General features: G+C 37.3%; 3 protein-coding genes across 10 annotated transcripts; 2 read left to right on the top strand and 1 right to left on the bottom strand.

The window, feature by feature from the left end:
• Positions 1 to 55,697: 55,697 nt before the first annotated feature.
• Positions 55,698 to 316,211, top strand: RGS7 (regulator of G protein signaling 7; the record flags this gene model as incomplete). Of its 8 annotated transcripts, none has more annotated exons than XM_082758432.1 (17): positions 55,716 to 55,793; positions 161,671 to 161,767; positions 202,436 to 202,486; positions 224,218 to 224,324; positions 233,381 to 233,432; positions 247,803 to 247,867; positions 249,717 to 249,793; positions 249,937 to 250,018; positions 269,431 to 269,505; positions 270,418 to 270,516; positions 271,299 to 271,360; positions 274,289 to 274,399; positions 274,885 to 275,010; positions 284,444 to 284,630; positions 288,011 to 288,100; positions 289,358 to 289,411; positions 299,313 to 299,646. In XM_082758432.1, 17 exons carry the CDS (start codon positions 55,716 to 55,718, stop codon positions 299,361 to 299,363), a joined length of 1,464 nt encoding a protein of 487 aa, XP_082614558.1. The 8 variants fall into 8 exon arrangements, with proteins under 8 accessions (XP_082614564.1, XP_082614558.1, XP_082614557.1 ...); XM_082758431.1 differs by lacking the exon at positions 299,313 to 299,646 and adding an exon at positions 290,268 to 290,342; XM_082758438.1 differs by lacking the exons at positions 289,358 to 289,411; positions 299,313 to 299,646 and adding an exon at positions 316,050 to 316,211 and having other exon boundaries at positions 55,698 to 55,793.
• Positions 316,212 to 338,795: 22,584 nt separating this feature from the next.
• GREM2 (gremlin 2, DAN family BMP antagonist) lies at positions 338,796 to 379,859 on the top strand. The gene is made up of 2 exons (XM_082756574.1): positions 338,796 to 339,057; positions 377,004 to 379,859. The coding sequence occupies exon 2, from the start codon at positions 377,005 to 377,007 to the stop codon at positions 377,509 to 377,511; it is 507 nt and encodes a 168-aa protein (XP_082612700.1). The 5' UTR covers positions 338,796 to 339,057; position 377,004; the 3' UTR covers positions 377,512 to 379,859.
• A 5,134-nt stretch (positions 379,860 to 384,993) lies between these two features.
• On the bottom strand, positions 384,994 to 537,957 carry FMN2 (formin 2; the record flags this gene model as incomplete). Its single annotated transcript, XM_082756573.1, has 19 exons — positions 384,994 to 385,116; positions 386,558 to 386,639; positions 402,663 to 402,812; positions 416,648 to 416,699; positions 430,322 to 430,414; positions 440,557 to 440,677; positions 440,847 to 440,906; positions 442,607 to 442,753; positions 443,699 to 443,828; positions 444,008 to 444,099; positions 453,670 to 453,731; positions 472,872 to 472,959; positions 484,057 to 484,201; positions 485,324 to 487,131; positions 490,391 to 490,423; positions 500,749 to 500,810; positions 505,905 to 506,052; positions 518,303 to 518,469; positions 536,025 to 537,957. The coding sequence occupies 19 exons, from the start codon at positions 537,955 to 537,957 to the stop codon at positions 385,090 to 385,092; spliced, it is 5,400 nt and encodes a 1,799-aa protein (XP_082612699.1). The 3' UTR covers positions 384,994 to 385,089.
• Positions 537,958 to 540,749: the final 2,792 nt, after the last annotated feature.

Here is a 540,749-nt window from a genome sequence, read left to right as displayed (position 1 = left end):
TTTGTTCAGCAGTTAGTTAAGTGCCCTCTTTTTGCTGAATGGTTTCAGCTGCGAACACGTCCAGAGCTGCAGAACTGCTGGCTCACACCCCTCACAGAAACTAATCTTGTTTCTCTATTTTAGGGACAGTTATTGGAGAACCAGCAACAGTTTTTTCATATTTGGCACAGAAAGCTTGTGGAGGGTGTCCTAACTCAGTCTATTCAGGTGACAAGATATTTCTGTTTGCATTCACAAGCTTTTTTTTATTTATCTATTTTTTCTCTCTGTAAGACTGTTTGGCCTTGCACAATGTTGCAAAAGCATATAGGCTGAGATGTCTGGTGGGAGAAAAATACTGACTGACTTGGAGAATCAGTATTTCTTTCTCTGTATGTTATCAGAAAAGACTTCATTGCAGTTTATTTGCTGATGTGTCTAAGTTAAATCAAACTGTTTAAATAATACTAGCCTAATAAATAAAGATCCATTTGCAGGTCTCTCAGATGCAAATCTGAGAGATTTTTTTTGTCTCCTTCTGACAGTCTGTTTTCAGAAAAATATTTTATTCTTTGAAATTAGTAGAAGTTATGAGGCTGTCCCTAGTGACTGTTTATCTGGATTTTTAAGAAGAAAATGTAGGCAATGTGTTCTAAAGTAAATAAAATAGTAAAACTACCTTAGTTATTGTTGTATATAATATAACTGTATGATATTGCCCAAGCTGGAAAAAGAATTTATATTCGTTATCAATAATTTAACACCTTTAAAATAAGCTTGAAGCTCTTCAGAGAATTAAGGTCTGACTCAAAAAAGTGTTTGGCTTCAGATTTGATACTAGCTTGCTTAACCTGATTTGTCGTGTACTGTAGACTATAATGCAGGAAGGAGGGCTGTCTTATTAAAGTTGTAAATCTGTTGTTCCTGTAAAATTCTGCTTTTATTTATATAAGCCACGAGGAGACACTTTTAGAAAATGTAGGAGATAAAAACTAATAGAACCTCTGGGACTGAAGCTGATTGATTCTAGTGCACAGGAAGATAGAAACAGTATGAAGAAAAATGTGGAGTTGAGCATAGTCATGCATAACATATGAACTAAATAGAAATACATACATGCATATATACTTACCTATTTAGTTCATATATATATATGCTTATACATGTGTATGCACATAGAGAAACATTTTATTTTTTTCCATCACCCCTTGTTCATTTTGTTTACACGTTCTCAAAAGTGGTACCGTCAGATATTTCATAAACTGGAGTTATATCTATACATGCATCTGTTGCACGTACATGAGAGGAGATGATAAACTTGATCTCAAATGTTACTTTTCACACTCATCTTTTGTGGTAGAGACTACTTCAGTAGCACTGGGATCAGTTCTCTAGAAACTACCTCAAAGACCCTGTTGTCATTTAAAATTTACATTTCAGTGAGACTGAAACTTGGGCCTTGTTTTTGCAAGGTGCATTATTGCTCAATAGAAGTTTTTATCACCTGAAAAACAAGGTACAGCTGTGGGTGGTGGAGAGAGTGAGAATCTGGTTCCTGGTCAGTAAAGAGTAGTCATCACACCTGGTTGTGTACTTGCCTGTCAGTGGTTTACTATTCACACTATGGTAGATGATTAGTTTTGGGGAAGGATATGCTGATTTTGTTGACTAAACAAAGATGTTAAAAACTAGATCTGATGGATATGGTAGGACTAAATATTGGCGGGACTAAAAGGTTAATCTTGAGAAGTTGGAGGAGAACAAAGAGGCTACTGAACTGATGTGAAGAAATCAACAAAGAATTCAAGGGTGACTCTGGCAGCTTTGAAGTAACATAAGGGAGTCATACTGGTTGGTGGCAGTGCAAGCAAGCAGAGAACCAGTGTTGGGTTGCACTTTGCTGAGAGCCTTGCTAAGTTTGAGGTGGCCTGGAAGGCTGCCCAAAGTTAAATAATCGAAAAGTTCTGGAGGAAAGAACAGTAAGGGGCTTCACCTGAAGAAAGCAGTCAGAGGATCCTTTCACATGCTGTATTTCAGCTTATTCTACTGAGATCTCAGTGTGAGACACTTGTCATGTAGGTCTCTTCTGCAATTATCTAATGTTAATGGTTAACTATACTTTAAGATTTTATTGTTGAGTTAGTAGTTCAAATTTGATCGTAAAGACTAATAATATTTAGGGATTGTCTAATTGTATGTGTGTTGCAACCTAAGTGTGTATGTGTATAAGGTCATAGGGAAGCTGGGTATTTAAGGTATGTAGGGAGGAAGATCTAGTAGCTGATGTGTCATCTTCAGAATTCTGAAAAGGAGACTGCTGTGCTGTGATTTATTAGGTTCTTTTTCAGTTTTCTTGTTTTTTGAACTTAGAATGTTTCCTTAGTTGAGGAGTACTCCAGTATAATATATTTATCAACTCACAATACATTATTGTTAAGGTGATTAGTTTTTTGCAGCACATAACATTTGATAGAAAAAGCAAGTAACATGTTAGATATTTTGGGCTTGACAAAATAAATTGGTTTTGCAAACATAATTGATGCCTTTCAAATATTTCTGTTGTGCCTCAACTCTGCGCCTCAACTCTGGTACGTGAACATCCTAGCCTTAAGATTTTCAGTACTCAGTCGCGGTCCCCAGACTCTCGTGTTTTGAGAGGGATCGTACTCCCCTTACCTAATGTGGGAATCCCGTTTTTGTGCGTCAAGGGTCAGTGGTGTAAGGCACTTAGAAATCATTGCGGATTGTGGTTGTTGTCAATTGCCATGGAAATTAAGGCCATGCAAGTACCTTCTACCCCTTCTTCTTCCCTTTCATTTGTTGTCCGGTTACTACTCAATATTACCCGTTTGGTGAGATGTCCTAAAAAAAGCATTACGTCCTAATGTTAACAACTCTTGTTTTTTCTTTCTCTAGGTCTGCCAGTAGCTGACAAGGTAGAAAGATGACCTCTTCTCTTTCATTCTTGTGAAGTTAGAGGCAGTGCCCATTTAAACTGTGGCTGAGGCTCTGCGATGGTGCAAGTCTATCTTACTCCTTCAAATTCAGTGATGCTGCCAGAGTTTTCAGTAATGAACTTTGAAGGATTCAACCACTCTAAAGCTTTTGGACAGTGGCAATTATCTGAAAACATTCCTACAGGTTTATCTTCTTCGTCTACGTTTGTTTGCTCTCTCCATCTCATTCAAAGCAGTCAGGACTGGTTTGCTTCCCCCTTCTCTGGAAATTTGCACTAGGAACCATTGTTAGAATCAGAATCCTGATCTGAGAGCACGATGAAAAATGTTGCACTCCAACTTGGACATTGGAGAGGAAAATGTTCATGTATACGTTGGTATGGTACTCAGACAGCTGCTTACACCTTTTAACTTTTAAACCTGAGAAGCAACAGGTAGTTTCTACGTTACCCTCAGGGATAGTGTACTCTTCTGTACTTTGCTTCTATACAAACAGCTCAAAATTTTAAAGTCATGTTGTTGCTCATACCACCAAACAACCTTGCACGGCGTTACACGTTCCCCCCCAGATCTTGCCCTGAATGCGAGACCAGACAAGGAAATAATGCCGGCACGTGAAACGAACTCATAAATACATCTCTTTTTGGCTTTTTTTTTGTTTTGTTTTGATGCTTTGTGGGGCTTAGCTGTACTTCAGTGAGAAGAATGTCTTCTGGTGTGAACTGAAATTATATCTCTATGCCACAATGTCCCTCTATTTATTTTTTATTTTTTGGTGGGGGGGGGGGGTTGGGGAGGGGAGAGGAGGGTGTTGATAATTCCTTGTGGCCACCTGATGGAGTTGCAAAATAATAAAATTTAGGTGAAGGAAAAGTTCCTTCTCTTAATTTTTGTCGTTGTTGTTTTTCTTTTCCATCTGGTCATAAAATGAAGGTCCCATTTTCTGGCTTTTGGCAGAGTGCAAGCGTGCTGAAACCGTTGACGTTAAGTAGACTGTATTTGTCTGAAATGATAATATCATACCTATAGTCTGCTGCAGGCTCAAAAGCAGCCTATGCTTCCTGGACAGTTTTATGCCTTTGCTTTTGTTACTACGTCCTTGTAAGTCTTCAACAGGGAAATGAAATTACCCTATACAGAAGAAACACCATCCAGAAGAAACTTCAGGTGCTAGGACCTGAATTTTCACTGAAACCAAAGGCAGGTATCTTACTGACGTGAAGAAAGGGGCTTCAATCTATCCTGGTTTGTTTACTAATGAAGGAGCATGAAAGAGATGCATGTCCTTGTCTCTGAAGAGGAGGTGAAGGAACAGCTAGTGCAAGGAACACAAAATTCAGTTATGCCGAACTAACAGGTGGTTGTATCCCAGCTTGGAGACCGCAACACAGAATCACCTAGGTTGGAAGAGACCTCCAAGATCACGTAGTCCAACCTCTGACGTAACACTAACCAATCCTCCACTAAGCCATATCCCTAAGCTCCACACCTAAACATCTTTTAAAGACCTCCAGGGATGGTGACTCGACCACTCCATTGGGCAGCCCGTTCCAATGCCTAACAACCCTTTTGGTGAAGAAGTTCTTCCTAACATCCAGCCTACGCCTCCCCTGGTGCAACTTTAGCCCATTCCCCCTCGTCCTATCACCAGGCACATGTGAGAACAGACCAACCGCCTCCTTGCTACAGCCTCCTTTAAGGTATCTGTAGAGTGCGATAAGGTCGCCCCTGAGCCTCCTCTTCTCCAGACCGAACAATCCCAGCTCCCTCAGCCACTCCTCATAAGACTTGTTCTCCAGATCCCTCACCAGCTTTGTTGCCCTCCCCTGGACTCACTGGAGCCCCTCAATATCCTTTTTGTAGCGAGAGGCCCAAAACTGAACATAGTACTTGGGATGCGGCCTCACCAGAGCCAAGTACAGGGGCACAATGGCTTCCTTAGTCCTGCTGGCCACGCTGTTTCTTGTACGAGCCAGGATGCTGTTGGCCTTCTTGGCCACCTGAGCACACTGCTGGCTCATATTCAGTCGACTAGCCACCGGTACTCCCAGGTCCTTCTCTGCCAGGCAGCTTTCTAACCACTCAGATGGCTTTTCCAACCATCTTCAAACTTCCAGATCTAGAGGAACACTTTGGCTGCAGCCTAAAAGCCACGTGCACGTAAGCTGCCGCAAGCCAGCCGACCTTCTTCCCATGACCTGCCAGGAAACAGCAATGTAGGCACGTAACCAAATTAAAGCCAAAACTTGCAGCCCAGTCCTTGACCTGAATAGTGAGTGAAGATCCGGAGCCTGGCATTTATGCGTGATAGCTTCTACACAGCCGAAGTAAATACACCCCGGGTGCCCTGAGCTGGAGGACCACGATGGTGGGAATGATCAACTCCCAACCGACCCTAAACATGTGCGGGATTTGCTGCTCCACCTGGACCTATACAAGTCCGTGGGACCGGGTGGGATTCATCCCAGGGTGCTTAAGGAGCTGGCTGACGCCATCGCGGAACCTCTCTCAATTATTTTTCAATGATCTTGTGAATCTGGAGAGGTCCCAGTGGACTGGATGCTGGCAAATGTTGTACCAATTTTCAAGAAGGGCAAGAAAATAGACTGTGACAACTGCAGGCCTGTCAGTCTCACATCAGCGCCTGGTAAAATTATGGAGAAGATGATCCTTGAAGTTCATGAAGCGCACCTGGGGGACAACGCAGTCATTGGTCCCAGCCAACATGGGTTCATGAGGGGTAGGTCAAAGATTTCAAGTGCTCCTGCAAATTTTGGGAGAAAGCTGACTGATTCTATTCTGTTAGTACTCCTGCAAGACAAAGGGCTGCAGCAGGAATTCAAAACACCAGGGAAGGGACGTTACCCTGAACATCACTCCTAAGTGTCCTGGTCAGACATTACCCCTTCTTCTAGAAGGTGCCAGTGTCCAGCCATGTTACACAGAGCTGTTGAATACCAGAATTTGCTGTTCTATGGCTATGTACATATTTGTAGTTGCTCATTGAGGTAGGAACAAATAATTCTACTTACTGATGTAGTTTCAAACTAAAGCGCACAGTGTTGGCTGAGATAAACTGTAGGGATAATCCTCACCCCAAATATTTCTCATACTTCTGTGCATCAAATGGAATTCCAAGGATATGTTGGCATTTTTTTCCGCAGTAGATAAAGAGGTGAGTTTTAAGTCTTTGCCATAGGTAAAGTACTTATCTTAAGTGTCACTAAAAGGTTTCTAAAATTACTTAATAAAAATCTATGATGTGGTTTTCTGCTCTTGTCTTTGTGGTCAAAACTAATGGATGTATCAGATAAGCTAATATCTTAATTTCCTTTATGTTGTATGACCAAAAAAAAAACTTATGAAGAGCTGCCTTTCCTTCTCAACAGTAAACATCTTAATGTTTCTTCTGGCAATAATCCTGACAGCATTGTTGCACCTAATTTCAACATTGGGTACAAACACCGAGGGGAAAAAGAAGTCTCTTAGCATTTTCTCTTCTTTTGTGTTTCCTGATATCTTTTTGCTCTGATCACAGTGAAAACAAAGGGAAGATGGGGCATAGTTCAGAAAGGGCATGGGATCAGCAGAGGGATGTACTTCCCTGTGAATGATTTTACCTTTCTTGGGGAAATCTCACAGTGCTTGGGTGAGGGGTTCTTGTCCTACTACCTAGGGTTTTTTACGCTGACCTGTCTAGGAGAGCTGTTTGCAGAAATAAAAAAATGGTGACTGAAGCTGTATGTTATGAGAAAGTTTTAAAGAAATTCAGGCCTGTAAACACTGTATTAGACAATATATCTATATATATCTCTATATATATAGATATATAGATATATATAAGCAAAACTAGATAGCTTTTGGGTTATTAGGGGGCTTCTTATTACCCCATGGTGCAGCCTAAGTATTTTCCCAGCTGTGGCTGTTCTGATGATTAGATGCAGCTGTTACAGTGCCTACCTGCTAGGGCTAACTGTGCAGGAAGGGCTCCAGGGCTCCTGTTTATCAGGGAGCTGCAAAAGGTAAGAGCGTGCATGTGCATGGAGAACATGGAAGTGACAGAAGAGAAGAGGGAGTAATTCTGTGGTGTTTCTGTTCTTGAGTGGGGATGTCTAGAAGAAAGTTGGTTTGGGTCGGATGAAGTTTCCTAGCTCCTGCTTGCATGGAAGGAAGTAACAGCCTGAGGGTGAGAGGAGCAGGTGTTAAGGAGCTTTACTCTTATAGAAACATAGGTAATATTCAGACTTTCCCAAAGTTTGTTTTGAACTTTTCTTCCAAGCTATATCTACCTGACTAGAAAAGGTCTGGGTGGGGAAAAAATAATAATCTTATCTTGGCTTTGCTTATAAAAGTCTGCTCCGGATAATGGTTGGTAGTGCTAGCTGGGTATACAGCACGTGAGGAAAATATGTAAATTAACATTACTTGGGTTTCCATGTCCAAAAAATTTACAAAGAACAAGTGTTCTCTGATGCATGAAACTTCAGATACTCCCTCTGGTAAGGGATTAGCTACCTGTCTTATCACATGAATGTTTTGCAGGTTATTAAATACCTTGTTAAATATCTTCTGAAATTAAGCAGCGTATTGCTGCTACTGTTACTAAATGTTTTTTTTTTTTTTTTTTTTTTTTTTTTTTTTTTTTCCCATCTCTTTTCTAGGGATGGCATAACCTTCTAAATACTTTTGGGGAAATAATTCTCAATTTTCCAAAAAGGTCTTAAATACTTTTTATAGGAAAATGTGCACATACATTTTTAATTATTTTTTAAAGTTTTTTATTTATTTTTTTTTAAGTTAGTCATGTAGGTTTCCCCGAGTACTAACTTATTTTGTGGTATCCTGTTCCATTGTGCGTAGTGGCTAAGGTGCTGTTGTACTTGGTGCTGTGCAACTATAAGCTAGAGACTCGTCATAGAGACTTAGATGTAGAGAGTGTATCCTTCCATAGTTGTATGTGAAAATTCACTTTTTTTTTGGTGACTAAATAGTATTTTCCATCTCCCATATATGTAGCTGTGCTTGACTCAAATGCTCTCTGACAGTTATTTGGATGAATTAGTTGCTTGTGAACGCTTTCTGTCTGAGCCCTACCTCTTACCACATCACAGTCTCAGAAGGTAATACTTCTACAGAGTATAATTACATGGTAGCAGACTTTATATGGTTAAATATCTTCTTTGGTGCTGTCTTTGCCAGTTACAGTTCTGTCTCTACCTCTTTCACCTCCTTAAGGATGACATTATTTGTAACCTTATGTACGTGTGTCTCTTAACTCAGTCTTCCGAGTTTGTTGATCCTAAGTGACGTCTGTGGCATCAATCTGTCAGTTTTCCCCCATTTGTTGTGCTAGAGTGTGTTCTCCATCACATGCATGCTTGAGGATGCTGTCTGGCTAATATGCAGGTGGCACCTGGATCAAAAGGTAAAGGCAGACTCCACTGTTATGAACACTTGGTGTTTTGGTGGTAAAAATCCTAATGTAGGAACTGCTATGTCAGGTTTTAATTCCTGCTAAAATGTTTATCAGTATCTTTAAAAGATGCAACAGTTTTTTATATGAAATAGCTAGAAAAATCCAGAACATTGTTTCTGGATTTATTTTGATTTTGTTGAGTTGCTGGCTGCTTTACAATTGATGTATAAAGACAATTTTCCTTTCTGAGAACCAGGTTCTCCATAGAATTGTTCAGAAAAAAAAACTGAGTAGCACTTGTCCAGAGAATATTGCAGCAATTTTCCCTTAACATGATCAACAATAGAAAGATTCATTTATTCAGTATCCCATTTGATGTTCCTCTGAATTTGAAAGATCAGTCTTCTATGAAGTAAGAGTACCTCAAGTGAAAAGAGATATCATGTTGAGATTTAAGTTCCACATATATCCTTTGATATCCTATGAAGGTAAAAAGATCAAGTTCTCGTGTGCGTTTTTTTCTAATGGAAATAAATCAGCCTCTCTATGTGACCCCTTGGAGAACTCTTAAGAGCTTCACAAATGCATGACAGGAAGTAATCTTTAAGCATAAGTCCAAAACATTTCATCTGTTTCTCTTTATACTTCACAGAATTGCCATAGTTATGGCTTTGCATGTGGTAATCACAACAGCATCATGTGTTTCCTTGAGAATGCTTTTATAATAGAAATCTAAACCAGATTTCATATAAGCTAGTGAAATTTCTAATAGGTAATTCTAATCAAAGTTTCTGGATTTAATTTATAAGGCAAATGTTAACACATTCTCTTTCTCCTACTTAGGTCCTTACAAACATGACCTGATGAAACAAAAGCTAAAAGCAATTTCTATCATTAGAGTGATCAAAATTGGCAGGTTTTTGTTGAAAAAGCTGAGGGGAGTATAGCAAGTTTTCTTAGATATTCTCAGAACAAACCTTTTATTAATGTTGGAATCATGGCAGCCCTCCCTGTGGGTTGAGCCATACTCTGTCACTGAGGTTTTGACTTCTGTGGAGATATTTGAAAAATAACAGATACTGCCATCAGAATGGGAGGCATAGTACAGGTGGATAAGCATGAAGCTTGAACATTTTAAGCACTATTATTCTACCCTGCTAAGAACAGGTTCACTCTCTTACTGTTTTTTGTGGGCCTGAGATATCTGTCCTCCTCATAGATCTCACTGCTCTGGAGAGAGAGGTGGGTAGGAAAGAGAGCTGCTGAAAAGAGATACCTGCAGGTGGTGATGAAGCTTAGTATTTTGCAGGGTTATGTTTCATGCTTGTAATAGTGCTTTGTATCAAGAGGATCAGACACCATGTGGATTGGTCAGGTGACTTGAGAAAAAACATTGCACAGTATATGCAAGTAGGAACATGCTTACAGTAGCATCTGTAATAGTCCTAGGAGCAGGTCTATACGTGTGTTCTCACTTGGTCTTCAGGGTGCTGCCTTGGGATTAACAAAAAGCAAGGAAAAAGATGACAGAATAAGCCATTTCATATAAAATGTTTTTATATCCGAGTTTTGAACTGAAATGTGTTCTGTTTCTTCAAATTTATTTCTATTTTTTAATATTACTGTATTTTGGCTTAATTTATTTAAAGTGGGTTGTGCATGTGATAGATTTCCTCACTAGATTGTTCTCGTCCACTTCTGATTTTTCTAAATATCATAGAATCCTAGAATGGTTTGGGTTGGAAGGAACCTTAAAGACCATCAAATGCCATTCCCCCTTGCCATGGGCAAGAACACCTCCCACCAGACCAGGTTGCCCAAAGCCCCATCCAGCCTGGCCTTGAACACCTCTATGGATGGGGATGAAAAAATCCAGGGATTGTAGGGATAGGACAAGGAACAATGGCTTTAAACAAAGTAGATTTGATTAGATATAAGGAGGAAATTCTTTACTCTGAGGGTGGTGAGGCACTGGAATAGGTTGCCCAGATGTGGATGCCCCATTCCTGTAAGCATTCAAGGCCAGGTTGGATGGGGCTTTGGGCAATCTGGTCTGGTGGGAGGCCTCTCAGCCCCTGTCAGGGAGGTGATCCAGGTGATCTTTAAGGTACTTTCCAACACAAACCATTCCATGATTCTGTAAACTACAAACAGTACATTTGTGTGAGATGTTTACTTTGCGGTATTTACTTATACGGGGGAGCACAATCTTCTGTTGTACAGTGAAAGCACACCCAGTAAGCTGGCTCTGAAGAGTTCTTTATTTTCTAAAGGTAAATGTTCTAAAAGTAACTCTAGGTTGGTGAAAGGAAAGAAGGATGAATTTACACAAGTCAAATGTGAGCAATTTTGTGAAGCAAAGTGTTGATCATCAGGCTACCCAACAGTTTCTGATTGCATTGATTTTATTTATTTTTTTTTTTTAAACTGCTCTATGTATGTCATAACCTATCTTTGATTACATATCAGCATATGTGGTGATGATGTTACTGTAAATCTGTAGAAGTCCAATGAACGATTATGACATGAATTACTCAGTTTTTCCATAGAGCTTTTTGCTTAAATGCAGAGGCATACTAAATGGAAGGAAATCCAATTAAACTTGGCAAGCAGTTGCTGTTTTAAATTTGTTCAAAGGAAAGGAATGAAAAGAAAATTCAAAAACCAGTCTTCAGTAAAGTTAGAAGTCTTTCTCTAGTTAGCATAAAAAGACTTTGGGACAGCATTAACAGTTCCATGTGAGAATCAGTTTGATCTGAATGTTTTTGAAGATTGTTTCCAAAAGGCCTGGATGAGTCTGTTTGAAGGTGATACTGAGTTAAAGATTCATAGCAATAAAGAGGGAAATACAGGGTGGTGGTAGGGGAAAATGTTAACTCTAATGTCTTTTGGGCTAGAATTTCTAGATTTAAGAAGTTAATCTGTAACAAATTTATGAAATGTTGATTTTCATGGACTACTAAACTCTGTTTGCAAATTTTGAGCCTTCATTCTTTCCACCTTTGCAGAATACCTTTAAAAGTTTAAATCTATGTAGGTGAAGAAATGCTTAAAAAACAAAACAAAACAACTTTTTTTTTTTTTTTTTTTGGTTCATCAGCACAGTATGGTTCAGCACAGTAATATTTCTGTTTCATTTTTAGAACAAGATAACAAAGTGTATCAAGGTTTTGGGTGTGTGGATAGTCTCTAACGATGCTTAAGTCAATAGTGCAGAACTGTACCAGATGACGTTATGAAGATCTGAGAAGTGACTTGCTTTCAGCATACTCTTGCTGTAGGAATGGCCTAGAAATATTTCTGAAGTATAGAACTGAAATAAAGTGGCCTGTGTTCATCTTATGTAATCCTAGCTTTCTAAAAGTTTGATGCCTAGCCTAAGCTGTTAAGCTCCATCTCTCTAAGTTCCCTCTTTAATTAATGGAAAGAGGTTGGAACCTCAAGGTAGCTGGAACAGATATGTCAAACAAAATGTGACAGAGGGAAAAAGGTAGGTGACAGAAATGCTTTGTTTCTTTGCGTCTTTCCTGTGCTCTTACAGTGAATCATTAGATGTGAAAAATCCCTTCCTTGAATCTTGCAGGATATGGTATTGATAATTCTGTTCTGCTAACATGTAAGATCACAGTGCCTATCACCTCTCTTTCTTACTGCATTTAATATGTAGTTATAGGTAGTGTGGATATTTTTAGTAACAAATCTCACTGAAATCAGGAATGCCACTTTATAAATTAGATCTCAGCTGTGATCTGTGATCTTAACTGAAAGACAATAATGAAATAAAAATAATAAAAAAGGCAACTCTAACTTCTGTGACAAATCTCATGTAGAATGGTAGAGGCATGTAAAGAATTATATGCAGGAGTAGTAAGAGGAAGGATGTAGCAATTGCATATTGTCTTTTACAGAACCATTCCTGAACTGACAGTGTTCAGCTTATGAAGTAATAGTATGAACTAAATTTACTCCTTTATAAAAACTGAGTCTAAAGAGAAAAAGATCTTAACACAAGCTTAGTGTACTCTTAGGTTCTGTTCCAAAGTTTTACGTCCTGAAAGCCTTGTGTTTTCGGTGTTTTACTTAGGAAGAAAAAAATGTTGGTATGCAGTTCTAGCTTAGTCTGGTAACCCTCATAGAATACCAAATGTTTTTTCTTCCATCCCCCAACCCATTTTTTTTCTTTTTTAAAATTAATTTAATTTTGTGGCTAGTTATAAATATAAGTAGACAAGGTACAAGGAATCCTTAACCAGTACATCATTTCACAGCATCACAGAATTTCTAGGTTGGAAGAGACCTCAAGATCATCAAGTCCAACCTCTGACCTAACACTAACAGTCCTCCACTAAACCAAATTGCTAAGCTCTACATCTAAATGTCTTTTAAAGACCTCCAGGGATGGTGACTCCACCACTTCCCTGGGCAGCCTGTTCCAATGCCTCACAACCCTTTTGGTAAAGAAGTTCCTCCTAACATCCAACCTAAAACTCCCCTGGTGCAACTTTAGCCCATTCCCTCTCGCCCTGTCACCAGGCACATGGGAGAACAGACCAACCCCCACCTCACTACAGCCTCCTTTAAGGTACCTGTAGAGAGCAATAAGGTCGCCCCTGAGCCTCTTTTTCTCCAGGCTGAACAATCCCAGCTCCCTCAGCCTCTCCTTGTAGGACTTGTTCTCCAGACCCCTCTGCACACTGCTGGGTCATATTCAGCCGCCTATCAACCAATACTCCCAGGTCCTTCTCCGCCAGGCAGCTTTCCAACCATTCTTCTCCCAGCCTGTAGCTCTGCTTGGGGTTATTGAGCCCCAGGTGCAGGACCCGGCACTTGGCCTTGTTGAACTTCATGCAGTTGGCCTCAGCCCATCGGTCCAGCCTATCCAGATCCTCCTGCAGAGCCTTCCTACCCTCGAGCAGGTAATTTGATGTTAGGTCCCAGCCAAAATTTTTGAATAGCAAAAATCTGACATGTTCTGACTGTGTGTGGGAACCTCTAAGACTTTTTTGAGACTTTGTTTTAACTTTTACTTCAAGGTTATATTGTGGTATATAATAGAATAGCTTTTCCTGTTCAGAGAGGGAAGGTAGCTTTTGCCTGTATTTTACTATTAGCTTTCTTTCCTGCCTCATGATGGAAAGTTTCTTAGAAGGCAGCTTCCCTCTCTTCACTCAGTTGACCAAAATTAGCTGTGATTAAATTGGAATTTTTAGTTTTGTTGTGGATCTTGGATGCTAATGTGTATGAGATGTAGAAATGCTGACCTGTAATTATGAATATTATTAATATTGCAGACACTTATAATGCTAAGTGACTGTCTCAGCAGCTGAAATCAAATATTTTTTTTTCAATATCTGTCCTTGCTTGAAGCAATAACCTTCTTCTCCCTCTCTCCCCCCACCCCCAAAAAAAAAAAGGGGGGGGGGGGGGGGCAAAGTTCCCCCACAACCAAACCAAACAACAAATCCAAAAATACTGAGGATGATGTACTTGTAAATATTTAAGTGTTTCAAAATTCAGGGAGGGTTTACATGGACTTTTTAAAGATGTCTACACTCAGTTTCTTCAGACTGGAGTAGAAGCTAAGTATCCAGGCTCCAATTCTTTTTTTTTTTTAATTTGTTTTTGGAAATTTACATAGAAACTTAGCTGTACCTTTGGAACAGCTTTCACTGATTTTTTTTTTTTTTTTTTTTTTTGTGGCAGTTGGAGGTGGAGACATTTTTGGGGACATGCACCAAATATCTCTTCATTTGAACACTGTATAATAGCGAAATTTTACATGATCTGAATATCTAAATTGGAGAAGAGATTTAAAAAAAAAATAGTTTTCCAAATCTATGTCATTGACTTCATATGCAAAACTAATTCTGCCGGTACCTTCAATTAATCTTACCTGACTTTACGGTTTCTGTCCGTCTGTGGAAGTATTTTGCTCCCATTTAGTTCAAACATGTTTCTTGTTTTCTCTATTCTCCATGTCATCTGCACCCATTTACGCTACATTTCAACAACTTTAAATGGAAATGTTGAAATTCAAAACTAGAAAGATGCTGGCTTTCTTAATTAACGTATTTTGGGGAGGGGTAAGTGTGGTGGAGGGGCGTGGGGGTTTGTGGTACAATTTTTGTCAATTCCATGAAGAAGTTATTTATTCTTCCTCAGCTACTTTGTTTTGTTTTATTCCCTTATTCATTTTTTTCCTGTCTCTAATCCTTTCCAGCTTGTGAGATTGGAAATGTGAGATACCATCCTCCACCAAAGTACTCTGGAAGGGCTTGTAGGAGTCTGTAACTGGCTGAAGACATTGCTTTTTATCTCAGACAATTCAGAGATGTTGAAAGTCACCCTTCTGTCTTGTTCTTAGTCTTGTCATATTTTTTCCATCTGCTTAAACTGTACAGCTGAGAAAGGTACTTTTGTGGACAAGTGACTCCAGAATTACTCAGCAGCCTAAATAGGTATATGTCCTCCTTCAGATCCATGTGCAATCTGTCTCTCTGCCAACACATCCACTCTCACTCTCCTTCTAGCTTCTTTCCATGTTCCAGTGTCTAGTGCCTTTTATTTTCAGTTCTTTTGTTAAGACCAGAGGGTTTAATTATTGCTTTCCACTTAAAGCTCCACCATGTTTGAGTTGGCCTTTCCAGGAGGAAAGTCTTTCTTTGCTCTTCATACAAATCTGTTCCTCTTCATCTTTTGTAGCATCTTCATATGAAGTGCAGTTTCCTTCTCCCAAAGAGACAGTGGTTCAAAATGTAGAATATCTGACCTCCAGCTTTGCTTATAACTGTCCAAAACAATGAAAGTAGGGAAGGGCTCGATTGTGACACTCTTCACCATCTTGGTGATTCAGCCTAGAAACAGCACCTTCAATGGAAATAAATTTAGCCCAAGAGTTTTAAGCTACTTCAACAGTTTTTAAGAGCAATGTTAGCCAACTTTAATTGGTGATGTCACCTTTATAGCCTTGTTGTATGCTTTCTCACTCAAGCATGCACATAATTATACTTATTATTTCATGTTTTACTTTGGCAAATGAATTTTGTCCTTAGCATACCGTAAAAGGCAGGAGGTTTGCTAGCACATTAGATTTTAATCAAAACAGAACTGTGAACTAATTTTACAAGACATCGAGCATACATGCTTTGAGAGCCAAGGCCTTCTCACCGTGACAGCGCTTGCCATACAATCACTAGGAGGGATACCTGCCTAAATTTGGCAATGATATCTTAGTATCTGTGCTAAACACATTATTTTAAGTTTATAGCCCTTGCTCTTGTGATTTTTCAGTACTGGATGTGTTATTTTCACAAACTGTTCAAGTTTAGCTTTTTTTCTTCCCCCATCTCTCTTTTAAAGCAGTGGGAAGGATTCACACATCTTTAATGCATCTTTGGTATGATATTCTTCTTTACTCAGAATTATTTTCAGACTATTCACAGTAACTACAACAAATAAAGTAGCTGTTATCTTAAACCTTCTTACTTTTTTACTGTTACTTTGCAAGATATGGTATAACTGTCTCTCAGGGAGAATTCTTTAGAAAAAGTTGTGCATGCAGTCTTGTTCAAAAGACCTTCCTTACAAGGACCAGAGGCCACTTTTTCAGGCAACCCCGTGTGAAGTGATTCTGTCTCTCCTTTTGCACTAGCTGAAATAGGGATGGGAGATGAAAAGATAATCAATTTAGGCCTTAAGACTATATCTTTGTTAGGAAACTAGGCAGGGCTGGGAGATGTTTCAGCACTGTCCAGTGATTTCACACTCAGTGAATTTCCTAGAATGTTTCTCACGTGTGGTAATTATCACTCTGACAACGCCTTAACATGGATAGCATGGGCTTGTGACCACTTCCTGTAAGTAGCAGGGAAGAAGTATGTGCCTTGTTTTGAGGGAAGGCAGGTGTTGTGGTTTAACCCGGCCGGCAGCTAAACACCACGCAGCCTTTCACTCACCCTCCCCCCTCCCTCTCTGGGACGGGGGAGAGAAAAGGAAAGTGAAGCCCGTGAGTTGAGATAAAGACAGTTTAATAAGACAGGAAAATAATAATAACAATAATAATAATACAATGATGATAATAGTACTACTACTAATAATATGTACAAACAAGTGATGCACAATGCTCACCACCCGCTGACCGATGCCCAGCCTAACCCCGAGCAATCCCGCCCCTCCCCCCGGCTAACCACCCCTATATATTGTTTAGCATGACGTCAGATGGTATGGAATACCCCTTTGGCTAGTTTGGGTCACCTGTCCTGGGTCTGTCCCCTCCCAGCTCTTACTGCACCCTCAGCCTGCCTGTTGGCAGGACAGAGCAAAAGGCTGAGATGTCCTTGGCTTGGTATAAACACTGCTCTGCAACAATTAAAACATCGGGGTGTTATCAGCACTCTTCTCATCCTAAGCCAAAACAGCATTCCACCAGCTACTAGGAAGAAAATTAATTCTGTTCTAACTGAAACCAGGACAGCAGGCTAGCCATAGGGATGCAAATTGTTGTGCCATGCTTTCTCGCAGTAAGAAAGACCCATAGACCCATGTGTTTCCCATAGAAACACAATTCCACAGCACAGTAAGACAAGAACTTGGTTATAGCAGTGAGCTGTAAAAGGATGCAATTATGACAAATTTAGATCATTTTCAACAACTGAAGCCTCAGTAATAGCATGTCAGAGGAGATGGCTGGTACTTGGAAACTGTAACAGTATCTAAATGCTGTAGGAAATAAATACGGTCAGAGTCTGGGTTCTCCCATAATAATAAAATAGGCTTTTATATAAATTTAAAAAAAACTAAGTGGTATGCAAATAGAGAACAGAGTGTTGTCTGCAGCGTTTGAATAGATAAGGCACAACAAAGTCAATGGCAATTGTGCCTGAAGTTGCTGAATCAGAGAATCATTGAGGTTGGAAGAGATCTCCAGGATCACCTAGTCCAACCTCTGACCAAACACTAACAAGTCCTCCACTAAACCATATCACTAAGCTCTGTATCTGAACATCTTAAAGTCTGCAGATCTTGTCCCCAGGAAAACATCTGGATAAAGACAGTGTGACTTAACACAACACGGGGAATATTTTGGAGTAACTTTAAAAGTCAGTTCACAAATAATAACCTAATTCGTAAGCAAAGCATCTTATGGGGACCAAGTTCTATGGTGCACAGCATATCCTAAGCCACAGTCAGGATCTCAAGCTGTCATCTCAGCTTGTCTGTCTCCTAAAGTTGGAAGTATGCAGAAAAATGTTAAACAATGTGCTCCACCCTTTTTCACCCTAATGTCTAATCTGTGGTGGTTTGCAAAGGGGGTTTTGCTGTGGCAGGAATACCTTAAAGTAGTTTTGTGGCAATGCAATGTATTTTTGGAAGTTTTCTTACCCTTTTATACATCTGCAACCTCCTCCCTTCATTGAGAGGAGGCATTATGAAGTTTGAAGCTACAAATCTCTTATGCAGAATATAAGCCCCACAAAGTAAAGGTAGCTGTTCATTTTGGAGGGAGTACGTTTGAATCCAAAACTCATCTTTAAGACCGAAGCAAGACATTAAGCTCATTATGTAACAACAAACATGAGTTTTTCCACCTGTAACATGATTCAACAGAGCAGTCAACCATTTCTTTAGGTCCCCAGATCTGGTCCCCAGAATTTTTTCACCAGGAACACCTTTCAACAGAGCAGTCAACTGGTTCTTTAGCTTGGAAGCTGCTGAAATGGTCCCTGGCTTGAAACGAACCACTTCCCAGCCTGTCTCTAAAAAGAGTTGCTTAGGGCTAAAATCTGAGTTTCCTTTCATGAACATCCAGAGAGACTCAGCCTCCCTTCTCAGTTGACTTCGGTGCTGCCTAGTCTCAAGATTTTCAGTACTCAGTCGTGTACCCTAGACTCTCGTATTTTGAGAGGGATTACATTCCCCTTATGTTACATGGGAGTCCTGTTTTTCTGACTCAAGGGGGAATGGTGTAAGGCACTTATAAATCATTGCAGATTGTGGTTGTTGTCAATTGCCATGAAAATCAAGGCCATGCAAGTACCTTCTACTCTTTCATCTTCCCTTTCTTTTGTTGTCTGCTTAATACTTAATATTACACTTTTGGTGAAATGTCCTAAAAAATATCACTTTTTGTTTTTTCTTTCTCTAGGTCTGCCAGTAGCTGACAAGCTGGAAAGATGTGCTTTTCTCTTTTGTTCTTGTGAAGTTAGGCAGCGCCGATTTAAGCTGTGACTGAGCCTCTGCACTGGTACAAGTCAATCTTATTACTTCAAATTCAGTGATGCAATCAGAGTTTACATTAATTAACTTTCAAGGATTCAACCAATTTAAAGCTTTTGGACAATGGCAATTATTTGAAGACATTCCTACGGGTTTGTTTTCTTCATCTACATTTGTTTGCTATCTCTGTCTCATTCAAAGCAGTCAGCACTGGTTTGCTTTTCTCTTCTCTGGAAATTTGCACTAGAAACCATTGTTAGAATCAGAATCATAAAATTTTCCTCATTTTGTGATGAAAAATGTTGCACTCCAAGTGGGAAATGAAAGAGGACAATATTCATGTATACGTAAGCATTGTACTCAAACAGTTGATTACGCTTTTTCTTACACCTTAATAGATGCTTACACCTTTTAACTTTAAACCTGAGAAGCAATGGGTAATTTCTACGTTTCCCTTGGAGATAGTGTACTCTTCTGTATTTTGCTTCTGTACAGTTCAACAGTTCAAAATTTTAACGTCATGTTGTCAGTCATACAACCAAACAACCTTGCACGGTGTTACATGTTCCACCCCTAGATGGATCCAGCCCTGAATGCAAGACCAGACAAGTAAATAATGCCAACACATAAAACAAACTTGTGAATACATTACTTTTTGGCACTTTTGTGGGGCTTAACAGTACTGCAGTGAGAAGAATGTCTTCAGGTGTGAACTGAAATTATACCTCTATGCCACAATGTCTTTTTTTTTTTTTTTTTTTTTTTTGTGGTGCTGATGGGAGGAGGTGCAAAATTCTTTGTGGATACCTGAAGGAGTTGCAGCATAATAAAATTAGGTGAAGGAAAATTCCTTCTCTGTTGTTGTTGTCTTTGTTTTCTTTTCCATACAGTCTTAAAATGAAGGTCCCATTTTCTGGCCTTTGGCGGATTGTAAGCATTCCGGAACACTTCACGTTATGTAGATTATAGTTGTCTGAAATGATATCATACCTACAGTCTGCTGCAGGCTGAAAAGTAGCCTGTGCCTCAGGTACCGTTTTATGCCTTTGCTTTTGCTACTACATCCCTGTAAGTCTTCCAAAGGGAAATGAAATTATCCTACCCAGAAGAAACACCGTCCAGAAGACACTTAAGTTGTTAGGGCCTGAATTCTCACTGAAACCACAGGCAGGTATGCTTACTGACCTGAAGAAAGAGGCTTTAATCTCTCCTGGCTTGTTTACTCCTGAAGGAGCGTGAAAGAGACGTGTGTCCTTGTACGTGAAGAGGAGGTGAAGGAACAGCTAGTGCAAGGAACACACAAATCCGTTGCGCCAGACTAATAGGTGGTTGTCTCTGAGCTGGGAGACTGCAACAGAAACACAGAATTATCTAGGTTGGAAGAGACCTCCAAGATCACCGAGTCCAACCTCTGGCCTAACACTAACAGTCCTCCACTAAACCATATCCCTAAGCTCTACATCTAAACGTCTTTTAAAGACCTCCAGGGATGGTGACTCCACCACTTCCCTGGGCAGCCCATTCCAATGCCCAACAACCCTTTCAGTAAAGAAGTTCTTCATATTATCCAACCTAAACCTCCCCTGGCACAACTTTAGGCCATTTCTCCTCATCCTGTCACCTGGCACGTGGAGAAATAGACCAACCCCCACCTCGCTACAGCCTCCTTTAAGGTACCTGTAGAGAGCGATAAGGTTGCCCCTGAGCCTTCTCTTTTCCAGGCTGAACAAGCCCAGCTCCCTCAGCCTCTCCTTGTAGGACTTGTTCTCCAGACCCCTCACCAGCTTCATTGCCCTTCTCTGGACTCAATCAAGCACCTCGATGTCCTTCATGTAGCGAGGGGCCCAAAACTGAACATAGTACTCGAGGTGCGGCCTCACCAGAGCTGAGTACAGGGGGACAATCACCTCCCTAGCCCTGCTGGCCACACTGCTTCTTATACAAGCCAGGATGCTGTTGGCCTTCTTGGCCACCTGAGCACACTGCTGGCTCATATTCAGCCGACTAGCCACCATCACTCCCAGGTCCTTTTCCACCTGGCAGCTTTCCAACCATTCCTCTCTCAGTCTGTAGCTCTGCTTGGGGTTATTGTGCCAAGGGTGCAGGACCCGGCACTTGGCCTTGTTGAACTTCATGCAGTTGACCTCAGCCCATTGGTCCAGCCTATCCAGATCCTCCTGCAGAGCTGTCCTACCCTCGAGCAGATCGACACGCACACCTAACTTGGTGTCATCTGCAAACTTACTGAGGGTGCACTCAATGCCCTCATCCAGATCATCGATGAAGATATTAAAGAGGACCAGCCCCAGCACCAAGCCCTGGGGAACACCACTAGTGATCGGCCTCCAGCTGGATTTGACTCCGTTTACCACGACTCTTTGGGCCTGGCTATCCAGCCAGTTTTTAACCCAACAAAGCATACGCCAGTCCAAGGCAAGAGCAGCCAATTTCTTGAGGAGAATGCTGTGGGAAACGGTGTCAAAAACCTTGCTGAAGTCAAGGTAGACCACATCCACAGCCTTTCCCTCAATATTAGATGTAGGACTAGAAGGTGTTTTGAGCAAATTTGCTGATGGCACCAAACTTGGAGGAGTTGTAGACTCAGATGAGGGTGGAAAGGCCTCGCAGAGAGATCTGGGCAGATTGGAGAGCTGGGTGATCACCAACCGCATGAAGATTAACAAGAGCATGTGCCGGGTCCTGCACCTGGGACAGGGCAACCCTGGCTATACGTACCGACTGGGTGACAAGATGCTGGAGAGCAGCCCCGCAGAGAGGGATCCGGGGGCGGTGGTTGACAGCAAGTTGAACATGAGCCAGCAGTGTGCCCTGGCAGCCAGGGGGGCCAACCATATCCTGGGGTGCATCAAGCACGGCATTGCTGGTCGATCGAGGGAAGTGATTGTCCCGCTCTACTCTGCGCTGGTGCGGCCTCACCTCGAGTACTGCATGAAGTTCTGGGCACCACAGTACAAGAAGGACATTAAACTGCTGGAGAGTGTCGAGAGGAGGGCGACGAAGATGGTGAAGGGCCTAGAGGGAAAGCCGGATGAGGAGCGGCTGAGGTCACTGGGCCTCTTCAGCCTAGGGAAGGGGAGGCTGAGGGGGGACCTCATTGCAGCGTACAACTTCCTCGCGTGGGGGAGTGCAGAGGCAGGTGCTGACCTATTCTCCGTAATCACCAGTGATAGGACCCACGGGAATGGTGTTAAGCTGAGGCAGGGAAGGTTTAGGCTGGACGTCAGCAAGAGGTTCTTCACCGAGAGGAGGGTGGTCGCACACCGGAACAGGCTCCCCAGGGAACTAGTCACTGCACCAAGCCTGTCTGAATTTAAGAAGCAATTGGACCGTGCACTTAGTCACGTGGTCTAAACTTTTGGGTAGACCTGTGCGGTGCCAGGAGTTGGACTTGATGATCCTTATGGGTCCCTTCCAGCTCAGGATATTCTATGATTCTATAAATAGTGTAGTCAGAGGTCACGGGGCTAGATTTAGAAAAGTCCTGCATAAAGAAGGGATCTCAGAGAAGAAAATGTAAATAACATTAATATCAAGAAAAGGAATTCTGATTGCTAAATTCTTTATCTGTCATGACGAGACAGATGAAAATCTATGATGGCAAGTTTGCCTTTAAGGTCATTTTCTTTTTTATTCATTTCTTTTATTTATTTGTATTGATTTTTTTAACAGGCTCTGTACTAATTTTGCTCACTGTGGTGGTTTTACCACGCTGGGCAGCTAAACCCCACAACCGCTCTCTTACTCCCCCTCCTTTAGATAAGGAGGGGGAGAAGTAAAGCAAAGAACAACTCACGGGTTGAGATAAGGATAATTTAATTAAAGGGAAATAATTATAATAATTAAATAAAGACTACCATGAACTAAACAATTTAACTAAGGGGAAATAAAAGGGAAAGGGGAAAAAGGGAGGAAAACAAACAAACAAAATAAATGAAAGCTATATGGAAGTGCAGAGGAAAGAAATTACTCTCTACTTCCCACAAATGAGCGATGATTGACCACGTCCTTGAAGCAAGGCCTCAACGCACGCAGCCGGTGTTCAAGAGGAGGACCAACGTCTTCTCAACGAGAGCCCACCCCTCCCCTCTTCTTCCTGTTTCCACCTTTTATTGCTGAGTGTGACACCACATGGTATGGAATATCCCTTTGATTGGTTTATGTCAGCTGCTCTAGTGATGTTTCTCTCCTCACTTTTTTGCCCACCCCCTAGGAGGGTTAGAGAAAGGCCCAATGCTGTGCCACTGCTGCTCAGCAGTAGACACAACACTGGTGTGATAACACTGCTGTTCCAGCTACAAGTACAGAGTACGGCACTGAATGGGCTGCTGCCGGGAAAGTTAACATTCCAGCCAGACCCAGTACACTCACAGAATGACTAACAGAAATATGACCCTTGTGCACCTTTTGTAGTTAATTCATTAGGTCAGCTGTAACCACTAAGCCCCTTGTCAGGTTATTTCTACTAGCAATAAGGAGCAATAGACCTTAAAACTTTGAAGCCAGGTAGACGAGCTTATTCCACAAGGTCTCTTGGCTCCACCCTTGTTAAGTGAAACCTGCCAGGTGTGGGTCATTTGACCTTTGCTATATAGGAAGCCTGAGGACTTGTGGGGGAATTGCCTCCCCAGGGGAGACTGAGGCTTTGGTCGCCTAGGGTGTTTTTCTCTCGTGGTGAATTGGTCTCCGTGTTCCCTACTAGGCTGCTTTTCATTCATGTTTTCTGCCCTCTCTGTGAAATAGTTTTAGAGACTCTATGAGCTAGTTACGTTGGTGGTGCCTTCTTCAGAAAAACCCTGGTGGCACTATTTCACTACGAAGCACTTTGGAAGTGACTGGAGTTCAGAAGACAGCAGGTAAGTGTTCCTGGGTTCTGTGGTTGTTACTGCTGAGGAGTTTGAGTACTTCCTTCACCTTGTCTGTTTTCTGTGAAATTACTTAGGTGGATTCTAAGCTCCCTTCCAAGCACTGGAAGAAAAAAAAAAAAACAAAACAAAACAAAAAATAAAAGGCCTCACAAGCCCAAGTGCACACAGGTCAGCCTGACGTTGAAGAAGGTTCTTAAGTATTTGGAAGATTGGCAAACAGGCTGTGTGAAAAAGGTGCCTTAATGTGAATGCAGATTTGGCCTTGTGGTAAGTAGAAAGAGGTTGGGATGGATACTGGTGGAAAGATTGCTACTTTGACTAAGTGGAAATCGTGAGAATGTGCTGTTGTTCATAAAAGAAATACTGTTTTCACAAGATGCAGGCCAAAAGCAGTATGAGGAAAGTCTGTCATCTTCCATTCAGGCCTGGGTCTCAGCTGGGGACTGCTTCCTGAACAGGTCCAGCACCTTAAAGAGAATTGCACTTCGTCCCAAGCTCTATGAACCACAGTCTCAAATATCACGGGTAAGCGTCTTTCTGGGCGAGGCGCAGAGTGCGAGGCGCAGAGTGCGAGGCGCAGAGTGCGAGGCGCAGAGTGCGAGGCGCAGAGTGCGAGGCGCAGAGTGCGAGGCGCAGAGTGCGAGGCGCAGAGTGCGAGGCGCAGAGTGCGAGGCGCAGAGTGCGAGGCGCAGAGTGCGAGGCGCAGAGTGCGAGGCGCAGAGTGCGAGGCGCAGAGTGCGAGGCGCAGAGTGCGAGGCGCAGAGTGCGAGGCGCAGAGTGCGAGGCGCAGAGTGCGAGGCGCAGAGTGCGAGGCGCAGAGTGCGAGGCGCAGAGTGCGAGGCGCAGAGTGCGAGGCGCAGAGTGCGAGGCGCAGAGTGCGAGGCGCAGAGTGCGAGGCGCAGAGTGCGAGGCGCAGAGTGCGAGGCGCAGAGTGCGAGGCGCAGAGTGCGAGGCGCAGAGTGCGAGGCGCAGAGTGCGAGGCGCAGAGTGCGAGGCGCAGAGTGCGAGGCGCAGAGTGCGAGGCGCAGAGTGCGAGGCGCAGAGTGCGAGGCGCAGAGTGCGAGGCGCAGAGTGCGAGGCGCAGAGTGCGAGGCGCAGAGTGCGAGGCGCAGAGTGCGAGGCGCAGAGTGCGAGGCGCAGAGTGCGAGGCGCAGAGTGCGAGGCGCAGAGTGCGAGGCGCAGAGTGCGAGGCGCAGAGTGCGAGGCGCAGAGTGCGAGGCGCAGAGTGCGAGGCGCAGAGTGCGAGGCGCAGAGTGCGAGGCGCAGAGTGCGAGGCGCAGAGTGCGAGGCGCAGAGTGCGAGGCGCAGAGTGCGAGGCGCAGAGTGCGAGGCGCAGAGTGCGAGGCGCAGAGTGCGAGGCGCAGAGTGCGAGGCGCAGAGTGCGAGGCGCAGAGTGCGAGGCGCAGAGTGCGAGGCGCAGAGTGCGAGGCGCAGAGTGCGAGGCGCAGAGTGCGAGGCGCAGAGTGCGAGGCGCAGAGTGCGAGGCGCAGAGTGCGAGGCGCAGAGTGCGAGGCGCAGAGTGCGAGGCGCAGAGTGCGAGGCGCAGAGTGCGAGGCGCAGAGTGCGAGGCGCAGAGTGCGAGGCGCAGAGTGCGAGGCGCAGAGTGCGAGGCGCAGAGTGCGAGGCGCAGAGTGCGAGGCGCAGAGTGCGAGGCGCAGAGTGCGAGGCGCAGAGTGCGAGGCGCAGAGTGCGAGGCGCAGAGTGCGAGGCGCAGAGTGCGAGGCGCAGAGTGCGAGGCGCAGAGTGCGAGGCGCAGAGTGCGAGGCGCAGAGTGCGAGGCGCAGAGTGCGAGGCGCAGAGTGCGAGGCGCAGAGTGCGAGGCGCAGAGTGCGAGGCGCAGAGTGCGAGGCGCAGAGTGCGAGGCGCAGAGTGCGAGGCGCAGAGTGCGAGGCGCAGAGTGCGAGGCGCAGAGTGCGAGGCGCAGAGTGCGAGGCGCAGAGTGCGAGGCGCAGAGTGCGAGGCGCAGAGTGCGAGGCGCAGAGTGCGAGGCGCAGAGTGCGAGGCGCAGAGTGCGAGGCGCAGAGTGCGAGGCGCAGAGTGCGAGGCGCAGAGTGCGAGGCGCAGAGTGCGAGGCGCAGAGTGCGAGGCGCAGAGTGCGAGGCGCAGAGTGCGAGGCGCAGAGTGCGAGGCGCAGAGTGCGAGGCGCAGAGTGCGAGGCGCAGAGTGCGAGGCGCAGAGTGCGAGGCGCAGAGTGCGAGGCGCAGAGTGCGAGGCGCAGAGTGCGAGGCGCAGAGTGCGAGGCGCAGAGTGCGAGGCGCAGAGTGCGAGGCGCAGAGTGCGAGGCGCAGAGTGCGAGGCGCAGAGTGCGAGGCGCAGAGTGCGAGGCGCAGAGTGCGAGGCGCAGAGTGCGAGGCGCAGAGTGCGAGGCGCAGAGTGCGAGGCGCAGAGTGCGAGGCGCAGAGTGCGAGGCGCAGAGTGCGAGGCGCAGAGTGCGAGGCGCAGAGTGCGAGGCGCAGAGTGCGAGGCGCAGAGTGCGAGGCGCAGAGTGCGAGGCGCAGAGTGCGAGGCGCAGAGTGCGAGGCGCAGAGTGCGAGGCGCAGAGTGCGAGGCGCAGAGTGCGAGGCGCAGAGTGCGAGGCGCAGAGTGCGAGGCGCAGAGTGCGAGGCGCAGAGTGCGAGGCGCAGAGTGCGAGGCGCAGAGTGCGAGGCGCAGAGTGCGAGGCGCAGAGTGCGAGGCGCAGAGTGCGAGGCGCAGAGTGCGAGGCGCAGAGTGCGAGGCGCAGAGTGCGAGGCGCAGAGTGCGAGGCGCAGAGTGCGAGGCGCAGAGTGCGAGGCGCAGAGTGCGAGGCGCAGAGTGCGAGGCGCAGAGTGCGAGGCGCAGAGTGCGAGGCGCAGAGTGCGAGGCGCAGAGTGCGAGGCGCAGAGTGCGAGGCGCAGAGTGCGAGGCGCAGAGTGCGAGGCGCAGAGTGCGAGGCGCAGAGTGCGAGGCGCAGAGTGCGAGGCGCAGAGTGCGAGGCGCAGAGTGCGAGGCGCAGAGTGCGAGGCGCAGAGTGCGAGGCGCAGAGTGCGAGGCGCAGAGTGCGAGGCGCAGAGTGCGAGGCGCAGAGTGCGAGGCGCAGAGTGCGAGGCGCAGAGTGCGAGGCGCAGAGTGCGAGGCGCAGAGTGCGAGGCGCAGAGTGCGAGGCGCAGAGTGCGAGGCGCAGAGTGCGAGGCGCAGAGTGCGAGGCGCAGAGTGCGAGGCGCAGAGTGCGAGGCGCAGAGTGCGAGGCGCAGAGTGCGAGGCGCAGAGTGCGAGGCGCAGAGTGCGAGGCGCAGAGTGCGAGGCGCAGAGTGCGAGGCGCAGAGTGCGAGGCGCAGAGTGCGAGGCGCAGAGTGCGAGGCGCAGAGTGCGAGGCGCAGAGTGCGAGGCGCAGAGTGCGAGGCGCAGAGTGCGAGGCGCAGAGTGCGAGGCGCAGAGTGCGAGGCGCAGAGTGCGAGGCGCAGAGTGCGAGGCGCAGAGTGCGAGGCGCAGAGTGCGAGGCGCAGAGTGCGAGGCGCAGAGTGCGAGGCGCAGAGTGCGAGGCGCAGAGTGCGAGGCGCAGAGTGCGAGGCGCAGAGTGCGAGGCGCAGAGTGCGAGGCGCAGAGTGCGAGGCGCAGAGTGCGAGGCGCAGAGTGCGAGGCGCAGAGTGCGAGGCGCAGAGTGCGAGGCGCAGAGTGCGAGGCGCAGAGTGCGAGGCGCAGAGTGCGAGGCGCAGAGTGCGAGGCGCAGAGTGCGAGGCGCAGAGTGCGAGGCGCAGAGTGCGAGGCGCAGAGTGCGAGGCGCAGAGTGCGAGGCGCAGAGTGCGAGGCGCAGAGTGCGAGGCGCAGAGTGCGAGGCGCAGAGTGCGAGGCGCAGAGTGCGAGGCGCAGAGTGCGAGGCGCAGAGTGCGAGGCGCAGAGTGCGAGGCGCAGAGTGCGAGGCGCAGAGTGCGAGGCGCAGAGTGCGAGGCGCAGAGTGCGAGGCGCAGAGTGCGAGGCGCAGAGTGCGAGGCGCAGAGTGCGAGGCGCAGAGTGCGAGGCGCAGAGTGCGAGGCGCAGAGTGCGAGGCGCAGAGTGCGAGGCGCAGAGTGCGAGGCGCAGAGTGCGAGGCGCAGAGTGCGAGGCGCAGAGTGCGAGGCGCAGAGTGCGAGGCGCAGAGTGCGAGGCGCAGAGTGCGAGGCGCAGAGTGCGAGGCGCAGAGTGCGAGGCGCAGAGTGCGAGGCGCAGAGTGCGAGGCGCAGAGTGCGAGGCGCAGAGTGCGAGGCGCAGAGTGCGAGGCGCAGAGTGCGAGGCGCAGAGTGCGAGGCGCAGAGTGCGAGGCGCAGAGTGCGAGGCGCAGAGTGCGAGGCGCAGAGTGCGAGGCGCAGAGTGCGAGGCGCAGAGTGCGAGGCGCAGAGTGCGAGGCGCAGAGTGCGAGGCGCAGAGTGCGAGGCGCAGAGTGCGAGGCGCAGAGTGCGAGGCGCAGAGTGCGAGGCGCAGAGTGCGAGGCGCAGAGTGCGAGGCGCAGAGTGCGAGGCGCAGAGTGCGAGGCGCAGAGTGCGAGGCGCAGAGTGCGAGGCGCAGAGTGCGAGGCGCAGAGTGCGAGGCGCAGAGTGCGAGGCGCAGAGTGCGAGGCGCAGAGTGCGAGGCGCAGAGTGCGAGGCGCAGAGTGCGAGGCGCAGAGTGCGAGGCGCAGAGTGCGAGGCGCAGAGTGCGAGGCGCAGAGTGCGAGGCGCAGAGTGCGAGGCGCAGAGTGCGAGGCGCAGAGTGCGAGGCGCAGAGTGCGAGGCGCAGAGTGCGAGGCGCAGAGTGCGAGGCGCAGAGTGCGAGGCGCAGAGTGCGAGGCGCAGAGTGCGAGGCGCAGAGTGCGAGGCGCAGAGTGCGAGGCGCAGAGTGCGAGGCGCAGAGTGCGAGGCGCAGAGTGCGAGGCGCAGAGTGCGAGGCGCAGAGTGCGAGGCGCAGAGTGCGAGGCGCAGAGTGCGAGGCGCAGAGTGCGAGGCGCAGAGTGCGAGGCGCAGAGTGCGAGGCGCAGAGTGCGAGGCGCAGAGTGCGAGGCGCAGAGTGCGAGGCGCAGAGTGCGAGGCGCAGAGTGCGAGGCGCAGAGTGCGAGGCGCAGAGTGCGAGGCGCAGAGTGCGAGGCGCAGAGTGCGAGGCGCAGAGTGCGAGGCGCAGAGTGCGAGGCGCAGAGTGCGAGGCGCAGAGTGCGAGGCGCAGAGTGCGAGGCGCAGAGTGCGAGGCGCAGAGTGCGAGGCGCAGAGTGCGAGGCGCAGAGTGCGAGGCGCAGAGTGCGAGGCGCAGAGTGCGAGGCGCAGAGTGCGAGGCGCAGAGTGCGAGGCGCAGAGTGCGAGGCGCAGAGTGCGAGGCGCAGAGTGCGAGGCGCAGAGTGCGAGGCGCAGAGTGCGAGGCGCAGAGTGCGAGGCGCAGAGTGCGAGGCGCAGAGTGCGAGGCGCAGAGTGCGAGGCGCAGAGTGCGAGGCGCAGAGTGCGAGGCGCAGAGTGCGAGGCGCAGAGTGCGAGGCGCAGAGTGCGAGGCGCAGAGTGCGAGGCGCAGAGTGCGAGGCGCAGAGTGCGAGGCGCAGAGTGCGAGGCGCAGAGTGCGAGGCGCAGAGTGCGAGGCGCAGAGTGCGAGGCGCAGAGTGCGAGGCGCAGAGTGCGAGGCGCAGAGTGCGAGGCGCAGAGTGCGAGGCGCAGAGTGCGAGGCGCAGAGTGCGAGGCGCAGAGTGCGAGGCGCAGAGTGCGAGGCGCAGAGTGCGAGGCGCAGAGTGCGAGGCGCAGAGTGCGAGGCGCAGAGTGCGAGGCGCAGAGTGCGAGGCGCAGAGTGCGAGGCGCAGAGTGCGAGGCGCAGAGTGCGAGGCGCAGAGTGCGAGGCGCAGAGTGCGAGGCGCAGAGTGCGAGGCGCAGAGTGCGAGGCGCAGAGTGCGAGGCGCAGAGTGCGAGGCGCAGAGTGCGAGGCGCAGAGTGCGAGGCGCAGAGTGCGAGGCGCAGAGTGCGAGGCGCAGAGTGCGAGGCGCAGAGTGCGAGGCGCAGAGTGCGAGGCGCAGAGTGCGAGGCGCAGAGTGCGAGGCGCAGAGTGCGAGGCGCAGAGTGCGAGGCGCAGAGTGCGAGGCGCAGAGTGCGAGGCGCAGAGTGCGAGGCGCAGAGTGCGAGGCGCAGAGTGCGAGGCGCAGAGTGCGAGGCGCAGAGTGCGAGGCGCAGAGTGCGAGGCGCAGAGTGCGAGGCGCAGAGTGCGAGGCGCAGAGTGCGAGGCGCAGAGTGCGAGGCGCAGAGTGCGAGGCGCAGAGTGCGAGGCGCAGAGTGCGAGGCGCAGAGTGCGAGGCGCAGAGTGCGAGGCGCAGAGTGCGAGGCGCAGAGTGCGAGGCGCAGAGTGCGAGGCGCAGAGTGCGAGGCGCAGAGTGCGAGGCGCAGAGTGCGAGGCGCAGAGTGCGAGGCGCAGAGTGCGAGGCGCAGAGTGCGAGGCGCAGAGTGCGAGGCGCAGAGTGCGAGGCGCAGAGTGCGAGGCGCAGAGTGCGAGGCGCAGAGTGCGAGGCGCAGAGTGCGAGGCGCAGAGTGCGAGGCGCAGAGTGCGAGGCGCAGAGTGCGAGGCGCAGAGTGCGAGGCGCAGAGTGCGAGGCGCAGAGTGCGAGGCGCAGAGTGCGAGGCGCAGAGTGCGAGGCGCAGAGTGCGAGGCGCAGAGTGCGAGGCGCAGAGTGCGAGGCGCAGAGTGCGAGGCGCAGAGTGCGAGGCGCAGAGTGCGAGGCGCAGAGTGCGAGGCGCAGAGTGCGAGGCGCAGAGTGCGAGGCGCAGAGTGCGAGGCGCAGAGTGCGAGGCGCAGAGTGCGAGGCGCAGAGTGCGAGGCGCAGAGTGCGAGGCGCAGAGTGCGAGGCGCAGAGTGCGAGGCGCAGAGTGCGAGGCGCAGAGTGCGAGGCGCAGAGTGCGAGGCGCAGAGTGCGAGGCGCAGAGTGCGAGGCGCAGAGTGCGAGGCGCAGAGTGCGAGGCGCAGAGTGCGAGGCGCAGAGTGCGAGGCGCAGAGTGCGAGGCGCAGAGTGCGAGGCGCAGAGTGCGAGGCGCAGAGTGCGAGGCGCAGAGTGCGAGGCGCAGAGTGCGAGGCGCAGAGTGCGAGGCGCAGAGTGCGAGGCGCAGAGTGCGAGGCGCAGAGTGCGAGGCGCAGAGTGCGAGGCGCAGAGTGCGAGGCGCAGAGTGCGAGGCGCAGAGTGCGAGGCGCAGAGTGCGAGGCGCAGAGTGCGAGGCGCAGAGTGCGAGGCGCAGAGTGCGAGGCGCAGAGTGCGAGGCGCAGAGTGCGAGGCGCAGAGTGCGAGGCGCAGAGTGCGAGGCGCAGAGTGCGAGGCGCAGAGTGCGAGGCGCAGAGTGCGAGGCGCAGAGTGCGAGGCGCAGAGTGCGAGGCGCAGAGTGCGAGGCGCAGAGTGCGAGGCGCAGAGTGCGAGGCGCAGAGTGCGAGGCGCAGAGTGCGAGGCGCAGAGTGCGAGGCGCAGAGTGCGAGGCGCAGAGTGCGAGGCGCAGAGTGCGAGGCGCAGAGTGCGAGGCGCAGAGTGCGAGGCGCAGAGTGCGAGGCGCAGAGTGCGAGGCGCAGAGTGCGAGGCGCAGAGTGCGAGGCGCAGAGTGCGAGGCGCAGAGTGCGAGGCGCAGAGTGCGAGGCGCAGAGTGCGAGGCGCAGAGTGCGAGGCGCAGAGTGCGAGGCGCAGAGTGCGAGGCGCAGAGTGCGAGGCGCAGAGTGCGAGGCGCAGAGTGCGAGGCGCAGAGTGCGAGGCGCAGAGTGCGAGGCGCAGAGTGCGAGGCGCAGAGTGCGAGGCGCAGAGTGCGAGGCGCAGAGTGCGAGGCGCAGAGTGCGAGGCGCAGAGTGCGAGGCGCAGAGTGCGAGGCGCAGAGTGCGAGGCGCAGAGTGCGAGGCGCAGAGTGCGAGGCGCAGAGTGCGAGGCGCAGAGTGCGAGGCGCAGAGTGCGAGGCGCAGAGTGCGAGGCGCAGAGTGCGAGGCGCAGAGTGCGAGGCGCAGAGTGCGAGGCGCAGAGTGCGAGGCGCAGAGTGCGAGGCGCAGAGTGCGAGGCGCAGAGTGCGAGGCGCAGAGTGCGAGGCGCAGAGTGCGAGGCGCAGAGTGCGAGGCGCAGAGTGCGAGGCGCAGAGTGCGAGGCGCAGAGTGCGAGGCGCAGAGTGCGAGGCGCAGAGTGCGAGGCGCAGAGTGCGAGGCGCAGAGTGCGAGGCGCAGAGTGCGAGGCGCAGAGTGCGAGGCGCAGAGTGCGAGGCGCAGAGTGCGAGGCGCAGAGTGCGAGGCGCAGAGTGCGAGGCGCAGAGTGCGAGGCGCAGAGTGCGAGGCGCAGAGTGCGAGGCGCAGAGTGCGAGGCGCAGAGTGCGAGGCGCAGAGTGCGAGGCGCAGAGTGCGAGGCGCAGAGTGCGAGGCGCAGAGTGCGAGGCGCAGAGTGCGAGGCGCAGAGTGCGAGGCGCAGAGTGCGAGGCGCAGAGTGCGAGGCGCAGAGTGCGAGGCGCAGAGTGCGAGGCGCAGAGTGCGAGGCGCAGAGTGCGAGGCGCAGAGTGCGAGGCGCAGAGTGCGAGGCGCAGAGTGCGAGGCGCAGAGTGCGAGGCGCAGAGTGCGAGGCGCAGAGTGCGAGGCGCAGAGTGCGAGGCGCAGAGTGCGAGGCGCAGAGTGCGAGGCGCAGAGTGCGAGGCGCAGAGTGCGAGGCGCAGAGTGCGAGGCGCAGAGTGCGAGGCGCAGAGTGCGAGGCGCAGAGTGCGAGGCGCAGAGTGCGAGGCGCAGAGTGCGAGGCGCAGAGTGCGAGGCGCAGAGTGCGAGGCGCAGAGTGCGAGGCGCAGAGTGCGAGGCGCAGAGTGCGAGGCGCAGAGTGCGAGGCGCAGAGTGCGAGGCGCAGAGTGCGAGGCGCAGAGTGCGAGGCGCAGAGTGCGAGGCGCAGAGTGCGAGGCGCAGAGTGCGAGGCGCAGAGTGCGAGGCGCAGAGTGCGAGGCGCAGAGTGCGAGGCGCAGAGTGCGAGGCGCAGAGTGCGAGGCGCAGAGTGCGAGGCGCAGAGTGCGAGGCGCAGAGTGCGAGGCGCAGAGTGCGAGGCGCAGAGTGCGAGGCGCAGAGTGCGAGGCGCAGAGTGCGAGGCGCAGAGTGCGAGGCGCAGAGTGCGAGGCGCAGAGTGCGAGGCGCAGAGTGCGAGGCGCAGAGTGCGAGGCGCAGAGTGCGAGGCGCAGAGTGCGAGGCGCAGAGTGCGAGGCGCAGAGTGCGAGGCGCAGAGTGCGAGGCGCAGAGTGCGAGGCGCAGAGTGCGAGGCGCAGAGTGCGAGGCGCAGAGTGCGAGGCGCAGAGTGCGAGGCGCAGAGTGCGAGGCGCAGAGTGCGAGGCGCAGAGTGCGAGGCGCAGAGTGCGAGGCGCAGAGTGCGAGGCGCAGAGTGCGAGGCGCAGAGTGCGAGGCGCAGAGTGCGAGGCGCAGAGTGCGAGGCGCAGAGTGCGAGGCGCAGAGTGCGAGGCGCAGAGTGCGAGGCGCAGAGTGCGAGGCGCAGAGTGCGAGGCGCAGAGTGCGAGGCGCAGAGTGCGAGGCGCAGAGTGCGAGGCGCAGAGTGCGAGGCGCAGAGTGCGAGGCGCAGAGTGCGAGGCGCAGAGTGCGAGGCGCAGAGTGCGAGGCGCAGAGTGCGAGGCGCAGAGTGCGAGGCGCAGAGTGCGAGGCGCAGAGTGCGAGGCGCAGAGTGCGAGGCGCAGAGTGCGAGGCGCAGAGTGCGAGGCGCAGAGTGCGAGGCGCAGAGTGCGAGGCGCAGAGTGCGAGGCGCAGAGTGCGAGGCGCAGAGTGCGAGGCGCAGAGTGCGAGGCGCAGAGTGCGAGGCGCAGAGTGCGAGGCGCAGAGTGCGAGGCGCAGAGTGCGAGGCGCAGAGTGCGAGGCGCAGAGTGCGAGGCGCAGAGTGCGAGGCGCAGAGTGCGAGGCGCAGAGTGCGAGGCGCAGAGTGCGAGGCGCAGAGTGCGAGGCGCAGAGTGCGAGGCGCAGAGTGCGAGGCGCAGAGTGCGAGGCGCAGAGTGCGAGGCGCAGAGTGCGAGGCGCAGAGTGCGAGGCGCAGAGTGCGAGGCGCAGAGTGCGAGGCGCAGAGTGCGAGGCGCAGAGTGCGAGGCGCAGAGTGCGAGGCGCAGAGTGCGAGGCGCAGAGTGCGAGGCGCAGAGTGCGAGGCGCAGAGTGCGAGGCGCTTCCCAGCAAAATGTCTTCTGTGGAGGAAGTGCTATGGTGCACCCCATATCCAAGCCACGCTTGGGATCTCAAGCTCTCATCTCCGTTTGACTGGCTCCTAAAATTGCCAGTATGCATACCGTTGTGAAACAGTCCTTTCCGCACTCTTTCGCCCTAATGTCTAATCTGTGGTGGTTTGCAAAGGAGTTTCTGTGCTTGTAGGGGTACGTTACTTTAGTTTTGTGGCAATGCAATTGCGTTTTGGAAGTTGTCTTGCCCTTTTCTACATCTGTAGCCTCCTTCCTGCATCCAGAGGAGAAGCTGTGAAGCTTAATGTCACAAATCTCTTATGCAGATCATAAACTCCACAAAATTAAGGTAGTTTTTCATCTTGGACAGGGTACATTTGAATCCAAAACTCATCTTTAGGATAGAAGCAAGCTCTTTATTAAGCTCTTTCTGTTAATAGGAACGTGAGTCTTTCTGCCTGGAGAACAATTCAACAGAGCAGTCAACCAGTTCTTTAGCTTTGAAGGTGCTGAAATGGACCCTAGGTTAAAAAGAACTGGTTCCCAGCCTGCCTCGAAAGGCTTAGGTTTAGTGCTAAAATGTGAGTTTCCTTTCTGGTACGTGAACATCCTAGCCTTAAGATTTTCAGTACTCAGTCGCGGTCCCCAGACTCTCGTGTTTTGAGAGGGATCGTACTCCCCTTACCTAATGTGGGAATCCCGTTTTTGTGCGTCAAGGGTCAGTGGTGTAAGGCACTTAGAAATCATTGCGGATTGTGGTTGTTGTCAATTGCCATGGAAATTAAGGCCATGCAAGTACCTTCTACCCCTTCTTCTTCCCTTTCATTTGTTGTCCGGTTACTACTCAATATTACCCGTTTGGTGAGATGTCCTAAAAAAAGCATTACGTCCTAATGTTAACAACTCTTGTTTTTTCTTTCTCTAGGTCTGCCAGTAGCTGACAAGGTAGAAAGATGACCTCTTCTCTTTCATTCTTGTGAAGTTAGAGGCAGTGCCCATTTAAACTGTGGCTGAGGCTCTGCGATGGTGCAAGTCTATCTTACTCCTTCAAATTCAGTGATGCTGCCAGAGTTTTCAGTAATGAACTTTGAAGGATTCAACCACTCTAAAGCTTTTGGACAGTGGCAATTATCTGAAAACATTCCTACAGGTTTATCTTCTTCGTCTACGTTTGTTTGCTCTCTCCATCTCATTCAAAGCAGTCAGGACTGGTTTGCTTCCCCCTTCTCTGGAAATTTGCACTAGGAACCATTGTTAGAATCAGAATCCTGATCTGAGAGCACGATGAAAAATGTTGCACTCCAACTTGGACATTGGAGAGGAAAATGTTCATGTATACGTCGGTATGGTACTCAGACAGCTGCTTACACCTTTTAGCTTTTAAACCTGAGAAGCAACAGGTAGTTTCTACGTTGCCCTCGGGGATAGTGTACTCTTCTGTACTTTGCTTCTATACAAACAGCTCAAAATTTTAAAGTCATGTTGTTGCTCATACCACCAAACAACCTTGCATGGCGTTACACGTTCCCCCCCAGATAGATCTTGCCCTGAATGCGTGACCAGACAAGGAAATAATGCCGGCACGTGAAACGAACTCGTAAATACATCTCTTTTTGGCTTTTTTTTTGTTTTCTTTTGATGCTTTGTGGGGCTTAGCTGTACTTCAGTGAGAAGAATGTCTTCTGGTGTGAACTGAAATTATACCTCTATGCCACAATGTCCCTCTCTTTTTTTTATTTTTTTTTTGGTGGTGGAGGGGGGGGGTTGGGGAGGGGAGAGGAGGGTGTTGATAATTCCTTGTGGCCACCTGATGGAGTTGCAAAATAATAAAATTTAGGTGAAGGAAAAGTTCCTTCTCTTAATTTTTGTCATTGTTGTTTTTCTTTTCCATCTGGTCATAAAATGAAGGTCCCATTTTCTGGCTTTTGGCAGAGTGCAAGCGTGCTGAAACCGTTGACGTTAAGTAGACTGTATTTGTCTGAAATGATAATATCATACCTATAGTCTGCTGCAGGCTCAAAAGCAGCCTATGCCTCCTGGACAGTTTTATACCTTTGCTTTTGTTACTACGCCCTTGTAAGTCTTCAACAGGGAAATGAAATTACCCTATACAGAAGAAACACCATCCAGAAGAAACTTCAGGTGCTAGGACCTGAATTTTCACTGAAACCAAAGGCAGGTATCTTACTGACGTGAAGAAAGGGGCTTCAATCTATCCTGGTTTGTTTACTAATGAAGGAGCATGAAAGAGATGCATGTCCTTGTCTCTGAAGAGGAGGTGAAGGAACAGCTAGTGCAAGGAACACAAAATTCAGTTATGCCGAACTAACAGGTGGTTGTATCCCAGCTTGGAGACCGCAACACAGAATCACCTAGGTTGGAAGAGACCTCCAAGATCATGTAGTCCAAGCTCTGACATAACTCTAACCAGTCCTCCACTAAGCCATATCCCTAAGCTCCACACCTAAACATCTTTTAAAGACCTCCAGGGATGGTGACTCGACCACTCCCCTGGGCAGCCCGTTCCAATGCCTAACAACCCTTTTGGTGAAGAAGTTCTTCCTAACATCCAGCCTACACCTCCCCTGGTGCAACTTTAGCCCATTCCCCCTCATCCTATCACCAGGCACATGTGAGAACAGACCAACCCCCACCTTGCTACAGCCTCCTTTAAGGTATCTGTAGAGTGCGATAAGGTCGCCCCTGAGCCTCCTCTTCTCCAGACCGAACAATCCCAGCTCCCTCAGCCGCTCCTCATAAGACTTGTTCTCCAGATCCCTCACCAGCTTTGTTGCCCTTCCCTGGACTCACTGGAGCCCCTCAATATCCTTCTTGTAGCGAGGGGCCCAAAACTGAACATAGTACTTGGGGTGCGGCCTCACCAGAGCCAAGTACAGGGGCACAATGGCTTCCTTAGTCCTGCTGGCCACGCCGTTTCTTGTACGAGCCAGGATGCTGTTGGCCTTCTTGGCCACCTGAGCACACTGCTGGCTCACATTCAGTCGACTAGCCACCGGTACTCCCAGGTCCTTCTCTGCCAGGCAGCTTTCTAACCACTCAGATGGTTTTTCCAACCATCTTCAAACTTCCAGATCTAGAGGAGCGCTTTGGCTGCAGCCTAAAAGCCACGTGCACGTAAGCTGCCGCAAGCCAGCCGACCTTCTTCCCATGACCTGCCAGGAAACAGCAATGTAGGCACGTAACCAAATTAAAGCCAAAACTTGCAGCCCAGTCCTTGACCTGAATAGTGAGTGAGGATCCGGAGCCTGGCATTTATGCGTGATAGCTTCTACGCAGCCGAAGTAAATACACCCCGGGTGCCCTGAGCTGGAGGACCACGATGGTGGGAATGATCAACTCCCAACCGACCCTGAACGTGTGCGGGATTTGCTGCTCCACCTGGACCTATACAAGTCCGTGGGACCGGGTGGGATTCATCCCAGGGTGCTTAAGGAGCTGGCTGACGCCATCGCGGAACCTCTCTCAATTATTTTTCAATGATCTTGTGAATCTGGAGAGGTCCCAGTGGACTGGATGCTGGCAAATGTTGTACCAATTTTCAAGAAGGGCAAGAAAATAGACTGTGACAACTACAGGCCTGTCAGTCTCACATCAGCGCCTGGTAAAATTATGGAGAAGATGATCCTTGAAGTTCTTGAAGCGCACCTGGGGGACAACACAGTCATTGGTCCCAGCCAACATGGGTTCATGAGGGGTAGGTCCTGCCTAACAAATCTGAATTCCTTTTATGATAAGATCACCCATCTAGTTGATCAAGGGAAACCAATTGACGTGATCTTTTTGGACTTGAGCAAAGCTTTTGACACGGTTTCCCGTGGGATCCTACTGGACAAAATGTCCAGCATACAACTTAACAAACACATCATACAGTGGGTGAACAATTGGCTGTCAGGCAGGGCTCAAGGGCTTGTGGTAAATGGGGCCACTTCAGGCTGGCGCATGGTCACTAGTGGGGTCCCTCAAGGCTCCATTTTAGGGCCGGTCCTCTTCAATGTTTTTATAAACAATTTAGATGTAGGACTAGAAGGTGTTTTGAGCAAATTTGCTGATGGCACCAAACTTGGAGGAGTTGTAGACTCAGATGAGGGTGGAAAGGCCTCGCAGAGAGATCTGGGCAGATTGGAGAGCTGGGTGATCACCAACCGCATGAAGATTAACAAGAGCAAGTGCCGGGTCCTGCACCTGGGACAGGGCAACCCTGGCTATACGTACCGACTGGGTGACAAGATGCTGGAGAGCAGCCCCGCAGAGAGGGATCCGGGGGCGGTGGTTGACAGCAAGTTGAACATGAGCCAGCAGTGTGCCCTGGCAGCCAGGGGGGCCAACCGTATCCTGGGGTGCATCAAGCACGGCATTGCTGGTCGATCGAGGGAAGTGATTGTCCCGCTCTACTCTGCGCTGGTGCGGCCTCACCTCGAGTACTGCATGAAGTTCTGGGCACCACAGTACAAGAAGGACATTAAACTGCTGGAGAGTGTCGAGAGGAGGGCGACGAAGATGGTGAAGGGCCTAGAGGGGAAGCCGGATGAGGAGCGGCTGAGGTCACTGGGCCTCTTCAGCCTAGGGAAGGGGAGGCTGAGGGGGGACCTCATTGCAGCGTACAACTTCCTCGCGTGGGGGAGTGCAGAGGCAGGTGCTGACCTATTCTCCGTAATCACCAGTGATAGGACCCACGGGAATGGTGTTAAGCTGAGGCAGGGAAGGTTTAGGCTGGACGTCAGCAAGAGGTTCTTCACCGAGAGGAGGGTGGTCGCACACCGGAACAGGCTCCCCAGGGAACTAGTCACTGCACCAAGCCTGTCTGAATTTAAGAAGCAATTGGACCGTGCACTTAGTCACGTGGTCTAAACTTTTGGGTAGACCTGTGCGGTGCCAGGAGTTGGACTTGATGATCCTTATGGGTCCCTTCCAGCTCAGGATATTCTATGATTCTATAAATAGTGTAGTCAGAGGTCACGGGGCTAGATTTAGAAAAGTCCTGCATAAAGAAGGGATCTCAGAGAAGAAAATGTAAATAACATTAATATCAAGAAAAGGAATTCTGATTGCTAAATTCTTTATCTGTCATGACGAGACAGATGAAAATCTATGATGGCAAGTTTGCCTTTAAGGTCATTTTCTTTTTTATTCATTTCTTTTATTTATTTGTATTGATTTTTTTAACAGGCTCTGTACTAATTTTGCTCACAGAATGACTAACAGAAATATGACCCTTGTGCACCTTTTGTAGTTAATTCATTAGGTCAGCTGTAACCACTAAGCCCCTTGTCAGGTTATTTCTACTAGCAATAAGGAGCAATAGACCTTAAAACTTTGAAGCCAGGTAGACGAGCTTATTCCACAAGGTCTCTTGGCTCCACCCTTGTTAAGTGAAACCTGCCAGGTGTGGGTCATTTGACCTTTGCTATATAGGAAGCCTGAGGACTTGTGGGGGAATTGCCTCCCCAGGGGAGACTGAGGCTTTGGTCGCCTAGGGTGTTTTTCTCTCGTGGTGAATTGGTCTCCGTGTTCCCTACTAGGCTGCTTTTCATTCATGTTTTCTGCCCTCTCTGTGAAATAGTTTTAGAGACTCTATGAGCTAGTTACGTTGGTGGTGCCTTCTTCAGAAAAACCCTGGTGGCACTATTTCACTACGAAGCACTTTGGAAGTGACTGGAGTTCAGAAGACAGCAGGTAAGTGTTCCTGGGTTCTGTGGTTGTTACTGCTGAGGAGTTTGAGTACTTCCTTCACCTTGTCTGTTTTCTGTGAAATTACTTAGGTGGATTCTAAGCTCCCTTCCAAGCACTGGAAGAAAAAAAAAAAAAAAAAAAAAAAAAACAAAAAATAAAAGGCCTCACAAGCCCAAGTGCACACAGGTCAGCCTGACGTTGAAGAAGGTTCTTAAGTATTTGGAAGATTGGCAAACAGGCTGTGTGAAAAAGGTGCCTTCATGTGAATGCAGATTTGGCTTTGTGGTAAGTAGAAAGAGGTTGGGATGGATACTGGTGGAAAGATTGCTACTTTGACTAAGTGGAAATCGTGAGAATGTGCTGTTGTTCATAAAAGAAATACTGTTTTCACAAGATGCAGGCCAAAAGCAGTATGAGGAAAGTCTGTCATCTTCCATTCAGGCCTGGGTCTCAGCTGGGGACTGCTTCCTGAACAGGTCCAGCACCTTAAAGAGAATTGCACTTCGTCCCAAGCTCTATGAACCACAGTCTCAGCTATCGCGGGTAAGCGTCTTTCTGGTCCCCAGCCCTTTTGCTTCGAGATAGCATCCTGAAGAAGCTGCTCCAATACTTTTCCAGGGACCGAGGTGAGACACTACCTGTTGTTTCCCAGATCTTTCTTCCTATTCTTTTTGATGACGGGGGTCATATTGGCTATCATCCAGTCTGATCGTCTTTCTCCTCCTGGTCTGGAGACCTGTAGTAGACCCACACAGCTGTGTCTCCCATACCAGCCCACCCCTTGATTCATATTGACAAGTTCTCCACTTGTCCATCACCCTTTCTCAGCTGGAGCTGGGTACACTAATTGCTCCCTCACATAAAGGGCAACTTTATGTGAGGGAGCAATGGTTATCTAACGATGGTTAGATTCAGAATCCTGATCTAAGAGTATGAAGAAAAGTGTTGCAGTCCAAGTTGGAATCTGGAGAGGAAAATGTTCATGTATACATAAGAATTGTACTCAAACAGCTTATTACACCTTTTCTTACACCTTAACAGATGCTTACACCTTTTAAGGGAAAACTTTAAACCTGAGAAGCAACAGGCAGTTTTCTATGTTTCCCTTGGAGATAGTGTACTCTTCTGTATTTTGCTTCCATACAAACACTTCAAAAACTTAATGTCGTGTTGTCAGTCATGCATCCAAACAACCTTGCATGGCATTACATGTTCCCCCCCTCACCCCAGATAGATCCAGCCCTGAATGCAAGACCAGACAAGTAAATAATGCCTACGTATACAACTAACTTCTAAACCAAACTGATGTAACTGAAACCAAAGGCAGGTATCTTACTGACCTGAAGAAAGGGGCTTCAATCTCTCCTGGTTCCTTTACTAACAAAGGAGCGTGAAAGAGATGCATGCCCTTGCCTCTGAAAAGGAGGTGTAGGGACAGGTAGTGCAAGGAACACAAAAATTAGTTGTGCCAGGCAACTGTGTTGTGCAGATACAACTGTGGTTGTATCTGAGCTTGGAGACTGCAACATAGAATTATCTAGGTTGGAGGAGACCTCCAAGATCACCTTGTCCAACCTCTGATCTAACACTAATAAGTCCTCCGCTAAGCCATATCCCTAAGCTCTACATCTAGACATCTTTTAAAGACCTCCAGGGATGGTGACTCAACCACTTTCCTGGGCAGCCCATTCCAATGCCTAACAACCGTTTCAGTAAATAAGCTCTTCCTAATATCCAGCCTATACCTCCCCTGGCACAACTTCAGCCCGTTCCCCCTCAATCTGTTACCGGGCATGTTGGAGAATAGGCCAATCCCTACCTTGCTATATCCTCCTTTAAGGTACTAGTAGAGAGCAAGAAGGTTGCCCCTGAGCCTCCTCTTCTCCAGGCTAAACAACTGCAACTCCCTCAGCTGCTCCTTGTAAGACTGAAACAAATTGAAAAGTAGCTGTATATATAAGAACTCTTTTACCAGGCACTGATATTCAGGTGCTGATTAGTATTCAGAAGTACCAAAAAATAACTTATTCCTTAGATTCCTGGCTTTTACCACAACGTATACTGATTTTCTATACTTGAATTTAGTCAGAACACCAGGATTTACTTTTCAATCTTATTTAAAATCTAGAATTAAATGATGAAGAAAAATGTTAGATTAAAATATCAAGCATCCTTTTCCTAAGCATTCTCTTCTTATTTGAACAGTGTTCACTAATCCTATAGTGGGGTTTGTATCAAACACTATTTCTTGAAAAGCAAGGACTATTTCCTCTAGAAGTAACATTTTCCTGGTGGCCTACAGAAAATTCAGGTCTACATAGTTTGTAGAATGTGTAAAACCTTGACATTTGGCATGTCTCATAATATAAAGCAAATACATTTCCTGGTTTCAAAAATAATATGTTTTCCATTTGAAATAGGTCAGGTTTTCCTACATATGTTTGTGTCTTAAAAATAAATAAATAAATAAATTCTACTTTCTCTTTCTTATGCCAAACATACTTCTGTGATTCTAGGAATACCCCACCAGGCATTTTTGAAAGATGGGATGCCCTTAGACATAAAAGCCTTTCTGCATGCTAAGGTTGTTTTCTTTCTCTGTGTCCTTTAGTGTACGCCAAGTAGCTGCAGTTTCTGAGGTCTTTGCCATGAAAACAGGAGTTTGGAAACTTTGGAATTACCAGGCCTATCCAAGCTTCCCAGGCATCCTGCTGTAAAAGTCTAGTAGTTGTCGTTGTCCTGAGAAAGGCTCCTGAATTTTAACATGTTCTGGGAAGGTATGTCTTGCTTAGGGCCCTGTGTGGATACTTTGAGTGCACCTGTGCTACAGCCTAGCTGGGCAGCCTAGGGAAATTGGCTAATTCAGAAAAAGGCTCTAGCTTAAACAACATTTGTAGATAACTTGAAGTAGTATCTATGGTATACACTATGAATATTTGAATGCATTTTTTCGAATGTTCAATTTAAATGAAGGCAAAATAAAAGACATCTTAATTTAGACTGGGGCAAAGCAATTTTGAAAGTTTTGTTTTGTGTGTGTGTGCATGCATACTGAGTGAGTTGCAGATGCAGATATGATGGTAGACTTGGTTACTTCCCTGCCCTAATCCTAGCTCAATAGTTTAGGCCATTTTCTTTATATGCGTTTGTAGAGAAACAAAACAGAAAAGCCAAACACATTGCATTGATTGACCAGCACTTTGGGTTTTAATTTTTCAAAGGCAGTATCTATAGATACATAAAGCATTTTGCTTGGTTTTTAGTTACATATCTTTTAAAGATTTATTTATTTTTCTTTAAACGCAATTACATCTTTGGCAAGGAAGGAGACTACTTGTCTAGCTTCCTTTTTCAGTGCCTATGAAGGTTGTTGAAAAAGCAGTGGTTTGACATGCTCTGCATTCCTTGTGGCATGTGATCCAGGGCAAGTTCAGAAAAAAAGAACACAGATTGTTTTGGAAGTCAATGTCCTTATTATATCCATTTAGCTTCTGTCTCAGTCTTCCTCCCTGTATGAGCTGTAGCAATAAAATTGAACAGAAAAATGCCTACTGGAGAGATGTGCTGTTTTATTGCATGCATTTCATTGTTGTTTCTGTTTCAGTTAGCTTACTATGCTTGTATGTAAAGGAGAAAAAAATGCAGGACTGAGAGAAAGAAAACTGAGCGGAGAAAGAAAAAGATTGTCACTGTCTCAGTACTGGAACACTCTGTAGCTGAAAGGTGAAATTCAGGCCCCACTAAGCAGGTTGGACTTTGAATTCACCAAACAAGAAATGAGTTTTTCCAGGTCAGTTACCATCTTGCTTTTTGAAGCTAATGTGTTCCTAATGAGGGAAAACAACACAGGAAAGGAAGAGGATAGTTTCTCAGCAACCCAGAACTGATTCATGCTACCAGAATCATAACTTGGAGTTAGAGCCCTTCAGGCTCTGTAATGGAGGTGTTTCTCTGATAAGCATGACTGCTTTCAATCTTTTCCCCACCTATTTGAGAAATAAAACAGGCAAATATTATAGTTTATCTGCTTGTCCTGCATATAACTTAGTTGCAGTACACCAAGGCGAATGAAAAATAATTCCTTCCTGTTTTGCTTTCCTTGAAGTTTTTTTTTTTTTTTTCTCCTCCTTAGTCTGGTAATTCCAGAAAGTGAAACCCTTTGTTTGAAACAGAACCAGAAGAGATGAACAAGCCAAAACCCTCATGTGGCATAAATGCAGATAATAAGAACCATATAAGGTTTATGCCTAGAAGTGAATGCAATAAATTTTTTGCTTATCAAATGAATGGGGGACATAGTTGATTTTTTTCAAAAATCATTTAATTTACATAAGTGAAATGCTAATGCAGCATGATTAAAACTGGTAGTTATTACAAAATACAAAGCAACTTGGTTGCATATGACTAATGTAGATACATTTATTTAGACACAACTTAAAAAAGTTAGATATACAAAAAAGAAAAAAAGAATCATGTCAGATTTTTGATGCCTGAGAAAGCTCCTTTTCCCCACACCCTTTTTGCTGCTTTGCATGTTTGGTTGTAATTTTATAGATCCTATTCTAAGGAAATCACCAAAAATCTTTACCACCATTAAGTGAAAGTAGCTGGACTTTACCACTCACTCAGGTTCCTTTATTTGTAGGGGTCATCAGGTTTGGATATCAGCGTTGGATTTAAGTGTTTAATTTTAAAAAGATATATATTTTTAGAGGGAAGAGAGATCACCTTTAAAGTGGCCTAACTGAAGTTTTAAAGATACCTGGTGTTTTTTCTCTTATTAATCATGCTATTTTTTTTCTGAAGATAGTTTCTATGAGACCAGTTTAGAGAGGTTTTAGCACTACTTTTAGCACTACTTTCATGCAGGAAGCATGAAAATAAGTTAATATCATTGTGGTGAGACAAGTGGGCAAAGAGGTATTTTAGAATATTGCAGAAAAGACAGTATGTTGAAATGGTAGAACTCCTCACTTCCTCATGCTGACAGAAGATGCCACTAATGTTTGATATCACTAAATACTGTTCTAGCATTCTTGCATTTGGGTTGTGAGACAGTGATGGTTTGAGAAGGAAGGAAGAGTATATGAGGTGGGCCCATGTGTTACTTTATTTAGCTTTTCCTGCAGCTTTATCTCAGGAATAACTTCCCTGAAGCTGTAGGACTTCTGAAGGATTTTTATCCCAGAATGAAGACTTCAGTAAGTTTGTAACTGTAAGTTTGGATGCTTTGATGCATGGAATCCTTGCTTCTGAGCAACCTGCTCCTCAGCACCCACAGACTGCGCTACTGAGTGGCAATTCATTACTCTTCTGCAAACTGCTGGAAGCAGAAAATTATTGTTGTGTACAAGAATTCTGTAGTGTCCTGTTTATTTCCCTCTGAACTGGTGGCACAGAGATGTTATGCAGGTAACATTGCCCAAGTGTTGGGGAGTGAAATGAAGAGAGGCCAGAGGGAAGAGGACTATTGTGGGTGCTTCACTAGTAGCCTGTGATGACAGTGTTACAAGCTGATAACATTTAGAATTGAAACATTGTCATGTTACCATTGAATTGCTCATCAATAATCCAAGCTCATGACTTTATTTTCTTCCTGTTTATATTAATTGTTATTAATTGTTATTGTTAAATAAAAATTAATGTTATTGTTAAATATAAAATTAATTTATATTAAGTGGCTTTCCATTGCTACAAGTGTGGGTGTACAAATTACAGAGACATTGTGTGTACCCTCAGAGATAAGGTGGGGAAGGACAAGTAGTTGGAAGTTGTGTTGTGAATGGCAAAGTGATGTAGGCATTTATAATGTTAGCAGTGATCTACTGGAACATGTTTCACAAAATTCAAGTGATGTTTAGTTGACTTAAAAAGTGGTTAGGCAGGGGCATATACCTACAATTCCATATGTGCAATTTACTTCCCAGATGTAAGTCTCATGCCTGATGAATCCAGCTTTGAAACTGATGTTTGCTTTGCAAGATGCTACCAGTTTAGATTGCAGGGTTGGTTCCATATTTCACAGTTTTTCATTAAAATGTGTTTGCAAAGTTTGGTGAGGTTTTAGGCGAATGAGAAATACTTAAGAGGTCTGGAATTGTAATATGGCCATGGAAGTCATCTCCAAACAATTCAGAAATGGAGCATGAAGTCAGCTTATAAAAACTGTGGCTGAATCTGTGGACCTTACCAGCAGTCACTTCTGAACTTCTGTTGCATGCCAAAGGCGATTTCTGCAACGCAGCTTTTTCACTAGGTGAGCTTTTGGTCTAAGGTGAACTACATGAGCTAAAGCCAGATTTCACTTCTTTTTATTCTTCCTTTATTAAATTATTTGATACCATCTTAGCCAATATGAAGCCAGTTTCTATGACAAATGTGTACTAGATATAACTGCATTATAGTGACAAAAATTATCTATTGCATTTATTACGTAACCACAGTCAAGAATGTAGAACAAGTAGTACTGTTAGGTCAAATATGCAAGCTGGGTAACCTCCACTTTGGCATGATGTAGCATTATCAGACAAGTAAATTTTGTGTAGAAGAGAGAGAGTTTGGAAGAAATATGCACATTACTATGAGTTCATGACCTTAAATTTCATCTCCCTCTGTCACATAAAGGTTATAAAAGTTAACCAACTGTCATCCTTAAACATTTTGCATTACCTATTGTGGCTTTTTGTACCAAGTGTCTTTAAAGAAATCTCTGAGAAGTATTGTGGCTCAGACAAATTATTTTTATTATTCATTTTGCAACCAGCCTGGCTCCTTATTAGCTAAACTTTCTTAGGTACAAACCCATGTTCTCCCTGTCTGAAACTTGTTCAGACCTTGATTCCTCTTAATTGTAGTCAGGAAGTAGATGGCACCAATTAATTTTAAGGACAGTCTGTCCTTGCCCAGTAAGAACTTTTTTTTAAAAAAAAAGAAACAAAACAGAACACACTAGAACAACCAAACCAAGACACCCTGCTCTGTAACCTGCAGTGCCCTTTGCTCTTTTGTCCAGTCCCAAAGTATTTTGGTTTCCTATGAATCCTTGAACCTTACCCTTTTCTCTCCATCATTCATTCTCTTGTCATTGTTGAGGTGAAGAACCAAGTGCATTCTTCTTTCTATAGTGCTTAGCTTTTTTTTTTTTTTTCCCCCCTGTATATCCTTGGATTTACTTTCATTTCCTGATAATTTTATCCTGATAATCTAACCAATTTGCAGGGAAAGTGAGATTGATCCTTGCGTTCTGAATTATCCTCCTTGTTCCCTTTCTCTCATCCTAGCCCATCTTCTTCCTTCACCATTGACAGCTGCACAATTTTCATTTGGCATACAGAGTCATTGCGATTGTGGAGTCTGATTTCAGTCTGCTTCCTTATTAAATAAGTAGTACTGTCCTCCCCCACTGGGAAACATTTTTCTGTCTGCATGTATTCATGCTGCCTTCCTGCCTTGACTATCATGACCTCTTTATTCACTCGTCTCCATCTCTCTTTCTCTTCTGTTACCAAAGGCCTGTGACTAAATATCTTTCTCTCACCCAATGCAAAACAAAACTATATCCTGAAAATCTCCTGCTGGTTGCCTGATTCCCTTGCATAAAATTTTAATTCCCTATCTAGGCGCACCAAAATGCTGCTTTTGTTACCCCCAGTTGACTTCACTGCTGCTTTCTGTCTCTATTTTCTTGCAAAACATAAGGCTTGCAACATTGCTATATTAGGGAGAAAAATATATATATACATTTTTTTTAATGCTAAATGTTTTATCTGTGGGGCACCTTATCAGGCTTCACTGTTTGCTTCTAGTACTGAAATAGCAGAAGCCAACTGTATATATCTTGTGTTTAGCTGTTCTTTACAATGAATGGTACTGTGCAGTGTCACAAAGATAGACATGCTGGCATTTGGGAAAGAGTACACAAAATTAGATTTGTTTTCCTATGTCTTGCATCTTTTAATTTCCTTCTCCCTTGTTTTACCTCACTGCCTGGCTAATTCAGGCTGTAAGCTCTAGTCAGGGTGACTTGAATTTCCTCTCTTGCAAAGTGCCTTGATGCTACAGTGAAGCTTAAGTAAAGAAGTGTATTTTACTCATTGACTCCCAGATATTGGAAGCTGAGACAAGTCTTACTAAGACTTTTCTTGGCTATCCAAACTGTTGTGGCTGACTACTTTGAACTTGTAGGTTTATTGTTTTTTGAATTATTTTCCTAAACTTTCTTACAATTTTAGAGAGAATACAACCAAGGTGTTTTCACAAACATAACTTTCTTTGTCAGCCAATTGTTTTGAGCTACAGAATGTTCTCATAGCTGCAGTTTGGGGTTTTAAGGAAGTTTCCTTTAATATTTGAGGAGTTGCATAAAAGTTGAATGTCTGCTAATAATTGTGTAATCTGAAGGGATAATCTTTGTAATATGGGGTGAGTTCTGTGAGGGACTTGTATTTATGCTATGGTTTGAAAAACAAAACCAAACCACCCTAGTTTACGGTTGTATTATGTTGTTTTATAAATAGGAGTCTTCAGCTGACATAGAAACCTGCTTATATGCTTTACATAATTTTTTTCATTACTACTACTACTACTATTATTATTATTATTATTTTTTTTTTTAGAAACCTCGAGTTTCTGCAGAACTTAATTAAAAAAAAAAGCTGTCATTTCAGCCTGAATGCTATGTGGAGTTTTACAAGAATGAAAACCCCAATTATTTCTGTGAGGGATTTACTATATATTTATTGTGTGTACTTGGATATAAATGGATAAAGCTTGTGCATCACAAACTAAACCAATCAGTAAATTGGCTGATTTAAACCTTTAGAAAAACAAAATGACCTTGGGGGCTTGGTGGGGAGGGGGGGGGGGAAGACTGTTTGATCAGATTATCTGTGGATGTAAGGCAGGGAATTTGTGAATGTTAGAGGGAACTTCAAAATTAAATGTAGGGGAAGGAAGGAAAATGATGAACGAAGCCTGTTAAACTGCTGAGCTCTGTTTTTTTTCTCCAGTGCATTCAGCTCGGTGAATTAATTAGATTAAGTCACATCAGCCCTTATTGCTGGAAGGGTTCGGCAGGGAAGGGAATTTCAGTAGTAGCATGCATAGCTGAGCTTGGCACTTGTGGACTGCCTATGATGGTGTGGTGCTACCAGCTAAAGCCATTTCCTCACTAGGTAGCTGCCACAATTTTTGTTTTTACTTTTCTGTGATATGTGGAAACTTAGCTTATAGTTGGAAAGATATGTTGGAGAAAAGCTTATTTATTTATTTAAAGAGAAACTACCTGGGGCAACTGGGAGAAAAACAAAACAAAACAACATTTTACCATTTCTCTACTTGATGAAAGTTTCTAGAAGTTCTCTTTGTATTAACAGGGTAGGAGATCTGGTGTGCTAAGGAAAAATTTATACTCTTCAAAATTTCTGTTTTCCCTAATCTCATCTCATGAACTTCTTAAATACATCTTCCATTTCCCCAAAGCTATTTCAACAGCTTGCAAGAACCACCCACTGCTAACCATGACCAATTCCTTTGTTTCATTCTCTGCTTTCTACAATCTCTTCTGAGCTTTCTTTTTGTTTTGTTTTGTTTTTATCCCTTCCTTCTGCTGGACTATTTTTATTTAGCAGCTCTTTTTTTGCCACACAGATTATTCCTTCAGCCAGTTCTCAGTGATTCCTGTTAATTGTCTTATGATGCCTTTCAAAAATTAAGCTGTTCTGGTCTGTAATCATGGCATTCTCATACACAGTACACTTTTCCCCTCCCTATATAGTGTTTGAGTCCTCCTTTCTCTATCCTTTCATGCTAAAGGATTCTAAATCTGTGACTTATTCCTAATTAATTCTTAATAAGGGGCTTATTCTATTCTGATCTGAGCAAATGCAGCCCTGTAAATCAGGCTTGAGAGATTTTCTTGAGGAGTAAAGGGAGAGAGCTAGTTACTTGGTTTGATGCAGTTTTGTTATTGTGATTGTTTTAGCCACAAGAACAAACAAAACCCCAAACCAGATCCAAAATAGCATTTTTTTCAACCTGAAACTAATGTCAGGTTGAATTAAGCTAATGGCTCACACTAAAAGAATTGTAGCTAAACTTACAAGATCACATTCACTGTTTTCTTACGTCATATAAAGTAGCTCAGTAGTTAGGGTGCTGCTGCATGAGGTATGCAACATTTCTGAAGATTTCTATATTAACCTGTAAATCTTCCATTTTTTTTCCTCCTTGGAGAATGTCATAAGCAGCAAGTAATGAGATGCTGAGAGCAATAGACCCTTATTTAAAATATTTTCACTGAAGCATAGATCAGATGTCTTATTTCCTACACTCCAGGTTCATCCTGTCAATAATCTCGTGATTGAAAAATGAAAAAGCCTCTCCAAGAGCTGTTTTGGGACTTAGGAGACTGGGATTTTGAACCTTGCTTGAATGAGAGAGGATGCTGGTAATGCAAGACCCAAACTGGACTGAATATATATATATATATATATATATATATATATTTTTTTTTTTTTTTTCAGGAAGATTAGCTGTATTACTACATGTTTAACTGATTTCTCAAGTTAGTGATTTAGACTTGAGAGTAAAAAGAGTAATTAATCTTGAGAGTTCCAGGAATTTTTTAAGGAATATACTGTAATATTTTACATTTCAGTAAACTCTCACTTTTTGAGGAAATGAGGGTGTATAGATGATTGTAATAGTTATTTGTCTGGAAAGAAAACTAATGTTGATGCATATTTCTTGTATATCAGATAGCTAATGTAACCTGTTTCTCCTTGAGAAAGACTGCCCTCTTTTGGATGTATCTAAAACTGGTTTAATTGTGAAGACTGTACAACTACTTGACGTTGATCTGTTTTGACTGTTGAATTTCCATGGTTATCTGTGGTAGACACCATATTGATATAAAATTCTGTGTAGCTGTGGTTATCTATGACAGTAGTAGTCGACATCTTTGGTAGGATATGAAGTTAGTTGCATTTAAGTTTCATATATATGTAGATCTTACTATGTGTGATATACATGGTATAAATATATATATCACTTTAAAAAAAAAAAAAAAAGGGTAATGGAAATGTGGTCTTTTGTTATTTCTAATAGTTTCCTAGTCATGTGAAATTATGCCTGTCCATAACTCTAGCATTTTTCGTTGTTGGTTTATCAGTCCTATTTTTTTCTCATTAAATCTAGAGTGCTGTTTAGTTACTTTCTTCTTTTCTGTTTTAAAAAGTCCTCTTTTTCTTGTCTTGGTCTCTTGCCCTATAAAACAGATGACATACAATTTTATCTTTAGCATCATAAATTGATAAAGGTAGTCTTTCAATAGAGTTGGCAGGTGGGTGACAAAATAGATGCATAGGCATCAAAAAAAAAGACATGAAAGAAATAATAAAGTTTGAAAATCAATCAACGCAAGGTACATATCTAGCAAATATATATATTGTAACTTGTAATCATCTGAAGGGCATTTGATGACCTACATTAAATGGATTGATTGCAATTCATTCATGAAGGAGCAGCTGTTCAAATCAGGCTGAGGATTCAGTCTGGGATCTCTAGCTATCAGTTCAGAGCATGGCACTGAAACACTTGCAGTTTTGTAGAATCACAAATATATCCATTCAATTTAAGTAGAACGGCCGTTTTCATGCTTAGCTAGGCTAGCAGAAAAAGAAAATCTGGGTTTTATACTTGAAGGTAGCACAGTAACAACTCATGTCAATATTTAGTGTTAGAGCCTAGCTGTCTAGAAGTTTTGCATTATTTTTCTAAGTTTGAATATGATTATTTATAATGCAGTAATGTTTCAAAATCTTGGTCATAGAACAAGATCATGCTGTTCTAAGAGGTTGCACAGCAAGTCTTTACTCCAAGGAACATTCAGTGTAGGTATAAGATGAGATAAATAATGGATATGGGCAGTGTGCTGCCATAATGTTACAGATCAGTAGAACAGACAAAAAATCCAGATCTTCATATCCAGATAGATGTTGTCTGTACGTAATATTCTGACTTAAAAATAGCTGTTATGTGTACCATCTGTATATGACATTACTAGAGACATTACTAGAATACTTGAGCTTTATTGACACTGCCAACTAAACACAGAAAATGTAGTCACCACCTTACTAAATCATGTACCTTTATTGCCTTGTTAGATAAAGCTGCCCCTTGGCAGCCTTTTTCTATCATCTTTGTTTTATTAATGAGTAGTTTTTGCTTTGCATTTTGAAAGAGAACATTCCTCTTCTGTCAGACCATGCTTTCTGGAGATGCTAATGCTAGCTGTGGATGAGATAAGTGATGACTTTCAACGTGAGAAGATGTGTAAATAATTTATGAATTAAAGCACATCCAACTGTATCAGAATGAGATTATCCGGTTAGGTATTTTGAAAATAAATAAATTTCTTTTGACTTGTATTTATGAAGCTATCAATTCTAGCATCTGTTTCACCACAAAATGGTGACCAAAATAAATAAATAAATAAATAAAATATGTTGGATTATTTCTGTTTTTCTCTTTTGCTTTGCCATTTCAAAGGTTAGAGCTTCTTTTTCATTTTGTCAGTGGACATGCTGATGAAATGGTGTGCTTCAGTGTAGCTAGTTTGTAGTTATGAGATACATAACAGTGATGACTGTGTTACTCCTTTGGTTCCAAGGACAAGATTAAATACTGTATGTGAAATATATTTCCTTTTGATATCAATGGACAAACATGTATTGACTTCAGCAGATCCAGATTGTTGCTCTGTCTACATATTGAATGAATTTTCTTTAGAATATAACTTACGGTAATGAAATTTGTTTGTTTCAAAGAAAATATATAAGCCCCACCCAAGTAGTATAACATCTTGTATTTTTCTTTATTTGTGAAATTAATCAGTATGTTTAAAGCAAAATCAAGATTGGAGGCAGAATTGCCAAAACTCTAACTCAGTTGGGGATACCTCTGCCTTCATTTTTGAAGAGGTTCTCAGAGAGTAAAAGCTTGGAAACGTTGTTGCATAGATTTAGTCAGCTTTGTTAGGGAGTTTTACAAAGACTTATAACTCCTGCCAAAATCTACTTGCTGAATGGCTTATAGGAATTAGGTGGATTAAAGACACATTGTAAACAAATTTGTGTATGTTGGCCAAGAATTGCAATACAAAAGAGTTTTGTTGTCTGTATTTTTTCACTTGGATTGGTAGTAAGATGAGGCAGAGTAAGAAAACAAGAATGTGACTTTATTGGAAACTTGCTAATGTTTGAATTTTTTAATCCCCTTTAACACAAATTCTTTACTAAATGTTGGCTGGCAGAGCAAATGGAAAGAGTATGTGTAAATCAATATTTTTAGTGATTTTTCTCCTCTTTTATGGTAAAATTGCATTTGAAGCATATTTTATGCAGTTCCCATTTTTACTCAGAAATTTGGACAACAGTCTGATAAATAAGAATGTGAATTTACTGCTATTCAACTTTTTAAACAGATTTTGGAAGACTTCTCTCTTGACATCAAGTACACCTTACACAGGTCTTACACAGTCAAATCTGTGGTATGTGAACTACTCCAACACTGGTCACTTGGGACATGTATGTGATGGCTAGGAAAACTAGATTGAGATCTTTACTGCTGGTATTCATTTCTCAACAGTGGACTGGACTTAATCACAGGGTCTGTTGGAAGATTAGAATTTTGAGGTTTCATTGTTTAGGTTCCTCAAGATGCTACTTCACATCAAGAAGTTTTTAATGGGAAATGAGCCTTTTTCCAGTTCTGTTTATTTTTCTCTGCCACTCTTTTCATCCATTGTAATTCTTTTTCCTTTACTTTCCTCTTTTGCTATCAAATTCTTTCACTTGTATTGATCTCTTCCATCTCAAAACTCCAAATTTTGCTCTAATCCAAATTTCTTTTTTTTCCACGGTGCCTTTTTCTTGTGACATATTAAATTATTCTTCTGTGGAAAAGTCTAGACATATGCTGTCTGTCTGCTACAGAGCTCCTTTCCTACCCAGTATATCCCCCTGAGCTGTGTTATTTATTCTTATTCTCTGTTGGGTCATTTCACCTTTTACTTCTACTCTCCCTAAAGACCATTCAATGTTTGAGGTCAGCTGTCTTTACTTCAGTGCTCGTTATAAGACCAGTATTAAACCTATCTTCCTTTCTTCCACTTCCTAAGAGGTCCAAATTTTCTTTGTTTTGTATGTGGCCCACTATCAATGCCTTAGTTAATTTGTCACTTGCTCTTTTAAAGGACTTGAAGGCATATGCAAAACTCGAAAGAGTAGTTAAGATTAGTTATCAGTAGTTGCTAATAGCTAACTTCTAACAGGATATTGTTGATTTGAGTCTCTTTGGGATGTGAGGAAGGTAGAAAGAGTGAGGATGACAGTATGTATGGAAACCTCTGTGTGTCTATTGTGGGATTCCAACAGTGCACACTCCACGAGGTGCAGTGCACTGTAGAAGATTTATTTCCAAGATCATCCTTGAAATTTGAATAAGTTACTGTTTCCAGACAAGATGCTTTCAAATGGGAATATCCCAAAGCTAACCACTTAAGTATCTTCTGTTCTTGTGGATGTTGCATGCAGGGTTTTTCAGCATTGGAAAATGAAAGCATTCTTATCCATGTGATGTTGAAAAATATGATCTACAGACCTTATTTTTAGTTTTATCGTGGTCAACTCTACATGCCTTTGCAAACGAGGGACAAACTGGACATAGTAAAATAGCCCTGAGGATGTCCTGAGGTGCCCTCAGGGCTCCTTCCCGTCAGGTTGGTACAGACTTGCTGTCTCCTGCTGCTCGGTGGTCTGCAGTGCCAACGGGGCACGAGCTCCCCACGGATATTTTTTTTTTTTTTTTTTTTTTTTTTTTTTTTTTTTTTTTTTTTTTTTTTTTTTCAGCAAGAACGAGGGGGTGCCCAGAACAGGGCCGAGGATCAGGCAGAGCCGATCACCCTGCTGCTGCCGGTGAAGGTGCAGGAAGGAGATAGCGGGGAGCAGGTGTCGCCTGCGCCTCTCGCACCACCTTCCCTCCTTCCTTCCCCATCCCATTAGCCCACATTTCTCTTCCTGCCCAGCCCTCCGGCACTGCCTAATCTCATTTCCAGGGGCCGCTGCCAGCTCTGCAGCAGCTGCAGTTCCTTGGCCGCCGCTTTCGGCGAGGAGAGGCGGAGGCGGCGGCGGAGGCAGCAGCAGCAGCAGCACCTTTGACGTCCCCGTCCCCCACGTGACGGCCGCTCCACTGCGGGGCGGGCGCTGCGCTGCCGCCGCTCCGGCAGAGCAGAGAGAGAGAGAGGAGAGCCGCAGCCCCGGCTGTGTGTGTGTGCGTGTGAGCGTGTGTGTGTGTGCCCGCGTGTGATGAGCGAGCGCCGCCGCGTACCCCCGCCCGCTGCCGGCTGACGCCGCCCGCGCGGGGCGCGCCCGGAGCCGCAGGAGTGACCTTGGCCCGCCAGGTGAGGCGAGCGCGGCCGCTGTCCGCGGTGCTGAGCGCGGGGCCGCCGCTGTCCGCGGTGCCGAGCGAGCTGCTGCTGCTGCTCTCCGCGGGGCTGCCGCTGCCCGCGGTGCTGAGCCAGCACACGCCTCTCCCCGCTGTGCTGAACGCGCCGCCGCCGGGCTGCCGGCCATTTGCTGCGCCCGGGCGGCGGGGAGGGCTCCGGAGGGGGGTGCTTGGGGTAGGGCTCAGTCCGCCGGGCTCCCCGCGGCCGCCGGCGCGGTCTGTAGATGGAGCACGTTCTCACACCTGCGTGCAAAGCCAGAGCGCTGGCTCGGTGCAGCTCCCGTGTGGCCGGGGGGGGAGGGAGGGAGAGAGGGCAGGAGACGGGGCTGGCGGCCGAGCCGGTGGTTTGTGGTGAAGTGCGAGGAAAGTAGGTGAAAGCAACCGGGAAGCTTGTTTGCCTTCTTTCGTATCCCACCCCCACCCCCAATACTCCCTGCAACCTGCTCCCCTCCCCCGGCACATTACATGGTGAATTGTGGAGAAGTTGAGAGTGGGTGGGTGGCTTTTTACATGTTTGTGTGCTGTGAAAGTTGCTTTGGCCCAAACGGTGAAGAGAGGGCAGCGCTGCACATGCAGTCATGGCCCCAGTCAGTGCCCCCTAAACTGTGGTCTTAGGTGCAGAACATCCCTCACTGAAGCTGTGTAGAGGAGGGAAGAGGGCTTTTAGAGGAGGCACCCACTTGATATGGTGGCTGCTGGTGTGTCAGGGAGCTATTTGGAGTGACAATTCATTACAGGCTAAATTAGATTAACATATTACATTCATTACTTACAGGCAAAAGAGAGTAGTGACAGTAAAAGGTGAATTAACTGCTTTGCTTTGGTGTAAATATCTGTTGGAGTTAAGGACATCCACTGGTTCTGATAATGTGTTGGTAAAAATTCAGGTCCGTTAATCATCAAGAAAGGAAGGAAACCTGAGGCAGTGGCTTAACGAGACCACTTTTACCTTTTACAGCACAACAAAAGCAGATCAAATCTGTGGGACATGGCACAAGGAAATAATTACGGACAAAGCAGCAATGGGGTGGCCGATGAATCCCCAAACATGCTGGTGTACAGAAAGGTAAGCTTTGCTTTTCAAAAGCTGAGGACGGTACTTCAGGAAATGGTGACGTCCTGAACTCTTTTGCCTAGCAAGTGAGGCCATCATTTTTACTGTTTCTCTACGCTGTACTGAATAGAAGCTACTGCTTTGCTTTGGTGTGAATGAAGCAGAATGATTTCTGAACACAATCACCTGACATGGACTTGGACTCTTTTTTTATCTGTTGATGTTTATGCTGCCTAATGCAGATCAAATGGCATGTGAAAAGTAGATCTATATTCCAGGTACTGCTAGTGACTCCTATGTTACAAAGTGACTGGATTTGTTGTTTTGAATGGTAAAATATAAATGCACGTGTCAGCTGTGCATCGTGTTCAGGATCAGTTGGTTTTGATTCGAAATACTTGATATATTTAATTCACTTTATGCATAGAAACATATGATATGTGCCAGAGACTGGAAGATGTTTTGATTTCAAGCATTCACTTGTAATACCTATTAGTAAAATGAATTCATATATTTTAAAGCAAAATATTAACTACATAATGTATTATTTTGTATTGCTCTCTCTGGGCAAAGATTCTTAAAGTGTAGGAAAGTCAGAACCATTAACTTATATGAGGAGAAAACTGATTAAAGATATTATTTATCTGCAATCATTAGAACTTAAAAACAAAAGAAATTTAAACAAACAAACAAACAAAAAAACCGCAACAAAACAAACATACACTTCAGGGATTCTCTCTGGGAAGGATTTCTAATGTAATTATTCTAATAGCATCAATATACAAATTTCCAGACACTGAACTTCAGGAGTGGGGGTTATGTAGCCATTATGCTTTCATTTATGTGGCAGTAGATGCTTGGGGATTTTGAAATGGTTGATACACTATTATTTTTTACTGTAAACTTGGTGATTGTGTTTATTTTGATAAATCTTTAATTGCATTTTTCAAGAGAGAATAGCAATTTCTAATAATAGAGAAAAAAAGATGCTCTTGCACACTGAAATACATAATTACATAACTACTTGTTTATTCCTAGAATGCAGTACTTTCTAGCTTGTTTGTTTTTATCAGGTGGAAAAATCAATATATTTTAAAAGGCACTGACTTTTATTTTTGCAAGTTAACTGTAACAAAATATCCAATATAAACACAGTTTAGTCTTTGAGGAGAAATGAGGCATCAACAGTAAGTTATCTTTTCCCAGAAATTATAAAATAGTCTCAAAATTAAGATGGATACATGGCTTATTTTTCTTTCCTATTTTAAAATATATTTCTGATTTCAGTGGGTTCTGATGGTATTTGCTCTGTTGAAAAATTATATTTTTTTCAAAAGTGAATGAATTTATGAATTTAACCTTCATTATATGTCTATGTAAAATTGCACATCTAGAAAAATACAGGGTTACCTTAAAATTGACATCACAAGTGTGTTTCAAAATGAAATCGTGTGCATTAATTTATATGTAAAGATGTTCTGCATATATTAAAAGCAATGTACCAAAACTTATATTATATTACAAGCCTTCATAGGGTTTTGATCTTTCTGGACAGAATTTTTCCATATTTGTACTCTGTGCTGAGAAACAAATCTTTTCTCTGCTTACTTAGTACACAGAGGAGAAAAACAGAGAAACTGTCTTTTCCTGTGGTGTCTTTGTCTCAGCAGCTGTCCAAGCTTGTGATCTATTATATTTAGTATTACCTCATGCCAGAATTTAACGTTGCCCCAGAGCAGCCTCCAGATTCAAAGGAAACTTCTGAAGCAGGTGACAAGAATCCTGGTGATGCAGGGAAAATTTGAAAATGGGGAGTGGGAATAGGACATAAAACCTTGGTTATATGTTCAGCATCAAATACATTTTCAGTTCTCTGTAATCAGATGTATGGGGATGGTATCAATTTGTCTTCTAGTATAGCAATGGTCCTTCTCTTGTTATCATTAAAATGCAAGTGGTGCACCAAGTATTAAACTTCCCAAACCTTCCCAAATCTTCTACAGTATTACGTGCCATATCTATTTTTATAGATCTCAACTTATTTTTGTAGCATACTGAATCAAAAGGGTCATTTAAAGTTGTTAGAGTAGAGAGAAAACTTAGAATAGTCTTCCCTATGGCAATATGCAAGGAATAGGTGACAAAATAATAGATAACTTAAAAAAAAATCCCCTACCTTTTTCTACAGTAAGTTATTGGTTGTAGTCAAATGTGTTATAATTTCTGTGCCTAGAACATAAGAGAAGGATAGTTAAGTAGAAATCATTTCATTTCAGAATATATTGTCTCTGAATATCATTCTTTAATAGCAACAACTAAATCACAGGATTCCTTGTAATACATTTGAAAACACAATACTTCTGTCTGTCATTGTGTTGGAAATGAAAGCGTTGTGCAGAGTGAACAAAGAACTTGATCTGCCAACTTTGTGAAGGACTGTTTTTTGGCCAACTGAAAAAAATATTAATAGTTGTTAGGGGAAAAAAAAATATTAAAAGTGCAGTTGACTGGCTTCAGAAGGAAAATGAATTTGAAGTCTTGTAATTTGAATAACACTGCAATTTTTCTTTTAATTTTTATTTTTTTCAGTAGTTTATACAATGCCAACACATGGAGTAGCATTCATTTTCTGATATATGTGCCTGCAAGGAATAGGTGGGACACTTTTCTTGTGATAATAAGAACTAAAATTTGGCCATGCTATGTGAAGACAATGGCTATAAAAATATAATTATGTAAACTGATGATTCTTGCTAGTCTGTCTAACTTCCAGACAATCTGAACTAAGTATATTCTAAACTATGAGGACTTTCAGCCCTGGGTTTCCTAAATCCTGATTATGTCAGGAGCATTTTGCAGGAAATAGAAAGAGCGTTCTTTAGAGAATGAAGTTCTGGTGTTTACAAATTGAGTATTATTGCACTTTAAAGTAAGTTGTGAACTCTTGACATGGAAGTTTTTCCTTTTTTTTTTTTTTTTTAATCTTGTGTTTTTTTTTTTAAATCTGGTTTGTGATTAGTTACTCATCTGAGGGATTGAAGAAAGATTATCAAAATGCAGTATAAAGCATATTTTTCTTATAGTAGCTTGTATTCACAAAAAAGTTTTATTGCATTTTACTTTCAGATATGAAATACTCGGGAAACAAACGAACAAACTGTAGGATATTTTACTTCAATATTCCATCCATGCATAATTCTAAAATGACTTATTTGAATCTATGATGGAAAAGGCAGTAACATGAATGAATAGTTCCTTACATCATTTTAATTCTGCCTCTTAAGATGCTTATGTGTCAGTGGTTTTATGCCTTGGGGAATACTTTCTATTTTAATAGAACGTCAGTTGCATTATTCTTTTTGGCTATCAGCCTAATTATAAAGTAATGACATGTGACACATCATTGGTACTGACATACCTTGGAAAAAGTCCTGAATTTTTCTGCCAGTAGCCTTAGGCAAACATGGAAAATGTAAAATAAATAAATAAATAAATAATAAAAAATAAAAAAAATCCTGCTTTTACTTCCTCTCCAACAGAGTTCATTTCAGTCAGCAATTAAAAGACATAAGACATTATGAGCTAAAGGTAAGGTTTCTAAAGAAATCTTGGATTTCTTTAACGCTAGTTTATTGCTAGAAGTTAGGTCTTAAAGAAGATGCTTGAGATGTAATATATGGTCTATGTATTGTGCAGTTTCAGAGCCCAACTTAGCCTGTTTTGTCCGGTGTGTGGCACAAATGATTCAAAAAGAGTAGTCTTTGAAGAACTTCCATTTTAGACTTCCTGCTGGTCCTACCAAACCTTTGTTTATCTTTCTGGTCTGTTCTTTGTTTACTTTTTTAGTTAAACATATGCTGCAAGGATTAGAAGTTTAATGGTTATTGTATTGCTGTCTGAACTAGCTTCATTTGAGAGATGATGATCTTATTTTGTAACAGTAAGATTAACCTTGTCTGAATAGTAATATTCTTGTGACTGAGGCTTTGATTCTCCGTATTCCTCACTGCCCCAAATGTTAAAATAGCTTTTTCCAAAGCTGATTAGAATTGCTAACAGTTGAGGCTTTCAGTGCTGTAATAATGTGAGTGATGTGTTTGTTCTGTTCTTGTGTCAATTGTTGAAGGTCATATACACCAGTACCCATGTATAGAAAAAGCTGAATTTATAATCTCAAGCTAGTTTTTAGTTTACCATCGTAGAAGCTATGACTCCCAGATGTGATACTTTAAAAAATGTTGTAAAAGAGCATTAGAAAATAGTGAGCACCATCTTCCAATAACCATTCTTCTATCCTCTGCTTGTACAAGAGGTGACTTTCAGGGTTGAGTGCATATAATACTGTGTTCTCATGTGGCTTTTATGTAGTGTTCACTTAAAAAAGATTGTTGGGAAAAAATGATATCAGTTAACTCTATTCCATGAAGCCTGTGAAGGTAAGGGAGGGTGTAGTAGGTGGCATTTTTCTAAGTGCTGTCACTCACTCATATAAGAATTAATTTGATACTATGCATTTCTGAGTACACTGTCATAACTTATGTGTGCATCTTGATCCCAGTGAAAACTGCAGAGTTTGTTACTCCATTGTACATGCAAATGCCAGGGTGGTACCTGAATTTATGTTTTTGGGAATTAAATTACAGTAAACCTGTACAATATGAAGTTTGTTCTTAAGAGCAGAATGGTGATGCTGTTGCAGGTTGTGCAAAGTGTGAATGCTGTTCTTGGTCTTATTCTGACACGCTTATGTATAGAATTGACTGAGATCAATCCACAATTATGGGCCTTGGGAATTCTGACTGTAAGATGTGAACAGAACTTTCCTCCCTCTTCAGCACGAACATCATGAGGATGTTCATAGTTCTGGAGTAGCTGGTTGCTGTTAAAGTAAGCTAGGTGATAGTTAGGGGGCAGGAACTCAATACTGAGGGACAGAATAGTTGCTAGATTCTGTGGAGTGCCCATGTTTTGCTGTATGCTCTCACCCCTTCTTCTTAGTTTATGTTGTATCTACCAGCTGTGCAGTTGTTCTTTTTTATGCTGTATCCACTTCTGGAATAGTTATTGTCAACACTAGGTAGAGAATACATGTATATGCTTTGGCATCATTTGTGATAAGAGCAGTATAAAGGATTTGACTGTCTTGCAACTATACAGAACCACTGAAAATGCAACCCAAAGAAACATGATTAAAACACTGTCTACTGGAGTTAGCAGGTGGCTAGATCTGCAGATGTGAGAGGTGCACCTGCCCTGCGTGTTTGCTTTGGTGATTCCTGCTGATATTTTTATTTCTTTCTATTCTCTTCTTCCTTCCACTAGGAGTAGAAATGTATCAAGTGATTTCACAGTGAGAGGTTTGCTGCTTCTTACTGTTGGTCTAAGCTTGATGTGCTCAGATCACTAGCATTACTGTCAAATACAAAACCACCACAGAATTCTGTGCCACCATGTTACTTCCTTTCTCCATCCCACGTGCCACCTGAAAACTGTATGTGTCTGTTTTGATTGTGCGTTGTCATTTTTAGTTTCTCTCCATTTTTCCTTTGAAGCAGTCTACATTTGTAACTATGGAAACAATGATGCTATTGATAGTGACGTGCAATATGGAGTCAGAATTTGTTTGTTTGGGAGTTTTTGTATTTTGTTTTCTTTCACTTCAGACTTCCAACATGGTTTCTGGAGTGCAGGAGTTTCTTGTAGTAACCTGTATCAGATGATAACATTTGAAAGATTCCCACCAAAGCTGATATGAACAAGACTACATTAAAAATGTACATGCAAATAAAACTTGTTAAAATATGGCTATTTTTCCATTTCAGCAATAACAAACAATTGAAGTTTATTTGTAGTTTTAAGTATAGGAAACACCACAACAACTTCTTCAGATCAATCTGTAAAAGCTGCTGAAACAGAAGAAACTTGGTTTATGAAGTTCATCTACAGTCTTAATCCCTGGTGGAACCTAGAAGAAACAGAATGTCATCAGCAGAATATGTCTGGTGCTTTCATGCTATAAAACTTTTCATGCAAATTGGTGGGAAGGGTTAAGACTGCAGATCTATTAAAATACAGGGTGTGAATGTAGTTAGCTTTCAACTATATCTTAAAAAAAAAATACAAAAGAGTTGCATATAATTATTGTCTGTGTTACCAGTGGGTAGGCTGAGGCATGTTAGAGCAGTGGAAAAGCTAGAATTCTCTTTTTGATGAAGTAGAACATGGTATTTTCTACAGAGAAGGGCTGAGCTTGCAAAATACTGCCTGGACTGACTTCAATATGTTCCATTATTATTACTATTTAATGAATTGCAGCGGTAGGGGGAAGGAGCTGGTAATGCGGGAGGATAACTTCTGTGGATTTTGATCAAGGAAAGAAAAGTGTGGATTTTAATGGTGGTAATGTAAACCTTAGGCAAATGTATGAGGGGAGAAAATTTTGTGAGTGGGGATAGTCAGAGAAGACTGAACCACTTCAGTAAAAATCTTCAAATGAAACTTTCAGATGATGATGCAGTGAAGAAAAAGTAGGAAATAACACCTACAATTTTCCACAACAAAGGGATCAGCTGGGAATTTTGATTTTGGCTTTGATTCCAATGAGCTACAAAAAAAAAGTTGGAGATAAAGAGGTTGAGCTGGTTATAAGAGTACATGTAGCTTATAATAACTGGAATGTATATGGCAAGAATGATGTTGCCTGGTAAGCCAAACATTAGTCCTTGGAGCTGAACTGTCTGAGAACTGGAGTTTGAAGCCTTAGCTTTATCTGGAGTGGGAGAGCTGATTGGGGTTTGTGCAGGAAAGCAAGCTGGCCAAGAAACTGAGCTGTAGGAACAGGAATAGAAGCACCACATAAAGCCATCATAACTGTCAGTGAAGCTTTTACTAGATAACATACAAACTTCTTCACTGACAGGGACAGAAGCTTGATATTAATGAAACAAAAAACTCAAACTGTAGAATTTAAACATCTGTATATTGCAGTCTGTTAAATTGTTCAAAAATTGGTTTATATAATAGGGAAAAAATTTTCAAATCAAATATGCATTTCAATTAAAACCCCAAATGGTTTTCAAATGGTGGGAGTCCAGAACTAACTATACTTTTTATTTCTTATGAGAACAGACTTCAGATTATTGTCCTTTTGGATTTTCACTGAACTCCCCAAAATAAGGAGTTGGTCTGTATCATGAGCATTCAGTTATTCTTTGAGTAGTTTCATCATACCTTTTCTTTTCTTCTTTTTTGTTGGGGGTCTTGGTCATCTTCCCTAAGCCTATGCTTAGTTTATGTGATACCCTGCTGTGGTAGCCAGTTTATAATCTTTGTATTAATTATCCTCATACAACTGGGGCCTGTTTTTTATGCATGTGTCTTTTTGAAAGCTTCCTTTGTCAGATGCTGCTATGAGTTTCCTTCAATTTATTTGTAATGCTCTGTCCATTTCCGAGAAGATAGCTTTGTCGGCTGAGCTTCAGTGAAACTGCTTTGTCTGTGGAAGTAAACAGGGCGTTGCTCTTACTTCTGTTACCTGCTTTTCCCTCAAAGATACTTCAGGTTAAAAGTTCACTGTTGATGAATTAGGAACTGGAGAAATGACACCATAATGTATATTTTATACATCTTTTTCATTGCAGATGTGTAACTCCGTTGCCTATTTTTTCAAGTATTTTACAATTATTTTGCTATTTCTACTCAGAAACATCTTTGATAGCCACTGAATGAAATCTGAAGTGTATTAGATCCATGGTGTCATTCATATAAAAAATCCTTTTTGGGGAGATGTCTAAGGATTTATCGTGTTGCAAAAAATTTGGTGATTTCATTCTTAAAAAACCTTAAGCAGGTGCTGAAGAGATCCTAAGGACCAGCCAGATAGAAATCTATCCATGGAAGTTAGTGGAAAATAAAAATAAAAAAAAAAAAAGTCATTTTCCTGTAATTCTTTTTACAGATTTATGAAAAGATACTTCTGAGAAGTGCATTTCAGGTAAAATGGGAAATTTGAAAAATACATGTATTAATTCTTCTGCAACACTGCTGCTGCAGTTTGTGATTGTTTTCAGTAGTATTCCAGTAGTCTAATCTGACAAAGAGATTGGTGATTATAAATATCCTCAGAGCAATGCAGAGTCCTGCTGCTGTGGGACAAACTGTGACAGTGGGGTGGGCCAGTTCTTATGATGTACTCTTGTGGGGTCAGGAATCTTACTGGCATATTGCTGTTGTGACAGTTATGTTTTTGTGCATGTTTTTTATTGATTAAATAACAAGTCACATTTAAACAAAAAAAAGGCTTTCAACATACGTGGAAATTGTTTTGGAGGGAATATTACAGCAGCCAAACCATCTTGTATTGAGTCATAATTGTATATGCATGAACAGAAAGCTTGTATTCATGTACCTTTAAAACATAATGGTCTTTGAGAGTATGTCATATATATGATATAGCAGTATTGTACCTTTCCTACCATGCTGTAAAAATGAATTGCATGTATTTGTCAATATGATTCATTCATCTTGTATATGCAGTGCAGCTAAAATAAATCTGAATTCCTGTCTTTGAGATTCTGTTTGCAGTACAGAAGTATTTTGAATAGATGTTATTTAAAGATGCCCTAAATTCTGATGGAAATACAGTTTTTCTGATCTACTTTTATATCAGGATGTATAAGCAGTTTACTGAACGCACTTTAAAAGAAAGACATATTAGGGCCTCTTAACAGCTACACTTCTCTGAACTACAGACTGTAAGAGGTTTAAATCTGAATTAGATTCTGCCCTCAGGTGTAGATTCACAGCACCTCTGGATATCAGTGGGAGCTAAACAATTACATTTGATACAAAATCTGTATCAAAAAGAAAAATGGCAAAGCTTAAAATAAAACAAAAAACACACAACCTTGAGTTAGATATTTTTACAAGAACTTTCATTGTGTTGTGTGCTTCAGTCTTTATGGAGTGCATATAGGACATTTTGCATCTGTACCACAAAGTCCTTGCTGTTGGCATGTTTAGTGATATAGGCATGTAAGTGTGATCTGAAGAATAAACTAATGATGTAAACTAATAATGTAAAATAGATGATATGCAGAATAACTAAACTCAATCAAATTATATAAATAGTAACCATTTACTTTGATAAATTTAAGGTACTCTGTACAAAGTACTACCTGGAATGTGATAATATACGGTGATTGTAGGAATTCTCCTTTAGCCAGATAGAACACACTAAAGAACAAAAGTTCTACCCAGCTGCTTACAGTATTACTAGATTTCAGATGTCTCAGCTTTTTTTCAGAGTTACTAAGCAACCACAAATCTCATTCAAGTCACTAGGAGCTAAAGATTTTTAGTACCTTTTCACAAATCATGCCTATAACCCTAGGGTATCATCACAGTACCTGAATGAAAGGAGGGGGAGGGAGAGGGGAACAGAAAATGAGATTCTGGCCCTTGTAGTCTGGAGTCCATCAGAGGAGAAGAACTATACAAATACTCATAATGCTAATGCATTAATTTCTTTCTCTAAAGAGAAGATAAATGCTTTTGGCTTGTATGAAGCAGGAATAAATATTATAGTGCTTTATCTATATTAATTTCTTCAAGTGAAATTCATTTCTTAAAACAAAAAAAAACCACCAAAAATGTAGTAAGAGAATGGTACCTTTGCTATAGGAAAATCATATAATGGAATCATAGAATGGATTGGGTTGGAAGGGATCTTAAATAGCACCTGGTTCCAACCCCTTGCCATGGGCAGGGACACTTCCCTGCAGACAAGGTTGTCCAAAGCCCCATCCAACATGGCCTTGAACACTTCCAGGGATGGAGCACCCACAGCTTCTCTGGGAAACCTGTTCCAGTGCCTCACCACCCTCATAGTAAAGAATTTCCTCCTAAATCTAAATCTACTCTCTTTTTGTTTAAAACTTACCCTTTGTCTTGTCACTACACTCCCAGATGAAGAGTCTCTCCCCATGTTTCCTGTAGGCCCCCTTTAAATACCGGAATCTTTCAAAGTTTAGGCAACTGTTCTGTTCTACAGACACTTGTGACCTGAACTACTTAGTTTCATTTATTATGGAAGAAAATATTGCTGATCTTGCTTTCTCTTTGCCATCAACTCCACTTGTGTTAGAACTACTTTTGGTTGTCTAAGAGCATATTCAGTTGTTCATTAAACATATGTTGCTCTCATATTGAGGTAGCATTTTTGTCTCATTTTGATATATATATTGACAAAAACTGTGGAGATGTTCTATCTGTTTATTTAGTTTCATTTGTGTTTATCTGCAGTGACACATCTGTAACTGTCACCACGTTAACTTATTAACAGAAACTTAAGTACGCAGTTGATCAGGCAGGCCATAGCCAATGCTATTGTCTCTGGGATTCTTTTATGCTTCTTTTCACTCTGGAAATTGAGGCATACCTTTGACTGCAAGACCACCAGACTTGTCCTTTCTAATCCCCTATTCCATTGTTCAGAATCTCTTATTTTAAGCTATGAAAATAATGTCATGAAGGTATAAAAGTGTACGTATGCTTCTGAACTTTCTACCTTTCTTTCCAAGTCACTGGTGTTTATTATGTAAAATAAAGATAACCACAGATGCTGAGATTTCATTTTATGTTATCTGGAAGGGTATTAGCACACAAGTGTATTAATTTTAAGTTCCTTCGACTTGCCATCCATCCTATTTAAAAAAAAAAAAAAAAAAAAAAGTTTTGAGGAACTACACTTATTGATGTCTCTTCAAATAGGAATTCTACCATTTTTTTTTTTTTTCTCATGTGAAATGGTTTATTTAACTAGATTATTTTATGCGGCTTATTCTTGGTCATTCTTGGCAATATTGAAAGACATGGAATAAGTTCAAGGAGAAAATGCAAGTGAGGCACTGAAGGATTTATTTAGCATTATCATTTATCATTTTATCACTTAATTTTATCACTTGCAATGTGTTTATCTTCATGTGAGCCATACCATCAACTGGTCTGGTGAAGATAAACAGGGTCAAACGAGGGCAGCACGAATCTGCAGGTGTGTTTGGAGATAATGCTGGAGATTCACTAGGTGGTGCTCTTCTCCCTGGGTAGTGAGCAAATATCCCGCAGTGATACTGAGAGGGTTTATGTTGAGGAAGAAAGGAATACTGGTCTCATAAATAGCGTGTTCCATGCTGGGTGTTGATGTTGGCGACCTATTCAAATAATTGATTGAGTCTTTTATAGTGGTTTTAATTCGTTGATATCCATTCTGCAGTTTTCAGGGTGGGAAGCCTCTACTGTCATCATGTGTTTGTCAGTGAGCCTAAACACTGCAGTTTGTTGCCTGCACTTGTTGCCTGTAGGAGACTGTTGGGTTTAGTATTCTACTGATAAACTGAAAAGATAATTTCTGTGCACAGAATAATATACTCGAAGTATAAATAAAGAAGTGGGTAAGTGATTTGGGGAGACCACTCAAAAGAGGCTGAGATCAGGTAATTTCCATATATATATATATATATATATTTTTTTTTTTTTTTTTTCAGTGCATGGAATGGTCACTTCCAGAATAGTAGTTGAGGATCACCAAAATGGAAGTGGAGCTTGCTACAAATTCATTATTCACATTAATTGATCCAAATGTCAGTGGTTTTGTTTTCTGTTATCTTGGCAGACTTTAGCAAGAACAAAAAGGTTTCTGTATGTTCTCACCTTTCTCCATTATTTCACCTTTTTGACTTTTTCATATAATCCATATAGACATAGTAAATGAATTTTAGATGAGTATTCCAAATCTGACATGAATATCTTAGCATCTATTTAAGTTTTAGCCATACTGTTGGCTACATCTGAATATTTTTGTCCTATTCTTTTTGAAAGCTATGTTGGACAGAGGAAATTAACTGGTTAGACTTAACAGTGTTAAACAGAAACACTCGTTGTTCTGGGTGTTTGTTTTGTTAGCTATCCTTGGGACAGAAATTTCTTTAAACATAAAGCATCTTAAAACATCTGATAGATGCAGTTAAGGTGGGAAATTTTCCCTCCTAAGTTTTTTTTTTTTTTTTTTTTTCCTATTTACTTTATAGTTGTAGAGGTGGAATTTCACTTTGTGTGTCTCCAAATATGGAATAAATGTTGTCCTCACTCAGATTATTAAGGTTAATTCCTTGAAAATTACTGTATGGTCTCTGAGGAAGTGAAATGCTACAGAAGGTGTTATGCAGTGGCATTCTGGTGGTAGCATGCTAGGATTGTGAGGAGCAGGCTTTTCCCACTGAAGTAGGCTATAATGTACAATGAGTTAGATGAAATCTTATGTTTTGTTTATATTTTCAATATTCCCTTCAAAGTAAATGTCACGATCACTTTTGAAAGAATTTCCTTTCTACAAGCCAAGTAAGTTTTCGTAATTGACATATCAATTTTAACGTTAACTATTAAGACAGTGAATGATTTCTGACAAGCAAGAATAAATTAGATAATAGTCATTAGCCAGTGTAACTTCTTTTTCATGAATGAGGAGATGAATGATGTCTTGAGAATATAGTCTGTATTAGAACATAGTGGAAAGACTGGCAGATAGGATGTTGCACTGAAATGCAATAGTAGTCACAATTTTTTTTTTTTTTTTTTTGCTAGAATGATTTGTGATGAATGGTCTGTTGTATCACTCTTCTAATATGTCAGATCTTAGCCTATTTCCTCCCTTTAGAGATTCAATGTGATCATGGAGTAGGAGACTCCAAGCATGGGAGAACTGGGTTAAGTCTAGGTTGTGCTGCTTAATTGTTTTTGAACAAATCACTCTATATCAAGGAAGGTGAAAAGCTTACAGGCTCTTTGTGCTTAGCTGTTTAGGATGCAGGTAAGTAAGAGTTAGGTATTGTTTTAAATGGTAGCTGAAACAGGATTGATCTTAAAAGTAAAGATCATTTGAACACTAATCCATTTTTTTTTTTTGAGAAAGAAGATTGGAACCACAGAAATTCTTTGTTTGTGCAGTGCTGCAAAAATGGCTGGTGAATTCTTGTGATATCACAAGAATGCAATTTGCAGAAGAGCAAGAAGTGTGTCTAAAGTCAAGTATTGCATTTAGAATACAGGGCAGTGGGAATATGGATGTAATTCATTGTTCTGCTTTCCTGTTTGATAAAATGGTAGCAATTTTGTTTCCCATTTGAAATTTGGAGATAATGCAGCTGGACTTTAAAGAGACACTGAGGATAAAATTAATTATATTTTTGGATAGTGGATAGCATGGCGATGGCAGTATCACAGTAATGAATATTGCCTTTTTTTTTTCACTGATAGAAATTTTTTTTCCAGTTGATTTTTCAGAATTCCACTGTGATGATGTGACTCATTACAGATCTAACCTTTGACTTTCTGACTAATAGATTCTGTATCATTTTTGAGTGAAGTTTCACTAGCCTGGAGAAGTTTGACTCCCAGTGGAGTGTTAAGCAGAGATACAGTGGTCGAATCACTGCATGGTGTGCTGATAGTATATTTCCTAGAGCCATTGTTTCTGTTTCTATACCTGCTTCAAATTCTTCTGTGAGTGATGACAGAGGGAAAAAATGTACATGACCTACAGTACTGGCCCATCTGTGAAGACCCGATGGCATCTGTAATATTTTTTCCCTTCCATTCCTTGTAAATTGTCTAGGGGAAACTCTTGCTGAAACAAGAATAGTGGAAGTACTGACTTTTATTGACAGAGTGGCATTTTGTGTTTTGTAACCACTGCAGCCCAACTATGTAACGCGTATGAATACCATGTTTGAAATAATATGAAATTCTATGAAACCCAAATTTAGGGCTTTTTCATGCCACTAAAAGAACAGAGAGGATATCTGTAACTAAAGCAATGTGTAGGAGCCATGTTTATGAGATTTTGCTTCCCAGCAGTTTGAAACTAATCAGAATACTGAATTAATTCACACTGTATTTTCCCCAAGCTTTATTTTTTGTAATCTATATTGTAATTGTACCTCTCAGCAATATATCCTAACTTTGTAATATTTGCTACACTGAAGCATAAAGTCCAGTCTGTCAGTCTTCATCCAAATGGATAGCTTGCGTTTAATATGAATAGCAGACTTGAATGAGCCTATGCAGTTTTATACACAGTATTCCTGTGAAATATGAGTAGACTTGCAAGACAACAGGCTTACCTGTTTCTCTTACTTTATAATTGTACACTCAGGTTGACATTATTGACATCTGTGTTACTGCCAGCAGAATTTATTTCCCCAAACTGTGTGTGCATATGTGTACGTATGTTTGCAGCTGGTGTTTTAGCTGTGACTAAATGTTTTTCCACCCAGCTTAAAGAGTTATATGCTTTTATCAGTGTGGTCCTTTCTTTTATGTTTACATATTACATCTGTACATGGAAGGGTTTTGCCTTTGAGCAAAGGGAGAAAATCATCTAGAGGAAAGGCTATGCTATTAAAAGTGCATGCTTTCTACAGACCTACAGATCAGCAAGTTTGGACATTTTATAACTATTATTATTCAGTCAGGTCATTTTGTAATATCCATGAAATATTTTATTAAAGACATTCAAACATATTCAAGCGTTTAGCAAGTACTGCTTCTGAAGTAGCAAGTCATGTGTCCCTTCTTAACTTGTACAGCAGATACTGTAATTTCTCTAAGAAAGTCTCTCTTCATTTGCCTCTTCTAGTCATAAAACCATTGCTCTGGAATGATTAGTTTTGCTAATGATAAATATTTTTCCCACTTTGGATTAGTGTCCAGTTTCTTTTTCACTTTTCATAAAATTTTATCAAGTAAAATTAGGAGTGCCTTGGTATGTCACTTCTAAAGTAATTTATTTGCCAAAAGCATCTTTACTTCTCAGACGTGATTTTTTTTTTTTTTTTTTCCCAATTATAAATAATAACTATGTAGTCCAAACACCAGCATCAATATTATTTTAAATTGTTAGAATCTTGTTGGCTGTTAATGAGGCTGAGTCATGATCTCAGACAGTGCATGATTTTGAGTCTGATGATATGTTGGGTTTTGTGCTATTTCTGGTTGTGTCCAAGGTTGGGTGATTTTAAGCCTGATGATATGTTGGGTTTTGTAATGTTTGTGGTTGTGTCTGTAACAGGCATATGAGAAATTACAATTTCAGACCAATTAAAATGTTCCTTCTGCAATCACAAAAAATTTTTTTTTTGTGAGCTATCATACGTTCATTTCTGCATTTTTATCTCACTTTTCACTGATTCAGTTCAGTACGGAAATCCTAATAAGAAAGCTTTAATAATTTGATTGCATTGAAATTTTAGACAAGCCTCCAAACCAAGGAACCAATGCAGTATATATGGACTAAAGAAATGCATGTTACATGGAGAGCAAAGAATTTTTTCTCAGTTTCATTTTTGTTGAAGTATTAGCAATCTAATCATAGTTGCTCTTAGCCCAGTTATAATACTCAACACTCACACACATAACCCTAATTATCCAATTATTATCTATGCCAAATAATAGTATGGGTAAAGCTAACACAAATTATTTAGTATCTACTTCTTTTTCTGGTGTTACACTGAATTTTTCTCTGTTCCTTAGGGTCACTGATGCTAAGTTTTCTTCTAGAAGGATGGTGAAACATTATAGTAACTCATCTGCATCCTGATGGACAAAGCAAGGTGTTGATAATGAGTACTTCTTCCTCCTTGCTCTTGAGTCTGCTTGGATTTATTTTTAAGCATTTTCCAACACCATTATCTTGCTTGTTCTTTCTTTATTGCTCCTCAAATTCAATTTTACATGGAATTACATTTTACATTTTACACGAGTTTTATTATATATGGTCAGTTTTACTCAGTGCTAAAGGCTGCATTCCTTTACCAGGAAGCTGATGGTTTGTATTTGTAGAACTGTAACCATGGTATGATCCTGTGCCAGTGCTGCCATCTACCGCTTGACCTTTTGGGGGCTTCTGTAACAGATACCTATCTTTTTTCAGCAGGCTTCAAACTTCTTTATAACATAAGTAATGTTTTTTTAGCCCAGTCTCATTGCATCATTTTCTTACGGTCATTGTTCAAAAGCAATGGTCCATTAGCAAATCTGTGTATTGATAGATACAAAGTTTTGGTATTATTTGTTGTTAATAACTATTAGTTACAAGAACGTCAATGGTATGTTAACAAAATTACTTTTTAACATAATAAAGGACAAATTAATCTAGTTGTAGATATGAAGACATTGTAGATATGTAGACATTGTTTATTTAAGCTTCTGATTCTTGCCTTTTTTAAAACAACAGGAAAGCCATGAGATTTATCTTGTAAATATTCCATAGTTTAAGATCTGTGCACCACAAGACACTAGTAAAATAGAGTAATAGTAAATGTAATGGGTGAGACCTGTTGCGGAAGAAATCCTGTCCATGGCTACTATCCAAAAATAGTCACTGTATGAGACTGCTGGTGAGTGTAATCCAATAGGCCCGTTAAAAACCATGACCTTACTCAAACAAGTGATTATTACACTTGCCTTCCACTCAAATCTTTATAACTGATGTCTGACTTTGTCCAGTTTGAATTTGGCAGTCAACTTAAATGAATGCAGGTGAAAGACCTTATTAAACAAAAAGCAGAAACGGAATGATTTTGAACATAATTTGAATATCCTCTTGGATTTCCTCTTGCATTTGCAGTATTTACCCGAGACCCTAAATTCATAACTGTTGATGCACAGAATAATTGAAGCATCTCAGCTGACAGCATTGATGTTCTTGAATTGTGATACATATGAAAGGCATTTTACTTGTACATAACTTTTCTTCTGTTTCCAATTCCATTGTGAGAGTGCAGAACTATATATATTTTGATATTAGCAAAGCTTTGTTATTGAGAATGTTGCAATTCAGTAAATCAGCTAACAATTAGAAGTGGTATTTGTAGAAGTTCTGTTGGAACCAAACATCCTCTTAAACACTGAAAACAATTATTTCTTTGCTGCTTTTAGGTAATAGAAATTCTAAACAAGAAAACTCCTCCTAGCTTATTGTAATAATAATCCTTCTTTGGTCTTGACTATCTGTATTTTTTTTCAACCTAGTACCACTGTTCACTAGACTTTGCAGTTAGATGAACACAACCTTTGATTGTCTGTGCTTCACTAAGAAGACAACAGAAAAATCGTTTCATCTCATGGAGTGACAAATTGATTTTTATTTTTATTATTTTTCTGCAGAGTATTGCTGAATCTTAAAGCTTGAAAGTTTGTTAAATCACAGATCTATTTTCATTGAGTGTTCATCAAACAGAATTTGCAGTTTCTGAATTTTTTCTCTTTTGGAATCCTTGACAAAAGACAGGAGACTGTTTTTTTTTTTTTTTTTTTTTTTTTTTTTAATTCACAAAGTTAAGGGCAATATTGGATATATTGTTTCATAACTAACTTCTACTATACTTCCCCAGAAGGAAGGTGTATTTATTTATTTATATATTTTTTTTTTCAGTTTGTGAATTACTGTGAATTTCAGTTTTAGAATGGAGTTGCAGTATTACATTGAGTTTTGAAATGGTTGCCATTGATATAGTACATTATTTTTTGGATTTTTTTTATTATTTGTTTTAGAGAAAATATGCAAGTATGTAGATGATTGAAAACTAAGCTTTACATTCTTGCTTTTGTTTTGAAATACATGCTCAAATGCGCTCGTCAGTACAAATGTCTTCAAAAAATTATGTGAATTTTGTAAACGCTAATCTGATGGATGAATTTATGCATTTACATGGGTAGGTTAGATCATTTCAAACAGCAAAAAAGACTTTATTTTTGCAAATTAAGACAACTATCTTGTTATCATATTATTTTATTAAGTCAAATTATCTTGTTGGGAAAAAAAGAAAGAAAAAAAGAAAAAAAATGTTTGGGAAATTACCAAAACACTTTGGCTTTTTTATTGCAGATTTGAGGGATCAAATATTTGAACTGGTTATTATTCTTATCTGTAGTTGATAAAAATAGATTTCTGTTCTACTTCAGAGACTCTTAAGTTTCAAAATGATATTGTCTCTCTTGTGATTCTATATAACAATTTTCAATCACTATATCAATTTTTGGTCATAATAAACCTTGAAATATTGTAAACGCTGCCCTCAGGTACTTGTCCAAACAAACATTTTTATAGTTCTGCAAGTGACTAACAGGTCACTGTAAATACACAGTGCAATCCATAGTTAAAAGAAATCTACTATTTAAGAGCCATCACAGTTTCAGAATAAAATTGAAAACAACTTTATATTTAAATAATGTTAGTACAAAAGCACAAGATACAGTGGTCAAGTCTCAAAACTGCTAGAAAACTCTTGGCACTTTACATATAGAGAGTATTCTAAACCACAGTAGTTTTTTTGCCTGCATAGCCATGACTATTGGAAGTTTGGTAAATATGAGTACCATTGTATTGGTAGGAGTAAGTCACCTGAAGGTTTTATTTATTTTTAACAAAGATGGTTCTCTGAGCTATTGCTGGATACAGACTTCAGTGTTGTAGAGCATTTATGATGCCAAAACACTGTGACATACCTATTCCTTAGTAAGACTACATAGCTACATATTTTCAGAACCTCTCAGTAGTTTAGTAAAGGAAAACTATGTAATTTGACTTTAATGCAACTGCTAGTGGATGCAATTTACAGTACTGTTGATGTGACTTATGGCACGATATGGTATTATACCTCTTCTAGTATTTGAGAACATTATTAGTAGCAAAACATATGTAGAAAGGTTTTCTAGTTGAGGAATGCAGGCATTAAACTAGTGGGTAAAACAGCTGAGGGTATGTATTTGAATATGATCAGAATCATGGAATCATTGAGGTTGGAAAAGACCTTCAAGGTCCATCTGGTCCAACCAACACCCTACTACTAATGTCACCTGCTAAACCATATCCCTAAGCACCAGGTCCAACTATTCCTTAAACACCCTCTTCTGGAAGTTTTAGCATTCATAGAATCATAGAATCATAGAATATCCTGAGTTGGAAGGGACCCTTAAGGATCATCAAGTCCAACTCTCGACACCGCACAGGTCTACCCAAAAGTTCAGACCATGTGCCTAAGTTCACAGTCCAATCTCTTCTTAAATTCAGACAGGCTCGGTGCAGTGACCACTTCCCTGGGGAGCCTGTTCCAGTGTGCAACCACCCTCTCTGTGAAGAACCCCCTCCTGACGTCCAGCCTAAATTTCCCCTGCCTCAGCTTAACCCCGTTCCCGCGGGTCCTGTCACTAGTGTTAATGGAGAAAAGGTCTCCTGCCTCTTGACAACCCCTTACGAGGAAGTTGTAGACTGCGATGAGGTCTCCCCTCAGCCTCCTCTTCTCCAGGCTGAACAGGCCCAGTGACCTCAGCCGTTCCTCGTACGTCTTCCCCTCAAGGCCTTTCACCATCTTCGTAGCCCTCCTCTGGACACTTTCCAACAGTTTCATGTCCTTTTTATACTGTGGTGCCCAGAACTGCACACAGTACTCGAGGTGAGGCCGCACCAGCGCAGAGTAGAGCGGGACAATCACCTCCCTTGACCTACTAGCGATGCCGTTCTTGATGCACCCCAGGATACGATTGGCCCTCCTGGCTGCCAGGGCACACTGCTGGCTCATATTCAACTTGCTGTCTATCACGACCCCCAGATCCCTCTCTTCTAGGCATTCAAATAGGTGCTGAAATTATTGAGTGCCTCAGCAGCAGATATTTTCTATTGATTTAAGAAAGTACAATGAATTACTCATGAAATTCACTGGAAAGCTTTTAAGAAATAATTCCCTTTATTTTTATTTTTTATTTTACAAAGGTAAGTTCATCATGCACCTGCCTAAATCTGTAATCAAAGCTCTTCCTGTTTTTTTCCAGCTATGAATTGTCTGTGTGTTGTAGGCTAAAGAATACAAATGGAACTCTGATTTTTTTTTTTCAATTTGACTTTTAAAATTAATTTTAATATAATTGCACGTAGCTTATTTGATACAAAACCCATTTTGTTGATAGTGATTTTCATTAATGCTATTTTGCATATGGTAGCATTTGCCATTGATGACTTTCTTGCAGGTATTCTCATTGACATAAAATTAGAGGTAGACAACATTCTAATTTGTCAGTATACTGATCTTAGGCTGTCTTGTGTTTATATACAACTACATGCTTTGCCACTGATAAGTATCTATTGGCTTGACTGCTTACCTGTACATTACTCTATTGATCTCTCTGCTTATCTTGCATCCTGTACTCTTGTGTCAGAGTCAATTTACTCCAAGGACACAGAGTATTTTTCAAGTCATTTAAACACACAGCAGGACGATTATCCAGATGATAGGTTTATCATTGATTTTTACAAAAGTTCGTGAGGTACATAATTAAAATCTAGCTGCATATGAAGACATGCATTTGAAAAGATGAAGTTTATATTTGAAGTGATGAAAAACAGCATTTATCCCCTGTTTCTGAAAACATCTCTGGGTTATTATTTTTTTTTAAAGCAGCAAATGATTATGAGAACAGTTCTTTTTGGGTATTGCTTTTGGATCTTGGAGAATGACTAAGTTTTCTAGGCTTGTAGGCTCTCAATATATAGTCTGTTTCATGACATGTCAAGTAGAGCTGAAAACCTGTGCCCTTCCAAAATCGAAGTTGCTCTCTATGGTGCCTTACCTATACATACAATATTTAGAGGGCTTATGTGGGAGCTACCCTCATCTTTTGGTTTACTGTATAGTAGTTATCCTATACTTGCAATGTTGTGCAACCTCATCTGTGTCATTCTCTCACTTATCATTTCTTCAAAAATTTGATTTTCTGTTTCATAGTAACTTGTGGTGTCCGTGTTAGGTAGGGGGTACATTGCTGGAGAGCTGATGGTACCATTTTGAAAACTTGGAATTAATTCTTCAGCAAACCTGTCTGCACTGATGCAAGAGGACTAAATGACTTATTTTGCGGACCCCTAGATAACATACAACTTCAAATTTTGTTATGCTACTGGAATAGTTCTGGTAGTAAAAGCTACCGCTAAATTTCTGGGAAGTGACACATTTTCAGTCTTCTAATCACTTTCTGTGAAGCCTAAGGTCTGTAAGACCTCTGGTATCTTGGACCTTCTTAGCATGCAAAGTGTTCTGTATGAATTTCTCAGTAGGTGAGTACTGTTCTTCTAAATCAGCTGGTAAATAGTAATGTACTCCAAGCCTCTCAAGAATAGCTTTTCATCACGAGTTTATGCTTTCCTTGTGTGCATGTGCAGAACTGGAGAATGGATAACCTTCCTAAAATGTGAAAGTGGCTGCAGCCACAAAGTGACTTGATAGGAATGCTGTGAGAGAATAGTTGATTGCAACTGTATCAATTAAAATGTGCCATTTAACATCAACACACTAATACAGGGGTAGAAGATGCTAAAAATTTCCATAGTCCTCTCCATCTGTTTCCATTTGCCATTGAAATTGCTTTCAAAACATATTTTGAAGAGGAGAAATGAAATGCACTAGATGCACTGGAAATAGAGAGAATATTGAACTGGGAAGGCCCTTATCTTGAAACTGTAGTCCAGATTTATATTTAAAATGATGAGATTACTGTTTGTGTAGAAAAAGCCAATGTGACTTTTTTCAGTACAGCCTTTTGAAGTAGGTGACCTAACCTTCCAAGATAAAGGAAGGCTTGCAGTGATGTTAATGCTGGTGCTCCACTATATCATTTTTCTGATGGGTCAAGCATTATTCTTACTGATGTTCACCAGGATGTTCAATGATCTGGTTCTGAAAAGCAATAAAACAACTAGATAGATAACCAAAGCTTCAGTGAATATCTTAGTTGTGCTTAATGGGTCTTGAGATTTCCAAAGCATTTCATCACAAGACTGATGTTTGCTATTTGCTGCAAATGACAGACTTTACATTTCAGCACTTCTGCTTGTAATTGTAGGATCATGGAAATGTTGTTTGGAAAAAACAAAAACCAACCAACCAAACCAAAAACAAACCACCAAACTCTCAAGATCATGTAGTTTAGTCTCCAGCTCAAAATGATTGTTGCCTAAATCAAGTCAGCTGTATTTGCCACTAGTTCTTCCCTGTCTGTGAGCTGAAAGAGAGAATCAGAGAGGAGTTAAGAACTGTAGAAATATAAAAGCAAGAGTAGTGTTATGAACAGATTTTTGTGAGGTTACTTTGAAATATTTGGGTAACATTGACTCTTGTTTAAAATCTGACAACTTTTAATATAAGGAGATATACATGTAGAATGGCTTTTTTTTTTTTTTTTTTTTTTTTTCCCTCCACAATGTTTGAACATTTGGATGCTTTAGCAGAAGATATTTATTCAATCAGCGTGTTGAAATTCTATTTGGAGGCACATGCAGTAGTGCTAACTTGCAATGACTGTAAGTAAATCCATCAGATAGGTAATTCAGATAGAAAAATGTGTGTGTTAATACTGATTATATAAGACACCTTTTATTTCTGGCAAGGACCTTTAAGAAAAGCCCTTGTAATGCAGAGTAGAAAGGTATGCTTGTAGCTTGAACTATGAGAGATTCAGGGATATTTATTTGTTCTGAAAGGTCTTTCTGTTTAGGCTTGGAAAATCTATCAGTTTGTCTTAAATTCTCCACCAGTAAAATGGAAGTAATATGATGTATTTACCATTCTCCTGTCTTATTACACTGTAAAAAGTTTAGAAACTACTGTTAGAATAACTATATACATGAAAATGATAACATTTCCATTTCAAATAGCTATCACATAAACCTGAAGGAAAGCAGCCACCAGTTTTGCAATATCAGGATGATTAATTTGAAAGATTGGCTTGGATCCCCTTGTGTAACATACACATTGATACTACATTCCTCTTAAAATCAACCTGTAAATTCACATAGAAGTCTAACTTGTAAAGCCTAATTTTAGTTATTACTGAAGAGTCTGTGCATGTGTCTTCACATCATTGTGAATTATGTTAGTTGCAAATATGGATTAGTATTAGTACAAGTTGAATTACTTTTTGTTTCCCTTCTTAACATTGCTTAAAGTAGTCTGAAATAAGTTATGTTTAACAGCTTCCTTTTTCCAGTTATTCATGAGAGTGGATGAAATGGTTGGATAAGCATCTGTGCCTTGCAAATCTGCTGTTTATTAAATTGTAAATTATATAAAAAATTTGGATATAAATTATATCCAAAACTTGCAGAGATAATAGGAAAAACTGCGGCCAGTAACTTCCTTATAAAATGAAACTACACTGTAGACAACCTCTGAAACTTGTAATCTATCTCCTTTTAAGGGATACAAACATAAATTTATTGTTGATTTGATTAATATTCAATTGCAAAACCTCTTGTTATTTTCTTTGCTTTGTAGAGACAATTTATGTATGTTTCAGCTGGTGGAACTGTTGCTGATATGCATCCTGTGGAATACACTTTAAAGGGTGCTGCTGCACTACATGTAGATTATCCATGCAGTTTATTTTTTTGGCACATTCTCTACTTTGCAATAAAAATTTGACAGATCTTGTCTGGCTTATTCCCTGGGTGTTTTATATCGGTGAACGGAAATTAATGTAATGCCAAATGTTTCATAGGCTCAGCAACTTCCTGCAATATTTCTCGTCTTGTACAAATAAGCATGAGGCTCCTGTACTCTCAGGGTGTTTCTGATGTGTTTTCTTCTAGTGCTACTATTGGGACCCATCTGTGGAAGACAGGTGTAAAGTGTGCTAGTCACTTCGTAGTCAGTGCTCTAGTAAGGGAAGCTGTGTGGATGTGGTGGTAAAGCACTTCCTTTGGTGACACCAACTGTGCTTTCTTCTTATTCACTACTGGAAAGGGGTTATCACTTTCAGAACACCCTGCAACAGAGACTTTTTAGGTCTGAGCTCGGTATGTGGTGGAACTTTTGCTGAGGAGTTCTCCCATCACCATAGTACCTTCACTTTGAAGGTATTGGCAGTGTTCTAAGTTGATGATGAACTCTCTTAACTCTTATTAGTTTCTATCTTACCAGCTAATGTTTTGAATTAATTTAGGTGTAGACGGAGCACTGAATATAAAACAAATGAACAAACAAAAAACACAACCAGGTTCTATAAACAACTCTGAAATATAATCTCTTAGCCAAGTCATACACAGTATACTAAACACTTATTAAGGATAAGCTGTTTCTACTTTTAGAACAAACATTAAATGGCAGATGCCCACAATTCTAGTACCAGATGCCAGTGATGGAAAGGATTTATGACCTAAATACTCCTGAACAATTTCTTCCATAAATGCACATTCACAGTGGCACAAGGATTAACTAATGTAGGTAACTGGAGTTGTCTCTGTTGTTTCTGCTCATGCTTGGACAGATACGTTGACAAGGTGCAGTTGATACTGTTCTGTTTAACTAGAAAATGCTTTTTATTTCCAGAGGGAAAAAAAGTGTAATAGTTATGGGGTTACTCTGTTTAGTGAAATCAGTGAAAACTCAAACTTCAGTGTGGATGCCTTGAAACAAATGCTTTAATGAAGATCTGAAAGTAGTGTAGAAAAGTATGTTGCCCATCTTCTCCAAAGATGGATCTCTTCTCAGGTATATTAGGTTCCTTCGTATTTTATACTGAAAGGGATCCTACTCATGCTGATTCATGTAGAAAGATTAGATTATTTGGGAGAGGGGGAGGTTTTGAAGACAAGGAAAGGTGCAGGAGGCTTTTTATTTTAATTTTTTTCCCTTTCCAACACAACTAGAAGTCCTAAGATTGCTGCAAAATTAGTTAGAGGAGGTTCTTTAGTACTATGTTCAGTACTATGTTCAGATTTGACTGCCATAATGGTCTCTAGGAACTTTCTGTTAAAACTGTCAAAGAAAAAACACTCTCTCTTGTGATGCTCGAAGACCTAGGTTATTCAAGGTGAAGAAGATTCCTTTTGTTTCTGAATGACTTGTTTTTGCCAGTACAACATTTTTTCCTCTCTTCTTTCTTTTTTTTTAATTTAAAGAGAAACAAATATTTTCTAACAGTCCTTATTTTTCCCTGCCTGAGGCTTTATGTGCCCCCACTAGAAATGGCACTTGACACAGTGACCAAGAGGTACATATCTATGGTGGACCATTGTTTTAAAGACTAGTGAGAGTTGACTTTAGTTGGTAACATGACTGTGCACTTGGCTGTGGTCATTGTGACCCTCATCTTTATAAGCCGCCTTTTTTCTTTTCCAGAAATATCATGTTTATATATTTTAAGATTAGTTAAACAAAATGTAAGTGATGACCTTGTTCAACAGTTAATGTCTGTCTGTACATTCTACAGTTAAAATTGGTCCTTCAACCTAAACACCTACTGTTGTCTTTTTTTTTTTTTTTTTGTTATGAGTTGATTTTTGTTTTGATGTTTCTTATGTTTCCTTTCAAGTATTTTCATCTTTTCCATGTTTGCTTTCTTCTTTCCCATCAATTGTGTTTGTCCCATCCATATTGGACAGACTGTTCTCTAAATGTGTGGTTTTATTGGAAATATTCTGATTTTGCAGATGGATTAAGCTAGAAATAAGAGACTGTGATGAGTTGGTTCATTTTTGTTTATGGTTAGATTTGTTAGACAGATAAAGTAGAAGTTCCATCTGTAACAACAAACTGTATTCCTTAATTCTAGTTCAGTGCAAGAATTTCATATGGAGAATTAGCACTGATAGAAGGCATGTTACTGAGCATTGAAACAGAATTCTAATGGAAGTTTTAACCAGAAGTACAATTTTTTTTAAAGGATAGACAATAAATAGTAAACAATTTCCTTCTAAACAATAGTAGGAAATCTTACTGAAATTTTCTTATTAGAATTGGTGCTATCATTAAAACATGTTTTGTACTCTTTAATTATGTGATACTTGAATTTTTCTCACATCTAGAGGCATTCCTGTATAACACAGGAATGTAATGTGTATGAAACTTGGTGGTGGAACTTGAAAATTCTGCATCTATTTCTGACAGCAAAGCTAAATTATTTTTTAAAGACATCTGGATACAGAAAAGATACACAAACATGGCTGAAAAAAAAATCATTTGAAATGTGTGTTCATTTGTATAAGGTGTTTCCTTCTTTTTGACTTTCTCTGCTTGTGTATTCCAAACAAAACAATGCTGGCATGTCAAAGTCAGGTAACCTGCTGTAGTGCAACAATAATAATATATATATATAAATATATATATACTTGAAAATGTCAAGGTAAAATAACAAAAAAAAAAACCATGTTATTTTGGTCAAGGAAGCATTTAAATGCACTTCATTCTCCTTGTAGCTTCTAATGGTACAAACAAGAAAAAAAAATACTTTAAAGTTGTAGTAAGCAGCAAAATATAGCTTGGTATATTTTATATAAAAATGTAGCTTGCACAAAGTCCATGGTCAATAAAAACATGTTGCTACTGAAACTGTGAACTAAGTTCTATAGATTTTGGATTAAACACCTCAGAAGGCAATGGCACCTTATGATGTGAAGAAAAAAAAATTCCCTTCATCTTTGATGCTGGTATATAACTTAAAATTTTGACAACACACATGTAGCTTGAAGAACATTCTTTTGAATGGGAGTGCAAATAATTAGATGGGGAAATAGTTTTTTTTTTTTTTTTTAAGTGAGGACAGGAATTTATAAGAAAGTTTTTTAGACCAGCAGAAGAAATTAAAGTTAATTTATTCCAAATGCATGTTTTAGGAATGTTAGTATCTTTTTGCATTGATTCTTGTGGAGATAGAGAATCTCTGGAAAGTTTGACTCAAGATGAAAAACAAAGGCTGGAGGTGTCTGGTTTCTCTTTGAAATGCTCGCCAGTGCCAGTATGTTTACTTTGACTTTTAGTGAAGTAATGTTTGATAATATATCCTCTAAAGAATTGCATTGTAGCTTTTAGTAAAACTACCATTTTGAAGATAGTCTGTATGATGGCTGTAACAGGCACAAATAAGGACAGTACAACAGAAACTAACCTGCATGATAGTATGTGTGAATAAAACATCTGTGAGGTAGAGTCCTTTTTTTCATACTATGATGTTTATTTGTGCATCAGCTGTCTGCCATAGTCCAGAAAACTTTGGATTCCAGTATACAGTAATACCTCTTTATTATAAGCTATTTTTCACAAGATGAGGGCATAACATATCCAGAAAGATGGGTAAGCAATCAGAAAAAAAGGTTTATAATGCACGCATCCTTTCAGAGTGTGATATACTATTTTTTTTTTTTTGTGCTCTCCTTTAGTGTATGATAGAACTGATAAAAATAGCTGTTGCTATCTGTTTAAGGGGTACTCAACAGTATTTAAAATCATATAATTTTTGTCTTGAAAGGTACTTTTGGCTTATGCAGAATTTTTAACATTGAACTTATACACTTCAGTATTTATACCAGCTTTTGAATGGGTTATAGGTGGAAAGATGAGAAATATGGGTAGCTCCTTCATTGCATTTCTAGCTAACTCAGGTGAATATTTTAAAGACTTTCCTAGCACAATAGGTTTTTTTTTTCAATAGTATTGGTTTACACTAGCATTACAGCAGATGAACAAACACTGGTATGGCTGTTTTTGTATTTGTGTGTACACACACAAATATTACTTTTTAGAATAAATATAAAAGACTGAGTGATGTAATAATTGAATTGAGGAGAACAGTTATGTTGTTATTACTGCAAACATTCACACCTTGAAGGGAATGGAGAATATCTTTAACATAATATATTTGGTGATAAGCAGGCAAGTGAGTCTATACTGATTTGCATGGATGTAGTTAACGTAACTGTGTCTAGGAACCAGACCTGTCACTGGTCATTTATGTAAAGTACAAATGATGGAATAAGAGCAATGAAGGCATACATATGGAAATTCAGCTCTTATCAGCATACCAAATAAGGAAGAATTCTAACATATGGTATATTGTAACTGACATTTTGAGAAACTGTTACAATTTCTTGACATTTACATTTGAAAGATCAGATAACATGCTTCTCTGATCCTTTCTATAACTATTTTCCAATAAGAATATGGCTATTTTTTTGTGTTTGAAGGAAAATAAAACTCCAAAAACAAACAAACAAACAAACATAGCAAAACACCTCTCCATGCTAGAAGCTTACTGTGAAGCTTAGAGAGATTTTAGCCAAATCCTTCTGACAGGATTTGGTTCTGACCTGTAAAGCCGGCTTGAGCTCAGTGGGGTTTGCAACTAGTGAAAAAGTGCTCCCTTCACACAAAGCTTTCTCTTCAAAAAAGAAAAAAAATAAAATAAAATAAAATCTTCCCTTCTCCAATGATGACCACAATACTTGGCTTGGTCTCCACTTTCCATTTTCAAGTATAAGTGTTTTGTCTTCAAGGATAGTGATGGTAGAAATCTTTGTGTGTCTGTTCTGTGTTCAGTGATGGGTCATGTGTATGTGTGCATTCTACAGATATAATTTTTTCATGTACGTATGAAGTAATGCGGCTTTTTTGTTTTCTATTATGTTCTTGATTAGACCCAGATATCCATATTTTCTTAAGAGATGTATTTCATATTGTTGTCCTGCTATTAGTTAACAAACTAGAAGGCTTGTACAGCATGGCAGAATTAATTAAATAATTATTCCCTCTTACCCCTCTTTAGAAACTAGTACCTGCAAAATCACATAAACTTCTTCAAAGGAATGTATGAATGAGTCCTAACAGCTAGCAAAATCCTGATCCAAATGATAGAGGAGTAAATGAGGATGGGTGCTCTGCTGGACCTCATACTCACAAACAAGGAGGGGCTCACTGCAGATGTGAAGGTCAAAGGCAACTTTGGCTTCAGTGACTGTGAGATGATGGTGTTTAGGATCCTGATAGGAGAGAGTGGGGCAAAAAGCAAAATCACAGTGCTGGTCTTCAGGAGTGCATGCTTTGGTCTTCAAAGATCTGCTTGGTTGGACCAAGTGACCTCCAGAGGCCCCTTCCCACGTCAACCATTCTGTGATTCTTTCATCTGAATTCTAAAGACTATGTCTGTATTGTGTATATTGGAATATATATATATGGAACAATATATAGAAAAATATATTTTAAAAGGGGTATAGAATTCAAAAGTTGTCTATTATTAAGATAATCTGTTAAATAAATATCTTACCCTTAACTAACTTTGAGTTTTCAATTAGGTGATGAAAGCAGAAAATTTCAAAAACAATTACTTCACTGATGTAGGTATCTGCAGTCACTGAAATGCGTCTTTTGGAAAGGCTGATCCAACATAGATCCAACATATCCAACATTGCTTTTTATTGCTTTTTTTTTTTTTTTTCTGTAAATGAGAGCTGTATTTCTCTAAGGGAGGCTAATATTTCAAGCTCGATGTCTCAAAGCATGGTGTCATCTTGTTCTTTCATTAAACTAAGTAAACTTAATTTGTAGGCTGGTTTTCAGTCTATAATATTGTACATGGTATTCAGTGGATAAAGTGTTGTAGCTGTGAAGTTGTCCATGAGTGTTAGCTAATTTTATCATAAAAGTACAATAAAAACTCCAAAACTATTCAAGGTAAGTACTTATTTATGGAGATTCCTGTGTATTGACAAACTGACGGGAAACATACAAACTAATTTGTCAATTGAAAAAAAGTCATGAACCTTATTTCTTCCACTTCCCATCCTCCTGCCAACTCAGCCTCTTTCACGAGCAACTGAATATGCTGTGGTACTCAGTTTAAATTATTTCCTAAATAACTCTGTTGCTATGGTAGCAACTGCTGCTGCTGGCATTTACATGCACTCCAGTGAAGAGATTTCAGTCATTGAAAATGGTCAAGTTTTTCAGTGTTTTCATAGCCCACCCACAAAGCAGTTCCTTATCCATCTCTTTGCTAGAAACCAGAAGATCTGTTATAACTGGCACAGCTAGAAAAGCAACAGAGGAGAAAGAATGGTCCAATTTGTCTAGTATAGTGTCTTGGTACTTTTTTTTTTTTTTAACTAACAAAAAAACCCACAACCTTGCAGGTCCTCAATTGCGCCTGTACAGGAAGAAGGCCTCCATTTGTTATTTTTCACCATCAAATGATTAGGTACAATGCCATTTTGTGATTTTCACATACAAACTGAAACTGAGCTCTTTGGGAAAACAACTTTTTCTTTTAAAATATTAAGTCTATCCTAGCATTCTATTTTTTCATATCATATGACATTGCTTTTAAAAGCATTACAAGGTTACTAACATTGTACCCTGAGACCTGCTAGCTAGAGGGAAACTTAAGCATCATATTTACTTCATATCTCCCAGTGTTTTTGTATATAAACTGAAGGTCATATGACTAGCTGAAAGGTCTAGAATCCAAGCTCAGTTTGAAGTGGGAGCCATCCAAGAAGTTGTTTTACCCTATTATCAAAGAAGCTTCTAGGATGAATTATCAGTTTGTTTTGCTGTGACAAAGAATATTTTCTCTCTTAATGCACTGCTGACTAAAGTTTTTAAAAAACTATTGCGTTTCTGATCCTTTTGGCTGTTCTATCTATGCTCTTTCAGAGCTTGGTAAGGGCCTCAAAACAAAGTGCAGTAATATTTAGGGTTACTCTTCACTATTCTTGCCCTCAAAGTACCTCTGTTAAAGATATTATCTACCTCATTTTTTTCCTTTCTGTTCAGCTGAAAGAGTCTCACATACAGTAATAATAACCTTATAAATAAAGAAGACATAGCTTTTTTTTGTTTTGCTTTCAGTACATATTGTATGTACATTTAATAAAGATTTCAAGGCCTATTCCATTTGCAGTGCAGATTAAAAAACTTTTTGCTAAGCTGAAATGGTCCCTGAAGTAGAAATTCTGCTACAGCAATAGGTGTGCTATTGTTGGAATAGTTTCCTATTTCCAGGCGTTTATTATGTGCGGCAGGTTTTTGGAAGTTTAAAGGGAATAGTAATAGGTAGGGCAAATATCACACTGGCAAATTAAAGTACTGAGGACTCTGTGCAAATACTGACTAATGTTTCTAGCCCTTTCCAGAAGAAATTTATTATTCTTAAAGTAGAACTGAGATCTTGAAAAAAAATCTTGCTTCAGTATTCAGAAAGGCTACTTGGGTATCTTGCCTTCTCTGTATGTTACTGACACACAGCAGGGTAATTGTCTTCTGGGTTATCAGAAATGGCTGTGGGTGTCTAAGTAGTATCACCAGGTCTGAAGGAATGATGCAGGATGTTTTGGGAATGAAATGTTCTTCACTGGAGGAGTTTGATGGCATTCTGTGTAGTTTGTGTCCAGGGGAAACAATCTCATTTGGAGATGTTGACTTAGACTTTTACGTAAACTACAGTGCGATGATGAACAGAGGACAGTTCTCTAGATAGGAAGCAATGGTGATACTTCCTGGTCTTTCATTTATTTATTTATTTATTTTCAGTCCTCACAGTAGCAATTGCAGTGTTGTCAAGAACATATGCTTTTATTTTGTTAGACAAAACAGTAGTGGCACATGTAGATGAAAACAAGTGACCAAATCCTCTTCTCTCACAGATTTGTCTCCTTCACTGATTATGCATTTCAATGCCATTTTATGACAACTTGATAATGGCATAGTGATATATATATATATATATTATATTACTAATATATGGTAATATATTAGTAATATATATATATATTACTCTTTATATATATATATATATATATATATATATATATATATATATATATATATATATTACTCTTTTCCAGATATATGACAGACATTACTTGCAAGGAACTAAAGAGATGCAGGTTTGTCTTTGGCACCTTGAATGTGGGAACCTCTATGGAGCTAAGAGGTGGCAACTGTCTCATAAAAATGTATTGTTTTTACATGTCCACCTTGGAAATGCAGAGGATATGGTTCTGAAGCTAGGCTGTCAATCCAGATTGATTTCAGAGAAAACTATGCTTTTATTCAGTGTTGATGGAAAGAAGGATTAGAAGAGAGAAATATTATCATTCTTAGTAAATTTGGAAAACCTGATTACAAACAGACTTCTGTAGTGTTTTGAACCGAAAATTTTGGCCACATGCAAAAATTTGTCATTTTAAATACCTTTACGTAAGGAGGCATATCTTATTAAGAAGTATCTTACCATATACCTTCTCTGATTTTTTTTTTTTTAACTTCCTGGTGTTAAACAAACCACCCCTAGAGTCATGCATAGTTCATAGTAATTCTGTAGTTAGGTGAGACCTTTGCAGAATTTTAAATTGTAAAAAATGTAGAAATATCGCTGGTTGTAGTTACAAGAATAAATGTATTTCTGGAAAGGATAGTTTCCTTTTTGCTGGGCACAGTTAGCTTTCTTTTTGTTTCATAAAATCATCCTGAAAATTCCAAAGACTCTGAAGTTCTCTGCTATTCCTTACTCAAATCAAGATGATGATAGCAATGTTGGAGAAATTTGATGGTGGTAGGTTACTAAGTAGACTTTCTTTCATTTGTAGTTTATAGCATTGAAACCACATATGTTGAAGTCACTGAAAAGCGAATGAAATATATTCCTTATAGAAATAAACTTGCCTTTCTTATGTTAAAAATTAGAAGGTTTCATACATTCAAATGGCAACTTGCCTTGCCATTATCATAAAACCTTTTTAGCTGAATTTCACTGACTTCAAAGGCAGGTGTTCTTGTCGATCTTTGAGAATTACTTATCCTTGAATGCTGTAAGGCAGATCAGCTTTCTGAGACAGAAGACCGGAATGGAGACGCAGCACACCAGAGCAAATAGGACAGATACTAAATATTTTACTGAATATTCTTAGTGCTTCAGCCTTCTTGTCCTGAAACAAGTATTTCTTCTTCCTGCTATCCATTAATTTCATGGATATAAATGGCTTCATGTCGTTACCATCACTAATCTGTTTAGAGTAAGCTTGCAGTGTACGAACCTGTCAGTTCTCAAAATTCTGTGCAACCCTTCTGCAGTCATTGTAAGTCTGAATAACAACATAAGGTAAATTTGGCCTGAGGTTACATATAACAGTCTGCATAGGAAGTAACTGATTTAAAAGATTTCATCTTGTCCAGAGTATGTAACATTATGAAATCCCATATCAAAACAGACTTTTTTTTTTTTTTTTTTTTTTTTTAGCAACTCTACATGTCTGTGAAGTCTTTTTATATGCTAAGGACAGACACTAGAAAAACAAGAAGACTTGCAACTTCTTCAATAACATTAAACAAAATGACAAAAAACATTTTCTTTGATGAAATGGAAGAAGAGAAATGAGGGGATGTCTTAAACAATAAAGTGGACTTAGAAATTATATATATATTTCTTTTCTGTATATATGAATTTCCATGCTGTGGTGATTTTACCCAGCTGGGCAGATGATCACCACCACAACTGCTCTCTCGCTCCCCCTCATCAAAGGGAAAGGGCTCAAATGAAAACGGCTCAAGGGTTGAGATAAGGACAGGGAGATCACTTACCAATTACCATCATGGGCAGAACATAAGGAAATTAATATAATTTATTTCTTATCACTAACAGACTAGAACAATGAGAAACTAAAAGCAAACTAAAAACACCTTCCCCCCATCCACCCTCTTCTACTTCCTCTTCCTGCCCCTCAGTGGCACAGGGGAATGGAGGCTGTGGTCAGTCCCCAGTGTTTAATCTCCACTGCTCTTTCACAGTCATACTCTGCCCCGGCTCCACGTGGGGTCCCTCCCATGGGATGCCGTCCTTCCCAAACTGATCCTGTGTGGGCTTACCACATGGGCAGCAGCTCTTCAACAACTGCTCCAACGTGTGCCTGTACCCATGGGGTCCATCCATCAGGATCACACTGCTCCAGCATGGGTCCCCCATGGGCAGAAGCTCTCCCCAGATTCCCTGCTCCTACAACTCTGGTCCAGGGCCTTCTTCTGTGGGGGCTCTCCATGGGCTACAGCCACCTTCAGGCCACATCTACCTGCTCCACTGGGGGCTTCTCCACAGGCTGCAGGGGAACTTCTGCTCTGTGCCTGGAGCATTTCCTGCCCTCCTTCTACACATATCTTGGTGTCTGCAAGGCTGTTTCTTACTTCTCTCTCTATGCTGTTGTGCAGCAGTGTTTTTCCCCTTTCTTAAATCTGCTCTCAATGAGGTTCAAACAACATTTCTCATTGACTCAGCTGTGGACAGTGGTGGGTCCCTTTGGAGCTGGCTCTGATCTGACATGGGGCAATTTCTGAGCTCTTCTCACAGAGGCCCCCCCCGTAGTCCCCTGATACCAAAATCTTGCCATGTAAACCTAATACACGTACTTACCATGTGTAATGATGTTGAGGGCAAGACAAATGGCAAAAGGCTCAGAATGTGATGATGATAGCATACAAAGCTAAAGATAAGAAGTGATTCATTCCAGAAAATCCTACTTTTTATTCTAAAAGCAGAGAAAAGCTGTGATTAAACTCTTGCCTAAGCTATAGATGACCCAGTTAAAGCTTTGTTCATAACAGAAGATGTAACTTTAATCAAGCCTGACTATAAAATCTAATGTCAATGTGTACGTAAGATTGGGAATCTATTTGTGCTTAGCTAGGGACAGCAAGTTGCAAGTTCCTTTATACAATTGTATTTGTACTTTTTAAGGGACATAAGAATGCATTTTTATTTGCTTTGTATTATAATTGATTAAAAATACTTAATGTAACTGTTCATGTATTTCACTTTGTCATAAACACTTTTTAGCATCTTTCTTTGTGCAAACAACTAATTTTTTATTTATATATGTATGTATTTATTTTTATTTATTAAGAAAGGCAGCCTGGTGCTTGCTGTAGCTTGTTTTGGTTTTCAAAACAAGGATTTCTTATTACTGAAAAGTAAATAGGTGCAGAAGAAGCTTTACATCTAAATAACTTTTAAATATCTGTAAATAGTTTTATCATCTGTATTGTGTCAATGGAGAAAGGAACAGAGAAGTATTAATAGTTATTTGAAAATAAAATATCTAAAGACTTTAAAAGAATTGATCTATAATTGGTCTATAAAACAATATTAAAAACAAACAAACAAACAAACATTTAGAGTAAAATGTTTAAACATTTCCTTGCAGTAAAGTAAAATTAGTAATTAGGTATGGAAATAACTATCCTGAAATAAAAAATATCACTTAGGTTATTAGACTCCTTGGTCATGATCTTGGTCCTATCCTACTAACTATGTGGTGCAGTTCCTCATGTTTGCCTTCCAAGGAACAAAACTGATGTTATATGTCAGATTTAATGCAATTGTTACAACAACCATCTACTTACTGGCAGTAAATATACAAAATAGTGGAACTTCTGAATCAACCAGAAGGCTGAATCAAGTGGAGACTCAAAACAAAACAGAAAATAGCACCCTTCTTTCCTTTTCTCCACCCCTCCTACCCAAGGCATACTTTGATTACTGAAAATTTTGTTTCTATGAAAGTATCAAAGATTAGAGGAGATGAAAAAGTAAAGGGCTGGAAACAGTTGTTAAAGCAGAGAAATATTAGTGTTTGCAAGCAAGCAAAGAAACTATATTTTTCTTTCTTTTTTTCATCCTCAATTCAGAATTTATTTATTTATTTATTTATTTTAAGCAGGACTCTAACCAGTTTCTGCATGTAAGTCCTAATTTTGATGTAAACAGTTTCCTTTGCATAACAGCTAAGTTTTTTGGGGGGTGTTTGTTTGTTTGTTGAGGGAGAACCCTGCTTTGCTTCATGAGGCTATGCTTCTTGCATGTTCTCCAGGTGAAGGACCTGACTGAAAAAGGGATGGGTGATGACAGTTCTCAGTGTGTGCTGTGGGTGTCTCAGTTGTGGCCTATGCATTGTGATTGGCAAAATGAAGATCTTTAAATCTGCTCTTAATCATAGAATTTAAATTTAAATGCTTTAAATTGTCCTTCAGTGCAGTTCCTGATTTGAGGAGAATAATAGGTGGCTGATATCCATTGTCATGCATGTTTTTCTCATCTGTGGAGATCTACGTCAAGAATCTAGCTGAAATTATGGCACTATTATTGCATGTTTCTGACTTGCACCCTTGCAGAGTAGAGAAAAGAGATGTACTAATCATGGTGACATTCTTTAAATTAGTTATTACATTTATAAAAGTGATTCCTTTCATCTATGATGGTGGTTTGCAGTTTGTTTTTCTCCAAAGATGCCTAAAAGTCAAGTATTAAGGCATTAAGATTTGCTGCGGTTATTACGCCATTTAACATCGTATTTTACATTTCAAAATGTTTTTTAATATTTACATTTTTTTTTTTCCAAAACGAATGAGCAAGAATGTGATAAACAAAAAATGCTTGGTGAATAAGCATTCATTATTTATTATTTATATGAATATAGAAATACAGACGGGAAGGAGATTTAAGAATCCTTGTCCTTATTCAAACACAGAGTTTTCTAGCGTTTCTGGAGTTTCAAGATTTTGAAGGTCCCGAAACAGATCTGGTTTTTTTTGGTCCAAAAAACAGAGACTGGTCCAAACTATGAATGTTTCACATTTGTATGTGAACAGAACTGTTGCCCAGCTTGTGGGTAGATATTCTGGTTCAAATTCATACACGTTCTTAATGTAATTCTCCAGCTGTGGTTATGAACAGGTGTGCCCAATACAGCCAACTGAATTTAGGGGTAAAATGCCCTATTGTTATTGGCCACATTTCAGACCTCTACTTTAAGATATCATAGGAATTATTTTAATATGGAGAGAATATTTTTACTTTTTATTCTTGGAAACAAAACAGCTACATTGGTTTGTCTGAAATCTGTTTAAAAATCCTGGTCTTTAGCACATGTTAGGCACTTGGTCCTTCTATCTCATTGGTTTATTTTTTAATGTTTTATGAACAACTGGAAAAAGTTTCCTATTATGGGAAATATTCACCTGCAAAAATAAGCAGTGCTCTTACCCCATCCTCTGTTGGTCAGGTTATATTGTTGGACACTGTCCACTCATGGACACAGTAGAAATACCTTTCCATTTGCCTAAGTAAAGTTCTATTTCTTGTGGGCTGTCAAAGCTATGGAAGTTGCATTTGTCCCCAGTGTGATACCACTGCCAATTCATTTTATTGTAGTAAGCTGGGCAGACCTAATTAAGTCCCCCTCTTGCGCTATTAGGCAAGTTTTACTATAGGATACAGGGAAATATCTTAGAAGAATAGAACTTGTGCCCTGAGGTGATATTTTTGGTATCTTAACATATTTTTTTCTAATGTGGTCATAAGTGGCTGTTGCCACATGTAAAGTTTTTCTGTGTATCTTCAGAGCTGTGCTGAAGCATAGACAACACAGCTCTGGAGACAAACACTCTAGGCATACGATGACGATAAACTCTTTTGATTGCTTTCTCCAGTTTTTCTGTCTTCCGCATCTCCTCTTTGTAGTCAGTCAGCATTATTTCCCCTTATGTGTCAGAATGCTTCCCATTTTCAATACAAATGGGATAATACCTTGCTAAAAGGGATGAAAGTCATGGCAAAGTCACTCTGGCTCTCAATTTTATTGTTAATTAGGCGAAACTTTTCAGAATGTTGTGACCTGCTTTTAGCTTCTTGTACTCTTTCTGGACTTTCATCATAATGACATCTGAAGTCAGATTGTTGTTTTCAGTTTTCAATACATTCAACTAATAGTTAAGGTACGTTATTTTGTTACCTTGTGGCAATTAATCTTTGAAAATGCTGCTAACTTGAATCTCATTGTCACCCCACCCCAAAGTTGTGTACTTATCTGTGCCGCACCTTCTACAATCAAACCTGCTCATCTCTTTGAACCAGTGTGTGAATGGTGTAGCCCTGAAGCTGCTCTCTGTTTCTGAAGGGAAATATTTTTCTTGACTCAGTAAAGTTCCATCTCTTGTGGACTGTCAAAGATACGAAATCTCTGTTTGTCCTTGATTTGATACTACAGCAAATTCATTTTGTCATAATAGCATGTGAACTCAGGTTTCTGTTCAAGAAGTAAAAACCTAGAGCCCCTTAGGGATTCCCCTTAGCTCATTAAATGCTGTAGAATCTTACTCTGTGGAGTGCAAAATCATATAACTCTGACTGGACTTCCAGAAAAATCAGCAAAGCTAGTTCAGGGATTAATCTGTCTCTAAGCTCCTATTATCCATGATATAAAGTTCATATTGTATGTAACCCACTTCAGCCTGTAGGTTATCTGGTATCTACAAGTTGTCTACTTACAGCAAGTGTTAAAAATATATATATATATATATATATATATATATATATATATATATACCCTTTGTAAAAGAAGGGATCATGACTATAGTTGAAGAGACCTTTAATCTTTAGACTTGCTTTACCTTTTTTTTTTTTTTTTTTAGTGGAACTCTCCTTCAGTTTTGGGAGAGTTTGCATGCATAAGGTATGTAAAATTTGGTCCTTAGTTCCTAGCATGCTTAGGAGAACACAAACTGGCATCTCTTCCTTCCCACAGATCTTGTTGTTGGCATGAGATCCAGAAACTGAGATTTTTTACTTTAGATTTATCTTCTATACTAACAGCTAAGTAAATAGAGAAGGATGAATGTTCTTATTCATACAGAATTGAATTTAAAGCATATGTTCTGCTTTCTGGATTTTCTTTTAAAATTCTTTTTAGGAATTTGATTTCTGGCATCAATGAGGTGTTTGAGCAAACATGGTGTACATCTACCTTGAGAGCCTTGTAGAATAATGGTGAGTGAGATAACTTTAAACTTAAAGACCAAGCTTATGTTTGTTTGAAGATTAAATTCAAAGTGATTTGCAATGAGTGCAAATGTAGAGTTTCTGCCAAATTCAACTCAGTTCTCCAATCATTTTTAACACCAAATCCAATACGATTTAGAGTCAAAATTATATTTGTTCTGCATCCATACTGACTACCATTGCAATAGGTACGTAAGGCTCTTCTGAATTTGGCCAAGCCTGCTAAGTGGCTGCTGGCACCAGTTTGTCAGGGATTGCGGCATGTTTTTTAAAGTTGTTGTGAAAATTTTGAATTACAGTTGGGAAACAAGAAGCTTTTTTAAAATGATACATATCTGAAAAAATATACATTGTGAGAGCATGTTGTCTTGAGTACTGAGAATGAAGACTTATATATTCAGTGGAAAATGGTAAGTTCTGCAGCTGGAGATTTCTTCATAGATTTAATCTCAAAAGATGAAATTGAGATCTGTACTAAATTTTCAGCTATGAAAGTAAATAGTGTGATATCATTTCTTTGATGATAGAATTTTGTCAAGGCAAATCTTTGTAATGGCTTAGAGTTTGAAATAACTGAGGCTTATTCTATGGAAAAAAGATGTAGGAGACATTTTGGTTTGTCTGAAAAGTGTGTTTGATTACCCACAAAATGAAAAACGGTGATGTTGAAAAGAAAATTCAGAAAAAAATAATTCAGAGATCTGGTGTCAGGCTTTCGGCAAATTCAGGCAAACATGACTTCAACAGCTTAATTGCTGATTTTGTTTTCAGGGCTTTATTTCCTACCAAAGAACTACACTGGAATCACTTTTCTTATGCTACAGAGTCTTGATTTTCCACAGAAATTGAGTGACAAAATCTGCAGCTGCAGAATTAAAAAACATACAGATTATAGCAGCGTTATTCAATTTTAATTAGACCTGTACTCTCTTGTAAAAGGTTTGCAATACATTCTTCAGGAAAGTATGTGTTATTTCTTTTACCATGTTTTGGTAGATAATAAACTGTCTTTTTTTTTTTCTTTGTAATTTTAAATAAAAATTTTCAGCTGTTTTATCCTTGACTACAGATGTAATCATGTGAGTCTAGTTGCACAGAATGAATTCTACCCCTCTTATGCCCAGCTTCTCATAATGTCATAAATATTTAAGTATTTCATTAAGTCTGGTACGTGAAGGCTGCATACATCCTGATAGATAATTGGGAGTCTTAACACAATTTCAGTATAATTTTACGTATGTCAAACCCTTCTTACCCCCTTTGAATGTGTGATATAGCTTATCTTCAATAACAGATGAGTGCCTGTAAGCAGGGAGAAATGTTTGAAATTGGTGAATCTGTTCAGAATTGTTTCTTGTATGATTTGTCTCTAACTGCCCTAACCAGAAAATACCATATTCTTTCTACACTGACTTGAAGTGAATATCATGTATATAGGCACTGGTGAGTCAAAGTAAAGAGAAACATGAATTCAAGTTTGATAATGGAACAGGTCTTTAAGACCTGTAAAGTATGCTGAGTTTTAACTGAGACATAATAGGGGCTGCCAGCTTCTGCTCCCAAGTATTACTGTCACGTGTGGCTTTCTGCAAAGAGACAGGTAGAACTGAGTTGTAGAAACATGGATTTTTATGTATTATCTTTAGTATAACTGTGAACTTAAAAGTAGAAGAATTATTGAGTGAAATTGTCTCTGAAATAGAGATAAACTTAGGCATTTCACTTTAGGCTCAAGTGCAGTCCAGCAAATCAGCAACACCATGTTGATCAACAGGTAATGTGTTCCCTAGGAAATGTTAGTTGGTCTAGATGCTAGTGTTATGCATTGTACAGAGGTAGGAGGATTTGCTATGTCACTTTATGGGGTTTAGCTGAGCAGAGGGTTTGCATCACCATGAGAATTTGGTTTTGGTTTGAACCCATTTTTAATTTTTACTGATGATGGGATTAGAAATAATCATCTGAGTCATCACTGGGCCATCTCCCAGTTCTCAGAAGGTAACTTCATGGTAGGTATCTAGCTCAGATGAGCTCATGAAACAGTTCTCCCCACAGCACAAAACACATCCCAGCACTTCAGAATAAGCTGCATATGCTGCCAGATGGTAAAAATGCAAAGTTTCTTCAAATGCGTATTTTAAAATGTATGCTGTCTCTTTTCTCCCTTAGTTTTCTCCTCCCCTCAGGTTCTTGCTCTCTTTTTTCCCACACCTTCCCCCATACTTTCATGACTTTACTCTCCAGCATCAATTCTTTTCCCACCCCTTCACCCAGCTGCTTCCATCGCTCCTCCAGCTCTTTAATTGCATTCTCTGCTTATTTCTTTGGCTTTGTGTCACTCTCCTAATTGTGAAGCTTTAAAGTATTTCCTAGATTTTTAATCTGACATTTGAACCCTTTTTCCAGTTTGTCTCTATAATCTTCTTTGTGAACCATTGGCTTGGAGAGAAACATGAGGTGTGCAGTTAACATCTGATACCTCTCAATTTTGTGTGTCTACAGTGGCATTTAAATCACAACAGAAATTCATCAGTTTTGCTTTCTGCTTATGTTTACTTATATATACTTAGTACTTATATAAGTAAATATATTTACTGCTAAAATCAAAGCTGTTCTGAACCTTAATATGGATAGTGGAAGCAGTTTTCAGGAACACCTCTATTGTCTGATTCTCCATGGTTCAGTGATCTTTTACTTGTTTAGGGAATGACTTTCTTCCTCTACCTCTAAACTGTCATTTTTTCAGCTCCACATTTGAAGAACTCAGTGTAGTTTAACCAACAAAGGTTCTCTCTCATCAATGATAAGGAGTGAGAGCAGGAATCTCTCTGTATCCTTTCAGCTCAAGATGATAGTGACTTCAGGCCTCCGCCATACAAACCAATAGATACTGTAAATGAAATCTAAAGTAGCTTCAAATGCATCACTGGCCTTTGGAGTTGGATGGACATGTTTTGAGATTCATTTTTCTGTGAAAGTTTATAACCATTTATAAATTATAACTGAAGATATTATTTCATTTCAGCTCATTCAAGTAGTTCAAAATTGTTGAATATCCCAGCACAGCACCTGAAAGTGTAGGTTGAAGTTTTTTTTTCTTTGGTTTTAAATTTTAAAGATGACCCAAGTAAAACAAAATTTATTTTTGTTGTAAATACATATTTATTTATTATAGTGCGGATGAAAAGGACTACGCATCTGATTCTCCTTGTTTCTATATTCATGTCTAGTGTCCCATATCCCTTTTCTGAATGAAGTCAATATGAAAAAGCCCTTCTTCAAACCAGATATTGTTTGGAGTATATTGTAAGTTGCGGAAGGACTACTGTACTTTTGCCTGAGGAAACCTAGGAAGTTTGGCAGATGGTTCTGTTGTTGAGTGAAGCTTATGTAAAAGCAGTTTACTGGGGATCCACTCACTATATAGACTTGGTGAATCCTTCATCTGCACTCAGAATTATTCTGGCTTTGCTGGAATGTTATAGACCAGGGCTGGGACTCACTGTTGATCTAGTCCCCTCAGATTCTTTTTGTTGTCAGTGAGAATAAATAGATCCTTTGTGGGATTTTATTTTTTTCTGACCAAATATAGATGCTCTGTTTAGAATAGGGAAATCGCACTCTAGAGAAGATTGTTTGTCTAAAAAGAGAGCTTTGAAGTATTAGCTTGGAAGCAGAAGTCTGCAATGCCTGATGAATTCTATTCAGAAATCCTAGCTAAATGTACTTCTTCAAACAGCTCTCCTGAGAAGGGGCCAAAAACTTCACAGTCCTTTCATCCCCCTACTGCATTTCCCAGGTCCAGACCTAAACCCTGTTTTGTCCTGTCACTGTAACTGTATGTGTTGAAGGCAGGAAATCATGTGCTAAGAGCCAGAGGAGGAGCTAGAGCCAGAAAAATACATTAGTTCTCAGACTCCGTTGTTTTTCATCTGTGAGAGAGATATTTCATGGTGTTGTGGGTTAACGTCACAAGGTTTTGGTAGCAGGGGGACATGGGGTTGGCTTCTTTGAGAAGGATCTAGAAGCTGCCCCATGTTTGGCAAGGGCCCCACTGCTGACCAGAGCTAAGCCAGTAAGTGGTGTTGTTTTGCACCTCTGTGAGAGCATATTTAAGACAGGGAAAAACAAAACAAAACAAAAACAAAACAAAAACAAAACAAACTAATAAACAAAAAAAAAAAAAAAAAAAAAAAAAAAAAAAAAAAAAAAAAAAAAAAAAAAACCACTGCGCCACAGCAGCTGGGAGAGTGAGAGGAGTGAGGAGCAGCCTTGCAAGCGCTAAGGCCAGTGAAGAAGGAGGGGGAGAGGTGCTCCAGGTGCCGGTGCAGAAGTCCCCTGTGGTCTATGGTGAGGACCATGGTGAAGCAGGCTGTCCCCCTGCAGCCCATGGAGTACCACAGTGGAACAGGGTTCCACGCTGCAGCCCATGGAGGAGACCATGGTGGAGCAGGTGGACCTGCACCAATGGAGGCTGCAGCCTGTGCCCCCTGCCAGAGCAGATTCCAGGCTGGCCCTGTAGCCCGTGGAGAGGAGACTGTGCAGGAGCAGGTGCCCTGGCAGGAGCTCCTGCCAGCGGGGGACCCAGGTTGGAGCAGTTTGCTCCTGAGGGATGAACCCCATGGTACAGAGCCATATCTGGAGTAGTTCTTGAAGAGCTGCTGCCTGTGGGAAGCCCACGCTGGATCAGTTCAGCAGGATCAGTTCAGCGAGGACAACATCCCGTGGGAGGGACCCCACTGCACAGGGGACGAGAGTGATCTAGAAGGAGCGGTGAAGAAGCTCTATAGACTGACCATAACCCCCATTCCCCTGCACCACTCGGGGGAGAGGAGGTGGAAGAGGGTGGATGGGGTGGGGGCGGGGAAAGTGATTTTTGTTTCTTTCATTTGTTTCTCACATCTCTAGCTTGTTAGTAATAAGCAATAAATCTTACTGGCTCCCTATGCTGCATCTGTTTTGCCCATCATGATACTTACTGTGTGATCTCCTTGTCTTTATGGGCCCTTGAGCCCTTTTCATCATATTTTCTCCCCGTTTCTCTTTGAGGAGGGGGAGTGAGAGTACAGTTGTGGTGGAGCTCGGCTGCCCACCCAAGTAAAACCACCACACACGGCTGTTCACAGAGTTGAATAAACCACATTTACTGGTTAATAACCAGTCCTTTAATCACATGGTATAAGAAACACAGAAAACAATGGAAAAAATGATTTGAACAAAGCCGCATGAGCACCACAGTCTAGAGTGGTACCTTTGCAAAGAGCTACAGGAGCTGCTGTCTCAGTTGAAGAATAGTTTACCATAAGAGTGCTTAGTTTACCGTACTGTTGCTACCGAGGAAAAAGTTTAAATGATTTGTAGTTTTTAGATCCTATCTGGAGTTTTGTTACAAGGAGCTTCTGGGTAGGAATATCTGTATAGCGTGATTCCTTCAGTCAGTGACTGGTTGCATAGAGATGTATGAGGTTTTTGAAGGTTGCCTTGGCTTGTAACTGAGACATGATGCTAACTATGTAGCAGTGGTCTACCATGTCCTTATAAGGAATTGTGTCTCATCAAGTAAATTGTATTTGGATTTATCCATTAGTTTTCCTTCTTCAGAGAAGCTACTTTAAGAAAAAAGGCAGTCTTTCTACCAAAAGGGTCATTATCAATTTATCTGTTAAAAACCTATATTAAAGATATATTTTTTTCTGGAAATAGATAAACGACTGGTATATTCATTATGCATTGCAGCATCAAAGCATTTTCCTAACTAACGAGCATCAGAGTAACCTGCAGAGCCATAGAATTACTTGCTGACTTCTATAAGGTGAGCTGATGGTGATTATTCCATCCCTTTATCTCTTTTTAGCTGTGCTGTCTCCCACTGGTGTGGTATTAAATACAAACAAACAAACAAAAACACACCTAAGTGCCATCATGGACTTTATGTGGGCTGTGTCTTATAATTGGAATTCTTACATGTGTAGAAAAGTGCATTTTTCATCTGTTCTATCCATTATATTTGGCTATCTGGAACACTTTTACTGAGGGAACACAATAGCGTCTGGTTATTCCATGTAAGTGACATTTCTGTTGGCCCTTGTTAACTTATGATTGTTAGCATAAGTTGTACAGCTAAGCATTGAGATTTTTTAAAAGCTAGTGGAATTTCATACATGAAAAATAGATTTCTTTTGCCCTTATTTCTAAGAAATACTGAATAACCTTGGGGCTTTTTCCGTAATATGGAATAAAGAGGAAACAAAATCCCAAACAGAGTTTCTTTTATAGATGATACTCCTCGGGGAATCAAAGCTGTTTCTGAGCAGTTTGTTTCATGAGATTTTAAAGCAAGGTATAACAAGATTTTTTATTTTATTTTATATCTATTTTTAAGAGTTTCAAAGTACACAAAACTTGTTTGATTTTGGAGAAATTGAATAAAAAATGCTACTGGTTATACTCTGAACACTATAGATAATGGGCAGCTAGCCTACTCATGCTCTAGTTTATTTCTGTCTTGTCGGTGTGGTACCAGATGACATAGTGTCATTTGAAAATTTAGAATGTGGGCTTTGGGGAACTTCATGGTGACAGGAAAAAGTAAAATAATCAAATTCTTGTTGTTGTAGTTTTGTTTTGTAATTCAAATTATGCTTCTTGCTATGAAGGATCAGAAACAAACAAAATACTCTTTCTGAGATTCTGAACACCTCTAGTCATTTCTTTTTCAATCATGTCAAATTCTGTCTTCTGATAACTTGTTTGCAATGAAATTTGCTGGGTTGTATTCATCCCTCTCATACTTCTGGGGAGAACATTGGTGTTTGAGTTTAATTACACTCAAAAATTCAACCAATTTGTTTATACTTTTTATGTTGGTTTTATAAAGCTGAAGAATAACATTAACATGGGAGGAGGGCTGTGACATTATTGTAAGGCAGTTTTATTTAACTAACATTACAGGTAATAATTATACCACTTTTTACAACTAATAGGTTTAGTCTAAACACTATTATTACTATTCCAACAGTAGGAATTTCCAAGATTCTTAAACTGCCTCTATAATCTGAACATGTCTTCTGCTATTTGCTTGAAAAAGCTAGGCCATATTGCAGTGCTGTCATTTGACAGTCATTTATTCTCCTAACAATATTAACAATATAAAAATATTATTTATATTAACTTTTATTTTCCTTCTGTGGCATTAAACAGTAACTGTCAAATCACAGAATATTCTTTATGTATGAGTAAATCCTTTCAGTACTTTTATGTATCAATTTTGTCCTAGTTGCTTTTAGGTTGATTGCTACATGAGCACTAACTGTAGAAGGAGTTGGACTGTCTGGACAGCCTTGTTTTCTAGGGTAAACAGTGCTGGTCCCGTGGGAGCAGTCCCCAAGGTCCCTGTGGAGTGCACGGAGTGCAGCTTGAGACTTGGCCAAGGATAAGAAAAGCTCTGAATGACTCAAGATCTCCACACAGGGTAGTAGAAATCAGTGGGAACAGATCTGTGGAATGAAAATGCTGGTGTGGGCCACACCTTTTAGAGGGATTATTTCAGCATATCTTGTCTGGTCCCATGGTACCATTAGTGGTTAGGAGCATATTTTATGGTTTACCTTAGTGTGAATGGAATCCAGTTGGTGTCCTCTGGGTCTTTTCTATAACGTGAACCAAAGCATAGCTAAGTGAAAACTTGCCTTAGAAGTGGATTCATCATCTTAATTGAAGTGCTAATGTAGATGAGCCCACAGGGAGCCTAGTTGTCCTGTTTGGAAATGCCACCAAGAAGTGCTTCACTCCAGATATCTGAGTCAAGTCCTGAAGTTCAGATGTTTGGCATCCTAATGTACTGTTCCAGTTTTGCTACTACAAATTTCCAGCTAACAACTAATACTAAGTAGTATTTTGTGATTGTCGCATTAAGGGGTGTAGCTGATTAACCGTTACGGGCCCGGTCAGATTCAGGGTACTGAACCAGTCGGACGTTCACCAAAAACACATTAACCGTCTGGGGGTCCGTTCAGACATTCAGCAAAAACGCATTAACCATCTGGGGGTCCGTTCGGACATTCACCAAAAATGCATTAACCGCCTGGGGGTCTGGTTAGATTCAGAACACTGAACTATCACGGATAACCACCCTCACCCTCGTTGCACTCAATGAGAGTTATCACAATGCAATCAAGTATGGTTTATTACAGCAACAGATAATCAGGTTCTTTTGGATTGCCGGCGATAGTGACTGTCTGCAAAAGCAAGTTAGTATGCATAAAATACACAGGTGTTATAGGTGTTGTAGGTGTTACAGATGTTACAGGTGTTATAGATGTTTATAGATGTTACAGATGTTACAGAGGTTATAGGTGTTGCAGGTGTTACAGATGTTACAGGTGTTTACAGATGTTACAGGTGCGCAGCCTAGAAATAAACGCGTTAAAAGGATCAAAGACTCTATAGAGGTTTATAAGCAAGTATTCAGATCTCACCCAAAGGCGTCCCAATGGGGGGGGAAGAGAGGCTCAGCCCGTCGACTGATCCCAAGAGTCAGGAGGTCCTAAGGATGTTGTCCTCGGGATGGTATCTCCCCTGACGGTGGTATCTTCCCTAACATCCCCTTTCTCTTGGGCTAATTTATATTATTTTCTATCCTTTAGGTGGAGCTTGAGTGGCTCTAGTCAAGCATATCTTAGTTATGATTGGTGTAAAGTTTTCCCGTCTCCGTTTAAAGTAATAGGCTCCGAGGAATTCAGAGCGCATGCTCAGTGAGGGGTGGTCTCACCTTGGAGGCGGGTAGCTTTTGGGATGGAGGTGTGTTTTGGTAGCAAAAAGTACACTAGGGTACAGCATTTGTCAAAACATGACAGGTCTTTGGCTTAGGGTGGCAAAAAGTGCAGCTTTGTGCACAAGAACAATCGAGGTCCCATCTGATTACAGAGCCTAGCCGTGGTGTCTGCACTCCACTCTATGCTCCGTGCTGTTCCTTAGAGCTAGCACACCAAGTTTCCCCAGCGCGATAGCATCTAAGGCTGGGAGCCTAGGGAACGCTCAGATAAAGCAGTTATGCCCTACCCTGAAAGCCTCTTCAATGCTGTACCTTTTCCTTAAAAATGTGAATGTTAGTTTTATTTTCCTAGTTACTTCAGGCATTTACACCACAGTGATTTAATGTAATTTTTTTTTTTGAATTTATAGAACATTATTATATTTTTGCTAGTAATGGTATTTTATTCTTCTAAAGGTGCGGTGTCAAGAGTTGGACTTGATGATCCTTAAGGGTCCCTTCCAACTCAGGATATTCTATGATTCTATGATTCTAAGTCATTCTCATGTCTGTAGTCTACCTGAGGATGGTACTTGGAATTCAGTATGAATAACCTCCAGATGTGAAATTAGACATGTTAAAACCATACTTCATAGGATGCTTTCTGGGGGGGGAAAAAAAAAAAAAAAAAAAAAAAGCTTTCCTTTTGGGGGGATTCTGAAATCTGAAGCTTTCTCTGGCATCACATTGAAAAAGAATTAAAAAAAAACAAACAAACAAACAACTATGAATAACTCTAAATGGATTTAGTAAATTATTACATTAAAATCATGAAAGATTCAATCAGAGTATTTAAAAACAAAAACAACAAAAAAAAAACAACATTTTATTTATTTATTTATTTATTTTATCATGAGCACTTGAGTACTGTTGCTGGCCAGGAAGATCCAGTGTTTGATCCTGTTGTCTTTTTGTTTTCTGGTATTTCCTTTTCATTACTCTACCATAAGCTGTCTTTGGGCATTTGCAACTGTGAATTTTCTTGGTAAACTTTGCTGTTAAGTTTTTCTTGTACTTGATTTGAATTGAAGATTAGACTCTGTGTGAGTTTGTTGTATGCTTGAGTAATGGTTTACTCAAGTTCTGAGTTTTCCATCAAGTTTTAATACTAGGAACTAATGTGTATAAACTTAAGAAGGTTAAGACAGTTTTGTACTTGAAGAATGCTCTTTCATTGAGAAATGGCAATATTTTTCTCAACTGTAAAGTTTTATCTTCTGTCTGCTTCTGCTGGGTAATAGCTGTGTTCTCCCCTCGCTCTCCATGCAGCTTCCCCAGTCAGGATGGCTCTCTGAGCTCTGTCTGTCTGCAAGGTGAAACTTTCAACGAGCTGTAGATGGTTAGTAACAGGGTGGAAAATGCTGCTTTGGGAAGCCATGATCAGTGGTGGTTTAATTGCTATGTTTTGGAATTGTTTATTTTCCACAATAGATTTATCTTTCTTTTTGAATATATCGTATTTGAAATAGATGAGAAAGACAAAAACCCTGCTGTTATGAGTCGTCTTTGGTGGAGAATAAAAGTCATTTGTATTAACTTCTACCCATTAAGTTCTACCAGGTATTAATCTACCTTCATGGGAAGTCTCTCTCAGATGTCTAAAAATGCTTCCACTACTTAGAAGCAGTTTGTGTTGTTTTAAGTCATGCTGAGGTAATTGGGATGTAGAAGATTATTCCGCTGTCAAATAGACTAGTCAGTAAGAAAACGGTATTTACTTTCCATTTATTCTCTCAGGATAATGTGTTTTCTAGAAAGAAGCAGAAATTGAGAATGAAGAAGGGCTCATACAAGGCTACCAAAAGCATTTCAGTCAGAGCACTCACTGATGTCACTAGAAATAAGGAAAGTCTGGAAGCAACTTACAGAATGTGTTTAAGATGTATATTTAATATGTGGTCTTTTCTGAATGGTCATCTTAATGCACAGCTGATTCATTCTATTTGGATATTGTGGCTGCATTTTAGGTGAAAATGGAAATCAGGCGGCTCGTTTTGCTTCTTTTTTTTCCAGTATGCAATTGAATATCTGATCTAATAAAATGTAAGAAAACAAGGGACAAGATCTTTTACTGCAAGTATAAGGTAAACTTTGTTGGTAGATTTCTGTGTTTCTACCTAGAATTGAATGGAGGCTGTTAGAAAGGACTGTCAAACCAGCAGTGAATGCATAGCGTGGGCATCTAAAAGAATAGTGTTGCAAATCTTTGAAGTGTATAGTACAGACTTCATGTGTCCAATCTGCCTCTAACTAGGTCAATGGTTTCTGATAACTGAATGATTTATTTTGATGCCGGTGTGAAAATGCAAGTGTCTTATTCCTGGATACAAGTGGTGAGTATAGATGCCAAAACTATAGTCTTTTTCATCCATGAGAAATTGTGTTTTTAATTATTTTGGGCTGGGTTTGGTCATAAATAGCCAATGCTATTTTTTAATTACTTTATAGCCAAGGATTTTTCTTTTCTCTTTCCTAGAAACTCTGAAATGCAATGTTTCTAAATTTTATCATCTTCCTTGTGTGCTGCAGTTGTTCAGTGAAATTGTCAAGATAGCAGCCAAGGGTTCCTGAGGTTTTGAGTTACAGCTCTGCTATAGGGTGCCAAAATCCTTACTAGACTTCCTAGCATGCCTGATTGCAAGCTGAGGTTCCCAGGACTTCTAGACTGCCAGGTATTTGACAAAAGTTCTGGCATAACTTTCTTTCCAGTATCTGACAAACACTGTGTCCTCCATTAGACACACCTGACACAACCCCACATTTCAGTTTTCAATACCCCTTCCATGAGCAGTCTTCCTGACATATATATACCCTATCTCTACAGGCTTTTTCATTTCCCTTGTGATCTTCTCTATTTGATGAGAATTTTGCAGAGTCCAGAGTATATTGGAGGAGGTCTTCTGGCAGGGCGAGGCTCTCTTCTATGTACAAGAACTTTTCCACAAATATATTCTATCAAATTGGAACTAAGATGAGGATTTTCAGAAACAACATCAGAATAAAGTGCTTGTGAATATCAATTTCATGCCTGACTACCTTTTGTCCTTTGAAAAATTCCTCCTAAAAACCATGGTAACTGATTAATGCATGTATTGCTAAAATATCAAATACTAGGAAGTAAATACGATCAGAGTCTGGAAATTTGGATTCCTAGGTGTTTGCTGTAAGCAGCATATTTAGAGTCTGCATTTAGAGTCTTCTTTCTAATGAAATACACAAATGCATAACATATGTAAGTGTGAGTTTGTGCATTTCTACAGTTCAGTGGACCTTATAACTGTTATTTTTGCTTGATTAAAAATACACTGAGTTCTCCATAGATCTCTGCTTTTTGCCCAATATCTCAGTGGGGTTTCTAGTATCACAAGGCAGTTAGGTAATTTATGTTGGAGATGTCAAAAGACAGACAATAAAATACAGCAGATGAATTTGTTTATTGTGTTTATTGTGAATAATGTGGTTTATTGAATTGCTAATTTAAAATGTTTAATTGTATCTGATTGCTATACTGCATAGAAATATGGAACAGGAGGCTTCTTTCCGTATGGTTGGAGAGCACCTACTGCCTTGATAACAAACTACTTGGAACAGATGGTGTTCACCCAGGAGTGCTACAGGAACTCAGGAAGGAAATAGCTGTATTACTCTTGGTGATGTGTAATTTTTCACTTAAAATTGTCTTGGCAACTAGGATTAGAGGATGGCAAATATGATGCCAATTTTTAAGAAGAACTCGATGTGAAATCTAAAGAACTACATGCTTGTAAGTCTGTCTGCTGCATAAAGTAATAAAAAATTAGATTAGACTTTGTGGGCAAGTGAATAAATATAATACAGATACAGTAGATATATTTGAGAATAGTTAGCATGGCTCTTGTGAAAGGAATTATTGCATAACAGTCCTTTCAGAGTTCTCTGAAGGAATTGGCACACTTTGGTGATTAGGTAACCCAAATGATGTGTTGTACTTGGACATCCCAACATCTAAAGACAATGTCTCTCACCAGAGGCTTTTATGAAAACAAAGCATCCAAGACCTGAGAGGGAACATCTTTCCTTTGATAACTGTGGGTAGTAGTAAATTATTTGGTTTTGCAATGGAGAGAGGAAAGACGGGGTTGGTCCGAGATCTAAACTATTCAGTATATTCCCAGATGATACAGAAGTTTTTCTGATAACTGTAAGTTATGGCAGGGAACAGGACTATGGATGACTGTGAAGAATGGCACTGTCTGAAGGGACGACAAATTGGCAGATGAAATTCCCAACTTAATGTTAAATATCAGCCAAAAAAAGGAAATAAAATGTTAAGATGCATAAGGAAAGGAATGGAGAACAAAGCAGAACACCATCACACTGTTGCAGAAATCTGTGGTTTGTGAGGATTTTGAATATTGTGCGTGTTTCTGGTGCCTTCCCTTAGGAAGATCCAAAAAGAGTAGTAATTACAGCAGCAGAATCATTTTCTTATAAGGAGGGTCTTGGTTCAAGAAGATCAAACTGCAAAATTTCACCTAGTTTTTAGTCTCTTACAGATAGGAATTTAAACTACAGGTCCCTAAGCATGCCAAATTTGATTGAAATTCCAGTATGAATCCATTTAATGACTTACTTTCTAAGCAGTTTTTCAACATTCAGAGCTTAATGAAATCAGCTGGACAGGTTCCCATGAACTGCAGTAGACCTGGAATCAGGCATCTCAGAGCAAATGAAGAAACTGCTGTTGGAATTTGATGAATAGAACTGCACTAGAACCTGACTGGAGCTGTATTTTTTTTCTAGTTCTTTTTGGAAGAAAACACAAAGCATCTGCAAATACAGAAAAGAGATGTTATTAAATGTCATTTGATTGCATTAAACCAATGCTTGCTTGCTGCTATAAATATTTAAATATTTTTGCAAATCTCACCTACTCTGCAGGTAGTAATTTGCAGATATGGTAGTTTCTCCATTTTTTTCTAAGGTTTGTAATTTAAACTTGTACTTAAGTCACTGGAAGGAGAGGTTATTTTTAGTAAGTGCAAGTGGATGTCTTCTCTTGCTTTTGGCAACTTTAATATGAAAAAAAAAGAAAAAAAGATTTGCTAATTAATTTTTGCCTGTTGAGGCTCCTTACCTTTAGTAAGCTCAGATTGTCACAGTTGCATTGCAAGATTTTTGTCCTGAGGACTAATTGGCAGGTTGGACGGTGTGTGACATTCAAAAAACATGGAACAGTATTCAAGAAAGGAGAATGTAGCCAGAATTTCAGACACTTTTGTGCATTTAAAATGAGATATTCTCAATGCTTTTTCCCACTGTTTACAGCTTCTTCTGAATATTTTATATTTCAATGATTTGAGCAGCCTTTATTTTTCTTTTTTTTCTTTCCGTTCAGAGAATAGACATCTGGATTAAAACCCAAACATATATTCTGGAAATTACTCCTGTTTTTTAGTTGATGGTGTAATGATGGAGAATCAGTTGTGGCATCAGCACACTCCACCTTGAAGACTGTAGTTCATTTTCGATGGGTTTCTATGCCTCTTTCTTTAGACTGCTGAGATGTTTTATCATCAACTGTTATAGGAACGTAACACTGTAACAAGTCTCTGTTATTTTAAATGATTTTCAGAGTAAGTTCTTGAGGAACCTCTATTGGCGTAGTTAGTTTTCAAAAATCATCAATTCCTATCTAGTTTTGAGGCTATGATTTGAAGTTGCCTTTACTCTCAGTCCACCTAGCTGAAAGTCAGATGTAACTAATATTACAAAAAGTTAATACTGCTGAATCCATCGTGACTGCTGACATCATGCAAAAGATTTGAAACATTTAATACTTACATGTAGAACTGTGCATTGCTTTTGTCTTAGAGTGTCATGCTTCTCCTGACACTCTTTCCATCTTCTCTATCATAGGCACTCAGTACAGGAAATACCAAATGCATTTTAACAATGCAGCAGTATGTCTTTCATGACCTCAGTGCTTGGAAAGAATTCCTTCTATGTATTCTTGTGAATTTGTCCAATTGATTCTGAAATGAATGTCCAGAGATTCAAGCGTATGAAAATTCGGATGAAAATACAGAGAAACGTGCATAAAGGCTGGGACTCAGTCCAGATAACTGGAGTGAGGTAAGAATTGTGATACATGTTGGCAGAGGAGGGTCTGACAGGAACCTGGTCTCTTCCGTTGACGGAATCTCCTATGACATCAGTCTTCTCCATAGCTTCTTCCTTTCCACATGTAGCAATTTAGCTGGGTGAGGATTATACACCACTCATAGTTTTGTCCCACTGTGAAAAAGTTAATGATATCCGAGGAAACTTCAGCAAGAAATATTTGAAACTAAATATTTGTTTAATTTTGTGAGAATATTTTCACATACTATGATTTTAAATTAAAATCGCTTTTTTGCTTACTGTTTTTTAATGGAAGAAAGTTGGAATAATTGTAATTTATTATCTAAGAATTATCTAATTGATTTCATTAACAATTAGAAGTCAGTTAAGAAAAGTAAGAGTACTTTGCAAATGAATCAAAAGTGTTTGTAATTATTCAGTCAAAGTAAATTGCTATGGATCCATCTCTAAGCATGCAAATTAACTCTTCCTCCAACCTTACAAAAATAACTTTACACTGTTCTTGACAATTTTATATTAGTAGTACGAGCCACCTTATGTTCACTTTGTTTTCCCTTCTGAAGTTCTTTGTGAGAAACTCTGTATAATGTACTAAAACAGTAGTATAAATACATTATAATATATTAAAACAGAAAATATAGTTCTCCTCTATTAAATGTTGTTATTAGGAAACACATTTTGTCTGACAGACTTAATTGTAATTGATTTTGGATAGTGTAGCTCATGGATATTTCATTCTAAACTAATCTTCAGTAGAGGAACTAAAGTTTTGTGTCTGTTAAATGTGTGTCTACATGTATTTTTTTGTAATACTGCCAAGTAGTCATTGAGGTAAGCCCAGTTGTTAGAAAAACAACTGCAGTGAGAAAGCAGGTACCTGAAGCAAGGATTTGTAAAAGAAGAGTTGTGAAGAATGTAAATGTTATCTTTTTGGAGAGAATAAATAAATACGTGCTTTTATGGTCCTGTCATATCTTCCCCAAGACTTGGCAATAGATAAGGCCATATTCAGCTATAGGAAAAAACAAACAAATGAACAACAACAAAACACATTGTCAAGCAACTATAAGGCGACATTTTGTTTACCTACATTACATCTTACATTGCAGAAAATCATGATCTGAAAGTAAGTTGGTAAATGTTTCTCCTTTTCTGAGAAACTTTTGGCAAGCTGTGAATGGAGAAATGATAATCTGCTCATTTGGGGCATGGACAAACAACGCTTTTGCTGTTTTCTATTTCTTTCAGAACACTAGTGAATGCAGTGAAACAAATCTTCATTTGCAGTATGATTGCTAGTTGATGATCAGTGTAAAACTAGCTAATAAAAGCATAGCCATACTTCCTGTTTGCTTTTTCATAGTCTGTTGGCATGTTTTGTTAAAGTATAATCACTCCTTTATATACACAGATGCTAGTGCATTCAGTATTTATAGTAATTAGAGTACAAGTCTTTAAATTTACCTCATCAGTGTCAAATAAAATTGAGTACCTACTGAGCTTTTATTATATCTGTGAAACCTGCAATTGACTTTTTAAAGCAAATATACAGGTTTTACTCTGTTTCTAAAAATTGTGATTTGATCCTTGCTTAGAGTTACACGTGAATACTGAATACACTGAATGAAAAATTAAAATAATTTAAATCATGAATAGACTTCCCTCAGTTGAAACTTTTTTTTTTTTTTAATTGTGTAAAATATTTGTTTAACATTTGAAGCATAGGTGAGATATTTACTAAAAGAGCACAATTTGATGTTTATTAAAGTGACAGATTTTTCAGTTGTTTTTAATACATGAAATTCTAGTTGTATAATTTATGTGCAAAATTTTAGTTGTAGAACTGTTGTTTAATCAGCTACTATTTTTTTGTTGCTTTGAAAGCTAAGTGCAACATTAACACAAATTTTACCAGTATACTTACTATAAGTATACTTACTATAACTGCCCTATTTAGCATGAATAGCTAATATCTTATTCTGCATCTACGATTTCTTGAATAAAAACAGACAGGTACTCAAAAGGAATTCACTCACATTAGACAGAAGTGGATTAGAAGTGGACCAAATTTGAGAAGCTTCCTTAAGTCTCTATCTTCTCAAAATAGTATTTCTAAATATTATATATTGTAAGGGACCCTATCATACCTCAAATGCCCATGTGCATCAGCATCTGAATTACACGTGATTAAACAAAGCTTTTGATCCCTGTTTTTGTCTTCGTGCCCTGAGATATACTTGCATGTGTCTACAAATTGCACATGTAGCTTTGTTTCTTTTGGATTTTGTGCTACTGTATTGTCTGTAACAGGGATTGCAATTGGACTCTTTATAGATTTGTGAACGCAATTTAAATTTTCTTGACTGTGTAAGGTTAGCTCTTTTCCAGCTCTTTATCATGCTTTAATTTTCACATTCCTTCTTCAATCAATTTTCAATCTGTTCTTACAGCACCACAATGAAAAAAATTTGAGATGTATTTTGTGAAATAATGTCAGTGACTTTCAGGTTGACCTGGATGAAAGATATGTGTGCATTATTGGCAAATGAATATTTAAGCCCATGTACTGTTTAAATCCCCCAAATGTCCCTCGCCCCTCCTTTTTTTTTTTTTTTTTTAATTATTAATTGTGAAATATTAAAGGATTTTTTTTTTTTTCAAGGTCTTAAGTTATTCGAAGAGGATATTAAATTCAATGAGTATAATAAAGTGTATATTAAAGTATAAAAAATAATCATTTTTTCCCCTCATCTATGGATTTTGAATTGTACACATTTGAAAATATAATGGAACTTAGCAAAATTCACTGCAGTCAATGGAAACAGCCATTGACAGGTTCAGTGGCTTTTTCATCAGGCCTCTTGAATACTGTTTGTAAAGCATGTCAGTTTGAGTAAGATGAACAGAAGTTGTACATGCAACTTATGATTGTGATGCATTTTGCTTTATTATTTTGGATGTCAAGTAGAAAGCATGGAGTCCAAAAAAGTAGATAGATGTGATATTTGATGGATGTAAGACCATTTTTAAACAGTACTCTAGCCTATTTGAAGACAAGGGGGCTAATGGTTTGATTAATAATAATAATGTAAGTGTGGAAATTCATTAAAAAAAACAAACAAACAAACAAAAAAAAACAACCATAAATGTTTAGGAATATACACTTACTGGACTCCTGGGAGGAGTGGCTGGCATGCCAGAAGGCAGTGCTGCCATTCAGTGAGACCTGGACCGGCTGGAGAGATGGGCAGGAAGAAACCAAATAAGATTTCGTAAGAGCAGGTGTAGAGTCCTGCACCAGAGAAGGAACAACCCAAAGTATCAGTACAGGCTGGGGAATGACCTGCTGGAGAGGAGCTCTGAGGAGAAGGACCTGGGGGTCCTGGTGGACGACAGGTTGACCATGAGCCAGCACTGTGCCCTTGTGGCCAAGAGGGCTAATGGGATCCTGGCGTGCATTAAAAGGAGCGTGGCCAGCAGGTCAAGGGAGGTGATCCTCCCCCTCTACTCTGCCCTGGTCAGGCCTCACCTGGAGTACCGTGTCCAGTTCTGGGCTCCCTGGTACAAGAAAGACAGGGATCTCCTGGAAAGAGTCCAGCGGAGGGCCAAAAAGATGATACGGGGCCTGGAGCATCTTCGCTATGAAGAAAGGCTGAGAGACCTGGGTCAGCCTGGAGAAGAGAAGACTGAGAGAGGATCTCCTCAATGTATATAAATATCCGAGGGGTGGGGGACAGAAGGATGTAGCCAACCTCTTCTCAGTGGTTTGTGGGGATAGGACAAGGGGCAATGGCTGCAAGTTAGAGCACAGGAAGTTCCGCACTGACATGCGAAAGAACTTCTTCATGGTGAGGGTGACAGAGCATTGGAACAGGCTGCCTAGGGAGGTTGTGGAGTCTCCTTCTCTGGAGATATTCAAGGCCTGTCTGGACGCCTACCTGGGCAGCCTGCTCTGAGGAACCTGCTTTGGCAGGGGGGTTGGACCCGATGATCTTTTGAGGTCCCTTCCAACCCCTACAGTTCTGTGATCCTGTGATCCTCTGATCCTGTGATTCTGTGATTATGGTTGACTATAATTCTTACAGTTACACTTGGTTCTCTTTCTGGATGCTCATTCTGTGACTGTATGGGCTAGAAATATCTGCTCATGTTTTTGACAACATAGATTCTCTAGTAATAATGAAGTGTAATGCTGAAACAGATCCTAAAACTGAGACTAACAGGGGGTGTAGACTTCCGTGTTTTGCCTGTTCAAAAGTAATCTACTATATGGTCTAGATTGTTATATCTTCAGTTAAATACGTGGTTTATCTAAAACATGAACATTGTTTGCAGTTTTATTGCCTTATTTCAGAAAGGGAGCTGGAAAAGATTCGGAGAAAGATGGCAAGTCTGCTTAAAGGTATGGAATGAATTTCTTATTATCAGCCTACTGTTAAATTCTGTCAAGGCTGTTTACCACTTCCTCTTTGTCATGATGAAAATTTGTGCTCATGAATTACAAATTAGCAGAGCTTCTTGGTTATAGCAGCTATGGATCAAATGCTAGCATTTTGTTTCCATTGCTCAGACTGTGCTGTCAAAGTGTATGATATTAGTAGCAGTAATCTTTCCCTGGGGTGAGTCTTGACTTTCTCTGGGCCCCAGATGAGAAATACAAGCTTCTTCATTTCTTGGACTTTTTTTTTTTTTTTTTTTTTTTTTTTTTTTAGCAAATTTAATTATAAAAATAGTGTTTAGAGTATAATTTCTAGAGTGCTGGTGTTGTGTACAATCCACTGTACCCATCTTCCTAGACTGCATCTCTTGCTTTCTTTAGAATAAGAAAGAAATTCAGAGTAAGCTCTCATCTACTATTTTCTCTCGGAAATTTGCTTTTACTGATTGGAATAACATCATCTAAGGGCTTTATTATTTTATTTTATTTTTTTAATAAAAAACATAGATTTATAAAATCTATCAATTTTATAGATTTGATTCAAGATATTTTTATTCATTTCTTTGCTCAAAGAACTTCCTAAGTCAACAGAAATTAAGAATAGAGAAGTACTTGCACCTTTCCGTTATTAAAATTAAACTGTAGCGTATCATAGACGCATATTTTATTTTAAAACTCCATGAGTGGCAGCTGAATGAAAATACAATTTTATGGGAAAGAAATAGCAGCATAAATAACAATTTTGTAGATGGAATTTGAAATAATATTTGTTTTCACATGGGAAATACAAAGATTCAGTGGCAATGACATTTCATGTAGCAGGAAAATATATTCTCAGAACTAAGAAGCATGTGAAAATGCTTTGGGCTATGTTTATACTAGGGTAAATGTCTCATGTTAAAATTGCAGTAAGTAAGCATGTTTGATAGTGTTTTAAAATTGTTCTCTACTTTGTGTGTTACCTCAAAAATACAATTGATTTATGTAGGCTACAACTGTACTGAACTATTATTTAATACTAACCTGTACTCAGGTATGGTGAGCATTGGGGGTTGTGAAGCAAGGCCTTAACATAAACCAAAGTTTGCCCACAAGCAAGATGGGCAGGGTGAGCATATCAGGTGCACCTTGTCCCTGCCACATCTGGCCTTATGCCAGCTGTAGCCATTTCCCTGACTTGTCCCCTAAAGGCACAGTATAGATGTGTCTGCCCAGATCCTCAGTCTGCTTTATTACTCCAGGGAAACCTTCAGTGTATCTTGATTCCCTAGGCAAGTGCTTCCAGCTTGAATAAAACAGGCATTTGGAGCTTGTCACTGCTACAGTGGCCCAGTCCTCTCTTATCTGTATCTTGCCATTCTTCATTATACTGTATGATATAACAAGTAATTAATATTTGATCCTACAGGAGAATTAAACCTTAAATGTGCCTGCAGAAAAGTCCTGAAACTTAAGTTATGTAAACAAGCACGCTGATTCTTCAAAAAATTTTTAAAGTATCAAAACTATTAACTTTGCTTTGGTAGACATTGCCAGACTTTACATTTGCCAATCTTAAATGTCTACCTATTTTTTTTTTATTTAAATTAACTAAAATCTCAAAATGAAAATTTCTGTGTTGGATTCCAAATCATGTGGTAGGGTGATGAATGCTTAAAATATCTAGCAAATAGTAGATTGAAATTCATTTTCAAACTGTTAATTGTAAAATGAGCAAGAAAATGCACTTTGGTTATTCATCAACAGAAGAGAGAATTAAATTAGATACTGTAGTAGACTTTAAGGATTAGATCTGTCTTCCTGACTGCAATGAAGAAAAATAAACTGTTCAGGATGGATTTAGAATGTTTGTGAACTACTCCAGTAATTTGTGTAATAGAGGAACATACACTGTCTGATATGTAAAACTGCTTTTGAAACGAGTGCTGTAGAGTGGCTGGCCATTGATAAATTGAAATCACTTTTTCTATATGCAATTTAATACCTCCCATGTTGGATATAAGAAATTTATCCAATAACAGCATCTGAAAAGATTATGTTCAAAAGGAAATATAATTTGCACACGAATACTCAACTTTCCTAACAGATGTTTAGTGGATGAAAAAAGATGCTAGCTATGTGACAGAATAATTTGCACAATACTAATTGAAGGCTTGATTTTGCCAAGCAGACAAAAAGATGATCAGAAAATGTGTAGTAAGTTAGATCTGAGGGACAGCTGTGCTCACATGTTGGAAGAATCTTCACAGATGTGGATTTATGAAACTGAGTTTTATGGCAGCAAACCAAAGATGCTATGACTCACTCAAATTGAAAGCTTCTTTACTTATTCATTACTTTTTTTTTTTTTTTTTTTTTTTTTGACATGTGCATTAGTTAACAAAGACGTAGGATGTTATCTAGTTACAGTGCGTTACTGCAGCTTTTCATGAAAAAAATGTTGCTTATTTTGACGTAGAAATATAATACGTAAATACAAATGTGGGTTATGTAAATAAATTAAAAAAAATAATCTGTAGAATATCAGGAAAGGTCTTTATGAGTAATTACTTTTCATAATGCAGTGTAAAGAATTTTTCAATATCAAGCACCAGTTTGGAAAATACTGTATTAATATATTCTCACATTTTCTATCTGCATATTCTGATGATTCATTATTATATAAATGGTGCGTGCTACCCTTAGATTGCCCAAAAAATTCTCAGAAATTTCATTAAGGCTTTAAATATGTTTATTTATACTCACAGTTACATTGGAAAGTGTTTGAAAATGCTATGTGAAAGGAAGAGTTCCATTTATGAGTTCCATTTACATAAGATATTTTAGACTTGCTAAGTTTCCACCTAAATTTTAAGGTGTTTTACTCTTAGATAATAGTATTCCTGTTGAGAGTCTGCAATAATATTTCAAGTCTTTTCTTACCAAAATTTTATCAGAGAAATAGCACATCCCCCAGATTTGTATGATATGCAATATTAAATTACTTATAGACATCTACAGAAAATTTGTGATATTAAATTGTTTTCTTTTACTAATCTAGAAACCAGGTTATCTCAGTAAAAATTGTTTGTTTTTACTGGGCACTGGTTGAATTCCAGTAAGCTTTTCTAGTTTTCATTTAAACTTGAGAATATTTGTGCATATTCTGTGCATGTATGTGTATAATGCACTGCCACATCTCAGTCCTGTCATATTCAGGGCTCTCAGTTCTTGTAAAGATTACGTTTAAGTTTTACCTCTCAGAGTAAACCTGTAATTCACATGAGTATTCTCAGTCAAGTCAGTGGTTTAGACATCCAGAAACAGAAGTAAACCAAATATGTGACCTGTTTTATAATAATTTATTCTTTGGTTTCCTCAAGTAATAATTTAGTAGAATGTAAAAAATACAGTCTGTATTTTAATTATGAAGAGAAAGAAGTAAGTTATGGTTTTGTTATGGCAAATGACAGATCAAGGTTAGGATGAGCTTTTAGGCAATGCTTCTTAAGAGCTCTATATTTAGTTGAGCTCATGTTCTTACGATAAAAGTATGCACATAAAATACAAGATGATAATAACATCAGAGCCAAAAACAATCAGTGGTTTCCAAACAGTTTTCAATAGACTGATTTTTTTTTCCCAGCTTTGAAATTATTTTTGTTTGCTTCCTTTAAAAACAATTTTGAAACAGTCCTAGCCATGATCTATGCAGATAATGGAATTCTCTGAAAAACTGAATTTTAGGTTCTTTATCTATCTACACTAGATACCTTCTATTTCATCTTGTGGCAGGTGCACAGGGGCAGAGATATTTTTCGAATGCACAAGAGAAGTCTTCCACTAGTACTAGAAAAAATGAATGGCATTTCATCCATCAAGGAATGGCTTAAAAGCTTAGAGATATGAATGGAATAGGTGAAATTCCCTGGAGCAATTTAGTGCGAGAATACAGATACATTCACTTTAATGCCAGGGATACTTGAGTTATAACCTCTTCCGGAGCTGACCACATACAGTCATCAGTAGTCCCAGTGAGAATTTACCTTTTTGTACCCATTTGCTTGATTTCTACTTAGGTCCCTTCTGCGTAGCCATCTGCTAGATTTGTTGCTTCACCTATTGTCAGCAGCAAGCTGCTTGCCAGCCCTTTCTCCTCTCCAACCAGCTGTCATTCTGCTGTCTTTACTGCCTGCTTTCTCCTTAAAAAGTGTTCTGACTTCATGCTAATCAATTATTTTTCATGGATAGAGGTGGACCTGAGCTGACTTGTGGCAGAGAATTGCAGCACTTCACATTATGCCTCATGAAAAAAATAATAATACAATTTTAGATTTATTCCTACACATGCAGTTATTAGAGGTATGCACCAGACAAGGAATGTATCTCATTAAAGTTCTCAATTCAAATATCTTCAAAGTTTGATATAGTTATGATTTGGTTTGATTGTAGTTCTAGTAAACTCTGAAGAAACAGCTCCTATCTCATTTATATGTACTTATATTCCACATAAAACCTAAACAATATGAATTGCTTCTATTTATAAAATTATTACAAGGTGCAAGGTTAAATAAGTTACCATCCTGGCATTCTGAATGCCAAACAAACATACTTTAAGAATAGTATTTATTATATGGGCTTCTCTTTATTGATTTTTTTTTTTCTCCTAATTTTGAACTCAGACTTTTCTGATCTTTCCCTTGCCCATGGTGAAGGATCAGTTCTGTTTAGTTTGTTCTTATCAGTGGTCAAGGAACTGAACTTGCATGATTACTGAGCAGTACATACATGTATGTTAGCATATTCTGTTCAAATGGTTTCCAGAGGAAAACAATGCAGGTACTACCACCCCATGTGCTTATGCAACACTGAGATGGATCTCCATGTATTAATCTTATTGCTGAGAACATTTTGTCTAATATCTGGAGCTTCAGGAGTACTTAGCACCCAGCCTAGTGCAGCCAGGGATTGAATCATTAAGCCTTTTTCTCAAATGAGACTCTGCAAGAATTTAATGTTATGAAATTGAACACTATGTAGAATGGGCTGAAATTGGCCCTGCAGTCTAGAAACTATTAAGACTGGATTAAATGACATAAACCTGTTGAATACATGATATTGGCTTTATAAACTTTGTCTTTTGGAAACCAGCAACAACCTTTCTTCCTTGCTGTCAAAGCTAATTGATAGCAGCAGTCTAAAGCAGTTCTTCCCATTCTTTCCTTTTGACTCTGAGATGGAACTTCTCTTCTATGCTACCAGTAAAGTATCTAACCATTACCCCTGGGCTAAATCTCAAAACTGGGACATACCTTGTACTCTAAAGCTACCCTTCACTTCAAAATTTAAGCTGTGTTCTTTGTAATGGTTGCTGTTACTTAGGTCCCATGGCTCATCCTTCTTCCTTTATAGGATCTTCCTTCAAGGCTGACTGTGGAGCTGTAGGTCTCCATTTTTGGTCTTTGCCTTTTTCATCAATAAAGTCACAGAATAATTTTATGTTTGATATGACTTCAGCTACTATTACTATGCCAAATTAATAATGCTTTTCTATTTCAAACTAAATCTTTTTCTGTCCAGGCTAAATCTGCTTGCCTAACCTACATGTTCAGCTGCAAGCTTAACTAGCAAACAAATTTGTCTCCTAAACATCTTTTTTAATTTTCTTGGCTGCTGAAGACCTCAGGCTATAAATACATACATCTTGAATTCAGAATATGAGTTAATATGACCTGTCTTCTTGAACAATATTTCTTTTGTAACTTTTCCTTTCCAGACATGCAGCATTAATTCAGACTTTCAAATTATTGAAGTTATTGAACATTAATTAATTTTGATTAATTTAATTAATTAAATTAATCAATTTAATATTGAACATATTAAACAACAGTTTCTCTTCTGTTGTAGGAAAATGCAAGCTAGTTGCACTGGTATCACTCAAATAGTTCCATAGGGATCATTTCTTTAATCTACCTGTTGCCATAAATTTGTCTGTTTTATTTATTTTTTAATCTTCCTTTCACACCATAAGTTCCTCAAATGCTTCACATGAAAACCATTTTGTCTCCAAGTTTCAAAACAGTTTATATTACAGTCCTTCAATCACAGCTAGGTATTGCAACATCGCTCTGGCTGGTTAGTTGTGATACATCTTATTCCATGTTTGATCATTTTCAAAATGAGCATTTGCTTGGAATAACTTGTTTTGTGCTCAGTTAGCATTGGGAAAGTCAGCTTCCCAGTATCCTCTTTTGCTTTTTACGTTCTATTTTGCCTGTATTCATATAGTCTTCATATAACACCAGTATCTTCCTTCAATGCAGTTTCATTGTGTCTTTTTTTCTTGGATAATATCTCAAAACTGCCATGGTTCTGTAATTCTATCTCACCTAGAGACTGCACTTTGAAGTACATGCTGATATATTCGTCATTTCATACTCTTTATTCCAAGTACGTTTTGAACACTAGATTATCTAATCATTAATAGTATTACAAGAACAAATGCTAATTGAGGAAGAATGTCATATCACATGCTTTCTTGAGTAGTAGATCTAATCATTTAACTAGAAGCAGAAAGTATCACTCAAAATATTTGAAAAAGTATTCATCTCCATGTCACACAAGTTGTCTTATATCTGATTATTTATTTATTTATTTATTTTGAGGTGATTTTTTTTTCTGCCTAACCACCGATACCTGGATGAGAACAGGAATAATGTGTATTCCAAATGGTGGATCTTGTGTTCACAAAAACGCTAAACATAGAGATTCTTGGCAAGTGTTTTCCAGATCAATAGCTGTATTTAGAGATAGTTAACAAAAATATTCACGTGAGTGTAAATATAAATGTGATTGAGCACAACAGTTACACATTGCCACAATCTTATTCCTGACCGTGGCCCTTTGTAGACATGCTCCTCTCCTCCAACTTTACTTAATTAAGGTAAGGTAAAAAGATAGCATTCCAGACACAACAGCATTGTAGATGAGAAAGAGAAAGAAATAAAAGAAAATCTACTTCTTGACAAGGAACTGAAAATGGAAGACCTAGCAGTTGTCAGTCTTCTTGCTGACAGAAGAAAAAGTGAACAGTTTGTATTTAAAGCACAAGGCTACAGTACTGTTGCACAGAATTCTATTTTTTTCAGTCACACCTTTTCAAAGCCACCAGCCAGAACCTTGGCAAAGCTTCTTGTTAAAATCAGGACTACATAGTTGATGAAGATGCGTGATCTTGAGTTTAGTTAAACCTAAAACAATTGACTGGCTTATTGTCTCCTCTTTCTCATGAATGATCTAGATGCGAACAAGCAACATTGTGTTTATATTAAAAAAAGGCTTTTGTTCTTCTACCATACTTTCATATTCACAGTAGTACACCTCCTGGAATCCTATTTCCTTTAGCAACTGGTGGAAGTAGTTAATAATTTTGTCATTACAGCACTGATGAAAGCAGAATTAAGAAGTTAGTGTAGGAGTTTCTCCATAGGTGATAGTGGCTGAATTTGTAGAGACCTATTCTTTTGGAAAAGATAATTTGTAATTGAAAACAACTAGTAGCACAAAGGAAAACTGTGTAGAGATACAGGTGATACAGTGTGCAATCCCAGACTAAGAACTTCTGATTTGTTGCCCCAGTGTGTAGATCAACATCCATAGACCCTAATGCTTTTCATGCATGTTGTCAGACTTCTAGAGTTGATGGAGCTTAAATATGCTGAAATGCTGTACTAAGATCTGCAATATAGCAGTGTATGCTAGTTACTGCTGGCTTTGCTTGTGGAATGTATTCTACAAATTTATATAAGCTCTATGTCTCATAGGAAGTGAAATTCGAGTTCTTAAAAAATATCTGTGAGGAGACAGCATCAGTGTGCTTTTCATAGCCAATCAATGCTTTTTTCCCTTAGGCTTCAAGAGATTGAAAAGAAAATTTCTGTAATTACCAAAGCAACAAAGAGTTGCAAAGTCTCAAGCAAACTACAAGAAAGAGATCAGGAGTCTTTATTAAATATGTAGGAAAAGGAAACAACAAATAAATTATCAGCATTTTGTATGCATTAAATTTTCTCAATCAACTGGATTTCTTTTATGTGAAGTACTTGCAGAACTGGAACTCGAATGAATGCATTGATTTTTTTTCTTCCTAGGCTTTCTTGAAGTAAATTCCAGCTTTGCCTGCTTGAAGGAGTACTTCCTAACTGACATATTACAAACTTTCCGCTTGATGTCATTTTACTCTAGTCAAGTTCTGGTGGTAACTTTCCCAGAGTTGTCAAATGGAAAAGCAGCAAGATTGAGCTAAAATCAAAGAAACAAAAGTATACAAAAATGTTAGCAGTAAGATTTGCATTACCTTTATTATATAGAACCAGCTCATTAGTTCTGGACAGGTTCTGGGAACTGGCTGTGGACAGAAATGAAAACAAATATCAGCAACACTTAATATAATTTTGAAGCTCAAAGTGATTTTTTAGGGGAAAAAGAAAAAGGATTCTTTTAATGATAAACTTCTGTTCAACAGGTATTAATTATTTTTCTAAGGCAAAGTGTGATTTTTTTTCAGAGCTGCAGCTCTTACAGGCATGAAACTGAAGCTATCTCCTGTTCTTTAACATCTGTGTTGTTTTGTTACTTAGTGTTCATTGGTATATGTATTTTTCACTTGATTTCACATTTTTAGAGTGTTTACCTTTGTTTAATTCTTTTCTTTTATCAGTGATACAGGTAAAAACTGAAATTATGTGTTGTACTTATGCCATAGCATGTCCCTTTAATAAAAAGTAACTGTAATATAAACCAAACAAAACTATATGCTAGTTATAAAATGTCTTTTTTTTTTTTTTTTTTTTTTTTTTCCTGAAGAAATGTAACAGTTTTAATTGTAAATTCATTATGCTCCAGTAGGTAATAATGCAAATCTAATGGTAATTGGAGGTACAACATAAGGATTTTGGTCATTAGTTTTCAACAGATCACAAAATTTGTATAGCTACTACTTTGAAATGCCCTAAAATTACTGAATAGACCACCAGTCAGCAACCTACCTCTGAACTGTTTGCATTTAATTGTAATTTAGTTGACCCAATTGAGCAGATGGTTGGACATAGATGATCTTCAGAGGTCCCTTCCAATCTCAGTGATTCTGATTCTATCACATCATATAGTAAGTGACAACCATGTGAAAGTGCTTGAAGGATGATGTGGATATTTACTGGAAGTCAAGCACGGGAATTAGCATGGGAGGAATCTGTTAGGATAACAGCAGTTATTTTATTTTATTTTGGACCTATTTCCTCTCCCTTGAGCCTAACCTTGTGCTTTATAGCATATTATATCTAACCTGATTAAGGCTGTCTGTAGAGCAGAAGTCTTTGCCTCTGTTCTGAAAAGTGCTCCTTGTGTAAGTAACACTCCTACTAAAGTTAACAGACACTTTTTTTTGTGAATTCGGTTCTGAGTAATGTGTTAATCACAAAAGTTTCTGAAGGCTGTATCTTTAAATTGTTAGTTTGCTTTAGCACCTACTTATTATTTCACAAAATTCTTGGTTAATCTAACACCCTTGGGCAACTAGTATTATACAAGTGTTGCAGGTTCCTTCAGAAATACTTTCTAGTGAAAACTTATAAGAATGGAAGTCTTCACACTTTAAGGGAAAGTCTAATGAATATATAACAGGCAAGAAATAGCACGTAGTTACTTTCTCCAATGGAAACAGAAACAAGATATGTCTGCCATCAAGATGATGGACTGCTCAGTTATCTGCTCCCATTTGTTCAGAATGTCACACCTGAGTTTATTTAGAACATTTAGAGCATTTCAGTTTGCTGACATGGGTTTAATGTATGTATCTTTTTTTTTTTTTTTAATACCTAACTTCAGTTCTTAGAGCTACCCAGCATGGGCTTTTGACCCTTTGACCAAGATAATTAACTTGCAAAAAAGAAATATATTGCCTTTGCTTTTAGAACTGTTCATCTGACTGTAATCCCTGCTACTTACACTATTCTATTGTTTTTCTTAAAATGGCCATGGATATTAGCATTTCTTCTGAAATCATCTTTACATTCTTTCATGGTGTAAAAAACAAACAAATAAACATGCGGAGTTGGTGACAAAATAGCATTTCCTTTCATTCTAAGTAAAATGATTGTATGTTATTAGAGGTCTGTGTTTTTTTGTTTGTTTGTTTTTTGGATTTCAAACATATTGTTTGTTTAATTTACAGAACTGCTACTGAACAGAAAAAGGTGGCAGGTAGTTCAGAGAATCTCTTTTCAACCCATTAAGTTTCTACTGCATTAGTATTTTATAAGAAGCCAAAAAAAAAAATAAAAATCCACACTTTCCTTGGTTATTTTTTTTTTTGTGTACTTGCTTAGAAAAGCTCATAAATATAGGTAGCAAAGAGGATGTTTTAATGAGACTAAAAGATGGATGTGTTACCTGAATCTTCTGTCATTTCCTTCCTATTGTAACTATTTTTCTAATTTGCATCACTTCCATTACGAAACTGCAACTGTTAAAATTCACAAGGCATTTAGATCTGCATAGCAAGTTTATGAGGTGGTCCAATTTGTGCATTTGAAAAACCTTTTTCAATATTCTTGTTCATCATCCCATGCTGTTTATTCCTGTGGATCATCGCCCTTCCAAGACACACCAGATATTTTTCCCATTTGTTCTTGTTGAAAGTAAAGCTTTCCTGATTTTTTTTTTTTTTTTAATCACATATATATATATATATTTATTAAGTTTTGGGTTTGTTTCTTTAAGATGGGGGAGGATTTTGCAATTATTTCTAATTGGACAGCTCAGACTTTCTATCTGTGCTGTGCTGGGGCAGGTGTTTATAGACAGTTTTAGCAATTCATAATTTTTATCCCATGAGGAAGAATTGTAAAGAGGAGGGTTTTTTTTTTTTTTGTTGTTGTTTGTTTTTTTTTGTTTTAAGGATAACAAAATGCTACTTGGGTTATTGCTAGTCCTGCAGCAGAAAGCAGTGAACTCCTAAGGTCATTAAGAAAGGTGATATGATTCATGAGGATAGTGATTAATTTGAGCTGGGTGACAGACCATATATGAGTTATATGCTCAAGCTACCTCCAGATTCAGGTTTGTTTTGCTGTGTTTGCACTGCACATATTGCTGTCATAAGTCAACTTTCTGAAAACTTTAGTAGAATTAGGGGAGTTGCACTTTTTTGATGCAGGAAATCCTCATATTTGGGTTGAAAATCATGGGAAAAAATGTAAGTAGGGGGTGACACCTTATGATTCCCAGTGAATATTACAGGTTCTTTGGGTGCTTTTGCTAGTTGGCCAGCAGTGGTTGTTCTCATCACTCGTAAGGAAGAGTATAATGAAAGAAATAGCTTGTGAATGCTATTTCACAATGGCAGCTTGGACTGCTTAGATAAATGGTGTTGTAGCAGTTTTATCACCAAAACTTCTTCATAGGGGTATTGTTTGTGCTTGGTGAAACAGAGGAACTTGAGTCCCAAGATTTCCTTTTAAAGTAATTGTAAAACTTGTCTCTAATTTATATCTGAGACTAACATAGATCCAAGTGGCAAATTGTGTCTACAATGCTTGATTTGTTGGTAAGGGTTAAGGATAGCTGCTTTTAACCATAATAATAATAATTAAAAACAAAACAAAACAAAACAAAAAAACCAACAAACACAAACACAAAGAAAACATTAGTAACAGTTGAAAGCAAAGGGGAACATGGAAATACTACAAGAGAATGTCGGGAGATTATGCATCTTGTGAGAACATTTCTAAACTTTGCTGTTCCTCATGCATCTTTGTGTAAACAATGAATTCATATTGAATTCTCCTTGCAGGAGCAAAAGGAAGACAAAAAGCAAAAGGTTAGAAGAAACAAATCATATTTTCAGAGCAATGGGAAGTAAAAACAAACAAACAGACAAAACCCTAAAATTATCCATTTTATGATAATCGCAGTGAATTCTAAAATACATTTTCATGTTTTTCAATAACTCCAGAAGAACACTGTCTGAGAACTTAAAGTACTTTTGTCTGCATGTTTATTTTTTTCTGTAGCTATTGGCAGTTCTACATAGTTATCTGAAGAAAACCTCAGCTTTTGTATCCCAATTTCCTGATACTTGTGTAATAATGAAAATGGTAATTCTGGTAGGTAGAATACATTAGCATTTTGTTTATTGTTTCATGTAACACTCCTTGCTGTGGTAGCTGTTGTAGATTTCAACTGAAAAACAATGCCCCAGATTTGGTCTCAAATTAGCTTATATCACGAACCATTCTGTTAAGTACAAATAGTAAGCTTGACAGTTATATGAGACAATTTATATCCAGGTAATTTCATTGTAGTGATTAAGCATTACATTTGCATTGCTGCTATAGAATCACAGTACCCTCCAAGCCTGACCTTACAAATATCATAAAGGATTTTGTGAAGAAACAAAACCTGGGACTGTCTTTGTATGGCACTATGATAATATATTGTAATTACCCTGCTGTACACATTTTACAATTTTTATGGCTTTATAGCCCCCACAGACCAAACATCCTTTTATATATCAAAGTTACATCATTACATGTGCCATCATACTTTTACTGCTTTAATACCAATTAGCAAACTCTTAATTAGGTAGGCCTCCAAGGACCCTGCTTTGTTTCTGTTTTTATGTTTACAACAGCAAACAGACAACTGCCCTCAATCATTAATGAAGGCAGTGCTCATTAGCAGCTGCGTGTGCATCTTCTGTCTCATGACATTTCCACTTTTGGCAAGATCATGCAGGTAAATGTTAGGTTAAGTACTTTGGATGCATTTCTAAACTGTGGCAACAGAAGTTACCTGTTTTTCCATGGGAAGAATATCTGAAAGCTCTTACTGGGTAGAAGAGCATGTTTCTGTACTGTAAACAGATCTGCATTAAGCAGGTCCACTATAAAGTTTCTCATAACTGCTTTCTTTTCTATGCAGTTGGAGAAGAGCCTACCTGCTATTCCACCAAACCAGTATCTAATACGAAGTGACTGTTACACTAAATGATGATCAACAGCCAGTAGAAACTGGCAGCATGGCTTTTCTCTGTAAGAGAGCAAGCTTATTGACAAAAGTTCTTGAGTGATGGGAGATGCCAAATCCATGTGGTGTTCTTTAGATTTAGTATCATTTTTTCTGAGCTTTCATTTTGGTTTTCTTTGAACAAGTGATCACAAATAAAATGGTCTAGTAAATGACTAAGAATGAGATAAACTAATATGTGTAAGCGTTTGATTTGAAATGATAAATGTAATGAAATAAAGCAGATTTTTTTTTTTTTTCACTAATGCATTTTGTATTTGGAAATTTATGATAGTCGTGGAAAATTGCTCTTTTAACTTCATATTCAAGAATTTCAAGAAACGTTTGTCAGGTGTTAAGACCTGCTTGATTTGTGTTCAAGTTTGGACAGACTTAATTACTTTATCTGTAGTCAGACTTCTGCCTTCTCTAGGACTTATTGAAGACTGTATGACTACATCTAAGAGTACTGCAGATTTTATTGAATAGCAACAACAGCAAAAGCAGATATATATTAATTCTTAGGTTTCTATATATGAACAATAATCTGTAAAAGTATAGTTGAATGTAAAAAAAACTGTTTTTTCTCATCAAAAAATCTATTCCATTCTTATAATACAGTCATGTTATTACATTTTGATTTGTGAAATCTTGCCATGTATGACTGTGTCATTCCAAACTTGTGAATAATTGAAGGCACATTCTGATTATAGAAGTTTACTCTGACTCCACTTTGAAAAGCTCTTGAATTCTTGTTAAAAAATGGTGTTTAGCTGGATTCTTAAACATTGGTGTTGGTCAAAAACTCAGTAGAGTACTGCCAAAAACTGTAGACTACAAAAAAAGTATGGAGTTATCAGCTATGCCTCAGTGTTTTCAGTTCGTCTCTCTTCAAAAGATGAAAAACTAAGATAGTACACTTGTGTTTGTGTGAGAAATGGTGGCTCAGTAGAGCTATGCATACAACCCTAATTACGTTTTTTTCACTGATTTTTGCAATGCTTGAATAACAATCTAAGTAATTGTTTTTTAACATTTTAATAATTTAACATTAATATTTAATGTTTGTATAATAATCACAATTGGATGAAAACTAAAAAATAATAAATGCCTTACCTGGGAAAGAAATCACAGCCCTGTTATAATCTGCACTACTGAATAACTTTATACTTTGCATAGCCTAAGAAATTTTTAGATTTTCAGTATTTGTATTGTAAATGATCCTTTATCTTTTCAAGAAGTGAACATTGTGTTTCTGAATCTTTCTGAATCCTCAACATTAGAATTCCAAAGAAACTGAAAAGCAGATTGGACAATTTATAATCTTGTATGTAAATACTGGTGTCTTCCAGATGGCAATATAATCTGGAAGAAGTTAGATGTATATTATTTATTTGAAATTTGTTTTGGTAAGTGATATTTAATAGTCCTTCACAAAGAGACTATTTTGTGAAGAAAGCTTTTTTTTTTTTTTTTTTTTTTTTTTTTTGAATAATAAGAATGAACACCTTTAGAATATTAAGATGAGAAAATCAAGTTCTCAATAGAATTTAAATACTAACTTCCAACATGGCATTTTCTGTTTCTATCACTTAAAATTAAGTCTGCAGTATTTCATGTGTAGCTTCTGTGTTAATAGACGACATACTGGAGTACATGTATTAAGCTTAACACTACTAAATACTAATAATACTAAAACCATAGTACTTTGTAGTACTGAAGAACAGTAATTACCCCCTCAACCCTTGAATTGCTGATAGAAATGCAAAGTTACTGTGTCGTTCTAATATTTTGCTTTATATTTGCTAAGACAATTCCATATGAAAACATGATGGTGTTCTAAATCAGCTAAATCAGAGTGGGTTTAAAATAGTGAAGAAACTGTAGAGATGAAATAGTAGAGAACAGTATAAGTATCTAAAGATTTGTCACAATACTCGGAATACTCCAAATTACATCATCTTTGCTTTGTCGCTGAGATGATGGGATTAGTAGGCAAATCACATTAAATCAAAATGCCTTCAAGGCTTTTTTTCAAAAGTCAAACTAAAATTTCTGATTCAAATAGATAACAGCACCATTTATATTTGTAGATCAGGTTCTGCGCTACTCTGACCTCTGACTAAACACTGTTTCAGTCTTAACTTATAGAATGTCACCCCTGGGGAAACACTGGACCTGAAAAATAGAAGACAGGAAGAAGGATTTTTAAATGGGTACTCTGCTGCTGAGTCCTGTCTTTGGAGAGAAATGGTATTTCTGTGAATGGTTTTCTAGACTGTTTAGTCATGCAAGGGAAAGGAAGGAGCAAAGAGAAGGGGAAAAGGCTAGATATGTGGTTTTGTCTGTTCTGAATGCCTCTGAGTTTTATTATGAGCAGTAGTTTTTACCCTTGGAGCCAGCTGGAACAGGCCTTGTTCAGCACAGGGCAGCCCAGACCCCGCCTCACAGAGGCCCTGCAGCCCCTTTGCTGGCACCAGTGCACCTGGAGCCAATTCACTGGTGATCTTATAGCAGCTAAAAACATCTGTTCATATAATATTCTGTGATTCTTCTTCTAAAAAAAAAAAAAAAAAAAAAAAAAAAAAAAAAAAAAAAAGGAAAACCCACAGTGCTGAAAAAGGAATGGGACATTTCAGTCATGGCAACAAACTGTGGGTTGGAAATCACAGTGGTGGCAGCTGAAGGTGTGAGGTACACTCACTCTCCAGTTTGGCTGCATTTGCTGCACCTGACAAGGCTTCTGTCAGGTTTTGTATCACACATTTGCAGCTGAGTGATACTGAAAGAAACATTTCAGAGTTGAAACAGAGGTCAGAAGAGCGTAGGTCCTCTTGCTGAGAGCTCAGAGAGAATGGAGCTGTGAGTGCTCTGGTGCCTGAGGAGAAGATGGCTCCCGGCTGCTGCAGGCTCTTAGTGACACGGGCACCCCACTCTGCACTCTGAAATGCTGTTCAGAAACTGGGCCGACTTTGGCCTGAGCATCTACAGCAGCCTGCGTTTCTTAATGCACAAGTGCCTACAGTACCAGGTAATTGTTTCTTGACATTGAGATGGATTTATAAAAGGTGACGTAACTTTTCTAACAGAACACCAGAGAGAAAAACACTCTCTTCAGCATTTGTAGAATTCATATCTCACTGATTAAATGACCTTGGAAAGCCTTGAAAAGCAAGACTTCTATACCTAGTGTTTTTACTGTCTTATTTGACAGACTGATGACTCAGTTATCTGTCAGTCAAACTACAGCATCTTAAACTTTGAAGAAAAAGAGAAGTCCCTATGAATTACCATGTTTTTTTATGTCTGTTACTAAGAAGGTAGAGATGTTTCCCAGTTGCAATGTTAAAGCAAAGTCTGCTTTCAGTTATAACTTACTGAAGCTTCATTCTTTGTAATTTTGTAGAACTTGTGTCTAGGCTTGGGTAAAAAGCTGTGACACAGTTGACCCAGTTTGAGATCAGGGCTGAGGTCTTGGACTGAAGGTCTTCTGGTGGTGAGATAGGGACCAAGAAGGTTAGAATTTCAGTTTGGAAAAATGAGCTGTATAGTAAGAGTGTAAAAGTAGATTGAGTATGCATGTAGGGTACTTGCTTGAGAAATTAACGCATGAAATTTTTTACCTTTTCACATCACTTGTTCTTATACACACAACATTGGTTCAAAATCAAGAATTAAGTCTGGATCCAGAAAAGCAGAATAAATGGTGAGGAGGGAAAAAAACAAAACAACATTGTTAAACCTAAGTATCAGCAGGTAACTATTTTGAACCCTGTTCTACTGTGAAAAATTTAAACAAAACAAACCAACCAAACAACCAAATAACATGCAGGCATAGGCTCTACCACTTAACAGTAAGTAGAAAGGTATTATGAATTATTCCCCTTGAGTGTGGGTTAACCAACTTGGAATGGCTGAAACACACGTGCCTGTCTCATATCTTTATGCTGTCAGTATTGGCATCTATAAAGTTTCACACTCCTCCCCTCCTCCAGGATTATTAATGGCACATCATTAATTTTTCAAATACTTTTATTTTGGATCTTAAATTTAGCACACTTGCTTTCAAATTAGATGTGGCTACTGTTTACATGTGGTAGGGCAATTCATTCCTTTTTTGAAAGTTAGGATTTTATTTTATTTTTTTTTTAATTAAAATAACTTTATTTGGAGCAACTATTATTGGTAATTTATGACAAAAGCCTGGATTTTTTCAGAGGGGCTGTTTATGAATATTCTTTTAGAGACCTAGTGGAAAGAAATCATTGTTTATTAAAAATATTCTGAAAGCTTTCCTAACTTTTTATGCTTAGACTTTTGGAAACAACTTTGCAATCTTTTAGTATTCTGCCTTCTCATATTTGTATATACCTTGGGAAGTTTGAAAGGGAGTGCCTCCTCTTTATACTAATTCATCAGAGGAAAGACTTCAGATGGTATTTTAATGCAGCAAGAATTCCTACCACATTGATAGCTTAACAAAGATCTTAACACACTGACATTTCTTCACTTGCCTCTCAGTGTTTAAAAATGTAGGATATCTATGTATATTGATAAACTACAGTAATGGTAAGTATATAAGAGGAAAATCTCAAAAGTCATTGCTAAATTACCTACACAATATGGATATGTGCATCATTATAGGGCCTGCTACTATGAGCTCATCTACTCTTTTTCTCATGGGAACCTGGCTCATTCAGAGCATACTAAGTGAAGACTGTGTGGAATAATTGATAGTCATACATGAGTTTAGAAATCAGGATGTATAATATGGGTCCAAAAAGAAATAAATTTGTATGCCATATTTAGAGCAGGTATCTGTTTTTGCTTTAACTAATACTGAAGCAGAACAGTTATCTTTTCTCAGATTGGAAATTTCATATTCTTTAACAGAAGCAAAGCAGTCTCTTCCTGTTTCACTTATGTGTAAGCTGGATTTGAAAGGACTGCCATGTTTCCCTTATACTATTACAGTTAGTATTGCAATGGACATTATAAAATACCTCTGTTATTATTTCATGGTGTACATAAACATATAACAAAACCTATGGTGAGTAAACCGTATTGATATAAATTTGAATGTGTATGTAGGTGCCAACAGTTAATTTTCAAATATGTAGTAATAAGACCTTTGAGTATAGATAAGATGACATAGTATTGCCATTGGCTCACAGAGAAAGTCCTTTTGTCACCCTTTGATTATAACATAATTCCTATTTCTTTCTTTTTTTCTTTCTTTTTTTTTTTTTTTTTCATAGAAAATGCAAGTGTGCTAATAAAAGACTTGCAACAGTATAAGGGGAGCAGTTGTAGGAATTCCAAGAAGCAGTCGCCTTCATAAGTTTCTGTTTTTGTAGCTGTAACAAGGTGTTTGGCAGTACCATCTGTTCTTCTGAGAGCTTGACATTGAAAGATTTATCAGACATCAGATTACAAATGACACTATGCTTTGGATTTTCTTTAGCAGATTATGAAAGGACTGATATCTAGATATAGCCCACTCTCACTGAATCTGCTCTTACTTTCGAGATTTTTCCTGTAGGTAGGAAATTGAAGATAAAAGCTGATAGCTTTACAACAGAAGAAAAACATGTTCTGGGTCTTTTAGGTGAGTTAGAGGCATAGGAAAAAAAAATAAAATAAAATAAAATAAAAAAAAAACAAAACCAGAATTACAAACAGAAGCAAAATAATATTTCTGGTCTTGTTTCTGCTGCTGGATTCTCTTGCTATCATCAAATAACTAGCTTGGATAGAATCAATAGTTTAAATGCATTAGATGCTAGCACTATGTACAGTGTCTATCTGTTGAGGACACGGTATTGAATAGAAACACAAGGTTTTCCCCCTTTTCCCCAAAATTGTTAAAGAGAGTTTGCAACAGTCAGGTTTTCAGTATGAAAATTTCTTCACAGAACTTCTTGTCTTACTTGTAAAATGTGTACAGCATTTTACTCTTGATGTGGAGACACTGTATTGCTGTATAAAAGTTGCAAATGACCATTGTCATATTAACTGATTGAGGCTGGTTGAAGTTCAGAATTCCATGATGCAATTTTACCATTCCAAACCAAAACTAAACTTGAAAGAAAATACTGTTCTCTCCCATCTCTGTAACTCTGAATTAAATTAAGGGAAACATATATTGCCATTTTTTTAAGGTATATAAATTATTTAATATTTTATATTGGAGAGTGGTTATTTACTTTAGATACAATATAATTCAAAATTAAAAATATTATAATAGAGGTTTAAAAAACAAACAAGAACGAACCCATTTTCAGTGGAAGGAACAGAAAAGGGGAAATGAGTAGTAGCAGTAGGTTCTTAGATCTACATGTATACAGGCATTAGTTTTCATTCAGATCCATGTTTATGAAAAATCATTGCCTAGTAACTGGAGTGTGATTTTAAAGGTGGGCTTCTTTGATAGTATGCATGATGCATATCTATCTGATGCTAGAAAAATCTCTAATTATACCTTTTGTTAAATTGTTTTGTGAGCTCATCGTTAAAATACTGCATGCTTCTACTATTTTAACCTTTTGATAAGGTCACCACTCTTAATATTACTCTTCTGTAATTGAGCACAAACTATCTGAAGGTGTTTTGATTATATTATTTACAGTTTTGGTGAAATGTACTAAATGCATGATTTTTCATCCAACAGTACCAACAGTCTCCTTGTCCTTTCTGCTCCTTTTTCTTTTAAAGTTAGTCTGGATAATTATCTGGATAGAAGAAGCTGGTGGCATGGTTCAGTTGTGGAAGAAGTGAGTGGCAGAAAGCTACTCAAGCATTTATAAAGCAGTCTGATTAATGGGTTGCTGAAGGAAGTGGTGGAGTCACCATCCCTCCTTATGTACAACATCCACGCTGTCCTTCATGAAGGGGCATCACTGTATGTAGCAGTTTGGGTCTCATTGTAGTTGTCCTGTTTGGTACTATTTGGTTTTATGGTATTTTCTGAGTGTGTCTCTCAAGTATGTCTTAATTTTTATTTCAGTCCCCTGAAAACTTTTAGTGTTAGGAAGAACTAAACTTATGCTTTCTTTCTGGAATCCAAATGGCTACTAGCAGATATTTAGAGAAAGCGTGCAAGAGACAGGACAAAATGAAGTAATCCTTCCTCAGTGGATCTTGTTCAGGTTGTCTGTGCTATTTTATTTTATTAATTTTTGTTTAGTTTTATCAGGGGAATAAAAAGAGCCCTACGTTAATCAAATAAAACTCTAAAACTTGTAATGTTATTTTAATCAGGCAGGTTTTTCCTCTCATTCTGAAGTAGTACATTGCAAGAACTCCACAGTGTTCATTATCTGTCTTATCTGTCAAAAATAGCCTTCTTTTTCCAGACACCTAAAAGAAACTGCAGAAATCAATCTACATAACTTGACTACAAAATCATAAATAATTGAGCTGGAATAGTGCTCAACCATCTTTCTACTGAATTAGATTACTAGATTCCAAGATGGTGCTTTGAAGTTACTTATGTATAGTTTACAAACGATTCATTGCAGTGGATCAGAGGATGTCAGTTGCAGGGTATCCGTGAGCATGGGGGGAGACTTGCTATGTCTGAGAGCCTGGCAGGATTATGATCTGAATTCTGAATGGCAGAGCTGAGTTGTGTTTTCTGTTACTTTGGCTTTAAAACACTGGGATCTTGGCTAGGTTCAGGGTTGTATACCAGCAGCTAGAAGGCAAATAGTTCAATGAGAGTATAATAAAAAACAATAAAAAGGAGAATAACTTATGTCTGAGAAGGAAAAGCAAAGACGAAGAAAAAATTTACCAAAATTGATGCTCAGGACAGATTATGGCACGCTTTTGGTTAGACATTATTATAAATGGTATTAGGGTTTGATGGTATTAGGCAAGACAGGATCTAGCATGCAGCTAATAAATGAAAGATGTGAAATGAAATAAAAAACAAAACAAAACAAAACAAAAAAAACCCTGCAAGGACTGCTATATAGTATGTCAAGAAATGAACCTCGTTTGACTTTCTAACAGAGCAATCATTTCTGTACTGCTATGATTCTTATGTATTGCTTGGTTAATTTGCCCTTAATAGATTATAACAGTTGTCTATAAACCCAAATGAAATTAAAAAATAAATAAATAAATAAATAAGTGCATGCTATTAAGGGAGGGGCTCTGAAGCCCCTTTTCTATGTAGGAAAGAACTTATGAATTATTTAAGCCTTTAAATGCCATGGGAATAATTCCTTATTAAGACTGAATTAAAAGCAAATTCTGTGATAACGTGTTACAGTATAAGCAAACAATTTCTGAGTGGGTTTTATTTAATTCTTTACCATGTTATTTAACAATGTCAGCTTTTCATATAGCTTACCTAATGTGCTGAAGAATAAGCCTCAAAATAAGAGGTATAAGCTTTTCAGCTGTTAGTCTACAAGCACAATATATGGAGAGAAAGCCATTATCCAGCTAAAATCAAATTTGGAGATTCAAGACCGAGGCAAATGGCAGAAAACTTTAATAGCAGTTACTTAAGGATTTTACAGGGGAGTTTCACTATCTTAACAACTTTAAACAAATAACAGCAAAGGAATTCTTAGAGAGTGGACTCAAGGTAATCAAGTTCAAATGTTGGTGGAGTTCATATAAAGCATCATTGTGTATTTTATGGATGAACTATTTCTTATAGGGCATAATTTTGTCCCTCAAATACTGTTTTGCAAATAGACTTTCAACATGGAATATCACTGAGGAGTTGATATCTTAAAAAAAAAATTAAAAAAAATGAGAGAGGGAGAGAGACAAATGGAAAATAAGTACAGGAGAATAACTGCAAGTTGAATATGAGCCAGCAGTGTGCCCTGGCAGCCAGGAGGGCCAATCGTGTCCTGGGGTGCATCAAGCATGGCATCGCTAGTAGGTCAAGGGAGGTGATTGTCCCGCTCTACTCTGTGCTGGTGCGGCCTCACCTCGAGTACTGTGTGCAGTTCTGGGCACCACAGTATAAAAAGGACATGAAACTGTTGGAAAGTGTCCAGAGGAGGGCTACGAAGATGGTGAAAGGCCTTGAGGGGAAGACGTACGAAGAACGGCTGAGGTCACTGGGCCTGTTCAGCCTGGAGAAGAGGAGGCTGAGGGGAGACCTCATCACAGTCTACAACTTCCTCGTAAGGGGATGTCGGGAGGCAGGAGACCTTTTCTCCATTAACACCAGTGACAGGACCCGCGGGAACGGGGTTAAGCTGAGGCAGGGGAAATTTAGGCTGGACGTCAGGAGGGGGTTCTTCACAGAGAGGGTGGTTGCACACTGGAACAGGCTCCCCAGGGAAGTGGTCACTGCACCGAGCCTGTCTGAATTTAAGAAGAGATTGGACTGTGCACTTAGGCACATGGTCTGAACTTTTGGGTAGACCTGTGCGGTGTCAAGAGTTGGACTTGATGATCCTTAAGGGTCCCTTCCAACTCAGGATATTCTATGATTCTATGATAAGTTCTGGGATCTGCTTCAAGAGGAGCAATAAGGCAGACCAAATATTTCAAACAATGCCTTTGACATATATGTAATAATGCTTGATTGTCAACTAGAAAATAATTTCCCTTTAATGAGAATATTGTTTACGTGCAATTTATTTCTCTTGTTCTGTTGTAATGATCTGGTCTCCAGATACTATAGGATATATGGCTTCAACAGGAACTGAGTGATAGCCATAGGCAGCTGAAACATCACACTTATCAGTCTCTTATTTTCATTACAGCTGAAATTATCTTCATTAATCTTGATAAGTGGTTTAAAGGATTTAATCATAGCAACACTGTAAAGAAAAATCACAAAATATTGTACTGTAATTTTGTACCTTTGCCCACAAATCCACGATCCTATTCATGATTAAACTACTGAACATTTGGTGGCCCGGGGCTCTTTATTCCTGAATTTGGGGTAGCAGTTAGAATCAATTCCAAATGGAGTCCTTATGGAGTCCTTTCTTTCTTTTTTTTTTTTTTTTTTTTTTTTTTTTTTCTCTCTTTTAATGTTACATTTGTGTTAATGTCTTGGGAGAAGACCTTTTAAGAAGACCTTTTGACACTTCAGCTATTGAGATTGATGTTGAATATACCTCTTGTCCAGTTAGGAATGAAAGAATGATGAGAAATATAAATGGCGGACACAGTGTCTACTTTTTTTTTTTTTTTTTTTAATTATTATCCTTGCCTTTTGATTTCTGGCAGAACATTTTAGAATTTTAGTTCATTGTCCCCATCTTTGAAGTGAATGTGCCCTGGACTAACAGTTACAAATTGCTTCAATATACAGCGTAAGATAATGGAAACAAGTATTGGCGCCACAAAAAGGAAAGGTAGTTGATTTATTTGTAGTCTGTCCTTCTGAGCTGTAGGTTAAATTTATTGCTCTTCTGTGTTTATTTCATGATATTTGGCAAGTCATTAATAGCACAGCTGCATTGTCCTCTGTGAATCTGAGTTGTGTCTGTGCAGCCTGGAGGCTCTGCACTGAGCAGACCTAATCATGTGATGGAAAAGCTGAGAGTCTAGCTGTATCATGCTCATGTGGCTAACTGGCTTCTAGTTAGTGTAGAGCACAGGCATGGCCTGCCTGGATTTGCAGGTATGCATAGAAACATGCTCTCTTTTCAGTGGCCTATATGTGAAATGATTATATCATTTTTCCATAAAAGGATACCGTGAGGAATGAGAAAGTCCATGTTATGAGATAATCAGGTATTTCTTACATTTGTCCTGAAAACACAAGAAACAGTATCAAGATTAAATAATATGGCTGAAGCATATCTTTTTTTAAACCCAAGGAATGGAGAGGGAGTATCTTTGCTGTCAGGCTGACAGTGCTTCTCAAAATGCTGTCCCATTCATATGTTCTCTCACTTTTTCAGCCTTAAACTTGAAATGAAATATACATGAACTTTGAATCAAAGAGGCTGACGGGAAGGGAAATTTTTATTTTCTTGGGGAAACTTTTTCCCTCAGGAACAAATCCAAACTGATCAGTGATAGAATGAGCACAAAGTCAGCAGTAAAAAAATAAATGCATCAGTGCACTGATGAAACCCATTGTGTAGCTAAGACATCAATGCATGAAATAAAATAGTCTGAACAGATCTTTTCAGGTATTATCTGACTGGCTTTTATCTTTCAATCAGATTCCCCTTTATACTACTGCTAATTATTATTATTATTTTTAAGTTTCATCACTGTACTTGAGTTATGGGACTACATACATTATGGAACCACGGTATAATACAATGGTTTGGATCACAAGGGACCTTAGAGATCATCTAATCCTACCCCCACCCCCCACTCCTCCTGCCATGGGCAGGGACACCTCCTACCGGACCATGTTGCCTAAAGCCCAGTCCAGCCTGGTCTTGAACATTTCCAGGGATGGGGGCATCCACAGTTTCTCTGTGCAACCTGTTCCAGTGTCTCACCACCCTCTGACCACCCTCTGACCTACTGTCTTTTAGTTTAAAGCCATTACTCCTCATCCTATAACTACACTCCCTGATAAAGAGTCTGGGTTCATTATTGGCTTTTTATTGGCTTTTTTTTTTTTTTTTTCTGCGTATTTGGGCTGAGAAAATAATATTGCTACTAGAAAGACCTTTTCTTTCTGTCAAAACATTTTAAAATTCTCATTAAATAAGAATTTTAAAAAAGCCTGTGCACAGTGTCCAAACAAGTTGCATACCTTTTATTTGTGCATGAAATATTTTCTTGCTGATTACACTAACAGAACAATCTGAATAAATTTTCCGTTCTGTGCATTAAAATATAATCAAAGTCATTCATTAATTGCTGAAAAGCTTTCATCTCTTAGTTGCTTGAAAGCCTTCATTTTTGTCAACAGGGAAACCAAGCAGCTAAATGCTGAGCACCTTTATCATATCAGAGAGACTGAAAGATGAAGGCACTTACCATTTTGCGGAATTTGGAGCCACCTTTCATGAAAGCTTTTATCCAGAGAGGAGTAAGCTTCTCTTCAGGCATTGTTGATCCCTTAGCTCTCATTTTCTTGCCATTCCTTGGTATCTGCAGATATTTCATTCAGAAGTACCTGCTAGCAAAAAAGGGAATTTTTAGAGTGTCATTCAGGTTCTTGAACTATCAAAAAAGGTTCAATGACAAAGCTGGTTTCTATACAATATCTTTCTACTGCCATATATAATGAATATAATAAATGAGGGAGTTGAAATTTCTCAATTGTCTGTTATACTTTTTTTGTGAACAAAATAAAAATGAATGAGATAAAAACAGCAGTAAAACAGATTTTTTACATGTATCATTGTATCCTAGACTGCTTATGTATCTTCATGCTTTAGATGACAATAGATTATTATTCAGTAGTAGCCTAACCAAATGCCTGCTGAAATCACAGAACACTTGAGGCTGGAAGGAACCTCTGGAGATCTAGTTTAACCCCACTGCTCAAAGCAATGTTGAAGTTGAGTTAACTTGAGCTGGCTACTCAAGGTCATGCAAGGATGGGTTTTGAATGTATCCAAGGATGGAGAATCTACAAGCTCCATGTTCCAGTGCTCAGTGACAATAAAGGGGGGGAAAAAAAAGTCTTCTAAAAAAAAGTGTTTTTTTTTTTTTTCTTTTTTTTTTCCTGGGACTCCTTCCTGGTACAGATTGAGGCAAATAAAGCATTGAGAATCTTGGGTACTTGGGTCTTTTGCCACTAGGTCCCTTCCTCTTTCATCAGCAGGCTCATTTTTTTTCCTACTCTTCTTTATGTGCTGAAATACCTGTAGAAGCCCTTGTTGCCCTTCACATTCCTTACCAGATTCAATTCCATATAAACTTACTAACACAATCCATACCTGCATGCTTGGACGTATGCTCTATATTCCTCCCGTGTGATCCGACTCTTCTTCTACCTCTTGTATGCAGCCAAGGCTGCCCTCAACCTTAACAACCCAGACCAGTTTCCCACTGAGGAGATGTAGGGTCCAGCAAAGCATTTTTCCTCTTCAGACATCTTTGTCAGGAAGTTACCAGTGTGCTCCAGAACCTCCTGGACTGCTTCCAGCCTCCCCTTCCTAAAGAGCCTATATCCATCCATAGCAGCACTTCTGCTGCATGAGCTATCACACCTGGTCTCGTTCATTGTAATGAGATCATAGCCCTGCAAGTGCAAGCAGATCTCTGATTCCTCCTGCTTGTTTCCCTTGCTGCATGGTGCCTTGGCATACAGGCACTTCAGAAAGGCATCCAGTTGTGCTGATTTCCCAGGTTACATGAGTCCTTCCCCACAATGCTGTCCTGCGGACATGTCTTTATTTATGTGCATACACTTGGGATAGGCTCCTTTTATTCCTGTTTGGTTGATTATGAGATCTCTTGTGGCTACAGCACCCCATATCTTCTGTCAGTCTGGTGTACCACCTCCTCATTTGGTTTTAGATCATTTGCTCTCTCAACTGTTGGTCCCAGTTTAAAGCAAAGATGATTTTTTCCCATGTTGTCAGAAAAAATATAAAAGAATGGTATCATCTGTGTCTGTAAAAAGTATGAACAGATCTTCTGCTAAAATGTGTTTTTTTGTTTGTTTGTTTGTTTTTTTTTTTTAGAAATATTTTCAGTTTTAGTAATTTAAAATTGAATTACTTGATAAAGATTAAAATAAGGTACATTTTGATAACAAGTAGTGTTATTTAAAATTGTTTTGTATATCAGCTAATCTGATTAGTAGAGATTTTGCTGGGAAGGTTGGCAGAAAGATAAGGATATGGAAAAATTACAGGAAACAAATATTAAAAAATATTTTGTCCATGTGAATGTCTACGTGCTAGCATACACAACTCTGTAGGTTGCTTTGAATGAAAAAAAAAAAAAGGAAACTTTTTTTTGGTTCACTTTGTTATGATTTAAATTCAGCATAAAGCCACAACTTCATTTTCCTCATTTTCTTCCTTTCTTCCTGTTGAAATGTTTTCAGTTGTGTACACAAATATATATTTATATATATAAACACTCTTCATACATCATCCTAATTGAGGCATTAAATGGTTATCAAGGGTCTGAGAAGAAAACTGTCAGTCTCACCCTGCTATCCTATTTGCAGTGACGTTTTGAAGATACCAAGGCAGAGGAAGCAAGGCTTGAATTTGAGTAATGCATTTAAAGGAAGTATAATGTTGATTACATGTCTTTTTAAACTGTTGCTGAGGTTCTTTCAACAGCAGTGCTGTGCTCTTCACCCAATACAACTGGCATATACTTCAATTAAATTTTAAAGCCTCTGATGTGTTGCAAAAGCTCAAATATCCATCAATTTTTATTTAGCTAAATTGAAGTTGTGAGTCTCACAACCTATTTATGTATACATTTATTTTTTGTCTTAAACTTTTTGCCTAACTAATACAGTTTAATTTGTTCTCCATAGGTCACGTGTCATGAGAAATATTAATTCTCCTGTGTGCTCTTTTTCTGCCTTTCATATCTTTCACATCACCATTTGTTCATCACTGTTCTGAATTTTTGAGTCCAGATATTTAATCACTTCCTGTGTAAAGCCTATTCCATTCCTTTTTCTCATTCTTGCCCACCCTTCACTTTTTCTTCAGGACACTCCTAGCCATAAATATTGATTCTTACTGTCTTCAGGGTATTCAGAAGAAAAAAAAGTTACTGTTCATTATAATTTGCCTTGTAACAGTTAAATTTAAGAAACCAGAGAAGCTGAATGTTTTATGTGCTGTCCGGTTTTTAGTCCATGTAACAAAACTGGTGTGAATCTTTTGAATCTCTAAGACTTGCTATCTGTTTGAAGCTCTAAAGTAAATTTCAAGTTGAGCACCTATTAATTATGTTAATTTGAATTTTAGTTGTGGAGTCAGGTATTTGACAACTCCTTAAATGTTGCCTATATGAGTGGTGCAGGGGGACCAAGGGAGGACCATCCCTGTGCTGGACCTTTCACAGAGGGGTCTCAGCCCTGCATTACAGTTTTTAAAAATGTGCCCAGGAGGAGCATTATGGTTTAGATATCGTGCACTTATTTAGACTTGACATATTATTCAAAGAATCTCACGTTCTCCTGTGGTGAATTCAGGGAAACAATATGTATTTTTGAAAATTTTACCCTTTTTACCATTTTATCATTTAGCTCACTCAAACCTCTCTGTGCTTCATCTAAAGCTTATTTAAACAGCTGTAGAAATACTAGCCATGCAAATAATAAATAGGATTGCTTAGTTGGTAAATACCTTGAAATACTATGTTATTATTTATCCTTATTTATTTGCTTTTTTTAAAGCAGCATAGTGAGATGATGGTAAGAACAAGATATTTTGATTTATGGTTTTCTGACATAGTTTCTGTAGTGGATAATTAATAGGAAGTGACAAAGCCATGGTAACAACCTAATTGGGCTGTTAGGTAGTTGTTAGTTTAGAATAAAAACAAGATGGAGAATGAGTTTGAAGGTAGGAAGTTTGCATCTCAAAACTTTACGTTTTTCATATTTGTATGTTGTAGCCTAAGTGCAATGGTTCACAGTTCACAGTCAAACTATTGACTAGTTTTCTGTTGAATTGGTGCTCATATTCACTTCACTGAATGGTCATCTGGGGACGTGTAAACGTATAGCTTGAGAAAACAGGAATTACACAAAAAACAGAAATTTGAAATTTGGTTATGGCAGCTTTACTGCTCCAATAAATAAATAAATAAATAAAACACTCAGAAACCGTTGTTTGTATCCCAATGTCATATGCACAAATATTGCTTTCACCTTCAGAATCTGTTGGTTGATTCAAAATAACTCTCTGTGCTGTGAGAAGGTTGCATTTTGTCCGCAGGAAAAGAAAAAAAAAAAAAAAGAGAGAGAGCTGGAAAAACAAGCAGAACCTCCATAGTAACACAGTGGAACACAGTGGTAGTTCTTTTATTTGCCCACTTATATTTGATCATATTTCATATTTTACTGATGCATTTATCACAATGTTCTAGTAATTTATTGATCCACTGGATGAAACCATTGTGATTCAAATTAACAATGCCCAGAAATTTGCTTTTCTTCATCCCAGTAATTTCTTCTGGTTTGATCCAAACTTACAATTTTGTTTCCACGAAAAGAAATAAAAATAAAAAAGGCTACATTCACAGAACGGGTACCTTTTTTAGCCAACTTTGGGGTAAAGGAAAAACAAAATGATAGTGAAAAATCTCTACTGAAAAGCTGCCCTACCACACAAAACCTATGCTAGTTGGTGCTAGTGTGCTTTTGAATTGTTTTCTTGATGTTCCTCTACTAGCTGTATATGCTTCTAAATACCCCAATGTGAGGGTCTGAGAAGACTTTGGTGCCAGTCTTCCTTTCTGATTAATAAAGTGTTTCATATGTGGCACAAACATGAGTAAACAACGCCTCAGGGCAGACCTGGTGAATGGAACACTCACCTGATAGCTCATGGTATTGGAAAAGTTGTGTAAATTGGACAGGTTTCTGCATTTTAGGATTAATTAATAATAATCACTCGCTCTCCAAGGGCATTACTTTCTCTCTAGTTTCATAAACGTAGCTCTTCATTTCCACTGTCTATTTTCTTTATGTTTTGATTTTACTTCAGTGATTTGTTTAGTAGCCAAAACAAAACAAACAAACAAAAAAAAAGTAATTTAGCTGCAAGTTCTGACTGTATATCAGCAGTTTGACTGCTTTCAGCTTCTATTACTCCACCTCTGCTTTTTCTCCCCTTCACTGTTCCTATTTCATTTTATTTTATTTTATTGGTGACCTCTTGTAGCAATTTCCTATTATATTTGGGGAAGAAGAATCATTTGGGAGATTATATATATAAAAATATATTGTAGTGGATAACTGAGGGAAAACCAACAAGCTAGGTCTTATTAAGACTTTATTGCATACCAAAAAGTTTGCGAGTATTTTAGCCCAGTGAATAGAAAAAGTGAAAAGAAAAAAAGTGATGAAGAACCATACTGTTGTCAGCTGTCCTCAACTCTCTGAAGTATTTATTAAGCATGTGGGACTACTTACAGCATTTACTTGTTAGAAAAAATACTAAAAGGCAGTCATTTGAAATTTTAATATTGATTAGAAATCACACTGTTGATCCAAGTCTTTAAAACTCGTAATTCTCAGCTGTAGTTGGAAGAAATGTTTTCCATCCTGGAGATGGGAAAAAACATTACTATTTGTGGGAGAGGGATGAGATGAGGGGAGGAAAGTGGAGGTTTATTGCCAATGCTTGGTAACCTGAAGATAAATAACAGAACCCAGAATGTAATTAAGCTTGAACACTCCACGCATGCTAAGTACTCACGTTATTTTAAAATTATTGAGAAATAAGATATTCATATAAATGCATGACTGCTCAGCTATGAAAGGCAATAAAATAGAGCTTGAACAAAAAATTTGTTGAAATTTATAAATGAAACAATTTCTGTTTCCATTTCTCTTCACTGCTACATGACAATATATGGCATAAATATGGAGATACATGAGATACCCCAGAAAAACAGGAAACTCCTACTTCGAACTGAATTTGAAACCTAAGGAGAATGCAGTCTAGATGGTTTACCTACATGTCTGTGCTATCAACACTGTGTAGCCCTGAATGCTGTGCATGCCCAGTGTGCTTCTTGGCTGCTGCTGATCCTGCAGCAGGTACTGGCATTCTGCTGGTAACACATTTAACGTGTTTTATTTTTGAGACCTACTGTCACCCTACTATTACACAGTCTGGAATTGTCAGAACATTAGATTTGGATTTATTAGAAATTAATCATAGTTCTCTGAACAAAATGTAGCCTTAGAGGGAAAAAAAACCTGACCAAACAACAACAAAAAAACCTGAAGAAAAATAATATGAAAAAAAAAAAAAGATATTTTAACTGCAGAGATTCCATTTTTCAATATAATTGCATTTCAGAATGTTGTTTGAATAGCATCACCTCAAAATTACAAGAAATTGTAGTTTTAATGTAAGAAGAAATGACATTTTAAATGCACTTAATCTTTATTTTTAAGTCAATAATGAACATGAAATCTTTTAAAAGATTTTTTTAAAGCAATACAGATCTGCAGGAAAATGCAAGAATTTTTCAGAAATGTCAGTGTTTTCCAAAATTTCTTGTATGATCTTATAAGCTTTTTGGGAAAAATGAGCCCAAAGACAGTCTTTAGCTTTTTTCAAATGTTAATTTTACCTTAATTTCATTTGAGTATCTGTCCTCTTCTATTTGCAATTTTTCATCTGCAATAGTTAACCATTCTTCTGTCCCATTTAATAATCTGTGTCCTTTTAAGTTTTCTTGCATCCCTATTTAGATGTATGTTTCTTCTATGCCTTTACTGATTACTCTTAGCCTATTTCATTACTGCTTCTTGTTTCAGTGCTGCTACTTGAAAGTGCCTCCCCATATCTATCGCAGCTGTTCAGTAAAACATTAAATCTCACTGCTGTTAAATATTGAATGTTAATTTCTCTAATCAGTTAAGTATCTACCTGATTGTACCTACAAAAAAAAAAAAAAAAAAAAAAAACCAACGTGGTTTTTCTTTATGCATTTCTTTATACTTTATGTCACTGATGATGTGCACTTCAGTATTGGAATGTAACTTGATGATGGTGTATTGGCTAGTGTTTAACAGCATTGCTGTACTTTACCAGCACAATGAATAATTTGCTTTGGAAAATTTGGGGATGGAAGGTGGAGGGGTGTCTCCAGAATTACTGGTTTGGGGAAAATGGTATTTGTTAGTAACAAATGCTGGGAATTATCACACATTCTTCTTCCTGCTGGCATCTGGTTTAACTTTTTAGTTTCTGCTTCTCCAAGGGCTGTCAAAGGACGTGCAGTATGCTACCCTTGGTTGTTTGGAAATTAATTTTATGATCGTAGAATCACAGAATGGTTTGGGTTGGAAAGAACCTTGAGATCACCTGGTTCCAACCTCCCTGCAATGAGCAGGGACACCTCCCACCAGACCAGGTTGCCCAAAGATCTATCCAGCCTGGCCTTGAACACCTCGAGGAATGGGACATCCACAGCTTCTCCAGGCAACCTGAGAACTGCCTCACCACCCTCAGAGTGAAGAATTTCTTAATTATATCTAATCTAAACCTACCTTCTTTTAGTTTAAATTCATCACCCCTTGTCCTATCCCTACACTCCCTGACAAAGAGTCTACGAGGAGTGGCTGAGGGAGCTGGGATTGTTCAGCCTGGAGAAAAGGAGGCTCAGGGGCGACCTTATCACTCTCTATAGGTACCTTAAAGAAGGCTGTAGTGAGGTGGGGGTTGGTCTGTTCTCCCACGTGCCTGGTGTCAGGACGAGGGGGCTTAAGTTGTGCCAGGGGAGTTTTAGGTTGGATTTTAGGAAGAACTTCTTTACTGAGAGGGTTGTTAGACATTGGAACAGGCTGCCCAGGGAAGTGGTGGAGTCACCATCCCTGGAAGTCTTTAAAAGACGTTTAGATGTAGAGCTTAGGGATATGGTTTAGTGGGGACTGTTAGTGTTAGGTCAGAGGTTGGACACGATGATCTTGAGGTCTCTTCCAACCTAGAAATTCTGTGATTCTGTGATTCCTGTGCTGGGGCCTGAGAGCTGCATGCAGTACTTCAGGTGGGGTTTCATGACAGCAGAGCAGAGGGGCAGAATCCCCTCCCTCACCCTGCTGGCCATGCTGCTTTTGACGCAGCATGCATGTGAAAAATGGTGCTGTTGTTTTTTTTTAAATAAATGAAGCCAAGGCTATTGATATAACATATTTAACCAGCTTCAAAATTATTAAAACATGCAGAGTGTAATGCCGACTTGTAGTCCCAAACTCATCCATCCTCCATTCATGTGACTTAGTGCTGAGCAATGCTGACAAACAGTACCTGAGCACATTCTTTTAGGCAGAGACTGGGCAGTTGTACAGGAGGGTGTGAGAGAAAACTTTACATGAAAAGGAAATTATTTACAATTCATTGCAATTGTCCTTACATGTAGTTTGTCAAATAGTACTTGTTAAAATTTGATTTGAAAAAGGGACCTTTAGTTACACTGTAACAAAATCAGTGCTACGTCTCAGATTAACGTGGCTAACATTACTAATTACTTCAGAACAATCACCCAGGGATACCATAAAGATTTATGAGTGCAGGAAGATGAGTAAACATCTTGTCTTCTCTTTTAAGTTTATGTCTTTTATTTCACTTTCACTTTTATGTTTTAGAACTAATTTCTTTTACCCTGTGAAGGTTTAAGATTAGTTTCTGGGAGTTTACATACATTTCTATTTCATACATATTCTGAAATCAACTCAGAATGAAACCTGATTCTATCCTGGAGCAAAAGTCTCTTTGGTTCAATTTACATTAGGCTGGACTCAAGAGGTGTATGTTAGGTAGTAAAGAGTGCTCCTGAACAGAGTGAATCTTGGATGTCCTCATATCTTGACTGCCTATGATAGATAATAGCATTCAGCAGTTATTGCATTTAATGATATTGTTATGACTTTCACCCATTTATACTAAGTTAAAAATCACTGCTGTGCTCTGTACAATCTTAGCAGATTTACTCTAAATTTCCAGAGTCTGCAGTCTATTTTTATGTCTACAGATTTTATGTTGTCTGAACTTGAAAAAAAAGTTCTTATGAGAAAAAAATATATAAAAAATCTAGGTAATAGTAAAAGCATGATGGTCAGTATATGGTGGAAACTGCTTCAGAACAAGAAATGCTTGAAATGTAATGGCTGTGTTTTCTGGAATTTGTCATTTTTTTGTAATAAAAATCAGATGTGGAATCTTGACAAAGTGGTACTCCATTTTAGAAGGCTTCTCTAGATACCACGTTTAGAGCTCATCCCCAAAGGGTGTGTGTGTGTATATATATATATATAAATCTTTAAATAAATATTTACTTTTCAAGAAGCAGCATTTTAACTAGGTTTAAATATACAGTACTGTTACCTGACCTGTCTGGTAAGGATTTTGGGGAGGTGTTGCTGAAAGATACATGAAAGTGAGTGTTTTTATAGCTGCCATTTTCAGTACTAGATCTTGAAGATTTTAGCTTAATTATTTAAGTAGAAAGTACCAAGAAATAAATTCTACTAAGAGCGTAAATGATGACCATAAGATAAAATGCAAATCTACACTGAATGGGATTGCATTTTTAAGTGCTGAAAGAAATTAAAAGATATGGAAGACGGATCTTTCCCTTTTCCTCCTCACTGCATCCCCTTTTTGTTTTCTTGAATGCATAAAATAATGTTTCAAAGCCATTTAAAGCTGTTTCACTGTATGAGTTCATCACGTTTTCTTAACACACAATATCATACAGCTAGATGTGGTAAAAAAAAAGAAGAAACCAAGAGACATACATAAATAAGCATGTCTCTAAACATGCTTTTTCAGAACAATGAAATTCTCAGTCATGGTTAGTAAAACATTCAAAACATCTAACATGCAAGGTGTTAGTTGTCAGTTGGAACCATACAGAAATGACTCGATGTCATGGACTTGTAGATGGGATTCAGCTTCTTCAGTTTCTGTTATGGGACTTAATAAATAGTTCATCTTTTGGTAGGAAAAGAGGAGGTGTCAGTACCTCTGACAGTCAGGAGGTACTTAACATTTAGAAACCTCTTTCCGCGAGATGTGAGGATTTGTTCCCCAAATATCAGTCAATGCCTCTGCTGTTGGCTTTGATTCATGCCTATGGTGATAAGAGAGATAATGTGAAAGAGCATGACTCTGAAGCTCTCTGGAACTGAAATAAATTCTAGTCTGTTAAAAATCTGAATACTTTAATTTTATATAGCTTCACAATGCCCCAACACATCAAAATTATTTAGAAAGTCATTTAGTTAATGATGGTTTCTGTAGCTGTCTGAGGAACCTGAGAGACAAGAGGTGACTCACGAGAGGCCTCTTAGTTAAAGTGAAGAAGAAAATCAAGGATTCCCAAATCCTGGTCAAGTGCTTCATCTGCTAAATGAAATTGTTTGCTATATTTCCAAATTCTGGTGGAATCTTGTCACTGTTGATGTCTTTAGGTTTTTGACCTTTTTTCTTTCATGTTTGAAACAGAATCATATTGTACTATTTTTATACGTATCATCTGCAGCCCCTTAATTTTGCCTGAGTAAAACTAGGTGTGCAATGTATTTACTCTGTTCATCCAGAAGTAGGAATCTGCATTGTTTTTTTGTTTGCAGACTACTACTAATTATTATGTTTTAATTTATTAGTATAGCTTTCTCTGGTAGGGTAGTTATTCTGTGTAGGGACATATAGTTTCTCCAGTAAATATCCCATTTCTTCTAGCAGTTATTCATCTCTAATTTATTTGGAGTGTGAGATAGGTCCTGATGAATGCTCCCATGCACTAGTTCAGAACGATCTGAAGTAGAGTAGGGATTATGTTGTTAACCCTATTACATTTCATACTTTAAACTGGTAAAACAGTTAAATTGGTGATGGAGAAAATGTACTGTAAAAACATTTGGGATTTGTTGAGTAAGACAGGATGTTACTAAGCTTCTTTGTTTTGAGGGTAATCTTATCTGAAACTTGGGTCCCAAAGTTTCTAAGACCCACATTCAAGCTACTGGTTTGATCCAACTGGATTTAGTAGAGACTCCCACTCAGTCCAGTTTCATTTTTATTACGATGACATGCCCACTCCGGTGGAGGCAAACCACAGAAATGTTTTTATAGGCAGATTATTTATCCTGAGGTCAAAGTTGTCTTAGTTATATACTCTATGAAGTTGTTTTACTGTTACGGGTTTAATTAGGCTTTCTGAACCCAGAGAAAAGACAAGTAAGGCTTGCCTGCAAGTTGTCCAAACTTATAGTTAGGTTGGTAAATACAGCAATTACTACAAGTATCTTATTTTATTTTGTCAGAACAGAAGAAACATGTTGTTACTTATCTGCGTACTTTCTTACTTGTATGAAGGATGGGTAGTGCTTGCCAGAAACATATTGCTAATGAGACTGAAGGAGGCTTACATGGATTATTGAGTCTACTGCAGTGTTGGCAACTGATTAACTCACTTTGGTATATAGAATGTGTAGCTGGCAAACTAGGAAAATAGTGTTATATAGGACACGCTCTCAGTATGCTGAAGGGAAAAATGCATGAGAAGAAGGATCTTAAAAGAAAAAAAATAAAATCTAAGAAATAAGAAATTCAGAAACAGCAACAAAGTGATTTGGACTTCAGTAAGTGTAAAGAAGCTGCAAGCTAGGTAGAAGCATATTCTATTCTGCTTACATGGGTGGATTTGTAATGAGATATTTGTTTTTCACAGGTTTAATTGCTGTACTAGATTACAAAGTTATCCTGGTATTTGCTGTACTTTAAATATTTTCAGAACATGCAAATACCATATGAGGCCTTCTGAGGTCATGCCAATGAATTGAAGGACTAGAGGTTCTTACTCCGTCAGTTAGGTCACTCAAAGTTGTAAATCCCATTCCTTCAGCTAACACCCCTCTTGGCACAATCACAGTCAACCAATGCATCCTGGCTCTCACTTGTCTTTAGCGGGATGAACAGTGTTAGATATTGTGCAAGAATTACTAAATGTTAGATTATACTGATTATGTTAAAGAAAGCAACAATTTTAAATGTGTTAGATCCATTTGAAATGCTGAAGAAACTCTTCAGGGTAACTAAGTACACATCAGTTGAGTGGTATTATGCCTTGTCCAACCCTGTCGCTGATTTAGTGATAGAAAGGTGTGTGTGATGTACTTACTTGCATTATGTACTCACCTTGCCCAGAGTAGCCTTAACATTATAGGTTTATGTCAAAGCCCCATTTATTATTTACCTCTCTGAGCCTTAATCTGAGCCTTAATCCACAGGCTTCCTCTTGACCCATTTGACACAGTAAAGCAGTTGTCTGATGTTACTGGCTTGTTTGCACAGAAAAATCTAAGGTGCAGGTTAGCTGAAAGAGGACAAGCAGTGTCTCTCCTATCTTCAGGCGATAGAGTCCTTCCTTTTGTCATATGTTCTGCTCATCATAGTTAATACCTAGAATGAGTCTGTACTTCTGTCAAAACAAAATCTGGTTCAAAAATAGCATTCCTCACTTAATTCTTTAAGACAACATTTTGCCTAAAATCCTAATCTTTCCATAGCAAAAATAAATGCACAAATGATTAGATGTGCTTTAATCCTGAAATTATGTGGTTTGAAATCTGTTTTTGGTTGTAAATTACAGCGCCTGATTTTAATATTATTCTCATCTCATATACACAGAGAGAGTATAATAGTATGTGAGTACTGGAATTGGTTTCTAACAAAAGAATATATCCTTTCCTAGTTCTGTATCCCGTAGATTATACAAATGGTTATATAGCCATCATTCACAATTCTCAGAGTTCACGTATTTCAAATCTGTTAATGAGTGCTGCTCTACTTTGTTTTGTGGTGTAAACGAAATTTGACAGTAAAGACAGAATATTTCTAATCAAAAGGAATATGACTGCAAAGAAAAATAAAATGTAGATACAGTAAATGTCAAACTGACTAAATTGGACAAGTACAGAATGTTCAAACCTGATTTGCTTTTAAGTGTCAAAATTATGAGAATTCAAAAGCTAGTGTTTTGATGGTAAAATAGCCTTTAAAAATAAAAAATAAAAAAAAAAATATATATATTAATTCCATTAATTCCTTTTTTTTTTTTCTTTTTTTTTTTTTTTTCTTTTCTGAGGCAATTGAAGTATGGTTGGATTTTCTGTAACATCATATCATGAACTTGTAAGAGGAGTTAATTTTTCTCAGTTTTCACACAAAAAAAAAAAAAAAAAAAAAAAAAAAGTATGACAGTAGGGGATAGCTAATTTTTATCTCTTTAATTCATTTAGAACAACTAATAGAGTCCTGGAGCTGATGTGATCATCATAAACATTGAAAGGAAGTTATCACAAAATGCACAAAATATGTTCACCTTTTAATTATACTGCAACCAGAAAAACTGATATAGAAAATGTCACATTGGAATGGGTTTCTGTTTCACAAAGCACTGGAATGTACTCTTAGCTGTGTCACCCACTGTCTTTTGATATGTCAGTCCACTGTCTTTTAAGGTGAATTAGGTGTAGATACTTTCATTTCCTTTGGAAGTTCCAGACTTAAAGTTTACCAAGTATTTAAGTGCTTTGATGAATAAAGGTTTATTGAAATAGCTCCTGAACCACCACACAGTAGAGGATCCTGGAGAAAATAGGGCAATGTAGAATGGGAGTGAGAGAAAAAGTCTGAGTATTTGTATGAGTTAAATGGCAGGAATTTGTATATATCATGAAACATATACTCAATCATAGGATAATTGGATTTTGAATTCACCTTAGATATAGAGTACTATTCTGGAAAAATTCTGGAAATGTTGAGGAATTTAAGTTAAATGGTGGCAAGTTTGGCATTCTTTGCAAAATACTTTTGATAGTTTTAGTTACTCTTTTATTTAATTACACTCTTGTTTAATAAATAGCAGAAATATTTTTGTCAAAAGAAAAAAGATTTGACCAGACTTGACGAGGCAAGATTTGACTTGTTTGCCTATTTTTTTTTCTTAGCAAATACATTTTTTTTTCCCATTCAGATGGAAATAAATTTCAAAACTTTAAAACCCTTTGCAAAGCAAGAGCTTGTAGCCTCCACATAGGTCCCCTCAGTATTCTTTATGAAAAATGCATGCAAAACTTCTCCTTGCCGAATAAGAACACCTATGAACCATGTTACTCTTAAATTTTTTCATGTTCTGATAAGAAGCTTTACTAATTTGTATAATTAATGAAAGATGAAAAAATGCTGCTTGACACGGAGAAATGCCTCATTTTGTCTCTGAAGAGTAGGATAATTCTTGTATGTTTTGCTTATATAAACCTGTAGTTTGCACTACAGTTCTCAAATGGCTACTTCATGAGTGGTATCAGGTAGCTTTGACATGACAAATTACTTCTGTGTGTGATCTTCTCAAGAGCAGTGAAAAGACAAATAGGCTTGAAACTTCTACTGGCTCAAAGGAGGTGATAAGATTTTTAATGAAGAGGGAAAACATCCTGGGGTTACTGGAATGTTGGTTGCTAAATTTTTACAGAAAATGGTTTAACTCGATTTAACTCTATTTAAGTTGAATTAACTCTATTTCATTTGTTCAGTACACTCCTTAAAATATATTTTTTTCATATAGAATGTACAATGATTTTATTGTCTGTTTACTTTATCCTTTCTCTTTTTTGTAACCTTTACTTAATTGATCAATAATTCAGCAATTTGTTTTCCTTTCATTTACATTGTTCTTAGATATGCTTCAAAAACAGACACAGCCAGAATATCCATGTCTCTTTAGTTTCTGTCTATTCAGACTGAGCAAAATAAAATACTGTTTTCAAATAAATTGTGTAACATAAGGTGAACAAAACTATTGTGAAACCAATCCATCTGTTGAGTAATGCTACACTACTGTATTACATCAGCAGCCCTTCATTTAAAAAAAAAAAAAAAAAAAAAGCCAAATGTTATTGATTACTGAAAGCTTACCATATTGTAATATAGTTAATCAGAACAACTCTGTTATGAAAATATAGATCTAAAAGTTACTGCTAAATTTCTGTTTTGGTGGTAGCAATTGTATTTCTGCAATTGCAGAAAATGGAGTTTAATGTCTCAGAATAATTTAAAGTCCAGGAGAGATAAACATTTAGTTTTCAAGCAGTATCTCAATTTCCTAGATGATGAAATGTTAGAAGTCCAGCTTGTCTTCTTCAGTTTTCCACCACCCCAGGGTAGATAGCAGTGCAGAAATCACCAAACAAGCTAGGCTTCATCTTCATATTCCTTGCAGTTTCATTGTGAATGGAGGTGTAATCATGTGCTTTGATCAGCATCATCATCAGCTCTTCTCCAGAGCAGGCCTCAAAATCCTCAAAATATACACAGACTCATTTTTTAAATTGGTATTCCATTTTCTTGTCATTTTTTTTTTTTTGCTATGAAATGTTATTACTCACAAAATGTTAAACCTTCTTTTATTTATTTATTTATTTATTTGTAATTATCTATTACTTCTCCAGCATTTGAAGAATAATGATATATATATATTTTAAAATAAAATTTTCCTTCTTGCTTGGCAACAGCTAATTCTAAAGTGATATGCTGGTGTGATGAGGATTTGTTGTACTTTGGATCATCTGACAAGCCATGAAAAAGGTTTCCAACCACACAAATTTGGACTTAAAACCATTAATAATAAGAAAGCTATACCAACTTAGAAAACATCTGTTTTTTGTGCTTCAAGATTGAGTGACAATATTTTGGAATAAAATAATTATTTTCATGGGAAATGCCTCCTTGTTTAGGTAGCTTAATATATTGTGACCACTATATCCTACACCTAATAGTTCTGTGAATATTTTTTATGAAGGCACAATTGTTCATTAGCTACCTGTCACATTGCAACCCCTATAAAAAGCTCTGTTTGTGTTTTCTTCTTTAAAATGGTGACCTGTACACTGATCAGGGTACCAGAGTCTCTTCCAAATATTGACATTTTTCTTTTGTTCCTCCTTGGAAACAAACAAACAAACAAACAAACAAACCTTTTTTACATTTTTGCAGTATTGTTCTGAAGTGTCCTTTTAGGATCACAGAGGTCAGCTTTTCCATTGAGCTTGCCTAAATCACTGCCTGCAGAATGCAGAACTGTGTGGTATCTTCAAGGTATTCCATTCAATATTGCATGAATTTATATTATGGGGATTAACCTTTATCCATTCTTTAGTTAGAGGTCACTGACAATTGTGGCCTTTAAACATTCCACATGATTACAGGTTAATCACAGGAGTTCAAAATATGCTTTTAGTTTTTCCTTCATTCAGAAAGTAGAAAAGAAAGCTCAACTAAGCTCTGTTTCAGCAGATCATTTATTATTATCTTTCCAGCCTTTTTGATGCAGACATTGTATTTCATACTCAGACATACTTCCTCTCTCCCAGAGAGGAGCACATATTGTAACATAACATTGTAGAAAATTCTTTGCAATACTGTGGTTGTTGACATCTGAGCTGCCAGTAACTTACCTGTTTTTGAATACTCTATGTGGTTTCAGTAAACTTTATATGGAGAGTATGCTTTTTTCCTCTTTAAGAGAACATATCTAAGAAGGGAATTATTTTCATCAGCTTTAGTTTTATATAGTTCAGCACTGTTGACAGGTGGATGTTGTTTCTTTTATAGCAGCCTGGCTGTGTCTCAGTAAGTGCATGTTCATTAATGGTCCCTTGGACTATAAACTTGTCTGCGTAATGCAAGAAACAAGTCCAGGGGGACCATTTGTCTGAATAGGATAAACTCAAATCTCAATAATACTTGCAAAGAACTGGCATCGATTTTCAAGCAAATTCAAAATAATCTTATTCTTAACAAATGGTGAAGGCTTACCCTGCACTCATTTGATGTAATTCCTCTAGTGTATACAATACCACTCTGTATATGTATATGCTGTATCTGACACAGTACAAATAAATAGGATGAATAAATTTGCATCTTAATTAGAAATTCACCACATTTCTACAACTGTGGATGAAAGAGTGAAGATGGGTAACACCTCAACAGAGAATATTATACCACATATGAAGCCAGAACTTCTTTGGCCCTCCATGAGTGCCCTGTTTGAGGAGAGAGCATGAACAATTTGCTCACAACAATGACTTCATTCTGCAGTTAGAAATGACCACAAGGCAGAGTTTTCAGTGTCATAGTTATATGTAGTAAATTAAGCTCTTTAACTATCTCTATTACTTCCCTTTAATATGTCTGGAAACTCATGTTGATTTGTCATTTGATTTTATGGTGTCAAATATGTACTGCAGGAACAGAGGTTTTGAAGAGGATGGGACCAGTCTAAAAATTTGTATTCTTTTCATTGAATAAGTTATTTTCTAATTTGATGTTTATCAGAGAGTACTTAGGACAGCTCCCTGCTTCTATACATGTTAGTCATTACCAGTTTGGTTAATCTTATATATTTTAAGACATCTTTCAGTGTTGGACTTTAGACAAAAATTGAAATGTACTTTTTTGGGTTTGTGGATGTTTTAAACTTTGTTTTCATCCCAAATGGAAAGGAAGAATTGAAATAACCCAATTCTGCATGAAAGGAAGAATGCTAAAATCTTGGATATAGAGCTGACACACTACCTCATTTCTACATGATTTACAAAAAGAGTTATCATCACTCCTGAACTGAGATAATTTGGTTTAGTTTGGTGAGCACCACTGGCAATCAGCTTGCCTGTATCTGTGCTCATCGGTGTGGCCTCCTGGGAGTTGTAGTTCCTGTATTTTGTGCTCTTTTCTTGTCTGTGGTGCAGCTTGACTAGCTGAACAAAGTCCCCTGGTTCACTGAGTTGGGCAGCTCTCAGGTGGCACTGTGATGATTCAATTAAAGGAGGATATGGCAGTGATTGTTGGCATGCATAGTGCAGGCAAAGAGTGGCTCACAGGGAAGAAGGAGACTGTGAGGCTCCTAAAGTGTGGCTCTGATGACGTAGTTTAGCCTTTCATGTAAACATACAGAGTTTTGCCTCACTGAAGCACAGCAAAAGACAGTATTCTAAATTCTCTGTACCCGGCAATTCCAAGCTTTTTACCTGATGGGAGTCTCAACGCAAATTCTTTAGTGGAATTGGCACCGTGTGAGGGAGCATATACAGTACAATGGACTTTCAATGGAGGATTACTGTTGAAAGCAAGAGTAGATACACGTAATTTATTATCAGTATAATACCAGCAAGGTGATAGTATATAGTTAGTGTGTGTTGGAAAATGGAAGAGCAGCCACTACATTGTAAGGACCCTTGCAGCTTTTTCCCACCCTACTGGCTTTGTTCAGCCCCTGTTGCTTTGTGTGTGTGACTCTGCATGTGGGGCCAGCCAGCTGCTGGCCAGCTGCACTGAAAAGCTCTGACTGTCATTTATTTAAACAAGGAGGGAAAAAAATGTCTAGGGAAATGTGTAAAAATTTTGTCAGAGGTGTTTTTTCCATTGGGTTGTGTCCTATAAAGATAGCTTTGCTGAAAATAAAATGTAAGAATTTATTACATATTATACTTTGTGCTTTGTTAAAAAGTTTGGATGAGGTCTGTAGTTAGTTCCACTGGGTTACCCTACTCCTGCATTTAGACAAAACAAAGTTGAAAGATTTTAGCAAAGTCAACAACAAAGTTCCAGTGTGGGTGGACACCAGTTCTAAGGTATGGCAACTGAGAACAAAGGTATGCTTAGTGTTTTTCTTATGTTGCTTGGTATACTTTTAATTCCCTGGCACTGAAATTCATTTTAAGATATGATCACAGGAAAGAATTGAGAGTTCTTTAAATGTGTAAGTAGGTCAAGGCTTTGAGCTTTTGAATCTTCTGAACTTTAGTTAGTTACATTGTCTTCTTTTTCTAGTCTTTAAATACTTGTATCTGGTGACCATCTATATGTGAGGTTGATTTAGGCTTGCTTTTAAAGGAAGAAAACAATTTTGTACTGCACTGACAGACTTTTTAATTTTTTTTCTCTGAATTCATATCAAAAAATGCTTCCTATCAAGCAATGATGCTGGAGCCTGGTGCAAGAGGGTAATTTTTGCAAGATGTGGATGCTTAGCAATGAAATTCATATTTAGATTTAGAAATTTAGAGGTCTGGGTTATCCCAAATCACGTCTTTGAAATCTAGAGCTACAGAAATTTTGCTCTTAGGAGCTGGATTTCACCTAGCTGTAAACAGCTAACAGGTACTAGTGCTGGTTTGTTAAGACTTCCACTGTCAGCAATGGAGAAAGACAAAATACCTTTGGATAGTGACAGATTAAAGACAAAGGAGGCAAATTATACCCCATATATCAGAAACCTCTTGCAATCCTATCAATTAGGAAAATAAGGCAAATAAGTGTAGTCCTTCCAGGGACATTTAACAGATCACACAACTGATAACCATCAGCTTTGCTTCCCACTTGGCACTTTTCAACCTATTTCTCCTGCAGGCAGATACTACTGGTGGTCAGCCCCTGGGGTAAGTCAAGCACATCTCCATGCCTAGCTCTCAGTGAGTTTGGATCAGAGTCAGCATTTGTATTAGGCAGTGGCTCTTGCAACCTTTCTTTTACAAGATCTCACTATCACCCTTCTTTTTCTTTTGCTTCATATAAGACGCATTGTCACTGTTGTTGTAGAGTTAGTCTTTGAAATAAAGTTGACAGAGCCCTTGTATGTCAAGATCAAGATTGCAAATTATCTTCATAAAGAGGCAAGTGAAGTTTTAAATATTAATATTAATATTAATATTAATATTGTGTTTTAAATTTGATCTGAGTTGCCTGTGCAACAGAAAGTGAGTTTTGCCAGGTTTAGAAGGCTTTTTACTAGGTTTAGAAGGTTTTTACTAGGCTCACTAGTAAAAAAAAAAACAAACAAAAAAGCACATTTTTTGATGTATACAGTTATTTAATACAGTTATTTAGAAAAGCTCCTGTAGAATGTAGAATCTTTTCTGCATTGTGAACTACTTTCTAGGTATGCTTTCTCTATTAATTCTGTAATGATGACCGAGAAGTAGTAAGAAGCTTCCTTTTCTTGTGCATTTAGCTTTGTTTGCAGAGAGATCAGGAGGCAACTGTTTGTGCACTTGTTATCTTTGAGTTCTCCGAGAAGGCTTAGGGCTAGAAAAAGAACCACAACATTGCGTGGTCAAAGGCAGTCAAGTTTAGCCAGATAAGCATATGACTGGGAAAGCCTTATAAGGTGTAATGAGGCTGCTTAAGTTTCACTTTTGAGTAACTTGGATGCAAGCAATGATCCATCAAGACTGAAAATTACTGTATTAGGAAGAAGCTTGTGTTTCCCAGATTAGGCTTCTTAAGCAAAATTAGATGAAGATTTTCTTTTATCATCCTAATTGGACTATTCTGCCCTTTTCATTGTCTTAGGTCACTGTTGATGAATGGCAGCCTTGAGTGCTGCTTCCCAAATATAATTACAGGAGGACATGTTTTTCTGTGCAAGTGATCATACATTTGCTGCATTTAAATCAGCCAAAACTACATGTTTTTTCTTATGGACTGCATGTAATTGAATTTAAATGGTGGATGTGCACATGCTGGATTAGATGTTTTTGAATCTTTAATTGAAGCTTTTTTTTTTTTTTTTTTTAAATTATATTTTCGTATTTTTTAAGATTTAAGAAGATCATAAACCTCAAATGACCTTTTAATGTTTCTGGTGGAAAAGGGACAAGACATATAAGAACTTTGTAATTTGACTCACAGACAAGAAAAAATTCCAGGTCAATAATAACTAATTAGGATTCGTGTGTTGTGTTGTGTTATATCTTGTTTCAGATCATTTCCACTCATTATGCAGTAATCTTTGTACACTGAATTAACCAGGCAGTTGACAACAATGATGTGTGGAGTGTGAGCTGCCTTTTGCACTAAGGGTATTCCCTGTTGACATGGAATGATATTCTGAGCTGGAAATGCAGGGGATTGTGTAATTTTACAGTACACCCATCCTAGATCACCCTTGGTTAATCAAGTGTTACAAAGTTTAAATCCTGTCCATGAAGCAAGTTCAGGAAAGTATATGTGAATGTCAGTTAGGAATTTATTCTATATACCCTCAGAAGATCGACTACTGATAGCATGAGGAATGCTAAGCATTGAATGTTTTGCACTCTTGCACCATTCCTGAGAAAGTAGTTACTGCATATCAGTTCCTGGAATGTTATGTTCCAGGACTGAGTCCTACAATTGTAGGAGTACTTCTTATAATGCAAATGTATCTTTATCATGTTGCCTTATATTGCCCACTGTAGCATATATTATTATTTAGCCTGCAGTTCTAGCAATATTCCTCTAAGTTTACACTGCATATGAAGAATTTATCATTGAATTTACTTCTGTTCATTTCCATAGAACACCCATACACCTATGGGTATAGTTTTACGTTATTGCTTAAAGCAAAGATACTAACCTGAATTTGAGTGACTTCTTTTTCATTTAGGAGCTCATTAAAACAGTTTACCAACTGGATATAGAAAGAGTTGAAACAAGCTTTCACTTATTGTATGGATAATAAATGTAGGGACAGATTCCATTTTGCAGACAACAGTTTGTCTACTTGACAGTTTCTTCAGAACATTATTGCTAGCCTTTTTTATTTAAATAATTAAATTCCACATCAGATGAAAGTCATGAAGTGATTTAGTATTTGATTAATGATTACAAAGAACATTGCTGCCTTTCTTTGGAGTTACATTTGTATATTCTTTAATTGAGAGGAATAGACTCAGTCTTCAACATCTTGCTCTATGCTACACTAACGTCTGCTTCTTTTGGGTACTTTTTATTTCAGACTAGTCCAATGGATTTGTGTTCTTTGGGTTGTTAATGTGTGATCTGCTAGTTGATGGCGTATATGAACCTCCAGACACTTTCTTTATAAACAGGTTTTCCATGAGCAGTGGAATTTATTGATTTTGTTTTCATTCTTGGTATAGATTTTTGTTCTTTTTTCCTAAGTTGCTTGTGACCCCAGTTCACTCTCTCTTCCCTGAATCTGTACAACACCCCCATTGGGCAAATTAATTCACAGCTGCTAATAATGCTGATTTGCTGCTTACTGATTTGAGTCATTTGGTATGTTTTTGTCTCAACATCACCCATCCACAAACATTTAAATTTTTTTTTTTTTTTTTTTTTTTTTAGGAACTTACTGTGAAACAGAGTTAAGAGACCATGTTTTTTTAAAGATTTGACTAATAATATGAAATGCTCAGTCATGCAGAAACCTATTTTTCATATGGAGTATGTTGGTAATTTAAGGAAGGAAGAAGGATAATTGTAATTGATTTTACCGGAATATTATTTTATCTTTTTAGAGGTTAGGTATTCAAAGAAAGAAGGGGAAGAAAGGTGGAAGGTATTTCATACGTAAACTTAAATTATGAAATATGCAAGAATAAAACTAGCATTGTTGGCCAATGACTCTAATATTCTTTGTGTTTTCCAACAAAGGGGTTTGTTCATAGTTCACATCAAAGCAGATTTTTGTGTTGAGTTGAAAATACAAAATACATGGGCCAAATTATCCTATAAAATTGAGTTAGAAAAAAATCAGTTATTGCGTGTGGAAAATATGGAAAAAAAAATACAGCAAAGTGATTAAAACTGAATTTGTATCCACTCCATTACCTATAAAAACAAACAAAAAGTTTCTGGCCTTGCTGTCTTCAGGGATGCAAAATTGTATCAGGATGTAAATTTTTCCTCTTCTCAAAAGAAAATAGGGAATTTTTACTTTGAACTTAAAAGCTCTATTTTTGTTTTATAAGTCTTTTTGACAGCTGTGTCAGTACCATGGAAGGCTGAATGAGTTTATTCTATTAGGTACAGTACCAGTTATGCAATCGAACATGAAGTTCTGTATCCAGCAATGGTATTTGACTACTTTTAAATATTTTAACTATATGTCTTCTTCCTTGGTATCTCCGCTTCAAAAGAGTTTGAGGGCATACATTAATTTATTATCGTCTATACTAAAGTACTTCCAATATTTTATCTTGTTCAATAAAAATATAAGCTATAAATTGTAAACTAAAAAAAGTATTAATAGACCATTTTGAAAGATTGATCTAGGATTTCTTAGAGGAGTACTTTCAGGTAATAATTCTGGATTTCTTTGTTCTTTCTTCTTTTTTTTTTTTTTATTTCTGTTTTCAGATGGAAGACGTCATAGCCCGCATGCAAGATGAGAAAAATGGGATTCCTATTCGTACAGTCAAAAGTTTTCTTTCCAAGATCCCCAGTGTCTTTTCTGGTAAGAGTCAAAGTGAATGTGATATTATTTGAAGTTCCCGCTCTACGTTATATAAGAGGATACTCAAACGACCAGTATTTAACTGAGTGCTATGTGAAATACTGTGATACTCTGAGTGCTATTCATAGTCACCTGGTGTGGGGGAGACATTGACTGTCTTTTCAGTACTTTAATAATAGAAAATGTGTATATGTTTCATGTTGGAATGTGCCCTTATAGAGATGATTTTACCAGTAGACTTGTGAAGTCATTTGAGTTCTACTTAATTTATAGCAGAAAGTCAATTATCTGAAGCTGGCTTTATTTTTACTGCAGTTTTTCTGCATTGACGATCTGATTTTTAACATGTTTTTATGGCAAGTATAGAGAGTTTAGAGTATAGGCCAGTGTATCAAGGTAAGAACTGACCCAGCAACAGCACAAAAAGAAAATCATCACAGCACTGTGCAACTGATACTGACTTCAGGCTGTATATATTTCATACAAAGCTTATGATCTGCTTTTGTGGGCTTGGGCTGCCTGTATGCAGGAGGATAAGAATTAGTTGTCTATGATGACTCGCAAAACATCTGTAAACTTTGTAGTTAATCCAAATCAGTATTGTCATATGCACAAAAATCTGTCAATTTATTTTTTAATTAACTAGTAACTATCTTTTCTTTGTTTGTTTACAAACATCTGTATACATTTCTTCATTTATGTATGTGCGAATGCACCTCCTTTTATGCTACCAATGACTATGGAATTCCTTTGAGATAGATGCCATTGTTGAACATACTTTTTCCCTACTGTGGTGAGCTCTGTAACCAGTTGCAGTTATTGAAATGGAAAAGGTAATCCTTGCATAGAAAATATTTACAAAAGCTTTTGCAAAAGCTCTACAGAGTAAGAAGTGTAGTTCTATAATTTTAAACCTTTGGAATATTTTTGCTAGTGATTTAGTCTAGTACAAAGAAGGAAAGGTCTTAAGAGTGAACAAAACTTCTTCATGGTTTTAAAAACTGCTTGTACAAAAACTAGGTTCTGAAGAATGGACCTTTATTTCCCATAAGTTAGTACTGCATGATATCCCATTAAATGATCCATGTTATTTTTCTGTGCCTTATCTTCTGTGCTATTGAATTCAAGTTAGAGTACCATAATTTGTCTATCAGGAGATATAATTTTATTTTTTTTTCTAATTTATTATTTTATTTTTTACTAAAACAGACATCATACTTTTTAATGTTGTTCAAGAATTCACTGATACATTCATAGCATCCACTGATACAACGATTTCTGTAAATAATCGGAAGTATTCATTTTATCAGCTGCAGGGAAGAAAAAGCATAGTAACTCATTTTTTCCCTTTTGAGGTTTTCTACTTCACCACCAGAAAAGCACAGCTGTCATTTGAGTTCCATTAATATTTACTTTTCTTCAGTTAAAACAAAACAAAAAAAGATATACGTATGTCTATATGGTCATATATATATATACAGGTATATATGTGTATATACATGCAGACAGCAGCACAGAAAACTGTCCCATAAAAACTGGAACTTCGCAACTGTTTGTTTGCGGAAAGAAAAAAAAATGGGTAGGTGTGCTACAGTTAAGTCACGTTCCCTGCAAAACATGCTTTTGTTTATGCATTGGATAATACCTGTTAGAGCCCTTTAAACAACTTAGAATTAAGGACATCCATAAGTCTGTAGGCTTAAATTCTTATGGGCTAGCATTGTGATTATGCCATACTAAAAGTAGGAGAGGTATTTTTATTTTTGTTTACTTGTATATCATAGCATTGCTTCTGAAAACAACAGGTGGAAGACTAGTTGAGACAGCAGACACTCTTTAACGCAGAATTAGTGACCGTCTATTTAAGGATGAATGTATTAGCAAAATCAGTCCGGGGTATCTGAATTTGACCTTTTAATATAATGTTGTGATTATAATAAATAGGATGATGTAATTATATTATCTAATTTATTGAGTCATTCCTTAAGTGGTTTTAAAAGTAAAATATCTACACAGAGAAATATTTCAAATACAGATAATCCTCTATAGGTAATACACATTATTGTGCTTCAGAAGAACATACACATATACAAAAAAAAAAAAAAAAGATAATTTCAACTCATGAAATTTTGAAAAGGATGAATTATATTGCTTTATATTTCATGTATTTATAGAGAGCAAATACATTGCTTAACGTTGATGTTTGGTGCATTTGTTCACAAGTGTGTGCAAGCTGCTTAAATTCAAATAAACCATTTTTATTCAATTTATTTATTGAAATCTTTCAAAAAGAAATAATTCAGTTGAGGTTGCCTGAAAAAAATATGCTTGGTATGAGTTTGCAAGCTATTTGATGAAGAAGAATGCAAACCCGTAGATATGTGGGAATTATTATTCACATTTTTATCTACATTCAGTAGTGTATCAGATTGACTAAGCAGCAAATTTATCTGAGGTGTAAATTTAAAGGACTGGTATATTGCAGACTAATTTGGATAACAGCATTCCAGTGAACTGCATCTAGGAGGTGAAATGGATAATGACAAAAAAAAGCAATCCTGGACAGGTCTCCAATATGTCATGTATGCCAAAATATAAATCTCTGAAAACAAGGGTGTAAATATGAAATGCCTCAGAATTATTCTGCACTGTAGCTTCTTGGGTTGATGAAGTAATGGTTTCATCTATGCCATATGGGTGACAAATTGCCCAGAGAGGTTATGGAATCTCCTTCTCTAGAGATATTTTCAACCTACCTGGGCATGGTCCTGTGCAATGTACTCTGCTCTATATGGGCCTGCTTGAGCTGGATTAGATGATCTCCAGAGGTACCTTCCAACCTCAACCATTCTGTGATTCTGTGATTGCATTCAAAGCTTGTTTTACACCAAAATATGTATAATTCACAGAACAGATATTCTACAGTCTACATGGCCAGCTATTAATATATTTATTTTTTAAAATTAGTCCAAGCAAATAATATATGTTGTGTTTTCCTTATAGGTCTGTATTAATTAAATCTGACATTAACTGCCTTCTGGGGCCATTGTAACAGTATGCTGTATGCCTGGTATGATTTTGGCCAAAAGTGTTTTTATAATAGATTCTAGCCCTTATAGAGTCTTGTTGAACTACCTCATCCAGCTACTGCTTGTGAGGATAAGTTCAGTTAGGTCTTTGAACAGAGAAATCTGACAACATGCTATAGCAGATGGTCTTTGTAATGATGGTTCACCTCAGGCTGAGTCATCCACAATGTTATTTGCAACTAGGCTCAACCTAGATGCGGCAAGTAAATGAATATGCTTGAGGAGCATTGTAGAAAACAGACTAATATACCATGCACCCTAGTACACAACTGTCTGAAAACAGATTTGCTAGGTTGTACTTTAAGTCCTACACTGATCACTTTTAATGGGAATTCTGCTGGAAATTGCTTTATGCAGACAAATAACGTTGCAGACAATGTTAACTGTCTGCTTAAACATATACAATGCTATGGTGTAAGCTATCGTTCAAGTAACAGCTTCTTTGAGAGTGGAATAATCTATTTTTATGATGAAAAATATAATATGCTTATGACCATTCACATTATTGAGTGTGAAAATCCATAGCCACTGACTTTGTCTTTGAGCATTTTCATGTTCATTTTCTCATTGCATTCTGTATAGCGAATGTTTCTGAGAAAACAGAAGCAGGCTTTCAATTGTAGACCAATATTCCTCTATGAAACGTGCTCCCAAACTTCTATATGCATTATTTGTTGTGTCTGGGTCATTTTACTGATTTTTTTTTTTACTAGCTACTGGGTCTCTTGATCATCTTGATCATCAAAAGTGTAGAACATAGACCATGATGAGAATTGAAGAAGAGACTGTGAAAAAAGAAGATTCAACAATAACTGATAGCAAAATCAGAATTCAGTGAAGCACCTGTGTACATCTTCTTAGAGACAGGTTGCATTCAGCAGTGCTAATGAATAAATTAGAGGGAGTGTTTCATATATGAGGTGATGGAAAGACCAGTCAGTATAATTTTAAAGAAGCCGTTTTATTTTTATTTTGCAACACAGTGCAGATAATAGGTTTTCTCAAATGCTTGGTCCAATTCTTTGGAATGTCTAGCAGAGAATGGATTATCTCTATGCTTTGATGTAGTCTTTCACTAGCCAGTATGTAAGTTCATAACATTAACGAGGAGTTTAGTGACAATGGGGTTATTAAAATAATCAATTTTAAGATAAGATTTGTTAGCTACTAAGGCTACTATAGAATCCTACTTTAATATTGGCTTGAAGAAACTAGAAGAACTTCACTGATTTCCAAGTGCACAGTTAGGATGCTGTAGGCTGAGTACTGCTCTTCTGCATAAGTTCAGAATGAGTCCAGTATAAAATGATGGTGCATGATAGAAGTTGGCAATGTAAACTAAAAGTTTGTATGGAGGTTGTTTACTCCATAAAGTATTTTGTATAGTGTTATTTAAACTTAAAACTGGTGAGCTGTACAGTGTTTTTTTGTTTGTTTGTTTTTGTTTTTTGTTTTTTGTTTTTTTTTGTTATACAAGTGTATGAAAGAGTCAGAACTATCTCTGAACTGAACTGAATTGGTTGTACAATAGTCTCTTGAGGGAGGGGCTGAGTCAGTTTTCTTGGTAGCCTTGAGCACATTGCTACATGTCTGGCATACCTATCTACACCCGGGCTTGAAGTTGACACCAAAGTTGTTTCCATGTGGTTCTTGGGGTAAAATTCTATTTATCAATGTCTGTGGATCTAGGTAATTTTCTGCTGTTAACACTGATGACCACAGTCATGGGAACTCAATGTTCAGAAGGCACATATTTGAAACAGTACTTGATAGCTAGCTACACTACAATAATGTGGGATGCCCTGTAATTCTACAGTTTGTAGTCTCTTGTAGGTAGAGTCATAGTTATTTATCAGATATATATTGTGGCTTTGATTTGAAACTTTAAAGGCTCCAAGGAGAAAAAATAAGCAGGAGAATTTGCTCTTTCTGTGTGATTATGCATTTTGATGAATAAACGAAGGGCTTGCTGTTGTTGTCTCCATGGTTTTAAAATGTTTTGGAGGAGTGAAGAAAATAGTTTATATAGACATCTTGCCATTCAACAATAATAATTGCATGAAGATTGCCGTGTGCATTCTTTACTAATACTGATTAGAGCATTAGGAATAAAAATAAGGCAATTTTCCAGGGACATGGTTCTCCATTAGGCCTGGAAATGGATAAAAAAACTTGCTTGAAATGATGAATGTAGGGAGTCTGACATATGAATCATATGGATTAGAAGGAGCTCTAAAATATCATCTTTATTTTTACAAAGAAGAGATAGCAAGTAAATGCCAAAGTTCTGTTGTTTACTTTTGAGTAGAAAGAAGCATTCAGAGATTATGGATAAAGCAGTGCAGTAGTTGAGCATTTGTTTTGGGGGTCTTTTCAGGGTGGGTGGATTAATCAGTATTAGTACCAAAAGCTTCATAAACTAATTAGAATGTGGATATTTTGTTGAGATAAATATAGTGACAGATTAGTATCATATGGTTGTTATAGATAACCAGTGTGATGCTTTATAGGATTTTAAAATGGACGTTACTTGGATGTGCTTGCTGATGAATGTGATGGGGGAAAAAACTGAATAAAGTCTGTGGAGAATGTGCCCATTGAGTGGGGTGTAAATGTACACAAGGGAAATAGTTTAATGCTTTTGTTGAAGGAGGAGAAAGATATAAGAGAAATGTAAGTTCAATTACAGAATACACCCAGAGATGATAAAAAGTAGCTAAGGAAAGTATGTTGTTCCTGGCTGCTTCTGTTCTGTGGCTCAATACTTTTAGAAAGTAGTCACAGCTTCAACCAACAATGATAAGAGAAGGAGATCAGTAGAATGAAGGTTTATAGCATCTTAATCAAAGGGGAGGTGAAAAGGTTCATTTACTTTTCCCAGGAAAATATACTCCATGTGAAGTCTTTATTTTTTTTTCTGATTTCTAGATTTCTCATTCCTATTCCCTATAGATACCACGTTTTCCGATTTTTAGAAAGTTTCTTGCCATCGTTTTTATTCACCATTTTTCCTTATCTTAGGAAATGCTTTTTTCTTTTCTATCTGGGAAATTGTTAAGATAATGAGAGGTTGCATTGAGATTAGCAAATCTATTCACATAATCATTCATTTCCAGTCTTTATTTTAGCATTATATTATGGTTGGTTAAAACAAAGGATTAATGTTTTTAAACCCTGCTCGACCCAAAAGCAAGCTGGCAGTCTCAATAGTCTGGTCAAAAGTAGTGAGAGAGATCCCAGAATACCAGAGAGATACCAGTGTCATGGTAGCTCATCTCACCCACAAATCATAGGTGGGTGAGCCCCTGGTATGAATCACTGGAGCTGCCTGCAGCAACAGTATTGCTTGTTATATAGAGGCAGGTGGCAAAAAATAAAGTGCAGTACAGGGGGAACTGAATGACTCAGGGGACTAATAACAAGAAAGTGAGTGTTTCATCTGTCATTAGTTTTGATCTTACCCAGCTGAGTAATGAGTTGTTAGCATCTGATGACTGTTCAGTGCTGCATGTGAAATGAGTTGATAGGTTTATCCAATTTAGTACCAAAGATTACCTAACTGAAAAGATGAAACAGAAAGCTCTACTACTTGGATTGACGGGGAAAAAAACAAACAAACAAACAAAAAATTAAAACAAACAAACAAAACAAAAACCTCAATCACCTGGTATCTTTGAAGCAAAGTAATGTTGAATTATAGGTAAATACAAGGATTTGGGAATTTCCATATTTTATATCTTATCCAGAATAAATTAACTATGTGAGAGAAACTAGGATTCCCTTATCCTAAGCCCTTGATTTTATGGACGTTTTTCCCCCTTCATTGAGTCTCCAGTGCTGGGTTGGTGAGAGGTTCCCACTTTCTTTTTCTCTTTGTTCCTTCATCACACTAATCCTTTTCCTGCACTCTCCTACTTGTATAATTTAACAGTAGAGTCATTGCTGGGTACTCTATGCTACATCAGCTCATTTTTATTTGCAAACAGAATACTGCAAGCAGTATTAAGGCAGCAAGCTGGCTGTCTTGATCAAGTTCAGTCTTAGTAAAAGGTTTGTTGAAAAAAAGATCTCTTGTCAGTACAGGAATGGCAGAAGATGGCTCATTCCCTCTTGTGCAGGTTCAGAAGGGCAGACATGAGTGGGGACTTGCCATCTTTACAATTTCACCTTTCAAATCAGAACTTTTGAGAATAAAAGTGAATAATCCTCTATCCCCAAACAAGTAGTTGATTTGAAGTTAAAACACCAGTCATTCTTGTACGTTGTTTTCATCCATCATTTTGTCAAAAAGTTACAGATTTGCATTCAAATGTTCATAGTCTTTATGGGGTTGATATGTTTCAGGATTGTTCTCGTTCATTGATAGGTTTGTTCTCTTGTTCATTGAATCTTGTTCATGATTTTTAGCAGAAGGAGTAATAGAAGAACTTGACTCAGTGGTGTCATAAGATTGGACATAGAGTCATTTCAGAGTATTGAGATAATAACTGATGAATGAGTGGTGTTTCTTATGCTTTACCATTTCAGAAAACCAGAACACATATTTGAGTGCTGTCTACATAGATTCATCTCACAGCTCCTCCAGTTTCTGTTTGTTTGCCTGTCTGTCTTGGTCACATACATCACTGGGACTGTAAATATGGCCAGTAAAAGGGGCTCTTAAGCTGCTTAAAACTTGGCAAAAGTTTTTGTTTGTTTGTTTGTTTGTTTTTTAATAAAAGTCAGTACTTTAGTTGTGAAGCTCAGAATGGCCATGTGGCACACCGGGGTAGGCTCTGATCAAATAAAAGAGATGAATGTTCATATTTGCTTTCAATGAGAAGTGAATGAAAGAAGTGGAGAACTGTTTAATAACCTTAATGATCAATTTTGCTCCCTGTTTTCATTTTAAATAAAGCATCTGCTAATATCAATGATAAATCACTACCAGATATCAAACTTTTTCAACATGAGAGACTATGTTCATTGGTTATTTTAAACAGAACAACAGATTATTGTTGGTTAATGTTCCCCCGTAACCAAGAAAAAAAGTACTCACGTTTACATTTCAATTTGGTGGTGATTGCCATTGTAAGCATTAGTGAAAAGTTGAAAATATAGTAATGGAAGTCTGAAATAATTTTGCAAAAGCGTTCTAGGAATCTGAAATATACTGAAAACCCATTGAAAAGTCTTTTAAAGTAATCTGTACAAAACAGTCATCATAAATGTCAGTTCTCTTGAAGTCAGTAAATATGAAAAGTTTATTTTCATAAATATTTTCAAAATAAATAAGTCTAAAACTCATGCATTTATGGGCAAAAAATCTTAATAATTGTTCTTTTATTGTGAGATGTGAACATTAATCTTTTATTTGTTGTTTGTCCACATGAAGTGCACAGTTTGAATTCGATGATTCCCTGCTTCCCAAATGCTGTATAAAGCCTTACATACAGCTTTAGAAGCATACAGCTCAGCATGTTTCTAGAGAAATAGCTCTGGGGCTTGTTGATCATAGATAAAAATTTGTTCCTAACTTTTCCTACTACGTTGTTTGGTCATGAAAATTATTCCCTCCCTTTCTTGCACCTTTTTCTTCCTAGCCTCTTTGCATGTGAAATCTTGTCCTCTTTTGTGTGTGTGTGTGGAATGGGATTGCATCTTTGAAGTCAGAGTACTTCTGAGAGGAGTTTGGGGAAACTTCATTATGGCCAAAAATTTACCTACCTTTCTATCTCTTGACATCCTGTTTCTGTATACTGGGCATGTAACATTCACGGAAATTGTGCCCAGAAAATGTCTCCTTGTCCCCCACCCCTCGCATATACACATGAGCATATATGGCATGCATATGTATACCATATGTATTTGCCAATGGAAGTGGTGCATTATATATGAGCTTAAAAACAAACAGACTTTTAAGCTAATAGAAGCATCTGTAGAAGTGATTAATAATACAGGCTCACTGAAGTCTATGTCCATAATCAAAGCCCTGTAGGAAAACAAGATTAGAATATGTCTAAGGAAGAGTGACTTCAGAAATATATTGAAGGGCTCTATGAAAATATTTTTTCTTCATGGATAACTCTTTGAAATCTCTTAGAAAGAAGTACTATATATGTTACATGGCAATGATTATAATTAGGGAAATAAAGATCAGGGAGAGTTTTCAGGCACCTGTATTTGAAGTAATTGTTTTAAATAGTAAGCAAAGCAAAGTGTACTAGTTGTCAGTGTATGAGGTACTTCTATGACAACAAAACTGTTTGCTTAAATCACACTGGATTTTTTTTTTCACAAAGCAATTTTGGTGTACACAGGAAAGAATTATTTTCTATAAGGAAGTGCTGATGCTGTGTTTGCTGTCATTGATTTCTCAGACAGGAGGGAAAGTTGTTGCTTATGTTAAGAATGAGGAGAGGAATAGTATAGCTGCAGACAAACGAAGTCCCAGCATGAAATTGAACGTTACTAGTGGTTTTACCAGAATGTGAATTTGGTTACAGAATGCACTTGATAAATATTCTCTGGAAACTATCCCAGAAATGCACATCCACTTAGAGACAAATAGAATAAAAATGCAGTCTGATTCTTTTAAGGTCAGAAGTCTCAAGTTTGAGAACTATCCATTGTCCTGCCAAAACAAACAAACAAACAAACAAATAAAAAACAAAACAAAACAACAACAACAAAAAAACTTTGCAGTAGCACTTAGGGTTTGTAACTGTTATTTCATATGGTTTTAATGTTACCCTAAAGCTAGAAGTACATTAATAGTTTTGGGTCTTGAATACGTGGCCAATTAGAGTTGAGCAGAAAAGTTACAAAGAACATCTATGTAAAAGCATGTAGTTACTTAAGTACTGTAATTGGTTTATAAATAGATTCAATACATATTAATACAATTATATGAGGGAGTACACTGAAAAACATCAAAATTTGTAATTAATGTAGATAAGTTATGCAATTTATGTGCTTTGTTGTCTGGTAGCATGTTTTTGGTAGACTGGTGTATATTTATTATGTATCTCTAGGAAGCAACATAGGCATTTGATATGTATGGCTTCTACAGATACAAATAAATTCTTTAAATTCTTTAAAGGTATCCTGCTAGTTGTAATACAGTGTTAACATATGCTTTTGTTAAGTACTCATCCTCTTTTTAAGATGATACAAATGTGTCTGGGGTCGTTGTTTTCTATTGCTCTTAAATGACATCTATGACAACATTGACTTACTTTATGACTTCACAAGATACATAATTTATTTCTGCCTCAGTCTTTCAATTTCAATATAGGAAATTGTATCTTACTATCTTTACGTCTACTATTTTCAAGTGATTTGAAATACTTAAATGAACTGCATGCAAAGAGAAAGTGGTGATACATTGGCGGATTTCAAGCTGCCATTTCTATAGCCAGATAAATATATATTTGGCAAGTAATTATAAAATCAAACTACTTAGAATTATTCCCTGTAGAATATGTCCCTTAAGCAAGAAATCACGTTACCAGAGTTTACAATGTGACCTGTGATTTAGCTCCTACTACTGTTTTCAGCCATGAGGAAGAGCACTATCATTGTGGTTGCATCAGAAGAGTGCAAACTTGTCTTTTCCAAAGGGCAGCAAGGAATAAATTTTAATAGTTGTAATTTTTTGTATCTCTATATCACTGCTGAAACAAAAAGATGTCCACAAACTAGTTTTGCATGGTGCTGTTATTATGTGCACTATGTAATAACAGATGTCACCATAACGTTAGCATTTTTTTGTTAGCAGCATGTCAATTGATGACCCCCATATCATTGCAAGAAAGCTGCTCCAAGTCTGACTTTGTTTTACTGGTAGCTCTTGTGTATCTGGATTGCTTGGACTGAAACTAAAATCAAATCTGGACTGTAAATTGATATATTTTTAGCTTTTAATTTATTATTACTATTATCTAATATCACTAATATTTCAAAACTGAGATAAAAATAAAACCTCTCTTTTTGGAAAACACTGAAAGTTGAACATTTAAAGAATTTTATCTTCAAGAAAAGCTAAAATGTTCTCACCCCTTTGGCACTGAAAAACTCTTGCAAATTCCAGTATTATTTCCTACCAGCTATGTTCGTGACAAAAAGTAAGACACATGAAATTAGAATCACCCACACAGGAAATAAAGGTAGTTCCATGCAACTTAGTATGATTGGCAATCTGTCACTATGAAAATAAATGGACCATAGGTATTAATTTGTATTCACAAATTATTAAAAACAAAAATAAAAATAGAATAATAAGATCACGAACAATTTGTTAGTAGGAGATAAGAGCTTCCAAATGTGTGATGAGTGTTTCTTACAGCACTGCAAGCAAAGCTCATTATAAGATATTCCCCAGCTTCGCCATAAAGGTCAGAATTTGAATTTATTGTTTAAAAATCTGGTTTCTAGTTGTTGCAGTTGGAGAGTGAACCTTGACGTTGAAAAAGAGTGTGTAAACAGGCAGGAATTGCTCTGTTTTCCATGATCACATCCCCAGAGATAGAGCAGTCCTGAGACCTGAGGATGCTGGCAGCTTTGAAGGCACAAAGCCCAATGTTTCTGCTGTGTGGCTTGCCATTTTGTTTCCCACACAGCATTTGACTGTTTTTGCCATTTCTCAGAGCAGGAAGATCTCAGTGAGAATGATCTTGGTGTTCTCATTTCCCTGTTAGGGAAGATCACCGCAGTACATGCAGCTTCCCTGCTATGCTCCATGAACTGAGACAGTAGACCACATTATAAAATGGGCAGAGTTGTTGTAGTGGGTACCTGGGAAGTCAGAAGGTGCAGGCTGGTGAGTTTGGCATTTAAGGAATGGAGCAGCAGCTCAGGATTCTTCCAGGAAGAAAGTCCTTCCTTACAGTCCTCCCTTACTGGCAGGAAGGACATTGCCGACATTGGGAGTCGAACTCCAGTGGAAAAAAAAAGTGTGTGAGTGAGAGAGAGAATCAAGGGGAAGAGAAAATAAGCATTAATCCTCACCCACCACCACCCCATTTCATAGCATAATGTAGTTTATGAGGCCAGGTAGTGTTTGAGTGTAGGAGCAGGCAGGTGAGACTGATGGGTATTTGATGAGTATCTCACTGTTAGAATAATATAATATCAGAAGAATTTGAGTTGCTGAGAATTTGTTATCATACAGAAAACACCAGTTATGGGGTGTCTGCAACAGACAATTCAAACACCTCAGACCTTCCAGAAATATTATGAAGGATGTTTAAAACAAAACAAAACAAAAACAAAACAAACAAAAAAACCCACCTGCTCTTATGTAGTAAGAGTAGTATGTATCACACTTAAAGTGTGATACATATTTTTGCTTGTCACAGGAAAGGTCTGTAATCTTTTGTACTACAACAGCTATACGTGTAGTTTTTATGCACAAACCACCAGAATTTCAGGTATTTTAATATATTTGTTTGGATTTCAATTTAGTCATCAATGCATGCAATATACTCCTTTTATGCATTAAATTGTGGTATACTACGTGGTAATTAGCCGTTTAAAGCTGCTACACAGTTTAGGGTCAGAATATACAGCAAGCTTGTGGAAAATACTGAGAAGAGTTGTGCAGTATTTAGAAGTGTTAGATCATTTTTTTGTATTTTTTCTTTCTCTGAAGACCCAAATAACAAATTAACATGTTCATATGGGGTTCTTATGGATGTCAGCACCCCAGGTGCTTTTCTGATGCCAGAATTTTTGCCATTTAACCTTTTTATATCAAATATGGGACAACTAAAATGTAAAAATACTTTACAGACCTGTAGACTTCTATAGTGTTTACCTTTTTAAGACTATCTTAATGTATGTTAAAGGCTTACTTATTATGGGAGGAAAGATTTACAGATCTTAAACAAAATAAGTACTCAATAAAATACCCAGTTGTTGCCCAAACTCCTTCACTTATTTGTAGAGCAGGAAATATTGTATGAATAAAGAGAAGACACTGGGCCAAACCTCCCTATTAATGGTTTGTTTACATAAATTCCACCTTTGTTTTTTCTTCCCACCCATTTATCCTCTTATCCTTTTTCTAACTGCTTTCATAAATAACAATTTCAAACTGAGTTCTCCTTCTTTCTGTACTGAGCGAAAAAAACTTCTCCCTTTGTTCTCTATTCACTTGTTTCCTGGGTTAGTAGTATTCTTGTGTTCCTACTATCTGAATTGTAGAAGTGGGTGTCTTAAAACAATTTTATCAATTCGTTCATACTTATAAAGGTATCTATTCAATAGAACAGATCAAAATTATGTTTTAATGAAAGGTGGAGGAGGAGTGACTCATCTCTTTTGTTTTTTTGTGCCTGGGGTCAAATGCTGTTTTGCAGAAATACACTTGCATGTTACCTACCTTTTTTTCACTGTTGATAGATCATGTAAAAAATTACCGTCAATTCTCGATTGGCAAGCCACAAAGACTTGTTGCAATGATCAATATTTACAGATGGACACTAGCTGCTCTACTTGTTCTCTGGGCTGGTTGCTCTGAGCTGGAAGTAGGTAGAAAATATGATTGTGCTACAAATAACATCACATTAATTGAGCTGGATTTGGGAACCTAATCATGATTTTGTCATGCTTACATGGAAGCTGCTGGCAGATGTGATGTCCCCAAACCCTGGACTACTTAAAGGCCAGTGATTGAGGTTAATGTTCCAGGAAATGCCTTAAAATTTGGTCATAGCAACAAATTGCTCTTCTAGCACATTTGTTGAAAGTAAGTAGGAGAATGCAGCTTGTCTTATCTCTTAAAAACATACTTTGTGTAAAAACAAAACAAAAATACAACAAACAAAACCCCACCAAGTTGGTCATAACTCTTTAAACTGAGCTGTTGTGCAAATGACAATGAGCACAGCTTCAGCAAGCAGAAGTGATATGCTGTTGAAATACTGAGCAGGGACCCTTCAGCAGCTGCTGTCGTGAGCTCTGTCAGATCAGCGTGAAGGCAACAAATGCATGAGTTTGATGGTACACATTGCTAAATTTCATATGACATAGCTGAGATTTAACATACTGCTCAGAAAATTCTTCTGCAATGGGATAAGTGAGTTCTATAAACTAATCCTTATTATTAAAACTCTCCTTTTATTTTGAGAGATGATGTGTTGTGTTTAATTCAACCAGTCGCATAATTGATTTTGGATTTAGTCTGATATAACTATCCCTTTTTGATGATGCTTAAGACTGTTACTTCTAATTGTCAATGATGGTGTGTAAAATAGAAATAAAAAAATAAAAAGCATCTGAAGAACTTTACACAGAGACATTAAGTTGACATTGTATATTAGGTGGAAAAAAAACTATACAACAGTTGATGAGCAATGAAATACATGCTATTATAGCAGGCTAAAAGCTAGACGTATCCTATTTTAGAGAAATAGAAAAGCTGACAATAAAGTGAACATTGAATAGATTTTGTAAGTGTATTTTAGTAGTGAGAGGATAGATTGATAAGAGTAATGAATTTAAACTAGCATGGCAACTGGAAAGCACCAACCAAGAAACAGAAGACCACCTGTATTTTAGGAAAGGGAAGGGCCTCATGAGCTCTTAGTTACAAGGAAAGACTGTAATAGATTCCTGAACAAGAAGTGAATTGGGAAGATGGAAGTCAGAATTAAATTTTTTTATGAGGGAAGGAAAAGCATTGCTAGGCATTACCAGTGTAAAGGCTCCAAACTGCTTAAAGATACTCATTTTTTTGATCAGTTATTATATGTGTTTAAAAACAAAATCTGTTTGGGAACAGTATTTATTAATTGATCAATCAAAACCTTCCTCAGAGAACATAAATTATTTAATATAGAATGAGAAATGGCTTCTTATGGGAGCAGCAAAATTTTGTAGGGAAGGTGCACCTTAATTCTTCAGTGATGTGAGTTTTGAAGGGCTTTGATATTATAGATTAGACCATTTGAATTACGGTCATCCAGGACAAGGTATGCATTTAAACACTATTTGTGTTCATCCTCTGCACTGATCTCATTAATCTTAACTAGACTGTAGGAATGATCCATATCCTTAAGTGGCTTTGGAAAACAATCCAATGCATACATACTGTTATCCATTTACACACATGCTCATGTTTTAAAACAAAATATTCTAAAAAAAAAAATCAGCCAAAAAGTCACTGGTTGTCAACTGAAAAGCTTGAAAGGGGAAATTTCCCTACTATTTTTTTTAAAGCAGGACAAAAATCAAAATCAATATTTAAGTGAGAGAGTGAAATAGCAACTTAGTCCTATATATGTTAGATCTATTTTAAGTAAAATAATTGTTATTCTGAGAAGTGGCCCCCCAGTTTAAGGGTTTTCTGCCAAATACTCTTGGATCCTTTGTTCTAAAAGGTGAGATAAAATCTGTAATTCAGTGGCTGTGGTATGTTTTAGCACACCTGTAGAGCCTGGCTATTTAGCCCACACTGTCAAACTCAGATGTCAACGTCTGGTGTTCAGTTTGTTACTAGTCAAGCCAAGATAGGAACTATAACAAAAAACGTTTCTATAAATACATCAACACGAAAAGGAGGACTAAGGAGAATCTCCATCCTTTACTGGATGCGGGGGGAAACTTAGTTACAAGAGATGAGGAAAAGGCGGAGGTGCTCAATGCCTTCTTTGCCTCAGTCTTTAGCGGCAATACTGGTTGTTCTCTGGATACCCAGTACCCTGAGCCGGTGGAAGCGGATGGGGAGCAGGATGTGGCCCTCACTATCCATGAACTGGTTGGTGACCTGCTACGGCACTTGGATGTGCACAAGTCGATGGGGCCGGATGGGATCCACCCAGGGTACTGAGAGAACTGGCGGAGGAGCTGGCCAAGCCACTGTCCATCACTTATCAGCAGTCCTGGCGATCGGGGGAGGTCCCAGTTGACTGGCGGCTAGCAAATGTGACGCCCATCTACAAGAAGGGCCGGAGGGCAGACCCGGGAAACTACAGGCCTGTCAGTTTGACCTCAGTGCCAGGGAAGCTCATGGAGCAGATCCTCCTGAGAGTCATCACGCAGCACTTGCAGGGCAAGCAGGCGATCAGGCCCAGTCAGCATGGGTTTATGAAAGGCAGATCTTGCTTGACGAACCTGATCTCCTTCTATGACAAAGTGACGCGCTGGGTGGACGAGGGAAAGGCTGTGGATGTGGTCTACTTTGACTTCAGCAAGGCTTTTGACACTGTCTCCCACAGCATTCTCCTCAAGAAACTGGCTGCTCTTGGCTTGGACTGGCGCACGCTTCGTTGGGTTAGAAACTGGCTGGATAGCCGGGCCCAAAGAGTCGTGGTAAATGGAGTCAAGTCCAGTTGGAGGCCAGTCACTAGTGGTGTTCCCCAGGGCTCGGTGCTGGGGCCGGTCCTCTTTAATATCTTCATCGATGATCTGGACGAGGGCATTGAGTGCACCCTCAGTAAGTTTGCAGATGACACCAAGTTAGGTGCGTGTGTCGATCTGCTTGAGGGTAGGAAAGCTCTGCAGGAGGATCTGGATAGGCTGCACCGATGGGCTGAGGTCAACTGTATGAAGTTCAACAAGGCCAAGTGCCGGGTCCTGCACCCTTGGCACAATAACCCCAAGCAGAGCTACAGGCTGGGAGAGGAATGGTTGGAAAGCTGCCAGGCAGAGAAGGACCTGGGAGTGATGGTGGATAGTCGGCTGAATATGAGCCAGCAGTGTGCTCAGGTGGCCAAGAAGGCCAACGGCATCCTGGCTTGGATCAGAAACAGTGTGACCAGCAGGGCTAGGGAGGTGATCGTCCCCCTGTACTCAGCTCTGGTGAGGCCGCACCTCGAGTACTGTGTTCAATTTTGGGCCCCTTGCTACAAGAAGGACATGGAGGTGCTTGAGCGGGTGCAGAGAAGGGCGACGAAGCTGGTGAGGGGCCTGGAGAACAAGTCCTGTGAGGAGCGACTGAGGGAGCTGGGCTTGTTCAGCCTGGAGAAGAGGAGGCTCAGGGCCGACCTTATCGCTCTTTATAAGTACATTAAAGGAGGCTGTAGTGAGGTGGGGGTTGGTCTATTTTCCCATGTGACTGGTGACAGGGCGAGGGGGAATGGGCTAAAGTTGTTCCAGGGGTGTTTGAGGTTGGATGTTAGGAAGAACTTCTTTACCAAGAGGGTTGTGAGGCATTGGAATGGGCTGCCCAGGGAAGTGGTTGAGTCACCATCCCTGGGTGTCTTTAAAAGACGTTTAGATGTAGAGCTTAGCAATTTGGTTTAGTGGGGACTGTTAGTGTTAGGTCAGAGGTTGGACTCGATGATCTTGAGGTCTCTTCCAACCTAGAAATTCTGTGATTCTGTGATCTTTACTATTTGTACTCAAGAATGGACTCTTGAGGAGGAGATAGATGTAGTGAAAGATGTGGAAGGGCTAGGAGGAAGACAAGTGTGAGGCTGACTTTCCTGTTAATCATGACTCTTGAATTAACCTGAAACTATGCTCCTGTTTTTGCTAATGCCTCTTCTCTACAATGGTGCTTGATTTACAGCAAGATTGAATAACAAGCTGATGAGCAAAAGTGCAGAGAAAAAGTTAAGTTCTGCATGGCTGAACAGGCCTCCTCATCTTCCTTTTCTTCATGGTGTACTCTGTGCCCACAAATATTAAGGTACTTTGTCACAAAAATCAGCAACAAAACTGTTCACACGCCTTGCTAGAATTTTGCCCAGGCTACATTTTCATTGGCATTTTATTGACATCCTGTCTATTGAAGCCCAAATTTTAAAGTCATCTATCCAATGTCTGGAAAGGGAGAATTAGAAAGAGGGAGTCAAGAGAGATAACCCATTCGTGAATGATAATTTACAATCTTAATAGGATATTGGTTTGTTTTAAAAACTGAAGTGGGCTTCAGTTTTTGGGCTTATTAAGGGAACCACTGAACTTAAATGTTTGTTTGTTTGTTTGTTTGTTTTTGTAGTAATCATAATATGTCCATCATAAAAAATAATAAAAAAGAAAAAGGAAAAGGGAAAATGCACAGATCACAAACAAGAAAATAGGCAGGATATGTAGCAAAAAGAAAAATTGAATATATTCGTTGTCATATTTGCAGATGTCCTCAGTTGGCTGAAACTGCTCAAATCAACATATATGCCAAACAAAACAGAGATTATAGCCTTGTATGTCAGATGTAATAAAGATTTGAATCAATATTAGAAACATGATAGAACTATCTTTTCTATTATTTTGGGAAGTCAAAACATTTTTTTGTGCTGAGAATATTTAAAGATAAAAAAATGCTTTTGATGTCTAGTAAGTATTGACTTGGAAAGAAAACTAGAAACAGATAAATCCTAAATATATTTTTTCCCTCTACTGGGCATGGGTTGTTTTAGTCTGAAATTAAGAATTTTTACTGAACATTATTGTTTCCACTTTTGCTCTGACTAGATGCAACACTAGTATTCCTCCCATGAAATGAACACTACAATTATGGTGCAAACAGAAGGAATAGATTCATTTAAAAAATAAGTATACACATGAATTTTAAATACCTTTCACATGAAGAAAAGCTGTGATGAAACCAGTACAGATTTAACTGGGTATTTTTTTATCTAGAATCTAATGAAAGCACTGCACTGCCTCCGTACTGATGTATGAAGTATGTGTGTCAGCATTGTTGGGAGTCTGCTTTTATGATTGCCAGTGAATTGTTTGAAAACATTAATTGATTAAAAAGTGAGACAGAACCCAGCAAGGTGAGAGAAAGCCCAGAAGAAAGTCTCCCAACCCTGTCAACAGGTCAGGCTGTGCAGAAGGAGGCAGTCACTCTGCATATTCTCCTGCTGTGGCTGGGGGCTAGGGGCTGGCAAATGGGTACTTTGTGGAGTGGCCACCTGCTGAAGTGCAGAGCTCCACAAACTACTTTCATCCGACACTGGACCGTCTATCAAAGACAGACCCCACAATGTGGCTGTGTAAGAGACTTCATTAATTGTGTCTAGAATCTGACAAAATGTGGATGCACCCATTAGGATCTGGGGTTTCGCTTTGGATTTCCAAAGGCCTTTTCCCTTTATCTGCAAGGCTCTTTGCGGTTTCCAGCTGAGGAGTTTATTAAATGTTGAGTTTAGCATCAAAGGGCACAAACTGTCCTTTAATAACCATACATAACTGCAAAATAAAGAAGCCAAGGAGCCTTTTTTTTTTTTTTTTTTTTTTTTTCCAAAAGAGTTTGTGTAATACATCAGACCGAGTGTATAGAGCTTTTTGAAAAATGCGGGAATTAAAGTACACAGAAGGAGTAGGCAATCCTTCTGTTATATTTGTTATAATGTTGTATTTTTTTCATGATCTTTATATCTGGCAGATGCTTAGGGTAATATATGTTTATGGCACAACACAGAGAAGTTATCTCTTTTCATTACTCAAGCATTCAGTTTATATTCCTCTTCACTAGCTTAAGAAATGCTACAAAAGCATGGCAAAACAGTGCAATGCCACTAACTGTTGTGCAAAGTAGAATCCAAATTTTAGAGATTAGTACTGTATCTGAAAACAGATTTAAAAATGAGCCTGGAAAGTGAGGACTGGTTGATGTGAACTCTGGTTCCATTTCTTCCTAGCAAAGGCTCTGTTTTGAATCAAAATGAGTAAAACATTAAGACTCAAAATGTTGCCTTAAAAAAAAAATAAAAAAAATCCAGGAACACACATTTTAAAAAGAGTGATACAATTAAGCAGTAAGACACAAGAAAATGTGTCAGTGTGAGATAATATATAGCTCAAGGGCATTGTTACCTAGGAAGCATGTTATCTTGCAATACCAAAACCTTTGGAGAGTCTTATTGCAGTTAATAAAATGGCAACCTGCATACAGAAAAGGAGGAAGAATTAGCTATATGATTTTTGTGGTTTTACCATGCTAGGCAGCTAAACATCGCAACCACTCTCTCACTCTCAACCCTTAGATGAGCAGGGACAGAAGTAAAGTAAAGAATAACTCACGGGTTGAGATAAGGATAATTTAATTAAAGGGAAAATAATAATAATAATTATTATTAAGGAAAGATTATTATTAACCAAACAATTTAACTAAAGGGAGGAAAAAAAAAAGGGGGGGGGGGAGAAAAGGGGGAGAGAAGGGAAAAACAAACAAACAAACAAACAATTAAAGGGTATATGGAAGTGCAGAGGAAATAAATTACTATCTACTTCCCACAAATGAGCGATGCTTGACCATGTCTTTGAAGCAGGGCCTCAACGCATGTAGCCGGTGTTCAGGAGGAGGACTGACGTTTTCACGAGAGCCCACCCCTCCCCTCTTCTTCTGTTTCCACCTTTTATTGCTGAGTGTGACATCATATGGTATGGAATATCCCTTTGGTTGGTTTAGGTCAGCTGCCCTGGTGATGTTTCTCTTCTCACTTTTTTGCCCACCTCCTAAGAGGGTAGAGAGAGTCCTGATGCTGTGCTAGCACGGCTCAGCAGCAGACACAACACTGGTGTGATACCACTGCTGTTCTAGCTGTAAGTGCAGAGCACAGCACTGTATGGGCTGTTGCAGGGAAAGTTAACATCCCAGCCAGACCCCGTACAATGATGCAGCTGCAAGCAGTCCCTAGCTGAAGCATTTAAGGCAGTACCTCTTAATGGAAAGGACTAAATTTCTAAGAAGAAGTTATAGAAGGGCGGAACTTAAAATGAATGCTGTATAATATCAATATTTATTAACTTGCAACATGTTAATCCTGAAAGGGTAGGTAAAAAGTTTTTAAGGAAAATGCCTTTTATGTTGCCTTAGCAGGCAATGGTATTCAGTGATATATATAAATGTATATAGGCTGCAATGACAAATATAATAGCCTCATGCCTTGTAGTGCAAATGCAGTGCAAAATTTGCTTGCAAATGCTTTCAAGCTACTATTTAAAAGGAAGAAAGCCTAACAACCCCCTTAAAATCACTTTCCTTTAAGGAAGGCATAGGCTAAGACATGATGGATTAAAACCAAACAGAATGCTAAGATTAAAAAGTGTACCCAAACCAAAACATTTATCTTATGCCCAGACACCAATGCAAAAGATATGAAAGGATTTATATGAAAGAAAATCAAAAACACGTCTGATATGCTTAGAAGACCTGCATGAATTCAGCATGCTATCCACTGACCTTTATCTGTATATTTCCCGTGTCTTTCATGGCTTTTATAAATGAGTAGACTGAGACTAATACATTATTAAAGGAATATTTGTGATAGTAAGTTCAGACATCTACGGATTTGTGAATTATTTAGACCAAATCTTGCCTATTTGAAATAAAATTAAAATTTGTCTGTCATTCTTAAATTTATTTAATATTTTAAATATAGTACTACTCTTCTAACTGTACCAAAAAAAAAAAAAAAAAAAAAGAGAGAGAGAAAAAGAAAACCTTTTTTTTTTTCAGTTGTGTCTAAGGAATCAGAATATCTTAGGGCTTGTAACTGGGGTTACAATTAAGTCTCTTGGATTTTCTTTATTTACTTGGCCATTCCCTGTGGAAACAGGCCTCTCATGTCACCACTCCCATGTCTATAAAGAGAAGCATGTCTGCATCAGGATGATAATTAAAGTTTTTTCACATACCGTTGTGCAAATTGTAAATCAAATATATTACTTTCTGTGTCCAAATAATTCTTTACTGGGCACTTCATAATACGTTTTATTTTTCTATGAGATATACTCACTTTAAACACTGTGTTTTCTGGGACAAGCTGAATATCATAGTCTGCTTCCCTCATTGAAAGGTTTTTTTTAATCAGTGGTCACATTCCTTGTGCCAAATCCCAGGATCCAGGCTTGGAACAGGTAGCCTTATCAGTCAACAACCAAGACAAGAAGACAGCAGCAGGTCCTTGAAAAAGCAAGGCCATTGTCTTGCTTCTTTGTACCTACCCACTTCTCTTTCTTTTTGCTCTGTTTTCAGCACAGTTGCCTACCAGTCATCTGAGACACTCCTTGCCTGATGGACTGGCGACCCGTCCCCATTCAGCTTCCCTGCACAGGAACAGAGCACAGCCACTTGCACCCAGATAAGCTAGAGTGTTCTGGTTTTATCTGTGTTAGTGACCTGAGGCCCTTTGCCCCTTGACACTTGGCAGGCTTCATCTGTAGAGGATGATATTAGTTATTTTGCACTAACTATTCAAGACTGTTCATGCCACCTTCTCCAGTTCATTTCTGGACCTAGTTATCCTAGAAATCCTATTTGTCTGGATTTCCTTGTGAAGGCATCAACTGTATTTCAAACAAAGGAGCTCTTTTGGATGAGGGGTGAGAATACCGTTGCATTTCTAATGCTTTCTGTAAAGCAAAAGTTTTCCACGCCAAAGTAGCCTGAATGCTTCCTTATTTTTATAAATAGCAAGAGTTGTGGTGGTGTCCATTTTGGAGCATGGCTGCTTCAGCTCTTATAGCACATGAAGGTGCAGGAGAGGCATTCTGAACACCTTCCTGAATGATACTAAGAATTAAGCATTGTTCTTTGTGTATTTGTTTCAGTTGGATCTGAAAAAAATGAGGTCCATTTTTGGAAAAATTAGTGGCTATAAGGACAATTACAGCTTTTACAAACATAGCAAAGGTGCAATTTAGGATAAAACTGTATGGTACTGTATAGTCAAGTTCTTTTTATGTTTGAACTAAAATGCTTCTGGATAGTTATTGCTTCAGTACAATTTTGCATGCATGCAGATCTCAGAAAGGATGAAAAATAAGCTTTAATTTTCTTAAACAACTTAGAATCATAATTTGTTTGCTGTGAATCTCAGCATATGTCATTGCTGAGAAGAATTTGAGATATATTTTATTAATTCTGTTAAACACTTCCTGAAACTGTATTGATTTGAAACACTTGAAGCGGTTATATTGACCATAGCAGAGTTACATTGCAACTAAGACAGAGAATAGTTTTATGATATCCCTTTGGATTTCACAGTCAATAAGTAGAAATTGTTTAAGTATAGCACCAGAATGAAAAATATACATGAAATTAACATTAAAAGGACAAGAGTTGAAACTATTGAAATACTAAGTTGACTATTATTCCTCTTTTCAAGTGAGCGTCTTTAAGAAACTAAATTCTAGAGAGTTTCCAAATGTTTTCATCCTCAATATACGTAACTCACTCTCTGGAAACAGATAGAGTAATTACAAGAGCTGTAATTGTATAAATACATTTTACAAACAGTAATTTCTATATGAAATTGCGAAAAGTGGTAGCTTTTCAAGGCTCATCCATTTTCTTTTCTACTCAGTGGGAGGAAAGATGACTAATCACTAAACAGCAAGGCATGATATTAGCTAACCAGAGCTATCACTGCAATAGTTTGTGTTTATGTTGCATGATAAGGATGTCTTTGAGTTCATTTGAGGTTACAATGGAAGCAACATATTAAAATTATGCAGTAGAAGAAAAAAAATTGACTCATTCTGGGTAGTTAACCATTGATAAGGTAACATCTTAAGAGAAAAAGGCAGATGAGGTTGACCTTTATTCTCTTCTCATCTTGTCTCTTGTGTCTAAAACTATCAATTTACTCCCCCTGAGTGCTCAGTTTGGCAGATCCTAAGGCATTCTCCTCTGGCCTTGTCAAAGAGACAAGACTTTCACAGAATAATGAAGCACATCCATCTTAGTTCCATTCAGAACTTCTACATCTGTTTAATTTAGAAGAATTATCCTTTAAAGCTTTCTGAAGCTTTACGTGGCAAATCAGTTTTCTGCTGGGAAATGTTTCCACAGTCAGACTGTTTCATGAAAATTTTTTTGACGTTGTCATTATCTGGAAGTACTGAAATACTGCATTTTGATTTTATTGTTTTATTATTATACTTCTGTTAAAAGCTGTCTTATGAGTCAGAAAGATGAAGATGAAACATTGTTTGTTTTACACTAAAAAAAGGTTTTGCCCTTGTTGAATTAAACATTTTGATAACATCAAAGGAATATATTTTGGAATTTTTCAATTTGTACAAAGTTTTATGTTTGGTGTTGGGCCTCCAGTTCAGAACAAAACAAAGTTTCAGAACCTCTGAAGTCACTGCAGGGTAGAAACTCTGCTGTTTAATGAGTTCTACTGTGATTTCTGAAGCATCCTTTTGATGCTAGCTAATCAGCTAGTGCTGTTGGCTGAAGAAGCTCAGAGAATAACAGGGGGCTATACTGAGCAACTGTGGGATATGATTGACACAGAGAATCTTCATTATCCAGTTAAATCATCACATCAGAAATGCTGATTGTAGGGTCCTTAGAAGAGGAACTCACTGTTCCAGTGTATTTAAATAGCAATTACCGTAGGATGCTTCCATACTAAAATTCTTGAATGAACTTTACAACACCAAACTGCAGAGTAGCTTTTCCTCTGCCAGATCTTCTGCCTTCTGTGATATGCCTGGCTTAGTGGTCATCATCTTTACTAAGATTAGAGTATAGCAAATTTAGGAAGCACTATAGTATTATTTTCAAGTGTATATTTGCTTTGTCTGTAGCAAGAGTTACTAGTGGGTGCTTCATCTTAAGAACCTGTGCTTAAGAGTTGTAATTTCCCTCTATTTTCTCAATGCACACTTGTTCTTTTTTGAAGAAGAGGTTCTCTGTCTGTTAGCTCAATTGGTAAAAGAAAGAAAATGTTAACTAACAAGTACATCTCTTTTAAGACGAGTTGAATGGTGATTTTAAACACACAATATGGAAAAATTACTGAAATTTAAAGGTGTGTTGACAAGGTTGAAATCTTTTACTTTCTTTTCTTGGGTGACAGTGTTTTCTAGATGCACAACTTCAGAGTGGAGCCTCATTACTATTATTACAAATATGAAAACTGAAGTTTTAAAGTTTCATCTATAAATATTTTTTTGACTAAATTAATAATCAATCAGTGGCATATAAATAGATTGCAGCAGCTATTACTTAAAACCATAGAATGTATATACATGTATTCCAGAAACAAGGATGGTCAAAGGCATGCTCTTTGTATAGTCAGTAAGAGATGAAAGTTACTGAATCTGAGCTGAACAGACTTCTGACTCTTCCTGATTGATTTGAGTTGCTTTGTTTGTGCATTATTTGACAAACTGACTGTTCATTTCTTGTTTCGGTGGCACGTTTTACTATCTGTTAATGCTTGGGAACTTGAAAACCTGGATAAATGGCTTGAAAGGAACCTCATGAAGTTCAGCAAGGTAAGGGGGAATCACATGGGATTACATGCTGAACTTACATCACAGGGGAATCACAGAATCACAGAATTCTCTAGGTTGGAAGAGACCTCAAGATCATCGAGTCCAACCTCTGACCTAACACTAACAAGTCCTCCACTAAACCATATCACTAAGTTCAACATCTAAACGTCTTTTAAAGGCCTCCAGGGATGGTGATTCTACCACTTCCCTGGGCAGCCCATTCCAATGCCTAACCACCCTTTCAGTAAAGAAGTTCTTCCTAATATCCAACCTAAAACACCCCTGGCACAACTTTAACCCATTCCCTCTTGCCCTGTCACCAGGCACATGGGAAAATAGACCAACCCCCACCTCACTACAGCCTCCTTTAAGGTACCTGTAGAGAGCGATAAGGTCGCCCCTGAGCCTCCTTTTCTCCAGGCTGAACAAACCCAGCTCCCTCAGCCACTCCTCGTAAGACTTGTTCTCCAGACCCCTCACCAGCTTCATTGCTGTTCTCTGGACTTGCTCGAGCACCTCGATGTCCTTCTTGTAGCGAGGGGCCCAAAACTGAACACAGTACCCGAGGTGTGGCCTCACCAGAGCCGAGTACAGGGGGACAATCACTTCCCTAGACCTGCTGGCCACACTGCTTCTTATACAGGCCAGGATGCCGTTGGCCTTCTTGGCCACCTGAGCACACTGCTGGCTCATATTCAGCCGACTATCAACCAATACTCCCAGGTCCTTCTCCACCAGGCAGCTCTCCCACCACTCAAAGGAAGGAGCAGCTCAAGGCACCAATACAAGCTGGGGGCCACCAGCTTGAAAGCAGCCTGTCAGAAAAGAATCTGGAGATCTTGGTAGACACCAAGCTGAACATGAGCCAGAAATGTGCCCTTTCTGCAAAGAAGGTCAGTGGTATCCTGGGCTGCATTAGAAGCAGTTTTGCCAGCAGCTCAAGGGAGGTGATCCTTCCTCTCACACCGGTGAGGCCACATCTGAAGGACTGTGTCCAGTTCTGGACTCCCCAGTACAATAGAGATGTGAACATGCTAGAGCCTGTCTGATAAAATCCACAAAAAATGATGAAGGGACTGGAGCATCTCTCCCCTGAGAGCTGGGACTTTTTAACCTAGAGAAGAGAAGGCTTGGGGCAAATCTCATCAATGTGCAAAGAGATCAGAGCCAGGCCCTTTTCAGTGGTGCCCAGTGACAGGACAAGAGGCATTGGGCATAAACTGGAACACAGAAAGTTCTGTCTAAACATCAGGAAGCACTTTTTTAATGTGCAGGTGACTGAGCGCTGACACAGGTTGTGGATTCTCCTTCCTTTGAGATTTGTAAAACCTGACTGTACATTGTCCTGGGCAGCCTGCTGTGGGTGGCCTTGCTTGAGCAAGGCTGGGACCAGATGACCTCTGTAGGTCCCTTCCAACCTCAACCATTCTGTGATTCTGTAGTGCACTTGACAAAAAAGAAACTGCTCACCTGAGATACAACTCTCCTGTGAGTGTATCAAACTAATTCTGTACCTTAAACTGCTGTATTTCCTGATGCTATCAGCTGAGGGAAACTGCACCATGCAAGTGTGGCTGGACGGGCTCAGGGCTGACCTCCTGTTAGAGGCTGGTGAGCATTAAGGAGATGCAGAGCAGATGAGTGACACCATTTGCCAGTCCAAGAATTTTATAGAGGAAGACTTGTGGCACAGAAAATTATTGCTGTGAATGCCGTCACAGCTACAGATGTGTGCTCAGTTGAGCCAGTGAAAAGGACCAAAAATGCCAGTTTGGCAGCTGTAAAAAAGAGCAACATAGCAGGTGCAACAAAACAAAAAAAGTCACAGGTAAGCAACAGCCTTTATTCTCGTCCATTGGAGATTATTTATTGAAAATAGTGCTGTGGCAGATATTTATTTATTGGTATTTGACAGAAGCTCATTTCTATGTAAGGTCAAGTAGAATTAGCATAACAGAAAGGAGGACTAAATACAGCCTGGTTTATACTTGGTTTCTAAGTATAAACCTGCCTAATGCAAAGTAAAGCAGAAATTGGAAGGGGTAATCTACTTAAATCTTTTCTTACTTAGTGACCTGTATTCATCCTCTTTTATACCAATAATACATCTTATTAGTCATCTTACTATTACTCCTTTTCCCCTGTATCTTGGAGAGAAGAATGGCTCCGTTCCCAGAATACCAAGCCTTGGGAAATGATCTGCTTACTGCCATCATCACGCTATTTGCTAGTCTGGGCAGAAGTACCCTTTGTTGTTCTCCATCAATTTATTTTTTGTCAGTAGGGTACCAGGAGAATTACGTTTGTCACAGTTGCCAGATTGAACAGGATATGATTTGTGAATAAATACTTTACATTTTAATTTTTTTTTGTCATCTTCTATTTCTTCTTAAAGTAGAGGGCTGCTAGCGCTTTATTTATTTATTTATTTATTTATTTATTTATTTATTTATTTATTTATTACTTCTAATGCTGAGCTCATTTTAGCTCTGTTCAGCATGTCAGAATATTGAACAAGAACATTTTTTTTTTTTCCCACACCTCTGCTTGCCCACTTCCTCCCAGGCTTGGGACCATATTGCATTTAGACAGCAGAGCTCCTTAGTTGACTGACTTGTGTCAGGAGTTGTGTCTGCTTTGACCTTCCTGATAAACAGCAGTCCTGGTACTGGATACCTGTTTGCTTTATATTTCTTTACTGATTCTGCTTTTATTTTCCCATCCATTCCTGAGTCTGTAATTGATGTTTAGGTCACCATTTAGAAATGGTGATCATCAACAATTTTAGATAGAATATGTATCTTAAAATATTACATGGAGAGGTAAGCCAAAATATAAATAAAATATGGAGGATGGGAAGAAGAGGGACAGAACTGCTGGTTTGGATAGACCTGTAAATAGTTTAGTATACGTTTCAATAGAAAGTTTTTTGTTTTTTTTTTTTTACCTCTTCCTACTATTTATTCTTACTCTTACAGTGTAAACAGCAAAGACGCAACAGGTGCTAAAAGTAGTATTCACGTCACTGCATACTCCTAGGCAACAGTATGAACTTAATTTTTCTCTGCATTTTGTGAAAAAAGGGGAAAGAAAAAGAGCTACAGCCTCATCCTCACAAAGAGCTTCAGCACTCACAAGATTAAGTTATAAAAGACCCATTTTGTGTTAACAGCAGGATACCATCCATTTTCAGCTCTTCCATCCAAATGAAATTAAACATGGACATGTACAATAAAATAATATGACAAATAAGGACACATAGTATTATTTATTATACCAATACTTAAAGGCCAATCTTTTCAACACACTTCCCTTCCTTCAGCCCCCCAAATCCACAGTGAAGTATGGGGAACTATTATCTTTAGTACAAAGATAAATAAAAACCCTCTCACCTGCAAACAGTCACACCACAGGTTAGTGATCCAGCATTGTTCAGAATAATGTCTTTTTTGTTGTTCATCTACCTGATAACAGATGGCTGACTCTCTCCTACCTTCTCACATAAACTTCCAATTATTCCCTGCAAGCCAATGGATTAATATATCAAATGGTAGCTCTGCACATAATGAATGTGAAGATAAGGATGAAAGGAGGCAGGAGGTTTTTGCAGCAGTCATTACTTTATCCAAGCACCAGGAAAAGGCAACTAAAATGGAGCGTTTAGTGAGGGCTCCATGGTCACTGTCAGAAGCTGATACTGATGGAAAACAAAATGTTTTGATTCTAAGAGACATTTGGTTAATATGGTACCAAGTTACTTGTAAAAGCAGAAAGCCTTTTAATTCATACAAAAATATCATAGACAAAGAGCCAATACTAGATACAGGGCTGCAATTAATATCTCACAAATGCTCATGTGGATGTCCCCGTGCATACAGAGCAGCAAAGGCATCAACTTGTTAAACTAAAATGTAGAGGGTTTTATTTTCTGTAAGTTTTACTTCTTAGTTTGCTAAGCTTATTTTTGATTGGAAGGAACATAGTTTATAGAAAAAAAAAAAAGTTCGGTATAAGTATTCATATATATAAGCACATACCATGCTTCAATTTTCAATTTTAGGCAGAAATATCATACTTACTATGGATGGTATGATTAAGTATATTTTAAACCCAAGAGCATTTGATTGTATATTAAAATGGTAGTTCATGCTTATTTAAATTTTTGATAAATCTCCACTGATGGATAGATAATGTCTGAAAATTTCAGCTGTCAGCACACATTACATTTTAGTGAATCTTTGGGAATTATGCTCAAGAGCTAATATATTTTGCCTTCATTGTGACAAAATAGCTGAGATGCATGTGTAAAGAACTACCTTGAGAAGAACCATGAGATTTTTATTGCTCTGAGAAAAGTCACATCTACTTCAGACAGTAGAACATCATAATTATTGACAGAATAAAATAATTCATAGTCTGAATAGAGATGAAAGACTGCAAATGGAAAATACACTGAATTTGATGGAAATATCAAGCTAGAGCAAAGATCAATTTTATTTCTAACATAGTTCATTCTATGCTGTATGATGTAAATGCTTTTTTATTATGCCAAGCACTTGAGCATAATAAAGTTCTGAAACAATGCCATATTTTGGTAAAAGCTGAATGAGGTTGGATTTTCAATCAGACAAATGGTTCAAACTATAGGTACTTACAATTTGAATAACTTCATTTCTTTTCCTTTTGGAAAATGTAGCCCCGCAGCAGATCTTTGAAGTGCAAACTCTGAGACATAGCAGTATTAAAATAGTAATGGATTTGGAGGAAATAGCACAAAAACATCCAGCATGGCTTAATCAAAAATAGAAATTCATTTGAACTTTCTATAGTCTATTGAATATTAAAATATTTCATATTTCAAATAGGAAAAAAAATAAATAAATAAAATAAGCCTTGAGCAATGTTCTGATCATAGTTAGTGACATTTCTGTTGTAACAGTTGAATCCTAGGATTAAGGATGAAAGCTTCTACTCAGTTTCATCTTTCTCATATCTTATGTTTTGTATTTATTGCTATTATCTGAAAAATACCTGGTCCATGCTGGAGACCATGGAACATTGTGACATAAGTTTTCAAATTAAAAGCACCGAGAAAAGAAAAACTTATGATTACTTTGGCCAAAGTATTTTTATTCTGCAATTCATCATGAAATATGTGTTTTGGGGCTTTCTCTTATAGCTGGCACCCCACATTGAGTGCTATCTTTGTGCAACTATCGTGTTGTAGCATCTCTTATTAAGAATGAATTTACCCATTGGACATATTTCTGTAGCTGTGAGAATGGCTGGCTAACGAGCAAGTTCTTGGGGAACTACTGGGTTCTTCGTATTTAATTCTCCAGCTTGCATGAGGAGTTTCTGCATAACATCACGTTATGCTGTTGTATTTAGCATCATTAAATCTTTTTGAAGGGCGTATTATAGTCAAAATAACCAAGTGAAATGGCTTGGGTTATTCAATAAATCTGTGATGATCAAAAAGGTTTTTTTGGACATCACTTTTCAGAACCTTAAATGTAGAGAACAGTAAGAGCATGAGTCATTGAAAGACTGTTTTGAAATAGCAGTGATGGAAAAAAAAACATTTCCAAACCAGCTGTATAAATTAACTATTATTGTGTAGGAATTCTATGATGAAGGAAGCACATTGACATTGCTGCTGGGCAAATGTCAAAACTGTCTCCACTGGCTTTCTTCTGAGAGTCAAAATCACAAGTCAAATGGTATATCATTTATATATGTACTCCTATTACTCCTGAATTAGGTCTTTATGATTTTCCTTTGTGGATGTGAAGTGCCTAGTAAAAATTACATTGCTGCCTCACTTCCTTCCATTGACATATGTGTGTGGGTGTCTTTGGGGGGCAGTACGGCAAGAGTTAGAAGAACGATTTCATATTTCTTAAACATATTGAAGTGAAATTAAAAAAAAAAAAAAAAAAAAAAAAAGAATTGTTTGAAGCAATAGTGTGAAGACTCACAAAGCCTTTTTTATTGGAGGCTGTTTTTACATTTTATTTTCAAACGGTTGATATAAAGATAAGTATGTAAAGCTGTTTATTGCAAGGGTATTAATATTGTAGAGACTATCAACATGCACTTGCAGACAGTTACTTATATGTATATGAGAGAAAGAACTCATTTGACTAATAGTGATATTTAATTTGGGAAAAATTGAGAGGCCAGAAGCTGCAGTGTGTGATGACAACACTACAGAAAGTTAGTAAGTTTGCTTTCGATAGTGCTGCTGATGCTTTGATGATTTTTTTTTTTTTACAGTTAGCTTTCTTTTCAAGGCATTATAATTGTGGAATCTGTAAAAGCAGTATAAATAAAATCTCCAATTGGATACAGTGAGTTTTTGCATTCATTCTCAAAAAAAATCCCAAATTAATTAATATGTTTTTACTTTAAGCAGGTATAAACTAAAGTAATTGAGAGTTAAAAGCTGTAAATCATAAAATAAGATTTCTTTAGTTTTTATGCATGGACACCATTGTTAAGAAGGGCTATAAATTTTGAAGAAATTTTGTTTACAGTGCTTGTTCCTGTCTTCATGCACTGAACAAAAACAAGCCTAAATATATTATTTTTACTTCTCCACAGGCATTACCTGTATTTAGAAATTTCAGCTACTGATGACTTATTGGAAAGCTTAATTTCAATATTTTCAGTTGCATAGAAATATACCAGATAAAGAAAGACAGAATAAAATAAAATAAAATAAAATAAAATAAAATAAAATAAAATAAAATAAAATAAAATAAAATAAAATAAAATAAAATAAAATAAAATAAGTTTGGTGATGCTTTCCTCTGAGAAGCTTCCACCATAATACTATCAATAAATCATTATTTATTTACTCTGAAACTTGCTTGCTAGTTAAGAAAAAACTCTTAGGAGGTGATCAATGCAATTTTGTGGTATCTTCATAGCAGTGAACTCCAAAAATTTGTGCTTATTGATTTACCTATTTTCTATACCAAGTTGCCAGCAAAACACAGTGAAACATCTAATAAATTAAAAAATAAAGACAGATAAACTATTAACAGTAAGCAGATTTTTTTTTTCTCCAAAAATGTGTTGTTAATTTTCCTGAAGTAATTAACAGATCTTGGTTGAATTTTAGAGTGAGAGTTCAAGGTAGTCATGCCACAGTGATGTTATTGCTGCCCTTTTACATGTTATTTCATAACTAGAGGTTAAATTCATCCACTTCCTCCTTTACATCTGAATGCTTTTCTTGAGGGAGTCTGCTCTCATGCTCTCATACTCTCACCACAGCAGGTTCCACAGAAGCACTTAGATGCTGTTCTACTTTCCGTAAACCAGCACTGACTGCAGTAGGGAGGGGACTCCAGGTACTCAGCTCCCCCCATAGGTATCCTTCCCAACAGGGTGATAAATTTTCTCCTGTTATCTTCTAAACTATTTAACACTTAAGGCTCCAGTAAAATGAATTAAAAGGAGCCCTAACAATATTCATTAAAAAACAAGATGGAGACATTCACATTCAAATGTCTGGAGCTGACTGTGCCTGAGCAGATTTGGATGAAGGTTACCTCATGCTTTAGGGAACACCACAAACAGTAGGTGGTGGAGACTATTTTTTTTCACTGAGTTTTTTATTCCTTCTGTAAAGAAGTTACGTTGTCACTGAGAGAGACGAGAAACCAAAAATTTTTGGTGGCTGGGCCCTCACTTGCAAGATTTGGCAGAGAGGTTGCAGTACAGTCTGTTGGTTTATGCAGTACATAAACCTTTTGGGAAGTACATTCCTTTTGGAAGAGCACTGGATTGTTACATTCTGTGCTGGGAGGGTTCCTGCCCTAACATGGGGACTGCTCCAAACCGTAGGATGGAATTTAGCTTGAGAGCTCCTAAAGGTATTGGGAAAAGGAGAATATGATGGACTGCTGAATTCTTGACTGTTTCTCTCTTAGTCGTATGTAAATGGGTTTGTGTTTGGAAGGTTGAGAGGAGAAGAGGGATGGGTCCTAATAATAAAGAAAACACAAAGTCATTTAGCTTGTAATCTTTTACCATTACGTGATATTTTTAATGGACTAGAAATCAAGGTCTCATTGATAAACCTCCTGGGCTCCTTGCTTATCTCAGACTTTAGAAGATTTACTTGGAGTATACAGTATTTAAAAATAAGTTTCTTTGTTTGTTTCATTTGTTTCTTTGTTTTGTCTATTTGGAGATGAAATTCCTTCTAAAAGATTTCTTCTGGGCAACCTTATGGTGTTCAGATTTTTACTTATATTTCCTGTGTCCTGATTCTTTTTTTTTTTTTTCTTCCCACAGAGAGTTTTCACATAGAAAAAATTATGAAGTTCTGTTACCAAGGGAATGTACAAAAGTGTCTTTATCTGTGTCACCTGAACACTGATATTTCATGATAGCCAAACAAGATCACATGGCTTTATAACATTTTGAAGAAAAGCATAGAAATTCCTTTACAAGAGAAAGGCTGTGCTGGGTTTTCAGAGCACATAGTTTTTCCAAACAGCATCACTCTTGTCTTGCAAGGGTTTAACACGAAGCAGGGTTCTTCAGCAAGATGCTAATCTTTAGTGCTTTTTATATCAGCCTTGAAATTATAGAGGTCCCATCTGTGGTTACTGGTACATTGCCAATTATGAACAGCTAGTGTCATCTGTAAAACAGTCACTTGTGGCTGTTGAGATCTGAGTGGAGGATGTCATTTGAGAAGCTTTAGAGGCAAACGATGCACAAGTTCCTTTTGCTGGAGAAAACATTGGCCTGTGTGGATGGGTGCTGTTAGGAGAAAGGGTGGGCACAGATGCAGCCATGTTTAGCTACCATTTTCATGTGTTTTTTTTTTTGAATGTGATTTCTGTTTCTGAAGATTGGTTATGAGACAAGGTGTGACTGCAGAATTTACGTTAATGGATTTTGTCGGTCTGCACTACTGGATGTTTTTATACAGGTGTGGGAAGTAGGAGAGGTTTTTCATATCCTGTATTAGCTCTTTCACAATATGAAAATAAAAGAAACTTTGAGAAAGAAAAAGAAACTGGAGCAGAGATTCAGTAACTTAACAATATCAAGAAACAAGTTGTTCTTCACAGGGTTATGCTAGCCAGAAGAACGTGTTCTTTCTGTCATTCTAGGCTTGAGTATTTTTGAGGATTGCTTAGAGATTAGAATGAAAGTGTCCCATTCAAAAGCAATAGGATGACTCATTTGAGGTTTTATTTGTGCAAATTTCTGTGTGCATCTTCGCTGGAAAAAAAACAAACAACAACAACAACAACAACAAACAAAAACAAACAAACAAACAACAACAAAAAACACTTGCAGCTTATTATGTTGCTTTAAAGCTGGAAAACTGTTTATTTTTTGTACTTGATTAAATTCATAAAGATATTTCAGATATTTCATATCCTCTGTACAGCTAGGAGTATTTTTAAAATTAGATTTTTAAATCTGTAACTGGCTACAGACTTCCTTGAGGTGTAAGTGGACTACAACAAATGTGTCGGGCACTTTCAGTTGTAATAAGTCAAAAGAGTAAGTTTATGCATTTGTTTTCATCAGTAACTTAAAAAAGAAAGTGGCAGAAATAAATGTGTGAAAGTTGAGATGCAAATGTTATTAATCAAACAGCACTTTGATCAATGATCTCTTTCTTCTAAAAGCCAGCACATTTAATCAATAAAAGTCAGTGTGTTAAATATGTAAATGTAATCAGAAACATATTCAAATCACAGATTCAGCTCATTTGCTACTCATGGTAAATGATGATGCTGGTTTAAATCTATGAATTTGTTTTCCATTAATCCAAAGGAATAGAGAAAATAATAATAATAAAAAAAAGTTAAATAAAAATTCAAAGTGGAAAGCATTTAAATTAATACAAAGAATTCCAGAGTCAGACATTTCCTTTATTTCCTTTTTTCACCATCTGAACATTTTTGATAACCTTACTTATGAAACTGAAAAATGGGCAAATGAAACACCCCTGAAATCACTTTCTATGAAATCCATTGCAATCCATTAGAATGAAATCCATTGCAGTTCAGCACTGACTAGAACCATAGTTTAAGATGAAATAACTCCTTGTTCATTCAAGCACACCAGCATATCCAGCCCCAGATCATCGCTTTTGCCTTGATCCTCATAAGCAAAAGGGAATCTGAAAATAAGCCATATGTATACAAATATGGAAAAATATATTTAGATCTTGAAGTATATCAAAAGTGTTGGTGGTGATAGTACAGCCATTGCTTTTTTTTTTTTTTTTTCCTCAGCCTTTCTGCCCCAAAATTTGTGTGGTACTTGATTTCTTTCATGCATATCCATGTAGAATTCATACAGAAGCTATGCTTCTCAGAAAAAGGAAGAACATTGTAAAACATCTGTGCTTAAATAACTGAGTGACAACCTATCCTCTGAGATCTGTGACTGTGAAAACTTCAGGGAGAATGTGGATCATCTTACCCCATTCATCAGTGAAAGCCCTTCCTCACAGAGTCCAAATCCACTGGAAAGCAATTTTTCTGAGTGGATGAACCTCAGAGAAAGTGCTGAGAAAGTGATCTACCTGTTAATATGATCTGTTTTCTGTTTCCAATTTCTGAATCAGTGATGAGGAATGAAATTGCACTTTATTTTTCAGTCAGGAACACAGATTTTGAAGTGTGTATCAGTAAATACATTTAAATTCCTGATGTATTTCACCATGGAGTAGTGTGACAAAGCAAATAGTATTGAAGAAAGAAGTCAAAATAACATAAGTTCTTCAAAAAAAAAAAAAAATGGAAATGCAGTGGTGTCACTGTATTAATTTAATAACAGTCATATTGTCTTATATGTAGAAACTGGTTCTTTGTGCACAATATTAAGCTTTCCCTACAGGGAGTTGTTCTGCACAGAATTCTCCAGCTTCCTGTAACTGGGTACTGAAACCTTTCAGCACACATGCACTCATCAAACCAACCCAGTCTCCTGGCTCTCACAGCACAGGAAAAGCACTGCAATGGTTCAGATGGCCTTCTGAGGTCAGATGGCAAAAGTCTTGATGAAGATAAAATTTCTCTTGCTATCAGGAGTGCAGGGGAACTTCCATGTGCTTCATCATCTGTAAATACTATGAAATCTACAAGTAACAAAATGAATAGATGTTACTTACAATATCCAGGTATTAGCAGAAAAAAATATTTTTTTTTTGCATGATTGAACCTGTCTCCTTAAGAAGTGATAGATCATTGTAGCTCAGTTAAATTTCTCTGTCATCTCATGGTTTGTGATTTTCATTAATAAAATGCACTTTCTTACAAATTCAATCTTCTTCAGCTAAAAATGTTTTGATTTTTTTTTAAATGATAGATCATTTTGATTTTGATTTTATTTTGCAGATCTCATTATGCCTTTCTGTCATCAGATCACGGTATACATGGCTCATTGCATCTCTGCATAGCAAAAAATACATCTCTAATTCCCACTAATTTTTTCATAGTTTAGAATCAACACATTTTTTAAATGTACTGTAAGCTAACCTTAGCTTTGCCCTGGACTTTATGACTATGACTTGGAAATTAACATTGCAGACTTCAGAGCTCCCACTTTCCTCCAAAAACTATTTCTTAAGATATTGTGACAGCTTCAGTAACTGCTATTTTCAAACAATTTCTTTTAAAATTAATCACCAGTTGGCTTTTCAGCAAATGTATTTCATGGAGAACACAGTTGAGAGATTTGTGTTGAATTATGAATGTAAACACTTTTTTTTCTGCTTTCTTGAAAAAAAATGAAAGTCTTTCATATTTGTGGACTTGGTGAATTTTATTTCCTTTTTCTGGATAGCTACTGACATTGAAATAATCTCACTATTGTCTGAAAGGCTCTGAATCTAAAAACCTGTTTCTAATGTTTTCTGAGAATGATCACTTTGTTTTGTCCAGTTTTATTTGATACAGGAATTTGCATGACAAGTGAGGGTTCGGGGTTTCAAAATTCAGTTGGTGTCTGTAAGATCTTCTACACCGTACAGATCTGACAGCCAGCTTCCCTTTTACCTACCTCACAGAACCGAGGCAGGGAGACTTTGGGAATTTCACTTGAAAATCTCCTTTGAAAATGTTATTATTAGTGTTTTTGTTATCAAGCAGTACCTGTGACTGGCACATTAAATACTATATAAAATCTGACTACATTTTAACATGGCAAATTTTTTCTATCTTTTGGGTTATGGCTTCCCTCCGAGCCTGGAAACCAAATAATCTTATTTTTTTTCCCCCTTTTTTGAAATGTTCAATACCAAGACAGTAGCTTTCATGCTATTTATATCATCCTTCTAGCTAGTCATTTTGATAGATTCAGGGTTGAAGGTTAAAGGTGTTTTATCATGTGTTAGCACAGTTACAAATAATGAATTCTTTTTCATCCTAATTCTTGGATCATGATTCTCCTGTAGATGTGAAGTGTGGTGTATGAAAAATGGCCTGTATTTACTGGTCACCAGATTTTCAAAGCTAGGACTCAAAGGAAATATTGCCTTTCCTGTAAAGCATTCACCTGTTTAACTGCCTTGTTCTTTTCCTGAAATAAAAAATTATAGCAGTGGTCTTGCTTTTAGAAACACATTTGCATAAACATTAGAGCTTAGAAAAAAGCACAGATATGATTGAATGGAATTGCATTGTTGATTAGACATATAAAGCAACCACTAAAAAAAAAAAAAAAAAAAAAAAAAAAAAACACCACACACACAGCAAGCTATTAAAGATTTATTATTACTTTATTATTACTTTAGGACTAGATTTTCCCACAAGATCTCCCAAAGGAAAATGGACTGCTAGATTTCTCACTTGTGATATGACATACTTGCACCTTTGCTTTACTTGAATACACTTCACACTAGAAGTAGAGCATATATGTTAATATTTATTGACCTAAGCTTTTGTCACTGAAGTAATGCAGCTCAAATCATTGGAGTGTTCAAGAGTGATAGCTGGCTTAAACTGCAGTTCAGGCTTTTGGGTATCAGGGGAATAGCTTCATTATAAAATATGAATAGAGTGGTAATGATCTTTCAGAATCAGATGATACAGTTGTCAAGAAATCCCATTTCCCTCTGTTATTTAGAAGACAGTGTAACATATGGAAGTGAATTTCTGATCATGTAGGCAAATATGGTGCCTGGAGCTGAGGACTGAGAAATATGCTGTGTCACTGTGGGAAAGTGTTTGGAACAGGTAAAGAGGAAAGAAGCATTTGAAGGTGAGATAAAAAAAATAGAAAAATTCTTCTCATGGGGAAGCCTACAGGATTTGAAGGAAGACAAAGTTAAGAACCAGTTTTAAAAAATCTCATGTTGTTTCTCTAATTACATTTTTACTCTGACCTTCAAGGGTTTAGGAAAATATTTAGGGCTGACTAATTTCTCTAGTTAGCTAATGAAAAAAATGTACCAAAGTTTGGAATGTCATCATTGAAGTCTGTGAAGTTTTATCTTACACTAAGCTAAAATTCATCCTTCAGTGTCAGCCTCATTAACTTCTTAAAGGCAGAAATTGTATTTGTAAAAATTCACAAATACAGAATATTTTGAGGTAGGAATATCTGCCTGTAACATTTTGTATTCATCCTACAGTAGGAGCATGCAATTTTGCCTCAATTAACAAATAATTCAATGTAAATACTATGAGAAATGTTGCTGCTGAAGTTTAATATCTGTCAAAACTTATACATGTAAAAAAGTATTGAAAATCTCTTCTCTGGAGATGGTTGTAAAATCTCCACAGTTTTCATTGTTATGTAATCAATTTAGTAATGTGTACACACATGAAAAGCTACAATAAAATAAGCTAGGCTTTGTGAAATACATGATAAGGCTATTCATTAAGTTTAATAAAAAATTGAAGTAGCAAAATTACATTATTTACAGCTAAGAGAGTAAAAATAGATTTTCTTTCTTCTCTGGAATGCTTTATTAATACAACATATTAATTGTTTTAATAAAATCAAAGGAAAATATGCATAATTAGGAGTACAGGAAGAAATTTGAGTTGGGAGTGATGGGGAAATCTGCAGGTTCTAATATTTTATATTATTGCCTATTCATGAGATTTTATTATTTTGATTAGTTTTATATTTGTGTAGACTTTTATTGTCTTTTTGCTTTTTAGATGTAAGATTTTTAAAAGAATGGTATTATTATGTCTGCCTAGAAATAGATAAGCAACTTAAATACCGTTTTTATAAGGAAGTATTATGTGATGTCTTTCCATTACATTGCTGGTCTGAAAAGTAGACATTCTGCAACCATCATGAAACACGGAACATGTGCATTACCCCGAGCTTCTGAATGCATTTTCCCTTTCGGCCAGTTTTTGTTATTTAAAGTTGTTTAAATCATAAATGTGATTGTCTTTTTGTCTGCAGAACTGCTTCATAATCTGTTTTGTAATTCAATATGTTCACAGTCGTGAAGTCCAACTACAATTTGGAGTCTAATAATTGAGACTTCCTTTAGCTTGTCTTGGCACAGAGAGTTTGAAGTGTGATAGGAAGTGCACAGCCAAGAGCAGCAGTGTTAAGAATCAGGAGGTAGGGTTGGAAGGATATGTGTTGCAAAGGGCAGCACAGAGTCTGGTATTGGAGATGTTAAGATGGGAGGAAAAACATGCCCATAAGAAAAAATTAAATTAAGGAAATTAAATACAAAGAAGAGTATAGGGAGTAAATGTAGGGATACAGAAGTAGAGGATCTGGAGTGGTAAGGAAAGGGCTTCAACCCCAAGGATGAATGAATTCTATTAAAAGCTTACACATGAGGCAGAACTGTTGTAGTAGTACATGCTTAGGTAATTGATATGGTTTCACTGGTAGGCAGCAGAAAGGGTTGAAAGTCACTACAGCAGAAGATAAAAAATCAGAAGGCAGAGCTGGACATAAACTGGAGCTTCTTTTAGGAGCTCATAATTGTATGTATTAGTCCCAAGGAGATTTTTTGTCAGAAATGACCTGTCATATATTGCAAAATCACAACATATGTTGCATTTACCTTTTCTAAGTTTGATTTGCAGACTAATTTGAAAGGTGGGGAAAATCTGGTATTAACTTTAAAAAGTTTCTTTAATGTACATTTTCCAATAATGTAATTTTAAAATTATGTGTATCATACACTTTTCTATTGTGTTTTATAAATCTTGGCCTAAAGAAAAGAGTGGTAGCATGTTTCTTTTGCCAAAGCTGTGGAGAAACATATATATGTATATATATGTATGTATAAAAAATATTCTAGTTGATTCTTGAAAAACAGAGCAAAAAAATATAGAGGTCTCTTGCATGTAGAACAATGTCAATAGGTCTAGGGAACTGAAGAATAGGAAGAGAAAACTTTCTAATCTAAAAATACCTATTGCTTTGTTCCTAGGTTCAGACATTGTTCAGTGGTTGACAAAGAACTTATCTATAGAAGATCCAGGTAACTTTTAATCTTTGTATGTTTGAAAAAACATGTTGTGATGTGGGTGGCCAGGTAGCATGTGACCAGTGTGATATCAACAGCAAAACAGACAGCATCAAACCTCAGAAACTTGTGCTAAGGATCTCATGATTTTGGTTATCCATTTTATTGGAGCATGTACCAGGAAAACAAGAGGATGTCCAACAATGAAAATGATAAGTGCTTTAATTAATGGAAAATTAGTTTATGTTTTACTCCAAGAGGAATTAAGTCATTGTCATAGTAAATTGTTTGCGAAGCACAAGCTGTTGTCTTAACAGAATTTTCCAGTAGATTAATAAATAAATAAAATTAATAAAATATGCTCTTGTACAGATTTAAAGCTCTTATACCAAGAGCGGTATTTGTATCTTTAAGTTTGGACACTTATAGCATCTTAAATGGAGAGTAAACTGTAAATAAAATCAGTGTGGTGAGGAAGAACCGCTCACTGCTCAGTGAGCTGGGTTGGGATGTGGAAATAAAGATTTGGTTCCAAATTCTGCCATGGGTTTCTTATGTGGCAAGCTGCTAATTCAGTTTCTATGGCTTGGTGCATGTCTGATATTTATTTCCCTGATTTACGGGAAACTTTTTATATGATGTGAATTTTTCTGGAAAAGAATGGTTTCTAGTAGAAAATGATGAATATCAGAAATACAATTTTGTGGAAGTTCCTATTCTATTTTGGTTAGGGGAAAGATAATCTTCCCACTTAAGAGCATTTAAAAAAATAATTTCCTTTCTTTGTTTCAGAGTTTTTGGAATGGAATTTCTATTTTTTGTTTGTTTCTTTTTAAATTTTATTTTATTTTTCTGTCATATTAGATATGAAAGTGGAATCATTGTGGAATTCCAGCAAAAAAGTAGTATCACTGAGTTTAAGATTATGATTTGGATAGTTTTATAGTTTATAGTTGGATAATTTTATATAATAAAATTCAATATTTGAAAATATGCAGTTCACAAATTATCTGAATTGTTACATCAGAAAGATTACTAATTGCTGCCATTTTAGTATAACTTTAAACTGCCGTATGTTTGCTTCCTGAAGCTAATGTTTAGATCACTTGAGACATAAGTGTGATACTGTGTTTCTCAGCTGTCAACTAAAAAACACTCAACTATCTACTTTTATTAGAGTTTGAAAGATTGCCATTCTATGTTTATTTGTTATGGAAGCTTAACCTTTATTTTTAAAACAAGAACTGCAATACTAGAATAGGCTGTTCTTCAGATTATCTTGTTGCAAAATTTGGAATAGCTGAAACCTTAAACTAAATGGTTCCCTATGGTGATGCCCAAATAAAATTAAACAAACACACAAACTACTAACATATGTAACAAGAACACCGCAGAAATTTAATACGAGCTTCATTAAACCCGCTCAGATTGCATGGGTGGAAAAATTATCCAAAATGGCAAAAATGTCTTATGCATGTCAGTCCTGGTCCAAGGACTGGACAGTCCAAAGTCATCTATCTGGAGCTGGATGGATGCAAATCTTCAGAAGGCAAGCCACCCCAAACATTGCCTTTGGTTGACATTCAGAATTGCCAGAACCTGACAGACGATGAGCAAGAGCTGTTTACAGGACAAAACTTCTGACAGTATTCTGGTTTATAAAATCTTTGAAGACTTTGACTTTATTCTGGTTCTAGACAAGACAATGCAGAATTTCCCATGGAAAAGCCCTAAATTTCTGGGAGCTTTTGTCACCATCATTTGAATTTCCATTACCTTCTGTCCGCTTTTCAACAGCTTGCCAGTCTGCCTTTGAAAAAAACTATGGCTGTCTTATTAAACTCCCCCTTAGGGTCCTGTTACCAAGCTGCAGTGCAATTTTATGATGCATAAGTAAATAATCCCTATGTTTGCACTGGAAGTTGTCATCTCTATCCAGTATTGATATCAGTAATATAATGTAGACCTTCGTTTACATATTTTGAGAGTATATTCCAATATATCCAGAAAAATTTAAAGATTACTGTAGCCCTCATCTGTCAGTGTTGTGAACAATTCATGCAAGCCAGGCATGTAAATTCTTATCTAAGGGACAAATAGATAGATTTAACTTACTTAGTATGCAGTACATAAAAACAAAACAACCCCTCCAACCCCCCCAAAAAAAAAATAAAAATGTAGTGCTTTTTTTCCTTTGTTTTGCATAGAGCGTACAACTCCAATAACATTTAAATGGCAGTGAAGAAGGCTGCTTTATGGATAGTGGGAGAACAAAAGGCAGGAGATGGTCTGGCAGCAGCATTTGTTTTCACCGTGTTAATAAGTGTAAAGCTAGTGTTGAAACAGTAATTTCAAGCAAAAAATAGTTACAAATGTAAATTTCAACTAAAAAAAAAAAAAAAAAAAAAACGCACATTTTTCATAAGTGGTAAAACATTTTCTGTGGAAGATTTGAAAGATTTTGGCTTGCTGAGTAAATCTCCATCAGCAAAATAAACTAGAGATGATGGGTGGATTCTGCTAAATTATACCAGATTTGAAGTTGTTTCAGTGGAGCAAAGCAGAGTTTGTGCCCAGAATAGCTGTGTGCAATGTACAGTTGCTGTTATGTTGTTTGCTTTTCAGTATGTGCTTTAAAAAAAAGTAAAAAAAAAAAAAAAATATTTGTGTTTCAGCCTATAACTCATCTGTAAAATTTTAAAGAACAGGAATTATCTGAGTTATTTTTAATGTGGAAGTTTGGTTCGGTCATAAAAATAAGCCTGACCTCAACCCCAAAAGAAGCAATTAACTGAGTTTTTACAGAATTGTAAGAGCTTGTGGTTTTGCATTTAGACGTGTTTGTTGAATTGACCATTACAGGGTAAGTGCTGACTCTTCACTGATGGTGCCAATTACTCTTAATGCGGAAAATCTACTCTGTTTTTCTACATTGTGTTTTTCTTTTTTAAAAAGATAATTAGTGCTGTGAAATGTGTCAGGTTGACCACACTATAGAATGAAATCCTTTTAGTCCATAGGAAAAAAACAGAACAAAAAAGGATGATGAGCTGATTTAAAAGTGTCAGCTGAAATCTCCAAGATACTGGTTCTGTACTTGGTTCTTGCACTGATTTCTTTGATGCTCTTTGGCAAGACACTTGATTTGTCTGTTCCCTATCATTACAACATGCTATCAGTAAATCATGCTGTTGTCTTTTAATGAGAGGAATCAGTATCAATTCTCGGTTTAGTGAAGAATAATCAGTATTTTCACAGTTAAATGTGTGCTATATACAAATATGTATTTCATACTTAACCCATGAAAAATTTCTACTTATGTGTCTCAGAAAGAGCCTTTAATTTACTGACATCTGCAAAACCAATGTAAATTACTTGGCTGAATTCACTTCATTACTGGTTGGTTGCCGTAGAAGAGCTGTAGTACTGCACCCAGCTTCAGGATATGCAGCCTTGAGTTCTGAGTGCCTTAGACCAGCTCCTTTGGGCTGTCAGTTGGAGTTCGCTATGCGCTTGGATGACAAGAATTATACTCAGAAGTGTTACTAGTCCTTGATGAATATCTCTTCAACAATTCAGAAAATGCAATGATGATGGTAGTAAAAAGCTAAGCTGGTATGAGAAATTTTAAAGAAAGCTGCTATATATACTAAAATGAGCCTGTAACAATTCATTTGAAAACACTGTAGTATTTCCTTTATTCTCTCTTCTTACATATGTTTACAGACATATATATTACTAAATCAAGCTTTTAAAGTTATAAAACAAGTGTTCCACTCACATCTGCAATTCTTTCCAATAACATTCTTTTCATTTAATTTATGTAGCTAATTTGTAACTAGATGCCCACCAGCAGCCCTCTAAATTAGTCACTAACCCAGTACAAGAAAAAGGGAGAATTCAGCAGCACAACATCTACTTTTCCCTCCTTTTATATACATTTTTTTTTTCAGTTAAATTTTTCTCCAGCAGCAGCTGAATTAATAATGATTTTGAAAATGCACTGTGTTTGCTTTAAGAATTAGAGGAAAAATATTAGCCTTTTAATCTGAGTACATTAAAGTGTACTTGAAAACCTATTTCTGCCCCTTCTTCATGTGTATGCAGGAAGGCAGCGGCAAACAGCAAACCATTGCAACCTGGGAGACAGCACCAGACAGCTGCAGGCGAAGGGGAGGTTCCCCTTCCAGAGTTTGCTAAAGGAGAAAATAGCCTTTTATGAAATGGAGGAAGAAGGAAATGAAAAGGTCATGCTTCTGTTTGCAATCTTTGCATTAATCAAAACTAGTGAAAATAAAGCAAGAATAGAAAGCATTCTTTTTTTTTTTTTTTTTTAATTTTTTTTTTTAGCTTAACTGGAAAAACAAAACAAAAAAACTCACCCGATCACCCGATAAATTTTATACTTCCTGCACACGTACCATAACCTTCATATTAGGAAATTGGGATCTACAAGACACTCAGCTTTTTTTTTTGGGATGTCTAACAGAACACCAACCTATTTACCAACCTATTTAAACTTATCTATAGAATACTAATTCAAAGTATAGAATACTAATACATAGTAGAATAGAATAGAGTAATATACAAAGTATAGAATACCAATTCAAAGTAGATTTATTGTGGTTATAATAAGGAAAATCCTCAAACTCTTCAAATTACTTAGAATATATTTAAATAATTTGACCATAACTTAAGTTGTGTCATGTACATTTCCTAAGTAAAACAGAACTCTCTTGATATTTTTTCTTACTTCTGGTTGAAAACAAACCTTCATCTGAAGGAAGTGGTGTCTTCAAAGGTATTTGGTTTTAATAAGAAATAATAAAGGATTATTTTCAGTGACAAGTATCTTCATATGACATCCACTCCTTTATTCTTTATTTTAATCATTGAAGGTGAAATTCCAGTTCCACAGAAGGTTGGAGGCTTTCCATTAACTGCAAAAAAGCCAAGATATAACAGAATTCCTTTTAAAATAAGATTAGGTGTAACATGGCCTTTAAGCTATATCTCAGGGTAAAATACAAAAACTAGTTTCTAAGAAGAGTCTTATACCCAGTTAGAATTTTAAAATTGAAACATACTACCAATGAACAGCATTTTCTTTGGAACTCAGTAGGCAATATGGGCATTATTTCACAGAGGCCTTTTAGAGCCTTGGTGAGTAAAGAGTAAGAAAGTACTAACTAGAATACAAAGTACTGATTAGAAATATTTGTGTAAAGAAGCTTATTCAGACAAAAAGTTCATGCTAAAACCATTGCCAGATCCATATAATAGAAACTGAAAAATCAGTAAGCATGAATTTCAAGTAATTTCATTGGAAGGAGCTTCAGATGCTCTGTTGTACCAATTTAAGGAATATATTTCATCCTTTCTGTCACAGAACAAATTAGGGTGTAAGAAATCTAAATTACACAGTTGAAAATCTTTACCCATCAAATTAACTCTGAAGTACACAAAAAGCTTTATGATGAAGTTATTATTTTATTATATAAAGCTATATGATGATGAGTGATTCAAAACTGGTACTGCGTTTTTTCCCCAAAGCTCTACAAAACCTAGAAAGCTTTTTTTTTCCATAGTTTTCAATGAAAATATTCCACAGAGTTCTGAGGAACTGGTTCATAAACTGTATATCTTTCCAGGTATTGTACCCTTCTCTTCATGTCATCACTCAGAATATGGAACCAATATCTATGAATAAGAAAATAGCCAATATTAACTTCCTATGAATGCATCAGATTTTCAGAATGACTGGCTGGCTTCTGATACTAAATTCTGCTGATTTAAATGTTATGTGTTCCCTGTCTTGTCTGCTTGCTCCTTAACTCTGCACACTTGTAGCTGCCACTTTTTTCTTTTTTTTTCAGCATGGTAAAAGCCTATTATATTACTGTCATTGTTAAAAATGATAAAACATATTTATTGACTTAAGTCAATAGTACAATAAAAGTATGACTGAAGCATCAAAAGAAAGGTATGTCCTTGTAGGGAGAACTCTGTTATCTTTTAGAAATAAGACTTATTAATGAATTAGTTAAATAATAATGACAATAATCCCCCTCTATTTTGCTTTTCTTCCCTCTGCTCTGCTCTCATGAGACCCCACCTGGAGCACTGCATCCAGCTCTGGGGCTCCCAGCACAAGAAGGACAGGGAACTATTAGAGCAGGTACAGAGGAGGGTCACAAGAATAATCTGAAGGCTCAAGCACTTCTCCTATAAAGACAGGCTGAGGGAGTTGTGATTGTTCAGTCTGGAGAAGAGAAGGCTCCAGAGAGACCTTAGAGCAGTCTTACAGTACTTAAAGGAAAGCTGGAGAGGGACTCTTTTTCAGAGAGTGTAGCAATAGGACAAGGGTAGTGATTTTATACTAAAAGAAGGTAGATTAACGTTAGATATTAGGAAAAATTCTTCACTCTGAGGGTAGTGAGGTACTGGCACAGACTGCCCAGAGAAGCTGTGGATGCCCCATCCCTGGAAGTGTTCAAGGCCAGGTTGGATGGGGCTTTGGGCAACCTGGTCTAGTGGAAGGTGTCCCTGCCCATGGGTGGCGGGGTTGGAACCAGGTGATCTTTAAAGACTCTTCCAATTGAACCATTCTATAATTCTATGACATCCTTAATAAATATTTGTTCCTGTTTTTACTAAAGTTACTTAGAATTTTTGTGATTTCTTCCTGTTTGTCCTTTTCCTTCGGAACCTTAGGGATCGTACCAAGTTTTGGAGGTTTAAGAGGAAGAACATTTAGTAAATCCCAATTCAAGGTGGCGTATTTAATTAAAAGCAGCTAAATGATTGTCTAGAGGCTTCATTAGCTTTCTGCTTCCTTGTTTCTGAGAGAACTATGTTATGTAGTAACGGAAAGTGCAAATAGTTGGAAGTGACATTTTTAATTCTCCTTCTAAGACAAACTGGCGCGCTTGGTGGATGAGGGAAAGGCTGTGGATGTGGTCTACCTTGACTTCAGCAAGGCTTCTTACACTGTTTCCCACAACATTCTTCTCAAGAAACTGGCTACTCTTGGCTTGGACTGGTGTACGCTTCGTTGGGTTAGAAACAGGCTGGATAGCCAGGCCCAAAGAGTTGTGGTGAATGGAGTCAAATCCGGTTGGAGGCCGGTCACTAGTGACATCCCCCAGGGCTCGGTACTGGGGCCGGTCCTCTTTAATATCTTTATCGATGATCTGGATGAAGGCATCGAGTGCACCCTCAGTAAGTTTGCAGATGACACCAAGGTAGGTGCGTGTGTCGATCTGCTTGAGGGTAGGAAAGCTCTGCAGGAGGATCTGGATAGGCTGCACCGATGGGCTGAGGTCAACTGTATGAAGTTCAACAAGGCCAAGTGCCGGGTCCTGCACCTGGGGCACAACAACCCCAAGCAGAGCTACAGACTGGGAGAGGAATGGTTGGAAAGCTGTCTGGCGGAGAAGGACCTGGGAGTGATGGTGGATAGTCGGCTGAATATAAGCCAGCAGTGTGCTCAGGTGGCCAAGAAGGCCAACGGCATCCTGGCCTGTATAAGAAGCAGTGTGGCCAGCAGGTCTAGGGAAGTGATTGTCCCCCTGTACTTGGCTCTGGTAAGGCCACACCTCGAGTACTGTGTTCAGTTTTGGGCCCCTCACTAAAAGAAGGACATCAAGGTGCTCGAGCAAGTCCAGAGAACAGCAATGAAGCTGGTGAGGGGTCTGGAGAACAAGTCCTACGAGGAGTGGCTGAGGGAGCTGGGTTTGTTCAGCCTGGAGAAGAGGAGGCTCAGGGGCGACCTTATCACTCTCTACAGGTATCTTAAAGGAGGCTGTAGTGAGGTGGGGGTTGGTCTGTTCTCCCATGTGCCTGGTAACAGGACAAGGGGGAATGGGCTAAAGTTGTGCCAGGGGAGTTTTAGGTTGGTTGTTAGGAAGAACTTCTTTACCAAGAGGGTTGTGAGGCATTGGAACGGGCTGCCCAGGGAAGTGGTAGAATCACCATCCCTGGAGGTCTTTAAAAGACGTTTAGATGTTGAACTTAGTGATATGGTTTAGTGGAGGACTTGTTTGTTAGGTCAGAGGTTGGACTCGATGATCTTGAGGTCTCTTCCAACCTAGAAATTCTGTGTGATTCTGTGTAAATCTGGACAACTTAATCGAATAAAAGTAGTTGAAATCCTATTTCATCTTGCAAGCAGCTTCTATAGCTTTTTATAGTCAATTAAACAAAAATGTTTTGATATTTCTGTATTGTATGTCGCACTTGATGACTGAATGGTTAATGTAAGGCCCTTTCTTGATTTTGTTACTAATTGTCCTTAAGTGGGTTTTTAGTTTTCCCATGGCACATGTAGAGAAATACAGCTGTTCACCCAGGAGGATAATGGGGGTTCGAGGTTAAGTGAACTTCTGGGAACTCTAGTTTACTAGGCAAAAGACATTGCTTTCTATGTCACCATGGACAGATAAATATTTCCTTAGGTCTCTCTTGTTCTTCAATATTCATTTCCCTCATTTTCTTCCTTTTCTCTCTTATCTTCTAAATTTTTATCTCTGTGGTTAATTCCCTAGTTTTATTGCAGAGTCCTCTAGTTCTTGTTGGGTTATGGCTGCTGGTTCAAACTTATTCACATGTTCTTCTCCATTCACATTCTCCCTCTTATTTTTCTCCTTTCCTCTAATTTCACTGGTTGCATTCAGTCAACTTCTCAAATTTCACAGACAGGAAAACAGGCAAATTGAAGCTGAAAAATGAGAAGTTTCACTGTCCCGTGTCCATTCTGTATTTGTAGCTGCAAGACCTCATTTGATTTTGGAATACTTAGATCTACAAAATAAAAATTGCATTTCTCACTGAAGTTGAAGCTCAGAATAATTTAAAAGAATCCAACCCATGGAAAATCTTATTTATTTCAGTTATTCATACACAAACTATAGCAAGGAATTTGTACTTGCTTTTGAAAGTGTGCTTCTTAATTAATGTCTATTTTAAGGAAAAAAATGTATTAGATAAGTTGGAAAACTTAAACTTTTAAACAGCTTTTAAACTTATTGGGAAACTTATGAAGAACTACAGACGTGGCACATTTGCATCTTAGAATTGCCTAATTATTTACATCTTCAAATGTAATCACTAGCATAAAAAAAGCAAAATACAATAAAAAACTGCTGAATTGTTCTAAATGTGGGATAAATAAAGCTGAAATGTTTTGGTTAAGGTCTTTTGAGGAAATAACAAATGGTTGATTTTTTCTTTATAACATATGTGAAGATTTATTTCATGAGGTAGCTTCACATATTTGTCACTTAACTTGCAGATACTTTAAATAGGCTGGTTTGAAGAAATTAGGGATGGGGATTTACAGTTCCACAGTTAAACCTGACATGATTTTTTAATAATAGTGACTGTCACTATAACTGCATAGTAAAATTTGGTGTGCAGACAACTATCTAGAATTTTGACTGTAAAATTCCAGGGGTTAAAGTTCATGTAAATGAACTTTTTTAAAATATGTGCTCTAGGCTCTTTGAAGCAGATGAAAACCTATGCCTACAAGAAATAGATCAAAGGAAATTTAGCTATCCACAATAACTTTTACCATAGCAATGATGACTGAGAATAAAGTAGAAATTAAAATGTATTTAAGTTCCTGCCTCGTTCATTTAGAAGATATTCTGACATGCAAGAATTACGTCCAGGAAGAGCAATTAACTGATAAATATATTGCAATTTCAATTTTAATATGAAAAGATACAGTGCACTGTGAGGGCATTTAAGCATAATAACAGTTGTAAATAATAGCTTTTTAAAAGAAATTAATAAGCCAAGAATCTTCTGTACAGCAAGAAAATACATTAACTAATAGTGCCAATATTAGTTGGCACAATATTATAACCAGTGCACACTCCAGAATGCTAGAAATTAAATGCATTTCATACAACAAAGTCAATATGAATAGACAGGCATTGCTGCAATCAGATGATCTGAAATGAGCTGTTTCTAGCAGTGGTCAGCTTGAATGCTTGGGAAGAAGCTCTCACGGTATAAGAAAGGTAGTGTAGCGAGTGGTCCCTTGCTTTGCCTGCCCTGATCCCTTAGGGAATTTCCTGACCTGCATTTTTTTTTCCATCTTTTTGTTTAGTAGTTTTCAAGTGACATTTTTGCTTTTACAACACCCCATGAAAATTTGTTCCATAAGTTGCTCACGTATTAGATATATTTTTTTTATTGGAATGGTCTGCCTGATAATCACATTGGTTGACTCTGAGTTCTTGGATTATGAGAAGCAGCAAAATATTATTCCTTATTTGTTCACCTCCTCTTGACTAGTCACAATTTTACAGCCTGCTCTAATGGCTGTCATCTGCCATCCACTTTCTAATTTGCAGTTTCTCTATTACATGGAAGTTATATTTTTACAATCCTTATCCTCCTTCTTCCTGAGATGTTTAACTTCTCTCTTTCTATATATATATAGTTTGATATGAAATAACCAGAACTCAACTTGGAATTTATAGTGTGGGTGTGCTGTTCTCTATACTACTGATGTCTTCTGGTTTCTTTTCTATTTCTTTCCTAATAATTCTGTTCTGAGATTTGAGCAAACATTTTCACAGAATCATGTACAGTGATTCTATTTTTTCCTGAGCAGCAGCAGGTAATTTGTAGCCACTTACTGGGTATGTGAACTTGGAAAGGGAGGTTTCATATCTGAAGTAATTAGCATTTACCAGGATTCAATTCTGTCTGCTGTTGTATTGTCTAGTGAATCACTGCTTATGAAGTCCTTCTAGACCTCTTCACAACTGACATTTTACTTACCTCAGTAATGATGTACTGTCAGCAAATTTTGTTATATCATCAGTCACACCCTTCTGCAGATAATTTCTAATGATACTGAACAGTTCAGGATCCACTAAACACAGCTACAGTGGCTACCTCCCTGCACTGTTATAACTGATCTTCTGTGACTAACCTTTGTTCCTATCTTTCCACCTATTCCTTTTTCCATTACTTTCTATCTCAGATCCTCTTAGTTCCTTTAAAAAGACATTTGGGGGAATTACACCAAGAGCCCTCAGGAAATCCAAGTTAGTGTGTTTATCAGATCTTGTTGACCTTACATGTTTACTAATTCCACGTAAAAACACTCACAGAATTGTGAGACATTGCATCCACCAGTAACGGTGTTCTGTCATCCTTCTGTCTCATTTATATTTTTATTTTTTCTACCCTTTATTATGGTTCCTATCATGTTGTCTCTATGGGATTTTGTTGTATTCACCTTTTTTTCTTCCCCTCAGATAGCCACTGTAGGTCTTTTCTAAAACCTGAGGACACATTTTCCAGCTATTTTTTCTTTACTGCTGAGGGTAATTTAAGTGATAAATCGCACGCTATTGCTAACAGTTCAGCAACTTAATATTTAACTTGCATTAAAACACAGAGTGACCATTATGTTGACCCAGCTAGATGCTTTTGTTCATTTTATCAATTTATTTTAAACCCTTTTATATTTTTCATCGCTGTTGTCCTCAGTGCTATCTTTTCCCTCTACATTTTGATTCTGCCAATAGAATAAAAATAGGTCATTCACTGAGAACTCTCTCTTCCTGATGGAAGGGTTTTCACTGAACTATTTTTGTTAGCTAGTTTCTTTCAGTAGTTCTATATTTTTAATAGCAGAGTTTATCTGGCTGAACTGTCAGTTCTCTACAATTATTTGTGTAAATCTGCTACAACAGAGAGAAGTGAACCCTGGGAAGGGGGTTGTTATGACAATAGGAAAATGTGATTCAGATGGTAAAAATGGAATAAAATGTAGTCTTCCAACATCTTGAAAGCTTACTCTCTCATCCTTCGTTTTGATGTAGACAGTGATATATATATTATTTACCAGTCAAAGGAATTAATTATAAATAATAGATGAAGGGAACTCTCTAGAACTGATTGTGTTTATGGTAACTGCCTTGTTTTTATATATATTCATTCCAGATATTTGAATCTAATCACATTGTGAATCACATTCCTATGTTATTCTCTGGAAAGTTATCTCCACACTCTTTGTAGTTCCTTTGCCTGAGCTTTGATGGTTATTTTTCCCTGATGTGTGTCTGAATGACACCATTTTACTTATAAAGCTCTTAACTCCTGCTGGACTTTAAATGCACAGCAATCTTCCCATTGAAAGAAATACACTATTTTCAGCTTTTTATGCTCTCAGTTAGCTGGAGGTATGAAAGTTGTTATGAAGAAGATTGTATTCTTTACTGTGTAGAGTGTAGTGAATGAGGCAGCTGTTATTTCAGCTGCTGCTGCTGCATGTTTTTTGTATTATCTGAACTGCCTGGTCATAAGTGGGTGTGCTGTGATTGTGATAGCAATGATACAAAATTAATGGTTGATATAGTAGCAATTGATATCAAAACAGACTCAGAGACTAAGTGTCATGATTCATCTTAAACAGCAGTAATCATAGCAAGACTTTAGTACTACCTATTGCTTAACCTCACCCATCTTAAAAATAAATAAATAAATCAATAATCACACATTAGCTGACATCCCTTTGATTCAACAATATTATCTTCTGCAATTCCTTCTGAAATAAATATTTTGTGAACTGAAAAAGTCTGCACCCACTCTTGTGCAGTACTGCTGGCGTCATCCACAGCAGTTACTCAGATGCCTCGAATCTGCCAAGCTTTAAGCATGGGTCTGGGTCTCCTCCCTTGAAACCCCATCCCAGACTGCTCCTGGGCGTGTGATTTCCAAAAACACAGCTGACTGAGAAGGAAGCTGGCATGTGGCTAGCTGTGCCTTGCCTTGGGTGTCACAAAGAAAGGGAGAAGTGGTGACATTGTGTTGCAGTCAGGGAACTGTGCCACAACACAGGGCACCATGTCTGAAGGAACCATGATGTAAAATGTGTTTCCTGGCTGATGCCTGCTTGCACAATCTCTTGGGTACCATATGCCATGGAGAATCACATGCTTCTTCAGATGTTTGCAGCCAAATGACTTGATCACACACCTGCAATCCCAGCCACTGGAGGAAAAGATAGTTGGAAGATTTGGTATACTAACAGCAAGGAGTGCACAAGAAAATCTGAAATAATAGCATAATGATTCTACTACTGACAGCTTATGTCTAATATTTTGGATCTTCTATCGATGCTTTAAATTGTGGAACAAGATTTCCTCTGAGAGAATTCTCAGAAATATGATATTGTCAGTAATGATTTCTTTTAAAGATATTTTTGATTTTGTTGTTAGCTCATTTATTCAAAAGTGTATACATACGACTGTATATACTAGTGTAAAGCTTCATACTGGAGGGGGGAATGAGGGAAGTGTCAGGAAATCTCTCATGAAAACACGTTCAGACTGTCATTAAGGGAAACAAGACAGGCAGTTTTTGATTTTCTGTATTTTGCTCTGAAGTAGCATGGGAATCAAAGCTCAAACTAAAAAGTTTTCATTTCAGAGGAAGTGCCAGTGGGAAAAATAGGAAGGCAATGCTTCAAAGGATTCTGGATTTTTTCCTTCTATCATTTCAATTTGAAAAAACAAGATATATGAATAATAAAAGAAGCAAAAGCACTGTGATTTTGCACAATTGATGATATAAAAGTTCAAGAGTGGTACTAGTGAAATTAGAAGAATTTTAAAAAAATTCAGGTCACTTTCCATCACTGTGTGCTGAGTTAACTGGTTATCTACTGACCAACTTACTCTGTATTCTGTTTTCACTTGTATTAGGTCTACATAATGCTTGCAGCTTAGATGAATTTCTTCCACCTTGTGTAGCTGTTCATTTCCAGTATGCCAAACATACACACCAAACAAATCTTTCAGAGGTGAAGTTAGAGCCCTGCTCAATTCCAATGCCTCACTACGCATTTGTATGCATCAAGAAACTTCAAATTGCAACTGCCTTTTTTTTTTTTTTTTTGACTATATATTAAGAGAATAAATGCAAGCCTTAGTAGCTGCTTGCAACAGTTAATACATGAATCAGCTAAAATTCAGTAGGAAGTAATGACATGAGAACATGAGATATGTAACAATGCTTAGAAAGACAATGCTTAGAAAGTTTTCAAGAGAGGGGTCTATGTATTGCTAACGTTGATAAGTTCCTTCTACTTCAAGGACTATATATGTTTTTTCTAACTCTTTCCTTTTATTTTTTTCTTTTTTTCCCCTGTAGTTTAAGAAAGGTATTTTATTTTGTATTGTTTTATTATTTCTATTTTCTTCAAGAAACTGTAGGTCATCTTTCCCATTGTTTTAGTCTTTCATGGAGGAAAGACTTTTTTTTGACCTAATCTGGATAAAATCCTTCCAGGGTTATGTCAAGCAGTTAGGTCAGTCCCAATTCACCCACATCCTGTTAGCATGTAAGGCAAGGCTGGTAGCATGTCCCTGACTTGTTTTACTTTGCTAGATATTTATGTAAATAAAGTAGTCATTGTTTCAGGTATGTAGATCCTTGTCTCTAGACCTGGGATATGTGTGAGACTTATGATGTAGATCAGATCGGACTGTAAGGGTGTATGTTACCATTCCTTAGGCAGGTAAGGGTTCGTGGTATGGGTAAGAGTCTCATATGTTTTCCTCCTTACCTACTGAGTGTTGTTCACCTCCTGGAGAAGTGAAGACTGATAGTGGATCTTATCAGTATATACAAATACCTTAAGAGAGGGTGTCAAGAGGATGGAGTCAGGCTCCTTCCAGTGGTGCCCAGAGAGAGGACAAGAGGCAACAGGTACATAATGAAACACAGGAAATTCCATCTGAATAGAAGGAAAAACTTCTTTACAGTGAGAATGACAGAGCTGGTTTCCCAGAGGGGTTGTGGCATCTCCATCTCTGAAGATACCAAAAATTGCCTGGATGGGATCCTGCACAATGTGCTGTAGGTGACTCTGCTTGATCAGAGGAGTTGGACTAGATGATCTACAGAGGTCCCTTCCAACTTCAACCACTCTGTGACTCTGTAACTCTTTTCCTACTGATGCCTCTGGGCTGCTGATGGCATCAACAGCCATTGTCTAGCACACAGCACAAGAAAACTCCTCCCTGTTTGAGTTAGCTGCTGTGGTGATAGCTAACATGGTTTGTGATGAGCTCCTTGCAATCAAGCATGAATCTCATTTTAGCTGTGTTTGGGTAAATAGTGCCTCTTCTTCCACCACCTCTTTTGCTCTGCCTGAAATGATTCCCAGTGACTGTTGCTCTCATTGCAAATTCCATCCTTCAGATGGGACATAAGAGAGCAGTTTGTAGTGATGTAGGTGTTCAAGAACTTTCCTAGCTGTTTTATTTTCCCCTCTTTAAATGCCACAGTCAGGCCCAGATAGTGAGGCTTTCCTACGCTTTCTGTGAGTGTGAGAAGCAGGTTGTATTTTATTGCTTTAAGTTAAAGTTAATCCTTTGCAGTGTGTGTTCACACTGGCAATGAAATGACAGCAGAAGTGAGGTGAGAGTAAGTGATAATGTCTTGGCATTTGGCACTTCAAATGAATGTGTGCTTGTGAAGTTCTGAGTCATTAATTCTTTTTCCAGGCAGCCGTGTGGCATAGCAATGCACTTGAGTCAAATATCCCAGAATAACAAACATTTTATTGTTTAATGGAAAGGGAGGCTTTCATTTATTTGACATTGTCATATCAAAAAGTGTATGAAAAAAAAATGCAGTTTGGGGTTTTTCACTGTTACTTGTATCATATAGCAATCTTAAGGACAGACAATGTCCCAAACTATGTTCCTTCTAGGACATTTCTCTCCTGCATTGAGCTGCAGAGAAGAACATAAAGACTCTGAAAAATACCATTTTAAAGTAGAACAAAATCAGGAAACACCCGTTTTTCTTTCCTCTGTCCCTCAGAGATTACTGCAAGCCACTTCAGATGTGATAAGACTATAACTGTAACAGTGTGATACTATAAAGTGTTTTTTAGAAATTAGAGAAAACACAAATATAGCGACCACATCACCTGAAGCACTAAGATGGATAAGAAGCAGAATCCACACTTATCACTGAAATAATACCCTTTAAGGAGTTTCAAAGCAGAAAAATGTGTTTATTCCAAAGAAAAACAGGGAAGAATCCACCCTCTTTAGCCCTCCCTTGTGGATGATATCATAAAAAAAACAACTTCTTCCACTGATATTACTATAGCCTGCAATTTGAGATGAACAAACAGTCATCCAGGCTGTACAATAGCTAGTACAGCAAACAGAAAACTGAGCTATGTTTGAAAATAAAATAAATCAAAAACTCAACAACCAGGGTATATTTTTCATTCTTCAGATTTCATCAGGTTTACATTGCCCCAGAACATTCAAAATGTCTGTCTCTCTCTTATAGCAAAGTATATTAAAAGTGACTAGCATTTAATCCATCAAGATCGCTCTCCTTGTAATGGCATAGCAGATGGCAGGGCAGTATTACTTCTCACAAATATGATTGCTAATCAATCTATGTACATGTGTTGTTCACTTCACCCACTCAGCTAAATAAAGTTCAACGGCAGAGGGAACCATGAAATTTTAAACTTCTTCTCAGCTTTTAGCCCAGCAATAGCATAAACATTAAAAGTCAAAATGACACCCACATATTTTGATTTTTTTTTTTTTTCAAAATATTTCATATCCTGTTGAAATGAATTGGGTTCATAAAGAGGTATTTCTGTCTTTCAGCTAAGGCTTTTCTTTTCTGTTAGCTATTATAACTTGCAGCACCTGCAGTATGCTGTCCTTTTTTACCTACTAATAATTAAAACTGTAGTTCTGGTAATTTTGTTTCTTGAATATGCCCTTCTACTTATCAGCACTATCACTGCTGGGAAAGTATTCCTGGAACCTTGGTTCAGAGACAATTGATTATCTCCAAAACAAGCAGTCAATAACAGAGAAAGCTGAAGTCTACTCTGTTCTACCAGTTACACATATGTAGGCTTTTTCTCCCTCAAATTTTTGTTTGGCTGCAAATTTTGTTCATTGTGTAGCAGCTTATTGTGGCTTGAATTATGCCTTCTCAGTGAGGCTATCGGGGTGTGAGAATGTAGTTTTATTTGCAGTGCATATTCTTAGACACAGTGACTAAATATTTGGTAATAATATTGGTGTATATATCACATTTATGTCTGTGTACACTTGCTGTCTAAAAAGCAGCATCTTCTTTCATTTAGCAAATGTTCCTCCAATTTTTGGAATTTTAATTCTGAATATATATGAATGAACATTACTCATACCTCAGAACTTTTATTTTTAAAAGTATTTTTCAGGCTATTTTTTTAAATTATTATTAATAATGCACTTCTTAGGAGTTTTTAATGTTCCTAATCTTCCTCTGCCATTCTTCTAGATGAAAGGTGCTTCTTTAAGTCAAAATTCCCTAACTCCATATGCAGGAAGAGCCAGGGAAAACTGAAGCTATCTGAACTGAACTTCTAGGCATATGGGACTGGCTACATTTTCTTTTCAAGCTTATGGTTTTGTTTCCTAAATCCTTCTACTTCATTTGTGTTTTTTTTTGTTTTTTTTTGTTTTTTTTTTTTCAGTCTGATTTTAACAAACTGAGATGTATATTTACGTGTTGCCTTTGTTGTGTCTGTAATACCCTGGAAGGCTTTTTGCTTGGAGATTAGAAATCTGCAAAGATCTGAGTTTTCCATATGGAAATTGTACCGCTGCCCATGCAGAGAACAACAAGTCCTCTGCCAGTCTGATGGGAGACAGGGCTGCAGTTTTGTAGACGTTATTTACCAGTTACGTTTTTGTGGACATTTTTCACCTGTTTGAGCCATATTTGATTTATAGGTTATTCAATCTCTGTGCAAAACTTTATTGAAGATGCTTTGGCTTTGCAGTTGCCCCATTGTCAGATGGTACCAATTGAAAGGATTTTTTACTATCAAGTTAATGGTTCTGTTAACATTTTTATTCTTATATCATGTACTTTTTTTTTTTCCTTTATTCTTTTTTTTTTTTTCCTTTAATAAAGCAAATGCTGCTCACATTCTCAAATGTGAGCTACGGTGGATCTTAGGATGCTGTTGAAAAGGTATATTTATTCATTTCTATTTATGCAGTGCTAGAATAAGTTGCTGGATTGATAGTCGTAAAAAATGAAAATTGTCCATTATCTGAAAGAAAAAAGAAGAAACATAACAAGTTTATTCATCCCTGTTAGCTCTGTAGAGGGACAAAGAACTACCTTAACACTGCGTTTGTGTAGATTCATCCTCACTGAATGAGATCCTTGAGGTGAGAGTAAAACACCTTTAGTCTCTATACATAGCAGAAGAAGAGACATGAGCTGCTGTGAGGAATAATTCAGATCATAGGTGACCTTAATTGGTTTAATTGCCTGGGGAAGGCCACCTTGCTCTTTCTGTCTTCTGCCATTTCTGTTTCTCCGTAGATAACCAGTAGTGGCTGTGCACTTGGTTGCAGGATAAGGTACTCAGCAGTAAGTGAGAGAAATATAAACTCTTACTACTACTGTAACCAACCTTCCCAAAATTATAGGCTGCTCTATCAGGAGCTTTCACATTTTTTCTGCAACTGTCTCCACCCTATTTTCTGCTCTTTATTCCATTTCTGCTTGACCCACCTAGAGTCACAGAGCTGTAATGTGATTCAGGTTGAGAAATATCTCAGGAAGACAAGCAGGTTGCTCAGGACTTTAGCTGCTTGGGTCTAGAAACTCTCTAAGGATGCAGACTGTGCAGCCTCTCTGGACAGCCTCTTCTGCTGCTTCTCTGTTCTCAGGGTGAAAATGTTCTCCATATGTCAAGTCAGAACCACCCCTGATTGAGTTTATCACCACTGTCTCTTTCATTATTTTTTTTCAGTTTCCATGCACCTCTATAAAGATCATGGCTCTGTGATTGGATAATCTCTTCTTAGTTATTGGAAGGCTGTTGGTAGGTACCCCCAGAAAAGTTCTATTTTTCAGTCTGAGAAAGCCCAGCTCCCCCAGTCTCTCTTCACAGGGCAGTGCGCCATACCCAGCGATCTCGGTGATCCTCCATTGGATTCAGTCAAGTTTCTTGATGTCTTTCTTGGGGTGGATGTGGTATTCCCACCTGGGTATGGCAATCCAGATGTTGTCTAAAGGTTTGTGGATAAAGGGGAATAATGTGAACTTCTTGTGCTCTTGAAAAATATTACAATTCAGAAACCAGGAAAAGCATGAAGCAGATCTGGAGCCAAAGATTTAGATTTAGTTTCTTCTAATTCTGAAGAGAATGTGCTCTCATCTGCATCACAGCTCCCTGGTGAGCCCTGTCACACTTAATCCAAGAAGTCTTTTCTCTAAAAAAAAAGTCAACACATATTTTCTTTTGGTTTTGCTCTCATTCCACAAAAATGCATAATGCTTGCAAAAAAACAAAGCTTTTAAGTTGACAATAAGTTGCAGTGTGAAGAACAAAGAAAAGCTTAATAAAATTAAAAACTAGACAGAGTAAACCAAAATGAAGAGAACCTCAGTGACTCACTACAGAATGTGTTGACTTAAATGTCTTATCCGAGGGATTATAGATTTTAGTGGCTTGCAGTAGATGACTAACAATATATGGCTTAGGCTAATTAGGATGAAGTTCAGATATGAATTTACACACATCCCAGGTGCTGGGAGAGAGTCAACTGACTTCCTTCAGTTAGGGAGTTTTCTTGTAGACTTGCAGTTTGGAAAAGGCTTGTTAACAGCATTGTGGCATTTTATAGCAGGTCAGAGAGTTCACTTCCAGAGAGAGGGTATTGTGTTTTCTTAGATAATGGCTCCGACAGAGGGATGGGAATAAGAGACCACAGACTTTGCCAAACACAGATATCACAGGGAATATTGGATATTGAACAAACCCTGCTCCCAATGAACTACTGTCCAGACACCCTTTCTTGCTCCTTTCACATTCTTGCTGACCTTGGGGTAGCTTGAAAATGTCCCACTCTGCCTCCTGGGTTTCTTATACCAGTGAACATCCCTAGGTGAGAAAATGTGTGAAAGAAGGAATTTTCTGGAATACTGATGAAATTCATATTTAAAAACAAAAAAAACAAAAAAACAAAAAAACACATCTGTGTTTCGTCCTCATTTCCAAAGTGATAATGGGTGAAGTATATATGAATCCCTGGTTCTGCCATTCTCAAAAGGTATGAGGACTCACATTTCTTTCTGCATGACAGTGCTGTGACTGAAATTTCTTTAGATACCACTGTGATGTTTTAAAGAGCTGTATTAGTAGGTTAGGCTAGGAAATATTTAATGTAATAGCAGAAATTGGTGTGAACAGCTATTTTATGGATATGTAGTGAAGTTGTACCAATGTTGGTAAATAAACATGGTGAAGAATTGGTAGGACTGCAGCAAGAGCACGGCTAACTAATATCATTCTTTTCCTATAAATTGCTGATGTTGTAAGCCAAATAATCACAATATTGAGTAACAGACTTCAGGGACTGAAAATGCAAGAGTGTGTATAATCCTGGCTGTTACATATTTTGGTTTTGTTCACTAAAGTGAATTGAATTAATGTCATGAAGCTGCAACACAGGAGGCTGGGGTTGGATATCAGTAAAAGGTTCTTTCATTGAGAAGGTGGTTGGGCACTGGAACAGGCTAACCAGGGCAGTGGTCACAGTACCAAGCCTGCCAGAGTTCAAGAAACATTTGGACAACTCTCTCAGGCATCTGGTCTGATTTTTTGGTGGTCTGTGTGGACCCAGAAGCTGGACTCAATGGGCCTTTTGGTTTCCTTACAAATCACTAAATTCAATGTATTCAACTATAGTGTCCAGTTCTTGGCTCCGTAGTACAAGATAGGAAAAGGCACATTGGGGAAAGTCCAAAGAGCGGCTACAAAGATCATAAAGGGACTGAAACATCTCTCCTGTGAGGTGAAGCTGAGAGAGATGTGACTGTTCAGCTTGAAGAAGATAAGGCTGCGGGGCTTATCTCATCAATGGGTATAAATACCTGAAGGGAGGGTGTAAAGTAAATGGAGCCAGGCTTTTTCCAGTGTTGCTCAGTGCCTGCCAGGACAAGAGGCAATGGGCAAAAACTGGAACCCAGGAGTTTCCATCTAAACATCTAAGCACTTTGTTACTGTATGGGTGATTGAGCACTAATACAGCTTGCCTGAGAGGTTATGGAGTCTACCTCTTTGGAGGTGTGCAAAACCTGACTGTACATGGTCCTGGGCAGCTTGCTCTAAGTGGCTCTGCTTGAGCAAGGCTGGGACCAGATGACTTCTGGAGGTTCCTTCCAACCTCAACCATTCTGTCATCCTTTATTTTCCCAGTAATGAGAAACTTTTAAGGAAATCTGTCCTTAACTATAGTTCTGATAAAGCTAGTGAACTTATTATACATTTAGAATCAACTATCTTAATGTGATGTAATCTGAAACTGTTCTGAAGAGGAAAAGCAGGTTATACCATGAGGATAAAATTTTTATCTCTTTTCACTTTCAAAACAAATGTGTGAACATCACAGAAGCCACCTGCTAATGCTGATGTAAGTAGTGGAAATGCAGCTACAAATGGGACATCTAATAGCTGTTCATTAAGGACAGTAAACATTTTAATTGTATCATTATATTACACAAAAGAAGACAGTGCTTTCATGATGCAAGGTTCTAGAATGAGAGTCAAATGGCTATCTGCAGGAGGTAGGGTGAATCTGAACAAGAAAACTCAATTGCTTAAAATAAATTGTTTAAGTTTTTAAATTTCTCTTTCTTTTCTTTTATTCTTCAAACAGTGGAAGCTCTGCATTTGGGAACACTGATGGCAGCACATGGCTATTTTTTTCCAATCTCAGACCATGTTCTGACATTAAAGGATGATGGCACCTTTTATCGATTCCAGGTAACTGTTTTCAATATGTTCTTGACTTGTACAAATGGAGGCTCATTTTATACAAAGGTTTATAGCAAATTGTAACCATACTTCTATAACCTAGTAAATGGTGCTAATTCCTCTTAAAGTGAAAGGCTTTATTTAGTAAATGAAGACAATAAATTCTGTTAAGATGATTTTGATCCCTGGAAAAATGTCCTTGGTAAGCATGATAAGGCTTATCGTGAAAGTATCTCTCATGAAATAAATTCATCTAATATTTTGCAAGTATAGTAAATGAAATCAAATGATCTTATTGACTCTGATTCCTAACATAGCCTTAATTTGTAAAGGGGGAGGTATTTTTCTTATTAAGCATATGTTAAAATAATAAAAAAAAAAAAAGTTAAAAATAAAGCGTAATACATACATTCTTTCTTATGTGAGGATTTCCTTTTAATAACAAAGTAGTGTGTGTTCTTTGAACAAGTGCAAACACATTTCTACATTGATGTGTCTGTTCCATTGCATATCACAAGCATATGCAGAGCCTTCAGAAGAAGCTGGAAGGAACATTCATTGTATATGTATGTACATCTACCTATATGTATATTGTTCACATATCTTTGTAGTTGTATTTTATTGTTAGATTTCAAACTAAGGTCTTGGGGAACTGAAGTGTTGATTTTCTAATAGTGAATAGCAAGCTGGAAATTCACAGACCAACACCACTTATGACTCAAAACAAATATTACTGCACACTATCTGGTTATATATCCTAGAGTAGAAATCAATTGGTTTTGTGTGCCATGTGCCACCTTCAACAGGGGTGGTTGTACTCTGTATTGCTCTTAAGCGGTGGTCACAGCAGATCTCACCAACAGCTGCTCCAAGATATTTGCTGCTTTGAAATGATCTGATGGTCTTCACTATGAAATTAATTATATGAATACCATAGTTTGGGAAGCCTGCTCTGATATGATCAGACAAAATCTTTTGTTTTATATATATTTAAGTCTTTGATTTGTTTTAAAATAAAATAGTTAAATAAAGAGTCATTAAAGAATAAAATAAAACTAAGATTATGATCTTTAAAAAGCAGAACAAAACTGAGATACATTGAAGACCAAACATAGTCTAAAATGTTGTAGATGAATTGCTGTACAATACTTCCATCAGTATTTTTGCTTGAGCTCTATTCTATAGATCCACAGAAAGGAAGAGAAAGCATCATAGATCAAAACAAAACAAAACAAAACAAAACAAAACTTAGTGATTATAACTAATATCTACAGAACACTCTGGTAAGAAAAAGAATGTTTATTGGATACATGCCTACAGTATCACTATATATTTGTGTGTAGATCTTGTGTTTCATACAGTGCTAAAAACCCTGCTCTTCAGCAGGACATTTATATCTGTGTATGGGTAATACAAAAAGAAGTCACTCCAGACCTTCTTCCCCAGCCACCTTTGATCCTGGAGAGTGGATCTGAAGGAAAAATTTTCCCTCCCATGGTGTTTCATCCTCCTTAGTGTTCAGTATAAATGAGAAAGGATGGCACACGGGTGAAGGGGCTTACTGCTGAGAACTTCCTTTTGTAGAGAATAGGACATACTTTTAGGGGTGCTGGTCATTGACTTCTGCACTGCTACTGGCCTGCTGCTATCTCAAACATGGGAAACCAGCACCCCTGCTAGCATGATTATTCTTCTGAAGCAAAGTATAGATGAGAATTAACTGCACAGTAAACAGCTGAGCAACCCACCCTGTCACAGGCTTTCCTCAGAGAGGTCTATAGCCTACGTTTGGACATGAAGGTTTACTTAGGGTTTGAGTTTGAAATGGTGTCATTTGATTTATGTAAGTTAAGGATTTAGCACCTATTTAACATATGCATACGAAATAAAATATTTTCATCAAGTGTTGCTTGTTATATACCTGCAGTACTTTGACAGTTTGCTGCTCTATGGAATTGCATAGCTGTTGCCTTGCTATTACTATGCTAACAATGTTAAAACAATGTAATTTTAGCTGTTGATGTATGCCATAAGAAAACAATTTATAGTGATGTCATACTGTTAACTGGTGCTGTACCAGCCAGATTTATCATTAAAATACCATATTCTGTACCAAAATAAGACTAATATAAAATCTGTTACTGACACTGTTAAGTTGGAAGGTGAAGATAACATACCCAATAGGGAAGAAAGGTTTAACTGTAAATGTGTGAATATTGCTCTAGAATAGTTGTTCAGAGGCTTCAGAAACAAGACCCCCTGAGTAATGGACAAGATTCACAAACATCTAGATATTTTAATAGAAAGAGAAAACAGTGCAGCTGCCAGAACTGAAAAGTTCAGAGGCCATCCCTGCAGAGAAATCTTTACCTACAATACAAAGACCTGACCTACAAAAAACAGGCTAGCTACAATAATGTTCTCCATTTTTTCATGTTCCAAAGGATGACGCATTCCCTCCTGACAGTAAAATTGCTTCAAGTTTGTTTTAAACAAGCTGCTGTTGTATAGAAATAGCTAAAAGCAGTGGAGATTGTGCTTCCTTTGCACAAATGCCTTTTTACAGGCAAAATTATGCTTTTTCAGTTATTACTGTTGCCATCAGGAGGGATGTAAAATTGTAGTTGTAACTGCTTTTTTAAATAAGGTGGCTTTAAAAATAAATAAACAAATAAATAAACCCTTGATCATTATTTGACTTATTTGGGTGTAAGGAGGTCCATTTCTGCAATAACAATTTAATTCAAAAGGGGGTGGATCTAAATATTACATACCTTACTCAGAAAGGTGATTTCTTGCTAGTCTTAACAAAGCAAAGCAGAAACGTAGGGTTAGTGATTAATGATATTTTCTGATCCATCCTAAACAGCCACATTGCCTTTGCCTGGTAATTTAAGCCCTGGGCTTAAGAAGGAGATGAACACCTACTACCCACCCTCCTCTACCCATAGGCACAGACATATGAGGGGCCCAAATAAGAAAAGCAAGATGAACCTTGGAAAGATCTTCCTGGAGCCAGGCATTACTCACAGAAGTGCCTTTCATTCATATCCACATAGGTAATAGTATGGCTGACCTGGTGAGGAATGCCTGATTTACCCTTTCATCTGCTAAACTTCTGTAGTAGCCTCCCAGGAAAAGAATAGTGATTTCTTCTACAAATTACACATTCATCCTAGGCTTCTCAACATTCTTTGTGGAAAATAGTGTTTTCTAACAACTTCTGTCTTTAGACAAACTCCTAGGATACTTGAAACTAGGATACTAGGAGACTTGTGATAATCACATTCTATTTTATTTAATTTTTTTTTTTTTTTAGTGAGATCAACTTGCCATTTAAAGTAAGCTAATTTTCAAAGGTGAAGTTTAAGTTCTGTTGTTTTATGACTTTTAAGTTGGAAGGCACACGTAGCTAAGAAAAATTACAGAAATGGGAACAAAATTTCTTGTTGTGAAAACATAAGTCTGGTGAAGTTAGCAGCAAAACTCATGGGTTTAGCAAGGTGATTTCATCTGTGGTATCTTCTGTTCTTCCACTGGGAATGCTTTCTGGATGAATGCATTTAACCAGGATGACATTCTGGTCTTGTTTTTCCTATACCTGAAGTGGAAAAAAAATATGTAGCAATCACTATAGGGATCTTTTAAAATCTTTGCTGAAAACTAATAGAGCAAGAATTCTAGTGGATCCTTCTGTGTTAGGGGGAATTACATTACTTCCAACATCACTGTGAGTCTCCCTGGTCAACTGACCATTCCTTGGATCGGTCTTGAGTCTCTGTGAAGTCTCCATTTTGAACCCTTAGGGAGTGTTTGAATATCACAGCTCTCCAGCTATCATCCACAGCTTAGCTGGATCATCTACCATGTCTTGAGGGAAGGATTTTATTGGAATATAGGTTTTTGCATAAAAAAGAAGTAGGTTATCTTACCCAGCATTTGGCTGATTTTATTTGGAAATTGCAGAAACAAGGACTAATAATTATCTCTTCAGCTCACGCACAGTATATGCAGATGCAGTTTAGGTTCCAATGAGGGAAAACATTTCAAACCATGTGTTTTCCTGACTGTTTTAACAGTGCCCTTTTTTAAATTCTCTGCTCATACACACTTTGACCTCACTGCCTTCCACACTCATCCCCTTTCCAATATGGAAGTAAACAGTCACAGAGCCCAAATCTTCATTGTTTCCAACTTCCTCAACTTCTTTTTTAATTATTTCAGGGTAACAGTGGAGCACTACTTGCGGGTGTCCTTTCTGTATGGGCTTGATATTACTAGACCAGTGTTCTTAACCTTCTCCTTTACCAGAAGATTTTTGCATCAACTGCAGTGAATGTAAAGCTGAATGTCTGTGAATTCTGCCATCCATCATACAAGGCATTTAAGGTCGTGTATAACTTATTTTTAGGAAATGCTTGATTTCTGCAGTTTGTAAAGACTCCCTAGTGCCTGTGAGAACTGCAGTAATATGCAAAGAAAGGTTTAAGTGTGATTCCTCCCCCATCCCAGTAATTGGATTTTAAAAGATTTCACGGAGTGGAGCAGCTTCAGAAACAATTCTTTTCTTATTAATATCAACCAAGGGTAGCTGAAAGATGCTTAATGATTTCCCTCTTCAGTAATGCAATTTAATGCATAGAAGTTAATCATGTTTTATAAAAGCTGATAGGCTGATTTTTACATGTGGCTATTTCATAAGCTCAGATATTATTATTGATTAATTTAATGGTAGAGCCAAAACAGATCTATTTTTTTTACCACAGGATCTCTCACCATACACAGCAGCCACTGCTCACAATTTGTTTAGTGTGGAGTAGGGGCTATTTTGCAGCATTTTGATTCATGTGACTTTATTAAAAGAAGGTTTATGGATTTCTGTGGTTAGCATCGGTTAACGATACGTCTATAATTCAAGAGAAACAGTGTGCATTTGTGAGTTCAAAACCAGTGCTGTCAATGGTCATAATGAACTTTGTGACAGCCTGTTCTGTTCCAAGTACTTAAGTGGTTCCACGATAGCACATGCCATGCTAGGTAAGCCTTATTTCTCTAGCTGCTGACTTGTACTGGCTGCTTATTCAAATTGCAGATGCAGTTAGACAAAGTGCCTTATCAGTGCATACTGATAAAATCTGGCAACGTTATTTCTGCCTCGGCTGATAAACACTACTTGACTTTCCTCAAACCTTTCTACCACCCACCTTCCTTCCGGCTATAAGTGGAATGTCATGGGAAAATGACAGATGTTCCCTCTTTAATACTTGTTCTTGATGAACTGCTTCACATTCTTCTGAGGAAAAGTAAAATTCATTCAGGTTTTCTACATTTCACAAAACTTCATATTTTCTAATCTTGTCTTGTAAAATGTTTGTGTTGAGTTACAACATTTTATACCATGCCTGAAACTCTCCTAGGGACAATCATTACCTACACAGGGTTTCTAGATCATGAAATAAGTCAGAAATAAGAAAGCAATATGGTACTTTGCTTTGGTTAAAGTACATTTCATCTACGGTTTATTTCTCATGTAATAAGGGCTTTACACCATCAGAGACCTAATATGTTCTTAAGAAATAAAGGTACGTTCTACATTTAGCTTTTGGGGATTCACAAATGCATATTGTAAGACAATTGTTCGATCTAGGAATTAGATCTAGAAAGAATCCAGAAAGAATCCAGAAAATTTCAGCATTTGTCCCCATTCTGCAAGAGGTAGATCTTTCCTTTTTTCTAGTTTTGTGAGACTCATCTGCCTTCTGTGTGTTCTTTTCTTTTCTTTTCTTTTCTTTTCTTTTCTTTTCTTTTCTTTTCTTTTCTTTTCTTTTCTTTTCTTTTCTTTTCTTTTCTTTTCTTTTCTTTTCTTTTCTTTTCTTTTCAGAATAACTGCTCGTGTTTCAGAGGTAATTTAAATGATTTTTTTTTTCCCAGGCATAACTTACCCTTCAGATAACTTGCACCCCTTTCAAATATCATGCAGATAATTCAGTATTTTTGATAACTCTTACTGGTTCTCCATAGCTATTAGAGAATTAGAGATAGAAGGGAAAGAAGTATTAGAACAAATTTCCCCTTATAACACACACATACATGCATCTCAGCGCTGCAGAATCAGGAGTTGTTTTGTTTATTTGGCTTGGTTTTTGTTTTCTACAAATGAACCCACAGTTTACCCGCATGAAAATGCACAGCTTTCCTTAAGCATTCTGTGGTGTATTTCATCAGGCCTCTAACTTAAATGTTCTGACCTCATATAAATATTTCTCTCTCTCTCTCTCTTTTTTTTTTTTTTTTTTTTTCTCTCCTGTACTTTGCTCTGTAGTCTTATCTTCATGTCAAAATTAATTTTGGGCATGTTCACGGAGCTGATTGCAAGCAGACTTGAACTTGTTCCCACTGGGAGCTGGCTGGCTGGATGCCAGCCCCAGCCACATTGCAGTGTCTGAGCTGTTGAGTTACACTTCTCAGCAGGCCCCATTAAATGCATCCGAGCACCATGCAGGTAGGGCCATAGCTTGCAGCTGGGAGGCAGCTTGTGCCTGCCCAGGTCAGAGCCTCAGTAAGGAGAGCTCATGCCTGCCTGCTATTCCATGACAGAAAGACCCTTATCTTTCACAGTCTCTCCTTTCAGAGACTCAAATAAGGAAGACATTTAATAATAATCTGTACTTATCTATAATGTTACTTGAAACCCTTTCCCATGTTATAAGGTTTTCTTTCTGATGGATTTTCTCTTTTGGTTTATCTTATAACATGTTATGAAACCTTTTATTACCGCTTATGTACTTTGCTAATTAAAACTCATGTTCTGTTTTTACTCCCCTGCTTTTATCTCCAGAGGGATGGTGGTACGGGGATGCTTAGACTTAGTAGCATACTTATTCATTTGTGCTTTTTGCCTGATCTCTTTCTGAGCTTAGTTGATTGGAAATTGCCAGTGAGGTTTTACCAGTCTGACATTATGCTTTTTCTCTAAAGGTAATTTAACATTTAATACAGCTTTTTCAATAACTTTGATCTCCCTTCCATCTCTTCATCCCTTAGTTTACTTTCTTCCCAAGAGACTTTATCTGCCTGAGAAGACCTTCTCTGCCAAGAGATCTTCTTTTGGCATTGGCTCAAAATCACAAGACAGAATTAATTTTTCAAATTTCATCAGGGTAGGAGTATATCTTATTTCTCAAGAGAAATTTGAAGTGTTTATGAGGAATTTTGCAAGTATTCCCACAACCATAAGAACTCTGCCTTTCTACTTCTGAAAAGGCTCTCCCCCTGTACCTTTCTCCAGACATCCTCTACCATAGCTGCTACTCCCCCACAAGCAACATCTGAGCCCCAGCCAGTTTCAGTTTAGGACCTGCTTGAGTGCATATAGTATATTTGGTATCCTCCCTCATTGGATTCTTCTTCAATAAGCTCAGCTTGAACCTGTGTAAACAGAGGTTAAGATTACTGTTAGCAGGACAGTGATATGGTTATGTTTTCCTTCTTGGGCCTCTTTAAAGATGCACTTTAAGCCCCTAAGGAAGGACAGCTCTTCCCCCCCAGCTCTGAAAACTTAAATGATAGTAACTTTGTGCTTTATATGACTGGCATGGTTACTTTTATTTTATTTTACTTTATTTTATTTTATTTTATTTAGTTTCTTGCTTCTTTGGGATTTGTTGAGTACTACTATTTATTGCTTAGGAGTTTGCTTTCTGTTTACATCTGTGCTTATACGGGTCACTGATTTTGGTGGCATGGTGAAAGAACAGTTGGTAGGAAGAATGACTTATTAGCCTTCCATTACAAAGCAAGAAACAACTGACAAGAAACTTATCTCAGCCTTTGAAGTTTGCTTGTGATTTTATTTTACTATTTTATTTTCCTTCCCCTTCCCTTTCCATTTCTCTATTTCTATTTCTAATATATATCTTTAACCTCTTAGCTCATTGTTACTTAGTATGTAGCAAGTCCTAAATTGCAGCTGTTTGTGTTGATGGGTCATTGTTACAATAGAGATAGATTTTTCACAATACATGTTTAACCTAACAGTAGGTGTGAATGTGTCACCATTCAGTCCTCTTGACTTCTATATCAACATTAAAACAATTCTAAGGGAAGTGAGCAGCAAGAGAAGTTTCCATTTGTGCACCTGGAAGATGTTTTGAGAAAAAACAATAGGAAAGAGAGAGTAAAGCAGGTTTACCTGAAGAGGTATCTGTGGTTTGAAATACTGCACAGACCGGTCCACATGTTTAATTAGATTAATTGAACTTCTCAAATAGTATATAATTTTTGTGTGTGTTTGTATCTATATGAATGCACTATGCATAAAATAACCCTTAGATTTTTGCAAGAAAGTTAGTATGTTAAAAAGGAAGTTATTGGTGTGAAAAATGGCTAGACTGTCTTATATTCTTTATTTGGTACATGGGAAATATTTTAACAATGCATTTCACACTCTTTTAATAAATATAGCATTGAAATACTTGTTGATGTTTTTCTTGGCTTTCAATTCAGATACCATACTTAAAATGACACTTGATAAATAATTAGGAAAAATATAGGTTTCCACAAATGAAAACAACTTTGATAACTTTGTGAAAATAGGATGTGTTTATTGGCATTTTTAAACAAATAACTCATAGAAAAGTGTATTGAATAGTAATATACCCTGATGAAAACTCTTCAAAATCAAGAACTAAATGTATCCCAAAATATGTTCCGTTTTTTCACCTTCTAAAACTGATTCTTCAGGTCATGTGAGAGGTGTGTTGCTAGGGAAGATGAAAAAGAACCTCAGTACCTAACCTTTTTTTTTTTTGTTCCCTTACTTTTAAAAATAAGAAGAATGCTTTGTTCTTCTTCTTCAATGCCATTCTGACACTAGTGCAATAAAGGAGTGTATAATTTTCTGTTTTGATGCCTATTTCAAGTTAACAATATAATAGATCTACCAAAAATGTTAACTGATTTTGAAAAACAGTATCAACCCAAGAACTGTATAATGCTTGCATTGTCTAACTTGAGTTCCCTACTTTTTTTTTTTTTTTTTTTTTTTTTTTTTTTTTTGTCTATAGACACCCTATTTTTGGCCATCAAATTGTTGGGAGCCGGAAAACACAGACTATGGTCAGTGTGGAAATCTTTCCTATTTCTCTCGGGATTATGTATTATATGAATGAACACATCATTGTAATCTGTCTTGTTTAATCATCCCACTATTAAAAACATAATTAATGTCATGTAATTCCTATGCAAAAATTGCTGATATTGAAACAAGTGTGTTGTTACCTTTTTCAAAGTTTATTAAAGTGAGAGTCAGATTTGGTATTATTCTGAGAAAAAAAAAAAAAAAAAAAAAAAAAGCCTCAAAGGGCACCAAACCTTAACTTGCCATTTATATTTGATGTTTCCTTCAGAAAGTGTAATCATTTACAGTGACAAAATCTCAGGGAAGCAGAGGACATTTTATTGATAGCTGTGCAATAATTATTCTCAGATTCAGACCCAAAGATGTAACTAGTTTAGATCTCTTATTTCTGACAAACAGGAAAAAGAAATAAAATAAAAATTGTTATGAAAACTAATATGGTTCTAATATGAACTGTATTGGAAAATACCTTATTTATTTCCCTGTTTTGTGGATTTCTATTCACAATTTATACATTATAATTAATTATGTATACTTTGGAAATTCTAAATATAATAGGTATTAAAGTATTGCAAAAAGCCTTAGGCTAAGCTTTTCAAAAATGGTAACAAAAATGGTAACTGCAGGGATCAGTGTAAGGGTGGATGGTTCCAATGGACATGTCTTGCTTTTTTGGAGCTGACTTAGTTTGATTTCAAATACGTTGCTAAAAACAAAACCACAATTTCATGCTGAGACTCTCAGCAGAGATGAGTGCCTTCAATGTAAAGTTTGCAGAGTGCCTCATTCTGTAGAATGAGAAAAATGTTCATTCTTCTTATAACATGATGATAAGCGAAGATGTCCAGCAAGTAGTTATCAAAAGCTACAAAGGAGAAAAGATTCACTCAAACTGCATCTGAGTGATTAGGCACTCCATCCAAGGGAAATAATCTCTGAATGAGACATGTTTGATTTACCACTTATTGCATTTTTTTTTCTTTCCTTGAAAGTGTTATTTGCTTTCCTCAAAGGGACACTTCAGTATAGTCTTCTAATACGTTAAAGATCAGAAAATAATTTGCTGTGGTTTTAAGAGACATTGAGTTGTTCAGCTCTAGTGTGTATGACATTACTGGGAGAATTTTAATAAATAAGCATGCACTTAACAGGTCTGAACTTGAGATCAGGCTGAGAAAGTTTCTATTCATATCCGTTAATCTAAATTAAGAGAAACTGTAGTTTTCTAGTAACAGCTAGTCACTGGCTTGGGCAATGAATTATATACATATGTCAGTATATTATATTATATACATAATGTCAGTCAGTGAACAGAATTCTTAAATAATCTATGCAGTTTTTTCATACCAGAAACAAAATTTAATTTGCTATCAGATTCTTCCCTTTGTTGAGCAGTACTTGCTTGAGAGCTTTTGAGATCTAATATAAGACCTGTAAAATATGTTCCAGTTGGTGAATTTAAGTTCTTCTGTTGCAGTTGGGTGAAGGAAGGGAAAATCTCAACCCTGCCATGTCATTTCTCCTTTGGAATCAAGAGCCAATAAGTAACCTACCTACAGCCTACACTAGATCTACTTAAGGCAGCTGTGAGTTGCCAGAATTGGCTAAGGCTAGAGCATTCACAGGAAAGTAATTTTTTATGATAACTTTTCAATAGTTTTTTTATTGGGTTAGCCTCTTCCCAGTCCCAGAAGTTAGCCTTTGCCTCGTGGCCTGAGGATTTTTATTTTTTTTTTTCTGATAGCTTTCTCTGTATACAAACAGAAGGAAGACAAGGGAACTAAATAAGCTTCTTGCAAAAAGGATCACGTATCTGTTGTAAACAAATGGTCATCACAACAGTAAAGAAAACTCAAATATATAATACTCAAAAATCCTAAGTAAATCTAAAGTAGGATTGAATTTGATGATATTAAATTCCATCCCAAACACACTCCAAAAACGTTCTGCAGATTTTCTCAGTAATTGTTACTTATTAGAAAGTATAATAAATAGAATTTATGCTATTACAGGTACATAATTGCCTTTAGTGCTTGTCATGTGTTATTGTACTATGCTGTGCTTCTGTTTAAATGGACACATTCAGAACAAGCTTGAATCTCTACCTCCTAAAACAAATGACTGGCAGGCTTTAGGAGTGTCACAAGCAAGCAAGAAATAGGCTTTCTCTGTAATATTTCTTTATCAAAGCTAATAACAAAGCAAACCACTTTCTTTGCCATTGACCTAACTTTACAAGTCTTTGAAAACGCACTAAAATTTTATTTTAATTTAAAAATTGCACTCAACCATTTATCATTACTCAAGCATGGCTGTGCTACTGTCCAGAATGCAGAATACAGCCAGAAAAATAATCAAACTAGAAATTAAATGATCTTGAGGTACTGCAATTACCAGAGCTAACTCAAAAGGAAATATCCATATATCTTTGTAAAATAAGTTAGTATCTTCTCTAAAATATCATTTGTTGACCCATATTAGACTTTAATATTACATATTTTCATTAAAAAAAAAATCTTAGAAAAATGTAAAGAAAACAAAAAACACAAAACAAAACAAAACAAACAAACAAAAAATCTTCCATAATTTCAAGAAACTTCAGGCTACTTCTCATAACTAAGCCATAGTGCAGCACTGTGTCTTGGTGACAAAAATAGAGCTTGGACTAACTTACTGTACATCAACATGAAATTGTATAGTATTTGGCTATGATTTTAGCTATGTAAACAGTGATCAGATAGTCATTCTGAGGCTACTAAGAAATGTTAATATTCACAAACTGTGGAAAATTTCCTTTTCCTTCCCTTGAAAATCATGCCATAAAATATATCAGGATAGATGTCTCAAATTACAAATATTTTTTAAAAAGTTGGGTTCTTTGATTCTGTCTATTGAAGAACCATTTTAATGCCTTATACCTTGAAGTCCACTCATACAAGACACTTTGTTCTGTGCAGAACCCCATTGGATTCAGTGAGATTTTATTAATAAAAATATGCACGTTTCTCTTTTTTATTATTATTTTTTGTTGACTTTTTAAGTCTGGTGTAGTTCAAGTCACTTTGCATTTCCTGTTAAGCCATGTTCCTGAATTAAAATTTGGTTTTGTAACATATAGAATTCGATTTCAGTTCAAAAAACAGGCTCTGGAAATGAATGAAGCTGTGCATGCTATCTACCTATAAACATTTTTCTTTTCGTGTAGATATAATTTTTTTACTAACATATTTTTGCTCTAGCAGATTAAAAACAGTTAATTTTATTAAGATATAATTAAAGATGGGCACTTTTTAAATCCATTTAATTTAAGAATGGGTAAATATAATATCACATATGAAATTATTATCCCATATACATATGGCCTCAGCTCTCATGGGATTAGTCCAAATCTCTTGGATGTGTAGTGAAACACAACTGCTGCAAATTTGATGAGTTTGCATTCTTACTGTTCTCTTGTTTGAATGAGATAACTAAGAAATATGAGGGGTTAGGGGAAAACTTCATTCACAACAAAATGCAAATTGTTTTTGAGTTTGAAAATCTCAAGCTTAAGCCTAAGCATGACCATTTAAAATGTAAAAGAGTTTTGGACCACTACAACACAACAGTCAATTATATAGTTATATAGTTGCAACTATATAGTTGCAAGAAGGTGCTGTTTCAGCCTTGTGATTTTTGTGTGTGCCTTTCTCCCAGAGAAGTTAGAAATGGGTGAGTTTTGCAGAGTTTCAGTAGGTTATGGAGAACACAGTAAATAACTGATACTGCAATGTGAGTTTAAAAGCACCTCTTTGTGTTCAATAAACGACAATAAGTAATATATTTTTCTATATATACAAAGTAAATTCTTAAATTCTGCTGTTCTGAAGAATGACAAATTTTAAATTATGTTTAGTAAATTAGTAATTTTTTTTTTGATAAATTTAAGTTGATGTTTAGTAGCCCTCTAGTTAAAGACATGGTGTGAATGTAGTGTTCTAGGAAGTTAGAACACTTGCAAGAGATAATGCCTTTATTAATTACTCCCTTTGAGTATATGCTTCGTTTCTGAATAAGAACAAGCGCTGCCTCTAAACTTCTATGACAGTTCTATAAACATTCCTATCCAGTCTGATTTACAGTAAAATATAGAAATAATCTACCTTTGGTATATGAAAGTTGTTGTCTCAATGCAATTGCTCTCCAGCCTTTTTGTGAAAGCAAAAGTCCATCTGTTTTTTCTTGATAATTCAACTAACAATTAAGTCCATACATAGCTTGCTTCTTAGAGATACTTTCTTATTATATAAATTAAACTGACATAGGCCTCTCTATGTTCAGCCTCTGTTGCTCCCTTCCGAACATGAGCCATAGCACCTGGCTCATTTACTTCTCTGCAAAGCTTGCAGTCATACTAAAAAGTGCATAGTACATAGTGCCTGTAAAGTAATTGAAATAATCAATTTTTTTCATATATTGATTTTTTTTTCCATAATTTTCTCTCTAGTGTTTGTTGCCTACTTCTTTTACATACCTACTTTCAAATTCCTCTCTGAAATATTGGTTATGTTAGGAATTTTCTTTCTTGCACAATTTTCTGAACTCTTTTGCTTGGAATAACTGGCAAGAAGGAGGACTTCTATATAGAGGAGGATACAGAGGAGTCATTATATCCTTTCTTTCCCCAAATGCTCAGGCAGGACTCCCTTGGCAACAGCTTAGCAGTAAGCAGTCTGGATTTGAGAAATATTAAGCCCCATTGCTTGCCTGAGCTCTGCTGGAAAACTGCATGTGCTCAGCATCTCTGGATATTAATCCATAAATATGAATCAGTAGCTTGGGGCAAAACTGGTAGCAGAGTAGCATTTTGTTCTATATAAATTTTCAGATATGAATAAAAATATATTTATTAAAATGTATGCCTTGAGAATGACGAGAAATTTACCAATACAGTGTAAATAGTTTGTGGATAGCTCTGTAATTCTATAATCTTGATTCTTGATGCCAAATATTTATTTTTTCAACAGTTAGTGTCAGCACGAGTATGTCAGCAATGACTCACACAAGTAATTCTCTTAGGTTCTAAATAGATCCCTCTTTTAACGACCCACCTCAAAGAATCTCAAAATTTACTCTATTTCCAGTTGTAGTAAGAAACAGACACTTTCCACCAGACTCAACTAATTTATTATTTTTTTTTTTATAAGACTGGCTTGTGGCTCTTTAAGTGGATTTTCTTTGAGAAACTACATATACAGAATGTGTTGGCTAAGCTCTTGGTGACAGGTCTAAGTGAGGGCTACAATCTGTCAAACAGAATTGTCCCTCAATAAATGTGGCTGGGTCCAGTGCTTGCTATGCACAAAATTTAATCTGCGCAGAACACAATGAAAAGTACTTTGGGAAAGAGACCTGTGTTAACAGAAAGATGTACTAGGTGATCTACAAGGGTTTTTTTGTTTTGTTTTGTTTTTTCCACTCTGGATTTATTCCATTATATTATTCTATAGGGCTATATCATTTACTCTTTAGGAGCTATCTCTGTCATATAAATGATGAAAAGAAAGTCTCACTTCAACAAACATGTCCTGAATGTTTTTTCTGAACCTTGCTAATTCTGACATTGACAAACTACCACAGAGAGGGCTCTGTAAGCAGGAGGCATTTCCTGAAAATGCTCTCCAACCAGATCACAACTTCAGAGTTTTTTACTTACCTTAATTTTTCTTTCCGTGTATGTGTAAATTTCCGTATGTGTAACATGTAAAATGTGTTTGGCCAAGACGTTTGTATGCACATGAAAGTATTACTTTACATTTACATTACTGCACATTACTTTAATAGCTTTATTTAAAAGCATTGATAATCTGCATCTAGGCCCCATATAAATAGAGATATAATCTATCACTATAAGTTCTGAGATTTATAAACATAACTCAGAATCACAGAATCACAGAATCACAGAATTTCTAGGTTGGAAGAGACCTCAAGGTCATCTAGTCCAACCTCTGACCTAACGCTAACAGTCCCCACTAAACCATTTCCCTAAGCTCTACATCTAAACGTCTTTTAAAGACCTCCAGGGATGGTGACTCCACCACTTCCCTGGGCAGCCTGTTCCAGTGCCTCACAACCCTTTCAGTGAAGAAGTTCTTCCTAACATCTAACCTAAAACTCCCCTAGCTCAACTTAAGCCCATTCCCCCTCGTCCTGTCACCAGGCACGTGGGAGAACAGGCCAACCCCCACCTCGCTACAGCCTCCCTTGAGGTACCTATAAAGAGCGATAAGGTCGCCCCTGAGCCTCCTCTTCTCCAGGCTGAACAAGCCCAGCTCCCTCAGCCGCTCCTCGTAGGACTTGTTCTCCAGGCCCCTCACCAGCTTTGTCGCCCTTCTCTGCACCCGCTCAAGCACCTCCATGTCCTTCTTGTAGTGAGGGGCCCAAAACTGAACACAGTACTCGAGGTGCGGCCTCACCAGAGCTGAGTACAGGGGGACGATCACCTCCCTAGCCCTGCTGGTCACACCGTTCCTGATACAAGCCAGGATGCCGTTGGCCTTCTTGGCCACCTGAGCACACTGCTGGCTCATATTCAGCCGACTATCCACCATCACTCCCAGGTCCTTCTCTGCCTGGCAGCTCTCCAACCATTCCTCTCCCAGCCTGTAGCTCTGCTTGGGGTTATTGCACCCCAGGTGCAGGACCCGGCACTTGGCCTTGTTAAACTTCATGCAGTTGACCTCAGCCCATCGGTGCAGCCTATCCAGATCCTCCTGCAGAGCTTTCCTACCCTCAAGCAGATCGGATCTGGATAGGCTCATAACTATCCTATAACTATAACTCATAACTATATAACTATAACTATAACTATAACTATATAACTATAACTCATAACGTTCAGAATTACTTTCAAATCACCGTTTGTGGTTTTTGTTTGTTTTTGTTTTTCTGTTTCATTATTAATATGAAAATTAGAGCTTTCAGGCCATGACGAAACATGTATTTTTCTGTAGCCTTGCTACTGCCAGCCCTTTGCTGGGTGGGCACTGAGTAGCTGACACCTTTGTCAAGTAATGACCATCTTCTGATGCTGTCCCTGTAGCTGGGTTTTGCAGTTTAGAAGAGAACTCTCTCCATCTTTTGTTTTCTCTGCTTTGTCTTGGATTGCACATGCCCTAAGTGGTTTCTATGCAAAGTCAATGTATTTGGATTTGTTAGAAGTTTTATATCAAATTCATATGAGCCACTATTAAATGAGAACCAGTGAGGAGATAGATTATTAATTAATTAATTAATTTATTTATTGTGCCAATACAGTTGATTAAATTCTTGAATGCAAATTTGCAAATTGAAAGAATTATGAAAGAATTATAAGGAAGCATGAAATAATTCAATGTATACTATTTTAAATTAGATTTGACAGCAGGATATTCCTTAACTGATCCCATAATTTAGGTGGGTTGGGTGTTCTTTATTCTGAAACCTTTTTTTTTTTTTTTTTTTTTTTTTTTTGTCAACCTGCAGAATTTTATCAGGCAACATAATCTGAGGAATTTTCTGTGTAAAAGATGGATTTGCCTTTTCTAGGTCTTGAGCTCTCTGTTAATTTGGAATTGGTTTTCTTTCTTGCCCTTTGTTAATATACAAAATTGTAATTAATTTGGATCTACTCTTCTAAATTTATAATCAAATCACATTCCTTAAATGATACAGAACTATTGTGATCACAGATTAAAAGGTAGGACTATTGGTAGATATTATTGGTATTAAATGGTAGGACTATTCCAGAAATTATGTTTTTGACCATTTGGCAGTTTAGTGCACATAAACTATCACAGTCTTACTTGTATTTAATGTTCTTAGTGTTTACTGAAGTGTAGTTCTTAATACATGAGGCTGACCCATTTGTACACCTAAAAGAAAGTTATCCTCTTTTTTTTCTTTTCTTTTTTTTTTTTTTTTTTAAAGACTAGGTGAAACTCACTAGCTGTCACACTGTCGCAAAGAAAAAAAAAATATATATACTTTTTTAGAGCTGACCTAAAGATGGCATAAATAGTCCTGGAAATCCTGATGCTTAAATAAGATAGTTGTTTTATTGTTTCTATTCTGTAGTCGTGCTCTGTGCTGATTGTCCTGTAATTCTCCATCTGACACAGATGATCGTATATGGAGAACTTCTGTCAGCCCACAGGGCACTTTGAAACCCTTGGAGCTTACAGTATTTCCTTTTTCCTTGCTCTTTAAATGCTGACTAGGCAGGTACACACAGACTCTGAAACCAGAATTTTTTACTCAAAGAAACTATAAATTTTATCTGGCCTAAGTGAAGAACATGAGTGTTTGCTGAGAGTTACACCCACCATCTGGGGCTGAATCAAGCTGTAACACTATTGGCACTAGGACAGTTATATAAGGAGTTTAAGTTTGTGTATATGGTGGTGGATGTGTAGGTGGCATTATCTGTGGTCTTCAGAGGCCCAGTTGTATTTCCATTGAATTTAGCTGAGGCTTTTTCTTTGCTCTGTGGAGCAGAGATTTAGGCCCCTTTTAGAAACAAGTTTAAATTCCCAACTTTAACTATTGGTTGGAAGCTTCTTTTTTTTTTTTTTTTTTTTTTTTTTCTCCTTTCAGTAAGCGTATGTAACACAGTGCATTATCAGTCCAGTTCCTTGATTCTAGAATAAAACCTGTATTTATCAGAAAGAAATAAAAAAAGAAAAAAAGTTCTCAGTGAGCTTTCAAGTACAATCAAGCAGTCAAGAGCAAGAAACAAAGGTAGTTAACCATTACAATGGATTATTTTGGATATATCAGTTTAAAAACTTGCAAGAGAGAAAGCCCAGACACCCTCTTCATGCAGCTATTTGTAGAATACTTCTGATTCTAATTTTAAACTCTGAAATTTTCCAGGTTTTGTGAACACCTGAGCAGAGTTTTCCAACGTGTTTTAGTACTGTTTTGTGGTTCAGATGCCCATTTATATACGTCACTGGCCATCTTTCATTATGAATTGTTGCATATTAATACTGTTCTTAAACGGCTGGAAAATTTTCTCATGCTAATCAGTAACTTGTAAAGCATATAGCATCTAATACACAGTTCACTTTAGTGGAGGCAATTATGTTGATTGCAAAATCCATCAGAATACACTGGCACTAAAAATAAGATGGTATGTGGCTGTCCATATATAGTAAATTGAGGTTATTAATCAGACCCTGTTCCCTGCTTATCATTCATCCATATGTTAAGCATTTTTCAGCACCCTTGTCAGAGAATAGCAAAGGCATGCAGCTCTGCAACAGAAGGTAAGCAAGATCTGTGGGTGTCAACAATGCAAGCAGGGGCAAAGTCCTCACCGTCAGGGTTGGAAGTGAACAGGAAAGTCCTGGCTTCAACCAGGAAGTCAGAGCAGCACTGGTAAGGTTCAGGGCTGGTTACAGGCATACCTAGTGTAGCTCAAGCAGGGGCCATGGGAAGTATCTGTGCTTAAATGCAGCTCCTGGGCCAGTGGGTGCCACAGTAGCTCTGGATGGGCTGGCTGGGGCACTTATAGTTCCTTGGAGCACTGAGGGTCCTGAGCAGGATCCTTAGGGGTCACTTTCAGTAAAGGTGGCCCTTTTATTTGTTGCATGTACTGCAGTTGAATGGGCCTCCACCTGTGCTGCTTTAGAGAAGTGTAGGCTCAAAACTAGAACCTGCTTCAGGACTGACCCAAAGAATAGCTGCAGCCTGGTCTTCTTGTTCCTGACATAGACAATTAATAGTACTCTCCTTCATAAAATGGTGATTGTTGACTAAATTTAGATCCTTTTCCCTTTCTTTGAAGACTTTCAAACTTTCTTTGTTCTTTCAGCATCCTTGCTTTAAAGCATAAACATTTCTGGCTTGGAAATGCCTTGTGTTCTAATGTGGAGCAGTATGACCACAAGAAGATATGTAAGAACAAAAATAGAATATTTTGACAACTTACTTCCTTCAGGCACAAGAGCAAACTGCAGAATTTTACAGATTCTGTCAAACTGCCAATACACTACAATTACCAAAGACCATCCGATAATGATGGAGTCTGATAATTTGATGGAATATGCAGTTCCAAACATCTCTCATTAACAGATCATAAATGAACACTGATGAGCTGAAAATGTCTTCTCCATTATTGTAATTTCCATTCTACAAATGCAGATGTTCATGATTTTGGGGAAAAAAATGGGAAACACAACACTGGGTGTGATGTCATTAACTGCATCATGTTTTTGTGCTAGAAAACCATATGTGAAGATAGAGAAGTGATAAGCTTTTAATATCAGAACCTTCCAGCAGATTTTAGTTCCATATCAAGCTGTAAAAACACTGAAAACTCATACAAACCATGAGATTAGAAAAGCAGACACTGTCATTTTCTGAAATGTCAGAGGATCATGACTCTGCTTTGAGATAAGAACAGGAGACTCACTGACATCACTCCCCCTGCCCCGACGCTCAAGGTCAAGTTACATGTTTCAGTGCAGAAAAGGAATGGTACCAGCAAAAGGCAGCAGAATCCATATTTCAGATCTCGTTGCTCTAAAAGCTGAAAGAACAAAAGCATATTTTCCTGTGTCTTCAAAGGTTCTGGCTGAAAATGAAAGATTTTCACATTCTTCTTGCATTCCAGCTTGTTTGTGAATTTTGCAATGGACAAGCTGAGGATTTATGCCAACAAGAGTGTGAACTAGTGAACTCAAATTCCTGAGCTACTGCCACCTTCTCTTGTGACTATAGGAGTTCTTATATAGATCCTCAAACATGCACTTTTATAATAAGGATGTAATTGTTAGAACATTCTTCAGAACTATTTTCTTCTTCTTTACTAGTAAACACGTCATATTTCCCAGATAACTAAATCTTTCTTGGGCATATTCTGGCACCTAGAAATATTTTTGACTTAAAGAATCTAGGCCACTGGGATTATAACCCTTAGATTCCTGAAAGGGAGGGCATCTGGATATTCCAGAGAAAATGTCTGAAGCCAGAACATCATTTTTTGAGTCTATGGACATAATGAAAAACAAACATTCTTGTATGGACTATATGCCATGGAACTGGAGCAAACAGGTCATTAAAAGGACGCTGGGGGAAGACACTGCAGTGCACTCACACAGTGAAGACGGGGTTTTCTCAGACACAATATCAGGTTAATAGTATGGCAAGCTAATTCCATTCTCACCTACTCCTGGTGACCTGCTGGTTGTTTTGCCAGTGCTGAGAACTCAGTGATCTGAAGTTTCTTCATTTGTTAAAGCCTTCCCTGACAGAAAGGTGGACAGTCAGCCACCTCTACAACAGTGACTTTTGTTGGATGTAGCAAGGGATGCTAATCCCAGAATATATCCACTGTGGGACTCAAAGAACTGCTAAACTAATTAGGGGTGTCTCTAACAGGGACTATGAATATAGGGTTTACAAGAGATTAAGCGTGCACAGAGAGCAGGGAGATTGTTTTGTTTCTGTTGAGATGAAATTAGGTTGCTTGAAATAGACAAATTTTAACACTTAGAATTATTAGAACTTTCTACACATTTCTATTAAATATACACTTTATTGCTAATATTTTCAAGGAATTTATGAATGTTTTTCATGTTCAGTAAATAACTGATTTAGAAGGAAAAGAGAGGAAAATGCTTTACTGTCACAGGAGCTAAATAACGAATAGCATTTTTGTCCTCAGTATTTTCCTACCACTGTACTTATTGTGGATGAAGCCTAAGTACAAAAGAATTCATCCCCTCATATTTTTGTGGCATTCCAGCATGCATGCCAATGCACTAGTGTAACTGTATCATATTATTAAAATTGATGGAAAGTGAGGCTATAGAAACTCTTTGACTGATGTACTTGTTGTGTGATTAGTGGATTTGTTTCTCTATTTGTAAATTTTGCGGACACAGAGATTGCACTGGGGGGATATGGGAGTATAACAAACAGAGGAAGTGGCAATGGCTTCTTAAGGGAATGGAAAGCCAAAAAAAAAAAGTGAAAGAAAATAGATAACATGTACAAAATGAGGAAAAAAAAGGCAAAAACTGTGTCAAATTATAACTACATTTTGCATCAAGTAACACTTGTAACTGCAGCCGGAGTTACAAGAAGTGCTTGTCATCAGTTCCACTGAAATAACCTCTACCAGTGTGGGTTTCCACCCTCAGCAAGTTTGCGGATGATGCAAAGCTTGGCAGAGTGGCTGACACACCAAAGGCCTGTGCAGCTATTCAGAGGGACCTGGACAGGCTAGAGTTGGGTGGAGAGGAACCTCATGAGGTTTAGCAAGGGCAGGTGCAGGGTCCTGCAGCCCATGGGGAACAACCCCAGGCACTCATACAGGCTGGGGGCTGACCTGCTGGAGAGCAGCTCTGCAGAGAGGGACCTGGGGGTCGTGGTGGACAAACAAGTTAACCATGAGCCAGCAGTGTGCCCTTGTGGCCAAGAAGGCTAATGGGATCCTAGCCTGCATCAGGAGGAGTGTGGACAGCAGGTTGAGAGAGGTGATCTTCCCCCTCTACTCAGTTCTGGTGAGGCCACATCTAGAATAATATTGTGTGCAGTTCTGGGCTCCTCAGTGCAACAGGGATGTAGAACTTCTAGAGAGGATCAAGAACTTCAAGAAGGTGATTAAGGGATTAGAGCATCTGTCCTATGAGGAAAGATTAAGTGAGCTGGGCCTGTTTAGCCTAGAGAAGAGGAGACAGAGAGGGGATCTTATCAACCTGTATAAATAAATACCTGAGGGAATAATGTAAAGAGGGTGGGGCCAAACTTTTCTCAGTGGTGGCCAGTGATAGGACAAGGGGTAATGGAACCACAGGAGGTTTCATCGCCATATGAGAAAGAACTTTATGGTTCAGGTGATAGAGCACTGGAACAGGCTGCCCAGAGAGGTTGTGGAGTCTCCTTCTTTGGAGATATTCAAAACCCGCCTGGATGCGATCCTGTGTAACATACTCTAGGTGACCCTGCTTCAGCAGTTTGGGGTGGACTAGATGATCTCTGGAGGTCTCTTTCAACTTCAGCCATTCTGTGAGTCTGTGATTCATTAGACATAAAAATATATCCTTATGTGTAAAATATAACTGGTCTGACTACATTAAAAAGCAAATCCCAATACAAGATAAGCAATTCCTTCTTCCTAGTAATTGCAAGAATTATTTTCCTATATGAAGTTATTTCTCTTTGTTTCCATGGTGGACCAGTTAGCAGTCGGGAGAAAAAAGGCATGGCCCATTCCTAGGCAGAAATAGTAAATATCAGCTTGATTTGCTGATCATAGAGACCAGAGATAAATTACAGTATTCTTACCTACACTGATCAAAAGATTCCTCCACCTCACATATGAGAAGGTGCTCTCAAGTAGTGATACAGGTAAACACTGCTCCCACACCTTAGCAGAAGGAATTGTGCTTCCCTGCTCATCTTACAGTTGGAAGAAATTGTGCAATATCTGGGGTTGATGTGAAGAATCTGTTGGAAACGTGCTTCATTAAAGAATATGAAGAATACATCTATAAAGAATAAAGACTTCAGGATCAAGCTTTTAATCTAATGCAAAACAACGTGCTGTATATGTAGCCTTAACTTTCATTTTCATCCCTGCATCCTTTCAGTATTTAGTTCCATTTTATTAGTTACAGTTCTGTTCAGTCAGGATGAGGTGGAAGCAGAACAGATCTGCTGAAGGATTTTGGATTTTAAATAAATAAAATATTTCTCTTTGTATCTAATACAAGGTACTACTTTTTATTTTATTTTATTTTATTTTGGTCTCATTATTTTATATTTTAAGTATTACTTATAGCAGACCATACTGTATGAGACTTAAATCTTCTTAGGAACTAATCTTTAATTAACAGTTTTTCAGACTGAAATTTAGGGATTTCTAAGTATAAAATATATAAAAAAAATAAAAAAAATCCTGTATATACATTCTTAAAAACCTGTTTGGCTTCTATAGAATATATATATGTATGTGTATATATATTGGCATATATCATAATAAAACTCTTACATGTTATAAGCAACACACACCATTTTAAAACGTTTTTGACATTTTCTCTTTAACATGTTAGTTCCCTGGCCATGCAAGTATCTCATGCATTTTGTATATGCTGTCTGTTGTGTAAAGCAGATTTTATAATTATTTAATGAATCTCTGTATCTGACCCATCATTTCAGTTACAGTACTTGTAGCATTGATCCTGTATTTAAAGCTTTTTAGAATAGAGGGAGAAATCAAAATAAAAGATAGCAGCCAAATATAGATGAAGCCTCTAGATCTCTCTTCTCCTACATTTGTGAGATAGTAGCAAATTCTGTACCACTTTATTCTGTTTCAGCGGTTTATCTCTGCAAGCGGACAATGCAAAACAAAGCAAGGCTAGAGCTAGCAGACTATGAAGCTGTAAGTACCTGGGGAAAAGTAAATTTCTTTGCTGGGCCTAATTAGCATGTAAAATAATGTTAAGCATAAGAACTACAGGCAGTCTGTAGTTATCCAGCTTTTGCCAGCATGTGGGTCTGATATTGCTCAGAAGTCAGAAATTCTATTTGAGAGACAGTAGAGAAGGCTGGCTAGGCAAGAGTTGAGATTTTGGTCCATCTCTAATTTTACTCTGCTCAGATCATCATGCCAGGATCAGAAACAACTGTTCGCAAATCCCACATACCCTTCAAGTGTTTGAAAGCAAATGTACTCTACACCATGTAAGGTTTGAATGAACGATTTCTAGCAACGTGTTCAAAAGCATTTAGTAGCTGTGGAAATATAAATCTCATTCTTAAAGGTGATGCTGGCACTTGAGTCTTGGTCCCATCAGTTAGACTAGAGGCAAAGACAGTCAGAGCAGAGGCACTTCCCACTCTTTGAAAGTCATCCTCTGCCCCAGGCAAGAAAGCAAGATAATTGGGGCCAGGAAGAGCAGGAGAAGGAGTGATTTCGATTAGGTGATGAGGATGGCACTCACCAAGGAGATGTCCTGAATTCCGTCACTGTCTGCCCTTCCCCCCCTCCCCACCCTCATGTTCCTGAATTTTTCATGAAAACATCAACAGAAAATTCATGCACAGTCCTGGCTCTGCACTGAAAGCTGTCCAGCTGTGTTACTATGACATGATAGCAGGATAGTCAGCCAGGCCTCTCTACATGCCAAATACTCCAGCCACAGCATCATGCTGACACACTTTATTGCTTCTTCTGGCACAAACTTGCTTTTCAGTGTACTGCACTGTGGGGTATGCATAATGTTATACTTACATGCCTTAGAAAATTCACCTTCAGTATACTATCCGTGAGAGCCTTTAATGGTATTGACAAGATCTCTAGAAAGTTCCTCTCTCCTCTCTGCAATCTTTATTTTCAGTAAGTATTTCATAGAGATACCTCTGCAATACATAGAAATACAGTTAAAACAACACATTTTTTTAGGAAGTTTACAGCCAGTTCTTCATGTAATCTCAGTAAAAGCAGTGTACAGAGGTAACTGAGGTCTTTATGGATGAAGTTAAGAATCTCAACCTACTGCATGTTATCATACTGTATATTGCTGCTTTTTAATCTGGCAAGAACTTAGAAAAAATCCATTGCAGACCATAAAGCTGTTCTAGAAGAAAGATTTTTGATAAGGTTTTGCAAATATTCTTACTGTTATTATTAGTAGGCTATAACATATATATATTTCCTGTGTAGTAGTGAATAACTATAGTCTGCATTTATTTTAAAGTGGGGATAGCTGTGAATAACTTGGACGATTCCCATATTACCATAATATCCATAGTTTTTCATTATTATATTTTAGTTAAATTTATATGTTGCCAACATAAGCCATTTGTATAAACAACTGATGAAAGTTGTCATGGGGATCATCCAATATGGAAAGTACTGCTGTTACCTTTCACAATTAAGTACTTCTAAAATAAGAATGTGGTTTTGTATTATTACAGAATTACCCATCCAGAACCCAGTACATAAAAATGCTTCAGAAATCCCATGTTCTGCTAGGGGGTTGCATCCACCTTTATCAGATTTTCAAAGCTAAAATAGCAGGACATCCAAAAGAAGATAGATGTAGTATTCCGTCCTGATTGGTGTCAAACAAATATTTTATATGACAAGTAAGGTACATTTACATTGGTACACATAATATGGCTTATATTACACCTTTTTTGGAGGGTGGGGTGGCGGATTAGAGAGAGCAGTGGAGGATGGAAAGGTAACAACAACCTAACCTAATAAAACTGTGATGTATTTACAGGAGAGTTTGGCCAGGCTACAGCGAGCATTTGCTCGAAAGTGGGAGTTTATTTTTATGCAAGCTGAAGCACAAGCAAAGTAAGTTCCTTTGAAGAGGAGGACTTGGGGTTTGTGCATGTTTTTTGAAGGGAGAAGGGGATGAAAAAGTGATTGGACACCTCTTATGTTTCAAATTGCTGTCATTAACACTGTTTCTTTTAAATATCCTATAACATTGACAGAGTAGACAAGAAGAGAGACAAAATAGAGAGGAAGATTCTTGACAGCCAGGAGCGAGCATTCTGGGACGTGCACCGGCCGGTGGTGAGTGCTGGTGGGGCTGCTCTGCCTATGAGTGGGACTGCTGATGATGAAAGCCTCTGTGGAGTGTTGGGGAAGTTTGGGAATAATTAAAAGAGCTGTAGGCCATGGATTGCAGAGGATCTGTAATTTATATCATTGTACTACTGAAGACTGCATACATGTTTACACTCAGTTTGGGGTTTTCAGTGAATAGATTTGTTGTGTCTGATTTCTTGAATAAAAAGATATTTTTCTTTGACTTTTACAGTCTCAACGGTTTTGCAAGGTATGAGTCACACTACCAAAATTATCAACATAACTAAAAATACTTCTAAATAAATCTGAATATATTATTTTATTTATTTATTTATTTATTGCTAAGCCTTCCAACTTCACTGTAGTTATATTTTCAAGCTATTTTTAATGTACATAAAGGTTAGATATTGTTGGCTTTGAGCTGTGAAAGTCGTACACTGACTTAACAAGATTTGTCAGAGCTCCTTGTCACAGTCCATCTGAAATTATAAAAAAATAAAAGTCCTTACAAAATCAACCACCTTTGAGAGCTAAAACTTTGAGAGAGAATGCCAAATGTCACAACAATTCCAATAAACCTTTGAGAAGTGAATATTCACATCAGTTTGTTTTACTACACAACTTTACTGCAGTTTCTCTTATGTAGCATTAAGCTTTCAATTTCCATATGCAATTTTATATCATTACCAATGAAACCGAATATGGACTATATGGACTGACATTTGAATAGATACATGTACATAACTAAAACTTACTCATTTTTATTCCTTGTTCTTAGATGACTGAAGTTATTACAACAGCTAGTTCTGATTTATTTCCAGTAATTGTTTTGAGGGTGTAAGGTTGCATTGATGATACCTGTAGAAGAGGTAGGTAGAGTTAGAAAGTTTCAAATTCAGGGTCAGCTTACACTTGTGACTGTGAAATTGGAAGAGTGGTAGAAGAAACGGATTTTTAGGTAGGATTTAAGAACATCAAGTAGAGAAAATCATGTGAAGTGAAAGATTCAAACCACAGACATTAGATACAAGAAAACTGGAACATTATTATCTAGTCACTGGCATAAAACAAGGAAGGAAGACAGGAAAAATAATCTGCCATGTGATGTTCATGGGAGCTGCCAATAGAATAGACACAGAATGTTTCTACAGACCTGTAAAGTTTGAAGGCAAACAGTGTTTATATTAGCCGCAGAAATGCATTTAAGGGTTTTGAATTTGGGAAGGAAATGCTATTTACAGGTTTGGAAAAGAAGATGAATTGATGAAGTTTTGAGTTAAGATACAGTAGAGAATAAGAAGTAGAGAATTAAAGGCACCAAGACAAAAGAGGAAAATTAATCTGATTAAGAGCTTTGACTGAGCTTTGCCTAGTCCAGCTGATTTTTTTAACCTGGTTGTAGATAGACCTAGGAAATATCAGAGACAAAAGATTGGCTTATCGTCAGCAATCTAGGCTCCTGACTTAGAAAGATGTAAATAGGAGAATGGAGAGGGAAACACCGATACTTTGGCTGAACAACTCCTCTCACTAGTTACTGACTAACTAGTTTTGAAAATGTTGTTATGAATTTATTCTCACAGAACCTTCAATTAAAAATAATAAACATTAAAAGAGGAACAGACAAAAGATTCTTAATTTATAATTTTTCATCTTTTGATTAAAATGTAGAGTCTGGGACATTTTTTTTTTTTAACTGAAAGTGAATTTGGAGAACCAGATATTTCATTCTTAGCTTTTTAATTTGGGTATGTAAATAAACATTTTTCAGGATTTTTCACAGGTTTTCTGGTCCCTAGCTGCTTTATTTCTTACCTAACTGGCCACTGTGCTGGTACAGTAATTATACATGTAAAACATAGTCCTTGAGTAATCAGAAAATAGATACTTTAAAGTGTTGAAAGGGATAGAATGGGGAGGTAATCCATCAGTCCAAATGACAGTGCAGCAGTGCACTAAAGGAATGGGAGACGTGAAAAAAGAATGGCTATATGACAGTGTAAACAGGCGAATATAACACCACAAAAGCAGCATGGTCTGAGTATCAGAAGTGTCACTGACATGATTGATAAGTTTAAAATGATGAAAATGAGATGAACTTTGATATGTAAACAGAATTTTCCTAAATAATATTATTAATAATAATAATAAAATATTTCATAAGTCCCAAGTCAAAATTGTGGTGAATGGAGTCAAATCCAGTTGGAGGCCGGTCACTAGTGGTGTTCCCCAGGGCTTGGTACTGGGGCCAGTCCTCTTTAATATCTTTAATGATTATCTGGATGAGGGGATCGAGTGCACCCTCAGTAAGTTTGCAGATGACACCAAGGTAGGTGTTGATCTGCTAGTGTGTCGATCTGCTTGAGGGCAGGAAGGCTCTGCAGGAGGATCTGGATAGGCTGCACCGATGGGCTGAGGTCAACTGTATGAAGTTCAACAAGGCCAAGTGCCGGGTCCTGCACCTGGGGCACAATAACCCCAAGCAGAGCTACAGGCTGGGAGATAAGTGGCTGGAAAGCTGCCTGGCAGAGAAGGACCTGGGAGTATTGGTCAATAGTCGGCTGAATATGAGCCAGCAGTGTGCTCAGGTGGCCAAGAAGGCCAACAGCATCCTGGCTTGCATAAGAAACAGTGTGGCCAGTAGGTCTAGGGAAGTGATTGTCCCCCTGTACTCGGCTCTGGTGAGGCCGCACCTCGAGTACTGTGTTCAGTTTTGGGCCCCTCACTACAAGAAGGACATCAAGGTGCTCGAGCGAGTCCAGAGAACGGCAATGAAGCTGGTGAGGGGTCTGGAGAACAAGTCCTACGAGGAGTGGCTGAGGGAGCTGGGTTTGTTCAGCCTGGAGAAGAGGAGGCTCAGGGCCGACCTTATCGCTCTTTATAAGTACATTAAAGGAGGCTGTAGTGAAGTGGGGGTTGGTCTATTTTCCCATGTGCCTGGTGACAGGGTGAGGGGGAATGGGCTAAAGTTGTTCCAGGGGTGTTTTAGGTTGGATGTTAGGAAGAACTTCTTTTCCAAGAGGGTTGTGAGGCATTGGAATGGGCTGCCCAGGGAAGTGGTTGAGTCACCGTCCTTGGAGGTCTTTAAAAGACGTTTAGATACTGAACTTAGTGATATGGTTTAGTGGAGGACTTGTTAGTGTTAAGTTAGAGGTTGGACTTGATCTTGAGGTCTCTTCCAACCTAGACGATTCTGTGATTTTGTGATCAGTCCTGCAGGTGGCTACAGAAGGCCCTAGAAGATTTATGCCATACTCAGACAAATATTGTGGGCAGTGTAGCCTGAAGAGGCTTCCTTTACAAACTTTAATCGTTAAAGTTCAGATGCCAATCAAAGTAAAACTGTGGAAATACAGTTCAGGGAAAGCTGTGTAGACTCTCTGGAGATCCTGAGTAGCTTAGCTACAATAAAATCTGTGTCATCATTTCTACACTACAGTTGGTACCTAACATAGGGCTGAGACTAATGACAAGCACACATAGCAGCACATTTCTCTTTTGGAATGGCAGAGTAAACATATCTTAAAAGCCTTCCTTGTCTTTCCATCTGCCTAGAGAGAGCATTTCCTTAATTTTGAGACTTCTATAAATTACAGACTATGGAACTGAGTGAAAAATTGACTAGAAGGATTAGGGCTTCAGTCAAAAAGCAGTGACAAATCAAACTAAAGCAGGGAAGACTGTTCCTTCCAGGCAAAAAGGGATTAAGAAGTTGTTCTTGTTTGAAAAGAAATGTCAAACTCCTGGTTAAAGTCTCTGTAAAAAAACTCTTAGCTTTCCTGAATTATTTTCTCAGTTTTAAACCCATAATCTTACATTGTCTATAAAAGGGGCAAATGAGTACTGAAACAGTAAATCCCCTGAAACATTCTCAAATCCAGATCAAATACATTAGCCGGAGAGTATCCATGGCTTGTTGTAAAATTATTTCTTTTAGGTAGCAAGCAAGGAAAGCTGCTGTGTTGCTGCTACAAACTATTGAATGGACTCTTATTCTTGAGTTACACATTAATGTAATTTAAATGAAATGCAAAATAAATGTCTGTGGGGTACTTGCTGAGATTCAAATTATTTCAGAAGATAATGGAGAAATTATCTTTTTCTCCTGAAAGTCATCTGTATACTTTTTCACTATAGTAAGTTGAAAAAAATTATTTTCTCCAAAAGGAAAAATAGTATTTGTGTAATTTAATGCAGTAGGAAAAATGATCAATGCTAGTTACATTTGGTATAGGACAGGAGCAATGGTAAGGGCAAATGTGGCTTTAAGAACAATTTACTGTTTCAGAAACACCTCTCATTTATAGATTTGGGGGTTTCATGTCATTGTTTCCTAGTAGCAAAGTAGGAAAAAAGTAACATTTTCATTTTTTAAAACCTTGTCACCCATCCCACACCTTCATCTTTTCTATTATAACTTTTTATTAGATTCTATCTCCGTTAATCTCATGTTACCTGTTTATATTTTAAAATTGTATTTTATGTGGTCTGAACATGACCCTCAGCATCTGAGCCAGTAGGTAATAGTACCGGGTGTCTAGGGTCATGCAGCAGATACTTGTGGTTATTTGTTCTGGGTTTTCTTTTCTTTTCCTGCATTTATTTTGTTTCTTAATGACTTTTCCATCCCATTCCTCAAGATTGGCCTCAAAGACTTGGCAAAAGACTGAATTTAACTTGGCCAAGGTGGAGCAATCCTTCATTTCACACTTCATGTGCTACAAATCTTGGGCTTTTTTGGGCCAGTTACTTGTTTAGCCTCAGAACACTTCTGTCTGCTTTATCACATTTTTTCAGAGTTTTTAAACATCTCTAGGAAACAAACATAAATAATGCCATACAACTTCTCTAGCGATGTACCTGCAAACAGGTTTCATGTCTTCTTTTGTACTCATTTCACCATGTATCTTTACAAGGGAGTTACCTCTCCAGCAGACAGGGTGTGCAGCTGTTGCAGCCATTGGCAGTCTCACTTTCGCACTTCTGGTCATGAAATAAAGCTTTGTGCAATGCGTTATTTTCACAAAATAGTTATAGTGCTTATGACCCATACTTGCATCTGTTTGAGGCAGATATTTCTAAATCTTATAGTTACCCTGCAAACTAGGGGCAGTATGGAACAATTTGTACTTTCATTATTTAGAGTCGTTACTTAGTATGATTCTGGAGTAAGGGTGGGACAGACGGGGAAAAAGGAAGCTGGCTTCTTTTTCCCCAATAGTGCAACAAAATGAAAATGCTGAAATTAAAACTGAGGTTATGAAGAGGTCAGAAATTGTGAAATAGAACTGATGAGATAATGGAAGGACACAGAAAAATGAGATGATTTGGTTTTTAGTAAGACCCAATTCTGATAGCAACTAGGAAAATAAGCTGAAATATTAAGAATAAGGAGTGTTCAGAATAAATGCAATGTTTCTGTGTGAATTCAGTTTGCTGCTTTAATCCAATTAATTCTGTCAAGTATATTACACAGGCAGTTAATCAGTTTCTAAATTTCTCTTGAATTCCCTATCATCACTTTCAGACGTGGTTAGACTTTTCTGTTGTCATTTCTTTTCAATTGAATAACCTAGGTTATTCTGTATGGAATTAGTAAAACTGCAGGTTCCTTTCTTTGGGGGTGAAAAAAATTGAGAAAGCAATAATAATTCTAAGTATCTAGCACAGGGACAACAGACCAGATGACTTTAACAGGTTTCCTTATGCAGCATTGTTGCAAATGCTAGAATCTTTGCAAGCACAAATATGAGGTTATACAGACAATTGAAATTAATGCTCCTTAAACATAGCTTAAATAAATACAATGAACACTGTTTCATAGAATCACAGAACGGTTGAGGTTGGAAGGGACCTCTAGAGTTCACCTAGTCCAACCTCCCTGGGTCACCGAGAGCACATTGTGTAGGATCCCATCCAAGCAGGTTTTGGTATCTCCAGAGATGGAGACTCCACAGCCTCTCTGGGCAACCTATTCCAATACTCTGTCACCCTCACTGTAAAGAAGTGTTTTTTTTCATATTCAGATGGATAGTACAGATTTCCGTACAATAATTTCCAGTTCTGAAAACCTGTCACTACAAACCTAAAATAGTCTATTGTAAATTAAGAATAATCAGAAATTAGATTAGCTTTCAAAAAGAATTAAGCATATCACTTCTGTCAGTAGCATATTCTTTAGTACTGCTTATAGTTTACTTTTACATGACTTAAGCCTCAAAAAATAAATTTCAACATCCTTTTCATATGAATTTTGTATGCTATGTGTTTCTTTGAAACACAAACCACTAAAGTAAATATTTTTAAAGCAATACAATGAAACCTTGTTCTCTTAAGGTGAAAGACCAGCTTTTTACTTGATCCATTTTTAAACAAGTAGGGATGTGAGAACATGAGAATCCTTGCCAAGATTCTAGGTGCTTTATCTCATATGGATTAATTTTATGGCTTAATTTATTATATTAAATTTCTTGAAAATCTCTGTGAATCTGTTTTTTCTCCTGTTCCAAACAGATCCTTGCACAGACATTGTAATTCCTTGTGTGTCTGATTCTCCTCAGTAGTATTGTAGGTTGAGAAGGTATATTTATTTATTTATTTGTTTGTTTTATTTGTTTTTTGAAATCTTGCTGAAAATCTTTGAAACTTTAAGTGATCCTAAGTTCCATGCTGGGTGTGACTTCCCATATCTTACTTTTTAAAACAACAGAGTTTTACCATACTGCAAACATAATTAAAGTTTTATCAAACTATTTGATAAAACATCTTTTTTTTTTTTTTTTTTTTTTTTTCTGATGGTCTAGGAACCACATTTTTCTTGTCCAAACAAGAAAAATACTTTGACAACTTGTAGTTAAATTTGTATCCATTGATTGCACTCCTTGCCACATTTTGATTAAGTCAAATCAAAACAGAGCAGAGCAGAGCAACAGGGCACCTTCTGCCATTTTTTAATAGTAGCCAATGATCTTCAAATAAGTCCTTTAATAAAGCAAGTATTGATTTTACTAATTGGTTCAAATGGCAAGTTGCCTCTCCTCTACAAGAGATTGTCTATAGTGGGTTTAACTTACACTTGAATGGTTATGCCTGTATTTGCAGTTTATCAATAATCATTATTTCTGCATCAGTATATTTCCACTGGATGACACAATCAGGTTTATTGGTCATTCATTACAATTTAATAAATAAGTCTGTAACTTTATAACTCTGTACTTTAATAAGTCAAAATAAAATTAGCTAATGAGGACATGTATCCAGCATTTAATTTCATTCTATGCTGCCTGTATGGCTCTCTGTTAAAACCTCCAACAGGAGAGAACACTAAATCCTAACAAAGCTTTTATTAATTCTTACCAAGACAGTCCTTCCTTTGTAGGAATCGGTTCACTAAAGTTTGACATTGAATATTCTGGGACCTGAAACATCAGTTCAATAAATTAATAAGAAAAATAGAGAAGATATATTTATGTAATGAAAAGCCAACAGGTTGTGAATCTTTATTAGCTGATATAGGCAAGTTTTAGCAGTTAAGCTGTCTAAGGCTAATTTGTTTCCATAGTATTATTTTACTGTAGATTTTCTACAACAAATGGTCTGTAGACTGTTTTCAGTGATGGGTACAGCATCTTTTAAGATGTGTCACATTTTAAAAATAGATTCAAATTCAGGAATATAACTAAATTTGAGCCTGTTCCATGCAAGCTGTGTTCCAAATTGTATTCAATTATTTCACTGTCACACTGAATCCATAACACTGTAATTATTTATTTATGCTATTTTGTATTCCATAAAGATTGTATTTACAGAATCACAGAATCGTCTAGGTTGGAAGAGACCTCAAGATCATCAAGTCCAACCTCTGACTTAACACTAACAAGTCCTCCACTAAACCATATCACTAAGTTCAGTATCTAAAAGTCTTTTAAAGACCTCCAAGGACGGTGACTCAACCACTTCCCTGGGCAGCCCATTCCAATGCCTCACAACCCTCTTGGTAAAGAAGTTCTTCCTAACATCCAACCTAAAACACCCCTGGAACAACTTTAGCCCATTCCCCCTCACCCTGTCACCAGGCACATGGGAAAATAGACCAACCCCCACTTCACTACAGCCTCCTTTAATGTACTTATAAAGAGCGATAAGGTCGGCCCTGAGCCTCCTCTTCTCCAGGCTGAACAAACCCAGCTCCCTCAGCCACTCCTCGTAGGACTTGTTCTCCAGACCCCTCACCAGCTTCATTGCCGTTCTCTGGACTCACTCGAGCACCTTGATGTCCTTCTTGTAGTGAGGGGCCCAAAACTGAACACAGTACTCGAGGTGCGGCCTCACCAGAGCTGAGTACAGGGGGACAATCACTTCCCTAGACCTACTGGCCACACTGTTTCTTATGCAAGCCAGGATGCTGTTGGCCTTCTTGGCCACCTGAGCACACTGCTGGCTCATATTCAGCCGACTATTGACCAATACTCCCAGGTCCTTCTCTGCCAGGCAGCTTTCCAGCCACTTATCTCCCAGCCTGTAGCTCTGCTTGGGGTTATTGTGCCCCAGGTGCAGGACCCGGCACTTGGCCTTGTTGAACTTCATACAGTTGACCTCAGCCCATCGGTGCAGCCTATCCAGATCCTCCTGCAGAGCCTTCCTGCCCTCAAGCAGATCGACACACTAGCAGATCGACACCTACCTTGGTGTCATCTGCAAACTTACTGAGGGTGCACTCGATCCCCTCATCCAGATAATCATTAAAGATATTAAAGAGGACTGGCCCCAGTACCAAGCCCTGGGGAACACCACTAGTGACTGGCCTCCAACTGGATTTGACTCCATTCACCACAACTCTTTGGGCCTGTTTTTAACCCAACAAAGCGTACGCCAGTCCAATCCAAGAGCAGCCAGTTTCTTGAGGAAACTGCTTTTTGAAACGGTGTCAAAAACCTTGCTGAAGTCAAAGTAGACCACATCCACAACCTTTTCCTCATCCACCAAGTGCGTTACTTTGTCATAGAAGTCAATTTGTCATTTGTCACTTTGTCATATGACTTTGTCATATGTATTATTTAATAGCATAATACATATCATACACATAATACACTCCCAGCCAACATGGGTTCATGAGGGGTAGGTCCTGCTTAACAAATTTTCTTTCCTTTTATGATAAGATCACCCATCTAGTCAATCAAGGGAAACCAGCTGATGTGATCTTTTTGGACTTCAGCAAAGGTTTTGACATGTTTTTCCATAGGATCCTACTGGACAAAATGTCCACCATACAGCTAAATAAAAACACCATACAATGGGTGGGCAGGGCTCAAAGGATTGTGGTAAATGGGGCTATATCTGGCTGGCTGGTGGTCACTATTGGGATCCCTCAAGGCTCCATTTTAGGGCCAGTCCTCTTCAATGTTTTTATAAATGATTTGAATGTACAACTAGAAGGTGTTCTGAGCAAATTTGCTGACGACACCAAACTTGGAACAGTTGTGGACTCGGATGAGGGTGGAAAGGCCTTGCAGAGAGACCTAGACAGATTGGAAAGCTGGGCGATCACCAACTGCATGAAGTTTAACAAAAGCAAGTGCCAGGTCCTGCACCTGGGATGGGGCAACCCTGGCTTTATGTACAGACTGGGTGATGAGACACTGGAGAGCAGCCCCGCAGAGAGGGATCTGGGGGTTGTGGTTGACAGCAAATTGAACGTGAGCCAGCAGTGTGCCCTGGCAGCCAGGAGGGCCAACCGTGTCCTGGGGTGCATCAAGCACAGCATTGCTAGTCAGTTGAGGGAGGTGATTGTCCCGCTCTATTCTGCGCTGGTGCAGCCTCACCTCGAGTACTGTGTGCAGTTCTGTGCACCACATTACAAAGAGGACATTAAACTGTTGGAGAGTGTCCAGAGGAGGGCGACAAAGATGGTGAAGGGCCTAGAGGGGAAGATGTATGAGGAGCAGCTGAGGGCACTGGGCCTGTTCAGCCTGGAGAAGAGGAGGCTGAGGGGGGACTTCATCACAGTCTACAACTTCCTCGCAAGGAGGAGCAGAAAGGCAGGTGACCTATTCTCTGTAAACACCATAGGAACCACGGGAATGGCATCAAGCTGAGACAGGGGAAGTTTAGGCTTGACATCAGGAAGAGGTTCTTCACTGAGAGGGTGGTCACACACTGGAACAGGCTCCCCAGTGAAGTAGTCACTGCACCAAGCCTGTCTGAATTTAAAAAGCTATTGGACTGTGCACTTAGTCACATGATCTAAACTTTTGGGTAGACCTGTGCAGTGCCAGGATTTGGACTTGATGATCCTTACGAGTCCCTTCCAACTCGGGATATTCTATGATTCTATGATTCTATGACATCCTTTAAAATCAATGATGAAAAGGTTGAAGAAATGAGGGAAAATGCCAATATTTTGTATAGGGTTTTTATAATTTTCCCCTGATTAGGTGCCAAATTTGCAAGACATCTCAGAATGAAATTTGAAACATGCTTCTACAGAATTTGTACTTGTAAACAATATTGTGATTTGCTTCCTGATCATTACATATAATTTATAGATGTTAATTGGAAAGTATCACTGTACTTCCCAGATGAGCTAATATGAAACAGAAAAGAGAGTCCATAGGACAAACTAGAAAAATTATGACCTGATCCTAGGTGTATTTGGTCTGGAGTTCTAGGGACATGAAAGAGCTTGATAGTATCCACATATAAAGTCATCATCAAATGTATATACTTTTTACAATTTCTGTAACTTTCCCATGGTGGCCATAATGGACTTTAACCTATGTCTACTGGATTTATTTTTTTGACAATTATTTGAGGCTGATTGATGTAATTGTTATGAAGGGAGCTACACGTAAAACAACTTTCAGGTCCCATCAGATAACTGCCAGAAAAACAGTTTTCTGAAAATGTTTTAAAATGTTGGAAATGTGCAACCCCCCTTTAACTGAACCTTAAGATAACACCTGCTTTTCTAAATCCTGTTAAAAGATCTGACCAGCTATACTCAGCACATTTGAAATACTTCTCTGAGACTTTCTATTGCACCATCAAAGTCATTAACAGTCCAGCTCTTCTGCAGCAAAGCCTCTTTACTCTTGGACCTTGAAGTGCGTAAAATACAGTAAAATGAGGTAAAAAAGAAAATATCCAAATAATCTTACTTAAACATCAACCTTTCCTTATAAGACTTAGCAGATTTTGCACACTCCAATAACTTGCATCTCTGGGAAATGAAAAATTACTACACTGCAGGAGAATATAGCCTGTGTTTTTTGCTGTGAGATACTCACTTCTAGGCATTACTGACAACTTGCTCAATAAAGGATTTTAATGTCTCCTCTGATGCTAGACTTTGACTGAGAAAAATAAACTTTCCCACGTAGCCAGAGTCAAACTGGGGCTTCCTCCAGGTAATAACCCTTTTTTTTTTTTTTTCAGCTGAGCACCAGCTTTTTTTTTTTTCTCCTCACTTCTTTTTCATAACCTCTCATTCTCATTCCTCCTTTTTCTCACAGATGTTTAACTGGGCAAAGTTTAGCTATCTACACTAGTAAACTGGAATATAAAAATGACAGATAAAAATGAACTCTGGTATTCTGCTTATTATTCATTATCTAATTAGCTTCCTTTCCCTCATTTAGAAGTGAGTGATATCAATAGTGACACCTGAGGGTTATAAGACTCCTTTCCTAGAAAAATGCCAAAAATAAGAACAATGACAAATAGCAGAATAGATTTTCCCATAGGAAACACTAATGTTTGAGATTTGGAAATTTAAAATTTTAAGCTTACTGTATTTGTGATAGTCTGCTGTTAAAAATAATATAAAAGATAGTATTAAATCTCTGCCTTGTCTTTACATTTGTGTGTCTGACTTGCTCTGTTCACTATGTCATATTGTCGAAGTGGATGCCAAGATCTGACATGTTCATATATATGTGATTATTTAAATCTGTAGCGTTTAAATTTGGAAAAACTGTAGATCTTGAAATTCGTTATTGTTTATTCCTCTTAATCAATTAGCCCCTAATTGCAAAACAAAGATCTATTTCAAAGTGAATTGACATCGAAATGTAATGAAATCGTGCAAAAGATATGAATCAATCTGCTTAGTATTTACTGCTTTAATGCACCCTGAATTTATGGGTGTACATGTTGAAATGAGGTAATTATTTTAAATATCACCTATGCTGTTTTAGCTGAAGAGGCTATGAAATTTACTTTTCCTTAAATCATCACTATGTTTGTTGTTTCGGGTTGAGAACAGGACACGGACAGCAGGATGCCAGAAAGCAGAGGAAGCAAATACCAGTCTTTTCTTTTTGTTCTGTTCTTGGGAGAAGAATAGAGTGTGATGAATTCCACACTGCTGTGAGTACCTGGTTGGGGTGTTCCATAGTGTGGATTAGTTGAATTTCAGTCCCTGCAGTTTGGAAAGATCATAGGCTATATCACAAAAAATATGTGCTGAGAGGTTCTCAGCACATATGTGCTCTGTAGGTTCTCTAGTCCAACAACCTACTCAAAGCAGTGCTGACTTCTAAATTGAATAACATTGCCCAGGCCCTTGTTTTCAAAATAACCAAAGACAGAGATTCTGCAGCCTAAGCTTCTTCCTTTTATTAAGAAGAATATTTCCCTTAGAGCCAACTGGAGTTTTCCTTACTTCAATTTCTGATAGTTGCCTCTTGGCCTTTCATAGTGCACCTGTGGAACAAGTCTAGCTCTGCAAGTCCCCTTTAGGCAGCAGAACACAACAGTTAGCTTTCTTCTTTTGAAAGTCAGAAGTCCAATTCCCCCAGCCTTTGTTGGTATGTCAAACATTTCAGTATTCTGATCATCTAACAGTTTCTCCACTGGATTTTTCCATTTGAAATATATTTCTGGTATTGCTTCTGGGACCCAGCAATGGTCATGGGATTACATATGTGTCCTCAAGATGCTGAGCAAAAGAATTAACCATTTCCTTTGCCTGCAGGTTGTGCTGTTGCTAATGCAGCTGGGTCTGTGGTTAACCTGCATTGCTGCAAAGACATACTGCTGACTCATGCTCAACTTCTCCCTCAGATCAGTTTCTGCAGAGAAGCAACATAGACAGGCAAATCCTAGCTTATTGCAATGCATGAGGTTAATCCCTCCCACATACATGAGTTTATTTGTGTTACAGACAAGGAAATTTCATGTTGTTCTGGGTTAAGTAGATTCACAGTTAAATTGACATATTCTTTAAGAAAGAAGATGACATTGGAACTTAAACTGATAATCATTATAAACATCAATTTGCTTTCCACTGAGGATTTTATACTTGCTAGAATTACAAGTAGATCATAGCAAAAGGTTTTGTTACATAAAAAGGTGTTGGTAGCAATTGATTTTGGCTATGTGACTATCTCCAAAAAGTTGCTTTCAAAGGTGTCAAAAAATAGCACTGTTAGTGCTATTACAAAGGCTTAATTAATTGATTCACTGTTGCCACTGTTATCAAGGAAAGATAATGAATATCAATTGATTTTTTTTTTAACTAAACATATCCTCTTTTATTTATTTATTTATTTACTTACTTTTTATTTCAAAATGTGAGCTCTAGTCAGATCCAAGCAGATAAAATCTTCCAATGTACCGAGTGATGTAAAGTAAGGGAGGTTTCATCATTCCACTGTGTTTCTTGGTGGAATCCTATGTAGCCTCCTAGACAGCATCAATAGAAAATAGTGCTGCTAGGGATTCATACAAATGTGATTCTACAATAACTGAAGTAGGGATTAAAAAAATTCTCGCTATATATATTAAATATTATTTGCATGCGTTTAATTCAATACTGAATTGGGCTGGCAGGTCCTCGCTGCAAATGAACACAATGACATTTTTACTTCAAGACAAGGAAGTGTTAACTGATGGATGAAAAGAAAATAATTTTCCTTTGAATATGTGATAGTATTTTAGACATCATATTTAATAACAGATGAGGGCCTAATACTACCCCGGTTACGATCTTGCTATATAACAATTTCAACAAGGTCATGAAATATTCCTGTTTGTGTGTGGCTTGAGGTGGAGGGGCACTGCTGTTTTTATACTGAATATTAGTCCTGAAAGAAATAAGCCCTCTATTTACTCATATAAAAGAGGCTTCAAGTCTTCCAGGAAATCTGTTTGAAAACTATTAACAGTATTAGTATGCAAATTATATACTAAACACTAAATGGGAATCTTGCAGCCGAGCACTTTGACAGGCATCACACTATTTGAACTATGGTAGTCCAGTTAAAAAAGCAATACAAAAAGAAAACACAGCTGGATGTAATTGTATCCAAACACATAGTTATTATGTTAATAAGGGCATGCAAATAAAATGAAATGTTGTCCAGCAAAGGTTTTCCCACAAAAACTTTGAATTATTTTAGCAAGATGTTCAAATGATGCAAGCTTTTGTTTTTATTTTAATTGAAAAGATGTTTGGTATTTATTCCTAAATATTAACAGATGAAGTGTGGCAGCACCACAGAAAGAAGAAATACCATCTCGTATCAAGTATCACTTCAATAAATATACTTTAATTGAGAATAAAACACAAATTGTAACCTCAATTCTTTTAGGTACTTCCAGTGCTATAATTTGAATCAGATTCTGAGAACACTATTATAATGGTAGTGATACATATATCACTATTTATATATAGTGATACCTATATATCATATACATATAGTCTTAAGCCCCTACTGTTAACTGAGGTTGTTATATGTACTTATGTGCTTATATGCCCTTTCACTGCCTTCCCCATTGTACTGAAGCTTCCTGAATTCCCGTGCCTGTATCTTCCTGCTGCTGCTCCTGCTGTGCCACAGCAGATTTACAGCAGCCTGAGAGGTTGTAAACAACCACGTTTCTGTAAGATTCTATGAGACACTGTAGAAGTTCAGTACTGGGTTGGGTCTCCTTCCAAAGAGCATAAGCTTTGACCTTCTTTAATTCCTACAAATCTCCCAGAATTTCCCGTTATGTCCTTTGCATGAACCTGCAGAACAGAAGTCTGGCCATGCAAGTTACCTGGGCAAGGTGCTAGATCTGTTCATACCTGTTCAGTGCTTGTGGACTTGAAATCTTTCACACTAAGAGGCTTCAGATGAGTTTTATGCCTTTTTTTCTTGTTATTTAGGGCATATTTCTAAAACAAAACAAAACAAAAATAATTAAAAAACAACAGCGAAATAAAAACAAACAGAACAAATTGGAAAACACAACAGTTTGTATCTTATGTAAGTGTGCCAGCTATTCAAATTGCTGCATTCAAGGGCTGTAAATATTGTTAAAAGCCCATGTCTTCTTCACTGCCAGATGCTGATGTAATCCTAAAGTAGATGTGTTGCTGTCTTTTTAACTTTGTATCTCGGTATACTGCCCTGTGAAATTGCCTTCTACCTTTGAATTGGCTATCATGCAGGGTTCTGTATTTTTCAACCTATCATTGTCTTTGAGAGTTACAAGTTATTTTGAGTTGTAATGCTCAGTAAGAATGAAAATTAACTTTTGTTGCTGAATGGAAGAAAAGCTTTTGTGGTGCAAAAAGTATTATGTTTGGTTCAGTTATTACAAAATTAAAAGACAAAAGACCCAATTATCTCTGGGTAGAACTGCACTAATCTTTTTTTCCTCCTGAAATAATACCATCCCAACTACAACAGTGTAAATTCAACAGTGGGACATGATCCCCGACAGTTTAATCATCTAACAGTACTCACAGGGAGACAAAATATTGTTAAATCACTGTCCTTTCTCATTCTAAAAAGCCACCAGGTGAGCTGTTTCAGAGATAACAACAATGGAAAACAGTGCAAAAGGATTTATTGTCAATAGATCTGCAGAGAAAAGCAACACTGCAGACAGAATATTGATTGCTGAAGGAAAAAAGTATTTCAGATGCATTAGACTTATATAAACCCTCTTATGTAACATGGTATAATGTTACATTTTATGGACAGTCCATTTTTATGAAAAAATGATCTCTGAATGTATGGGATATTAACAGTCTGTACTGACCTAAAAAATTTGAATGCATGTGATATGTTCACTATAGTAACTGTTACACAACAAAAAGTGCTTTTAGACACTAATCTCTGTACAGGATTCTCCTTTTTCACAAGTAAGCACAAGAAGTACGTAAATATTCTGGAAAAAAAAAAAAAAAAGAAAAAAGAAAAAAAAAAGCTTTCCTGGTGCATCACACAAATTTATAGTAGAAGAGAAAAGAAAAAGTCAAAGGAGAAAAAAAAAAGTAACATAATCTGACCTTTTTGTTCTCTGTCCTGGAAAATAAACATGAAGAAGGAAATTACACGCCTGTATTTGTTCATAAATTACTTCTACTTGATAATGAAATTTCCCGTTCAAACCTCTCTATAATTGTGACTTTGGTGGAGATGTGTTTTCCTTAATTTGCATTCAGAGTTACAGTTTACCAGAAATGGCAGATAAAAACTTTTCAACTCTTTTTTTTTCAACATCAACTTTTCAGTGACTGTCACTGGAGACTTCTGTTTCTAACAAAATTATTGCTTGAAAAAAAATGAAAGTGCCTGTGCATTTTAAAAATATCAACACAATTATAAAGACAAGGCCATAAATGAAACAAAAAGTATCAAAAGCATTGCATTTAATATATATATTTTAAGAATAGTGTATTTAACGGACAATCATTGCAAAACCCTTTAGAATTCACAAACAACAACTTCTAACTCTTCCCTAAGGCTCGCAGGGAATATTGTGTAAAAGTAGGTGTCCTCCACTTACCACCATCCTGAGCAAGGACAGACAGATTCTTTCCATTTACTAGCCATTTTTTTCCAAATGTTATTCAGACTTTTAATCTGAAGCTAAGAGACTTTAATAACAACCCTATGATGTACTAATTTCTCTGTCTTCCATGACTAGGCTGTAGTGTCTTTCAATCAGAAGCATTTAAACTAAATTTTTATGTTTGGAGCAAATGGAGCAAATTGAGGACATCACTAATGATCAGTTGCTGTAATTTAATAGAAACACTAGTGAGCAAACAGTATCATAGTTCTGTGTTGCTATGACCAACCAAAGTAGTCCCACTTACTAAGCTACCTCAAGCTATGTTGCAAGTCAGCTGAAAGAAATGTTTGTTTAAAACTAAGAAAAAAGCAATAAAAGCAATGAACTTAGAAAACAAAGAGGTGAAGAGGTGTAAGTCATATTCTTAGTTACTACCACTGTGTACTCTTCTTAGTGAGGTAAGTGATATGAACTAAGACAAGGACTTTCTTCATTTTACTATTTTTCATTTGCATGTTTGCTTCTAATTTTTATACACAATCACACAAAGAGTGCATCACACACAGGAGAAAGAGCAGGTTGGACATTGGGAAAAAGTTTTCTGGGAGTGTGGTCAGGCACTGGAACAGGTTCCCCAGGTCAGTGGTTACAACAGTGGTCCTGTTTGGAGCCAGTTCAACTTGATAATCCTTGTGGGTCCCTTATGTATGGCTTGTTCTATGATTCTGTGACTCTAAAAGCCACCATTTTTATTCACAAGCACAAAGCATACCTTCCCAAATCTAGTTCAAGAGGGATGCCAAATGAAGTCTTGAGGATATAATATCAGTGCCTGTTTTTATTCTTAGTAATGAGGAACTATTAATTCCACAAATGTAACATGCATCAGCTTAGTACTTCAAAGTAAATAAATAAATAAAAATATAATACATCCAATAAAAGATTAGGCTGTTATTCAATATATTTTTCCAGAGGCAAAGTACCATTGTCCCATTTAATGAAATGTATTTGTTTCTTGGCTCTGACTATGTAAGAAGGTTTCATTTTATTTTATTTTTTGTTGCTGTGAACAGCCACAGTTTTCAAGCATTTTACTTTACAATGAGACAACATAGTTCATGTCATTAGCTTGATAAAAGTCCTTATTTATTGTCTGGCAAACCTAAAATCCAAGTCTAGCTACTCCCACTAAAAATAAAACAAACAAACCTACTTTCACTAAGAATCTACTCTCACTAGATAGCAGACTTAGTACTTCCCACTCTCAGTGGGATATGTAATCCCTCTAAAATAAATAGGTAAAACTCACCATGGAGGATAACACTTTCTAGTTGTTTTCAGCAATGGATACAAAAACAGATTTCTGCAGGGAGTTTTTACTTAAAGGAAGGTGTCAAAGAAAGATGAATTAGAATAAACTAGAGGACTTGTGTCTTTTGGGAAGCTAAAAGATTTTGAGAATGACTCTTCGAACGCTACATCAGATGTGTTGAAAGTTGATCTGTTTAGACCAATAGCCTTCTGATGGGACTAATGAAGCCCATTTTTGTTGTTGTTGTTCTTTCTTTCTTTCTTTCTTTCTTTCTTTCTTTCTTTCTTTCTTTCTTTCTCTCTCTCTCTCTCTCTCTCTCTCTCTCTCTCTCTTTCTCTCTCTCTTTCTCTCTTTCTCTCTTTCTCTCTTTCTCTCTTTCTTTCTCTCTTTCTTTCTCTGTCTCTCTGTCTCTCTTTCTTTCTCTCTTTCTCTCTTTCTCTCTTTCTCTCTCTCTTTCTCTCTTTTTTACTTTCTTTTGGAAGAGAGAAATCCCATTTAGACACTCATTTGTAATTTATTTTATTTTATTTTATTTTTAAATCAGGGGAGCAAGAGGTTCACAGCTTGGGTGGGTGTTGCACAACTCTACTTATTTTGACAACCATGCATCTTAGAGGAAGATCTAGAATGCACATTACATGGATTCCTTGACAAAATCAAAACACAAACTTCTTGAGAGGTGGTTGGTTTTTTTTGGTTGGTTGGTTGGTTGTTTTTGTTTGTTTGTTTGTTTGTTTTTGTTTTGTTTTGTTTTGTTTTGTTTGTTTTTCAGATTCATGATGTCAGGAGTATGTCTTTGGTGTCTCACTCCCCAGTTATTAAGTATGACCAACAGCAATTTAATTTGAACTCGTACCTGTCTGTTCTTCAAATGCAGAGAAGCAGAAATATAAGAATACAATATGCATTTGTATATTTTCTGCTTCTCTGTACATTGCTTTCAATGCATTCAGCATAAAGATACACAGTTCTAACTTTGTCCTAACTACTGTCATAGAGTCTAGCAAACCAGCTCGAATAGCAAAATAATATCTCTTACTATAAGCCAGAAAAAATGCTACTTGAGATGCTTCTTTAGGCTCTAGGTCACTCGGGTTTTACTGTCTTCTGTAGGGAATATTGCAGAAGAACATGAAGTCACAATATGCCTCTAGTTTATATTTGGTTGTTGTTTTATTTTTATGTTGTTTGTTTGTTTAGCCTTGCAAGCTGAAGAGGAGTATCTCAGTGGAAATTGTATGGAGTTATTTCCCAGATTTTATCCTTGTGCTTTCTTTTATTTTTCTTTTAATAGCCTGGATGCGTAAACACTACTGAAGTGGATATTAAAAAGTCTTCAAGAATGAGAAATCCACATAAAACAAGAAAGGTAAGTATTGCTATAACATAAAAAGCTGGAGGTAATTTATAACATGAAGTTCCATAGTTTCTTAAAACATTTTTTCTTGCTGATGAAAGAAATAAATACATAAATGTATGTTGTTAATTAATAATCTCTTAAATAAGTTTGGTTAACAAAGGTTCTAATACTAAGTAAATGCTATCACATAAGAAAGTGTTCGGAGAAATACAGACTAAGAAAATAAAAATATTTTTTTTGTCATTTAGTAGATTGAATAAAGTATGTTAAAAAGTTTCTGTCGGTAGTTAAGGAAAAATTAATTAAAAAATGCTGTTTAAGCTATAATAGTAGTGCTTCTTGTGCAGATCTTAATGAAAAGGCTGGCTGTAGTTTACAAACATGTCCCAAATAGATGCACAGAAACTATGGAAGAAATAACCTTCTTCATCTATATTAAGATATGAACTGTCTAAGATCTCTGGGGACATACAGATTGACTAGAACAACATTTTCATTCAAATTCTTTGTATCATAATGATGTAGATTGAGTCCAACTTTAAAGTGTGCTCTTTGAGGTACATTTCAGTGTTTTTCAAAAAGAAAACTGGATTTAGATTTGTTTGCTGCTGGCCATCCCTATTTACGGTAATAGCTGCCTTTCAGTGTCACCCCGCATGTTTGATGTGCTGTTAATATAGAGACAAAATAAAAGTCGATCTTGTGTTCTGTGGCCTTATGAAATTGTGCTTTTTTGGTAGAATTTATTGTTTAAAAACAAAGTTTTATGTGAGTGCATGGCTTATTCAGTTTCTTTAGAAACTAGTGATCTGGAATAACTTATTGAGCACAACATACTAAAAGGTACTTTTTTACATATACTATTAGTATATGTAAAAGCCATTTTCTGAAAGCAACTATTGTTCCGTATTTTTTGTGTAGTCTGTCTATGGTTTACAAAATGACATCCGAAGTCACAGCCCTACTCACACACCAGTACCAGAGACTAAGCCTCCCACAGAAGATGAACTACACCAAGAGGTTTGCAAAATAACAATGAGCATATACTTTTAGATAAACTTTTTTTTTTTTTTTGGAAGTTGGTATTAAACCAAAAATTATTTTAACTGGAAAGTATGTTCAGAACAGATTGTTTGACAGAATTGTTTAGTAAACTTTTCACTTGCTTCAGGACATATGGATTTTGGTATGTAACCTTTATTAAAATTAATGAGACAAAACCTGACATATTTTGTATCTTGCACAAAGTAGTTGAAGGCAGTTAGGAACAGTGTAGTTGGTGGGTTCTTTCCATAGCTAAGCCTATTAGCTCCTTTAGCAGTAGACTGCTCACTCACTTTTACCATTCCACTTCCTTTTACCATTTTGATTAGAGATTTGCAGGCATGCTTACTGCTCAGTGCATGCATGTATGGGTTCATACATTTATCTACTGGTAATGTTTTATTAATCTTTCCTTAGGAATGGGAGAAGATAAAAGTCTGAGGAATTAGTAACTTTCTTCAAAAATCTAAAAATGGCTAAATGGATTTCATCTAATAAGCCATTAGGGAAAGTTTTATATTGGTTCTTTTTTATTTTATTTTGTTTTGTTTTGTTTGTCTGTGTATAATCTTTTCTATTCAGTGGAAAATTCCATTTATTTTAGAGCTACACTGGTAAGTGTAGTTTTAAGGTAGATATACTTCTATTCTGTGCCCTAGGGTAAATCAAGGTTGAATTACAACCCTAACAAAAAAAGTTATGGAAATACAGTCAAGCAATGAATTACTCATAACACTATTTGCTTTCCTTTCTTGCAGATTAAGCACTGGCAAATGCAATTAGACAGACATCGATTAAAAATGTCCAAAGTTGCAGAGAGGTAAGTAAATTGTTATATCTTGTTTTTTTCAATTATACTGATAACTATTGGGAAAACATCAGTGTAAAATAACTTCAGAGAAAGAGAGACAAGGGAGCACAGATGTTGTAAAGTTTACTTAAAAAAAGAGTGAGGTATGAAGTTCTTTTATAGTTATAAAGATGTCCCAGATATTCCATGATATGTTAGCTAGATAAACCAAGGTCACTGTAGGAGCCTCTGACCAAGTGGTCACAAGTTTCCCCTTACATTGACAGGGAGGCTAAATGGAAATAGGTTGGGGTTCACTGTTTTGATATTTCAAAAGGGAAATCACTGCCAAAACAAGGGATCTGGTTGGATTAGGTGATCTGAGCCTGAGCAAAATGGGTCTGAGCTTACATCAGGTCAGAACATAAGAATCTATCTCTAAATTGGACCAAAATATGTAAGGAAGGAGCTAGAAACCAAATAAAAATAATAATAATAATAATAATTAAAAAAAAATAAAGGGCCTTCAGAAAGACTATTTTCAGCTTAGGCAGAGAAAAGAACTGCGGTATCTTACAGATCCAGAAGTAGAGAGTGAAAACGGCAAAAAACAGAGCTGTGTAAGACAAAGCGAAAGAAAAAAACAAACACAAATGTATCTTCATCTTTTCATATACATGTGCACGTATGTTTGCTTTTACATGTGTACTTATGTATATACATGCAAGAACATATATATTTATAAAGACAACAGGTTAGAAATTTCTGTTTGCTGAACAAAAAAAAAAAAAAAGAATACAGACTAAATATAAGCAGGAACAAAAAGAAACAATATTGTCTTCACTTTTCAATTATTTTCAATAATTATTAGGCAAAAAAGAAGGTGAGAATAATTACATGGTAAACATAAATTACTAGAAAATAAGCAAAGTTTATAGTGTGTTTAAGTGAGTCAGAGTAATTCATAAACACTGAACACTTTGGAAAAAAGTTATTTGTGTTTTTTTGGAAAGCAATAAACTTGTGAGTAGTGCCATTTGATTAGGAAATAATAAAAATATTAACTGTATTTAGAAGAGGAAAAAAGGAGTCCCAGCAGCTGCAGGGCCAATAAATGTGACCTAAATAGCATGCAGTATTTTAGAACAGATTTTAAAGGAACTGATAATTAAAACCATAGGGGTATAAAATATGTTCCTTTATGAAAGCAAATGAGCATGGAAAAGGTTGCTTGATTTAATTTTTTAGTGCCTAAAGGAGCCCTAACAGGATCTTTGTGGAAATATTAGGAAAGTTTGTAGTTTATTTTATTTCAGCTCTTGACAAGAAAGAAGGGCCGGAGGACTGACCCGGGAAACTACAGGCCTGTCAGTTTGACCCCAGTGCCAGGGAAGCTCATGGAGCAGATCCTCCTGAGAGTCATCACGCAGCACTTGCAGGGCAAGCAGGCGATCAGGCCCAGTCAGCATGGGTTTATGAAAGGCAGGTCCTGCTTGACGAACCTGATCTCCTTCTATGACAAAGTGACGCGCTGGGTGGATGAGGGAAAGGCTGTGGATGTGGTCTACCTTGACTTCAGCAAGGCTTTTGACACCGTCTCCCACAGCATTCTCCTCAAGAAACTGGCTGCCCTAGGCTTGGACTGGCGCACGCTTCGTTGGGTTAGAAACTGGCTGGATAGCCGGGCCCAAAGAGTCGTGGTGAATGGAGCCAAGTCCAGTTGGAGGCCAGTCACTAGTGGCGTCCCCCAGGGCTCGGTGCTGGGGCCGGTCCTCTTTAATATCTTCATCGATGATCTGGACGAGGGCATTGAGTGCACCCTCAGTAAGTTTGCAGATGACACCAAGCTATGCGCGTGTGTCGATCTGCTTGAGGGTAGGAAAGCTCTGCAGGAGGATCTGGATAGGCTGCACCGATGGGCTGAGGTCAACTGCATGAAGTTTAACAAGGCCAAGTGCCGGGTCCTGCACCTGGGGTGCAATAACCCCAAGCAGAGCTATAGGCTGGGAGAGGAATGGTTGGAGAGCTGCCAGACAGAGAAGGACCTGGGAGTGATGGTGGATAGTCAGCTGAATATAAGCCAGCAGTGTGCTCAGGTGGCCAAGAAGGCCAACGGCGTCCTGGCTTGTATCAGGAACAGTGTGACCAGCAGGGCTAGGGAGGTGATCGTCCCCCTGTACTCAGCTCTGGTGAGGCCACACCTCGAGTACTGTGTTCAGTTTTGGGCCCCTCGCTACAAGAAGGACATGGAGGTGCTTGAGCGGGTGCAGAGAAGGGCGACGAAGCTGGTGAGGGGCCTGGAGAACAAGTCCTACGAGGAGCGGCTGAGGGAGCTGGGCTTGTTCAGCCTGGAGAAGAGGAGGCTCAGGGGCGACCTTATCGCTCTCTATAGGTACCTCAAGGGAGGCTGTAGCGAGGTGGGGGTTGGTTTGTTCTCCCACGTGCCTGGTGACAGGACGAGGGGGAATGGGCTTAAGTTGAGCCAGGGGAGTTTTAGGTTAGATGTTAGGAAGAACTTCTTCACTGAAAGGGTTGTGAGGCATTGGAACAGGCTGCCCAGGGAAGTGGTGGAGTCACCATCCCTGGAAGTCTTCAAAAGACGTTTAGAGGTAGAGCTTAGAGATATGGTTTAGTGGGGACTGCTAGCGTTAGGTCAGAGGTTGGACTCGATGATCTTGAGGTCTCTTCCAACCTAGAAATTCTGTGATTCTGTGATTCTGTGATTCTATGTGAAGCTCCCTTCCTTCTTCAGAGGTCCACAGATTCAGGGGTGGTTGAAGCATGGGCACTTTTAAAACCAAGCAAACCTATTTTAGCTTGAGCTTGTAGGTGACTTCTGAGTGTGTACACACCTGGTTACCATGGTTTGGCTGATGCATGGTAACTTGTTAACTGGAAAACCTGATCAGGTTTCCTCACCTCCTGACATGACAACGTTTGATGCTTTTGTTTTCCTAGTCTATTAGCTTATACAGAGCAGTATTTGGAGTATGACCCTTTTCTTGTGCCCCCTGATCCCTCAAACCCTTGGATATCAGATGACACCACTTTCTGGGAACTGGAGGCAAGGTATATAATTTTATTTCTTCTTTTGGGGAAGGATACTTAACAGGCATTTCTTCAAATGTGAGGATGTCAGAAAGAGGTATTGCAGTAAAGTACTGAAATAAAAGGAAATGCAGTATCCTTTTGGTCTTTCCAGCTTTAATATCATAATATGGGAAGAGCTATGGATTAGTAAATCTGTGTAAAAGGTTACAGTGTTCCATTGTGGGGGGAAAAAAAAAAAACAAACAGCTTTTTAAAATCTGATAACGTTTCCTAGCTGGAAGTCCTTATTCTTCTGTGAAAGTGTATGCATATCATCTTTATCCTGTGTGAGTGTGGACTGCCTGGTTACTCATTGCTGAACATTTCACAGATATGACTGATCTGAAATGTGAGAAATCTCTGGTTGAATTTTAGGACTCTATCTAAATTATATGCACAAAGTATTAGAATACTGAACTATGTCTGATCTTGTTTTGGTCTGTTTTGTTGTGTTCCCCTATCAGCAAAGAGCCTGGACAGCAGAGGGTGAAGCGGTGGGGTTTTGGCATGGATGAAGCTTTGAAAGACCCTGTTGGAAGAGAGCAGTTTCTCAAGTTCCTGGAGTCAGAATTCAGCTCAGAAAATTTAAGGTAAATGAGAGGGACTTTATATTTTAATAACTTCTAAGACACTATTTACTTATTTATTTATTTATAAACCATTCTTTCTGTGTTGTTTTGTTTGTTTGCTATGTTTTGTTTTCTTGACTCCTTTAAAATTTTTCCTGTATCTTATCTTTTGGAGTTCAATCAGATTGCTACCTGATCCAATATTCACACTGAGGGAAAAAATTATATAGTTAGCAGAGACTCACGTGAAATATTTTACTGTTCGTGTCTAACTTTTGGTCAAAATACCCATGTAAAAGGCTTTCTCTCAGCTCATTTTATTTATCGAAGAGTCACAGAATGGTTGAGGTTGGAAGAGACCTCTGGAGATCATCTAGTCCAACTCCCCTGCTCAAACAGGATCAAGCACAGTGCACAGGACTGGATTCAGATGGGTTGTGAATATCTCCAGAGAAGGAGACTCCGCAGCCTCTCTGGACAGATTATACAGGTTATTATACAGGTTTAAGATACTGACCCATGCAAAGCTTTTTCAGTAGCTTTTATTAAGTCTGGTACTATGAGAAAAGTAAAATTTCAAAGAAAAATTGTTTGTTTGTTTGTTTGTTTTTAAAAAAAAAGGGATTTAGGAATAAAAGTCATAAACTTTCATTGTTGGTCAGATTTCTGTGGATTGTTGGTCTTTTGAAAATCTCCACCAAGATAATGAAGAAATGTTGCTACTTGCTGATCAGACAACAAAACCAGTGTGACAGCTACCTCTCAAATTCCTTACTAATTGCAAAATGCAAAGGTGTTGGTGTATGAATTGTGAATTAAATATATATATTTGAGCTGTATTTTTTTTAAGTGAGGGAGAAACATGATTTGACAGTAGTCCATATTTGATGGTAGCCCATCCATTATCTAATAGCGTATTTTGTTATTGCTTTTCTAAGAAAGTATTATTATGATACGGTTATTCCAAAGGGATAAATAGAAGCATTGCAATAGACAAGTCAGACTGTATATAGTACAAAAATGTGTACACTATATTTTTCTCTTTATTCTGCCTTCTTGTTGGATGTCATCTTCTTCACTTCCTATTCACCAATAGCATAAGAAATATAAAATCCTATTTGCACACATTCCAAAACTTAGAAAAATCATGAACCCCTTTTTCTGTGCTAGCTCTTACTCCTAAGTGGTGCAGCATAGCTATTTATAGTAGTTACCTTTATGTATCTTATAAGTAGCATTTTGTGGTGTTGATTCCTGAATGCTTAGTAATTGCACAGAGCTCCTTGTTTTTAATTTAAGACTGTCCACAGAATAACCGGAGATGGAGTTCTCTAAGTTGCTGGCCACATTCATGGTCAAACACTGAACTAGCATCACAAATAGATACTCTAGACTTTATGATATTTCCCAAACATTTTTTTTTGCCTTTGCCTCGATGGAAATATAGTCTAAGCCATCTGTGTATATTGATAAATTCATTGGTTAAAGATACAGTTTTTTCTTTAAGTAGCAGGTGAAGTGATAATTTATAAAATTAGAATGATACCACAAATAAGGATTTTTATTTTTATTTTTATTTGCTAAACATCCTGACAATTCCTTATGCAGAGCAGCTGTTCAAACATAAATCTATCCAGCCTAGTATATGGTGCAGTTTCTATGCTTTTCTGTGATTAATTTGTCTCTCTGCCAACTAGTGTTACCCACATAATCCCTAGCTCTTTTTTCTAATCCTATTTACACCACCAACCACAGGCAAACTGCAAGTGACTGATCCAGAAAAATACCCTAGAGAAATTTGTTCGAGCTGATTTCTTGATATGCCATCTACTCTTCTGCCTATCTCTCTAGATTCTTATATTGGCATTATAAAACATATGATCTAAGCAACAGTGAATATGAGCTTAAAGGATGTCCCTGGGAATGATCAGGCAGGGTATCAAACTCTTACTGAAAAGGTGCTTTCTGTGTTAATTTACTGAAGGAAAACTGTCTTACAATTGCATTTATGAATTTTCAAACTGAAGAAATCATTGCACAGTTAGGCTCAAATAGTAAAGTCAGGTTAGAAAGCATGAATATGTAAAGCTTGTTTTGCATAGGAGTCAAAATGATCTCAGGAACAGAAATTAAAAGCTTTTTGGACATGGTGGTTTCAAGCATTATTGTTAAATAAACCTTACATTTAAAAGACTGATTCTTTGCTCACCTTAACCTCACTATGTGAGTGAATTCAAGTTGGTAGCTCTTGTCCTTTTGGAGTCCTGATCATGATAAAATTTACAATAAGTATCATCAAACCTACAATGGGGAAGACAGCTGTGGGGACTGTGGATTCAAGCTACCTAATGCAGTACACAGGATATGCAGAGACTGTGGAGAGATCCAATATTAGTTGGTTAGAAGTATTATACCTCACTTCAGTGAAAAACAATCCCTGAAATGTGAATCAATAATTAAGTCTATGAGATACACTGTTTGTATTCAAGTGTGATTATCTAGGTAGTTAAGTGTTCTGGTATTACTGTTTCATTAACTTGAACTGAGTGTCTAAGATGGCTGAGAATCTGAGTCTTAGTGGATATAGATTGTGTTTTAAGAAACAGAACAGGGATAAAGAAACTTGAGTCATGAGTTAAAACTGAGAACTGTTCAATCATTAGGTATGCAACCCGGGTTCACTTTCTTACTCTGTATCTCTGTGCTTTTTCTTTGCCTGTAAATTGGGATTAAAAGCATTTTACTTTCTAAAGGGGTGTTGTTTTAAAGGGTAAAACTTACCCTTCTGCTGGGAGAGGGAACTGAGAAAGCTCTAAGCTATCCCCAGTAAATCTACCGCTGCTTGATCATTTAACAATGACATCTTGAAAAAGTCTGATGAGGTCTATCAGTGTGGTAGTTTCATGACAGTGTGATTGCAGTTTGCTAAAAAACAGGTTGTATTCTGCATTCAACTAACACAGTCTGTATGGCTTGTAATCTTTCTTTACCACGCAGCTTTTTTTTGGAAGGATTGCTTTGCATACAGGAGAACAAATAGTTAAAGTACCACACAATTTCAATAATAATTCCCACGGCTCATTACAGATATGGTGACCATACTTAAAATTTACAATACTTATGTTTTAGCATGATCCACTGCTACTGAGACCAGTTGCAAGCCTGTCCAAGAATGGAAAAAGGAATTTTCAAAGACAATGAGCTAGTGAAATGAATCTTACTCCAATGTGGAACCTGGTGACCTAATTTCTTCATCTCTGTAAAAAATCCACATTCCTCTCCATATCCTTTGTCTCAATACAGCAGAATTCTTTGGAAAGTTAGTATTCATATGCTGACTGTACATTTGCTCCCAGGTGGTTGTTTTGTAGGAACTAGCAAAATTTGCAGCTAGTAAATGTGACGCCCATCTACAAGAAGGGCCGGAGGACTGACCCGGGAAACTACAGGCCTGTCAGTTTGACCTCAGTGCCAGGGAAGCTCATGGAGCAGATCCTCCTGAGAGTCATCACGCAGCACTTGCAGGGCAAGCAGGCGATCAGGCCCAGTCAGCATGGGTTTATGAAAGGCAGGTCCTGCTTGACGAACCTGATCTCCTTCTATGACAAAGTGACGCGCTGGGTGGATGAGGGAAAGGCTGTGGATGTGGTCTACCTTGACTTCAGCAAGGCTTTTGACACCGTCTCCCACAGCATTCTCCTCAAGAAACTGGCTGCCCTAGGCTTGGACTGGCGCACGCTTCGTTGGGTTAGAAACTGGCTGGATAGCCGGGCCCAAAGAGTCGTGGTGAATGGAGCCAAGTCCAGTTGGAGGCCAGTCACTAGTGGCGTCCCCCAGGGCTCGGTGCTGGGGCCGGTCCTCTTTAATATCTTCATCGATGATCTGGACGAGGGCATTGAGTGCACCCTCAGTAAGTTTGCAGATGACACCAAGCTATGCGCGTGTGTCGATCTGCTTGAGGGTAGGAAAGCTCTGCAGGAGGATCTGGATAGGCTGCACCGATGGGCTGAGGTCAACTGCATGAAGTTTAACAAGGCCAAGTGCCGGGTCCTGCACCTGGGGTGCAATAACCCCAAGCAGAGCTATAGGCTGGGAGAGGAATGGTTGGAGAGCTGCCAGGCAGAGAAGGACCTGGGAGTGATGGTGGATAGTCAGCTGAATATAAGCCAGCAGTGTGCTCAGGTGGCCAAGAAGGCCAACGGCGTCCTGGCTTGTATCAGGAACAGTGTGACCAGCAGGGCTAGGGATGTGATCGTCCCCCTGTACTCAGCTCTGGTGAGGCCACACCTCGAGTACTGTGTTCAGTTTTGGGCCCCTCGCTACAAGAAGGACATGGAGGTGCTTGAGCGGGTGCAGAGAAGGGCGACGAAGCTGGTGAGGGGCCTGGAGAACAAGTCCTACGAGGAGCGGCTGAGGGAGCTGGGCTTGTTCAGCCTGGAGAAGAGGAGGCTCAGGGGCGACCTTATCGCTCTCTATAGGTACCTCAAGGGAGGCTGTAGCGAGGTGGGGGTTGGTTTGTTCTCCCACGTGCCTGGTGACAGGACGAGGGGGAATGGGCTTAAGTTGAGCCAGGGGAGTTTTAGGTTAGATGTTAGGAAGAACTTCTTCACTGAAAGGGTTGTGAGGCATTGGAACAGGCTGCCCAGGGAAGTGGTGGAGTCACCATCCCTGGAAGTCTTCAAAAGACGTTTAGAGGTAGAGCTTAGAGATATGGTTTAGTGGGGACTGCTAGCGTTAGGTCAGAGGTTGGACTCGATGATCTTGAGGTCTCTTCCAACCTAGAAATTCTGTGATTCTGTAACTGCAGCCTGATCTGAAGATTGAAATCGTTTCAGTCCTGCCAATATGAAAGCCTGTCCAAGTGCATTATGCAGTTTTGCTGTAGATGGAATCTCCAAGGCTTCAAAAGCATCACATGTTAATCAGTGGAGGGCAGTGACAGCACATCTTCCATCAGTCACAGAAGCAAAAGCCGTTGGCCTTCTTGCCCGTTCCTTATTTATTAGTTTCCATATCGTATGAGAAAATTAAGGAAAAGGAGCTTTGGGTTGTAGTTGTCCAGAAAAAGAAGAGATGGACTGAGAAATTAGCTAGATTTAGGTGTTTTCTCTTTATGAAGCTTCTGTGAACAGACTGCGGCAGACTGAGATTTTGTGAGGTGTTTGTTGTGGATTCATACATGTAAGTTGCTGTAAGAATCTTCTATACTGGAGATAGATGCTTTAATTACGTTCTGTAAAATGAATAAATTAAAAAGCCACATGCACTACCAAAAGTGTACACTGTTGCCTACAGACTGTTTCAGTCATAGTGTTTAATTGTATGTTTAATTTACTTCAGTTGTTCTGGTTATTCTTTTAATTGCACCAATTAAAGTGGTTTTACCAAACCACTGATAGAGAGAATGTTTCAAGAGGTATTTTTTTTTTTTAAATCAAATCCAGCCTGTTTCACTTTCTTCTTTTATTGTGCTTTGTTACTGATGACCAGTCTTGATGACTTTAAATGCAAAACATTTCTGTCTACAATAACAGTGGAAGACAGAGTTACAAAGTATGAAGAACAATAAACCATCCTTGATGGTTGCAAATCTGAACAGAAACATTGGCAATGATACTTTCTCACACAATATGGGCACTGATAACCTTTATCCAGTTGATAATGTTGATTATGAGCCCCAGTTCTGAGTGCTAATAGCTTGGCCAAAACCTAATCCTCGAGGCTGAAATTGCCTATGCTTTACTTCCATTTCAGACTTAAGTGTAACCTTCAAGTCTAAAAATTGCTGCCATTTTTGCAGATCAGATCAGAAGAAACTAGTTATAGGATTTAATTTTCTCTGCCTTTTTGCCTTTTTTTTTTTTTTTTTTTTTTTGAGACTTTTCATCACCACTGTCTTGAAGCTTGAAGTTGTACTTGTCAAGAAGGTGGATTCCAGGAGTCAAAATGCAGTACTTCCTGCCCCTAGAACATATTAGATGATTTTTGCCATGAAATTTGTTAAGGTTTTGCTGAAAATGCTGAAGGGTCTGTCCTCTGACCTGTTGTGTTACGTACTGAGTGCAAAGCCCATGTAATAGCCACTTCACTTTTTCCACATTGCCTAAACATAACACATCTGTGGAGAATCACTGCAGCTTTTCTCTCTCTGTGTTCCCATGCTGTTCTAAATTTAACTGATTAGCTTGATCTGGGATCTGTTGTTGGCTGCTTGAGACATTTAGGTCAGTTAATGGGACAGAAGCTGTAGTGCAGCTGTGCTATTTATCTGGCAAGGCCACCCTCACTTTGAAAGTAATCCAGCTGGAGGACATAATTCCCAGATGTCTTGCAACATGTGTCCTACCATGTCATGTGGCTGGAGGTACAATTATCATATGCCATCTAGTCTTGTTCAGCTATACATCTGGAATGTGACCCAGCATGGGGCAGCCCAAATGCTGGGACAGAAGACAGTGGCAGGTTTTATACCCAGCCTCTTGTGTGTCTAATCAAATGGTGCAGAGCATCCTCTAGAGAAGGTCTCCATGGTTGAAGCAAACCTACACCAACAGGACTTCCAATTTTCTTCCACGGACAGAGATTGGGCTCTAGATCCTTCCATAAAGTAGCACTGTGTGTATATAATTGTACAAAATATGCAGCTGGGTTTCCCTGTCCCCTCTTCTGGCTTTGCATGTATTTACTGTTGCAGACTATGCCTCCTTTGCTACAGGAGTCTTCCCTTGCTCTAGCCACAGCCCATGAGGCAGAGAGCTGTAAAAGGGGACAGGGAGCTTTTTTGGTCTGGGACCAAGTCTTACAGGCTCCATTTCATCTGCTTTCAACACTCTGTGCTTTTGCTTGCCATGTGATATTCAGAAATGTTATTTCTGAAAATGCAAGAGGTAGCAGCCTTATTTTTGGCATTTCATAACTTTGCACATTTGACTTTAACTCTTCTGTGGGTGGAAGGCAGGCGTTTTTGCTTGAAAGCTCAGTAAGTAGATTAAGATTTTGAACTGGATGTTGGCTGTGAAATAAGCTTCCTAGACATAACATACTGCAAAAATCAGCATTTTCTTCCTACTTTTAAAGAGGTTTCTATATTTAAAGACTCACGTTTTCAATAGGGTGTTTTGTATTTTTTTGTTTGTTTGTTTGTTTTGTTTTGAATGCTGACGTTAGAAGAGTAAAATAAAATTAATTTATTAAAGATCTGGTGTTCAGCTGCTAAGCATGTATCTATACAACCTTTTTATTCCATACTGGAAGCTGCATATTTTCTCAAAGTTCAGTTTTTCTCCCATCTATTTTTCTATAATTGAGCCTACTATATGGAAACACTTTACTTGCAAAACAAAATAGCATCCTGAGGCATGTTTGTGGTGACTTCCAGAAATATTGGCAATGATATAAAGCAACAAACAAGAATGTGACAGTTTTGAGCTAGATACTTGAGATGTCTACAGGGTGATAGAAAATGTGTGTTTACAAATAACTTCTTTCCCTTTCATTTTTCTATTCCTTACCTGACTTCTATACACATGAGTAATCATTCAGTCCCAGAAGATGCATTTGAAGGGGTAGGCACTGCAGGATATACACTTTTAAATGCAAATATTGAAAGCAGCTTAAGGAAACCAAAGTAGGTTGCCCTAACTTGACAGAGTGAACTGAGTTAGAGTTTGTGAGCTGTGCAGTTTTAAAACTTGAGTTATGAGACTTCTATTCTTCCTGCAATGCCATCAGATTCTGAGGATATGTCCCCAGGCTCTGTACAGATCCGTGGCCAACTCACACTGTAGTTCACAGAGGTATGTGGTGGCACCCAGAATTTTGGAAAAAAAAAAAAAAAAAGTTTCTGTGTTGGCACTGACTCTCTTTGTGACCTTGTTGAGAACACTGTACATTATTAATGTATTTGCAAAACTGGAGCAATATTACTTCACTATCTCTTGGAGAATCTTAAGGGATTGTTAGACTGAAAAATTGTGCTACAGAAAGATACTACAGAAACTGGAGGGTGTAGAAAAACATAAAAGTCAGCTCAGCAGAGTGAAGCTAACTGTAGTGGCTTGCAAGTGATGAGCATGGGCTCCATCCATCTGTGCTACAAAGGAGTTTCAAAACAGGACTGTGAAGGATTAATTGCTTCCCAGAAGGTAAATCATCTCAATTGAAGAATGTCTTATAGGAGAAGTACTATAAGGTTTTCTTTGTTGTGTTTTACTGTCCTCTCTTAAGAGTTGGTGCAGTAGCTGTATTAGGATTTGGACTGAGGGTAGTATCATTTTGCTTTCTTGGAGGCCTGAATACCATTCCATGGTTCCTCTTTCCTAACCATTCCCTATATAACTAAGCTAGGAGAGCTCAGTTTGATCTCATAGCATAAGCAGGGTTGAGACACATTTTAAAGGTACACCTAAATTAATTGTCAGCCTTCTAAAATCTGAGTTGTTTCACAGTTAACTCACTTCAAGGTTCAGCTGACCTGTTTTGCAGGGTCAGCCATGTCAAAACAACACGGAAAAGCTGCAGTGGTATATATTGGATATATAACGTGAGAAAAGTCATACTTTAGTTGAGCTCTCTAAGGCAAAAAAATAAATAAAATCTATGTAAGTGGTCTGCACCATGTCTAAGCATGGGATCCTGACTGAATTTAGAATTGTTTTGCACAGTGAGTTTGAACACCTATAGAAGAGATAACAATAAAGAGCTCATGATAGCAATTGACAACTGAGTAACAAAGCTCATAGCTAGAGAGCTGTGACCAGTGTGATCAAGCCTTTCTTTTGTGAACCTCCTCCAGACTGATGGAAGGATACCATGAAATGGCTGGCACTGTACACAGCTGCTTGATGCTGGCTTGCACTGCACCAGAAGAGAAAAAAGAATTGCCACTTCCGTTCAGCATTGTAGTAAAAGATATGTATAGAAATGCATTACTGGAGAAATAATTGAAATTATAGCAGGCAAAAGAAATGCTTTTCTGGTTTATACATCATTTGTGGTGTATAAGTAACAAAATTACAGATACAGTTATACAGTTTATAGTTTAGCAAGACTGATTTATGTAGATAGCAAGAACATAAGTTCTTATTAGCTTCTGAAGTAATGTCAAAAAGCAATAGGTTTATTAGTGATATAAGCCCTTGTGGCTCAAGTGAAATGAAACCTCAGTTTAATTCCAGTCTGATGGAAACCTTCCTGTAAGCAAGTTATCCATACATAAGTAATGAAGGATTTCTCACGTGTCTCATGAAGGCTTTTTAAGGCAGCGGGATTGCCTGATGCAATATACCAGTTATATGATCCCAGCATAAATGTATAGATTTTGCCTATTTTAGGGCATTTTAGATGAAACCTTCAGTTACTTTTCTTGTTACTTTTTTTAAGAGCAAAGAAGAGTGTTGTTGTTTCATTAGTGATCATACTGAACTTGAAGTCAAGATGCTATATTGTACCATAGGTTCTGGTTAGCAGTAGAAGACCTGAAGAAGAGACCTATCCGTGAAGTTCCTGCTCGTGTTCAAGAAATCTGGCAAGAATTTCTTGCTCCAGGTGCACCCAGTGCCATCAATCTAGATTCAAAAAGTTATGACAAAACCACGCAGAATGTAAAGGACCCTGGAAGATACACATTTGAAGATGCTCAGGTTAGTTTGCAATCCTGTTTAGGGACATATAAAACACAGTATTTGCTATTGAAATGTATATAGATAAAATAAGATATATTTGGGAATTAAATAGTAATGCTCTGTTTTCTAATATGACATTTTGGAAATTCAAATGAGTAACATTTCTTTGTTTCTTGAGGCCTATAAATTCTTAATGCTTTTCATGAAACTTTTTTTCCTGGAGTAGAATCTTCAAGCAGTCTTCAAATTGAGCAGAGCATATATTGCTATGAAAATGATATTTTCATGTTCCTGTTTTTTTAATCTTTTTATTCAGTTACATAAAGAGAAAAGCTTTTGCCCTGTGCACAACAATTTCTAGTTCTCAAGATCTGTCTCTGAAGGACTTCCCTTGATACAGGCTCAATGTCTATTCTCTCAATGCATGTCTAAAAATGTTGTTGTCATTTATACTAGTCAGAGGTTTCCATCATGAAAAAATATGACCTATGTGAAATAACACTTTGTAATGGCTCGTGCAGAAATATCACATTCCATGGATGTTGTATTTTCTGTTTCTTATTAAACTGTCATTTTACGAACATCAGGCAAAGGTCATAAAGATGTATTCTTCAATAAGCAGCATTATTGGAGTAAAAAACAGTCTGTAAACACCTGATTTGCCTTTTGGAATTTTGATTTATTCAATTTTTGAATATCAGAATATCATAATCAAAAAATATTTTTGGTCAGAGCTAGGTTTGTGAAAGTACTCCTTTTTTTTTTTTTTTTGAGATGGAAGATAAAGTTAAGAACAAAACAAAACAGTAAAATACAAATCTCAGATTTTGTCAAGAAAAAACAAAAACAACAAACAGAAAGAAAAAAAACCACAAGCACTTAAATATTAAATGAGACACTTCATGTGACTCATAACTTAATATTTCATATCTGCAAGCTTCTGAGAAAAGCAATAGCAAATAACTGGATTCACTGTAAAAATCATAGAACTAGTATCAGCAGCAGCCCGGTGATGAAAATTGAATTATTAATGCAAAGTGAAATGATGTCAAAAGGAGATTGAGATCATATCCCTGCAGAATTTTCTACAACTTGATTATTAGGACATCATCTTGGGAGTCGGGAGATGCAAGTTCCACAAAGCAGAGGAGGGAATTGAATCTGGCCTTTCTACTTTTTGGGAAAGTGTCTCTGTCTTAAATAGGAGGGGGAATAATTCTACTAATTTAAACAGAAAAAAAGTAAATCTGTGTGCTCTCATTTTGCTATTATTAGAATAGCAACCTATGATGCAACAATAATATTGTCATTAGACACTATATCATACACACTGTGCATTAAGCCAAACATGCAGGTTTTGCTTGCATCTACTGAGCCACTGGAGATTTAGGAAAGTAGTGAACAGTAAGGACATGTTGCACAAATAAACACTCCAGCAAGGTTAAAGGTTGGAAAGAAAATTTGTCTTTGCAGTTGACTCAGTAAAGGAAAATTAAATTCTTTGCCAACATCCAATTTTTGTTTCATAAAAATAGGTGTAAAAATAGGTGTAAAATTTCAACACCATTTTACTTTCAGATCTCTTTGTTTTCCCCCCATTAATTTATGGAAGTTGAGCATGCGATATTTATGCAAGCTTTTTCCTTCTGTCAGGCTTCTGCATATTTGATCCAGTTCAGTGTACAACTTCAACCAGGGAGCCTCCATCCCACAGAGAAAAGGGAACAGACCATACTCACCACACTCCAACTCAAAGCTTTAGGAGTTTTGCACTGTGCCCCACTTGATGTGCCAGAGTTTTTTCAGGAGCAGGGCTCTGCCTCTTGAGAAAGGGACCACTTACAAGTCATTTGGCAGTCAGTGAGTCATTTAACTGTGCTTTAAATGTTTTAAAAAGCATTTCTGGACTGAAAGATGACCCCATGGAACTCCACATCAAATGAGGGCGATACCTAAGTAAAAACAGACTGATTGTGCTAAATAATAAACTGCCACAATTCCTGACTTATTGTACATTAACAATACTAATACAACCTAATTTCTACTTGCTTTTAAAGGGTTGATTTTTGAACAGGTATAACATTTTAATGCTCAGCATCACTGATATGTACAACAGTACCAGAGTTCTTTTTGCTCTCAGTTGGCTGAATTGTCAATTCTCATAGAAACTGAACAGAATTAAAATTCCCCCAAATGAACAAGCCTAAATTCTGAATATATACCAGATTTTCTAAGCTTAGTGTAGAAAATACAATGAAAGGCACTTAGAATTATTCTCCGGAATTTCTAACAAAACAAAGATTAAAAATCAGCTTTAGTTTTGCCCTGCCATAATTTGCAATGTGCTTTTATTATTATTATTATTTTATTAATTATATCCAGCAGCAAGCTAAGCAGTATTTACTTTACACAGTTTATTTGTTCTTTCCTGATTGCTGTGCTACAAGTTTCTTGTAGTAAAAGGTAGGGCTTAAGTGAAAGGAAAAACAAACAAACAAACAAACAAACAACTAACACAATCCAGTAGATTTTTAAAAATATTTTTGTGAAAGTATTTCATGTTTAGATTTCTTTTTCTAAAAATCCTTCTTCTAAGATTATATCCAGAACAAGATTATAAAGTGTCCTACATTAAAGATTTTAGTGTTTTTATTATAGTTTAGTTTTAATTTTACAGAGATGAACATACTCCAAGAAGAAAAGCTCTATAATCTGCTTGTGTCATTTTTTCCTGGATTAGTGTTTCCAGATTTTAATATGCATCTGAAGAATAAATATATTGGAAATTAGATTAGCCTGGAACTACTTTTCAATTTGCATATGCATTTTCCTTTTTATATTATCAGCTGGATAGCAGAATAAACATCTCAAATAATGCTTTCAAGAGAAGCCAAGGGCCATCCCCCCATAGGTTAAACACTTATCTATTGTGCTAAATTAGAAACCTGGCTCCTTTTCCAACCTATCAAGTCAGAAAAGCATCTCCAGAAATGAGTTCAGAAAATCTGTTGGGAAAGAAGGCTCAAGGCTCCTGATTTTGTCACTTAACTGAACTGACTAATGTAAGGGAGGTTTGAAACTGGGCCTGAAGCAAGGACTCAGTTGTAAATGCTCAGAGAATATAATTCTATAGTGAAAATAGGGACAAGAAGTTAAAGAAAGGTGTGCTGTATTCATATATCAATATCAATATATTGATATCAATATTACAAATAGTTGTGATTTCTGCTTTAGCAACAGTCAGCAACTCAGCCTTAGCTGCAGAATTGCAACCTCCCATCACATAGGACTTCCCATTCAAAGTAGCGCTAGCTGATATACATTTTGCAGACGTGATTGCTTCCCATTTTACTCATATCTGCCTTTATGGGAGTAACACCACCTTCTTTCCCTTTCAGGAGCACATTTACAAACTGATGAAAAGTGATTCTTATCCTCGTTTTATACGATCCAGTGCCTACCAGGAGCTGCTACAGGCCAAGAAAAAGGTATTGGTCCATCTTGCCTTTGTCTTGCCACTGTGCAAAGCAGTGGTTATGTTTGCAACAATACTCAGTCTTCTCTCCCCTGTGCCAGTGCAACTGGATATCTGGTAGGTGACCAACTTGGCGTGTTTGGAGGGTCACATACACACAGGAGTTCAATATACATATATGTGTATATATCCTGCATGTGGGCATGTTTAAATGAGTTTATCTAGCAAAACTTATTTTTATTTTTACATCCCATATTGTACTGCTTTCTCTGTTATGAAGCACCTTAAATTGCAAAGTGCTTTACAAATACATTAAAAAATTAAATAAAATCCCAGAAGAATAGTCTTTCATGTTTGCAAGTTTGCTTATGTAATACTTGTTGTTCTCTTTATTCCACATGTAAAAGCTACAAAATGTGTTTAGAACCAGTCTCATTCATATGAATAACTTCTAATTTCAACTATAAAAATAGGGGCTTCCTAATTCTGTTTCTTTCCCTATTATTATGTGAATAGTTCTGAATAGGCTAGGAGTCTGACTTGAAAGACTGATCATGTCACACTTCTGCAAACAGAGGCTCATGTCTTGGTATGTAATATTTGCTTAGAAAATTCCAGATTATGGAATGAGTTCCAAATAGACATAGCCCAGAGTATGTGAAGCAGCTTGTGCAATGCAGATTTCTATAAGGATAAATAATTTATTAGTGGGCTCTAAATAGTGATATCCTACAATCATCTGGGAGCCTGCAAAATCAGGGCCATGTCATTACTGGAATAAGGTAGTTATTAGCACTGTAGCATTCTATTGTTTCTAATGACGACCTAAAATTATATGAAAGCACTGTGTGATTTTGTTTTTTGTTCAAACATTGATTTCTGAAGATCCAATATAGAGAGAGATGTTGAAAATTCCAGAATGCTACAACTGTCCGTGTGAAGTCCTTAAGTTTGTGATTGTCAGTTCATTAACACAAGATGTGCACTTCATTATTTCTTTTTATTTTCGGTTTTTCTTTTAAAGCAAACCATTTTGATCCCCATGAAAAATGATTTTTTTGTCGAAAACTATATCTGCTTTGCCCATCCGCTGTTTTGCAGAGTCACATTACAGCTTCATACCTGTGTTTGCTTCCTGATTTATACAAACTTTGTTTTGCAGTCCATTGTTTCATCGATCCTTTTCTACTCCATTTTTCTTGCTTTTCTTTTTCCCCTTCTTTTTTCTTTTTGTTTCCTTTTTTTTTTTTTATTTTATTTTAAATTTAAGTTGGAAAACACACTGGATCGTCGAACATCTTTTGAGAAATTCACACGCAATGTGGTAAGTTTGTTGCCTTGGAAGACTAGTAAACCTGATGGGACATCCTTCTCCCTTCCCCCTCACTGATCCTTCCTTTCCCTTTTTGCTTCTCTAACCTGACAGTTAAAAGTGTATTTATCACAGTTTGTACAGTTTATGAATTTTCCTAGGAATGACAGCTTTATAACGTGCTTTCATTAGAACCCCTCCTCCCTAGCCCCTTTACCACTGACCTCTATAGTCACACATGGAGGAATGGACCTCTGGGAGCCATGCTTTTTACATTAAGAAGCATGAAATAATTCATCTTTTTTTTTTTCCTTTTTTTTTTTTTAATTGTAGTAAAGAATTCGTGAAAACCTGCTTGATGTTGTTCCTTTTTCTAGTGCTTCCCCCCCAAAAAAAACACTAATAATCCTGATACAGGTGGAATACATTGGATTTCATTCCTCACTCCTTTTTGTTTTACTAAAAAAGAGTTTGTCCCATTTTTGTAATTTGGCACAGGGGAAATAAACTCTAATAATTCTATCTTCTTTAATGTTTAGCACAGCTTCTTCAGGACCAAAGAAATGATGCTGATGAGGAACAAGGGTTTGATTTTAATTATGGGGATTTTATTTTAATTATGGACTACAGGAACTGACTTTTTTTTTTTTTTTTGTAATAGTAAGTTTGAAGATATTTCACCAAGGTAAAAAAAAAAAAAAAAAAAAAAAAGGCCGGTGAATTTGCTGTGGGCATCCTGTTGCCACCAGACAAAAGATCCACTGATTTCCTGAAATGTGGGATTCTTTTTACTTATCCAGTTTCTTTGGATTTTTTTTTAACATTGTGAAAGTTCCAACTAAAGCATTCAACGCATTTATTTTTGTAGGGCAGAAACATCCCTATTTTCCCATGCCATAAAAACTGTACACCAACACTGAGGGCGAGCACTAACCTGTTATGAAAAGAGGTAGAAAGATCTTGGATTATACTCAAGTTTGTCTGCATTGTCTGTTGAATTGTGCAGTTGATGCTGCTGTGTGTGCGTGTGCGTCTGTGGCTTTTTCTGTGACCTGGTTAGTGGAGCTGTGTGCATTGAAATGAAAAATATGAGAGCTTTCAGCAAAGATCATGGTTTTTGTTTTTTAGTTTCTAGGGAAGGAGAAGCAGTTCTCAGGAACTGCATCCCATATAATGGGGCTTAAGAGTATTTCCTCAAGTATTTAAATTATATATACTTTCCAGTAATCAGAAAAAGAAATGAATGCAGCGAAAGAACAAAGTTTTGTGAGGCTGTTGGAATATCTCACATGTTAAAACAAAACTGTAATCCTTAACTACTTTCTTATAGGTAAAGGCTTCCTGTAATATGCTTTGAATCCACTGTAATCTGGAACAAATTTTAATTCAATGTGACAAAGCCAGTAAAGACTAAAAAGTGAATAAACAGCCACAAAGGAAACTATCCCAACATTTGAAACAAAAACCCCAATTTTTTGCATGGTGGTGTTGCCATAGCATGTTGCAGTGTGATTTGTGTGTTGTCTAAATAGGTCGATCTATAAAACAACATTATACATGACAACATTATACATGATAATTCTACTTTTTTCCATGGAGGTGTTTAACAGGAAGTTCTTTAGTAATAAATGAGCCTATGTCAATGAAAAAGAGCACAGAAAGTAAAGCAGTACATCTGGGACCTCTGAGAGCCAGGGTTTTCCCAGCCATCATGCCTCACAAGCTACAATAAGTAGGTTGGGAGTTTAAGCAGACAACAGCCCAGGAATTGGTTATGGTAAAAAGTATGTAAGCAGATAGCTGGTAGGAGAGAAATAGCAAGCTTCAGGCAGATGTAAGGAAAATAAAAATTTTAAAAAATAATAAAATAAAAAAGTGAGGACAGAGCAGGAAACACTGAGATCTCTCTTACTAAGTTTGCTCCCTCTTGGAGCAGTGCTGCTGATAAACCATCAGTTCTGTGCACAAGCACTGGACACCAGTGTTGTGCTCTGCAGGCATGCCTGACTTTCAGCAGCTAATCCCAGAGCTGAAGCACCAAAACAGCAGGATGCCAGAGATATAAGTCAGGCACAACAAAGAAGCTGTGAGATAGAGGTGGGAATGAAGTTTTCTGTACATGAAGCATTGGTACTTCTTCAGGAGAAGAGGGTGATTCATTTTTCATGGTGCAAGCTATAAAATAAAAACTGTGGGTTTGCTTTTCCTGAAACTACTAGCCTATGAATGTGGGGGGAGTCTGTCAAGTCAGATCATCTACAAAAGTAAAACATGTCACTGTTAAACATATATTCTTGGTTATATCAGTAGCTCGGAGGCTTGCAAATTACTCCAGAATGTCAGGATCCTCAAGTGCAAATCTTTTCCATGAGAGGACTGAGTTTGCATGCCCCCCCAGCCCAGGACCCCTTGCCACCAGGAATCCTTGTTCTTCCATTCTTGTTCTCAGTTATGATGAGTTTGTATGTAATTATGTACCTCAGTACAGTGGTTGCAACATGCAAGAACGAGGGAAATGTTTCTCAGAATATCCTACAATGTACTGATTAACGTGTTCAACTGCAAATGGAGAGACTGCGGTATAGATTTGTTGTTCTGATCAATACAGAAAATAGATCTGAAACGGGTCTTCTACACCCAAGGCCAATGCTCTGGTCTCTGAATAATTTAGAAAGAAGAAAATGTTATTTTCCCTTCTCCTCTGATGTTTTAGAAAATTAAGATTAATTTTCATTGTTATTTTTTCTTAATTACATCCAAGTGACTTTCTATTGATTAAATTAGACCTTTTTTTTAATTTTTTTTTCAATTTTAAGTATTAAAACAAACAAACAAACAAACAAAAAACAACAACAACACAGTAACTTCAGTTGTGTATAGGGACTGAACCTGAGTGGATGACCTTGTAATTCATAACCTGAGTTGTTAAGCTGGAGACTCTAGGAGATTCCTGAGTCTTTTGTTCGACAGATCCGTGATGACTGAAAGTGGATTGTACTTGCTACAGAAAACATTTGCCAAACTAGCGAGATTAGAAACTTTGTAAGGGCAATCCCTCTGTATTATACCTTAAATTAAATGGAAATCACCTAGGATAATCAGTCATTATTTTAGTTTGGTGAGGAAAAAATTAAAGTTGAGCTATGTCCACATAAAAAACTAGGCTCTACAGTTCTTTGACATTTTGGAGTTTTCTTTCCAGAAAACTTCTAATAATTCAGTACACTTTAATGAAAGCCCTAAATTCACAACTAAGAGCATCAGATATTTATCTTGCACTGTACATTTTATAGTGCAAAATTGTTAATGCTTTTGGTAGTCTGCAACAGACTATATGAATAGTGTTAGAAACACACCTGCACAATATAGGTAAAATAGTAGCAAACTGGCATTTGCCATATGTAACATTTATTACTGAACACTCAGTCTGCCTCTGAGTAGGAAACACAGCTGTTCTTGGTGTGTCTCCTTTATTCATAGTCCCAGGTACAGTGTGATAATAAAGTGCACACAAACTTTGTGCTGCTGGCATGATGCCACTGGATAGGTGCATAGTCTGGAATACCTTCTGCACCCAGAATTGTCCTAGCAAAGTGAGTGACGGTGTGCCCCAGGCTCCTCACTGGCCTGCTCAGTCCCTTGGCTTTCCATTTGGGAATAACTAAGGTCTAGTCACCTGCAGATCCCCGAGGAGGTGAGTAGGAAAGTTAAAGGCATAAGCCAGGGAGCAGGAAAATCTCACTGCTTGCCACAGTACAAGAGAGGGAGAAATCAGCTGCTTCTGTGGCATTTAAAAAATGAATTTTTTAGAGGAATTTAAATTAGGAAAAAATCTGTATTAAAGAAAAAAAAGTCAGAAAACTCCTCCTACCTCAAGTAACAGCATCTACACTGCAAAGAAAAACAAGTGAAGGAAGCACTGATAACATTGATGGGAAGACTTTTGGCTTTAATTTCTCATATGCATTGGGATTTGTGACAGTGGCAGACTGAGCAAGCCTGCCTAATGCTTAGCTGTGATCACTGGTCTGGAAACCCAAAACAAAGGCATCACATTTACAGAGAAGCCTCACTTAATTGCCACTGCATGCACATTTTCTTGTCTCAGCAGGAACCAAGCTAGCAGGGCAAGGTGCAGTCTGCTCCTCAGAGCCTCCTTGGGGGAGATACTCCACCACCACGTGTGGGTGTCGCAGCTTTAGATGCCACCATCAGTGTTAGAGTTTCATCTGTTGCAGCCTAATTGTAGAGAAGGTGAAGAAATGGGCTTGTTACAAGTTTGTGGTGTTTTATGAAAAATACAGCCAGTGCAAGACTGACCAAACTCAGTTCATATATTAAGTTAGAGAGCCATCAGATGATGATTATCTTCACTCATAACCTCAAAAACAAGACCAGGTTTAATAACACTGAGTTTAAAAACATTATATGTTACATTACCCATGCACTTTCCAGCTGTCCCGCTTAGCTGTAAGAACTTACTTGCCAGTGTCCTTTGATGTTTTCTCCCTCCAAACCTGTAACATTAGTCCATTTCATGCATGAGATGAGAAATGTGAAATCTCTTGAACACAGCATATTTTCACAGTGCCTCAGTCCAGTGTCACTTAACATGCCATAGCAAATTATGGTCTAGTGATGGAAATTAAAACTCTCTAAAATAGCTTCCTTGTTTTTTGTCAGTGGGGGATAGACTTTATAGATGCTTAAACTGGTTTAACCTCTTGACATGTTAAAATGTGTCCCTTTACTGAGAAACAATGAAGATATCGATTTCACATTAATCAAGAAATGTTTCTTTATGAACAATTAAAACTTGTTGCATACCTGAGAGCTCTACCGTGACAGACCAGAAGTCCATGTAGCCCTGAAATCCAAACAAAGACTATATTTTCTGGAGCATAACATTATGAACAAACTTTTATGCAATACAATCTGTGAGATCTTATGTTCAATGTGCAATCATGGAAGATTTCCTAATTAGACTATTGAAATTTGCTTACTGGTTATTCCTAAAAGATAAAAAAAAATAAAATCACAAAGATTCTTGTTCAAAAAATACAAAACAGTAGTAAAAATAATAAGCATTCATAGGAATGAAGCCCTTTCCCTTTTCAGTTAAGAGATGGCTTATCTAATGTTTGACTAAAAAGAACTGACATAATAATTGAAATTTTTAGTTTGGAGCAATAATTAGTCCAAAAATTAGTGCTAGGCTGTCCTTGAGTAATGATACTCAGTTTAATGAGGAAAATCAACAGGAGCATCTGTATGAGATGCCAGTAAATGCTGGCCTCCTTGTCCTGCTCTGCAACGACAAGTGGTGCTGCTCTGCTTTGTCCTGGAAAGCTTTGGGCAGCCATGTGGTACTTGCATGGCCAGCTCTGTCTCTGGTAGGAGCCAGCTCTTGGGCCAGTGACTGCCATTTCCCAGCTAACAAACATTTACCTGTGTCCCAAGCTGCTACAAGAATGAGAACTGCAGAGTAGTACTGAAATCTGGGGGGTCATGCCTAAGACAAACACATACTAAATATTTGTCCAGTGCATTAGCACCTTGGAAAATGTTAGGTTTTACCCCATCCTTCTAATGTTTTTTCAAGATAAAACTGTCCCATCTGGCAAGAGCTTGTAGGTTAATCACACATGAGAGCAGCTCATCAGTAAATGCAAATATTAGTGGGGAAGGAAAAAGAAATGAAGAGAGAGCATCATCCAGCTTAGAATGAGTAAAATCTGGATTATGCATTTGCTCAGCCAATGTCTCTTGTCTACGGTCTCCTCCAAGACAGGGAAAAGCCCCATTGTGAAGTTAGGAGAGGACTGCAACTCCCCACAGTAAGCAGAAGGATTTTGCACATGCAACCACTTGGCATTGCAGCTGTTGTGAGAAGTCATCCCCTAAATTCAGTAAATGCTACCTTCCTCCTCTTCAGCACCTTTCTGAAAGAGAACTATACCTGTGGGGCTGTGTGAGAGCAGCCTCCCATGCTGCTGTGGTAATTGAAGCAAAATCCTGCCCCAATGGGCAATGCTAAAGCCTGTTAGAAAAGTGAGGGCTGGCTAAATCCTGACCTGACTTACAGTTTCTGTTCCTGTACCTCTCCAGGTGTGCTTCTGCCAGAAGCAGTTTATACCAGCTCTGTGCATAGCACTGGGAATGTCACCTGGGATTTTTGTCTGCTGATGCTGGCCAAGCTGCTGGCATGCTGCAGCTGTGCCACATGTGAGTGGATGGGGAATGGTGAGACCAAGGAGGGTTGATCCAAGCTCAGTGTCTCATTTTGCTCATGGAAGGGTTCATGCTGTTTTCCCTTTCCTAGTTGAATGAATGGAGTTTCCCTTTCTCGTTCTACCAACATCTGTTCTAGGGACCATAAAGAAACATGAAAAAAGAGCCACTGAGGCTGCTTAGCTGAAAAGATGAGAATTAGAAAATTAATATTTTAATCTTCATACATTTCAGCTCTGTCCCCTGTATAAATTTCATATTGATTTCTTATAAGCCACATATGTATTGAGGTTGTTGCTGACTTGTTTGTCTGATTACTTGAGGTATTAGTGTATAAACAGGTCAGTCAGCACATTTGTACATAGCAGCTCATAAATCATCACATTTTTGGAGTTCCCTCACACCTCCCCCCCCCAAGATCTCTAAAAGTACAGTTGGAAGGACAAGTCTGCATTAAAAAAGTTAATACGTTATGGTAGCAACACAAACACTGAGACCAATTGATTTCGTATTCATCAATGTAGTTGTTTACTCCAGCTGCTCTGCTGCCTCCTTGTACTCTGACTCCCTTGTCAGGGTATGCGTGCAGGTTTTCATTTATGCTGGTGTATTATAATAATATTGTTAAGTAGTTTCAATTCATTTGGCCAAACCTTACCTATACACACAAAAATTCTACTCTTTAAAATTTGGGCATATACTTCTACATGTCAATGGCAAGAATATATTAAAATGTTAAATTAATATTAAATTAATATTAAATATATATATATATACTAATTATTTAGATGAGCATCTACTACTTCTTCTGAACTTGTTTTCAATTTTTCTTTAGCCGTATTAGTACAGGAAACATTTTCCTGTGTGTGATCAGTCATATGCTATACCTCTCAAAACTGACCTGTTTGATGTAGTTGACCAAATACAAAATTTGGCTTATGAAAATATTATTAACATTGTATCTGAAAAAAATAGTTAGCCTCAACCCTGAAATTATGACTCACAAGAGATGATCCTTACATCAGACTGTAAACTGCATATCTCTTAGAACTGATGATTATGAAACCCAGCCATAGAGAGCTAAAGAATCAGGTTTTATTTTAAACGTATACTGGAACAGAGTTTGAAGGAGATTGCCTGTAAACTGGAAATAACAAATGCCTATAGAACTGAATATGAAACCTTCATATTCACTTCTCTATTTAGGGCTGCTATGGATTCTATGCCTTTAAAGCTTATTTTTCCAGTCAGAGGACTAAATGGGATTCAGAATAAGAATGGAAGGATATCTCTTGAGAAAGGCATGTTGTCTAGGTTGTCACTTTTCCACCTATAAGATAATTTTGAATTATTAATACCTGGAGAAATGTTCAGGTGGACACCTCTCTTTTAAGGAGTGTAATATCCTCTGGGCAGAGAAGGGAGATGGAGGAAAGGACCAACCAAATCAGAAATCCTGATCACTGTGGGGCTTAGGGGATAAAGTATCCAAAAACCATCAGCTTATTGTGGAGAGCAATATCCATGGTGGAAGCCATGGTGGAAGTGATGCAGAATACCTAAAAAAAAAAAAAAAAAAGTTACGATATCATAATCTGTCTATAGGAAAATTTCAATACATTGAATCAGATTATCAAGTCAGGTCAACTAATTAACCAATATTTTACCTGTTTTTAGATTAAAAACTCCTACTTTATGTAATATCACAGTTCATTCCTGACATGCTGGAATGTGGTTATGGTTCATCGTAAAAGTTCCATTGAATTACAACTCCCGAATAATCTGTTGTTGCAGATAAAAATGCAAAATTAATTCATAGACTTTATCCCATGATAAAAGCTTGTGCAGCTTTCCAGTGCATCATTGAGTGAATTGCTTTAATAACTAATAGAAACCTCCAGGAAGGGAATTATTAGACAGTTCAGTACTCAATGGAACTCATACATATTTGCAGAAAGTAGCCAAGCTTGTAGGCCTGTAAAATTAAGCACAAAAAACTTCATCAAAGGGAAAATTCAAAGTATGCTTAGTATTTTCTTAGATTATGTCCAAAGCTGATAATCATCAACTGCCTAAAAACACTTAATAATTTTGGACATGCTGTCTTAAATTGTATTCCAGTGTCACACATCTGTTGAGACTTTCTTTACACTTGAACAACTTACCTATAATATTAGATGAAAGCATAATTTAAGATTAAAGAAATGCCAAGAAACTGAATTTAATGTAGGTAAAAATTAATAGAGGTAGAACCAGACACAGGGAGCAGACCATGCCAGGAAGGAGACATCTTTCAAAGAAGTACGTAGTATTATTGTCAGGTGATATGGTGAACTTGATAGATGAACAGTCTAATCCAACATTTCAGACCATGATTTCCCTTCAAAATTATATTGTAGGGGAAAAATTCATCCTCATTTCATAGCACAAATAATAATATTGCTATTCTGCTTTTTGTCAAAACCCATTCTGATATAATGCATCTAAGCAAATGTTCAAAACCAACTTGCATATCCCTTTGAACATAAAATTAATTGATTAGGAAAATAGATATTAAATTGTGTAATTCCACTGAGTTACAATACAACAGATGACTTAACAACTCATTGATAGGGCAGAATAAGTTCATTTACTTACAGAATAAGTACCATTTACTGTAGATGTAGCATACCTTCACAGTTATGTTTCTTATGGTAGTCTCCTTGAAGTCAGTTTGATTTTACTGAGTTGTTCACTTAAGATAAACAATACAATAAATGTAAATATTAAATATCCTTTGACTATAATGTTAGTCAGAGCCATGTGCTGTTTAATAATTTATTATCTATTTATGGTGCACTATCAGGGTATGCCTGTGGTATTTTGAGGAGTGGTGTAAGCTTGCTGAACCAGCTCTGCTTCTGTTGAATTGCAGCCACAGTAGGGTGGCTGTAAGAGACACTTACGTGGTTTAATGGCTTTTGTCTGGCTCAGCTAAAGCTCAAATCTGCCTGAAATACACCATGACAACATAACCTATGCTATCCTTTCCACACTGCAGAGCTAACTCTTGTGGGACAGTCATTATAACTTATTAAAAGAACTTGCTAAAGAACTGAAACTGCATGCTTGCAACAGGAGGGTGAGGAAAAAGACAGTAGAAATCCAAACACCTTCTAAGCAGTGATATGTAGTCCCATGTAATATACCTGACCAATGGTCCTTATTAACAGTAAATGCAGTCTCAGCAAATGTATAGCTGAGTTCATGGAAAAGCTGCTATCTTGCCTGTATGCAATCTGCCTCTTCCTTACTTGAGCTCTTTGCCATCTGTGACAGAGCTACTGCAGTGTGCACATTCATCTTTGTAGCATAAGGTGCCCTCACTTGTGGTGGCTGTCTTGAAGTTCTGGGAGTGACCAACAGCAAAGCCCTCAGCAGTCATCTCTTAGCAGCCAAACCCAATCTCACTCAAAAATGGCCTTTGAATTTGTGGATTATTCTGTGAAACAACCTGGCTGGCTGGCAGTGCAGGTGTGCAAGCGTAAGGGCTTCCTGTGGTTTAAGATTTGACAGACTCCAGTTGCTGCCCCTAGTTATTTGACAGTGATGTGGCAACACTAAGTGGTTGCTGATGAACAGGTTTGCAGTGATCATGCCTCTGTTTTCTGTTTTTGTTTTTTTGTTTTTATCTTTTCCTCAGGGGAAATCGCTCACATCAAAGAGGTTAACCAGTCTAGTGCAGTCCTACTAAAAGGATCACCTTGTAGCATGGAAGCAGACTCAAATCATTATACATACTTTGTAGCTCACTGATTGCCTGAATCAGAGGACAGTAGAACAAGATGTTGCATGAGCAAGGACCTGACTTGTTTTCTTTTGTGTATACTAAGGCATTACAGACTCCGAGGGACTCTCTAGCCTTTCGATGCCTCCATTTCGAAAACTGTCTGCTCACTTCCTCCTTCATATCAAGCTGGATCTGTGTCTTTTTATTTTCTGCAAGCTCAAGTACAGTGAAAAAAAAGCTTCTGCTAGGCACAGTTTATTTAAAAAAAAAAAAAAAAAGTCAATCAAAAACTGGAAGAAATGTAAAAAAAATGCATATATTAATAAATATACATATGGCATCACATTTATTGCACAATAAATTAGCACAGAAGGTTTCATTTCACTGATGTATTCACATTGAGAAAGAAAGCCTGTGTCTTTGTCTGTTGTCTGTATATTCTCTGTTAATGTTTCTTGCATTTATTTTTATACCATATTTAAAAAAGAACACCTTTTACTCCAGATGTATTAAAGTTGATCCTTTCTCTGTAAATTTGTGTATGTTTATATTGTTGTTTTATCTTTCATTAAAAGATGCAGAATCTCTTTCCTTTGGGAAGTTTGAGATTTTAATATTGAATCTGAAGATCAGTCAAGAGCAAAATCATTCCTAATAGTTACTTACCTTTTGCTTTCCAAAAAGTGACATGAAATGGCATTTTCTTTCTCTCAGTGACACCTAACCAAACACACTTTATTGATAATCATTTACTCTTTATTTTCTTTTTATCAAGCTAGCAGCAGTGAGACCTTTCCAGCTTGCTCATCATCACATAAGCAAACCATTCTTTAAGCTAGACCAGGTCTGTAAGAGCACACCCTCTACAGTGTGCTCAGTAATTCAGTTGCTGCTCAAGAGCAGATCAAGTGAAGTGCATTTTCTTAGGAATGGCCTTGAACAAATCTAGCTGGAACCATTAGTGTGTATTTTCTAAATAAGACGCTATTTCTTTCTCCTTGCTGTCATGTGTCAATGCAACATTTTAAGCTGAAAAGGCAGCGGTTTGGGAGTGCTGAGAATAGAGCGCAAACCTTGGGTAGTAAATGTAGGAACTTGCAATTTTAATTCAGCGGCTCAGTTCAAGTATGCTGTTGCATGTCTAATACTGAGGCTACTCACAAAGACCTACTCAGATTTACAAGAGTGTGTAGCTGTTGTCGTTGGGACAACAGATGTGGGACCTTCTGAAACTAAATTGAGCTGGAACCAGAAAACCTGTGCTTGGAAGAAGAAAAGCAGCACTTCTGACTGATACAGATGACGTAAAGGTAGTGGCAGAATCTCCGAGCACAGAAGTAGTGGTGTGAGCTAAGTCAAATAGCAAGTACCTCCAGGGCATTATAGGATGCATAGGACAAACATGCTCAAAGAGCCTTCTTAGCAGTGCACAGGAGAGACTCAGGACAGACAGAGCTGGTACCATCTGTGGTCTTGACTTTTTTGTGACATTGGCAAACAGGAACCTTGTTTCAAAGGGACTACCAAGCCTAAAAATGCCCCCCACCCCCATTCCTGACACAAAGTGGGAGGATGGTCATAGACACAATCAGGCAATAAATTTGAATACATTGGTGCTGGAGTCATCACAGTTAACACCAGCTGCCTACCTGTGTTGCTGCTGCTGGGAACAGGGCTGCTGAACTGCTATAACCCTGACTGCAACATCTCTAGAGTAATGGTCTGAACAAACCCAGGACCAAACACATTGTACATCACCATGAATGGCTGCTCCCTTGGTTTTTGTTCAGCTGAATTTTCCGGGGAGGTGGGATTTTTTTTTTGTTCTTTGTTTGCACATGCTGCTATGTTTCTGGTTTCTAACCAGAATAATAATCGCTGCATTAAGGTGTCACAGTTTCTGTCATCATGATTCTTTTGAGCTGAATTTTATCACAGAACACTGGAAATGCCCATGAGAGCTTGATTTTATCAAGAGCTCCATCTAGGTCAAGTCAAAATATTCACAGTCTAAAGAGGCCATATAAATTCTAATGAATAGCCACACTGAACCCCAGATCTTAAACTCTGAGATTTAATTTTCCTTTACCACAGCAATGTGAGCTCTGAGGCATGAACTTGGGTCCAGAAAATCCACAGAAATTTGAGCTCTGTTTCACTTCTCAGTGCCAAATTGAGATATTTATTTCCAAACTCCTGCTGCCACCAATTGCATCAGCTGGTATATTGCTGCTTTTCCTTAGGATTTAACTAATTAGATACCAGCAGCTGCTTTGAAGAATTACTCCCTTCAAATGACTAATGTTTCAAATTCATGTGTTAGATAATCATTGAACTTTACCCTAAGGAAATTAATTATTTTTTTTTCCCCTTTTTAAATCACTTTGCAACACTGACCAGCCAAGAAAAATATCTGAAGTATTTGTATTTCTGAACCCATTTTGTACTCATTCTGGTTCTTCTTTTGTTTCAATACATACAAAGCCTGCATTGAATGGCTGTCTTCTATGTTTGTGCAGGATCTAACACAATGCCTATAAAGTAAAAATGCATATTACAGTAAGAATTTCAAAGTAGGCAGGGAGCAGTATTAAGGTTTCATTTGAACCTTGTTTCAAGTGATGCAATGCCACCGTTACCCAGGAGTGAATTTGGCCCAAACAGACCAATAAAACCTGCTCTACAGCCAGTTGATTTTTAAAGGGTTTGTCTGTGACCTCTTCATCCCTCCCATGATCTGTCAGTGTTGCCACACTGGGAATGGAAGCTCCAAGTAGGCACGAATATCTCCACAGAGAAAAAACATAGATATTTATAGATGTTTGTTTCCGAACGTATATGAAAAGACACTTCCACCAATTAAGATTAACTCAGATTATGGCATATTTATTCTTACCATGGCAAACAGTTGAAGTACACACTAGGCAGTGATGCATCTATTAGGAATTTCAGAGAGGTCATGTATCTGCTGAGGAAAAAAAAAAAAGGACCAAGCAAGATTTCTTTCCTCCTGGGGAAGAGCCATCAGTTAGCACCTCCTGGTGCCTCCCAGGAAGCTGGAAACACCCTTCATTGGGAAATATTTATTTTAATATGCTTTAAAGGAACCACTCCACCTGAGAACAGCTGAATATTCACCAGATTTTCTGTAAGGTGCGATTAAAAACTGCCCACTGACCCTACAACACCAAAAAAATGGAAGGGAAAAGGCCTTAAATACCGAAGAGAGAAAGATCAAAATGCTGAGCTGAAAGAGCAGTGGAGAGTGGCCAGAAATTAATGAGCTAAAGGTGAAGACAGAAGAAAGAAATGAGAATTAATTGCATTGACCAGAACGGAACCAGCAAGGGAGGAGAACTCAGGCACTGAGCACTTTGGCGCAGGAGAGGCGGCGTGCTGCTGGTGGGATGCCAGTGCTGGGCAGAGCTGGAATCAAAGCGCAGAGAAGCAGTCTGACCAGACCATCTGCGTCTGCCCTTTTAAAGCCCAACAAGGACATTTTTTTTTTCCTGAAAGAAAGCTCTTAATACCACATATATGGAATTTCTCTTTTTTCAAATTGCACCCCTAATGTCATTTGAAATACTAAATGCCCAGTAGTCCTCCAAGAAATAACAAATGGGAGCAAAAAAAATAGTTCCTGAAAATGAGACCTACAGGAATGTGTTTAGGATGTTTATTAAAAATATGGAAGAAAGCCACTGCAGACAACTAAAGTGAGAGAAGACTGTTTTCTTTAAGTAACAGTTGGGAATCACCAGTGATTTTTTTTGTGTGTCTTCCATTTGTTTATCTTTATGCCAAATGATTAGCAGCAGCTGCTTGAATTTAGATTTTAAAATTACCATATTTTAATTTCTTTTCTAGCTAGAGATGTCATGCACAGAACCAGCACCACTGAATTTATTGACTTAAGTGCATAAAACAGAAATTTTTCTAAAAGAAAATTAATAACTATAGATACCTGTATAAAATAAGATACAAATCCCAAGATATTCCAACAAATTACCAACAATTTATTTGTACATATTCTGTGTCCATGATTCATTTAAGCATGTTGCTAAGTAGTTCTGAATAATACAGATTTGCCTTTTGATCTCACTAGGCTAAATAGGTTAATGAAGTTATGCTGAAGGAGCCCCAGTATCAAAGACATGGAAGCAGAGGACAATCTGAGGCCAGGCTCCCTGTGGTTGTGCTATTCTGGACTGTGGAGTCCTCAAGTGAGGTTTGTACAAATAAATGGGTTTTGTGTGTACAGACATTGGCTTGAGGACGGCAGAGTCTCCCCAGACACTCATTATCTCTGCTACTGCATTTTTTTTTCCCCCTAATATCTAAACTAAATCTTTTTTGCTTCAATTTATCCCTTTAGCCCTTATCAGGCTGCTACATTCACTGTAATAAAATGTCCCCTCCATTTTTGCTCAAATATGTAAATAGCCATTGCAATGTTACAGTGCCCTTTGATTTCCTTCCTGGTGTTTTCTGAAGTGTGGTTTGACTCTGCTGCTCTCCTCCAGCTTTCACAGAGGATGGAGCCTGGAGCAGGCTGCAGTGCTCCTGCCCAAGCTTGACTGCTACAATTGCAGTGCAGGCTGTACTTCTGTCTGTAGGCACAATAGCAAGGCTTGCCCTTTTTGTAGTAGAGAGTCACCGCTGAATCATTTCCTGTGTATGAGGCACTGTGATGCCCAGCTCCTTTGCAATAAAACATAGGTGGTTGTTCCCCCTTGGTGTGTATTGCTGGATCAGTGAGATGTCTGGCTGTCCATTGGCTAGCATCCAGTTTTTCAGGCTGTTCTTCTCTTTCACTAAGGTCATTTCTCTTTTTTTAAAAATCCTAACCTCTGACGTACTTGCAGACCATTTTCCTTCTGGTACCTCTATGTATGGGTAGGCGTGAGGAATCTGCTGTCCTGATTCTGTAACACTGATGCATGAATGATAGTGATTATCCTCATCACTATTTGCCATAAGGGATCTGTATGTGCAAATTGTTAAAAGAAATTGCCATGATAATAAACTCTGAAAACCTGCACAAATTCTAGATGATAACCCTTATTTACAAGGGTGGACATGGATAGTAAATATCAAACAATATTAAGATACGATTGTAAATGTTACCTTGTTAGTGGCATTTGCACAATTTTTATTGTACTTTTTCTTCGCTCCCAAAATATATTCTGACACATTTGCCTTATCCTTTTTTTTTTTTTTTTTTTTTTTGATTTAGCTAGATTTTGAAACTTCTCATTAGATTCATTACAGATGTCACCTTTCAAAACAAATGCTATTTACTACCCTTGCTATTAACCTTGTGGCTGCTGCTTCTTCTGTGTCACAGAAATGAAGCTTTTCATTATTCATATAACTCTCCTATCCACGTCTTTATTTCTTTCCGCCTTTCCTTTTTGAAAGATACATGGCAAGGGCATTTTTAATGTAACTTTTCCACCTTTTTGCTGAATGCATAACCTGAAATCTATGACCTTTTTTTTTTTTGAGTTCATCCCTTTTTGTGCACTGTTCTTTATACGGCTCATCTGTTCTTTTAGATTCTCTTTCTTCTCTTCCCCTCCCTGGCAGTAACAACTTTTTAGGATTCACAGCCTTTTATGGTTCTTTTCCTTTGTTCCTCTGATCCTCATTCCCTTCATCCCTTCTGCATGTTCCTACAGTGACCACAAATACTCTGCATTTCCCTCCTCTGTTCTGTCTTTCTTGGACTTTAAAGAAATCACAGGGAAAAAAAAAAAAAAAAAAGGCTGGTCAGCAATTAGGGCCAGGGCTGATGCAGAACATGCCTTTGACCATGACCTGACCTGATCTCCTGGGACCTTCCCTGGTGCCTTCCTTTCCTTTTCCTGTCCTGCTCCTACCAGCTCTCTACACTTCCTCCAGCCACTGCTGCCCCAAACTCCTCGCTTTAGGGGATAAAATGCCCTCCAGGTCTCTCCATAAAGGCAGGTTCCTGCCCCCTGCTGGGACCCCCATGACTTGTCTGGCTGCTTGCACCTGCCAAAATAGGAATGGAGATCTGGACCATCTGGCTTTTTCTTCCTTCCTTCCCATGTAAACTTATCTAACATTGGTAAACAGCCCATAAATGACATGTATGATTGAGGCAGGGGAGGCGTAGAGGCTGGCAGGCTGCTGGCGTTGAGGGAGAAGAGCCTGGGGTGATGTCCTGGAGAGGAGGTGTCTATGTCTGGTGGGGAGGCCTTGCTGCTGACTTTACAGGAGGTAGGAGAGAGATGGGTAATCCTTAGCATAGGTGCACTGGTTAGGTCTGGACAAAAGGAAGCTTGGTTGGTTACTCATGTGTTCTGCAGGACGGGGAGCAGGTGATGAGGTCACTTGCTGTGGGCATTGTGATCTAGAATAAACTAGGAGCTCAAATGTCCCTCAGGGCAACAGAGGGGTGGGGGGCCCAGAGGGTGGCACAGAGCATCCCAGCCTCTTGTCAAAGTAAGTGTCTGCGGGAGGTAGGAATGAGGGTTGAAGCCCAAGACTATAAAATGTTTCTAAGTCCTGATCCATACTGGTCTAGGAGGTAGCCCCAGTGAAACTAATGAACAGGGGTATGGAAGCTCACATTGTAGCTGAAATCACAGGTAGTTTTCTGAGGGGGTGGGCATAAGTGTCAAATTTCATCAATGGATAGCCTTTCTAAAAATGTTCTGGTGTTTTAAAAGGATACACTAGCAGCAAGTTAGACATATAATGCTTACTTAATGATGGAATCATTTTCCAGAAACTCAGTTTTAGTGAACAGCTAAATTTGTAATTGCGAAGTCAGTTTGGGTTGCTTCTTTACTTCTTTTTCCATCCCACCTGAATTACTTCATGAACCTTGCTGGGACTTTGGCTAAATCTCTTCTCTTGCTTTCCTTCTCAGTTGTTTTCCTTGTCCTTTTTTTGTCTCTGTTCCAAATCCTAGATGTGGGACAGTAACTGCAGCTACTGGTGCAGAAGGATTTTAATTTGTATGTTTATTTTCTTCCTCTAATGGGAACACAATAAAACACAATATCAGACTTTCATTTTGTTCCAAAGGGCTTCTTCCCAATGCAATTCCTGTCATAGAAACCCATGTGATCTATTTTTTCTGTATTCTTGTGTATTTTTGACATTCAGACATTTTACTTGGGTGAAGAAAAAAAAAAAAAAAGAAGAAAAAAAAAAAAAAAGAAAGAAAGAAACAGAACCTGAAGGTTATCTCAAAGTTATGATTTTTAGATATTTTTTCTGGCTACTGCAACTCCATTGCTGTGTTAAAACTGCACTTTGGGATTCCCATCTGCAAGGAGAGCTGAGCATCTGCTGATCTTCCAGTGCCTCTGTTGGCATCTCCCACTGCTTTTTCCTGCCCCAAACTTCCAACAAACTTCCAACAAACTTCCACTGTAATAGAGATGTGACACCTGGGAGACTGACTTCAAGGAGTAATTATCCTTTGCTCAGTAGGTACATTGCTGCTTGCTAGCTAGATGTCAGTTGTGTCACCTCTTTGGTACAATCCAGTGGTGTTTTTCTGTTTGTTTTTGTTTTCTTTCAAAAGCTATTTTGGACAACAACTCCTCCCACTCCTCTCACCCCAGACCACACCACATGCTGGGAGTGCGTGTATATCTCTAGGAAGGTTTTGAAGGCAGTGTCTTTCCACCAATGGCACAGACAGGGCAGAGTGCCTTTGATCACTTTGTCTTTTTTATGAACAGTAGAAAACAAAAACAAAAACAAAACAAACAAACAAACAAACAAACAAAAGTTTTGGAGACCAGAAGACCTGGAGGAAAAAAAAAAAAAAAAAAAAAGAAAAAGAGGGAGAGTGAGGAGGGAGGGATAGAGCATAAAAATAACCTCTGGGAAAGTGAGGCCAAGGTCAATCACCAGCCCCGCACGGTGGCCACCAGTTTCTGTATGCTGAGAGCACCTGTGGGTGGCTGCAGACCTCCTGCTCCACATGTCATCAGCAAAGCATAAAGCATCAAGCATAAGCAGAAGAGGAGAGGGAGGCCGCAGGACACGTATGTGCATGGTGGCACTGCCTGGCACAGAGCTCAGCACTGGAAAGCAGAAGGCTGAGGCCAGGCCTTGGGAGGATGGGAGGAGCCTGGTCTACATACCCTTCAAACCACACTTAGCCTGCAGCTTTCATTTTTCATCTAAAGAAAGTTTGCATTGTGTAGAAGAAAATAAAAAAGGAGAAAAGCCTTTACATACTCAACGTGGCGAAGACTTTTAATGTTGCCCTTAGATGTTGCATCCTTTTCCAGGCCCTGAAAGCTCCTGTGCCTGGGTGGAGCTCACTGCTCCTCATTACTGAGGCCTCACGGTCTGGTGGCTGCTGGCGCGTTCTTGCTTGGCCAGAAAAAAGCTGTCTGAAGCAGTCAGCCTCCAACCTTAATGTAATGCAGAAAGAGTTCCTTTTAACAGCTCTCATTTCTGGATACTGTACCACTGTGTTTATTGGTACTGACATGGTAGCACTGCCACGGCCAGTGTATCAGAACCGATCTGCTACAATACGGCAAAAATTTTAATTTTGCTAAGGAAAAAAACTATAATCTGAATGGCACTGCTTACTTTGCCTTGTGTAATGTTTTAAAATACAAATTATGTAAGTTTATTGGATGAGACATTTTTGGTATTCAGTATAATCTGTCATTTAAGAAATCTAAATAGAGCATAAAATCAAAAACAAAGGAAGCAAGATAAGTCAAAACAATTTTCTTTACCAAAGTGAAGCAAATAGTTTGCTGCTGTAAAAGGTGGTGGTATTTATTTTGTGTTTGGGGGTGGGAGGTGGAGGGGGCTTGGTTTCCTTTTTGCCTGGTTGACCGATTTTAGTTGTTTGTTTTATCCCTGGTTGTTCTGCAGTGACCATCTCCCCCTTTTTTCTGTTTGAACTTATTTTCTGCTCAGAGAACTGGCGGAGAAGCCAAGTTTATTTTCCTAAGCCCTCGGCTGCAGTGCCGCGAGCTTTGCTTCCAGCGACGGCACCCGGCGCACCCGCCGAACCAGGCGTCACAGGGTGCCCTCAGCACAGGGTGCCCCCAGCCCTGGGTACCCTCACGCTTAGGCCACGTGGGGCCGTCGCCGCCTGCCGTGGGCAGCTCGTGGGACGCGAGTGACACCTCGTGGGGGCGCGCAGCAGCTGCCGTCGGCAGCCCCACCGCAGGGGGCTCCGCGCCTACACGGGCGGCGGCGGGGGAAGGTGCCCACGCGTCCCGAGTGAGGCCACGGAGGGGCGTGGGGCAGGAGCAGGGGGAAGGACGAGGGCCAGATCCTGTCCCTTCCCCGTGGGAAAGGCATATCAGCGTTGTCCGACTCCTCCTCAGCTTTCTTCCTGCCGGAAAAGCAGAGCATAGGGGAGAAGGAGAAATGTTCATCTGTGGGGCTCACCACACTCCGCCCTCCGTGCCTCGCTGAGAAGGAGGAGACACCCCGCATCTAACAGCTGTGCTGGAACCTCCCTGCCTTCCCCCTGCACGGCCGAATGACACATGTGTGTGCCAATATGATGCAGACAAATACATGGGTTTCATGTGCACTGATTTCAGGCTCTTTTGCCCTCTCTCCAGACCCTAGTCCATGTGTGGGATTGCTGAGAGACCAGCTCTGTGTATTTCAGCAATTTCCATTTAATGTTTTCTTGCATGTCCAATTCCAGCTTTACCTCACTGAGTGAGGCCAACCTGCAGGCCAGGGCTGTAAACCCCAAAGTCTTCAGACACTGAACCACTTTTGGGAAGCTTTTCTGTGGAAAATCATGTAAGTGGGTAGATACATTTCAGTTTTAAACCTTGAGGGATGAAAGGAATGTTTTTGTTCCATCACAGACATTGGTAATAGACAGCCAATCTTCATTACATAATGTTTAATGAAGAATATATTAGGTACTTATATGTAATATATTTTATGTCCAGACTGAATGCTCTGTAAAGCAATTGTCCTGGCTTTAAGGGATGGAGAGAAGGTTTGTCTTTGGTTGGATATATAGCACTCCCCTTTGGGATGGTGTCATTTGGTAATCTCTGCCACATGTTCTTATGAGTAGGATGTTTTTGTTTCCTTACTGTGTCTCCCCTCAAGTCCTGCCGGGTAATATTTCAGATGGTCACGGTCAGAAAAAGCGTGTGACAACTTCCAGATGTTCAAGTAATCAAAGCAGCCTGCAGATCTAAGAGAACACACCAACAGACAAATGAAGGATAACTTGAAGGGCCACGGTCTAAGTGGGGGGTCACGTTCCAAGGCGGTGCAGCAGGCTGAAGGATAGCCTTTGAATGTCTGGAGGCTTCCCCAAAGTCTGCATCACTTGCTGAAAACAAGATGGCCTGATGATGTGGCTGAGCAGGAGTGCAAGCTGACTACACAGGCTCCAGTCGCGGTTTCCCAGATCTTGCAGCGGCGCTGGCTTCCCGGAGAGTGGAGAGGGCCGTGGTTGTGCCAGCTGCTGGCTCCTGCCTGTGGGGTGTGGTAGGCCCTGGGGAGCAGGACCATGCCCAGCTGCTGGCCACCCCAGCACTGTACCTGGGCTGCCTCCACCAGGGGTTGGCAGGCCCTGGGGGCAGGCTGCACTCACTTCTTGAGCAGACGGCCTGCCTGCCACTGGCATGGCCCTAGCTGGGCAGTGCCGGCACTTGTGTAGGTGCCAGTAGTGAGCACACAGCTGGCCTTTGGGAGCTGCCCAGCAGATGTATTCCCAGCTGGTTGTTACTGGTTCATCTTCCCGGCTATATAGAAATGGACATGGCAATTGAAAATGCATGGTGGGGCATGATATTCCTTAGTGGTAACGTAGACACATTCTTCAGAAAGAAATAATGTATATATAGAAAATAAAATAATAATAATAATAATAAATCTGCTTATACATGGTGCAGCACACATGGAGCAACACTCATAGGCAGGACAGTCTTGTCCCTGGTCTCAGCAGAGATAACGCTCCCACCCCACGGCATCCTACAGCAAGACTGCTGGTGACTTTGCGTACACAAGCATTTTGTGTGGCAGTGCCTCCACTGTGGACAGCACATCCTTGGAAACAGATGTGCTGTACATCTGCCTGCTGTGTGTAAAACTGGCAGAGCTCCACTGGAAAACTGGTTTTCAAAGTGATGTGGAGCACCGGTAGGGGGCAAGCATTATTGTTATTCTTATTACTATTAATTACTGCTACGACTACTGATATTGCTACTATTAGTGGATATGGTTTAGAGATGGGAGTTCAGCTGATGGTTGTATTTGATGATCTTCAAGGTCTTTTCCAAAGTAGATGATTTGATGATTCTACTGCTACTACTGCTACTACCAGTAATTTGTGTGGAAATATTGCTGGCTGAAAACCTGTCAGTTGCTGATGGAGAAAGGGAAGATCTGATCCCTTCCAAGGAATAGCTGGATTTTTGAAAGTTGCTGTGACTTCTGCAGGCCATTTAATGACAGAGCTGATGTTTTTGAAGCATTACTGTTTGGGAGATTGCTACCAAATGTTCTTTCCCCTTGACATCAAGGCTTTATATAACTTTTTATGCAATCCTACATAGTTCTTTTACTACTTGGAAACTGATGATGTAGGATGCTAGAAAACTGAGATCCATGCTAGGAAAAGAAACAATTTTGTGACAGTTTGTTTAACAGCAAAGGTGTCTTTCATCAGACAGGCTCTCCTTATTGCATTCTCCAAGCATTTGGAGAATTTCTGGCAAGATTATTATTTGGTTTCATTCTAAGAATCACTGTGTACCTACATAGAGGGCAAAAGAACAATATCTTGCTCACCTGGCGCATTGGATAATGTTGTCTGTGTGCATGGATTGGGAAGCCTGAACCTGAGAACTACGTTGGTAGTGGTGTAGTGGCTTTAGAGGAGGCTCACCATGGCAGAGGTGAACAGCCTGGAAAGCATCTGTGGACCCAAAAGTGAGGAGGTGTTGCAGTTCACAAGGATATCAGTACCTGGATAAGCTGCAAGAAGGTGTTGGCTGTGAAAAATTGGATCTGGGCAAGTACAGTGGAAATCTATTGAGATGAGTGATCTCCATCCTAACTCATGTCTGTAAGACAAGGATAAAAAGGTCTTTTTATTCTGTACACTCTGAAAATTTTTGGAGGCTTAAGTTCTTCTTACGTTGGAGCATCAACAGCATGTGTCTCCACAATTTATAATGCAGTTGTCAAGACTACCAGCTCTTTTCACACATCCAGAGAAAAAGTTGCAATTACCTAAGTATGGCAAAATAGAAATGGAAACCATTCCCTGCACTGGAAGCTGACTCGGGAAGGACAGATCATCTATGGGGAGACAGGATAAAGAAAATGTACTGACTCAGAAACCAGAAAACCATAGGAGAAAAAAAAAAAACAGTCAGCATTTGTCAGACATCTACCCACCTCTCTGTTATCTGCCTATTTGAGTGTTTTTATTTAAGGAAAGGAGCTCTTCTGATTCATTTATTTATTTATTTTTAGGAATTAAAAATCAAAGAAGATCAAGGTTTCTCTGCCATTGTGACAAACACCAAAATTCATTAAGCACAAATGCATAGGCATGCCCATTGTAAGCTGGTTGTTCCACTTGCATGCTTGGTGTGTTTCAGACCACATGCCTGGTCTCCAGTCAAGGCTCCATAGTTTAGAAAGAATCATTCTTCATTCTTCAGAAGATGTGTCAGTCTCTGTTATGGATTAAGAAGACAAAATATGCTTTCCACATTTACTCTTCTAGCAAGGGATGATTTTTGGAGGATTTTCTAGTCACATAATTCCAGTCACATTTCTTAACATGTCTGGATTTCTTTGTGGTTAAACTTAGACTTTGTCCTTCTTGGATTTTGCAAGGCTTGCTGCGGGTGCTTTTACCTGTGCAGTGTTTACCATGTATTTGTCATAATTAATACTTACCATTGCAATCAGTGTATTCTACTAAAATCATTTTGTCAGGTTAAAAATTGCAAATTAAAATATTCTTACAGTGGGAGGACCCTATATGCAATTTTTGCAATAAAAATTCTCCAATTGTTTCCAATTTGATTGGCACTTACAATGAAAGATAAACCTTTCCTGTTAGTAATACCTAGATGTGATCTTTCTGAAGCTTCAGATATGAAAAATCTCTCTCTGAGTTTTGCAGGTACTTTAATTTCCCGGCCTTCCCTGTGGCTCAAGTAACCATTTAAAAAAAATAAAAAAATAATTAAAAAAAAAAAAAAAGAAAAAGAAAAAGAAAACGAAAACATAAGCACACAAACAAACAAAACAAAACAAACAAATAAAACCCGACACCTCTATGCAGTATTGTCACATCTTCTAATCTGCTTTTCCAATTTTCTTTCAATTCCATTATTTATTTGCAGCTTTAGTTCCATTTTTCCCCTTTTCCTTAGTGTTGTGGTTTAACCTGGTCAGCAGCTAAACACCACACAGCCATTCACTCACCCTTCCCCCTCACTCTCTGGGATGGGGGACAGAAACAAGAAAGTGAAGCCTGTGAGTGAATAAAGACAGTTTATTAAGACAGGAAAATACTAATACTACTAATAATAGTACTACTACTAATAATGTGTACGAAATAAGTGATGCACAATGCAATTGCTCACCACCTGCTGACCCATGCCCAGCCTATCCCCAAGCAGCTGCCCCCCCCTCCCCCCCCCGGCTAGCCACCCCTATATATTGTTTAGCATGATGTCTGGAACACCCTTTTGGCCAGTTTGTGTCAGCTATCCTGGGGTCAGCTGTCCTGGGTCTGTGTCCTCCCAGCTCTTGCTGCACCCCTAGCCGGCCCACTGGCAGGACAGAGCAAGAAGCTGAAAAGTCCTTGCCTTAGTATAAGCACTGCTCTACAACAATTAAAACATCAGCATGTTATCAGCACTCTTCTCATCCTAATCCAAAACATAGCACCCTACCAGCTACTAGGAGAAAAATTAACTCTGTCCTAACTGAAACCAAGACACTTGGGAACTTGGAAAGTTCTCTCTTCTTCCCTTTCTCTGCCTCCTCTTCTTATTCAAAGTCTCTAGTCTCTTTCCCATATTTTAATAACAATCATTCTGATCTGCTTACTTCAGATCTCAGCCAAATCCTAGTAAAGTCAATGGAAAGGTTTTCCCTGGAATTTTAGATGTGTTTCTTCTGACTCCTTCTGTTGCATTTTTTCTTTCCTCTTTATCCTTATTGCTGCCTGGCTGGCTGATTTAAAAAAATATTTTCAGTACAACTTGTCCTCAGTTGACTAAACTGGTAAATAATGGATAAATATAGTCTTGACTGAGAACAGCTTTCTGGCAGAGATGGAGTACAGAACTAAAGAAGAATTTTTCTCACCTTGAGTCATGAGATCGGGTTGGTTAAATTAAAACCATTTACTTAACTTGCCTGTACAGCACACAAAAATCATAGACGCCCTTGTACTGATATTTTGTGCTGCCCACACTACACTCGCTACAGCACCTGGGTAGTAATTTTATTCTGTGAAACAGAAATAGACTGGGTATATTTCTTTCTTTGTATCAAAAGTAGCACAAATCACATTTATGTATTTAACCAAAAGCGGCTCAGGTTTATTTTTCCCAGTGGTTCTTTTTTATTTTTTTTTTATTTTTTTTTTGTATTCTCCCTCTGGAAAGGAAGTTTTGTTCTGTTGTAACCTTCAATCTTCAACACATAACAGTCATATTATGAATTCCTCAGTGTCCTAAGGCTGGCTACCTACCTTTGTAACTCAGTCCTGCTGTGACAGTACTGTCTTCGTATTAAAATGTACTTACTCAGCCCACAAAAGGGATGTTTCTATGTTTGTTGAGGTGAAACTTTGCATATTGCCTAAAAAGCATTCAGAAGACTTTTATAAATATATTCTATGCATCTATTCACACAGAGGGACTAGTAGTAAAAGTATTATAGTGTTCTCAAAACACATAGTAAAAGTAAAAGCCTAACGTGCAACAGCACTATGAATATGTCATTGTATTTTGAATTTTTACTGTAATAAATTATAGCCATAGTTCATACAACCCAGCTATTATCTCAGATTGTCTCTCTGCAGAATCACAAAAACAATCTGAGTCATCCTGACTTGATTCATGTTCAGTTCCTGTTTTGGAAGGCTTCTCTCACCATCATACAGGCTGGTAACATTATTTTTGTGTGAAAGCTTAGATTCTGTACAACTGCTCCACAGTCTATGGCAGATTCTGCAGCATGAATCATGGAAAATATGCATCCCTGGTTATTTGTAGATGGTTATTTTTGCAGAAATTAATCTAGAAGAGTCATGGGGATTTTTTTTTTAATTTTTTTTCCATTGTGATACATGTGGCTTTTTGGCAGACTGATGGGAATTGTTTGATGGACACTTATCAAACATATCAAAAAATGTTCGGCATCTGAAAAAGGGGAAAGAGAGAGTTGACACATGGAGTCAAGACTGAGTATGAACCAGTTTTAGAAAGAAAGAAAATGAATTTGCCTTCATGAGTAAAGCCAAGCACCAGAGGGTTGTTTCCCTTGTTCTCTCGGGGTCCTCTGCACACTCTGTCATTAAATTCTCATGAAACTTTTATTTATCTTTGTTGTGGCTTTAACTTTACCTATGTATAATCTATTATTTCAATTAGTACATTAAGGATATATTTTAATAAATGGAGCTGATTAATTAATAAATGACTTTGGCACCCTCTGCTGAAAAACATGATAGAAATAGAGAAAGTGATTTCTGCTTGCCAAGATTCCTTTCATCACTAGAAAGAGACATCTCTGAGGTGAAAATTCAGCACAGTAACTCTGGATAATACCTTAGACGTGAAGTGAATAATAATGTGTGGCTTCAGGGAAATGAAGCTACACAGAATAATGATGTTACAAGCTAATGTTTCTGCAGTGGAACAGTTCAACAGGGAGTAGCTCTGTTTCTGGTAGTATTCTGCAAAAATATGGTACTAGTTTTATTAGTAGTAACAGTAGTATTATTAAGTCTGGCAGGAGAATAAAACCATCACTAAAAACATTGTCATATATTACAAAGATTAGGGTTATCATATGTAATGAGGATTAAAAGATCTCTAGAAGAGAAAATCTGAAGTGCTTGATCATTTGATGGCAGACAAATGAAAACCAGTCATTTTTACTGCAGGAAAAGATGAGATCAGGAGGATTCACAGGAGGAAATGGCTACACATTTCATCAGTGAAATACGCAGTTATTGGCATGGATTACAATAGGCTATTGGCTATTGTGGCTTTTCTTACATTAGTAATTTTTAAATTGAGAATAGATTTTGGTTTCTTGCTTGTTTTGTTTCGTTTTGTTTTTTAATCTAAAAGATGTACTCAAATTTAAACTGGATCTAATTCAAGGATGTTCTGTGTCTGAAATGGTGTGGTTACGTGACCACGTGGCGACTTCTGGTTTTATAATCTGAAAATCTGTACTCTGACAAATAAGGCTTGAGGAGCTTTTACTGTGGTTGGGACTTTGCATTCACTGATGCTCATGTTTACAGGGGTCAGTGCTCACCTTTGTTCCTTCTTCTGATCCAGCTTAGTACTGACTGGTAATTGCTGCAGAGCTGCACTAGGCAGAACTCTCCTGCCTAGGTCAAGGATGCTCCTTTTTCACTTATTTCTCTCCTCCCAGGCTGGAATCCCACATTCATTTTTCCGAGGAGCCAGGAGCCACCTTGAACCGGGGAACTTCTGTAGCGCTTTGAGAGTAACCATTCATAAAGACTTTACAGCTCTGAACTACAGCACGCACAAAGAACATTTTTTTTCTAGTGACTACAAAATGCTTCAATAAGCTCTGCTCAAGTGAAACCTCTATTAGCACTGAGCAGTAGTGAAGCTTTTTATGTTAGCCACTAAGGATTTGACTAGTAGATAATCGTGATTATGCATTCTCCTCAGAACAACCTGCACTATATCAGAAGAAAATCAAGCTTCAATCAAGCTGCTCAGAGATTATGAAATACCCAGATGTAGAATGCCCAGCTTCCCTGTTTTAGCCATAGGGGTACAATGCAAATTACTTCTAAGCAGGCAATAGTCTCAGGATTTATTGCAGTGACTGAACATAGAAATACTGAAAGTTCACAGAAAAGCCTGCTCTTGTGAACTTTCAGCCAGCATTTACAGACTAAGAAGCCATAGATTATTCATATAATAAATGGATGCATATCTGTCCAAATATTTAATAAAGATTCTATATAAGAAGCATGAAACAAGTCATTTTCCTATGCAGTAAAAATATGTTTCTTCTATTGGATACAGGACAGTGGAAATAGCAGTTTAAACTTTTGAAGCTTTGACATTTGGAAAATGGTACTGTGACAAGAATTATACCAAAAATACAGGTCTTAGAATGGGAATTGTTAGTTCAAATGAGACCAAATTTGATGAATTAAGGACTTAATTGTCCTTAACTAATATGTAAACCATTTAAATAAGAAATTTGTACCAAAAGGTAAACTGAACCATGCAATAAGATCCAGCAAAATCTGTTTTTTAATAAATAGTCTTTGTCCCCAAGAAGACCTGGGGAGATTGTCTTGATGTTAACAACTATGGTGAACGGTGGTTTGGGAATGTTTGGAACTGACATAATGTATGAGTTAGGGATAAGAACAAAAGCTACAGCTCCATTTCCACAAGTGCACGTTTACGTGTAAAGCCATCAGCTCCTATCGGTGGGTGCCCTGTTAAGTGACTGCCCTGTAACAGTTATTTGAGATGAGGAGCCCTGTTCACTGGGGGGTCTGACTGGTCTGTGAAAGGGAAGAGAATGCAAACTGGGAGTACTGTGGTGAGCAAATGAACTACTTCTTTTCCAAATCAGTCATTAGAATGTTGTCTTTGCAAACTTTTCTTGCAGTCCTCACAAAACAAGGAAATATTTCTGAGGATACGTAGGGGCAGCTCACATCTTGAAGTCTGTGCAAATGACAGTATTGATTTTAAAAGGTCAGATCAGCTGTTTCTGGTTACTTTCACTATTGGAGTATGCCTGCTCTGAAAAGGTGAATGGTTATTTGGCCCACAGTTGCCATATAACCTGGAATGGCTTGCTTCCTTTGTGTGCTCTCTCTCTCTCCCCTAAAGTACCAAGAAAGGAAACATGAATGTTCCCAAGTAAATAACATGAAATACATGGTTTTATTTCCTGGATAGTCCCAATAGACTTGAACATGACCTCCAGCTCCAGGCCTACATTTACAGGCACGCTGTGAGCACAAATGTCTGTCTCCAATCTGGTGAGATAAATTGAAAATATTACTTCCTTCCCATCAAGTCATGCCAGTTGCAACTGAAATACACTGAAGAGATTTTCTATCTTTAGATAGAATATCTTCACACATTTGCATATCCGATCTTTTTAATTATTGCCAATTCACTTCCATTTTACATCACACTAAATGCTTACACTGACTGTTGATATTTGAACTCAACAACAACAGATGGAAGGGAAGTAAGGAAAAGGAAGAGATTTTAAAATAGGTTCTGGGTGTATTAGTAGCAATTATAAGGTTGGCTCCCAGAATCTGGGTCTACTGAATCTTTGGCAGCATGCTCTCAGTCTTAAAGCTGAAGTGGTGGTCACACATCAACCCTGGAGTTACCGATGCAGTTCCAAGGACTGGAGTCCATCCTCTCCCACTGATAATAACTGCATCTGCAGCAAGAAGTCTGCCATTCTGTAAGCACGAATCTGCTCATTTAACTTGCTTAATTCTTTCCACACAAACACAGACATGCACACCCAAAACAATACTTTTTAACTCTAGCTCTTTCATCCTGAAGTTATGCAAAGGTGCTTCTTGCTGTCAAAAGACTCCTGAAGGCTTGCATTTTGGGAAGAGGTAAGTGATGAAGGAGATGGACCTGCAAAGGTGAAAAGAAGCATTCCTCTAAGCTAGAAGTTACAGTACATCTCTGGTCAAAATTCAAAGTACCAGCTTCATTTATTGCAAAAAAATAGGATCCCTTGTGACAATAATTGCTGCTTTACTACTGCTGTTAATATCAGGCTGGGAGATGCCACAAGCAGCTGAAAGCTGCAGGTTTTATTCTGTAGGGCTGTTAGAATAGCAGAAGGCTAAGCAGCTGATGGAAAACAAGTCTATCAACAGTTTGGTGTGACAGATATGCTGTCATGTGCTACAGATATCTTCTTTACATTCCTACACAGGTTTTCAAACAATGAAAGGAAGTGGTCAATCCCTTCAAATTTGATAGAACGATGCTGGCATTGAGTTTTGCGGCTGCAGTCATGTATCAAGAGATTATTTGTCCTGGCATAGTGAGTTCAACACAAGTGTACATACTTGATACTTGAATGTCAAAAACTTCACTAAAAGAGAGGCCAGTAAACTGTTATTTTCTCTAAGCACCAGTTCTCTTTAGATGTAATCATAATAACAGTGTTCACATTTGTGCTAACACTGGCCAGCAAGGACTGAAATCTTGGCCCTGTTGAAAACTTTCATAAAGTTTTGGCTGAAAAGAGAAAATAGGTTTTCACATGAAAGTAAAAAGACAGAAAAATAGAGTTTTGTGTAATGGTAAACTTTTGTGCTTTTCAACTTCCTGTTGTTAATGTCCTTAAGTTTATAGAAGTTCAAGTTTGTTTGTGCTAAAATGAAACAGAACAAAAAAGAGTTCACTCCCCTAGCCTTATTTCTATCTGTTTCTTCAAAACAGTAAACCTGGCAGGAATATGTTTCAATGCAAATGTTGTCAAATTCACTGCCAGCTAGGTATCAGGATGATGATACACCAATTGAATTCCTACGGGTAGATTCAGGGATTTTGTTCACATTCTGAAAAGCGTGATGCTAAAGTTCCAGTCTGCAGCCCCAGACAATCTTTAGAGAAAATGTGGCCTTCAGACAGAAAGCTAGGTCTGTCTGATTTGCTAAATCAGCAGGTCTGACCTAGCAAATGCTTGCTGTAATCAAAGGAAGCCATTCCATTGATGTTAATCAACTTTGGAAGCCAGCTCTGTAAAACAAATACCTGTAACACCAGCTATTTAAGCCATGAAAAACACAGAAAATGCATCAAGTCCTTGATCTGTGAGCCACATGAGATTTCTGAGTAAATATTTCTAAAACTTCACTCAATCATAAAGAAATAAAATTAGCTGAACTCAGAAGCATGCTTCATCATTTTGGTGAACATAAGAATCACTGTTAGCTCACTGTAAAAATATTCAAAAATGCTGCCAGATAGTATATGTTAAATGGGATTTTGATACAGGGTATTTGCATTTAGAAATAGCTTTTATTTATTCATGATGATTTCTTTGTAGCTGCTTATAGATGCATTGAAAAAGAGAAAAGTCACAAGCAGCAGAAACAGCAGATGGCAGCATCAGGCTGCCTTATCTGAACTATTAAAGCAAACGGAAAAAAAATATGAACCTAGCTGAACAAAAGTTTCTTAGAGTTTGTTTGATTTCAGATCTCCTTCATTTCTCCTCTTATTTTGGATTGATTTTTTTTTCCTTTCTCTATTTTTTTTTCTTTCTATTCAGTATTGTAAAAATCACAGCAGAGGAAGAAAATTGCTGTCAGGTCATCCTGTATTGATTTAGTAGAAGATAGTAAGACCTGATGTGACCTGCTGAAAAGATGACATGAGGTTATGGCCTAGCCTACCGGTGCTTCACGTCGTATTAAACACTCCTCAGGGGCAACATCTGGAGAGTTAAACAACTGCTGGGTAATGCAATTTTAAATACCACTTCATCAAAGTAATAGACTCCACAGGACCCTCTTGGGATCTGTAAACTGATGTGTTCCAGGCTTTGTATGCTGCAGCCCTTTTGTGTAACACATTAAGGAGAGTCCGATAGCTCTGACTATTGCATAGGGATATAACTGAGGTTTGCAAATTCATCTACAGCACACCACCTTGCTATGAGATCAAATTCAAAGCCTTAAAGTTTTTTGTTTGTTCTTTGTTTTTGTTTTGTTTTGTTTTGTTTTTACTCAAAGCTTGATAGTTTTACAGCCAAAATTCCTGTTAGTCAAGGAGAACAAGTTTTTAGAACAGGAGATTTGCTCTTGAGTGTTTTAACAGCAGTGTACAAGCTTCAGAAAGGGATCAGATCCCATGCTCTCTGTATTCCAGAGTAGTTACAAAAGAGAGAATAAATTCTTGGTGCTTTCTTCCTAACTAGCCAAGCTTTCTGCCTGAATATCAACCTGATTCATTGGGTCCTTACCAGACCTGGCTACTTTTCTGCATTCCTCAAATACAACCTAACCAAAGCTCCAACAATAAAATCATGAAGAAAATGTCTCTGGTATGGTGGACCATGGAGGCTGGTACAGCCATCTCACTGCAAATCAATGTACCTGACAGTTAAAAGAATGGTGTGTCATTTTCTGAATTAACTGTTTCTACTATTTTGGCACTGCAAAGCAACAATTAAGAGAAGTCCCATCAAATAATTAATTTCTTTTAAAAAGGACAACCCAAGAACTTTTCCTATTGTCTGCTAACACAACTTTCACTTTCTGAATGCTAAACCAGCAAAAGAGTTAGTCCACACAGATCCCTGCATCTGGGCAGGGATAATTACTTGGTAATTATCACCAACTGATCTTCATCACTACCAGAAATATGTGGAAGAACACTTGGCAGCTCCTTTTCAGTGAGAAATATTAAATATTTTTAAGGGTAAGTTTTGCAGCTGAAATGAGCTAGCAGTGTTCGGCTGAGGTCAATGGAAAGACTTCCAGTTGTTCCAAGTGAGTATCTGGCCCCAATTGCTTTCCTTGCTCGAAGATTGTTCTCTCTGCTTTACTGTACTCATTTCAGATCAAAAGGCAGTGGAAAATTTCTTGATTACCTAACACAATTTTTGTTCAGAAATGTCTCTGGATAAGTTTTTGTGTGATGCCTTTCAAAGATGGATGATGACAGAAGTCACAGGCAGAAGGAGGAGATCTGAAGGTGGCTTTAAACCACCATTCCATTTATTTCTGTTACTGGGTACTTGTAAATTCTGAGAGCTTATGGAGAGCATTGTTATACCTCTGCTTCCTATCCATATAAAACAACAGTCAGTCTTCATCTACCTTTGTGACAGAAAGCAGACACAAATCATTCCTAAAGTGCATGTTGCAGCCTCACATGGCATCACCATGGCAATCCTGCTCAAAATGTTTATATTGGGCAGTAGTATTCACAGCTGATCATATTAGGTAAGCTAGTCTTTCTACATAAAATTTTATTAAAAAATTAATGAATTATAACATTTATGAATGCTTATATATGAAAGATGCCTCCCCCCTACCCCAAACTGGTTTCTGTTCTACATTTTAGAAATAAACATATTAAGACTGCAGGCATATTAGCTACCGTAATTGATTTACTGGAATTATTTTCCATTCCTTGTTACTGCTGGGGAGACCATGGCTGCCCTCCATCTGTGTAGAGGTCTTCATAAGAAAATGGGGAGCAGTAGAGAAACAGCATGGATTCTCTAAAGAATGCATTAGTTTATTTATTTATTTCAAATGTCTTTCATGTCTTAGCTTTGTGCATCTTTTCCAAGAAGCAAATGCTTCACAGATGGAAAGAAGCAATTTTCAGTTGTAAAAATTCTAAACAGTTCAGGTGAAATGAAAAACAGAATGTCCTGGATACAAGCCAACTTTTTTTTCTAGCCTCACTTTGACTGTGAAAATATTCAACCACCTCCAGAATTTATGGCATGAGAAATGCCCTGCCTGGGTTCTAATGCATGTCTGAGGTATCACTGCCAGGTAGATGAGAAAGGAAGGCTCCTATTTCCACAGACACTACACATCTGCTCTGATTTTCTGCAGGGTAGATCTACAGTGACGCTACAGAAAAAAATTGAGTCTCACATAAACCAAGCTTGTATTGGTATAGCTCCTTTTCTGGAGGGATGTCTGCTATGTTGTTATCAGGCAAAGACACTAATTTGTCCACTGCTACTCTGTTTTCTATCAATTTGTATGGCTAGGTAGTGAAATTAGGAAAAAAAATCACAGGTGATTTGTAAGAAAGAGCAATGAGCTTATTTTTATATGCCTCCTGCTGATAAAATCTTTTAGGATTTACTGCAGATGAAATTAGCAGTAGCATTCATAATTACCCTGAGAACTTTAGTGTACCACAAGCTGTCTATGAGGCACTTAAATCTCCCTCCCACACACCCACCCCTGCAGGGAGCTTAACTCATCATTCAAGACATCCACATTGGAGCCAGACACCCATAGGCAGACACCTACACATCTATGACCTGCTGCATGTGGAGTGAAGCCCAGCAGCAGCCAAAACATTTCCTTGCACTGTAGGTAGAGGGAAAAAAAAAATAGGGGACCTGAGATATTTCTGGATAATAGGGAGTTTAGGCTCACTGGGCTCTAAATAGACACTCAGGATCATAGACTGAGTGTAGTATGGAAGAAGGCCCATAATTATTAGCTGCCGTGGTGTTGCCAGGAATGCAGCTCTGGAACACATGAATGAATATACAATACTCAGTCCTTTGCTCACTTTGGATGTTGCAATGGTATTACAATGTGTATTTGACAGGCATGTCATGCAGGACTCTAAAGGAAGAGAGAAAAGCATTCATAGAGGGTGCCGAGTCAGGATCATAATCCAAAGTTATTTCCTATAAAGTCTAGCACATTCTCTGAAAAATGTTGAGTCGTGCCGGAAATGTCTGGTTACTTGTGTAAGAGTTTGCAAGATATACAAACTCATCAGGCTCTGACTCCTAAGTCTTATGACAATAATGCATTTTCTTCCAGACTTATTCAATTGCATATCTGATACACATAATGCTCAGCCAAAATGACTTGTTAGTGATTTATTTTGAATATCCAGCCTTTACCATATGACATCACCTCCTTAACTTGATGAAAAAAAGGTTTAGACTGAATTCTTCCCATTAAAAATAATGGGGCAGTGGTTTCTTGATGCCAATATTTACTGATATCAAAGCAAAATATTGTCTTGGTTATTTGTCTTAATTTAGCCCAAACAGTACACAAAGCACAGTGTACAAAAACAATGTGTTCTTTCTTCTAAACCAGATCATCACTTACTAATTACTATATGATTTAAGTGAAAACAGAGACATGATTCAGTAATGCTTTATAGAAATTATCTCAATATATTCAGAGTTTTTTGTTATCCTGATTGATAGAGAGGTCATATAAGATACATTCCTACAGTGGCTTTCATCCAAAATCTCAGAAAGATTACTTTTTAATTATCTGTTATAAAAAAATACAGCATAATGAGACCCAGATTCTTTGCTAAGATATCTAGCAAACAGCTACATTATTATGTAAATGTATATGTATAATAATATACATTGTGTGTGTGTGTGTGTGTGCACGCACAAATACACACACATAAACAATTTTCGAAGTTTAATTAAAGCTTACAGATCCCACTGGTGTTTGCACAGACCATGTAATACATCTAAATCCAACACAAAGCCCAAACCTTTATCACAGAAAATTAATGTCAGAACTGATATGCCCAAAATGGATCCTTTGCTTCTGAATGACAATTTGGACACAGAGAGGGATGTGGCTGTGGTTTCTATCTCATTTGAAAACTCACATGGAAACTCCAGGGTCACATGCTCAGGTAAATTATCAGAGAAAAAGTAATTGAGAGTACTGCATGAATACCTAGAAGAACTAGTCTGTTTTCAGCATACAAAACAAGATTTGATCCAAAATTTTTGACTAGGACTCTAGGACGCAAGTGACTATGGATGAATCTGTCTCTACACCATTCACTTTCTATTCCCCAAGAAATCTTCAGCAGAAGCTAAGAATGCCTCTCCCTCAAGCCCTGCTGACATAACACCCCTTGTTTACATGCATCCCGTGGACCTTTGCTTCCATCCACATAAGGCGCTGTCTCCTCCTGCCTTCTTTCTGACACTTCCTGTATGGGGCTTCATTACCAAGGGCGCTGTGGTCTAATGGGAAACACATTGGCAGCAGCGAACACATCAAAACCGATTCATTGACTTCTTTTGCGCTTCCCTAACTGCAAACATGCCCAAACAATGCCAAGCACATCAAACATGGGCTTTTAGCTATACTGCATGCTTTGCAACTTCTGAGCGGAAGCAGCAAAGAAAATTTTGGTCTGATTACCACTAGATGGAGCAAAGCCAAAATAGGAGATTTTAATAGACTTGTGATGGAAACATCTCCTATATTTTTTGACCAAATGACTTTGGTTGAATGATGAAACCAGTTTTCAGGTGGTTAAGCTGAAAACCACACCAGTCTGGCTCTAGATGGAGTGAAAGAGCCTTGTTTGGTATGCCACACTGATTTGCAACTAGGGTTCACGCAACAGATTTATGGCACACAATCTTCATCATTTTGTATGATGAAGAACATCAGATTTTTAAAAGACTGGTTTCCTTGTTTTTCTTCCAGTGCCCAATTCAGATGAGTAAATAAGGAGTCTAAACCATGAAGAGAGCCCCTATGCTGTGACTGCATAGATGTTTAGGCTCTTTTATTAGGCTTCTAGTGTAGGTCACTAATATTTGATGGTGCTGACATCCTCGAAAGAGTTTATTGGTAGTCCATCTTCCAACTTTCTCTTGTGCACTGTTAACTGCCCAACTAATTACATACTAATAATATGTGGGGAAATCACTAAATATCTCAGCTTGGAGAGGTGCAAATTATCACTTCTACTGTTTTCACAGCACAAGCGATATTTCCAGATGTGTTCAGCATTGCCCTAGTTCAATTTCCAACCAGGGAATTTTCACTATTATCTTAAATGGCTGCTGACAATAAGATAACAGTTAAGACTTCTGAAAATCCACTACATACAGATGTGTTTTTTGAAAAATACCATGTAGTTTGAATGGTAAACATGTATAAATACAGGTAATGTGTATTACACTGTTGGTTTTGTAATTGTTACAACTCTGCATATATATCTGTAACTATTGAAATCCCTAAAAGTCCAAAATTACTTTACGAATTGAATTGATTTATTCACTAGACTGTTTCTTTTTCAAATCTGAAAACCCTTATCTCCTATTGCTTATTAATTGGCAGGAAAGTACACAATTCATTCATATTATTCTTTCAGTCTGAATTATAAGCTGAATTTTACTATTATTCCTTTTGAAGTGGGAACCATTTCTACTTCACAAGCTTTGAAGATCTTCTACTAACCAGATTAATGCCTTGTAGTTCTCTGCTACCACTAATACTCTTCCAGATGAGGTTGCATGGATGTTATTTCTTTTCCACCAAGTGAGGCTCCTTTTTACTGTGCTCAGTGATGAAAAGATATAAGGCAATAGCTGGTCAGAAGTCCAAATACATCTCATCAAGAACTTTTTAAAAGAAAATGTTGTTGAGGAATGTTTCTGCTTGAAAAAGAATCTTGTATTTTCTCCAGGAACTTTTAAACAGACTCAGGAGAAAATAAAAACTTTGAAGCAGAATGGTGATGTATCTATTTAAAATGTTCTGTTACCTTTTATTTATTTATTGATAAAAGCAATGAAATTGTCATTTACAACAAAACAAGAAATTATACATTTATTTTATAATAATTGACCATTTGACTCAAAACAATGTTTTATTTGGGATTTTAAAAACTGATTAGTGCAAATTACAGGTCTTCTGGACTGCAAAAGGAGTTGCCATTTCAGTGTAGACTACATCAATTTGAAATAAAACCAATGTTTTTACATGCAAGAATATTTCAAGCTCTTCTACACAGCTCCTCATGCCAAATGCTTAGCTGTCTGTGTCTATACACTTCATAGTTATCATAATTTAATGATCAGAGATGGCTTGTGAGGTCTTGGTTGTGCAAGCAAACCTGAATTTTGCCACCCCAAGGAGAGTATGAGAGCCAGGCTATTCCTCTCATGGGCCGGAGAGGCAGAGATGAAAAGGAATATAAGTGGGATGAAGAGTATCAGATGATCATGCTTGCTGCTCCTCATGCTTCTAGGGGGACAGGGAAACCGTAATGATGTTTCTAACCCAGAATGATGGAGCTTCCCACATGCCAGCTCTTTCTTCAGCAAAACAGTGGAAACATACAGGTTACCTCTGGCAAAGACAGTCTGTGTGTTGCTGTCATTCTCCCCCACTGCCCTAATGCAATGGTAGTATCCTGCCAAACCAACTTGCCCAGATTTTGAATAATAATTCATTTACTTCATTCACTTCAAGGGTACCATTCCAGAATTTGCAGGGTATTTAGGTTACTTGCAAGTCTTCAGCTACCAAAACCCTCAGCAAACAAATTATCTTCCTTACCACAGATGTATAGAGTTGCCTTATCATAACTTTCCAAACATGAGTTTGACTAGGCTACCCTATATGCTTTTTTTTTTTTTTTTTTTAAACACAAAATATGAAGAGTTAATTTACCCTTTTCCACTAACACATTTATCATTGTATTAATCTCTTACTTCATATCCTTTCTGGAGTACTAGTTTACCATCTTATGAATATCAGGTACTCATATCAGTAGCTCTGACAATTAAGACAGATACATACTCTTACACAAGTCTTCTAACAATTCCTCATCCTGTTTACTTCACAAGATTGGACACCATTGTAGTAAAGATGTACTGGAAAGGAGCTGATAATTATTCGGGTCTTTAGTTAAACAGTTTGCATGTAGCCATTAATATCCATATACATTTCCAACTGGAATGGGTGGGGGGATCCATCACTACTAAACAGAAGTTTTCTAAAAATTCAACATAAGATAGAAATGACTTCTCTAGCTTTTTGTTTGTTTGTTTGTTTGTTTTGTTTTTGATACTTAATCAAGTATCAGGAAGCGATAGAACTTTTGTAGGGCAAATCATTTATTCTGAAGACGTGTAAGAGTATGACATAAATAACTCGCTACAGATATTTTCTCTCTCTCTACCAATCATAAACGGGTGAGAGATGACTAGCTTAAAGTAGATAACTAAATTTTGTAAAGCTAGATTTAAGTCAGATAAATCCAAACAGCTATGTCTCAGCTTTAATATCTAGTGGGAAAAAAAAAAAAAGTCAAATCGAAAGCTCTATATCAGGAAAATAGTTATGCATGTGCTTATGTGTGTATATGTAAATATTAATGAATCTATCTAAAGCCCCATATAGATACAAATATTTTATACTAATTTTTGTGAACTATATCTATAGCAAGGCTGGTTTTCTTTGTGTCTCTTTCCTTCCTGACCTACCTTTCTGTCTCTTCATTATCTGGAAGACATCACTGCCTACCTACTTGGTATGTGGTCAGAGTTTTTTTAACTTATTGAAGAAAAACATTTGGAAACATCTTGCTCTCTTCATCACATATTGCTTGGCAATATTCTATAGTGCAAAAGTGGTTTTAAAATTGGGTTGTCTCCTGTTGCTCAGCTTGTGAGCCTCAAGTCTTTATATAATTTTGCAGCTGTGAAATATCATTTCATTCTAAGGGCTGTAAAGAAAATTGTTTCCTTGTCCGTTGTTCAGGCAGGACCACCAAGCAAAGGGGAGAAAGTATCCTCTGTGCTGGCTGTGCCTGAGGTCACAGCAGAGGAAAGTGAGCCGCTGTGATTCATGTAAACACAGCGTTTGTTCAGAACATGTTTGTGTCTGGGAGCACAGGAGCTGATAGTGTGTGCCAGAGGCAGACACAGCTCTGTCAGTTTACTTCATACTTGTGTCCTTGCAGCTCGAATCTGTTATTCAGCCACCCAAGTGCTGGGCCTGTCCTCAGTCAAGAAAGAAAATTATGCCAATGCAAGTGATTTTTTTTTTTGATATGGAAAAACGTCAGAAGGGGCTAGGATAAGATTAGCAAAACAATTTCCATTGCTGACCAAACACAAATTTAAACCCGGGTCACTAAAGGTGAAATGTCACTACACCAAGTTTTGTAGTTTTGACTTCCCAGTTAATCCTTATTTCAAGGTAATGTAATTCAACTGTCAGCTGGAATACTGTGTCCAGCCCCAGTATCCACATCTTTAAAAGGACTTTGCAAAATTGGAAAGCATTCAGGAAACTGCTTCAGGAATGTTTTGAGAACCCTTTAATGCAGCAAACAAAGCCATAACAAGATCCAGTATCAGAAAGATGTGTTTTGAAATATTCATGTTAGAAATAAGGGATATTAAAATCACACAGACAAGGGGGGACATGTTAGCTTCTTCATCACTTCCATCTTTAGAATCTAGACTGGTTTATTTTATAAAAAAGATCATCTTCTGCATAACCAGAACTATGAATTTGAGGCCAGAATTAGTAAGTTTCATCACATTCCCAATGGGCTTTGTCAAGCTCTGAATCAGTGATAAGTGAGGTAATTTCAGGTATCATGCCTCATGTCTTCTCTTTTTGAGTGGGTACATGAAAATTGGTTCAATAATCTTATACCCAAATGAAAAGCCGAGACAAGCTGAGCCAAATCTGACAACTGATTATTTTAAACTACATTGTTAGATTCTTATAGTTGGAAGATTCTTTTAGTTGCTTCTTCTGATGGTTACATGCTACTGTCCATGCTACCTGAGAGGATGAGTGGCTTAACACATCCAACACAAATATGGGCATATTCGTATTCAGATTGAAGTTTGGCATCCACAGAAGATGGCTTGAATAAAACTTAATTGCTTAATAGAAAATGAATATGAGAAAGTGCATTAACAACACCAAAATTATTCATAATCCTAGAATTATTCTCCAAGTATTTTGCTTTAGTACAATGAAAATTCAGAGGGAAGTGGCATGATACACTAGCCATTCCCAATGTCCCCTTCCCTTTTACACGTTATTTTTCCTGGTGGTATATTGCCCTTTTTATCCATTGCTCTTCCATCTCCTCTTTCAGTGTAACTTTTTAAATGTAAAATTCTTGTATTGTCAGAGCTTCTTCAGATTTTTCCTCATGCCTGTTTCCCTCCCATACTGACCACTCCAGTTCCAGGCTACCCCATTCCAACAGTGCCTAGGTTTATAGAAGTGTATTATGTGGGAAAACGAGGAGATGTGTGTGCAGGTCACCTTGCTGTAGTTGCACTATGAGTTCTGCTCATCTGCAATGCATTTTTCCACTGCAGAAAGCCAGGGTACCTGAATAAAATATGTAGTACTTTATGTACAAAGTGCTTCATTACATGAAACAATAAGGCCATTATGAATTACCCACAGCACCTCAGGAACTGCAGAAGTTGTAACCCTTATCTCCAAACACTAAGCCCTAAGTTTGTTTCTGAATTTCCTAATGGTTAGAGAGAAAGACACTAAGCCCGTCTTCTTATATAATGTTTAAAAAGATAGTGATAGTATTGAAAGCAGACCTGAAGACATACTCAAGTATTCAGAAATGTGGTTGTTGTTGTTTCAGTTCTGTAAATTGGCTTAATATGAGTCAATAGTATGAACAGTACCAGTCCATTACACACAGCCACTCTCAACAAGAAGAAGACTCATAAGGTGGATCTAGAAAAGCATAGACTGACGACTAGAAGAAAGATAAAACAGACTGAGGACTAGAAGAAAAATAGGGGGATCTTGCCTTCCTGTTTCTAGTATGATTTTAGAGGTCTTGTTTCTTTATCATGCAATTTTCTTCCTGTTCCAGTCCAGGCCAATTGTCTTATATAGATAGGTGGATTGTTCACGTTCTGTATAGCATAGCATGAAAAGAAGAGAAACGTATGCACAGCAATACTGTCATTTTAAACTTGCTGAAGATTCTCAAGTGCTTTGGAGTTGGAGGTGTTATAAATATCTGATAGTAATAAATAAATAAATAAATAAATTGATCAGTCCCTTGGAGAAACGATGATGCCTTTCCAGTTGTACTGTCACACACTCATAAAATCTACAAACCCTGTAAAAATAATAAATGTTCCTACGCTGTACTCACTCTGTTCTGTATGGATGATTCCCTTCTTGTCCCTGAATAATTTAATGTGAATTAAAATATATAATGTATTTTATTTATTATTGATATGAAAATGGATTTATTTATGCACTCAGGATTGTACATGTATTATTTTTTTATGTGAATCTGTAAGACATCTCATTATCTATAAACCGACTATTTACTAGCTGTTAGGTATAGCTACCTGAAACACCCAACCCTTTGATGTTCAACACTGACAATAATCCCACTCCATCACTGAGAAATACTCTAAACAGTTTGCTCAAATATTCACAGAATCACAGAATGGTTGTTTTGGAAAAGTTGGAAGGGACCTCTGGAGGTCATCCGGTCCAATCCCCTGCTCACACAGGAATACCTAGACCATGTCCAGATGGCTTTTGAATATCTCCAAGGAGGGAAAATCCACAACCCCTCAGAAATCTATTCTAGTGCTCAAATGAATATATATTCATATACACATTAATAAAGGCTAATTTCTTTTTGAAAGTGGACACACATACATATTAATTCAGGTTCCAGCTCAGACTGAGGCAGCAAGCTAGTTAGGTGAGCAGTCTGCAGTTCATGTGGAGGACTGGGCAGAAGAACCACACCCTCTGTTCCTGCACTCCATCCAGATGTCTTACACTGAGTGGGAAGATGGCATGCTTTTCTCTTAGCATTTGTGGCTTTACTTCAAAGCATGTGGGGATTTCTCTAGAAGGATGGGAAAGTGACAGAGCTGTTCATATGGAAGATTTGCTCTTGAGACATCTGTTCCTCTCACTTATCATTTGGAACCTTATATTTTTACTTTTGGGAAAAAAAAAAAAGATAGCTCAAATTCAAGAAATTCCAAAAAGAGAAAAAGAAATATATATATTTCTTTTTTTTTCCTCTACAAGCCACTGTGTGTAAATAATCTCAACATACAGAAAATAAATTGTTTTTATTGCATAGCACACAGTATTCAGTATATTATTTATTTTTTAGAGAATCAATCCACAGCTGACAAAGATCTGTCATTAACTGGAAGATAGTAGCAAAAAAGGAAAAAACTGAAGGACTGAAGAAAAAAAATGCTATATTACTTAATGGATACATATAGCTCAAAGTTGAGCTGTATAATTTAGTCAGAGCTGGGTAGACAATATTATGTGACAGGAGCAGAAAGAAGGAAAAAATACCATCATTTACATAGAGTTGATGAATGATGTATAAACTATGCATAAATTGTATGAAACAGGCCAGGCAGATTGACAAAACTTGGCAAAAACAATTCAATCCGTAGAGTCAAATTATGCAATAAAAACAAGCTGGCGCTATTCAAACTGGTACATTTCACAAAAATAAATAAATAAAATAAAATAATTTAAAATAAAATAAAATAAAATAAAATAAAATAAAAATTCCTAGGTTCCCAGCAAATCATAGATTACATTTGTTTTGGCCAAATCTCAGTCCCTTTCTAGTTCATGCAGTAGATGTGAATGTTTTCACAGTGATACATATTTTGTTGTCATTTGGTTTTCCTGGGCCTTGATCACATCTATTTATTTCCTAGGATTATGATAAATGTGTATTTAAAAATTAATAGCATAAGGGGATGTAGACTGGACAAGAGGTTTCCTGAAGACTGGAATTTCAGGGACAATAATATGTGGCAACTCTTATAAGATATTTTGTGCTCTGTCACCTCATTACCTCATCCAGTAGCAGCTTAATATTTCTCCATCACATTTAGCTGCTGTGTTCATATCTTTGAAATCTTGAAAGAGGATACTATCCTGTTGTTTAAACCAACTATTTCAGTGAAATGCTTGTGTATTTCCCAAAACATTCCCTATCAGTATCAAGTGAGATAAAATTAAGTTTAATTAAAATACCTAATGCAATTGCACCATAAGATATTAATATATTTTTCCCCTGTGTGCTGTACATATTAAATTGCTATCATATGTATTCCATACTGAACATATCCCTCACAGGATTCTTGTCACTTAAAATCTGCCCTGCTGTCAGAACGAGCAATCCATCATTTTATTTGTTTGTTTGGAGTATCCTCTGCTGCTTTTGGTGCAGAGAGGGAGGCCTCAGTTTGCTTTGTGCAACTGAAACATCTCCCACAGTCTGCTCACTCTGTAGTAGCAAGAAAGAAAATGCTCAGATTTGAAGGAGACATGCTCTCAGTCATGGACAGCTACGGGCTTCCACAAGAGCCGTAATGGCCTAAAGTACACAGAGCAAAAGAACTCAAGCTTTCTTAATCAAGAGCAACAGTGATGTAGCAGGTTGAGAATAGTCTTTTCCTCTTTTTCACTGCTGTGATGGGAGATCCACAAAGAAGGGCAAGATGGTTCTTTGGAATGAATTTTTCATCCTATGGAACATGCTGCAACTAATTGTGTTTCTTCCATTTTAAGGAAGTTTTGCAAGATTTTTCCTCTGAAACACCAGAGAATTGAAACACCTCAGACTAAAGCAAGAAGCCACAGCACTTTATGCAAGGATGCAACATATATATGGCTGGGTTACAGAACACATTTTGAGAGGAAAACTAGTAGGAGATTAGCAACTAAGGAGTAGCAAAGAAATGTAAGCTATACATCTGTAGAAAATAATACTCCCAAGATTTTTAAACTTCATATTTTATTTTTTCTTCTCTTCCAATTGAATGAACTTGTTCTGTTTAGGAGTAGATGGAGACGTCACACAAAAAGCAACACTTGTAAGAATCTCACTCAACACATTTTCATGAAAGAAATTAACCAGGGACCTAGTTAATTACTCACAGTTCTTGGAAGAAGCTATATTGGCAGCCTTCCTAGTTCCACACATATTGCCTTTATTAGTCGTTATACAGAAAGTGAATCATACATGACAGAGCTGGTCTGGCTCTAATATTTTGAGGTTATCTGGTCCTATTTAGTGATGTTCCCTAGAGATCCAGATGTCCCCATGGCCCCATATGACAGCAAAGAAGGAAGAGAACTCATCCCAAATGGATTTCTCCTCTCTGCTGCTTGTCTCAATACCATCTTCCTTGGCTAGGTACTCTCCCCATGCAACTGGAGAAAAGAGATGAAGTGGAGTGAGCTGGTCTCATTCATTCATTTCCTCTTGGACTGAGGCAGAATCATCTGCTCTTAAACTATGACAGCATCACAAAAACAGGTTAAAAAGGAAGTGTCTAAGGTCAGTCTAATCTATAGACTATAGGAATGACAGACCTCGGATAGCCTGACTTTTTTTTATCCTTGTAATTGTCATTGAAGGTAGATCTGAGCAAAAATCCAGATCTATGTCACATACTGCACGAGACAGAAAATATAGGCCTGAGCATTTGTAATGCTCGGTCATATGAGATCACTGCTTTCACTCTAGATGAGCACTTTTCAAAGGGTTGTAGGTGGGTCAGGGTTCTCAAACTATTTCCAAGAGTTCATGGCTTTTGTAAAGTGTTCACCTAAGAAATCACAGCTTTAAAATTACCATTGAAAAGAACGTTTTGGTCTAATGTGTACATATTAAAGGAAAGGAACAGTGAATGTTTACGGACCTATTCTGTCTAAAAAGGGAATTGCAACACTAACATTTCACATGCCAATTTCCCTTATTTTTTTTCTGTTCTTCACTAGTTACCTGTCTTCTTACTATAAACTCCTTAAAAACGATATGGAAACACATATCATTAAGCCTCCACTGGGGCAAGCAGAAATCTTTCCTAGACTGGAAAAGAATTCTAGTTAAGGAGTATTTTATTTCAGGCTCTGTTGGGACTATTTTTATTTGTATTTTTATTTTTTTAATTTGGTAAACTTAGTTTGTGAGCCTTTTGGAGAGTAGATAGATGAGTCAGGAGCAATCATTTCCTCCAAGAAAAAACACAGAGGAGAGGAGGAGAGGACAGACCACTTCCAAATACCTAAAGCATAATTTCCTGTGGTGTAGAGGTGGATTCTGGGCATCTGGGTAGAGCTTGGCTCTGATTAAATTTTACTGGGAATGAAGTGAAAGAAGATAAGGGTAGAGAGAGGTTTCAGCTCTTTCTTTTCTGTCTAAGGAGTACACAGAATAATTTATATTTGAAGTCAGAGTCAGGCAAGACTAAGAAAGTTTCATTGATGTCTGCTGTGAAATACAAATATGGCATTTTTGACAGGAATAATTTTATTTCTGTTAATGAAATTCATTATCAGTGGCTGGGTAAAGTACTTACTCATGTCCAGGGATGGGATGTTGCCCTGAGTCAGCTAGAGACATATTTTAGAATTGTTTTCCATAGCGCACTGAAAAAAAACAGAATCCAAATTACCACTGTTTAGAGTGCTTTTCTGGCTTGAATCCACAATGTTAGAAAGAACTCCAAGTTAAAAAACAAAACAAAACAAAACAAAACAGGTGCACTACGTCCAAAGGCATTTAGGTGCCTAATTGTCTATGAAAACAGTATGAGCTGTTGAAGATCTTGACAAGTGTGATTTATCTTAAGGGGACATGACATTCTCATGCACTCTGATAGATTATCCTAAAGCTTCACCCAATATTGCTGCTACAACCTCTTACAGAGATGCTAAATTATCATGCAGATAAAATATGAGCCAAGTTCTCTGCAACAGCAGTGTGATATCACACATTATAACTCCCATTTAGCAAGGTGGCTTTAAGTGGGTGCTATTAAGGAGCCAGAAGTGGGAATACTTATACATGGTGACTACAGCTGGGGTGGGACCAGCCACTGAGACTGAGGAAACTCAAGATCAGGAGTCAGTCTCCAAGGACAGACCAGCCCAAGGCTCCAGACAGAAAGTATGCTCAGGAAAATGGAGAAATCAAGGCTACCCCAAACCAAAGGGCAAATCAAGAGCAAGGTCAGGAAATGAAAGAGCTTGCACTAAAGGACAAAGCTTTAGATAAAGATGAGCTAAGTCTACAAAGGGTCAAGAGGCAGGAACAGTGTAGAACCAAAGGGTCTGCAAGGCAGTGAAAGCAGCTGTTGGGGTTGCCTCCTGGACCTGAAACCAAACCATACACCAGCCCTAGGGCAGCCAGGCTTCTCAGGAGCCTGATCTCCCAGGAGAGTGATCGAGCGCAGTTCCTGGCTATGGTGCTTGGCTGCAGGGCCTGAGAAAGGATGACATGCAGAACCCAAAGCATGTGCTCAGGTTGCCCATTCAGTGCAGGTATGCCTATTTACAAATAGGAAAAATCTGTGTAATGGAATCAACAGACCTCTCAGGTTTCTTCTCTTCCATCTTATGAAACTCTATGAATCATATCTTGGGACAGGACTGAGGCTGGGCTGTGTGATGGACTGCCCCATCTCTCAAGTCTCTTTTGGCCCCGGGGCTGTGGTCTCCATGCACTCCTGCCAGACGTGTTCACAGATCAGGACAATCTCTGCGTTCAGGACTGCAAAGCAGAACAGAGCTGCTGTAATGGCAGTGACAGAGATATAGTCCTCACTGTGAAGGAGACGGGCACCAGTTGTCTGGGCTTTGTCTCAGTGGGAGACACAAGATATGAATAGTCATTCCTGAAGAATGGCCAGATCAGAAGGAGAATGCAGTCATGAAATCTGTAGATTAAAAATGGGTATATGCTTCATCAGTTTGCTGAGTAGCTGCCTCTGTAATTGCCAAGGGATGTTAAAAGGTTAGTTTGTTCATTTAAGTAGGGCATACAATAGAAGTCAGGCTGTCACACTGTAGGAAAGATGCAGTAATATCAACACAAATGTGCTTTATACTGGTGTCGCTAGGTAACTGGTATCTATAACATATAGCTGTTGTACTTTTAAAAATCAAAATAAAGCCCGCACACCAATTATTTTTTTTTTATTTTTTTTTTATAGCATAAAATTATGGTGTACACCAGAGCAAAGAATGAACATGTTATGTATTTTCCATGTCAGATCAACACCCACTGCAGTTCTCATTAACAAAGTTGTAAAAAAATTAAAGTTTTGGAAATAAAATGTCTCAGTTAGCCCTACTAGTAAATATGTGGAAGGAATATTCACAAAACCCAAACATTTAATTTAGAAATTAGCCATATAATGAGAAAATAAAAAAATATTTATGAAGTCAAACGACTGTTAAATCTTTAAATTCCCCACATACCTTCTAGGATTATAGTAACCTGTGGAAGGTCATTATAGTTATAAAGGAAAAGATTAAATAGGCACTTAAGCAGACATAAATAAAACGGACAGGTTAAAAGCTATTAAATTGAACAAGACTAGATGGAAACCTCTAGTGCTGTAAAGGAATCCAAACTAAACGGGAAGGAAACAAACATGGTGTTGAGAATGGATAACATGAAGTAGCAACTCTGGAAGTACAAAACCTTATGAAGTCCCAAGACCATTTCACCACAGAAAGATCTAAGGTCATAAGGAGAACCACAAAGAATTTCTTCCTGTAGCAGGTTCAGAGCTTTCCTGCCCCCTCCCCCCCTCCAAAAAAAAAAAAAAAAAAAAAAAGCAGGAGATAAAATGTGCATAGAGATGATGTGATAATACATCTGAAAACCCATAACTGGAAGGAAGCCTACAGGAACAGCCTGCCACAGTGTTTGCTTCAGCACGTGCTCAGCTGGAGGCCATGTGCCTTACCCTGCCACAGCCAACCGTCCATGAAGGGAGAAAAAGGGGAGGCTGAAAAAAAAAAAAAGGTCTGAAAATGGTGTAAGGACTCTTCCTGGGAGAAAGCCAGCCTGAAGGCAGGCATCACTTTTTGACTTAGGAAATACTGAAGTAAGATAAGCCAGTCTTTTGGATCAGGAATGCGCAGGAAGAAACATGCCTGCTGCAGAGGTTCCAGTGGAGTCATGGGGATGCAGTGGCTGTTGTGGCTGAGCCTGGAGGGCCACGGCTAGCCCTCCAGGCTAGCCATGAGATCACAACTTAGCTTGATCTCTAAGCTAGTGATTTCATTTCTCTCAGGGAAAAATAAATGGGAAATATGTGACGGAAAAATACATAATAATAATGAAACAGGAGGATTTTTTTAGTTAGTTTTGTGTTCCAGGCATATAGATCCACTGAATTAACTGGGGGATGTTTTCGCTAATAAAGCTGGTAAAATGAGGGATGATTAGACCTCAAGTATGGATATTTCTAAACATCTCTGTTTTCATATATTTCTCAATATTGCCTTTTTTTTTTTTTTACTTTTGCCTGAATAAAAAATAAACAAAAACATTTTGTTAGCTAGCTCTGCATACCCTGAAGAGACAAAAGCATGCACTCCTTCTAGAGAGGGCGAAATAGCATCTTATTTTACAAAGAAAAAAATCACCAAACAACCAAACAACCAAAAAACCGGAATCAATTTGAAATGTTCTGAAGGTTACCATTTAAAAATGTAGAGATGCTGCCGGGATGCAAAGGTATCTCAGCAACTCCATTCACTGTGTTTCAAATGCTACAGTCTGCCAAATTTGGATAAATGTTGACTTTTAATGGCACCTGATGTACCATCAGGCACAGACATTTCTTAATTCAACAGCATCAGTCAAATGCAAGTCACTGCATTAATTAAGAGTGCATCTGTTATAACTGATCATTTTGTTCTCCGTAATTTTTAATAAGCAATTTTGCCAACATGTTTACTGGAAATATTACAACATCTTCCTGCGCTGAGAAAACCCAAAGGGCCTATTTATCTCATTCTACTGTATTCTTGTTTAAACAGAGGGCCATGCTGAAACCAAAGGATTGCCATTTCCCCCAGAAGACAGGTCTAAGATTTGACATTATACAATAGCACGTCTGAGGGAGAGAAACGTCTTTTCTACAGGCCACTGAAGTCATCCTGAGCAAAAGGGGAATACCAACATCAAAGATGTACCGGGAAATGACAGTCACAGTCGCTGTGATTTAATAACCCTGGGTACAGGAACAGGAGGCTTAGCATCCTGATTCTATTTTCTGTGCATGCCACGGTTTGACATGGATTTGACCAAGTCAGGGCTAGGAACCCAAACAGCGTTAAGAAAAGCAAACTGAACTTAGGCAAAGACTGCTTTGTCCTACCTCAGACTGAGCCCTCAGGTGATCGGGCTCTGCATGCTTTTAATTTTACTCGATAGGGATATTTAAAAACACGTTCCTAGCACCAGCGAGGCTGGATCTCGAGCATGACACCGAATGTCACAGGCTCTTAGAGCGCAGGTCCTCCGGCCCAAGGCGGGGGACGGCGTACGGGGGACCTGCGGGTGCTCTCCCGGGAGAGCCGGGGCGGGCATTCCCCCCGCGGAGGCACGGCCGGGGGGTTCGGGGGCGGCCGGGGGGGGGGGCTCGTCGTGCCGGCGGGGCCGCGCACAGCCCAGGGGCTGCCAGGGCCCAGCGGAGCGTGTGCGGCCGGCGGCGAGGGGAGGCGGGCGGGGAGCCGGGCGGGCGGGCGGGCGGGCAGGGAGGCTGGTGTGAGCTGTTTGGCCACCGGAGCCAATCGAAAGCTGGGGCTTGATCCTCTCCTCGGGCAGTGGCTGAGAGGAGCCAGTGCCGAGCTCCCCCCCTCCGCAGCCGGGACCCGGCGAAGCCGCCTCGCTCGCTCCGGGCACTGCGCTCCCGCAGCGGGCGCCTATGGGCATCCGCACCGCGCCGGGGCTGCACACCACCGCCGGCGGGCGACGACGGCGACCCCGCTGCACGCCGCATCTGGATCTATAGCCGGCAGGACGGAGCGCGCCGCAGACCCATCCCCGCCTCGCTGCAGGTACGGGGGGGCGCCGAGCCGGCACCAGCCCGCGGCCGCCCGCTTGCTCTCCCCCATCTTCCTCCTCTTCCTCCTCGACCCCTGCCCCCCGACACCCGTCGCGGCGTTGACAGCGCGGGGCCGCCCCGCAGCCCCGCCGCAGTCTTCGGCAACCCCGCGGCGCCGCCCCCGGGCACGCTCCCTGAGCGGGCCCCGCCGGGGGCAACGCGGGGCCCCGCGGGCGTCTCCGCGCCCAAGGGCGCTGAGGTCGGGTCCCGGCAGCGCCGAGGCTCGGCGGCGTCGCTCCGAGTCACCTGCGGGGCCCAAGCCCCGTGGCGTCCCGTCCCCACGCTCCCCGAGGGAAAGCTGCATCAATATATATATATATATATATATATATATATATATATATATATATATTAAAAAAAGGAAAAGAAAAAAGAAGAAAAAATAAAGAGAAAAGCCGCCCACCCCCTCGCGCTTGAAACCTGTGCCCCTTTGTACCCTTCTTTCCTTGCTTTGGGTTAATGATGGGTTGCGATTATGAAAGCCCAGGAGTGATCATCTCCAAGAGTGAACAGCACTACTTTAAGTTGGGAGCTGTAAATCTGTACAAGTGCATACATACGCCGCTCATTCCTCCTGTGAATGACAGTAATGATCCAAATCCACGTCTTGTCTCACAAGGAGCGCCTGCCTGACTTTGTGCTGAAGCTAAGGAAATATTTGCACTCTCACAGGTCTTGCAGAATTGGAGTCACAGGTCCTGTAAAAAATTGCACTGGCATTTGGCTGAACAACTCTTTTAGCTCGCTATTGTGAAAGCTGTTATATAACTTTCAGTGGATTTTTGAGGATGAAATTAACAGCTCATAACAAGTTAAACCTTTTTTTGAGAAGGGGGGGGGAAATCAACTGAATGAAAGCCCAATGACCACTTTCAGGTGAGCTTCCATCTTACCACGGCAGTGGCAGACATCCCCCGAGGAAAACCCCCAGGCCAGGAATCCCACAGCCCTCCTGGGAATCACCAGGCAACAGGTGCAAGAAGCGGCAGGGCAGTGCCCGCGCACGGCCCTAATTAGCAGGCTGCTTATCAGGCCGCTTCAAGGCTGTTTCTCACTAAAGCAGGGAGAAATCAGCATGACTTCAGAGTCCTTACTTCCCGCCAGCGCAGATACAATACAGATACTGTGCTTCGTGAGGGAATTAATTTGTTGCTTGAACTCCAAGAAGTATGTGCTGCCTGGTATATTTTGACACAGATGCTTCACTTGCTAACCTTCGCGCATAATTTCCAGGCTGGCTTTTGCAAATACTGAGGAGAAACAATACTGTTCTAAGATTTGATAGCAGAGCCCTTAACAAAATAACTGAACAGAAGCAAGAAGTCTGGTTATTACTGGGAATCAGGGTTCAGTCTCAGTACCCAGGCTCAGAGCAAGGGACCTCTCTTTTCTTGCACAGTCCCCATGAACTGCCGTTGTCCAAGAAGGGCAGCAAAGTCTTAAATTCTGAAAGACTGTGTGATTACTGTGAAACTGAAGAGGGCAGACCTATTTGCTAAATGTGTTGTGGAATGAGGGACAGATTTAGCTGGTAGCATTTTGCTTTCTTGCATCTCCTGCTGCCCACTGTGCATGCAGAGCTCTGGTGCTTGGGGGGAAGTGCATCTGGTAACAGCAAGGTTTGCTCAACCTCCTGTGTGGGATGATAAGTGGCGTGAAGGAAGTGAAAAGCATCAGAAGGGGCTCTGAAAGGGTGGCACAAAAATAAATGCCATTAACTTCAGATTTTGAGCTGATTGGTTTAGCTGATCTATTTGCTTTTTGTTTGTCTTTCAAATAGACTGTCATGAAACATGACTTTCAGAGTGGAATAGAACAAATGCATAGGAAGTTGAAGAATTGAACTGAGGGGATTTTTGTTTCTTTCCATAGTACCAGGTGAGGGTAAAAAATAATCTGAATTTCCAGCTGAGGTATATAGATATGTGCAGTCCTGTGGAAACTGATGGGTTTCAGTCATCATTTGTCAATGTTTATGGAAGTGTAAATCAAGTAGATCTGGGCCATACCCTTTTGTAATAAATAGTTCAGTCCTGCTGTGATTTTTCTTGATAAACTTGGTAACTGGAAAATTCCAGTTTACCAGAATCTGATGCTTGAGCTAGAACTATTTCAATGTAAGTTTAGTAGCACTGCATGTAGAAGTATGAACCCAAACAGTCGAAGTCACCGTGCAGATTTACTGACACTTGAAGAGTCTCTTCAAGAGCTGCACAATAAGCTCTTTCACTTCGCTCTCACAGATGCTCATGGGTGTGGTTGTGCATTTATATTAGGGTTGTGGTTCATATCAGGAGTGCTCTTTTGACGCCAATCTTACAGTTGTTCCCACTTACTGTCCATCTCCATATACCTCATGGTGGGCCAGCTGAATTCCTTTAGGCTGAATCTAAACTGGAAGATGTGCTTGAGTCATTGCTGGAAATTCAGTCTGTGGGACCAGACCAGAGCCAGCCTGAAGTAAAACCCTAGGAAATGCATTTAGCATTGACACAAAGTCTCCTCCACATAATTGTTTTGCTCAATATTTCTGTTCCTGTTGGGCTGTGCTGCTTGCTAACATAGATGTAGTCAATTTGCAGTGCTGATACACAGCACAGTTTGGAGCAGACACTAGCCATCTTTCCCTGGGGTGTTGGCTGTTCCCTGCTCCTGGCACCATTGCCTGCAGATGTGTTACCGAGAAGCTCATTCTGGCTCTGTGGAAGAGCACGACCCTGAAACCAACTGTGGCTGCCTTACTTGTATGAACACACACCGAGAACATTTCAGTTCTAAAAGAAGATGGATAGGTGGTAGTTGTGACTTTTTGTTTATATGTTTATTTTTTTTATTTTATTTTTTTTGTGTGTGTGTTTAATAGTCTGTTATGTGATTGCAGACTTTTTTGAGTGAGAACTTCAGGTAACACAACCTTGTGCTTGCCTGATGAATGTGAACACAACAGTTGTTCACAGAAAAAGACTACGGATGCTTCTTTATGCCTGCTTCCCTGCCATTGGCCATACTCTGGTGCATGTGAAGGTTTACAAGGCTGTGTTTATGTTCCTCATTTCATTTGGAAGCAGTGAAAAATGTTGGCTTGAAATGTAAAAACTGTCATTTAGAAATGCAGCGCTGTGTTTTGTGAGTGCAGCATCTTGCCTGACTACATTTCCCATAACACACCAGAAACATCCCTTTGAAGAAGGTGCAGCCTGTTCTGGCCATTCCTGTGCCCCAGCACATCAAGAGAAAGAGAGTGTGGCCGTACAGTCCAGTTGTCCCAGGCAAGTGGGAATATGTGATCCCCAGATAGATGTTCAGAAACATCCACTTACAGCTTCTGATTAAAACACTCTAAAGCGTCTTTGTGTGCAGTTTTCACTTTAAAGACGAAAACACTTCTCTGTTTCTTTGGTGACTTGGCTGACTTTTTTGCACTTTCTTGTTTTTCTTAGTTTGCTGTTATTCTGAAAAAATATTATAAATATATATACATATATATAGAAGATTTTGTTAACTGTAATCCATTACATTTTGTATGAAAACTTTTCTGACTAGGAAATATATGATTAGAGCCATTAATGCTCAGATACTTTTTAGTCAATAGCAGATGTTTGTCATTCCTGCAAAAATTGGGCTTTTATTGACACTACAGTTTTATGCACATATTCATGGGGTTCATAATGTAAGTCATAGGGTTTTGTGTGCATCGTGAATTATATATATATATATGTATATATATATCCTCCTTGTTCTACATCACTATGACTGCTCCAAACTGCTTTTAAAAAGCAGAAAATGTTGTGCTATTCAGAGCAATATGAATTGAAAAACAAAAGAGTTTTTGTTTTGTATTGTTTCTCAGATGACTATATTTCTATTACTAGAGGTTTTCTACTCCAAACCTTATTTTAGTAGAGTGCTATGGGGGGTGAAGATTTTAAGATGAGTTATCTGGGTTATGCATATGCCACTTTGAAAACATGGTATTTTTTGTTCTCAGTGCATTAAGCCTTTTATGACTTTTATAAAAAAAAAATAAAAATAAAAAAAATCTTTTATAAAAAAAAAAAAAAAAGATTTTTGAAGCCTGCTTCAGAAAGGGAAACAGACCTTAAGAATCTTTCTTGCTGTAAAACACAAGGCAGTCCATCTTTCAATATCCAGTGTGATACAATCATGGAAACTTTAGTTATAAACTGCCCTTTTTCAAAAAGTCATCTTACAGCATCTACCTTTCACATTCTTTTTTTTTTTTTTTTCTTGTGACTATAACCATGTTTATCTATGACATTTTGCACATATATTTTTTTTTCTGTTATTGTTGTCTTTATAAAGCATATACTAGTTATAGCAACATACATGTATTTTAGATTAGTCATAAAATTAAAGGGGATTTATGAAGGTCAGTGTTTTAGAGGCTATATTGCCATATAGAATTATATCATAAATATATTTTGTATATAGAAATATGCATGCTACTGTTTTCACTACAAGATTCTGTATAGAAACAAAAAGGTACATTTTTCCCATGTTAGACAGTTTCAAAGTCATTACTGTATAGGAAGTGAGTATTTGAAGAAACTATCATTTGTAATGAAACTCAGAGGAAATTAAAGTTGTGATGCATTCAAATACAAAAAGTCTCATAAAGATTACATTTCTGCCTATTTTGCATTAAGGAAGTGGGAGAACAAAAATACACTGAGAAAGGAAAATATATCATTTACCCTCCAAATTTCATTTTGGAAACATTTTTTATTAAGTGTGATGGGCAATGCACAAATATAACATCAGACTGTGGATTTAATAGCAATAAATCTTAAAAATTTCCTAAATTTTTAACTTCTCTTAAAACTTGGAAACAACATTTTTACAACTCATGAAGAATGCATTATTGACCGTGCCTTGTACAAACACTTGTTAAAATGGAAAGCTTTATTGTGCTGGTGCTACGAGTGAGCTAGCTGCCTCTCTTCATTTGTATGCAGTTTTGTTATGGATTACAGCCATGTATAGTCTATTCTATTAGTCTGCTTAAGTGCTGTTATGCTAGCGCTAAATAGCCTGATGTTCTACAGTAGTGCTAACCAAAAAATAAACAGCATTGTAAAAATTCTGCACGACTGTTTCTGGCAAGAAACTGCAGTTTTTTCCTGGTGCAAATCTCCAACCTAATCTCATTTCCAGTGAGGCCAAAACACTAGTTTGGCCTAGAGTTGAGCAGGATCCTGCCCATAAATCTGGCCAGTCTCCATACAGATAACATCTGGAAAGTAGTCATCTAAAATATGTGGGAGAGATTGGGACAGGGGTGTAAATAGTGGGTCAGAGCTTCTATCCAAACTGAAAACATCCCAGCTCTCAGATGTCAGACTTCCTTGCTCTAGGCATGTTTTTTGTTATGAACCATCTATCGTTTGTCAGTTTCTGTTCCATCAACATAATTTGGAGCTCAATGTCCTTTCCTAGGAACAAGAAGAGGTTGACAGCAGAGAAGATGGGAAATATGTGAATATATTCTGTGTTACTATTGCATGACTTAATGGATACATCCAGTAACATCTCCTAATGAAGGGAGAGATGGCTATCATTTGTATTTCTATTTAATTTGTTCTTTGGCTGACACCTTTCATATTATGGCACACAATGGATTTATGCTAAGCATGTTTGTTGACTTTGGTCTATATTTTTCATTAATGAAGCCCATGGAAACTTTGCCCAATACTTCAGGGAGAACAGCTTTTGCCCAGATATTCCTAAATGTGAATACTTACAAATCATAAGCATCTTAGATTCTATGTAGGTAGGGCAAGATTGTTGATTTATTTATTCTACTCCTTATTGAGGCTGGTCCTTAAGTAAAATCATAGCCCCAGACTTGTGACTTCTTAATGGTATCTGAAACTGAAGATGTAACATAAACATTCAAATGTAACATAAACTGATTTTTAGGAAAATGTAAAGCTTTATAAACTCACAGGAAATATTTGAAAATAGCACCATTGTATGCTATTTTTGTTATATCTGATGACTCTTTTCCTATAATGTCTCTGAGCCAACTGAGAGAAGTGCATATGGCTGGAAGATGAGCTAGTTTCTGTGATCTGAAGCTATCTTGATTTGAGATTTCCAAAGTCCCTTCATTCACTTTACAGGATGTTATTCAACAGCTTGATCTATTTTTTTTTTCTTTTCGTTTGTATTAATAACTGTAAGACAAATGCCACCTTTGTCTACCATAAATTCCTCCCAAATGAAGAGAAGCTTTAAATGCAATTTGTGCCATAACAAATCCATTTGTTTTTCTTTATCCACTTTTTTTTTTTTTTTTTAACTTCACTGCACTTGATTTTCTTTCTTCTTGATGGAGCAGTGAAAAAATACCTTCACAAGCTAAAGTTTATTATTTTCTAAATTCTACACCCCAAATGCCAGTTGCTTTATCCTTCAGCTCAGGTAGATTGCTTCCAGTAAAAATATTTTTATGTTATTGTTTTGGTAACTGAGTTTGAAAGTGTGATACTTGCAAACATTCTATTGAATACCTATCAGAAATTGCCACTTGACCCTTTATAAAAATAATCTTGTTTTGTTTTGTGTTGTTTGTGGATTTTTTGTTTGTTTGCTTGTTTCTTATTTTTTTGTTGTTGTTTGTTTTGTTTTGTTTTAAATCTAATATTTTATAAAAACCTAAGCTTTTTTGGAAACAACTTTATTGTGTCATTCCAAGTCAAGCCTATTTTTTTTTTTTTCTGGACATCTCTAAGGTTTCTTTAAATGAAGGATATGATATTACAGGAAGAATGTTACTCTTGTTTGCCAGAGGGCCGTACTATGTTTACTATAATAGGATTAAAGGCAATTTGGAAGTCAACGCTAGCTCAGTGGGAAATTGATAAACACACATTGTACTTGCAGGAACACTCTGCCCAGTAGTATTAGGAAACTTATCGCTATTTATTTAGCAGTTCAGACTTTATCCGACAAACAGATTTGTTGTCCATTTAAGACTATGCCAGACTTTGAAAGACTTCACAATATGGATGTGATTTGCAGAATCCAAAGCATTATCCTGGCATAGCCATCAATGTGGCTTAGAACTGGGATTCTCATACCGTAGACTCTCAAACTGACGAGTCTGGAGCTTATGGATCCTGTTGCTTTCCAAAGTCTGTGGTTTGATTCCTGGCATTTTAAGGTAGGTCAAATATTATAGCCACAGTCATAAACAGTGATTTTCAGAATCTAAGCAAGCTAGACGAGGGTGTAGCTTCTTGGAAAATTTATTCTGGAAGAGGCAGACCCAGCAATGTCTCTGGATCCGTATCTGATATTGGCAGACTACCATTGAGAAGCAATGGTAGTCCAGTCTCGTATTTACTAATGTTTGTTTATTTGTGCCTTGGCCAATGTTTGAACTAGAGAGTGAATTCAGGAGAAAGAAAAGGCCACAGGGATGAATTTCCATTCCTAAATACATATTAAGAGGTCACCAGATACCTGCCTTTTTACACGTACACAAGTGCAGTGTCTCAGTAAAATAGAATGAAGTAATTCTGCTATGAATGACATACATATGGAGGACATATCAACTGGATGCATAATCACAATGCAATACATAAGCTACTATTGTAAATGTTTTAATCACCTCCAAAGTGTCATTTGCAAAAGTGGTCAGCGAATCGCTTTGTATTTCTGAAAACCAGAAAAGGCCAGTGGACTTTTCCCATAATTTACAGGGAATTAGTAGGAACTGTAGGACAGAGGCACTGTTGGTTATGGAAACTACTGCTGTGAGCTGTTCATGCTGTGCAGTAATACAGTTGTTTGATAGACAGGGAAATCAGCTTATTTCTAAGCTGCTCTCAGCTTTTATTTTATTTTATTTTATTTTATTTTATTTTATTTTATTTTATTTTATTTTATTTTATTTTATTTTATTTTATTTTATTTTATTTTATTTTATTTTATTTTATTTTATTTTATTTTATTTTATTTTCATTATTACTATATATATATATTATTTTTTTTTACAAAAGAGCCTAAAAAGCAAGGATATTTTGTTTTCTTTTATATGAAATATATGGATTTGTATGTTCTCCGTAAAGTCCCCCCAAAACACTAGCTTCTGCCATTCATATAACGTGCACTGTGAATAGCTAATCTACTCCCGAATATTCAAGTCTGAAAAAAACTCATTTGTTCTGTTCAACACAGTTGTTCTAAGAAGGAACAATTTCATTTCTCCTTTGTTCCTATCCCATGTAAAATAATCTTTAAAAAACTGTAGAATCACTGAAAATGACCTTTCCCATCTATTTCATTATGATCTGAGCCTCTCTATAGCAATGATGGCCATGGTGCAGTCCAGTGTTGTGGAGCCTCTGAGACTGCCAACAAAAACAGGAATTTTCACTTTGGGTTTAGCTGCTCTGTTCAGACAGCAGAACTGCAGGCTCATGGCTGAGAAGTCTGTAACAAGGGTTTCCTGTCTCAGATAAAGTTGTCTATGTAACTCTGCTGACAGTCTGGTCATGGGGGGCCCAAGTTCTTCTTCAGGTCTGTCCTGGGCAACTTCACCTGAATACTGAAGAAGTCTTTATCTTGCTTTATCATTAATCAAATCAAAATGTTGCCTATTTGAGCTCTTCTGCTTAGCTTCATCCATATAGATATGCTACAATCAGAGCACTTGCAGTTTGCTCCATTATATACAAATTGTAATTCAAGGCTGCGGCAAGTTGCCAGTTCATCTCCCCACTCGGACGCCAGCTTCATTTACTCGTATAAATAACTGTATAGCGGTCAAACATGATTGACTTAAGCTGTTAACTTTTTCTGAACGTGTAAAATATAGCGCGTTTGGGGTGCTAATGGAGTACTTGTTGTTTCTTTCCCCTCACACTGAAATTTAGCTGTATCAGTTGAGAATATTGAAACATATTTTTCACTGTATTTATCTTGGCTTTATGTTTATTCTTACTGTTTACAGGACAACAGAAAAAAAAATCCTAAGAATCCATTTTTATTGTCATATAAGCATATGGATAGTTTGTTTTATATTAGTTAAAGAGACACTTCATTAGTCAATAAAAGTGAACTGTAATATAAGATATTTTGGTTATGAAGGACTCCAAATGAGATTTTTTTCCCCCAGGATATTTTTTCATTTTTCTTAAAAAGTGCTAACTACATTTGAAAACTAGCTTATTTTACCATGCCTCAAGTAACTCATCAAAATCTACTATAAATTTGTTAACATTTTGATGCATGATACTAACTTCTAAAATCAGTCAGATAGCAATGCTGGTGGACTTTTTCAAATAAGAGTCACAATTCATTTTTATTTTTTTAAAGTGCTGTCTTCTTGCTAGTTGTAAGCCTTTCCTGAATCTGCTGTGATGGACTTTTGCTTTCATTTCATGACCAATTTCTTCAGGGTGGCAAAACCTAATCATTTCTTAAAAGCATTAATGGTCCAAGGAGTATTGCTTCCTTGTTATGATGCCTATGGCTATGGTGTCACTTTAGGCAGGCGAAAGTCTAAACTTGTGTTTTAGGTGAAAGTCTAAACTTGTGTTGAAGTGGTCATTCTGCCCTTGTCTCTGCTCCTAGGCACTTGGTTGTTTCTTAATTCTGCTATAAACTTTCTTTGTTACACCTGTCACAAAGACAGGTGCAATGGTACAATCTAAATGGTACAATCAAAATCTATGTGAAACTGGCTTATAAGCTGTGCTGCATGTGTTCAAAATGTTTTGTGTCCTCTAGCTGGCAACGCTAAGTGCAGAATATGGCGGCCTGAAAACCCCATTAATGCTCATTGACATTAGTAGTCTAGTTCAAGCAGCAGGTAGGTATACAGGCTCAGTGATGAGTGTGGAAGATCTCGAATGAGATTTCTATTGAAGAGACAGCCCAACAACCAGCACTCTTTTATATACTGAACAATGGCAAAGGCTATTGCAATCATTGTTTGAACTCATGGGCCTCATGGGTTGCTTTATAGGTTGTAAAAACTGTTACTGTAAATTAAAACTAAAAAAAAAAAAGGCTATAATTCTTCTATTACAATGCTTATTACAGTGTTATATCTCTATATGAATATGAATAGTGTGTAAAAGAGGTTGCCATGACGGTATGTATAAATGTAAAAAAACAAATGATGTTTGCCTTACTGCAAGGCCTATAAGGATGTGAATTCTAATGCAAATTTGCACACACTGGATTAAATTAATTGCTCTACAGAGGAGTGGAACAGTGCTTTAATACAATGCAAAAATATTTTTATGCTTAAAAAAAAAGGCACTACTAACTATGCCTTCTATATAGTGGGAAGATCTGCCATTGTGTATTGCTCTGCTATCTTCATTTCTAAACTTGTGTATCCAAATTTTTTGTTCATGGTTTACACAAGGTATCTGTAAAGTGTGTTTTTTACTGTAGCAAAAGAAAGAGACAACAGTTAATCGCCTTCACATTTTTCTCTTTTCACTTTTCTCTTTTGAACCAGTATTTACTAAGCATATGTATGGTTGGAAAGAAAGGATTTGCTTCCGAAGAACTGAGTGATTCCATACATGGATTGTTTCTGAGCAATTAAGTTACACTTCTGCTCAGTGTGGTTTTAGGGGTAGCTCTGAGTTGACATCATACATAAATGGTAACTTTCAAAACAGCTATGTAAATACTTAGGTTTTATAATAAAAATTTCAATATAATTCTGCAATTATTCTATCATATTTTCTAAGTTTTTTTTTCTTCAAATTTGCATATATTATAAATGTCAGAATTTATTTCAAATTTGAGTGAAACTAAACTAGTTACTTTGAGATGTGGGGTTACCCTATCAAAGATATCTTCACTAAAGATTTGAAATTAACACTTCTGAACTTCATTCTTTAAGAGTCACCTTATTTATAGCAAGATAAATGCACTTTCAGCTCTAATTGCACACAGCAGCAAAAACATTCTTGGGATAGCCCAAGTAATGTAAAATATATCTTATCTGGGAAACCTTGAAGGATCTATTTATTCAAGAAGATAGGAAAATTTAAGTGATGTATACTTACAGCCTAGATTTCAGGATATACAACTGCAGCTTGCACATTTTATCAGGACTCCCAATTTCTTTTAATTAAATAGAATTTTTAAAACATCATAAGCTATGCATTCACAGAGTTTGTAGGACAGATATGATGACATGCTAGAAGTATATAAAAGAACTTGAAAAGTATATTCAAGAAAAAAAATGCAAACAGATTAATGCCTTTACATAACAGAAAAAAAAAAAAAAAGAAAGAAAGAAAAAGAAAGAAAAATGCAAATAGTAACAAGTGAAAAGCAAGGTAAGCTTTTAAGTGGTCTGTCAGCTTTAATTGCTAGTTAAATTCCAAACAGTTTATGGTTTCTGAGTATTTCTTTTATTCAACCAATTTTTTAACCACCTCTAGTTTTTTTTATTCTTCATAAACTATTTTTTTATTTATCATAAACTCACTCATTCACTAGTCATTTCAAATATTTTAAATGGAAAGCGAACACATTTCCTGAGAAATGCTTAAGAAGTATGTCTTTATTGTAAGATATCTGTCTGTAAGCTAACAATCTCTTAGGACATAATCCTTTTCTAGAGGTTTATACGTACCACTTGCTGTTGTTAAAGCTTTTTATCAAGAAGTCAAATAGGATCTATTCTTCTGCAGGCTTCCTTAGTTAGCATGTGTGAGGGAACTCACGTCTAACTGCTAACAGATTTTATGTTGAGTAACCTTTCCAAGTATTCGTTGCATGTTAATTCTTGACAGATAAAATTACTTATTCACTATTGACTTATCTTTGAGGGATGATTTACTTTGTCACTATTTAGTCATCTTCATGGTATGTTGAGACAGCAGTGTCTCTTCAAATCATCTTGTGGCATGACACAATTTCCCTGATACAAAGTTGTAGTTAGAGGTCTGTAGAAGAAATGTGAAGGAGAAAATGGAAAAGACAAGTTTTAGCATGTTTTTGAATCTTAAGAGAGCAGTAATTGGTGTCTGCAAAGAGGGTTGCACATTTGTAAATTTTGTTTGCTCCTGCTTGTTGGTCTACTCTCCAGGACATGCTGGAAGCATGGGGAAAGAAAGGTTAAGTATTTAGCCATTTTCTCTTTCTCTCTTTTTTTTTTTTTTTTTTTTTTTTCTCATGGGATTAAGTTATTTTACCCAACTCAAAAAATAACTAATCAAGCATAACTGCAACATTGCCTGTCTCTCTGGATCACCTTCTCATATCAGCTTACTCTTTACTTAAAATATGCTTATTTAGCCCAACCTTGCATGCCTTTGACTTGCAATAAAACCTTGACACATGCATAAATTAAAGAAAAGAGCCTTTTGTTTTTATTCTGAGTGTTTCAGCTTAGTCTCAGAGTAACTTATGGAGAATCTGCATGTGTCTGTCACCTCTGGCACTGCTCAGATATGTGGAGAATAAAAGTAGCCTTTGCCTTCTTTCCTTCCACCTATTTTCCCTATGCAGAAAACTGTCTTATTATGAAGGTCAAATGACTCTACAAATAAGAATGTACGGTTACCAGTTTGGTAAAATGGAGCCACAAACTTTTGCTTAATGGCAATTCACCTTAATCCTATATTTTAGAGTACTTAGACTTCTTCTGCTCAGCATTGCAAAGGTGATCAAGAAATTTGCAGGGTTCTCATTCAGTGTGTCAAGCTGTGAAGATAGATTAGGTTGACTGAGTCTGAACTTGACAAGCCTTGCAGAAGGTAAGTGTTGAGGGAAAAAGATGGATGATTGAGAAATGCTGCAGAACACTTCTTAATGCTCCCATCTTTGGATGCATGTGCTGAGAATTTCCCTCTGTAAGGAAAAGGGTGCAGCTGAAGGCTAGGGAGGATCATTATGAGGGCTGAATGCATAGGTTAAGTTACACTCTGGAACTAAAGGTGATAAAATCCTCAGAGCTATAAGAAGATGTAATCAGATCTAAAGTACAGCTAGACACATTTTACACCCTCCCCCAACATGCAGTAAAGCCTTCACACAAGCACTGGTCCCCGGTGCTGGTGGCCAGAATGTCATAGTTCAGAGCTGGTGAGCCTTTCAGAGGCTGTTGGGATTTCCCAGGTACTTGTGAGGTTTTACAAATGATGATCACTGAACATGATTTTAGTACAGGATAGACACTGCTTTATAAACACTAATTTTACAAGGCTGAAGTTTGATTGGAAACTGTGTACACAAAGCAACACAGACACTAGATTCTTCATTGATACTGTATTAGTAGTGCATGAGGAGAGATTAGGATCAGCCTTTTTTTCTTTGATTTGCCTGCTACAGCCAAATGTCAAAAACTTAATCCTTGCAGCAAACCTGTACCAAAAAAGGCACTGGTGTTATGAACCACACAAATAATGCACACATTGTGGGTAAGTTACCATTAGCTTCAGAAAAATAGACTATTGTTTATTGCCATTGCTGAAATTGATCATAATGACTTAAGAAGGTCTGACATCTCTAAAGGAAACATTATAGGACAGATCATAATTTGGTTGAAGCCAGGGTTGTAAATCAGTCGGGTATAAGGTGATTCTGACTATACTTCATTGCTTTTCAGCTTTTCATATTAGCTTCCATGGCAGTTGTACCACTAAAATGTTAAAGTTTTTTTTTTTTTTTTAATAACAAATAAAAAAGTGTGTGTGTGGGGAAGTTCTGCTGTAGCTCTACAGTCAATCAGATATTGATCTACATGGAATACACTTGAACACTGGTAGGAGGTGATAGCAAGCAAGATGTTAATGATGATTTTTTTGGCACAATGTAATTGCACTCAAGAGGAATCCCTGGACCCATGTTCTTGTGTAGCACTGGTGTAAGGGGGAGGAAAGGAATTTGACTGAAGAAAACACAAGTGTGCAGGTACATGGCTTTATGGAATTCACCTGAGCTTCCTGAGTGATTGTGCCAGTCTGTACATGTTTAAAAAGAGGTTAGTTGTTCATCCTTACAAGCACTTTCAGGGGATAACTTTTTAGCCATTGTTTACAGAACCTATTCAGCTATTAGTACTCTTGTATGTCCAAGGAGTCCTGTAGCCTTGATTAGGGCTAACTAGTCTAGATTTATGTGGTGCATTACAGAAAACAGATGTTTGTGGAGTTTCCTCTCCCTGATCCTTTTCTTTTCTTTTCTTTTCTTTTCTTTTTTTTTTTTTTTAACAGATCAAGTTTAATTAATTAAAATGCAATTTCAGATTTACAAAAAAAAAAAAAAAAAAAGGAAATGTGATATTGAATTGAAAGATAATTTGTACTGGAATCACAACTTATTACAAGACTAAAAATATTGTTAATTTATTGTTTCAAATTACTTCTTGGTACATTTTTTTGGCAATATATATATATATATTTTTTTTTCATCTGTCTTGTCACAGTAACTTGTTTGTAATCATCTCTTGTTACTTCAGACCAATTGGGTATTTTTAGTGGTGGTACTTTTCTTATCCACATGAGCCTTGTGAATATCAAAGAATCTACCTAAAGACAGATCTTTACCTGGCTTGTGTATTTTCAACCTGAAGATTTCAGCATTAATATTCCAATGGAGTAAAATTACTGGATCTGTTGAAGTAAAATATTATTTTCTCTGCTTGCTTTAGTAAAGTCAATATTTATCATGTGAAAGCTATAAATGCATGCAAATAATATTTAGCTAAGTATTTACAGAGAACCATCCATCTTTCCTACCCTTTCTTTTATGAACTTACTGGGCACAGTAAAGAGGTGTGTTGGGGGCTTCTTGTTGGTAACAAACACTGCAGTATTGCCTAGTATTTCAGGAATTCTTGCAGTTTCATCTTATGCTCTACTGTAATAATATATCTCAGGATTCCATCTTGTATTAAACTCCTTTTGTTTCAATTCCTTGGAAATGAGGGATGTAATTCTTGCTAGAATGGGACCCCTTGATCATCACTTTGCCTTAAGTTATGAGATAATATAGTATAGCATTGGTTTAAAAACATACTGAAGCAATGGTCTTCTCAAAGAAACAATACTACTTAGAAGAATTGTGTACAGTTACTAAATAATAGCTTTTATTTTTTTGAAGTTGTGCATAGATGAATGAGTTTCCTGGCTTTTAGGAAACCACACAATGCAATATCACCTCACCTCTATAATGTACTCAGAAATATTAGACTATACCTGGGTAAAGGAGGAGTTCCTCACAAAAATGTTGGAGATGCCTCTACTCTGTAGGCTAATTTTAGGGAATTAGGAAAAGAAGCAAATCAAATTTCTAAACGTATCTCAGTTTGGGGAGAATAAACAAGGCAGATGGGAAACTGAAATTTAATTCCAGTGTGTGTTTAGTGTCAGTTTGAGAACAACTTGATTTATTTATTTGTTGGGTTTTGTGGGAAAGGGAGGGTTCAACAGTGGATACATCTTCACAGGGTATTACTGTGATTATAGAACAAATATCATAGCTTCATGATGACAACTGTTGACAAACTATTCCACACCTGTTAATTACAGGTATTGCAAACAGAGAGGAATTTGGGTGTTTGCTGTCACGAGGACAATACAGATGTTTTGGGCTGTGTAAACTTCAGTGTGTTTGTCTCACATCTCTGAGGACATGATTGTGTCCATGTCTGGCGTTTGGATCAAACTATTAATGCCAGCATTCTCCAATATATCATTTAATGCCTGTCTCATCCACATTTGAGAGCAGATGAGAGTTCTGAAAGTGCTCCTGAAACATTTTACATACCAAATTACATGCGAAAAAACATCCTGTGCCTTGTAGACCATGTCTCAAAAGCGAACGGCACACGTGAGCCAAGTTAGCTGTGCACAGCTTGACCAGCAGCTCTCGCTGAGGGTCTTTACCTATTGTTTTTGCCCTTTGTCCTTCTCTTGTTATCTGAAATACAATGAGAGGAGGTGGCCATTTCTCCATTCCCCCACCTATTTACCTGCCTAATGGGCAAAAGTAACTATGGAGCAGGCAGTGGTACGCAGTGGCAGCATCTAGGCTCTAAGTGACAAACAGTGAATTGCAAAGGCCACCATCAAACATGTCTTGTTCAAATCAGTGAGCGGAGACCAGTGGGGAATATTCTGGAAGCCCCCATGGTGACACCACTAGGGCTGAACCATGGTGTGTCACAGTGCCCAGCCATGGTCCCCAGGATGGAGCAGGTGTTAGGTACATGTACTTCAGTTATGGTACCATCTATTCACACCAACTAATTCAGCAGTTTCGACTTGAAATCAGTCCTCAAATGTGGTTTAGGATAGAGTTAACAGAACAGAATAGTTTAGAATATTCAGTTGGAAGGGACCTTCAAAGACCACCTAGTTCAACTGCTTGACTACTCTGGGGCTAACCAAAAGTTAAAGCATGTTATTGAAGGCATTATCCAAATGCCTCTTGAACACTGATAGGCATAGGCCATCAACCACCTCTCTAGGAAGCCTGTTCCGGTGTTTGACCACCCTCATGGTGCAGAAATTTTTCCTAATGTCCAATCTGAACCACCCCTGGTTCAGCTTTGTGATGTTCCTGAGTGTCCTCCTGTCATTAATGATCAGGGAGCAGAGACCAGCACCACCCTCTGTACTTCCCCTCCTCAGGAAGCTGTGGAGAACAGTGAGGCCACCTCTCATCCTTCTTTTCTCCAGGCTGGACAACCCAGTGACCTTAGCATCTCCTCACAGGACATGTCTTTCAGCCCTTCTACCACCTTTTTTGCCTCCTCTGAACACTTGCAAGTACTGTAACGTGTTTTTTTTTAAAAACAAACAAACAAAAAAAAACCCTGTGTGTATGTGTGATTTATGGATATTTAGGGATACTTTAGACACTTATTTGCTAATGATTTATAAATGGCATTCTTATCCTTCAACAAATAAACTGGGCAACACTTCCTCTAAATAATGTAAATTTTGGAAAACCCTAGGCATTCTCCAGAATGTTTTGGTCTCTATTGTCAGAGACAAATTTTTAAGTATTCTGTCTGCAGCAAAATAAATCAATTTGTCTTTGATCTGAAAACATCTTATAATATCTGCATCATAAACCTGGTAGGTTCACAATTAGTAGATTTCAGTGCATTAACCATGAGGATGGCTTTTAGTAATGGTTTAGTGAGCCCATAGTAAATGCCTCTATGGCTGTACTGCAAAAAGAACAATGTTTTCTTTCTATTGATAAGTATCAAGAAACATAAAAGTCTAGGAAGATAGGAAAAATTATAGAAAACTAGGCAAAAATGTATCAAAAGTTGGTTATTTGGATCACAATAATTACTCTATATAATACCTAAATATATATCTCTTTATTTACTTGAAAAGGAATTAAAGGGACTCTGAGATGTCACCTACCTCATCTTCTGCTTGTTAGGACTCATTTTATCTAAATTAATTCCTGGGACATGCGGTGATGTTTTTTTCTCCTTTTGCATCACTTTCTCCTTAACAATTCTGATGATGGATGAGTATACAAACTTAAGCAAATCTACTCCAGTGCCTGACTATCTGTATATCACGAAGTTTGCTAATAGAAATATCGTTTGAAATCATATTTTCAGGCACTATTGCATTTGCATACATGAAGCATAAAAAAGATTTTTTTTCTCCTTCCTCTATGTGTTTGGAAAGTAGTAACATCACTCCTGTTGTCTTTGCTTCATCATAATCCCTGATTTCTGCAATCTTGCCACATTATTATAATTTCTGTGTTTATAAAAGGTCTCATTTCTCTTCCCTGCCCTGCCCCTAGAAATGTTCATGTTTTTCCTGAATCATGGCGCCCAGAACTGGCATATAGCCTGTTACTTTTCTGCATGCACTTGTGCAGTCATATTTTGAATCCAAAAATCAAACCTTGGTTTGTCTTTTATGTTCTTGGAAGATGACCATCAAAGTATGGTGGGTATAGATTTTACTTTTTTTCCCCCAGAGATTTACATATAAATAGTGTTAGCTTCTGCTTTGGGATTAATTATCTATTTAATTATTTAAGTTTCCAGGTAATTAGGAGTCTCTTATCCTAATATAAGACATATTGGGACAGGCTGGTTGGTGACTGTGACCATCACTGTGAGTGGCATGACTGCACATAAAAACAATATGCAGCATGGTATGTATATATGGAAGTTGACTTATTAAAAGTTGCAACAGACTGTCATTGAAGTACAAAAACTAAGTCTTAATTTAAGAGGAATAAATATTACTTGAAGTTACTGATTAGAAAGAAAATCAATAAATTTGAGATGGCAGACAGCTTTCCCCCATTTTAATACCATCAGACCAGAACTGCAAATTCATTCAACCATGATAACATTTTCACCTCAATTTTAATTACAAGCATGTAGGGTGTGTTCCCTGATGCTTATGACTTTCTGTTGTGTAGGGTTATCACTCTTTTCTTCTAATATCTGGTAACTCCAACAGGCTTTTGGATCTGATCTTAATACAGGACATGTATTAAGTGTTTGCTTAGCTTCTTTAGTGCTAGTTTAAGGCTCTATTCCTTTAATCAGAAAGTAAATTACTAAAATGGTATGAATTCATATCTGTACGAGAGCTTGGCCCACTCTGTTGACCATTAAGTATATTATATTTATGCATATATCCAACTATTTTTAGCTGAAAAACATTAGCCTGTGTGGCACACACAATCCTCCCCTTTTTTGGAGAACAAAATGCCTTTGTTTGGTGACAGGGGAGAAGCTTAATGCACATGTTCTGTGCCCTTTGGATGGTCTATCATTGTGGTATGTGTGGCCTTTGACTGGACAAGAGAGATACAAGCTGGTGCCCCTTCGGCATTGAAGACTTCATCTTAGGCACTGCTTATATGCTGTTTCAGCATTCTCTTGAATGAATTCTGTAAAACATGTCTTTTGTCTCCCTTATTCATACATTAGGATCCTCATTCCATATCTTATCATGTCATATGTATGCACAATTTATGCTTTTGCCCAATGAGGGAAAAATGTGAATCCACATTGTAAATTCAATAACCAGAACAAGTGAACAACTTTGGTTATGGTTCTGGTGCTCTATTATGAAAGGGAGGTTAGGCAAATGTTTGCATTCAAATTGTGTTTTAAGTTCTTAGAGATTTTTTTTTTCCAGGTCATTAACTAGCAGATTTCTTCAGTCTCATAAGCTTTTTTAGCTCATCTGTTACCTGGAAAGAGAGTGGAAAACTATTTAAACTATTTCCCTCTAACTTCTTTCATGACGCCACATTTTTTGTTCTTTCTTTCTTTCTTTCTTCCTTCCTTCCTTCCTTCCTTCCTTCCTTCCTTCCTTCCTTCCTTCCTTCCTTCCTTCCTTCCTTCCTTCCTTCCTTCCTTCCTTCCTTCCTTCCTTCCTTCCTTCCTTCCTTCCTTCCTTCCTTCCTTCCTTCCTTCCTTCCTTCCTTCCTTCCTTCCTTTCTTTCTTTCTTTCTTTCTTTCTTTCTTTCTTTCTTTCTTTCTTTCTTTCTTTCTTTCTTTCTTTCTTTCTTTCTTTCTTTCTTTCTTTCTTTCTTTCTTTCTTTTCTCCTAAATTTAAGAGTGTTCAATTTTGCAAAGTGTGAATTGCATGGGTATGTAGCATCTTTACAAAAAAGAAGAGCCATCTCACCAGCTCACCATCTCAATTGTAGATTCTGAATTGGGCATGGAGAATCCAGCAAGGGGTGGTGTTAGGGCAGGGAAGGTGAGGATGGCAGGTGATTAATGGAGAAAGAGTGAAGGAGAAAGCCTTATTACTTCATATATCATGTAGATTATTCCTATGCAGTCTATCCAGGGGTTGTGTATAGTCACTTAAAACTCCAAAGCCTTTGGGGAAGAAACCTTTCAACTTACAAAGTAAGACACTCAAAGGTCAAAAAGTAGCATGCAGCAGATAGACTACATGTTTTTTCTTCCATCTTTAACATTTAGTTTTGCACTATAATTGTGGAGCTTATTTTCAAGATAAGATATAAGATCCTCTTTTTAAGAATCGTGTATCTATTGAGGAACTGAATTAAATGGTACATACCTCTTCTGGAAATCTAGTTGTAAGTAAGAGCTGTAATGTTTGTTACCTGCAAAATACAAGTCCTTGTGCCTTTCTAGCAGAATGAGGTTCTGGCAGAGAGTCATTTGCCTCAGCCATTGTGCCCTGTGCCCATTTGAATACCTTACATTTACCACCTGGCTTCAGATGGCCACTGTGGAGGACTGTGCATCTCCATTAGGGTCTGTCTCTGATGTGCCATCCTGTGCAAACACATTAGATGTCCTAGGGCATCTGGAATGATATTAGTGTGGTTAGACAGCTGAAGCCCATTTAGGAGATGATATAACCTTCACATTCTATTATTATTATTATTATTATTATTATTATTATTATTATTATTATTATTATTATCATTATCATCATCATCATCATCATCATCATCATCATCATCATCATCATCATCATCATCATCATTTTATTTTCTCACACTGCTGTGGTACAGACTGTAGTCCTACCACCACGCTGTTTAGACATAAAGACCATGCATCCCATACAGAAGTCAAAAGCATGCAGCTCTGTCAGTCAACGCCACCTTTATCAGCCACACCCTTTCAGCTACTTTAGCCTTCTCCGCCCTGAAACAGGTAGGTTGGGTGACACCATTCCCAGGCCCCAGTTTGGAGGGAGTATCAGGGTGTGGTGTCACAGCTGGTTGAAGGCAGCCTGGCACAGGGGCCCCAGCGGTGCTACTGATCTTGTAGGCAGCTGGAAAGCCGGTCAGCAAAACAACAACAAAAAAAGTTGTCAGCTGGATCAGCGAATTTATCTTGCTGACTGTGTGGCTGCTTGGTTGTTAGTACTGGCACAGAGTGACTGAGGAGAGAGTGTGTGTGTGTATGCATGCATGCTTATGCGCTAGGCAGGAGAGGGTGGAGGGAAGGTGGTGCAAGTGCGGCTAGGGACAGGGGGACCTTATATGTCTCACAGATTAAATTAATTAAACTACACCCCAGCTGGACTTGATATGACAGCATGAGATGATTTAAGCTTTATCTCAAAGGGGCACAGGTTACAATTAGAAATATATCCAACTGACATTAATCGCTGTTTTGGTTATTTCTCAAGGTCAAACACAGGGTTTTCTCTGTGCTATTACTTTACTTGAAAGTGGAATTGTGCTGTTCTGCTGAGTATATGAATTTGAACTCACATTCTGAAGTATTCTTATCAGAATGTAAAATTAAGAGAAAAAAAAAAAAAGCATAGGTTTTCATTCTTTAGGTGTGTGATTATTTTAATTTAGATTCAGAAAACTGGGGAAAAAATGGCTATTTTAATATGTTAGAATGATAAAATTCAGGGAGCTTAAATCAGGACCACGTGCTCCACATCACAAAGAGTAATCACAGAAAAATAGTGGTGGGCTCTATTTCTGTAAATTCCTTTAGGTCCAGGAATTTTATTTTTATTCCCTACCTAATTATCCAGCTTTAGCAGGAAGTATGGGTAATGGCTTATTGTGCTCTGCTCTTTCCTTCTACCTGTTTCTGTGATTTTTAGGTTTTCATCCCCCAGTGTGGAGGATGTGAGTTGAATTATCTCTGGTTCACGTGGGTACTGAAATTCTGAGGTTATATTCATAAATGGGGAAGATCTTGTTGCAGAGCTGGTTGTGTGAGAAATAAATAGCTGTGCCCCCTCTGCCTGAATTTCTGGATGTCTGGCAGTAGTTAATGGTGTTCGTCTTCTACTCAGTGGTGTCAGTTGAATGCATGTGAAATATGCCTGACAAAGCAGGACAGCCAGGGAGCTTGTGTGTGGCTCCTGAATTTGTCTGCCTTCTGCATGAATCATAACAGATGGCTTTGCCACCTTTCCAGCAGTACATCTGCGCACCCTGAAGAGGTGATGGTGTATAGATATGTTAGCAATGTTGTAGCCCAAAATGAAACCGGAGGCTTTGTTGGTGTGAGAACAGGAGTTTTCTGTATTGCTTGTATTGATTCAAGTATGTCCCTGTCACCTATTTCTAAAGTGTGTCCAAATCTCATCTCTGGTTTCTGTTAGATGATTTGTCATGGATTTGGCAAGCAGCCTTAAGCAAATATATATATATATATATATATATATATATATATATATATATATATATATATATATATATATATATATTTATATTTATTTTTGGAGGGGGAGGGGCAGAGAATAGTCATAGAGAGGACCTTGCTAAAACCATGGTATCTAGATGAACTCTTTATGTCTTTATACAGGTATGCTACAAATTCACGAAGTAGCTTATTTTCTGAGGTCTGTTTCTATAAACTCAAATATGCCTGTCTTGCTTGCTTTCCTGTTCTGCTCTCTAATCCCATTGCATATTTTGCTTAAACTGTATGGTATAATGAATTCCCACTTTTTTTTTAATTTTAGATAAGCTTAAGGGTCCTTCTCTTAAGCCTTCTATCAAGGATGTAGATATGAAATTGTGCACTTGTTCTCATGTAGCCTTTTATGTCATATTGTAAAACAAGAATTTGATTGTGGGGAGAAAAAAAAAAAAAAAAGAACGAACCCCCACACACAAACTTGTCCTGTATTTTAATGACAAAAGTTTTGCCAAGTGGCAATTAGTATTCCTCAGTTTTTGTGCTAATTAGGAGCTTCTCAGTGTCCTCCAAGAAATACATTTTCTGCTGAGTTAGCAAATATTCAGACAGGTGAGATAATTTGGTCTTCGATAGGTGCAATTTTTAGAGTGTTTTTCCATATTGCTTTTCCCTTTCTCTTTTATGGTCTGACATTATTCATATTTTTATGCTGTTTAAATCACTGGTCTGATCTGCACTGAGCTTCTCTGCAATTTTGTGTTGGAAAAAAAAAAAAAAAAAGTATGGCAGATGAATTAGTCACCCAAAGGAAAAGGTATTTATTGTTATGAAACTAAGGGAAGAGAGGAAACATAGTCTTGTTTTTCTTTAATGAGCTTCCATTCAAAATACAAGCATTAAAAATCCCATGGGGCTGTGGTTATTCTTGACCCATTGAAGACAGTCATGCTCCATGAATTGTGTTAGCTGGCTGCAAGGGTTCAGTTGATTCTTTTTCCTCTCCTCTCCTCTCCTCTCCTCTCCTCTCCTCTCCTCTCCTCTCCTCTCCTCTCCTCTCCTCTCCTCTCCTCTCCTCTCCTCTCCTCTCCTCTCCTCTCCTCTCCTCTCCTCTCCTCTCCTCTCCTCTCCTCTCCTCTCCTCTTTAGAAGTTTACCATTGCTGAGGCAAAAAGGTGTTTCATGTTAACTCTGTGAAATGGCTTCTTGACCTTTGAAAGTTTAATAGTTTCACATCAAGATTACCTTAAAACCAATTCTTTCTCACTTGCTCTTCTTATTCAAAAGGAACATAAGGATGAAGTCAGAATCTAGTAGTTCAGCTGAACTGAATTGAAAACCTAGGCCAGGTTTTGCCAACTCTCAGGAGAGTTGACTTTTTCTCCAATTTGTGTATACCATGAAGATAGAGCCTTTCGTCGTATCAAGGTCTCATAGTGTCATAAAATGTTTTTCATCCAGTATTATTTGAGATTCCAATCCTCTTGATCCCATATTACACACCGTTTGGCTGGTAAGTCTTCTGTTTAACCAACACAAAGGAAAAAGTCTAGAAAACAGCCACATTCATTGGTGAGAGAGCAATTTTGATAATGTCGCTGGTACTAGTGGTCTAAATCACTTATGACTATGTGAATTGTGTGTATGATCATTCACTAGGAAGCAAAGCAAATCTATGGAGTGATGGATTTTCCTTAGGATGATCTTACTTCAGGGATGATCTTATTTGGTCTGATCAACTAAAATGCACCCTGGCAAGTGGTGCAGACTGCATTCAGTTACTGAGCCAACTGACTGGTTTACAGATAGGGTGGCACAATTTTTTGCTGCTGCTAGGAGAACCATTACAAGTAATATGCTGAACCTCTTCAGCTGATCACCAGCTGATCACTCTCCCTTGTTGCTTCAGCAAGAAGTAAGTAAATGCTTGAACCAGCCGTAAGTGGCAGGATTAGTAAAATGTTTTAGACTATAATGTACAACATATTCTCTGACTGCTTTGTAATAAGAAAGGAAAAAAAAAAAAAAAGACCAAACTTTCTAATCACTCATTTCTCAGCCTCACAATCGGTCTTGCATTTCCTTGTCACATATGGGAATGTTAGCTAATGTATAGCATACTATAATTGTGTCAAAGGGAATCTGTCTTTGCCACTTCACTTTCATGACTCATAACTCTCAATCAAATCAAGCAATGACATGAAGTGGAGTATTGGTATCTTTCTCCCTGTACATGGTAGTATGAGGTCATCACAGGTGACCAAAGGTGTCATCTGTCTCTTCAAAGAAGTGCCACCAAAGTTAGAGCTAGAGTAAAGGCCTTTGATAGACCTGGAAGAGAAATGGAACTTTTCATATTTAAATTTCTGGCTAGATATTAGTTAACTCATTCTGTGATCCTTCCTGAAATTTCTGAGAATAACTTTCTGAAAGAACCGAAGAAAATAATATTTAGATTTATTTTTACTTGTCTGCTTCTAATGAACTTGAAAGTGTGTAATGGAAAATTATTCAAATGTGAACAGCGGTGACACAGTGGGAATGGCTTATGGTCAAACATTGTGAAAAAAAAAAAAGTTGGTTTGTTCATCTTCACCAACAGTTGGTGCTGTTCATCTTTTACTTGTGTTTATGTCTTCAATTACTATTAGCCAAAAAAAATAATCTCTGAGCCAGAAGGTCTCAAAGTTGGAATCTTTCCCCTTTTTGATGCTGCAAAATGATAAATGCAACTGTGGTTACAAGGTTAGAAATGATCCTGAAATAGCCTACAGAAGGGGAGCTCTGACCCTTTCCTGTGTGTCTGTGAGCAGAAAAGTTTGGTAATTTTTTCTGTAGGCTTCCTCTTTTCTTCATCTGTCATAGGGAGCATCTTTCCTGCCATCACTAAGAAATATGTGCGCTCATTCCATTCCACGTGATACCTATACGATATATGAGTCCTTTACACTTTCCTTTCTGGTATTAAAACTGGATCTGCCGTCCTGATTCAAAAGACTAAATTTTCATATCCAAGTCAGTTCATCTGTTTGTCATGCATCATTCCATTTCCCAAACTGTATTTGAATGACAGCTCAGCTTTGAGACTCTGTCCAGCTTCACAGTTTCAATCATTGTAAAGATGGTTGAATGAACATTTCTCGTTCCAAATATTGAGTTGTTACTTTAAATCCCAATACTAGTTTTGCCTCTCATTCACTTGTCCAGTGGCACACTGCTGAATCTCCTTTTATTCTTTGAAGGGAGTCTGAGGAAACCAGCTCATGCGTGTTTTTAATTATATGTTTGTTCAGCCCTCTGTGGATGTCAGGAGCTGTGAACAGTAAACGCCAAGTGATTGCCAGGAAGAAAGCTGCTGACTGCAGTACATAGTAGACAAAACCCTTCTATGTAACTGCCACTGCCTTGCCATGCACATACCAACAATATCTGATTTTGATTATAGTTTCTCCTGTGATGATAGTACTGTCTCAGGTTCTCCTAGAGACAAAGTCTTGGTCAAGTGAAAACATAAGCAATGGTGTCATCAAGGACAAAGTCAGTCTCCCCCAGATTCCAGTCTATTGACTCTTCTTTCTTCCTCATTTGAAGAGAACTGAAAAGCTAACAATCCTCCTTTAAATGAGCATAACTTGCTGTATTATGTTAGTCTAGACAAAGGAAATCAAATTAATTAGCAGAAAGACTGTAAATGTGCTGTGTAGGAGGACCTGTCATTAAAGTACCTCATCCAGGCTCCTGTGGCTTGGTTTGCATTCCGAATGATAACTCTGGTCTTCCTTTCGGCAGAAGAAGAGAAATAGAATAATACTAGGCTTCAATTAGAACCATAATTTAGTCATGGACAAGGAGAGGGGGAGGTGAGTAGGAAGACAGTTGCTCTGCTAAGCCTAGGTCATAAAATATAAAATCCCAGTTTATGCATGGCAACAGATCCTTCTATGATTGAATTACAGCCTTCACTTTCAATAATGGGCCAAGTCTGTAAACCAGAATACAGATAGAACAAATATTTACATTCTTAGGGCAATGTCGGAGGAAGAATCACTGAGCAGAGCATGAATCAAAGCCACAAGAACATAGATGTGGGACAGCCACGTGTTGCCATCAGTGTGAAGTGGGAAGGACAGAGTAAGTTTCCAGAATTTGGATGTAAACTTTTCTGCAGTATTTCACTGGAGGTTCAGCTTCTGGTTAAGCAACTCACACTGCCAATAATTATGAATAAACTGCAGTTTGTCTTTATATTCTGCGCACTATACATTTTCCAGTGTATCCAGAAAGTGGTATTGAAATACCTAGGTATTTAGCAATGTTTATATTAATAATGAATACTTACAATTTTATTCGTATTTCTGACTTTAGCACCTCATAACTTTTGTACTTTTGGCAGTTGATTATCTGCTGATGTGATTTATTTTGGTCCAGCTGACAGCTATGACAGTAGTAAACATTACTTTCAATTTGTAAATATTGATAGACTTGTAGTGAAATAAATTAAAATTCCTTTATTTAACTTAACAAAATAACTGGAAAACAAGGGTCATAATGGTTCCATATTGAGGAGTTTGCATCAGGACATCAGTTGACACGTACTGCCATAGCCAAGAAGCCATATAACTCTGAAGTTTTTGAACTCAAAATTTCATTTTAATTTATAACGTGCATACACAAACGTGCATACACAAACAACCATCAGGATATGTGGTTTCTGTCCTTCTAAGCCCTCACAAATTTCAATTTCACTTCAGTCTTGTACCCGAATTTTCTCATATGTGATCTTGAGCGAACAGGTTCTCTCTCAGAGAAAACACCAACAACTGAGTTAAACATTTGAAACAAAAGTAGTTAAACAGAGTTTCTGATGGACCATTAGTTAACCCACAAAATATAAGTGTAAAAGTAAGCCAGGCAGAGGCCTTAGGGAAACAAGAAAATATCTTGTAACTCCCCAAGTAAATTTGTTAACAAAAGGGGATCCAAGATATCACAGGATCAGCTCACTGGTAATACCATGCATGGTCAACAGCAGTGAAGCATTCTCGCCTGGCTTCCATCTATGTGTGATGCAAATAAGGCTTTCTTAACCATTGGGCCAGCTTATACACTGAGCAAGAGAATGTAGTAAAAACTTGGAGGTGACCCATTCTTGTTTCAAGGGGTCTTGTGTTACACATGAACGTTAGAACTCATGATTTCTGATTTTCTATGGATGTGTTTGGTTTGCCAGTCCACTACAGTAACTCTAAACAGCGTCTTTACTACTCACGCCACTTAAGGTACCAAACAATGATATCCTTGACTTGTTTGACCTTCCTCTTGCCTGAAATAACTTTTGTGCCTTCCTGTATGCCCAGGAACAAACACAGTGCACTGCAATGGATGTTTCAAAACTATCTTATTGTCAAAGTTGTTTGAAATTGGACCAGTGGATTAAAAAATGTAATTGTAAGGAATTGTCAGATGTATAATTCACGTTGCTCATTAAGAAAAGACTGAAAAATGGGGGATTCTCTAAATTCAGCATAATTGAGGAGAAAAATGCTGCTCTGTGAAGCTAATCGTTCTGGTAAGGCACTTAGTTACATGTTTGCCTGGCTGGGATTAACATTAGCTTGATAGTTGTTTAGTTTGTTCATTACCTTCTTTAGTTTGTTCATTGTCTTCTGCACTCTGTTCCCAGAACTGTTGTAAGGTTTAGTCAGCAAAACTGATGTTTTGTCAGGCAAATTTAATCAGAGATAAATGTAAATGAAAAACTCTTTAAGCAACAAATCAACGCTATTTTTTTATAAGAACTTTATGAAAATTGAGCTTCAGTGTTTCTTGCAAATAGCATATTGGAAAATTGTGGGATACACAGATGAAATTTTATGTGTGGGCAGGAATTTGTATACTACCTAATAAAAAGGGTAGCCCATAGTATATTGAGAGACAAGCAATTCTTGAGCCATCCATGTGTTTCAGCTCTATCAACAGGATATTGTCTCACTAAAAAACTTAATATAAATATTAGACCATAAATAATATTTTATATTTTTCAAACATGAACACAACTATGTCAAAGTAATAACATAGCAACTGCAGATAATTTCTAGAATAGACATAGAGCTTGACATAATGCAAATCATAGAATCATAGAATCATAGAATATCCTGAGTTGGAAGGGACCCTTAAGGATCATCAAGTCCAACTCTTGACACCGCACAGGTCTACCCAAAAGTTCAGACCATGTGACTAAGTGCACAGTCCAATCTCTTCTTAAATTCAGACAGGCTCGGTGCAGTGACCACTTCCCTGGGGAGCCTGTTCCAGTGTGCAACCACCCTCTCTGTGAAGAACCCCCTCCTGACGTCAAGCCTAAATTTCCCCTGCCTCAGCTTAACCCCGTTCCCGCGGGTCCTGTCACTGGTGTTAATGGAGAAAAGGTCTCCTGCCTCTCGACACCCCCTTACGAGGAAGTTGTATACTGTGATGAGGTCTCCCCTCAGCCTCCTCTTCTCCAGGCTGAACAGGCCCAGTGACCTCAGCCGTTCTTCGTACGTCTTCCCCTCCAGGCCTTTCACCATCTTCGTAGCCCTCCTCTGGACACTCTCCAACAGTTTCATGTCCTTTTTATACTGTGGTGCCCAGAACTGCACACAGTACTCGAGGTGAGGCTGCACCAGCGCAGAGTAGAGCGGGACAATCACCTCCCTTGACCTACTAGCGATGCCGTGCTTGATGCACCCCAGGACACGGTTGGCCCTCCTGGCTGCCAGGGCACACTGCTGGCTCATATTCAATTTGCTGTCTACCACGACCCCCAGATCCCTCTCTTCTAGGCTGCTCTGCAGCGTCTTATCACCCAGTCTGTACATAAAGCCAGGGTTTCCCCGTCCCAGGTGCAGGACCCGGCACAAATAACTGGATCTACCAGAAAACATGGAAAAAAATAGATGATAATTCTCCGTTGATTAGTGTTTTGAATATACAAGATTACATAATTATTGATTTTTAGAAGGAATTACTTTTCCCTGTCCCTAAGGAGAAGCAAGTAGAAGCAAGTAGAAACTTAAAACACTTTTATGGTGTTTTAAGGTAGAGGCCTCAATATTCTGCTAGAGCAGATCTCTATGCTCTCAAATGCCCTCTTCTGAGAAAGGTACAAATACAGTAATACATGTATATTGAAGACTAATGGTTTTCTGCCTTGCTGTGAGGGAGAAATGAGCTTTGTGATCTGGAAATAGGCCATTATTTGAAGCTATAAAGCAATAAAACTCCTAACACAAACTCTGTTCTACCAAACTTCAGGAAAACCGCATAGGACATTTTCACATAGAACTGCTTTCATATAGAAAAGTATTAAGTCTTTAAAGAAATGCTTGCATAAGGGTAATAAATCTGGTTTGATCAGCAAAAAGAATAGTATTAGTGCTATACAGTGTGATTAAAAGACCTTGCAAACTGTCCACTGCCAGTTAATTTCTGACCTCCAGTAACTCACTTCCCCTCTGTGCTCTATTCTGGTCCCACCATATGTTGTTCACCAAGTTAGTCTACAAACATTCTGAGGTTATGCCTCTTAGTCAGGCTCTGGTCTTGGATGAGATTTCTATGTTCTGTTGTAATGCAAACAACAAAAATATAATGGAGACTACTCATTGCAAAATAGTCTTTTGTAGTATCGATTCTCCAGCGAGGAAGGAATGAAATGAACTATTGTATTTAAATGCTGAACTTTCCCCATTCTTGTGTTGACTATCTTCTTTTCCAGCAGGCTGAGGGATAGTCACAAATGAAGACGTTTGCTCAAGCCACCGCTTCTCTTCCGATTTAGTTTTTAGTTTCCCAAGGGCAGAATTCTGCTGTTTTCTCCTGAATGAAACACTGCCAAATGGGAGTGTACCAGCTGTCTTTTGCACAGAAGAATAAAGTTTAATGTAGGCTGTTATTGCTTGCTGGACAAAATGTTCATGTCCAAACAGAAATGACTTGTCTATCTGGGGCTCTTACGCTGAAAAGCGGGAGAACACTGAAAAGGAAAACAAACATCTTTTTAACCTGGTTCACTCTTGAAAAAAAAAATACACATTTTTAGATTCAGAGGAGAACTAGCTTCCAGACCATTCCAAAAACCTATTCTCCTTGTATCCAAGGAGTTTTCTTTTATTTATTCCTCCCACCCCCTGACTGTAGCATTCTCCAAAACCAGGTTGGGAGAAAGAAAATCAACCTCATGGGCAGCAAGCAGAAATCTGGTTTTATTTTGTGGGTTTTTCCCTCCCCCCATTCTCCCTTTTTTCCCAACTGTTGCATGTGCTGCCAGTACTGATGACTACCCAGACACTTCTGAGTAGGACATCTCACTCTGCTTGGGACAATTCACATGTGCTCACCAGGCAGACATTTGTCTGTGGTTGGCTCTAAAACCACAAGTTCCTGAAACTGAAATTGCAACAAAATTTAGGAGTTTTAATCATAACAGTATTCCCCAAAGTCTTTGTCCAGTTACCTGTTAGTATTCAGTCTGAGCTCTGTGTATTCAGGTCCCTCTAAAAATGGCATTGCTGCATTACCTGAGTACTATAGGATGATTTAACACATTTCTTGCCACTTTTCTTCCTCATCTGTATTTTGCTTTTGCCTGTGTAGAACTGATAAATGCTGATGCAGTTGTGGGATCAAATCTTAGTTGCTGATAAATAGAGGACATTTTGAAGTTGATAGCATCTTGCTTCTCTATATTACTTGGGTAAAATTCAACCTTAAAAATAAAACAAAACTGGAACCTAGTTCCCTTCAATATTTTCTTCTAGTTGGACAATTGCCTTAGGAATTGCATATATTATATAAATGGTGGGGTTTTTTTTGTTCGTTTGTTTGTTTTTTTGGTATGCACTGGTATTTATCATGGATAGAAAAATAGTAAATGTATCTCAAATTAAAATACCAGGGCTGGTTTCACCAATATTTCTATTTTTTTCTTTGTCACTTTAGTCTTCTGGAATTCTAGGTCACATCTTAGATGTAAAAACCTGATATCTCAGCTATTGAAATTTCCAGTGACAGTCCTCACAAGCTCCTAGCTTGGAAAATTAGAAAATTTTTCTGAATTCCTCCAATATTCATACTATTAAAAACAAAAATAAAAAAGTGAAGCCCAGGTTTAGAAGCTATGCAAGATAAGAAAGATTCAGTCTGTGGAGAGACGAACACCATAGATCAGTAATACAATATTTAAATCAATATACTTCCTGGCAGCATGTCAGTGCAAAGAAGAGCATAGGAGTAATGTGATCTCTTAACTCTGATGAAATGAGCAGCTGCATTCAAACCTGTTTCAAATGTGCTTGTCTGAAGTTCCTGAAAGAAGGAAACCATGGTTATAAACATGGATTTCTGGTGGCAGAAAGGTAGATAAGAAAGATAGGGGACAAACTGGGAAGGAAAAGATACAATTCTAGCCAGTTTGCTTTAGTGCCAAAGGTGAACTTACCTTAAATTTTCTTCATAATTGCTCCTATCCTAAAAATAACATATCTGACATATTAAACATGGCTGAACATAACAGGAACAATTTTTGTTTGAGTCCTTGATTCCTCTTATATTTTTGTTCATGCACCAGAAATTCTTCTACACTCCCAGCCTCTTTGTGGAAAATTCAAGATAAAACTCCTGGTTGTAGAGAATTTATAGTGAGAGCTGAAATTAGTGTGAAGTAACCTCATCTGTGTTTTTTTAACTAGCTTTACCTTAGCAAAGACTGGCCTCATCAATATATTTGTTCTATGTACTTTTATCTATGTATATTCTCTATTTTTCATGACTTTAAATTCAACACCTTCAGGAACTGTCTTGACAAGGAGAATGTCTAAGTTATAACATCATGGGGGAAATGCCAACCTCTTCTGAGGGATGCAGCCATACATCTTTGAAACCCTTCCATACCCTTTCAGAAACAGAACAAGAGTCTGACCAAAACAGTAAGGTTCCTGAGACATCCAGCTTGTGGGCAGACCTCTTCTGTTTCATTCACAGTTTTTTGTCATTGCCTGTAGGTTTGCATGGGCCTCACTGAAGGAGAGGTGTTGGTGGGAGGAAGACAGAAGGATGGAGAGGAAAAAGATTCTCCATCCAAGCCAGGTAGTGAGCATGCAAGAAGTTCATGATATCTGGAAAAAAAAAAAAAAAAAAAGTTTTATTTTTCTACCCGTACTGCTAGGGTTGTGACGCAATAAAACTGCTTTCTCCCAGATCACTGTAAAAGGTTCTTAGAGGGCAAGAATGGAAAAACTTCTGCCTGTAATGGCATTAATTATTGTTTTTTAAACAGTCATCCCCTTTGGTATTGCGTGCCGTGGTGTTTAAAGTGATGCTTTAAAAGTATTCCTAGTACATGGTAGATCTTTATTGCTAAAATGAAGTTTGTTTGTTTGTTTGTTTGTTTGTTTGTTTTTATCTGAGTATCTGAATAACACATTATAGCTGCAGTACTGGGTTTTCTGTTTTTTTTTTTTTTTTTTTTTTTTTTTTCCCTGCCTCCTACATGTTCTTTTGTTGTGGTTGGCCTCAGTCTTACCAATTTAATCACAAGAATCATGATTAAATGGTGGAATCATTCATTAAGAGGTCCATGCTTCTGCAAAAAGAATGATATAATACAGTGTTCCATTATTGCTGTTGTTTTTAGAGACACAGGATCAACAGTTTCCAAAGGATACTCAAAAAGAAAGCTAGCACCAAATGCCTCCCTTGCACAAAAATGCTTGATCGGTGTAGTTTTTATTTGAGCAATTTACCATTAGAATCATGCTTGACCATTAATAAATTAAATAAATAGCATTTTTGGCTTCCTGATAGAGAATCTGATATTTCCTGGCTTCCCACATATATTATTAAAGCCAAGTCACAGTTCTTTGAAAAGTTACTGCCTGGCTTGTCTTCAAGGAACACTTCTTGTGTCCCATCTTAAATGCTGAATACTGACCATGCACACCATGTTCTTATGTTAATATACATATGGCTGTTTTGTATTTATTTATTTTTTTTGACTAGGTCTAATAAGAAAGTAAGTGGGAAGTCAAAAAAAGTTTTGGTAACAGTTTCCCAGAATTAACTGACTAGCCAGTGCCAAAGAAAAGATCTTGTATTTCTGAAGTTTGCAGGATGGAAAAGAACGATGCAGGGGATCAAACATGACTGGGTATATATCATGCCACAGAACTGTACCTGATTTAATCTAGGCTATCTTGCCTGCCTTTTGCTGCTAGTTGAAGAGAAATAACCATTTTCCAAGGGAAACTCTTCTGCTATGAATGAAGTTCAAAGTTTTCAAAAAATTAAGCATATCTGATTTTTTTTGTTTTTTTTTTTTTGTTTGTTTTTGTATTTCTGTCGTTCTTCCCATTATCTCATACAGTGCTTTTGATGACTGTAGAATAAGTTTATAGCACTAAATCTTCTTCCACATATGTATTTACAGTTTTATCAGAGAGCACAATGCTTCCAGGCATGCTGATAAAGGCAAAAGTATGTGTTACATTCTGAAACAAGCAAATAGGTCTTACAGTTGCAGTTTTCCTGAGCAGTTAATGTTAAGATACCACAGCAATCTTCTAGTTACGTCCCTCTCTCTTCCTCTCCACCTGAAGATCAATCCTGAAGCAGGCTGTTCTAAGAAATCGGAATTCAGAAATAGTCAGAAACTGCATCCTGAGCTCAGAAAGTGAAGTCATGTGCTTGAAAACTAGAGGAAGCACCAGAGCAGTCACTTGGTACAGATGGGCACTGTCATTACCTACTTTCCTGTCTTTTGGACGATAGCTCCCAGTTGTGTTGGTAGACTTCTCCAAAATGATGCACTTGAATTCTGAGGTCAAAGCCATTGCTCCAGCTCCCAGAGAAGTGCCCTAACCACAAAACTATAGGCTATTTTTGGGGTTACACTACTGCCTGTCCTGCTCCAGAGCTGGATTGCTTTCAAGAATGCATGAGTTATAGGGCCAGAAGGTCGGTATGCATGAGAGAGCCTGACTTGGTAGATATTTTATGTTACACAGTAATTGGATACAAACAAGAAATAAAGCTAAGGGCAGACACAGCAATCCTGGGTCTTCCCCTCCTATCTGAGTGACCTGACCTCTCTGGATTACAGAGCTGGATCTTGGCGTTCCTGTTTCCTTGGCCAGTCTTTTTACGCTCCTGGGTACGTGATAGCACAGCTCCAGCATGACATGTTTCATGAGCTTATGAACACATACTTGAAGCTGATTTCTGTATCTAAAATAGGTAAAAACTTAACCTGTGAAAAGCAAAGGCAGCCAGGCCCTGTTTTGTGTCTAGTGTAAGGTTATTTTCTGCATCAGTTCACACATTCAAAATATGGGTTCGGTTGGGGAGTTGCAGCAGCTGGCACAAACTCCTAAAGAAGATGAAAACTGTCACACAGGAGCTTCCATCGTCCCTGACATGGGGAGCCCCTCAGTGCAGTGGGATTCATAGACTCTTGCTGTCATTTGCACAAGTATTAGCAGTTTTCAACACTTGAGACCACATGCCAGGTAGTTCTTTGATATTGTAACAGGACAGAACTGCTCTGTTCTTGCCAGAAGCTGGAGACTTCTCACTTATATTTTGTTTCTTCTCATTCTGCTCTGTGTGCAGACAGGCAGCATTCACCATGTTGGTTTGCATTGTAGTTTACCACAATGATCTGTTTTTATGAGAACAGCGAAGTTTCTCTTCTCTTTGCATGTAATTACCTAAAACACTTGTAGTCCACAGCATATTGCTGGCATCAGGTGACCTTGTTTGCACCCTTACTGGCTTGAATAGGGGGCTTGTGTGCCAGGGTTTAGGAAGGCGTGACTTACCAGCTAGTCAGGGGCAACTCTGATTAGAAATTCCATGTTCTGACATGATACACATTTGACCTGTTGGAGTAAAATAGAGTAATACACTCCCTTTACATATCTGAGGGTTCAGGCTTGAGTGGGATCAGTGACAGAAATAGGTGTTGCATTCCTACCTGTCTGTAGAAGTACTTGCTAACATGCACTGCAGTGTTTGATTTATAACCATACAATAGTGGCTTTGATTAATAATGCTTTATGAGTTGTAAACATAGACTTACTGAATAAATCTTACTTATTCTGTTGGATGGCTTTCCATGCCCAAATAAAACGGTTTCAGAAATTACAAAGCTATTATAACGTTTCTCTACATTATAGACTTTTTTAGCTTTCTGTCAGCTTTACAAAATTCCTGTATAGGAATCCTTGACATGAAAGGAAAGTTGTTTTAACTTCCATTTTGTGATGATAAAGGGTGGTTGTAGTAAGACAGGGTTTCACAAAGAAAGGGGTTGTGGAAAGTGTCTCTCCTTTTGATGTGTCTCTAGACCTATACTTTTCCCCATCAGAATAAGAGAAATGAAACTGGAGAGGTGATATCCCTGCTGAAAAGGGCCAAACTCCCTCCCTGAAGGACAGTAGAGTTAGTATAATTACTTCTTTGTGTTCTTGCATTTAAAAAGAAAAATAGAAGAGTATGTCAGAGCGGTGCTGGCATAAGACATCTTGTGGAGAGCTCTCTTCTGCCTTTTTCTTGAAGATGTAGTCTCGTAATTCCTGTTTGTTTTTTTTTTTCCCCTCCCCTTTCTACATAAAACATAAAGCAATGGGCATCAGTTTTTTTATCTACTACTGAAAAGCAGCCATCAGTACAGAATAACATGAGAACAATTTGAGAGGAAGCGTGGAACACTATATTCAACTGAAACTAATTACCTGATTAGATTTTGGCCTGGCTGTGGGGGTTGACATCCAATGGTCTTGGCGACAATACCTGTGAACAAAGCCAAGTCTGGTCTTGATTCATTTAAAGAATCTGGACAAACCTTCTGGACCTTGTGTGCTGAATTCTAAGCAGTGCAAAAATAGGCCACTTATTTAAAGTGCCCATGACTACCATGGATGTCAGGAGGCACCTTGCATACTTATAGATGAATGAGATTTGGGGGGTTTTAGAAACACCTGTCTCTATTGAAAGGTGATTCTGTTTCAAGCATGCAATCTGGCAAAATTTTAGGTCTGCATCAGAGCATTCTCCACTCTCAGCAGTAGGATTAGCACTTTCATTTCCTTTAGCACTTCCAACTTCTCCCCTTAAATTTTAGTCAAAAACTGACATTGAGATCTTGTAAACTTAGAAGATTACCTAAAAGATGTCTTACCTACTCTGCTATAGTAGTTCCTTATCTTTATCTCTCTAGAGGTTAAATACATGTTAAGTCTGCTTTGAAGCGTGAGAAGTGTTTATTATTGCTGTGTCAGTCTTCTCTTAGGTCTTCATCATTATTGTGGTTTAATCCAGCCGGCAGCTAAACACCAAACAGCCAGGACAACTGTAAACACATTTTTGATATGTTGGTGTCTTTCTTTGTTAGGAAAATAGCATGTTTTTATGTTAGGACTACCTATATAACATCTCAAGTGTCTACTGTGTTAGACATATCTATGTTTATTGGAGTGTCTTGGCATCACACTGAAGGAAAAAAAAAAAAAAAAAAAAAAAAAGCATTACTTGGAAGGATTTGAAGCTTTACTGGGAAGAGACGGATGACTATTTCATCTATACACTATTACAAAAATACAGTCCATTAAGAGCAAAGGTCTTCTAGAAAGACTTGAAATGTCCTTACCTCTGAACTGGAAGCTTCTGAGCTGCACTCATTTTGGCCCCCTAGAAATACTCTTCTCTCCCTTCCCTGAGAGAACAAAATTAAATAAACTGTAGAAATGAGCTGTGACAGTTCATTGGTGAGCATTGGAAATGCTCATTGGTGAGCATGAGGAAATTTAGTACTTCTACTCTGATATCATGGAAGCACATTTAAAAACACTACTAAACTGAATTGGACAAGTTGTTGATGAAAATCCAGGAGCTGCTAAGAGATGCTCTGCAGAACAAGAAATTCTAATAGACAACCATAGGAAAAGTATTTTTGCCAACTGGCTTATTATTTTAAGTTAACAACTGGCTTATTCTCTAACCTATTCCTTAACATCTAAAGTAAATATTGAATTCTCCCCTGTTTACAAACCTTCTTAAGCTATTTGCCTAGGAGGCCTTGCAGTAATGAAGTCCTCAAAGTTGTGTTTAAGCATTTCCTCCTGTTGCAATAGCAAATCCATCAAGTTTTCGGACTCCCACAAAGACAGCAAATGAAGGCTGTAAGAGCCTTAAGCCCCAAAACATTTCAGAAGCAATTTGAAATAACAAAAATAAGCTTTTGGACACCTCTCCCTCCTTCGGCAGGGAACTTGTGTAGATAGGGACTCCAGGGCTGAACAGGCAGACAGGAGTTCACCTCATGTAACCTGGTATTCCTTTCTCCTCTCCACAGCCATCCACAAATGAGCTGTCACAGTATTGGCAGGAGTCTCCTGAGCCTTCACTAGCCAGAAATTTGCCCAGCTGTTTGGCCCAGGATTTCACAGAAAAAGAGGAAACCTTTCTAGCTGAAGCTTCTGTAAAGTCACTGGTTCAGTGATGAAAGCAGAAGCTTCCCTATGAGGGAAAGAGAGTAGCTGGAAGCTGTGATTTTTCAACAGGGCCTGGCCTCTTCATGATAGATATTCACCCTAGAATATACCCCTAATCTCTTAGGAAAAGTGGTGAGATTGCAAAGGCAGTAAGGTCTCATTTTTTTCTAACAGTATGTGTAAAGTTAAAACTCCATTACAATCTTGTGGTTTGAAACTGTGTCTCTTCTAACAGCTACTTGTATTGCCATTGCAGGATGACTTGGAAATTTGCCTTGTCGGTCCTCCTGATGGCAGCGCTGGTTAGACTAACAGACACCAGGAAAAACCGCCCTGCAGGAGCCATCCCATCCCCGTACAAAGACAGCAGCAGCAACAATTCAGAGAGGAGGCAGCAGCTGAACAAGGAGGTGCTGGCCTCCAGCCAGGAGGCCCTTGTGGTCACCGAAAGGAAGTACCTCAAGAGCGACTGGTGCAAAACACAGCCCCTGAGGCAGACTGTCAGCGAGGAGGGCTGCATAAGCCGCACCATCATCAACCGCTTCTGCTATGGGCAGTGCAACTCCTTCTACATACCACGGCACGTGAAAAAGGAGGAGGAGTCCTTTCAGTCCTGTGCTTTCTGCAAGCCACATAAGGTCACCTCTTCGACAGTGCAGCTGGAGTGCCCTGAGCTGGACCCACCATTCCGACTCAAGAAAATTCAGAAGGTGAAGCAGTGCCGCTGCATGTCTGTGAATTTGAACAACTCGGGCAAACTGTGAGAGCAGACGTGTAGCTACTAATTGGTGTTGTCTCCACCAGACTTACTGCTGCCTCTCCTCTCCTGTTGGGCAGACTGTCTCTTCTTGTTTTTTTGTTTTTTTTTTTTTTGTTTGTTTGTTTGTTTGATTTCTTTCAGAAGGCATCTCTCCAACAAGGAAAGGCTCCTTGTCACTTGCCTACTGGAATAAAGCTTTTTAACGGGCTGTGTTATGCACTTCACCATAAAGTTTCAGCGTATGTCCAGTATCATCTGGCGGTTGAATCTTCCGGAGTGGAGCAGGCTCCCAGAAGCTGGGATTGATCATCTAAGTGACCAGTTGGCTGAATCCAGCATTAATGTTTCCACTGTGTGGAGTAAAGCCCCCTGCCCTACACTCCAGTCCCTTCCATAAGAAGAGAACGCCTTCCTGATGCGTTGGTTCAGAGCTTGCTGCACTCACTCTGACGTGCTGTGGTGCAGCCTGGAACCGGATGATGCAGACAAGAAGAGTAGCAAGGGGTAACACGCAGAAAGGAAGTGAGACCCTCTGATGAGGCTCAGCTTCTTAAGACAGCTTTAATTGTGCAATGACAAACTGTTCGGGGCTTTTAGTCTGAACTGCAGATGAGAACTGAAAGGGAGAGGGTGAAGCGTCAGGTCAGCCACCATGATCACATCAGCAGATTGAAGATGGATTCTTATGCTGCTGTGGCTGGAATACACTGAACACGTGGTCTCTGCAGCAGTGTTTGTTTTGTAACCTAGCTATAGTAAACAGCTGTTTAAAGTATTATAGACCTAGCCATGTATATTTTTCTTGTGGCAGAATATGCCAGAGATTAAAATGTGTTGAGTAAGAGACTTGGTTGCTAGGTCAGCTGCCTGGCTTAAAATGAACGTTTTAACTAGGCTTTTAGTAGGTTTTGTGTGTTATATATGTGTGTGTTTCTTAATTCAAAAGGACAACATCCATTTATTATCTTATATTTATGCCTGCTCAGACTGGGGAAGGTGGATGGGTAGTGGAAGAGGAGCTGAGAACCCTAACAGTGTTTCACTTAAGGTATAAAAGCACTGTTGCACAAAGAACAAAATTTGGTCATTGCTGGTCCGAATACAAAAGCTGCCTTATGCATTAGTGTCATCAGGTGTTGGGAGTGGCATCTCTGACTGGAAACCATGCTAACATGTTAGAGTTGAAGGACAGACCCATCAGTCAGTGCTGTGGGAATGGGTCACAGCTGTATGAACAGGGGGAGAGTCAGCAGTAATCACTACAGCTCTGGTGGTCCACTGTGCGTTTTTGTTCTACATAATCAAGTGTTGGTGAACACTTGCAGTTCGTTTTGATCATACTGTGTTGTTATTCAGTTGGTGGAGTTTAGCATGTCCTGTATATCCTGTTTGTTCCAGTTCTGATCTGTATTAGTACCAGCTGCATTAAAATCCTAAGATGTCTAAAAACAAACCAGCCCCTTTCCCCAAACCAAAGCCTATGCATGCTCAATCGTCTGAAGCTTACAAATTAAAAATGACAAGTTGACTCCCTGATGCATGAATTAGGATTCAGCATCTGCATCTACTGAAACCAGCTTGCTGTGGGAACTCTTTCCTGCCAGCCTCTTTACATGTAGCCACTTCAAGGGGTTAACGTATTTAGGCCTCTGGCCAGCCAAAGAGTTCAGTGCCACATTATGCGAGACAGGCTGCTCTAAGAGGCTTTTGGGACTGAGTTCCACAAGAGCTCACCAAGCGGTTTATGGAGATTGGCACGGGCAGGATGAGGTTAGTCAGGTATGTAGCCCTATTAGGTGAACAGCCATAGGTTTTCTGCTGATCATTCAGAAGTACACAGGGAGACCCTTCACACTGGATTGATTTAGAGGCTGTCAGTACAATGCTGCCAGAGTCATACCAGCCACCAAATGGGAAGTGTTCATTCTAGGCTTGATAGTATCAATGTGGGTGTGGGGAAAGGTGGCAATAGCTGTAATCTATTATGACTCCAGGGATCTCAGTCTCCACTTGAAAGAAATGAACTGAAAGTCAGGCATTTTGGACTGGAGAGAGAAAAACACCCTAGTGACTTCAGTTAGGAAAAATGTGCAAGAATCTTTAAGCTATGCCCTGCCTGTTTTTTTTTTCCCCAGATTGCAATATGAATATGCTGCAGCTTAAAGCTCCATCTAGGAGCTATTGTTTATGTAAAAATTGAGTTGAGCTTGTGATGGTTAAAACTGTATTTAATTCTTGTTTTATAAATGAAAACAAAAATGAAGAAATGCTTTAAGTATAATGTAATTATTTTATAGGTCTACTATTAAATTATAGATTGAATAATAAAGCTACTATAGGGTTATATGGCATCCAGGTGTACAGGCTTTGCTTCAACACCTTGTGTCCAGCCACTCTCTTATCAGTATATTTTTCAGCTTCCTTTTGACCATACTAGATGCAGGTAAATGGATTGTCCTAAGAGCTTGTGAAAGCCTAGCTACTTCTCCCCTTTTCCCCTACCCCACCGCTCCACTGCAAAGATACCTGCAAGCGAAGAGAGGAAAACAGATTGAACTAATAGCAGATTCTGGAGTCATTTATTCATGTACAAATTCTGGCCTTTTTTTGGTTAACTGGCAAGAGCACAACCAAAGCTCACTGAACTGAACTGCTGACATCATTTGTGGAAAGAGAAGTAACTATTATCTCAACCTAAGTGATTTTACTTAAAATGCAGGTAGATCCTTATGTAATAGGTACCAACTTACCCCATAGGGAAAAAAAAAACAACACACCTGTATTAAGATTTAAATGAGTTTGAACTCTTGCTATCAACTCTTGAAGGAGTACACTGTATGAATCTCAAAGTATAGGGTAGTGTGTGTTATTTGCTTGTTTGTTTGCTTGCTTCCAACCCAGGGAAAAGGGAGTAACAAAATAATCTTAAAGGAAAACATGAGTGAGCCATCATTTGGCCAGAAGAGATGCCTATCGTGGACCTTGAAAGAAGCACCTAGACCACAACTAGGAAGGGAGGGCTGTCTCCTGTATGGCAGAGTAACTGACATTGCAGAAACCCTTTGCTGTCTTCCCTTTCCCCGATGTCTTGACCAAAGCCTCTCATAGTTCAGCAATTTAATTTGTGAATTTGTGAGTTTTGCTTGTTTGGTTTATAAGCAATTTGGTTTTACTGTTATGCTGTGCTTTCACTACCTAAGTAAGTGTGGTCAGGGCCCTCTACTAAGAACCTGCAAATGACTCCGTCACTTGGCTCAAAAGCAGCTCAGGCAGCCATCTTCTCCAACACCCCACTCGCTTCTGCCCATCTCTTAGCCACTGTCATGCTTTTCCAGTAGCTTCATTGCCCAGCACCCACCTGAACTTGTATCTGTTTGCATTACAACCCAGATTCCAGCTTGGCTCTCCCTGCCTCTAGCTGCCTGACTACCAAAGCGTACCAGAGGTTTATGCAGTAATCCAATAAAGTCCCTGTTGTGGAAGCAGTCCAAGACCAAGGCAAAATTCCCAGCATCGATGGAAGAGGCAGTAGGTCAGATAGATCCTGTATTTCTTAAATGCGACTGGTGTTAGCTGTACCACTGTGGAACTGCTGACTTGGCAGGGCACCAGTCTGTGATGAGTGACAAATGAAGACTCCCAGTTTCTAAGAGCTTAAATTTGAGCTACAGCTGAGAATAAATAAGAAAATAGTTTTGACTCAACAGAAAGTTTATCATTCTTTATCTTCAGAGAGACACCATGCTTCTGAGACAATGGACTTACAATTAGAAGCCTTTACAAGTAGGTTGGATGAATGTTTATCAGATACAGATGGGTCTGCCATAAGCAAGAGAATAACCTGGAAAACCTGTTCCATAACGTAGGTCTCATTTGATTGATGGGCAGTAGATCTGAATGACGTTGGACATTCTTTTTTGTCTTCTTCGTTTGTTGACCAGTTCATATTATCTTCAGAAAAAAAAATCAGCTCTATCAGTTTCACTTATTGTGTCTACAGCGGTTCAAATTTGGCGTAACTTAACTGATATAAAGGACTTGGCATAAACTCAGTTCTCCTTATTAACTTAGAGCATGCAAGAAAATAATGACAATGAAAAGACTTGCTACATGTTCTCTAAATTAAATTAATAACTGTTTCCAACTTCTTACGCTCATCACTGAGAAATCAGGCAAGAAAAAATGACAACATATGGAAGATATTACTAATTGCATTCCCAATGCCACTGTTGGTTAATACTTAACTGACTTTTGGAAGTGCTTTGGGATGATGAAAGTTGCTACAAAAAAGCTAACCACTACTGCGTCATAACACATATGACAAAGTACCATGCTTCTGAAAGACTTTAATTTGCAAAGCAGAACACTACAAATCTTCACAGTTCCTCATAAAAGCCAGACTTTTATTCTCATACTCAGTAAGTTACACCCACTGCTCAGGTATGAAAGTCCTTATTTAGCTGCTGCAATTTAAGTAACTCCGTGATATATGGGGTTCACAGTCAACAAAGGTTCAGAACATGTGGAACATTTGATGTTGCAATAAACAGGGGGTGAAGGGACCTAAGGGGCTGTTCCACCTCTTAAAAACCAAACAGCCAAAAAAAAAAAAAAATATATATATATATATTAAGCCAGAATTCTGTAAAAAGCTGTGCGTCACTGAACAAAATAGCCATAGTGAGAGTTAGGCTGGGAGTGCTGTAGGTCAGCCATGATGCTGCACATAATGGGCTACTTTACTCTGTATAGAAGTTAAAATAACTGTTTCCAACCTGTTTTCAAGAGAGGTGCCCAAATAGGTTGAGCCAGAGCACAATGAAAGAGGAAAATCTACATAGTAGCTTGTTTCTTCAGATCATAGCCTGGTACTGCCAGCTGCAGTCAACCTTTGACAGAATTGCAAACAACTTTTAGCATCTGTGTTACAGATCCTGTGAAAAGGGTAGCATGTATGTATGTTAATATGTATGTAACAGTACTACAAGGTTGTTAGACATATACAACATCTTTAATGATGTAAAAAAAACATATTTTCATTAATATGTATATAAAAGATATAATATACAGATAATACTTTTGAAAGCATGTTTTTGTCCTGATAGGAATTTCATGAGCCTGTTGGAAGTGTTAATAGGAACAGGTTAAAGGTGCCTTTGTAGTAAGAATGCAGTCAGGCTTCTATTGTGTATCAAATCAGCTCCACAGCTGCAAAGAGATGGATTTGAACCACCTAAGCCTAATGCACTACTGGAAGGTATGCACAAGCCAGAGAAGTGAGGACTTTCAGAGCCCTTTGCCCAATCAGACTGTAAGTCCTCACTATCACCACCCAGGGAAGAAGTCATATGTCTACATAACCTGAAATTACTGTCACTGTGCTTCCAAGTGGCAAGGAAAGAGAATCCTGTTTTCTACTGATCCCTTCGCAAAGGTTTTTCCTTGACGAGAAATGGTGCTTTGGGAGTGAATGGTTGCAAGCAAACTACAGCACAGCCTGAGATTGAAGAGAGAAGGCAACTATTTTGTTATTATTCATTTTATTTTCATATAAATTAACATTCTAAAAAAATTGAAATAGAAACACTAAATACAGTATTGCACATAGTGATCTTTGTTAGATGATCTATTATTTCATTTAGTATAGTAATATACATACTGTAGGTACTGAAGGAAACAGGAAAGCTACAAATGAAAACATGCTACTGTATCCTTGCACTTAGGAGCAAAGTTAAGAGGAAAAGACTACTGTTTACATAAATACAAACATGGATTTGAATCGGTGCCATTAAAATAGCTTTATTTTTTAAAGATTTTTTTTTTCCATAAGTTAGTTGTAACAACAAATAATATCTTCTTTTCACTTCCCCAAATAGTAATGTTACTCCCATCAACACAAAGTTTTAGAACTCTGTTCTTGGTAAATTTATATCCCTGCCAGAAATTATTACAACAACAGAATTTCAAATAGGTTTGTCAGCAACAGGAGACTTGCTTTTCACATAGTGAAAAAAACATCATTTCTAGTGCTTGGTATATGTGAAGAATAACAGATTCCTGAGGTCAAATTTCACACTTTCTTTTATGACACCTTGTATAAAATATTATAGCCTCTGGAACACTAGGAATGTCTCAATGTGCTAGATTAGACAGGGAACAACACACCCCAGCAGGTTAGACCTCATTTGCTTTACCCCAGCATCTTTCAGGCTCCAAGACTGTGAGCATGTGCATCTAGTTCAGTTGCACACACTGGTTACTTTCAGGAAAAGCCAGCCATGAAAGCAAAACGTTATCAATCAGGCTGATTGGTTTGGGGCTATTTATTTAAGACCAGAGGAATGGGTTGTTACTGGTTGAATAGTAAATTCTGGATTGAAATTAGGAATTAAGCATGTGGTCTAAAATGGAAGCCCTAAGTCATAGATTTCAATCATTGACCTCCTAAGGGAGGGAAGCTGAAAGCCTGGAGGAAAACTCTGCAATTACATTAAGTGTGAAATTGATGTAAATTAGTTGGTAGTCTAAGTCTGTCACTAGAATTGGCTACTGTTTTCCATAAATGTCAGTCTCCATGTGCATCTTTTAATGGTTCTCTAAAGGAGTTTTAAATTAATTGTAAAGCTAATTCCAAAAGGAATTCATGTACATGTGACCGAAAGCCTGCCTGACATAACTGATCAGCAGTTAAAACTATACTACACCTTCTAAATTTCATGTAAAAGTATTAGCTAATTTATAATGTTAACAAACTATAATAGCCTAATCTCATACTCTCCATAGTACTTCTGTGCTTTTCTGTATTTTCCTGCCTTTCATTTTTATTTTTTTTAAATGCTGGATTTCTGACCTCCCCATTACCACCTGACATTCACTATCTGGCAAAAGATGAAGTAAAAGTATGCTGCCTTATCGATTTTAAAGATAGTTATAGTAAACATCTTGTTCCACAAATATTTAGTCATGGAGGGCAACCAAACGAGTTGGGAAAGCATTGATTATACTGTATAAACAGCACTTAACGATTCAAAATACAAACTACAAATGCCAACAAAATGCCAACATGAAACAGATACAAACAATTCACTAGGAGTAACATTTCTTTCCCTAATCTAAGTGCAGTGCCATGAAGTATTTGTCATAGACAGATGTTGCCAGTAGGAATGGAAATGTTTTACTTTATCAAGTAGCATTCTTATGAAGTTAAACTTAATGCAATTTCCAGCATGTTCAGAACTGATGCAGATGCTGCTTTTTATGCATGCTGACTTGGCCTATTTGTAATATACCATACACTTAACAAAATATCATTTTTGAGTGGAAAAGGAGATACAGAGTACAAGGAAGGTGTTTCAAGTCCATACCTAGTCTATTGCTGGGCACTCCATTAAAGTGATTACACTCATTCATGAATGTATATTAACACGTCAATTGGTGGAAAACTCTAGAGAACAGAAAGCAAATTCAAAAAGGTCAAGAAAGCAAATGATTGGGATGGTGTAGTTTCCTTCCCCTTCACCCCCCACCCACAGACATGTTGAGTTTTGGTAACCAGGTAACAATGGCTTTTGCTTTTCTTCTCTCAGATTTTCATACTTATCTTGGCTTTCTGAAAAATAATAAATAACAAAAAAAAAAGCAGAAATTGAATATACATAAAAATATCACAAATATGTAAAGCACACAAACACATAGGCTAACATACATTTATACCTACTCTGGAGCTGAATTCACAAATAACATCCCTTTGAAACTAGAACTGATGTAAAGTGTAGCTAAACACTGCTTGTGAAATATTTTGTTTACTTCCCTTTTCACTCTATCAAATTTTCAGTAACTGTGAATGACTGCAGTGGTATATAATCCAAGATCTTGATATTCAGGCCTATCTGTAAGTCCAAGTTTCAGTGACTATAGTAATGGTAATGATACAGGAATAATTAAGCCTGTAGTTATTTTTAGAAACTATATGTCAGTGCCTTTACATTCAGCAAGATGCAGGGGAGACGGAGAAATCCAAATCAACATTTTTATATTTTTAAAGCCTCTTGATCCAGTTTCAAATAAAATTGATAAAGTAAAATCTAGTTTATCCTTCCTAACCAAGTTGTTACCCTGTTTACATTTCCTGTGGCATGAACCACAGCCAAAACTCCCTAAATACACCACCATTTTTTGGAGCTAACCTCTAAAATTAAAAAACAAACCTCTAAAATTAAGAAATAAATGCCATATCATATCTTCATGTCTCAGGTTATGCTAGTTGGAATACAGAAATTACAACCTGTTTCATCTGACAGATGTATCACAGTAAAATAACCATGACAACAAAACACAAAACAATTAAATAATGCTTGGGGGCACACATGAAAAAATCATCTGTTATAAGATTTTACAAATATAATTGATGGCCAGTTGCTACAGATATAATTTTAATGTGAGGTGCCATAGGAAAATTGATTTGTTGTAAAAGAAGTCATGGTCCTACCAACGTTTTGGCAATCCTAGTGGAAATTTTTCACTGATTTGACAAGAATTACTCATCTATCATTAAATTTATTTATCTGTTTTCAGGAAAACAGTCAGAGCACAGTATTATCTTTTCCTAGAGCTGCTGTTCCAAAGACATACAGATAAGTGGAACAGAAGCCACTAGTACTTGACACAGAGATCCAACTTGAAAAATGCATACTATCATGAACTTTCCCTACATTTTGTAGGTTTAGAAGCAAGTAATTTCAGACTGAATAAGCTTGAAGACTGTAACGGCCTTTCTCCTGTCCAGGTGCATCCCACATCAAGACTGAGATGCAGACAGATTGGCAGGACAGAACAATAATATGCTACTCTTGCTTGTGCTCTGTCTATTTTGTGGAGTAACATTACCAGGCAGCATTTAAACTACTTGTTAATCTAACAAATTAACACCATTTATGGAAGCATAAAAAAAAAAAAAAAAAGCATATCAAGAATAACATACTTATAAAAGTCAATGAGAAAAAGGTAGGGTGAATGATGGGAACAGAAGTATAGCTACAGTTTTTACTTACAATTCCAGAATCATGTTTTGGTCTTATATTGTATAGTGATTTCCCCTTTTTCTGCCTACAGACTTCCTCTGCTTCTTTAACTCTGAAATGAGACAAATTATAAATATTCCACTAGACGAAAACAATTTCCAAAAATAGTGCTGTATATAACTTAAAAATTTAGGCCTGAAGATACAAATGGACCTTATTCCCCATATTTTTATTAGCAGGCTCCACAATCCACTTGCACTCCCTGGTTGTTGTTGTCAGAGTACCAGGCTCTAGCACTTACAAGGTCAAGCGTAATCAATGGTATATTCAATACTAGTTACAAAAGTAATCACTTTTGTTGTAGTTAAAGATTCAAGTCTAGCAGGATTTAAAATACACTGGAAGACACGAAGACTAACTTTCAAAGCATTCATGCCAAACAATGCTATGAAAGCTACTTTTCGTGTCATGACTATTTTGAAATCATTTTTCAACCACTCCTGACCTCACTACTTCGACTGCAGTTTAGGTGAAGATTCTCACCAAGCTAATTTCTCTTTAGCCCAAATTTATTTGTAATAAAAATGGCAAAGCAGCTACAATTCCAGCCTTCACCCTCTAACTTTAAATTTTCAGTCTCCTAGAAATGAAAATGTCCAGAATCATTCTTACAGAACATGATGTTTACAACCAACATGGCGCACAACACTGCACACATCTCTTTCTGAAACTGAAAGTTAGCAGTGAGGCTTACATGAATACTGGAGGTGAATATACTTGGTTGCTTAGGTGCAAAGAGAAGAGCAGGTTCCAGATATGAGGGTGTCACTTATTAGCATTTCCTGACTTGGTAAATGGTAACAAATTAGGCCTTGTGAAATACCACAAAATGTCACATTGTGATGAGATAAATGTCCTTTCAGTCATCCAGATAGGGAACAAACCCCAAAAGCAACCCCAAAAGCCAGAAGGCTATATTCAGACTGGGAGTCTGCCAGAATCAGTCTGGTGAGCTCAATGGCACACTGCAGAACATTGCTCTAACATTTTTGCTCGCTTTGGAGATCAATCTTCCAAATGCACATGGTTATTGAAACACTGATAATACAGATTTATGTTATGAATTCTCTGAGCTTCAAAGACTTATATATACCCTTTTTATGTGATGGCATAAAGTGGTGTGAGATATGTACACTTTGTTTTGATGAGAAATTAGACTATTACTTATAAATAAGAAAGTAGAAAATAAAAATGTAAATCCTATATTGGCTTGCTCTTGCCAACAGTATAGATTTTGGATGGCATTTACTGTGCTTTTTCATCATTATCCAACAATGAAAAAAAAAAAAACCAGTAAAATTATATTAAAGAAATGATATATCTTGGCTGGTTCCTTGCGGTTCATCTCCAGACCACTCACATCTACTATTTCACTGAGGCTACATAGGGCAATGAGAGAATCAGACTTCATGTTACTATTTTTTTTAAATATTTTTTGTGTGTGTGGTAAGGGCCAGATTTCTGAAAATATGACTCCAGCTGGGTCTGCTAAGCACATTACAAAAACTGCCTTTGCATTCATCTCTCCAACATCCAGCTTCATCAGACACACCTCGTTCTTTTCATAAGTCTCAAATTTGTACTTTCAAAAATTAATTTAAACTTCAGTTCTTTTCCAACACTTCCAACAAGCTGCTCTCTTCATTTGATGACCATATATTTTATTAGTGTAGGAAGACCTTTACGTGCACAGGTGGGGGGAAGGTGGGGAAGCTTTTGAGACCTCTTATTTTCAAGCTATAATACTTTCTATCTGACTTCAAATCAGACAGATTGCTGTAGCATAATGTAGAACAAAAATGTCAAACAGCCAAGTAATTCACCTTTAAAATGTATTTAAATAGATCCAGTAAATGTGGCAGCCAAAACTTGGTGATAGTTTTAAGTAAAAGCTTATGGGAATAATATAGAATGCAGTACAATTCAAAGATACTTTTTCCCCCCAAATTCTACTTTTTCTTCTGATTCACTTCTACTTACATCCGAAGGAGGAAAAGTACTTGTGATATTGACCTTCCAATGATATTTTCAAAAAGTCAGACACATTCCAAGCTATCAAAAGCCACTCTTACAGATATTAAATAGCTCATTTATGATATGATTTCCTCATTTTCAAATACGACTATAGCTAGCTCCCTTCACAGGTAGACATTTACATAAGAAAATGAAACCTTACTTAGGGGTAAACTAGTATCAAATCCTGGGGACAGTATTAGTACTACTGAGGTTATCAAGATGACTGTTTTATAGAAGCAATTTAATATATTCAGGTATTCAGGATACTCAACATGCAAATGATAGCATTTGTAATATACAAAAGCATTTACTGAACCAGTTCACACAGACCTAAATGTTATTCTCAGGAAATGTCAGGAAATCTTTAGTTCCAGTCTTTGTCCAGTTTAAATAACCCCCTTTAAGGATATATTGAGCACTGCTTGCCTAACATACCAGGTCATAAGACGGCATGGTTTCCTGTAGGTCTAACATTTACTCAAAACAAAAATCCTCATTCTAGAATGGAACCTAATAATACAGTGATAGTGGTTATTCTGTAAAAAACAGGTCTTGCTAAGCATCATTGCCAGTGTAACACCTTTAAATATTCTGTTTCTATTAGAGAAATAGCTATTTGGAGAAAGGCTGTCTTGGCTTGAAACAAGAAAATGCTAATAACAATGCCACTCAGTGAGGAAGATGGTCTTAATTTCTCTGTCCCTTAAATTACACATAAAAAAAAAAAAAAAACAACAACCTCACAGCTTCAAGATTGATGAAAAGACAACCTTAAAGCTTGCACTAGCCATTTTTCTAGGATTATGTAAGAGACGCTGGTATAACTGTGGTCCCAAGTTTTTTGGGAGCTTTTGTAAAATTCCTTGGAGTTTGAGCCTACTTATTCATAGCAACGGGAATGCAGAAGACAAAAAGCATTATTCCCTAAAGCACTTGAGACAAAGCTGAGAGCTAGCAGCCACTCAGTTCCAGTTCCAACCATATCACTGACTCATTGTGTGTGTTTGGGATAGCTTGCTGTCTCCTGGCCCCAATCCTGCAAGAAGATTCAAGTGGTTGGATAGAGCCTCACTGAAGCCAATACAACCTATACTTCTTGCTTCTTCAGCAAGAGATATTAGAACGGCAAAAGGTAGCACATCAAAGTCTCATTATTAGGAGGCTTAGTTTATGACCACGTTATAACTGGAAGCCAAGAATACTGTACAAATATACAGCTGTATGTACGTGTGTGTGTGTGTGTGTAAGCCAGCAAATAGGTGAAATATAGAGATAAAGGCAGTCATTAGCCTTCCACAACACTAAGTCATAAACCTGAGCTGGTATCAATTTCTGCAGTGCACAAGTACATTTTCCAAAGACCAACCATTAAGCTTAATAATTATTTTATTAAATTTAAGATTAAAGTAGTTTGATCTTTCCAGAACAAACAGATATTTTTTGACATGAACATCAATACCATTTAAACTGCAAGGTCTAGAAAAGCAGATAAAGGGTTTTCTCTGAGATAAAGACAATAGTCTCAATTCAGTTGGAAAATATTATTTAATTGCCACTGGCAATCCTTCTCAACTTCTTAGGTTTTCTCCACTGCTCCTGAATGATTCTTCATCTTTCTGACTATCAAATTCACAAGATGTGGGCAAAAATACCTTACTTCTGTTAACTCATTATTAATTCAGGTCCTATTTTTACTGTAGCAAATTCCTGCATACCCTCCTCTTGCTCAGACCTTTCCTACACTACTTCCCCCAACTTTGGTGTGGATATGCAAGGCAATAATCTGAGATCAAGATGTGCAAAAATTGTGTGAACTCCAGCTGTTATATCAGGAAGACTGGCTTAACTATTCATCTATGGTCAGTCGCTAGAGCTTCACGAAGAGGTTCATGGAATCTAATGTTGGGAAAAGGGAAGGGGATGTTTTGAGAAAACACAAGAGCAATCTGTGCTCCTCCCAACAGCCACAAAAAGGGAAAAAAAATGCAGACAATGACATACTTCCAGGCCCAAGGCCAAAGTGACACTGCTGCTCTACCAATGTTGAGAACAAAGCACTCAGAGCATGAAACAGTTAACAAGACATTCCTAGGAAAGGAGCAGGGATTCAATTGTCAGGGCCTGTGTGGAAAGATAGGCTGCCACTGAGGGGGGCTGTGGAAAAAAAGAGTCTGAAGAAGGTGGGTGTTCCCCAGTGCCTGCGAATTATGACCCTTAGGCAAAGGCAGGCATGTGTATAGATTGATTTATTGTTTTGAAGATCTGTTTCTATTTAAACTATTTAAGTTCTATGCAACTAATGCATTCTGTTATAGAGGTTGTTTGGTCCCTTTATATAGAGCTATTGCTCTCAAGTGCAACCAAATATTCAGTTAGAAGTGGGACATTAACTCCAGGCATGATCTGAGAATGGGTGAGAGAGGGTGGTGCTAAGGGAGCCTAACAGGGTCAGGGGAGGTTCAGGTTGGATATTAGCAAAACATTCTTTACTGAGAGGGTGGTCAGGCAATGGAACAGGCTCCCCAGGGAAGTGGTCACAGCAATGAGTCTGCCAGAGTTCAAGCAGCGTTTGGACAACGCTCTCAGAAAAATGGCTTGATTTTTGGGTGGTCCTGTATGGAGCCAGGAGTAGCTGGACACAATGATTCTTGTGGGCCCCTTCCAACACAGGATATTCTAAGATTTTATGAACTGGCACATGAAGTGCTCTTGAAGAAGCCAGGAGGCACAGTTAACACGGTGTAATGGGAATTATTCACAAGCTTACAGCGTGCTAAGATGCTTTGCTAGACTGATTATATCTTGACAAACCATCTCACTTCATACTTTTCAATTGTTTCTCAAACTGACTTTACTTCAGTACACTGTCTTTAGCTCATTTGCTATCAAGCTGTCCCAACTCATGCCAATCTTGGCTTAAAAGCGAGCGTATCAGTTTGACAAGATAGAATCAGCTGCATTACCTTTATCAATTTTTACTTGTTTCTTTTCCCAAGTCATTTGTTCGGAATCCAGAGGGACCTGGATGGGCTTGAGAGGTGGTCCTGTGAGAACCTCATGAGGTTCAACAAGGCCGAGACCTGTGTCAGGGCAATCCCAAGCACAAATACAGGCTGGGCAGAGAATGGATTGAGGGCAGCCCTGATGAAAAGGAGTTGAGGGTGTTCATCGATAAGAAGCTCAAAATGAGCCAGCGATGTGCGCCCACAACCCAGAAAGCCAATTGTATTGTGGGCTGCATCAAAAGAAATATGGTCAGCAGGTCAAGGGAGATACTTCTCCTCCTCTACCCAGACCTCATGAGACCTCACCTAGAGTGCTGCATTCATCTTTGGGGCCCCAACATAAGAAGGATTTCAACCTGTAGGAGTGAGTCCAGAGGAGGGCCACGAGGATGATCATTGTGCTGGAGCACCTCTCCTATGAAGACAAGCTAAGGGAGCTTTTTCAGCCTGGAGAAGAGAAGGCTCCTGAGAGACCTTACAGCTTCCTTCCAAGTACCTAAAGGGGACCTAAAAGAAAGCTGGAATAAAGACTCTTCACCAGGGATTGAAGTGATAGGACAAGGAGCAATGACATTAAACCAGAAGAGGGTAGATTTAGATTAGATGTAAGGAAGACGTTCCTTATTGTGAGAGCTGTGAGACACTGGAACAGGTTGCCTAGAGAAGTTGTGGCCAGGTTTTCTCAAGGCCAGGGTTGGATGGGGCTTTGAACAACTTGGTCTAGTGGAAGGTGTCCAGTGAGGGTGGGGTTGGAACTAGATGATCATTTAGGGTCCCGTCCAACCCAAACCATTCTCTGATTCTTGTTTTTGCCTTAAAAAGGACAATCTTAACAAAACTAAAACAATCTTTTCAGTCTAGACAACCAGAGAGTTGTTTAACTCTATATAGCAATCTGAAGAGCGGAGGTATTAACAGCAGTGGACACAACATCAGGCCCAAGGCAGATTCCATGAATGCATAATAAGAATGTTCAGAACTTGTATCTGAACAAATATACGTCCTTGAATATTAACTAAATTTAGCTAAAATATTGCTTTCATTATTTCAGAAAGGATAACCTTCTGAAAGGCCAGCAATTAGAAAACAGGTAGGGAACACATAGTAGTAAGCAATTAGTTTAAAACAAACAAGAGAATGAACAGCTAGACACCTACAGAGCCCAAGAATTAATATCTCAAATCCAACCACTTAGAAACATTCAGAGACTCTAACAAGTATTACCCTTAACAAAGTAGTTTCTTTTTTCCACCAAAACTAAAACACCCTTCTCCAACACTTTCACCTCCTTATACTTTGTATTTATTGTTAGACTAACTTACACAAACTGTGGTTAAGTTTAAAGACTCTGTGAGACAAATATGCAATTCACACTTTGGCTTGTATACAGGAAAAAGGAACCAGACTTCCTTACAAACCCAAAAGACGGAGTAGCTTTATCTACCTTCTAGACCAAAAGCCAGCCTGGCCACAATCTTATCAAGGCTTAGAGAACTTCTGTCATCATTCAATCCATTGAGAAGGGGAGCCACTTTCCTGCCACTAAACATTAATAATGTTGTCTGAAGTATCTGTGGCAGACAGATTCATTTCTTACTGGCTCCATCTAGGCTTGGTAGCCTTACACTTCACTAGCAAGTACTATGACATGACAAATGTAAGCACAGTGAGAAGGCTGGAATGTTATACGCCTTAGATAGTAGAGCTGTTCACAAAAACTTCCATGATAAACTCACAGAGACATTAATTTTATGGTTTGGCAGTGTAGTTCATGAAACCCAGAAGAAATTTTTCTGCAGATATACTGTATTTTCTAACAAAGCAAAAGCTGATGCCAATATTCCTTATATTCCTCAACATTTATTATCAGATATATAAAAAGTGTTTTTCATGCCAAAATACTTTACTTAGGTTAGTCTGCACTGGAGATAACTTTTTCATAATAACAACACCACCTTTACAAATAAATAATTAAAAAAACATCCCCTGCAAAAATATCAAGCGCCAGATATCCTTAAGATATCAAGGATAGAAAACTTTAAAAATGTTTATTGGAAAACTCTTCCAAGAGCAATGGGCCTAGATTTTTTTGACTCAGTCACTAAAAAATTGGAATGACTTTTTGGTAAAGAGTTTCTCTTTAGTAAAAAATAAAATAAAAAATAAAAAAATAATAAAAATTAGAGTAACTGTTAGGGAAAATTACAATTCCCAACGTAAAAGTAGAGTAAAAACTGTGGAGCTTTTACTTTCATGCCAATAGTATTGAAGTGATGACATAAATATGATTCAGTAACTGACTGCAAAGACTTTATACAGATAAGAAGCACATTTTAACGTACCTGGTCTCATCAAACTGACTGATAAAACCTAACCTCTACCTACAAAGAAAGATATTCTAATATAGAATCTCTTTCCTCTTTCCTGACATCCCTCCCGGCTCTTTGCCTGGCTACTTTAAGGACCATGGGGTGGACAATGACTGGTTGAAAGATGCAGTGATTGATCATACTTTGGCTCAGAGGACCAAAGAAAAATAGATTAAAATATTTTAATTTGGCCAGTTAACACAGAGAGTAACCGGTAGTGGGACCCAGATTATGATCCCTCCTCAGTTAACTGTGTAGAACAGATTTTTGGGAATACATCTTATATTTTCTTCCATGTGCATCATGTTAAAGTGGCCTAAAATATGACACTGAAGCCAAATGAATTGAAAATGAGACCTTCCAATTTGCAGTCCTACTGCTATCCACGACACACTTCACAACCCTCCGAAACAATTTCGGTTTGGAGGTATTGCATTGTGGAAGTGAAATCTTTCTAATTTGGTTTGACAGGGATGAAATGAATGTTGAATTATCTTATTAACCTATGGAAAAGAACTATTCGGTTTTTATGCATTTCTATCTGGCAACAATATTTTTGGTGATCTAGATGACTGTTCTTATCTGTGTAGAAATAAACACATGTATAAATGCAAAAAAAATGATACTTTGTTAAAATCCATGTTTTAAAGATGATAACTTTAGTATTAATGGTAATTTCATCTTGAAAATGTAGTAACACAAAAATAAAGTTTTAAGGATTATCTATAACTCTAATAAAATGCAAAGAAGCATATGACCACTTAAATAACTATTTCCTGACTTCTTGAAAAATTCATGTATTTCACAATGTATATCAAATGTATATCAAATTCATGTATTTTTCTTGTCAAAGTGGCCAATATTTCAGACTATACCTGTCTACCTTCAGGCAAGATGGAAATCACTTTCCTCCAGAATTTGCATATGAAAATCGAGATTGCTCTCAGAAAAGTTAGTCATCAACTTTCAATGTTTTTCTTGGAACTGAAGCAAAGATTGCTCTCAAAGAAGCTGGCTGCATTCTGGACTATTTGGTTAGGAAACTCAACAGGAAATAAGGCAAGAGAACAGGACTGGAGGTGAAGTAAAACCAGTGACATAATGAGCAAGCAAAAAGAAACGAAACTCTGGAATGAACAGAAACGTGAAACCATGTGTTTGCTCTAAAACGTGGAAACAGCAAATGCAGTAAAAAGAAGGAAAAAATTGCAATGTGTAAAAAAAGAATGAGAAAAGTCTCGGTGAATAAATTATATGGAGAAGGAGACCATCTTAAAGAGGATATGGTGACATACCCTATGCAGACGAGTAGCTATGTTGGGTGTACTGGGGTATACATATATTATGTAATCCATAGCTACAGGAATTTGCTTGTACAAGCAAATATGAGAAATGAGTAGAAAGAAGAGATCACTAGAAAGAAAGGAAAGTTAGAAGAAGTCAGCTGGAGAACCACAGAATTAGAGTGCAGAAGGCAGGAAAATAAGATGCCTCCAACCTTGCTCTATCAGCTAACAAGTCTCCTATCATAAGTTGCCTATTCATAATTGTATACTGACATCAAAACAACTGCTGAAACAGCAAGGTTCTTCCTAAAAATGTAAAACCACAGACTGTTCCTTGTACTCATGCCATAAGACATGCATGCAACCATGTACTTATACTTAATGGATGTTGTCATTATGATAGCTGTATGCAGCTATCATAATAGCTTTGTTTGGCACAATGTCTCAGTATAAAGGAATCTAACATCTTCAGTAGTTAGAGATTAGTCTGGGTTGTGGTAGATTTTAAGTCATTGCAAGTGCCTTAAACTTTTGGGGACTAATATTTTAATGCCCTTTTTTTTTTTTTTTTTAAACACGTTATGATATTTTAATGCACCTCAAATACCAGTGTAATCATTTTGCCTGGGAATGAAGATATTTTACAGGTATTGAAATTGCTGCACTTCTTGTCCAAAAAAAAAAATCTGTTTAAAACTTTTAGTGGTGCAATTTTTCACTAATCTCCAAGTATCTATCGATTATGTTGGGCGGATTTTTTATTTTTTATTTTTTAAACCACAGGCAGTCATTCTCTCTTTCAAGAACTAGCAAACAGGAAAGAGCCTCAAAATCTGAAAAGATCACCATGGGGTAGGAACCACACAGTATCACCACTTGACTATATAAAGTGATTTCTACCAGAGATCCAGCTTGAGAAATGTATCTCAAAATTTTTATTTTTCACAAACTTTTCCTTCAAAAGCAATGCTAAAAATGAAAGTTAATGCTTTCCTCCCCTAACCAAAAAACCCTGAAGTTTTCATTGAAAAAAAAATTACTAATTACCAGAAGTGCACATGGAAGAAAAAGAAATACTGAAATATTGAGCAACATGTCTCAGCTGGACACCAAATTGTCTCTTTGTGAGGCACTGCCTCAAAGGATTCTTCCTAGCTTCTGAATCTTTGCTCTATTTGACTTCTTTCAAGTATGTTTTCCAATGTCTATAATTTAACACAGTATTTTCTGATCAGAAAGCTATTTTAATCAAGTTAAAATTTTGAAATACTCTCAGAAACTGAGGAACATTTTAATTGTTCAGTTCAAAGACACATAAGCTGAATACTGTTTTGAAATGTTATTTTAACTACCCATTGTAAAACAAAGCCTAGCAGCATGCAGACCAGTTGATTAGACAGAAATACGGAGAGTGAGATTCAAGTTCCCAAGCCAGAAAACGTATCTGCTTACTAACATCATGCTAGGAGCTTTTAGTTTGTATCACAACAGCATGCCAAGCAAAATGTGACCACATTGAACATACTCCACATTTCCATCATTTTCCGTCTCTATACCTTTTTCTACTCTTTTATTCCATTTCCACATTTCTTTGCAAGTACATATTCCCATGTCCCCAGATCTCTCACTATCAAGTCTGACTCACTTGTTCCTATTATAAGTGTTAACAAAATATCCCTTAAATTACCCTGAGAGTACATTGCTTGCGCTATGGGATTTAATGCCCTCCTCTGCAAGCAGAAGTGGCAGCTTACCAATATGCTCCTCACTGTGCAATGTACAGATATCCAATGCCAGACTTTAAATTGCTCAACAGCAAGTTTTAAATCATCCTGCCGAGGAGTCTGTAGGGAGACATACCAGTCTTTCTGCAGAGAGAGATCAATGAGCTGTGGAGACATGCTGGCCAGGAATCTCCCTTTCATCTAGATATACACAGTGTGACACACCAGGTGCCAGCTTAACTGCTATTCTTACGGGAATGGGCAACTTTTTCATTTGAGAGACAAGTGCTTTATTTGATTTTATTTTTTTATTTTTTAGTATAGATTATTTTTAATGTGTCAAAGATTTATCGTGGGAGTTAAAGGGTTGAATAAAGCTAGCCAAAAGATATTCTCTAGTTTAGTGTGATGCAAGATAACAGGGACTTACAGAATTTTACCATCATGTTGATCCTGCTCATGAACTCTCTTCTGCTGGCATCCCTGACAAAGTTATTCTTCGTTCAGTGATGTACCTTTTCATAAAGGCAAGGGCCAGTGTGAATCCATGAGCAATATTCACCTTATGCACATACTTAAAAGGTACCCATATCTGCCCGTGTCCCCCTCTAATTTTCTCCTCCTGTCTAGAAATTCATGTTTATTTCCCCTATTTATGTAAATCTTTGCAAGTTGGCACAGGCCATGGAATGGCAAACGTAGTCTGAAGAAACTGACACTTAGGACAGGAGTGGGCAAACGAGTGTCAGTATCCGACTTGAACCCTGAGAAAGGGAAGGTGGATCTGTAGCCTTGTAAAAATGCTTTTGCCTTGAACTGTTTCTAGTAAGCTCTGAATCTGCGTCTAAGGACTAATGATATTGACCTTTGACAACAATGGAACTTTTCTTTGTTCCAACTTCATTTAAACATAAAAGTTCTTAAAAGACTGTCTGCTTTTTTGTTACTGTCATAAACCAGGATGTGTACCCCATCTGTAAAGAAAAGATGAAGTTACGATCCTAATGATGCTTGTTGCTGCCCACACCCAATGAGATTTTTTTCAAAATAATTGTATTTTTAGCTACCAAGGATTTGCAAACTCTATATTTACACAGCAGCTGTTTCACCTTTTATTTTTTCCCCCCACTCCCTCCTATTCTTTTAATTGATCATAACTTTTCAAGACTTCCTTCTGCAGAGGTTTAATAGGTGAATACCTTTTCAGTCTTAGGACAGGCTGCTTTTTCCTCATTCCTAAGAAAGCAGTTGGGTCTGGGCCTGTAGGTCTTTGCTGGACATCAAGAAAAACTAAAATATTTCTCCAGTGCTAAACTGGAATAATAAATTTAATGCCAAATATCTTTACCTCAGCAATATAAAGAAACCAAGATAAAAAAGAGAACAAAGACAGAAATTTATGAGAAAAGAGTTAAGATATTAACTTTGCCAGTTTGCATGAGACACCTGCTCTCTCTACAGGAGAAAAATATGAATTTCAATATTTGTGGTGTGATCCCTTAAGAGTTTTCCTAAGGTGAGACTTTTGTATAATTGTCACTGCAGCTGTGCATTATCTGACAGTATACATTCAGAGGTCAATATACATCTCAGGGTATTTAGCAACTGAATTAAATGTATAGGTTATGAGGATGCTGAATAAGCATAAGAAGTTTGTAAGGTTCAAAATCATATTCTTTTTTCAAACAGCACTGAAAAGGAATTAGGCAATATGTCAACTCTTGGCTTTCTTGCTGATCACATATGAAGTGCAAGCTTTATACGAAACCATTCAGGCGTTTTCAAAGTACAAACACAAAGTATATCCTACCAGTGACAATTTAGAAATATAATGAAAGTACAAAAAGACCAACATTTAAGGATCCGAACCAGGCCTCATTGAGTTTTTGTTTGCTATAAGTTGCTTATTGAGAAAAAAAAAAAAAAAAATACATTTTAAACTTTCATTTAAAGGTGTTTAGCATCAGAAATTTAGCCTAAAATATTATTTTAGAAATTTATAAATAATCCAGATGACAATTTTGATTGGAATGCTCCAGTTAGGCTCTACAGAGTGACTACAAATAGTATGGTTAGGAAAACCTTTTGGCAGACTTACTCTTTCACTGTAATTTTGAGGTGCATTTTTCTTTTTATTGCTACTGTATTTTAACAGTTTATCATGCATAATTTTCTCTACAGCTGGTATTTTCCAGTTCTGCTTCATTTCATCTGACAGAATTGAGCAAAAGCAGTAGAAAATTTTGGAAAAAATAATTTGTTTTTAACCTCACACCATTTTTCTTCATTTTTTTTTCCTCATCCTCTTCTAAAGAAATATGAAGTCTGACACTTCAGTGTTTATCTTTTACATATAAATGCCTGGGAAACCAATACACAGTTTAAAATACTGACTGAGAAGTGTTTAAAAAAAGAGTTGACTCACTTGTAACAAAAAGTTGTACCACCTTAGGAAATACCATCTATGAAAAGCCTTTGAGTAAATTATTGTAAAACAGTGTGGCTCATCTTTACAGAGACTAAATAAGAAACAGTCAATATTAACAAGTAATTCCTTTCCCTACACAGTCTATACATAAACTGAGATATAAAATATTTTAGAAACAATGCCCAAACTATTCTAAAAGCATAGTATAAAGGTTTATTAAACTAAATATGAAAGTAGTGGAAGAAAAGGGGGAAAAAAGGAAGGAGGATGATTAACCTAAAAATAAAATCAAATAAAGTTATACTTTTTATAAATAACAATCATAATGTAAGTATGCTACATGAGGCAGTAGCCTGGGAAATAATTCTTCAAAGGTGGCAATACTTAAAAAGTTTCACCATAAATGTGACTTGATTTTTTCCACCAATGAAAAAGCACAGAAAGTTACTTTGATGATTAATGGTCTAGCCTGCTCTTCACCTTTAGCAACAGAAAATAATGCAACTTACTCAGACAGGAAGAATTAACAAGTGTTCACTTAACAGGAAATTCTCACCTTCTTGAGGGTTAATGACATTTTAATGCAGGATCAGTATTGCATCCCTCAAATTTTACTGCTGAGACATCCATATATTCTAGTCACCAGTTACTTCAATTTAAAATATATCCCTAGCATTTGATAGACATAGGCCATCACAAATCAAGATTTCTATTAAACACTTTAAAATGTATTACACTAAATTCCATGCTATGTCCTAAACAAACAAACAAAAAACCCAAAACATTCATTCAAGAATATCAACTGAAGAGTTAAAATCCAGTTTCTTAATTTTTTATTTACATTTTTTGTTAATTTCAATGGCAACAGGCATGCTCCTGTCACCTCAGCATCTGTCCATACAGGCTAAGATTTTCAAAATCATCATAATTATGTTTTGTATATTCTTACACCTTTTAGCAATACTTAATATTCTGTTAAGATTTTTCTCCTCCTGCAATTTCAATACTCAGAAACCTTCATATAACAGCATCCTTCCTATCAATAAGAACAGTGGAAGTATCAGGTCAGGCAAACAGTCTAAAGGACAACTTCAGATACCAGGCCGAACTATGACGGCAGGCAAAATGTTTTCCACAGAAAGGCTTTGATAAAACAGTTGTTTATCAAATGGAGATATTTCATTTGGGGGAAAAAATGTACTACTTGGAAGATATTTACTCTACTGTCAATTAGGACAAAATATGTTAGTACCTAAAAGGCAATGAAGAGCACTGAAACAACACTGTGCCAAACTTTTCTGAGGTGAGCACAGACAGGAAAGGTTTCCAAACACCAAACCCTGCCTCACCTGAACAGAGTTTACAAAGTGGAAGATTGGAACTTGGCAAGACATGTCAACCTCTAAGTAAATAAATAAATAAAGATCTATCTTTGATTTTCAGGATGGATCATTTTCAGTTTTAATTTCAGTGACTTCCTGGTTTGCAGCTACACAGTCCTGCCTGTACCCCTGAGAAAATCTCCCCCATTCCATCTGCTCTGAGCCTCGGCCTCTTTGCTGTTCTTTCCAGGAATATCCCAGTTTCCTTTCCCACTGTAGGCCCTTTTTCAGTATCCTTTCATTCCCCATCACATCCCCAACCTAAAGACATTCTGTAGGCAAACATGTTCAGTTCTTTTCAGATTAAAAGGCACCCTTGGCCTAGAAGGGACCAATTTGGCAGACACTTTTTCCCTGCTGCTTCAATGCATCCTCTTAGCGTATTTGTACATGGAACTGAAACAAAAAATTAAATGATTGTATCACAATACTATTCTTAGCTTCAGAAGTATACAAAAAATAGGGGAAAAATGGTTAGTTAATTTCTTTTAATTAATTTCTTTTATAGCAAAATATTTTGTAGAGAGAACATTCAGGGGAGCTTTGGAGGGTTTATGTTTGATTCTAGAATAATAACCTAGTACTTTGGAAAACAAAAGGGCAGTTTTTAAAATACTGTTCTATAGAGATAATACAAAATGAAATTAACATGTATTAAGTTGGCAACTAAGTCTTTGCACAGGAAACTAACGATAATATTTAGCTGTCAAGTCAATTCTGAAGAGATGTACTTATTTACTTAAAATTAAGTCAGTCAGTAAAGTGAAATACATCCCCAGATTGCTGCTGTATTGCACTAATATTTGTACCACGCTTGTGCAATAGGAACAGAATATTTTTTATATACATTTTTTTTTTTTTTTAACTGAGACAGTATTCATTCCAAAATGTATCCACTTACACTAATTATATACAGTATATATGATACTGATCATATAAGTGCCTAAGGAAAGTTAACAATGATTTCCAAAGCCAGATGTCTGTGACATTTACGCAGGGTGAGTACTCTTGAAGAAGAGATCTATTCTTATACAATTACCAAAATATGGACCGATACCAAACATTTAAAGAACCTAAAGCTTTGGTCCTGTTAATGTTAAGGCACAGAAGTTGCTTCATTATCTGTACAATGAGATCACTCAAGTTGCTAACAAATGTAACCATGTTTACAGTTTTCATGGTTGTATTTAAATTGTCCTTATATGACATTTATTACTTTTTAACAACTAATTAATTCTTGGCATCATTTTTATAAACAAAGAATTACCACTATGTAATATCTGCGTGCAGATGAAAGAAAACTTCATAGCTCTTCTAATACATGGAACAGACATTATGGCTAATTTTTCAAAACTATAATCTTAATTCTTTATGTCATACATACCACAAGGCACATGTCTGTGGGGTTGTGATTTGGAATATGGTTCAGTTTGATTTTTCTCCCTCAAGGTGGGATCAATAGACCTTTTCTTCTCTCATTCTGCTTCCCCTCCTTTTCCCCTGACTTCAATGGACAAATATTTACACGTCTTGCCTTGACTTGTTTTCAGTAAATACATGAATGGGAAATCTTTTTTTTTTTTAATCAACTTTCAGACCTGAAACAAGTTTCTTGTTTCTTAAATTCATATAGGCATAGCAGTTATGTGTTCTACTAAAAAAGTCATTCACATAGCTGACCTGAAAAACTTTAGCACAAATTGTTATTAATGTCCCATTCAAAAATTATGACAACTAGGCAGGAAAAAAAAAAAAAAAAAAAAAAGACTGAGAAATTCCCAGTGCTAATGAAGTGAGGGTGACTGGTACAATTGCTCTCAATAACATTCTCTGAGAAAAGCCTTTGAACAAACAAACAAATGTACCTTTCCTGAAGAATAAGTTTGTTTTCCTTCTTCCAGAAGTCTTTGAAGTCAGAACTAAATTCATGCCAAATACTGAAAAAAGAATGTGGAGACACCTCTTTCTCTCCCATTTTTGGTTTCATACAGAAATATGCTGCAGTTTCCAAAAAGCTGTTAAAAAAAAAAAAAAAAAAAGAAAAAATGACAAATGTGTCAATGATACCCACTGACATAGATTTTTTTTCCCCTACTTAACACTGACATGGCATTTAATTATCTTTGGTAGCAGATCTAAAATATAAGAATATAAAAACAACAGTTCTCAGCTCTTAGTATACCAATAAATACATAATACAATCCTTCAGCAAAGTTAGGATCTGGCATTTATCACAGGATCATAGGTTCTGTTTTTGACCAAAGTATTTTCCATTTCAAAAGCTAAAATTAGTGCACTCTCCAGAGGCCTGCATATCCAGACATCCACACTTGACAGTGCTTTAGTGTTGTGTTTAATGCAATTTTCAGATATCATATTCAATGCCTATAAAGACTGAAAATGAAGTTGTTAAAGGTCTGTTAAACCTACACTGCAATAAATTGGGATAGATGCATTAGATGGGAGCATACGCAAAAATATTAAGATTCCCACCTGGGCACAACAAGAAATTATGCAATGAAAAACTAAGCCAGGAGCAACTATGCTAGAAAGCAAGTATCTATCATTCTAACAGAACAATCTGCCATTTGCTTCTGAACACAGCAATTAAATTTAACAGATTTCTGAATTTGAATTGCTTTTATTTCAGATTTAAGAACATGTAGAAATATTATATTGAATTATATAGGGAGGAATTACCTCAAAAACTAGTTGTTTCATTAACTATTATTCCATTTCATTTCTGAGGTAAAGTTCTGTAAATACTGGAGCTTTTACAAATATATTTCTCATCTGAAGCTCAACACAGAAGCCTCTGAAGAACCAGTTATTTCACGAAAACTCTGGAAGGCTGTCTCTTGAAATATAATTCTGGATGCTTTGCTCATTGATCTAGTGCTACTCCATTACCCCTATGAAAACTTATGTATAAAGTTATATATAAAGATAAATATATATATAATATATATCACAGTTTTAAATATTTTAATCTTGGGAAAAAAATAAATTCCAGTTCAATGGATGTAAATGTCATTTTAGTCATAGACATTTCATCTTTCTACATGGACTATTGTATCATAAAGTATTTAATGGTCACAGATTTAATCATTCAGAATGGTCAGCCTTACAAAGTCTCTGAGAAGTCTCTCTATTTCTCAAAATTCAACATATATGTAAATGATCCTATTTCTGAATAAGAAGGTCTACAGCTAAAAAATGTTATCTGTTTACCAAATTCTATACACTTTTTCTCTTAAGTTATATATATACATAATTTTTCATTTTATAAATATATAAATATATATAAATAATATAATAATATAATATATACAATATATAATACATAATATATAATATATATATATTTCATATATATATAATTTTTCATTTTACTTCAGCAGATGGAATATATATATATATTCCATCTGCTGAAGTAAAATGAAGTTATAGAGAAGATCAAAGATGTTGCACATAAAACATTAAGGACAAAAACATTCTCACTTTTACATCTATTATACTAATACTCAAATGCCACATCTCAGCACACCATTTCTTCCACTCCCACAGTTAGCCTACCATATCAGTATGCTCTGTGACAGCACTTCGTTAATCAGTAGAGTATCTGTTTTGAATTTCTCTAGCACACCCCTCCAAAAAAAAAAAAAAAAAAAAAAAGATTTATAGATGATTAAACTACAAAATCCTATTCTACTTGCCTTACTTGACATTTTTTCTCAGAGGTTTATACCGGGTAAATATTTATCATGCATCCTATGATCGCATAGAACTACTTATAAAGAATATCCCTGATATACATCAGTCAACTGAATGCTGCATTGTATTTTCAGAAGTTTTGCTTTCTTTTTTTTTTTTTTTTTTTTTTTTAAACATGTTTTCAACTTTTTGAAAGACTAAAGCAAGCACATCTGGGAGATCTTTTTGGTTTTCCTCCCAGTCTCCTCCCCTGATTTCTAGTTATGGAGCTTGTTACTAGAGGAAGTCACATAAAAGGTTCCTGTGATTTTTCAGAATGAAGTGGCAATACTTTTGAAGGAACTTGAGGAATAGAGTAAGAGAGAGAGAAATCCATAGGCATCAGCTGAGTCAATGGCTTATTTTTAAGGAAGCTGTCTGAATGAAGGTCATTAGTGATTTGCAGAATACAGAAAGACCAGAAGTTAAAATAAGATGCCTTGACCTGAGAAATCTCTCTTCAAACTGTTCTGCAAATGACAATAAAGTGAAAAGAAACAGACAGTAAATGTCTATCCTAAGTAATGCTTTTAAATTTGAGGTAACGAGCTAGAATTCCATTACAGGAAAACATCCCACAAAACGGGAAGCCAAGACAGAGTGAAATTCATATTGTAGAGGAGTATGTTCAAGAAAAAGTTGATGACTAACACAACCAGCACTAACGTTTACTGAAGACCAACTGGATAGCCAATGTTTTTTCTGTGACGACTAAAAATCTCCCTGAGGACCACTTGTGCAACTAGTGCAACCTTATGCACACATACAGCTGTGGCTAACAGCTGTAACTTTCTAGGATGCCTTTCTATATTTCTAGGCATATAGACAGAAATGCTCAGCCAGTTTGCTTGCCTCCGTGGCAATTTTTTTTTGGAGGTAAGGGAAATAACCTGTTTGTGAAATGTGGAACAGCAGCAAGGTAGCAGGTTATCATTGTTAATGTGTCACACCTTTTTGATAACTGTTAACAACGTACAAGGTATCAGCTGCAACAGACTCCAGAGCACAAGTCTCCATGAATCAAATTTTTTTTTCTATATATGCATATCTAGCTGTCAAAACAGTTACTGTGTGTATATATATGTGTGTGTATATATATATATATATGTACACACATTTCAGATGGAGGGGTCACCCCTAATTTAGTAGTTACTAGTTTCAGAGTGCATTTAGAAGATACATAGAAATCTGCTTGCCATACTCTTGATGCTGTCATTTTTGTACTACAAGACAAAGTGGCATAATTCACAGATGAAAGAAAAAGCAAATAAAGTGAATCCAAATGCATCAAATAATAAAACACACAGCAGTAAATCCTCCTATTATCATGCTCTTTAAATATCTGATTTGGAAATGTTTACATACATCAAACTAGATATGTCTCAAAGCTGAATCCAGGAGGAGACGCACATTTCAAATACAAAGAGAAATTTGGATGACATTTTCATAACCCTAAGAATAGATATTATTCAAACCTCAGCCAGGCAGCAAATACCTTTTCTCTGGTGCTTTTGAATGGGTTCCCCCACAGAAATTTTCCTGTTGATCATTCAGCAGATTTGGAAACAAGACATCTTTAAATACTATCAATACTGTTCATGACTGTACATGCAGGCACACAGACATTTTGAATCAAATAAGGAACTAGAGTTGAATGCATTGTGTTGCTATAATTAATTTTTGCAGGATGTAACTTTGGGAAACTCATCTCATCTTTCTGGATATCATTTCACCTATCTGAAAAATTAAATGTATTACACAAACAGGTATTGCAAAGCTTGCTTAGTGGCCATTTCTTAAGTGAACAGGTTCTTAGTTTTCTGTAGTCTTAGCAAATGTGTTAAAGGAAAAGAATGTGCATTAGCGAAGAGAGAGTAGTCATGGAAGAGGGAAGGAAGGGCATGCAAGTTATTTTCCGGGATTAAAAGAGGTAAAAGAGGTCAGCGGCTTTGCTCCAAATAGCATGACTTTGAAAGCCTGATTAAAAGTAAAGCAGTGATGTTCACACTGCTGTCTTATCCTGACATGGCAAAAGCCAACTTTTTAAAAATAAATTTCAGACCAGTTTTCATATTTCACATGTTGGCTCTGAAGAAGATATAAATTAAATCTCTCAGAACAGTAGACGAGTTTCCCATCCATGATAAATGAGTAAGGAAATAAGATTTCTCACTTTCTCATCTCTTAATTTCCTTGGTTAAACTGTTTGTGTAATTCAGAAAACAAAACAAAACACACTGTAGACTGAGATGACTGCACTCACTGCTTAGTCAAACGTGGAAATTTGATGAATGATTCGTTGTAGGATTGCTTTTTTTGTGTGTGTGTGTGTGTGTGTGTGCTCCATTGTGTACAACTGTGAGACTATGTAAATTATTTTTTCTACTTGGAGGGATAGAATAAGTGGATGCACTAACAGCCAAACCAAATTTAATCAGGGGTGTGTGTGTGTGGGGGGGGCAGAAGTCATTCACATTGTAATTGGCTTATTGACAGCATTTCTAGATAATAGGTCTGATCCATTAGGAATATTTTAAGAGCAGTTATGGATTAATCAATTTTTCCATTCCATTTTGAAGGTAGTAAGAATTCTAAAGTTCATACAATGATTTAGATTCAAGTCTGCTATACGTGATGTATCAGCGGATTAATTTTTTCCATTCACTTGGTCAGTTTATAAAGATATATAGGATATGTTTGTATATGTGGATGTATATAAATTCATACAGTAGGTCAAGCAAAAAGGGGGAGAGGAAATAGAGCAGTTGGAAAAAAAAATAAGACAAGTAAAAAAATACTAAACAAAGACCAGTAGTAATTTCACATCAATATCAGTTGAAAAAGCTTTTGTGGCCAAAAAAATAGCAAAGTGACAGTAGGTTCAGGCATGTCCTGACTGACATTTCTGAGAAATAGTGAACAAACAGTTGCACACACCCACCTGATTTTCACATACAATATATTAAATCACCTGTAAGAGTACAGTTCATGTTTGAATGTGTGTTTAAATGTAGAAAAATTGTTTCATCAATTTTGCAATAGAGATTCTGTATTGTTTAACAGGTTATATATTTTGTTTGAAGTTCAAATCTGGATATTTTGGACAACTTGTATTTAGGTTTACAAACTGCTAAGCATCACGTATGCACATTTGAAGTTAAAAACGGGTAATCTTAGTGGTGGTACTGTGCTAATTGGTGAAGCAGTTGTGTTTCAGAAGCAGTTCTGACTCAGGTAGGAATTGCAGAAAATTTTTCTCCTTTAAAAACATATTCAAACATATTTGTATTCTTGCAAGTGATTCAGTTTTCCATATACGGAAATAATGCATGTGTGTTGATGTATGTATTCACCATTTCTCAGAAATGCTGAGGTATATTCCAGTTTGATGAAAGTCATAGGTAAAACAGAATTACACATAGTCCACCAAAAACCAGGTAAAAAAGAAGACAGAAGACTACACGTATCTCTTACTGATTTAAATCTAACATTAGTTTGATTTAAAAGCCAAACTGATTTGGCAGACCTGTAAACCCATGCAAAGTTCCGCACCTGGATTTATGACTACAGAGGGAAGAGAACAGTATATAGGTAACAGTAGATGTTCCCTGGAAAAGTTATCTATGTGAATCGTCACATTCAGTCTTGCTTTGTTTTACAATTATGAAAAGGCTTCGTATATATATATTTTTTTGTGTGTTCTAAACAGCCGAAAGCATTAAGGAGAGCTAGTCATATGCCAGAATACAAATTCAGCAGTCACAAAATTATATGACAAAATATGAAACAGTACCATCATCCTGGTAGTTGAGATAGAACAAGTCTGTGAGAAAACTTAACATGCACAGCATCCTAAGATGCCTTGCATCTTCTATTGAGGTATTTTGTTGAGGACCCTCTCTACATAATAACCCTAGGTCACTTTCTTTGTTTAGTTTTTAATAATACCATTGCCTCTACTCCATGCTCTACCATGTCCTGCATGATTACAAGTGAAAAAAAATAAATTAAATATAGGTTCATTCAAAATATGCTGAACTTATATTTTGATAAGATTTTTTTTTAAAGCAGTATCTTTAAAAAAGTATTAAAAATTGAGATATGTCAGCTTAAGTAATCTACCAGAATGATTAATCTCTTCTTCCTTTTGCCAGTTTATATTGTGTAACTATGGATTTTGTAATATCGTTCCTTAGAAAACAACGGTCTCGAGAGATTTTTTCCTTTCCTCTAAAAAAAAACCTGCCAAACATTTGCAATGTTTTGAATCCTAAGTCATCTCCCTCATCTCTAGTCCCTTACCTCCTATAAATTTATATTTAAAAGAATAGTGTTTTAGTGCTCCAACTAGATGAAAATTAACAGTTTCAACAACAAAATCATCCCTGTACCTTTGAGTTACTATTTTTTCCACAACAAACAACCAACACGAAACATACAGAGAAAGAAACAGGAAATTATGTTTTGACAGTCCAGTTTGCCTCATTCATACAAATTTTGTTTCCCCTTCCCACCCCTAAATGGCTAGGAAAAAATTAATTTTAATATTCATGTAAAATTGTCAATATTATCAATTGTATACATTGACAAGGTGCTAAATAATGTTATAGGCAGGATGAAGTTATCTTAGCAGACAGAACTTTTCTAATTACAAAGAATAGAGTGTTTGAAAAGTTGTTCTGCACAGACTGCATCATCTCCAGCCATCTAGAAATCAAAGGTCCGGAAATGTAGGTTAGAGGTATCTTTGCTACTTTCACTGTATTCTATACTAAGAATTGATTAGCCACAGCAGACTCAAGAAATGGGGTTGAAACATTTCAAAATCTGGGTTGATGAAGTGAAAAGGTCTTTGCATGCATTTTTAAAATTCTATGCATTTATCTTTGAATTCCTAACTTATCCCAATACACTCTCTTTATAGCAGTGACAGTATCTTTGTTTAGGTGAGGAGAGAAAATAGGTAGTATTTTCCACAGGGATCAAGTTTCAATGAAAATGTGACAGCCATTGGGGTTGATGGAAAGATTATGCTACGTAACTCTATTGCTCCAGACATCTGAATCATTGATATTCACACATTAAAGCAAAGCTAAATAAACCATAGTCCTCTGGACATGAGGAAGTCTTTTCAGGCCAAAGGAGCTGTTCCCATCCCTTCTTCCAAAGATTACGAGGGTTTCATGATATTTCTGGTGATCATTGCACTGTTTTCTTTGGGATAGAGAACAAACTTTTGCCTCATCAGCAGACTGATTAAGGTAGAACAGTCTTCCAGGCAACAATTAAGAAAAGAAGCAGGTGCAAGATTTCCCAGGAGAAGTGTTCGTTTAAGACAGTGCAGAAGAATCAGGTTTGTTAACCTGATCCAAAGCAACAATGCTGAGGAACAAATCGAGGAAGAATAGCAACAACACTTTTTTTCCTAGCCACTTAATCTCCATATATGAGAAGCACATTGGGGTTTCAGCAGCAGACTGAGGCAAGCACTGTATTGTGGAGGGGTTGAAGGCAGTATTCCATCAGATGGAAATTATTAAGAAAGGAATGACCTATATTGTATAAGTTATTACTGGACAGTTCCCAGATGAGTTAATAGAACTGTGACCTAATTAAACCACATCCTTTATGTCCAGTTTTTCCAACTGCATGTACATGACAACAGAAATATAATATAATAAACCTTAAAGTAAATTTTAAAATACAGCAAGGAACACAACAACTCTGGTGGCAAATGAAGAGAAAAGAGTGAAAGCAGAAGTGGTATCCACATTTAAGTCACAGTCATTGCAAATGCTAACACCATACTATAAAGGTCTTAAAAACAATCTAACTAAACAACTCTGGTGGACCATATAATGAAAGAAAAAACCTACTGAACATAATCGTAAACTGAAGCACAATGGAGAGTCACTGGAGCTAATCTCTCACAAGTCTCACTTCAGCTGTAACAGCTCAAAAGGAATATCTTAAATTTTTGAAGACTACTCAGTGAAACCACCTGCTGGAAATAGAGTAGAGCTGAAAATAATGTGTTACATTTAAAGATTTTAATTTCTGTGGTGTTTTTTTTCATAAATTTTATTAGTGACAATATTATTTTTTTTAATACTGAATTTAATGTTATAACACTAGGTTTTGGTATGAATGGACCCCCACTATTGAAACTATACTGTTATCATTGATACTTAACTTTATTGTCAATGTTACTTAGTTGTGTAACTGTATTTACACCATAAATTAATTTCTTATTTTTTACGGTAAGATCTAAGAGTACGTCCTCTACATAAACTGCATACAGTAGTATACTATGCTGAATATTCGATCTCTAAATCGTATGCCAGTCTACTAAAAGCTGTAGTACCATTTGTTCATACTAGCATTGAATGCCATTACAGGGAAACAAATTTAAAACCAATAAAATGATTTAAGCAAGACGCCCAACAACATCAAAAGAAAAGATAATGCTCTTACACACACACATACAAAAAAAAATCAATCATGCAGATGGTTAAGAACTTGCACTCATTTAGCAAATATTTTTAGAATAGGGCAAAGATCAGGGAAAGATCAATTACCCATATTTCAGAAGAAACTTTTTGACATAACTAAACTGCTGGCTATGTTTCCATTACTGCATATTTACAGGCCTTGATATTTCGTCAGAGACAGGATACTAAACTAGAATGATCCAATCTGTTTAACAGTCTGTAAGCTGCTTCTATACATATTTCCTTTACCCACTGAATATTTACTTTTTGCTGATGCAACTAATGTATACCTCCAGCCTGAAATGTATTACCATGAGGAATTCAAGTCCACATGCTGGGAACCACACAGCAGGAAAACAGACCTAATAACAGGAAAGGAACCAACAAAAAACAAATGGCAAAAGAACAGTGAAAGATGGAGGCCAACAGCATACTCTTATCTTTCAGTTAAAAGCAGAGTTGTTATTATTATTGTTACTATTATAAATATCTCCCTCCATTCTGAGCTTTTCACCACTTTCTTTCAATCACTTACTCAATTTTCACTTCAACCTTACGATTCACTTTTGGAAAAAATCCAAACTATTGTGTGGAGGGTAGTGAAGCAGGAGGAACTTTTACTGTTTTAAAGGATTACCAGACTTAGGCGCAACATTTCTAGGTGTTGCTTTTCAGCATTGCCATTGTACCATAGTGTCTGCTATTTCTCTAAGTGTCATCAACTTGTCAGCTCATGAGCAGGTGTAAAGGCTTTGTTCCTCCTCAAATGTAATGTTCAGTACAGCCAATGGAAGTCTCTGAAAAATGTCATGTCATGAGTATTTTTTTTTTTTTTTTTTTTTCCCCAGGGAATGTAAAGGTAAATATTTCTCTTCAAAATTCATGTCATTTGTTGCTACAGCAAGAAAGCAGCAAAACATCACTAAATGGATTATTAAAAGTTCTGAAAACAGAAGAGGTGCCTGAGAGGCAGCACTCAGGAAGCACTTACAAGACTGAAGATCACTGGAATGTGCAAGTAATGTGAGCAAATTATAAAGTAAACCAAATAAAAATATCCTGACATGAGGAAGATGAGCATTCTGTACCAAACCATACACATCTGAAATTCCCTAGTTGATACAAATGGCAAAAGGCAGTAAGTCCTTTGTTTGACTTTTTGTAAAATATATATGTGCTATCAGAATGCACTGAGATTTACAGAAAAAAATAAATTTTTAGATATTTTTAAAATCAGTGACGTACACAGAACCATTATAGTAAGTAGCATAGCTGTGTATTTACCATTCATTTCCTGCATCAGAGCAGGAAAAAAAACAACTGAACAGTTTCACCCCAAATCAAGCCACAGTTAAATCAGACTTGTGTCTTGGTGTTATGTTATCACTTAATTCAGGGTCATACTACCTAAAATATTAGACATAAGAGGGTCTATAGTGTTTAAGAGATTCTTAGCATGCATTGCTTCTTACATGGACTTAGTATGAGTAAAACTGAGCAATTCTCAGAACAATTGATTTTTCTTGCCAAAAATCAGACCCTCTATTTGAATTCATTATGGTTCATTAGGATTCAGCTAAATCCAAAGCTTATTTAGACTATAATAGATATTACTGCTCTGAATTTAGAATCTGATGTTTCATTGAGTGACAGATAGCAGGAATAAGTGAAGATCTTCTGAATTTTTCTCAGGCCTAAACCAACCATCTCCATTTCAATCTGTGAATGATTCCAAATGCCTTATTCCAAGAAGAGATATAGCATTGCAGGTAGAAGGACAAAAAAATTAACTATTTCAGTGGAAGAGAATCAGTGTTCCAGTCTGCGTTTATTTTGTTATATTAAAAGACCATAACCTGTAAGCTTTCCAAGGAGATCAGAACTAAATACTGGGCAATGTATTATAAGAAAGTAATAAAGCTACATGCTATTCCTTCATAACTAGTAGGTACATAAAGGCAGAGACTAGTGACCTCCTTCATTTAATGCTGTTTCTGATAATATTGGTCTGATCGCTTAGCTGTTGTTTCTTCAGGAACCAAGTGCAAGAAGAGAAGCAACTAGCTTATTTCAGACTGTAAACCAGCAAAATGGTTTTTCCTTCTGATACATTTGCCTGTTACCCTAGCATGGTAAACAAGACATCAGCTATCATACAACATTTGACAATAACTTTGATGCAATCTTGGTTTCTATTTGCTGTAGATGCTATGGATCAAACTATCTCCTTCTACAATTGATAATAAACGATAATTGTTTGTATCTAATGATTCTAGTGATTCTAATTTTTTTTTCTCCCTGCTTAAAGGAAATATCTTTCTTAAAGATTAAAGGCATTTAAAGCTAAGTAAATGAAAATATGGAAGAAAATATATAAAAATGTAGAAAATGTACAAAAAAATGAAAATATAGAAAACATAGAACATATTTGTTATTTGGTGTTGTATTTCCCAATTTTCAAATCTCATTTTTAGTTATATATTTTTTTTAAGTGTCAGTTACATTATTTCCAGCTGTGTGAATTGAGCACATAGCTATGCATCTTGGTGCATAAGACACAATCTAGAAAGATTTCAAATAGGAAAAAAAGGGGGGAGAGGCTCCTAAAATACAGAATCATCTCTTTCTCTCCTCTTCTCCTCCTCTTTTGCTTCCCCCGTGTTCCTCCCTCCCCAGTGTTTTTTCATTATTTTATTTTATTTTTTTTTTACTCTAACTTGTCATGTATTTGACAGTTTCTCAAGTATTTAGCAATGAGGATCTAATTGGAAAGTGCCAGGTTCTTTTTTATTGCACTTTATCAATATTGTTAACAGAATGATGTAATTGTTTGGGGTTTGGTGAAGACATTCCATGTCACTTCAGTGTTAATACCAGGCTGGAGCCTTCATTGTCTGCCTGCGTAAGCTAGATAAACACAGACCTGTGTGCTTTCTTCTCATCTCAGGATACTTACTCAGAGAGATCTTGGAACATATGCCTATTGCGAGCTAAACATTTCACTTTTCATTTTATCCATGTGCCAGAAATCCATTCCTTGGATAAACACTTTACATACTGACACTCTTAAAGTTACTAAACACGATAAATAAAGAGAGAATACATCATTTCAAAACCGATTAAACATTTTCTCACTTGTGACAAATGAACAGCTATACACTGCATGGAGTCCCTGGAGCAGACATTCCATTTTCTTTGTCTTTATTTTGCGTGGAAGATTAACTTTCCATTTCAGCTCATCTATTGCACAATTGAGCTTTTCTAAAATACACATTGCTGCATTTTCCCCAAATCATTATTCATTTTAGAAACATTTTGGTTGTTACTGCTACAAGAGCTGTTCTTTTAGACTTCTGTGCTTTTACTGGAGATATGAGCTTTAATATTCTGTGCCCAAGCTAAAAGAAAGAAAATTTGTAGCTCTTACTAAAAGCTAAAGAAATGTTATTTTGGGGCAGACCTGAACTTACATGTGAGCTGAAGTTATCCACTTCAAAAAGTAAAATCCAAACACATTAATCACATTAATTTTGCTCCATCTAATCCATCACTTTTCCTTGCACCACTTGCTTGTCTGGTCATCCTATGCACTGCTGTTCTATCTATGATTAGCCAAATGTAACTAATCTTTCATTTAGCTTTTTAAGCTTTCACCTTCTCTTTCACTCCCTGAAAAAAAAAAAAAAAAAAAAAAAAAAACAAGTATTTTATTTTTAAGACCCTTTAAAGATCTTGATGCAATAAATACACATAATACCAAAACTACACCAAGAACTTGTCTTCAATATTTTAACAAATACCACAAATTTGATTAAGAATTACAGTGTGTGGGTGGAAGGAATAAAGAGAAATGTAGTTTACATAACAGTAAAAAAAAAAAAAATTGACCCTAGATTTTTTGTTTTAGGTCCCAGTGTATTTCCTCGTGTGTTCTATAAGAACTTTTGCATGTGATGTCACCAATGAACTAGAATTTCCTTCTTGGACAAAATACTGTGCAAAGGAGATGCTGCACTCATCAGCAGAGGGGAGGAGAAAGAGTTAAAACAAGTAGGATGGAGTAGGCCAAGATGACTGAGGGTCCAAGGAGCAGTTTTCTTTCTTCTCCCTGACCGTATACCGTATATCCTAGCTATAATGAAAGGAATATGTTGATATCATGGTTTCAGTCAGGAGAAAAATAAAAAAATAAAAAATAAAAAACAAGACTGGAGAATTCGACAATGACAAGTCACAAGTTTTCCAAACAGATTTCAGATCCCTCTTGCCCTTAGGAATCTGTTAGCATTGCACATATAGTCTAATCCATATTCCACAGGAGAAAGTTTCCTCAGCAGAGCAGTCAGAAATCAAAAATCTCTCTTCTACTAAGTTTCTTCCCTCAAAGTTTTATTGTAAAGGAAATTTTTAAGAGTAAGAATCATGTAATTCAGCAGTTAAACAAGCTTCAGCAGTTTCAGGAATGCCTTTCAAATACTTGAGCAAGAGGTACAATACTGAGCCAAAGCAATACTCCCTTCGTTCCATTTTTTTCCATCAGGATCCCACATCATTGATATACCACTCAATGACCTTTCAAGTAAGGAGGGAGCTTCTGACAGAAACATCCACCTTTTCAGGTACCGTCTTTATTACATGGCCCATGGGTATAGACAGAAACTACTGGTATTGGTGCTGTACCAGGAGAGTAGTCACCCATAACGTGACATTATAGAAAGTAACAAATCAGGACATCAGGGCCATAGGATGGCTAACAAATCATAACTAGAATCATTGATAGTGGCATATTTTACTGTACATGAATTAATGAATACAGCTGTATTCATCAGCATATATTCAGTGGCAGTTGTAGTTAATACAAAAGGAAGATGCTATTCTTAGTGAACAGAAAACTAATACAGACTAATACAGTTTCACCAAATCTGGACTAGAAACGGTGTGTGTCATATTTCAGTCTTCTGCAGGGACAGATAAAAGTGTGTCCCATTTAGACACTGCTTCTGGAGAACACTGCCAGAAATTAGAAGAAAACACAAGTTGTGCAATGCAATGAAGTTCACAATTTTGAAAACTCTCAACTGTACACATCTGTAATGAAATTTAATGAAGTATTTCACTTTTTGCCACAAAAACTATCTGAATATCTATTAGCAATACTACAAAGGAAGTCACATTCAATTATACCTATCATTAGCATATTAAAAAAACAGATTTCCATTCCACATTTTATAAGTTCAGGAAGTTGTACCTAATGAACATTAGCTGTCTGGGGAATGCTATTTCTGTCAAATCACTATGATTCTGGCATGGAAGGAAGTTTCCTTTCAGAGTGAATGCCATATTCTAAGTTTGTTTTTACATAAGGTATATGCCTTTTATACCTTAAAGGCAAGTGTCTTGCACTAGTTTTTTTAAAGGTAGACTGCACATCTATATACCCTTTTTTTTTTTCCTGTTCATCAAGTTGAAATTGACAATAAATATAACTTCATTTTCCAAGTGCATTTCTTCCACTATTGAAAAATATAACATTGGATTCCAAAACAGCAGCTTCTAAAAAAAACACTTCCTTCAGACAAGGAGTTTAGCACGTTGTTCTTTCTTACCTTTTATGTGCTTCTGTTAGTGACTTCTCTTCATTTTCTTGGTCTAATTTAGCTGTAAAAAAATACAGGCAAAGAATTAAAGTGAAAGATAAAGATTATTTATTTTTTTAAATAATGTTCACTGTAAAATTCATAAGTCTTTTATTCTTTATTTTATAAAAACAAGATGAAGATACACTCAAGTATAACAATTCTGAAAAAGCTACATGAAGTCTGATATCCCTAGATATCCCTAGAAAAATACACACACTCCTAAAAACCCTCAAAACAAGTGCTGTTTTTTGTTGTTGTTGTTTAAATCTTGCAGTAATATAAACAATATAAAGTCATGAAAGTGACTTTAAAGCAATTCTTAAAGTATGACTCTGAAACAAAATATATGGGAACTTGTCTATCAAGAGGGAGGAAAAGCACGAAGCATTTGATTTCATAGCTTTTCTGTAAGTTACTTGATAGATAAAAATTGTCTTCTCCCTCCCCTTCCCCTTCACATAGCTAGTTAGTTTATGAACTAGGAATTCCTAAACAAGAATAAATTACATCAATTAGTGAAGTACTAGCACCATAGTAGGCCCATATCAAAAACATTACTTTCTATACAAAGGAAATTATTGCATTTCCATTATGTGAAGAAAAGTCAAAACCAGCAAGCTATCATTGCCACACTAGTGAAAAACGATCAGTTTCTCGCTTCTTCTCTCATTCTGCACTACATACCAAGTTCAGTTCACTTAGAAACACTAATATGCAAAATCTACAAGAACATACATATTAACCTAAGTATCAACAACATGCAAAGCAATAGTACAATATCAATCTGTGCAAGTGTACTTAGATCAAATTTATACAGTTATTCAGTTATCACAATTTAAATCCATTTAAGAGCTGCACGTTTTAGCCAAAATCTTTGTAGTCTGGAACTTTATTCCCTTTTCGTGTCTGCTGGAATACTAAGTTTTTAATTTGCAAGAAGAATTTTAGAATTCAAGAGAGTCATTGGGTTTGGGGGCATGAAGAGGATCTGAAGTGTCCTGAAGACAAATAAATATCAATAGTACAGAATTCAAAGAGAAAACTAAAAAAGAAGCATAAACTTTAAAGCTATTTCTCATTCCCTACATTGCTTTACAATAATAAAAAACATTTTTCTACTTTGTTGATGCACCACATCAACAATGCGGTAGGAAATCAAAAATAGTAAATATAGATTTTAAATTTGACAAAAATAAGAATGGGATTTTTAGGGTACAAAAATAATCACTATTTTTTCTATTATGATGTTTCTATCAGCAGCACTTTACAAACACACACTTGCACATAGACATGTGAAATCTGTAGCAAAGTTACACAAGTGCAGTTTCCCATTCCCCCCTTCCACTCCCCCCCAAAGCCGGAACAAGGATCCGAATTATGTCTGATGCTGCAAATGCTTTTTAATAGTAGTAACGTAATCTGCTGAGGTGGGTGAGCAGTGCTCATTTTACCCACAGCAGCAAACTTTGTATCTAGCAATTGTTATTTGAAGACTAAGGCTCCATCGTTGTTTTGTTTGAAGTGAAAAAGAAATCCCAGCAAACCACAGGAAACTTGAGGGAGTACTGGGTAAATGTTCTCAAGGAAACTCAAAAGAACGTGAAGCCTGCCTGATTACGGGTTTCATTACTGACTTGAAACTCGGCCCAGATTCTTCAAAAGGTTTCTGAGGGCTCAAAACCCTTCTGAGTGAACCTGGGCCCAGTGTTGAGTGAATCTGGGCTGACTTATAGTTTTGCTTGAAAGCCTTGTCTTGCTTTGGATATGAAACCAGGTGAAACCTGGCAGCTTTGACAGATTTTTTACTTCAATCCTGAAAGTCAAGGTATGATTTGTTGTAGAACCATATGGTGCAAGAGAGAAGAAACTCCACACAGACTCCTTGGATGAAGGGAGAATATATAATTTTACATTAACACTTTTACTAATGTACCTTCTGATACAGTTTCTAAAATAAGCAGTGCTGTTACTGAAACATGTAATTTGAAATCCTCTCAGTTAAACAATGCTTGTAAATGGAGGCTAGCATGTTCCAGCTTAGGATAGTCTTTTAGTACTTATATCTGCTGGATAGAACCCTTTTTATAATCTTACAGGATTGATTGGACACAACATCTGAACTGTCTAGTTTTGGCTTTTTCATCATCCCAACCATTATACGCATGCTTATAAACAATTACTTACCTAAAAAAGCAATAGAGCAAATATTTTATAATTATTATTTTTTTCGAAGAGTGCAAGTACAAATTGTACAAGGCTTATCAGTGTGTTAGAATGTTTCCATGCTGCAACAACTTTTCTTTTCTTCCATTCTAATTTAGAAGCATGTATCTGTACTTTTAATCATTTCCTATAGAATGGGTACTACACAAAGAATCTTGAAAATTCCTGAATTATTCAGGTGTATGTAATAGTTTTTGTTTGTTTTTAAGCTAATAAGCACATATGCATAAGGCAGTTACTATACCCCCTGAGATTTCATTCTGCATCAGATCACCTCTTAGCATTAACAGTCTTGCAAGGAAAGAGTTTTCTCTAAGAGAATTCCGTTGTAGTCTGTTCCAAACATGTGATGACATGACACCTCTAAATCTTTTTAATGTTATCAAAAGGACATTATTCAGGTGTGAATCAGACTTGCAATCCATTTGCTTTCTTGTTTTTCAAGATGAAAAAGAAAGTTAAAGAACAGTATTTAAATGTTTCTGCTCCAACAAGATGACAGTTGACACCAGTGGAAGAGAAGAAAACATGGTACACACACTCAAGGATCTGTCGCAGTCCAAAGCAAACATTTAAATTACTACTTCTGTACTAGTGTAAACAACTGAAAGCTGTGGACAATAGCTAGTCAAAGACATTCACTGAGATTTAACAGGATGCTTTCTTCCCTTGTTGGTTATCAAAACAACAAAAGTTTTATTGTCATATGCGTACACTGGAATAACTACTAGATTTCTGAAGTAGCTAGAGAGTCTGCTAAGTTCTGAAATTGGCCACTGACATGATCACCTAATATTAGTGGTTGCTGGTATTTTGTCATACTAATTGCTCCTTTGGTAAATTATTTTCAACCCATTTTTTCTGTTTCAACAAGGGAGTAATGTTTTTAATATAGTTTTTCCTCAAAAGCTCCAGGTATTTCTGAATGTTACAGCTATGACAGATTCAGCCGAAGATTCCCCATACTGCATTAGACTTTTCCATTTCATTGAATATAATGCATCTTTACTGTCACTTCTTCCTCCAAAGCAGTACATCACAACTGGTAAACAGAGTACCTGAAAGGCACTTTCTTGTCATTCTTTCTTAGCAGCCTATATCAATTAAGTGCTAAATACAAGCTGAAAGGCAGCCATGTGGGGAGAGGAGTGTTGGAAGAAAAGTCTGTTTCCTTTCACAGATGAGAACTTCTCCAACAGGTGAAGCAAAAAGGAGAAAATCCCTACCCATTTCACAGTGAACCTACCATGAGAATAGCTGGTGCAGGAAAATCTGTCATCTTCAAGGGTACTGTGGCAGCTGAGCACATCAGGGTACGCAGCTCAGCCACTGAAATTCCCCCCCCCTCTCTTTGTCCTGAAGAAGCAAGACTTCTTCAGAAAACTTCAGAAAGTCTTACAGCTTTTCTTTGAAAAATATTAAAAGAGGTCTTGTAGTCTCATCTGATTTTGTATACATTTATATATAAAATATATATATACTTCTACTGATCACATCAGTAACTTTTTGCAGGCCCTTATGACAGATGCAGAGGTTCCCATTCATGGGTCAGTATTTTTTGCCAACTAAAAATATTCCATATTTTATTGACTCAACATCTTTTCCTCAACCCCCTGCACTGAAATTAGCGTTCTTGATCCTTGACACTAATTTTCTGAACTGCCTCCAAAGATATTGTTTCAAATCTAATAAATACCTATAAAATCTATATCACACCCGGAAGCATTAGTCCAGTTAGTATTTCACATAATGCAGAGGGGAACAAAAGGTAATACTTAGATTTGTAACTCTGCCTACATACATTCAACACATTGTAGGTCTTTATATGCAGCTCTCATAATCCTGAAAGCATATATATCTCCTGTAAAATCTACTTAATTGAAAAATAACCTCAGGTCATATTGACAAACATTGCATTATTGAAAAGGGAACACTTTAGAGTGAAAATGACCTCTCATAGAACAAGGAAGAGAAGATGCCTTTTATATTCATGACATATACTAAATTAACTTACTCCTTTCTCACTTTTTCTTTTGAAAGCATCTCTTAACGTCTTCTTATGGGACAATGTTCTACTGTTTGCCTGCTTTTTCTGTTAAGATATCTTCATACTATTTCATGTTTGTCCCCATTTACTGCAAGCTCTGTACTTCCTAAATACTTCATATATTTGGTCAAAATTCAAGTACATTCCTTCCTCCCTATATCATTCCTTCCAAGCGTGAGGCTTGCACTATATCCCAGACTATTCATCTAACTACAGGTTATATGCATTTCATCAAAATTTACATCAGATAGTCTAATTTGTAGCGTTACTTTTGTATTTGCTTTAATCTATTGTTTGATGTTTAATAACCGGGACATAAAGGTTGCTTTAATGCAATCAAAATGCTATTTCCCACAAAGCCTCACAAGTGATGTCTAATTAATTTAACATATAAAAGGTGTCGTCATCAGCATAGATACAGTCTTGAATGTTAACACACCATTATTGTGTTTGCTCTTCCAATTCTTCTATATTCCAGTCCTGCAAAGTTACATACAAACTTCTGCAAAGGCATGTATATGAACAGTCATACCAAAGTGATCTACACAGTTAAGAAAACCCGAAATGTTATACAAAACCAAATGAAAGAATGAAACACAGGCATTCTAGAAAATTACAGTGTTTAGCAGAACAGTATTGTTCACTGGTAGGTGAAAATTTTGTGTGCGTGTGTGATTTGTTTTTGTTGTTATTTATTTTTTTAGAAGCCTAGATGATTAAATGAAATTGAGAGGGGTTCAAAGGTAAGGATATAGAAGTTATTTTTGACCATGAATTGTCCCTTCTGATCACAACTGACATTTCAGACATATTATGCTAAAACCTTTTTAGGAATCAAGCCACTCTCTGAACTAAGAATGCTGCCAAGTATATTCTCATTTTCAGTCCAATGAACTTTTTATATCAGTCTCTTCTAAATGTAATCATTGTACTTTCTGCATTAAAGCTGTTGTCAAAAATAAAATAATATCTAATATATTAAAAATATCTGATTTTCTGTATGTATATGATTATGTTCTGTACAGGCACTGGATATAAGTTCTATTTTCCCTGTTATCAGTTCTTGCAATTTCTTATTTGGAAGTGCAACATTCCATTCTTTATCACCTCTTCCAATGGACTTAAAAATTTTAGGAAATATCTGCACTAAGACTAATGGAGAGGTCAAAGACTTGAAACTACTGCTTTAAAAAGGGAGTATTCTGCCTTGCACTACGTACATTTTAAAAGCAGTGGAATTCTTAGAAATTATTTTTACTGAAAAAACAAACAAAACTCTCTGTTTTCAAAACTTTTACAAACCTTTTCTGCAGTTTTACCATGATCTTTAAAGAACTTTTTTCCCCCACAGAATTAATATTAGATGTGGTTCTGAAAATATTACAAAATATAGCAAATATCTTAACCCAAACCATCCCTTGCATAAAAAAAATAAAAACAACAACAAAAAAACAGTAAGGGCCAAACAGACCAAAAAAATAAATAAATACAAAGTTGAGGGATAGACTTTCTTAAAACATGCTGCTGACCTACTCCATTGGGATCTGAGGACTTGAAACGCCTATCTGAGGCTATGAGGAAACCTTGGGCAGATTATCTCAAACATGTGAGTAGGAGAGGAGAGTGATAAGATGTTGCATGAACAAAGCATGTAGTCACTCTTGTATTATTAGGGTCTAAGGTTCAAGTCCGCAGGACCTCTGCCAAAGCTTCTAGGAGAGTTCCTCCATTTTTTTTTTTTTTGTGGTACATGCAGTTTTTAGATATCCCTCAGAACACACTTAAATAACACAACTATTTTATTTGGTCTGGAAATAAGCACATTGTTCAATGCTTGTTTTGAAACATCTTGACAATATTAACTATCAAAAAACAATAAAGACATATGGTGAGTGCAAAGCTCTTAAAGTAGGCAACAACAACAACAAAAAAATCTTTTCTTCTCCCCTTTGGTCTTCTGAGTGTTCTTTGACTAAATTTATATTTTTGTTGTTGTTTGTTCTCTTTGCCTGTTTAATTTAATAACCATAACGTGGCTGGGGAGAAGAGTGGCACTGGGGAAAGCTAACTAGTCATTTTAGGTGGAATCTATCAAAAAAGGAGGTGGGTTTCTGGCAAAACTGTAAACAAGGATTAGATGATCATTAAACTTTAAATGATGATGTCACTGGTTCTCAGTGGCTTTGTAAAGAAAAAAGCTTAAAATGCAATATTAATATGCAAATATAAGCTTATAACCTGCAATAACAGAAATTTTATGAGAGAAAAGGGACTTAAACAGTTAAAAAATAATTTGTGTGCAAATCTACCAGATAAGCATAGTCACAAAACAGGTCGACCCTTTGGTTCAGATTCAGAAACGATTCTGAGTAGACCTCCAAGGTCTATAAATAGCATTCAAATACCCACCTGGAGCTTACGTTCCACGGAACAGTTTGCTTTTAGCCTGTGCCATGATCTTGACCCAGCGATTACTGTCTGTAGACACCACCTGGCCACAAACCCTGTTGCAATTTACGCTACTTCTACTGAACCAGTTTCAAAGGGCTATGAGTAAGAAGATGCACGAAACTGCCATCCCTTCCGATCTCCTGATCTCTCTTAAGGGAATATCACATCTTCTCAGGTAATTGAATACAGGAATGCATCTGAGTAATCTCAGATGGAAGACAAGAATCAATCCTTTCATCTTCTTCTCTATCTCCTAGATCTTTTTGCTTCTCTCCTCCCCTCCCCCCTTTATATAAGGGTATTAACTCTTTCTTTATAATTAATTATGCATGATCTTTCCAGTAACTTTCAAGTGAAGCCAGGATGTGGGTTGTTGTTTGTTGTGTTCTTCTGTTTGTTTTTGGTTTTGACAGATACAACTCCTTTATGATGAATCGTTAGAGCTACGTTGCTATAGTTTTGAGAATTTCTATTTATAGTAAACAAAGATGAGAAATCTAAAAAAGCTTTGCAAAAAGAAGAAAGAACTTCTGGAAACCCAGAAGGATCCTTAGATCCTTCTGGATTTCCTATAACACCCATAGAAGGTAGTGAGCAGGAAGAACACCTACTCCCTTCTCCCCCATTTTTCTAAAATTTTCATGCATACATGAAACAGGACATATAAATACTTCACTCAGGCCTCAGTTTCTTGAGGATAACTGGGAATAGAGCATCTAACATGCTGGACATTTTTCTAATTATGTTTTTTCAATTTTTTTCGACACCTGTGAGTTAAACAAACATTTATATTGATTCCGATCAATTATACTTGAGGAACCTGATTCCTCAAATAAATAAGAACAACAAAACTCAGCACAAGTCCTGCCTAGCCCTCAATACATGTTTCAAGATCTGAATTTTCTCTACATTAGTTTCTTCTGTTAATCCATCTCAGGCAACAGTAAAGAGATAGGTTATTATCACCCTTTGAAAGATGACATCTACTGTAAGCTGAAGGAAGTGGGACCCAGTTCCAACAACTTCCAAAAAATACCATGCTATCATACTCTAGTTATGTGCATTTTGTGACTATTCATTATTATGTTGTTAAATGTCACATGCAAAGAAGTAAAATACATCATATTTCATATACAGTTTTGACCACCACTCCCCATACTAGTGTTTCTAAAGTTGTACACAGCGCATCGTGAAGTCAAGACTAGACCCTTAACAGACATGCAGTTAGCTAGCATACATAGGACTAAATATGCATTATTAAGTAAAGATCCTGCAAGAGGTTTCAGGTCTAATTTAAAAGCAAGGCTGTCCAGCTGTAAGCCTGGACTCTGGACTGCTGAAGAACATGCAATGCCATGATAATTAGAGACAATACAGGAACAAAGTTGTCTTGCTTAAGTTTTAATATCTCTATTTTTTTTCACCACCCCAAGAAGTAGATGGTAAAAGCAATGTTATTTGAATGCTTTTTGGATTTTACAGAAGAAGGAGATTAAAATGTGGATTGGATTATCTTTGCCTATAAATATCTATAAACTTTTCAGTAACTTCAGTAATCTGCTGCACTCATTCCAAATAGTTTTGGGGTGGATGACATTATGACACTCACATACTCTTCCCAACCACTAGCAAAACCAATGCCCTTCTTTCTTACAACACACCTGCGTTGTCTGCCATCACTGTACTGATGCCTATGCCAAAAAAAAATAATGTTTCAATGAGGTCCTGTGCCAAAGACACAAACAGCTGCCATGCCACGTCCAAAGGTTTGTCCTTTCATGGACGTTGAGGTAAGGAGAGGCTAATTCAGTGAACTCTGTTTAGTGTTGCAAATACAACAGAATGTGAATTTGGATTATTAGGTAATAATGTACACCAATGGAGGTGCTGACATCTGAGGTAGGGACAAGTTTATACAATACCGAGGTTAAACTATTTATTAGCATTAAGATGTCAGTGTGAGATTACAAAAATACTTTCAGCACTCAAAGAAAAAGTTTTAAAAGCTCATTCAATAATCCAATGAAAAGAACACCAACATAAAAATGTAAACATTCATGGAACTAGTTTAAGTGTGAATTCCTGCACTTTTGTTCTAGTGATTGTATGTTGCTCTATCTCAAGATGATTTGATGATCAATGATTTAGAAAAATTGTCTCAGTAATGAGTGTATTTTGATAATATTTAAAGTGAATGTCTCCACATAAATCTAGCAATACCTGACCCTCTAGTGTTGTATTTTTAAAAGAAAAACAAAACCAAAAATATTTCTTCATATATAATTCCTAATGGTTTTAGTCATTTTCTCAAATTATTTTTAGAAAAAAAATAAGAAATAGTGCTACATTCTCCCCTATATTAATCAAATTATAAAAGCAACATTTAAGGAAAATGTAATCTGCAAAATCAATCATTTCTACGTTAGAAAATGCCAGAATTAAGATTATCCTAGCAGCATTCATTTCGCAATCATCTACAGTACTTCTGGAGCCAGGAACTGAACCCAGCCATCCAAAAGTCAGTCTGATGCTTTAGTCTTACTCACAATCCATCATATGATGATGCACAGCCTTTTGCTGCTTGACCTAAAAGAACAAGTTATGTCCAACTAGCTGGTTGCAGCTATAAAGATAAATACAACACACTTTGTGATTTATACATTCATTTACTAAAGGTTTGGAAACTGGATTTCTGAATGCTCTTTCTGGCAAGAGAAGGAGATGGTTACAGTCAGTTCCATCACGAGGACAATTTTAGCATCTTTGTTCTGCAAGATCATAAGGATGAGGCTAGAACTTGGGCCTGGAGAAGAGTCCAGCAGCATGAAACGTGGGGCTGGCACTCACTAACAATTGCAGAATTTTGTGAAGTAAGACCAGGAGCCACAGGTTGAAAGGTCACCTTGTTCGCCTGAACTGGAATTATTCCCTTTTCCAGATGAACTAGCTAATCATCTGAAAAGTATGTTTTCACTTCTTTTAAAAGCAATACATTCTAGTGCTCAAGTATCCTACACTATAACGCTTTTTTTAAAAATCCAAACCTAATGGTTATCATATTCAGAGGCTAACACAATATTCAATGATTTCCTCAGATTTGAAGTCTGTCACATTCACACAATTTATAAAGGTGAAAATCTGTTTTGAATATTTTGCCTCTTTCCAAGTCCCAAACCAAACTTCTATAAGGGTGCAGTGGCTACTGCCTCCTTAGAATTTCTCCTTAGAAATTTCCTGCCTTATCAGGCTGACAAGAATGCACAGCCGATCTGGAGTCCCTGGGGCTCCCAAAAACTGCTTTTCGCTGCAAAGTTAACCACAGTTAAAACCTGGGCATTGAAACTCAGTTGCAGTTCATCCACACACCTTCATTTATTTATTTATTTAACATGAGCTAGCTATCCTATCAAGTGTTAAAGGATTACTAACCTCTAACAAATTTCCTCTATATCTTGCATGATACTGTTTCTACTGTCTTCTGTGTGTCCTAAGAAGGCTTGCCCCCAGGAAAAGAAGTGATTTCCAAAGCTTCCTGAACTGGTGGATGTGATCTCAGATGTTTGTGTGTCACTATTCCACCCACAACAAAGTACAGTTCCAAAGGGGACAGCATTTTCAGGTAGTTTTCTTTTATGATCTCTCTTATTCAAATCCCGATAACTTGTTTGGAGTAACTCACAGAAAGAAAACTTCAGTAAAGATTACACTCCTGTATTGGAGAGATGCAAATAGTACTTATTTAGTACTTTAAGTCTAGTACTTTTAGTACTTTAAGTCTTTAAACAAATGCTTAGAAATATGTAATAAATAAAACAATATACTTCTTAGAAGTCCTGTATATTCTGACAATCTCTTAAATCTCTTTTCTGGAAGTGTCTTTAAAAAAAGGATCTGTGAGTACGGAGAATTTCAGCAAAAATTAGTCATATGTTAATTTGAGAAATACAGAAGTCCTGTATGTTGTGCATTTTTGAGTGCATGCGGCTCCAAGTGAGAGAAGGACAGAAAACATGGGAGAACAGAGGGTTGCTTTGGAAGTTTCAAGGCACGTAGGCCCTCCAAAATTAAATGCACAGGATAGGGAGTGCTTGCAAATATTCACTGAGCCAGCGTAGAGAGGGTAGGACAGAGGATAGATTTAATCTTTTGCTAAGGAGAATAATCATTTTATAAGTGGCCCTGAAGTCCATCAGAAAAAGACTGACATCCTTTTACTACTTTGCTTATTTTGATGAATATGATGACTATTTAATCTACTGAGTGGGCTAGCAAGAGAAGCGCTGGACAGCCTCAATTGTACATACCACTAGCATTTTTATCTAAAATGTTATGACTGAACACATTCCATATTTCTTCCCCTTTTTTATCCTTTGAATGAATGATCTTTACAACTCCGCTAGAAGAACTCTATTACACAGCCATTTTTGCCTCTAACGGCTCTAATAAAAGTGTTAACATTAAGTGTTGTGTTTTTTTTCTTTTATTAATACAATCAGGTAGACTAGTTACAGTAACTTAATTCAAAGTTACATAACTGTGCCAGACAGTAACTATTCTTATAAAAAGTGCCTTTCTAACCCCTTGCCAAGGATATTTAATTTGATGTCCAAGTATTCTTGCCGATGGGAAACCCATTTTCCATTTTAACTGCTAGCAACAAGTTTAAGTGAATAAACTAGCTACTTTGAACTTTTGAGTCCCATTATGCACACAAGTTATCTACTCTGAAAAGGCATCATATAAACATGCCAAATTATTTAACCCTATGAAAAATGCTTTTCATCTGAATTATAAGTTAAAACTTTTTCTGACTTTAGAGAAACTGGAACTTTAAAAGATAAAACTTAAAGCTTGATTTTTCTTTGCCCAGAGCATATGTTATATAAACACAAATCCCCAAAAGGTGCCAAGAATTGTCCCTCTGTTTTTCTAAATGATCATGTGTGCAGTCTAGCTGAAAAGACTCATCGATTATGTCTACATAAACAACAAAAGCCCTTAGAAAAAATATCTAGATCAAAAGCCTGTCAAACACTGAACAGGAAAGAGAAATCCTGCTTTAAACATGGCCTCTTTCAAGTCTGAATTCAATCCTATGAAGTAAAAACAAAGGATTTCATAATGAAAGGTATTTAAAATTACTTTATTTTTGGAACTTAACCAGGGATTCTTTTTTCTTATACGTTAACCTTTGTCTGCCTTATATTGTAATATAATTCTGCAAAATAGTCTTTTAAAGAGTTTTAAATCAGTGTAGAAATTGTTTAGTCACAATTCACTGTATTCACATTTACATTTCTAATTATTTTAATTAAAATGCAACCATGATATTTTTACTGACATTATGGATTTCTCTTTTTGTCAATGACCTGGTAATATCCACTATTAACATGGGAACTCAGCAACGTTCTTCATGGATGAGATGCATATCTATATGTGTTTTTTTCCACACTTTCCTTAAATACATACACGTAATCAAGGTGAAAAAAAACACACACCCTTGCAAAAACAAAACAAATTACTGTAGCTTACCTTGTATGCAATTACCCTCTATAAGCCATAGTCAAAAATGAAAGTAAGCTACTCTAGAGTCAGATACTTCCCAGACTGCTCTGATTTATAAAAACTGAAAGAAATTTAACTGATACACCTCTGATGTATTATAAGCCCCATATTTGAATTGTTATTCTGTTACTCATATCTACTGATGAAGGACACAACATTCTGCTTGCCAGATTTGTTAAATGTGTGTTTATCTCAGGAAGTATCAGTTCACATCAGTTAATTCAAAATAATGTTTTTGCAATACTCATATATACAAATTTTAATCAGAATTTATTCACTGTAATTGGGAATCTTATAGCATGGACCAGTATGTTCTGGAATGCTAACATATATATATATATATATTAGTTTTTAAAGTGTTTGGACAGATCACCATAGATATTCCAACCAAAGAAAAAGTGCATACCTGGCTGGCCTCTCAAACATACAGCATAGACAGTTGATAATGATTTCTCTAAAAAATAGCTTATTATCTCTCAGTAATTCATTAGCCTAGATCTGTGTTACATTGAATAAGTAGAAAGTGACTTCTCATATAAGTCATCTGATCAGTAACAGATCTGTCTTCTATTATAAAATGTAATGTCAAAGCAGAAAGAGAAGTAATGTGACTAAGTTAAAATTACATTAGTGTAACTCATCAGGCCATTGTCACCCTGATGTATTCAACTCCAAGTTGTATCAAAATATGAACTGGTCTAGACAGAATATACTCTTTCAGAGCAGTGTTTCAAGAGATGCTCTGATACACCACTAGTCAAAAATTAGCTATCCACGCTTCCTATAACATTGTAAAAGAGACTAGTAAAGCATATTCTATTCATTTTTAATTTTTTTTGGTCCATCCAGCACTCAGGATGCCAGTTCATCATGAATACTTCCAATATATTTTATCTTGCAGCATTTTCCATTAATCACATCCAACTACTGCATATGGATTTGCCTTATATCTGGAAAAGCTTTAACTACTTTTGCTATGCTTACTCCATGTTTCTGGCAAATACAAAAGAATTATCTCTTTGGAAAGAAGTTAATGACACAGTTCCAGCTTCAGTAATTTTTCAAGGAAAAAAAGGTTGTAAAATTGTTTTCTCTGGAATGCTGAACTTATCGGAAGATCACATACTTGAGCCAATAGCATTTGTCTTTGCTGTCATGCAAAAGAGAATGAGTCACCTACAGTACAACAGAATCATTTTGTAAATCTTTTAGAACTGTGTGGCATCTGATTAAACTAATCCACATCTTTCTATGATGCCAAAATAAACAGTCTCTTTCCCACAATGTATAAACACTGTTCCCATAACTTGCCTTTGAAATGTCATTAAAAGGTTAAGTGACGTTTCATTATTTACCTTGACTAATGAATTGTTCCATGCTGTCTTTGAAAGGCTGGAGGTGCTCTTCTAGTGATAGCTGATAAACTTTTGCTGCTTCTGTCTCACATACTGAAATTGAAATAACAGATTAGCTTAAGACACATCATAGTATGGATCTACACGCTGTAATAAAAGACACCCTTGAATTAACATATACTCAGTGAAATTGCTGGAATATGTTCCTCAAGCATACTATTTCAAGTACATACACTTTGATAATATATTCAGGAACAGCTATGCTGTGATTGAATGTTTTTGACCAAAACGTAAAGATAGCAGTAGTGAGATTAACAAAAGCATTCAACTGTTTTGAAGAAGACAGGCAAATTTAAGAGACTGACCAGTGATTATGAACAGTGATTGCAAGTCAGGTTGATATACGTGGACTTAGGTGAAAATACCTTAATAAAAATAAAATTCAGTTGCAAAACCAGCACAAACTGTTTGGAGGGACCTTAATTACAGTGCATAAAGTATAGGTTATGGCTTAATACCTGCAAAAAAACACAGGTGTGGTTAAGTGTTTTGAATTGTTCAAAAGTAACAGTGAAAAATTATTGAAGTGCAAGAATATGAGAGTAGAGCCATTATAGCTTGAAGAGACCTTGGGGGAGGACAGCTAGGTTCTTACTGCACCAGAGACCAGGGCAAAGTTTGAGCCCAAAGCTTCCCTGACATATAAGTAATTGGTTAGGTGGTACCACCATATTCCCACAGATGAACCAAGGTAATTCTGTCTGGGGCAACAAAATAATTGACACTACATCTGGAAAATGACTCTGCCTGAAGTTTTCCAATAAAAGTGCACATATGCAAAAAATGTATTCCTTCTCGTTTACACTCCAGAGAATGTATACTTCAGAGAAACAGGATTATTGCTACGTCTTTACAAACAAAAAATAATTAGAGATTAAAAAAAAATGAAGATTCAGAATGCACTATTACAACTATCTACTTTAAATATACATGATGGGATCAGTCCAAATGGGATCAGTCCAAATATCTACGAATGAGAAATGGTCTGTTTTTGATGACCGGAAATAAACAAATAGTAGCCTTAAATACATTGTGTTCCAAAAATGTAATTCTGTAATATTTTAAAGGATTTCAGGAATTTAAAAAAATAATAATAATTAGTTGTCAGGTCATTCTTACCTAACCAAGCATGAGTTCACAACCTGTAATAATAACATTATCTAGTTTACAGCAACAAATTAATGACAGATCAGGAAGAGCATGGTGGTGGTATTGCAATTAAAGATAATGTAATTAAATATATATAACATAGATAAGATAATGTAATTAAATATATATAACAAATATCTATATCTATAACAAATGCTCATCAGCCAGCCCACTGTAGATCTGTGCCTAGTCATTCAAGCACCAACAAGGTAAACAGATATGATGGTAGTCACATCACTCTTTTGTAATGTTAGCTGTGGAAATTGATTCACCTTTACCTAGTCCCAAAAGTTCTCAAAGTATCTTTAAGGTCTTTAAAAGTTCCTTGAATTTTCATACAGCATAGGACAGACAAAATAGAGGAATTATGTATCATTCTGCAAAGGAATTAATTCTGACAATAACATTTTTACACTATTCTTTTCACCTATTTAGTGACAAAGTTGTGAGACGCTATAGACCCTGCCATAACCATCCATTTCATGTCACTCAAATTCCATATCTGTTTCCAAAATATGTATTACATATTCTTCACAGGGTTAAGGTTCATAGAGACCTTAGTTTTATACCTCATTCCAATAGCCTGAAGCAGTCCTTTTTCAAAATCTATAAGGAAATGCAGGGATATACCATATTTTGTATTCAACTTGCTATGAAAAATAGAAACATAAGTAATATTGCCAGAATGAAATGTCTTAACCAGTCAGATACTGGAAGAGCCCTACCATGGTTGGTTTGTTTGTGTATGTGCTGGGGGAGGGAGGGGGAGTGGAGTTAATTATATCTTTGTTTCTCTGGATTGCTTTTTGTGTGTTTCTTTTTTTTTTCCCCCCCTTCTCCCTACATGAAAAGACTACAATTAATCACGTTCAGAAGAACAGCAGTTCAGGTTTGGTTTTGACCATATTCCTGAATTGCTAATGATGTGCAAGTCACTTAAAAAAACACAGACCCCTCCCCCCCCCCCTTTTTTTTTTTTTGCTTTATAGAAAAATACCATATTAATATCCAACTTTAAAAAAATAAATAAATAAATAAGAGGGAGAAATGCTATCATTATTACCACACTAATACCTATGTTGTAATCTGCCTACTTTGAGACAGATAGTGTTCAAGACAAAGTAGCTCGTTGGATGCTTTCTTCGTTAAAGAATTAACAGTCCTGTCAGCTCTCTTCTACATGTTTCCTAGTTCTCCAAAGCACCAAGTTTGGAATCATGGTCTCCTTGCCCAACCTGTTGGTTATAGCACTCATTTATCATGTTCTGTAATTTGTCACCAGAGCATAAAACCCCTCTATTTGGATGAGGTATTGTTATTCCTCACAGTAACTAAGGGAATTAAAGTGGTCATCATATGAAAGGAACATAAAACACTACACAGTTACCAGTATTTCTGCCCAAGTGAAGGAACGTGATACTGAATAAATATGTCAGATGTGTATTTAATAACTTCTAAGCAATGTGGAGGTGAAACATGGAAAAAAAAAGTATGCAAAAATGCCAGTCTTCCATATTTAATTCCCCCCCTCCCCCCCAAGCTCTATACTTAATCACATTTTCCACAAAACAGCTTAACTAGACCTCCCAGATACCAAAGGACTAGGGTAGCAAATTAGATCTGCTGTAATGAGTTTGTTAAAGTTTTGTCTAGAACAAAAGCTTGTCTCTTTTCTGATTCCAGCAAGTAAACTCAAAATTTGCGTATTATCAACCCTATGCTTACAGGTTTGGTTATTCTTACATGTTGGGAGATGTATAAGCAACATAAAGACAATACTAGTGTAGATACCTCTGTTTATTTTAAGCAGATTATAAATTTTCTTATAATGTTAAAATGGAATGGTGTTCAAGGCACCACAAATGGGAGTCATGTAGGCCAATACAAAAGCCAACCACTACATAGAACCTTATCTCAGAACCTGGCATTGCCCAAACAGGCAGAAAGAAAGATAACTTACTCACATTGCTTTAGATAGTGAAGGTGTCTGTAGTCCTGGCTACCCAGTCCACATGCACTGACTTTGTACCTTCCAAGGATTTCAAATCCTAAGCAGGTGTTGGTGCACGCCGAGACACCTCTTTCTCAACCTTCTAAATCATTATTAACATATAAGCAGTATTTCAACAATGGAAAAGACCAACGGTCCATCTAATTTCATCTCCTCTCATAAGTTGTAGGGGACTGTGTGTGATTCTCTGGAGAAGCAATGCAAATGAGCTTTTCTGAGAGGAACTTCTAAGTCTCATGTGCTATCAGTCTCAAACTGATATATGAGCTATTAGTAAATCAGATAGCTTTTTGAACTAGCAGTCTCAAAGTGATAGCTTTTTGCCCATACGTACAAATGGAAATTGATGTAAAAAAAAAAAAAAAAACAGATCAGGAATTAAAAATAAAATCTAATTACAGCTATACACAGTATCTCAAGAATCTAATTTCATTCACTATTTCCATGTGAAAATGCCATTAATTGCCATTTCTCAAATCTGTGTTAGACTGCTCTTTAAAAAAAAAAAACCTACTACTCCTACTTTAGGTCAATATACTAAAACTGCATGAAGTTTCACAGCTGCCAATACTGTTTAAGAAACATCTACAAAAATGCAAGAGAAGTCACAAAGCATTCCATGCACTGTATTAATGCTTCCATTAAGTGACTCTAGTAAGTGATTTAAGATAAACCTAATTTCAGAAAAAACAATTGTTTTTTCTTTTTTTAAGAAGAAAATGTTTTCAAGATTTAAAGTATATTTTTATTGCTGTTTTCCAACTAGTTCTGCTGGATGCCAAATTTTAGTTCTTGGAAGTGCACATCTCTGCTACTCATATTAAAATATGCTTTTTTGAACAAAATGCATGAGCAGATGATCAATGACTCCTCAGGCTTACTGTATCGTCTTCGATCAGGATAGTAGGGAAAAACATGATTTTTCTTTCAACACTTCCAAAACATACAAGTTTCATGTCACATAACAACAAACAGCAACTACAAAAAACAGACCAACAATAAGAAAGCAAACAGAACTGTGAATTATTTTAGGATGGTTAATGAACTGAGGTTTGTTAGGCATTTTGGTGAACCACATCTGAAACCACAAACTTATATGAGTCCTGTAGAACTCAGGTGGATTTTCAAGAGTTTAAGATACCTGAGAGAACAACTTGCGGTAAGATTTAATAGACTATTTGTTTATGTCTTTAAGGAATTTTGTCCCTGATTTTCAGAGGGTCTGAGTACTCAGACTCCCCCAGGAGATATGCCTGTGTCCAACTTGCTTGAAAAGTATATAACAGCATAACCACTGCTTTCACAACTTCCTCAGTCCTTTCTTATTCCTTATATATGTAGATGAAACTTCTGACTTTAAAAGAGAGTTTAGATTTTAACAGAGGAGAACGCTCATCTCATCGAAAGAAACTGATGAACTCAGCTACAAGCACAGAAAGAGCTCTTAATTTTCTTTTACTTATTTTTTTTGGAATTGTAAAGGCTTACACTAAGAACTGCTGAATCTTCAAGGGATTCCATAGACAGCTCCTTGTTTGGAGTTTTAAGGACAGTAAAATATGACTCACAGATTGACTGAAAGCCTGGCTTTAGTTTACATCTGGTTTGGGTTTAAGAGTCTGCATGCTGTATAACTGCAGCAATTAACCCTTTCAGTGATAGGAGAACAAACAGCTAGAATTTCTGGATGCATAGCTGTTAATGAGTAGGCAAAAGTAAAGATTTAATTTGGTTAAAGCAATAACTGCTTCTGTAAAGATAAATTGTACAGATAACAGTAGGATTGACTAAAACAACTAGTGTTCTGTCATTTTTAAAAATATTTACCTTGAAAGATTTGGCTTTTTATTATAAAGTGCTGAGACCATCTTTTCAATAGAATATGGATCTATGGATCATATAACAGAAGGTCTTAAAATAAAGCATGTCTTAACCATGATAATCTTCATTCCCCGTTATATCAAAGCTATTGACAGAGAATAACAGAAACACAGACTCCTCTGTTAAAGTTTTTTGAAGTTGTAATGAATTACTTCCAATAATGAATTTTTTTTTTCTTTCATTTGAATTTTTCATCTCCCTGCCTTCTTTTCAAAGAGCTTATAATAACAACGTAGGAGTACATTCAAAAAGAACAGGTTTGTGGGAAGCCTCTTTGGATGGCATTCATTTAGTAAATTTAGCTATCCAAATCCCCAGGCAAGACTCAAGACCTTGCTTAGCAATTAGTTTTAGGGGAGCAATCACTTCCTTTCCTGTTATCTGTAGTGGTACCCTAAACGCCTGCTTAACTTTCTGTTACGTAAAGTTGGAATTAATGCTGCTCCTGTTCCCAATCAAGAAGTGACACTGAAATGTTGCCCAATGTTTTAACCCAATAATCAGAACTTTGATGTAAATTGTGTCTTCTAAATATGGAAGAAAAAAAAAAAAAGCATTGGGGTGTCTGTGGGGGAGAGGATGATGTGCAAATTTATTTTTTGCATTTTAGCCTGTATATGTTAGTATTACCTATGAAAGAGCTAACAGTGGATGCGATCTCACCACGCACCCCAAGCACAACAGTTGGCCATGAAAAGGAAAACGCCACCCCAAACTGCAGCTGGGCTACACTCTTAGGGTTGGGGCCTCTGTCTAAATTTCAGTAGTAACCATTACTAAGTCAAAAGGAGTGATTTTTTAAAATCCAAAAAGGTTATAATAGGTAACTGCAAATAAAAATGGTAAGAAACCAAAGCATAACACATCTACTATCCTATCTCTCTGTCCCATATTGATGCCACCCCAGATTCAACCACAAGAAATCTTTCTACTGCATGATATGTTACTTCTAATCCCGATTTACACAGACAATATTAACCTGAGACCACATATCAATCCTAAAAACAAGAGATCAAAGTTGAATAGGCTTAGGTCATACTAAGAAGCGAAGCAACACAGGAAAAATAGGGAAGATGTATTTTTCCAAATTATTATGGGGCTTTTTTCAAAACATACATTTTAAAAAACAGTGTTCTGCAAATGCTTAACAATTTATAAACAGTTTCACTCCTGTTTATTTCAAATCAAAGAGATATCCTGGGCCATATGGCCTAGCTTCTTACGGATGGATACTTTGCAATGAGTTGCAAGCACTAACAGTTGGAAAAAAAAAACATCACTACAAAACAAATACTTAAATTATCATAATCATTATTACTTGTAATCAGTTTTAAATCAAAGGTATTAAGTATGACAATACTATGGCATATAAACAAGTAATGACTTTGACTTGATTTTATAGCAGTCTGTATGATATGGTGTTATTACTCTCCTCTACATGCCACTAGTCAGATTTATTTTTTTGCCTGACGTTGTTTCTAATTCCATTTTAGCTGAGCTTCAGTGAAAGTTTTGCAATAAATGACAGTTGAATTAGTTTTTGATTTGCAAGAACTTACTATTGTAAAGCTAAAATGCTAACAAGTAGATAAAGAACAGTTTCTGAACTGTCTTAACCTGCCGTAAGTACTTCATAAATACTGTTATTACCATCCTAGTTCTTTCCTAAACGAAATAGATGCCCTGAAGAATTTCATGGGCCACAAATCCATATTTTTCCTAAATTACAATTATATCTACAGAGAATGTCAGAACATTGAGAAGATTAAACATTAATTTATACATGTTTTCCACATCTTTCTGCTCCACCATTCTGAAGTATCTAGAAAAATATGCTAATAATACTGGATATAAAACACAGGTCCTAATCAGCAAGAGTCATGCATCATTCTTGTGACCCTGGATGCCAAATATTCTTTACATGGTGAGTTGATTTAAGTCATGTGGCAAGTGCTAAAGTTTCTTCTGTGGAATGACACAGGAACAGAAGTCATTGCTTGGCATGACTGCATCAAGGAACGTTGCTGACAGCCAGGAGAGATCAAAAGCGGATCAAGTTGCTTAACAAACTATATGTCACTGAAGTCAAAAAGGCTAAAGAATCCTGGAGAGCTGTGAAATCTGGGAGCAACAGATGGAGCCATACTCATTTGGTTTGTTCTTAAAAAACTCTACTTGTTTTTTGGTCTTCAATTTCTTATAAAGAATCTACCATATTAAGTTTATCCCTGTGGATATTATCTTAAAATAATGACAAAAAAAGCCTGAATAATCTGCAAGAATTATATTGTATGGTTAGTAGAGTTTCTGCTATACTTCCTTAGGTGACATTTACTTGTTTTTATTTTTATACAGAAAAAATGAAAATTTCTGCCTTATTAATCTTGGAACAGGCACACATCATGCTTTATGAAAGTCTTTTGCATTTAATTTAGAATCCCTGAAGAGATTTCTCTATTCTAACATTTACAAATTTTAAGACATATACTTCACAAAACATAAAAATGGACAAGAGCATCCACAGTCAAATGGATGAAAGCATACATTATGAATGGTTTTTCTTCCCAGACATATCAGAATAACTACTACTTTTATACAACAACAAGCCTTAGCTCAGAACAGTGAAACAGTGTGATAAAAATTATTTTACAAAACCATGAAGATGCTTTATATCTGTATGGTTCTGTGTATGTTACTGACATATTTATATGGTAAAATACAGCATTTCTAGAATGAAATGCTATCGTTATGACTACAAAACTTTTTTTTTTTTTTTTTTTTTTAAATAAGAAACCTCCAGTCTGTGGTTTTGTTTGTTTGGGTTTCATTTATAACTTTATAAAAGGATCCACTTGGGGATGCCTTTTTCCCCCATTTTTACAAAATGCGATCTCACTGTGCATTGTCTGAAGAGTATTTTAAACTAACATACCCTTAAACTGGTGATATTGCCTGTACCAATGCTATGTGGATTTGTGCATTTTTTTCAGTGACAAAATACAAAATAAAGAAGGCAAAGAAACAACAAGAAATGGTGTGAAACAACAAGAAACAACAATAAAAGGATGGTGTAATCCTCTCATTAAAAATTCCACCTAATCACAGATGAAGATGGAACCATAGCTACAAACCACATCTAACTGTAAAATGGGAATACATCCATAGACATCTATTCTTAAAGTTTGGTGATGCTCAGTATTTCCCAGGAATACTCAATACTCATTTATTCTCAGTGTCTTCAAAAGGAGAGGATCATATTTAGGATTTTGTCATAATTAGCATCTTACAGCTCTCCCTTTCTGGTCAGTCATTTAGTGAGGCACTTGCTAGTTCCTCAAATTGTAAGGTTCCATATGCACATTAGTAAACCTGGCAGTGTACTTAAACTAAATGCACTGGAAAACCACTTTGAAGTCACTTTATCCATTCAGCTAAAATTTGCACTCTATTCAGAAAAGACCAGCATTAAACATGGTTATTCTGACTCTTTGAATGCATTACAACAATTAAGCAATTGGAATACCCGTAATTTTTAGTGAATGCTCTTGCAATCATAGTTGGGTTTTTGTTGTTATTTTTAATAATTTTGAATTCAGGTTTACACTTTTCTTTGGAAAAGAAGCACATCAAAAAGCATTTTGCATAACTCAGGGTTGATAAGAAAGCTGTGAGATTGCAAACTGTAACTGAAATTTTTACTTCATATCCAGGAGTGGATGCAGACGGGCCAACACCCAGAGAAGCTTGTCCCAAAGGGAATGGGCAAGAAGTCACAGTGCCTGCAGCTATTTTTCAGTTTCATTAACTACAAAACAGAGTGACAAGGGAGATTCAAGAATAATGGCTGGATCTGGAAGCACAAAAAGAATTTGACTGCAGTCTTGTGGCAGAGTGAAAAATGTAATTTCCATTTTTACAAAACCCCCACTTTGATCACTGCACAGTGTAGATTTATGCCATAAGAGATTTATGCCCATGTGCAAATTTTAATCTTGATCTAAAAATATTTAAGCCCTTGTCTGTATAAATACATTTTTAGTGAACTTGGAGGGATAATGTTCACCTCCATGAAAGTTCTTAAACACGTGCCTTAAGTACCAAGTACTTTCTCTCAGTCAAAGCTAAGCATCTTTCTCTTCTATTTGCAAGCTTGAAAACCAGCCCTCAGAAAAAAAAAGTTGCAAGAACTATAGAAATAAATTTACGTAGCTGAACTACAAAATGTTTGCTGTCCAAATTCTTCAGGGCAGGAAGTGGATGCTGCTTCAGTTTGCTTCTCAGTATCACAGTAAGTGACCTTGAAACAACTTTAAATTTTACTTCTAAATATTTAAAATACATTTCAAAACATCTGAATAGAACGTCTGATAGCAAGAAGAGAAGGTCAGATTTTACTTGTATTCTGTAATGGTGTGGTTTTTTGTTTGTTTGTTTCTTTTTTAGTACAGAACCTTCCATTCTATTCAGGAGCTAATGGTTTACCAAATCATTCCTTGGCCTCAAGACTCTTGGCATTCAAAACCAGCAAGACAACAGAATTACAAAGATCATTTCACTTCTTGATCAGAATCCAGCTTTCCAAGATTTAATATAAGTGTTACACATGATACATGTTCTTTTAAAGTCTAGCAAACCTATCACATTTTTAAAAGTTGAGTTTATTCAAGGAAATATCGTTCCATAAACATGAGAAAAAATACTTCTTTTGCATACTATATTTTAGCAAAGTCAGGTTATTTCAGCATGTAAAAACATCCTGTATTACTTTTTCTTATTTGCTAGAGAGTAGCATGGAAAGCTACTTTAGTCATGAAAGCATTTTAGTCATGCAAATAGTCTGATACTTCACAATTCTTATGAAAGACTTGTTGAAATCAGTTTGATATAAAAAACATATTTTGTTTGGGTTTTGAGACAAAATTTTATCAAGTTGGCTTGATGTTTATTTTAACAATCTCTTCCAGGTTAGCTACAGAAAATAAATTATTGCTTAATCATAAAAAAGCAAATTAAGGAAACAAAATACTAAAAGAGGACTTGAAATACAAGCAAGTATTTTTACACTGTCATCTAATTTCTCAAAATGATACAAAATAATAACAGCAAGTATATGCACTTAATCTAAATTCAGTACCTCGCAAATCTTTCTTCATTTTGCGGAGATCCTTTTGAAAGTCTTCAAACTTCATTTGTGAAGCCTGGAAGAGATCTTGTGGCTCTGGAAGAGGAAAGATGCATTGCTCTTTTCCAGCATCCTGACAAAAACACAAATGTGCAGTTACACAGTGTTCATTACTTTTCTATGTAGCAAAATATATAACTGAAAGCAGAAAGAACATCTGCATGCATTCCTTGCCATCAGAAAACTGTATTTATTTTTATTTTTTTTTAACTTGAATTTTAAAAAGCAGAATTAATTCTCACCTCATCAAAATTACGCAAATAGTAGGAGACAATGTAAGATAGAAGACTTCTGCTGTTGTCCTGTGTAGAAGAGAATACGGTTTGTTACATTACTAAAACTCACTGAAAAAAAAAAAAACAAAAACACACAAAACAAACAAAAAAACATCATTTGAGTAAAAGGAATATTTAGTCACATACAGGTAATATTTTGCTGATTCAGTGCCTTTACCAAACAAACACACAAAAAAGTTTTATCTATTCATTAAATACAGTAACAGAAAAATATGTGTTAACACTTGTATAAACCATTCCCAATTTTTGAAATATACCTGACTTGAAACGGAAACCTTGCATTTTTAAATTTCACAACAAGGGAAAAAGAGAAATTGTTTCTGGGTTAGTATACACACCTTGTTTTGGCAACATTCAGGTCTTTATAGACATGCATCTATAGACTAAAGCAAAGTTTAATTAAACAAAGATATTTCTAAATGAATTTTTGGCACTTTTGGGGCTCTTTTGTGGCTTGACTTTCTCCTTATTTCTGTTCTGTAATAGATCGTCAACTGAAAATCTTAGAATTTAAGATTTTAGATAGAACTATGTTTTCAGATGGAAAACTATAAGAACTTTTCTGAGTGAACAGTAGCAAATGAGTTGAAGATGGATTTTGTAATTGCAAGGTTAACGGTAACCACATTTCGAGCAAGGTCTGTACTATGGTGTCATTCACATTACTACTTTCTTGGCTTATCGAAGAAACAAGTGCACCAGAATGAAGTTCCTTCACACTTTTAGAGGAAAGTAGTTGGTAAGGTTAAACAACATTCTGCTTACATTACCTCACACAAAAGCTACAGCATGTATATTTAGGAAGTGAGGAAGCAGGGAAACAAACTCTTCTTTCTCCGCAACTTTCAGAACAGCAGATCTTGACAGTGATTCACTAGATGGACGTAGGGGCCAATTTAAATTCTTAAGAATTATTACTATAACCATTCTCATACCACTACCCACATTCAGAAGGGTCTTTTCATCATAGACATAGACTCAAAGATAATTGTTTCCCTGTAAACGGAAGCAAAGCTTTTAACACAACCCCAGTATGAATAACCAAAGCCAAAAAAATGCTGGTAACACACAAGCTTCAGTCTAGCACTGTGCAAAAAACAAGACTACCCAGCATTCTCTTTACACATATAACTGTATCAGATGAATTTTAAATCAAGTACTTATTGTAATTATACTTTACTCATCTGGATCCATGGTCTAACGCATACTATGTAATCATGATATATAATATCATGAATAATAAGGGTGAATTTTGTATTATAACAAAGACAATGTCTAATCAACCATTTTCGGGAGCAACTGCTACTACTCACAAAAATTTTAAATCAGTATCAAAAAAAAGTTGTGATTCAACTGTTTCTACTTCTGCCATAAACCCTTTAAGAGTAAGGATCATTGCTTGTGAATGCAAAAAAAAAAAAAAAGTGAGACTATACAGTATACCAAAAGTCAAATACATATCAGATTAGAAACTAGGTTTAAAATATTTTTGTTCATATTGAAAAGAAATAGTTCATTTCCAAATGTCTATGAAAAGTCTATGGAAATACATTCAATTCTAGGAGTGCAGTCAGCTAAGTACAGTAACAAAATTGTTCCCTTTGACATGCCTAGGTCTCACACCTTTTATTTAGAAACGGAGAAAGAGTAATTTTTGGAAAGAGTTTAATGGTGTAAGGCCTACAGGAAGTCTAAGATCAACTTACACTGCTCTTGACATCTTTCAATTTTGGCAGGATATCTAGTCCAAACCCATCAGCTTGTCCTCTTGTCCTGTTTCCACCATTCATGTAGTTTCCAAAGGCAAGAACCAAACCCAAGACCTGCATAACTCCTGACCCATTTTTCAGTGTCTACAAAACAGAAGAGAAACTCAGTAATATTTACTGTTAACAGTATAACTGGCAACAGTTTTTAAGCAGATTTGTGGACACTGTTTAGAAATACATACATCAAGGCTCAAATATAGGAAATCTTCTGGTGAAATACAAAGATGTAGAATATTATCAACATATTGTGAATGAATGTAAAATATCTCCAATTAAGATTTCTATTTAAAAAAATAGGAAAACTATACGGTATTATGAGAGGTGATCATTTGGGAAAACTTAAATAGTAATTTCTTAACTGGTGCTGACAGGAATTATTTTTTTTTATTTTTTTTTATTCAGGAAAGGGTTCTGCAATAAGTCCCTAAAACACCTGTATCAAATAACTAAAACATTTAGTTTAAAACAAACAAACAAACAACGTGATAAAACAAGTAAACATAATTTAAAATGGTTTTGAGTTATTAAAGTACTGATAAAGGTCTGCTTGTTAAAGCCATGTAGTATTGTTTTGTTTGTTTTTGCAGGGGACCACTAAATTACAAGAATCTCTTCCAGCTACAGTCAACATTGCTATCTCTAAATCATTTTAGACCTTGGAAATATAATTTATTTGTGCTTCCAAAATACAAGCAAACACAACGTGAACTGAACTGGTATTCATTTGGAAAGGAATGGCCAGTCACTATGGAGAAAGACTTTGCTTTGACAAAAGGAGACGGTGCACTGTTTTCCAGAGGCTGATATGCATTGATGGCAACAATATGATATAGTTCAGTACCAAAAGCTAATCTTAAAATTTGCTTTGATGTTGAAGTACAATCATAAAATGTTCTATTCTGCAGGACTGCTATCCTTCAGATTTAATGAGCACTTAAAGTAAATAAAGAGAAAACTTTTGAAATATGAGTACAACTTAAGATTAAATATCAAAAATTTAGCTCTACCTCTTTATGAAGCACAACCTACCTCACACAGTTTCTGTAACAATTCAAGTTTGCGATGGATTGAACAAATGCTTTCTGAAAATGTTGACTGAAACAGGATGCAAAATACACGTTCTGAAAAGTTGGGAATTAGTGAGAGTTCATAGAGGAACCTGTAGGAACAAATAAAGAAAACGTTTAGAGCCAATGTCAGTACATTCGGAGGCTGGGCTTTTTTTGTTGTTTTGTTCTGCTTTTTGATTTCTTTTCTATTTTAACATGTATAGCTAGTCTACTGCAACATGTAACTTTTTCTGAAGTAAACAGAATTGTTTTTTAAGTACGCTCTTACTGTTCTGGCTTATCCAAAGACTTCGCATTTTCTTTTTCCTTAGATGCCTTGCTGTGCTTTTCTATTTTTTCTAATTCATCCGATTGTGCTCTCTGGAATAAAGAAACAAAGTAATTAAAAAGTGTTACTTAAAAACCCAGTCAAAAAGCACAAACAGATGCTCTTGTCACTAATCTCATTTATGGATTTTTTTTCCTTTCTGGTATCTGCTTATAGTAAAACTACTTAGTCCACGGAGTGATTTTAAGTAAAATGAAAACAGAACAATCAATTTTATTGATTACTGATAATCTGTAAAAGATTTATTCATTCAACCACGTATTGAGAATAATCTGTGTCCCCATTCCCTTTGCTTTGACTGTTTATAAAACCCTCGGATCAAAGAGCTTTCTTATTGAGATGTGTTTTTCTTTCCAAGTCTATTGGGTTGCATTTGCATGCAAACTGATTTTTAAATATATTTAAATAATATCCACTACTTAAAACAAACAAACAAACCCACCTAAATGAAAATGTTTGCATTGCTTACTGCAATTAAAACTTTATTTTGCATTTGGAAAAAGCTATGGAATAACAGCAATTAACTGATTTATAATGGAGCTATCATATATACCATAATACATGAGAACTACTGCATATTTCTATGGAGCAAAATTATTTTCATTTTGTATCTTAATAAGTAAAAACAATTATATGTAAGCTGTCTAGTGTCTTGGAGAACTCTGTGGTACATTTTGTGGTCTCTTCTTCAATATTCAAATCAAAAGAAACAGAGCTTCACTTCTTTTTTTTGTATCATGGAACATGGAAATTGTTTTTTATTTCCAGTTACAGTGCTGGAAAATCAAATATAATGGAAAAGAATAGAAATGGAAAGAAATTTCTCCTCCTGACCTTTCTTTTGACATCCATGGTGGTTTTCAAAATAGATTCAAAATAGATTCAAAACATGAATCTGTGCAATAATGTAAGAAAAAGTAGGAAATATAAACATAGATATAAATAAATATAGATATATCTATTTATTTATATTTATTCTTTTAAGAAAACACTGCATACGTTTTTGAACTTGCTCCACCACAGATCTCATAGACAACAGTGGAAAATTATGTTCTAACTACTTAATGCCAAAGCAAAAGATTGGCTGCACCTGTCTTGCCTGATTTTGCATGATTAGCACAATTAGAAGAATTAGGGAACTAGCTAAAATCATACTGCCATGGCTACATCAGCAATTTGAAACTAGAAAGTCAGGTTTGGACAGTTCTACTGAGGTTGTTGAACATCTCATGTGAAAAAGGCGAAAATCCTTACGTGAAACAGAAAGATGCCTCAGTTTCTCTGATCAATCCAGTAAGTCTGGAAATGACAACAAGACCATTTGACCAGCCAGAACAGATTGCTCTGTCAGGTTTTGGATCTCTCTCAGGATAGAGACTCCTCAACCTCTCTAGGTAGTCGGTTCCAGTGTCACATTTACAGAAAAGAAATTAAAATGGTATTTTTATTTCTAAATGAAATCTCCAGCATTTAAATTTCAAGAGGCCCATAGACCAGTAATGTCTAGTGTGGCAATCTCTGCACTTCACTCCTTACTCAGACATGCTGGGTAACACCTCCCTGAGCTCTCCTCCAAGCTTACCCCTAGCTCTCTCAGCCTCTTCTTGTATGACATGTCCTTCATGCCTTTCATCACCACTGTGGCTCTGCACTAGACTTGCCCCATGTCCATGTCACTTGCACTGGGGAGGGCCAAAACAGGACACGGCACCCCAGATTTGGGCTCAGCAGTGCTGAGGAGAGGAGAATAATACTTTCCCTTGACTTGTTCAGTCCTTCCTCAATCTATCATATCTATCTTATTTTTAAGAGCTAGTCTTAGACTACTTTATGCATACCCCAAAAACACTTCAGTGTGGGAAAACAAACCTGGGGATTCATCCTGTTATAGGTATTGCTTCTTTTGAGGCAGGTGTAGGATATAGGAATATAATTACAGTAGTAATTTTTGCTTTATCCTGAGGAGAAGGAGCTTTTTAGGATACCAAGGTCTAAAAAATGGATTCAGACATTTTAGAAGACTCATCTGGACATGGAGTGAGGATTAGGAAAGATGTCTCTTTATAAGACTTAAACAAACAAGCATTAGTTCTAGATTGAATAGTCTTGGCTCCAGGCCCAATACATAACAACACTCTTTTCTTCCATCATAACTTCATTTCTCCTACCTGTCAAAGGATTGCATCCATATATTTTAGAAGTACAAGGGAAGCAACATGGATACTATTTAATCAAAGGAAGTAGCTGCATACTGAAATCTATGTCACCTGTTAGCAGAGGACTGTTTGAGGTCAGTAAGAGAATCCAAATCTGTGAGCAGTGGCATCTATCCTTCATCTTGGAAACACCATAATGTTCTAGCTATACTTAGAGCACATTCTCACAGTCAACAGTATCATGTTGTATCTGTATTCACAGTATGCAACTTTAAAGAATAACCAAAAAAAAAAAAAAAAGAAAAAATTATTGCCTTAAAGGGTTTATCTTCTAACAATAGGTAACTGATGATAAAAACAAAACAAAAAACAAAAGAACTTATTAGAAATATTGATCTTCAAGAAAAATGGCATTCTAAGATTTCGGTGTTACAAAGTTCTGACACAGAGAGATTTCCTTCCAAAAACTTGTGGGAAATACAACTAATCTTTTGCCAGAGCATTAAACAAATGAGCACTTTTCTTCCTTCTTAGAGGTCTCACACAGTTCTGTAGAAGGGACTCTAAATGGTCAGAGTTAATTTTGACCCACAAAGCTTTCTGACAGGCCTGAACAGACTCCAAAGCTATGAGTGCAACAAAAATGACCATAATCAGTCTGAAATGAGTGAGTTGGGTATGATATATTTGTCCTTCAAATTCCACAGGAAAATTCTTCTGTTACTATGTTAATGCTTATTTTGTTAATCCTGACAAAAAGGAAGAATTAGGCATGCCCAGTCACAGGGGGGAGAAGCAAGAGGTGGAAATCAAATGCAAAAAAAGTAAAATTAATGGAAAAACTAAAGCTATGTGTATGTATGTGTATTAAAAATTATTTTGTTTTATGCATTCATTTAAGTAACTTTCAATAAATCACTTAAGATATATATTAATATCTTATATATTAATATATATTAATTTAAATACCACTGCTAACTTATAGTTCCTGTAAACTTCCAAAGCTATTTAAACAAATAGTTTTTATAATAAAATTCCTACACTTTATTTAAAAATAATAGACATTTACACGCATATACATATATTGGTTTGAAATCAAATGTGAGATACGATGCTTTACTCCATTTTTGACAGTAGCCACTTAAATTGAAGAAAAAATAAAACAATAAATTCTCCTAAAGTATTGCATTGATCACAAGACATATTTTAAAATTAGGAAATATAAGGACAATATATTTTTAACTCCTGAGGTCAACTCAAAGATCACCTCTTTGTCACAGTATCATCCACTCTATCCCCCTTGCCCAAGCAATATCAGAACTTCTGTCATCTCTGACAGGTATTATTCCTCCCTGTCTTCTAAGCTGCAGGTGAAAGAATCCAAAACTTCTCCAACAGCCAGTGTTCTCTGCTATCCTCATCCCTGGAATACTTTTCCTAATATCTTATCTAAATTTCCCATGCTGCAATTTACTATTTCTCCTGTTGCAAACACAGGAGTATGTCCTCAGCCAAACATGTGTTTTACTCTGAACAATTCCACTACATCCAGGTTTCGACTAGTAAATCATGGTTTTAGCTTAAAATCAGTGTTTTACTTGGCTCTATTAGTTACTGACCCACGTTTCTTTAATCAAAGTGTAATACTCAGAACTGTTTCAGCCTTATTTTAGGCTGCTGTTGAATATGAAAACATTTTAAAAACATTACAATGTATATGAATATAGCAAATAAAAATATTGCGTAGTTCCAAACTCTTAATAGAAAGGTGAGGAGCCACCATCAATGTATTGCTTCATTTAATAAGGAATTCCTGTGATCTACTATTAGAACACACTTTTCTAAGCTTTTCAGCCAGCCTTTGGAAGAGCCAATTGGGCTTCCAAATTGGACCAATTGGCCCAATCTTCCATGGGCTTTTCTAGAATACCCTGTGACAGCGTCAAAGCCACCCCTCTCCCCCGTCAGCCTTCAATGCCAATGCCCGCAATACTACTATACTACTACAAATATAGTTGGAAATAGTTGGAAATGAGATTGTTTTGGCATTATCTTCTCTTGACAAAGCTATAATGGCTGTTATTCGACTCATTTGTTTGATTTTAGATAAGTGCAAGTAGCTAATTTACTCACTCTGTAATTTTCCCAGTAAGTAGCTTATAATATGAATATGTATTTTACACATTCTATCTAACAGAGAGAATACTTTTTTTTTTTTTAAGGCTTTTTTCAAAATTTCTAATCTAGTTTTCAACACCAGAAGTTTCCATTTTTGAGCACTGCTGGTGCTGTTGAGAAGAAAGGCTTGCTTTATATTTTGTGTTAGGGAGCAGGTGTAAAGAAAAGAGTTCTTAACTTCACCTAGACATTCATAGCCAATGGAGACTTAAAAAGAAAAAAAAAAAAAAATCTCCATTTCATTTCTAATCAGTAAAAAGTCTGTTGACAATCAATAAAAACTACAGATTTTAGGAATCTGAACGATGCCAGGCAATGCAGCATTGTTCTAATAGTCATGTTGTCAGACCCACAAGAGTCTAGGTATGTGAATGACATGATTTTTTAGGGAGATCAATTTTATTTATTCAACTTAGACTTAAAAAACCCTTCAATTATTCAATTTACGCTCCCCCCCCCCCCCCCAAAAAAAAAAACCCTCCAAAAGTCAGTTTCCCTACTAACATTTTTTTAAATTATACTTTAAAAAAAAAAGTTCAGAAAGAATGTAAACAAAGTATAACACAAAATAAAAATTCTAGGTACTTTAAATTATGACAAAAAGAATGAGGATGACAAGTCTTCTGCACAATTATTGTTGAAAATCATTTCTCAAAATTGTTACTGGTTAGCTTATTTTTGTATGGCTAATGTTTATCTGTTCTCAAATTTGCAGATAGATAATAAAAAAAAGCTTTTGTATTACCCTCCAGCATTTGTGTCAAAAAAGAACATTGAATACATCCCATAAAATTCATTAATCTGATTGTATTAACACCTCTTTGAATGTCAATGCTCTTTATTTCCTTTGTTTATATATATATATATATATATTACAAATAGAACAGAACAGTGTAATATACCAGAATTTTATGTTAATTATATCTAAAATCAGGCACCATAAATCTGATAGAAAGACCACAAAAGCATGCTGCTTCAGTTTTAACTCTTTTCCCACTTTTGCCAGTGTAGAATCTTACAAATCTTATTTAGGATCAAAAATGTGGTAAGGGCCATGCTTCCACTTTACAACATAATTCTATTTCCTGTACTTTTCTCCTTGCAACAGAACCTTACCTCTGACCTTAGATCAGTTTGAAAGCATTTATTATTATTCATATTTTATTTTTGTTTGGTTTTATTTTTGGGAATGTAACATTTCAAAAGTGACTTGTCTAAAGAACATTGTCAAAAGTAAATGAAACAAATATATACAAAGATATCGTTAATAGCAATTATCATATTCTTTCAAAGCTGTGTCTTGTATAAGAGGTTTGTATTATCTTGCTGAAAAATGTTAAGATGAAGCATTTTAATTGTCTGTTTAAAAAAATCACAAGAAATAATTGGGGAGGTTTGAATTTTAGTGGTAAAGTAGAGGCAAACACTGCACACTTCTCAATGCTTTTGTTCTTACAATAGGCATTTAGAGGTTTTTGAAAGCAGTGAGCTGTCTTTTAAATATATGGATAGAACAGAATGTAAGAGGAATTAAGAAACTATAGAGATTTGAATTTGTGATGTAAGGCAATTTTAGAAGAACAAATGCAGAAAGCAGAATCCTTTGATACAGTTTTCAAGCAATTCTTATACACTTATTTTCACAATACAGTGAAAATACAGCAGGCCTTAAGCCTAACCTGATTTCAAGAAGGGGTATTTCAGATAAAATGTCTGCTAAGAAGCTACTTGCTTTCAAGGTGAATATTCACTTCTCCACAAATAATTTTATTTCTCATTATAACCACTATAGTTAAAGACATACAGTGAATTGATAACTGTATTCAGTTTTATCTGCCTTCTTCCTCTCTACATAGACGGCACCTGGAAAAAAAAGATCTTAAGGAGTAGGGATGCAACAATTTCTCTTTCCCTCCCCCCCATAGCAAATTGAAAAAAAATCTGCAGAAAATATTTTTTATAATAATGTGATAAATGTATCCCCAATCTTTGTAAAATAGATGGAAACAGGAAAAAAATACTGTAATGATAAAAGGGTAAAATGGAATGCAGCTCATTAAAAGTAAATTATTAACCGACTGTTGACTGACTCCAAATTGGAGTTCTTTGTATATAAAGCAGAGAAACCACCAATTTAAAGTGCATTACGTGTATGTTTATAAGATATAAGTAAAAATACAAATAAAATAAAATAAAATGCAGAGAAAAACTGAGCCCACAAGGCCATTCTGGTAGATGCTAGCTGTGAAAGCACATTAAAGTTCCACATGTAGACTTATCTACTAAGGCTTTCCTATTAATATTGTCTTAATACATAGTTAATTGTCAACACATCTGAACAGCTTTATAAAGAAAGCTGCACAACCATATGTGGGAATGATAACACTGTATGAGCCAGGACTGCAGTAACAAAGACTTTCTCACTAACTCCAGTACCAGTTAATACTATTAAATTATTGAGAGCTTGGGTCATTGGTGGGGTGTGAGTTTCTTCATTTATAAAAAGTCACTAAGATGTATACAGTAACTTTGTGGTTTAACAAGACTTTAATTCCTCAATAAACAGGAATTGAGCCCTTGGGACTGTGGTTTTTGAAATTAGGGTGTGTTTAGGTTTGGAGACTGCCCAAATTTCATTCACATTTAAGAAGGGAAAGCACCATGCCAGACATATGCAATCAGGGAAAAAAAAAAAAAAAAAAAAAAAAAAACATTCTGATGGAAGACTGTAAAACAAATGCTGCCATATGTTCCATAAAGATCAGATAGAAAGGCTTAGAACTAGTATAAAGGTATTTAAATATCCAGAAAAAAAATCCAACTCAATAAATAAACTCTAAGAACTAAAAATTTGGTTAATGGCTACAATATAACAGAGTTAGTCACCTTATCCCCACCCACAACACAGAATGAGGCTGAGAATTAAGGGAAGAGTCAAACATGTTAGTGCCTCTTGAATAACCTATTGCTCACTTTTTTTTTTTAATTGAACAGTATTTTTATAATTAGTGAAGCTACCAAGATCTGATTAATATATTTGTATTTTCAATCTGTAATCAAAGATAAACAACAACAAAATAAGAGGCTTCTTTTCAGTCAGTTTTACCAAAGGACCCAGCAACAAGATTCAGCTCCTCTGATGAAGGTCTCTCCAAATGAATTGAATCATGTATTTTTTTTCCTGCTTTCTTGCACCCAAGCAAATACAGTGATAAAGTTGGGCTGATACATCTTTTATTCACAGAAAAAGTCTATAATACAGTCATTCAAACTTTCTGAGTCTTCCCCAAACTAACATATATTTTCCTCAATTAGGCCAACTTTTCCCAGACATTCTCAGTAATTAGCAAAAGTTATTACAAAAGCAGCATTTGGTATTTCAGCAAACTGCAAATTTGGAGGTAATCCATTATAATAGAATTCAGAAGTATATTACAGATGAGATTAAGAAAGCGATTGAAAAATATCCTGTTAGCACAAATGATATTCAGCAACAAAAGAGGACTACTTTTTAAACTAATAAAGTCAAATGCAACACAAAGGAGTGAAGTTTTGCAAAAAACTGATCATCAGGGCAGTATCTATTCCATACTTGCAATAACTCAATCTCTCACAATCATGCATATGTAATATATCAAATTACTTTTTTTTTTTTTGCATGCTAAAGAATGTGTGGAATGGGATATAGCTGTGCAAGGAGGCATATTAAAAATAATGCAAAACTATAGAATATTTTGGTTTGGAAGATCACCCAACTCTAGCCTCACCTCCCACTAGAGCAGGTTGCCCAAAGCCCAATCCAACTTGGCCTTCAACACTTCCAGGGATGGGGCATCCACAGCTTCTCTGGGCAACCTGTTCCAGTGCCTCACCATCCTCAGACGAAAAAATTTCTTCCTAACATCTAATCTAAATCTCCCCTCTTTTAGTTTAAAACCATTCCCCCCTTGGTTCTATCACTACAGTCCCTCACAGAGAGTCCCTCCCCATCTTTCCTGTAGGCCCCCTTTAAATATTGGAAGGAAAAATAAAAATAAAGAAATAACACATGACTGTCCAAAAATGCTATGGAATAAGGATGAGAAGTGTTTAAAGTGTAAAGGCTGGGGGGGGATATAGTTCAGACAGGTTTCCATTAGGTCATTATCTTTCTTAGGAGTGCTGGGGGAGCTAATTCTTCAGGGATGAAATAAGAACTGTAGAGCTTCTGAGTTCTTATTAGAAAATCACAAACTTCCCTTCCCCCTCCCCCACCCCCACTCAGAGAGGACTAGAGCTTAACTCTCTTTTCATGCCCTAAAGTGTTTCATTAATGAGAAATTCCAGAAATTAATAAATCATTCCAAAATAGGCTGTAAAAACAGTCCCCCAAATCCCCCAAAATCAGAAAGGTGCAAATTAAGGAATTTATTATTAAATTATAACATGATGGAAATAAAAAGTCCAATGCAATATCATACATTGTTTTTTAATGTCATTCTGTTGCACACAGCTTTGTGTTTTGGAGGGTAAATAGAGAGCCTCTTTGCTCTTTCTGGAAATACCTATGTCTCCAGGCAATGTGCTCCAAGAAGGCAGTAATGCTCACTGGCCCCAGCTGAAGACAGAAACGTGCTTCTGAAATCCACCTCATTGAGTTTTGCATTTAACTTGCTAAAGCCAGTCTTTGACCATACCTGAGTACATTCTGAATCCTTGATTTTGCATATCTAATAGTCAAACATACTCTGATGATAAGCACCAGTCATTTATGAAGCCTCCTACTTTTCATTGCATTAACTTAGAGTAAGCCTTTTGCTTTCAAAGAGCTGAAATTATTTTGAAGGAAACCCTGAAATAACAATTAAAACTACAGTTCCACAAATGAAATAATGAAATGGTTGTTCTTATTAAAACAAATGTTTTTAATTGAACACGTTTGTTATATTAGTGAAGTTACTAGGGTAAGTCTTGGAGTGCAAGGCCTGATGCCTATTGACCAAAGACTGCCCTACCCAAAAATACACACAAGAGTAAAAAAAAAAAAAAAAAAAAATTTCTCATTTAGAAATCAAATCACGATACTATAAGTAATAGATATGCTCTGTATAAAACACATGAAGACTATTAATACAGTTCAACTGCTTATCACTATCTTAATTGCTTTGGACAAAATAGTCACTTCAAAATAGGACATTCTACAGATTTCTTACAGTTACTGATGCAAGACAAAAATACTTTCATATGGACCTGCAGTATTCCTTTATTTTATGGACTTTGATTACTCACATTCTCATACAGGGCCTGAAGGGTCTCTAGGTCAACCACAGAATTGTCCAAGTTAACAACAGCTATAAAAAAAAAAAAGAATTAGTTGTCAAGATGATAATCCAGCTCTGAAAGAAAGCCTGAGCACAACACTCAGCAATAGTTTTTATGACCTATTGGTCATACAGCTTAAGGGTTTTAACTTTATTAATGCCTCGAATAGTGCCATGCCTAAGACTATGGGCTAGAAACCTGGCAGAGCCAGGTGTCAAGCGTTAAAGAATTCATTTCCCTTCCCCCAAACACATACACACACAATCCCACGAGTATGGCCATAGCCAGAGATCAGAGATAAGCTTTACATCAGACTTTCACGGTCTGACTGAAAGCATTATAAAAATTTGTAAATCTGCACCACAGCCACACACACACACACAGAGAACTCATTCCTGTCACTGGTTGGTTTCAGTCTTAAACTGATTAATCCATAAGTCAGCCAGTTAACTTCAAGACACCTGACAAGGGTCAAGTCTTCTATGCACTAAGCCGACAGGTTTAGTACAGATACAAAATATGCCTTTCCTGTTCCCAACCAATTCTGGCGCCACACACATACTGTATTTTTTCAGTGTCAAAAAGCAGGTTCAACAAGCATAGAGAGTGATTTCCATCTAACTACCCTTTACCAAAGGAAATAATATCTAGGGACACACTTTTAGGAACACAAACCTGCCTCCCCACTAATATTAGGAACATTTACTGAGGCACAGGTAATGTTTGTGCGCACTAACGAAGAATTATTCTTATCCAACACAAAGCAAGAATTATGCAAAATGAAAACAAAAATTACTATCTTTAGAATATTTTTTATAAGCACACTGACAATTCACTGACAGGACAAATAAATCTAATTCTTGTCATCCAGACTTTAAAAGTTGAGATTTAGAACGTAGCATTAGAATGTATGTGATGGTAACAAAATATTTATTTTTTTTAAATCACACTATACCAATCTTTTCTCCATTTTGACCTTCATTATTTTTTTTACCTCTACTGTGATGAGATGTGTGGTATGTATGTGTCTGTATTTATACAGGAAGTACCATAATCCCCTAGGTGAGATTCATCTAGGAATTGCAAAATGATCACTGAGAGCAATACAGCACAAGGGTATTATGTCCTATAAATCCGTGTCTTTAACTGTCACAGAGAAATTCTGTGTATATACCTAAAGACTACAGACAATATAATTCAAGTTCATTGGTTTCCGATTGTTTTAAACCATTTAGAGATACCACTCTGAGTCTGGGACTCATCACATTCCCCCTTTCCAGGCCTGAGACATAGTTTTAGTTACAGTATAAGAAAATTATAAACAAAGTAGTGTTGATCTCAAACTAAGCAGGGTACACTATCTATAAGGAAGGCATGAAGCTAAGTTTTAGGACTGACACAATAATAATAAAAACAATTATAAAAGTCTTTAATTTTTAGAAATAACAAAAAAGCAAAACCTTATCTTTTTCCCATTTTCCCTCATCCTTCCCTTGCCACAAAATAAGAGCATCTAAAAGATAACAGCAATGTACCAGATAACAGTCCAGGAAGCAACCCATTTATTTTGTTTTTAGGTAGAGGGTGCATGCAAAAATCTGCTCTTAGTTATTTAACAGACTTAAAGATGCTCTCTCAACAAGGTACTGTATGTAGTTTTTGATACTCCCTTTTGCGCAGTAGGCAAATCTATGTGCTTTGAAACAAGCCAAACTTGCCTTGAGAACAGGAAACCAAAACACGCATGCAAATAAATACTGGGTCTAGATTGGTAAGACCCCTCTACTTTGAAGAAACACATGTCAAAGCATGCATACAAACAGCTCTATTAAAAACAGGATATATTGTGAAACTCAGTTTTCATTCTTAAGCTTACGCAATGTTTTTATACGTGAACACACTTGCAACCCTTCAGCTATTTATTTTGACTTACTGGCTGTCTTCTGCCTGCTCTACCCCCATCGTCCTTCCTTCCAGAGACTGTCTGCTCCTGCACTAAGAAATATGACATAAGTTCCTGTTCTGACTTTTGCTCAACATTAAGATCACCCATGGATTACTTAAGGGAGCAATAGAACACTTTTGTTTGAATGCTTGCATGAGATAAGAGAATGCCTGGCAAACACAATGGTGCCAGGTCTGTGTACTTTCAACAAAACAGGTATGCAGAAGAGTGTACATACTTCAGGGAGCTGCTTAAAACAAATCAGTCTGAGACAAGAACTTGGAGTAATTAGATCCTAGTATATCTGTTTCAAACCTCTTCCCCCGTCCTAGTCCTCCCTCCCCTCTCCCCCCCCCCCCCCCCCCCCCCCCGCCTTGGGAAAAATGTTTATATATAAAGATTTATATATAAATATAAATTTATATATATATAAATCTTTATATATATAAAGATTTTATATATAAAGACATTTTTTAAAAAAAAAAAACAAACAATCACCACTAACATGCCTTTAGCGGAACATAGTATGTAACCAAGCCACCAATGAGATCAAAGACAGGGAGTTGTAGAATGCAAACTGTATTCTCTGAAAGGCTATAAATGGAAGCAGCTCTGTTTTTGTTTGTTTTGTAAAACAGATCATTAACATCGTGTATATACCTAGGAGCACGTGAACTACCAGCTACCACTGAAACAAACATGACAGCCAATATAGACACAGCATATCTACACAGACTATGAATCTAAATCCAACGACAGTAACATGTACATAAGCTGTAAGAGAAAAGACTGCTTCCTACAGCTAGCCAGCACTTGGAAATTCTTTTCTGTTTGCAAGTCTGGGTTCTTCCTTCTAAAGTGGTCAAAATTCGAAATATGTCACTAAGTAGAATTTCAGGAATAAGAAAAAGACTTAACACAATATTTTGGATCCAAATTTTGTCATAAACTCTCATGAGGCACAATCTTGCTTATAGGTGACTATCAGAAGACTGATACTCAGTCCAAAAGTTGGTTCTTCGTCTTCCCTTCTCATAGTAAGCTTATAGTTACTGTCTATACTGTCTACTTCTCTGGCTTTCCCAAGTAAAACTCCTAAGATTTGCTATCTTAGGAGTCTATCCAGAAGTGACTGATCTCTTTGTGAGGCCTCCCAGAAACACTGCTATCCAACCAAAGCTGACTGAGCAATTCCAAATTCCACTTGACTGATTACAGATTACAGTTTATCTCCTCATGGAGGAGCAGTAGCTAAAGCAAAGACACCTAAATTTTGCACAAGGAATTCTGAACCAGTCCTGCTATACTCAGATATATATATATATATACCCAGCTTCTGGGAGAAAAACAAACCACCAACATTTTTCATGCTGTTTTCCACTGCAATTACCTTTTCCATGACTCCAAAAAAAATGAGTATCACTCCAACATGACACTCCTTTTCCCTCCTGCACATTTTTGTCTCTTTGCATTCACATCTGCTCCCATTCTCCAAGAGAACACCAAGACTATTTCCAAGACTTCAAATCTCCATTGTCAAACAGCAGCAAGAGTCACTTCAGCAGGTTACAGAGACAGTATTCTTCACTGGACCTCCTATTTGTACAGCAGAGAATCACCATAGTGTGTGGGACACTAGTTTAGGGGGTTCAAAGTTGTTCCAACATTGTGTGACTCTGAGGTACAAGACTAGAAAACACCGAGAGCTTACAATATCCAAGGTACCTTTCCTTAACTTCCATCTTAGATAATTCTGTTCCTTAACAATAGAACCATCTACATTCCAGGAATGATTTTGAACAATTTAGGATTTGATTAAAGAAGGCTGCTCCAAGAATAATCTATAGGTAGTAAACTTAAACAGTCAGAACCAGCATCAGTAGAAGAATAACACGTTGACAGAACCTAAGCAATGGAACGAGACAACACGAGAAAAGAAACTTGTGCGAAACCATATATACGTGTAGCCTGCTCTAAAATATGAAATGTTTCTGGAAAAACAAACGAACAAACAAAAAAAAAAACACAACAAAGCATAAAAGCAAACAACTAGAACCAACAATAAATGGTTTGTCTACTTATTGAATATGGAATAGAAACCTTCACTGACACATATTTGAAAGAATATGCAAAAACACCATGTATGCAGATATTAGCAAAACAGACAGAAGCCTCAACATTGACAATTCCATCGTGTTCCTCAGAATGACTGACAGGTGAGCTGCCAAATTCAGAAGCAGCAGCAAAACAAAAACACTAAATATGTCTTCCTCAATGTTCTCATCAAAATAAATAAATTAATTACTTTATTAATAAAGAGCCAAGAGAGAGTTAGAAGAAGATCAGAGTGCGTTGAATTCCTTTTCTACCATAAAGATTATGACAGTATGATTCAATATCAAGGTAAATAAATTAAAAAAATCAACTAAATGTTATTATATAATATCAACTAAATTGCAAAATTTGCATTAAAGTCATTGAATTGTTTACATAATAAAACCATAGTTTCAAGGATTGCTATCTTCTTCTCTGTTTTTTTCCATATGAGCTTATTGTTCATCTAACACAGGCCTACTGCACAGTCATATTTTTGTCTGTGATAGTTCCACAAACTACTACTGCTCTCTTGGGATTCTTCTTCATCTCAATTAAGGGAAATACAGAAGTCCTAATGCAGAAATTTAACTCTTAAATGAGTCTCTTTGAAATAAAAATGGAATAAGGAAAATGCAGTGTAAAACAAAATGCCCCTGGGCTAATGGGAGCTCCAGCAAAACACTCAAGGATTATGGCTATATATACATATATTTTAAAGATCCTCAGAAATTAAATGATTTAAAAGAATTTTTAAACAGGAGCACCTGAATTTGCACAACTTAGAGAAAAAAAATGTTGACAAGGGGTAGACTAATGAATAATGTTGATAATAGATGGTCAGCTACACTGGACAGAAATAGCATAAATTTAAAAAATATATATTATTACTTACCTGCTTGCCCTAGGTACCTAGGTATCTTTGTGATACGTTTATCTATTAGCAAATACTCTCAACCTTCTAAGGATGTAAAGGTAACATACATGCATAGCACAACATACATGTAGGTTGGTTATTCAAGACATGCACACATAGCATGGATTAGAGGCAAGAAACAGCACACAGTTCTTCTGTGGTAGTAATTCACCTTGATCTAATGCTTGTGTAAGAAGCCAGAACAGCATACTAAGTTTTCAAGCAGAAGACATGGATTAAGCTGAGCTGTTGCTTCAGGTTGGTTTGCTTTTAAAGAATTTAACATTTTTATATAACTTCAAGAACAATGCATTTACTTAAGTCTCTGGGAAGCAATAAAATTAGAATCAATTAACAAAGCATATATATTTTTGAAAATTTGGTGTAACAGAAGTAGGAGACATGATGAAGAAGTAATCTTTGGTATCACTTTTTACATTGCTTCTTCTATTATAAATACTAGTCAATTTTTTTAGAACTCAGCATTTTCCATTGTTCTATAGTGTTACAAATACATAATAATACTTGTAAGAATAGAGTTGTTTTTGTGTTTTGTTTTTTTTTTCTTTTTAACATACATATAAATACATATAGAGAGGCATACAACAAAATATATAACCATACATAGTTAATATAAACAGCTACATACTTTTCAAACAATTGCCTATAATGTTAAGGACAGTTACTGATTATGTGAAGTCTGACTTCATACACCTATACAGTTTGTTTATAAGAAGTATGCAAGCTCAGTTCTTAGAGAATAAATATATTTTGTTTGACTCTGTATGTCGCCTTCTTGTCTAGGCAGGAAAAAAAAAAATGGAGACCAATGCTGTAATCCTTTCAGAATAAAATGTTTAAATACAAACATGATTGCCATTGTAGACTGTTTAATTTAGAGAGATTGTATTTCAGTTCTGGTTTCGAGAGGTTTGCTGATTTGACTATTGAGAGTACATTTCAATGCTTATCTTAATTGTTTAGATAAGTTTTGTTTAAATTAGGCAGGTGAAAAAAACATGGGTGTGGGATACAGGAAGGTTGAAAAAGACTGGCATTTTACCAGATTATGCTTATTTTAAACTATAATGCATAGAAGAGCAAACAGTCTCAAAGAACCTGCCAGGGGCTGGTCTTCAGGGAGTGAATTTGAAGCGCAAGATTGGCAGTAGTCAAGATTTTTCAAACTAGAAAGGATTACCATGATAACTCTATAAACACTACTTAAGGCTTGCTACAGCACACAAATGCAAATGATGTAAGACCAATTTAATAATTTTTTTAAAAATTACGTTTTATGCATATTTAAAGGTTTTACTGCTTTCTAGATTGACTTCCTGTCCCTTAAATGTACTTTTAGAAGTGTTTCATGAACACGATTTTTATATAAAACAATCATTGACATATGGATATATTTTACATGTAAGAAATTCTGCTACAGTAAAAACAAACAAACAAACAAACAAACAGCTATAAAAATACAATGCTAATTAGTGCTTACTGAAGTATCAGCTTGTACTATGTTTTTGCAATTTCTGGTTAAGGTAGTGTATCGTACCACAAGTGTTTCATTTCAAGGTTCTCAAATGGAGACTTGTCACACCTACCAACTGTAACATTTTGGTGGGGAGACTACTAGAAGAGAATATCTGAGGAAAATATCTTTAGGATGCTTATGTGACCGTATATATTTACAGTGCGCACATTATAAAAACAAACTGCAAAAACAGATCAGCTGCAGGTGATATGCAATAGGTTTGACATGTATTAATCTGTCTTCAGAAAGATAACATACAGTTTTGTATTCATGAGTCAAATGAAATAAAACTTGGCCTTCATGAGCGTTAGTACTTGACTTTTGTTTTAGAAACCTATATATGCTACTACTTTTTGATCCCTATTTCAATGACATTAGATCACTGAGTTCCACAGACTATTTGTGATACTAATGCTGGTAAACGTGATTGACAAAGCATGTATGCAGAATGAGGTAGCATTTCTTACTAAATACAGTTGGAAGAAGTTACTAAGACTTGGTCCGGAATACAAAAAAAAATCATACGTTTCAGGATACATACTAATTTAGACCTTTAATTTTTTTATTTTATTTTATTTTATTATTTATTTATTTATTTATTTAAGTATTTTGAATTTTCTGGCTTTTGGGTTAATTCCACCTTACCTATTTGCATCTGAGTAGCTCAAAGTAAACAACTAAGCCATGGCTTACTGAGAAGTCCAGTCCATAATCAAAAAGATCAACTTATTTTTTCATGTTTCATAGAGCTCATTTTAAATTATCAAGACGAACAAAATGCAGGATGCAGAGGAAGAGATTTACTTATAATCATCCAATAGATCTAATAAGCAAAGATGAAACCTAGGTTTACAGTAGTGCAAAGTCAAGAATAAATTTAGGTTTCAATTATTCAAACTATAAAAAGAATCATATATTTCTTACTTTGTCATCATAATCACTAGAAGGAACTTATTTTTTATACAGGATCTCTGAACTGTGTTACTTTGCTCTGTGACCCTGAGTACATCTGAACAGTCCCCAGTCTTTTCGTGTTCCTTATGCACATTCCAGTCTTTAATCATTTTTCCAATCCATCATTGAACCTCTTGATTTTTGGTACTACACTAGTTTGAGATAAAGCAACCACAATTCATCCCTCATAATAAAGGCAAGGGTATACTCTAGAGCATTCTGCATGTTGGATAAAGTTAGCTGGGCGGATACCAGAAATAGATTTGTCCAGGAAAGGTTTTCTCTACATAAAGCAGCTCACTCAGGATCTTAGTTTTTCTGCTCTCACTTTACCCACAATAAATAGAGGTTCAGGTAGCAATTTAGCATACTTGCTTTAAATGACTGAAGTGTCAACACTAAATCAGTTTAAAACTAACATATACATCTGCAAAATTACTGGTTCAAAAAGCAGTATGAGAAAGAGTAATTTAAGTTTTCATGGAAATCTGCTCTCAGTTCTCTGCAGCCAATTATATCTTTAATATCATTGAAAATGAAGATATTAAAAAAATAAATATATTAATTATCAGTGAAGTCCACATGGTTTTGTTAATGAGAAAGTTGCTCTTTCCTAAGCAGACTCAAACTCACCCAAAGAATCGTCTTGATTACACTGTCAATAATCATGATCAATGGCTGATTTAACATTTCTTGTCTCTCTACAGGAGTGACTAGAAGTCAAAACTAGAGGTCTTGCTTAGACAAGAGGTCTAGCTGATGGAACAAAGACCAAAAAAAAAAAAAAGGAAATAGAATAACCTGAAGTCTCAAGAACCTGTCTTTCTGGAGAATTGTTTATTTAGCTTATACAGAATAAAGTTGAGAGGCACTGTTCTTATGTACGCCTACAAGAGATGTTTGAAACTAGATCACTCCATAATTTCAGACCAAAAAAAAAAAGTCTGTAAATTAATCTGACTACTTCACTTTGTAAAGAATATTTTAAGTGTTAAAAGTAAGTGAAATTAACCTTTTGAGCATTGTTTTGCAAGATACACTGACATCACTTAAAATATTTGTATGAAATCCTAGACTCACCAAAGTCAATAGCAAAACTATCAGCAACTTCAAAGAAAGCAAAGGGTTGAAGGGTCAGAATTTCAGCTGGAACTCGAGATCATTTATATTGTTAAAAAGTTCATATTTGTACAGACTAATGGCTTGAGCCAGAAATTAGCAGGCAATATTACATGACTTGTCTTATTTAGTAGCCAGACTAAATGCTCAGAATATTCTTTCAAACTATACAAATTTAGAGTTGAGCTGTGTGTTTGCTAGGTCCTTCTGAAGTTCTCCATTACTCTTCTCTAACATCAGCAAACATAAATCATTTCATCTGCATGGAACTTTGCTACCTTTGATGACTTACAATACACATTATAGTGGAAATTCATTTAGCCATGAAGATATGCAGTAATTCACGTGCAGAAACAAGCTTTCCTTGCTTACGGTTCAAGCTGGCCAGATGTGCATGATGATATCAGTATCTGCAGTAGTAGAACCAGTTAGAAAAATTATATGGAAATTTACATGGATTCAGAAATCAGGCAAGTCCCTATCAACCCATGATTGCAGTATAGTCAATGGTTATGATCACAAATTGAAGTACAATTTTTCTTGCTCTAGAATTATAAAAAGAAATCATTTGAGAGGCTTCATTTCAAAAGCAAATTTTCCTTTCCATCTGTTAGACGGTAGTATCTCACTAAAATAAAGATTTTAATTTCTTCCGCAAATCAAATTAAAATTTTATTTTTTGCACAACAGAGACCAGTTTAGATGTAGTCTGGTATATTCCATGTCTGCCCAGCCTGAAGTTTGGATAAATACCATGGCCTTCATTGTACTAATGCATGTTAAGTCTTTGACCAAATATTCTGAAGTTACAGTATTAAAGAGCTACAGATGCTAACAAAATGATGTAATGATCTTGTGATATTTAGTCAATGCTCTAAGTATGGTGGGATTATTAAAATAACGCAACAAGATTTTTGGCTAGGTAGAAGACAGATGACACATCTTTACTAACTCAAATCACAATACTGTGATAACTGAGGGCAGAACGATGCGTGTTTATGGTTTAAGTTCCATCTTTTTTCACGCTCCAAACTATTTCTCAAGACCTGGTATTAATAAACTCAACAAAATTACATACCAGAATTGCAACAGAATCAAAAGGTATGTGGAAAACCAAAATATATATGTCCCAGAAAAAAAAAAATATATATATTTTTTTGAATCATGGAATATCTCACATTGGAAGGGACACACAAGGATCATCGAGTCCAATGCCTGGGTCCCCAAAGGGCCACCCAAAATCAGACCATGTTTCTGAGAGTGTTGTCCAAATGCTTCTTGAACTCCGGCAGGCTCAGTGACATGACCACTGCCCTGGGGAGCCTGTTCCAGTGCCCAGCAAAAAAACCTTTCACCTATATTTATTTCAGTATTGTTACTCGATTCAGTCTGCTGATGACTGTAAGACTAGAAAAGGCATTCTATATTGCTTCAGCTCAATACCATTGAGCTATATTACCTGTTTAAGTAGCTAAAGTTATTTGCAGCTTCATAAATAAATAAATAAATTACACTGAAATATAATGCAACGTATATCGAATAGGGAGGTTTCCTGTGGAACAGCAGAACAATGGAAATAAATCTTAATCTTTCATTATCCAGAGACCATGACAGAACATGACAAAGAAGAGAAAGAAAGGAAAATCCAGGAGCATCCAGGAACACTGGCACAATAGCTCTAGCACACAAAAAAAGCATGCTCTCACACTAAACGTTCCACCATTTTTGCAGTAGAAAGCGATTTTCTAACATCCAACCCTAGTTTCCCAGCCCTGTTTCCTACCCTGTCGATCACGGCCGGATCCAGCAAACTAACCGCTGCCCTACCTCTGCACCATCCCCTCTGCTCCCTGCTCTCGGAGCCGAGGTGCGCCGGGCTGAGCCCCGCAGCGGGCCGCTATTGCCACCTGCTGCTGGGAGCGCGGAGCCGCCCGCCGCGCCTCCGGGGGAAGGTGGGCAGCGGCGGGGAAATTCAAAAAAAGGGAAATGCAAAATAAGTGAGGGGTAGAGCCAGGTCCGGGGCGGCTCTGTGGTACGCTGTTGTGCAGTGGCCTGTCTGCTGGTGTTTGCGATCGGCACGTTTTTGTTAACCAATGGATGCAATGGATGTTCCACATGAGACCAAAGGAAGATCGTCAGTGCCAGGCGCGTAATAAAAGGTTGAACATGGTGCCATAACCAGCTACTGCAGAAGAGTGGCAGTGAACACTTGAGGAAGTGAGAGTCAGTAAAAATAAAGTGATGAACTGAAACAGATTTGCCACGCTCCCTACCCAGGGAGCCTAGGCTGAAATACAAAGAGCACAGTTAGTACCCTGTTACAAATCATTCAGCAGGCATTTTGATAATGACTTCTAAACACTAACAGCCATAATATGCAAGATACAAAACATAACAGTGGAAGGGTTAATCTGAAATACATATCTGAGATCCGTGCAGAGTGTAGATTTTAGGATATTGCAATTACTACTCTAAGTAAGTAGGTAGAAATACCAAGAGTTGAAGCAACACTTTTCCTAACAGTCTTTTCCTAATCTTTCCATATCCCCAGCGTCTCTTCTCCTCAAAACCACATACATGATTAAACAGAAGAGCATGGGAGACACCTGTAAGTAAACAATACTTTTCAAGAAGTGGAAATCAGCCAAAGAAAATAGAAAAGCAAAACGTGTCATAAGTTCAATGTAAATTGGACGAGAACAAAAAAGCAACTTGCCAAATGCATAAAGCTAGTAATAAAATTGCTTTCAAACACATCAGATGTAGGAAGCCTGACAGGAAACAGTTGGGCACGCAGATAATCTGGCTGTAAAGAGAGCACAAAGGGAGAATCAGAAAAGATTAAACAAAGTATTTGTGTTAGGATTCACTACCACAGAAAAGGTCAAAGATGTTCTAATACAAGATCTACATCTCTCAAGTGATGTGTTTCGGGCACCATCTTAAACCGATGAATTTCAGAGCATACAAATGCAGATTTTAAGAGGATTCTAGAGATGATGCTGGAAATTCAAAACCAGTCAGTCTGAATTCTGTGCCTGGAAAGTGTCCATGTATTATATGGAAGAACAGCTTCTTCAAACACAGAGAAACACAATGTAGTGAGAAAGGTTGCATGTTGTTTTGTAGTGGATACCCATGAGCAACAAATTGAATGGGACTCTCCTAGTGGAATCAACCAAGGCACAGCAGTGGTCAGATTAATACTGCATTTGCATGAGGCTCCTTCTTACCTAAGGCTCTAGGAAAAAAAAAAAAAATGCTGTCATGAGATAAAAAGGAAAGTTTACTTAGTGTAAATATAGAAACTGATTAAGAAAAAAAAAAAATCACCTACAAAAATGATTGATGAATTTTCAAAATAGAGAGTTGTAGCAGTGGGGTCATACTAAGATCTTTGCTGGTTCCTGTATTGTTTAACGAATGTGAGGTAATAATGTTTGCAGATAATAAAAGTTAGCCAGTTTAAAGCTAAGTGCAAGCATGTGCAGAAGGATCTCTTTCAATGTCAATACAAGCAAAGTAAAGTACATGGAAAAAAAATAATCCAAATGTAAAAACAGTGAAAGATACAAAATCAGCAGCCCTTGGGAAAAAAAAAAACAAAACACTTTTTTCATAGGTTTCTGAAAACACAAGCTCAATGATTAGCAACAGTTAAAGGGCAAACATCAGTAATATAGAAAAATGGAGACTGAAACAGAAGTTTCAGCCTACTGTGTCATAGGCACACAGTGCACATAAATATTGAAAAATAACTTGCAGAGCTAGTCAACTTTTTTGCAAAGAGAAGAAAGAGAGCTATGGATGGTAGACTGGTGACAGGGAAGAACAGAAATATAGGCAGTGTGTGTGAAGGTCTTTCCAACAAAATTTTCAATTTGTTTAGAGAAAGACTACTACTGCAAAAAAATTAAAAAAAAAAAAAAGATAGAGATCTATAAAATTACATGAAATTCAGTCAGTGCCACTCTGTTTTCTCCTACTTCCTTGCTATCCACACAGGAGATTGTGTACTAAGCTAGACAGATCTTTATTTGGCCTAATACAGTATACAATTTTAATTTCTTTCTTAAGCAAGGAATGATAAGAAGGGAAAAAAATGCATACAACTAATGATAAAAAAAGTATGGGTCCATTTTGCAAGTTTTACTGTTTTCATTTTTATTAATTTGGATTGAGATTAGATTCTAACTTCTGTAGACATGAGGCATTTATTTTTTTATACATCTGAAAGCATATGTATAAATATATTTAAGCCTAAAAAACACATCACTAAATGTTGTGGCAAGCATCCTTTCCTCCAAAACCTTTCAACTCAATGAAAAAATGTGTGACTAAAGAGCTGCATTACAAAACGCTATTGCAAGAAGAGATTTGTTCCTGCTTCGTAAATTCTTAAGTCAATTAATAAGATGTTCATAATGTTCATAACGTTAAAATATTTCTTTGGTTCAGCAATACATAAAAATACGGCACTGAAGAAGATTCCTTCTTCATTTTGTATTCTGTAAAAATATTTCCTTTCTTCCCTGTTTTTGCATGGTACTGATGTGAACAGCAAGCATTTTATTGCTTTTCTACTCAGAATTTCATAGTCATCCCTCTCACAAGTGACTGACTACACAGTACACAAATAAGAAATAACAGTAGTGATTTTTTTTTCTTTGGGTAGAACAGAACTTTCCTGAAACTTTTTGTTCAATGCTGCAAAGTTAATCAGACTTCCAAGAAAAAAATAAAGCGTTTCGAATGAAACAACAGACAAACAATGCAGTTACAGTTCTTACATTTCTTACAAAACTTTTCTATTAAATTACATTCATATGTTTTTAACAACAACAAAAATTTTTAATTAGCCAAACTATCCAATGTGGCAATAATTAGTCTCTGCCGATTCAAATATTGTTAAAAATTTCAATATAATTTTTCCTTATTTAAAATGTATTTGGCATTACAGAAAAATGTATTTAGTTCTATAAACATATTTTTAAATTGTAAATTCCAAAAGCGTGTTGCATGGAAACCAAAATTTGGTTCCTTTCTTGATGTGAACATTTCTGTCCTTCATACCTGGATTTGTTGCTATTATAATATATATTAGTAGTATATATTCATTTGCATGTATAGGCAAAAATAACTGAGGTTATATTTTTCCTTGACTTCTAACAACTTAACCCCATGGGGCAGCTTTGTTGCCCCATGATCAATGGAATAAGCCTTCAGAATATCTCAGAGGATAGGTCCCTTCCAGTCCCTTCTCTATCACTACTTGGGACTGGCTTTTAATGCTATCAAGGTTCAAGGAAGTGCTAATGCACAAGACAGAAAAAGGCCAAACCAACAAACCTTTTTCTTTGTGGTGTCTTGGAAGGATCTAAACACACATTGGAAAGGCTATCAAAGGGAAGCTTGACCCTAGATCTTGAAAAAGTTTTTAAGCTGTCAAAATGCGCAATATTTGATAAAGTAAAAAAAATAAAAAATAAAAAAATAAAAATAAAAATAAATAAACCAGAACAGGTAAAGTTTCTAACTTTGTAATTAACTTACACAGACTATAATCACTTTATGGATCATCCCTTTAAGAAAATGCACAATTGTTACCTTGCCTAAAAACTGATCTATATATCTACTTCAGGACTTTGTATTCTATTCATAACCTAAAATGACAGAAATTAGAATTTTGGTCATCTAGTTTGTCTTCTAGTTTAACAAAGTCCAAAAAACTTGAACCAATCATGTTATTTTACAACTTAATTTGTTTAAACCGTAAAATGCATTCTGAGAAGATATCCATTCCTGATAAATAATTTGATTCTATGAGTTTAAAGTGATTACATTTATAGACACGTATTGTTAATGTCCTATTAACAATAAATACTGATAAATACTGAATAGAGTACCTCTGGACCTTTAATATGATAAACTAATGTTGAGTCTTAGTTTCCAGATTGAGTCATTTTTTCCTGAATGCTTTCCATTTAGAGCATCTCTACACATAGATGTAGACTACATCGTAGTTTAATGAGAGCAAAGAATTCCTGCACAGAACCTTCAAATAATGCAGCATGAGAGATTTTCCCTCCTCCTCCAGTGAAATAATTCAGTTAGTGTTTGACAAAGTTTTTCCCAGCTCATCATTTGTGTCTATGTGAGCAGTCAAATGAGAAAACAAAACCAAGATTCTCTCGTGTTCATCTATCACAAATAGCCTCATATTAAAGATTAAGCATTTATTTTGTCCATTAACATTGGATGTTCATCCACTTCCTGCACAGTTGTCTTTTGAATTCAGAGCAGAAACTATGTCTGTTGTACACAGTTGTACCTCTGTTAGTAGTGGAACGCAACTTTCAGTAAAATAATCTCCAGTCCAGATTAAAAGGTCAGGCTTTAACAACTAGTAGGTGAACCTGCCTACCTCTCCACAGCTCTTTTTCCTTTCTTTCCTTCTCTCATAGTATCACTGACCAACAATGAGTTGAGAGCTGTAACACAAATAGCTTTGGTCTTCTGTACTTTTTTTTTTCCTCCCAATTATCAGATCAAGACAGGTACCTCTACCAAATTTTGTGGACTACAAGCATCACAGAAAAATAGCTATTATTAAATGAGGATGTCCTTAGAAAGGGAAGGGAGGGGTGGATCTGATGCAGAAGTCTCTAAACTACTTTCAACAGAAATAGGGCAACCAGGAGGCAGTATGCAAAGCTTTAGAGAAACAGTTACACTATTGCAGCAATATCAGAAGTAACGCAATGCCTGAAATGATAAACCACGTTAAAAGAAACTTACTTAATTGGAAAAGATTACAGAGAAGTTCAAAAGACAGATTTGCTTATGTTGTTTTTGCCAGTCTTCTTTCAACATTTACAAGACATGTTCAGACTAAGATAACTTTGTTCAACAAAAGATTAATTTCTATTCTGAAAATAAATGCTGTATAAAATCTGACTATGTAGGGAATATAACATTTTCATGAAACATAAAATTTGCTTTCCTTCTATTTGACATCTTTGGTTTATTTTATTTTTTTTTCTTCTGCATTTTTCCCTTATGTATTAGAAGTTTTTGCTATTGCTACTGCACTTGTTAACATGCATAAAGATAAAAACAAGCAGAGGACATACTGTATCCTTATAACTAATTGATCAGGGAGGGAACTGACTACTATGTTCTGGGCAACATATAACAATCATTTGAAATTGTAGCTATTTCTTGTGTTTGAAGGTATTTAAGAGACATGCTTAGCATGCAATTATATACTAACATATGGGGTGTTAATCATAGACTACTAAATACAGTTTACTGCAATCTTGTGGGATCTCAAATTTAAGCACAAAGAAAAAATAGGAAAAAAAAACTGAGCTATAAAAGAAAAATATGTAAGTGCTTGTTTGGTATTTCTCAAGCTTTGGCTGTATCATGCTGCCAAATGCATGTGTATTTCCAGTGAGAACATAACACTGGATAGGATGAATGAGGGAGATTTGTGGTACAGTGAACATAAAAAGCAAGCAAAATATCTGGATTAAGTGTTTTGCATAGTTGATAGGTGTATAAGGAATAGGTGTCAGTAAAATGTTGCATGAAACCAGAGAAACCGTGAGGACTAATTTTCATACTAATAACAGAAAAATGGCATTGAATTTAAAGAGAACATTTCTTACAATTCCTACAGTTTCTAGCCTAGACTGGGTAAATTAGCTGGAAGTTCTGTTAGTAATTAGAATTAAAGAAAAAGAAAAACAACAAAAACACAAACAGAACATAACAAAAAGAACAAGAAATCAAACCATCCTACTTGACAGCACTACTAGAAACATGTACTAGAGCTCAGTACAAATACGCTCTGCTCCTTCCACACTGTAAAAATATTTAAACAGCAGCCAGGATTTTGGAGTTTGTTTTACTAATCCCAACGCAAAGTCAGGAGCAAACAAATGCAATTCTTCCAGCAGACACTTAACAATATCATCATCATCATCATCAAAATCTATTTAGCTAATAGTGCAGTAGTCTAAGATCTTCCATTCAATGACATCTGATCACACATGCACGAAAAAGTCACTAAATGTTCTAGATCATTTTAAAAAATCCGAAATTTTCAAGTTTCCAAAAAAAGCTTTCAAAGATCATTTTTACAGACAATATTTCACCTATGTTTTTTTAACTCCAAAAATCAACCAACCAAAAAAACCCACCAACCTTTAGAACATTAGGCCAGGTTTCAAGGTATTTTTAGCATTTTAATTAAAAACAGTGTGGATTAAAACTTGAAATCATAAATGTATTAGGTGAACTCATAGCTATCACAATTGTTTTCCCTTCTGTTTCTGTAACATTTTGAAATTTGTCTAAGCTGTTAGAAAAATAAAACACAATAGCATGCAAACCAAGGAATATCAGATTGAATACCACACTGCGTTGAAATACTCTCCCCTCTTTCTCGGTATTTTTCTAGGTCAGTAAAAACAAACAAAAATCCCTACAGTTTTTCTGCAATTCACATATTTTTATATTCATTAACTCTACTTCCACCGGATATCCTTTAGATGTAATAAAAGAGATATTCAGAAAAATGCCTATGAAGAAAGTTTCCTGGTGCCACAAATAGTCAAAGTGGGGGAAAAATGTTTTGTTTGACTGGCTTTCAGATTCACAAAAATAAAAAAAATTCTTGTGTTGTACTGAGCAAGATAGAAGTAAATTTTCATGTCATTATACAGTAAACAAAGTAAAACCTCAAGAAGACTACTCAAGTCCTGGGCTAGAGGACCAAACACTGATCCATTATTTTACTGTACTTATTCTCATGCATCTTGAATCTTAATGTATATAAAAGCAAATATATCATTATTTTGCTAATGCAGCTTTTTATTTCAACATTTTAATTTTTGATAGCACTTCCTCATTAGACTATTCAAACTGTAGCAGATAAGCAAGCTATGAAACACTCTCTCTCAATCCTTACTCGTCTAACAAACTAGTAAAAATAGTACATACATAAAGGTGAAGCTAAATATTCTATGATTTTATAACTTCTCTCACAGACTCTATGGCTAGATCACTCAGAAAACTCTGCATGGAGTTACCAATGCCATAAATGTTTCTGTTGAGATCTCAGCTCTATTTTTCCTACTCCCAACACATGAATTTCTTTTCTCTTCCTCAACACCTTTCTTGCATGCCTATTTTATGTTAAACAAAAAGCAACAAAAGCATTTTTAACAAAAGGATCTTCCAAGAATTTCCCAAAGTCATCCCATCAGAAAAAAATTCTCTTATATTTTTTCAATCACTTCTGAACAGCTAGGAAGTAAAAACACTACTAAAATCTCCTTTGCAAAAACTATTGTTTTTAAAAAGCAGCTATTGAAGGAGGAATATACAAAATCTGCACATAGCTGTTAGATGATCACGTGTACTTAATATTGCAGTAGGATAAAGGTTAAGCATAATATTGTTTGACCCCTTCAACTACTGACATTCATGCCATGTTATTGTTAGTGTTGCATGTTAAGCAAGCAAATTTTCAATGAACTTGTGTTGGCTTTACCACAGACACAGATGTTAGGCGGACTCCTTTGTTCATAAGGTTCTCATTATTAACTGAAACCAAGTTGAATATTTGACTGAAGGAAAGGACCATATCATTGTTTTCAGATTTTGCTCTATGACTTAACTGAACTACATCTGCCAGCTTTGGAAATACCAAGTACTTCTTGGCGCCAGTACTGGCGCCTTGCTCTTAAGTGCTTCAGCTTGAGGAAGTCTAGTAACCATCAAAACAGTTTAATAAAAACTTAAAGTTGTGATTAAGAGTTACTCATTAGCTGACAGAGTGCACTGAAATTTGCTTCTATTTATGAATAATTTCACAAAATAAGCAAATCATAGTAAACTGAATGCATGGCTGTAAATACGTAGCCTAGAAAGTTCACAAGATGTTTTTGTGATTTATGAAGTCTGTGTTATACTTGAAACCACATTTATTTAATAGATAGGCTGGCACTTCACAGGACAGTTCAGTCTGCTTCAAATCTATCCAAAGCCTTTGGGAAACATAAAGGATGGTCTGAATATAAATACAATTCCACTTTTCACCTTTTTGCACTACTGTCTCTTAGCATAAATGTGAGAAGTATTACAGTCCTTCCAACAAATCTCCCATTATAAACAGCTGTTGAAGATGAAACAACTCCAGTTTGTGCTAATCCAAATATAAGAACTATTTTAGACAGCAAAACAATCCAATGTTACAATTCATTTTTCTGGATATACCTTTGGGATCTTTGAATTAGAAACAAACTTTCTTCCACAGAAAGACCAAAATCAAAGAGTCTAGATTTCACACCACTCAGGTAGTTGATGCCCAGAACTGTGGGAGGCAATTCTGCAAATTATCAATATTTGTTTTCTATGCAGAATACGTTACTGGGGGGGGGGGGGGGGGGAATGACATCTGATATTTTCAGAAAATTAAAGTGTGAAAAAACCCTCTTGATTTTTTTGACCTATCAAAAGATAAATATAATAAGCATTTCCAAATTATTAACAATGCAATCTAAGCTAGAATCAACAATAACTATTTCACTTACCATGCTGAATGTCCCTCATGTCTAAATGAAGGCTAGACATTAATATTCCAACAGCTTGAGATCTTTTGTTACTTAACAACTTGACAACCTGCCAAAAGAAACCCATCTATTAGTATCCACCTGCATTAAAATGTTACAAGATATTTTGTATTACTAATAACAAACTAATAGTGAGTATTTTTATTGTTTTTAAGTGTTTCAACTGCACAAATCCATCACAAGTGTAAATGTCATCTAGCTGAATTTTAATCTTAAAAGAGTCACTATAAAATTTCCCCTAGACTTCATTCTTCATCAGGATGCACACTTTCAACTTCACACTGATGTTACTAAGTGTATGAAACAGGCTGTCATATAAAAAAATCCAACTGTGTCTATCTTGGAAATGCTTTGGTTTCCAAAAACCACACAATAATTTCCATCTTTGATGTAAGCTAGAACTGTGAGAATTTGTATTTTATTTGAAAGTTTGACGTAGTAGGCGCCAATATGAATTTTATTTAAAAAGCAAAATAACCACGTACATATTGGTATTTTCTTTGATCACTTTTAGGGAATACAGAAGGTCTCAAAGCTTTTTATTTATTTATTTTTTAAATAATAGAAAAAAGTCCTCAAAATTTCTTGCTCTAGGGAGTTAAAATTAGCCACTGAAAAATATTTTTTTTGTGCATATTTGCTTTGCAAGCATAAAAGCAACAAGTAATTCACAGCTTAGAATCCTGTGGAAGACAGTCTATTTGAATTAAGCTGGCTGTAAATTTTACATCACTAATATGAGAAGCAAGTAATGCCAGAAAAGGATCCATATCTGTAAAACAATGTGAATTTAGATAAAGACATTTTCAATGTAGGGCTATAACCATTATACAGATGAAAGAGGTTAATATTTAATCAACTCAGTTTGGTAAGTTTTACATTGTACTAAACATGCTGAAGAAAAACCTTTGTCAATTATTTGGAGGAAAGGCGAAAAAAACCAATTTGATCTGTAAATTCAAGTTATTTTTACATTTCAGTCAGGTAGTACATACATATTTTTTTCAAGTTACGTAATTTCTATATTAGCATTGAGATGCTGTATCACCTACAGACCCACTGAAAAAAATAATTTCGTAATCAATTAGAAGAAATTAGATTATGTAAAAAAATAAGATAGCTTGAGTAACGAATGTCAAAATCCAATCCACATCTTAAAATGTATAAAAGTACCCACAAGATGGCCACCCTGTGGCCACCTTTGATTCAATCAAGTTTTCACACACAAGTTTGTAAGTTGATGTCTGAGCTGCAGCTGAAGAGAAGTAAAACCATGACACAGAACTCTTCCACTAGGGCCTGCCTAGAAAAGGAAGCTAAAGTCACAGTGCTTGCAGAATGGGTTTCCTGATAATGTGCTTGACTGGGCAACCTTGAACCTACACAACCAACAGTGTGTCAGGTATTTCATTTTCCTTTCCTGATAGATTCCTAACAGATTTCTGATTACAGCAAAGTGAAAAATACTGCTCCCTGCAAATGAACTGAAAAAAAAAACAAAACAACAACGACCAACACCACCACCACCAACAACAAAAAAATTAAAATTAGAAATCAGGTATGTCATAACTGTAGATCAAAGGTTAAAGAAACAAATCCAAGGCACAGATATTGATGTCATCTGTCAGAAGTTAGCATGTGCCTAGGCAATATCTAGCACATGTGATATATTAGGAAATTAAAAATTGAAGTCAAATGGACTAAATCAAAATTTTACAGAATAGGATATAACAGACAAATTTTATGAAGGAAAACTATTATAATTCAGAAAAATATAACTAAGATATCCTACACTAGCCTTCTAATAGGCTATAATTATTAAATGTTTCCTATAAGGAACATAAATCTATTTTAAGCCCATAACTTAGATAAAGCTAGGACAAATAATATGAGAATTCGCTGTGAGAAGAAGCTATTAGCAGTACCCACATACTACTATATTAGCTTAATATTGTGAAAACACTATTTCTACCACTCATCATCAATCTAAATCTCAGAACTACCAACGTGAGGACTACAAATATAGCAAGGGAACCAAAGCAAGACAAAAAAAAAAAAAAAAAAGGAGCCACAAAATAAAGCAACTAGGTGCTTGTGGTGCGGATTAGAATGTGATTTCTTACAGGACCAGATTTAGAGGCCCGGTAAATGCCTTTGAGTCCTGCTCTCTAACAGCAATTTGATCTAAAAGTTAATAGAAAAAAAAAGAAGAGGCTTATTCTTAAAGAGACCTGCTGAATAAAAGGATAATTATTTACTGACTGATGCATTCTGCCTGTGATAACAGGGAAAAAAAAAAGTGATGTCCCTATGCACAATAGGTCACCCTTTCTACCAAAATTCTGATTATTCATCAAAAAGTACCAAAAAGAGTCAGGTGAATGGTGTGCAGAATAGCATCAGGTAAAGCATTTTTATATAGCAACTACAGATTTTATCTGGCTTTATTTAAAAATGTATGCTCTAAGTCAACTTTTATACTCATCTTCATTCATTCATTCCCATTTTTAGTAAATTGCATGAATATTAGAGCTTTCCAATAGAATGGTTGTAACAATAAAACACTAATTCAGAAAATATGAATATTAGCATAAGTGCCTAAAGCAATTCCCACTAAAAATAAAACAATGAAATAAATCAGCTGCAGTCTAGGCCTACAGGCCACAGACTAGTGACGCCATTTAAAGGCGGAACACCAGAAGATTGATAAATCCAAACTCTACAAGATCTAAAGCCTCAGACACAATACACAACTCCTTTTTAGTCTGGGTCCTGGACCTTTGTGTTTTAAACAAATTTGAAAATAAATAAAAAGGAAGCTAGAGATGTTATCTGAAGCCTAAACTCCAGGACAAACTTTCTAATTGTTGAGTAGTCTTCATCATTAAGCAGTAAACAAACTACATGCCAAATTGTTCCTGATTGTTTAACACAAGCAAAAACAGTCAAAAAGATATTTAGTGAAAGGTAATGCAAGACACATGTTTGATGAGAACCCTGAAGCAAAAATACAAAGATTCCCTTTCCCCAGAATAATATTTAGTTAATGCATGGAATTCTGAAATGCTTCGTTCTCTGGTTCCGATTTTGACCGCTAGCATTAAGCAAAAAATTATTCCATGGTTCTCACTGGCTAAGAAAAACTACAGAAGAGTACAAAAACTCATAAGCAGGAAACTCCCCTGTACAAATACTTGTAGCTTGTAACTTTTGCAGAGAGGATACAGAAATACGGAAGTTCCAAACCAGATCTTTAAAAACTGGATCATGGCAGTAATGCAGAAATCATCTGACGAAGCATTATTTCAACAATTCTTTTCTATGGATTTCAGTGTATTTCAAATGTAAAATTTTACATTTGTAAAATATACAGTCAAAGAATTGGACCCATCACATCTTTCATGTGGATATCCTTGGCTCCTTATAGATATAAACAGAATAATGTAACGCTCTTCTGAGTTTATTTTCCTTTAAGGTAAATCCAGAAGTGACTTCTGGCTAGTGATGGTGTGAGAGGAGAAACAGGCACTATGCCAAGTACTGAGGAATTTTGGTGCAGCAGGAGATCAAACATTTCTACTTACATATAAAATAACACTCATTCCTGACTATCTAAAAGACAATCTGTGCTGACTGCATGTACTGATTTAATTGAACTTGATTTATATCACTTCATTTGAAGAATTACTTAGCTTAGAAAAATTACTAGCTTAGATTCAGATACACAGTAATAAGACAGAATCATTGTGTTCCTCAACTGGAGACTCAAAAGTGCTTAAATTTCCCCCATTAAAATAATCACAATATTAATTTTAAGGACCGGACTAGGGAATGGAGATACATAGCAAAGTTTAAATTATCTACATTAAATATGCATCACAAGGAAGTTATTTTTTTCATACCTAAAGCTCTTTTTTGACAGTTTGACTCATTTTTGTGTACCACAATTACAGTTACTCCTTCTTTCATCATCTAAAGGATTGAGGTACTTAAAATTTTAGTTTCTAATTGTTTACCTCTTCTGTTTATAATTGTCAGAATATCTCCATGGGTTGATTAATAACACAAGTGACAGCCTAAAATATAACCTCTTAAAAAATAAAAATCCAACAAGCTAAAATATCATCAGAAATTAAGTATTAAAACTAGAATTTTCATGCATGGTCTGCAATGCACTCAGCATTTTTTTTTATTGCAGGTCATCAGCCCAACTGCTGTGAACAACCTTGTCACTGTGTACTCACGTTAGGAATGCAATTACATCTTTTGATAATTTTTGCAAGAGATGTTGCATGCCCAATTTCTTTATCTCATAAAATATTAATTGATCAAATCATGAAGACAAAAAAAAAAAAGGAAAAAAAGGATAAGTGAAAAGATGGAGGTAAAAAGCAGAAATGTGAGAAATCAATAGGCTATTTACTATACCTAGTGGGAGATATTCCATGATCTTAAATACAAACAGAAAAACCCACTATAGGAAAAGCTTTAGTATTCCCACTTTTAAGGGAAGACATATGGTTACAGTCAAATCCCAGTGAAACCTTTCAATTACAGCTGTCTGCTTTTCTTTAGCAGCTTTTTGTTGTTGCTGTTTGTACTGATCAGCACTAAGCAACAAAATATAGCCATAAGGAAAAATGTGCATTAAACTCTAAGTCATCATCAGCAAAATCAACACTCTCATCTAAAGCCTTTTGATACTTTAAAAACAACAACTAAAAAATAATTTTAACAACTTGATTTTCAGGCTGACACCAAAAATCTGTTTAGCTTTTAAAGTCAGTTAGGATCTGATAGAAATACAGTTAAGTACACTCACACAAGTTAAACAGATTTTTTTTTTTTTTTTTTTTTTCAAATAAACCATCCCATTCAGTGTACAAATCTCAAATTTTTAGGTGAAACCCATTCAATCTACACATTTAATTCTGAAGTAACCTTTTTTTGCTTTTTTGTTTTTCCTTTTTTTTTTTTTTCCCGATCAGATGTAAAATCTACTGCACTAAAAAGTTTTGCTTCTTACCTTCTTAGCACAACAAAGGTAGGCAGAGAGATGGGAGGAAAAAAAAAAGTCATATATCCATGCTCTCTTCCTTTTTCCCTTGATGGCGCCTAACGCTACAATGTCCAGTGCACTGAGCCCTTGTACTGAGAGAGTTAGAAATGCACCATGGTCCTCTCAGCCATTCAGGCTGAGATGGATAAGAATGTATTTGAAAGATACAGAAGTACTGTATGGAAATGTGTGATCACCAGTCTCCTTTGAAAGATGTCTGTAACTAAGATGTCTGTTCAACTTGATGGTTTTAGGTACACCAAGAATTGTACACAGCCCAGGCTGGCAGCTATTTCTGCTGAGATTCAAGATCTGGGTTACTCTTTTTAGATGTGCAGCTTTCAAACTCACAGAACAGCCACCGCTCACTCACTTCAACCCAAAGCCTACTTTACCCTTTACTTCAACAAACTTTCACTATGACCTTCCCCTACATAGATCTTCCAATTCATAAAGGAACACAATGAGGCACTCTACATTGCACCTCTGGTTAAGAAATGAGCATAGCCCTTCTTGTTCATGCAGAATATGTAAGCTTTTAAGCAGCAGCAGCTAAAACAAGCCAATAGGTCAGCAGAATATTTCAGATGAGGATACACATACAGAATAGAGAAACAAATCTGTGATCTAAATACAAGAAAGCAGTAATAGGAAACAAGAATAAGAAACGTACATAGTTAGAAACCATCAACCTGGGAAGCCTGAACAGGCACAAATTTGATACATGGATGCAGTCAGGTAATATTGTGCTTGCAACAAAGAATTTTGAAGATAATGCAATAACAAGAAAAATAAAAAGTCATATAGCAACAACATATCCAACAAGCCACATAAAGAAGAAAAGCAGAGGTAAAAAAAGATACCATATTAAAAAAAACAGTGTCTCAAAAATCAGTCTTACAAGCAAAACAAATGAGATATTTAGTTTCATAAATAACATCATTACATATTTATGTACAAATAAAAAGCAACATATCAGACAAGTCTTCCATAATTCCTGTCTGTCAGGGCAACAGAACCCCAACTGCCTGGAGAATGCACAAAATCACAAGAAACAGTTGTGCCAGTGACACTGATCAATAAATGTGGATAAGAAAACTCTCTAAGACAGTGCCTCACCTATTTGCAGAGGAAACTAATCCTCCTTTTCAAAAAAAAAAAAATATATATATATATATATATTTATATATATATATTTCTCCCTTCATGTCTTCCTTGTTAATGAATAAACATGAATAATCTTTTATCTGTTAATTCAATGTGGCATTTACTGTATTTACCAATTTATACTTATTTTTATGTGGTATTTTATTCCTAGGGGTATTCTATTACCACAGCTTCTTTATGTTCAACTTAAGAATTCAAAAATGCTGAAATCATTAACAAAACACTTTTATTGATACATCTTGTTTGCATCTAAAGCTTTTGAAACAGAACGAAACTTCAGTAACCTATTATTTATTTTCTGGGGTGGAAGTAGGAGATTAAAATCTTAATGTCAATAGATTAATAGTGGACTTTCCATATGAGAATATCTTCAACATTTTTCTTTCATTTACGTGATAGATTATAAACACATGGTCTGTACTTGAAAAGTTCACTAGATTTAAGTGTGTATTATTTTTCAGAAATACAGTTAAAAGATCATCAGGAAGGCTTTTAAGACAATGATTCAAAAGTTAGGAAAGAAATCTGTGCAACTCAATTCAGTCCCTTTTGTCTACCTGTTATGCTGACAGTCATATTAAGATTTTCTCATCATACACTACTTTTCTACTATCTATTTGGTGTACACTAGCCAACATTCTCCATATAATTAAGTTTTTAATATTGAATTTACATCATTCTTTAGTATTTGCCTTAATTAAAATATAACCCTTTTTCTTCCTGCTTTTCTGATTACATGTTTTTTTTTGTTTTTGTTTTTTTTTAAGTGCTGCAACTACCAATAAAAACATTGTTACTCTGGTATCAGCTCTATTTACTAACTAACCAGGGTTCATCATTAAGAACTGTGCTCATTCCACAGCCTGCTGCAGGTATGGAATACAGCCTATGAAAAATTCTATCCCGACAGGTAACTAAGATTGATACTGTAACTAGACAGAGTGGTTGAACAAGACAATCCAAAAGCAAGTTTTCATCCTTTACTTGGTTAAACAGTGTAGTCTTGATGAGGTACACTATTTGCTGACAGGAACCACCCACATCAAGAATACTTAGATTCATAATAGGTTTTTGAGAGAAATTACTTTAGATGGAGTAAGAGGTGACATAGATTTATACCTACCTTGCTCTACATGTATATTTACATCTGTCAGATCTCCTCTGTTCTTCAGTCCCCCCTCAGTTATTCATCTTAATCTCCCCCCTCAGTCCCTGTTTTCCAATCTACCACTACAAGATTAGGAAAAAGTCTTCAGAATTATATCTGAAATCTCTTCCAAGCTACAGGAACTGAGATTTCATAAAACTTGGAAAATAGTGAAATTTAAGCAACCCTTTATAGAACTTACAGAAGGCATGTAGCTGATAACATTTTTACATATTTCAAGCCTATAGAGCTATGTGGACATGAGCAAAACCAGGCTGTTTTCTTTTTTTTCTTTTTCTTTTTTTTAAAAAACATTGGAAAAACGAACAAGACACCCAGTGTGGGGGAAAAAAAGCAACAAAAAAAAAATTGCAGCTCAAGAGCTAACTTTTGGCGAAGTTATAACTTATAATGAAAGCCATACCATTTTAATAGGTAGCGATGGCAGCTCCACCTATAATATAGCCCATAAAGGGCTTTCTTTGAAGATTAAGTAGGCATTCCCATTTAGTGAGCCTGCACACATTTACAGCAGCTGAGAATTTGACATACGCGTATTATCAAAGGAAAATATATCACAGCTCTTGTCATAGCACCAAACAAGAGACAGTAGGAATAAAATCAGCTACATTCACAAATAAATATTAACCCTTCATTTTTCCTCTTTCTTTATGGTTCTGGAATGGATTTTAATATCTCCTTCACCCAAAGCAAGATGCAATATGTTTTTTTTCAAGAATTATTGATTTATATTGTCTTAAGATATTGCAGATAATCATATTAAGGAAAAAATAGAAACAATATTTTGCAAGGGTGAAAAAGCAAACAATGTATGTAAAATTACCACTTTAAAAGGGATTACCATTTACAAATAATTACATCATGTATATCTACATATACACACACAAACGCGTATACTGTCACATATAATAACTGCACGCAGAACAGCAGTGTTTTCCAGAATAATACTTCACCTACTTAAACATCCCAAAATTATCAAATCTTCCTTCAGATTACCTAGAACTTTTCTTCTCCTGTCCCCGTGTCCCCCCTCCCCCACGGCCTCTTCTGTAAATACATTTTTATTTCAGCTTACAATAAAAATATTGTTATTAAAATCAGATGTTTATATAGAGTACCAAATATTTTATACATTTGAAAGTTATTTGGGCATTTTTTTTCCTGATAACTATTTCCAGTTTAGCTATAATTTTACATTCAATACATATAAGCAATACATCCACTCAGCATACCCACATATTAACATAAGGAAAAAAAAGATTGCCAAACTAGAACTTCTCTGGTAAAAAGTACAGTAAGCTTTGTGGATCCCAGTTCTGTTCTGCACTGTGCTGTTCTGCAGCTCAACAGGTGACAGAATACATCTGCCTTGCATAATGCTTCCCTGTAAAAATCACTACAGAAACACCATTTGTAAGATCTTTACAACACCCATAACTATCATAGAATCTATGTAAGTCAGTAACCACTTAAGCAGCACTTGGTGCTTCCTATAAAAACATACTTGTGGAATTACAAACATGCTTTCCCCCCAAAGAAACCTGTTTCTTCTGCTAAACATGGATGGACTTCATTATCCAAGTGTTTATTGCAGTATAAATGAAGAGAATTTCAGAAATGAAGGCCTGCATTCCAAACTACTGAGAGTGCATTCATAGAATATGTATGCATATTTGAAGTTGTTCTACTTTAATTTTCTTACATCAATGTTATGAAAAGCCCAAACTGTATTAACGCACAAGAAAATTGAACTTTGACATCTGCAACAGATACTAGTTCTAACAGTAGTTCTAACGAAAGCATGTGATGCCTTTTTGTGCTAGAAACAGCACATTTGGTTATCTATCCAGTTGAACTTTTTAACCAAATACTATCATTCAACAAATTGGACTTCTCCATTAGGCAATTTCTCTCTCATTTGGTAAGCATTTGTTTGATCAACAGACGAAGAGAAACACATGGAAGACTTTTTTTGTCAATTTAGGTAGCCCACAGGAATGTATGGTCCAGGTTATGGCAACTACTTAGATTGCCTTAAACTTTTGCATTGAAATTTCTGTCATAAACAACTTGTTTTTTCAAAAACATATAGAACAGTCATTTTCATTTAGTTTTATCTGCATTTTATTTATTGACAGTATTTCTGTCATTTCATTAAAAAAGTGCTAGTATTAAAATAAATATGTAATGTTTATTCATAATTTCTATCTTCACAACTGTTTATGCCACAGAATTAAATAAAATTTAAACATAAACATAATTTCTATTATGTTTAGAGATTTGCATCACCAAACCTCATGAAATGTGAATAAATTGACAATTTATAGACAAAGCATCACGTTCTTTTGCACTTCCCTCTATTGCTTTTTTTTTTTTTTTTTCTTTTTAAGTTTAAAGAGGTATCAATGATTTAATTAAGAATGACCACGAAAAGTGGCTTTTACTGGTGGGAAGAGCAAAGATCTTACACATGGGAGATTTGTTGCAGGACAGGGAGATAGAAGCTGTAACCTGCTACCTTTACAATAGAGGTTACTCCATTACCTTTATTCCCATCCCAGTTAGCAGAATCTAGTGTAGTACACAGATACATCACATGTGGCTGTGCTATCCTGCCCATCCATCAAGGTGAAGGTTTTATCCAGCACACTAGCACAATAATCCGAACCTCACTACAAGTTCTATTGCCTGCAGGAGGTTGCCAGCACAGTAAAGAGCACCTGCGTGTTTATACTGCTGACCAAAGGGTGCATGTGAGGGATAATATCTCCAGAGCCACTAGGTGTAGAGGTCATATTCAAACATAAGATGTACTGCACAACCGCATTGAGATTCTGAAGAGTACCACTGCACATTGTGTGCGGGGAAAAATAAAATAAAAAAATCTCATAAAGCATTAAAACGCGTGGAAATAATGATAGAAAGAGCAGCCTAGTCTTGAACTGATTTCAGACAAATGAAGATGTAAAAACAATAATTTTAACCACCATTAAAGATTTTAGAAAAACAAAACAAAACAAACCTTTATAGCCTGAAATTTTAATTGTGAATTACTGATCATATCACCACGACTTGGTTGGGACATGGATACCAAGATTAGAGCCTTCTATTTAGTTAAATAAAGATTTAGATTCAGTAATTTTACCGTGGGGTTTAGCTTTCACATTTAAAATATTTCTATTTTTATTTTTTGTATATCTTTCAAAAAATGGTTTAATATTAGATTTTCTTGTGTTTTTCATATTCATATGCGTAAACTTCATATTCACTATATAAACACACTCACACAAACAACTATTATGATTGGTGCAACATCAGGACTTCGATTCTTAAACATTTTCCTCTGAAGTCATGGTAATTTGTATGCAACCGTTACATTATTTAATTTATAAAATTCTTCAGAATAATTTATATACTGCACATGTGTAGTCAATTTCAAAGCATCATATTTGCACCACCTATTTTTAATAGTTTTGAAGTAGATAATTTTAAACCAGGTAAAGCACAGATTTTTAAAGAATGAACACATACTTGAAATTAATTAACAAAAAAGAAATGATTAGTTAACAGACATAAGCTTAGAAATGCATCCTCCATTCTCTCCTTTTATTTCTCTTTATATATATATATATGTGTGTGTGTGTGTGTGTTAACAATTTCAATCCATGTAAAATTTATCTCAGCTGCATGCAAAATTCTGTCATTGTGTAATAGCTAGCCTAGAAAAGATCTGAAATTAAATGAGTACTCACTTGTTTAGTCTTTGTTTTTGTAATGGTGTCCGAAATAGGTTTCTTCCTCTCTTTAACAGCTGTTTTAGAAAACAGTTCTTCAAACTCATGATAATCTATGGAAGGTTCTTCAATTTTTTCCCACACAAGTGAAGCACTAGAATCTCTAAAGTTAAGCAAAAGACCTATGTAGGGCAGTGTCAAACTAAATAAAGTCATAAATGGTGGAATGAAGAAAATAAAATAGCAGCAGTTTACACGTTGTTGCCTAACTTCTACTAGCAATATTTTGATAAGACATACTGTTGATTCTCCCCATACTTCATTTTCTTTTTTGTTCACCAAAAAAAGAGTCAGACTCATTTATCTTCACCCATTTCACATACACAGGAATATAAACAGGCTGTATATAGGTTATAAAGACAAGCACACAGAAGAATAGAAATGGACAGTTATCTGCAGATCACCTTTGTGACAGTGGCAAGAAAAACTTGAAAAGAAAGAAGTTCATCGTTACGGAATAACAGCAGAAGGATTGTACAGTCAATACTCAGAGACAAAGGAAAGATTAATAAGGAAACACTTTTTCATGACCAGAAATAATACTTCACAAACAAACAAAACTCACCAACAACCAAACCCACATATTACAGTGTTATATCAACTAAAAGAGCTACAAAAGTAGCTTTATGCTGCAAGAAAAGAGAAAAACAGAAAAGAGAAAAAAAGAAAAGAGAAAAAAGAAAAGAAAAAGAGAGAAAAAAGAAAAAAAAAACTGCAGTTTGAATCTGGCTACTAAATATGCAATGTGGAAAAAGAAGGGTTTCTAGGTCTCCATACAAAGGAAACTAAAAAAAAAGAAAACTGTTCAGTTTACATTCATTTGGAGGAAAAACACTACCAAAACTTATTCTCTCTTGCTCAAGAGAGAGACCAAATCTGTCTTGAAAGCTGAGGGATGCACAAGTACAACTCTTTAGAAAATAATTCATGGAAACTTAGTGGCATACAGCCACCTTAGGATTTCTGATTAACACATGGTATGCAACTCCAAAGGACAGCTGAGAACTGCCTTCAAAGAGCTTTCATGTGTAAATAATATTACTCAGAATTTCTGCACTTATAAATAGAATAGGTACCCTGTTTAAATACCCAACTACAAATAAAATTCTGCTTGCCCCAAGGCTCCCAAAGGCCTGCACAGTGGTAAATAAATCATTTTGCTTATGACACCACCAGGACAGTCTTAAAGCGAAACGAACACCCTCTCCACAATTATATAATTTACCTTTTACTGTGGAGCTGAATTCTCGTCCAGTAAAGAGGCTTCATTGGTCGAGAAGGTTCTATTACATGTTTTCTGCTCCCTTTCTCCTGATTCATCCCCATTGCAAATAAACCAGATGGTAAAGGAGGAGGAAGAAATCCACTGACTTGGACTGATGGGTAGGCAATGCCTTGGACTGGTGGTGGAAGTGGTGGTGCTTCTCCAGGCAAAGGTGGTGGAGCTAGAGGTGGCATCCCCAAACCAGGTAAAGGAGGTGGTGGTGGAGGGACTCCTGCACCAGGCAGAGGTGGAGGAGGTGGTGGAGGGGCAATACCTGCACCAGGCAGAGGTGGCGGAGGGGGTGGCGGAGGGGCACCCGCACCAGGCAGAGGTGGCGGAGGGGGTGGCGGAGGGGCACCCGCACCAGGCAGAGGTGGCGGAGGGGGTGGCGGAGGGGCACCCGCACCAGGCAGAGGTGGCGGAGGGGGTGGCGGAGGGGCACCCGCACCAGGCAGAGGTGGCGGAGGGGCACCCACACCAGGCAGAGGTGGCGGAGGGGGTGGCGGAGGGGCACCCGCACCAGGCAGAGGTGGCGGAGGGGGTGGCGGAGGGGCACCCGCACCAGGCAAAGGTGGCGGAGGGGGTGGCGGAGGGGCACCCGCACCAGGCAGAGGTGGCGGCAGAGGAGAAGGGGCTGGGATGTCCCCTCTGGGTAGAGGTGGGGGAAGCAGTGGAACTCCTGCTCCAGGCAGAGGTGGTGCTGTGGGTAGTGTTGACATTCCCAGACCAGGCAGAGGAGGGGGTTGGGGAGGGATAACAGTCCCAGGTAAAGGTGGTGGTGGAGGAGGAGGAGGAAGGATGCCCCAACTGGGAGGAGGGAGTAGGACTCCTGCTCCCGGCAGAGGTGGTGGTAGAGGTGGTGGTGGTGGGACTCCAGTACATGGAAGAGGGAGAGCTGGAGGACACGCTATCTCCCCACTTGGCAGAGGTGAAGGAGGAGGCAGCAGCTGTGGGGGTGGTATCATGATGCCTGGCAAAGAGTGATCCAGGTGTGGCATTGCTGGACCAGGAAGAGATGGAGGAAGTCCTGCGCCAGGCAGAGGTGGTGGGGGTGGTACTTCTGCCACAGGCATGAGAGCAGTGATGGAAGGACCATGCACTCCAGTTACAGGAGCAGCAAGTTCAGTGCCTGATAGTGATGGGGGAATGCTACACGTGGGCTCTGGGGGCAAAGAAAGGGGATGTTCACTACAAGTCACATTTCCAGTACTTAGAGGCTGATGAGCAGATGAAAATTTAGTCTCTCCTTCAAATGCAAGGGACAAATTAACTTTGGGTCCTGGAAGAGGCGACTGTGACGTAGTCTGTACTGATTGGCTTCCATCCAGTGGCACCGAGATTAGCTTCGGAGACAGAATTAAGGAGATTTCAGAACAAAACGTGGGCTGTAATTCTAGAGCTGGCAAGTTCTCTGTTGGCTCTGCACTTTTGCCCCCTTCCAAGTACAGTGGTGAGGGGGGCTGTGGCAGTGCATTGGCTGAAGGCATTGTGTGTGTTAAATAATCTTCTATTGGTGATGTTTGTACAGATCTTGCTTGTGACACTATTCTGGGCACATACTCCTCTCTGTTTGTTTGAAGATTCACAATACTAAGTTCCCTGCACACAGTGTATGCATGCTCATTTTCCTGCTCCCTTCCAGCAGGCTGTACTTCTGTAGCAGGGAACTGTTTCTCTAGTTCTGCAATTTTGGTCCTCAGATCCTCAATAGTTTGTTCAAGCTGTTGGATGACACTGGCACGCTCCTCTGATTTCACCTCAAAATCATCCTTTAAGAGAAAATAAACATGCAATCAACACAAATCAGATAACATTTGTCACTATATAAAAAATAAAATATGCTTCAAGAATATTGGTATTCCAGAGCTTCAGAAATAAGCCAGTTATAACAAGCCTTTAAAAAAATATATTTTGGCTAGCTGCATTTTACAGCATATGAAGACATTTCAGGAAAATGACTTGCTTCAGAATGAAACTACCATCACATCAGCAAGAATATGTTTTGGACTGTGATTACACTTAAAAATCCAGAGCAATCCCTCTCCCCACATAACCATGACCAAAAAAAAAACAACAATCAAACATTGAATATTAGTACTGTAAGAGTGTGCGTACACCTGGATATACAGCTATGATGGTGGGAAGGGCACTGCAATACTTAAATTCAGTTAACTGAAAATACATGTTTCTTCAAAGGCATGGACTGTGCATAACAGACTCAACATACAACTGACTGCTAGATTTCAATACATATACGTTAATGATAAAATACAGATTAGGCATGCAGAACCTCTTGAAAGCAGCTAATCTCAGAACAGGATAACAATACTTTTCTCCAACCAGATGCTTAGGAAGGAAAGAAGTAAGACAAAATCAGGTGAGAACTTTCCTCCCACCTAAAATTTGAAACTTCTCTGCCAAGTAACAAACTGTGAACGAGTATCATCAGAAAGAGCTTTCTGTCTGTAATAGTTATTCTGTAATTGTCAGCTTCCACATTTTTCATATCTTTCTCTGAAATATCTGATCCTGCCTACTGTAGATTGAGTAGAGAAAGCATGAGCCTTAAACAACACAGTAATTCCTTCCTTCTAAAATAAATATCAGTTAAAAAAATAAATTCAATCAGTATGTTCTTTATCATAAAGATGGCAAAAGAAGCAACTTAGACCAGAAATTGCCATTAGTGCTTATTTAGGAAAGTTGGTCAGGATATAGAATAGAAGTGACATTACAATACCAAGTCTTCTAAAAAAGATTTTTTTTTTCTAGTTACATCCATTTACTTTTTATTGTTGTTTTTTTTTTTTTTTTTTTTTTTTTTTTTTAAGATTTGGAGCAGAGGTCACCATCATCATCAGTTCAAGCACTTAGATTAAGTTTTTCATCCAACGGGTTTCCCAAATTGTTATGTCAAAACAGTTTAGTGCTTTTTTTCCTCCTTTTACAAAACCAAACTTCATGGATGAGACTGTAGGCTTACTTTATGGGTAATCTTTCAAATATTCAGATTTCGCAAGTCTTGTAAAGAAGCCTACAAATAAACATACGATACCTGGTATACTAATTGCCTTGATTTGTTTCAGGAAGATGTTTTTCATCTCATCCTTTGACACATGAAACATTTAAAAGTCAATTTTCTTTCTTGTAAATGAAGTTTAATTTCCAGCTGGGGACTATTAATAAAATGTATGTTCATTAATACTTAAATTGTTTCTGCGCAGAATTGGTTCTTAAACATAACATTTCAATTTCATGTTTATCTTAGTTTTTCAGCTATCTTCAGGCAATCCCAAAAGTTTTTTTTTTTGTTTGTTTTGTGTGTTTTTTTTTGTTTTGTTTTGTTTTGTTTTTATGTATCTATTAGACTAAACCAATTATTATGTGATGCTGAAGCCACTTTATCAAAATTTACAGTCCCCTATGTTACTGAACTTTCTGGAATCATAGCTTGCACTGCAAGTTATAGATTATAACTAGTTCTCCCTCGCAAACTTTGAATAGAAATGCAAACCAGACATCCAAAAAGGCTTTTGATGAATAGTGAAGGAATGAATACAGCAGACATTTGCACACAATATTATAACAAGGAAAAAAGGCTGAAAAAGACATTTCCACTACAGAGTGCTCAGGGTGCATTCAGATTCTGTTAATAGCTCACTGTTTTGTAGAAGCAACTCTTTTGTTGAAGAAATTCATTATGAAAGAAAAAGCGAATATAATACTATCTTTTTGTTTCACCTTCTGGTATCCCCCCTTCCAGTCACCTGCAAATACAGTACTAAGACCTATCAGTTCTTCAACAAGCAACATTATCAAAGGAAATTTGTTTCTAGGATTACTAAGGCTAAATGGTAATTTTCAGTTTGAGAACAACTCCGGTTTCCCTGGACTCTCAAGCTCCCATTTTTAATTGAAAGAACAATCTACCAACACTTTTGTGACAGATACAACTTTTCAATTTATGTGAAGTGGGGAATCACTTTCTGCTGTAAACAAAGCATAGCCAACAGGATTAGACAATAATAAATGGTCCTGAAGAGTTACCTTAGTGATAGCTGATCTCGGAAGAGTTCACTGTTTTAAAAAAAAATCATTTATTCAGGTGATTGGATTGTTTTCACAAGAACAAAAGGTGATCCTTGAATTCTGAAATGATACCTGAACTACAGGAAAAATCTAGGATTTAATGTTTTACAAGACAATGTATTCTTGTAGACCAAACTTCTTTTGAGAAAAGAGGTATTTTTAAAGTTAAAAAAAAAAAAAAAAAGGCTATGAAGTGATATTATTAAGCAACTGAAGACAAGAAAAAAAGTCTTGATGAACTAAAGTAACTTTTGACTCCATGTTTTAAAACACTATTTTTCCACTGCCCTTGTGACACAGTATTTCAAACAACTTGGCGAATTTACTGTTATGTTGTTACGTAAGAGTCACCAATACATCCAGGTTTTCACAAAGACAGCATGTTATAAACACAAGACTTTGCTATGAATGCTGAGAAACTTATTCAGAAAGAGCTGCATACTGCATTGAACCAAAATTCACTTGGTTCAAAAACAATACCCATATTTATAAGCTTCAGTAGTTATTTTAGGTGGAAAAAGGTATTTTACACTTTGCCTTTTAAGATGCCCTCAGATTAGATTCATTAGATTTCTGCCTTTCCTCCAAGTTTAAAATCTTTCTCCAAAGTTATTTTGTTTTAACCCTCAGAAATGGTTGTATCAAACAAACATAAGCCATTGCAAGTTTCCACTATCTTCAACAAGAAAAGAAACTTAAAAGACAAACACAAAAATAAAACCCATGAGTGATCAGAAATGAAACTTAGACAGTTCTCTTAGAAGAACAAGCAAGGGAGGACTTAATTTTCAATATACAAGCTGTTGATATGAATATTGAATGAAAAAATGCACATCATGAAAATAAGGTTCACTTTTAATCCAAAGGACAATTCCACTGCAGAAACCTACGGGGTTTAAAAGAAATATGTGGGAACTCTGTCTTGCCTAGAGTTCTTACCCAGGACCCAGGTACTGTGGAACAGTCTTCTTTCTGTAAAGAAAGAAAGAAAGGTGGAAGCTTAAGCCTTGCTTTATCCAGGTGACTTGTGTGAAAGTCGTGAGTAGGGAAAAAATATAAACATCTACAGGTGCATGGCTATAGCACGGTGCCCAGCATTTCTCAAACAAGCTGTACACATTCCATGTTCAATGATTTGAATGCATCTGGGACTGCTGGCCTGATAGTGCTTGTGTTTTACTGATAGACTTGTCTGTGTACAGTATCGAACAGATCTGTTTTATTGTGTAAAGGTTGTATATTTGAATTTGCACATGTACAAAAAGCCTGTGCTCATTCCAACTCATTCCAATTTTGTCATGTTTTCCACGTATGTGCATCAGATGTCCAGCATAAAAGCTGATCTATGTAGATAGAACACGTCCAAGATCTTAAAAATTTTAGAAGTTCAGATCACAGCTACCTCTTCTAGTGAGTCAGATTTATTAGGTGAGTGTCTGAAACCTACAAACCCTTCCATGACTGAATTTCCAGGCAAAAAAATAAAAATATAAAAAAATCTGTGTAAGTTACCCCTAGACTATATATGTATATATTGGTATTGGATAATATAAATATATTGAATATATCATATATAAAAATTGCATTCAATTATATACTTTATGAACAGCCATAGTGTTTTTCTCTGTGGAAAAATAAACAGGATGGCAATTCTTAATGGAATTTTTGGAATATCTGAAAATAGGCACATTATAATTTAATTTTAGAAGTTAATGCCTATTAGAAGTTGCATCAGTGATTTGATCATTTTCAGCAATTTGTCAGTTAGTGTCATGGAATTTCCTCTCTGGCTGGAATTCATATTTAGATGATATGTTGACACTATTTTTTTCCCCGTTTTTTGTCATTACTGTTTGTTTCCTGAAAGACATTAACTGTGTTGCTACTTGACTGCAAGCATGCACATGAAATACCAGCACACACTTAAGTAGGACTAAGATGGCAAAGTCAAAGATCCATTAGTTTCTTCCCGTAAGTCAGAACGTGGCACTAGCAGCACCCACTTACATGGAGGGATACTCCTTCCAACCACCCAGTTAATAAAAGGTTCTTTTCTATGCAAAAGAAGTTTTTTTGTTTGTTTGTTTTGTTTGTGTGTTTTTTTTTTTTTTTTTTGAGTGCATTCGCTCACAGAAGGGCACAAATTAGTGTCGTGGTAAACAAAAAATAACTGAAAAAAATAGTATCTGCTTAGTATTCTCTAAAGATAACTCATTTTCAAAGGTATTTCTTGAATCTGCAAACCAGCCTTAATGAAAGGAGACATAATACAAGCAGGAATTCTCAGTGCTACAGCTATTGTCAAATGAGAAGTATTGACGGTCACTTGATTTGCATTCAAACAACTCAGCACCCATCTAATTTATTCTCTCATTTCACTTAATCCTCAAAACCCATTGCAACATGGGTTTTACAGTTGTAGAAATTCAGTCAAAAGCTGACAAACATGCCAATGACTTCAGGGAAAACTGCCGAAGGAGCAGAATTAGGATTGGATACCAGTTTATTCCTTAGACTACTATAACAAAGCTTGATTTCAAGAAGTTTTTATTATACTGAAGGTGTGTATATAGGGACAAATATATGTTTTCAGAACAATTTCAGCTATGCTCCATGTTTCTTCCTACAACCACAATGCAACATGATGTGCAGCTCCCCAAGACAGTGTTGAACAAGCAAGCCCTGGAAAGGAAGTGCAATGCTCTGCCCTTCCTGAAAGGATAAACTTTAATTGGTGGATTTCAGCTAATCTCCCACACAGTGACACAAGTGACATACTGCAACCAGTGAATTACACCAGTTCACACTGAACTGGCATTGGGCCTATTTAACTCTTCCTAAACTAAAAAGACACAACATGTCTAACAAGCTGAGAAGTTCTCGTATCCTATCACAGATGTTAAAAAAAAAATAATGCAGAAATCAATAACTATCGCAATTCAAACAGTTCAGTTAAGCAAATGGATCAGTGAGGAGCAAGGATGTTACCAAAGATGTATGCATTACAAATGCCAACTTCTAAAGCTGGTGACCAGAAGAAAAGTTCCAAAGTTTCTTCTCAGACAATTTCTTAAAACTTCTGTTCCTGAGCAGTTATTTGAATGTCTTATCCCTGGACTAAGCACACTTCAGAGAATAAGACTCCATTTCTTTTCAGTTCCTGTTTTTAGTCAAGAAACATAAGATACAACAAAGGTTGAAAAACTGCAGAATTTTCTCTCTGTAAAGTCATAATGCTCTTAACTGAGGTGAAATATGACCATAGGTTATCCCCAATATCTGCTACAATAGGAACCTCAGAAAAGGTTTTGTAGACTGAAGACAAAAGATAAAAATTTCACAGAACCACTGACTACCCTAGAAGCTAGACAGCAGTGAAGTATAACTACTGTCTTCTTACATAATATTATTTTTAGTCAGCACAAATAGCATTTTTCTGCCTGACTTCCCAGGAACTTTTGGTTCTGCTTTATTTAAAATGAAATAGAAATTTAAACAAAAACTGCATTAACACAAAAAAACCCTCAAACCTTGAAGGTTTCTCTTCTAGAATATTTGAGATGTCATTATTAGAGAAGCGTGGAAAAGTGCAGCCATAAACAAAGACTTCAAGAAGGTTTTACCCCTCCAACCCCTCCATCTAGTTTTTATTATTTCATTTTACGTGTTCTGTCACTCACCACAGTGTAAAAAAAAAAAAAGTGCATAAATGATAAGGTGGGGGAGGGAGGAACTTACCTTTCTTAGTTTTGATATAACCTTATTATGCCTATTTCTGCTGCCTCTGTAGGTGCTCTGCCATTAATCATAGACTGCTATAATAGAATTAGTTACACTCAGGTCTTTCAGCAGATGAAGAGATAATTGAAACCTAGCCACCTATAACAGCAATTCAATAAGCAGCAGGTACCTTAAGTGTCAAGGATTTCTTTAAAAGTTGAGATAAAACTGATCTGGATTTATTTTCATGTGGCAAAACACTTCCTTTCTTCTCTTGACTATGTTTTTTTTTTTTTTTTTTTTTTTTTCCCCCACTACAGTATTTTAACAAATCTAAAAGATTTCCCATGTATTGATGCCAAGAAAATCATCCATCTCCACAATTAAATCTGGCATACCTTGAACAGAGGTATGACTACATTTTAGACTACATTGGCATACTAGAGAAAGGATTTGAACTGTTCTAGACTAGGCTTTTCCTTGTTTTTTCAGTTCAAATTGAAATGGACCAGTATTCTGGAAAGTTGCCACTGTGAAAACTACCTCGTTCTATTATTTCTGTATTCTTTATTTAGAGCAACTAAATTAGTTTTTATGTTAGAAATAACAGAAAGAATTTTATTGCCTAAAAACAAATATTAATTTAACATAAATTTGGAGGACTCACAATGTCTGTAATTTCTTCCTCTGATGGTGTGGTATTGGAGAGGAAAAAAAAAAAAAAAAAAAGATGCTTTTCCAGGTGAACTTTGGCATATACTGATAGGTAACTGCCTGGAGTTTGATACTTCTACACAGTGCACGACTCTTATCCAAAAGTTCAGCCAGACCACAAAATGGGAGGTTCACATGTTGCTTTTGTTTCAGGCTTCCAGCAGGGAATAACCAGCAAAAAGTACCCACAGTAAGAATAAATCTTTGTAGAAGTGGAAGAATAGTCTTCATGACCCTGAAATATGAGCCTGCTACTCACTAAAGAAAAAGTGTGGGGAGAAGGAACCAGTCTTCACAAATGTATTCACAAATGAGCTGAAGGTAGAGGCTGAAGGCCAGTCAGCTTTTCTAACACTTTGAAAGTTGAAAAGCAAAGATGTATCATTTTTGGTGGGATAACGTTAAATAAAATACATCACAAATCAAATGATCAGAGGTGAGTTTTATGTTTTGAGAGCTTAAGTAAAAACTGTAAAAAGTAAAAAACATGTATGTACAAACAGAAGAAAGTGATATTACTATTGTTACTTATGCCAGCTTAAAATAGAGAAAATAACTGTTTTGATTTTAAAAAATCAGTCAAAAAGTTCTGTTTCATATACAAAGAGTAGATATAAGTAATATTCTTCTTAACTTTACTTTTGAATTCTCATTCGGGTATGGTCATTTTAAAAACTCAATCTGGATATGTATAAACTAAAGATATATTAATTTTTTGAAGAAAATTTCCGATCTCTCTTCCATACAAAATAGGGTCCAATGGAAATTCTCAGATTCTATATAATTGTAAAGTAACACCTGATCTCTAATGCTGACAGAAGTAAAAGAATTTAATCTTTAGATCATGGCCCAATTTTAACTGGATGAGGTCTCTCTGGTTAAAATAAGTAAACCTCATTTTAATTCATTTCTCCTTGTTATCATGATAACTGTAAGTCCAGAACTGTCTGTAAATCCTGATCAACTTCCATTGTATAGAATTTGCAACCCCACATATCAGACATTATTAGTTCCAGAACTTTAAGGTTGGTGCTACTTTTCAAAGAAGTTGTACTCAAAAAGAAAAAGAACTCTGGTTTTGAGTATAAAGCATAGTCAAACTGGAAAGTGCAGGAGGTTCATTATTTATGTAAAATTATATTCTGCTCTACCAGATTCTCATAAGTCTGTCTGTCTTGAGATCGGATGAAGCACTTGAAGCTGACCAGCAGTTTCCTGATAATTATTTTAATCAACACCTGTAAATACACAGTATTTGAACTAGGAATCTATAATATTTATTTTTAGTTCTAGAACATGTGCTTTTAGACCACACATTTTCAACTGTTCTTAAGCATAAGAAGATAAAAGGTTTATCTGTTAAGATAAACCATCACATCAGAAATGTGGCAGGTAATCATAAAGAAAGTCTATCATTCCACCACTGACTAGGCAAAGCAGGAAGTACATATCAGGAATACCACAGATTCATCTTTGGAGATGAGCAAAGTCCTGAGAAACATGACCAAATATCTAAGCTAGCCTTGCTTGGGGGAGGGTGCTGGTGGGGAAGGGATTGAACAACATGACCTCCTAATGTCTATTCAGCTCTAAATTATTCTATGATCTTTATATTACTTCAGAGATGTAACTGAGGTAGTAAACAACTCAAAGAGGAAAAACAGAATAAAGAAATTTTCAAACTGAAATGAGTGTACAAGTAAAACTTCATCTTGACATGAACATTAAGAAGAAAGATTAGAACAAAACAATTTTTAGTCTCACCAGGAGGAAGAGTGCAAAAGGGTGCTTTATTGCTTCACTGAAAATTATACCAATATTTCTTTTAAAGAAGCAACCACTGCCTTCATGCAAAACAAAGGAAGTCTATCCAAGTATTGTGAAGTCAGGATACCTAATAATAATATTTGTTCTGAGAATTAACTGACTTTTTTTTTTTGGCCACCATGCAGGCTTGATGTATTAGACTCCATTTATTTTTACTTAAATATGGTGTCTATGACCTATATTCTATGTGTATCAATTAATTGATCCAAAATCACACCTTGTATTTGTTGTTTTTTTTTTATTTATTTTATTTTTATTTTTATTTCTCTCCCTCATCAGAGCTAATGAAAAAGATTCAGGATTATGGTTGAAGAAACACCTTTTTTATTCATTTCATATGTCTAACATAAAATCGACCTCTATTTATATGATGGTAATTCAACAGTAAAGCTTTTAAGTTATCATTATAGAAAGTTTTTTAGAAGCCTTGTAGATTATATCAATCAAGTGTGCTCACTTTTCTGTCTTAAAAAACAACAAAACACCTTAACAATGACAGCATAGAGCTTTCTGAACATTCAATATTTCAGGATTTTTGTTATTATTATTTTTAGGACCTGGTGTCATTAGCCCTGGGAGATGCTCCAACTACAAAACCTTTGTCAGATTTAAGCTCAAAAAATGCAAGTACTTTTTAGAGGCTAAATTATTAGCTACCAGAAAGCCACCACTTTCTGACCAAGAAAAAATATATATGTATTCTCACCGAAGTGTTTTAAGGACCCCACTGAGCATGACTTAGTAGTGCATTACACGGTCCCTTCAAAAATACTTAACTGCCATCTAGTGGCTGAGTAGCCCGACTTCTTTATAATATTCTCCAGGCTCTCTGAACGCTTCTTCCCTCATTTCTATTATTTCTACTTGCATTCCTTCAGGGCCTGAGAAATTTTGACATTAACAGAAGCCAGGGTTTTAATCATAAAGCTCAGCTACAGGTCATACAGGAGGAAGAACAGATAATCTCACAAACTATATTGGGGTCTCATCTCAGAGAATAGAATATCAGACACTCTTAGTCAATCACTTAATATAATAAAAGTTTAGTTCATTTATCTATTATCTGAATACAAAAAATACCACTTATTAGGCTTTCTATACAAGAAACCAAATCCTTAAATTGCAGCATGTTTAAGTTGAAAGTAAGTTCTAATTTCAAGAAGCAAAGAAATCTACATTAATAACATTGGAAACTTCCGCATAAAAACATTTAAAAGACAGAGTATATCTGATTTGTCTGGGAGGTTTAACAAAGGTTAGCCTCCCCCTTACTGCCCAAGTAAAACGTTTTGCACTTGTGCAGTTCCTATGACTCTAGCAGTAAAGTCTTCTGCCAGGTTTCCATCATTTCTTGCATCACAAAAACTTTGTTTCCTTTCTGTACATATTTGATAAGCCATTTGAGAGCCATGTCAAAAAAATGATAAAGGTTTAAAAAAAATTCTTGATTGTAGAATAATTTCCCCATTTCAGATAAATCTTACATTTACCTTCTTTACCTCACCTTATCTCTACACATTATCTATCAGTCTGAACTTTCAGTTATGAAAGTTTTGAGCAGCATGCATGTTTCCAAGACAAAGTTGAGCTATGACACTGTATAATAAAACGAAAAGTAAGCCCCAATCCATCCAACGTTTTGTAATTTCTAGACGGACACATTATGCATTTATGTTTAAGGATACACAAACTTTTTTTCCAGTATTACTACGTGTCAAAATTAGAACATTCCAAATGACATTAAGTAATAATAAATAAAACACAGGGAAAAGGGTTGTCGTCAAGGTGTAGTAGTTAGAAATATTCTACAGAAACACTCCAATAGTTAGAATTATAATATTTTCAAAGCAGAAAGTATATTCGACATTGCAAAAAGTGTCCTGTAATTTAAGGTTTTTAAAGCTAGAATTGTTTCCCTATGATATTGCTGGAAAGTGCACCAACAGACCATGCAGCATAAATCTGTCTTTAGTGCCTGAGAGCTGCCAAAATGTTGTCTGGTTGTTACTATTTGTTGAAGTACACGGCGTTCCAAAAGGCTTATTATTTTGGTTGAGGGATTATTTGTTGGTTGAAATGAGGTGAACCAAACCAAAATGAACAACTGAATTTAAAATGCTACAGGCATAATGTTTTTTTGATGGCAAAATTTTCCACTGTAAATATGCTTTAGATACTCAGTGTAAACTATCATATAACCAAACTACTAGAAATTGGATCAGTCTGGCAAAATCACATCTCCTGAGATAGGATTACAGAGACCAGTCATCTTCAATGGAATGATTAACAATTTGTTAAATCTGTATGCTGACCTTTAAATAAATGCAATCAGGGCTTTCTTTATAAATTTGTGTGATACTCAGAATAGGCACTCATTGCAAATGACCAAAAAAAAAACACACAAACAGAATTTTAAAATAATTAAGATAATAATATAAGAGAACAGGGAATTTAGATGACTGTCATCCAATTTGTAAGTTTTGTTTCTGTGATGTCCCACTAACAAGGCTTAGTTTGCACGTACTCATTTTACAGTTAGAAAAAGTTTTTTCTTTGTGTTACATCTCTACCACATAAAATAAAACAAACTAAACTTGAGTTAAAGTGTAGGGAAAATTGCAATGGTACCATAAAAGATCAGGGGTGTGACAGAGAAAAGAACTTGGCTCTTGCACAGAAGTACAGCTGCCAAATCGCAACATCAGGTTTGAAGCTCAAGTTTCTAAATGAGTTTCTCTTCTTCATTCACTAAAGAATTTAGGCCTAACCAAAATTTGTTTGTTCTGAGAAGACCTTGTAGACTTTGTTGCTCATTTTTGGCATTTCAAAACTAGGAGTTGAAATGGATGCCAGTTTCTCTTATTTTCCTCCTGCACTAAAAACAAGCACCCCCATGCACTTTTTTTTTTTTTTTTTAAATTGTGACTTCTTAAAATTTGCCGTTGTTCAGTCAGAGATAGCTATCTTAAAACTTTAGGAAATTATACTGCAAAATATAAGGTTATGGTCATAAAGGTTACATCATAAAGGTAAGGAAATTGTCAGAATATACAAAAAACAGGCCCTTCCAATGGTGAGGAAGTGCAGAATCAATGGGGGGGGGGGGAGGAGAGAGAGAGAAAGAGAGAGAGAGAAAGAAGAGTTTTAATTTAGAAGTATTTTTGCAATTTTTACTCAATGATTTATTATAAGCGAGATAATTTATCAGCATCATTTTACATTTGCATTTGTTTCTATGTCAATATTGACCATATCCAATTATTTTTATCTCATGTGGGCAAAGTCTTTTCCCAGGGAAGATTTATGGTACAAAGGAAGTCTATGAGTAACCTCAGTTGATCAGTATCAAATTTTACACTAGATCAACCCCTCTGTGTTATTACCTACTTGGCTAACTACAGCCAATGCTTGCTTTCTTCAGAAGGAAAACCTGTACACAAACTACATGAAGAATACAAGAAACCTCTTTAGTCTTAAGTAGAGACATTTCATAGTGTTTCATCACTTTTTAAAAAGTACAAATCACACCAAGAATAAACTGACTGAAGTTCATCTACAAGCAATGAAAGAAAAGTTATTTTTACCATTCTACTTTGTAGATTTTATATATATATATATAAATTTATATGGATAGATAGATACGCTCAACTGTTATGAACTGCTTAATTGTATCCACTGAGAGTTTCTCACATTAAGTAACTTCCACTCTGATTTTCAACGGAAACCAGAATGAAGACATAGTAAAGCAAAAGCTTGAAACGATGTTTTGTCAATGAGGTGATCATGCTTACAAAGCATTTATTGCTGCTCTTCATTGATGAATAATAGTACAGAATGGAACAAGTTCACATTATTGCTGTAAAAGACAAACATTAAGCAAGATGGATGGGGATCTCTAACATCAGCAAATACAATTCATTCATCAGTCAACATGATAGGTTAAAGACAGAAGAAACACCAAACAAATGTTATTTGTTTAGGCAACCAAGCGGTGTTCTAGTGCTGCTGATTAAACTTAATTCTAATAGCAAGAGAATTAAATCTTTAGGGGAAGTATCAAAGTAGTCATAAATATTTTCATTAAATTTCCAGTAAAAAAAAAAATAATTTTATGATAGTGAATTAAAATTCTAGATATGGATAAAATATGCTTTTATGTGCAATGTCTTTCTGGATATATATGAGTAAGCTTTAAAAAAAAAGCCAAAAATATTGCTAGTGAAAAGTAGTAAAATACTGAAGTAAAATAAAAAATGCATGGGACAAATATTTTACAATTTACACTTAAGATACTGCTATGCAGAATAATTTTATGATATAAGTTTAAATAATAAAAAAAATCTAGTCTTTAAATGTTCTTAATTATGGAGATTAGAAAACTTAGGTAACTGACTAGAACTCTTGACATGTTGTTGGTAAGACAAAAACATGCAGGTAATATACCTCCTTCCCCCATCCATGTTCATAAAATCCCTGCTTGAACCTGAACTGCATTTGCAAGTCTAACAATCAAGAGAGTACATTTCACTAGGCATTTCTTATTTTCTTCCTCCAAAACAAAAGCAATGATCATTTTTATAAAATACTCAATGCAGCAATGCTTGAGGCATCCAGTCATTAGCGTAAAAGAAGAGGGTTGGGCGAAAAACGGTCAGCCCTAACCCTCCCTGAAAAAAAAATCTCTGCCACCATTACTCACACAATCTTCAGTAGAAGATCTGTTTATATTAGATAATCACTATTTCTTGGCAATACCATCAGACCTCTGGAACCAAGCATTACTTCTGAATGAACAATAACATCTCACAAGAATCATCTTAGGTAGGCAAGTACCTTGAATCTCTGCATCTAGATACACTATCGAGCATGTGAGTATTCTGAAATAAAAATTTAGATTTAAAGAACGTTTCTGAATGTTCACATTCTGAAAATTAATTACATAAATAAGAGCTATTGCATAAGTGTCTGTAGTATGTCTTTTCCATTTTTTTTTTGTTTACAGAATGCTAGATAGAACACTTCTGTCAAGATCTTACCTGTACCTGCTGAACATCTTCTACAAATTGTTTTTCTGTTTCTAGTACAGTAGATTTCAACGCTGAATCTGAAAAAAAAAAAAAGTATAGCTTTTACAATATACATAGATTCCATTGATCCTTCAAAATACATATTAAGAATTTAATGAAAATAAGATAGAATTAAAAAGAAGACTGTTAAATCTCCCACTTCCCAAGTTATGCATCTAAAGTTAATTAAGCAGGTTGTATATATAAATAAAGCCAGTCTGATCTCAACATGCAATGTATTTATTAAGACTCTACAATAAACGGTATAGTCTTAGAAGCCTACCACAAATCTTCAAAGAACTCCTTTAATTGTCAAAATTTCTGTTTCAAAGAAAAATAGTTACTTATGTCTCTATTATTTTTATCCAACAAAAAGTTAAGTAATAGTTCTCATGCTTATTCTTCTCATCCAACCTCATTAAGATGTATCTGTGTCCTTAAGATCTGCAGATTGTATCTGTTCATAAAAGGTTACTAGAACCCATAAACAGGCTGACTACTGTTGGCAGATAAGTTGTCTTTTTGACATCCTCCACAGGCCCTCCTTAGTTCTACTATAAAATTTGAGATGGCCACTAGGAAACAGACAATGATACAGATCTAAACTCACATTTTAAAAATTGTTTGAAAGACAGTTGACCTTACTAGACTAAATACCTTTTGAGAAATCTCAATTTCATCCCAATGATATTAGTCCCCCTCTCTGGCATCTTAGCAGTATGAAGATAGTCTGGGACTGTACACTTATTGTGAAACTGTACAGTCATAGCTTCCCAGAACTGGAGGCATTCAAGCTGAGGATATAAAACTAATTCTTCACCTTTTGAGTCTATGGTCCTCTCATTTGTGTAAAGAAACAGCATTAACAGCATTAATTTGACTTTCAATGTAAATTAGTATTGTGGTCAAAATTCTGAAAGACAGCAGTACTTCATTCCAATAGCACCTTTTTCTATTATTTTCTACTTCAGAATAACTCATAAGAGTCCTAATAAATATCTAAGAATTTCTCCATTTAATTACTCTTTAGACAGTATACTTGAACAGTTATGGTTTTAAACAGAACCACAGATCTCCAGGCAATAAAAAATAAAATGTGGGACTAAAAACTTTTATCTGTGCTCCCCCTTTCTCCCCCCCCTTCTCGAAAACAGGCAAAACATAAAACTCCCCCAAACTGAATTTCATTTCTTAGTTTAGAATAATTATCTAGGTTTTGTCTAACTATTAGTCTTTGAAATCTCAATTTTAATAAAAAACGCAACTAAACCTAACTATAAAAAGTTACATTAAAACCTTGATTGTGCAAATATTTATTTCACTGAGAAGCATGTGCTGTTTATCTGTGCTTTGCTTGTGCAGTGATGCATTTTGATTACCTACTGAATGAAGGAAATCACAAATTCTGTGCTGAAAATGACACAAGCATATAACAACCCAATACACATTCAGGATTCTCAAGTTTTTTTTTATAAGTTACTGCAAAGAATAACAAAGATATCTTTTTTAATGTATTTTGAAGGAGTGTCTTGTAGTTAAGACACAGGGCTGTGAATTAAGATAAGTTTTTTATTTTATGCTTTTTGCAGGTTTAAAAAAAAAAAAAAAACCTACCCTATCTGTTCTTTAGTTTCCTTGTTTTTAGGAATAATTTTGAGGAAGGAATAAACAAGGAATAAATCCCTTGTTTTAGGACATAATTAGTAAAGGGGGGGGGGGACGGGACACAGCAGCTACACTGTGAAAAGTTCTCTAACCAGCTTAGTAGCTGCTGCTAATTATGTGGATTATGCCTCCAATTAGTCATAGTGTACTTTTGTACACATCACAAGAAGAGAAATTTCTTATACCTTCCCAGAGAAGGTCTCATGCATCCTTCTTAGGGTACCACTAAATAGCAGGCAAATCTGATGACTATTTGCATGGGAACAGTTTTGATCAAAAAACTCCACATACCTAATTCCTATACATTTGGCCTCCTCACAGCTTTCTGACAATCCCTTCTGTTGGGAGGTGAGGTGTGTAAGCAGGAAGTGTCATTGCCAGAGGCAGATAATCTGCAAGGCTACCACTTGAATACTAACAACTTTTATTTATTTACCCTTTTTGTTTACTAAAACAACATTTCAAGTCTTATGTGGCAGAATTTTCCCAATTATAGAAGGCTGGATGAGGATAGGCAGTCATTAACTAGAAATAACCCATCACGTCCCACTTTGACATGTTTTGATTATGGATAAATCATGCCTTGTTGCTGACTTTTACATAACTCCATTTACTGAAGCAAATTTAGGATGATACCAGCAAATTGGTCGCTCAAGTCTCAGGGCTACTAAAACCAAAACGATTGTCTCCTCTTAAGGAAGGGAGTTTTAACATTTTCAAAATAAGGAACTGTCAGATACTTGTTTTACAAATTATTTGGAAGAAGAGAACTTCCTTGGCTAACCATACCTTGACAGATTTCCAAACCCAGGAAAACGGGCTTTGGATCATCAGATAGAAAATTAGCAGTTTACATGTATATACCACTACATTTAGTTCATGATATCAACAGATTTTGTCCAAAAACTTCTCTGAATCCAGAACAATATTTTTGGTAGAAGTATTTGCTGACTGAACCCAAAGTTATATTAGATAATTACAAACTTCATTTTTTAAATAAAACAAAACAAACAAAAAAAACCCTGATCACTCTAACAGCCTCTTGAACCTAACAATGCTCCATAGGATGCAGCACAGCAAAGCTATTAAATATGTACTATATGAAACCAAAGCTATTTAATATATATGAAACAGTGATACTTCGCTTGTTTAGGAACAAATTACCTAGCACCCTGCAGAATTTCCTCTTGCCTTACGTAAAATTTGAAGACCTAGTATTGCTGTCCTGCTGATGATAGCAATAAAAAGAAAGACTAATATGTATAAATATCCTGCTATATTCCTCTCTGGATAAATACTTTTGGTCTAAAATGCAAGTTTTTGCTTTTAAATTCTAATGTTAATATTGTACATGTTTAACCATACAGCAAAAACAATACATATCATAAAATGTATGCAGAGTAGCTATATTAATTTAAATCCTTAAATAATTGTTGCCCTCTCCATGTTTCAAAGGCCACCTATACATAAAACAATTTAATTACAAATCATGAGGAAGATATGAATCCTTTAGTATTCACATGAAATATCGCTCACCTTTAGGTTCTTCCACATGGCAAGCATGCAAACAAACAAAAAGTTTAATTATTTATCTACCCGAATTGTATTCAGAACATTTTTTTTTTCCTTTTCTACACTGCAAATTCACACCAACAAATAAAGTGTCAGTAATATTTTTTTATTATTATTTTTAAGTCAACACCCCAAGTAAATTTTGAGAACTATTTATGTTCCATTTAGAAGTGGTAAAATACACTATTTTCCCTTTTACTTCTAATTCAATTTTCTTAATATTTGCAGTTTTTGAGAGGGTCATAACTAAGGAAAAAAATAGATATTATGTACATGTAGTAGGAACAATATTAAATAGAACAAGATTAGACGGAAACAAGCAAAGTATAAGATGAATAGATTTAATTATTCCTTGTGATTGAAGTACTCTTCCAAATAGTACTTCAGTAAAGTAAAAATAGTAAAAGAAAAAATGTATTTTTATTATTATTATTATTTATTTTACAAAAAAGTGTTAAAAATGTATTTCAAAACATATTAAATCTATGCTCATCTAGAAATTAGAAACAACAAACTCGTTTACTTGCTGTCATGACAAAACCTCAAAGTAATATAATGAAAAAAAAAACAAACATTTTCTCTTTTGTCTTTCAAGTGCAGGGTCTGTTCACAGAAACTGTGATCACACATCCATTAGGTAAATCTCCAAGAAACACAATCTTTCTTCTTAGAGTACCTGGCAATGAATTTAGTTACCACATATGTCCACACTCATTAAATACTACATAAAATCGTTATGATCATTAGTCAAAAATTGGACTATTGAAGTAGTGCAGTTGTTGGAGTGTTCTACACTCTTAATTGCATCAGTGATATGCAGAAATATTTCCTTGACCACAAAGCCACTGCATAAACAGAATAATATAGCAATGTTGCATTTTTGTTGGCACCACTTATCTTGCTTGTGAGCACTGGAATAAGTGATACCAGTAAGAGAAGTGTTGCCATGACAAATGATGTCCATGCAAGGAACACTTTGCTTGTGTTCCAGAGGAAGTGGTAGAGAAGTCCCAAAGAGAAGGAAATCTGAAATTAACTCCACCCAAAGGCTACAAGCACAATAAAGAGATTTGTTGAAATAATGACTTAATTCTTCAAATTTAAGCAATGAAAAAAAAGGAGTGGTAGGAAACGGAAAAATTGAAAATACCCAGTGGCTTTCCATAGAGGTCACGGGAGATTGAAAGTGATGAGAGCCATTGAATACTAATGCAAAACTAAACCTTTAAAAACCTGCGGTATTTGCCCATCAACACTAGTAACAGAAAACAGGTTTAAAATTCTCTTCTAAATTTCTTCGTAAGCTACAAGAGGGTTTTTCGTTTTGTTCAATTCTCAACTGGACAAAAGCTTTTTGAGTATGCTGAAGATTTCAGAATTTGGCTGTTAGAATAACCTCATGAAAATTTAAGACAAACTGTTTTTTTTAAACAAGACCTCAGTTTATTTTTCAGACACACTATTCCTACCTCTCTGTCAGCAGAGGACTGCTGAATCCACGAAGGAATAACTTACACCACTCTAATAATTTTCAATATAACACCAGTGGGCTTCTGAAGTTTTCCATATTTTTAAGAATAGAAAAGTACCCATATTTCATGGCTCTGAAGGAATATAAAATTGGAAAAGAACAGAGGTCAAAATATCTGGTAAAATCCATTAGTCAGCAGATGCCAGATGCACATCTTGATTGTCAACAAGAGGCATATATTTTTGCTGAATATTTTATTAGATTTATACCAGCTAACAGTATTTCTGATGCTAATACACGATCTTTAAAATCAGGTATGTCTTACAAGTTAAGATATTAAGGCCTTATCTTGGATTCTAAAAGGCAGAAGCTCACTCCCCCTGCCATACATATATCTTGTCTGCATCCAAGAATATACCTGTTTCCGTAATTTTGAGTCCTTGTTCTTCATCTGGTGGTTTGGGTGGGGGCCACACAGATGGAATTCTCCTTGGAAAGCTTCCTTCAGCGTAATCTGATGAATGCGTGGGTTGGCTAACTGCAGCCCAAGTATAGAGCTGGTCTTGCTATGGTTATAAAAAGAGGGAGAAGAAAAATATGGTTAAGAAGTTCATATATGAAGACATTTTCAAAATATCAAAGCTTTTGTTTCCAACACAAATAGTTCATTATACACCCCTATATCAAGGCAGGCTTCTTTATATACTCTTCATCTTCTTACAAAGACTTTGCATAAACCTGCGTTAAAAGAACTGAATGTTCTGATTTTGAAATGATCTCTATTAACAATAGAGAAACGAAATTTTTACTTATCTGCAGCACAATGAGAGGCTAGAATACAGTTCTGCATTTCTTGAACATGTGAAGAACTCTGACATCTCTCCTTTTTCAGAGAGATAAGTTTCTGTCCATCACAACTGTACTACTTTACATAGGACTAGTTCACAGTTTAAAGAGAAAAAAAAAATATTTCAGTCCATACTCTATACTGTTTTATATTAAATGTGCAAACCAGAAAAGAAGCAGGACTATTCCTAGAAACATTTCAGCATAAATTGAACGGAGATATTTATTCTTTAAATCTCTGTTAATTTTTGTCATTTACATTTCCATATTCATAGAGAGACAGCTAAGAAGGTGCGATGGCTTTTTTTGGAAAAAGAAAAAATTATTCTCAATCCTCTAGGAGCAGATCAAAATATATCTTTGTTTTTCAATAGCTTTGAATTTAATCTGCTTTGTAAAAGTAGGAGACATCCAGACTGTCTGATGCAAGGCACAGCAAACAGTTACTTATGCTTTAAACCAGAAGAAAGTTTAGCTGACCACAGTTCAAGCAGTTTTTGTTGCAACTCTCAGTATGCACACCAACACGCACACCTTGTGATTAAACCTTTTTAATACTGTAAACTCTACAAAAAACATCCACAACAAGATCATGAATGTCCTAATATTTGGCCTGGAAACATGCAAAATACTATAGTACAAAACTGAAAAAATCAAGTCACAGGATAAAAACAGTCATATCATGCAGTACTATCTTCTTACAAAGATCACATTTATGATCCCTCATTCACACTTTTGTCTAAGTAAAATATTGGTAATATACATTTGTTTTGCTGCATTCTTCATTTTTAAGATTTAAAACTTTTGATTATTTCTCCTTTACCCAGATCCTAAACAAGTACTGAAGATATTCGGGGAAAATAAAAAAAAACATTTAATACTTCTGGGGATAATATCTACTTCGTATGACTAAGCTTCTACTTGCCTAAACATAAGTTGTGATAAGAGTGGTAAGACCTTATTCTATTAAGGACAACTTCCTTAGAATGAGCAAATGCTGGTTATAAAGGAAAATGGTCTGGTTTATAGACTGCTGCAAATAGGGTGAAAAGGAAGCTTATTACACGTATGTCTTTCCAGTATTAAAAAACACAGTAAAAATTCAGACAAACAGACCTTCAATTAAAGCAAATGAATAAAAAGCTTAATACAAAACCACATCAGGTTGTTTACTTAGCCATGAATGCCATTTATTTATTTTTTTCTGCACAATCAAAATCCCAACAAGGGTAAAATAATCAGTAACAAACCAGAACAAAATATTGTTGCCTATTACATCGCTCAGAGTTGTAAGACATACATGGTCCAAGGAACACAGAACAGCAGAGGGTTACTTGGGTAAGCATAGTCAACTTTCAATGGGGATTACCTGTAGGGTCACAGAGCTATAAAACAGAAAATGACAGACTGTAGATGATACTGACATAACATAAACAAGGAAGACAATTAAACTACTCCTAGACATATTTCAGCATGCCAGTTCTTCAAAAATATAGCATAATCATTCAGCAAATAAGTTTTGAAGTATGATTAGTCTACTTGAATTAAGATGTGTTAAAAGTCATGGTAGGTCTCAGAGCTATGGTACAGATGGGATGCATTAGCAGGGTAATAAAACATGAAGTACCTATGTTCCTGCTGATAAAATTTATGTCATATAACTATGAACAGTTAAGACATCACACAACTTCATCACAGACTCCCCTAAACTGGCATATTTGTGAGTACAGAAAATCATTTATTATTTTGTTATTTTTATGGTTTTGGATTTTTTTTTTTTTTTTTTTTAATTTTCTGTTTGACATAGAGAAGGACAGGAAGTAGAATTGTAACATAACAGACGTTTACAGAGGAAAATCTAAACTTGCAAAAATGCCTTGAATGGGCATACATTACAGACAAAATGCATCAGTGTTCAACATATTAACAAAGCGTTTAACATCAGCTAAATTCTGGTTACTTTCAAACTTATAAACAGAATTTCAAATATGAAAAGCCCTCATGACAGAAAGGCAGTCTGAAGGTCCAGACTTTGAATTGATAGTCAATAAACTGCACTTAAAATGGGAAAAGATTAACCCTATCTCCACTTCTGCGTCCTTTAAGAGATGAATCATTTGAATGTCCTAATATTTGAGACACTGTCCAAAATTTCTTTGCCTTTTGTCTTTAATTCCTTGACAGTTAATGTAATGGACCCATCATGTTTCTCCTTCTCCAAAATTGATAATGCCATAAATTTGCATGATTATTAGAACATTTTGAGAAAGTCCTTTAACATAATAGAATTAGCTGCATATAGCCTATTCAAGCAAAATAAATAAATAATTAAAAAAATCCAAATAAAAACCAGACAGATTTGCTTTTGCCATTAATATTTTTTTTTACTGCAAGGATCCATGAACTTCCACCTCCAACATTTTTCCTTTGGTACTTTCATTTTAGAAACAGTTTTTACTAGATATCATAAGTACAGCCAATGAATTCTCTTACCGTAATCAAGCTTTGAATGCATCTGGAATTTCCACTTCATCTTGCTCAGACTCCGCTATCTAGGATAAAGCACTGCTTTGGGATGAAAAATAATAAGAATTCCTCTACTGAGCGATCCCAATCTTATTTATTTGGACTAATTTCTGGGCAGACGTTGAAAGCTTAAAGCTGTCTGAGTCCAGTGCACTAAATGTGATATCAAGAAGAGAGTTCTTGTTTCCACATAACCTTACACAGCACTTTCCACTGGTTCTTAAAACTGCAGAGCATTTGCACATGGGTGAGGCAAATTGCCTGCAGGATCTGATGATATACAATCAATAGACATTTAACCGCTTATAGATGCTAGTGTTGAGAACAAAGATACACACCATCAGATCTGTAGTTTAACTCACTCTCTTCCCAGCCAGATGTCACCAGGCACAAAGTACGTCTTTTTGTAATAAACTTTAATTCTTGGGTACCATAACACTACATTTGAGGTACAAAATATATTAAATATTAATTACTTTCCTTCACTGCATGAGCTAAAGATATGCTTACTCTCCTACTAATCTTTAAAGACAGAAGCCAATGCTGTGAGCTACTGGAAGTAAGGGCCTCTCATAAATGACATGAAGAAAGACACTGGTGGACCCAGAAGAGAAGACCTACAGCAAACATCAGAAGGCATAGTGGTGGTGCTTGAGCTTTCAGGGAAGGGACCACACCAATTTTTCACACTAAGAAACCGGATTTTCTTCCTGTGTCAAAGACTGAATTCAAAATTATCACATTTACCACATAGGAATATGATGCACAAACTTGTATCCATGCTTCTGGCAGCAGTATTGCTCCTGTAGACGTGCAGATTATACAACCTTCTGTTCAATGCCACCTTGGTTTTTAAATCAACTCTATCTTCTTCCAGTTCGATGTACAAAAATACCCATTGTGAGAAACGGTTGAGAGGTACAAAAACTGGATATGAAACAGCAAAGAACAAATATAGGGCTACCCAAACATGTTACAAAAGCATAAATTAGAAATAAAAAAAAAAAAAAAAAAAATCTGATCAGGGGTATTTTGAAAATTCTCAAGAAAAAGAAAAATACTTGAAGCCAGATCATATGTGGTGAGATGGGAAAAGGCGGGGCAGTTTCAAAGGCATACTGCTACCAGGAATAGCATCTGCACTTCAGCTCAGAAAAGCAGCAGATGGCAGAAACACATTAACAGTACCTCCAACCTTTCTTATACTAGAGTGAATTGGTACTAACTTCCCTGGTGGCTCCCGTGTTAGGGCCTGGTTCCATCATGGATTATCTCTCAGACCATTTAATTTCAAATAAAAAAACTAATGCAATTTTTCACTAGAACCCCAAGCATTCACAGTTATCCTAAAAAGGGGAGGACAGAAATGACTGACATGTCAGCAGACCTGTATAAATGGGCCAGGAGTAAACACAGGGTGATAGTTACAAGAAGGTTCCTACTAATTAAATCAATCTGTATCTGAATGTACTTCTTATAGGAAGAGCTAGGATAGTGGGGAGGGGAAAAAGCATAGCTGCCTTTGAGGTGGAACTAGATAAACGTATAGAAGAATTCAATTTTATGAGACTTGAGATAAGTGGGTGGGGGGCAGAGTCCATGACCTGGAAGGTGTTTTCCAGCCTAAGAACTCCAAGGAGCTTGTTCCACAGATATGCAACAATGTGTGTAATTTAGACTGTACTACATTAGTTCATGCAGATGGAATTAATTTTTTTCAATGCAGGAAGTTTAATCATTCCAATATACTAAGTATATAAATTCTAAAACGAAAGCAAATTGCACGTTCCCACTGCATGCAAGTAGTTAATTGGACAGGCAAGGTTTTTGTTTGAGAAATTAGAGTCAGCCTACCTCAAAATGCTCTTATCAGCAGGAGACTGCTTTATTTTTAGCAGCTTTTAAAATAAGGAAATCAATACTGTCAAGAACGGGAAAAGTGGTTTACTTTTTGAGGAGAGGTTCTGTAGCAAGGCTCTATCTGACCATTGCCAGGTAAAGAGCAGTATTAAGCACTGCTCTCAGTTCTGCTACCTTTGGCTGCACTAGTGAGCACAAATGCCTTACAAGGCTGAAAAAAAATCACCAAATCAGTCAGAATACTGTAACATATCTATGAAGTAGCATTGTAAATTCATAAACTAAATTTGATGACTAAGCATTATACTTTTTTCTTCTTTTTAGAAAACAGGTGCTTCTATACTGCACTTTAAAATACCTCCCAGTTTCCTAAAGTCATGAAATGCTTCTTTCCCATGATAACTCAGAAATGACTCCTCTCCAAAAGAAAAACTGATGCCATCAAACTTCCCCTGGACACAATACTGAAACATCAGTGATGAGGGAGGCCAATAGAGCTAACATACACCAGCAGTGACAGCTGTCATGGGAAAGAAAATAAGAAACTTAAGTTTCACATTTCTTATGTGAAAGAATTTCACTTATAAGGATTCTATTCTTATCCAGTTCCAGAATTATTGTCTCAGCCTTCCTGTTCCCCAATAACTTTTGGATTTAATATAGCTGAAAACATTGAGCTGGTGAACTTAACTGATTCTCCCACTTTCCTTGGAAGAGAGAACAGTGACTAACAGTGCACAATGAAACAGAACCCGAAGATCTAATCTCTTTACCCATGGGATTCAAACTTCTGTGTAGAAGACCACACATCCCAGGACCTCTAGATTATCAACTTAAACCATCTAACAGTACTTCATTCACTCTTTTCAGAAATTGTAAGTTTAGGCAAGAAGCTTCCCCATCAGGAGTTAATTTCACCTACATTAACACTGTTCTGCAGTACGCTTGGATTCTGTCATATTTTAATTTTCCAAAGGAAGCTGTTTCATTGTAAAATTCCTTTCACCTCAATTCTATTTGAAAAGGTAATTACTACTGCTTTAAAAACTTTCTCTTGAAATGACATGCAAAATGCAAAAATTCAGCTGTCACTGTATTCACAACTCGAAGCTAGAAATGATGGCCATCACTCCATCTTTTAAGTGAACTACTGTACAGAAAGTCAAAAAATATAAACATCTCTGGATTTGACAGGGTGACCATCACCTTCATCTTACACATGATGATTCTGAAAATTCTGAATGCGTGGTATAAACTTAATATCCAGCACGTGCCTCTTGAAGCAGCTTTTCAGAATAACAAGCATGTAAGCAAAGCTCTTTTCCAGAGAATGAAAGAAAAAAAAAAAATGAACAAAAAAACCAACCACCTAGCAACATCCTACATATACAATACCACCATTGTTAGTGGATATGGTAGCATCACCACAAGTAACTGAAACATAGAAAGGACAAAAAAAAAAAAAAAAAAAGGCTAGAAGTCTATGAGACCAGATGTAACAACTATAAAATAAATATGCAATTAAAATTTAAAAAAAGGAAGTAAGGAAGCAGCATAATAGGAATACTTCAGCCCAGTGAACATCCAACTGTTTTCATTTTACTACTCTTAGGAACAATCAGAGTTGCTTACCACAAAAGAAAAAGCATCACAAAGTATGACTGGGCAATGGAAAAGGAAGAGGAGACATGAGGAGTTTAATTCAGCCAAACTCAACTGCCATGGTAACTACATGACAAACAGATTAAGGCAACTTATTCACAAAGTATTTTCTCTGCACTATTCCACAATTTTGCCTTGTTTACTTAAAAGTCTTATTCACTACTAACCCCCAATACACTGCTATGACAAATATCATAAGATAGGACTACATTTAATCTTATACATTTAATTCCTGAAGCACTTTAAGTATGCTTGAAGAAATGCTGCTTTGGTGCCAGTTTTGTGTGGAAGAGAAGTTCTCCTTGCTGAAGTTGATTCTTGTGACAGTTGCTCCTTGGAAACTGATCGATGGTGTTTTGGCTTTCTGACTTCTGAGAAAGGGGTTTGCCTATAATCTGCTCAACTACTAATTTTCAGATCGGCATAAACAGTGTTAGTAAGAACATTAAGAAAAAGCTCCATGTCACTAAGCCCTCTTCCAGCTGACCTGCAAAGTCCCAACATCTGCTACTACTCAGCAGAAAGAAAAGTGTCTTAATTCCCTTAAAAAAACATCTGTAACACCATAGGTGGTGGAGATAAGAGGAAAACAAACATTTTAATAGCATTTTCCATTTATGCCGTTTGGCTCTCTGCTTCCCCGTGGAACAGAGAGTTTATTCAGAAACAGACGACAACCTAGTCAGACATCACACCTGCAAGTCACACAAGGGGCAGTCTTTATTCCAAATTGCCAAACATACCTATAAACCACAACATAACACAGTAAAGAAAGACACCCTCTTGAAAATGTCTATTTAGCTCTTCTATAGAATATGAACAAATAATTTCTAAATCAAGATGGCATTAACAGAAGTATTCAAAACACATAACAGCATTCAACAAAGCACCAAAAGGATTTAAAGAGGGCTAGACTAAACAAAATTATACCTGAAATAAACAAAGATCAAAGCTTAAAGTGTGACAGCAGAAATGTCTTGAAAAAACATTTCAGACATAGGTAAGATGACATTGCTGGTTCATATCACATGAGAAGAGTACCTGTTGCACATTTTATTGCTAACATACAATAGAGACAAAGTTCCCCAAATAAGAATTACACTGTGGATACAAAGCTATGACTAATATTCTTTTCAAAGCTCTTACTAAACGATAATAGAAAGCCTCTATCACAAAATTATTTTATCTTTTTCCACTGAGAATTGGAGTGCTTTAAAACTAAACTACTTGAAAAGCTTACTAGAACAAAAAAAAAAAAAAAAAAAAAAAAAAAAAAAAAAAGCATAAATCTGCTATGTAGGGAAAAAAAAAGTGCCCAAAGCTTAAGACTGCACCATATGAACTGGAAAGTCTGGAATCAGAATTCTGAAGTAGGGACTAGACACCTACAGTCTTTAGACATTTCAGCTTCCGGATAAAATACAGACAAACGTGAAGTAAATATTTCTTCATAAGAGCGAAACAAACAAAAGTAGCCTTACATTGATAGGAAAATGTCAGCTTTTACTGGTGTCTAAACAGTTTTAGTTCTAATGTGAACACATATTTTTATAGACATTACTGATAGTTCTCCTAGTTCCTGTGATATATCCTTCAAAGAATAGCTAAATAGGAGGTAAGATCTCTGCTTACTGAAAACTGTGATCCTCTTAACAGGTGGCTGCAAAACTTACCTGTAAAACTCTCCTGTGATGACATTCTTGTGAAAGATTAACTGTTCAGAAAGCTCAACCTTATGTTGATTTTACTCTAATAGGGTAATATAATGAGGTGCCATGTGAAAAAAAACTTACTTAGGACTACACCTGCACTACATAAGATTATTAAATAACATACCACAATTATTTTGGATTGATATTTTCCCACAAAGCATTAATTTCTGACATACTATTCAGTCACAATCACTTTCATTTGAAACTTTAGAAGCACCTTTGAACAAGTCACAACTGTTAAAATGAGGAAAGAAACAGGCTACATTTATTTAAAAGGCAAGCAATTATTTGGAGAACACTCTTTGAATAGTTTTTTTAACCGATCTTTCTATAAGTTGTTTATTCACTTGCTTGGTGTTTTTAAATTTGTTTTACAAAATACTAGCAGAAGAATGACAGCACTAAAGATAGGCCGACAAGTAAGAAGCCATGACTTCCATGAGCCAATAATTAGCAGCCCCTCAAAGAAGGAGCAAACTATCAGAGAAAAATCATATTTCTAGAGAATGATTCTGCCATTGTACATTTACTTAATATTTATTATTATAAAAAGCGCAGGTAGGAAAAGCTATAGTTAAAAATTCCACCAGTGCTTAACAGCAATCATTTTTAAAATCCCAACCTATTTCTGTTACTTTCAGAGATTTGCTCAAATTTCTCAGACTAACTTTTTATGCTGGGCATCTGGCACAATCTGCTTCCAAAGAAATAACAATGGGTCAAGAAAGAACACGTAAGTTTTCTTATAAGCTCTTATAAGAGTTCTTCACCTTCTATCCTTTGGGCTATAACATAAAATTTGACAAAAATGTCACTGATACTTCAGAAACGTGCTATTTCTAATCATCATTAAAATCCATCCAAAATCTGACCAGGTTATAAGTTTCTGAAAATTAGAGACCCTCTGGAGCAAAAATTCCATGACAGCTGCTAGTTCTCTGAAGATTTATGTTTTCATTTGGTATTCTTTAGTCCTTCACTTTTAACATATACTAACAAAGTAAGCACTTTTAACTAGAACTAATAAAGAAATGAGCATCATTTTCATAAAGCATAACCTACACCAGAAATACAAGTGTTAAGAATTTTAAACTGTTTTCCAGAAGCTGTTATAATGCTAACCCAAAAAAGCACGAGTTGTGAAAGTTGCCTTTACTCTTAATGAATTGTAAAATTGCAGTCAGGCAGTGCAGAAGAGAAAAAGCAGGATCTAATGAGAAAGTTAAAATAAGTTATATATATTTATTTAATGGGGTCCACAATAAAGCTTGGAATGATATCTTGAGAAAAAAAAAAAAAAAAAAAAGACAGATCTTAGTGTGCTACTGACATCACAGGCAGAGGTTTGGACAAATACTTGCAGGACAGAGAGAACTAGAGCTGGCTACTGAGCATGAGTATTAAGAAGATGAGGATATAATCAGTGCGTAATTGCAAACATTTCAAGCCAGCCAAGAGTTCAGCATTAGCCATGTTAGATTAAATTCACTGGAGGACATCCAGAAAAGGAGATCAGAGTGAAAGAAAAGGACTTCTAAATAACTTGTTTATATTCATCTCAGGCCATAAGCAATAGATCACAGAGTGAACAAAGCTTGCTGAATTATTTTCATAAACTGCAACCTAACTCAAAAAAAAAAAAAAAAAAAAAAGACTGTGGGACTACACTTAAGCAAAAGGGGAAACATGGAAAAAAAAAAAAAAAAAAGTGAAAGCTCAGAAATACATGTGATCGGTCACAAAGGAGAAAAGGAGAGATCCAAAAAAGGATTTCAGTGAAAAAAAGATTTCAGAAAAAAGATTGGCAATCCAGCAAAAAATCATGCTGAAGGAGTGACTTAAGAAGCTTTATAAGAACCAGAAGAAGCTTTAAGAAGAAGCTTTATAAGAAGAAGCTTTATAAGAACCAGACTAAGACAAAAATCAAAACAGCCACATGAGTAACTTTAAGGAATGAGCAATCACCAGAGCTGGATGTAGCAGGGAGGGAGGATAGCAAAGCGGTAGATAAACCTGCCTCTGACCAGGACAGGGTTACAGGAGCTTTGGGGACAGCAGTTTCAGCTGAGTGAAAAGGACGCCAGCCAAACTGGAGGTGATCCAGCATGGAACTACAGGCAATAGCTGTTAAGCGGCACGTCTGATGAACTCAGAGATGAAGGAAGAATATGGGACTGGCTGCGCTCCCAATTTTGGAATGGAGTCCAAGATGATATATCTCCTAATTCTAGATTGGTAAATCTTTAAATACTGCTTAAGGCTAGTCTAACTCCTCTGTCTTTGAAATCAACAGTTAGGTCAACATTAAAACCCTGTTCTAATGAGGTAAATGGAAAAAAGATAAAGAATCAGAAAAAGAAAACTATGGACATGGAGAGAGTAGCAAAAGGGAACACGAGTAACATCTATTTTTTTTTTTAAAAGTAATAATCATCATCACAAGAACATTTTTTTCACAATAATTGTTTCATTTTCTTATGTGACATTTGGCATTTATTTTCTGTAAGATATGTAATTTACTCACTCTATGAAGGAAGATAATCTAGAAGCCAAACTTTTACATTCTCAGCTATGAGTTTATACTGCAGTACTAAAAGTTTTCACCCTTACAGGGCTTGTAATGAACAAACACGGAGTTCCTGTACTATGGATTCCAACGCTGAAGAAGAAACACATTCCCAAATTAAGGAGTAGCAGATCTCACATTTGTGTCCTGTGAAATGCATATTTGGATCATAATGTTCAAGGCACATATATGCTCCTTTGAAGAGGGATACATTATTAGTTGCATGCACATGCACAAAGCTTTATGCAACTTCTCACATTGTTTCACAGGAACATCATCTATTTAGGGCACTTGTACAGAAAACAGTATTTGTGGCTTACCAATATCCCAACTCAAATTGAGATCACTGGTGAACCAGAAGCATCTTAAACTACTGGTGCAGTGTTTACATGGCTGTAGGCTAAACTCCTGTTTCTTTTCAGACAGTCCATACTGTTAAATATGGTCAATGAAAGATGACTATAATAATTCTCTAGATAAAGCATTGTGTAACAGTTAACTTCTGCTTCTTTCCAAATTTTTAATTTAATAAAAGTCTGTTTATAAGTGAGGAGAAACTTTTTTGAATACAACACTTATTAAAAAAAACTTCAAAGAAGATGACATTAATTAAAATATATGATAAAACCAAGAGAACTGAAAAAATTGTAGAAATGTTTAAACAAACTGAAAAATAAGAAACATGTGTTTTCCTATAACTTTATTGAGTACGTATTGAGTATGTAAGAGGAAACTTTCAGATGGATAGTGATTTTAAGGTGCTTGAATAATATTATTATAGCCATACTCCATTTCTCATATTTTCCAATTAATTTAGAAGTTTGAAAATACTTCAAATACCCTTAAAACACACACACAAAGACTGAATGTTGTCTGAGTGATTTTGTAGAAGAACTAGGTTATCTAGAAAAGCTTGTTTGTTTTAAGAATTTATCCCAACACACTTATTCCCTTTACCAGCTGCATTATGTTATTCTTCAACAAAGATGAGAAAGACTTCAAAAAAGTTAAAAAGTTCTCTTATATCAAATCATTTCCTATTTCTAAGCAAGATTCATTTTCATGGGTAGAGTAGAAATGATCTTAAATTTACTGGTAAACTATTAAGTAGATTAGGTAACATTTGTACATTGTTTCGAAGTCATTTAATGAAAAAAACTTTCAGTCACATAGACCAGTACAAAGAATGGTTAAAGCTAAAATTTTAATGGCAAGGATCACATAAATAAGTTCACTGTAAAACTTCAATGATTGTACAGTATCGCACAATAGAATCACATCCTAATGTTGAATTCATTATCCAAGGGGAAGGAACAGCATGTTAGGCGATGTCTACAATACAATCTCTTCTAAAGTTTTGTAACTGTATGCAAATACCACCAATAACAGCACTAAGGCCACATAGCCCAAAGGCACAGATAAAAATGTAGTTGGAATGCCAGTAAATCTGTGATTTTCCTTGATTTTGTATCAAAAGTTTTTTGTTTTTTTTTTTTTTTGGGGGGGGGGGGGGGGGGGGGGGGGGGGGGGTGTTAGAGCAGGGGGAGTTATCTAGCACAGATGTGTCATTTGCGTTCTGTAAACATTTGTGACACACTTGTCCCTCTTTGAAAAACAGATAAATAAAACTTTTCCGGTACTTACATCAAATGTGGGTGTGCTTTGCTGGGCACTCTGATTACATGGTTCTCTGAAGCAATCGGTGAACGGAAGTAAGAGACCCATTGCAATAATACGAGAACATAATTTTTCTGCTTCTTCTTGTGGTGCATTTTCCTGCTGGCTGAAGAGCTTCTCCAGCAGAGTTCGTCCTGCCAAGGTGATGACATATATCAATAAGAATTTGTAGCTATATATGGGATACAAAGTTTAAGGCTTTATAACGCTTACTGAAAATCTCAACAAATATTAGAAATAAAGTGAAATAAATTTAAAAAATATGGAGAAAAGCAACTGACAATAAATATTTAATACAAAATAATTTTATAGAATCATTTGGACTGATTGGAGCCTGATTACCTGGTACACTAAAGAAAACATATATTGAGCTGGCTGCACTGTGGAGTGGGAACAAAAAGTACGATTTGCTAGTGAGACATCAAGTTCTTATTTATATTATACAATTATCCTGATGGGAAAAATGAGATATTACCAAGGAATGAAGTAACTTTTTCCAAGGGTGTCACACAAAGTTATTAAAGAATCAAGTCTCCAAGCTCTTGGAATGAGCCTTTGTTTTTTTGAATCACAAAGTGATCATATTCTTTAAGAAACTGTGCTCCAGTTCTGTGGAGAAGCTCTCAATAGAAGATCAACAAAAACAACATCATAAAAAAAAAAACGACAACTACTCTGCTTAAAATGACATTTAATACAGCTCCAGAGCAGCAGAATGCTAAAATGTATTGCCACAAGCAGCAACACATATTTCAGAGAAGTAAAACTTAAAGAGTTGGAAGAGCGATCCATTCCTATTACAGGGCCAGATTTCACAATCAAAGTGTTTTCATTGTTATCTGACCAGAGCATGAAAGGAGGGCATATGTTATAAAGCACATTAGAGAAGACAATGCTAGAGGTCTGAAAGAATTTCAAGCTGTGTGAAGTTCGCCAGAAAGAGACTAAAAAGAAGTAGTTGTATACAGAGGCTGGAGTAAAATCTACATTGTAAGAATACTAAATTGCTTGATTAAGCTCTACAATGTCAGAGGATGCCAAAGTTCAGATTTATGGGATATAAAAAAAGAGATGAAATAGACCTACTGGAATAGAAAAAGCAGAGGGAGTAATAAAGTTAATTTCATGGTTTAGTATGAACTAGCTGTGAATACAATTTGTACCTAAATCAGTTTCTATACTCTGTTTTTTTCCACTCACTCATTAGAAGCCAAAGTTATTTTCCAGAAAAAAACGCACTACATTAAGAAAGTAATTTAGTGTCATTTAAACCAATAACAACAATACTGCTTTTCATGTACAAATTTAAGATTTCTTTTCAAATGTTGACTTCATTCAAAATGTAAAATTTCCCAGGCCTTTTTGAACATACAAAAAAAAAAAAAAGAGATGCTTTTAAAACATCTGGATGTGATTTGAAAAGGATATTGTAAGTGACATTTAGCCCAAAGTTTCTGTATTATTTTAACTTTGCACGGCAATGCCGTCTAAAATTGACAATACAATAAAATGTTAGAAGTTATTTCTAAGATTTTCCTCTCCACATCTAAAGATCTGATAATTCTGAATTATTAGTCCAAGTTTCCTAGCCTTTCATTAGACAAAACACACAAAGCCAGGGGATAGGTCTGTAAGAGAAACAAGTTTTGTTATGTTCTGATCAACTTGCTGATTAATTTGTCTCTGTTCCTTGGTTTCCCCATCTACAAGGTGAATTACTTATTCAACATATCCCTCTATTTATTTATCTAAAGACAGCACAGCTGTTAAATCTTCAAAGTCCCCTTTAATTAAATTAATTGAAGAGGGGTTTTCCTACTAGCTGATATGCGCTGTGAGTTTTTAATATCAATTTACACAAACTTGCAGCAATACACAGTAACTCCCTCCATGAAGAGGCAACAGTATGAAACCATGGAAATGAAGCACAAACAAGGAGCTACCTGCTGACATTTTGGTTATTTGTTTCAGTAATCATTTTTTGGAGTTGTACTTGCAAATGCTTAGTGGTGCTGTTAATAATGGAAACATTTTTTTCTGCAGAATCATATTCAAGAAAAAAAGGGTAAATTTGATTTAAAAAATAGCTACTACCCTTTTACTGCAATAAGTCAGTTCTACTAGACATAAATAGTGACATTTAGCTATACCAGCAAGTTGTAGAAAAAATAAGACCCCAAGACTGGTGTCACAGTTATACAGGGGCACTAACAGGCAGCATTTCTGCTTCAATTTCTGGAGCAAAGCACATCAAAGTCCTACAACACAGAAAGTTGCCTAGTTAAAACAGAGGCTACAAGAGATGATGATGAATGGAAAAATTGATAGTTTATATTATGTAATTTTATTTTGTGCATTTTAAATTACATATAAAATATAATAAATTGCATGTGCCAGAGTTATTGCCCTTTGCTCACAAAAAAAGAGAGTATGCAAGAACACTACACGTTTCTTTATGCTATATTAAATATACCAAAGTCATGTATTGCATTGTAATTTGTGACTTGATTATTTTTACAGGTGTTTCAACATTTAAATAATTATCATTTTTAAAGAGCGTTCTCCTGGATGTACAGCAGCATACTTCTTCCCCCCCCATTTACTCAGTTTAATTTGTATAGTGGTTATTAACTGATGTCTTTTAATAGGCAAAAATAAGGTCTCTGGAAAATAGTTTAGCATTAAGCCAATAAAGAGTAAGCAGGTGTAAAAAATATCATAGATGAACTTCATTTCTTGTACATTTCAGAGGCAGATGGCCAAAATGACAAAAGTAATGCAGAGCAGCGTTCTATCCAGTCTTGGAATAAGGAGGGTATTGAAACTTATTTAATTATTTTAGCTATCACTTTTTAATCTAAAAGAATCAACCATTTAATTCTGGATAACTTCAGTAACATTAAGCTGTCTTTTGTAACAAATACACATTGAATCAAAAGGTTTTTTTTTTTTTTTTTTTTTTTTTTAAGACAAAGGTAATAATGTCCTAATAAAGCTGTGTTCTAACACTATCTGCTCCTTGCAATGGCTGTGGAGACCTGACGACAGTGACAGAACTTGAAATTAAATAAATATATTTAGCTAGTTCTTTTAACACATTTTACCAAATGGAAGCTGAAACACATTTAATTTTCAGTGCATACAGAAATAGCTTCTCTGTGAACAGCTGTGGGAGAAAAATTCCTGTATCAACATTATATCTTACAAATTTAAAGTACTTCATAATCAATGGAGGGTTAAGCCACTGTTTTTTTTGTTTGTTTTGTTTGTTTTTTCTCCCTCTAACCAGCTACAGCTTAACATCCAAATGAACGGTCATTGCAAGCACGAGAACACCTCATCGAACATAAGAAAACAGCCAAAGCTTTAAAAAGACAATATGTTTTTCCTCAAAACAGGGTGAGGAGACAAACCCTACCAAAAGAAAGCATTTCAGTATTTCAGAATGTTACTCTTTCTCCACGAAGCAACATCACACCATGCTGCTTCATGGATGGACAGATGGAATTGCTGCACTAGAACAGCTCCAGAGAGGGCTGAGGCTACATAGGAGGATGACATACAAAAGCCACTGCCTACCAATAAGTAGTTCCTCCCTTGTTAAGCTGGTATTGCTTTCAACTACTTTCAGGCAAAAGACACAGTCATCACTGCAGCAGAGACATTCCACCTCGATAGTCCTCGGTGACCCATGGAGACTGGTGGGCTCCCATACCTTGCCACCACCTGACCCTGGTGCTCCTGCACTTGTGTCAAAGCAACCATATGAAAGATGCTTGTGAAGCAGAAGAGGTCACATGCATGATTTTGATTCATGGATGATAACAGTTATATTTTTGTGGAGGTACAGCAAAATATTTCCTTTAACACTAGACTCTGCAGACAATTAAACACTTTTGTTTGGAACTAGAACTAGTTTTCCAGTGCCCTATCTATACTACACACTTTTGGAACTAATTCAAATTAAAGTGACTTTTCATATATACACATGAAATGGGAAACACCAACTTGACAGTGTTAATCCCCAAATCTATACCTTAAAAAAAAAAAAAAAAAAAAAAAAAGAGGTCACAACCATATTCAAAGCATAGGCTAAATTCCAGACAACTTCAACAGCAATATTTTCAGCTAAGATTTTTCATCTTCAGTCTATAAATAGAATGCAACAAAAACAGTCTTTCTCAGACAATAATAATCACCTCATATTCATAATTTACATGAGTTAATATATAAACATCTAAGCATGTTCTCAGCAGGTGCAGATGGCAACAAAAAAAAAATGAATAACTAAATGATTAATGATTATCAAATGATTAGCTGATTTCTGTTACTGGGATTTAAATGCACTCTTAAAGGAATTTCTCTGGATTACTTTCACATGCCATGAAAATATTAAAGGGCAAAGATCTCTCAGCAGATATTTTTCTAAAAGGTTAAATAATTCCATTTTTAAAATATAATATTTTTTTCCCCTAAAATCCCAGGTCATGACATTCCCGGAACCCATCCTTAACCTTTATCTCAAGTATTGGGGGGGGGGGGGGGGGGGGGGGGGGACTGTCAGGTTGTCAGATTTTTGTATTAGGTACAAGAACTGCTACAAAGTTTCAGTCTCAGGTCAAATCAATATTCTGAGAATCTTGCCAAGACCCTTCATCAAACAAAAAGAGAAGTGTGATTTTTTAGGAGTTTAGAGTTAAAACAAACAAACAAACAAACAAAAAAACAGTAAGGAACAAAAAGACTCCTTCCCCCTTCCCATTTTACAAAGGCTTACACAATTATTTAAGGAAAAGAATGAGAACGTGAAATTAATCTTGGAAGTATCAGGTACTCTGCCTTCCTATGGATATTTTGTGAAACATGGTTCAGCTGAGGTTTTCCAGCTCAGCTTCCATTTTCCCTTTCTCCTCCACCTCCATGTCATCTGCTGCTTCCTCTCATTCCTCTTAGGATGAAGCACTATGACCTTGTCATCTCCTGTGTGACATTACAGTTCTTCATTCTATCAGAGACTTAATTAACACTGTTTATCTGAAACACCTTTGGCAACAATTATAGAACATATAGATTATTCATCAGAGAATGAAAACTCACAAGGTCCAGTATGGCTCCCGTTACTTTTTGAAAGATGCAGATATTTGCAATTCCTGGATGTTCATTTTCAACTTTCGATTTACTACAACCATATCTACTCAACTGTGTGGTGAAGGAAGAAAGGAAGTCTGCCCCCTACCTAAAGTCAATCTACAAATTACTACTATTAATTTATTAATAATTAATACTACTAATCTACTTATTACTACTATTAAAAATAATATAAAATATCAGAGATGTAATGACTATAACGATTTCATACAACCACTCCAAGCAGTGCCATCTCATCACAAGCACAGGTTCTTCCTTGCCTGGAGTCCATGTGTATACTTTACACCTCCACACAAAGGACAGCAACTGCTGCTGCTAGCACCAATAACCTTAACCACCCTGTCTGCCATCACCTTGATGGAGTCGCATCTGATGGGAGATGATGTTTAGAAGGAAATATATTTGGTTTTTCTATTACAGTTACTTGATATTTCAGGGCACCTTTTATTTCCTTCTCTAACAGACACCAAAAAGATGAGGATCTCCACTACTCTGAGGGTTAGCTTTGACTGGGCTGTCTATAGAGCTATTGAACGGTGAAGGTGCCTTCTGTGTGGTCCACAGAGAGACATGGCAGATCCTGACTCAATGAATGCACTTTACAGCTTTCTTCCTATCTGGTCTGCTTAGACAACAAAGCAGCGAGCAACAGAATATTTAAGAGCTAACAAAATAGTTGCAGACATACTAGAAAACCCACACTTGCCCGCACTGAGGCACTGCACCATACCAGAGCTCACAATGTTTCTCTGAGGAGTGTGTTGTTATAACCTCACTTTTATCTTTAAAAATGTGGCTCTCTGCACTGCATCTGCAAAAGCCTGGGAGGATAGCTGCCAGTGAGCACAAGTGGAGCCTAACAATCAAATTGCATTATATTCCGAAAGCTCCCCCTTCTGCTGGTCTCATGCGATTCCCTTTTCTCACCAGCTACACCACACTTTCACCATTAGCGGAACAGCTGCGTCAGCAAATCTTAACCTATGCAGGCTGGAGACAGGCTTTCCGTTTTAATTTCTCCCAAGGAGAAGTGAATGACTTCAGTGTAACAAATCCTGAAAGCCCTATTCAGAATCATGTCAAGGGTGACTCATGCACATACCGCTTATATCTTCAAAAACCCAAATCAGTTTGATTTTTTTTTTTTTCCCCAGCTTACTCCTCCTCCCCGCCCCCACTTCAGCAAGATCAGAAATGCTCACACAGCAAAGCTTTTTCATAGGCTTTGAAGCAAAAAGTACCATAGGCCTTGCTCTATTTTGGGGACTTAAGAGAGGAAAAAAGGAAAAGGAAGAAGAGAGAGACAAAATGGTGTATATCCATTTTGTGTATGTTTTCTATCAGTCTTACAAAATATTAAGAGACCACTGTAGTCTTATGTTTTTTTCAATTCACAGAAAATTACGATTGCAAACATAGTTCAGTATATTTAAGAAAAATAGGGAAAAAGAAGAGCCAATTTTTACAGCAGTCAAGAGTTAGGAAATTTTTGCTCCTCTCTCTCAAAATCATTTTTTTCCTGTTCAATTTGTTCTCTCTCTTTTTCTACATACACAAACACCAAGGTCATAAATTAGGCCTAGATCATCTGACAAAGCACTGAGCTGTGCAGCGTCAAATGTTTCCCAGAACACTGGAATAGGACAAGCATGTCTGAGAGAAAAATCCTGCGAAGGCTTCCACAGTGGCTGGTAAGTGAACTACATGCAATTTCTTAAATACCTCACAGTACAAGTTTTAGTCCTCATACTTCCCTAAACTGCAAAGTAAAATCTTGCTGAATAATTTCCTAGAGGCAAAAGCATCTCACTTCATTTTCACCTTTCTCCTGTTTAATATGCTTTCCTAGGTCTCAGGTACACAAAACAAAGTGACTAGTATTTCACATATAAAAATTAATATTTCAAGGATCAAAAGTATTACATTTATTTAACACTTCCCTTCCATTTCTTAATAGTTTCAAATTTCAAGGTAGTTTTCCAGCTAAAGGGTAGCAGTCAGCCTACATGTAAACACAACGTACAATGTGACTGCTGAGAAAGAAGAGGTTTTCAAAGGTGCACAGTGAACCTGGGGAATGAAAGAACTGGAAACTGGTAATCTAGCTATTTCTTATTCTCTTCAAATAATAAGCCCAAGAGCTGCATAAATACATATTAAACATATATTTGCATTAAAAATAACAAATTAATTTAGTGTCTTGCTTTCCTGAAACCTGACCTGAAAGATTATGCCCACTGTTCTGGGATTAGAGAACTCATTTATTGGACTTTCTCCCTGCAGAGCTTCTAATCCTCTGCCGACTTAAATTGGGAAATTGTTCCAGATCTCTCATCCTGCGAGGGGTTTTGTTTTTGTTTTTAAAGGGGACTGAATTTTAATTGACAGATACTTTCTTTAAATAATGTGAGCTTTGTTAAACAAAATGCTGAAAACCAACAAGCAACATGTCTGCATACACAACATGGTTTTGAAACAACAACAGAAAATCCCTCTAAAAGAAACAAATACAAAATAAAATGCATCATGAATTAGTTTCCAGAAAATTCAAACCTTAATAATTTAATAGTTACAAAACTTGTCAAGGTCTAGGGTTATTGTACAAATTCCTGTGACTGTCATTAAGATATATTTCATTTCACTTTTATTCTCAGTGTAATAGCCAGTATCTGCATGTTTCCAAGGGGGAAAAAAGCAAAGGCAATGTATCGATTTCTTTATATTTTTTAAATATGTTTGTTATATTTATATCTTCTAGTATTTAGGGTGTTACCAAAGTCAGGGATTCATGGAAATTCTTAAGAGGACTATTCTTTCTTTCCTTGATAACCATCTAGTAGACTTTCTGGCTTTGTTCACAGGGATGGTAGGAACTGAACCCAAAAATCATCTTAAATTTAGATAGACTTTCTGCTTTTGACTTCTGAAGAGAATTCTAAGAGAACTAGGAAAAAGACAAATGTCAGCACTATTCTCCTCCTTCCAGTTTTTAATGCCTGCCTGCACACAGTCCAATGTCATTTCAAAGTCAGAAATATTTATTTATTAAATTCTACGAAGGAATATATTTATTGATGGAATGATAACATTCATAGACTCTTAAGCAACTGTAATCAAACTACCAATTATTAATTCAATTTCTTCTGTTCTGTATCAAAGAAAACACCATGCTTTACTTGTGTCAAGTTCTCTGAGTCTCTTGGCATCTCAGTACTCCCCTTTCTCGACACTGTCCTCTCTTAGCATTCTCTGGACTCTTAAAAATTTTACTTGAAAAATCTTGACTTGTTCTGAGTTGGATCTGCAATGTACCAACCCTTTTCCAGTTCAAGCAAGTAATTTTTTTTTTCTTTTTATTTCAGCCATAAAGTTATCCATAACAGATTTTGGATTGTGCTTGAAGATGGTTGTTATCATTCAGTTTTCAACTCACTCAACTAGAACAAGCAGTCCATTGTAGAAAGAGAAGCATGTAATACCAACAGCTTCAAGTGTTCAAGGCACCCCCAAAAATGCCATGTGTAGAACACGTGTGCTTACTTCAGGAAGCAAGGGTACAAGCTGGAGCTGCCACCTGCTTCTGCTGCCACCTCTGGGGCCAACACAGCACAGGAGAGGCAGAAGTGGCACCTCAAACAAACATCAGTGAAATGCTTTCAGGCCCTATCTGAGGTCTGCCAAAATCTGAAAACGAGATTCCACAAAAATGAAGATATCAAGGAAAGCTGCCCCAGAAAGAGGCTACAAAGTAGAGTTTTTTTTTTTTTTTTTTTTTTTTTTTTTTTTTTGTGTGTGTGTGTGTGTGAGTGTGTGTTTTCTTTAAAAAGCCCTACCATTGATCTCATTGTTGATCCATCATGTCCCATGACAGAACTAAGCATCTGTATTTTTTTAAACAGCTTGTTCCACTTGGGCTTGCTAAGAGACATGACAACACCACTAATTTCAGCATAACATCCAATGGTCTATTAAAATATTAACTTAACTCTATGCTAGACTTGCACTGATCATACTTGAAAAGAGACAAAGCAATTTTAAATCATGAACTGGTTAACACAGACCTTGGTCCTGGTGAATGAACTCCTGGAACAGCCCATCTGATATCAGCCCATCTCCTAACTTTGAAATTTGGGTTTTAATACAGGAAGACAAGAGTTTACCAAAAATTTCCATTGGTGATGAAAAGGCTGAGTCCAGCAAGTGCTAAGGTCAGGAGCCTGCTCTACTCCCGCAGTAACTATGCAATGAAATTCCCCTGCCTGACCAAGTGTATCATAGCACGAAGTAAAACTGGGCCAAAATGGATTTGTGCCCCTATGGTGGAAGAGAAGATACATGACAGCGTCCCTTGTCAAAGCCAACAGTAATTTTCATCTTTGGATAAGTGATTTGCAATATTCTGTTTTGTACAGAACCCAGATTAATCCCTTTCTACCACTTTTGCATTGCCTAGAAAACAGCCATGCATAAAAAAAATAAAAATAATAAAAACAGTCTTATTGATCTTTGTTGAAACGATGCTGTATTTTGTTCTATTTTACTTTACCTTCTTATTGAGTAGCCAACGATATCTTACAATTTCCTTCTTCAGGATTCATTCCAAAGCCTTGCTTGTTGCTGCAGCCAAACTGAAGAGGACTGAAATTGCCTGGATCATTTGCAACAACAACATAATACTTTTTCTAAAAAGCAGGTATTAAAACTTTGCTACCACCAGAGCTTCAAAATTTTAAAATATTTGTGATGGTCTGTGACAGTTTTTTCTGCATCTTTGCAAATTAGCAAGTCTCTTACGCACTCCATATTTCTAACGTGAATGTTAAGCTCCTTAAGATTTTGCTTTCACAGTGACAAAGTTTTTCTATCTTACTCCCACTCTGCTTTTTCTAATAACGCATAGGCATTACAGCATAAATTGAGGCAAAGTATTAACTAAGCTTTTATATACGATAAAATAAGGTGCAAAGGTAAAGATAATATCTTACATTTCAATAGGTATATTCGATCATGTGAATGGTAAGAGTATTTTTTATGTGCCACTAAATGACTTTCAGAAGCTGATTTTTTTAAAGTAACAAACAATTCCCCAGCTACAATGCAACAGTGATACACAGTACAAAATACCTTTCTAAAAATATAAAAAAGATTCACGCTCCTACACCATTATATTGCTTGTCTGCCTTTCACTTTCCTTTATTTTCAATTTCTAACACATTATTATTGAATATTACAGAGGTACATTACTAAAACTTTCCTAATTTCAGAGTGGTTTATATTAAAACAGAATCTGTGTCTGTCTACCAAATGTTTTAGGTATCATTTGCATCTCTGGCAACTTCCAGATTGTATTTTCTAGGTGCTTAGGTTCCTCTCAGCAAGTATTTAATTCTGTCCATTTTTACCCTTTTAGTTTCTGTGGTGATTTGCAACGTGAAGTTGGTATTCTGTGCCAAGTTCTCCCAGGCTGCTGGAAAGCTGCATTTCTTTGTCTGACTCTTTAAAGTGAGAAGCACCTCTGATGTTTTTTTGGGCAGCTATTTCTAACTGCTTCTTCTGTCAGTCCAAACTGATACACACAGCATGATTTTATGACCCAATTTAATAAAACAACTCGATTCCCAATCGTTCCACATTTCATTTAGCATTTAATTGCAACTGGCTCATCTCTACCTTAGAAGTAAATTCAAGTATTTGCACAAGCAACTACAGGTCACAAAACACAACTGAGCTGGACCAGCAAGCCTCTGAAGTGGGACATATAATAACTGATTTCTTTCAACCTAGCTATGATAGCCCTGATGCTTTCTTTCTCTACAGGACCATATACACCCAAAGTCTAATCTCCTCCAACAGCTGCTGACTTTTTACATTCTTAAACATTTACACAATGTTTAAGAGTGTTTTTTGTTTTTGTTTTAAAGTTAGGTACAAAGAAAAAAACACTGCTAAAATGAAGAAATGGAACAAGCAAAAAATTAGTTATGTTCCATGAAAAATAAATATATATGCCTGCCTATTTGTGCCATGTTTGTACATATTTGTGCCATATTCTATATTCCTTGAGACCTCATCCAAATAAACTTAATCCCATCTCCCTCACTGTAAGTAGGTCTTTATGTTCTTTCACTGATGTAATCAAATATTTCCCTCAGCCATTTCTCAGCATACTATATTGACTTGGCTCTTTGCATGACAAAAAAAAAAAAAAAAAAAAAAAAAAAAAAGTGTTTAGATACACACCCTCTATTGTGAATGCAATGTTTTAGGTTTGTGTTTTGTTTTGTTTTTTCCCCCCTAAATGAAAACCACTTCAGCTCCATGACTGTTAGCAGATGTTAATGTAGTTAATTATCGTGTTACTGCAGTATTGACTTCATTTTCCAGCAACTTTTTCCTTATTGGTGCAGGGAAGAGGGAAGTATACAACAATTATTTTCCCCCCTGGTATACACTACTTATTATGTATCTTCAAGGGACATCTGAGATGGATCTTGGCTTCAAATAAATTCATTGTGGAAGTAATTACAGTGGGTAGCTTTTTTTCTCTCTATAGTTTATCTATGCTTCCTCCTGATTCAAATTCACACCGGGTTCAGACCTCTGGCATTCCTGATAAATTTCATATAAATCTTAAGACTGAACAATTCATATTTTTATTGCCAAATAAGAACATTTCAATGGCAAGTCTCATTTCTTACTGGGCTTTCCTGCCACTATTTAGCTGTATATGTCAAGACACCAAAATTACTAAGGTCCCAAGCATTTGTGTCCTCTGAATTTATATATTTCTATTTAGTTTCATCCATATTAGGATTTACTATTACTGTGATAACACATGCACAATCTCATTACCACTGCATCTTACCTTTGCAAAATAGCTAATTGATTTAATGTGTTATATCATATATACACCTACAGATAAAATAGGTCATGTTCTGTATTCATCTATTCATGTTCTGAGAATAATGCAAAGTTTTGCATCAGAAAACACAGCCCACCTCCTATTCATGGTCAGGGAGCTGAGGCATTTCCATTGAAGGAAATTCATCCTCATCAGCAGTAACATGAAAATAAAAATGAGAAATTGCCATTTTGTAATCAACGTAATGCAGACCATCTCCTCGTCCCTAACTTCCTCCAGATGAACAGCAATGTAGGAACACAGGGAGTTGCTGCTGCTCACAGGCAGGAGTGAGGTGACAGTGTCAAGCCCTCATACATCCTTTCATCACCTTCTTTGCACAATGTCTGCTTTGTGCAAAGCAGATATATTCCTTGTATTAAATAACCTTATCTCTACAAAAAGACAAATTGTATGCATAAAGGTAAGTTTCCAGAAACCGTCGTATTCCACATGACCAGTATAGAATTATGCTTTTAAATGTGCCTGAAAATAGTCAAAGCCACAGCCACAAAACCACCCACACATATATGCTTTATCACTACTCTTCCTTACATAAGTTCACATTTTTAAAGGAGTAGTTTATAAGGAATACTCTTGGCCATATTCTGAGCTTGGTTAAACTAGAGCACAAACAAAATACATTGGCTAATTGGTACTTTCACATTTTCTGTCACTGTGATTCACATCAGCACTTGATCCCTCATAAAGCAGGCAGCCTATAATATTCCTGGGGATGCTTTTCAATGCCAAGTTTATTTTTATTTTTAGACACCACGATGTAGAGAAAAAGGTGAGGCCTGCTTTAAGTAGGTTTTGCACAAAAGAACCTATGCACTTTTTAAAAAGCCAAACATCTGGACACCACTAATCCAGCACCCTCCAAAAGAAAACAAAGCACAATTAGATCCAAGAAACATACTCAAACTTAAATTCCATATAGCTATTCATACCGGAAGAATCTCTTGCTCTTTTCACGTAACCAAAGTCACCGAAGCATACAATGTCCTTCATGACTAGTTCTAGCCATCTCCTCTGTGGGATGGATTAACACTGGTTCTAGGCCTCAGATCCAAGCAGAGCTGCGTGGACCTTCAGCTACAAACTGTTCTTTCTCCCTTTGCCCAAAAGTGATCAGCAGGAAACCAAAAAACCACATCTTTAGCTGAGGTGCAAGCTGGGCTCAACTCAACTCATCATACCTCAACTCCAGCAGAGGTTGCCTGAGAGATGCAGTCACCCAGCCCCATGACCAAAACCCGTTACTTCCAACGAAGCTCCAGATAAAGATCAAAGCATTAATCATAAGACTATCAAAACAACACTGTGGCAGCCCTGTATTCCAGTGACATTACTCACATTGCTCCGATTCCCATATTGCAGTGCTGGCACAGTAACATTAAAGCTGCTTATCTGCACTCAGCAGTTTCTCCATAATGAATTGCCCCCCATTTTCAAGTACTTTTTATGGTAGTTGGACTGGATTTTTGCTTTTTTTTTTTTTTTTTTATTACACTCTCTGGGCTTGAGTTTTCTAGGCAAAAAGAGTATGTGATCATACATCACATGAAGGGATGTTCTTGGGTAGGCTACATTGAGGCTACATTGTCCCGCCATCAGATAAAAGACATTTGTATTACTGCTAAGAAACATCAGCAAAAGAGTATACTGTAAATAGCCTTACATAACAGTTGCATGATAAATGTTCTTCTCAGCACACCAATAAATACAAATCCATATTGTGTGCAACATCATGCATCAGAATACAAAAAAAATTTACAAAAGCATCTAAAAAGATTTACTATATGTCTCAGACACAAGCTTTCATTCTAGTTTTTCAAGTTTCACATACTTATCTTTACTAAGACCTTTGTAGAAGCTTGCAGACAATGTACTGGAGCTGCAAGTGGGTGTAGGTGACATTAGCACTTTGCAGCAGTAACATAAAGTGGTCTTTGTGAGAACCAGGCTTGCATTCCATGGAAATCAGAGAGAGGCCATGATCACAAAAGCATGGGATTGAGTTCAGGTTTTTATTTTATGGTAAATCAGATTTTTGTTTGCTTCCTGTTTACAGCTAAAGTTAAGACAGATGTGAAACTGTGAACAGAAATTTAATGATAAATGGGCAGATTGAAATAGATTCACACACCAAATGTGTTACAGTCAGCCAACAGAGATTAGAAAGGGCATACGTTTGTTTTGATAAAGTTTAATTACAGCCCGGTGTAGCTGATTGAACATTCAGTTACATTCAGTTTATGTAACAGATCCTTCCTATCTGCTTTGCAATCACTGCAACTCAAATTAGTGCAAGGATAAACTCCTTTCTCTTAACTGAGCCTATTAGATCTTCTCTTTCAGTTATGTGAATGTTTGGAAACGTTTTTCATTTCCCACCATGACACTGTCTTGACGTTAGCAAATACCATTCATTGCCACATCCTGAAGAAAAGAACCAACCCTTATTCATTCAGGTTCAGCTTGTGTCCTCCTGGGACCAGAATGTGAAACCCGTGGCTCCACTGCACATCAGGTAACCTAGAACTTGTAATTACTGTCACTGCAATTTCAAATACAGCTGTCCTCATCAAAAAAGATCTGCTGCCTTAATTACAAAATACCCATAAATTTGTCCACACCAGATTCTTAGCCATTGTATCAAATTCAATTTAAAATACTGTACTGTACTTATTTCTCACATAAATCAAAAATAAAAATATTAATTAGAGGCAAAGTTAGAAAAGTGCCTTTTTTTTTTTTTTTTTGGCAAACTGTATTCTTTGCTTCTCCCCCTAAAATTCAAACAGGACTATTTTTTTTTTATTCATAGTTACAATTCCAGTTGTTGGTTTCCATCTGCATTTCGCATTGAAGAAGCCTTAGTTCACATGGATCATTGTGAAAACCAAATGGCACACAGCCAAACTACAATGTTGTGCCAAAGTAGGCCAGTCATCTGCATAGAATCTGCTGTCATTAAAATCAATGACTGAAGTGTTGTGGAATATTTTACATTATTCTAGTTATAAACGCAAAACCGACATTGCAGTCACTGCACAGCAAGATGGGATTTTGTGCTCCAGGCAAGAAGCTAACATATCCACACACATACACACACACATAAAGCATTCTTTATAATTCCTTATTTCTACATTTATTTCTAAAAGCCTGATTGTAATCACCTCATTGATGCATGTGATGGATGCAATTAAAATGCAACAATTTTCCAAAACAATATTTACATTGCCAGGAAATTATTTCTGTAATTGTTGCTATGCAGACAGGTTTAAATAAAAAGACTTCGCTGCTCTTACAGCAATGACAGCCAGCTTGTGGGAATATAAATGTTCAGTTTAACTTCCCTTTTCCTTGCATGGTAGTTATTGTTTGTGTATTCCTGATAATTTTCAGCTTATATTTTATAGAAACCAGAAGACCAACCAAAAAGAGAGATGAAGTGTTATCATGTCATTTCCAATTCCCTCATTTCAAGCTACTCTGCATGAACTGAAAGGTGTAATTGTCCTCTGCTTGTAAAGACAGCTGGCATATACATGCAAATTAGGGTCACAGTAATTTCCATAAGAGACAGAACTACTGTTGCATTGGACAGTGGTCCCTTCACAATAACAGTATAACTGTTGGTGGGATAAGAGAAAACAAAACAAAAACAAAAAACTTCAATAACAGGTAAATCAAAAATTTATAAGGAAACATGAAGCTTGTTTCCTCAAAAATAAGGTTTTAAAAGTAACTGTCCTTGAGATTTGCCAAAAAATTATTTTCCTCATAGCACCACCATAAAACTGAGTCTAATTAGTGGTGATGCAATTTAAAGCTTTGCACTTTGTTTATAAGTTGTATATATATTGATAGCAAAAAAAAAAAAAAAAGTGTTTTACACACCAAAAACTTGGAAGTAGAGATCACCTCCAGTTGCAAAACTTTAAATAGGAATGTTTGAAATTAAATCTAAGTAAATGGGTGGAAGGGATTTAAAACACAAAAAGGATTCAGCTCTCTTTGGAGAGGGCTAGCTCCCCTGAGAGGGGAGGCTTTTTGTGTGAGGTTGGGGATTTCTATTCAAGACAACTGAAAAATGAAAGTATTCTCATTTCAAGTGACAAACGTTTTACCTGAGAATTTTGCACTCTTTGAGTTTGTTGCTGTGTGAAAAAAGCCACTAATTTTAACTTTGGTTTCCAGGCAGGTTCATTCACTAGTAATATTTTGGTGTCAAGTAGAACATAAAGCGTACAAAGAAAGTGAATGCAAGTGACTACAAGTTATGTAATTTTTTTAAATCTGCATTATAAGATAGCATTTTCATAATGAATAGCTGTTGATAGCTCAATTGTTTTCTTGTATGTGATTTTTAAATTATGTAATTGTTCCCTTCATAAATGATACTAATTTGTTTATTTTTCATAAAAGCACAAAAAGATTCTCACTATTTTTTGCAAATAGCTCTGATACGTTGATACAGTTACTGTGCTCACACACACAAAACAGATCCATTCAAAACAAACCTGGACAGTGTTATTAATTCAGCTGCTTTAATCTTACATATTCACTGCAAACATCAGTTGTATTCTTAGTGTTAATTTTCTTAAGTGAAAAATTAATGGAATATGTTGCTGAATTTACTGTGTATACATACTTCATATTTGACAGATGTAACAGAGGCCTTCTCTATTTGTCAATGCCTTAGCTTTTACAAAAAAAAAAAAAAAATTGCAGATAGAGGAAAGAAAGGAAAAACAAACGCAAGCAAATGAGCAACAACAAAAAAAAAAAACACAGTGCAGGACAACATAATCTATGCACACTATTTCATTTTTAGACTGTGTTTCTGGGCCTTTTTGACAGGATGCAAGTTGCCTAATAGACAAGGTAAAAGAATGCTTTCCTGAATGAGTCACATGATTCAGCCTGAACAGCAGCCATCCAGAATTACCAAAATCTACTCTACAGTGTTTCCCTTCTCCATTTTATGCTACTTTTTGAAGCCATTAAAATTTTTTTCCTTCTCCTTTTTCCCCTTCTGAAGGGGAAATTGTTTTTTTTTTTTTTTTTTTTTTTTTTAACTCCCCCTGTAGTGCTGTTCATCTGTGCTTGCATGCCTTTTTCCTTTTTGTACTAAGTGAAACCTCATCATTGCCTCAGTCTAATACCAGGTGCAGCTCTCAAATATTTACAGCATATCAGAATTATTACAGTATTTCTTGTGCCTAGCACAAGAAAAGCCTGAACAGGCTCACAGTTACAAAAAGCTTCAGCTCCGAAAGACTCATTTAAGCAGAGAGCTAGTCTGCTTCAAGTAATGCATCTCTTAGCATTTTTCAACAAGAACACTTTTAAGGCATCCAGCCTTTTTCAACTGGATGTAGACAAAGAAGGGTAAAAAGAAAAACTTCAAAGAGTTAGGCACTTCCTTTACTGGCTGACACTGAATACAGAGAAGCTATTCTCATTAATAAAATGTGAATGTGGTTATAAGGTTAGGCCTTCCATTTTAAAACTGTCAGTTCAAGTAAAGACAACAGTACATGCAAAGGCCTGAATTCATGTATTTTAAATATATTTCAAAGACTCTCAAAAAACAAAAACAAAAAAAAAAAAACACACATCACTCACCTGAAAAGACATTGGGAAATGTCTCTGCAGAAGCCTGCACCCCTGAGGACTTTCTTGAATGAGTCAAAGGCACTCTTTCTGTTTGAAATTTCTCTCTAAACCCCTTGTGCTCCAAGTAGCCTGCAGAGCCCACTTTCTGTGTTATCTCATATTTGTGATTAGATATCTCTTCTGTCCAGTCTGCTGAACGGCTAAACAAACCTGCCACACTAGCAGACCTCTGCTTCTTAATTGGGACTTTTTTGTGGAAGGACTCCTGCCTCCTTGTAAAAAGTGGGCTCTGGGATGGGGAGGGAGAAGGTGAATGGTTGGGAGAACTCAGTTGCCTAGTTGTAGTTTTGATGTAACAAGGATTAATTAGATAGGGCTTAAAGCATCCGGAACCAAGCATTGGACTGCCTGCTGTCCCCTCAGAGGACAAAATGCCATCTTTAATTTCTGTAGATAAACCATTATGCAGGTTCTCTTGACTGTCTGACAGAGTATGTTTCCCTTCCTGAGTCTCAGCAGCATGATCATGGCCTGCATCTGAAATACCATCCTCTGTTCCTGAACCCTGCAAATCAATAGCCTGCACTTCAGCAATGTGAGTCTCAGAATCTACTACTGAGGTTGGAGAACGTAGTGTGAAGCTGTGGGTTTCAGACGCATTTTCTACTGCAGTTCTGTTTAAATCATCTTCTAGTTCACCAACTAAAGCATCCACAGCAGTGAGCTGTCCCTGTTCCTCAATCAATAGCTTACATTCTTGTTTTTCAAATAAGCCGTTACCAGGAGAGCCCGTTCCATTTACCGCTTCTTTCAGTTCACATTCAGTTGCACAGGAGACAGGAACGTTTTCCGCAATTTCAGATGCTGTTGGAAAAGCCTTCACAGTGTCTGGGCTACTCTCTTTGTCAGTGGTAGTTATTGAAAGAAACCGTTCAAAATCCAAGGGGGCTGCTTGAGAATTAGCCATGTGTCGGCCCATTGTTTTGGTGACAAGGTCCTCAGTTCCAACAGTAATTGCCCCCTGCTGCTGCTGCAGTCTAATAGCTTGCTGGATATCAGAAAGCAAATCCTCTTGTTCTGCAGCTGAATGGAAACTGTATATATCCGTATCAGAGCCAGAGCTGGTCCTTTGTCCATCCTGTGTCTCTGCAGCAGCTGGGACGGTTTCATTTCTGATTTCAAAATGTTCGGCATCTGTGTCTGAGAGACCCCCTTCATCTGCAGAGATGCTTATATCTGGAGTTTTAGTAACAATTGAATGAGTACTGTCCAGCTCTCCAGTCTGCAAGGCCTGGCTTTGCAAAACATCCTCCCTTGAACTACTATTCCCATCTTTAGCCTTGGACAGATTTTTTCTGATCCTCAAATTTGAAAATACTGAGGCCCTTGAGTCCGACTTATTCTTCTTTTTAGCAGATTCACTTCCTTTTGCATGCTTCCCCAGTCCCCTTCTGCTTCCCGATACCTTCTTTGTGCTATCCGTATCCTTCGGCCCAGAGGTATCCTCTCCTCCTTCATGCACATCACTTGTATTTTTTCTTAGCTTCCCATCTTGATTCCCCATGATTTTTCGCAGTGCAACACCTTCGGTAATCAAGCCATGCTCCCGGTTTTCTTTCCTTTGGCCTGCTGGCAAGATCCCCTCTAGCGATCCAGGTTTGTTTTCAGGCGGTGGTGATGCAAGTGAAGCAAATGCTTGCTGTGCCTCTCTCCCATCTGCTACAGCTGCCTTTTTGCATAATGTGCTGCTTGCACTGGGCTCCGCTGGGACATGCTCAGTACAGCACTGTGAGCTGCAGACAGCTCCTTCCAATGGCTGCTGCTCACAGAGCCGCCTGCTCTCTGGGTTTCTGCTGCACTCCTGTTTCTTTAGGAAAGATTCTGTGAAAAGTATCTCCTTTATAAAAGTCACTTCTTTTTCCACAGTTTTTATTGCCTGCATTGCAAGCTCAGAGTGTCACCAAATCATTTATAATTTCAGGACTTCAATGTTCATGTTCCTGGAGGGGGAAGGAAAAAATAAAAGTTAAAGAAGGGTACTATAATTATTCTACAATTGTTCAAATGAATAAACTAATAACTTTGGAAAGATAAATATTATAATTATTCAATAATTTATAAGGTGCTTAAGCATATGCTACTCTGACAGCTTACAGAGTACCTCTGGTTATTTACATGTTTACTTTTTAAAGGCCACCAAAACATGATAAATAATTTTAAAAGGAAAGTCACTCTGAAAATAGATAGAATAAAGATAATAAACAAAGAGTTCTTTCCACAGTTTTAAAGAGTTGTGCTTAAAATTCAATGCATCATGGTAATTACATTATAAAAAGCCTCCCACAATTTGTATTCTGAGATGGTACATATACTATTATTCCCAGGAGATTCAACTCATCAATATTAACACACCACCATTGTTTTCCCTGATAAGAACATCTGGCATGAAACAAGAAGAAAAAACAACAACAAAAAAAATAGAACTATTCAAATGCAACTAAGGAAAAAGATACAGTGAAGCATTCCTCCATTTCACCCTATATATTTAATAATTGATTCAAACTCAGATACTTGCTAACTATTTTGGAACCTTGTGCAACAATTGTTTCTTTTCCTCCATTTTTGGTTTAGATGTATAAGCATCCGTACCTCATAGCTACATTTCCTGAACTTCCAGACAGGTACTCGCTCCCCCTTTTAAAATTTAGATTTAAAATAACTCCAATAGAAACCAAAGAGCAAAAGCATACTGAATCACCAAGTTGGATCAGTTCAGTATTGTGATTCAAATCCAGCCAAAAATCTGATCTCTCTCTCTAAATTGCCTGGTCTACTTGGTTCATTTTCTGTGAAGGACTTTACGCATTCCTCACACTTCTGAGCTCCTTTAGCAGCAATTTCCCTTTTGCTTAAAATAATACATTATTCCAGATAACTGCATCCTACTGATTTACTTAATTATTACTTTTGATATTATTCTCCACCTATGAGAGGTTTCACTTGCTTTTCTCTGCCTTAATACATATTTAATAAGAAAAAAATATCACTCACACTTTAAAAAAAATATGTAAGCACCACCCCCCTTCCCCCCCCACCCATGCTCTTCCACCCCCCCAAAGTCTACCAAATCTTTACAAATTTGGGCTGTTATCATTGTTAAATAATTACTGTTAATTCAGTTGGGAAAGAAGAGCACTGTCAATAATACACATAACTAAATCATTCTGAACCATCGTAATTTTTTCCTTGTGCTTTTTGTTCACTAACTGCTCTGATGCAAGTCCTGTCCTGAAGGGCCTGTGGCTTAGGCACCAGAAGTATTTCCATCCACAAGAACTCAAAAGTTTTAAGCACATCACATGATTTTGTACATTCAGTGTTTTTTTCTAGTTTACACTTATCTAATAGCAGAATTCATCTACTTTTTTTTTTTTCTTCTTTTTCAATTTTATAATTTAGTAAAAAAACCAACAAACAAAAAAACACACATAAGTATACTAACAAGAGCTAGTGAAGCAAAATCTGCAAGAACAGCATTAGGTCATTTTGCCTTTTATCTCCATTCCTGCCTTTGTTTTCTGTTATCTTAATTAATTATTTCAATTTAGATTCTGTTATCTTAGTTTCTAATTTGTTTGTACTTAAACTTGTATGACATTATTGCATACTTGAAAAAGGCTTTCAAAAACTCAAATAATCTACTGCATCTGAAGATACACACTAAGAATTACCTAAGGCACGACTGGAAGGAACCACAATAGTAGAATACTACCTTGATGTGAGAGGGATTTTTACTCATTACAGACCTGACAAGAATGAAACATTTGATTACAACTGAAGCATTGTAACCTCCAACCCCATCTAAAACCTCTCAACCCACTAAAAACTTCCCAAAAGAAACATAGTACAGAAATAAAATAAAGATACCGTAGACTGAATGTGTAAAGGAAATGCAGACTTAGTGAGGTGTTCTAAAGCATTCCCCACTCTTTTCTTCTCCAGAAACTCACAGTCTCAAAACACTGCCATTACTACTAATGATAATTCACCAGCAGTAATCATGCTGTCAATTACACTGCAAAATCAAGCTACCAACAAAGCTGGGTTAATAACACAGTGAAGTGAAAGACCGATCTTTGTTTTTTAATTAGATGCTAGAAACTTCTCTCTCTACAAATGCATCATGTACTTACACTACTTCCTAGCTTTCATAAAATTGCTCATCCTGATGAGCAATTTTATTAGTTTTTTAAAAATGTACAGATAAGGATATTACCTGAGTTTAAGTGTGTCATAGTATTTATTTTTTATTTTTTTAAATTTATGACTGTAAACCTGAAAGAAAAATAACTATAAGAAATATGTAGTGGAGATACACATATATACACTTTCTGAATAACCTTTCTGAATGTCATATCTGAAACAAATGTGAAGCCCAGGTAGTATTTCTGATCAATATGGGGAAATAGTATCACCAAAATGATATTATTCATACATACTTATATGAAAAACTTTATATGTGAACTGCTGTTTAATATACAGAAGGCATACAAGGCATTTACAGTTACTCTAAAGTGGCAGTGATAGATACAACTCTCAAACAGCATTTGCTGAGAAGTACGAACAGTTAACATCAACCAAATATAAAAATTAATTAAATATTTTAAGTGCTTAGCTTCTCACAAGAAACATAATATTATTAAAGACAGCAGCAACCAGAGCATTTTGGCATCT

The sequence above is a fragment of the Aythya marila genome (assembly GCF_965140915.1).
Source record: "Aythya marila genome assembly, chromosome: 3".
Classification (NCBI taxonomy): Eukaryota; Metazoa; Chordata; class Aves; order Anseriformes; family Anatidae; genus Aythya; species Aythya marila.
The sequence above is the reverse complement of the archived record's forward strand: the minus strand, read 5'-3'. Positions and strand labels throughout refer to the sequence as shown.

What these genes read in the sequence shown, in the direction of transcription:
- GREM2 (XM_082756574.1), top strand. Translation starts at nt 377,005, where the DNA reads ATGACTTGGAAATTTGCCTTGTCGGTCCTCCTGATGGCAGCGCTGGTT.